The sequence below is a fragment of the Rhinopithecus roxellana genome, chromosome 2 (genome assembly GCF_007565055.1).
Source record: "Rhinopithecus roxellana isolate Shanxi Qingling chromosome 2, ASM756505v1, whole genome shotgun sequence".
Classification (NCBI taxonomy): domain Eukaryota; kingdom Metazoa; phylum Chordata; class Mammalia; order Primates; family Cercopithecidae; genus Rhinopithecus; species Rhinopithecus roxellana.
Window position 1 is genome coordinate 84,492,883 of NC_044550.1, and position 487,587 is coordinate 84,980,469.

The 487,587-nt window shown below is 40.9% G+C and overlaps 3 protein-coding genes and 1 long non-coding RNA gene across 10 annotated transcripts; 3 read left to right on the plus strand and 1 right to left on the minus strand.

The window, feature by feature from the left end:
* The first annotated feature begins 29,470 nt into the window (after positions 1-29,470).
* Positions 29,471-49,454, plus strand: TMEM184C (transmembrane protein 184C). 4 transcript variants are annotated; one of them, XM_010360510.2, is made up of 11 exons: positions 29,520-29,791; positions 29,912-30,216; positions 36,425-36,555; positions 36,654-36,690; positions 37,409-37,614; positions 42,225-42,299; positions 43,492-43,585; positions 45,273-45,385; positions 46,803-46,902; positions 47,992-48,163; positions 48,396-49,454. In XM_010360510.2, the coding sequence occupies exons 2-11, from the start codon at positions 30,094-30,096 to the stop codon at positions 48,659-48,661; spliced, it is 1,317 nt and encodes a 438-aa protein (XP_010358812.1). In that variant the 5' UTR covers positions 29,520-29,791; positions 29,912-30,093; the 3' UTR covers positions 48,662-49,454. The 4 variants fall into 4 exon arrangements, with proteins under 4 accessions (XP_010358811.1, XP_010358812.1, XP_010358813.1 ...); XM_010360511.2 differs by having other exon boundaries at positions 29,520-29,642; XM_010360509.2 differs by having other exon boundaries at positions 29,471-30,216.
* A 2,403-nt stretch (positions 49,455-51,857) lies between these two features.
* Positions 51,858-99,242, minus strand: PRMT9 (protein arginine methyltransferase 9). 3 transcript variants are annotated; one of them, XM_030917505.1, is made up of 13 exons: positions 99,086-99,169; positions 98,795-99,004; positions 95,421-95,569; positions 82,440-82,676; positions 81,763-81,930; positions 79,466-79,568; positions 77,365-77,471; positions 69,876-70,068; positions 67,367-67,550; positions 63,670-64,384; positions 55,963-56,116; positions 53,113-53,235; positions 51,858-52,817 (listed from the first exon to the last, which is right to left on the minus strand). In XM_030917505.1, exons 2-13 carry the CDS (start codon positions 98,981-98,983, stop codon positions 52,602-52,604), a joined length of 2,538 nt encoding a protein of 845 aa, XP_030773365.1. In that variant the 5' UTR covers positions 98,984-99,004; positions 99,086-99,169; the 3' UTR covers positions 51,858-52,601. The 3 variants fall into 3 exon arrangements, 2 of the variants coding, with proteins under 2 accessions (XP_030773365.1, XP_030773368.1); XR_004053532.1 differs by lacking the exons at positions 51,858-52,817; positions 53,113-53,235 and adding an exon at positions 62,179-62,247 and having other exon boundaries at positions 55,982-56,116; positions 98,795-99,242; XM_030917508.1 differs by lacking the exons at positions 82,440-82,676; positions 95,421-95,569; positions 98,795-99,004; positions 99,086-99,169 and having other exon boundaries at positions 51,867-52,817; positions 79,466-79,533.
* On the plus strand, positions 99,185-122,977 carry LOC115893513. 2 transcript variants are annotated; one of them, XR_004053538.1, is made up of 4 exons: positions 99,185-99,295; positions 101,700-101,785; positions 105,393-105,501; positions 122,846-122,977. It is a non-coding gene; the product is annotated as an uncharacterized LOC115893513 (long non-coding RNA). The 2 variants fall into 2 exon arrangements; XR_004053537.1 differs by lacking the exon at positions 122,846-122,977 and adding an exon at positions 109,554-109,773.
* A 27,037-nt stretch (positions 122,978-150,014) lies between these two features.
* Positions 150,015-486,562, plus strand: ARHGAP10 (Rho GTPase activating protein 10). The gene is made up of 23 exons (XM_010368443.2): positions 150,015-150,376; positions 241,254-241,349; positions 241,423-241,484; positions 265,907-265,978; positions 277,615-277,716; positions 285,242-285,352; positions 287,073-287,177; positions 294,974-295,103; positions 298,530-298,636; positions 301,196-301,290; positions 323,901-323,982; positions 326,959-327,004; positions 330,519-330,584; positions 357,413-357,487; positions 364,146-364,233; positions 372,684-372,742; positions 381,931-382,036; positions 383,894-384,053; positions 435,235-435,385; positions 460,533-460,692; positions 476,969-477,121; positions 478,224-478,315; positions 485,779-486,562. Exons 1-23 carry the CDS (start codon positions 150,223-150,225, stop codon positions 485,865-485,867), a joined length of 2,361 nt encoding a protein of 786 aa, XP_010366745.2. The 5' UTR covers positions 150,015-150,222; the 3' UTR covers positions 485,868-486,562.
* Positions 486,563-487,587: the final 1,025 nt, after the last annotated feature.

Here is a 487,587-nt window from a genome sequence, read left to right on the forward strand (position 1 = left end):
TAACAATTCATTTTTGGAGTGAATAGAAGTGTAAAACCTGAAATACCTTCATAGAACTATGCCTTAGTGACCTATTCCAAAACAGACTTAAAACATGCACAGGGGTATATAATCTGGAAATCAATGTATGTTCTATGCCCAAATGATAAATATAAATATACATATGAATATATACTATACATAAATTAAGACAAATAATAAATTAAACATAAATGTAGTGATAAACAAATAGATATGAATATTAATTAAATATACAAAATATTTAAATGCTAACTCTACTCACCTGAATTTATACTTTTAATTTCAGAGTCTTGATTCCAATGCTAATTTCATTAAGCATATCTATAACTGGGTTGTGAGAATGGTATATGCTGAATGGTAAGTGCTGTACAAATTAACTTAAATAAGTTTTGCATTACATTCGCAGAGGTATTTAATATGGGTAAACTTGTGCATTGTGTGTGTGTGTGTTCCTGTTAACGAAGAAAGGAGGAAGGAAATTTTCACACATTGGATACCTATTGTACGCCAAGGGCTGAACATGTTACTATTTTAATGCTCTCAACATCTCCGAGCTAAAATTTTAATCCCCATATACAGAAAAAAAAAAAAGGAGGCTAGAGAATGTAAACAGCAGAAATGCTAGCATACCATTGGCAAGTAGAGAAAATGCATTTAGAATTAGCTGATCATGGGTGGAGAAAAAAGCCAAAGGCCACACCCACGTGTTTGGAAAATGAAAGGAAAGTCTCTTCCCAGAGAGAATCTTTTTTTCCCCAACTAACCTGATGCTATCATTTCCCCTAATTTTTCATTAACCTCAATAATTCTTTGCCATATTTTTCTAAAAATGAAATAGGACTATTACCTCCCAATGTGGGAAAACAAAATGTTCTATGAATTTTTATCTTGTTATTTATACAACAAGCCTTTGGAAACCAGTTAAGTGCTTGAACCAGTTAAGTATTTGGGTGGGACATTTAAAAATAAATCAAGTTAAATAAAGAACTGTTAATGTTCATAGAATAAAGAAAAAGTTATAATCCTCAGCTAAAAGATACTAGGAGACATAACCATCTATGAGGGTTAAAGATTTAAATAAAAAAAAATAAAGAGAAGCTCCTTCGATTAAATGCAAGAGGAAATTGAGAATCAACATCAGGACAGCTCATTTGACCTTAGACACATATTTTACTGATGACTTTCTGGTTTTCAAAAGTGTTTCTGATTTTTTTAACTTATTAGTGGCTCCAATATGCCAATATATCTCCCAGTTCCCCCATATTCCACTCAGTAAATCTTGTTCATTTTCAGCTTTTATTTTCTTGTTCAGTCCCTAATAACTGACAATTTGTAAGGAAGCAAACTAAAACACTTGTATTAAATAATGCATTTTGTTCATTATGCTGATGTGTAACAGTTCATTTTCAAAACAAATGTAAGCTTCATAATTTACTGATATTTAGCGATTTTTACCTTATTTCTGTAAGGATTTCATTCTCTTGGCCTTCTGTCTTTGCCATTGACAAAACTCCTATTAATACCACCCAAATCCTAAAACGGGTTAAACTTCAAGTGACTGATGTTCTCAAAGTGACATGATCAAAAAATAGTCTCATCCAGAAATTTAGATTTGTGACTTAAGTTATCAGAAGGGTTTCCAAAACTCCAAATGGCCTGCATTAATTCTGGCTTTTTTGGTTTTCTGTTAGTCTGCCTCTGTTTTTATACTAAAAGGGTATACAGAAATGTGTGTGCATTGCTCATCTTGAGTTGACTTCCTATGAAGTAGAGCTGAGTACAGAAATGTCTTTCACTTCAAAGGGCATACTGTGGGGTGCAAAGAAGGAAAGGCTTGGGTCCTTCCAGCCAAACATTGCCCTCTGGCACTCATGCTCAACTCCCCAGGGATACGAGAGGGCAATCTCTGGCTCTTGTAGCTCTAGGTAACATTTCCCACAACCCCTGACTCATAAATATTGACATTTGGGAAAAATAAGACCAAAAAAGAAAAAAGGGCTTTTTCAAAAAAAAAAAAAACTGTTTTTAAGTTGAAGTGTTTATGTATTTTCTAAAGCCTGGTTTATATCTAAGCTATCACTACAATTTTTAAGTAAAATATACCTCATCTTGGGATTTAAAAAAAAATAGTATTATCCATCAACCACTAGAGAATATAGGAAAGAAAACTTTCAGCAAGGTTTTTATTTATTTATTTTATATTTTTCCATCCGGAAAATAACAGGACTGAGTTGAAAGCAATTTTTTCTAAAAGTAGCAATAGCAACATTCTCAGATAAAATCTTTTTTGCTGAATATCCACGTTTAAATTATAGTGAATTTGAAATTATTTATTTTCAGCAAAAGCTTTTCTTTTTCCTTTAAAATATTTGTCTCCACCTCTCTTTGCTTCCAAAAAGCAGAAATGATGTGACAACTAAGACCTTCCAGAATTCCTTAGAACCCAGCCTGTTTTCATTGTGGAACTACAGCGCGACCTGGTGGCAGTTGCTGTTTTTAGCATGGTTTATGAATAAATGGTCAAAGTTTCAAAACCAAGATGAAGGAAAGCCTTGTGTTTAGACTTTTAGAAAACATAGTATCAGGAGAGAAAACAGTGGGATGGCTCTCTTAGAATCATAATTACAGATAGAACTTTTTTTAAGTTTTTAAAATATGCCTTTTTTTTTCTTAGGGTCTCGCTCTGTGCCCAGGCTGGAGTGCAGTGGCGTGATAATCAGCTCACACCACAACCTCCACTTTCTGGCTCAAGCCATCCTCCAGCCTCAGCTCCCGAGTAGCTGGGACCACAGGCACGAGCCACCACACCCACTTCCTTTTTATTTTTTTCTTTTGTATTTTTTTGTAGAGATGGGGTTTCGCCATGTTGCCCAGGCTGGTCTCCGATTTCTGAGCTCAAAGCTATCCGCTCACCTTGGCCTCCCAAAGAGCTAGGATTACAGGCATGAGCCACCGCACCTGGCCAAATATACCTTTTAAGAATAAATAATCTGGTAAGGTTATTGATGAGTCATTATATCACCTGATACAATTTTTAACATTCATATATTTTCAGGAATATGAATTTTCACTCACATTTCCTCTTTTTAATTACTTTTACAGTTCTCTAAACAATGTTTCAAAAGCATTTAAAAGAAAAAATAATCAGTGATACAAGAGAAGACTGTTTTATATGCTTTTCTTTCACAACTAGCAGCACATTGATGCAAGAGTTTATAGACAAAATGGTGATTCATAGTAACTATAATCTTCTATGTGTTTATTGTACTTTATACCCATCTTCTTATCTAATCCTCTCAACCACCCTATTAAATTCAGAATCAGTATCTCCATTCGACAGATTAGAAAACTGAGGCTTCAGGATATGAAATAACTTGTTCAAGGTCACTCTGCTGGTGAGTGACAGAATAAACTGAACCCTGGGCCTGCCTGCTCCAATGCCCAAGCATAGGGTCAGGCTGGTGATAGGCCCTTTGTAAAAGTTTGCTTATTTAATGAGCAAATGCACCTACTGTGAGAATATTAAAGGTAAGCCTGGACTAGATCCAAGGTCTTCTGACTTGATAACCAGTAAATCTTCCAGTAGAGTTTAGATGTATTTTGAACTTTCTCTTGTTTCTGCCTGCAACTGCACTCTCCTGAGCCTGCTAAGTCCCCACTATTTTCTACAAAAGAACAAAGAAAAAATACCAGGAGAGAGTCACCTGGAGCCTGAGCCCCAGGCTGTTTTATCCACGAGGCTCTAGTAGGGGATCTTTTCCCCTTTTGTGCCATAGATCCCTTTGGAAGCCTAATGAAGTTCCTGGAACTTTTTAAAAAATAATCTTTTAAAATACCCCACAAAGAAAGCCAAGTATTTTAAAATGAAATTTTCAAAAAACTTTTAAAAACTCGGCTGGGTGCAGTGGCTCACGCCTGTAATCCCAGCACTCTGGAAGGCTGAGGCGGGTGGATCACCTGAGGTCAGGAATTCGAGACCAGCCTGGCCAACATGGTGAAACCCCATCTCTACTAAACACACACAACTTTAGCTGGGTGTGGTGGCACACACCTGTGATCCCAGCTACTTGGGAGGCTGAGGCAGGAGGATCTCTTGAGCCCAGGAGGCGGAGGTTGTGGTGAGCTGAGATTGCACCACTGCAGTCCAGCCTGGGTAACAGAGCAAGACTCATCTCAAAAAAAAAAAAAAAACTTTAAAATACTAATTTGTAAATATGTGCTTATTTATTAATGCATTTAATAACAAGATTTAATAACAACTATATATTCAAAGTAGCAATGAGTATAAATTATGTTTTGGGATATCCAAAATCCCTGTAATGTGACATGAATATATCTATCGTTTCTATTGGTGAGAGAGAGATTGTTAATATTAATGTGATGTATGGCCTATATTCTTAAATAAATAAAATTACAAATTTCAGTTTGAAGTTAATGAAAACAGATTTTTTTTCATCCAAGTTCATGGACCTTCTTACCCTCCTGAATTAAGAAATCAAAACTAATCTTACATGAGTCACACACAGCTAAACAATTTTAAAATTCATAAATGCTGTCAAAAAATGCTTAAGCAATATATATATGTTTCCCTTGATTAGTGTGAGATATTAACTTTAATATGAATATTATGAATAATGTGAATATTCACTTTAATATGAATAATATGAAGCAAGACTCCAAAAATAAGCATAGATCTAGGATCCAGAGAGGTGTTAAAACAACCTTGCCTGAGTCTCATGACAGTAAACAACAAATAATAGTATTATTTGCCCACAATAATAATTCAGTTTGTATGCATCTGACAAAGGACTAATATCCAGAATCTATAAGGAACTCAAACAAATCAGCAAGAAAAATAAAAACAAATAATCCTATCAAAAAGTGGGCTAAGGACATGAACAGGCAATTCTCAAAAGAAGATATTCAAATGGCCAACAAACATATGGACAAAAAGTTCAATATCGCTAATGGTCAGGGAAATGCAAATCAAAACCACAATGTGACACCACCTTGCTCCTGCAAGAATGGCCACAATCAAAAAATCAAAAAATAACAGATGTTTGTGTGGATGTGGTGAAAAGAGTGCACTTTTACACTAGTGGTGGGAGTGTGAACTAGTCCAACCACTATGGAAAACAGTATGGAGATTCCTTATATGGAAAACAGTATGGAGATTCCTTAAAGAACTAAAAGTAGAACTACCATTTGATCCAGCAATCCCACTATTGGGTTTCTACCCAGAGGTAAAGAAGTCAATATAAGAAAAAGACACTTGCACACACATGTCTCTAGCAGCACAGTTCACAATTGCAAAAATATGAAACCAGCCTAAATGTCCATCAGGCAACAATGGGTAAGGAAAATGTGGGATATGCATATATTATGGAATACTACCCAGCCTCAGAAAGGAAAAAAATAATGGCATTTGCAGCAACCTGGATGGAGTTGGAGACCATTATTCTAAATGAAGTAACTCAGGAATGGAAAAACAAACAGGAATGGAAAACTAAGCTACGAGGATGCAAAGGTATGAGAATGATATAATGGACTTTGGAGACTCAGGGGGAAGGTTGGGAGGGGGCCAATGGATAAAAGAGTACACATGGGGTACAGTGTACATTGCTCAGGTGACAGGTGCACCAAAACCTCAGAAATAACCACTTAAAAAATTTTCCATGCAACCAAACACTACCTGTTCCCCCCAAACTATTGAAATATAATAGAAATAAAAGAATAAAAAAACATAATAATAATTCAGTTTGACATGACAAATATTAATTGAGCAGCTACTATGCTAGACACACTACTGGTGTTTTTAAAAATAAGTTTTAGAAGTGAATGATTCTGTGTAATTTGTTTGTGCAGCATTTATCATTTTCAAAGCAGTTCTACACACATCTTTCATTCAAATCTAATTATAACTTCAAGGGGCAAGGCAGGGTCTGGAGACTTATTCATTAATTCTGCATTCCCACAATAAATCCCACTCTAGACCCATGGTAAATATTCAATAAAAGTAGACACTTTACTCCACCCTTATCCCCCAAGCAAGCCCCTCAATTAGGGCTGCCAGGTAGAATACAGAATGTTCAGTTAAATTTCAATTTCAGATAAACAATTTTTTACTCTAAGTATATCCCATGAAAATGATTTTTAAATATCTATAATATGGGACACACACATTTTTTAAAGTATTTGTTGTTAACCTGGATTTCAAATTTAACTGGGCATTCTGTGTTTTTGCTGGCTGAATTTGGCAACTCTTTCCTGAATTTCTCTGCCCAGGAGCTCTCTCTGCCGCAGGAACTCAACAATCGGGAGGAAAATCCAGAAGGATAAGGCTGTCAGCACCCCTGTGAGCAGCCACAGCGGATGGAGTTTGGTGGTAAAGGCATTCACTTCCTGTCTCTCTGGTGATGATTTTGAGTGTGTTCTACAAAGTCTTTCAGATGGTCCCAGTAGGTTGGAGCCCAGTTGCCCTCAGTGGTAACCTACCCATTAATGTACCCTGTGTTGGTTTCCTTTCCTTCCCTACCTCACCTCCCCACTCCCCTTTCTATGATTCTTAGTCACCTCCCAAATAAACCTTCACATTTACATTCTTGTCTCATGGTCTGCTTCTGAGGGAACTCAGACTAAAACAAAATGCTGATTGAATTAAATCCTCAGTTGCAGGTGAGAGGTTCAGGGAGCATGCCAGATGCTGAAGGCACCAAGATGGATAGTGATGGGCCTTCTTATTCAGCCCTTACTCAGCACTGCCTCTGGCTACGAAGCATTGAGCTCCTATCATATACCAGCCCCTGGGAGTCTCCGTTTACATGCATCTTGGCTAACCCTTTCCACCATCCTGCCTGGTAGCTATCATTATGCTCAAATTGCCAAGTGGGGAAATTCATGCTCAGAGGGTTTTCCAAAGTCACACAGTAATAGAAATGCCATCTTTGGATGGGGAGCAGTGCCTCACACCTGAAGTTTCAACACTTTGGGAGGCCAAAGTGGGCAGATTGCTCGAGCTTGGGAGTTTGAGACCAGCCTAGGCAACATGGCAAATTCCCATCCCTACAAAAAATACAAAAATTAGCTGGGTGTGGTGACATGTCTGTAGTCCCAGCTATTCAAGAGGCAGGATTGCTTGAGCCCAGGAGTTCAAGGCTTCAGTGAGCTGTGATCACACCACTGAACTCCAGCCTGGGTGACAGAGTGAGATTCTGTCTCAAGAAAAAGAAAGAAGTGCCATCCTCCTGCAACACACCACCTCCCTGTGACCCACAGACAATAATACAACAGGCTTTAGGACACGACTCTCTTGAAGTCCTGAAGGGAGTTGAGAACACACAACAGTTATACATGAAAAATAACTAGTGACACAAGAGAGTAAGGGAAATGTGTGACAGGCAGTTCAGAGAAGAAGTCCTATGGGGTTAGAAGAGAGACAAGGGTCAACTGGGAATATTACAGAAATCTTCTCACGGGCGGCTGGACTTAGGCTGAGCCATAGTGAATGGATTAGATTCAAATGGGAGACTCAGGGAGGGGAGAGAGTGGTGAGTGAGAAGGATGAATAGGCACTGTGCAGAAGCAGCACTGGGCATGTTTGCTGTGACTGTAAGCAGAAAGATGGCCTGAGGACAGGAGAGAGGGGACCAGGCCATATTATAGAGGCCTAGGGATGCCAAGGGCTATTGTTTGAATATGTGTCCCCTCCAAAACTCATATTGAGATGTAATCCAGTGTGGCAGGATTGAGAGGTGGGGCCTGTGGGAGGTGATTACATCATGGGGGCTCCATCCTTATGAAGGAATTAATCCATCCATGGATTAAGGGGTTAATGGATTAACGGGTTATCACGAGAGTGGACTCCTGACTTTATAAGAAGAGAAAGGCCTGAGCTAGCACGTTCATCCCCTTGCCAAGTGATGCCCTGCACCACCTTGAGACTGCAGAGTCTTCATTAGCAAGAAGGCCCTCACCAGATGTAGTCCCCTGACCCTGACCTTCTCAGCTTCTATAATTGTAAGAAATAAATTCTTTTTCTTCATAAATTACTCAGTTTCAGTTATTCTGTTATAAACATAAGAAAATTGATGAAGACACCAGGTAAAAAATACGGAGTTCATCTGAATACATATATGGAGCAAATGCAGGCTGTGAAAGTAGAAAATTGACATAATCAAAATAAGATTTTATCAGATTCATCTGGCAGTAGAGGGCAGGATTAGTTGAAGTGAAGAGACTAGTTAGTAGACTCCTGACAGGCTGTGCCTATGGTAATAAAGATCTCACCCAGAATAATGACCAGGAAGGTGTAAACTACATTACAAAGCAGGAGTTGTCAAATCTGAGTCACTGATGGGTCAGAGGGGAGAAAGAATAAAGAAAGCTCCTTTACTGTGCCTGGATAATGAGGAAAATGGAAACATTAACAAGAAACTAGAAAGTTGCACATAAGAAACTGACTAAAATAACTCTTAAGATACCATAATTTCTCTAACAATTATACATTGGGAAGATTTTTCTGAATGATATGGAATTATGGAATGTTCCCCCTTGGTGGACAAAAGTAACTCAAACCTTTGGGTGAGGCACTCTCTCTTCTCCACTCTCCCCAGCCCTCTCCATGACCTTATAGAACCAAAGCCAATGGTTACTGAGTGTAGAAGATATCTGCTGTTTCTGCCTGCTCAACATCCCCTCCCCCTGCACCTGGACACACCATTTGTATTTCTTGTAGAGATTGCATTCCATGCAGCACAGGTGCGGTTGGACCTATTCCACCCTGCCCCCATCAATGTCCTCCCACCCTTAGTCCAGCTACAAAAAAGGGCACATAGCCCGGACCTGGCCAATTTGTTCACCCCATGCCATGTGCATAGCACAGTGATTCAGAAAAAGGACTGTGGCTGGAACCAAGCCAATCACTATCCATGAAATTATTCTAGAGAAATAACAGGAAGCACTTCTTTCTGCTACAATTAAAGTCCATATTAGGAGGTAGGAGTTCAAAAGTAACACTGAAAGATTAAAGGATGAGATGCAGACTAGGAAAGGGCCTGGCTGAAACTGGAGAAGAGAAATTCTCTCAGACCTGCCTCTCTGTAGACCAGTCTGTTCCACTGCAGGAAACCTAACTGCTGACAACCCCCAATTTGTCGTGGGTGTCAGGGAAATCTGAGACAACAAGTGTATCCAGCCACACTACGAACCCCTAGACCCAGCCACATCTGAAGTTAGTTGAGCTTCTGAACTTTCCAACTACGACAACAAATTTTTTTCTTAAAGAAAATAAAATACAGTTTTGATCACTTGCTACCAAAAAAGTGTAAGTAGCTAGCTTTACTAGCTTGTTATCAAAATGTGTTCTGCATGTGCCAACAGCTCAATCTTAAAAATCACATTACTGAAGTTCTTCCTTCCTTGACCACCCCAAGTGTGTTACTCCTCCCCTCTCTCTGCCTTCCATGCCTAGTTTCTTTGCAGTTACCATGAATAACTTGTAAAATGTTGCTCTAGTTGCACACCCTCCTGTGTGAGGTCACTAACAAAGGAAGATCTCCAAAACAGCTTCCAGAAAAGGAAAGCAACAAATGGGCAAGCCCAGATGACAGTCTCAGTCCCAGCTAATATCTTTATTGCATCCCAGTAAATACCTGAGCAGAGAAGCCAGCCATGCCATGCCCCAACATCTGACCTACAGAAACTGTTAGATAATAAATATGGGTTATTTTAATCCATTAAGTTTCTGGTAATTTGTGACTTAGCAATAGAAAACTTATAGAGGACAGATGCAACAACTTATCCCTCACCTCAGAAGGGATATTTTCACATGCCCAAAATGAGTAGGCTCTTAGAAAATTGGATGGAGACATATTGGCAGATTCCAATGAAGTTGGGGACCTGAACCTCTAAATTTGGTTGAGGCTTCTTTGTCAAGAGAAGCAGCTCTTCCAAGTGTGTTTAAGGAAGTTAGTATACCTTGGTCTGAAGAACTTTCCTGGAATAGTGCAGAGGAAGGTATCAAAGCCTTAGGAAGATTGGACTTGGAGCTCCATCCTCAGACACAAAGACAAAAGCCTTTAAAGACACTATTGCACCAGCTATTCCAATCACATCAGGTTAAATCTCTGTTAAAATAAAATAAAATAAAATAAAATAAAATAAAATAAAATAAAATAAAATAAAATAAAATAAAATAAAATAAAAAACAATGTGAGTGTGTGTGCACGCACATGCACACATTTCCTGGTGATTCTGGTCCTCTGGCTCAATCTATAGTGATAAAGTTGAGGTCATGGTCACTAATCCAAGTTCAAGGTACATCCTTCTTATCTCAAGGCTTGATGTTCTCATAATGTACCTTCCTTAAAGTGCCATTTTCTACCTGCCTGGGAAAGGCAGAAGTCACACCTATCTTTCTCAATTGGGTTCAAGAATTTCAGGCCATAATAGGCAATTTTAATAAAATCATCATGAGTTATCATCAATCGGTCCTTTATATATATAAAGAATGTTGGCCGGGCGCAGTGGCTCATGTCTGTAATCCCAGCACTTTGGGAGGCCAGGGTGGGTGGATCACGAAGTCAGGAGTTCAAGACCAGCCTGGCCAAGATGGTGAAACCCCGTCTCTACTAAAAATACAAAAATTAGCCGGGCATGGTGGCAGGCACCTGTAATCCCAGCTACTTGGGAGGTTGAGGCAGAGAATTGCTTGAACCTGGGAGGCGGAGGTTGCAGTGAGCCAAGATTGCACCACTGCACTCCAGCCTGGGAGACAGAGTGAGACTCTATCTCAAAAAAATATATATATATATATATTGCAAGAAAATCTAAAATTTGTCTCCTTTAAAAACATTGCATAAAGCCAAGTGCAGTGGCATGCACCTGTAGTCCCAACTACTTTGGAGGCTGAGGTGGGAGGATCTCATGAGCCCAGAAGTTCAAGGCCAGCCTGAGAAACATAGCAAGCCCTGTCTCAAAAAGATTATCATTATTATTATTACATATTTTCTCAAAGTATTGTCTTGATATTTCCCTTTGTTTTGTGCCCTTTTGTTTAAGAATGCAAAATATCTAGGAAAAGATGATTGCTATCATTTCGGCTTTTGAAAGAAACATAAACTAGCTATAGCAGTTAGGGTAAAATCCGAGAAGCAGAGCCACTAGAGTATTATGGGAATAAAAGATTTATTATAGGAATTAGATCTCACACAAATGTGAGAGCAGCTGAGAAAGTGAAAGTCAGAGAATTTAAGGAAGAGTCATAAATGAATCCTCTGAAAGCACTGGCATGAGTAGGTAAGCTGGAGCTTGCAGGGAAATCTGAGACACCAAATATACCCAGCCACTTCAGTGAGATTGCAAAGCGGGAGCTCTCAGAGAGGTCTATGGGAAGATGTTCCCTTTATGTAGCTACCACCTCTATGGGTTTGCAGCCAAGCACCTGGGTAAGGGGGAGAAGGGAGTGAGTCTGCTTTTGGTGAGTTGTGCTGGCAGTCAGGAAGCCAAGCTGGACAGTGTGGAGGAGAGGAAGAATAAGCGGGGACCCAGACACCTCTGTGTCTATCTGATGATGACGACCTTCCAAGAATAATGGTCTTTGCTTCCTTTCCACCTTCCAAATCTCGTGCATCTTCCTCTATGGCCAACTCTAACCCAGAATTATGCATGAAATGTAATTCCCAGCTTAACCCACCTGCCATGGTGTAATCCAGCACAATGACTAAGCAAAAGACGAATTTGTTATTAGAGTACTGGGGCTCCTCACAGAACTGAGGACAGGAATGAGACTGGATCTCAGAACGACTGGAAACAAGAGTTCAGATACCAACAAGCTCTCAGGGTATCTTGCCTCTCTTGCTGCTCTCAAGTTACCTGCTTGTTTACCTGCCTCCCTTTAGACTGGCCTGTTTCATGGCAGGAAACCTAACTGCTGACAACTCCTAAGCATGATTCCTTGCAGCTTCTTCAGACGTGTCAAGGGAAGAGAGACTCAGCTCTGTCTCTTCATGCCCAGTCCAATAAATTCTGAGAAGGGACTCATTGGTCAGAGGACTGGGTCACATGGTATCACAGCTGCTCCTGCTACGCCATTGTGGATAGGGAAGGGGAGAACGGTTTTCAGAAGAAAGTAAATGTGGAGCAAAGCAGCTCCATCGGCGTCCACTGCAGGTGGTAAGGTAACATTATACCTCACCTAAGTCCCAAAACTAGCTATAGTAAAATTGGCCTGGCTCCAAAGAGGGCTCCTTGACTTCCAGTGTTCCAAGGGGCTCCCATCACTCTGTTTGTCATTATGCCATGGGCTTTCCCCCAATACTGCATATCAACAAAATTCCCATGCTATACTCTACCATGGCCTTTCTCATTTCACAGGTGACAGAGACACAAAATGACCACCAATCTACACACCTGGAAACAACTCTGCCTCCTGGCACAGTGCTTTTTCCTTATTACACACCACTTTGCATCCTTGATCATCCACTGCAGTAAATATGATAAAAAGATACTTTTAATTTCTTTCTCATAGAAAAAGCATAATGTGTTCACTGTGGAATACATTTAGTTTAGCGTAATCAAAGCTAAAATTTGTATGTGTTATAGTCATGTAAATTGCTATTGACACTACTTCAGATTTGAGAACTTCTACCAGAAAGGTCAAAGCAAAATGGAACAACAGCTTGGAAGCTCATTACTGTCCTCACAGAATTTCATTATTGACAACTAATACATATTGAGCATGCTATTACAAGACACCGTACCAGGCATAATGAATAGATGTAAGTGTGTAAGACATAGTCCCAGCCTTTTAAAATCTGCCTGAGTGGGCTGGGCGTGGTGGCTCACGCCTGTAATCCCAGCACTTTAGGAAACTAATGTAGGTGGATTAATTGAGGTCAGACGTTCAAGACCAGCCTGGCCAACATGGTAAAACCCCGTCTCTACTTAGAAATTACAAAAATTAGCTGGGTGTGGTGGCAGATACCTATAATCCCCAGCCACTTGGGAGGCTGAGGTGAGAGGATTGCTTGAACCTGGGAGGTGGAAGTCGCAATGAGCTGACATCGTACCACTGCACTCCAGCCTGGGTGATAGAGCAAGACTCCATCTCAAAAAAAAAAAAAAAAAAATCTGGTTGAGTGGATGGAACACAGACATAGACTACAGCCAACCATTTATGGTAGCCTATGAATGAATGAATACCCTAAATGAATGATACAGAGTAGGAAGTAATCTCTGGGGACTGCAACAGTCAGAAAATGTATGATGGAGGAGGTAGGAATCAAAGCCTGGATTTTATTTATTCCTTCAATCATTCAATCATTTGCTCATTCATTCAACAGTTCAGTTGGGCATCATGCTTAATGCATGTAAGAGTAAATGGGCAATGGTGTACGCCCGGGATAAGAGCCATAAGAGTTATGGGAGATAATACGATTCCAAGATAGTACAATTCAAATGTGCAGTGTACTCTACTCTTGCATCCACCTGTCACTTGTTGAGTGTCTCTTACCTGCTAAGAACTCTGCTAGATCCCTAAATGAAGTAAAAGTCTGGTCTGCAAAGACTCACAAAACATTTAAATAATGTCTTTGTAAGAAGAAATGCCCAAATAGTCCTTGTTGTGTAAACAAGAGGACTTTGTATCACACAGTGTAGGCTCAAAGAAATGGTACAAGGGGAACACGATGCATGCATACTCAGGATTCTTGTCGTCCAACTCTCAGAAAGAATATAACTGGATACACCATGGTTGTGCTCCAGGAGAGGGCCACAGGTCCCCTGCCACTTTGCATTCTTACAGAAGCATTAAGAGGGGCAGGGATCACTCAAACAATTTGGGCAATCCAGCCTAGCTAGTACAAGAAAAAAACATCCTTTCTCAGATGTTAATTTGCATATCAGTCCTGGGTTCAGCTAGAGGTCTTGAAACCTATACCCCTCCCTGCTCAGCCACCTTGTTGCCCTGTTGAGGGAGAGCCACTGTGCTCATCCAGAAACAAAATAGTTTAAGTCTTCTCAGAAATGTAAGGTGAGATGGGAAGATAGACTCAGAGATGGAAGTTGGATAAGTGAGGGGAATGGGGTTGGGCACTTTTTTTTTTAAGACAAGCTCTCTCTGTGTCACCCAGGCTGAAGTGCAGTAGTGCTATCATGGGTCACTGCAGCCTCGACTTCCTAGGCCCAAGCAATCCTCCCGCCTCAGCCTTCCAAGTAGCTGGGGCTATAGGTGCATGCCACCACACCCAGCTAATGTATTTTTTTCATTTTTTGTAAAGATGGCGGGGGGGTCTCCCTGTGTTGCCCAGGCTTATTTCCAAAGACTTTTTTTGTTTCTAAGACTGGGTCTCGCTCTTTTGCCTAGGCTGGAGTGCAGTGATGCAATGTAGCTCACTGCAGCCTTGAACTTCTGGGCTCAAGCAATCCTCCCACCTTAGCCTCCTGAGTAGTCAGGACCACAGGCATGCACCACCACGACTGCCTAATTTTTTTTTTCTTTTTTTTTTAGAGACAGGGTCTCGCTATGTTGCCCAAGCTGTTTTCAATCTCCTAGGCTCAAGTGATCCTCCTGCCTTAGCCTCCTAAAGTGCTAGGATTACGGGCATGAGCTACCATGTCCGGCTGGGCATTCTAAACAAGGGGCTGGCATAGGCAGAGGTGCAGAGCCAAGAAAAAGGATGTCTAGTTCCCCACAGTAACTTAAGTGCTCAGTATAGTGCTGAGCAATAGTGGGTGCTCAGTAAATATTTTGTTGGATGGCTGAAAGACATTCAGGCCACCTGCATGCCTAGGGCCTCTCAAACTTGGTGCATAAAAGGAGTAGCAGTGTCTTAGGGAATATCCAGAGCACCAAGACAAAAATGGCCACAGTTTTACCAGATTTATTGGTAAGTAAATTAAAACTCTAAACAATATGTTTGTTTTAATCTTACATGTTATATATGAGTGCATGGGTATACACATGCACGTAAATTGCAAAGTTCCAATAAATTCTTCAAATAAAATATAAGATTTGAGATAAATTTGTCTTTTGTGGTACCTCCCAGCAATACTCAGACCCCTGGGAAACAGGTATTCAATCTTCTCTGCCATTAGGGATATAAAAGTGCAAAAGCTTGAAAAGTAGTACTAGATTCCTACTGAGCAAAAGAAAAAGAAAAAAGTGGTGGCTCACGACTGTATCCCAACACTTTGGGAGGTCAAGGCAGGTGGATCAGCTGAGGTCAGGAGTTCGAGACCAGCTTGGCCAACATGGTGAAAATCTGTCTCTACTAAAAATACCAGGTGCAGGGTGAAGGGAAATAGCCACGCCTGATGTAATTGTCAAAGAATTGTTTTGCGTGAACACTATGGAATAATTTTTAAAAATGGTTAGTGATCATATGATTCAGTCAAGAGTCCAGCTGAAAACACATGGTAAATTAAATCGAGTGATTTGAAGAGAGTTTAATAGATTATTCACAAAGGCGTGGGCGAGGAGCATGGAAATCATTTGGGATGGTGCAGTAACGGGACAAAAAGGAGGAAGTAATGACTTCTAACGGGAGGTAGACAGGCTGTGTGAATGAGCCATCTGAAAAGAGCTGTGACCTTCTGTGCAGGAATGAGCCCCCAGAGGGGAGCTGAAACAATGAATGCTCAACCTCCCTCTCCTCCCTTGTCTGATCTCTGGTTACTGCCCGCTCTTGGCCAAACCTGATGGAAGCCAGAGGACAGGGAAGCCTGTTGTAGTCCAAACAGATCAGCCTCCCAGGGCACAGAGCACAGCAGAGAAGGGGCATGGTGGTGGGTGTCTGTAATCCCAGCTACTTGGGAGGCTAAGACAGAAGAATTGCTTGAACCCAGAGGTGGAAGTTGTAGTGAGCTGAGATTGCGCCACTGTACTCCAGCTTGGCAACAGAGCGAGACTCCGTCTCAAAAAAAAAAAAAGAAAACAGTGATTAAAATAGCAACCAAAATATAAGTTGTAAGATTTCTTAACTTTTCTTGAAAAAAGAGCTGCCAGTTAAGGCTAGAGAAATCTGTTTATTTAAATCAGCAATAAACTAGATTATGTGGTCTCCAAATAAATATGATCTTTCATATTATACATGTAATATGTAAGATATATTTACAAAAACAATATAAATATTATAAACAGAAATATGAGTTAATATCAATAAGCTTTCACAAGAAAATGTCTAGTGTCATAAACCATCTTTGGGGAAAACAAAACCCTGCTAGGTATGAGAGTTTGTAACTGTATATTCATATGCACATGTACACACATATAATCTCCCACACTTAAAATAATCTAAGAAACTACAATCTCCTCTTAAAGTTGAAATTCTTCCAGGTCATGAGTAAAGACAACAATGGTATGGCTAATGCAATATACAATAACATACAATACAATATAATACAATACTGGCTCACTACTAGAAATATTAAGAATTACCTATAACTCGAAAGAAAACTGGGCTACCAGGCTTCATTTTGGTGTTATATTTTTTGGCATAATAGTGTACTAGTCTTCGGTTTCAAACTTTGTTTTTGCTCTGCCTTCCTTCACCTCTTTCAGAAAATACACAAGGCTCGGCTCTGGGTTCCCTGAGCAAAACCAGACTGGTCAGCTTCATGTTGCTGTAACTTTCCGATCTGGATATTGTCACCCATTTGCTCTTTCCAAAGACACAGGTCACCTATTTCAGGACAACTGTCCTGTTGTTTTTCTTTTTCTTCTTTTTTCTTTTTTTTTTAATGCTGGTGACAGTGTAGCTGAAAATTCAAATGGAAAAGAATTTCAAAGGATCAGCATCTTCTTTTCCACTGATTTTTTTCTAAACCGACTCTTGAGAATGTTTCTGTGCCAGATTATTAGTCTGTGGCACGGCCGATCTTATCCCTGCAAGCCCTTTCATAATCAGTGTCGATGGCCACAGAGTTCATTCGACCCATGGTGATGAGAATCAAACGTGAAGATGATTGAAATAATTGGGTCAAATCTGCAGCAGATCATTTCGGTGGCCACAGGAGAATGAGGGCATATTCAAAAATCATAATGAATCACATTCTCTGCAGGTAAAATAGGAATGATGATGACATGGTATCAGCCAATTTCAGATGGACACTAGCAAGAAAAATGTAAATGATTAATATTTATATAGGTGCAGAATAAAAATAAACAATACTGTATCATATGAATGTAGGTAGATTTATGTCCCAAACATCTAATTTCCAGCTCATTTCCTTTCACTAAAAAAAAAAAAAAAAAAAAAAGGAAAATATGTTATGCAGTAATGGGAGCATCGGGGAATTGGAATATTTTGTGCTACCGTGTGTTTTAAATATTTTCTGTTTCATTATATTGGGTTGGAATTCTTCCATTTGTCACACCAAATCCATTGTCTCCCCTTCTCTGTTGTGCTCTGTGCCCTGGGAGGCTGATCTGTTTGGACTACAACAGGCTTCCCTGTCCTCTGGCTTCCATCAGGTTTGGCCAAGAGCGGGCAGTAACCAGAGATCAGACAAGGGAGGAGAGGGAGGTTGAGCATTCATTGTTTCAGCTCCCCTCTGGGGGCTCATTCCTGCACAGAAGGTCACAGCTCTTTTCAGATGGCTCATTCACACAGCCTGTCTACCTCCCGTTAGAAGTCATTACTTCCTCCTTTTTGTCCCGTTACTGCACCATCCCAAATGATTTCCATACTCCTCGCCCACGCCTTTGTGAATAATCTATTAAACTCTCTTCAAATCACTCGATTTAATTTACCATGTGTTTTCAGCTGGACTCTTGACTGAATCATATGATCACTAATCATTTTTAAAAATTATTCCACGTGTTCACGCAAAACAATTATTTGACAATTACATCAGGTGTGGTTAGTTCCCTTCACCCTGCACATGGTTTCCACTTTGACCATGGCCTGAGTCACTTGTCATAAGTGACTCTATTTTGATATTTATGATCACAAACATCACTACATATCAGGCCCCTTCTTGGGGAGATAACATTAGAAGGAGAGTGGTTGGGTGGGCTACACATGAAAAATCTACTCTAGTATCTCTATTTCCAAAATCTTTACATTTATCCCTCTATGTTATGCCAAGGAAATTTTAGCACTTCATCTTCTCTTTCACATGTAGGCTCATGGAAGCAGACAGTAGAACTGTGGATATTAAAAGCTAGAAAAGACAGGTGGGTGGGGAGGAGGGGGAGAGGTTAGTTAATGAATACAAAATTACAGCTAGAGAGGAGGAATGAGTTCTGGTGTTCTGCAGACATTAGGGTGAAAATGGTTAACTACGATTTATTGTATATTTTCAAAAAGCTAGAAAAGAGAATTTTGAATGTTCACAGCACAAAGAAATGATAAATGCTTGAGGTGATGAATATGCTGATTACACTGATTTGATCATTACACATTTTATACATGTATCAAAAATATCACGTAAATATAGACAATTATTGTGTATCAACTAAACATAAAAGGAAAGATTTTTAAGTACTTTGACCTTATTTAGTGTTGACCAACACATTGTAGGTTTCAGTCATCTAGGATCATTCCAGCTGCTCTAGGTAGCAAGGTTTGCTGAAGTAGGGAAGAGAGTGCAAGAGATTCTTACACCAGCAATTAAATATTTCAGCCTGAAAGTGATACATGTGACTTCACCTCATAACATATTGGCCAGGACCGCATGGCCCCAGTTGCAAGGAGGACAGCAAAGTGTAATCTTTCAGGTTCCTAGAAGGAGAAAAAAAAAAAAAAACTAGATATGTGTGAGCATCACAACCAGGTAACTTAGAGCTGTCTGCAGAACACCAGAACTCATTCTTCCTCTCTAGCTGTAATTTTGTATTCATTGACTAACCTCTCACCCTCCTCCCTTCCCACCTGTCTTTTAGAGGTGATGAAAAGTTACAATATCCATACAGTTTTCAACTTGGAGGATTGTAGTCACTGTATTTTGAGTTTTTGGTTGTTTCTCCCTCCCAATTTCTCACATCTTAAATGTAACTATACTAATATTTTAGGTTTCAGGTGAGAGTATGTCTGAATTGATACCAACTCACAATAAGACATGAGTCTTAGCCTTTTGCTCATGCTCAGTTTACAAAATAGTTTATTGGTATCTTCTGGACCTGTTAGGGCTGCGTCTCATAATTGCCATTTCCATTTTACAATGGAATACTACTGGGCATGCCCAGTTTTATGGTTCGGTGATTAGATGAGAGTTTGTGGTGGCTGTTTTAGGTTGTCCAGTCACTAGACAACCAAGTACTTTGTTCTGGGACTTGCCAGAGTCTCCAAACAGCATCTCTGCTGCCATGCACAGTTCCAATGCCACTGAATCCACCAGGTCATAAGACTCAAGTGGCATGTCAACCTTCAACCCAGCCTGGACTTGCTGCAGGTCTTGTTCTTGTTCCAGAACTTCCTTAAGACTGGAAGCTTATGGGTTATTTCCTAAGTCGGTTAGTGCAGCATGCCCAAATGTGGTATATGCTGTCACCAAAATCCAGAGGCTTATCAAATACAGTGCCTTTTTCTTTGTGGTGGAGGGTGCAAAGTCCTGCCATTTGTGATTTCCTAACATGCTACAAACCACTGGACCCTTTTGAAACGTCACCAAAGTGATGGCAGGGCCCTAAACTTTCAGAGGGTTTAATCTCCCACCCTTTGCATATATATTTTCTACTTCCTTCTCGCTAGGTCCAACAAACAACATGATCATCAATGTAAAGAAGTTGTGTGATATTCCACAGAATATAATAAAGATATACCCTTGTCTCTGCTATATAAATGCAAACTGCTTCTGATTTTCACTACTGGTTAGGATGGGAAAGAATGCATTTTCCAGGACAACAGTTGTATGTCAGGTGCCTGGGGGGATAATTTGTTTCAGTAAATATCCTGTATCCAAAACCATAGCTGCAACTAATGTCACCACCTGATTAGGTTTGCAATAATCCACTGTCATTTTCAAGGCCTGTCAGGCTTTTGTTCCAGCCAAACAGAAAAGTTTTATGCAGATATAGTAGGATTCACTACCCCTGCTTCTCTCAAGGTCTTTATGGCAGCAGTAATTTCTACAATCCCCCCAGAAGGATCGCTTACTGTTTACTAGATTGGTGAATTGTTTGGGAAGAGCTCCAGAGGCCCTAGATGGTCCTTCCTTTCATAGTAGCCTTCACTCAACAGGACAGGGAACCAGAATGGTATCCTGCTAGTTACCAAGTATATGTGTATGTATATGCATATACATGTATTCATATATGTGTGTGTATGTATTCCCACCATGAATCCTGGGCCTGGGATAATATACACTGGATGGGCCTGCAATCCCAGTAGGTCCACTGTTACATGAATTGGAGCCACAAATTCATCTAACACCTGACATCTGTAAGTCCTACTTTGGCAGATGATTGTAATGTTTTTCGTCTCTGGCATAAGTGTAAAATCAGAGCCAGTCTGTGATGGTAACCAGTACGTTTTAAATTCCCTGCTGCCAGTCCGCAGACCCCTGGGTGAATAGCTCCAGGTCACCCTGTGGAAGACTTGGGAGGAAATCCACTGGATATACTATGGCTAAAGTACAGAGTTCTTCTTCAGAAGCACCTGGCCTCAACCTCTGTTGAGGGGCTTCATCTATCCACGGACTGAGTTCTGAGACTATGGTAGGGAGCCATGAATCCTAACATGGTGTCTAGTTTGTTTCTGCCCAGTAGTCTTAGAGGTCTAGCTCAACTCAGTGGACCTCAAGCTGCTCCTTGATTTCATTTCAAAACAGTCCTATGACCATTCCTTCTCCATGACGCATTGTATTAACTGCACATAAATTTGTCTTTGTCTGTTAACATCTCCCACCTACCCTCTATCTCTCTGGAATCCCATTTTCTCATTGTAATCAGGACATGCCATTTTTGCAGCATTTCCATTGTCTTTTCTGGAAGTCAGAGGACAGTTACCGAGAGGGGCCCCTTCCCCAGTGTTTGGTGAAGAGGTGTTCTCCAAACCTCCTGCTAGGTAGTAGGAGAGCTGGTTGCTAAAAACAGGGCTTTGAATAGGCAAATTTAAAAACTGCCACTGCCACCAGTTTCTGAATGATGAACCCTGGCATTCCACTGGAAGACCACAACTGTGCTGGATACCTCATTCTGCCTTCCAGCGTACCAAGAGAGTGCATTACTAGGGGAACCTAGTCACTATTCAGACTCTTAGTGGCAAGGGAGTTAGGGAAATGTAGTTTCTAGCTGGATGGCCAGGTGCCTAACTGAAACTATTTTACTATGACAGAAAGGAAGAAGAGATTCAGGGGATAATTTCCAGTTTCCCACATTCAACTCTCCTTCTCTACCAGTTCCTTCCCATCAGCATTTAAACATGTTCACAGATTGTTGTTATTTTCTTCCACTTTGGGAGGAAAAGTAAAACTCATTTCCATATCCCTCCTCACTATTTCTCGCCCTTTATTCTATGTAGTTAAATATTATAAAAGAATTGTCAGCTAGGCATGGTGGCTCACGCCTGTAATCCCAGCACTTCAGGAGGCCGAAGTGGGTGGAACTCTTGACTTGAGATCAAGAGTTCAAGGCCAGCCTGGTCAACATGGTGAAACCCTGCCTGTACTAAAAAAATTAAAAACTTACCCAGGTGTGGTGGTACATGCCTGTAGTCCCAGGTACTTGGGAAGTTGAGGCAGGAGAATGTTTGAACTCAGGAGGCAGAGGTTGCAATGAGCTAAGATCATGTTCTGCACTCCAACCTGGGCAACATAGTAAGACTTTGCCTCAAAAACAAAATTGTCTTCAAATGCTTATCAGTGTATGTAGAAAAGTCTAAATTTAGCATCGGAAAAGGGGCTCTGGATATTAATACACAATATACAAAACTGAGACCTGTGGAATGATTGAAAATTGAAGACTTATTTCTTTTAACATCACCAGTGTGGTAGGCAGACCATTCTCCCCCAAAAGATGTCCATGTCCCAATTCCACAAACTGTGCATATGTTACCTCACAGAGCAGAGAGGGATTTTGTAGACATGGTTAAAATTAAGAACCTTGAAATGAAGACATTGGCCAGGCACAGTGGCTCACATCTGTAATCCCAGCACTTTGGGAGGCTGAGTCAGGAGGACTGCTTGAGCCCAGGAGTTTGAGACCAGCCTGAGTAACATAGCAAGACCCATTTGTACAATCAGTCAACCAATAACAAAGAAGAATTGGGGGAAATATCTTGGATTATCTGAGTGTGCTCAATCTAATCACGTGGGTCCTTAACAGTATAAGATGAAGAACAAGGGATATTACATGAAAGGGACTCAACTCACTGTTGCTGGCTTTGAAGGTGGAGGAAGGGGACTGACCATGAACCAAAGAGTGTGGACATTCTCTAGAAGCTATGAATGAACCTCAGGTGACAGTCAGGAAAGAAACCAGGGCCTCTGTCCTACAACTGCAGGGAACTGAATTCTGCCACTGACTTGAATGAGCAAGGAAATAGATTCTCCCCTACAACCTCCAGGAAGGAATGCAGCCTGCTGACCCCTTGGTTTTAGCCCTTTGAGATCCATGTTAGACTTCTGACCGCCAGCACTGTAAGATACTAAATATGCATTACTTAAGCCACTAAGTTTGTGTTCATTTGTTCTGGTGGCAATGGAAAACAGATGTATCTTGTACATCAGATAAGATACTTTTCCCCTTAAATCTTCCTCCCTGGGGACATTGATCACAAAGCTGGGATTTCTGAGACTAGAGAGCATTTTAAAAGCTTGGTTCTAGGGCAATTGCCAGATTCTTATATCCTGACCTAGACATGGTTCTAGGGAGAGGATGAAGCAAGAAGGGAAAAAACAAAGACCTTGCTCTTCTATTTTCCTCTCATTTCCCAAACAAGAAAATTGGAAAATGCAAATCATAGAATTTATACTATTGGAGAAAAATATCTAGTTCTACCTCTATGTCATAAAGATACCTCATAAGTAGAGGTACCATTTATGGCCCAAGCCCGATGGACTCTATTCAGAGAAAATGTATGCACAGAACACTCCTTTTACAGTGCGGGAGGAGTTACACAGGCATGCAAACACACACATCCTACCCATAGAAAACCATCTAGAACAGGTGCTCATGAGTTTACACAAGGACACTCAACAGCCTTAAATACATGAGCAAAGTAAAGGTAAAATTCAGGCTCCATAGAGACCTCTCCTCATGTTCAAAGAAGAAAACTCCTCCACACTAGGACAAAATTCCCCATGAATTATCTTTACCTCGCATAAGTCAAAGCCTTCTTTCTATGGGAAGCACTGCAGGCTAGCATCTAATGGACAAATACAGCACATAATCATTTTGATTTAAATCCTAAAAGAATTTGTCTCAGTATAAAAATATTTTTCCTTTCTCACATTTTTAATAATACACAGAATCTTCTTCCTAACCAAAAAGACCTTTTCTCCCAAATCTACGGAATTATCTAGTTTTAAATCTGTTAATTTAAGTTTTTCTCATTCCTTTTAACCTGAAACTTGATATTCTAGAAGTATCACTTAAATTGGTCTGAAAATAAAACATCAATGGAGATAGAAAGAGGAAAAAAAAGAAACTTTCCAACCAGATAGAGCTACTGGAAAGCTTACTTAGTGAGCAATAATTTATAGAAAAGCTAATTTATTATTTACTATGTAAGTTGTTTACACCATTCACAGTACCTTCTTCACTCAGTGATAAAGCACCACAAATACTTCTAAGGCCTATTGGGTGCTCAAACTGCTTTATCACCTTTCTTGTGAGGAAAGTAGAGAACCCAACAGTGACTAATCAAGTAATTCTAGTAACACGTCTTTAAAGATGAGGGCAAATGTTCTATTCATTTAAATATTTATTTCAGTAGTTTAAACAAAGAACCTTTATAAAAAAAAAACCAATATAAAAATTAATATACTGGGGGAATAAATGTGAATCAAGAATGTAAAACTTAAATCTGTAAAGCAGAGGAAGCCATGAGAAACAATTGTTGGGCAAGCCCTGAAAATGTGGGGAATAGTATCTGGAATAAAATAAGAAGCAAGGCCAAGCACAAAGGCTAGCCCAGGTCAGAAGCACAGGTAGGACTGCAACTCTCAAATAGTGTGCTGAAAAGTGACAGGGTACTGGAGTGAACTCATCAAAGCACCTTGGGATGTTTTATAGTTTTGAAAGAAACACAGAAACATCTGTCAGATCTTATGTGAATGTCTGTAATTAGGTGCTTGGACCTAATTACTTAATAAGTGAAACCATTAGATATTTCTTTGGTTAAGGGACACCATGAAAAAACTAGCGAGATTCTAAGGGCACCGTGAAACAAGAAAGTTTGGAAACTTCTGCCTTAGGGACATGCTAGGTAGGATTCAAAGGACATTGCCTGCTCAGAGTAAAATTAGAGTAGCAGATAAAAAGTGGAAAGGACAGTGCCTCTAGCTTCTGCATACCTAATTATACACAGTGGGGCTTTTTGATAGCTCAATGCTGGCTCTAAAGAACTCTTGTGCTCTTTCTTTCTAAATTCACTGCAGAAGTTCCTTAAAAATCACTGAATCTTGCTTTCAAACCAGTGAATTTCATTATTCCTTAATAACAAAAGCAAAGCAGTAATTTTTCAGTGTTGGTCTTGGGACCAAACAGAGTTCCTCAAATATTTAGAGAAATCCTACTAAGATTTAAGTATCACCTTCTTCATGAAGAAATGAATGAATTTTATGGAAAGATTCACTCCACAACTTCATAATAGCCCATTATCAAAATTTTAAAATTTACTCTAAATCAGGGATTGGTAAACTTTTTCTATAAAAGTTCCATAGTAAATATTTTAAAATATTCTTTTACAACTCTTTAAAAATGTAAAAACCAACTGAAAGTAGGCACTTGAGCAGATATTTGTACACCCATGTTCATAGCAGCATTATTCACAATAGGCAAAGGGTGGAAACCCCCTAGTGTCATATCAATAGATGAATGGCTAAACAAAATGTGACATATACACATAAAGGAATATCATTCAACCTTAAAAAGGAATGAAATTCTGATGTATGATACAACGTGGACGAAATTTGAAAACATCAAGCTAAGTGAAATAAGCCAGATATAAAAGGGCAAATATTATAGTATTCCATATATGAGTTACCAAGAATAGTCAAATTCATAAAGACGGAAAGCAGAACAATGGTTACCAGGGCCAGAGGCAAGGGCTAATGGGGAGTTGTTTCATGAGTACACATTTTCTCTTTGGAGTGATGAAAAAGTTCCAGGGATGATAGGGGTGATAGCTGCACAATGTAAATGCAGTTAATGCCACTGAAATACAGTGGTAGGTAAAGTTGAAGCTTAGAAGTGGACAGAAATAGCTTCAAGGTTCAGATTTGAAAGTTTAATTTTACCACTTGTGTTACTTTTATTTTCTTCTCCACTCATTTGGGGCATAGTAGACCATTTCCCCTCCCATGTGTTGGAAAGGAGAAAAAAGGAAACATTGGAACATTAAGCTTATTCTAAAGATTCAGATCTCTCCCCTGCATGCTTGCAACCATTAAATGTAAAACTCACTTAACTCATGGGTTAGTTAGCACAATCTCAGACTCTGGAGCCCACCTATCCCTAAAATAAGAAAAACCTAATGGACTGTATGTAGGCTACAGGCAAAAAAAAAAAAAAAAAGTCACTATAAACAAGAAACTTCTTTCAGATTAGATAAACAGTACAAAAATGTACAGACAAAAGACAATTGTTTCAGTTTTCTACTCACTGGAAGAGATGTGTAACAAACAACCCTAAACTCAGTGAAGTAAAACGACAATCATTACCCTCATGAATTCTTCAGGTCAAGACTTAGGACAAGGCAGAGCAGGCGTGGTGTGTCTCTGGCCAGGATTAGGGCCTCAGCTGGGATGACCCAAATGACTGAGCGATGAGAATGGCTAGGAGCTGGAATCAGCTTCTCAGCTCACATGACTGGCACCTAGGCTGGGGTGACTCAAAGCCTGGGCTCAGCTGTGACTGTTGACCAGTGTTACCTTCAAGGGGTCTCTGTCTTGGGCTTTCTCACAACTTGCCAGCCTCCGGCAGTGGAACTTCTCACAGGAAGGCTGAGAGTTCCAAAAGGTAACTGTTCCAGCAGACAATGTGGCACTGCATGGTCTTTTATGACCTAGCCTCAGAAGTCACATATGGTGACTATGACGACTTTCACCAACTTAGATTGGTTAAAAACAATCACAAGCCCACATACATGTAAGAGAGAGAACACAGACTCTATCTTGTTATCAGATGAGTATCAAAGAAGTTGCAGTCAGGTTTTAAAACTACCGTGGACATATTTATAGAGAAATGGAGATATATGGCAAAGGGTTAACAGTGTCCACCCCCCAGGATCCCTCAAAGTGCATTTAACTTATTATCTTAATTCAAATTAACCCAAACTTACCCTTCAAGAATAGCAAATTCCACCTATTTTCATGTGATGCAGTAACAAACTTCAATTAACCTCTATAACTTGCATCGAAGTTGACTAATATCTTGTTTTTGACCCTAGCACCACCTGCCAATTTTAATCATTTCTTATTTTTCAAACACCGTCAAGGTCAGATCCACCCTCAGGCTTAGACTAAGTCACATCCAGAAAGAAGGCAGAGAATGCCTATAGCTAGCAAAGCAATTAGATTAGCTTTATTAACAGCATTATGGCTGCTGACACCAGTGGTCATTCCCTATCCTTACTAGACTTTAGGATCTTACAGGTCAAGAGAAAAATGAAACAAATGGTGGGCAAATAAAGCTATCAACTTTTTATTCTCCAAAGTAAAAACATTTGAAGAACAACTACCATCTATTATCACATTAAAAAATAGGATAGATAATTTCAAAATAAAGCATGGTCCTTAAGAGTGAATAAATTTAGGCCAGGCGCGGTGGCTCAAGCCTGTAATCCCAGCACTTTGGGAGGCCGAGACGGGCGGATCACGAGGTCAGGAGATCGAGACCATCCTGGCGAACACGGTGAAACCCCGTCTCTACTAAAAAAATACAAAAAACTAGCCGGGCAAGGTGGCGGGCGCCTGTAGTCCCAGCTAGTCACGGCGCTGAGGCAGGAGAATGGCGTAAACCCGGGAGGCGGAGCTTGCAGTGAGCTGAGATCCGGCCACTGCACTCCAGCCTGGGCGACAGAGCGAGACTCTGTCTCAAAAAAAAAAAAAAAAAAAAAAAAAAAAAAGTGAATAAATTTAACTAAATGAAAAATTCATATATCTTATCTGAAATGCTTTGGACCAGCAGTGTTTTGGATTTCAGATTTTTTCAGATTGGAGAATATTTGCATTATACATACCAGTTGAGCATCTCAAATCTGAAAATCCAAAATCTGAAGTTCTTCAAGAAGCATTTCCTTTGAGCATCATATAAGCACTCAAAAGTTTTCGGATTTTGGAGCATTCTGAATTTCAGATTTTCATATTTGGCATAGTTAATATGTAATTTTGGTTTTAATTTCTCTGCTGATCTGAAGAAATTTCACCATAGAAGAATTCCAGTTCGCAAACTGGTATGTGAAATCATTTGTGCATCTGTCTCATCTCTTCTCTCTTTTGTTTTTTTCTAATGGTTTTAGATTTTTGCTTTAGGAATTCAAAATCTAAACAAGGCAAATAAGTAAATGAGTATAATACCATATGAATGCTGTAAGAATACATTGGGAAACAAAAATAAATGAAGGTCTCACAAATTAGGTAAAAAAAAAAAAAAAAAAAGGTTGCCCATGAGAAAGAATGGGGAAAATTATAGGCAGAAAAAACATTGTAGCTGAAAGCACAATCTATGCATACAGCATATCCAAGATAGCCTCTACTGTGTACCAAAAAATAAAGAGTAGTTATACTTGGCTGTAGAGTAAGGTTAACTTTCTCTTCATTATTCTTCTCTTTTATGAACCTTAACAATAGAGCAAGCATTAATTTAATGATCAGGAAATGTTTTTTAATTTCAATTTTATTTTTTATTTTTTTTGAGACAGAGTCTCGCTCTGTCACCCAGGCTGGAGTGTAGTGGTGTGATCTCGGCTCACTGCAAGCTCTGCCTCCCGGGTTCACGTCTTTCTCCTGCCTCAGCCTCCTGAGTAGCTGGGACTACAGGCGCCCGCCACCACACTCAGCTAATTTTTTGTATTTCTAGTAGAGACGGAGTTTCACCCTGTTAGCCAGGATGGTCTCAATATCCTGACCTCATGATCCGCCCACCTCGCCCTCCCAAAGTGTTGGGATTACAGGCGTGAGTCACCGCGCCCGGCCTTAATTTCAATTTTTCAAGTAAGCTTAGGAAGAACAAACAGAAGGCCTATTTTTCCGGTAGAGAGCAGTTTGGGTCAGGTTGTAAAATACAGATGTTAATGACTGGGAAGTAGGCAGCGGAGGTCAAGCTCCAAACAGATGATACCAGGAAAGGGGCTCATAATATTCCCTCAGTGTCTCTATAAGAATCGTGGGCTAGGTGTACTCAGTGTTGCAAGCCTCCTTATCCATATGGTCATTAGGTGGAAATTCCCCAGGTGGCAGTCACTAGCAGGTCAAATGCTTAAATATAATGCCCTTTGGAATCAGAAGAACCAAGGTTAGTATCTCCACACTACCACTTAACTAGCTCAATGAGCCTGAGCAAATTAGCCACTTGACTTTTTCATAAAGCGGAAAAATGCCTACCTCTCAAAATGTTTGTGCAGAACAACTTACATAATGTAGGTAATGAACTTAGTACAGTGCCTGTCCCCCGAAAATTACAATTATAATATAAAACGCATTTGTATATGTAATTGAGAAGTAGATATTTGTTTGCTTTATTTGTTTAAAGGCTTTAAGCATATAAAACTCCTTTGTCAGCTAGAATGTCAACTTTTTAAAACTTAAATGAGTGTAAATGTTTAACACGAGTTCCAAATGTGGAAAGCACATTCCGTATTTGCGGTTAATTCTAAAATTAAGCTACCTTTAGAATGATATTTCTGTAGGATCCAGAAATAACCAAGCGGCCTAGCCCCTAGATTCCAGCAACTGACAGAAAACTAGGTGGAGGTTTCCCATTCTTCCCTGTCTTGTTACTCCAGCCGACTTCTGTATCTACTCCAGATTGAATAGGGGATGTTTTGTGTAGAGATGGGCCTTCTCTCTTTCAGTCCAACTCTGAAGTAACCGCCCCTTACCCAAGTTTTCTTTAAACTGGCATAACTCCAGCAGAAGAATGTAGTAGGTGTGCCTCAAGTATCCTCAAACAATTCCCGCAGCTTCCAGAATCCTTGTAATAGCCCACTGGACCACCTGCGGCAACTCCACCCACTTCCATGCACCTGCTCTTCTTTCTAACCCCAGTACGCAATCCTGCAGCCCCGCCCCCGCAGCTGACCAATCAGAGAGAGCAAAGTGAGCCGGATGGGGCGGGTCCAGTTTGGCGCTGACGACGAATCACCTGCCTTAGACCTCAGGGGCGGAAGCGGAAAAGAGCTGAAAGTCCTGGTTTGGCCTTGGGTTCCGCCGTAGGGGATGTCCCGTGCGAGTGAGTGAGCTCCTGGGGCCTTACCTACTAGTGGAATCGGTTGAAGAGACGCCTGCCAGTGCGGGAGGTAGGAAGCTCGATTCCCCAAAGAAAAGAGCGAGTGGGCAGGCAGCTGCGAGACAGAACCGGAGTGTGCAGGGTCCCTAGAGGCCGGTTCCTGGTCGGTGCTGCTTTCCTGGAAGCCATGGTGCAGGCAGAGCTCAGGGCGATCCCCAGGTGAGGGCAGCGGCTCTGCCTGGGATTCCACCGCAGTAGAACCGGGTAGATGCGGGGTGGGGAAGAAAGAATGTTGCCTGCACTGCTCCCCAATAGCACCCTGAGCGGCTACATTTGCAGGAGCAGCAGCAGCAGCAGAAGACACAGCGCCCGTCCAGGAGGCGGCTTGAGCTGTTCGTAAAGTCACCCGACAGCTTTTTCTCCGTAGTATGCGAGTTGACAAAAAGCCAGAGAACAGGGCTCCCCATTACAATCTTTTCGAGCTCTTTTCCCTTGCTAACCGGATCTGATTGTGCGAAAACATGCCTTGCACTTGTACCTGGAGGAACTGGAGACAGTGGATTCGACCTTTAGCAGTGGTCATCTACCTGGTGTCCATAGTGGTTGCGGTTCCCCTATGCGTGTGGGAATTACAGAAACTGGAGGTAAGAGGGTTCTGCACCATCAGCCTCTACACTTTCTTCTACCCATCTGTGGTTGGGAAGGAGACACCCTTTCCTCATTTCTGCTCTGACAATCCTGAAAACCATCTAATGTAAACGACCCCACTCTTAGGATATAAAACTCTCTAATTTCTTGTTCACGGTTCTTCAAGTCATGCTACAGGTGGAGGTGAGACCGGGTCCAGAAAATAGAATATATTAATATAGCTGCTTAGAAGGGCACTGTTTTGCAAGTATTCATCAGTTCCCTGAAAATAAGGTAATTTTATTCATAAAATCCGATCTGTTCAGATATTGGACTAAACTAGGTCAAATAAACTACCTTGAAAACCATGTATTGAATTTTATTAGTTTTTTACTAGCTTCCTGAATCAAAGGATTCTAGTTGTTTTAACTTTGGTGTTTGTTTTTACTGTGGAAATTAGCCCTTACCCAACAAAGGTTTTGCAAAAACCACCTTATATATATTTTTGATGTCATATGCTTATTGTGACATCAGTAATGTACTACAAGCTGGAAAACCCCAAGGTAAATAACTCAGATATAAATATTATATAATGAACTTTAAATTCGGGGTTAATAAAACACACCAAGTACTTTTACAAGGAACACCTGTTACAAGAACTATAACAAGACCATGACTATTTTAGGTCCTTCTTTATTGTGGAAATGATTTTTACATAAACTGTATTTAATATACATTTGTGTTCTCTATTTAGACTAAATTATTTTCTGATGACTTTCCCATACTAGCATAGTCCATGTAGTTTGTTTGTTTGTTTGTTTTTGAGAAGGAGTTTTGCTCCTGTTGCCCAGGCTGGAGTGCAGTGGTGAGATCTCGGCTCACCGCAACCTGTCTCCCGGGTTCAAGCGATTCTTCTGCCTCAGCCTTCCTAGCAGCGAGGATTACAGTCATGTGCCATCACACCCGGCTACTTTTGTATTTTTAGTAGCAACAGGGCTTCTCCATGTTGGTCGGGCTTGTCTCAAACTCCCGACCTCAGGTGATCCGTCTTCCTCGGCCTCCCAGAGTGCTGGGATTACAGGTGTGAGCCACCGCACCCGGTCCCATATAATTTTTGTATTTTTAGTACAGACGGGGTTTCACCGTGTTGGCCAGGCAGGTCTCGACTCCTGACCTTGTGATCCACCCACCTTGGCTTCCCAAAAGTGCTGGGATTACAAGCATGAGCCACTGTGCCTGGCCCGTATAGTTATTTTTAATGGCCATGTAATATTCTGCTACATTAAATATTTACCATTTGTTAGATATTTAGGTTATTTCCACAATTTGTCTACAAAAACTTAGGTATAAGCATCTTAATACATTGGGTTTTTCTTACTTTGAAATATTTCCTTGGAGCATGGTATAGGAACTACTTTAAAGGTTAATAATATGCATAATATCAGTCTAAGTCTAATATGCATAATATCAGTTTAAGACTTCTCTTAGTTGTTAGTTTCAACTGTGGTTTTTAGGTGTCACTAGGTTTTTTATGTTTTTGTTTTTGTTTTTTTTGAGACGGAGTCTCGCTCTGTCGCCCAGGCTGGAGTGCAGTGGTGAGATCTCAGCTCACTGCAAGCTCCGCCTCCCGGGTTCATGCCATTCTCCTGCTTCAGCGTCCTGAGTAGCTGGGACTACAGGCGCCGCCACCCCGCCCGGCTAATTTTTTGTCTTTTTAGTAGAAACGAGGTTTCACCGTGTTAGCCAGGATGGTCTCCATCTCCTGACCTTGTGATCCGCCCGCCTCGGCCTCCTGAAGTGCTGGAATTACAGGCATGAGCCATCTCTCCTGGCCAGGTTCCACTAGCTTTTTAAGAAAAATTGGAATCTGCAATCTGTACTGCTAACATCCTAAGCCAAGTTCTCAACATGTCTTGCTTGGTCTCTTCTCAACACACCAGCCGGAGTAACCAGTTAAAACATGGTACATTATGTGTGTCCTCTTAAATCACTTCTAGTACTAAAGGCCAATATTCCTCATGGTGGCCATCAGGGTCCAACATGATCTGACACTACTCCCACCCGATCCCCCTCTGACTTTTTCTCCTCAAGTCCTAGGCTTCCACTGCTCGACTTTGTTCAAAAATCCCAGGCATTGGCCGGGCAGGGTGGCTCACGTCTGTAATCCCAGCACTTTGGGAGACCGAGGCGGGCAGATCACAAGGTCAGGAGATCGAGATCATCCTGGCTAACATGATGAAACCCTGTCTCTATTAAAAAAAAAAAAAAATTAGCCGGGTGTGGTGGCAGGCGCCTGTAGTCCCAGCTACTCGGGAGGCTGAGGCAGGAGAATGGCGTGAACCCGGGAGGCAGAGCTTGCAGTGAGCTGAGATTGTGCCACTGCACCTCCAGCCTGGGCGGCAGAGCGAGACTCCATCTCAAAAAAAAAAAAAAAAAAAAAAAATCCCAGGCATGCTCCCTCCTTGAAGCTTTGCACGAAGTTTCCCCTTCTCAGAATGTCCTTTCCCTAGATATTCTTCTCATTCCTTTATGTTCTTCAGGTCGTTACTCGGATGTCACCTGACTACTCTATTTAACATTGTCAACTTCCCCTCCCTAACTTTTCATATTCCTTTCTCTGCTTTATTTTTTCTTTTCCATAGGACTTACCACCATCTACCACAATACATATTTTACTTCGTTTTTTTTCCCCTTCTTTCTGCCCAAATGAGTGAGTCCCAATGATGAATCAGGCTTTGTATACTATATGAGAGAACACTTACCTCCATAGAACTTAGTGGTGGAGACAAAAGGAACCAAAAAAAAAATCAATAAAATTGTATAAAATGCTGTGGAGAAAACCAGAAAAGATCTGAGAAGTTACCATGCAGGGCAGTCTAACTGCATAACTTCAAAAGACCACTCTACCAGCTATGGAAAATAAAGCAGAAGTGAAGGGAAGTTAGAAAGCTCTTTACAGTAGTGAGAGGTGGCAGGTGCCTGGGCTACGATGGTTTCTGGCCCCGGTAAGGATAGCAGGAATGGAAATGGAAAACTGAATTGTAAGTATCCTTAGAAGTGAGCAAACAAGACTTGGCGGGAGATTGGATTCCAGAGGAGAAGCAATGAGAGAAAGGAAGAAATCAAAGATAATTCTGAAGTTTTTTATTTGAACAACTGTGTAAGTGATACTAGTTACTGAGATAGAAAATTGAGCGTTAGGAACAGGTTTGAGAGAAATTGAGTTCTGTTACGGACATTTAGTTTAATAAGAGACATTCAATAGGCATGTTAGATATGCTGTTGGATATGCAAATCTAATGTTCAGAAAGATTTGAACTGCAGATATAAATGTGGCAGCTTATCTTGGTCTGCCCAGACTGCCATAAGAAAATACCATAGCCTGAGTGGCTTAAACTACAGAAATTTATTTTCTCACAGTTCTGGAAGCTCATCCCATGCCCATGGTGGAGCATATACTCATTTATTAGAATGGTAGGATGACCATCTGCCCTGTTTAAGCTGTTTTTCCCACTCTCTTGGCTGACCATGTATACCTGAAGTGAATGTGCATGTGATGGCATGCTGCTCTAGTCTTTTTACCTCAGCACACTTTTTTTTTTTTTTTTTTTCTTTTTCAACCTCAGCACATTTACCTCATGCCCTTGGGTCAGTTCTACTCTCTCCCCTCAGGAAGACCAGGCCCAGAAAGCAATCTCTCCTATTCATCTCCACTCTCTGTTTTGAAGCATTTTGCTGAGGGAGAGTTAACTTATTCTTGGATGCTTGTCTTTAAGGGTTTTTTATTTCCTTTCTTCTTTCCTCAAGTTACCATAGAAAAAAATCTGTTTATCTCCTCCTCATTTCATGAGCCAAAAAACTCAACTCATGGCTGATAAGATTAATATTACTGATATCTATATCAGTGTGTCTCAAATTTGAATAAATTATTTAGAGGTAAACATAAAATTAAAGAATTATATTGATAATTTCTGCAGATACCTAGTGTTGAGTTATTCTATTATAATGTTAAATATATACACACATAAAATAGGTTAAATTTCTTATGCATATAACTTTTATATAGCTCAAAAATCAAAACAACTGTAAAACCAATAATTAATGACATTAATGTGGAGAGATGATGTTTTTCTTAAACTAAATTACCACTTGCAATGTAAAAATGATACTACAGGATTTTAAAATTTGGCCTGTAATGACCAAGTCTCTAGTCACTTGTTTTATGATTGTTTAAAAAACAACTTTCTATAAAGAAAGTTTATACTTTGACTGAGGACACTTGACCTTCATTAGTCACAAGCACATCATTTTTCTCCTAAGTGTACCACCAAGTTGTAGTTTTTGGAACTAAAGCAATCAGAAACAGCAATTACTTGGCACTACTTTTTTTTCTTTTTTTTTTTTTTTTTTTTTTTTTGAGCCAGGGTCTCGCTCTGTCACCCAGGCTGGAGTGCAGTGGCATGATCATGGCTCACTGCAGCTTTCACCTTCTGGGTTCAGGTGATCCTCAGGCACCCAGCTAATTTTTTGTATTTTTTGTAGAAATGGAGCTTTGCCATGTTGCCCACGCTGGTCTCACACTCCTGGGCCCAACCATCTGCCCGCCTCAGCCTCACAAAGTGTTGGGATTACAGGCATGAGCCACTGCCCCTGACCGCAGTACCATTCTTAATGATCACTTTATAATAAAGAAGATCTGGAATATGCTTATCCTATTATTATTTTATTAGATTGTCACTGAAATTTCACTTTCTTTGGTTTTAGTAATCTGTTGTCCACAGTGGTCTGAAAATAGTAAATGGAAAATTTCAGAAATAAGTAATTTATAAGTTTTAAATAACTTATTACAAAATATAATTGTTCTATTATTGTTAACCACTTACTGTGTGTCCAATTTATGAATTAAACTTTATCATAAGTATATATGTATAGGAAAAAACATAGTATATGCATATAGGATTTGGGACTATCTACAGTTTTAAGCATTCACTGGGGGTCTGGGAACCTATCCCCCACATATAAGTGGGGACTACTGTATTCAATTTTAAATGAAATGGATAAAAGCAAAAAGCCCTGTAATATGAGTGCTCACATTCCTTTTAGAGTCTTCACCTCCATATATTTGCTTTTCATTTACTGCTTTGATTAACGCCCCCACAATTAGTAAGACTTTGTATTGGCTTTTGGTTTGTTTTTGTTTTTGAGACAGGGTCTCTGTTGCCCAGGGTGGAGTACAGTGGCACAATCATGGCTCACTTTTGCCTTGACCTCCTGGGCCCAAGCAGATCTCCCACCTCAGCCTTCCTAGTAGGTAGGACTACAGGCACATGTTTCCACGCCTCGCTAATTTATTTTTTGTAGAGATGGCATCTCGCCATGTTGCTCAGGCTGGTCTAGAACCCCTGGGCTCAAGCAATCATGAGCCACCTCACTCAGCCCTTTTTAAGCTTTCTATACATTTTAATGTAGAAATTTATTGTTGTAAAAATGCATTTGTTCTCCATACTTTTGTTTTCTACCTCTTTTATCTTTGGCCCTGGGTAGAGGAAGAAAAAGTCTTGTTCAAACAGTGAAACTGGGCCGGGCATGATGGCTCATGCCTGTAATCCCAGCACTTCAGGAAGCTGAGGCAGATGGATCACTTGAAGTCAGGAGTTCCAGACCAGGCTGGTCAACAGGGCGAAACACCGTCTCTACTAAAAATACAAAAAATTTAGCTGGGTGTGTAATCCCAGCTATTTGGGAGGCTGAGGCAGGAGAATCACTTGAACCCCAGAGGCAGAGGTTGCAGTGAGCCAAGATCGCGCCACTGTACTCCAGCCTGGGCAACAGAGCAAAACCGTCTCAAAAAAAAAAGAAAAAGAAAAGAAATAGTGATACTTAAAGTTGCAGACCTCAGTTCTATCTTAATTGTACACTGCTCAACCCTTCAGGCATCAAAAATAAATGCCCACCTTTTTCCCTTAAAAAAAAAAAAGCATTCATACTAAAGTCCGCCTCCCCCAAAATTTTACGTTTTTAAATTTTTTAAATTTTTTTTTTTTTTTTTTTGTAGAGACAGGGTCTCACTTTGTAGGCCCAAACTGGTTTCAAACTCCTGGCCTCAAGCGATACCCCCCTTGGCCTCCCCAAGTGCTAGGATTATAGGCATAAGGCACTGAGCCCGGCCAAGCTCTTTCGTTTTAATACAAGAATTTATACTAACATGTTATTTTGTTTCTTAAGGTTGGAATACACACCAAGGCTTGGTTTATTGCTGGAATCTTTTTGCTGTTGACTATACCTATATCACTGTGGGTGATATTGCAACACTTAGTGCATTATACACAACCTGAACTGCAAAAACCAATAATAAGGTACGTCTTAATATATTTTGATTCCACCAGTGTTGTGTTGGCTTACTTTATAAATATGACATAAAACGTTTTAAATTTATGTTTTCCTTTTCCAATAGGATTCTTTGGATGGTACCCATTTACAGTTTAGATAGTGTAAGTATATTTCATTTTTATCTCATTAAGAACTTGTTTGATGATACTAACTATAATTATAGAATGCTTAATGAAAGTTATGTTATTGACAATAAGGAGTCAGATTAATAAGAAAAGTAAAAAGATTCACTTGTTTCTAATGTTGATAGAGAATATAAAGTATGATAATTAAAAATGTAAAATGTGATATTATAAATGTTTAAAAATCTATAGCTGTTTGCTTTCTTTTAAACTTTCAGATTGGTAAAGAATGTAATATTTTAAATTATATTACCACTCTTTTTATTTATTAAGTCTTTTATTTGAACCAAAAATTTAAAAACCTTCCCCAGTAGATACACATGAAATTGTTGTAGATGACTGCTTCTAATTTGAGTAAATATAAAGGAAATATCTTCAGTAGCATTATCTATGATCATATTAAGAAAAACTTCAGATTTAAGAACTTAAGTACTTACTTTAGCTTCTCTCTTGGTTCATTATTTACCCCCAACCACTTAAACGTTTTTGTTTACCAATATCTAAGATGTTTATTGCTTTTAAAAATTCATTTCACAGATTGATAGCCCTCATAATGATACATTTTAGAGAGTCCTATGTAAGTATATGACAAGACATCTCAAGCATAAAAATTAGCTTATTGTGAGTACCATGAATGCAGTGGTGATTCATTTTATCTTAGCTGCAACTATCTTTTAACATCTGTGCTTTTTCATAGTGGATAGCTTTGAAATATCCCAGCATTGCAATATATGTGGATACCTGCAGAGAATGCTACGAAGCTTATGTAATTTACAACTTTATGGGATTCCTTACCAATTACCTAACTAACCGGTATCCAAATCTGGTATTAATCCTTGAAGCCAAAGATCAGCAGAAACATTTCCCTCCTTTATGTTGCTGTCCACCATGGGCTATGGGAGAGTAAGTATGTTTGGTTTAATTCTTTTATGTTTTGGTTTTTCGTTTAAGCAGAGTTTTTAAGTAGCAGTCAGCTCTTTACAAGGTAGTACATTAAGTATTAATAGCAGAACAATAAGTATAAGATAGAGTTCCTGATGCAGTTCCTAGTTCTTTGAAGGCTAACAAAACACAGTTTCGTAATCCCCACATATATGTTAGTCTTTTTTACATTATTAATCCCAAATCCAAAAATTAAAGGATTGCAGGTAAAAACAGTAATCATTTAATCAATATGCTTTTGCAGTTGAGAACCAAGGTCTGCAGATCTTACATAAGAACACACAGCTAGTTAAAAGACAAAGACAAGATAGTCTAGATTGTAGAACGGCATATGATATGAAGTAGGAGCAATAAGTAACAGTGTTTGGCTTATTATATGTTCATGTAGGACATTGAAATTAATGTCATTTCATTTTGAAAAATAAACTGAGGTTACAATTGCATTTATTATACAAATGAACCATTTGGTATTTTTCAGCAAGCAAACATTTGAAAACAGTGTTTTAGAAAGATTAATTTTGCAATATCATAAAGGATGAATTGGAGGGAAGAAGATTCCAGAGATGGGGAAATAGGAGTTTATAATAATCTATTTGTGAAATAAAATTGAAAAGGAGGGATGAGATTGGAATAGAAAAGAAAGGCAATAAGAGAATGCAACTGAAAAATCAACAGGACGTGTCCACTAATGCAACCACCCATGGGGTTCACTTTGCCAGCCACCTACACAGAACTGATTCATCAAGAGGGGAATTGCAAAAGATAAAAAGTAATTCAGACAGAGCCAGCTGTGCGGGAGACAGGAGTTTTTTTGTTACTTAAATCAGTCTCCCCAGGCATTGGGGAGCAGAGTTTTTAAGGTTAATTTGCTGGGTAGGGGGAAGCCAGTGAGCCACGAGTACTGATTGGTGAGAGGTGAAATCGTAGGGAGTCAAAGCTGTCCACTTGTGACGAGTCAGTTCCTGAGTGGGGGCCACAAGGTCAGATGAGCCAGTTTATTGATCTGGTGGTGCCAGCTGATCCAACAAATGCAGGGTCTGCAAAATATCTCAAGCACTGATCTTAGGAGCAGTTTAGGGAGGGCCAGAATCTTATAGCCTCCAGCTGCATGACTCCTAAACCATACCTTTTTTTTTTTTTTTTTTTTTTTTTTTTTTTTTTTTTTTTTTTTTTGCTTTTTTTTTGCCAAAGCATTTATTCTGGAGTTTCTCAGCTTTTTTTTTTTTTTTTTTAATTATACTTTTCTAGGGTACATGTGCACAACGTGCAGGTTTGTTACATATGTATACATGTGCCATGTTGGTGTACTGCACCCATTAACTCGTCATTTACATTAGGTATATCTCCTAATGCTATCCCACCCCCTCCCCACAATAGGACCCGGTGTGTGAGGTTCCCCTTCCTGTGTCCAAGTGATCTCATTGTTCAATTCCCACCTATGAGTGAGAACATGCGGTATTTGGTTTTCTGTTCTTGCGATAAGTTTGCTGAGAATGATGGTTTCCAACTGCATCCGTGTCCCTACAAAGGACACAAACTCATCCTTTTTTATGGCTGCATAGTATTCCATGGTGTATATGTGCCACATTTTCTTAATCCAGTCTGTCACTGATGGACATCAGTGGTTGGTTGATTCCAAGTCTTTGCTATTGTGAATAGTGCCGCAATAAACATACGTGTGCATGTGTTTTTATAGCAGCATGATTTATAATCCTTTGGGTATATCCCCAGTAATGGGATGGCTGGGTCAAATGGTATTTCTTGTTCTAGATCCTTCAGGAATTGCCACACTGTTTTTCCACAATGGTTGAACTAGTTTACAGTCCCACCAACAGTTTGAAAGTGTTCCTATTTCTCCACATCCTCTCCAGCACCTGTTGTTTCCTGATTTTTTAATGATTGCCATTCTAACTGGTGTGAGATGGTATCTCATTGTGGTTTTGATTTGCATTTCTCTGATGGCGAGTGATCACGAGCATTTTTTCATGTGTCGGCTGTATGAATGTCTTCTTTTGAGAAGTGTCTGTTCATATCCTTTGCCCACTTTTTGATGGGGTTGTTTTTCTCTTGTAAATTTGTTTGAGTTCTTTGTAGGTTCTGGATATTAGCCCATTTGTCAGATGAGTAGATTGCAAAAATTTTCTCCCATTCTTTAGGTTGCCTATTCACTCTGATGGTAGTTTCTTTTGCTGTGCAGAAGCTCTTTAGTTTAATTAGATCCCATTTATCAGTTTTGGCTTTTGTTGCCGTTGCTTTTGGTTTTTAGACATGAAGTCCTTGCCCATGCATATGTCCTGAATGGTATTGCCTAGGTTTTCTTCTAGGGTTTTTATGGTTTTAGGGCTAACATTTAAGTCTCTAATACATCTTGAATTAATTTTCATATAAGGAGTAAGGAAAGGATCCAGTTTCAGCTTTCTACTTATGGCTAGCCAATTTCCCCATCACCATTTATTAAATAGGGAATCCTTTCCCCATTTCTTGTTTTTGTCAGGTTTGTCAAAGATCAGATGGCTGTAGATGTGTGGTATTATTTCTGAGGGCTCTGTTCTGTTCCATTGGTCTATATCTCTGTTTTGGTACCAGTACCATGCTGTTTTGGCTAAACCATAATTTCTAATCTTGTGGCTAATGTTAGTCCTACAAAGACAATCTAGTCCCCAGGCAAAAAGGAGGTTTGCTTTGGGGCAGGGCTGTTTCTATAGCTTTGGGAGAAACTATAAACTAAGTTTCTCTCAAAGGTAGTTCAGCCTACTCCCAGGAATGAACAAGGATAGCTTGAAGGTTAGACACAAGATGGAGTCGGTTAAGTTAGATCTCTTTCACTGTCTCAGTAGTAATTTTGCAAAGGCAGTTTCACTAATAAATTGGGAATAAAGTGGAAGTTAACAAGCCAAGGTAAATGGAGGTAGAGTGATCAGTGTAGACATACATCATAAGAATGGCTGCATTGCCCCCTATGCAGTACAGGACCATTTGTACGACATCCTGACAAATTTTGTCTCTATTTACACCCTTGAAATGACAGGGAGCTACCTGGCTTTTTAAAATAATAAGCTACTAATGTGTTCATTTGACAAATATATATTGTGCACCAAGTACATGCTAGTATAAAGAAATACCCTAGTGCACAGAACAGCCGTAGACCTCATGCAACTTACAGTTTGGTTAGGAGAGTTAGGAATTAAATGAAGACACAAATACATAGTTACTTATTTCAGGAAATGCAATGAAGGAAGAACAGGAGACCATGAGAGAATAGTAATGACAAATTAATGTAGATTGGTTATCGGGGAGACAGACTGTACTCAACTCTGAAGGCAACAAAGACAAATGAGCATTTATAACTAGAGCATGTTGAGGGTCAGTGAATGCAGAATTACAAAGAGGGGACATCAGGGCTAGGAGGATTCTCACTAAACTGACTGAATAGGATTCTTGCTAAAGGCAGGCCAAGGCCTTAGTCATCAAGGGTGGGGGCTGAGGAATTTGATCAGATGTCAAAGGTGATCAGATATCAAAGGGGGCTGAGGAATGATTTAGCAAGATTCTTTTAAACTGATTGACACTCACGACAAGGACAAGGCCCAAAGATGAAGCCAAGTTGAAAAGAGGCGTCAGAGGCTTGTCTAAAGTTTGGTAAATGGGAGTCTTTGTCAAATGAAAAACCATTTATAGGATGTTATGCAGAGAACTGGTATCTAAATTTCATTTTCAAAGATTACTGTGTTTTTTGTTTTTTGTTTTTGAGATGGTCTTGCTCTGTCACCTGGGCTAGAATACAGTGGCATGATATCTGCTCACTGCAACCTCCACCTCCTCAGGTTCAAGCAATTCTCATGCCTCAGCCTCCCAGGTAGCTGGGATTACAGGCGTGTGCCACCATGCCGAGCTAATTTTGTTATTTTTTTTTTTTTGTAGAGACAGAGTTTTGCCATGCTGGCCAGGCTGGTCTCAAGTGATCCGCCTGCCTCGTCTCCCATAGTGCTGGGATTACAGGTGTGAGGATGGCTTGGGCCCAGGAATTTGAGTCTAGCCTGGGCAACATAGTGAGACCACAACTCTACAGAAAATTTAAAAATAGCTGGGTGTTGGGGCACACACCTGCAGTCCCAGCCACTCAGGAGGCTGAGGTGGGAGGATCACTTGAGCCCAGGAGGTCAGGAGTAGCCTGGGTAACATAGTGAGACCCCATGTCTACAGCAAATAAATTAGCCAGGTGTGGTGGTATGCAGATGTAGTTCCAGCTACTCAGGAGGCTGAGATGGGAGGATCACTTGAGTCCAGGAGGTGGAGGCTGCAGTGAGCCATGTTCATACCACTGCACTCCAGCCTAGGCAACAAAATAAGACCCTATATCTCAAAAAAAAAAAAAAAAAAAAAGGTATTTAGATAACTTGTTTCCTGCCATCCACATTCTTCTGCCACTGCTATTAAGGATGACTACGGTGAAATAATTAACTATAAATATGGTATCATTCATCAAAGTGATTTCAGTTTGGAGGCTTTGGGAAAAATCTGATGCTATTTAAATGAGTCGTTGAAATTCTAAGTTTTTTTTTCTTTTGCAGAGTATTGCTGTTTAGGTGCAAATTAGGTGTATTACAGTACACAGTTGTCAGACCTTTCACCACCATCGTTGCTTTGTAAGTACTCGGATTTTATATGAACTTTTTTTTAATCCTTGTGCTCTTATGTGGGAACAACTAAGTAGAAAACATAGTGTTAATGTGCTTATTTATAATGCAGGTCTAATCTGTTGTAAAAAAAAAAAAAAAAAACTATATAGAAACTCACTCTATTAAAATAAATAACATGACCATTTATAGGCAAAGAATCACCACAGGGGTCTTCTAAATATTTACCTCCTCTCTAGAGCTAGCTTGTTATAAAGCACTTTGAAGAGAAAAAAAAAAAAAAAACATACTTTCTTTTTCAAATACATAGCTTTACAGAAACCCTACTGCATGAAGTTAAAGTATGCTACTTTAGGTTAATTACAGTTTTGTTTTCTACATAGTTAATTTAGAACATATTAGAAGTACTCTAAGAAAGAAGTCATATTTTCTTTTAATACATTCTGTCAAGGCTTAGAATTGAGGTAAAATGGGGTATCATTAAGCTACCTGGCAAAACTATTCCCTAAAAATTCAAGAACATCAAAGACTTTAATGTCAATGGATTACATGTTTTATCTCTTAGTTGTTAGTAACATTTTGCATGCTCACAGAGGAAAAGTGGAAAGAAATACCAGTGAAAGCATTCTTTATTCTGCCTTTGAGCTAGCAATTATTTAGCCATTTAATTATGAAGGCATGCTTTATTTCCCTGCAGCTTAGAAATTGGGCAAGACTATAACAATACTGATGGTAGTACTTACTTGAGGGGATCTGGGTCCTTCATAAAATTTACCTCCAAGACAACTGAGGGGAAAAAAATTAACAACTACAGTTATATACACCAGCATTATATTATGTTTAACAATCAAGCTTTCCCGAAGTTAGACTGCATAGTTGTTTTTTTTTAATTTAGTACTCTTTCTAGTTAAGTGTTATGTGTCTTATTTGGGATTTCCTTCAAGTTGAAGGAATAATCATATAATAACATTTCGAGAAAAATGGGTTTCTTTCATTTTTGAACCACCTCTAGATCCAAAGTCAAGTGATTGTCAATGGATCTCTCAAATAAACTGACTTCTAAATTCTCTATGTCCAAAGTCAAGTGATTGTCAGTGGGATCTCAAATAAACGGACTTCTATAAGTACTGCTATTGCTGTATTTTAAAGTATAATTTTGATTTAATTAATCATAGAGATATCTCATCTTTACTGTTTTTAGAATTTGTGAGCTGCTTGGTATATATGATGAAGGGAACTTTAGCTTTTCAAACGCTTGGACTTATTTGGTTATAATAAACAACATGTCACAGTTGGTAAGTAAAATGTTTAGTTTTCTTAAAATGTACTAAATTCGTATCTTTAACTAAATTTCTTTAGACAAAGTTTCTTCTTTAGGATAAGGCTTGCTTTTTAATCTTCCTATAAATTAAATCTGAAATTTAATTTATAGGAAGACTTGAAAAAAACTTTTAATATACATCTTAATACATATATAAAAATATAATAATGTCTTTGTAAATTATTTGGCGACTTATACCCTCACATGTTGACCATGTTTGTTCATTTATTTGTTGCTCATTCCATAGCTATATATCATAAATAAAAGCACAGTGCTACATTAAAAAAAATACACACACACACATATACTTAACATATTCAGAAGAGAAAATATCAAATTGATATTTGACGGTACAGGGTTTGAATGAAAATGCGAGAATAAAATTGTCTGTTATCATATATATTTGGAGTTAAAGGAAAATTGAGAATGCCAAGTTTAGAAAAATGGATGATGTTCTAGAAACTGTAATGTTCCAAAGACCTATGATGTAATGTTCTATTCGATCTTAGGAGCTTAAAAAAAATGTGCATTTTATTTAAATTCTTTGGCTAATGCTGTCAGCAAAATAATTTAGATGCAGTGGTATGCATGTTTGGTATTAGAGCTTTATAATAAAAATTAAATGTCCATGTAGCCAAAGCTTTCCCACATGTTCATCCTCTTTGGAACCAGTAATTCTGTTTCTGGGAATGTATTCTAAAGAAGTGTTCAAAAGTATGTTTGCCTAAAGTATCTTAGTATATAAAGCCTATTACTTGTAAATAACAAAAGGCTGAAAGCAATCCAAAACCCAATGATAGGGACTAGTTGAATGCACTGTGGTCTTTCCATTGGCCAAAATATTAGGCAGTTATTAAAAATAAGCCTGATGAAATATATAGAAGTTATGTATTTTAAGTGGAAAAAACATTAGGCAATAAAATTTTATAATTAGTTCATGACAGTTATTTAAAAACTGGCTTATGTGTACAAAGGATGATTGGAGACCATGAATCACTTTATTCTTTCTTTACTGGTTTCATATTCTAAAATACTTTACATTAGCATTTTATATAATTTTAATAGGGAAAAGTGAACTTTCAGGAAAATTTATTGTTATTCAGCACTACACTAGGTTATTACAGATTTCTAAAAATAGTTAATAAGTCTTGTTCATTTAAAAAAAATAAATCTAGCTGAACTTCAAACACACTGCCATCAGGAAAAACTGTTCAATTCTTTATATTCAGATTTCATAGTCACAAATTTTATTGAAATTGGACTTGTTTAATGAGTTACCTTATTTACATAGGATAGACTGTGTAATAAGCTAAAGCCTCATAAAATGAGTGATGATTTATGTTTAAAAGCCATTACAGATGGATTTTTTTAATTTGGCTGAACAAAAGCCATTTCTTCCATTTATGTCAGTCATTTGTTTATTGTTCCCTTTATGGAACCCAGGAAGTGAACACTTAAAAACATTTATAGGGATGTTGTATATAGTATATATTCATCTGTAGTAAACTATAAAAGCTTGTTAATCTAAAAATAGAATAATAAAGCCTAGAAAAGTTTGCCTGAAACATTACTCTGTACCAGGTCTCTGGTATATAACTTTAATATTTCTATTACCATATCTATTCTTATTGAACAAGTTTAAATGTTAATCTTGTTTCTAGTTTGCCATGTATTGTCTCCTGCTATTTTATAAAGTGCTAAAAGAAGAACTGAGCCCAATCCAACCTGTTGGCAAATTTCTTTGTGTAAAGCTGGTGGTTTTTGTTTCTTTTTGGTAAGTGTTACTTTCTTTTAAATGTTCTCATTTTTTGAAAGGCAATAAAAACCGTTGATTACGGAGGATTTTTAAACATAGTCTTAATGCGGATGATAGATTAAAATGTCTCTACTTATCTTTTAAAAAGTTCATCTTTTTAGCCCTTCAAGGATTTTCAAAAGAAATAATTAGATGGTCACTGTAACATTTATATGAAGAAAATAGTTTGAGATAACCTAAATATGTCAATACTGGAATAATTATTAAAATAAATCATGGCCCTGTCATATAGTAAAATACTGTGGAGTTTGGAAGAAAGCATGATGTAGAATATTTAATTATATGAGAAAATAATCAGTAAATCTTTTTAAAACAGAAGGTAAAACTATACATAGTTCAATATAGTAAAGAGGGCCAGGCACAGTGGCTTACACCTGTAATCGCAGCACTTTGGGAGGCTGAGGCAGGTGGATCACCTGAGGTTGGAAGTTCCAGACTAGCCTGGCCAGCATGGCTAGTCTCTACTAAAAATACAAAAATCAGCTGGGCATGGTAGCAGGCTCCTGTAATCCCAGCTACTTGGCAGGGAAGGCAGGAGAATCGCCTGAACCCGGAAGGCAGAGGTTGTGGTAAGCCAAAATCACGCCACTGCACTCCAGCCTGGGTGCCAGAGTGAAACTCCGTCTCAAAAAAAAAAAAGGAAAAAAATTTAGTAAAGAGGTGGGTAATAGGGGTCCTAGAAAAAAATACACCAAATTTAACAAGTTAGAAATAATACAAAAGAGGAAAAAGAAAAATCCCTGAAATCCCACCACCCGGAAAAGAATGATTAACATTTTGGTAAACCTGTGTCACATAAAACTCCAGAGAAAGTTTCATGCTATAAAAATTTGTGGAATTCGACAATGTGTTCAGTATATTGTAGATACAGTTCTTTGTCAGTAAAAAGAAATATAATTTTGTTTGGTGGGGGGGTGTTTTTTGTGGGCCTTTTTTTTTTTTTTTTTTGCTTTTGCTTAGTATTCTGTTATGTGGATATAACTTTTTACTAATCTCCTTTTGATATTTAGGTTGTTCCTAATTTTTTTACCATTATAAGAAACACTGAAGCGAATATTCTTGTGTATACAACTATGAAAGCATGTCCACTTCATTATTTGCTGTTTAAATTTTACCTGGGGCCATTATCTCTAGATTGCTTGAAATGCTTAGCTTGACTCCCTATCTTGGGATAAAACTACTAGAAAAATGAATTTGTAAAGCAAATTAATATATTTAACATAGATAGAGTTTCTTCAGCAATATGCTGTAAAGGCAGAGGGTGGTGGTGGTCCACAGGTTGCACTGGGTTTTTTTTTTTAATGGCACATTTTTAAAACTACTGCTCATTTTATGCTTGATATAGATTTGGCGTTTACCTTTTCCTAACATATAGGCAAGCAGTAGTTATTGCTTTGTTGGTAAAAGTTGGCGTTATTTCTGAAAAGCATACATGGGAATGGCAAACTGTAGAAGCTGTGGCCACCGGACTCCAGGTAAGTAGGTGCCATCTCTGAATTCAATAGAACTTTACTATTTGTTAAGCATTTTTACATATCTCCACTAAATCTGACAACCCACAGGGTATGGGGGCTATTATCCTCACTTTACAGGTGAGAAAACAGGGGAACCCTAGAGAAATTGGCCATAATTACTAATTTGTAGCAGATACACGAATAAAACCTGGATTTCATTATTCCTAAGTCCAATTCTCTTTCTACATTTCTCCTTGTAGTCCTTGGGTAGTGAAATGCAATATACTTGATGTGACTGAGAATGAAATGTACTTTGCTAAGAAACACGTGAGGCTGACTGGATGCAGTGACTCACGCCTGTAATCCTAGCACTTTGTAAGGCCAACATTGGGGCATCACTTGAGTCTAGGCATTCGAGACCAGCCTGGGCAACAAAGCGAGACCTTCTCTCTACAAAAAATTAAAAAATAAAATACTTAGCCAGGCCCGACAATGCATGTCTATACTCCTAGCTACGTGGGAGGCTGAAGTGGGAGGATTGCTTGAATGCAGGAATTCAAGGCTGCTACTTGAGGAAGTGCAAAATAGATTCACATTTTGGCATTTTGCCTTTTTTGAAGAGGTCAAAAATAATTATTTTGGAAAATGGAAAAATGAATATAATCTGAGAAGAAAAAACACAGCCGTTTATCTTACCACTTTGGAAAGCAATTAGAGAAAGATAGCACTCTACAAAACTAGATTTAAATCCAAAGGTGGGCCGGGCGCGGTGGCTCAAGCCTGTAATCCCAGCGCTTTGGGAGGCCGAGACGGGCGGATCACGAGGTCAGAAGATCGAGACCATCCTGGCTAACATGGTGAAACCCCGTCTCTACTAAAAAATACAAAAAACTAGCCGGGTGAGGTGGCGGGCGCCTGTAGTCCCAGCTACTCAGGAGGCTGAGGCAGGAGAATGGCGTAAACCCGGGAGGCGGAGCTTGCAGTGAGCTGAGATCCGGCCACTGCACTCCAGCCCGGGCGACAGAGCGAGACTCCGTCTCAAAAAAAAAAAAAAAAAAAAAAAAAAAAAAAAATCCAAAGGTGACTGTTATTTTATTATTGTTCTCATAGGATTTTATTATCTGTATTGAGATGTTCCTCGCTGCCATTGCTCATCATTACACATTCTCATATAAACCATATGTCCAAGAAGCAGAAGAAGGCTCATGCTTTGATTCCTTTCTTGCCATGTGGGATGTCTCAGATATTAGAGATGATATTTCTGAACAAGTAAGGCATGTTGGTAAGTACCAGCTATTTAATTCAACCAAATAGGTTAGGTGGGATAATGAATTTCTCCTGCTAGGGCAATTTATTATCTATTTGGAGATGAAAAAAGACTTTAAAGCAGTACCACAGTGCAGGCTCATCAACTCTGGGGAGTGGGAGAGGGGAAAGTGGGGAGCTTATTTTTAGAATGGTAAGTTTATAATGGTAAAAACAACTTTTGACTAACAGAAAACTTTATATTAAAGGACGGACAGTCAGGGGACATCCCAGGAAAAAATTGTTTCCCGAGGATCAAGATCAAAATGAACATACAAGCTTATTATCATCATCATCACAAGATGCAATTTCCATTACTTCTTCTATGCCACCTTCACCCATGGGTCACTACCAAGGGTTTGGACACACTGTGACTCCCCAGACTACACCTACCACAGCTAAGATATCTGATGAAATACTTAGTGATACTATAGGAGGAAAAAAAGAACCTTCAGATAAATCCGTGGATTCCTGAACAGTATGGAAAAGCAAACTGTGCGACTACTATATTGTATCATTACCTGGAGTCCCATGGATTTTGTGCTTGGGACAAACCATAAATGATGGAAACTGTCAACACAAAAATAGCTGCAAGCCAGGTACAACTACTGAATTTATATATGTAAGTTTTGTATATCAAAAATAATTGGTCTAAATTTCCTAGACTTAGACTTGATTTCTTAACATTAGAGTATCACATACTCAAATGGTAAACAATGACCCCAACTAAATTTTCCTGATGTTACACTGCTTTATCAAGAGGATGGACTTTTTTTTTTTTGGAGACGGAATCTTGCTCTGTCACTTAGGTTGGAGTGCAGTGGCGCAATCTCGGCTCACTGCAAGCTCTGCCTCCCGGGTTCACGCCATTCTCCCGGGTAGCTGGGACTACAGGCACTCGCCACCATGCCCGGCTTTTTTTTTTTTTTTTTTTTTATAAAGTAGAGACAGGGTTTCACCGTGTTAGCCAGGATGGTCTCGATCTCCTGACCTCGTGATCCACCCACCTCGGCCTCCCAAAGTGCTGGGATTACAGGCGTGAGCCACTGCGCCCGGTTGAGAATGGACATTTTTTTTTAAAAATCAGTACTTCCTACCACTGCTGCATGAGTATAATGCTCCGGAATTATCAGAAAGCATAATGCAGAAATATGAATTAGTGGAACTTAATCATGTGCCATATAAGCTTACCTAACAAGCAGTTATATCTCTTATTTCTCAACTGAATGTCTTTCAATAAATAAGAATTTATCATTTATTTTCTGCAACTTTTTTATGTCTCATTCTTTAAACATTAAAAAACCTTAATATTTTAACATTTTTTGATTAGAGGCACAGTGAAAAAGAGGTCAAAAAAAAAAAGTACTACATTTCGTCAGTGCTATTAAAGGTGGCAGCAAATATAAATCTTGGCTGAATGGTCTTAATTACTCATTAAACCACAGTCAGAAGATATATAGGTGCTATTTGGGAAAACTTTATTACCTATGATGGGGTTTCTCTAATTGCTAATCACAACCCCACTGGGTCATGTTTGACATTTTATAATGAAAATAAAATAGAAAGTGCCATAGTATGTTACAGAAAGCAAAGATAAGTATTGTTTCTCAAAGCCTTTGCTTTATGTATTTATACACATACTCATTCATATATACATATACAGAGACAGATATAGTGGTTCACAGTAATTATACAAAGTCTATTCTGTCCACTATTATAAACATTTCTATTAAAACTAAAACTGGGCTATATGTAAAAACCCCAAAGATACACAAAAAAAAATCTGTTAGAACTCAAGTGAATTCAGTAAAGTTGCAGAATACAAAATCAACATACAAAAAGCATTAGCATTTTTATACATAAAGAATGATCTAACTGAAAAATCAAGATGCCATTTATGATAGCATAAAAAAAAATACTTAGGAATAAATTTAACACCAAAGCAGTAAAAGACTCGTACACTGAAAACAATGAAACACTGATGAAAGAAAGACACAAATAAATGGAAAGAGATCCCGTGCTCATGGATCAGAATAATATTGTTAAAATGGTCACACTACCCAAAGCAATTCAGAATCAATGCAATCCTATCAAAATTCCAATGGCATTATTTACACAAATAGAAAAAAAATCCTAAAATTCATATGTAACCATAAAAGACCCTGAATAGGCAAAACAATACTGAGGAAAAAAAGGTGGAGACATCACATTTCCTAATTATAAATTATATTACAAAGCTATAGTAATCAAGACAGTATGGTACTCGCATAAAAACACATACATAGAACAGTGGGATAGAACAAAGAATCCAGAAATAAATCCAAACATATACAGTCAACTAATTTTTGACAAAGACACCAAGAAGACACAGCAGGGAAAGAACAATCTTCATTAAGTGGTGCTGGGAAACTGCATTTCCACATGTAAAACAATGAAATCAGACCCTTATCGTAGACATACACAACAATCAACTCAAGATGGATAAAAGACCTAAATGTAAGACCAGAAACGATAAAACTAGAAGAAAACATAGGAGAAAAGTTCCTGGACACTGACCCTTGGCAATGATTTTTTGAATACCATACCAAAAGCTCAGTCAACAAAAGCAAAAACAAACCTGACTACATCAAACCAAAAAGCTTCTGACAGTAAAAGATACAGTCAACAAAATGAAACAATAGCCTACAGATTGAGTAAAAAATATTTGTAAGCTATATATCTGAAAAAGGGTTAGTATCCAAAATGTATAAAGAATTCATACAACTCAATTTTAAAAATGGGCTAAAGACCTGAATAGACATTTCTCCGAAGAAGATACACAGATGGCCAACAGGTATATAAAAGGGTGCTCAACATAATTAATCATCAAGGAAATGCATATAAAAACCACTCGGAAGTACTACCTCTCACGGAAAATGGAATGGAAGTTTCTAAAGAAAAATAAAACTACCATACTATCCAGCAATCCCTCATCTGGGCATATACTCAAAGCAAATGAAATCACCACCTTGTAAATAGATCTGCAGTCCGTGTTCATTACAGCATTATTCACAGTAGCCAACATATGGAGACAACTCAAGTGTCCATTGACAGATGAATAAAGAAACTGTATATATATGCATACACACAATGGAATATTATTCATCCCTAAAAAAAAAAAAAACCAACAATATACTGCCATTTGCTACAACATGGATGGGCCTGAAAGACACTGCTAAATGAAATAAGCCAGACAGAAAAAAAGATACTGCATAATCTCACATATATGTAGAATCTAAAAAAAAATTCAAATACATAAAGAACAAAACTGGTTATGGGGGGGTAGGGAGAAATGGGGAAATGTAGGTCAAAGGATTCAAAGTAGCAGATATGTAGGATGAACAAGTCTAGAGATCTAATGTACAACATGAGGATTTTAGGTAACAAAATTGTACTGTATTTGGGATTCATGCTAAATGAGTAGCTTTCAGCTGCTCTTGTCAGAAACAAAAAATATATGGGTAACTGAGATGATGGATATGTTAATTTGCTTCACGTCGTATACCTTAAATGTATGCAATAAAATTTATTTTAAAAATAAAGCCGGGTAGTATAATAATAGAGGTACCAAGAATAGGTAGTCTGGAGCAAAGATCCATCTTATTTGTGACTTCCAAAGAGTATACAGCATATAGGAGGCATAATAATGATCTTCGTTTATTTCAAAAGTCTGTAAAAATTGGATCAACTAATATACTTATTGTGCATCCAAATCAAAACTTTGAAAAATAGTTTAGGATTAACTCTTTCTTCAATTTAACTTTGTTGTTACCAGCTTTTAAATGTTCTTTTGCCAAAGTAGACCAAGAAAAATGCTGCCTCCTGAAGATTTATTCCCTAACTCCTTAACTGTTGTAATTACATTTAGCTTATAGCTTAAATTCTTTTTCAAGCTTGCATTCTCAAAACAAAACCTGAGATGTTTCAGATGTACACTGAGTATTTAAAGGAAGCAAGACTGGAATTTACAGGTAACCATAACCCTCGGTCTTCAGTGGAAGCCTTTGTGTTTCCCAATTACAAGTTTGGATTTAAGAAAAAAGGCCAAGATGCCTACAAAAGTAAAGTTTTGCTTCACTTATTGACACATGTCAATAACAGTAAGACTTTTAAAATCCCTATTCCGTAATATCGAGCAAAAGAAGTTTCCTAATTCAAAAAACTAGTGACGTATCCTTTTCCAGAAAGCAAATCTGCAGCAGTATTTCTATAATAATGCTACTCTTTTATTTAGAATCTTTTAAAATATGCTTTAATGTCAATGTTTAAAAATATTTGACCATTACAAGGAATTTTTATAGACCCCCACTAATTAAGGTAAGAATTTTGTACTTGTTGATACTCTATTTAAACAGTTTTCATTGGAAAACTGCTCTTCATTGCTTTACTGTGATGCTAACATTGCTTTTGTGGTGCTGAACGCTGAGTACAAGTTCCTCTCCCATTTCAACCTGGATGGGATTATCTAAAACAACTGCAGCTTGTTTCCAGTGGGAGGCTTCACTTGAAGTATCCAACCTAATCTCTTCGTCAAGGTACATATGATACCAAAATGGAATAGCAGTCACTCTTCCAGATTTACAAATGTGTACCTATGAAAATTAAGAAATTATGAAAATATCATCATAGTACATAGAGTAGACTTAAATAAGTCTTCTTTCTCTTTTTAGTTACTTTTAAATACAAGAATTTATTTTAAAATACATTTCACCAGCTAATTCATATCAATCTTAACCTATTCACTAATTTACTTAAATCCATTTTTGGATACTGTTCAGAAAATAAGATTTAAATCTTTAAAGTAGCTAAAACTATGTATAAAAGTATCACCTAATTTAAGATAATTATTCTAAACAATAACGAAATCATTTTGCATGTTGTTCTTACCTTTACTTCTCTTTTAGAGGTGTTCAAATATGGAGTCATTAAATCTAGTCTTAAGAGTTCCACTGGCTTGCTTAAAGGTATACAGGGCAATGAGGATAGATCCAAAAATACGCGTATAGGTACCTAGAGAAAGTATAAATTTTTCACTTTCACTTTTTGTGGTCAGGGCTGAAGTTTTTCACTTTTACACATTCCTTTTGTGGTCAGGGCTTGCTTTGTACTTGACTCAGTATGATAGAATACTTTTTACATTACCTCCTTTATATTCCCACATCAAGTTAAGGCTGGCTTTCATTAGGACTTTCATTGTTCCAGTACAAAAAGAATGAACAAACCAAGGTTTAGGCAGGTTACATAATTTGCTCTGGTTTCCATTACCTGTAGATCTTTCATTTGGATGGGAACAGATTAAATTTTTCCTTAAGCTAAACAGCTCTAAAAATTTTTAACCCAAGGATTTGTTTATGAAATAATGGTACAATACTAATTGAATTGTTTCAGATATGATGCCAGATTCAATCAAAGAATAATTGATTTCATTTGGAAAATAAGTTTATTTCTAGAAGGCAGTGGTTCTCAATCTTGGCTGCAAATTAAAATCACTTGGGGAGCTTTTTAAAAGCCCAACTGTTCAGGCCACACCTCAAACCATCTGGAGATAGGATCCCCAGATGTTTCCAATGTACAAAGTTGAGAATCACTATCAAATGGTCTATCAAGTTTAGTAGCAATTGAATGCTACTATTTAATACTAATAATTTTTAGCTTCATCCTCATTTGAAACAAAGGAAACTGTCATTTTCCTTGTATAAGGCGAAACAGGACACAGATACATTCACCTCTCCCTGGGCATCCTTGAAAGCATCCAGCCTTTCTTCCCCATAAAAACTCTAACAGTAACCCCACACCATTTCTAAGACTCCTTGTTATGCTCCTATGTTTACATCAAACCAGAAGAAGCCTTAGATTCTCATGTCACCTCTTATCACCTGCCTCCTAATCCCCACACTGCTGAACCCATACCTCATAGTCGGCCCCCACTTTTGTTTTTTTTTTTTTTTTTTTTTTTTTTTTGAGACTAGGTCTCACTGTGTTCCCCAGGCTGGAGTGCAGTGGTGTGATCACAGCTCACTGCAACCTCCGCCTCCTGGGCTCAAGTGATCCTCCCATGTAGCTAGGACTACAGGTGCCTACCACCAAATTTGGCTAATATTTGTATTTTTTGTAGAGATGGGTTTTTGCCATGTTGCCCAGGCTGTCTCGAACTCCTGGACTCAAGCAATCTGCCCTCCTTGGCCTCCCCAAGTGCTAGGATTATAGGCATGAGCTACCATGCCTGGCCCTCCTGTCATCTTTACCAGTTCCTTCTATATAACCAACCAAACCAAGCTCATAACTTTATGAGTTCTCTAGAGTTCAGTTCCCAGCCCTCTTTATCATCATGCCCCCATGCTATTTCATCCAGTCTTATGGCCTTAAATACCAGCTACATGCTGCTGCCAAATTTAAATCTTCAGCCCAGAGCTTTCTCTGAATTCTTACCCAATTGCTCAGTGACCACAGCAACATACAAAGCCTGATCCTATTTTCCCCATTATCAGTAAATGGGAACCATTCTTCTAGGTGCTTTCACCTAAAAAAAAAATGGAGTCCTCTTTCATAGCCCGCATCCAACTTACCAAAAATTCTATCTTTATTTATAGCCCTGTTCTCCAAATCTAAATGTACATGTAGCAGACATTCAGTAAACATTTGTTACTCTATCACCCAGGCTGGAGTGCAGTGTTGTGATTTCAGCTCACCGCAACCTCCACCTCCCAGGCTCAAGCAATTCTTCTACCTCAGCCTCCCAAGTAGCTGGGACTACAGGCATGCACCACCAAGCCCAGATAATTTTTGTATTTTTTGTAGAGACAGGGTTTCCCCATGTTGCCCAGGCTCATCTCGAACTTGTGAGCTCAAGCAATCTGCCCCACCTTTGCCTCTCAAAGTGCCAGGACTACAGGTGTGAGCCACCATGCCCAGCCCATTTCTAAATCTTGACTCCTTATTTCCTAAACAGAGGCTAACCCCCTTTTGCTTGAGCTGTTTTCCTAGGCTCCTGCATTCCTGCTGTCCGCAGTCTGATTTCCTAGAATCTGACCATTAGCTGCTGATACTTACCAGCTGCCAGCCTGAGGTCTCAATGTAAGGGTTCAAGTTTAGAACATAAATCTTTTTTGGACAAAGACCACTCTTTTTCGTAAGATTAAAACCTAGGACCCTTCTTCCATTTATGACAGTGATTCAGAGGAGTATCTATAAACTTTTTTTTTTTTTTTTTGGATATGCAGTTTCGCTCTGTCATCCAGACTGCAGTGCAGTGTCACGATCTTGGCTCACTGCAACTCCTGCCTCCTGAGTTCAAGCGATTCTCCTGCCTTAGTCTCCAGAGTAACTGGGATTGCAGGCACGCACCACCATACCTGGCTAATTTTTTTTGTATTTTTAGTAGAGGCGGGATTTTACCATGTTGGCCAGGCTGGTCTTGAACTCCTGACCTCAAGTGATCCACCCGCCTCAGCCTCCCCAAAGTGCTGGGATTACAGGCATGAGCCACCACACCTGGCCAAATACCTATAAACTTTTATCAGCAGTCACGACAAAATTCCTTGGTTACTGTAACATCTAGGTTGATTTTTACCTATAATAAGTTCCTTTGTAGGTAAGAATCTAAGTGCTCTTAATCACTGTGTTTAATCCAGCTAAACTTTAGTCACTATGTTTAGCTAGATTAAACAGTAACTAAAGAGGGAGCGAAGGTAGACTCTTCAACAGCATCCTGGTTGAACTTCTCCTCTAGACACTTACCTGAAACTGATTAATAAAAGGTGCTATATTTAATCCAAGAGTACGTTCTGTTCCTTGAACAGCATTCTCCTCTAGGAGTGTCTGTGATTCCACAAGCAACCCAAACATCAGCACATATTGAGGAAAGATCTTGCCTCCAGATTGTAGTAAACACCTAAGGAAAAAAGTACATATTTTAAAAAGCTTTTGCGGCTGGGCCACAGTGGCTCACGCCTGTAATCCCAGCACTTTGGGAGGCCAAGGTGGGTGGATCACTTGAGCCCAAGAGTTCAAGACCAGCCTAGGCAACATGGCAAAACCTCATCTCTATAAAAAATACAAAAACTAGCCAAGCGTGGTTTTGATAAACACCACTATGGCATGCACCTATAGTCCCAGCTACTTGGGAGGTTGAGGCAGGAGGACTGCTTGAATCCAAGAGGTAGCAGTTGCAGTGAAATACATCCCACCACTGCACTACACCCTGGGTGACAGAGTGAGACTTTGTCTCAAAAAAACATAAAAGAAACCCTTTGTAATCCCCTCTATTGTATAAACATCAGTAACTAAGAATCATGATAAATCAGTAAAGAGCTACAGATTACACAGAGTCTAATGGATTTTCAATTATTCATGGCTGGTATTTCAGAATAGTAAACCATTAGAAATAATTTCTCAAGTCAAAGTAACTACTGATCAATGAAAGAGAAAAATGACCAGTTAGCTATTTAAATGAACATACGTCTTTAGATTCAGGAAAGAGTCATCAATGGATGCTAAAACTAGTAGGTCAAAGTTTGATTAGGAAAATATCCTTTTACAGTCTCAAAGTATCACCCCCACAAATGACTTATCACAAAGGGGGAAATAGTGACTTACTGAATGGAGAAATGTGTAGATAAAACTTAAACAATGTGACTGTATTAACAGCAAAAATAATGGGACAGGCTGGGCACGGTGGCCAAGATGCCTATAATCCCAACACTGTGGGAGGCCAAGGTGAGAGAATTGCTTGAGCCCAGGACTTCAAGACCTGCCTGGGCAACATAGCAAGACCCCATCTCTACAAATAAATGAACTAGCCAGGTGTGGTGGTGCACACCTGTAGTCCCAGCTTACTCAAGAGGCTGAGGTGGGAGGATCGCTTGAGCCCAGGAGGTCCACACTGCAGTGAGCAGTGATTGCACCACTAAAGAGACATGAAAACTAAATGGAATATATGATCCTGGATTGGATTCCAGACTAGGAACAGAAAAGCTACAAAGGACATTATTGTGACAACTGGTGAAACCTGGATAAGGTTTGTAGCTTAGATAACAGTATTGTGTCCCTGTAAATTTCCTGATTTTAATAATTGTACAGTGATTATATAAGTGAATGTCCTATGCATTCCAAGGTCTTAGGAGTAAAGACACATTGTATCTATGGTTCAGGGAAAGAGCCTGAAATGTTTTTTCCTGAACAATTTAGCAGATGTGGTAAAATATTAATAGTTTGTGAATCTGAGTGTAAGGTATATGGTAAGTTCTTTGTATTATTCTTTAACTTCTCCAAAGGCTTGAAAATTATTTCAAAATAAAAGGTCAAACACTCCAAATGCAAAATTAAAAAAAAAAAAAAGTCCAAATACTCTAATACTCGAGGAGATAGAGTCAAGGGTTAACAAAATCCTTTGTCTTCCTACAGTTGACCTTGGGTTTACCTTCTCTTTCTCTGAAAATCTTATAAGAATAGATTGTCAGCTGTGTTTATCAGCAACACTGCTTAAGGTTAAAAAAAAAATCTCTTAATAGGTAGACTATATCTGGATGGAGAGAACTATGAACAAAGGATAAATGCCTGACGGGAACCCATACCACATGTGGGCTTCCCTGAGAGTTTAAACAGGTGTTCATATTGCTAGGCTGTGGAAGCTGTGCCCATGAGAGAAGAGTTGCTATATGAAGCGAAGGGCTCTTAAGCCAAGGCAGCTTCCACACCTACCTATGTAGTCTTGTTTCCTCACACCTGAGCTATGTGCTATGTGGGAAGGGAGAGAAGGGTGGGTGGGCCACCTACTGACATCCAATGAAACAGAGGTGGAGGATACTTTAAACCAAGTAATTCTTTTCATTTGCCACATTTACAATCAAATGTCAAATCTACACTTTTACTGAATATTCCAAGCTTGTTCCTACTTGAATTTCTAGAACAGCATACTAGGCAGGTGAACTTTATATTATCATATGTACATTTCACAGTACATTTTTACTCCTAAATTAAATATTTAGAGTAAGAATCCACTTATAAAAATACAGAACTAAACATTTCACCAACACATTTGTTCATATCTTAAAAAGTAATTCATAAACATTTCCAAAATTATATACTATGCAGTCTCCCTAAACAGATCATTAAAACCTAGACAAGCCAAGCTATAAAACACCCCATTCCTCAAAACTACTTTGGCACTACTGCTCTTGAATTAGATTTCAATTAATTCTCCGGTCTCTTACTAAACTGATTATCTCAATTCTATAACCACTTAAAGATATCTAAAGTAAGGACAATTAAATTATAATGACAAGACATGGCAACTAAATGCAATGTAAGACTCTTGATTAGAACTAGACTGGGAAGAAAAGCAATGAAGAATATTACTAGGGTAATGAGAAATTTTAATATGCAATATATATTAGTGCTATTATTAGTATTATTATATATTAATACTATTATTAGTATTAAAACTAATACTGTTTTATCAATGTGAAATATCCTGAGTGATAATTTTATTGTGATATGTAGGGGAAAACATTTGTTCTTAGGAAACACATGCTAAATACTAAAGAAAAGATGAAGTTTATGATGCCAACAATCAACTACCAAATGGTTCAGTAAACAATAATCTAGTGTTCTCTGTTATTATTCTTGCAATTTTTCCTAAGTTTGAAAATTTTCAAAATAATACATTTGAGGAAAAGTTAATAAGGAAACAGTCTGCTCTTGTAACAGCTCACTCTCTCCTAAAGACAAGCTAACAGGAAGCCATATCCCCAGCCGTAATGTGAGGAGCACAGATTCAGCAAGCAAAGTTAAGAGATGACTCCAAATGTAATGGCACCAGACTGATAAAGATAAGTCATGATTCTGTACCAGGATAATCTCTCTTCACCCACTAAATATAACGACATGATCCTTTAGAGTTGTAATAAATCCTATATTCATCAATTAGCCTAAAAATGGACTCCACCCTGCCCCCAGTGCTTTACTCATTGTTGCTATTCCTTTCCTATCAACTTTTTGGCATATTAGGTAGTCTGGTAGAAATTCAATCTCCACAGTTAGTGAAATTTCACACCTCATAATAAAATTGCACAGCTCTTAACCAAATTCCAATCTATGCCTTTACCAAACTGGCTACAATTTTATGTCTTCCCAAATCACTGGAAAAATCTTTTTTCCTCAAAAGGATCAAGTTTAATCCTGAAAACTCATGTTATTAAAATTATCTGAACAACTGACGTTATCTGCTAACTGTGATGCATTTAAGTGAAAATCAGACCTAATTTTCTTCAGGATCACAAAGGTCTCTGAAAGGAGAGACTAGCCACAGAACTTTATGTTGCTTGACTAACAACCCTTCACTCCCCAAATAGCCACAAGAGAGTACCATTCTATGAAATTAGAAAGTTAAAAAAGCACACAGGTTAATAAAAGCTAACCTTATAGTCATGAAATCTATGGGAGAAAGAGAGTTGGAGAACGATATCATGTGAGTCACTTAAGTAGTCTTAGGAACCGTTTCTATTTATAAAATGTAGGTTGAGCCCAGGAAGTCATGGCTGCAGTGAGCCATGATCATGCCACTGCACTCCAGCCTGGGCGACAGAGTGACAGCCTGTCTAAAAGAAATAAAAATAAAACTTCTGACACCAAGTGGTGGTGGCGGGGGGCAGGGAGGAGGTTCCCACTCCAAAAAATTCTCAGATACCTTTTGAGTGTACTACAACTGAAATCAATACTGACATTACCTGGAGTTAGCATCAAGTGCTATAAGGGCTCCATCCCACATGACTGCCCCCAGTTCTGATGCCAACTGTAGGTCCTGGACTTTCAGTACTTTTGGCCATCTATAAAACTGAAACCACCTTTGCAAAAATTATGGCAGTGAAAGAAATCTAACATAGCTCACTCCATTCTGCTTCTAACCTCACAAACTGACTGTCTCAGGCATAGGGTGAGCTAACTGTGGGAGGAATTTTAGTTTACAGTTTAACTTTAAAGCAAGGATGACAATAGTCCCTTCCTGAAATGAACCCTCTCCTTGTTCAGGGACCAAAACAGCCACTGTAAAACTAAGGAAAGGCCACAAGGTTAGGATTATGGGAGGAGCCTGAATTCTGCTAAAATGTAGGCACAGTTAAATGATACCCAGTCATTGTACCCTAGCTTGCTTTTCTATAATGCCCTACTGCTCAGGAATCATGGAGCCAGAGGTCACCAGATGTATAACTGCCCCAATTGCTCCTATAGATAACATCAGTATTGTAAAACCTAAGATTGGTCTTTGAGATATTTTTCAGACTCAACTGCTCCTATGACTCCCACCCAGAAACTTGACTCAGCGCAGGAAGACCGTTTTTGACATACCTATGATTTCATCCCAAACCAGTCAGCAGTATCCATTCCCTAGCCACCAGTTCACCAAATTATTCTTTAAAACTAGCCTCTGAGTTCTCAGGGAGGTGGATTTGAAAAACATCTCCCATTCTTCCACTTGACTGCCTTGTGATAATTACACACTTTTCCTTTTTCTTTTTCTTTTTTTTTTTGAGACGGAGTCTCACACTGTTGCCCAGGCTGGAGTGCAGTGGTGCAATCTTGGCTCACTGCAACCTCTGCCTCCCAAATTCAGGCGATTCTCCTGCCTCAGTCTCCTGAGCAGCTGGGATTACAGGCACACATCACCATTCCCAGCTAATTTTTGTATTTTTAGTAGAGACGGGGTTTTACCATGTTGGCCAGGCTGCTCTCAAACTCCTGACCTCAAGTGATCCACCCACCTCGGCCTCCCCAAGTGCTGGGATTACAGGCATGAGCCCACCTAAACTTTCCTACTGCAACTTGTGCTGTTCTCGCTGTATTGGCTTTTCTGGGCAGTGGGCAAGAAGAACCCATCAGGCTGTAACAATCAAGGGTTCCCACAATGTCCTCTTTGAGTTCAATAATTTGCCAGAATGGCTCACAGAACTCAGAAGAACACTTTACTTATATTTACGGATTTATTACAAAGGATACAACTCAGGAATAGCCGAATATAAAGTATACATAGGGCAAATATGATATTGTGATTATAATAAGATACATATGTGTCTGGTCTTCATCCTGTTTCCTGCTACAGAACTCCTAACACCCTTGGAACCTACAGAATGGTGTCTTCTGTATGCTAATGAGATAAATGATGACTAAGGGCCCCTACCCAGCCCTAGGTTGGGGGCTAAAAGACCATGGCAAGATTAGAGGATTGGGACTTTCCATCCAACCCACTAGCCTCCAGAGAGAGGAGACACACTGAAGGTTGAGTTGATCACTAATAGCCGGTGATGTAATCAGTCATGCCTACATAACAAAGCTTCCATAAAAACCCAGAAAGATAAGGTTCAGAGAGCTTCCAGGTAGCTGAACACATGGAGGTTCCTAGAGGGTGCCCAGAGAGGGCATGGAAGCCCCGTGCCACTTCCCACATGCTTGCTCTATGCATCTCTTCATCTGGCTCTTCATTTGTATCCTTTGTAACATCCTTCATAATAAATGAAATGGGCAAACATAAGTAAAGTGTTTTCCCGAGTTCTGTGAACCACTCTAGCAAATTAATGGAACTCGAAGAATTGGTCTCAGGAACTTCCAATTTACAGCCTGTGAGAAGTACAAGTGACAACCTACTACTTGTAACTGGCATCTGAAGTAGGGGGCAGTCTGTGGAACTGAGTCCTCAACCTGTGGGATCTGACACTATCAACTAAGTGATAATCAGTTTAGTTCTCCGTTATCTATGCTTGCAATTTTTTTTCTCTGTTATTATCCTTGCAACTCAACTTCTGTATGTGAATGAGATGAATGGTGACTAAGACCCCCTCCCTACCCTTAGGTTGGGGACTAAAAGATAAGTGTCAGATCTTAGCTATGTTCAGATAAAATGACCATTGCTTTGAAACTCTGCTTATCTTTACTAACATTGAGTGTTTTGTTGTTACTTACATTACTGCAACTGCTAGACTCCTCAGAAATCTTTTGCAAAGCCAAATGATACTTCAGAACCATCCATGCCTTCGGCAATGAAAAAAATAATGTTGTAACTCAAAAGTCTAACAAAATACAACAGACTGGGTAATTTATAAAGAACAGAAACTTATTTGGCTGACTGTTCATGGCAGAGGGCAGAGAGATAGAGAGAGGAGAGGGAGAGAGAGAGAGAAAGGGCAAGAGGGCTGACCTCATCCTGTATAAAAAACCCCACTCCCATCCATGAAAATGGCATTAATCCACTTATGAAGGCAGAGCCCTCCTGACCTCATCCCCGCTTAAATATCACACCTCTCAACACTGTTGCACTGAGGATTAACTTTCCAACACATGAGCTTTGGAGGAGACATTCAAACCATAGTCATGGTTTTTAAAAAAACAAAAAACGAAAGAGTTTACCAAGCCTTCAAGCTTTCCCCTGTATTTTAAACTAGCATGAGTGAATAGAACTTAAGAATGAACTTTTTTTTTTTTTTTGAGATGGAGTTTCGCTCTTGTTGCCCAGAGCTGGAGTGCAATGGCGCGATCTCAGCTAACAGCAACCTCCCCCTCTCGGGTTCAAGTGATTCTCCTGCCTTAGCCTCCCAAGTAGCTGGGATTACAGGCATGTGCCACCACGCCTGGCTCCTTTTTTTAATTTTTAGTAGAAAGAGGGTTTCTCCATGTTGCTCAGGCTGGTCTCAAACTCCAGACCTCAGGTGATCAGTCCGCCTTGGCCTCCCAAAGTGCTGGGATTACAGGCATGAGCCACCGCTTCCAGCAAGAATGATCATTTAAAAACAACTGCAGATCAGGCACAGTGGCTCACACCCGTAATCCCAACACTCTGGAAAGCCAAGACAGGAGCCCAATTACTACAATACATCACATTAACAGAATGAAGACCACATGATCATCTCAATGGATGCAGAAAAAGCATTTGACAAAAATCACACTTCCATGATAAAAGTGTTCAACAAACTAGGAATAGACGGAAACTACCTCAACATAATAAAAGCCACATATGAAAAGCCCACAACTATTAATATCACCACACTTAAAGATATATATATCTTGGTTTCAAAATATAGTTCTCCACTAAAAGGAACCAAAAGGAACCAGAGTCCCTTGGAGAAAGACTAATCCTAAGGTTGGGGTTGAGAAAAATTCAAGATGAAAATAAAACATCTGGTTGCACCAAAGTAAGAACATGCTCAAAGAATTATGGGAATGTGTCAAAAAGACACAGGAACTAGTTTAAAGGACCTCCCACTGGCCAAACCTGGGACGATTTTAGCATCAAATGAAGTCACACGTCCTGAAAAGTAATGCTTGAGAAGCATACAATGATCTTGACTTATTTTTACAGTTATGCCATTAAAGAACTTAAGGAATTTACATAAAATCTGAGCTCAAAAAAAAAAAAAAAAAAAAAAAAAACCCAAAAGTTATTATGTTGTGTTTTACCTGGATATTGCAGCTTTTTCCATTATTTCCTGCTGAATGAGCCCAGATGGCTCAATGACATCCAATATAATTATGCTCCATAACTTGTCTGATTTTGGCCTTTGTAACATAGCAGATTCATCCTCCACATGTCTCAGCCAAAACTCAAGTGTTTCTTTAGGAAAGTGATTGGCTTCAGATATGAGGTCCAGAGCAATACGATGCTGGTCTTTCTCCACAGAACTGTATGGTTTAACGTGCCCAAGTGTGCCAGCAATAAGAGGCAGAATAGAGAAGCCTTCAGACACATCTAACACATAGAAAGGTTCAAGGATGTTCTGTACAGTATTACTCTGTCCAGTTCCAGAGCTCATCTCATTCTGACAGTGAGTATCCATGGTCTGATACAGTTTCTCTGGAGTCAGTGAAGACAAAACTTTGCTCATTGCCATTTTAAAGCCTTCATGATATGGGATGTTGTTAAGCAAAGCAATTTCTGTAGATTCCAATACACATGTCTGCTCTACAGCATCTGGTTTACTGGTCTGAAGATTAGCAAGGGCACTACAAAGTTCAGCCTCATTTCCTAACGACAACAAGTCTTTATTCTGGGTAAAACTTCTTGCAACATCCATTTGACATTCCAAATCCAAGACACTAATACTCTGGATTCTTAAGTAACAGTCCTGACAAGACACTTCCATCATCACATGGTCTCCAGGCTTTATCCAGTAGTCTTCATTAAATAGTAAGAAAGAAAAAATATATATATATGGAGTGCTTATAAGACAGAGGATCACATAAACATCTCCATCCTCCATCTAACCCCCCATTCTTTAAATCACTATAGAAAGGATTACAAATAATCATTTAATATACAAAAAAAAAAAAAAGGAAAACCCTACCAGATTTACTTAGGGAAAAACTGAAATTTGAAGACTCAATTAACCAGTAGCATAATGGAGACATTTGAGAGCTCCATTATTGACCCTGAGACTATCAGTATGATAATGTTTTTACTGCCATCACTAGATCTCCCCATATCCCCAAATTGGGGTGTTGGTGGAGTACTGCAGGGGACTCTATCATCTTTGGTAATGAAGGCTAATAACAACAAAGACAAAATTCAGGGATAAATATCAAACCTCACTTTAGCTTAAAGGGACATTCTTTTCTCTAAGAGAAATTTCCAAAAGAACAAGGTAACATTCAACAGAATTGTATCAGTTATACTTGTTAACTGTAAGCATTTTAGACATTCTTGCATGTCTAGGAACTTCAAAGTATAAAGAAGAACCAAGTTCTACAATAAAGACCATATCATACTCCTTTCATATGTGGGAAAACTTCCATTTGTTTTGTTTTGTCTTTTTGAGACAAGGTCTCACTCTGTCACCCAGGCTGGGAGTGGTGTAACAAGGCCCCCTGCAGCCTCCAACTCCTGGGCTCAAGCGATTCTCCTGCCTCAGCCTCCCAAGTAGCTGCGACTACAGATGCATGCCACCAGGCCCAGCTATTTTTTTTTTTTTAAATAGAGGTGAGGTCTTGCTATTTTACCCAGGCTGGTCTTGAACTCCTGGGCTCAAGTGATCCTCTTGCCTCAGCCTTACAATGTGTTGGGATTACAGGCATGAGCCACTGCGCCTGGCCTACATGTGGTAAAATTTTAAAATGTAAATGTATAAGTGTATAATCGCAATTCCTTCTCATTAGCCCTGGAACTAGTTGAAAATACAAATTGTTACACTTTTTTGGGTTTCTTGGAGACAGTGTCTTGCTTTGTGGCCTAGGCTGGAATGTAGTGGTATGATCACTGTGGCCTCAATCTTAGGGCTCAAGCTATCCTCCCACCTCAGCCTCCAGAGTAGCTGGAACTACAGGCGCTCACCACCATACCTGAATTTTTAAAAATTTTTAGAAGAGACCAGGCTGGTCTCAAACTCCTGAACTCCAGCAATCCTCCTAGCTCGGCAAGAGGATCCCAAAGTGCTGGGATTACAGGTATGAGCCACTGAGCCCAGCCATAAATTGCTATTCTTATGCTTAAACATATAAATGTCCTTTCTCTAAGAAGGATTAAAAAACAAAAGACATCTGTCTAAGTTACTACAGGTAAAAGAGAGGTAGAACAAACACAAGTAAAAAATATCATTCACTGAGTGCCAGTCACTGTGGTAGGCATTTTATACCTACTATCTCTAAGAATCCCTAAAACAGTGCTGTAAGATAAATGGTATCATCCCATTTTTATATATCATACAACATAAGCTCTGAGAAACAAGGGGCAAGGATGGCTAGGAGGGATTCAGTAAGTAGCAGAGCCAAGAACTGAATCAAAATCTACCTAACTGACTCCAAAAACAACATACTAGCCACAACAATATACTGATTCCAGGCTTTTATGACCTTGCCAAATTAGATCCCTTGATTAAGAAACTAAACAGAAATAGATGTATTAACTTCCAGTTTAAGAAGGGTAGAGTTTCTCTCTCTCTCTCTCTCTCTCTCTCTCTCTGTGTGTGTGTGTGTGTGTGTGTGTGTGTCTGTGTGTGTGTCAAGATCTCCCTCTGTTGCTCAGGCTGGAGTACAGTGTTACAATCTTGGCTCACTGCAGCCTCAACCTCCTGGACTCAAGGGAGCCTTCTTCCTCAGTGCCCCAAGTAGCTGGAACTACAAGCACTTGCCACCATCCCCAGTTAATTTTTTTCATTTTGTAGAAACGAGGTCTTGCAGCCGGGCACGGTGGCTCACACCTGTAATCCCAGCACTTTGGGAGGCCGAAGTGGGCGGATCAAGAGGTCAGGAGATCAAGACCATCCTGGCTAACACAGCAAAACCCCATCTCTACTAAAAATACAAAAAATTAGCTGGGCGTGGTGGCATGCACCTTTAGTCCCAGCTACTCAAGAGGCTGAGGCAGGAGAATCGCTTGAACCCAAGAGGCAGAGGTTGCAGTGAACTGAGATTGCTCCACTGCACTCCAGCCTGGGTGACAGAGTGAGACTCCATCTCAAAAAAAGACAAAAAGAAGTGAGGTCTCGCTATGTTGCCCAGGCTGGTTTAAACTCCTGGCCTCAAGCAATCCTCCCACCAGGGCCTCCCAAAGTACTAGGAATACAGGTGTCAGCCACCATACCCAGCCTAAAAAGGGTAGTGTTTCTATATAATTCAACTACTTTAAACTCACATTAAACCCATCGAATAACTGTAAAAACCATTTCCATATCAAAAAAAAATCTTTAATACAGAACTTCCCTAGGGAAGTTCACAGATCCATGAACTCTCTAAAACTGAAAAACTTTGTGCTTGTATGAATGTGTACATTTTTATGACCCAGGACTCCAGAGAGGTCATCAGTTTCTCTAAGGAGTAAGAACTCCTGCACTAAAAGCAGTACTTTTCCAATACTTCTCATGAAATAATGGAGCAGGACTTCTTTAATCTACTGATAACTAGAAAAATCAGAGCTGAAGAAATAATGATAGGTTTTCCAAGTGCTATGCAACAGAGTTGTGTTTGTCTCTCTTAACCACAAATATTACCTATTTCAAATTTCTTTTGAAAAAAAAAAAAAATGAAGTTCTGAAAGATTTAACCAACCTCCCTTGACTGAAAACTTCATATCGAAAGTATTTTTTTTTTTTTTTTTGCCACTGACTTGAATACTTAGAAGATTAAAGCAAAGGGTTTAAAAAAAAAAAAAATTGACAAGACCTACCTGTAAGGTCCTGTACAGGGTAGACAGCCTGTTCCCAACATGTTTCCTCACTAGGACTTGTGGATAAACTATGTTCATCATCAAGCTGGAGCACAAACCAAACCATAATAGCATCTAGTATGCCTTCTTTAATAACAGGAATACCAATCTTATCAGGCTTTTTAGTTGCAAGACTTTTTAATTCCTGAGAAAAATGTAAAAGGAATGAAAGGGTTTTATGTATTTCATATATACATGCCTCAATATCTTATCATTTTCCATCTCTGGAGTTCTTAGTCCTGCCCAGCTCCCTGAGAAATTCAGTACACTGGCACACCTATAACCATGTAAGGCACAATGGTTGGGAAGCTCTGACCTACTTTATTGGAATACCATGTAGCTATTATTAAAAAGAATGAAGCAGATATATATTGCTGATATGGAAAGAAGAAGTCCATAATATATTGTTGAATGAAAAAGGTTAAGTAACAAAGCAGTGGAGACTGTTTTGTTTAGAAAACAGATGGGGATGGAAGGGGGTAGGGAGAGAGAGGGAGTAGGGAGAGAAAAAGAATGTGTAAGAGAGAGTGAGAGAGAGAGAGAGGGAGTGTGTGTGTGTATGTACAGAAAAGTAGGTCTGGAAAGACGCACTTCTAACTAGTGACCTGGGGAAAGAAGGGTTGAGATTTTAAAAACGAAGAAAAATACTAGGACTTTTTCCTTTCTATCCTGTATTGCTTGAAAGTATTAAACAGACATGCATGACTTTTGAAACTAAAACCTTAATAAGATTTGTGTGTGTGGCTAAGAAAAATTAAAATTTTAAAAAGCCTTAAAACAATAAAATGATAACTGGCAGCTACAAACGTGTTACTTGCTACTGAAAGTCATAACAGGTAAGGAATGCTCTTGAAGCTCAGAAAGCTCAGCCTCAGTAAGCAAGGCCGAATTGTTAAATTAGTTCCAGATAACCTCAAGAACAATGTGGTAACAAATAATAAAGGAAAGCTTCTATTAAATTATAAAAATCTTAGGCTAGCTGGGCATGGTGGCTCATGCCTGTAATCCCAGCACTTTGGGAGGCCGAGGGGGGGGGGGGGGGATCATTGAGGTCAAGAGTTCGAGACCAACCTGGCCAACATGGTGAAACCCTATCTCTACTAAAAATACAAAAATTAGCTACTCATGGTGGTGGGTGCTTGTAATCCCAGCTACTAGGGAGGCTCAGGCAGGAGAATCGCTTGAACCCGAAAAGTGGAGGCTGCAGTGAGCCAAGATCATACCATTGCATTCCAGCCTAGGCAATAAGAGCGAAGCTCTGTCTCAAAAAAAAAAAAAAAAATTAGGCTAAAATTACCCCCCAACAAAGTCTTCTATCTCCAAACAGGTTTCACTTATAACATTTATGTCCTTGAACATTGAACCTTACTTATTAAAGACCTTCAGAGAACTCTATGTAACCTTTCCAATTTCTTTCGGCACTTTTTTTTTTTTTTTTTTTTTTTTGGAGATGGAGTTTCGCTCTTGTTGCTCAGGCTGGAGTGCAATGGCGCGATCTTGGCTCATGCAATCTCTGCCTCCCAGGTTCAAGCAATTCTCCTGTCTCAGCCTCCCGAATAGTTGGGTTTACAGGCATCCGCCACCACACCCAGCTAATTTTTTTGTATTTTTTTAGTAGAGACAGGGTTTCACCATGTTGGCTAGGCTGGTCCTGAACTTCTGACCTCAGGTAATCCACCCGCCTCAGCTTCCCAAAGTGCTGGGATTACAGGCATGAGCCACTGTGCCCAGCTGGGCACTTTCTTTATACAGAACATCCTCACACCATTCACCAACACACACACACATACACACTAGGGTGATCAGCTTCTCTTGCTTTTCCTAGGATTATCTTGGTTTCAAAACAGAAAGTCTCAAGTCTCGGAACCCTCTTCAGTCCTGGGCAAACCATGAAGGCTGGTCACCATAATATACATACAACCTAGAGATTTGGATTATTGTTCATTTTGTTAATTTGAAATGGCAGCATGATACAGAGAAAAGTCAGAAAGACCTAGGTTAGAATTCCTGGCCCTGTATTCACATGCTGAATAATTTGGGTGGAAATTATTTAATGTAAGCAACAATTTCCTCATCTGCATAACACAAGGATAATTATAATTATATGGCAGTATGTCATAAGAGCTGCCTAATAACACAAGTGAAAGCACCTGGCACCCTATACATTCCCAACAATCTTAGGGAGGGTTTTCTTTGTGTTTAAATAAGTGGGCCGGGCACAGTGGCACTCTAGCCTGGGTGACAGCAAGACACTGTTAAAGAAAAAAAGAAAGAAAAGAAAAGAAAGCAAGGAAAGCAAGCAAGCAAATAATTTCAGGAAGAAATTCTAATTACCCTTTAATCATTTTCTTTACATACAATAAGTGGAATCTTCATGCAAACTCATAAAATAAGACTGTCTGTCCTATATATTATTTTAAACAATGCATGAAATTTAATGCTTGAAAATAGTAACTGAATTTTTTTTCACCTGAAGGTTGTTGAAATCTACTGTCATAATTTCAAAGCACTCTGTCAAAGCCAAATATCCTCCAGGAACTCGACTCATCTTCTCAGTTGTATAAGGTTCAACTGTTTCTTCAGCATCTACAGAAGAATAAGCCGGACTCTGAAATTTCACATTTGTTGGCAAATGGATACCAGCAATGTCCTTAATACCCACTCTGGAGAGACACAAAATAGGGGAGGGGGAGGAAGATGGATATTTTTTTAGAATCAAGTAACATATCCAATATTGAGTCCAGAAAAAATAAATACAAAAATGAAATAAAACCTCATGAGCAAAGATTTCTTAAGCATAACTACATACACACACATATACAACCACTAACTATAAAGGAAAACAACTATAAATAGGTCTATAATAAAATTAAGAATATCTACTCATTAAAAAAAAAAAAAAAACCCTGTAAGAAAGTAAATAAGAAAGTAAAAGGCAAGCCACTGAGAGAAGATATTTGTAATAACTATATTCCATAAAGGGCTCATATCCAAAATATATTTTAAAATTCCTGCATATTAATAAAAAACAAAAATGGGCAAAAGACTCAGACACTGCATGAAAGAACATATCCAAATGGCCAATGAGCACATGAAAAGGTGCTCGGCTTCAACAGCCACCCTGGAAATGGAGTTAAAATCACAATGCATACTACACATCTGACGGAATGGAAAAACACAAGTAGTCAATACCAAGTATGGTAAGGATACAGTCTCATACACCATTGGAGTATCAAATTAGTAAGATTACTTTGGAAGACTACTTTGTAGTGCCAACTCGAGCTGAACATACCTATTCAGATTCATTCTTAATGTAGGAACCGTTTCACAGTGTTTGGCATTTCTACTTCTGAGAATATAGTCAACAGAAATTAATACATATTATCACCAAAAGAATGTTCAAGAATGTTTATAGCTACACTGCTTCTGATAGCCAAGAAAACTGATATAACCCAAACATCTATCAGTAGTATAACAGACAAATCTAGTATAGTCATATAATGGAGTATGATTCAGCAATGAGAATAAACAAACTAAACACAAAAGAAGCTAGGCACACAAAAACAAATCACACTGTATGGTTCTATTTGTATAGAATTCAAAACAAGCAACACTAATCTGTGGCATTAGAAGTCTGCATAGTAGGTGCTCTAGGGAGAGTGGGGTGCTGGTAAAGAGAAGGGGTTTCTTCCTGCGCACTTTATATTATATAGCGGTAATATTCTGATCCTTGATCTCAGCACTGATTACCCAGCTCTATCAACTTCATGAAAATTCATCAAATCATAAACTTATGGCTCGCACACTTGCTATAAAAATGTTTGATGTCAATAAAAATTACATTGGACCACGCATGGTGGCTTACGCCTGTAATCCCAGCACTTTGGGAGGCCAAGGTGGGAGGATCACTTGAGCCCAGGAGTTAAGAGACCAGCATGGACAACATAGCAATATTCTTCTAGATAAAATAAGATAGAATAAAATAAAATAGCCAGGTATGGTGGTGTGTGCCTAGAGTCCTAGTTACTTGGGAGGTTGAGGCAGGAGGATCACTTGAGCCTCGGAGTTCAAGGCTGCAATGAACTATGATCACATCACTGCACTCCAGCCTGGGCAATAGAGCAAGACCCTGTCTCAAAAAACAAAAAAAGAAAAAAGAAAATTTACAATGAAAAAACACTTTATAAAAATTTAAACAACATTTTTAAAAGGAAAATACTCCAACGTCATCTCACCTCAACTCAACTCAATGGCATTTTTTTTTTAGAGAATTTGCCTTTATAACATTTCAAAAGTTCAAATAATCTACTTTTATAGATTATTTTATTACACCCTCAAAAGATGAATCAGCAAATGGAACTAATGATTTTAATAACTCAAAATTAAAAGTCACAAGTTGAAACAAAAAATATGTGACAATTTTTTTGTGTGTGAGACAAGATCTCACGCTGTCACCCAGGCTGGAGTACAAAAGTGTGATCCGGGCTCACTGCAACCTCCACCTACCAGGCTCAAGCAATTCTCCTACCTCCACTTCCTGAGGTGCATGCCACCACGCCCGGCTAATTTTTGTATTTTTTATAGGGACAGGGTTTCGCCATGTTGCCCAGGCTGGTCTCAAACTCCTGAGCTCACGCGATCTGCACACCTTGGCCTCCCGAAGTGCTGGTATTACAGGCGTGAGCCACTGGGCCCGGCCAGACAATTTCTTTCTAATGTAATATAAACTACGTGAATATATATTGTCAAAACTTCAAGTAATATGGTAAAAAGTCCACCTTCACAGTACTTGTCCTCTCATTTCTTCACTGTTAATAGTTTAATGTGTATCCTTCCGTACCTTTTTTTAATATTTGTGTATAACACTCTATTTGTACGTTACTGAAACATTCTGTACCATTTGTGAGTCGGTTGTATTCATGATGCCTGTTTATTTCTCAAAAGATACTTCAGTGTATCTTTATTAAAAATGAGAATATTCTCTTAATCACAGCAATCAAATTCAGTATTATCTAACTTACAGTTCATATTCTGTATTTGTCAACTGAATCAAAAATCAATAATGCAGGCAGGACACAGTGGCTCATGCCTGTAATCCAAGCACTTTAGGAGGCCAAGGCAGAAGGATCCCTTGAGTCCAGGAGTTCAAGACCAGCATGGGCAACACAGCAAGACCCTGTCTCTATAAAAACTTTAAAAAATTAACCAGACATGGTGGTGCACACCTGTGGTTGCAGCTCCTCAGGAGGCTGAAGTGAGAGGATCACTTGAGCTTGGGAGGTCAAGACTGCAGTGAGCTATGATTGAGCCACTGCACTCCAACCAGGGCAACACAGCAAGATCCCATCTCTCTCTCTCTCTCTCTCTCTATATATATATATATATAGTTTTTTTCCCAATACAGTTCATAGTTTCAATTTAGCTGTCCTGTCTCTTTAATCTCCTTTCATCTGAAACAGTTCTTCATCTTTGCTTTGTCTCTCATGTCACTGACATTTTTTAAGAAGGGAGGCCAATTGTTTTACAGAATGGTCCCAACTTGGGTTTGTCTGAGGTTTTTCTCACAATTAGATTGCAGGTTGCACATTTTGGATGTGGTACTATATAAGCAATGCATCCTTAAAGCACCGAATCTGGAGGAATCTTGCTGTTGATGTTAGCTTTAATCACCTGGTGAAGATGATGTGTGGTCACATGGGCCTGCCAGGGGAATAGGGGCAAGGGGAAGGAGAGCATTAGGACAAATACCTAATGCATGCGGGGCTTAAAACCTAGATGATGGGTTGACAGGTGCAGCAAATCACCATGGCACATATATACCTATGTAACAAACCTGCACGTTCTGCACATGTATCCCAGAAGTTAAAGTAAAATTTAATTTGATTAAAAAAAAAAAAAAACAGGCCGGGCACGGTGGTTCACGCCTGTAATCCCAGCATTTTGGGAGGCCAAGGCAAGTGGATCACCTGAGGTTGGGAATTCGAGACCAGCCTGGCCAACATGATGAAACTCCTCTCTACTAAAAAAAATACAAAAAAATCAGCCGGGCATGGTGGCGAGCACACCTGTAATCCCAGCTACTCGGGAGGCTGAGGCAGGAAAATGACTTGAACCTGGGAGGTGGAGGTTGCAGTGAGCCAAGGTCGCGCCACCGCACTCCAGCCTGGGCAACAAGAGTGAAACTCGGTCTCAAAAACAACAACAACAAAAAAGATGCTGTGTGGCTTCAGCCCTATATAGTTACAATCTTCCCTTTTGCAATAATTTGAGAGATACTTTGAAACTATATAAATGCCCTGATCCTCATCAGATTTCCCTCCATTGATTTAGTATCTATTCATGATTCTTGCCTCCAAAAAAGTAATTCTGCCTCATTTTTTTCTATAATATTAACCGGCATTGACAGTAAGGACGAGCTGTACTTTTATCCCCATTTATGTATTTATTAATCTGCTTAAGATACATAGAAATTCATGGATTCTTATTCAGTGGGTTTTAACATTAGGACCCTTATTTATTTTGGTGATTAAATTGTCCCAGATTTGGCCACTGGGAGCGTCTTCAAGCATGCTGCTGTGTCCTTTTGCTCCCCTTTCCCCCACCAAATCCCTTTTTGAGCACTTCCTCACTTTCTAATACAAGATGCCCCAGAATCATCTTGAATCTATTCCGCCCCAGTACTAGAATCAGCCATTGCTCCAAGAAGCTATAGTTCCTTCTGGTGAGAAATGGTATTTAAAAACCAAGATCTGGGTTCTAGGTATGCTCACTGCTCCTAAGATTATGCCTTGTCTTTCTCACTTAACAGTATACCATAAACTTCTTTCCTGTCTATGCATGGACCTTAACCATTTTTTTGCATAATACTGCATTAGGTGACTGTTACATCATAATTTATTGAAATACTTTCTTATTAATATAAACATTCAGATAATTTGTTTGCTTTTATTTTTCCAATTACAATATTACAGTGAACATCCTTGTACACACATCACTGCACACATGTATGAGTATTTATCGGGATAGATTCCCAGACACGGAAATGGTAGATCAAGGACTACAAACATCTTTAGGGTTGCTAGAAAATGCCAAATCAAGCTACTAAAATGTTGCACCAACAGTGTATAAATTTTCCCTAAACCTATGAGAAAATAAGATATCAAACAACTTTAATGTGCTAACATAAGTAGTTAGAAAATGTTATCCCATTGGTTTTAATTTCCCTTTCTCTGATTAATTGACAATTATATTTGTGCTTTGTTGTAAAAGTTGCAAATATTCATCTCAGTCTGTCACTTGTCTTTTAACTTTATAGTATCCTTCACCAAAGAGATTTTTTTCAATGGTTTGAAAATGTGGTCACATTAGGCTGGACACGGTGGCTCACACCTGTAATCCCAGCACTTTGGGAGGCCGAGGCAGGCGGATCACGAGGTCAGGAGATCAAGACCATCCTGGCTAACACAGTGAAACCCGGTCTCTACTAAAAATACAAAAAAATTAGCCGGGCATGGTGGCAGGTGCCTGTAGTCCCAGCTACTTGGGAGGCTGAGGCAGGAGAATGGCGTGAAACCAGGAGGCGGAGATTGCAGTGAGCGGAGACTATGCCACTGCACTCCAGGCTGGGCAACACAGCAAGACTCCATCTCAATAAATAAATAAATAATAAAAAAACAAAAATGTGGTCACATGTGTCAGTGTTTTGTGGCTTCTGGGCCCTACTCTGTGTTTTGCTTTGGAAGGTCTCCATCAAATAGATTTTTTGACATTCAGATGTTTAACTCACCCAGAATTAAAAGCAGGGATCTAACTTTTTTCCCCAAATGAAGCACACCATTTCCATTTCCTGAATAGTTTATCCCTTCCCCACTGATGTGAAATATCACACCTGTATCATATACTAAATCCATATGAATTCAAAGGTCTGTATCTAGATTCTTTATTGTGCTCCACTGATGTATTTGTCTTTCTGCATCAATACATTACTGTTTTTTATTTCTAGGTTATTATACCTAATAAGGCAAGTTTTCTTGGATATTTTTCTTGGATATTCTTAAACATTTGTTTATTGAGATGAGCATTAAATTCAGCTAATTAGGTGCCAAATGGCAATTTTTATAAAAATGATTTATAAATGTTTCCACCAGTTAAAACAGTAGCACTCACATATATTTTGCCAACACCTTTCTTCATAGTCCTCAACCCATACTGCTGAACTTTGTTTAAAAAAAAAAAAAGATATTGGCCTCATTCATCCAGACCTACACCTACTCAACCAAACTGTACACCCTTTTTACTTTTACAAAAGCTCCTATAGCACTTCTACTGTAGTCAGGCACTCATTTGCTAAATAAATGAGTCAATAATGAAGTTATTCTTTTGCAAAATGTAGATATCAGCCATTTAATTTCTACTTTGCTTAGGCAAACAATATTAGTGGTCTCCTAAAGAGGAACTAATGAGGGAAGGATTCCAGTCATGTTACAGCAAGAAATCTCAGCAAGACACAACCTAGCTTTTCTGGTGGGCAATGCAGTAAGGCATCCCTACAGCCTGAAAACTGTACATATCCTTTAACTCAGTAATTCCTTATTAAGGAATTTATCCTAAGAAAATAATAGAAACAAATCCACAAAGACATAAGTGCAAAGATGTTTATCTTACTTCTTAAAAGCAGAAAAGTGGAAGCAATCCAAAAATTCTAAACTCCAATAACTACCACACCAAGAAGTTGATTTTTTAAAGTCATGAACGAAATCTATTACATGAAAAGGCTCACAAAAGAAAAGCAAATATATTTACTGAGCTTTTAAACAAAATTAAATTTACACACACATACATTTACTTACATAGAACTAATATTCAACCAGTACATTCTAATTCAGCCAATCTGCTAATTAAGTCCACTGTCTGGTTAGTGCCCTGTGTCCTACCAATCTCTAAACATTTTTACTATCTGCCTGTTACTAACATACAAAGAAAAAGAGTAAAGGAATATATAACAAAGATGAAAAGTAGCTACTTACTGGTGAGGGATTCACGGTGGTTTTCATTTTTTTCAAACCACTTATCAGTATGTCCTAAAATATTTATATGCTACATTTATGATTAAGTTATTGGTAGAAGCTTAGAAAGATCCTAAAATTCCATCCAGCCCAACTACAAATCATTACAGTATTAGTGAAATTTTTAAGAAAAGGGAAATTGAAGTAATTAAGACCAAAATTTATTTTCACAGTGGAATATTTCATTCCAACTTCACCTAAAATCAGTCAGAACTTAGTATTTTTCTACATGAATCTATAACAACTAAAGAGTACTAAGTTGTATCAAAATTAATTCTCCATTAAAAAAAGAACTGGCTTTAACCATGAAGTTTCATTTAAAATAGGCAAAAAAAAAAAAAAAAAAAAAGAATAAAACCAGTGTAAGCAGCATGAATTTAAAGGTCACAAAACTACAAATCCTCACCCAAATACATATTCACTAGCTTATCTCTGTAATATTCTCTTACAATTATTATTTTTCAATATTTACTATTTAAATAGTCACTTACTGATATGGTTTGACTCCGTGTCCCCACCCAAATCTCATCTCAAATTGTAATCCCCATATGTTGAGGGAGGGGAATTGACTGGATTATGAGAACGGTTTCTTCCATGCTGTTCTCATGATAGAGAGTGAATTCTCACAAGATCTGATGGTTTTACAAATGGTAGTTTTTCCTACACTCATCCACATGGTCTTGCGCTCTCTGTCTCTGCGCCCCCCGCCCCCTTCCTCACCTGCCTGCTGCCATGTAAGACGTGCCTGCTTCCCCTTCTGCTATGTTTGTAAGTTTCCTGAGGCGTCCTCAACATTCAGAACTGTGAGTCATTTGAATGAAACTCTTTCCTTTATAAATTACCCAGTCTTGGGAGGTTCTTTATAGCAGTGTGAAAACGGACTAATACACTTACCTATGCTGTCTTCTTATCTCTGCACATTCTACTGCCATCCCAAATATAACAGCACTTGCTGGTATAACTTTCCCATACTTTTCACAATTACAGCTTTCACCTTTGGTCTAAAAAAAAAAAAAACAATAAAAATTATGTTATCACAAGCATTAAAAATTTGTGTGCATAATAAGCTATGAAAATATAAAAAACCTAAAAAGACAATAAGTAAGGATAAAGTAAGTAAAAGATTTTTTTTCTTCCTTAAAAAATATTTTTGGGTTGGGCACGGTGGCTCACACCTGTAATCCCAGCACTTTGGGAGGTCAAGGCAGGTGGATCACGAGGTCAGGAGATTGAGACCATCCTGACTAACACGGTGAAACCCCATCTCTACTAAAAATACAAAAAATTAGCTGGGCATGGTGGCACGCACCTGTAGTCCCAGCTACTTGGGAGGCTGAGGCAGGAGAATCATTTGAACCTGGGAGGCAGAGGCTGCAGTGAGCTGAGATCACACCATTGCACTCCAGCCTGGGCAACACAGAGCAAGACTTCGTCTCAAAAAATTGTTTTTAAAAAGTATTTTTGGCCGGGCCTGGCAGCTCACACCTGCAATTCCAGCACTTTGGAAGGCCAAGGAGAGAGGACCACTTGAGGCCAGGAGTTTGAGACCAGCCTAGGCAACATAGCAAGACCCTGTCTCTACAGAAAAAAAATTTTTTTTTTTTGTTAGCGAAGTGTGGTGACATTGGGAGGCTGAGATGGGAGGGCCACTTGAGCCCAGGAGTTCCAGGCTGCAGTAAGCTAAAAAACGTGCCACTGAGCTCCTACCTGGGCAAGAGAGTGAGACCCCATCTCAAAAAAACAGAATAAGTATTTTCATTGCTATATATGTATGTGTGTATATATATATTTTTTCTCACAATACAAATGCAAAGGACACAAGAAAAGAGGGAGGATGGGAGGGGTAAAGACTGTAAGTCTGCATAGAAAAAAAGACTTGGGTATGACTTTGATCAATAAATCAATATCATTACCTACTTAAAAAATAAATTGCTTGGCCAGGAGCAGTGGCTCACACCTGCAATCCCAGCACTTTGGGAGACCAAGGCAGGTGCATCACTTGAGACCAGGAGTTCAGGACCAGCCAGGCCAACATGGTGAAACCCAGTCACTGCCTCAAAAAAAAAAAAAAAAACTGCTCTTTTCAACCTTTAGCAATTTTAAATCCAAATCATTTTCTGTTAATATTGAATTTTTATTACATATTAAAATCTTTTCATTGATAACACATATCATAAGAACCAAATCAATGATTTGTGGGCTACAATAGAGGATTTCAATGCAAAATATAATTTGGCAATTATAAGAGTTAGTCCTGTCCAATCCATAGCCTGGGTTCAACAGGCACCTGAAAACAGTACCAAACCAGCTATTACTATACTCCCTTCTGATAATTTGCCAAAACTCCAGGCAGTGAGGTCTGTAAGGCTTAAAGTATCTCTGTTTTTCAACCCTACTCAAGAATTCCATAGTCAGTCCCTCCATAAAGTAATCTCAATTCCTAAGAATTCTTCCCTGGAGTATTTTTGCCTGTATATCTCATTCAGGCACATAATTATACATTGAATCATGTTGTTAGTAAATGTTTTTGTTTTGTTTTGTTTGAGACGGAGTTTTGCTCTTGTTGCCCAGGGCGGAGTGCCATGGGCACAATCTCGACTCAATGCAACCTCCACCTCCCAGGTTCAAGCGATTCTCCTGCCTCAGCCTCCCAAGTAGCTGGGATTACAGGCATGTGCCACCACACCCGGCTAATTTTGTATTTTGTATTTTTAGTAGAGATGGGGTTTCTCCATGTTGGTAAGGCTCGTCTCGAACTCCCGACCTCAGGTGATCCACCCACCTTGGCCTCCCAAAGTGCTAGGATTACAGGCGTGAGCCACCAGGCCCGGCCAGTAAATGTTTTTTGCATAGATTTCTTTCCAACCACACTGTACGTACACCTTAGCAAAGGAAAATATATTTCATATTGCTTTGTAAATATACTAAAGATTCAATAAATCTCTGATGAAATAATGAATTCTTAATCAGTTTTAAGTATTTTCATACTGCTTACCTTTGGCTGTAAAAGTAAATGCTCCCATGCATGAATCAAACTCTCCACAATTCCTTCTCCAAATAAACCTGCATCGACAGTTTCTGTTACAACTAGGGACACTCTATAGAATGATTTTTTAAAGATATATGTAAGTAAAATATCATGCTATTATATAAAGATGTCAAAGCTGAGAGGAGAAAGGAAGAGTATATTATAGAAACAGTTCATATGTAAAATGTCCTAATACTTTTAAGATCTACTACTGAATCTTGAGGAACTTTACTCGAATGCTACTTAAGCTTCTTTGTTCTCCACTGGCTCCTTCTTCTTGGTTTGAAAGATGGGGGGCGAGGGGAGGTGGGGAATGACAACCTTCACTTGGCCTTATTCCCTCTCCAGGTTATTTTTTCATTGCCTATATCTTTAAGAGTGGTTCATACCCTTTACCTTTACCAGTCTCTCCTTTAATGCCAAGTAAGAAGACTTCCATCTCCAATAGTCTATGAAAATATTATCTACCATCAATAACTCCCTACTTACCAAAATGAATCCTCTTTCTCAGTTATCATTTTTTTGATCTCCAAATAACACTGATGCAGGAGAGAGCCCTCCCTCTCAAAATCTATCTCTACCTTTTATGACACTGCATCACCCATGTTTGCCTCCTACATGTTGACTGTGCCTCTTATCACTTCTTTTGCTTAACCCACTGCCTGAGTCTTAGAAAAAGCCTAGTCCACAGAACTCTGCTCTTCTGTCCATGCTTTCTTTGTAGAAAATTTTACTCAAAGACATATGAAAATATTTTCTCCCTTCTCTGAACTCCTTCAGCATTTATTGCCAGTATCACACATTTATGTAGCCAGAAGATAAGAAAAGTTTCATGAATATTCTTTATCTTTCTATCTAGATTGTAAGTGCCTCGAGGGTAAGAATGACTTTGGCATCCTCCACAGTGCCTAGACCCAACATCTTATATACAGAAAATATTCAGTATTTATGATTGCATACACTTAGAATGTGAAAGGTGTTTCAAATCATCTAGTCCAATACCTTGAGGTCTAGACATTTGCTTAAGGTCAAAATAAATTAATAATAGTCTAATCTGGAATCCATAGCTCCTGGTTCAAAACCAACAGATCTTTCTACAACATTATCTGTGAGAAAAATGATTAAATTAAGGTAACTTTGATTCATGCTGACTCATATCCCTCTCAAAATCATGTTGAAGCCCTTAACCCCGAAACTGACTGTATTGAAGAAGGAAAGGCTGTGTAAAGACACAACAAGAAAGCAGCATCTGCAATCCAGGAAGAGAATCCTCACAAGAAACCAAACTAGCCAGCACCTTGAACACGATCTTCCGTCTCCAGAACTGTGAGAAAATAAATGTCTATTATTAAAGCTACCCAGTCTGTGGTACTTTGTTATGGCAGCCCAAGTGGAACAAGACAATTGAGGAAAGTGTTTTTTCCTATAAAATGGATATGACATTTGCCTTAATCTAACAGGATTTTTTTCATGAGAATAAATGTAGAGACCATTGAAAACTGTAGGTACTATGTTAACATAAATACTATTATATATACATGGAAGACGACTTTTTAAAGTCATAGTTCATATAAGGCACAAAAAAATCTTCTTTCAATACAAACTGAATTGAAGTAAGATTGGAAGATAAACCCAGAAGAGATAGGCAAAGTAAGTGCTACATAAAGAAAACTTTGTCTCTAAAGTGACTAGTGTGGAACCAGATCATTTTCAAATTCCTTCTAGCTCTAAAATTCCATTGCCCTTGTGATATGGATCACAGTGAGAAAACATACTAAAAAGCCAAGACTTATATTACTTATATTCAAATCATTTAAAGGACCCATGCTAAAATATACTGACAGCTGACATTTCCAAAGCTTTCATTTTAAACAAATATATTAACACAAAATGTGATAAGTCCATTGAATCTGAACTGCTTATGTTTTCTTTTTTAAAAAGCACAACTTTTAAGTAGTTATTGACCACATAGGATTATCCATTTTTACAAATGAGAACACTGAAATTAACAAAGGTAAAGTAACTTGCTAAGATCAAGTTTATTTGATCCCTTGCCACAAATTTTTCTCAAGATCTTTAAATATTTTTAATAAAGAATATAATTTTATTTAAATACGTCTTATAGTAAACTATCCTATCCTATATCCGTATCTTTACAAAATAAGGGTTTTGTAGCATTTTGTTTGGACTAAAAGCTAGAAATATATCTTAGTTTTTTAAAAATAGAGAAGTATAAACACTAAAATTAGTTTACATGATAATACCTTTCGGGAATATGTTTTGGAATCTCTATGTCAAGTGACTTCATATGTAAGAGTTTGATCCCTGCTTCCATCTTGTTTGCTGCTACGACATCACAGGCAAGTTCATACATGGTCTTGGATAATTCACAAGCATACACGGAATGTGCTCCAGCTTTTTTAGCAAACATGCTACAAGGGAAAAAAGTGCTCCATCAAGAAAAGACAATCTACTGTATTTTCTCAAATTTTAAGGAAATGATGATGCCAAAATGTGGGGTTTTTCCTTTTATTCTTTAACACAATCATTACTCATTCTGCATTAAAAAATAAACTAATATTCTTGTCTAGAAACAAATCATACAATAAAACATGGGATCTACTCTATAAAGACACAACTGGTATTATATCTTTAATGAATACTAACGGGCTTTAACTTAGGCAACTAGATTCCACCAGAATGTTAACATAAAAAAAGACTCTTAAATTCATTATTCAAAATGTCAATAATCCCAAATTTTTCTTAGCAGTTATGTCCAGTTCTTGATAAAAGTTATAGTAAAAAACATAATAGTTACATAAATAATCCTAATAAGATTATAATACTTTTAAATTCCAATGTTAAATTTTCTATATCTGCCAAAATCTTTAATTGACATTAGAATACATGTATATATCATTAAAATGCAATTACTACCAACCTTAGTATTCCAGTTCCTGCTCCAATGTCCAAAACACTTCTGGACCCCAAACAAACTGCCTTCTGGATTGCTGCATTATAAATCGTATTCCTCTTGGTGTCATTAAGCATGATAAAGTGCCAGCGTTCCACCAACCAGTTTGCAACACGATAAAAATTCTCCTTTGCATCACTGAAATCAGGGTTTAGCTTCACTGCTTTATGAAAATACCCAGCTGCTTCATCCCTAAAGCCCATTCTAGAGTAAAAAATGACAAAGGCAAAATATATTCAACTATGTGCTATCATACTGCAGTACCTTTGTTTATGCCATTCACCTGGCCTGGGAATCCCATGCCAGCACCCCAAATCCTGCCAATCCAAGTGCTACCTCTTTTGGGAAGTTGTCTGTGAGGACTGCAAAGTCTCAGTATTTCTTTATTTTCTGAACCACTACATTTACATATTCCAGGAGACAAAAAAAGTACCTGACTACGAATTACTATTATACTAATGTATAGCAGAAGATGTCACAGTCATCCTCCATTTAGCCAACTCCATTCCCTCTATACAACACACTAATGCCTATGGCTTAGTAGGCTCCTCTCTGGGGGGGCCTGCATGCCTTTTCTCTCAGCAACTGACTTGAACAGTCATCAAGAGTCAGTTGTATTTGCTGCCAGATCAGTTTATGTCAGTTGTACTTGTTACTATAATTACATATTTTAATTAAATATTATACTAAGTAAATAAATATGACCGCATAAATGGAACCATTGTGCCTAAGGACACTAAGCTAAACAAATGCTCTGAAAGAAAATCAAAGGCAAGTCACTCAAAATTAAGTACTATTTAATTATAGGTGAGCAAATAAAAAATAAAACACAGGAGAAAAAAAAAAAACCTATCCAACCCTCTAGAACAGTGCTTCTCAAACTATCTGTAATGAAAAACCTCTCCTCCCTTTTTTTCTTAATTTTTTATTTTCATTTTTATTTTTTTTTTATTTTTTTTTTTTATTTTTTTTTATTTTTATTTTATTTTTTTTTTGAGGCGGAGTCTCGCTCTGTCGCCCGGACTGGAGTGCAGTGGCCGGATCTCAGCTCACTGCAAGCTCTGCCTCCCGGGTTTACGCCATTCTCCTGCCTCAGCCTCCCGAGTAGCTGGGACTACAGGCGCCCGCCACCTCGCCCGGCTAGTTTTTGTAGTTTTTTTAGTAGAGACGGGGTTTCACCGTGTTAGCCAGGATGGTCTCGATCTCCTGACCTCGTGATCCGCCCGTCTCGGCCTCCCAAAGTGCTGGGATTACAGGCTTGAGCCACCGTGCCCGGCCAATTTTTTATTTTTAAGACTAGTCAAGTGCAATACTAAGAAGGAGGGAATCCTCCCTTTCTTAAACATCTAATTGTTTGCAGATTGATATGGCTGTATTGCACACGATTCATATGGAACTCACACATCAGATTTCAGCAGCACCCAAACTGATCCATATACTCTCTTCTGCATTAGTTTCCTGACCATATGCTTGGATTTACAGCAATGTTAAATTGCTATACCCATTTCCAAACACTTACTCTCAATTTCTATACTTACCTGTCATTAACCACTAATCTGTGGGTGAGCACCAATGTGTGGACCACACATTGAACAGAACTGAGCTAGTAGAGCCCTTTTCATTCATAGTTCTTCATAAGTACCTTTAAGCATTCTGTCAAGTTTAGAGAAACTTTTTTTTTTCCTTTTTTTGAGACAGAGTTTCGCTCTTGTTGCCCAGGCTGGAGTACAGTGGCGCAATCTTAGCTCACTGCAACCTCTGCCTCCTGGGTTCAAGCAATTCTCTTGCCTCAGCCTCCTGAGTAGCTGGGATTACAGGAATGCACCACCAGGCCCAGTTAATTTTGTATTTTTAGTAGAGATGGGGTGTCTCCATGTTGGTCAGGCTGGTCACAAACTCCCAACCTCAGGTCATTCGCCCGCCTCGGGCTCCCAAAGTGCTGAGATTACAGGCATGAGCCACTGCACCTGGCTAGAGAAACTTAATCATACTATTCATTCTAGGTATGGTTTAAGCAAAAAAGACATTCTAGAAGTCCAAACAGGGAACCGCACTCTAACAAAAAGCAATGGTCCTATGTCAAATAAGAGGCACTCATGGTTTAGGTGAAAGTTTAAATGTTTTCAGTTAACATATATTATTTTAAGTTATCTTGAAGGTAGAACTATCTTGATCTTATTTGCAACTACCACAGTACATAGTACAGTACCATGTACATTGTATGTAATCATTATTTGTTGTGAGACTAACTCAGCAACGGGTATTAAACACACCCCTAATAATTTCCTGGGTTTGTACTTCCCTTAGGTTTGATATTTAATACATCACCAGTTTCCTTAAACTGAAATTCTAATCTAAAAAATATACAATCTACTCCATTAAAGCATGTCTCATTGAAAGACCCAACACGTGTATCCATAATATCAGAGAAGTATAAGAATGCCAGGAGGGGGCACCCAAGATGGCCGAATAGGAACAGCTCCAGCCTCCAGCCTTCAGCATGAGCAACACAGAAGACGGGTGATTTCTGCATTTTCAACTGAGCTTTGAAGAGAGCAGTGGTTCTCCCAGCATGGAGGTTGAGATCTGAGAACGGACAGACTGCCTATTCCAGTGGGTCCCTGACCCCTGAGTAGCCTAACTGGGAGACATCCCCCATTAGGTGCAGATCAACACCTCACACCTCACATGGCTGGGTACCGCTCTGAGACAAAGCTTCCAGAGCAAGAATCAGACAGCAACACTTGCTGTTCAGCAATATTCTATCTTCTGCAGCCTCCGCTGCTGATACCCAGGCAAACAGGGTCTGGAGTGGACCTCAGCAATCTCCAACAGACCTGCAGCTGAGGGTCCTGACTGTTAGAAGGAAAACTAACAAACAGAAAGGACACCCACACCAAAACCCCATCAGTACGTCACCATCATCAAAGACCAAAGGCAGATAAAACCACAAAGATGGGGAAAAAGCAGGGCAGAGAAGCTGGAAATTCAAAAAATTAGAGCGCATCTCCCCCTCCAAAGGAACGCAGCTCATCGCCAGCAACAGAACAAAGCTGGACAGAAAATGACTTTGACGAGTTGAGAGAAGAAGGCTTCCGTTGATCAAACTTCTCAGAGCTATAGGAGGAACGACGTACCCAGCGCAAAGAAACTAAAAACCTTGAAAAAAGAATGGATGAATGGATAACTAGAATAATCAATGCAGAGAAGACCATAAAAGGACTGACAGAGATGAAAACCATAACACGAGAACTATGTGACAAATGCACAAGCTTCAGTAACCGACTCGATCAACTGGAAGAAAGATTATCAGTGATTGAAGATCAAATGAACGAAATGAAGTGAGAAAAGAAGTGTAGAGAATAAAAGAGTAAAAAGAAATGAACAAAACCTCCAAGAAATATGGGATTATGTGAAAAGACCAAATCTATGTCTGATTGGTGTGCCTGAAAGTGACGGGGAAAATGGAACCAAGTTGGAAAACACTCTGCAAGATATCATCCAGGAAAACTTCCCCAACCTAGTAAGGTAGGCCAACATTCAAATTCAGGAAATACAGAGAACGCCACAAAGACACTCCTCGAGAAGAGCAACTCCAAGACACATAATTGTCAGATTCATCAAAGTTGAAATGAAGGAAAAAATGTTAAGGGCAGCCGGAGAGAAAGGTCGGGTTACCCACAAAGAGAAGCCCATCAGACTAACAGCAGATCTCTTGGCAGAAACTCTACAAGCCAGAAGAGAGTGGGGGCCAATATTCAACATTCTTAAAGAAAAGAATTTTCAAACCAGAATTTCATATCCAGCCAAACTAAGTTTCATTAGTGAAGGAGAAATAAAATCCTTTACAGACAAGTAAATGCTTAGAGATTCTGTCACCACGAGGCCTGCCCTACAAGAGATCCTGAAGGAAGCACTAAACATGGAAAGGAACAACCAGTACCAGCCATTGCAAAAACATGCCAAAATGTAAAGACCATCGAGACTAGGAAGAAACTGCATCAACTAACAAGCAAAATAACCAGCTAATATCATAATGACAGGATCAACTTCACACATAACAATATTAACCTTAAATGTAAATGGACTGAATGGTGCAATTAAAAGACACAGACTGGCAAATTGGATAAAGAGTCAAGCCCCATCAGTTTGCTGTATTCAGGAGACCCATCTCACATGCAGACACACACACAAGCTCAAAATAAAGGGATGGAGGAAGATCTACCAAGCAAACGGAAAACAAAAAAAAGGAAGGGTTGCAATCCTAGTCTCTAATAAAACAGACTTTAAACCATCAAAGATCAAAAGAGACAAAGAAGGCCATTACATAATGGTAAAGGGATCAATTCATCAGGAAGAGCTAACTATCCTAAATATATATGCATCCAATACAGGAGCACCCAGATTCATAAAGCAAGTCCTTAGAGACTTACAAAGAGACTTAGACTCCCACACAATAATAATGGGAGACTTTAACACCCCACTGTCAACATTAGACAGATCGAGACAAAGTTAACAAGGATATGCAGGAATTGAACTCAACTCTGCACCAAGCGGCCCTAACAGACATCTACAGAACTCTCCACCCCAAATCAACAGAATATACATTCTTCTCAGCACCACATCGCACTTATTCCAAAATTGACCACATAGTTGGAAGTAAAGCACTCCTCAGCAAATGTAAAAGAATGGAAATTTAACAAACTGTTTCTCGGACCACAGTGCACTCAAACTAGAACTCAGGACTAAGAAACTCAATCCAAACCGCTCAACTACATGGAAACTGAACAACCTGCTCCTGAATGACTACTGGGTACATAACGAAATGAAGGCAGAAATAAAGATGTTCTCTGAAACCAATGAGAACAAAGACACAACATACGAGAATCTCTGGGACACATTTAAAGCAGTGTGTAGAGGGAAATTTACAGCGCTAAATGCCCACAAGAGAAAGCAGGAAAGATCTAAAATTGACACCCTAACATCACAATTAAAAGAACTAGAGAAGCAAGAGCAAACACATTCAAAAGCTAGCAGAAGGCAAGAAATAACTACGATCAGAGCAGAACTGAAGGAGATAGAGACACAAAAAACCCTCCAAAACATCAATGAATCTAGGAGCTGGTTTTTCGAAAAGATCAACAAAATTGACAGACCGCTAGCAAGACTAATAAAGAAGAAAAGAGAAATCAAATAGATGCAATAAAAAATGATAAAGGGGATATCACCGACCCCACAGAAAGACAAACTACCATCAGAGAATACTATAAACACCTCTATGCAAATTAACTAGAAAACCTAGAAGAAATGGATAATTTCCTGGACACTTACACTCTCCCAAGACTAAACCAGGAAGAAGTTGAATCCCTGAATAGACCAATAGTAGGCTCTGAAACTGAGGCAATAATTAATAGCCTACCAACCAAAACAAGTCCAGGACCAGATGGATTCACAGCTGAATTCTACCAGAGGTACAAGGAGGAGCTGGTACCATTCCTTCTGAAACTATTCCAATCAACAGAAAAAGAGGGAATCCTCCCTAACTCATTTTACAAGGCCAACATCATCCTGATACCAAAGCCTGGCAGAGACACAACAAAAAAAGAGAATTTTAGACCAATATCCCTGATGAACATCAATGAAAAAATCCTCAATAAAATATTGGCAAACTGAAGCCAGCTGCAGCACATCAAAAAGCTTATCCACCATGATCAAGTGGGCTTCATCCCTGGGATGCAAGGCTGGTTCAACATATGCAAATCAATAAACACAATCCAGCATATAAACAGAACCAAAGACAAAAACCACATGATTATCTCAATAGATGCAGAAAAGGCCTTTGACAAAATTCAACAGCCCTTCATGCTAAAAACTCTCAATAAATTCAGTATTGATGGAACGTATCTCAAAATATAAGAGCTATTTATGACAAACCTACAACCAATATCATACTGAATGGGCAAAAACTGGAAGCATTCCCTTTGAAAACTGGCACAAGACAGGGATGCCCTCTCTCACCACTGCTATTCAACATAGTGTTGGAAGTTCTGGCTAGGGCAATCAGGCAAGATAAAGAAATAAAGGGCATTCAGTTAAGAAAAGAAGAAGCAAAATTGTCCCTGTTTGCAGATGACATGATTGTATATTTAGAAAACCCCATTGTCTCAGCCCAAAATCTCCTTAAGCTGATAAGCAACTTCAGCAAACTCTCAGGATACAAAATCAATGTGCAAAAATCACAAGCATTCTTATACACCAGTAACAGACAAGCAGAGAGCCAAATCATGAATGAACTCCCATTCACAATAGCTTCAAAGACAATAAAATACCTCGGAATCCAACTTACAAGGGATGTAAAGGACCTCTTCAAGGAGAACTACAAACCACTGCTCAGTGAAATAAAAGAGAACACAAACAAATGGAAGAATATACCATACTCATGGATAGGAAGAATCAATATTGTGAAAATGGCCATACTGCCCAAGGTAATTTATAGATTCAATGCCATCCCCATTAAGCTACCAATGACTTTCTTCACAGAATTGGAAAAAAACTGCTTTAAAGTTCATATGGAACCAAAAAAGACCCCACATTGCCAGGACAATCCTAAGCCAAAAGAACAAAGCTGGAGGCATCACGCTACCTGACTTCTAACTATACTACAAGGCTACAGTAACCAAAACAGCATGGTATTGGTACCAAAACAGAGATATAGACCAATGGAACAGAACAAGAGTCCTCAGAAATAATACCACACATCTACAGCCATCTGATCTTTGATAAACCTGACAAAAACAAGAAATGGGGAAAGGATTCCCTATTTAATAAATGGTGCTGGGAAAACTGGCTAGCCATAAGTAGAAAGCTGAAACTGGATCCTTTCCTTACTCCTTATACAAAAATTAATTCAAGATGGATTAGAGACTTAAATGTTAGACCTAAAACCATAAAAACCCTAGAAGAAAACCTAGGTAATACCATTCAGGACACAGGCATGGGCAAGGACTTCACATCTAAAACACCAAAAGCAACTGCAACAAAAGCCAAAACTGACAAATGGGATCTATTTAAACTAAAGAGCTTCTGCACAGCAAAAGAAACTACCATCAGAGTGAAAAGGCAACCTACAGAATGGGAGAACATTTTTGCAATCTACTCATCTGACAAAGGGCTAATATCCAGAACCTATAAGGGACTCAAACAAATTTACAAGAAAAAAACAACCCCATCAAAAAGTGGACAAAGGATATGAACAGACACTTCTCAAAAGAAGACTTTCATACAGCCAACAGACACATGAAAAAATGCTCAGCATCACTAGCCATCAGAGAAATGCAAATCAAAACCACAATGAGATACCATCTCACACCGGTTAGAATGGCAATCATTAAAAAATCAGGAAACAACAGGTGCTGGAGAGGCTGTCGAGAAACAGGAACACTTTTACATTGTTGGTGGGACTGTAAACTAGTTCAACCATTGTGGAAAACAGTGTGGCGATTCGTCAAGGATCTAGAACAAGAAATACCATTTGACCCAGCCATCCCATTACTGGGTATATACCCAAAGGATTATAAATCATGCTGCTATAAAGACACATGCACACGTATGTTTATTGCGGCACTATTCATAATAGCAAGGACTTGGAATCAACCTAAATGTCCATCAGTGACAGATTGGATTAAGAAAATGTGGCACATATACACCATGAAATACTATGCAGCCATTAAAAAGGACGAGTTCGTGGCCTTTGTAGGGACATAGATGCAGGTGGAAACCATCATTCTCAGCAAACTATCACAGGAACAGAAAACCAAACACCGCATGTTCTCACTCATAGGTGGGAATTGAACAATGAGATCACTTGGACACAGGAAGGGGAACAGGAAGGGGGAAGGGGAAGGGGGGAGGGATAGCATTAGGAGATATACCTAATGTAAATGACGAGTTAATGGGTGCAGCACACCAACATGGCACATGTATACATATGTAACAAACCTGCAAGTTGTGCACATGTACCCTAGAACTTAAAGTATAATAATAATAATAATAAAATGCCAGAATGCCCTTTTTCTTTTAACTAGGAAAAACTTTATCTTCTTGATTAGCAATTTAAATACATTTTGTTTAAATCTGACGCTACTAGACTAACAAAAGGTTGTGAAGTTGAGATACTCCAGACAAACTTTATTACACAAATAAGTGTCAGGAGAAGCAGCTATCGTTTACTTTGGAAATATTTTTCTCCTGGAACAGATTCTTTCGGTGGGGAGTAAATGATATGCTATTTTTGACGAGAAAAGGAGTATAAAACAAAAATACCAAGAACCATTGTAAGTCAAGAACAAAGGGAAATTCTATAGCAAAAGCCACATTCACACTATCATGAATTCTGAACTGCTACTATCCAAATTAAAAATTTTGCTTAGTTATATCTCCCCAAAGCAAACCAATACCAAGGATTTTTTATCGTAATGACTGGTAACTGCTCAGACTAATGTTCTACAACAACAGGTCACCAAAAGTTACAATCTGCCAAAAGTATGTAAGAGTTCCACTTTTCTGTCAAATTGAGTTTATCCTGAAACATAAGTCTTGGAATGTTATGATCACCATATGTGTATAATCTGGAAATATAATTGAATCCTATAGAGTAACTCTCATTATATAAAGAACAAAAGAAAACTTTGGAATTAAAATATAGATTTTTTAAAAATTAATTTGAGGAGATTATTCATAAAAAAGATTTTTAAAAATCTTTTAAAACAAATTTCATTTAAGTGGAAAGAGGTTGCTAATTTGTAGAAAATGGATGCTGTAGCTGATCAGGTCAGCTGTTAACATGAACAAGTAACCCTCAGTTGATTATCTGCCTTATTTTTCTACTTATTAACATACTCTACAATTAAAAATTATCAAATATTTGTTTTTTAAAGGAGAATTCATTGTCACTCCCTAGGCCATGTTAATTAAGACTGTTAAAATGCCTTGCAGTTACATTACTGAGACTAGCTAATAAAGTTTGGCAAAGTATTTCTTATATAGAACTTTTCATTGAATAAAATTTAATATAACTTGGCTGGGCATGGTGGCTCATGCCTTTGGGCACCACTTTGGGAGGTCAAGGCAGGTGAATCACTAGAGGTCAGGAGGTTGAGACTATTCTGGGCAACATGGTAAAACCCCATCTCTATTAAAAATACAAAAATTAGCTGGGCGTGGTGGCTTGCGCCTGTAATCCCAGCTACTCCGGAGGCTGAGGTATGAGAATTGCTTGAACCTGGGAGGCAAAGGTTGCAGTGAGCTGAGATCCTGCCACTGCACTCCAGCCTGGGTGACAGAGCAAGACTCCGTCTCAAAAAAAAAAAAAAAAAAAAAAACTTAATATAACCAAATAAGGAAAAGAATGATACTAGAGAACAATTACTGAACATGTAAAGGGATATTTTTATATAAAATAGGACATTATAATCATTTTCCTAAATAAGAATTCTCCCACTATTTTGTACAAGGCTGTGAAATTAGATGTATTAAAACAAACCCAAAATAAAAATTTTTTGTTTTCACCAGTTTTTCCTAATTATAAAGTTTCTATGGAGAGTATACAGAAATTCCAATGAAGAAAAAAGCTGTTCTATGAAAAAGTTACATTTCATTTACAAAAACACTTATGTATACATAAGAAACTCACTACTACTTTGTTTAAATTTATTGTGCAGCCTCAACAGAAAGTCATTCTGTCTTGACAGGTAGGAATTTTTTTTTGTTTTTTTTTGAGATGGAGTCTTGCTCCGTCACTCAGGCTGGAGTGCAGTCGTGCGATTTTGGCTCACTGCAACCTCCACCTCCCAGGTTCAAGCGATTCTCCTACCTCAGCCTCCCGAGTAGCTAGGACTACAGACGTGTGCCACCATACCCGGCTACTTTTTGTACTTTTTTTTAGTAGAAACAGGGTTTCACTATGTTGGCCAGGCTGGTCTCGAACTCCTGACCTCAACTGATCTGCCTGCTTCGGCCTCCCAAAGTGCTAGGAATACAGGCATGAGCCACCACACCCAGACTAGAATTTTTTCAAATAAGCAATTGTTAACAAAAAATTCTACACATCAAATCTCAAAATTTTTTTCTGAGGAAAGACATATGATTCAAAATTGTAATACATATTCATACAACTTATTGCGAATGACCATATAAAGAGTTTACATTAATTATCACAGAGAAGTACATTTGTCAGGTTAATGATCCATGTTCTTCTTAAAAGTTATTTATAAAACATTATTTCTCCACACAGAAAAAAAAGCATAATAAACAATGAGCTGATTACTCTATAAAATTAATGTCTTAAAACTGTACAGAGTACACACACTGCCTTCCCAGAGCCCTAGCCCTGCACAGTCCAGTGAGCCACTCAAGGGCCCCGTGGGCACCAGAGAAAAAGGTAGCAGATTGATTAACAGCTGATGAACTCAAGATACGTTTAATAAGAGAAATTCTGTGGTCACTTAGGAATTTTGTAGTTCATCATTCATAATATTAAGGTTTTTTTCAGCTGGATGTGATTTGAGGGAAAGAAAAAGCAATTAGTGAGGAAATGCATGAAAATACCTAAAAGGAACATTTAAAATGAGATTCATTAACTAAATTCCTAGGAATGTGAGCAACTGTCACTTTCAAACTTGGCAGAACCATGCTCAGTCCCCATTACTCTGAAACTTTCAAACTCAGAAGCAATGTTAACCTTTCCTTTTATTTCCTGTACTTTCACAGAATTCTTCATGCACATGTACTGGTATGCAGAAAGAGTTAGCATAGCAGGGGGCTGACTGCCATCCTTTGAAAGGCCTGATTACAAAAGTGTCCCTTGGCTGGCATCTGGGAATTTGGATTTGGGGAGGGTTCTCACCGTCCTAACTGGTAGTGTGCTTACACTGATTATACAAACAATGCGGTTTATGCTCAACACTTGACTTGCTTTTCTTCTGGGAATCTAAAATTTTAGTATATGCCAGACAGAGGGTATCTAAGTGTCCAGCTCCCAGTAAAAACCCTAGGCCCTGAGCCTCTAATGAGTTTCACCGGTTGGCAACATTTCACGTGTGTTGTCATAACTCACTGGGGGAAAGAAGTACATCTTGTGTGACTTCAGTGAAAGAAGAACTTTGGAGGCTTGCACCTGGTTTTCCTTTACACTTTGCCCAATACACATTTACCCTTTGCAAATTTTGCTTTGTATCTGTTCACAGTAATACACAAGAGCCATGCCTAGGACTATATGGTGAGGCCTGAGAGCCCCTCTAGCAAATCAGCAAACCCGGGAGTGGTTCCAAGACTCCCAACATGTAAGTTATCAACTTATTGCCAAATTCACCCTTTTTTACCTGCTCTGTGAAAAATGTATCCGGCCCTTTAATATTCTCCCACCAGTTGGCACAAGGGTAAGCTTTGTTGGTAAAAAGTGTGGAGAGCCCGGGTGTGGTAGCTCAAGTCTGTAATCCCAGCCCTTTGGGAGGCCGAGGCCAGAGGATCGCTTGAGCCCAAGAGTTCCAGACCAGCCTGGGCAACAATATGGCAAAATCCTGTCTCTACAAAAAAAGACAAAAAATTAGCCAGGTGTGGTGGCACATACTGCAATCCCAGCTACTGGTGTGCAGGTGAGGGGCTGCTGAGGTGGGAAGATCACCAGAGCCTGGAAGGTCAAGGTTGCAGTGAGCCGTGATGGTGCTACTGCACTCCAACCTGAGTAACACAGTGACACACTGTCTCAAAAAAAAAAAAAGGGCTGGAGGCCAGGCGTGGTAGCTCACACCTGTAATTCCAGCACTTTGGGAGGCTGAGGCGGGTAGATCGCTTGAGGTCAGGAGTTCGAGCCTGGCCAATACGGTGAAACCCCGTCTCTACTAAAAATACAAAAAGTAGCCGGTTGGGGTGGCAGGCGCCTGTAATCCCAGCTTCTCAGGAAGCTGAGGCACGAGAATCACTTAAATTCGGAAGGTAGAGATTGCAGTGAGCTGAGATCACGCCACTTCACTCCAGCCTGGGTTACAAAGTGAGACTCTGTCAAAAAAAACAAAAAGTGCTGGAGAGACACTGTAGGAAGAAAGGGTTTTGCTTCCTGATTCCAGTGTGCTTAGGGCTCCTCTAGAACCAAGCTCCTGAAATGCATGGCAGCTAGCAGCATCCAAGAGTCAGCAGCTTCCCCAAGGCCCCTTACCCTACTACATGGTTTTGTAATGGAGTACCTCTGATGAGATACTTCCCCATGAGGCTTTCTCTGGCACCCCGGCACCCCAAATGGCAAAACTATAGCCAGTTCCAGAAAACAAATTTACAAGAAGTTCCCTGGCAAGGCACTACAGTGACTTTTCTGCCATCCTGAGAAGCACAGCTGTGCCCTCTTCAATAAGGTACAGAACTCAGCCCAGTGAGGGAAACTCTTCCTTGGATACTCTTACTCCTAGGGGCAGTGGCTATTATGGAGTACATTACATAATATTAAAACTGCTATGATATTACATATCTGCTATTCTTTTCAGTTCTCCTTACTTAATAATTCTCTATATTAAACTTTCCCTATTAAAATTACTGTATGACTTATCCCTATACAGACTAACACAGCTTTTTTTTTTTTTTTTTTTTTTTTTTTGAGAGTCTCGCTCTGTTGCCCAGGCTGGAGTGCAGTGGCACAATCTCGGCTCACTGCAACCTCTGCTTCCCGGGTTCACACCATTCTCCTGCCTCAGTGTCCCAAACAGCTGGGACTACAGGCGCCCGCCACCACGTCCAGCTAATTTTTTGTATTTTTAGTAGAGACGAGGTTTCACCATGGTCTCAATCTCCTGACCTCGTGATCTCCACGTCGGCCTCCCAAAGTGCTGGGATTACAGGTGTGAGCCACCGCACCCGCCCAATACAGAATTCTTAACAAGTAATACTAAAATCACTACAAACCTGAAGAGATGCTCCCCCATACTATTGCAAATCACTTCATCATCAGGAAACAGTTCCAAGGCCTGCTCATAGCAACCAAGTAAGTCTTGTATCCGATTGAGAGCATCAAGCTCTTCAGCCCATCTGAAAAGTGTGTACTGAAAAGTTTCCTTTACAAATAAGAAAAAAATATGAATTAGTCAATAACATAACAGATGAAAGAATATACATTAGTTGAAGATTTCAAGCAACAGAACTTAATTACTATTGAACGATCACCTTCAATTTCATTTAGCTTTAGTAGGCACTGTTTTCTGAACAAGTGCACAAATGAATGAATTTTACCACCTACATGGCCATAATAAGCAGAATTAGTCTGACCACTCTCTAAACTCCCTCCATTCTTAGCTACTGTATCGCACTCTCCTTATTCTCCAGCTGCCTCATTTTTGTGGGTTCCTGTGTTTTTAGAGTTTGTCCTTGGCTCTCTTCTTTTTTCTCTCATCCATCCCTAATGCATTTATTATGACCCATGTGTTGATGGATGCTACGTTTACATCTCTAGTCAAGACCTTCTCTTCTGAACCTCAGACTCATAGATACAACTTCCTAATAGTCATTTCAACCTGGCAATGGATCTCCAGCCATTGCGAATGTAGTCCAACTAAAATATTTCCTGAACAATCCTTGTGCAAAGAACTGAGGCAACATAAATCTTGTTCTTATCCTCACAGAGGCCCTATAGAGAGAAATTTAACATAAAATTTTGGAAAAGTTCAAAATGTTCTAAACTGAACTCATCATATTCCTCTGACACAAGACATAAGATTAAGATACCACTCAACCTCAAACCATAAAATCACCTTATAATGGTACCTTAACTCCACATACACTGTTTCAAACCTAGCCAATGCTCTCTCACTATCTTTAAATCTGTTACCACCTCTCCATCCCACAGTTACAACCTAATCTGGCCCTTCTAACCATTTGCTGGACTACAGCAACAGCCTTAACGCTGTCACTTTAGTTCCAATCGCATCTCCCTCCAGCCATTCTCCATGCTGCAACACTGTGAAAAGACGGAAAGCTTTAGTCATTACAGCATTACCATTAAAACATTTTAAATCATCTTCACATATTTTATACAAAAGAGTTGATACTTGGAACTGAATCTTGAGGGAGTTTACTAGAGAGACAAGGATAAGAAAGGAGATTCTGGCTGGGCACAGTGGCTCATGCCTGTAATCCCAGCACTTTGGGAGGCCAAAGCGGGCAGATCACCTGAGGTCAGGAGCTCGAGACCAGCCTGGCCAATATGGCCTAAAATATATAAAATATAAAAATTAGCCAAAGATGGTGGCAAACATCTATAATCCCTGCTACTCGGGAGGCTGAGGCTGGAGAATCACTTGAACCTGGGAGGTGGAGGTTGCAGTGAACCGAGATCGCACCACTGCATTCCAACCTGAGCAGTAAGAGACTCTGTTCAAAAAAAAAAAAAAAAAACCCACACAGATTATATGAAATGGATCACAGGGTCTACAGATAAGTGGCTTGGTGTGGCTGGAGTTTGGCTATTGAGAATAGAGTAGCAGGAAATGAGATTTCTACAAGGGGCCCATACAAAGAAATACAATTTGTTTGGCAGGAAACAGAACTAGTTGCTTACCCTACTGAATTTCAGGCATCACACTACAAATTTCACATATACCTTTTTTTTTCTTTCTGAGATGGAGTCACACTCTGTCACCCAGGCTGGAGTACAGTGGCGTGATCTTGGCTCACTGCAATCTCTGCTTCCTGGGTTCAAGCGATTCTTCTGCATCAGCCTCCGGAGTAGCTGGGACCACAGGTGCATGCCACCACGGCCGGCTAATTTTTTGATTTTTAGTAGACAAGGGGTTTCACCATATTGGCCAGGCTGGTCTCGAACTCCCGACCTCGTGATCTGCCCGCCTCGGCCTCCCAAAGTGCTGGGATTACAGGCATGAGCCAGCACGCACAGCCTAAATATACTTTTAATACACAGCAATTTTTTTTTTTTTTTTTTTTTTTTTGAGACGGAGTCTCGCTCTGTCGCCCAGGCTAGAGTGCAGTGGCGCCATCTCGGCTCACTGCAAGCTCCGCCTCCCAGGTTCACGCCATTCTCCTGCCTCAGCCTCTCCCAGTAGCTGGGACTACAGGAGCTCGCCACCGCGCCCGGCTAATTTTTTGTATTTTTAGTAGAGACGCAGTTTCACCGTGGTCTGGATCTCCTGTCTTCATGATCCGCCCGCCTCGGCCTCCGAAAGTGCTGGAATTACAAGCTTGAGCCATCGCGCCAGGCCAATATACAGTAAATGTTTTTAAGACAGGCAGTGTCCCTGTTTCACAGAAGAGGAAACTAAGAAACAAGTAACTGAGGAAAGATCACTTGAGTTGATCCATTTTTCTATTGCTGCCTACCTAGAGAAGCAAACTGTATCTAAACATATCATCTCCTCCTAAAGTAGGCCAGCTGGTCCTGAAATTTACACCAAGTTTACATGAACTACAAACATCTAGACGCTACAGACATTTAGTGGGTAGAGATCAAAGATGCTGCCAAACATACTGCAATGCACAGGACATCGTCCTTTCCCCCATAACAAAGAATTATCCCATTCAAAATGTCAATAGTGCTGAGGTTGAGAAACCCTCAGTCTAAATAAAGCAAAGTAATTGCAAATTTGAGTTAAATCATTTTTCATAATTTAGATTCTAAAAGTACTTGAGAAAAGTACAGCATTTCAACAGAATAACTGTTGCAAATAATCCAATAATTGAAGTTTAAAGAATGCATCATTAAATGATAACCACTTTAGGCTAATTACACACTTTTTTCAACTCGAGGCCCGCTATATTCCTACTACACACAATATGACAAATCCAAAAGCCCTTAAGCCAGGGCATGCTTAAATTAGATATAGGGAGAAGAGGATCACGTGAGACCTCATTTCCAATTCGAGGGCCTTTAGAATTCTAAATGAGATGGAAGTTTTGAAACTGAGAAATGACAACATTTGACTTTTGTTGCAAAAACCTAGCTATGTTGACACAGACTGCAGGAGAGAGCTCAGTTGAGAGCCGACTGCAACAGCTAGCAGATGACTGAAGCTCAAACCAGGGTAGCAAAGGCGAAGATGGTGAGAACTGATAAGATTTCTGGACATATTTCGAAGGTGAAGACGGCAGGATTTTCCTCTGGGCAAGTCGTAGGTGTGAATAAAAGAAAGCTGTTAAGGGTGAACAGTAAATATTGATAGCAACCACACAGCCAAGCATCCTGGCCCCTCCGCCTTTTTTTTTTTTTTTTTTCTAATTTTTTTTTACGAGGACGTTGGATCTGCCAGCAAGTGAGAAAAAAGGACCCTCACCTTCACGCTGTCTTTTAGCTCCGGCGCCAGGCTGAGCACGAGGAGGTAGTGGGCATAGGCGGTGCCGAAATCCTGGACGCCCAGACAGTGCTCTGCGCTCTGCAACGACCGCGACACCAGCTCGTCCCGGCCGGCTGCCCCAGCGCCACCCCCGGCGTCTCGGCGGGACCTGAGCCGCGAGTTCGACATGGCAGTCACCACTTGTATGGCCTAAGGGAAGATATTTTGTAAACGGGAATAGAAAACTGTCTCGATGCTACACTTCCAGGGACCAGACAACTGCTCAAGTACCTGTACAGGAAAGTTACCCTCCGCCGCGGGTAAACTAGCCCACCCGAGCACAGCCGGAAGCTCCGCCCCGTCCTGGCTCCGCGGGCGGCGCAGACCGTGACGCACACCCCGCTGTTGCGGACCAGGCCGGCGGCGCACGCTACGCGAACGTCAGCGCACCCGACGTGGGCACGTCACTGCCGCCCATTCCCGCAGGAGCGACCACTGCGCGTGAGTATATGAGAGCTCATGTGGCAGGACCTGTCCAGTCTCGTGCCCTTTTTTTTCCCTGCTGAAGCAGACCTCTCTCTCCTTCTTGCACTCCGAGAGTGTGTGGCTTTCGACTGCAAGACCTTGTACAGACCCAGGCAGTGCGGAGCGCCACCCGCTCATGAGGGACGGTCAAGCATTTGTGATGAGGCTTAAGACATTTTGGATCGTGATGCACAAAATTTCAAGACCGGAAAGAACCTGGACATAACAAAAGCACCTCAGACGTGTTAGAGGAAATGCTTTCACAGGCATTTCAAATCATTCTCACAAAACTTGGCTAGGTGGACCTTTGGATCACACTCGTCTTAATGATGGCAAACGTGATATCCTGAGAAGTGACTTGCTCAAAGTCACACAACCAGCTAGTGGCATAGGCATGGTTCAAATCCAAGTTCCCTGCCAACTATCTCTTCAGTAATAAGATGAGCTTAGGGGTTATTACACTGTTTCATGTCTTATCACTGGATAGTGGTTACATTAATACAAAAACAAAGTTTTTCCACATTCAAGTATGGCCTCTAAGATACAGATTCCAAACTCTAAAAGGGAGGGGAACATAGTTAATACGGCCGAAAAGTTATTTTTGTCCCAATTTTCAAATACATTAATGGACAATATCTTAAATCGAGCATTTTGCATATCAAACTAATACACTTTGAGGGCTCCTCTAATTCTCAAAAACACGTCATGCCTTTTTGCCTTCTCTTCTGATCCGATTACCTGAACTACCCTTTTTTCTGAGCACTTGCCAGTGTAAATCCTAATCAGTTTTTTTTAGGTTCCAGTTCACTAGATTGTGAGCTATTCTTAATCACTTTTGTGACCTTTGCACCTAGCGGATTATGATGCAAAGTAAGGACTTTGATTTTTTTTTTTTTTTTTTTTTTTTTTTTGAGACGGAGTCTCGCCCTGTGGCAGGCTGGAGTGCAGTGGTGCGATCTCGGCTCACTGCAACCTCTACCTCTAGGGTTCAAGCGATTCTCCTGCCTCAGCCTCCCAAGTAGTTGGGACTACAGGCGAGCGCCACCACGCCAAGCTAATTTTTGTAGTTTTAGTAGAGGCGGGGTTTCACCATGTTGGCCAGGATGGTGATTTTTGTTTAATTTAATGCAAAGGGCCAGCGCGGTGGCTCACGCCTGTAATCCCAGCACTTTGGGAGGCCGAGGCGGACAGATCACTTGAGATCAGGGGTTCGAGACCAGCCTGGCCAACTTGTGAAGCCCTGTCTCTACTAAAAATAATAATAATAATACAAAAATTAGCCGGGCGTGGTGATGGGTGTCTGTAATCCCAGCTACTCAGGAGGCTGAGGCAGGAGTATCGCTTGAACCCGGAAGGCAGAGGTTGCCGTGAGCAGAGATCGTGGCATTGCACTCCAGCCTGGATGATAAGAGTGAAACTGAGTGTCAAAAATAACAATAATAATAATAATTTAACGCAAAGTATAGCCCCACTCCTAGATTTTGCACGTAGACTTTTCCAACTATTCATGTTCCTATTTCTCTCCTATCCTTAATTGCTACTTTCTGTACAAAACAAATTAGGACTTAATGTATGATACTTCCTTAACGAAACTGAAACGTCTAAGGCTAAGGCCTTTCTATTCCTAGTAGGAATCAACAGAACATGAAAGGGCCATCAGACTTCTTAAAAAAGGGCATTCGAGAGCAAGCTTGGTCCTTTCTAGCCCATCCAATCAGCATTCCTTATGATTATTTATTTTAAAAAGGCCTATTAAAGCTACCTTTCCTACTTTAGTCACAAGAGCACTATAACCATCAAATGAGATAATATATAGAAACATTTTTTATCTGATATACATATAGAGTTAATGTTATCCATTGTTACTATTATCTAGAATCACTTAAAAATTATCTGGATGGCTGAGGACGGTGACTCACGCCTGTAATCCCAGCACTTTGGGAGGCCAAGGCGGGCGCATCACAAGGTCAAGAGATTGAGACCATCCTGGCTAACACGGTGAAACCCTGTCTCTACTAAAAATACAAAAAATTAGCTGGGTGTGGTGGCGGGCGCCTGTAGTCCCTGCTACTCGGGAGGTTGAGGCAGGAGAATGTTGTGAACCCGAGAGGGCGAGCTTGCAGTGAGCCAAGATTGTGCCACTGCACTCCAGCCTGGGTGACAGAGCGAGACTCTGTCTCAGAAAGAAAGAAAGAAAGAAAGAGAGAGAGAGAGAGAGAGAGAGAGAGAGAGAGAGAAAGAAAGAGAGAAAGAAAGAGAGAAAGAAATCTGGATTATTAAAATAAAAATTAGGTTACTAACACCTGTAAGCATTTGATCAAAAGTGTATGCACCCATATCCTTTAAGTGTCAAATGTGGTTGACTGAAACCTCTTTTCAGAAAGCAGGAAGAAACCTCCCAGTCTTTCACTGCAGAAAAGTGGGTTGGAGATGAATCACTGAAACGTCATCCTTCCAGTCACCTCTGTGAGTCCCTGCTTCAGCTGAATTACTTCACTTTACATATTATCTTGTAATCCAGGGCATGCTTTCTGCTTCCACAGGGGCAGAGTTTCTTTTCTTTTGTTTTGCTCCATTTTGTTTTTTGGTCTGTTTGGTTCATTGAGATAACCTGAGTACCTAAAACACCTAGACTGCATGAAACTTATACTGAACATATTTCTACCAAGTCTGTGGAGGGCAAGAGATGGAGGAGGGGCTTGAGACGGAGATTCATTCTTGTTACCCAGGCTGAAGTGCAATGGTGTGATCTAGGCTCACTGCAACCTCCGCCTCCTGGGTTCAAACGAATCTCCTGCCTCAGCCTCCCGAGTAGCTGGGATTACAGGCAGCCACAACACCCAACTAATTTTGTATTTTTAGTTGAGATGGGGTTTCTCCATGTTGGTCAGGCTGGTCTTGAGCTCCTGACCTCAGGTGATCCACCCACCTCTGCCTCCCAGAGTGCTGGGATTACAGGCATGAGCCACTGCGCCCAGCCAATTATTTGCATTTTTTGGTGTTTTATCTATAGCTTCAAGACATTCTGTACATAGAGTAGGTCATTTGAAAAAATGGAATGATACAAATAACATGGAACATCTGATCACCTTAAGAAACTGGAATTGGCTGGGTGTGGTGACTCATGCCTGTAATTCCAGAGCTTTGAGAGACTAAGGCAGGAGAATGACTTGAGGCCAGGAGTTCAAGACCAGCCTGAGCAACATAGCAAGACTCCACCTCTACAAAAAATTTAAAATAAAAAAGTTAGCTGGGTGTGGTGGCACACACCTGTGGTCCTAGGTACTCAGGAGTCTGAGATGGGAGGCTCTCCGAGGAGGTCGAAGCTTCAGTTAGCTATGATTATACCACTGCACTCTAGTGACAGAGCAAGACCGTGTCTCAAATAAATAAATAAATAAACTGGAATCGTAAATATATTTTGATTACTATTTTCTGTTCCTTTATTACGTCAGTACTGGTTGAGGCTGAGTTACTTAAGATTCTTCATCTTTATGAAGATTAACTGAATTTATTGTAATTACCTTTCATGCCTTTTGGAAGAGCCCTATATTCAAAGAACCCAGAAGTACAATGAAAAAGGCAGAATGTAGGTTATACTTTTTTATTCTTAATCAAAGATTTCTTTAGAAACATTGAAAGCATCACTTTCTTGTTGACAATAGCCCTTTTGCCCCTCACAACTATGATCTTTACCTCTGAGAGTCTATTTGGTTCCTTCCTTTACATTTCCTTTTTTACCCTCTTTTAGGATTCTAAGAAAAACCTCAATGATATAGAAAACCACTGCTGACTGGGAGGCAGGTCCAAATGTGGTTGTGTTTCATCATATTCCGGGCACCTTGTCAACAAACCACACATGCCAAACACAGAAGTAAAACCAGCTGAAGGGCTCTCAGTCAACTTTCCAATGTGCAAAAGTTTAAGGTTAACAAGTGGGGAAAATGCTCATAAAAGTGTATTAACAACGGGCTGGCAGTGGTGGCTCATGCCTTAATCCCAGTACTTTGGGAGGCCAAGGTGGTCAGATGACTTGAGGTCAGCAGTTCAAGACCAGCCTGGGCAACATGGTGAAAACCTTGTCTCTACTAAAAATACAAAAATTAGCTGGGTGTGGTGGCGTGCCCCTGTAGTCCCAGCTATTCGAGAGGCTGAGGTGGGAGGATTGTTTGAGCCTGGGAGATGGAGGTGGCAGTGAGCCCCGATCGTGCCACTGCACTCCAGCCTGGGTGATAGAGCCAGACTCAGTCTCTAAATAAATTAATAAAAAATAAGAATAAAGCATATTAACAAGGGATAAACAACTTGTCAGCTTGTTGTGTTTATCAATGTAGGGGTTCTTTTTTTTTTTTTTTTTTTTTTGAGATGGAGTTTCACTCTGTCACCCAGGCTGGAGTGCGGTGGCACGATCTCGGCTCACTGCATCTTCCACCTCCCATGTTCAAGCAGTTCTCTGCCTCAGCCTCCCAAGTAGCTGGGATTACAGGCACCCACCACCATGGCCTGCTATTTTTTTTTTTTTTTTTTTTTTTTTTTTGTATTTTTAGTAGAGACAGGGTTTCACCATCTTGACCGGGCTGATCTTGAACTCCTGACCTCGTGATTCACCCGCCTCGGTCTCCCAAAGTGCTGGGATTACAGGCATGAGGCACTGTGCCCAGCCTGGTTCATTCTTTTCTTCTTTTTCTTTTTCTTTTTTCTTTTTAAAGACAGGGTATCACTCTGCTGCCCAGGATGGAGTGCAGTGGCATGATTATAGCTCACTGCAGCCTCAAACTCTTAGAACAAGTGATCCTTCTACCTCAGCCTCCTGAATAGCTGGGACTACAGGTCCATGCCACCACACATAACTAATTTTTAAATTTATTGTACAGATAAACTCTTAGCATGTGGCCCAGGCTGCCCTCGAACTCCTGGCCTCAAGCAATCCTCCCATCTCAGCCTGCAAAAGTCCTGGGATTACAGTTGTGAGCCACTGTGCCCTGTGAGGTTTAAACATTTTTCTGGGATCTGGTTTGTTTTATTTTTGGTTTGGAGCCCTGTTCGCAACTCTTTGTGCATTTTAGGATCATTTGGGGAGTTTTTAAACAGTATCAGTGCGTAGACCTCGTCCCCAGAGATGCTAATTTAACTAGCCTGGAATGGGGTTGGGCATGAGTATTTTTGCTATGGTTGTCTATGGATTTAAAGATGTGTGGTGGCTCATGCCTGTAATCCCAGCACTTTGGGAGGCTGAGGCGAGTGGATCACCTGAGGTCAGAAGTTGGAGACCAGCCTGGTTCAACAAGGCAAAACCCTGTCCCTGTCACTACTAAAAATACAAGAATTAGCTGGGCATGGTGGCATGCACCTGTAGTCCCAGCTACTTGTGAGACTGAGGCACAAGAATCGCTTGAACCTGGAAGGTGGAGGCTATAGTGAGCCAAGATCGCACCACTGCACTCCAGCCTCTAAAAAAAAAAAAAGAAAAGATACTCTCTTTAAGCGATAGGTTATAAGACATAAGGCCAATGTAGGGAGTGAAAATATAATTTTTTTATGACCTGTTAGAATTGTGAGAGTTCTCTCAATTGAATTCTTTTGAATTTAAGTAATAATATAATAACATAATGAGGAATAGAATGTTCATCTTACTGAATTACCTGTTGAAGAGAAAATTTTATAATTGGATCAACAAAATACTATGGCTACAGACCAACTGTTGGCATTGAAATTTACTTTGATAATTTTCACTGCTAAGTATTTCCAGCTTATTCAATCTATTTAACTACAATTAAGATACTTTGTTTTATAACACTCCTTTTCTGATCGTTCCATATGCAACTTCAAAATCTAGAACTCAACTTAAATATAAAATTGTAATAATGGCCAGACCAATGCTGGGTTTGGAATCTGAGTGTTCTCAGTGTATAAGGTCCTATAATAATGCGACAGCAGAGTTCAGAGACAATATGAGGGAAAATCCACTTGAGCGCTACTCTGCACCAGGTCCATTCTCACTCTGCTATAAAGAACTACCTGAGACTGGGTAATTGATGAAGAAAAGAGGTTTAATTGACACGTGGTTCCACAGGCTTAACTGGAAGCATGAATGGGAGACCTCAGGAAACTTATAATCATGGCAGAAGATGAAGGGGAAACAAGTACCTTCTTTACATGGAGGCAGGAGAGAGAACGAAGGGGTAAGTGCCGCACACTTTTTAAACCATCAGATCTCATGAGAACGAGAACAACAAGGGGATAATCTGTCCCCATGATCCAATCACCTCCCACCAGGCTCCTCCCCTGACATGTGGGAATTACAGTTCGACATGAGATTTGGGTGGGGAGACAGAGCCAAACCAGATCACCTAGTTTAGGCAAAGCATCCTTTTTAAAATTTCTCATTGTCTCCTGTTCATAATGCTATCTTAGCACTTACCCTATTACGTTCAAATGGCCTGTTTGTCCTCCTGACTAGAAAGTGGGTTCCTAGGCCTCAAGGAAGTATGTCTTATTCATTTTTCATCACTAGCATTCAAAATAGTAACTAGAACAAAAGAAGTCATTAAATATCTGATTAACCTGAAATGGAGGCAGCTAAAGAGAGGTAGAGAAAGAGGAAGAATTGAAAGATGTGTCAAAAACAAAGACTACAGGACTTAAAACAACTATATGATAGGAGTAACAGGGACATAAGAAAAAGGGAGAGATTAGGCTGGGCGCAGTGGCCCACACCTATAATCCTAGCACTTGGGGAAGCTGAGGCAGGTGGATCACCTGAGGTCAGGAGTTCGACACCAGCCTGACCAACATGGTGAAACCCTGTCTCTATTAAAAATACAAAAATTAGCCGGGCGTGGTTGCGGTTGCCTGTAATCCCAGCTACTTGGGAGACTGAGGTAGGAGAATCGCTTGAACCCAGGAGGCAGAGGTTGCAGTGAGCCAAGATCGTGCCATTGCACTCCAGCCTGGGTAACAAGACTGAAACTCATCTTAAAAAAAAAAAAAAAGGAAAAAAGAAAAGAAAGAAAAAGGAAAAGGGAAAAATTGAAGGTGATGCCAGTACTTTTGGCATGAGCAACCAGGTGGTGCCATTAACCACGATATGAAGTGTAGAGAAGGGAGACGAACAGATTTGAAGAGAAAAATGATTAGTTATGTCAACCAAAACTAAGTCTGTTGAGAGAGAAATAATTTGATAAAGGTTTACTGAAAGCCAAATATGAAGATTGACCCAGGAAGACACATCAACAAAGTTGGGAGTGTTCCAGAATCTGTTGCAAGTTGGAAGGCTTTTATAAGACAGTGTAGGAGAAGGTAGGGGGACTTCTCATACCAGAGTTGTATTCTTTCACTGATGGGTGTAACACAGAGGTTATAATCATTGGCTACAGATTGCAACATGCAGGCTAAAATGTCTGCGTGCAAGACAATGAGTAAAACTTTATGATTCTGGCCAGGCATGTAGCTCATACTTGTAATCCTAGCACTTTGGGAGGCTGAGGCGGGTGGATTGCCTGAGCTCAGGAGTTAGAGACCAGCCTGGGAAACATGGCAAAACCCTGTCTTTACTAAAAATACAAAAAATCAGCCAGGCATGGTGGGGCATGCCTGTAATACCAACTACTAGGGAGGCTGAGGCACTAGAATCGCTTGAACCTGGGAGACGGAGGTTGCAGTGAGTGGAGATCGCGCCACTGCACTCCAGCCTGAGCAAGAGAATGAGACTCTGTCTCCAAAAAAAAAAAAAAACAACTTTATGATTCAAAAATAAATCCGCATTCTTTTTAGTGTTAGTAGGTTATACATTAATCAGTATGTCAACAACTTGAGGAACTCATAAGATTCTTTATTCAGGGATAGATGTCAGCATGAATCACAAGACCTTAAAGAAAACTAACAAATGCAACCTGTAGTTTATCAGGTAAACGGCTGTGTTTGAGGTATCTGGACATCAAGTGAAGATGTCCAGTGGGCAGGTGAGAAAGTATGTTTAGAGCTCACTGGAAATATCTGGTCTAGATATAAGTATCTGGAGGGGTTTTGTTTGTTTGTTTGCTTGCTTGCTTTTTGAGACAGAATCTTGCTGTGTCGCCAAGGCTTGGTGCAATCATGGCAAACTGCAGCTTCAACCTCCCAGGCTCAAGCAATCCTCCCACCCCAGCCTCCAGAGTAGCCGAGACTACAGGAACACGCCACTACACCTGTCTAATTTTTGTGGGTTTTGTAGAAATGTGGTCTCTCCACATTGAACAGACCAGTCTGTAACCCTGGGCTCAAGTGATCCTCTTGCCTCAACCTCCCAAAGTACTGGGATTACAGGCGTGAGCCACTGCGCCCAGCTGGAAGTTTTAATCAAGTTGATAGGTTGAAGTTGTAGCAATGATTATAATTCTCCTGGAAAAGTGTGTAGAGGGAGGAAATGTGCATCACAAAATGCAGAATGAGGAAAGAGCGGCAAAGCCTTCTCTGAAATTGCTAATAGAAGAAAGCAAGATATTGGATAAAATGAGTAAGATTTTATAGAAATGAACAATCCTAAGAAATGGCTTATAAATGAGTTGCCAGTAGGACCAGGGTCTCTCATAAACCTAGTCAGAGCAATAGCATATAGAATAAATAAATATAAAAATGTGAATAAATTACATTTTTCTCAATACAGTACTTCTCCTCATCCATGAAGGATACATTCCAAGACCCTCAGGTGATGCCTGAAACCATGAATAATAACAAACTCTATATAGATTATGTTTTTTCTTATACATACATTCCTATGATAAAGTTTAATTAGGCACAGTAAGAGATGAAAATTAGGCTGGGCATGGTGGCTCATGCCTGTAATCCTAGAACTTTGGGAGGCCGAGGCAGGTAGATATTTGAGGTCAGGAGTTTGAGACCAGCCTGGCCAACATAGTGAAACCCTGTCTCTACTAAAAATGCAAACGTCAGCTGGGCATGGTGGTGCACACCTGTAATCCCAGCTACTTGAGAGGCTGACGCAGAAGAATCGCTTGAGCCTGGGAGACAGGTTGTGGTGAGCCGAGATCGCACTACTGCAGTCCAGTCTGGGCAACAGAGTGAGACCCTGTCTCAAAAATAAATAAATAAATAAATAAAGAGGCCGGGCGTGGTGGCTCACGCCTGTAATCCCAGCACTTTGGGAGGCCGAGGTGGGCGGACCATGAGGTTAGGAGATCGAGACCATCCTGGCTAACACAGTGAAACCCTGTCTCTACTAAAAATAAATACAAACAATTAGCTGGGCGTGGTGGTGGGTGCCTGTAGTCCCAGCTACTCAGGAGGCTGAGGCAGGAGAATGGCGTGAACCTGGGAGGCAGAGCTTGCAGTGAGCCGAGATTGCACCACTGCACTCCAACCTCGGAGTCAGAGCGAGACTCCATCTCAAAAAAAAAAAAAAAAAAAAACAGAGATGAAAATTAATAATAGAATAGTTACAATAGAGCGGGCCCAGTGGCTCACACCTGTAATCCTAGCTCTTTAGGAGGTTGAGGCAGATGGATCATCTGAGGTCAGGAGTTCGAGACCAGCCTGACCAACATGGTGAAACCCCATCTATACTAAAAATATAAAATTAGCCGGGCATGGTGGTGCATGCCTGTAATTCCAGTTACTTGGGAGCCTGAAGCAGGAGAATAACTTGAACCTGGGAGGCAGAGGTTGCAGTGAGCTGAAATTGTGCCATTTCACTCCAGGCTGGGTAACAAGAGCGAAACTGTGTCTCAAAAAAATTAGTATTATTATTATAATAATATACTATAATAAATGTTATGTGAATATGGCCTCTCTTTCTCTCTCTCTCTAAATATCTTATTGTACTATAATGTGTAACTGAAACCACAGAAGGGGGGGACTACTGTATATTATAATTCATCTTTATGATAAGGATTTTTTAATGACTTGATAAAAGTGAAAGTTGGAAAGTTAGGGTTTTTCTCCAAGACAGTATGTGTTCTGATTCTAATAAAAGTACTAGTTATCTATATACAAACATAATTTAACATATTGATATTTATTGAATACATTCTGCATAGTAGGCAATGTTTTAAGTAATTTAATGTTTTACCAGCCAGTATTTTCCTCTCTTTTTCTGGGAACTGTTTATATTAGTCAGCTTTTACCACATTATACTACATAACAAACAACTCTGAAAATTCAGTGTTGTCTTAGTCACTTGGTAACAAAATAACTGAGACTGGATAACTTATAAATAATAGAAATTTCATTCTTACAGTCCTGGAGGCTGATAAGTTGAAGATCAGACCAATGGCAGCTTTGATGTCTGATAAAAGCTCCGGCTCTGCTTCCAAGATGGCACCTGCGATGCTGTATCCTGCAGAAGGGATGAATTCTGTGTCTTCACATGGCAGAAAGGATGGAAAAGGACAAAAATGGTCTAGCTTGTTTCCACCAGGTTTTTTTTTTTTTTTTGAGACAGAGTCTCGCTCTGTTGCCCGGGCTGAAGTACAATGGCATGATCTCCGCTCACTGAAAGCTCCACCTCCTGGATTCAAGTAGTTCTCCTGCTTCAGTCTCCCAAGTAGCTGGAATTACTGGCGCCCCACCCCCACCCCCCACCGCCAATGCACCCGGCTAATTTTTGTATTTTTAGTAGAGACAGGGTTTCACCGTGTTGGCCAGGCTGGTCTCGAACTCCTGACTTTAGGTAATCTGCCTGTCTTGGCCTCCCAAAGTGCTGGATTACAGGCGTGAGCCACCGCACCTGGCCTCCACCAGCCCTTTTAAAGCATCACTAATTGTATTCACAAGGGCAGAAGTCCTCATGACTTAATAATCTCCTAAAGGACCAAACTTTGAATACTATAACACAGGTGAGTAAATTTTAACATGAATTTTGGACACATTTAAACCGTAACAAGTACCTTAGAAAAGAAAGGACTATTTCTTGCTTATATTACATGTAGACCACAAATTGCCAACGATGCTGCTCAGATTTTGAGAAGGCTATGACTCTGCACCATATATTCTCTTATACTGGATTACAGATTTAAAAAGCAGTTCCTATGTGAAACCTGCTCATTCTCATAGCAGAGAGGGAAAGCCATGGAACTGCTAAAAAATCATGATGCTTCTTAAAGTTTCTCAAAACTGTATGTATGTCATGTCCTCTCTAGGCCGGGTGTGTTGGCTCACGCCTGTAATCCCAGCACTTTGGGAGGCCGAGACAGGCAGATCACAAGGTCAGGAGATTGAAACCATCCTGGCTAACACTGTGAAACTCCATCTCTACTAAAAATACAAAAAATTAGCCAGGTGTGGTGGCAGGCACTTGTAGTCCCAGCTACTCGGGAGGCTGAGGCAGGAGAACTGCTTGAATCAGGGAAGCAGAGGTTACAGTGAGCTGAGATCGAGATCGTGCCACTGCACTCCAGCGTGGGCGACAGAGTGAGACTCCATCTCAAAAAAATAAAAAAAATAAAAATAAAAATGTCCTCTCACACTCTGTTGGTGAAAGCATATTATTGTGGTTAAGTCCAATCGCAAAGGGAAAGGTATATACACTCTTCCTGCAAGGAAGAGGGCACTTCAGTTTACATGTCCGTGGAAGGAACAGAGTGAATACTAGAGGACAATATTACAATTTACTACCACTGTTCCTCTCTCAGCTTAAGCTCTGTTCTATCTCCCACTCCTCCTCAGATCAGCAGTAGCATGAAAATAACAGCCCACATTCCTGGTACCAGAGGTGGAAATACGCACATCATGTACAAATTATCTGTTCTGACCTGTTTGGTGGCTCCCTGGAATACTGATTGAAAGGCTTGTCTTTATTTCACCTAACTCCTAACTAGCCTAGGGCTAAAGCTTCTTGCCGCAGGGCATTTGTAGAAAATATTTAGACGTTAAACTACGTTAGACTAAATTTGGTCTAAAGTCTAAATATTTTCTTTTCTTTTCTTTTTGAGACGGAGTCTTGCTCTGTTGCCCAAGCTGGAGTGCAGTGGCGCGATTTCAGCTCACTGCAAGCTCCGCCCCCCGGGCTAACGCCATTCTCCTGCCTCAGCCTCCCAAGTAGCTGGGACTGCAGGCACCTGCCACCACGCTCGGCTAATTTTTTTGTATTTTTAGTAGAGACGGGGTTTCACAGTGTTAGCCAGGATGTTCTCCATCTCCTGACCTTGTGATCCGCCTGCCTTGGCCTCCCAAAGTGCTGGGGTTACAGGCGTGAGCCACCGCGCCCAGCCTTAAATATTTTCCTAAGATGTCTAAATAGGTTCCTGCTGCCTGTGGCGATAGACAGTAGCTAGGTCAATCAATAGACTAATCAAAAAGCTTGGGAGGAAAGGCTGGAGAATGAGACAGTCTATAAGGGTTTTCAAAAGTGCTGACATATTCCTGAGAATCAAGAAGGTCAAATGCATGCTCAGGGCTATGCAAATGCCCCCAGGAAAGCTGAAAAAGGCCCTAATACCCCTCCTCCTGACCATGAGGCTCTAAAAAAGTAGGATATGAAGTCTAAGGCAGAGTTGTAAAATGCCTGGCAAGTATTGAAAGCATGTGACAATGAATACACAGAGCCCCACTGCAAAGACTGGAAGATTTTTTGGTTCCAGGTATTTAAGGAAATCTCTGCTCACTCATTAGCTGACCAGTAAGCTAATGTAACAGAGACTTCAGGATCCACATGTAACAAAGAACAGACTATAAAATTAGTTCAGAAAATTCGCTAAACAAACTATAACTACAATATAGCACAACAACACACCCTAGGGAACGGGGAGGAGCTGATTTCCAGAATTGCCATATTATAATATTTAAAATGTGCAGTTTTCAACAAGAAATTATAAGGCATGCCAATAAATGAAAAATTATGGTCTATAAACAGGAAAAAGAAATTTATAGAAACTATGCCTGAGAAAGCCTAGACATTTGGACTTTTTAGACAGACTTTAAATTGGCTATTTTAAATATGATCAATAGCTAAGCAATGTCTGAAGAACTAAAGTAAATATAGGAATGATGTCTTGTCAAATTGAGAATATCAATGAAGAGATAAAAATATAAAACTGTCATGTCACAGTGATTTTTAAAAACAGAGACTGGGCCGGGCACGGTGGCTCAGGTCTGTAATCCCAGCACTTTGGGAGGCCGAGGCAGATGGATCACGAGGTCAGGAGATTGACACCATCCTGGCTAACATGGTGAAACCCTGTCTCTACTAAAAATACAAAAACAAAATTAGCCGGGTGTGGTGGTGGGCGCCTGTAGTCCTAGCTACTCGGGAGGCTGAGGCAGGAGAATGGCATGAACCCGGGAGGCGGAGCTTGCAGTGAGCTTGTGCCACTGCACTCCAGCCTGGGCGACAGAGCAAGACTCTGTCTCAAAAAAAAAAAAAAAAAAAAAAAACAGAGGCCGGGCACGGTGGCTTATGCCTGTAATCCCAGCACTTTGGGGGGCCGACCTGAGATCAGGAGTTCGAGTCCTGACTGGCCTACATGGTAAAATCCCACCTCTACTAAAAATGCAAAAATTAGCTGGGTTTGGTGGCGGGCGCCTGTAATCCCAGCTACTCAGGAGGCTGAGGCAAAAGAATCACTTGAACATGGGAGGCGGAGGTTGCAGTGAGCCGAGATCGCGTCATTGCACTCCAGCCTGGGAGACAAGAGGAAGACTTCGTCTCAAACAAACAAACAAAAACAACACAGAATTCCGGCCGGTGCAGTGGCTCACGCCTGTAATCCCATCACTTTGGGAAGCCAAGGTGGGTGGCTCACCTGAAGAGTTTGAGACCAGTCTGGCCAACATGGTGAAACCTCGTGTCTACTAAAAATACCAAAAAAAATTTAGCCGGGATTGGTGGAACACGCCTGTAATCCCAGGTACTCGGGAGACTGAGGCAGGAGAATCGCTTGAACCCAGGAGGTGGAGGTTGTAGTGAGCTCAGATCGCACCATTGCACTCCAGAAGAGTGAGACTCCATCTGAAAATAAATAAATAATAGAACCCAACTGTATGCTATCTTCAAGAGATTTGCTTTAGATTAAATACACAAATAGGTTGAAAGCAAAAGAATGGAAAATGTATTTCATGCAAACAGTATTGATAATAGAGCTATTGTGGCTATACTAATACCAGACAAAATACACTTTAAATCAAAAATTGTTAGACAAAGAAGAACATTATATAATGGTAAAAGGGTCAATTCATCAAAAGACATAACAATTATAAGTATATATGCACCCAACAAGAGAGCCCTGAAATATATGAGGCTGAAACTGACTACATTAAAAAAGAAAAGGACAATTCAAAATGATAGTCAGGGGACTTCAATACCTTACATTTAATAATGGATACAACGATTAGATGGAAAATCCACAAAGAAATAGAAGATATGAACATCACTATATATCAACTAGACTTAAGAAACGTGTATAATGATCCACTCAACAACAGAATACACTTCTCAAGTGCACGTGGAAAATTCTCTACAATAGACTATAATTAGCTCATAAAATAAATCTGAATAAGATTTAAAAATTGAAATCAGGCTGGGTATGGTGGGTAATACCTGTAATCCCAGCACTTTGGGAGGCCAAGGTGGGTGGATCACTTGAGGTCAGGAGTTTGAGACCAGCCTGGCCAACAGGGCAAAATGCCATCTCTACTAAAAATGCATAAACTGGTTGGGAGCAGTGGCTCATGCCTGTAATCCCAGCACTTTGGGAGGCCAAGGTGGGAGGATCATGAGGTCAGGAGATCAAGACCATCCTGGCCAACATGGTGAAACCCCATTTATACTAAAATACAAAAAAAATTAGCCAGGCGTGGTGGCGTGCACCTGTAGTCCCAGCTACTTGGGAGGCTGAGGCAGGGGGACCGCTTGAACCCAGGAGGTGGAGGTTGCAGTGAGCTGAGATCTTGCCACTGCACTCCAGTCTGGGCGACAGAGTGAGACCCTGTCTCAAAAAAAAAAAAAGAGATGAAAGTTAATAATAAAATAGAATAGAATTATTTATTAATAATAAAATAGGACAGAAAATTAATAATAAGATAGAATAGACTCTATCTTGAAAAAAAAGAAATTTAAAAAACAAGAGCAAACTAAACCCAAAGCAAGCAAAAGTGTGGAAATAAATTATTTAGAAAATAGAAAAACAATAAAGAAGATAAATGAAACTAAAAACCAATTTCTTGAAAAGATTAGCAAAACTGGCACCTTTAACTAGTCTGAATAAGAAAAAGAAGAGAAGAGTCAAATTACTAAAATCTTAAATGAAATATGAGACATTACTACTAGTCTTACAGCAATAAAAATAATTATAATGAAATACTAGGAAAACATTGTATGACAACAATTAGACAACCTGGATTAAATGTACAAATTCCTAGAAATACACAAATTAGCAAAACTGACCTATGAAAAATAGAAAATCTAAATAAACCTATAACAAGTAAAGAGATAAAACTAATTTTTAAAAAACTTTCAGCAAAAAAAGCCAGGACTCAGCTTGGTACGGTGGCTCATGCCTGTAATCCTAGCACTTTAGGGAGCCAAGGTGGATATATTGCTTCAGTTCAAGAGTTTGAGACCAGCCTAGGCAACATGGCAAGACCCTGTCTCTACCAAAAATAAATGGTTTTTTTTTTTTTTTTTTTTTTTTTTTTAGCCAGTCATGGTGGCACTTGCCTGTAGTCCCTAGCTACTCAAGAGACTGAGGTGGGAGGATCACTTGAGCCCAGGAGGTTGAGGCTGGAGTGAGCCGTGATTATGCCACTGCACTCTAGGCTAGGTGACAGGGTGAGACCCTGTCTCAAAAAACAAACGAACAAATCCCAGGACCAGATGGCTTCACTAGTGTACTCTATCAAATAGTTTAAAAAGATTTGCACAAACTGACATCAGCAAGACAGCCAGGAGTTGCCTGATACTCATATTCCCCATAAAAATGGAATAGAACACCATCCTGGCTAACACGGTGAAATCCCGTCTCTACTAAAAATACAAAAAATTAGCCGGGTGTGGTGATGGGCACCTGTAGTCCCAGCTACTCAGGAGGCTGAGGCAGGAGAATCTCTTGAACCTGGGAGGCAGAGGTTACAGTGAGCCGAGATCGCGCCACTGCACTCCAGCCTGGTGACGAAGCGAGACTCTGTCTCCAAAAAAAAAAAAAAAAGGAATAGAACAATAAACAAACAGCACTATTTCAACTCCAGTGACTGAAGAAGTACACTGGAAAGTGCAAGGCACCTTGCATCTACAACACTCTCTCCATCATCAACAGGACTGGCCTCAGAGCCGGGGAAGTCTTCCCATGGGGAAAAGATAAGCTGGAGACTTCCAGAGGTTCCCATTACCACCACAGATGTCAGTAGTCCTTCCTACAGGAGGGTCCCCCAGTTTTCATAGGTTCCATATCCAGTTTAGAGAGTTGCCAGGAGTTTAAATGGCTGCATTGCTCCAGAGTAGGAGCCCACATTGTGCACCCGCATCCCCACAACCTAAAGTGCTACAGCATGGTGCCACCTTGAATGTGAACCCACTGCTAAAGTGTGTCCTGCTCTGGAGGCCAATATCCATTGCCTCTCTCCATCCCTGAGGCCCTATCATCATTCTACCACATAAACACAGGTGTCTACAGCACCACTACACCAGCTGCCTGGAGTCTAGGCCTGACAGAATGACCGAGACATGGGGGTACCCAAATCCATGTTCCACCCCAGCCCCCCAAAAAATGAACCTGCACACTCAGGGGCTGGGCGCGGTGGTTCACAACTGTAATTCCAGCACTTTGGGAGGCCAAGTTGAGTGGATCACTTGAGGTCAGGAGTGGGAGACCAGCCTGGCCAACATGGTGAAACCCCATCTCTACTAAAAATACAAAAATTAGCTGGGCATGGTGGTAGGCACTTGTAATCCCAGATACTCAGGAGGCTGAGGCAAGAGAATTGCTTGAACCCGGGAGGCTGAGGTTGCAGTGAGCCAAGATTGCCACTTCACTCCCGCTGGGAGACAGTGAGACCCCATTTCAAAAAAAAAAGAGAGTAGAGCAGTGGTTATCAGAAACTGGAGATGGATAGGAAGAGAGGAGGAGGGGATGACTTTGGTCAAAAGGTACAAAGCTACAATTAGATTGGAGGAATAACTTCATAACTTCTGGTATTCTATTGCACAGCAAGGTAACTATGGTTAACTGTAAGGTATTGTATATTACAAAATAGCTAGAAGACAGCGTTTAAATGTAATAAGCACAAAGAAGATCAATGCATGAGATGATGGATGTGCTAACTACCCTAATGTAACAATTATATAACATATACGTGTATTTAACTATCAAATCGTACCCAATTCCTATGTACAATTACAATGTGTCAATTAAAAAAAATTTTAATATTAACACAAGTTTTTCTAAAAGTCTTCCAAAAAAATAGACGGAAAAGGAACACTGAACTCAGTCTATGAGTCCAGTAATACCCTGATACTAAAGCCAGACACAATATTTGAAGAAAAGAAAATTAGAGAATAATATATCTTATGCATTTATATGCAAATATTCTCAATAAAAAGCTAGCAAACCAATTCCAGCAGCATATAAAAGGGATTATACATGATCATCAAGTGGGATTTATCCCAGGAATGCTAGGCTGATTTAACTTATAAAACTCAATCAATGTAGCATATCACAGTAATAGAATGAAGGGGGAGAAAACCCATGTAATCCTATCAATAAACCCAGAAAAAGTGACAAAATCTAAATCCTTTTTATGACAATGGTACATAAGAAACTAGGAATAGAAGAAAACTTTCTAAGTCTGCTAAAGAGCATCTATGAAAAGCCCAGATACAACATATGTAATAGTGAAACGTTAAAAGCATTCCTTCTAAAATCAGAAATAAGACAAAGATGTCAACTCTCACCATTCTATTCAACTTTGTGCTGAAGCTTCTAGCTAGGGCAACTAAACAAGAAAAAGAAATAAAAGGTATACAGATTTGAAAGGAAGAAATAAAATGATCACTGTTTGCAAATGAAATAATCTCATATAGAGAAAACTCTAAAGGATCTACAGAAAAAAACTCTTAGAGCTACTAAACAAGTTCAAGAATGTTGCAGAATACAGTATTTAGAAATCGATTGCATTCCTATGCTTTAATAATGAACAATCTGAAAATGAAATAATAAAACAATCCCACTTATGAAAGCATTAAAAGAATAAAATACTTGACAATAAATTTAACATAGTAGGATTGTACACTAAACACTAAAAAACATTGCTGAAAGAAATTAAAGATCTAAATAAACGGAAAGACGTCTTCTGTTCACAGATTATAAGACTTACTATTGTTAAGATGGTGATACTCCAAAATGTTCTATAAATTCAGTGCAATCGCTGTCAAAATTCCAACTGTCGACCAGATACGGTGGCTCATACCTGTAATCCCAGCACTTTGGGAGGTCAAGGCAGGTGGGTCACCTGAAGTCAGGAGTTTGAGACCAGCCTAACAGAGCAAACCCCTGTCTCTAGTAAAAAATACAAAAATTAGCCAGGCATGGTGGTGGGTGCCTGTAATCCCAGCTAATCGGGAGGCTGAGGCATGAGAATCACGTGAACCCAGCAGGGTTCAAGTACCTCACTGTACTTCACTGCGGAGGCTGCAGTGAGCCGAGATTGCACCACTGCACTACAGCCTGGCTGACAGAGTGAGACTGTCTCAAACAACAACAACAACAAAAATGCCAACTGTCTTGTTAAGAAATAGAAAAGTTGATCCTAAAATTCATATGGAATTGGAAAAGACACAGAATAGCCGAAAAAACTTGAGAAAGAACACAGTTGGAGTACTTACTCTACTTCATTTTGAAAACTTACTACAAAGCTATAGCAATCAAGAGAGTGTGATACTAACTCAAAGCTAGATCAATGGAATAAAACTGGGAATTCATAAATGAACCCATGCTTTTATGATCATTTGATTTTTGTTTTTGTTTTTGTTTTGAGACTGGGTCTTGCTTTGTCACCCAGGCTGGAGTGCAGAGGCATAATCACAGCTCACTGCAGCTTTGACCTCCCAGGCTCAAGCAATCCTCCCACCTCAGCTCCCCGAGTTTCTGGGACTACAGGTGCACGCCACCATACCCAGCTAATTTTTTATTTTTTTTTATAAAGACAGGGTTTTGTCATGTTGTGGAGGCTGGTCTCAAATTCCTGGACTCAAGTGATCCTCCCACCTCAGCCTCGCAAAGTGCTTGGATTATAGGTATGAGTCACCGTGCCCAGCCAGCGATCACTTGATTTTTGGCAAGGATACCAAAACCATTTGGTGGGGAAAGATTTGTCTTTTTCACAAATGGTGTTGAAACAAGTGGGTAGCCACATCCAAAATAATTCTGAAGTTGAAAACTTGCCTTACATCATATACAAAACTTCAAAGTGGATCAACAATCTAAATATAACAACAAAAACTACAAAACTTATAGAAGAAAACATAGGTGCAAATCATCATGACCTTGGAATTGGCAATTTTTAAGATAGACTTTATTCTTTAGACTGATTTTAGGTTCACAACGAAATTGAATGGAAAGTACAGAAAATTTTCTTTTTCTTTTTCTTTTTTTTTGTTGGAGACGGAGTCTCACTCTGTTGCCCAGGATGGTGTGCAGTGGCACGATCTCAGCTCATTGCAAGCTCTGCCTCCCAGGTTCACGTCATTCTCCTGCCTCAGCCTCCCAAGTAGCTGGGACTACAGGTGCCAGCTACCACGCCTGGCTAATTTTTTTGTATTTTTAGTAGAGACAGGATTTCACCATGTTAGCCAGGATGGTCTCAATCTCCTGACCTTGTGATCTGGCCGCCTCGGCCTCCCAAAGTGCCGGGGTTATAGGCATGAGCCACCGCGCCCCGCCAGAAAATTTTCATATGACCCCTGACCCGGCAACATGCAGCCTCTTTTTATATCAACATCCCACACCAGAGTAATACATTTGTTACCATCAATGAACCTACTGTTAACTAAATAAATAAATAAAAGTTTAGGACTTTACAAATTTATTTTGCCAAAGAGAAAAGTTAAACCCTAAAAGTCAACTCACATAACACGACTGTTTTTCTTCTGTGGTGCATGACCACTGCTTTCTAAACTTTGTGTTGAGATGTTATATATTAACCGGAATCCCTATTCTTAATTCAAATCTAGACTAAATGCTGTAAAAATAGAGATGCTATGACTGTTATAATAAAATGTTAACCCTATTACAGTGTAATCAATAGTAGCCCATCAAATCTCATATTTATATATTAGTCTTCATATAGAAAATGTAATTTTGTTCAACACGTCTGTTTTGCCTATATAAACCATCCTCATTTCTCATTTTTCTCCACATCAGGATCACTAATCACCATTCTTTTTTTTTTTTTTTTGCCCAGGCTGGAGTGCAGTGGTGCAATCTCAGGTCATGGCAACCTCCATCTCCCAGGTTCCTGGGTTGAAGCGATTCTCCTGCCTCAGCCACCCAAGTAACTGGGATTACAGGGGCCCACCATCACACTCAGCTAATTTTTGTATTTTTTGGACAGATAGGGTTTCTCCATGTTAGCCAGACTGGTCTCAAACTGCTGCCCTCAGGTGATTCACCCACCTTGGCATCCCAAAGTGCTGGGATTACAGGTGTAAGCCACGGAATCTAGCCACTAATCACCATTTTGTGTGTGTGTGTGTGTGTGTGTTTGTGTGTATGTGTGACACAGTAGTGCTCTGTCACCCAGGCTGGAGTGCAGTGGTGTGATCTCGGCTCACTGCAACCTCTGCCTCCTGGTGTCAAGTGAATCTCCTGCCTCAGCCTCCTGAGTAGCTGGGATTACAAGTGCCAATCATCATTCTTTGGTGTAGCTCTGCTACCCAGATGGTCACCCTCACACTTGGCTCTTAAATACACTCTTTTAACTAGATCCTAAGCTTTTTGACTATTTTAGGTTGGCACTATATTGGAAATCATCTCCTACTCTGTTATCATACCTCAATAGTAAAAAACAGACATTTTTAATTTTAATGTTAATTTTATTATTTGTAGAGATGAGGTCTCCCTATGTTGCCCAGGCTGGTCATTATTGTTTTAAAATATCATTTTTGGGCCAGGCATGGTGACTCACACCTGTAATCCCAATGCTTTGAGAGGCTGTGATGGGAGGATCACTTGAGCCTAGGAGTTCAAGACCAGCCAGGGGGAAAAATGTGAAAGATCTTAAATTTCAGGCTGGGTGCAGTGGCTCACGCCTGCAATCCCAGCACTTTGGAAGGCCAAGGTGGGCAGGTCGCCTGAGGTCAGGAGTTTGAGACCAGGCTGGCCAACATAGTGAAACCCCATCTCTAATAAAAATACAAAAAGTAGCCGAGCATGATGGTGCATGCCTGTAATCCCAGCTACTTTGGAGGCTAAGGCAGGAGAATTGCTTGAACCCAGGAGGTGAAAGTGGCAGTGAGCCAAGATCATAATTGTACTCCAGCCTGGGTGACAGAATGAGACTTCATATCAAAAAAAAAAAAAAAAAAAAAAGATGTTTACACTACTCTGTAGTCTATTAAGTATGCAATAGCACTGTGTAAATGTGCATGCCTTAATTTAAAAATGCTTTATTGCTAAAAAAAAAAAAAAAAAAAAAGGCAAACCATCACCTGAACCTTCAGCAAGTTGTAATTTCTGCTTGTAAAGGTTCTTGCCTCAATGCTGATTGCTGTTGACTGATCAGGGTAGATGTTGCTGAAAGTTGGAGTGGCTGTGGTAATTTCTAAATAAGACAACAATAAAATTGGCTATATTAATTGACTCTTCCTTTCAAGAAAGATTTCTCTGTAGCACATGATGTTGTTCGATAGCATTTTACTCACAGTACAACTTCTTTAAAAATTGGAGTCAATCCTTTCAAACTCTGTTGCTCCTTTAGTAACCAAGTTAGAATATTTATATAATATTTCATAAATACTCTAAATTGTTTGTTGTCATTTTGACAATATTCACAATATCTTCACCAGGAGTAGATTCCATCTCAAGAAACTACTTTCTTTGCTCATCTATAAGAAGCATCTGTTGACGTTCTGTCATGAGATTGCAGCAATTCAGTCACGTCTTCAGATTCCACTTCCAATTTTGCCATTTCCACCACATCTACAGTGACTTCCTTTAATGAAGTCTTGAACCCATCCCCACCAAAGTCATCTATGAGGACTGAAATGAACTTCTTTCAAACTCCTGTTATTTTGAAGAGGTCATATTTTGACCTCTTCTCATGAGTCATGAATGTCCAGGCTGGAGTGCAATGGCACAATCTCGGCCCACTGCAAATTCCGCCTCCTGGATTCAAGTGATTCTCTTGCTTCAGCCTCCCGAGTAGCTGGGACTACAGGCACGTGCCACCACACTTGGCTAATTTTTGTATTTTTAGTAGAGATAGGGTTTCACTATGTTGGCCAGGCTGGTCTCAAACTCCCAACCTCAGGTGATCTGCCCACCTTGGCCTCCCAAAGTACCAGGATTACAGGCATGAGCCACTGTGCCCAGCCTGAAATTTAAGATCTTTTGCATTTTTCTCTTGCACATAGCAATGATTGGAATGACAATGGGAACCAGGAGAATAATTTCTGTGCTTTTTTTTTTTTTTGAGACGGAGTCTCACTCTGTCGCCCAGGCTGGAGTGCAGTAGCACGATCTCAGCTCACTGCAAGCTCCGCCTCCCGGGTTCACACGATTCTCCTGCCTCAGCCTCCTGAGTAGCTGGGACTGCAGGCGCCTGCCACCACACCCAGCTAATGTTCTGTATTTTTAGTAGAGACAAGGTTTCACCATGTTAGCCAGGATGGTCTCGATATCCTGACCTCGTGATCTGCCCGCCTCGGCCTCCCAAAGTGCTGGGATTACAGGTGTGAGCCACCACGCCCGGCCATTTCTGTGCATTTCTATAGGAAACTGGCTAAGCAAGTTCAGAGTCAAAATCGTTAAGCCACTTCATCGATTTAGGATACAAGAGGAACCTGAAGTTAAAGGATAGAATACTATATATACCTCCTGGTGGGACACCTTGTTTTTCTCCCAGACAACTCAGGCTGGACAGATGCAAAGATGTCATGGGGTGGGGCGGTGTAGGGGGAGGGTCAGGCTAGTCCCAAGGAATTGTGGAGAGGAAGAGTCAGGTCTCAGAAGTAAGCAAGTAGGACCTGTTGCCTAAGCAGAGGGTCCTGGGGCTGTGTCCTATAGTAACATGGATGGGGCCAGAGACTGGAAAAGCCCCAGCAGAGAAGAATGCTTTTGGTGTTTTTATCATGGAGCTATTGACATTGTGTATGGAGTTGTTCCACACATTTCAGTATATTTACTCTCCCTGCCCTATGCCTACTAAATGCCACTGAATCCCGAAGTCACTGACTAGAAATGTCTTGCACAGTTCCAAATGCCCACTAGGGGGCCTGTATCACCCTTGATTGCCATTTATCACATATTTGCTAATAAACACACTTTCTGATGAATGTAGTAGGATACAATTGGATATCATAATTAATATTTCTCTTCTTCACAGGTTTTCCAGTTCCTCTCCCAACCATCAGGCATACCTCTTCACCCACTAAATCAAAGCAATCGGTTGCTTAGGACATGGGTGACATAGCCAAGAACAAAGATGACAACTGCGTTTCTGAATGGAATTTTAAAATCAAAGGTAAAACAGTAGGCTTTTATTTTAAGAGCCAGGTTTCTTGTTTTTTTAAGAGAGGAAACAAGTTTTCAAAGTTCTAAATAAGTTAGAGCTGGGAGGACTCAGGGTGGAATGATTATACCGTAAACCAAATCCTTAAGAGGTATGAAGTTGTTTACCAAAAGGAAATAAAAGTTCAACTTGCTGGAAGAGAATCTGAGGGCATGTTGTCAGAGGCATTTGAACCAGAGTGCCTCCATCTTGAATAGGGGCTGGGTAAAATGAGGCTGAGACCTACTGGGCTGCATTCCCAGGAGGTTAGGCATTCTAAGTTACAGGATGAGATAGGAGGTCGACACAAGGCACAGGTCACAAAGACCTTGCTGATAAAACAGGTTGTGGTAAGGAAGCTGGCAAAAGCCCACCAAAACCAAGACAGTGAGGAGAATGACTTCTGGTCATACTTGCTGTTCATTATATGCTAATTATAATACATTAGCATGCTAAAAGACACTCCCACCAGTGCCATGACAGTTTACAAATGTCATGGCAATGTCAGGAAGTTACCCTATATGATTTAAAAAGGGGAGAAACCCTCAGTTCTGAGAATTGCCCACTCCTTTCCCGGAAAACTTATGAATAATCCACCCCTTGTTTAGCATGTGATCAAGAAATAAGGCCGGGAACAGTGGCTCACTCCTGTAATCCCAGCATTTTCGGAGGCCGAGGCAGGCGGATCACTTGAGGTCAGGAGTTTGATATTTGCCTGTCCAACATGGGGAAACCTCCATCTCCGCTAAAAATGCAAAAATTACTGGGGCCTGGTGGCGCATGCCTCTAATGCCAGCTATTTGGGAGGCTGAGGCTCGAGAAGCATTTGAACCCTGGAGGCAGAGGCTGTGGTGAGCCGACTGCATTGCACCACTGGATTCCAGCTTGGGCAACAGAATGAGACTCGAAAGAGAGAGAAAGGGAAAGAGAGAGAGAGAAGCATTTGAACCCTGGAGGCAGAGGCTGTGGTGAGCCGACTGCATTGCACCACTGCATTCCAGCTTGGGCAACAGAGTGAGACTCGAAAGAGAGAGAGAGAGAGAGAAAGAGAGAGAGAGAAAGAAATCGAGAAAAAGAGAGAAAGAGATAATAACCATAAGAATAGCCCAACCAGCGGCCCACAGGGCTGCATTGCCCATGGAGCAGCCATTCTTTATTCCTTTACTTTCCTAATAAACTTGCTTTCAATTTATGGATTCCTCTCGAATTCTTTCTTGTGTGAGATCCAAGAACCCTCTCTTGGGGTCTGGATTGGGACCCCTTTCTAACAATGTGACTAGAATTTAGATGTTGGTAGGTGCCTAGGAAAGAACTGTACCCCCTTTCCACTTTCCTCAATCAGCTAAGAAGGCAGGAAATTCCCCAGGGGGATAGTGAAGACTTTGGATCAGAGAGGGTCTTCGCCTTGCTTCCCGCAGGCCTCACTGAGAGGCCCCCGCTCAACACACGTGGAGGAAGGTGTCTGAAACAGATACTCCTCCGCACTCTCCAGGATACTGAACATCCCACAGTTTCAGGAGCCTCCCCACCAAAGCAATACAGAAGTGGGTAAAAGTGTGCGGGGCCTTGTGGTGGGAGTGAGGCTAGCAGATACGGTTGCAGACGTGGAACTGTGGGGAAAGGGGCTGACTGCCAAAGGCTAGCGGGAATGGCCCACGCCAGCACATCCTGAGCCAGGTGCCTCTTAGGTGTATACAACATAAATCCCCAGGAAAAAAGAAGGAAAAGAAAGATGGGCAAAACCTTGGACCAACTTAATTTAAATGTGTAAATTGCAAAGTTCTCATAGAAGGTTAAGTTTTTGTGGGAAAGGAACTTAGTCCAGAATACCTGAATATGAATAATTTATCTTTTTTTAAAGCCTTTTTATAATTTATCTTTTTTTTTTTTTTTTTGAGACAGAGTCTCACTCTGTCACCAAGGCTGGGGGTGCAGTGGCACAATCTCAACTCACTGTAAGCTCCCCTTCCCAGGTTCATGCCATTCTCCTGCCTCAGCCTCCTGAGTAGCTGGGACTACAGGCACCTGCCACCACGCCTGGATAATTTTTTGTATTTTTAGTAGAGACAGGGTTTCACCATGTTAGCCAGGATGGTCTCTATTTCCTGACCTCTGATCTGCCTGCCTCGGCCTCCCAAAGTGCTGGGATTACAAGCGTGAGCCACTGTGCCCAGCCTAATTTATCTTTTTTTTTTTTAAAAAAAGCCATCTTATGGTGAGGGAACTGAGACAGTTCAGGTTTCTCTTCCTCTTCTCATAAAGCCACTGGTCCCACTTGCATGAAAATCCATTAATTGATTAAGCCATGAATTTGTGAATTCATGAATGGACTAATCATTTCCTGAGGGGAAGAGTTATTTTTTTTTTATTTTTAAGTGTGAAATGTCTTTTTTTATATATATATACTTTAAGTTCTAGGGTACGTGTGCACAACGTGCAGGTTTCTTACATAAGTATACATGTGCCATGTTGGTGTGCTGCACCCATTAACTCGTTAACTCATCATTTACATTAGGTATATCTCCTAATGCTGTCCCTCCCCCCTACCCCCACCCCACGACAGGCCCCAGTGTGTGATGTTCCCCACCCTGTGTCTAAGTGATCTCACTGTTCAGTTCCCACCTATGAGTGAGAACATGTGGTGTTTGGTTTTCTGTCCTTGCAAAAGTTTGCTCAGAATGGTGGTTTCCAGCTTCATCCATGTCCCTACAAAGGACATGAACTCATCCTTCTTAATGGCTGCATAGTATTCCATGGTGTATATGTACCACATTTTCTTAATCTAGTCTATCATTGATGGACATTTGGGTTGGTTCCAAGTCTTTGCTATTATGAATAGTGCCACAATAAACATATGTGTGCATGTGTCTTTATAGCAGCATGATTTATAATCCTTTGGGTATATACCCAGTAATGGGATGGCTGGGTCAAATGGCATTTCTAGTTCTAGATCCTTGAGGAATTGCCACACTGTCTTCCACAATGGTTGAACTAGTTTACAGTCCCACCAATAGTGTAAAAGTGTTCCTATTTCTCCACATCCTCTCCAGCACCTGTTGTTTCCTGACTTTTTAATGATTGCCATTCTAACTGGTGTGAGATGGTATCTCATTGTGATTTTGATTTGCATTTCTCTGATGGCCAGTGATGATGAGCGTTTTTTCATGTGTCTGTTGGCTGCATAAATGTCTTCTTTTGAGAAGTGTCTGTTCATATCCTTTGCCCACTTTTTGATGGGGTTGATTTTTTCTTGTAAATTTGTCTAAGTTCTTTGTAGATTCTGGATATTAGCCCTTTGTCAGATAGGTAGATTATAAAAATTTCCCCCCATTCTGTAGGTTGCCTGTTCACTCTGATGGTAGTTTCTTTTGCTCGGCAGAAGCTTTTTAGTTGAATTAGACCCATTTGTCAATTTTGGCTTTTGTTGCCATTGCTTTTGGTGTTTTAGTCATGAAGTCCTTGCCCATGCCTATATCCTGAATGGTATTACCTAGGTTTTCTTCTAGGGTTTTTATGGTTTTAGGTCTAACATTTAAATCTTTAATCCATTTTGAATTAATTCTTGTATAAGGTGTAAGGAGGGGATCCAGTTTCAGCTTTCTACATATGGCTAGTCAGTTATCCCAGCACCATTTATTAAATAGGGAATCCTTTCCCCATTTCTTGTTTTTGTCAGGTTTGTCAAAGATTAGATGGTTGTAGATGTGTGGTATTATTTCCAAGGGCTCTATTCTGTTCCATTGGTCTATATCTCTGTTTTGGTACCAGTACCATGTGGTTTTGGTTGCTGTAGCCTTGTAATGTAGTTTGAAGTCAGGTAGCATGATGCCTCCAGCTTTGTTCTTTTGGCTTAGGATTATCTTGGCAATGCAGGCTCATTTTTGGTTCCATATGAACTTTAAAGTAGTTTTTTCCAATTCTATGAAGAAGGTCATTGATAGCTTGATGGGGATGGCATTGCATCTATAAATTACCTTGGGCAGTATGGTCATTTTCACGATATTGATTCTTCCTATCCATGAGCATGGAATGTTCTTCCATTTGTTTGTGTCCTCTTTTATTTTGTTGAGCAGTGATTTGTAGTTCTCCTTGAAGAGGTCCTTCACATCCCTTGTAAGTTGGATTCCTAGGTATTTTATTCTCTTTGAAGCAATTGTGAATGGGAGTTCACTCATGATTTGGCTCTCTGTTTGTCTGTTATTGGTGTATAGGAATGCTTGTGATTTTTGCACATTGATTTTGTATCCTGAGACTTTGCTGAAGTTGCTTATCAGCTTAAGGAGATTTTGGGCTGAGATGATGGGGTTTTCTAAATATACAATCATGTCATCTGCAAACAGGGACAATATGACTTCCTCTTTTCCTAATTGAATAAGAGGGGAAGAATTCTTAAGAGTCTATCACCTGTTAAAGGCCCTCTCAATACTGCCACATTGTGGATTACGTTTCAACGTGGGTTTTGGAGGCAGCAAATATTCAAACCATAGCAGAGGCTTAGCAACTAAGAGCAGTACTAAGGACATAAAGAGTCCATGAAATTTATCCTCAATATACCAATGAGTATTTATCCCATCTTCATTTATTTTTATTTTTATTTTTATTTTTTGAGATGGAGTTTCACTCTTGTTGCCCAGGCTGAAGTGCAATGGCAGGATCTCAGCTCACCGCAACCTCCGCCTCATGGGTTCATGTGATTCTCCTGCCTCAGCCTCCCAAGTAGTTGGGATTACTGGTACACACCACCACACCCAACTAATTTTGTATTTTCAGTAGAGATGGAGTTTGTCCACGTTAGTCAGGCTGGTCTCAAACTCCCGACCTCAGGTGTCCCAAAGTGCTGGAATTACACACCAAGTAAGCCTACAGTTAATGTTGCTCTGATACTGATAAGAAACTCATATTTTATGTTAGCAATTTCTACTTTTCTATCTCCCCAGAAAATAATAGAATTTTAACTTATTTTCAAAGAACGCCAAAATAGTCTGGAAAACAACAACAACAACAACAACAGAAGTCTTATGCTTTTGGCCAGGCGCAGTGGCTCATGCCTGTAATCCCAGCACTTTGGGAGGCCAAGGTGGGTGGATCACCTGAGGTTGGCAGTTTAAGACCAGCCTGACCAACATGGAGAAACCCCATCTCTACCTAAAATACAAAATTAGCTGGGCATGGTGGCGCATGCCTGTAATCCCAGCTACTCAGTAGGCTGAGGTAAATGAATCGTTTGAACCGGGGAGGTGGAGGTTGTAGTGAGCTGAGATCGTGCCATTGCACTCCAGCCTGGGCAACAAGAGCAAAACGCTGTCTCAAAAAGAAAAAAAAAGTCTTAAGCTTTCATAAGCATATAATCAGATCTTCCCATCTTTCATGGGGACCGTTGATTGGTAAATTCTGTTTTACGTTACAAAAGAGCAAAGTGGTTGTGTTCTAATACAGTTCTAGTTTTGCAACAAAAGTCTTGTAAAATTTAAATTCTCATTATTAAATATGTGGATTTTAAGGGGCAGCCTCCATGCCTTATGACAAAACTAAGTGATAAAATAAAGGAATGTGTTGGTCAATCTTTTTTATTGTATACTTGATACCTTTTATGGTTGCATTTTATTACCTAAAACTTGGGGAAAAAAGACTACAAGCTTGGCTTTTAGGTCATTTCTTCTTCTTCTTTTTTTCTTTTTTCTTTTTTTTTCTTTGAGATAGAGTCTTGCTCTGTCACCCAGGCTGGAGTGCCGTGGCGCAATCTCGGCTCACTGCAACCTCTGCCTCCTGGGTTCAGGTGATTCTCCTGCCTCAGCCACCTGAGTAGCTGGGACTACAGGTATGCGCCACCATGCCTGGCTAATTTTTTTGTATTTTTAGTAGAGACGGAGTTTCACCATGTTGGCCAAGCTGGTCTGAAACTCCTGACCTTGAGGCGAGGTGATCTGCTCGCCTCAGTTTCCCAAAGTGCTGGGATTACAGGCGTGAGCCACCAAGCCCAGCTGCTTTTAGGTCACTTCGGATAGCCTTATAGTTCATTCTATTGCTTATGAGCTTTGTATCCTTCTTTTGTGTTTGTTTTACTTTTCAGTGAAAATAAATAAATAGCTCAAGAGGGATCTATGCTTTAGTTATGTAAAGAATAGATTACAGCAACATGGAATCAGCTGGAGGCCATTATCCTAAGCAAATCAATGCAGAAACAGAAAACCAAATACGGCATGGTCTCACTTATAAGTGGGAGCTAAACATTGAGTACACATGGACACAGAGAGGGGAACAGTAGTAGGGACACAGAGAGTACACAGAGAGGGGTTTACTTGAGGATGGAGGGTGAAAGGAGGGTGAGGAGCAGAAAACTACCTACCGGATACTGTGCTCACTACCTGGGTGATGAAATCTTTGTACATCAAACCCCAGCAACACACAATTTACCCACATAAGAAACCTGCACATGTACCCCTGAACCTAAAATAAAAGTTAGAAGGAAAAAAAAGAATAAAGAGAGAAGACTTCTTAGACTCCTTAATCATATTATTTTTATTCTCTGGGTAAAGATGGCTGAGGCCTGATGGCCTGATAGACTGATAGACAGTTATGAATTTAGAATTTCTTTTCTTCTTTTGATCACTTCATTCAGCAAGTAATAAGAGACACATAAAACAAAATTCTAAGGACTAAGTTAAGCTCAATATTTAAAGTCCAAGAAAACTGAGTTAAAAACTGGTATTAGGCACTGAACAGGACAAATAACTTATTTCTTGTACTTTTAACTGCTTTTTCAAACAGATTAAAACTGATAGGAAGCTCTTGGGAAATTGTTTTCAGTCATCGTAAAAAAATAGCTCAACCTATCCTAATCTGGAAAAGATTTAGAGGGCCTAAATTCCTAAAAGCATTAGGGGATTTTTTCTTTTCCCTAGTTCCCAAGTATGCTGTATAAGAGTAATTTTTGTGGCTGGGCATGGTGGCTCACCCCGAGGCCGGCATAGCACCTGAGGTCAGGAATTTGAGACAAGCCTGGCCAACATGGCGAAACCCCATATCTACTAAAAATACAAAAATTAGCCAGGCATGGTGGCGCATGCCTGTAGTCTCACCTACTCAGGAGGCTGAGTCAGGAGAATTGCTTGAACCCAGGAGGCAGAGGTCACAGTGAGCCGAGATTGCACCATTGCACTCCAGCATGGGCGACAGAGTGAGGCTTGGTCTCAAAGAAAAAAAAAAAAGAATGATTTTTTATTACACTAAATTCAGAGTTAAAACATCTTTTTATTCATTTAATATACTCTATGAGTGCATTCGCAGCCTGTAAAAGGGACGGTTGCTTAAGCTGACACTGCAGAGCATTGCAAGAAGTGTTGATTAAAATCTGCACATTTGCTCTGAGTTTGTGAATTCCAAGCAGGTTGGCTAATAGCAAGTAGTGGCTTTTCCACAGCTACTCAGCCTTGGATCATGGCCACCTGTGTGTCATTCCTGTGCAATGACTGTTGTTAATATTTTGGTGCATATCCTTGAAGTCTTTTCCTTTCATCATATATATTTTTTAATTTGCAAAGTTGATCTCATAGCCTTACTTGCTATTTTATAATTTTTTTCACTAACAACATGTGATTGATTTTTTAAAAACTATGTTCAACCTTGTAAGATTATTCATCATCTGGCCTAGCTATAACATAATTTATTAGTTTCCTGTTGTTGGACACTTAGGCTCTTTTAAATTTTTGCCTACTGTAAATATTGTTGTGATTCACATCTTTGAACTTAAATCTTTGGGTACAGCCTGATCATGTTCTACAGATAAGTTTCTTGAAGTAATGTTACTGAGTGAAATGGCAAATATTTTAAAATAATGACCTATACCACGTTACCACCACAAGATAATCACTGGAAACAATTTGTTGCATATTTTTGCTCTGTTTTGAAAAATTGATGTGTATGTACACAACTGTAAGTTTATATAACCTTTTATTTATTTACTTATTTATTTATTTATTTTGAGACCGAGTCTCGCCCTATTGCCCAGGTTGGAGTGCAGTGATACGATCTGGGCTCACTACAGCCTCTGCCTCCCAGGTTCAAGTGATTCCCCTGCTTCAGCCTCCTGAGTAGCTGGGATTACAGGTATGTGCCACCACATACAGCTAATTTTTGTATTTTTAATAGAGATGAAGTTTCACCATATTGGCCAGGCTGGTCTCGAACCCCTGACCTCAAATGACCTCAAGTGATCTCCCCGCCTCGGCCTCCCAAAGTGCTGGGATTACAGGAGTAAGTCATCATGTCTGACCAGTTTATATAACCTTTTTTAAATTTTATTTTGAGATGGAGTTTCACTCTTGTCACCCAGGCTGGCATGCAATGGTGCGATCTCGGCTCACTGCAACCTTCACCTCCCTGGTTCACATGATTCTTCTGCCCCAGCCTCCCAAGTAGCTAGGATTATAGGCGCGTACCACCACGCCCAGCTAATTTTTGTATTTTTAGTAGAGACTGGGTTTCACCATTTTGACCAGGCTGGTCTTGAACTTCTGACCTCAGGTGATCCGCCCGCTTCGGCCTCCCAAAGTGCTGGGATTATAAGCATGAGCCACTGTGCCTGGCCAACTTTTTATTTGTATTATTTATTTATTTATCTGGAGATAGAGTCTCACTCTGTTGCCCAGTCTGTAGTGCAGTGGCAGGATCTTGGCTCACTGCAATCTCCACCTCCTGGGTTCAAGAGATTTTCCTGCCTCAGCCTCCCAAGTAGCTGAGATTATAGGTGCATGCCACCATACCCAGCTAATTTTTCTATATTTAGTAGAGACAGGGTTTCATTATGTTGGCCAGACTGGTCTCAAACTCCTGACCTCAAGTGATCCACCCGCCTCGGCCTCCCACAGTGCTGGGATTACAGACATGAGCCACCATGACCGGCCTATATAACTTTTAAAAAAAGTTGTTGTGTTATGTATGGGGGGCTGTATTGAAGGTTTTTAAGCAGAGGAATGACATGATCTGATTTTCATTTTGGAAGAATCATTCTGGCTGCTATGCTTCAAATAGACTGCAGAGAGCAAAGATAGAAGAAAAGATAAAAGCAGGGAGTCTATTTCAGTAATCCAGGAGAGAGATAATAGTGGCTTGCAGCAGGAGACAGCAGTGGTGGGAGTGAATGGTGGTCAGATTCTGGATATATTTTTGTAGGAAGACAGATTGCACGTGGGGTATAAGAGAAAGAAAGGAGTTCAGATTAACTCCAAGTTTTTTAGATCTGAACAATGAAGGATGATGTTGACATCAAGTGACAGGGAGAAGGCTAAAGATGGAGCAGGTTTGGAAAGAACAAAAAACAAGAGGTCAGTTTGGAGATAATAAGTTTGAGATATCAATTAAGTATCCACATGGAGATGTCCAGTAGGCTGTTGAATAGATAAGTCTGGAGTTCTGGAGTGAACAGGCAGGCATTAGAAATATAAATTTGGAAATTATTAGCAAATGGATGGTTTGTAAAGCCAGGAGACTGAGTGAGATTACAAAGGGAGATACAGACAAAGAGAAGAGGACCAAGACTGAGAAGAAGGAGCATTTCAACATGAAGATCACTTACTATGCACCAGGTAAGGTTCTATGTGCTTTGCATAGATTCTAGGTTGACTGTTTAATGTCTAAAAGCACTCAATGAAGAGGTACAGTTTAGTATGGAGGTTCCATTTAGCAGAGGAAGAATCAGAGGCACAGAAAGATTGTCAGTAAATGGATAAATTATTTCATGATATGAGTTGATAAATAAGTTTAACCTTCCTTATTGAATAATGCAAAGTTCATCTGAAATACGTCATGTAAAAATGTTTTGCACAGGTTTTCTTCGGTATGTTTCAAAAATCTTAGTAGTACTAGAAGACATATCAGTTATATTTTCAATAATTAGCATGACTAATCTGTTCAAAGTGCTTTTCTTTCCAGCTGACGACACATTTTAGGAAAGAAGATTGAAGGGGGTAAAGAAAAAATGCTTATGTTCAAATGAGAAAAAAGGAGAGCCATTTTTAGTGTTCAGCATTTCTAAAAGACACTGTCTTTAATTGCTTTCACATATATCTTCCTCAAGAATCATGCATTCTCTAATTATATTTAGGGGTGGGAGAGGCAAATCAATAAAGTGAAATTGTCATTACTCCTATTCCCTCACCCTATAATATATATTCAGAACTTCTTAAAGGGGCAGTTTCTAAGGCTATGACTTGTCCTTAACAGAAATGTGCACTAGGCAGGGAAAGACAAAAAGCATGATGGTGGGTTAATTCCTACAGAAGGCTTCCAGTTGAAAAAATATCTCAAATTGTCCCTTTGGTACTATGGATATTTTTATATCTTGAGACCAAGATACAGGATAAATAAATTTGCAGTGCTCTCTTCTACCTTCTCCTCTTCCTTGGGAAAAAGGTTAACGTGAAAGGGGAGGTAGAAAAGGAGAATTTGCAAGACATTTTTTCAGGCAGATCAATTTTGGGAAAAAGGAGAAATAGAAGTTGAGGCTCTGGAAATAAATTACTCATACCAGTTGTCTTCAGAAAGTCTTTACATATCTTTGGGAATTCCTATAACTCAGGTTAAATACTGTTGTCTTAAATAATCCCAATATGGAGGGAGAAAAAAAAAGAGAGTTATCTAAAAAAACCAGGAGTGACTGTAGAAGCATTCCTCTACTGAATACAAAATATGAGAACATGGACAGATGTGTAAATTTACCTGATACGAGACAGCAGCATGACTCCTGAATAGTAGTACAAGGAAAAGCAGAATCCAGGGTGAGTTTAGAGGTGTGAAAAATAACCAAAAAATCCCCAGAAGAATCTTTTCAAGGTCATGATCTTACACAAGAACAAAAACAAAAAGACTCTGTTCAGGGAAAGATGATGTAATACTGAAAAGATAGCAGAGAAAGCAGAACTAATGTCTCTTTTTTTTCTGTTCTCTCAATAACTACCTTCAAATGGAAAGGTTAAAAGAGGAATGGTCAAGAGTGAAATTAAAGCCAAGGAAGGTGAGAAATAAGAGGAGATTTTTAAAACACTTAGTTATTTTAATAATGTATTTAATTTATTCCCAGATAAAGTATATCCTAAGATATTGAGAGAACTTGGGTTGTAATCATGCAACTAATGTTAAGTCTTAGAAAGTAATTTTATGGGGGTCAGGCATGGTGGCTCACGCCTATAATCCCAGCACTTTGGGAGGCCGAGCTGGGTGGATTGTGAGGTCAGGAGTTCGAGACCAGCCAGCCTAGTCAACATGGTGAAACCCCCGTCTCTACTAAAAATACAAAAATTAGCCAAGTGTGGTGGTGCATGTCTATAATCCTAGCTACTGGGGAGGCTGAGGCAAGAGAATTGCTTGAACCCAGGAGGTGGAGGTTGCAGTGAGCCGAGATCACACAACTGCACTCCAGCCTGGGCGACAGAGCAAGACTCCATCTCAAAAAAAAAAAAAAAAAAAAAGGTAATTTTATGAACAGAAAGTCAGCATAGATCCATTAAGAATCAATGCTGTCAAACTAACCTTACATAAATCTAAGTAATAAAACTTAATAAACTCAACATCTAAGAACTAATTACTCAACTTAAGACCTAGGCTTTGTATCTTTTTTCACTAAACATTATATTGGAGCATTTCTCCTATGTCATTAAGTATTCTCCTACACTATAATTTAAAAGATCCACATAGTGCTCAATTATATTAATATTTTCTAAGTTACTTAAGCAATTCATCTTGGTCAAGTCTAAACTGTTTTAAATTTTTGCCTTATAAAAATCATGCTGGGAAGCCAAGCACTGTGGCAGGTTCCATAGTCCTAGCTACTTGGGAAGCTGAGGCAGGAAGACTGCTTGAGCCCAGGAGTTTGTGGCTACAGTGAGCTAAGATTGAGGCTATGACTGAGCCTGTGAGTAGCCACTGCAGTCTAGCCTGACCAACATATCGAGACATGGTTTCTCTCTCTCTCTCTTTTTTTTTTTTTGAGACAGGGTTTCTCTCTGTCACGCAGACTGGAGTGCAGTGGTGCAATCTTAGGTCACTGCAACCTCCACCTCCCAGGCTCAGGCGATCTTCCTGCCTTAGCCTCCTGAGTAGCTGGGACTACAGGCGCGCACCACACACTTGGCTTATTTTTTGTAGAGGCAGGGTTTTACTATGTTGCCCAGGCTGGTCTTGAGCTCCTGGGCTCAAGTGATTCACCCACCTTAACCTCCCAAAGTGTTAGGATTACAGGTGTGAGCCTGTCATTATTTTTTTAAAATCATGCAGGAGTTATGATCATTTTACATAAAATTTTGTAAATTATTTTTAGAAATTTAGGTTAAATTCTCAGAAGAGGAATAAATGAATCAAAGGGCAAAACATTTCAAAAGTCTTTTAATAAGCACCACCAAAATTGTATCTAAAAAGAAGTACCTATGTATAGTCTCACCAACAATATATGAGTGCCTGTTTTTCTAACTCTTACCGATAATAGAAGACTTTGGTAGAAAAACCCTTCTTTGGTAATTTTTTATTGTGGTAAATACACGTAATACATATTTTACCTCTTTAACCATATTTAAGTGTATAATTCAGTGGCATTAAGTACATTCATAGGTTGTACAACCATCACTACTATCCACTTACGAACTTTTTCATTATCCCAATAGAAACTCTATACCCACGAAAAAAACAAAGAAAAAGTTAAAAATATTTCTTCAATTTTGCCACTCTTTTGCTATGATGTTCAATCCCATCAGTAGTACTCTTCTCTCTTTCGAATTCATTCAAATATTGGAATTCAAATGAGTCAGAATAGGAAAGGCTGTTCTGTGGTAACAAACAACTCTAAAATCTTCTGGCTTTCACTACAGGAATTTATTTCTCACTCAAGTTACGAATTCTGTGCCAGTCAGTGAGTGTCTCTGCATCACAGTCTTTCAGAGTTCCAGGCTAATAGAGGGTCCAAATATTTTGTAGATTTTCTATTGGGAACAGCGGGATTTCACAGTTACGAAGGCAGGACAAGAACATACTGGAGAGCCTTGCGCCAGAAATTAAATGCTTCGGCCTGAAAAAATCACACAAGTCCCTTCCACTAGCGCCAGAAGAACACAGTTAAAATGAGTAACACAGCAGGGGCTAGAAAGTCTACCCCTCCCTTGGGCCCTAGAAGAGAGAACTGGATATGGTTGAGTACCAGAAGTCTCTGTATCTTCATTCACATCTGCATTGTATAAAGCTGGCTTCATAACTCCTTACAAACTTTTCTTTTCTTTTCCCTCCCTCCCTCCCTCCCTCCCTGCCTTCCTTCTTTCCTTTGTTTCTTTCTTGATAGAGTTTCGCACTTGTTGCCCAGGCTGGAGTATAATGGCGCGATCTTGGCTCACTGCAACTTCCACCTCCCGGGTTCAAGAAATTCTCCTGGCTCACCCTCCCAAGTAGCTAGAATTACAGGCACGTGCCACCATGCCCAACTAATTTTTGTATTTTTAGTAGAGATGGGGTTTCACCATCTTGGCCAGGCTGGTCTTGAACTCCTGACCTCGTCATCCACCCGCCTTGGGCTCCCAAAGTTCTGGGATTACAGGCATAAACCACTGTACCCGGCCCAAAGTTTTATTTTCTATTAATGGAGATCACACATTAATGTTTCATTTTTACCCAAGAAATCCTGGAATAAGAAGATAAAACAATTAATTTAGAAGAACAAGCATTTGATGTAAGTGAAAAGTCACATTTCACAGAGTAGTATGTAAACATCCTGTTGTAGCTAAACATGTTAAATTGCCATCTTTGGGCCTACCTTTCTTTTTTTTTTTTTTTTTTTGAGACGGAGTCTCGCTCTGTCACCCAGGCTTGAGTGCTGTGGCCGGATCTCAGCTCACTGCAAGCTCCGCCTCCTGGGTTCACGCCATTCTCCTGCCTCAGCCTCCCGGGTAGCTGGGACTACAGGCGCCGCCACGTTGTCCGGCTAGTTTTTTTTGTATTTTTTAGTAGAGACGGGGTTTCACCGTGTTAGCCAGGATGGTCTCGATCTCCTGACCTCATGATCCGCCCGTCTCGGCCTCCCAAAGTGCTGGGATTAGAGGCTTGAGCCACAGCGCCCGGCCGGGCCTACCTTTCTTAATAACTTCTACTTTTTGAAGTAGATGCTGATGCTTTCCAGCAGCCTTGGACCCTCTGGTTTTCATGTGATTAGTCATGTCACAGAAGAAACCCCATGGTGGATGATAAATGTTAAAACTCTTTACAGGCCGGGCGCAGTGGCTCACGACTGTAATCCCAGCACTTTGGGAGGCCCAGGTGGGCGGATCACAAGGTCAGGAGATCGAGACCATGCTGGCTAACATGGTGAAACCCTATCTCTACTGAAAAAATAGGAAAAAATTTAGCCGAGTGTGGTGGTGGGCGCATCTAGTCCCAGCTACTCAGGAGGCTGAGGCAGGAGAATGGCATGAACCTGGAAGGCGGAGCTCGCAGTGAGCCGAGATCACACCTTTGCACTCCAGCCTGGGTCACAGAGCAAGACTCCACCTCAAACAAACAAAACTCTTTACAAATTCATGAGCAGCTTTTTTGAGAAATGGGATATCAGTACTTCATTCTTCGTTAAATATATTCTTTCCTTTGACACATTTCTACCAAAAGCTTTTGTTTTGCAAAAAAAAAAAAAAAAGTATTACCAGATCGTAAAGCATTTTAATAGCTATAGATTTGCATAATATAATAAAGGACAAATAGCTATAGCAATAGGGTTCAGACCACTCTCTATGTGCTCTATGGCAGCTCTGCTCAGCCTCTACTTTCTTGTACATCTACACTCAACCTGTAATTTTCTGTGCTTCCTGTTGACCCTGCTGACTGGCCTGGCAACTTTGTTCATCTTGCAGGTTACTGGCTGGGCCTCACTGAAACTAGTTGGTACACTAAAATAGCCAGCAAAATTAGCAGTATCAGCTGCTTCTCCTCTGGCCAGTAATACTGGAAGGAGTAGCTATCTCTACCTGATCGCATCTCAGAGAGCTTCATTTTATCAGCAAGTATCCTTCCTACTGTTCTTAAAAATAAGTGTTGGTTACCTTGCTTCTGGAAACGTCAGAAAAGGAAAGATGGGTTGGCTGGGTGTGGTGGCTCATGCCTGTAATCCCAGCACTTTGGGAGGCTGAAGCGAGTGGATCACCTGAGGTCAGGAGTTGGAGACCAGCCTGACTAACATGGAGAAACCCCATCTCTACTAAAAATACAAAATTAGCTGGAGTGGTGGCACATGCCTGTAATCCCAGCTACTTGGGAGGCTGAGGCAGGAGAATCATTTGAACCTTTGAGGCCGAGATCACGCCATTGCACTCTAGCCTGGGCAACAGAGTGAAACTCGAGAGAAATGGGCTATCCTTGGTCATCTGTCATATTATCCACGTGTTAAAGTGAGAACTCTGTTCACTACACATGTGTCTTGCACACTATTAGATGAGACCATGGTAGGAGTTAAAAACACAGAGTGATGGTCCAGCAAACCCATCCTGGCCTTTTTTTTTGAGACAGAGTCTTGCTCTGTCGCCCAGGCTGGAGTGCAGTGGTGCAATCTCAGCTCACTGCAACCTCTGCCTCCTGGATTCAAGCGATTCTCCTGCCTCAGCCTCCCAAGTAGTTGGGATTACAGGCACCCACCACCATGCCTGGCTATTTTTCTATTTTTAATAGAGATGGGGTTTTGCCATATTGACTAGGCTGGTCTTGAACTCCTGATCTCAGGTAATCCCCCCACCTTGGCCTCCCAAAGTGCTGGGATTACAGGCGTGAGCCACCACGCCCGGCCTCTTTTTAAAAGCTTCCATGCATTATTTGTAGTAGAACCCCATTTAAAAATGAGAAATCCAGGCCAGGTGTGGTGGCTCATGCCTGTAATCTCACCACTTTGGGAGGTTGAGGCAGGAAGATCACTTGGACCCAGGAGTTCAAGGCTGCAGTGAACTATGATTATGCCATGATACCCCCAGCCTGGGCAACAGAGGGAGACCTTGTCTCTTAAAACAAACAAACAAACAAACAAGGCCTGGCATGATGGCTCATGCCTGTAATTCCAGCACTTTGGGAGGCAGAGGTGGGTGGATCACGAGGTCAGGAGATCGAGACCAGCCTGGCTAACATGATGAAACCCAGTCTCTACTAAAAATACAAAAAAAAAAAAAAAAAAAAAAAAAAAAAACGGACGTGGTGGCAGGCGCCTGCAGTCCCAGCTACTTGGGAGGCTGAGGCAGGAGAATGGTGTGAACCCGGGAGGCAGTGCTTGCAGTGAGCTGAGATCGTGCCACTGCACTCCAGCCTGGGCGACAGAGCGAGACTGTGTCTCAGAAACAAAACAAAACAAACAGAGACACAAAATCCAGGGGAAACAGGCCAAACGAAGGGCGTGCCAGGACAATAGGTATAAAGCAGATCAGTTCCAAACAAAGGAGGATTTAAGGCCATGCTAGTTAGAACTAAATAATCTAAGATGATAACTTAATGACTTGTTTCTCTAGTGTGTGCCATGAACCACCAGGTTCCCCTTTTAGAATGTAAATGGGAGTGTTCTGTTTTCTGCTCAATCTCAGCCAGATAATCAATTCTAAACACCCCATGACTTCCCTGAAGGTCTTTTTCCTTCTACTACCAATCTAGGAGTCTACTAATCTATAGTTGTAAGGAAGAAACACTGATTCTGTCAACTTAAGCAAAAAGGTATTTTATTTGAAGCATATGGAGGTGTTAAGGAAGCCTTGAAGAACTAGCTTTGGAAGAAGCCTGGTAGCCTGCCCGGCAGCAGGTTTGTTTCAACACTCTTGGCTGGAAAAGATGAACTCTGTCTTTTTCTTCACTGTCTGTTTCTTCTGTCAGTGCTTTACTACATTCAAAAGTCAAAGTCCTGAGAAAGTCTGGTGGGCCAAGCTTAGGTCATGTGCCCAGCCCTTGGCTGTGGCAGGTCTGAGAGGAAAGATTTATAGAAGGAACTCTAGGGATCTCTCTGGTTTCCCTAGCATGAGGCAGGCATAGGAATTTTACCAAGACTACATGCTATGTGGGAAAATGATTACCCTTGTGGAAATCATGGTAATGTTGGGAAGTGGGAATGAATGCTGGGCATTCCAAAATGCTAGTGTCCATTATTTAGAGTAAAAACGATCATTTTAATGGCATCAAAGCACATAAACCCAGGATTCCTATTGAGTTAATATATGCTGATTTATTTTACTATTTTCTAATCATTAAGTGGCTGCTGCATTCCTTTTTTCTTTCCTGCAACAAATAGCCTTAGGCATATACTTTTTTTTTTTTTTTTTTTTTTGAGATGGAGTCTTGCTCTGTTGCCCAGATTGGAGTACAGTGGCACGATCTCAGGTCACTGCAACCTCTGCCTCCTGGGTTCAAGCAATTCTCCTGCCTCAGCTGCCCAAATAGCTGGGATTACAGGCATCCACTACCACATCCAGCTAATTTTTGTATTTTTAGTAGAGATGGGTTTGCACCATGTTGGTCAGGCTGGTCTCAAACTCCTGACCTCGTGATCCTCCCACCTGTGCCTCCCAAAGCGCTGGGATTAGAGGTGTGAGCTACCACGCCCGGCCTTTTTTCTTTTTTTGAGATGGAGTTATCTGCCCGCCTTGGCCTCCCAAAGTGCTGGGATTATAGGCATGAGCCACTGTGCCCGGCCAAGCATATACATTTAAAAAATTATTTTCTGCTGGGTGTGGTAGCTCATGTCTGTAATCCCAGCACTTTGGGAGGCCAAGGCAGGGGAATCACTTGAGGCCAGGAGTTTGAGACCAGCCTTGTCAACATGGTGAAACTTTGTCTCTATTAAGAATTAAAGGCCGGGCGCGGTGGCTCAAGCCTGTAATCCCAGCACTTTGGGAGGCCGAGGCGGGCGGATCACAAGGTCAGGAGGTCGAGACCATCCTGGCTAACACAGTGAAACCCCGTCTCCACTTAAAAAATACAAAAAATTAGCCGGGCGAGATGGCGGCGCCTGTAGTCCCAGCTACTCGGGAGGCTGAGGCAGGAGAATGGCGTGGAACCGGGAGGCGGAGCTTGCAGTGAGCTGAGATCCGGCCGCTGCACTCCAGCCTGGGCGACAGAGCGAGACTCCGTCTCAAAAAAAAAAAAAAAGAAAGAATTAAAAAATTAGCCGTGTGTGGTGGCACATACCTGTAATCCCAGCTACTCAGGAGGCTGAGGCAGGAGAATTGCTTGAACCCGGGAGGCAGAGGTTGTAGTGAGTCCAGATCGTGTCACTGCACTCCAACCTGGGCAACAGGGCGAGACTCTGTCTCATAACAAAAACCTTTTTTTAGGGTAAATGCTCAGGTCTGAAATTACTGGGTCAAAGGATAAGTACACACATTTTTATATTTTTTCACTTTCTATTTTACTGAGGTGCCTCTAATAGTGGCAGGCTGAATTTCCAGTGGCTGGATATTTGCCTGGTTGAAAGTCACCTTGTGGAAACCTTTCTCTGGGTCATAGAAGGGACGTTTGGAGTGCTGTGAAAAACATTCTCTTTAGAGCTCTTCTCTTTCCCTCCATCATTAAAAAAATGTCAGTTGATACCTGAATAAAACAAACTGCAAGTTTCCTGCTTTGGTCAGTTGATCCACATGTCATAGGAAGGAGGGCAGCATTTGCCTGAGAGATCTATGGGCAGTGCGGAACGCCTGCTGCTATATGCAGTGTGTGCTCATATATTACTGTATGTGATCTACCCAGCTCCCTCCTTTCCATGCCAAGTCTCTCCAAAAGCTGGGGATGGAAGAAGCAATGATTGCACTAACAGGAGACTCCACCTGGGGCAGGTAGTGGTTGTGTGCCTTGACCCACATCTCCTTGAGCCAGGTTCTTCTACCTCCACCCTGAAAAGATAAGAGTCCTAAGTTTCTTCAGAGGATATTAATTTATTTTCTCCCTCCCTCCCTGCCCTACTTCCCTTCCTTCCTCCTTTCCTTCCTTCCTTCTTGAGACAGAGTCTCACTCTGTCTCCCAGGCTGGAGTGCCTTGGCATGATCTCGGCTCATTGCAACTTCCACCTCCCAGGTTCAAGTGATTCTCCTGCCTCAGCCTACAGTGTAGCTGGGATTACAGGCCTGTGCCACCACAGGTGTCTAATTTTAAAAATTTTTAGTAGAGGCGGGGTTTCACCATGTTGGCCAGGCTGGTCTCGAACTCCTGACCCCAAGTGATCCACCCGCCTCGGCCTCACAAAGTGTTGGGATTACAGGCGTGAGCCACCGCACCCAGCTGAGAAGATAAGAATTTCAATGTGGGAGGACTGAAGAATCTCCCCCACATACCCATCCTCCCTCTTCCCCATCCCAGTTTCAGTAGCAACGTCCACTTCCCAGCCAGGTTGTCATGCTGGCTGGAGGAAGCAGCAGTGTGCTTTGTTTTAGAATTATCCTCTTGTCAGCTTATTCTGCATGGCTAGAGTATACCAGATTGTAAACGCTTGAGATGAGGGACTATTTCGCCTTAGCACTTGCTTACCACAGTGCTTTCCCCACCCCATGTACTCAATCAGTATTTGCTGACCAAATATCCCTAGTTAAATGTACTAGTTCTAAAACTTCCTTGAGGTCCTAAACTCTTCCAAGCTTTGATGCCCAGAAGTACTGGAAAAGGTGAGCTCTCCTGAGAAACAAGCAGGGAAGCCCGAAGCCCACGCTCAGTGTTCTCGAGGATAGAAGCAGGGTTGGTGCTCAGCAGGTAGGATGGGCCCTCACTCCCTCTTCAGCCTCATCTCAGCCCATAGTGCTCCCGCCACATGGCCGCAGTTTCAGTTACTTGTACTGGTTCTTCCACAAAGCCTCCTCTGGGAACGCTTCTTCCCTCTGCACATCACATTCACTTCACCTCCGTCCATTCACTCCCAGTGCTTCAGGTCTCAGCTCAGTTGTCACATCCTCACTGACATCTCAGAATAGTCCAAAGGCCCCTGAAAGGGGCTTGTTCCTAGTGCTCACCAGAGATTTCACTTGACATTTATATTCGCAATGATTTGATAAATTTTCTTTCACTCTGGAGGATATTAGTCCATGAGATCACGAATCATGCTAGGTTTTTGTTTGTTTGTTTATGCTATTGCTGTCCCAGTTCTAGCATAGCACCTGGCACATAATGGGTGCTCAGTAAATGCTGGAGAGACAAAGTAGTAGTTTCTTTTTTTTTTGAGATGGAGTCTTGTTCTGTCGTCCAGTCTGGAGTATAGTGGCCACAATCTCGGTTCACTGCAACCTCTGCCTCCCAGGTTCAAGCAATTCTCCTACCTCAGCTGCCCAAATAGCTGGGATTACAGGCGTCCACTACCACATCCAGCTAATTTTTGTATTTTTAGTAGAGTTGGGGTTTTACTATATTGGCCAGGCTGGTCTCGAACTCCTGACCTCGTGATCCACCCGCCTCAGCCTCCCAAAGTGCTGGGATTACAGGCGAGAGCCACCACACCCAGCACAAGTAGTAGTTTCTGCACACCACACTACACGGGTGCACCCACTGCAATCCTGGAATATACAGAGATCCTGGGGTGACTCTCAGTAGAGCATACCCAGCTTAGTGTTCACAGCATAGCCTTTCTCAAATTTCATTACTCAGATTGCTAGTCACAAACTCTCAATAGGGGTGGTGTGAAGAAAAAGGTTCTTTTAAAAATATAGGTGTAATTAAAATGTCAAACACATTTGGACCATTATTATTATTCTGTGAGACAATATGTCTTTAAGGAAAGGGTATGGCTGGGCGCAGTGACTCACGCCTGTATTCCCAGCACTTTGGGAGGCAGAGGTGGGTGAATCACCTGAGGTCAGGAGTTCAAGACCAGTCTGGCCAACATAGTGAAACCCTCTCTCTACTAAAAATACAAAAATTAGGCGGGCATGATGGTGCATGCCTGTAATCCCAGCTACTTGGGAGGCTGAGGCAGAAAAATCACTTGAACCTGGGAGGGAGGCAGAGGTTGCAGTGAGCTGAGATAGCACCATGGCACTCCAGCCTGGGTGACAGAGGGAGATTCCATTTCAAAAAAAAAAAAAAAAGGAAAGGTTATTATAGGAAGAGGAGTGACATACAGGGGAAGATGCAAGAATCCTTTACTCCTCCTTCATTATGCGTTTTTAAGCGTGCAGTTCGGTGGCATTAAGTATATTCACATTGTTGTGTAAGCATCACCATTATACTTTTATAGGTTACTAGTTCACAAACTCGTTGTGTAGTGTCCTCATACCTTGTTGGATCAGCCTGCCCCATGCTCAAAGGCGACCCTTAATGGCCCAAGCTACTTGGCATTACCCCCTTCTTGGGTTCAGTGATAAATTGAGTGGCAGGCCTCTAGGTCCAAGTGACTCAGGGAATAGCAGTCTCCTGAAATGCTTTGATTCCCAGATTAAGTAGTTGTGATAAGGGAGCAACTTTCTAGCTCAGGAAGGGGTATTGTCTTACCTATAGGTGAGCCTGGAAATGTTGATGCTATTTGGTTCTCATGAAGGAAGCTTTCTGGAGGCTGAAGTCAATTCCCAGAAGGCAGGCAGAGCCAAGAGAATCACAGAGAAATGGAGCTGGAGTGCTGAGAACTGCTTCAGAAGTTTCAACTGCCTCTCTGTGGAGGTTTTCAGTGACATGTTTCAATAATTTATTAAGTTATTTTGGCATTTTTGTTTCTTTTTGTGTTTTGTTTTTAATACTTGTGAGAGAAAGCAGCTTTACACAGTCTGCAAGAGACTCAAAGATTTATTTTAAATTTCTTCTAATTACATAATTTAGTTTTCTGCATAGCTGTAATTTATATATCTCACTCACAAAGGTGTCTGCCTGCGGCAGAGACTGCTAGGTTCCTGCTCAGAATCTACTATCCCTTTTCTCTTTGTAGGAAAATTCAGATTTCACTTATGTACCTGGGGAAAAGATCACATTTTTCATCTTCCCTTGCAGGGAGGTGTGGCCATTTGGTTAAGGTCTGGTCAATGAGATAAAAAATAAAATGTTGTGTGAGATGCACAGGAATACTGAGAAAAGAAGCTGATTCAGTGGAGACAGGGGCTCTTCTATCCTTTCCCTTCTTTCCTCCCCGAAGGACCTCCAGGAGCCATCTTGTACCATGAGGTGACATTGAGGATGGAAGCCAGTGCTTCCTTGGGGACTCTGGAATCATGGACTTCTTTTTATGAGAGAGAGGGAAATATAAAGCCCTTATGGTTTAAAAACCAGTGATTTTGGATTTTCTGTTATAATGTGTCTGAACCTAATTCTGACTCACAACTTGAAACATATCCAAGGATTTGGTAGACCCATATTTAACTTTATAGGTAGCTACTTTGTGAGTCATCACAACAACACAAAAACTACAGTATCATATGCAGCGGAACCTACATCAAGGGTTTCCTGTATGTTAACCTCTATGTCATGTAGACTGAAACGTGACCAGCTTGCATTGATTCAAATCCCTAACTAACCGTTACAAGCACCGAGTAAAGCATAAAAATGCCATTTGGGTGTTAGTGCCTACGTGACTTACGTACTTGAATGTCTCCCAGGCATCTCAAACTTCATGAGTTTACACAGAAACACATCCTTCCATCCCAGTCATCACCAACACTGCCATCTTATCCTTTCAGTAAGTGGCATATCCATCCACCTAACTTGCCATGCCACAAGCCTGGGGGCCGCCGCCGACCCCTTCTTCCTCATTTCCAGTATCCAGGCTATTGTCAAGTCCCAGAATCTCCTTCTAAAATATACTTCATTTCTGTCTATTTCTTGCTGTCTCCTTGGAGGGTCGCCTTGGAGGGTTGAGCTATTCCATTTCTTGCCTAGACAACTCCATCCACCTTCTGTCTGGATTTCCATTCTCCACATAGCAAGGAGAGAAAACACAATCCAGATTATTTTACCACATGCATAAAACTCTTCAAAGACTCCCTACAGCGTTGGGGTACAGTCTCAAATCCTAAATAAGACTTAGAGGCTCTGCACCATCTGACCCCTGCCTATCCTCCACCACCTGGCATTGTTGTGAGCCAGTCTCTCTCACTGGGCTTCAGCCACCTGACCTGTTCATCTCTTGAATGTGCCATCTCAGGGGCCTGCACAGGCTGGTCCCATGTCTGTACTATGTTCCTATCCCTATTTAACAGTTAACTCCTACTGATATTCCTGGTCACTGATTATCATTTTCATATCATTTCCTCAATGAGGCCTTCCTCGACCCATCCCAAATCTCTATCAGGTCTTCCAATTATAACATCTCTTTATAACTTTATAAAGCACTGAGTAGAAGTGCAGTTATCACCTCACATACGTACACCCAGTGTTAAAGAGCTAGTGAATATGTATCTTAATTCATTACCGAATAGGTCCACAATAATAACCATGAGTGGAGGGGCCTGATTAATTTTGTTTTATTCGGCTATGCCTATGCAGTGTCTTGTAAGTGATCAGTAAATGTGGAATGAGTAAGTATAACTTATTCACTTACTTCATGGCGCTTTAATTTCATTTTAACTGCATGGCGCTTTATTTTCAATTGGATATATATGTGTGTGATTTTTCTTTTTCTTTTTTTTCTAGGATGAGGTCAGTCTCCTCCCAGAGACCAAAAGCACAGTGAGGAAAGACACTGTTTTGTGTTCTACTGCATCACGATCACCTAATATGGTGCCTAATACATAAAAATGATCAGTAAATATTTGTGGGAATAATCGATTAAGATGAAACCTGGTAACTCAGCAGCATCTGCTTTTGTGGCCACTTTTCTTGAGTTCTGTCTTACATGGTTTAAAACTATGATTTAAGGGCTCTCCTGCTCCACAAGTCTTTCCCACATTGATGGAAGGTAATCTGTCTGCTCCTTGCTCTTATCCCTCTCTTCAGCCCATCCTCCACTCCTCCTTCTTCCTTGAGTTTCATCACTATCATAATTTTCAACTGGCACTTTACAAACACAATTTAATTAAATCTTCTCAAGCAACCTGCAGCTGCAATGTCATCATCTCCGTTTCACTGATGGTAAGTCTGAAGTTTACAGAAAATTACCTTTGCTAAGGTTGCACAACTGTTAAGCAGTAAAGCTGGAGCTGGACCTCCTAAATATCTATCTTTCCACTGTCCACTGTACAGAGATTTCTCTTCACTTAGTTATACTTATTCATTCCACATTTACTGATCACTTACCAGACACTGCATAGGCATAGCTGAATAAAACAAAATTAATCAAGCACCTCCACTCATGGTTATAATTGTGGACCTATTCGGTAATGAATTAAGATTCATATTCACTAGCTCTTTAACACTGGGTGTATGTGTGTGAGGTGATAAGTAATATTTTTTATGATGTTTTGACATTGTTTTAAACAACTTTTTTTTTTCTCCAAACATCTAAAGAACTAAAGAATCTAAAGAATAAGCCAGAGTTTTTACGGCTTGGAATCTACTGTGTTAAAGGAGGAGAAGCAGTTCTAGAGTAGTTCATCTTAAAAAATATTTTCTTGAGATATATTTCACAGACCAAAAGAAATTCACCCATTTAACATGTACAATTAAGTGATTTTGAGTATATTCAGAGTTGTGCAACCATTACCAAAATTTAAATTTAAATTGTTTTCGGCCAGACTTGGTGGCTCACTCCTATAACTCCAGCAACGTGGGAGACCAAAGTGGGAGCATCATTTGAACTCAGGAGTTGAAAAGCCTGGGCAACATAGTGAGACCCTATCTCTATAAAAAATAAAAATATTAATAATTTTCATCACCCTGAAAATAAGCTCCTGACTACATGTACCCTCCACTCTATCCCCCAGTCTCTAGCAACCACTAATCTTTCTGCCTCTATAGATTTACATGTTTTGGACATTATATATAAATGGATAGTATTATATATGGCCTTTTGCAGCTGGGTTCTTTTACTTAGCATAATGTTTTCACCGTTCATTGTGCAGTAGCACATGTCAGTACTTCATTCCTTTTTATTGTAGATTAATATTTCATTTTGTGAACATAAATATTTTGTGCATGCATTACACAGCTGATGAAGGACATTTTGGTTGATTCTACGTTTTGGCTATTATGAATAATGCTGCTATGAACATTTGTGCGTAAATATTTGCGTGGACATATATTTTCATTTCTTGGGTATGTAAGAGTGGACTTGCTGGGTCACATGGTAACCTCTATGTTGAATACTGAAGAAGTGTCAGCAAGTCCCTCTATGAGAAAAGGTTTGGGTTTCTGTTCTGAGGATTGAGTGTGGTCAGTGTTTGGCTGTTTCGCAAGGCCCTCACTTTTGTTTACACCCCTTCTCCTTGTCTTTCTTCCCCTTATTTGCCTCTTTTATTCTCTTTTCTGTAGACTCCAGTCTCCTGCTGGTTTTAGCAGGAACTGAAGCTTTCACCACCTAAAAGTTATTTGTAAGACACTTTGAACTCTCTGGAGGATGGACATTAGAGTAATAATGTTTATCTGCGGGTTAGGCACTCCTGGTGCTGTTTTGTAACAAAAGGGCTTATTGAGTAGGAGGCTTATTTAACTTGTTCGGGAGGGTTACCCTCCTACAACATGCTGTCCAAACAGATTCTTAATTACCCAGCTGAGAGTCTGAACATCTTGAGGAATTACTTTGAAGTTTCTCGTTAATATTACCATCATATTATGTAAGTCTACATTGCCAGTTTGTAGATGTATGGAGTTTCTAGTGGGGCCCCGGCACATAATAATTGCTTAATAAATTGCGATTATGAAAAGTTACTCTAATGAACTATTAGTTTTTTTTTGTTTGTTTTTAAGAAATACTCTTTTTTTTTTTGAGATATTGTCTCGCTCTGTCGCCCAGGCTGGAGTGCAGTGGCACGATCACGGCTCACGGCAACCTCCGCCTCCTGGGTTCAAGCGATTCTCCTGCCTCAGTTGGGACTACAGGCACGCGCCACCGCACCCGGGTAATTTTTGTATTTTTAGTAGAGACGGGTTTCCACCCTGTTAGCCAGGTTGGTCTCCAACTCCTGACCTCAGGTAATCCACCCGTCTCCGTCTCCCAAAGTGTTGGGATAACAGGCGTAAGCCACCGCGTCCGGCCTAAGATATACATTTCAATACTTTCAAATGCCTTAACTTTTTTTGGGGACACACTGGAGTTGCTTCAGAACACACAAAACAGGCTTTTTGAGGGGACTGACATAAATTCTCATTGATAGTCACCCCCACGCGGTGAAAACCACGTTACCTGGCATGTTTTCCGGTGGTTATTTTTAGAATAATAAAGATCGTGTCTATCTACCCAAGCAAATTTAATGTGCTGAACACAACAGAAACAACTTTTCTGTGGTTTAGCCAGCCCTCTCCCTTCACCTAAGTCATTTAGTGCGGATACGCAGAGAAGTGTTAGTAGGAGCTGCTGGGCCACCAAGAAAACGCTCTTGACATTGTAAGGCTTCGATCTCAAGCGGAGATTTACCACTCATTTCACTTTAAACTGGGAAAGGAACCGGGACAAGGAAAAGAGCCTCACGTGCGAGTTCGTTCCTAGCTCGGGGGTTGGGGGGGGCTTCCCAGGATACATGAGATAAATGAGTTAATCATCTCCCCCTGCAAGGCAGCCGCTTCAGAGTTATGTCGCCCGCCTGCGGGGACTAACGACTGCAATTAAGACGCTCCTTCTCGGTCCTGGTCGGGTTCCGTGCAGCGGGGAGCCGACTGTGAGTCACCCCGGCCCCGGGAGCCCAAGCAAAGAGGAGGGGCGCGCGCCAGGGGTGGAGGGGAGCCGGGGGGCGAAATTCTAGCCCGGGGACGCCTCCGAAGGAAGAGGAGGGGCGGCTGCGCGTGTGGAAGAGAAGGAAAAGGCGTCCAGGGAAGAGAAAAGAGGAAAGAAGGCGGAGGAAAGAGAAGGGGGCGAGCGGGAGCGCGGGCCAGGCCGGGCGGCGCCTCGGGGAGTGTCTGCAGCGCGGGGGCCGGGAGGGGCGGGGCCGCGGGCGCTCAAGGCTCGGCGGGGGCTGCCGGGATTGGGGCGCCACGGCTTGCGCTGGTCTCGGTGGCCGCTCCTCCGCGTCGCAGGGCTTGGCTCTGCGGGACATGTCCGTGCCGCGCTCGCCGCGCGCCCGGGCCTGCTAGTTCCTCGGGGCTCCCTGAACGCGCGGCGCCGCACCTGGCAGCGGCCTCGGAGCCCTGCTCGGGCAGGAGCGCGCGGCCGTGCGCACCGCGCCGCGACCGCTGCCGTCATGGGGCTGCAGCCCCTGGAGTTCAGCGACTGCTACCTCGACAGCCCGTGGTTCCGGGAGAGGATCCGCGCTCACGAAGCGGAACTGGAGAGGACCAACAAGTTCATCAAAGAGCTCATCAAGGACGGGAAGAACCTCATCGCTGCGACCAAAAGTAAGCGGGGACGCGGGCGCGGACGGGGCTGTGGCGAGGCGGGGAGGAGCCTCTCTCGGCAGGAGGTGGAGGGTCTCGTGTCCGGGGCCAGCAGCCACAGGAACGGGGAATTCATTTCGGACCAGCCCAGCTCTCTCGGAACCCCGGGGGTGGGGGGTGGGGTGGTCCCTGGGGTCATTCCTTCTCGAGGCAGCGCGGCCAGACCCCACTCCCGGCCCTGCAGCTCTGCGGCGGCGGGAACTAGCTGCTGCCCGTGGGCCCCGCCTGGCCGCCGCCGAACACCGCTTGCTGACTGCGCGCTCGGCTGAACCGACCCTAGGCTCTCCTGGCCCGGAGTCAGGTTTCATTGCTGCCTGAAGTTACAATCTCTTTCAAAACCGAGGCATCTGTTTGCCTAGTTTTGTTTTGTGACTTCTCAAAAGAACTTTTCTGGGGATTCTTTGAAACCCTGCGGGGGTGTTGAGTTTTCCGGAGTCCCCTTAAGCTTCACCTTTTCCCTCTCATTGTCTGATGTTCCCCGACAGTTCTGTTCCAGTTCCCTCACGTGCCAAACCAGAAAGTCCACCTGGCTTTATGCTGCTTCCGCACATTCCTCCCCTCCGGTGCTGAGGAGGGTTCAGAGATTGGGATTTGGAAGGGTGAGCGGACAGCCTGCCTTCTAGCTCAAGCGGGCACTGCTTGCAAATAGGGAATTCCACCCGGGTTAGGCTTGGTGCCTTCCTCCCCTGAACTTCTCTGTCTCTTAAACTCGGAAGAAGACGTGAGATATAGGAGAGAAAACTGTATTTTAGTGTAGTTGAGAGTCTTTCTAGGAGAGAGTGGGCCAAAATTCATGCAGAAATACTGAGTGAGTGATGCTGCTGGAAAGTGGGGCGGAATTAGCTCCAGTGAGGAGCTGGGCAGCCTACCATCCCTTGGATCCATAACCCCTTAGGATGATGGCGGTGAATGCCCCCTTTTCCTCTTTAAAAGACCTGCCCATACAGTAGACAGGGACTTGGGCGGTATCCAGCCTTGAGGGGCTGGGTTCTTAGGGCTTTCATCACTCACCTAGATGCTCAGTTCAGTAATTCTCAGCCTTAGGTGTTCGTCCCTTGTACATTTGTTTATAGATACCACCTCTGGGGAAAATCCCCCATCTCACTGTTCTCCCTACCGCGCCCCACCCCAGTTTTCATTAAGGGCTATTAAAACATATTGAACATACTGTCTCGGCCACCCAGCATGGTACCTTGTACAATAAATATGCATTTAATGAATAAGTTGAAGTACATTTCTGTGGGAAGAATTTAGTGAGCCATCCCTGTAATTTTGGAAGCAAGTCACTCAACTTCTCTGGATGATCTCCAAGGTTCCTTTTGGTTCTCTGACCTCTTTGGTGTTGCAAAATCAGGATTGGGACTCACTTAGGGTTTTTTTTGTCTGTTTTGTTTTTAAGTCTCTGCTGCTTGAATCAGAAATGGGACTCTGGGGCATGCGACAAGTGGGCTTATTTGGTTGAGGGCTCTCCAGGCCCTTGACATCTGGTATGTGAGTTGGGTGGGAAGTAGGGGGGCGCTATACATATGGAGGAGTGAGCGTAGAAAGGAGCAGTTGGGGGCGGGGGTGCAGAGTGAACACGAGAATGAGAACTGAGGACTTTTTCTGTAACTTGGTGTTAATCAGAGTCGGTGGCCAGGGAATGTACCCTCTCTCTCATTGGTCGTTGTAGTTCCCTCTTGAGCTAGAGAGATGTGGGGGAGAGGCAGAGGGCAAAGCCAGTTTGGCCACTGGTAGAAAGCTATTTCTGTGACAGCATATTAGCTTTCCTGCCATCAGGAAACATGCCTTAGGTTCCAACAGCATCCAGTGCATCTTGGGGGCCAGATGTCAGCCTTCCTCCAGACTGTAGACTTTCTTGAATTTGTGAATTGGTATCTTACTCCTTTTGATTATCATCCTTTACCATAAGAAACATAACTCGTAATCATGCTTTGAGAGTGATTGGGAATTCTTTTTTTTTCTCGTTATGTTCATTAAGAATTTGTTTAAATTCTTTCCCAGAAGGTGACAGGAACACAACTGTAGCTCATATGCCTTTTCACGCTTGCTCCATAAAGTTTACTTCTGGTTCCTACCAAAGACGAAGAGCCTTGGACTAAAGTCAGGGGACCTGAGTTTAATTATTCTTCACCGGTTAGGGCTTGGCCATAGGAAAATTGAGCAGGTCTCATAATTCTCTTTGCGTTCAGCTTCCCCTGCGTACCTCTTCGGGAAACTAATAAGGTTCTGCAGTATTTGAAAATGGCTTGATGAGGTGATTTGAAATTGCAGTCCAGGTAAATGGTTCACCTAACCAGTTGAGCTTTTGTATAACATCAGAGAGTCAAGGAATGACATTAGGTGGAGGATCTACAGAAAGAATAAAACCCATTAGGTCAGATTGTTTGTGTTTCCACATATTTTACATTTTGTTTTACAAAAATGGCCTTTTGAGCGTTTCGAGAATTGTGTATTTAAGTGGTTTCTGTTTTTAATTGCCCTGCAAGGTGTGTCCTGTGTGCATTACATTCTTGGAAGATTTCAGTATGTAATTTTGATGTCTTGACACTTTGAAATCTTCCACAAATATCTAGAGTTTTGAGGCTTATGGGACCTGAAGGCTTGCTACTGAGTTCAATTAGATAGCAATCAGCAAATATTTAGCACCTACAATTGGCTAAATACTGGAATTAGATACAGATTTATAATAGGGTAGAGGCCCTTGCACTTGAGTTTATTGTCCTGTAGTTGAATTTACTTCAATCTAAGGAATATTTTTGAACTCCTTACTGCGCTGCGCTAAATTCTTGAAGAAATAAAGGATGTAGACACATACCTGTTACAAGGTTTAAAATTTAGTGACAAGTATTCTAACTTTTCCAGGGACAAGGGTTTGTATGTTAGAGTGGAGGAGGTTTGTTGGAAGTTTTGGAAGTCACTGGTGATAAGGAGTAAAACCTTATCATACTGGAAACCAGAAGAAACCAGAACACTCGCAGTGTTTGGAGAAGAGTGAAGAGACTAGTTTGCTGGAATGGTGGTTTTTCAGGGAGTGGTAGACTGGGATGAATGGAGAGGTCAGTTTTAGATTATGGAGGGCCATAAAAGCAAGGTTAGGAATGTGGAGTTTATCTTGTGGAGAGTTACTGAAGGCTTTTCTTTTTTTTTCTTTTTTGAGACAGAGTCTCGCTCTGTAACCCAGGCTGGAGTGCAGTGGTGCTATCTTAGCCTGGGCTCACTGCAAGCTCCGCCTCCCGGGTTCACACCATTCTCCTGCCTCAGCATCCTGAGTAGCTGGGACTACAGGCGCCTGCCACCGCGCCCGGCTAGTTTTTTGTGTTTTTGGTAGAGACAGGGTTTCACCGTATTAGCCAGGATGGTCTCGATCTCCTGACCTGGTGATCCGCCCGCCTCGGCCTCCCGAAGTGCTGGAATTACAAGCGTGAGCCACCGCGCCCGGCCGTGAAGGCTTTTCAAGAAGGCTGACATAATAGCAAAGAGATGGTTTAGAGACAGTATTGCACATTTGTGTGTAGGGTGAATTTGGAGATAGCACTGAGGGTGGGGAGGAATTCCAGAGAGAAAAGCCAGTGATTTCAGTGGTGGAGTTGGAGATTATTCACTCAATTCAATGAATTCGTTGTTCAAATGGCTTTTTTAGTTTTCTTTTTAAAGTACTTTCCTTTCTTAGAATAGCCAGTGTCTTCTTTCGATGGAATTTAAACTTTTGTAAGCCTTTGTGATGTCTATGTAGTTTCAGCTACTTATGATTCATACAGGTAGATAGCACAGTTGCCAGAAACAGCAATAAACCATATATGCTTTTCTCATAAATTTTACATTAGGCAGTCTTGAGAAAATGTATCTTGTTCTGTAGAGAAATATTTTTTAAAACAAATAGTCCTTACAGTTATTAAGCACTAATACAGTGATATAAAATGCTCTGTAGTAAACTTAAATTGTCTGTCTCTGTGTGTGTGTCTCGCTGAAGGGGCCCTCATTAGTGAGTCTGCTGTTACTAAACAGGTATGGAAAAGGATGTAAAGGACCTTGTTAGTGGCAGAGCCAGGACAAGAATTGAGGTCTTCCAGACTTGGTTTTGATACTTCTAGCCTTGGCATTTTAATGGTTTTTGCTTTGTTTCTCTTAGGAAAAACATAAGTTCCCTTAGGCTGTCTTTACGTTTACTGTTTCAGAGAAATATTCTTTTCGGGAAATTTCTTAAGTTGCCATTACATTAAACCTACTGAGATTTGGAAGACTAAAAATAATTTTCCTATTTTGTAAACTTGAGCCTTGGTTTCCTTTTTTTTTTTTTTTTTTTTTGTAAAATGGGACTGACTGATAGAGAAAGCCTTGAGGAATAAATAAAATGGTGTGAAAGTGCTTTGAAACACAAATGTAAAATGGTTGTGTAGACACTACTGCTGGTTCAGCCAACATTCCTTTTCCCCTCTGACAATCCAGATTTCATTCAAGTGTCTGCATCCTTTTCAGATGACTCAGGGGAAGGCATTTCAGGGTAATTCTGATTAATCTAACTCAGTGGTTCTCAAGCCTAGCTGCTCAATAAAATCACCTGGGGGAACTGTTAAAGCAGTCAGGGTTGAGAAACTGAACTCTACCTCAGTTACGATAAACCCATTTTCTGGGTTGGTAATTATTATAAGAATGCGGTTGTATTCCAGTTCTGGCCAATGAAACATGACAGGAAGTCTTCTGGATACTTCAGGGAGAGGTTTCCTTTTGTCATAGGAGACCTGAAGAAAGATGGTTTTCTGCTTTTCTGTATTCTCTTATGATGCCTGGAACTGCTACGCACTATATTGGGCCTGAGCGGCATAGTGCGCTAACTGAATTTGGGTTCTTGATGCTGTTGGGAGACCTGTGGGTTTTTCTATGGTTTGAGTATCTTGTTAAATGACATAAGACAGTTTTGAGTTGGGTGTTCTGCTACTTAATGCCCTAGGGGTTTTTTTTTTTTTATTTTTAAAATTTTATTTGAGACGGAGTCTCGCCCTGTGGCCCAGGATGGAATGCAGTGGCGCAATCTTGGCTCAGTGCAACCTCCGTCTTCTGGGTTCAAGTGATTCTTGTGCCTCAGCCTCCCGAGTGGCTGGGATTACAGGCACGCACCACCACACTCAGCTAATTTTTGTACTTTTTTTTTTGTGGAGACAGGGTTTCACCGTGGTTGGTCTTGAACTCCTGGCCTCATGTGATCCATCCACCTCAGCCTCCCAAAGTGCTGGGATTACAGGTGTCAGCCACTGCGCCCGGCCTTAATGGCCTAATTTTGATAAAGTGGTGTAATTGTAAATTTTGCGATTATGCTCCCATCAAGTGGAATTTAGAGAGATACAGAAAATAAAATGCTATTTTAAAAAGTTAATAAATTGCAATATATTTTCTTCCCGAATGGAAAGGAATACTTACGCACATTCTTTTTTTTTTTTTTTTTTTGAGAGAGAGTCTTGCTCTGTCGCCCAGGCTGGAATGCAGTGGCATGATCTCAGCTCACTGCAAGCTCCACCTCCTGGGTTCACACCATTCTCCTGGCTCAGCCTCCCCAGTAGCTGGGACTACAGGTGCTCCCCACCACGCCCGGCTAATTTTTTGTATTTTTAGTAGAGGTGGAGTTTCACCATGTTAGCCAGGATGGTCTGGATCTCCTGACCTCGTGATCCGCCCATCTCGGCCTACCAAAGTGCTGGGATTACAGGCTTGAGCCACCACGCCCAGCCAGCACATTCTTTGCCTTAAAGAAGTTACCATAGAGCCCCTACAATTTGGGACATCACCTGGGATAAGTCGAACTGTCACTTGGGGTTTTATTACAGTGGCTGGTCTCCAGTGTGAATATAGACTGGCTGTGAAAATAATTACAATCAGACTTGAGCCAGGGTAGGGACCCAGACAGGCTTGAAAAGCTTGAAATGCTTTACTCACTGCAGGTGGTCTTTACTCTATTTAGAGTTGTTCCTATTTAGAGCCTGCCACCAGCTGAGCCATGTTTATTTAGAACAGATTTTTACTAGCCAGTCAGCAATCTAATGTTCTCAGTATCTTTTTGTCACATTGCCTTTCTCTGTCCTCCCGTCTGCTGGGGTTCCTTTGACCAGCTCCTTTTTGCGTTTTTTTTTTTCTTGAGGGGACTGGGGTACATTGTAGACTTTTGGATAAAAAATACATAGAGGAGGGTATTTTTGTGTTTAGTCTTTAAAATAGCTGATGGAATATAATATAGAAGATTAAGAACATAAGCTGAGGTACTAGTCTGGCTGGATTCATACCCAAGCTCAACCACCTGCTAACAGGGGATCCTTGCTCAAGCTGCTTAGCTTTTCTCTATCTCTGTTCTCGTCAATAAAATAGAAATTATAATATGACCTACTGTATTGGGTTAAAAGTAGGATTTGTTAATACACGTAAAGCATTTAGTGCTCACAGATGAACGATTATGATGACGTATCTAAATTACAGGCATATGTTTTAATATCAAGGCCCTGTTCTTGCCTCAAAATAGCTGTTCTGCACCCTAGACCAGGTATCTAACCTTTTAGTGTTTATTACCCCAACAGTATATTTTTCCAAAGCACCATTACCAGTGACTGAGAGACAAAATTGTCAAACCCTGGAAAGCCTTCCAAATTTTGATTGTAGTTCAGGATGCTGGAAAATCTTGAAAACACATTGGTGGCCAGGCTTGGTGGCTTAAGTCTGTAATCCCAGCACTTTGAGAGGCCGAGGCGGGTGAATCACTTGAGGTCAGGAGTTCAAGACTAGTCTGGAGAACATGGTGAAACCCCATCTCTACAAAAAAAAAAAAAAAAAAAAAAAAAAAAAAAAAAAAAATTAGCCAGGTATGGTGGCAGGGGCATGTAATCCCAGCTTCTTGGGGTGGGGGACAAGGCAGGACAGTGCTTGAATCCAGGAGGCGGAGGTTGCAGTGAGCTGAGATCATGCCACTGCACTCCAGCCTGGGCAACAGACGAGACTCTGTCTCCAAAAAGAAAAAAAAAAAAAAAAATACACTGGCAAATCAGAGCTTAGTGGTATCTTGGGAAAATATTTTCTAGAATTTATTTTTTATTCACAAAGATTTGAAGATGAAGTAGAATGTGTTGCTAAGGTCACTGCACATCTAGTAAGCAATCTACAGTGGAGGTTCAGGCAGTCAGCAGCAGGCCTTTCCTCCAAGGGGCTGATAAGGAAGAGTTGATGACAGAGTTCAGCTCAAGGTATTGACATGACAATGTAAATGACTGCAGCCTTCACATACTTCAAATTACAGAGATACTTTTTGAGGACGTGAACTCAAAATTAGGGTTTCCAGCGTCTGACATGCTGAAATCCTAACAGCTTCTATTTGCTATGGTAAATTCACAATGAAAAAAAGAAGACAGCCAGAGACATCCCTAAGAGGGATTTTCCTTAGAGCTGTTAGGTAATCCTGTTCTCTACAGCAGAATCCTCAAAGTCCCCTGTACAAATTCCCAAGGAAGCTGTTTTGAATTCTGTGACTTCAGTAGCCATTTATCACCTTATATTTTAGGCTTTTTTTTTTTTTTTTTCCTTTAGACGGAGTTTTGCTTTTGTTGCCCAGGCTGGAGTGCAGTGGCGCAATCTTGGCTCACTGCGACCTCCGCCTCCCACATTCAAGTGATTCTCCTGCCTCAGCCTCCCGAGTAGCTGGGATTATAGGCGCCTGCCACCACACCAGCTAATTTTTGTATTTTTAGTAGAGACGGGGTTTGACCCTGTTGGCCAGGCTGGTCTTGAACTCCTGACCTCAGGTGATTTGGTTGCCTTGGCCTCCAAAAGTCCTGGGATTACAGGTGTGAGCCACTGCACCTGGCCTTACTGGGTTACTTTTTTTTTTTTTGAGACAGTCTTGCTCTGTTGCCCAGGGTGCAGTGCAGTGGCGCAGTCTTGGCTCACGCAACCTCCACCTCACAAGTTCAAGCAAGTCTCCTGCCTCAGCCTCCCAAGTAGTTGGGATTACAGGTGTGTGCCACCATACCTGGCTAATTTTTGTATTTTTTGTAGAGACGGAGTTTCACCACGTTGGCTAGGCTGGTCCTGAACTCCCTACCTCAGGTGATCCGTCCGCCTCGGCCTCCCAGGTGTGAGCCGCCGTGCCCGGCCACTAGGTTATTTTTAATGGAATTACATTTCAAAGACAAATAGGCAATTACAAATTACCTGATAAAGAATGTCTTACGTGGTGGAAAATGCATATAATTTAAATAAATTTAATAGTAGCTTTTAAGCATTTACTGTTGTTTTTACTTTGTGCTAAATTCAGCATAAGCGCTATGTTAAATTAAGAATTTACTCAGTAAAGTCAGAGAGATTAGTAGCTTGTCTAAATCACAATTTGTCATTAGTGGAGCTGGTATGTGAACCTAGATTTATCTGACTCCGAAACCCGTAACCACAGTCATGTGCTGTCTCTGTGAAGGAGTGTGACCGTGGTCTTATGCTAGGGGAGTGATGATCAATCGTGGTTATCTAGAGTGTGTGTATGTTTGATCTAGTTAGGATATTCTTTTTACCTCGGTATGATGACTGATTTCAATTTTGTTAAATTTTAAGGCCCCTCTGGGGTCATTCTTATAATTTAAAGTGCTAATTCGTGTTATGAGTACAGTATAGACATTCCAAGGTTGGGTTGATTTAGGATCCATTACAAGACACGGACCTCCACTGTCTCTCTCTCTCAATATCCACCTTCCTCTTTTCCTCCCCATTCCTTGTTCTACTCTTCAGTAGAGTAACTTTTAACTTATTCTTTTAGTATTAGGCTTGTTTTTCCTTCAAAAAGTTTGAGATACTTTAGAAATATAAAAAGATAGTCTCACAATAAACTTCATTTATTCCACCCCTGCCCCAGCTTAATGAAAGTGTCTTGTATACCCATTCTTCTCCCCAAGGGGTAAGACCTATCTCAGATCTGGTGTTTATTATTCCTAGGCATTTTGATACAGTTGTGTACATCCATAAACAATATATAATGTGTTTGCACATGTTTAGACTTCGTATAATGGTTTCATCCTATGCTTTTTCCCACCTGAATATATTTGTGAGATTCATCCAATTGGATGAATGTAACTTTATTTTGTTTAGTTCAACCTCTTTTTCCTACAAGTTGCATTTAAAAGTACTTTGTTAATTGATGTTCTATGATGATGTACCTTCTCCCTATGCATTTTTTGGATAACACTAAACATACTTAGAGAATATTCATGATGAAAGCCTTATTGAAATTAGTTTTATAAATTTAGGATACTAGCTTTCAAAACAGTCAGTAATTAATAAACTCATGAATTTTAAAGACATTTAACCCATTTTCTTTTTAGTATTTTGTTACCAGCCCAGCATGGATGATCAGAGTAAGGCAGTTCATGTCTCAGGACTGTACGAGAACTGGTTTGAGTCAGAAACAAAAAATCTTTAAAAGCCATTTTGCTTCATTGAAATTAGACTTCTGACTAGAAAGAGAAAAATGATGTTTGTATAAACACAATGCACGCGGAGAATTCTGGTAACTATCAAGCTAGTTGGGGTGGATGAACATGATTTTCAGGCAGGGACTGGATGGTATCTTGTGGTAAGCCCTAAAGGAAACACCGGCAGGCCTGCTTCCCTTACTTATCCTAACACAGGAACACAATTTCCAGGGGGATGCTTTTGTATTGTGAAGGCCTTGATATTCTCTTTATACACACACACACACACACACACACACACACACACACACAGAAAAACACCAGACGTTTTACATTCTAAAGGTAGGCATCTTTACATCGTTCTCTTTACACCCACACATCCACCCACCCACCCACCCACACCCACCAGGCGCTTTACATTCTAAAGGCAGGCATCTCTGCATCTCTGTAAACTCTGAGACGGACTGGAATCACACCCCAAGTTGCTGCCACTGCGAGGCCTGACTCCCTGGTTCAACTAGAATTTCCGCCCTGTGTTTCTCAGGAAGATGTCAATCCACTGCCACTTAATATTTCAACGGTGAGTGTGATTTCTCTGGGCTTATTGACTTGTTCACCCACAGGCACCTTCTACCCTCACTCTTGGTGGCAAGTCATGGTGAGGTGTGTGGCTGGAGGAACTCAATTTGGCCACGGCAGTGTCACCTCAGGTCAGAAGACAGGATGTGGAATGGTCTCTTAAAAAAAAAGAAAAAGAATGCTTTCTTCTCTGACTGTAAAGTTGGCCTCACCGTTTATTAGCTGTGTGACTTTGGGCAAGTTACTTAAGCCTTCAGTGCCTACATTTTTCTTTATTAGTAAAATGGGCCTAGTAAGAATTCTGTCTCACTGGGTGGTGGTATTTAATCCTCACATTACATGTTAAAAGATCTTAGGACTCTGCCTGGCTATGGTAGGTGCCTATTATTTTTATTATTATTAAAATAACTATCTTCCTTTGGTTGAACTTGGGCACAGTTGTGGCTTTACCCATAGTTACGGTAGAAATAGTCTGTGAACACATGTTCTTTTTTTTTTTTTTTTTTTTTTTTTTTGAGATGGAGTCTCTCTCTTGTAGCTCATGCTGGAGTGGCACAGTCTCGGCCCACTGCAACCTCTGCCTCCCGGGTTTAAGCGATTCTCCTGCCTCAGCATCCCGAGTAGCTGGGATTATAGGCACCTGCCACCACACTTGGCTATTTTTTTTTTTTTTTTTTTTTTGAGACGGAGTCTCGTTCTGTCGCCCAGGCTGGAGTGCAGTGGCCGGATCTCAGCGCACTGCAAGCTCCACCTCCCGGGTTTACGCCATTCTTCTGCCTCAGCCTCGCGAGTAGCTGGGACTACAGGCACCTGCCACCTCGCCTGGCTAGATTTTTGTATTTTTTTAGTGGACACGGGGTTTCACCGCGTTAGCCAGGATGGTCTTGATCTCCTGACCTCGTGATCTGCCCGTCTGGGCCTCCCAAAGTACTGAGATTACAGGCTTGAGCCACCGTGCCTGGCCATGGCTATTTTTTTTTTTTTTGTATTTTTAGTAGAAACGGGGTTTCACCATGTTGGCCTTGAACTCCTGACCTCAGGTGGTCTGCCTGTCTCGGCCTCCCAAAGTCCTGGGATTACAGGCATGAGCCACCGTGCCCGGCACATGTTTTTTTCTTCCAGTCTAACCATATTTTGAAGCACAGAGCTGAATATAGGCCTGTCATTTATTTATACATAGGAGAAACCATCCATAATAGTGTGTTGAAATCTGATGTATTACTGAAAGCCTTTGCTTTAAAGTTTTGGGGACAAAGCCTGAAGTACCAGGGAATACAGTGTTCTTGACATGACATTCCATTTATTTGAAAATTGGGCAGATTCTCTGCCATGCTGACAGTTTTTTTTTTTTAATTTTTATTTTTGGAGACAGTCTCACTCTGTCACCCAGGCTGTAGTGCAGTGGTGTGATCTCAGCTCACTGCAACCTCTGCCTGCTGGGTTCAAGCGATTCTCCTGCGTCAACCTCCTGAGTAGCTGGGATTACAGGCGCATGCCACCACGCCTGGCTATTTTTTTTGTATTTTTAGTGGAGATGAGGTTTCACTATGTTGACCAGGATGGTCTCGAATGCCTGACCTCGTGATCCACCTGCCTCAGCCTCTCAAAGTGCTGGTATTACAGGTGTGAGCCACTGCACCCAGCTGATAGTTTTGTTTTTATTTTGTGAAATGCAAGTCAAAGGCAACACAGCAAACATACTAAAATAGATAGGTCTTTGAAACCAGGTTTACTTACTGTGTGACCTTGGGCAAGTTGTTTAACTTCTCTGTGCCTTGATTTCCTCCTCTGTAAAATGTGGATAATAGTCAACTGGGCGCAGTGGTGCACACCTGTAATTCCAGCACTTTGGGAGGCCGAGGTGGGCGGATCACCTGAGGTCCGGAGTTCGAGACCAGCCTGACAAACATGGAGAAACCCCATCTCTACTAAAAATATAAAATTAGCCGGGCGTGGTGGTACATGCCTGTAATCCTAGCTACTCTAGAGGCTGAGGCAGGAAGAATCGCTTGAACCCGGGAGGCAGAGGTTGTAGTGAGCCAATATTGCACCGTTGCAGTCCAGCCTGGGCAACCAGAGTGAAACTCCTCAAAAAAAAAAAAAAAAAAAGTGGATGATAGTTACATGTTTAAATGTTGCGAGGCTTAAATTATTTTTAAAGTACTTAGAAAATTGCCTGAACCATAGTGGACTCTCTGTTTGCTAGATGTAGAAAAAACATGAAAAATCTATTCAGTCATCGCTAGAACAACCTTATTTATGACAGTGGTGGAGTGGTGTCACCTTATCACTGAACTCCAGCTATGGTGGGCTAGTTGCTAGAGGTTTAACATTGAGAAGAAACGTGTATATTTGTGCTGAAGATTTCTAGTGCAGGAGACAGCAAATTTATTTAGAAAGCAATTATATTCACATTGTTGAATCAGTATGGGATGCGATGACTATAGTTAACAGGACTGTCTAGTTTGGGGGTTCCAAAAAGACTTCAAGAAAGTAAAACTTCTAGGCTGAGACCAAAAGGAGGGATTGGAGCTTTCCCTGCTGAGAGTGGGGAAGAAGTCTTCTCCAAGTGCAGGGAAAATGCATCCGAGAGGTCAGAGAGAGCACATCCTGTGGATGGAAAAATGGTGTTCAGGTGGGCCAGGGAATCTGCATTGAGGGTAAGAATGGTGCTGTCGAGGGGTGGGGGCAGGGTTGGGAAGGGCCTTGGAAGGCAGGTTGAGGGCTTCACTGTAAGGACAGTGGGAAGTGATTGAAAAGTTTTGAGCAGGGGAGTGGTGTGATTTGAATTGTAGAAAGTTTTCTCTGGCTGCGGTTGTGTGAATGAATCGGAGGAAAGCAGGACTGGAGGTTGGGGGTCAGTTATCTAGGCGAGAGACTTTGGTGGCAGAAGAGGAGTCAAGACTTAGCAGCTGTAGGCTGTAGGGGGTGATTGGGTGTGGGGGCTGCCCTGACACCTCAGGTTCTGGTGTGAGCTGGTGAGTGCATTTCACTGAGGTCCAGCCACAGCAGCAGCTTTTGTGGGGGAGAGGATGAGTTTTCAGTTTTGCATGTGGAGGCCAAGGTATTTCCTAGTAATCAGGAGACATGTTCAGTAGTGTGTTTCTTCTGTGGGTGTGTATTTCAGGAATGGGGAATACAGCTGGAGATAAAGATTCTGGAGACACAGCATATGGATGGGAAATGATGCCATGCAGCTGAATACCAAGGCTGTGGAGAGAGAATGTAGAGGGAGAAGGCAGGGCAGGTCAGGGCAAATCCAGAGGAACTCTGTCTTTTACGGGGTAGGTGAAAGAAGAACTTGAGATCTGAGAAACAGTAGCCATTGACAGAGAGATGGAAAACTAGGAGAGGGTCTGTGAAGCCAAGGAGAAAGAGTGTTAAGAAAGCAGGAGGGAATGGACAAGGCCATGCCACAGAGAAGTCAAGTAGCTCGAGTCCAGGTGACGTTGCATTGGCCACACGCTGTCATTGGTAATAGTGGGAGAATAGTTGAGGTGGCCAAGCACAACTGGGAGCCTGCTTGCAGAGGACTGAGAAGGGAGTGTGAGGAAAGTCAGTGAGCCTGGGTATGGATAGCTCTCCTAGATTATTTGGTCTGCCATCCAAATACTTCAACGCATTCAACCCTGTCTTCAAGCAGGCTTGACCCTGCTTAGCTTCTGAGATCAGACAGGGTTGAATATGTTCAGGGTGGTATGGCTGTAGACCCAAATTACATGGTCAGTGGGAGAGGAGGAGACTGAAGATTCAGGGGCCATCTCAGAGCACAAACTTTTTTTTTTTTTTTTTGAGATGGAGTTTCACTCTTGTTGCCTGGGCTGGAGTGCAGTGGTGTGATCTTGGCTCACTGCAACCTCCACCTCCCAGATTCAAGCGATTGTCCTGCCTCAGCCTCCTGAGTAGCTGGGATTACAGGCATGTACCACCCCGCCCGGCTAATTTTTTGTATCTTTTTAGTAGAGATGGGGTTTCACCATGTTGGCCAGGCTTGTCTCGAACTCCTGACCTTGTGATCCGCCCGCTTCAGCCTCCCAAAGTGCTGGGATTATAGGCACTTTGGTGAACCACCAAGTGGTAGGTGAACCACCATGCCCAGCTACAAAGTGCTTATTATTTGTTTATTTTGAGACAGAGTCTCGCTCTGTTGCCAGGCTGGAGTGCAGTGGCATGATCTTGGCTCACTGCATCCTCTGCCTCCTGGGTTCAAGCGATTCTCCTGCTTCAGCCTCCTGAATAGCTGGGACTACAGGCATGTGCCCCCATGCCCAGCTAATTTTTGTATATTTAGTAGAGATGGGGTTTCACCATGTTTGCCAGGATGGTCTCTATCTCTCAACCTTGTGGTCTGCCTGCCTCGGCCTCCCAAAGTTTTGGAATTACAGGTGTGAACCTCTGTGCCAGGCCTGCCTTTTTGTTTTTGTTTTTGTTTTTTTGAGGTGGAGTTTTGCTCTTTGCCCTGTTGGAGTGCAGTGGCGCAATCTTGGCTCACTGCAACCTCAACCTCCCGGGTTCAAGTGATTCTCCTGCCTTAGCCTCCTGAGTAGCTTGCCTGCCACCATGCCCAGTTAATTTTTGTATTTTTAGTAGAGACAGGGTTTCACCATGTTGGCCAGGCTGATCTTGAACTCCTGACCTCAGGTGATCCGCCCACCTCAGCTTCCCAAAGTGCTGGGATTGTAGGTGTGAGCCACCGTGCCCAGCAGCATGCTTCTTAATATAGGTGTGATTCCTATTCTAGGTGAAGAAGGGGTGGGAGGGCGTACCTTTCACCTGTTTCATAACAGTGGAGATGGAAATGATGTCTACACACTCAAATTTGTAGATTTATGGCAGGACATCGAGGAAACTGACAACTGATGGATTTATTTTCCCTGAGGTAGATGACAAGATTCAGTAATTATATTTTAATCTCTCCACCACCACATTCTTTTTCTGGTTGATATTAATAATACATGACTTGTAAGAGTGGTTTTCTTCATAGTGTGAACTGAGTGGGATGGCATATAGATATTAAGCTGAGAAGAAGTAATGGGGTGAAGGGGAGAAAAAGGAGTTAAATGTTTGGGTAAACAACCCTCATGACACCAAGAAATGCCCCTGTTTCAGGCTTTATTTCACACTTTGTTCTGTTGCACTTAAAAGACCCAAATGGTCCTTAGTCTTTTTTTTTTTTTTTTTCCAAAGTATTAAAACCGGTTTTCTCTTTTATCTCACCGGAGTCTTGCTGATTCTCTTTGGATCAGTCTACAGGGAAGAAAATGCCTCTGGCAGCACCTGGGAAGATTGTAGGACTTCTAAGTGTCTGCCTCTTTGTCCAAAGAGAAGAGGAGGAAGAGAGCTTGTAAGAGTTAAAAATGGAATAATTATGATCTAAAAATATCCTCTCTTGTTCTTTTCTAGCTAACTACTTAGGTTCAACCTAGTTTAAGAAACAATGCCTAGAAGAAATAAATGCTTACAAAAGATCCCCATCAGTGGGTGGTATGCAGATAGCCTTTGTCTTCCCTTCAGGGCTGGACACCCTGACCGCCATGGAGGTGGCCACACAGCATCTCTTCAGGGATGTGGAGTGTGGAGACCTTCAGATGCTTCAGAGGGAGGACATGAGTGGAGAAGTTCTTTGCATGTGTTTCTAGAGCTAGAGTTGGTGTCCTGTTTTTTGTGGAAAGGATAAGGTTTAAAAATCTGAACCTTTTCTTCCCCCTTCTTCAGATTATTGTTATAAAAATACTATGGATCCTCATTCATTTCTTTCAGCTTCCAGTGAGAGAAATTAGATTAAAACCTTGAATTTTTTTTTTTTTTAAAAAGGAGTTTTGGCTTCAGGGTGAAGATTAAAGACTGGGCCTTGCTTTTAGATACCCCTGAATTCCAGGGTTCAGACAGTGCTGTCAGTTCTCTGCATCTGTAGTTTCCCTCAGTCGGCCTCTGTCTCAGGTTAGCACTTTCCCATGGTGACTGTGGCTTAAAGCTTACACCTTTCTTACTGCAATGGGAATTCCAGAGAATACTGACTCTTTTCCCCTAGACCAGTGGTTCTCAAATGGGTGACTTTGTCCAGAGAAAATTTTGGTTGTTACTTTAGGGAGATGCTATGGTTCTAGCGGGCAGAGGCCAGTGATGCTGCCAAACACTCTGCAGTGCACAGGACATGTCCCCTACAACGGAGAATGATCCAGCCCAAAATGTTCGTAGTGCTGAGGTTGAGAAACTGCCTTAGAGATAGGGAGACCATGTAATCTAAACCCAGATACTCTTGAGAAGTACAGTTATGCTAAGACAACGGCCATGAACTGGAATTGTTACGAGTATACCTGGACCTGTGGTTGCTCTACGTAAAGGCCCTATCAGTCCTGGGTCACTCGCCCAGCATAGACCAATCACTGTGATGTGGTGGATATTGTGCTTTGGCCAGCCTGAATCACGTGCCTACCAGTTGGGTGAAGAAGTGGGCAGCAAGTGATTGCTTGGACAGAATGCCACAGCTCACAACAAAGGGTATAGAAACTAGAAAAAGAAAAAAGAGAAAAAAAAAGCTGATGTCCTGTACCAAGTTTTAGTTGTACAAAATAATTAAGATCTGGAGAGCTGTACAATATAGAGCATATGATTAATAATACTGTGTACTTAAAATTTTCCTAAGAGGGTAGATGTTATATTAAGTGGTCTTTCCACAAAAGGGAAAACAAAACAAAAAGACAAAATGATACAGGGGGTGGGAGGAAACTTTCGGATGTGATGGCCTTGATAGTGATGGTGGTTTGATGGTTTCACAGGTGTATGCTTATCTCCAAACACATCAAGTTATGTACATTAAACACACCAAAAGCGATGGATAGACTGGGCACTGTGTCTCAGGCCTGTAATACCAGCAGTTTGGGAGGCTGAGGCAGGAGGATTGCTTAAGGTTAGGAGTTCAAGACAAGCCTGGGCAACACAGTGAGACCCTATTTCTAAAAACAGGGTTGGGGGTGTGGTGGCGCACACCTGTAGTCCTCACTACTTGGGAGGCTGAGGTGGGAGGATTGCTTGAGCCTGGGAGATGATGCTGCAGTGAGCTGTGATCACGCCACTGTACTCCAGGCTGGGCAACACAGTGAGACCTTGTGTCTTAACAAAAAGAAAGCTGATGTCCTATACATAAGAGAACTTTTACTTTTGAAACTCACTTTATTACACCTGTTTTGATCTGGGCCCAGGGACTGCACGTGGCAAAACAAATGAGGACTATATAAAGACGGTGGAAATAGTATGCATTCTATTTTTTCCCATTGCTTGGTTGATTAATTTTAACCATAATAGAGGAGGTGAGAGAGATGAAATTGGTGAGAGGGTAGAAATGAAGACTGTGGTCCCTGTAACTTGCCTGGATACAAGGACAAAGTTGTTGGCACAGTGAGGTATCTATGCCTTACAATATGAACCCCTGACCGGAGGAAAAAGTTTAGATTAAAATACTTAATATTTATAACACCTTAGCTTGTTATAGGCCAAGAAAATATGTAAAAAAATAAACAGCAGTTTACTGGCTTAATTTAAACTTTTGACACTGATAGTGCTCCTGTTGATTTTTGGAGAAACAAAGCATTGTTAAGAAAAACTAACTTTTGTGGGTATAATTCATCCAGCAGAGTGGATTGAATAATTTTACATTTTCCCTTTAAACAAAGAAACGTTTCTTGAATGGAAATTAGACGTATGTATTTTCTAATTTTGTATGTTCTTGATTTAATTTTAAATTTGAAGTCAATTGAGAAATCCTATAAGCATCTAGAGAAGTTGTGTAAATTATTTTTTTCTGAAACTGTATTATAGTCTCTGGAAATATTTTCCTTCTTTCCAGTTTATTGTGTATGCAGGATAAAATCCAAAGTAAGGATTTGACAGTAGGTAGCTATTTGAACTATTTTCTGTTCATTGCAATTAGAGAACTGAGATGGTCAAATTAAATATTTTTTATGTAAACTCTGAAATCTTTTAGAATCGACTGTTGTGGCTTAATTGATACTGTCTCAAAGGCTTGAATGGCTATGCAAATTAACCTGTTGATGAACAGCCATGTATCCAGAAACAGGATGTATCACTTAACCACAGCGAACAGTGTTTTGTTTGCAATAAGATGGTTGAGTGCCTTTTGGCAGTGTTTACCTGAGTGTGGCAGGACTGATATATCTTGACAAGCAAAGAACAAAAAGACTTTAGAAAAGTGCTTCTTTGTCCAGAAAACAAAGAGGCAGCTTTGTAAAGACCTTTGTATTTTTCGACCTTAAAATTTTCATTCCAAAAGCTTTAAAGCTGAAAGTATAGTTTTGAATCAACACAGTTCTTCGGTTTAATATATGCAATGAGAACAAAATGGAAAGGAGTGGAGAGGGAGTTGGTACCGTGGTGGAAGTGAATGCATCAGGGAGCATTTGGCCCTTGGAAGGTGTTGGAGGGTCACCTAGAATGAAGGGAGGTGTTTAATTTCTTCCTGACTGTGGCATCAGTTTAATGAATGCACATCAAAAGTCAGAGTGTACGTTAGGAAAAAAGAATGGAACGGAATTAATACATAATTCAGCTTTGTGTGTGTGCATTGTGTTTGTGTGTGTGTAATCTAATCGTAGTTTTCATATAACTAAATTAAAAGGGATTGGTGATTTCTTTAAAGTGAATAGTCATCACCCAACCTATTTGTTTTGTAGGCATTAATATCCATTTTTATATGTTGGATTTGCTTAAATGGAAGTACATGTAAAATACCTTTTTTTTTTTTTTTTTTGAGATATAGTCTCACTATGTAACCCATGCTGGAGTGCAGTGGTGTGATCTTGGCTCACTGCAACCTCTGCCTCCTGGGTTCAAGTGATTCTCCTGCTTCAGCCTCCTGAGTAGCTGGGACTACAGTCACGCACCACCACGCCTGGCTAATTTTTGTATTTTTTAGCAGAGACAGGGTTTCACCATATTGGCCAGGCTGGCATCAAATTCCTGACCTCATGATCCATCCACCTCAGCCTCCCAAAGTGCCAGGATTACAGGTGTGAGCCACTGGTGCCTGGCCATAAAATATCTTCAATTTAAAACAATAGTGAGCTTTGGTGGGTTCATTTTGGGCAGATCACTTGTGGTCAGGAGTTTGAGACCAGCCTGATCAACATGGTGAAACCCCATCTCTACTAAAAAGCATAAAAATTAGCCAGGTGTGATGGTGCATGCCTATAGTCCCATCTACTTGGGAGGCTGAGGCAGGAGACTCTCTTGAACCTGGGAGGCAGAGGTTGCAGTGAGCCGAGATCTGGCCACTGCACTCCAACTTGGGCAACCGAGCGAGACAGTGCCTGAAAACCAAAAACAAACAAAAAAAAGCCATGAGTAGATCACTATTGTTTTAGATTACGAATGTTAGATTTTAATTGGTCTGATAATCTGTAAGTTTAGCTATTGTTAAACATTATCTGAGATGTACTAAAACAGGTTTACTGGAATTAATGATAATAGTGGTGGTGGTTGTAGAAGGAGTAGATAATAGTTGTTTTTTTTTTTTTTTGTTTTTTTTTTGAGACAGAGTCTTGCTCTTTCACCCAGGCTGGAGTGCAGTGGCACGATCTTGGCTTACTGCAACCTCCCTTCCAGGTTCAAGCGATTCTCCTGTCTCAGCCTCCTGAGTAGCTGGGATTACAGGCACATGCCACCACACCTGGCCAATATTTTGTATTTTTAGTAGAGATGGGGGTTTCACCATGTTGGCCAGGCTGGTCTCGAACTCTTGGCCTCAAGTGATCTGCCTATCTCTGACCCCCCAAAGTAGTGGGATTATGGGTGTGAGTCACTGCACCTGGCTTTTTTTTTTTTTTTTTTTTGCCTTTTTTGGAGCACTTGATGTGTTTCAGAAACTGTGCTAAGTGTTTTCACAGGAGTTACCATTTCTCGCAGCAATCATCTGATAGTTAATCTTGTAATAATTGCCGTTTTGCAATTTAAGAATGTGGGTTTAGAGAGGTTGACATTTGTCCCAAGGGTACTCATCTAGGAAGCTGAGGCTCCTGCACGGTATGAACTCTTTGAAGCCTCTACTTTTTTTTCTTTTTTTCTTTTTTTTGAGATGGAGTCTCGCTTTGGCGTCAGGTTGGAGTACAGTGGCTTGATCTTGGCTCACTGCCACCTCTGACTCCCAGGTTCAAGCAATTCTTCTGCCTCAGCCTCCTGAGTAGCTGTAGAGATGGGGTTTCACCATGGTGGCCAGGATGGTCTGGATCTCCTAACCTCGTGATCTGCCTGCCTTGGCCTCCCAAACTGCTGGAACTACGGGCATGAGCCACCATGCCCAGCCAAGCTTTTAGTATTATAGAAGAGCATGCATTACTGTTACTGATACAGTATTTCACAGATCTGATTTGGGGTATTATCTTGTGTAAAGCCGTGGGGTTGTAATGTCTGCAAAGCTTACTTTCGGGAATTTAAAATTTTTCTATCAAGTGATAGAAACTTCCTTTAAGCTATAAAAAGTTAAAGGAAGTCATTTTCATATAATCTGGAATAGTGGCTATGCTATTTTATTTGCATTACAAAAAATTTTAAAAACGCTGTTTGCTTTTAAACAAAGCAGACTTTAAAAAGTAATGTTACTGTTAATGATTTAATAGAGGGTACACAGGGTTAATCTGTACTCACAGTCTGATCTTTTTTTTTTTTTTTTTTGGTGACAGGGTCTTACTTTGTTGCTTACGCTGGCGCGATCTTGGCTCACTGCAGCCTCCACCTCCTGGGCTCTAGTGATTCTTGTGCCTCAGCCTCCCGAGTAGCTGGAATTACAGGCGTGTGCCACCATGCCTGGCTGATTTCTGTATTTTAGTAGAGACGGAGTTTTGCCACATTGGCCAGGCTCGTCTCAAATTCCTGACCTCAAGTGATCCTCCCACTTTGGCCTCCCAAAGTGCTGGGATTACAGGCATGAGCCGCCGCGCCCGGCCTGCTTTACTATTAATGCTGATCTGGGCCCTTGATTAAATTTGCTGCTTGTCTCATGCCTGTATTGCTGTCTTATTTTCTTCCCAAATAATAGCCATTCCTTTTCTTTTTAGATGTATTTTCATTCTCTTTGGTGATGGTATTCTCAATGTATTTAATCTGAAGCAAATTTTCTCCTAATTCACCTGTGAAGAGCCTGCTACCCAGAAGGTTAAGAATTTTGTCCAAAGTCATATGGCAAAGTAATAGTATCAATGAAGACACTGGAGTCAATTTTAAAACATTTCGGAGTTTAGCCAGTAAATACTGAATTTAGTAAACCTCAGTTTGCACATGGAAAGCTGGAAATAAAACGTCTCCTGACTGCTATGTTGGAGCTGGAAGGAATGCCCAACTTACACTATAGATGAGGAAACGTGAAACATGCTTGCAGCGGCCACTTAGATATCTGCTCTGTCCTGTCGGTTCACGAAGCTCTTTTCTAGTGTTGTTTACTCTGAACTCAATTTTCTCTTTTTCTTTTTTTTTTCAAGACAGAGTCTCTGTTGTCCAGGTCGGAGTACAGTGATGCAATCTCAGCTCACTACAACCTCTGACTCCTGGGTTCAAGTGATTCTCCTGCCTCAGCCTCCTGAGTAGCTGGGACTACAGGTGTGTACCACCATACCAGACTAATTTTTTGGTATTATTTTTTTTTTTAGTGGAGATGGGGTTTCACCATGTTGGCCAGGCTGGTCTTGAACTCCTGATGTCAGGTGATCTGCCCGCTTCAGCCTCCCAAAGTGCTGGAATTACAGGCATGAGCCACTGCCCCTGGCCTGAAGTCAATTTTCTTACTTGTTTGTTTGCAGTGAACAAGTAATTAAGGAAATGAACAAGTAAATGAGGAAAGAGAATGGTTTTTTTTTCCCTTTTCAAAACTGTTTTCATGATGCTCACGTATTCATGAATGTTGAAAATTTACATTGGAATGAGAGTATTGAGGCTGCACCATTTAATAATTCCACATGTATGAGTCCTTCCTCTTGATGCTTAATTTGTGGTTAGAGAGATCGACAAATTGAGCAAAGATGAGGTGACCTTATTTCATAGTTTGGGGCTTCCATTCATCTGCTACTACTGGTTCTAAGAAAGACCTGACGTTCCTCAGAACTTTGATACCCCTCACCTTGCCTGTGTTCCAGTTTCCAGTAAACTCTTGGCTTACTGAGGGCAGTGTCTTGTCTTTTGTCCTCCGGCAGTGTCTAGAACGGTGCCTTGCTCTTAGGCACTGAGTCAGTACCCATCTGGCTCCTGGAATGTTTGAGTTGGAAGTCCCAGAAGTCTAGAATGTTTGGGTTCAGCAAAGAAGCAGATGCAAGTTGAGGGAATCCAGGGCCTTTAATTCTTGTTCTGTTTCCAGGGGTCACTTATATAAGGCATACGATGCCTTTTGTAAGTAACTCCGTACCGTTTGTTGCTATTGTAGCTCCTCTTGCAAATTCCTGCTGAGTACTTTGATGAAAATGATCAAAATCATAATGCACAGGAGGTGAAAGGGGCTAGAAAGTTGTTTTGGCCTTAGTTGAGTTGATGAAGCTTCAGAACGTTAAGACAGGCTTAGAAGGAGTCAGTGTTCTGGGGCACAGTTGGGATAGTGTTCAAAACTACTGAGGGCCCCAAACTGCCTCCAGATAGAAAGAAAAGCTCAGTGGGGGTTGTCAGAAGTTTAGTTTCTTTGGATGAATTTCTGTTGTCATTCCTTGATAGTTTATATTCAACATACTGAATGTAATTGTATATATATATTTTTTGTCTTTTACCAGCTACAGAATTTGTGTGAAATTTTACTGTTACACATGTGCATTAGCACTGACTTTGTTCAACATGAAGAAAAATAACAGGAAAAAGACAAATATAAATGATTTTGCTACACAAGTTGTACATTCTTCTGTTAGAATTATAATAAAGTCCCTGAAGAAGTATTAAAATCCGGCTGGGTGTGGTAGCTCACGTCTGTCATCCCAGCACTTTGGGAGGTGGGGGCGGCTGGATCACCTGAGGTCAGGAGTACGAGACCAGCCTGACCAACATGGTGAAACCCCGTATCTACTAAAAATACAAAAATTAGTGGACACCTATAGTCCCAGCTACTTGGGAGGCTGAGGCAGGAGAATTGCTTGAACCCAGGAAATGGAGGTTGCATTGAACCGAGACCACGCAGTTGCACTACAGTCTGGGCGACAAGAGTGAAACTCTGTCTCAAAAAAAAAAAATTCTTTCAAAATGACTGTTTTAAAAACATTCCAAACAATATAATAAAAGCAAACTTGTTATTTAAGTAAAACCAAAGATGTCACTTCAAGTTTTTATTTTAAGAACAAAAATATCATTTTGTTCTCATTAAAATTTTTACTTATTTATTTTTACTTGTTGAATTTTTTCTTACATAACCAGTTTTTGTGATCAACTCAGTCTGGGCGATCTGCGTTCGTGGCATTTCTTCCCAGTTAATTTATTCTAGAAAACTGTAAGGTGTCTTGTTCCATTTGACTGTTTGTAAACAGGAAGGGACCCTAGCTACTTGGGAGGCTGAGACAGGAGAATCGCTTGAACCCAGGAGGTGGAGGTTGCGGTGAGCAGAGATCACACCATTGTACTCCAGCTTGGGCAACAAGAGTGAAACTCCGTCTCAAAGAAAAAGAAAAAAAAGCCAGTTCCATGTTATCAAGAAGAAAGAGAGGGCTGTTTTGGAAAACACTAACATCATTGGCCTTTTCTTTGGCGAGCTGCTGAAATATTTTAGGAAGTAGCTGTACTTTTGCTCTTATAAACACAGTAAAATAGATACTGCCTCTTGTCCTTCTCTTGCCCTTATATAGTGTAGGCGATACTTTTCTATCTGGCTCTTTTAGAAGCTGGACTATCACGAAAGAAGGTGGGGTGTGGGTGTGTGTGAGTGGTTGTGGGTGTGTGTGTGTAGTGCATTATGAGTCAGCCTCTGTGGTTGTTTGCTACGTATTTTGTCCTTGTTTTGTATTTATTTCACATGTGTGTTGAGGAGCAATGCATCAGTAATGAATGTTAACAGAAGAGCTGCATGTAACAGAAGAGCCAGTTGATAGACCTTGACCCTGCTGGTAATTTTTTTTTTTCTGTCACATAATAAGTCAATAGTAGGTGGTTGCTGGCTAGTTGTCACTGATGAGGATTCTAAAAATTTCTTGCCTTTTTCCTCATGGTTGCAAGATGGCCTAGTCATTACACCCACCCACTTTCTAGGAGGCAAAAAAAAAAAAAAAAGAGGAAAGGAAGGATCTGTATCCAAGGCTTTCCCAGGACTCTCCAATCGGCTTCTGCTAATATCTCATGGGCCACAGTTCTTAATTGCTCTCCCTAGCCCCAAGTAAGTCTGGGGAAAAGTTGTTTGTGGTCCAGCCCTTGTTGTTGAGGAAGGTGCGGGTGGTGGGGGGAGTATTAAATATTGGAATGGCTGTTGAATAAACCAATTCTGGATCTTCTAAAAGCATTTAAAAACTAGAGTGAGGATCTCAGGAGTGTTTCTCCATTAACTTCAGTTAATCAGCAGGTCTTCGATGAACACTGTTAATATGAACTATACCATAGTCCCCCCTTGTCCGTGGTTTCAGTTACCCATGATCTGAAAATATTACGTGAAAAATTCCAGAGATAATTGATGAGTTTTAAATTGTGTGCTGTTCTGAGTACTGTGATGGAATCGTGCTGTTCTGAGAAGTGTGATGGAATCACGTGCCATCCTGCTGCATCCCACCTGGAATGTGAATCGTCCCTTTGTCCAGGGTGTCCACATTGTATGGTTGTAGGTACAGGAAGAAATAGTGTATATAAGATTTATAATGCTATCCATGGTTTTAAGCATCCACTGGGGATCTTGGAATATATCCTCCCTGGGTAAGGGGGCGCCGCTATATTGTTGTTGGTCTTAGGGAATTAGAGGGAGAGATGCAAATGTGTAATGTATTGTCTTACTAGAATTTATAGTTTAGTTATGGGATACAAAACACAAAAGGTTCTGTGTAATTGTTTTTTATTTCTATCAGATTAGAAGAAGAGGGAGGGGCATTCATGGATACCTGGTATAATGGAAAAGGCTCACCTTGAAGAGAGGGGCCTTGGTTGGTCTAGGCTGGTGGCAGTGCAGTTGCAGAGAGAGGGGGAGGCGGGGAGAGAGAGAGAGAAAGAGAGAGAAAAATGAATGATTCCAGAGGGAAAGTGGGCTATAGTGGCTTCTTTAAATTTGCTGAAAAATATAAATCAAAGATAATTTTTTCAGCTTAAGAGATGAGGCAAACATTGGATATCAGAACCTGAAAGTCAATGGGAACACAGGACAGTTTAGCCACTTTTTTTGTTATTGAAGACGGAGTCTTGCTTTGTGGTCCAGGCTGGAGTGCAGTGGCACGATCTGGGCTCACTGCAACCTCTGCCTCCCGTGTTCAAGCAATTCTCTGGCCTCAGCCTCCCGAGTAGCTGGGACTACAGGCATGTGCTGCCACACCCAACTAATTTTTTTTGTGTTTTAGTAGAGATGGGGTTTCAGTGTTGCCCAGGCTGGTCTTGAACTCCTGAGTTCAGGCAATCCACCCGCCTCGGCCTTCCAAAGTGCTAGGATTACAGGTGTGAGCCACCATGCCTGGCCAGGGCAGTCTAGCTTTGAGAGAAGACTTTTTGACCCAGCTGGTCCTCCCTGTTTTGCTACCATGTCCATCATCTAGATTTCCCTTTACCAGCTTTCCATCTGCTGTAGCATTGACAATTTCCGTCTGTTTGTAGCTTCTGCTTCCTCCGAACTTTGACTTACTCATGGGCCTCTACGGTGAGTGTCCTCAGCCTCACCTTCCACGACTGCACACCTGGGTACTTACCTGTTCTTCAGTCACCTTCCTAAGAGAATCTGGTTGGCCCAGCTAATTACTGTTGTCCTTGTTTCGGAAGAGGCTGTCAGGCCTGGCTCATGCTGGTCATTGGCCAACCTGTCTGTTGGCTTCCCTGGGATCTGGTGCCCATCCCTGTCCAGTCATCTGTGATGTAGAACAGGTGTGCCCGAGACTGCTACCTCACCAGGGTCAAGGGAAAAAAGGGGCAGGTACCATACAAATATAAGCCTGGTACGTGTGCCATAGCTTGCTTTGTGTACCCCTGTTGGTTTTATAAGTGTTACATTAGAGAAAGGAACTGTTTTCCACCTCTATAAAGAATTTGGTGACACCAGCCTGGCCAGCATGGAGAAACCCCATCTCTACTAAAAATACAAAAATTAGCTGGGCGTGGTGGCACATGCCTGTAATCCTAGCTACTCAGGAGGCTGAGGCAGGAGAATTGCTTGAACCCAGGATATGGAGGTTGCGGTGAGTCGAAATTGCGCCATTGCACCCCAGCCTGGACAACAAGTGTGAAAATTCATCTAAAAAAAAAATTTTTGGTGCAGTTATGTGTGAATAAACCTAAACCTCTGGCTAATTTTTAAAAATATTTTAATTGTTTTGGCAACTTATTGAAATATAATTCATACACCACACAGTTCACTCATTTAAAATGTATAATCAATGGCTTTTAGTATAGTCACAGATTAGTGCAGCCATCACCACACTCAATTTTAGAACATATTCATCACCCCAAAAAGAAACCCTGTCCCCCTTTGGCTAATACTTTTTGATGCTGATGATAACAGGTCCATGCCTCAGTGTGTTGCTCAGGGAGACCTTTCTGACCAGGCTGTTTACATGTGCGTTCCTTCTCCATTCTTTGTCCCCTTTGCCTGCCTGTTTTTCAGGCAGGTTGTTAGAATACAGATGGTGTATTTTTAAATTATTTTATTTTATTTTATTTTTTTTAGGCTGGATGCGGTGGCTCATGCCTGTAATCCCAGCACTTTGGGAGACCGAGGCAGGAGGATCACTTGAGGTCAGGGGTTCAAGACCAGCCTGGCCAACATGGTGAAACCTGGTCTCTACTAAAAATACAAAAATTAGTTGGTCATGGTGGTGCGTGCCTGTAGTCCCAGCTACTTGGGAGGCTGTGATGTGAGAATCCCTTTTTCCTGGGAGGAGGAGGTCGTAATGAGTGGAGATCATGCCACTGCGCTCCAGTCTGAATAACAGAGTGAGACTCTGTCTCAAAAAAAAAATAAAAAATAAAAAACAACCAAAAAAAAACCCCAAAACGGGTGGTATATTTTTTATGTATTTAATTATTGTCTGTTTTCCTTGATGCAAGGTTCATGGAGGCAGAGGTTTTTGTCTTAGAATACGTAACACATGGTAGATACAAAGATAATTTGCTGAACAAATGGTTTATTACTTTGCTAATAGTAATAAACTACTGTAATAAAATAGTGATATAACACTATGTTACTTTGTTAAACTCCCACTTGCCAGTTTTGTCTGAGAACTCTGTATGTTGTCTCATTGAAGAACTGTTATCTCCATTTTACTCTTAGAGGAACAGAAACTCAGAGGTGAAGTAACTTGCCCAAACCAGGAAACTGCCAGAATGAATTCATGAGTCAAAGTGTAGCTCATTGCTGTCTATGAATACAAATATAATGCAAGGCACATATATAATTTAAAATTTTCTAGTAACCCCATTAAAAAATTAAAAAACAGGTGAAGGTGCAATGGCATGTGCCTGTAGTCCCAGTTACTTGGGAGCCTGAGGTGGGAGGATCCTTTTAGGGCAGGAGTTCCAGGCTGTAGTGTGCTATGTTTGTGCCTGTGAGTAGCCACTGCACTCCTGCCTGGGCAGCGTAGTGATACACCCCGCTCCCTTTAAAAAGGAAACAGGTAACATTAATTTTAATATTTTACTTGGCATATCCAAAATATTTCAATGTGTAATCAGCATAAAAATGATTGAGACATTTTGCATGCTTTTTTTTCAGATGGAGTCTTTGGACTTCACTGTGTATTCAATTTAAGCTGATTAATTAAATTAATTTATTTTGAGACAGGGTCTCACTCTGTCGCCTAGGCTAGAATGCAGTGGTGGGATCTCGGCTCACTGCAACCTTTGCCTTCCAGGCTCAAGTGATTCTTCTGCCTCAACCTCCGGAGTAGTTGGGATTACAGGCGCCTGCCACCATGCCTGGCTAAGTTTTGTATTTTTTAGTAGAGACGGTGTTTCACCATGTTGGCCAGGCTGATCTCGAACTCCTGACCTCAGGTGATCCACCTGCCTCAGCCTCCCAAAGTGCTGGAATTATAGGCATGAGACACTGGGCCTGGCCTTTCACTGTGTATTTTATACATATAGTACGAATCCATTCAGTCCAGGTACATTTCAGTGCCCACTAGCCCCATGGTCTTGCATCTGTAACCTTGCTGCTTCCCTGTATTCAGACTGCCACTCTTCCAGTTTGGGAGGATGATACACAGTATCTACACCTGGCATTTGTAGAGGCTGACCGTTTACAGAAAGCTTAGGTTTACGTGCTCAGCGCATCAGATTTTCACAATAACTGAAGGAGTTAAGTGTGCCAGGTTATAATATCTAGTTAGCATAGAAATGTTTACAGATGACTATATCAATGTCTAGAGAGCTTAACTAGCTTGTCCAGATTTACCAGGTTTCTACTTGGCAAGGTCAGGGGTTCAATACAGCTCCCGGGAGTCCACATCACTGTGTGCTGCTTCTGGACAGAGCGGCAAATGGGGGAGAGGCAGAGAGAGGCTGGATGGGAAGGTAGATAGGGAGGGGCCATACTTTTCTAAGGCTTGGGGTAGTTCTTTGACATAAAGGGTTTGTCTGTCTCCCAAGTCCATACCTGGCGTTCTGATGGACTTACTTTGTTGGACATACACACAGATTCCTTGTGCATGATTTTAGCCTTGGCTCATTTTGACCTCTCCCATTTTTCCCTCTTGTTTTGAACATTGCCCTTTATTCCCTACCCTCATTCATGTCCTATTTCTTCTTTCAGGCTCATTCAGGCTGGTTTCCCTAAGTCCTAGTTGAAGGGGGGCTATGTTAGTCTCCTCTGGGAGGGATAGGAAAACTGCTGTGCTGTGAATGGCGGGTGGCGCTTTCAGTGACAGAGATGGTAGCTCCTGGGTGGCTGCCAGCCTGCCAGACTTGGGCAAACTATGTGTATTGGAACAAAAGGCTGAGTGTGAAATTAATAGTTCTAACTGAGAACTGTAAGTAGGTTGTAGGTAAAAAGAGGCAGTTTATTTTATAAGTTACAGTTAACCTTTTTTTTTTTTATTTTGGGACACAGGGTCTTGCTCTGTTGCCCAGGCTGGAGTGCAGTGGTGTGATCATAACCCACTGCTGCCTCCACCTTCCAGGCTCAAGGAATCCTCCTGCCTCAGCCTCCCGAGTAGCTGGGATTACAGGCATGCACCACCATGCCCAGCTAATTTTTAAATTTTTTGTAGAGACAGGGTCTTGCTATATTACCCGTTCTGGTCTTGAACTCCTGACCCCAAGCAATCCTCCCTCCTTGACTTCTGAACACTTCAGGATTACAGGTGTGAGCCACTGCACCTGGCATAATCTCTTTATAGAGTTAAATTTGTTTAAAAATTTAAAAATCTTTTCTAGGATTTTCTCCTTTTAATAGTAAATGTTTTACTGACCACAAGTGGGTTCTGTGTATGTTTTACATTTGTATGTGGCTTCTTTGGTACTTTTGGGTGGTGGCAACAGCATTCGGTTTCAACCTTGTGGGTCTGAAGCATTATTTTAGTGGTTCTCCTCTGATTCTCAAAACTTGATATTTGGATTTATCTCTTTCTCTTTTCCACAGGAGAAGGAGCAGTCTTTCATGAAAGGAAGAACTGTTTTTGTTGAGTTAGCGATTATATCAGGCATTTAAATTTATTCTCCATAAAATATAATTGCCTGGAATTCTGTAACCAAATCACAGCAAACAGAATGAATTGGGAAATCTGCCCATTTGGAATATATGGGCTAGTTTACCTTTTACAGTACTAGAGTCTTAAGATTTTGTGCTGATTGGTGCTAAGTGACTTTGAAGGTGATTTTAAAGAAGGCATTACTAGGAAAAAAGGAGAAAAAGTTAAGTGAATTAAATGAGTAGCCATTTGCTTTGGACTTTATGTAGCAGTAACAGCAGCAATAGCATCTTTTCTTATTCATTCTCTTGACTCTGCTTTTCATGCTTATACCCAGATCAGAAACTGCCAGATTCTCCATTAGAAATTCATTCCCTTTTTTTAAAAAAAATTTTTATATTTTGAGATAGAATCTTGTCCTGTTACCCAGGCTGGAGTGCAGTGGCACAATCTCAGCTCACTTGCAACTTCTGCCTCCTAAGTTCAAGCTCTTCTCCTGCCTCAGCCTTCCGAGTAGCTGGGACTACGCGCCACCATGCCCAGCTAACTTTTGTATTTTTAGTAGAGATCTGGTTTCACCATGTTGGCCAGGCTTGTCTTGAACTCCTGGCCTCAAGCAGTCTGCCTTCCTCAGCCTCCCAAAGTGCTGGGAGCCACCACAAGTGGGAGTCACCACGAGTGGGAGCCACCGCATCCCGCGTCCCGCCCAGAAATTCATTCCTTTTGAAATCTGGGTATGCCATAAATTAATTTTATTTCTAACTGGCTATACTCTTTAGCATTGTCAGATCTAAAGATAATTAGTTTTGGAAGATACAGAATGATAGCCTAGTGGAGGTTTAACAAAAGGAAAACAAGAGTTGATTGGGTAGGTGAACTGGGGTGGGGGGGGAAGATAATTGCTTTTCTATTTTTTAACTTGACTAAGTGGATTGGGATGGGGAACGGGGTAGATTGTTGCTAATCAGAACATCTGTCTGCCCTTATCTACTCTGTATCCCATTTGCTAGGGGTAATGAAGGGTAACAAAGGACTTTTATGGTTAAGGAGATAGGACATAAAGTTTGACAGGACATAAACATAAGGAAAGTAAAAGCAGAATGAGCTAATTGTGTAATATGAAAACAGAAAACCCATAATAAAGGTGTATTAAGATTTATTGCAAGATGGCTACTAAAGAACAGTGGTTCTCAGCTTTCATTATGTATTCCAATCACTTGGGAAACTCTGAAATACTACTGCCTTTAAGAAAATGGCAGAGTGATTTTTTTTTTTATTCAATTTTAATTGGTCTGATAATCTGTAAGTTTAGCTGTTGTTAAACATTATCTGAGATGTACTAAAACAAGTTTACTGTAATTAATGATAATGGTGGTGGTTGTAGTAGGAGTAGATAATAGTTTTTTTCTTCTTTTTTTTTTTGAGACAGAGTCTTGCTCTGTCGCCAGGCTGGAGTGCAGTGGCACGGTCTCCGCTCACTGCAACTTCTGCCTCCTGGCTCCAGCCTCTCGAGTAGCTGGGACTATAGGTGTGTGCCACCATACCCAGCTAATTTTTGTGTTTTTAGTAGAGATGGGGTTTCACTATGTTGGACATATGATCTCGATCTCCTGATATCGCGATCTGCCTCCCCCGACCTCCCAAAATGCTGGGATAATAGGCGTGAGCCACCATGCCTGGCCTGGCTGAGTGATTTTATTCTGCTTGCTTTGGGATGAAGCCCGGGCATTGGTATGTTTGAGAACCCTGCAGGTGATTCTAATATGTAGTCAGGATTGAGAATAATTTTTATAGACAGGCAGTGTTTTTTTTTTTTTTAAAAGAGTCTTGCTGTGTCACCCAGGCTGGGGTGTAGTGGCACAATCATGGCTCACTGCAGCCTCAACTTTCTGGGCTCAGGCGATTCTTGTGCCTCAGCCTCCTGAGTAGCTGGGATTACAGGCGTATGCCGCCATGCCTGGCAAATTTCTGTGTTTTTAGTAGAGAGAGTTTCACCATGTTGGCCAGGCTGGTCTCAAACTCCTGACCTCAGGTGATCTGCCTGCCTCAGCCTCCCCAAGTGCTGGGATTACAGGTGTGAACCACCATGCCTGACCCAGACAGTGATTCTTGATCTTTAGTGGGAATCAAAATCAGATAGGGCACTCATTAAAAATGTGGTTTTCTGGTCTCCATTCACATTCTGTCAGAGGTCTGTGCCAGGATCTTGGACCACTCTTTGAGAAACACTACTGTAAGTCTGGAGTGTTGACTAATAAAATCACTGGGAACTGAATAGAGTTGGATAGGTTTCCTGGAAGGTAGGACATGAGCAAGTTTCTGAGTAATGTATAAAACTTGTGAGAAAACTGGGTGGGAAAGTTCAAGGTCCATTTGGGGCATTGATCAAGTTAATTTTGGTGGGGGAGTAATGTCAGATGAGGGTGGGAAAGTAACTTTCAATGCTACTTTGAGTTTAGATTTCATATTTTTAGACTTGGAGAGAGGTGAGGCTGGAGACCCTAGTCTTAGCTTGCCCTGAGAGAGCTGGGTCAGTAAACAGCACCTGAAGGCCCGGCACACCTAACACTGTAGGAAGTGCCTATTCTGTGGGAGGTGACTTTTGAAGTGTGACTGATCTCGCATCACCTCCCATGCAGTAATAGTGACTTTGAGGTAAAAAAAACCCTCAAAATCTGGAATCAATTAAAATTCAGCAAACATTTATTGTTTTATTTTTTTGAGATAGAGTCTTACTCTATTGCCCAGGGTGGAGTGCAGTGACATGATCTCAACTCTCTGCAATCTCTGCCTCTTGGGTTAAGGGATTCTTGTGCCTCAGCCTCCCAAGTAGCTGGGGTTTATAGGCGTGCACCACCATGCCCAGCCAATTTTTGTATTTTTAGTAGAGAACGGAGTTTTGCCGTGTTACCCAGGCTGGTCTTGAACTCCTGGCCTCAAGTGGCCCACGTGCCTCGGCCTCCCAAAATGCTGGGATTATAGGCATGAGCCACTGTACCCAGCCCAGTAAACATTTATTAAGTGTGTTTTATATGACAGATGTGTTGAGGAGCTATAAAGTTATTTTTCAGTAACATGCTGAGAATGTTTTTAAAAGTAGTATTTTGGGCCATGGAACCCTTTGAGAAATACAAGTAGGAACTGCTTTTCCACAAAAATGCCCAAATACAGATAATCTTGCATAAATTTTGGGCTTTTGGATACTCTGAAGTCAACTCATAACCTCTGTAGGTGTTGTTCATAGACTCCAAGTTAATTTTTAGAATAGACTGTGGACTAACGATGATGTTGTATCATTTTATTTTAGGGGAATAGGGAAATCCAGGAGTCCTTGCTATTTTCAGTTTTTCTTATTAGCCATAATTCATCATGACTTGTGAGTCATTTAAGATCTACTTAGCAAATATTTTTGAATGAAGTTTACATAATTCACAGTCAGGTGTTTCCATATCATACCTGGAAATATAAAGTACACATTAGAACAGGGATGGGTGTGTGTGCTGTGGTGTGAGTGTGTGTGTGTGTGTATTTCAGCGTGCCACGCCCATTTTCATTCCTGACAGACTGCAAAGTAATGGACGTGTCTATTGTGTTACGTCTTCTGAGTAAAACACAAGGTGGGATATAACTCAGCAATTCTGAGCATTTGCTGAAGAATGCTAGTGCTGATAGAAGTTTCATGAGGTTGGGTGAGGTTGGGTGTGGTGGCTCATGCCTGTAATCACAGCACTGTGGGAGGCCAAGGTGGGCAGATCACTTGAGGCCAGGAGGAGTCTTTGTAAAGACATGGTCAAAGCCTGTCTTTACAAAGAATACAAAAATTAGCTGGGTGTGGGGGTGCGTGCCTGTTGTCCAAGCTACTCAGGAGGCTGAGGTGGGAGGATTGCTTGAGTCCAGGAATTCGAGGCTGCTGCAGTGAGCCATGACTGCACCAGTCCACTCCAGCCTGGGCAACATGATGAGACCCTGTCTCGATAAAAACAAAAGTTTCATGCAAACAGTATCTGAAGTCAGAATTCTTCTATAGCTCATGACATGTTCTATCCCATTTTGGAGATGCACAATGCTGTGATTACAGTTATTCCTCCATATCCTCGGGGGATTGGTTCCAGGAACCCCTTGAATACCCAAATCTGCAGATGCTCTGAAGTCCCTTATAAAATGGTAGTATTTGTTGGCTGGGTGCGGTACCTGTAATCCCAGCACTTTGGTAGTCTTGAGGCTGGTGGATCACTTGAGGTCAGAAGTTTGAGACCAGCCTGGCCAACATGGTGAAACCCCATCTTTTAAAAATTTAAAAAAAAAAAAAAAAAAAAAAGGCGTGGTGGTGGGTGCCTGTAGTCCTAGCTATTCGGGAGGGTGAGGCAGAAGAATCGCTTGACCCTGGGAGGCAGAGGTTGCAGTGAGCTGAGATCATGCCACTGCCCTCAAGCCTGGGCGACAGAGCAAGACTCTGTCTGAGGGCGGGGGGAGGGGAAAAGGTCGTATTTGCATATAACCCACACACATCCTCCCATATGGTTTAAGTGATCTCTAGATTACTTATGATACTTAATACAATGTAAATGCTGTGTAAATAGTTATACTGTGTTGTTCAGGGAATATAAGAAGAAAAAAGTCAGTACGTAAGCAACCATCAGTTTTTTCCCCCAAATATTTTTGATCGCAGTCAGTTGAATCCATCCATGCAGAACTCATGGTTATGGAGGGCTGACTATATAACTGTGTGTGTGTGTATATATGTATATACCTATATGTGTATATATACACGTATATACCTATACACGTGTGTATATACGTATATGCCTATACGTGTATATAGGTATATGTGTGTACGTATACACACACACACACACACACACAGACACACTGCACTGCAGCCTGGGCGATAGAGCAAGACTCCATCACAAAAAATATATATAATATAAATATATATGTAACTTTTCATGTATGTATTTTGAGTTCATATATATATTCATATATATATATATATAGTGTGTGTGTGTGTGTGTGTGTGTGTGTGTGTGAGTGATGTCTTGTTCTATCGCCCAGGCTGGAGTGAGTGCAGTAGTGTGATCTTGGCTCACTGCATCCTCCGCCTCCCAGGTTCAAGTGATTCTCCTGTGTCAGCCTCCCAAGCAGCTGGGATTACAGGTGCCTGCCACCACACCCAGATAAGTTTTTTGTATTTCTAGTAGAGACAGGGTTTCTCCGTGTCAGCCAGGCTGATCTCAAACTCTTCACCTCAAGCAGTCCACCCACTTCGGCCTCCCAAAGTGCTGGGATTACAGGTGTGAGCCACTGTGCCCAGCCTGCCTGTATGTTAAAGCGAATCTAGCAGCAAAGAAATATGTTTAGCTTTGTTTAAACCCATCAGTTCCTAAGTTTATTTAACCAGGGCCTCTCTTCTCAAAACATTCTTTTCTTTCTCAAAGGACAGAGATTGGTAAATACTAGTTTAACTTCTTCTAATTAAAGTTGGCTGGGTGAAATATAAGTGAAGCCTTAATATGTGTGGGCTACAGAATTTATCTCTCTCCTTTTTTTTTTACCCACATGGCAAAAATCATATAGGGGGTCTGAGTGGTAACTTAGTTCCCTTGCATGTCTTAATATCAGAATTTTGAAAAACATTGTGAGGACTGATATGTACCTAAGCAATAACTTTTAAAAACAGCTATTTTTGCTCCTATAAAGAAGACTGAGACTATATTAAAAGATTATCAAGAATCATGTTGAAAATCTAGGCATAAACATGCACCTGTAGTCCCAGTTACTTTGGGAGGCTGAGGTAGAAGGATCGCTTGAGCCCGGGAGTTTGAGGCTGTAGGGTGCCATGGTCATACCTGTGCTTAACCTCTGCACTCCACTCTGGGCAACATAGTGAGATTACATATCTGAAAAAATAAAACATGTTATAGTTTTCTTCTAACCGGTGGCTTTTGTCCAACTGGCATCCTTTCCCTAGCAAAAGGGCAAAATTGAAAATAATTGTGATGGCAATGGAGAACCAGTGAATAATGTATTGGTATGATCTAGGGAATAGCTCTTAAATAACAGGACAGACACATTAGAGCCCTCTAAAAAGGGAGCAAAGACACGAGATTATCGAATTATCAAATGTGTTATACATGAGTATACTAGAGAGTAACTTTCCCTGCCCCTGTGGTGCAGTATAAGTCTTCAGACATGAAACATATATTTATTCATGGACTATTTCGGGATGACTTCTAAATATTTACACTGAATAAATACCTGTATCTGGCTGGCCTATGTCCTAGCTGCTGAATATTCAGGAAAGAATAAGGGATGGCTCCTGACCTTGACAGACTTAGATTTCTGGTGAAAGTAACTTTCTCAGTGCAATTATACTGTGAGTGGCAGCTTCTTCCTCTCTGGGCCCTACTCCCCACTACTATTGCCACAGCTGAGTGTCAGGCTGAATGAATCATGGAGCTATCTGAGCATGGCAGTACGTTGTAAAATACTTCCTGATAAGAATGTACTAGTGGTTTTCTGAGTGTCTGGGAACATTGTAAACCTGTCAAATAATTCTAAAGATTCCACTTACTAACATTAGTTTAAAGATTTGTTAGTAACTTAACTTGCCAAATTCCTTGCCCCATCACAGTGGTCTCCCTAATTAAAAAAAAAAAAGTAATTAAAGGTTGAGATTTAATGAATTTTACTTCCTAAATTTTATCTGAAGCCAGAGACTTGAACATAATGAAATAATTGTTCATTCTAGATATCTCTTCTGCTAAGTTTACTTTTTTCAAAACCATAATATTTTTGTCCTTTTAAAGTAGATATGGATGGTAGAAATTGTAGAAGCTGAACAAATTTGGTGACAACTTTTATGTTTCTGAGTTTGTTTAAACATTTAAGTGCTTAAAAATGGGGGAAATTTTTTCTTTTCTTTTTTTTTGACAGGGAATCTCACTCTGTCACCCAGGCTGGAGTGCAGTGGTGCGATCTCCACTCACTGCAGCCTCTGCCTTCCGGGTTCAAGCGATTCCTCTGCCTCATACTCCCAAGTAGCTGGGATTACAGGCGCACACCACTATGCCTGGCTAATTTTGTATTTTTAATAGAGACAGAGTTTCACCATGTTGACCAGACTGGTTTTGAACTCCTGACCTCAAGTGATCTGCCTGCCTTGGCCTCCCAAAGTGCTGGGATTACAGGTGTGAGCTACTGCGCCCAGCTTAGGGGAAAAATTTTCTAGCCTTCATTCAGCATATGAAAATTAAAAAAAAACATAGAAAAGGGTGGAAATTATGCAGTGTGATTTCATTATTGCTCTCAGGAACTGGATAATGCTTTAAGGTAGGACTGATCTGTTTCAGTGATGAGACATTTTCTCACCATACCTAGCAGTTCTGGTCATTAGGGAAATTACTCAGTAAATGTTGTTGAAGAAGGAAAAATGAAGGTATCCATCATGATCCTAATTACCACCAATGAAGGTAATTAGGGAAATTACTCATTAAATGTTGTTGAGGAAGAAGGAAAAATGAAGGTATCCATCCGTAACTCAAGATGATCCACTATTTAGAGAATAAGTATACATTCTATAAGCATCTAAGGTTTTTATTTTTCTCTTCTGTTTGGTTTTAATCATATTACATACATTAAAAATTGTGCATCAAGGGTTTTATTTCAGGTATGTACTGCATTGCTTCTCTTTACATAATAAATTCCCTGTTAGCTGACATTGTTCCCCTGGGATTTCCATATGTTAACAGGTTCTTTCTACAGAGATGATTAATACTTACAGTGATCACCCTGAGGTTCCACAAAATGCTCTTGAATCATCAGAGATGAAATTCTACTCATTGTAACTGTAATGCCATGTATTTATTGTCTTTTAATTGTTTTGAAAGTTGGGCATCTGAGATTTTTTTTTTCGTTTGGTTATAGTGACCCGTTTGCCGATCATTTCAGATAAGAAACTAGAGGATACTATCATGGAACCTGTTTTCTCTTGTACCCTGGTTTAGAACCAGTGGCTGGAATTAAGACATGTGTTGAGGGAGGAAAAGGGAAAAGAGAGGAGCCTGAAAGAACTGCTGCTTTTCTCTAACAGTAGAATAAGGAGTACTTCATTGAGCTACGAATAACTAATGTGGAGTGCTGAAAGATCATTCTGTCTTTTATGCACATGTTCCAGATAACAACATAAGGGCCTGTGAAAAGCAAGAGAAAAGTTTTCTGGGGCTGTCATCTTTGATCATATAGAGATGGAGTGTGTGTTCATACACCAGCCATTCCTGTCCATCCTTGCCACCAGTGACTTAGACCAGGTGACACCTGGGCCTTAGTATGAATGTTGTAATTGGGGAATCTACCTCAATTTTGAGCTCAACTCCAGTCTGTAGACTTGCTGATACAGTAGTATTTGTCTATCACAGCACGTAGAAATGATAGCCTGTGGCCGCGTGCCGGTGGCTCACACCTGCCTGTAATCCCAGCACTTTGGGAGGATCATTGGAGGTCAGGAGTTCGAGACCAGCCTGGCCAACATGGTGAAACCCCGTCTCTACTAAAAATACAAAAATTAGCTGAGCATGGTGGTGTGGGCGCCTGTAATCCCAGCTACTTGGGAGGCTGAGGCATGAGAATTGCTTGAACCCGGGAGGCAGAGATTGCAGTGAGCTGAGATTGTGCTACTGCATTCCAGCCTGGGCAACAGAGCAAGACTCAATCTCAAATGATAGCCCATATCACATTATTTTATGGTCATATCTCTGTATCCTGTATTTAACTTATAGTCATGTGGTGTTATGGAAAAAAAAGTAATCAGTATATATTGAGCACTTTGTACCAAGCTAAGTAACTTGGAAAGACGAGTTTGTATTTTGACCTGGATTCAAATTCCACCTCTGCGACATACTGGCTTCATGACCTCAGTCAAGTTACTAAGCCCCTCTGAGCTTCAGTGTTATTTTCTGTATGACAGTTGTATGAGTCTGCTTGGACAGCCATAGCCGAGTACCACAGACTGTGCAGCTTAAACAACAGTCTTATTTTCTAGTGATTTTGGAGGCTAGAAGTCTGAGATCAAGGTGTTGACAGGATTGGTTTCCTCTGAGGCCTCTCTCCTTGGCTTGTAGGTGGCTCTTGTCACATGGTCTTACCTCTGTGCCTGTATCTTTGTCCTAATCTTCTTTTCCTTTAAGGAGACCAGTAATATTGGATTAGGGCCCACCCTAATGACCTCATTTTACCTTAATTACCTCCTTAAAGACCCTATGTTCCCTATAATCCCAGCACTTTGGGAGGCCCAGGCTGGAAGATCACTTAAGCCCAGGAGTTTGAGACCAGCCTGGGCAACATGGCGAGATCCCTGTCTCTATTTAAAAAGAAAAAAAGAATCCTGTGTCTGAATATAATAACATTCTGGGGGTTAGGAATTCAACATGAGTACTTGAGGGACATGTCCTGCAGCCTGTAACAACAGTGAAAATGACATGTGCTCAAGTGGGTTTATTTTACTTTTTAATTTTTGTGGATACACAGTAGGCATGTTATTTATGGGTTACATGTTGGTATTTTGATACAGGCATGCAATGTGTAATAATTACATCAGGGTAAATAGGGTATCTATCATCTGAGGCCTTTTTGGTATTGTTGCAAACAACTATACTCTTTTTTTTTTTGGAGACGGAGTCTCACTCTGTCGCCGGGGCTGGAGTGCAGTGGCTGGATCTCAGCTCACTGCAAACTCCGCCTCCCAGGTTCAGGCCATTCTCCGGCCTCAGCCTCCCGAGTAGCTGGGACTACAGGCGCCCGCCACCTCGCCCGGCTCCTTTTTTGTATTTTTTAGTAGAGACGGGGTTTCACAGTGTTAGCCAGGATGGTCTCGATCTCCTGACCTCGTGATCCGCCCGTCTCAGCCTCCCAAAGTGCTGGGATTACAGGCTTGAGCCACCGCGCCCGGCCACAGCTATACTCTTATTTTAAAATGTATGATTAAATTAATTTTGACTATAGTCACCCTGTTGTGCTAGCAAATACTAGGTCTCACGATTTTCTTGTACCCACTCAAGTGTTGTGTTGTTAGGATTAAATGAAATAATATACGCATGTGAGCTTAGTGCATGCTTAATGTTAGCTTTCTCCTTGCTAGAGCGGGGTAGAATCTTGTTTTCTTTATATTCTATCCAAGTATAAACAGTAAATAAATGTTGGTGAAATTGTGTTTTAATTATGTAGGTGCCTCTTTTCATAATTCTCATCTTCTTCACTTCCACTCTCGCAACTAAATGAGTAATTTTTTTTTTCTTGAGACAGACTCTTGCCCTGTCACCAGACTGGAGTGCAGTGGTGCTATTTTGGCTCGTTGCAACCTCTGCCTCCTGGGTTCTGGTGATTTTCCTGCCTCAGCCTCCTGAATAGCTGGGATTACAGGCGTGTGCCACCACACCCAGCTAATTTTTGTATTTTTAGTAGAGATGGAACTTCACCATGTTGGCCAGGATGGTCTTGATCTCTTGACTTTGTGAGCTGCCCTCCTTGGCCTCCCAAAGTGCTGGGATTACAGGCGTGAGCCACCACGCCTGGCCCTAAATGAGTAATTTAATGCTAATTTCAAGGGATCTCTCCTGAGAAGTTTTCTCTGCTTCTGCTTTCTGCCCACTGGGACATGCCATCTCCACCTTTAAACTGTTCTGGGCTCTTGTTCCCTTGCCAGTTGGCAGGAGTGTCTGAGACTTCTCTGGATGACGGCAGTGGACTTTAGCTCCCTCTCCCTAGGTTCCATGATTCCACCTGGCGGTAGTGTGTATCTGCCAGTTGACACTTTCTATCACACAGTTTGTGATTCTTAGGTCTTCTCTGCTTTTCTCTTAGCAGTTTTTTTTTTATTTTTATTTTTATTTTTATTTTTTTTAAGCCACAGTTCTACAGACAGATGGGAAGTTTAGAGCAAGGTGGGATAGGCGAGTGAGAAAGCAACGTGAGAGGAAAATGAGCACAGGCTTATTGACTTAATATTCTAGCTCAGACTTGTACCACAGGCCTGTGCCTTGTGGCGAGTGAGCTGTAATTCCTCTGAGAACGTCTCTCTTGAATGTTTGACAAGGCATTAGCAATTGTTTATCGCCCAGGGAGTTCCAAACAAAAACACATGAGTTTAAAATCCTAGGGTATAAACGGCCATAGAATCATTGAACTTGTTGACTTTTAGGGGAAAATATGTATTCTACAAATGTTATTACAGAGTTTTTACAAGCATTTTTATTATTAATGATGGGAAGCTTCCTGGAGCATTCTCTTAAGTCTAGTGGGGTTACTAAATGTAGTTTTCCAACTGGAGCTTGGTTTCCTGAAAGCTATTCTTGGTGGGGTGGATGAGTGCAGCTGTCGTATCTCTTAGTATTTCAGTTTGAGTCATTGGGTGGGCGGAACTGATTAGAATTCCAAAAGCAATACATATAGGCATTTAGGTGGAACTCTTTTGGAATTAATTGGGAAAGATTTTGACGGAACTCCTGCATTCCAGAGTTAAGTGGTAAAAAGAACACTTTATGTACAAAGTATTTGGGTAAATGTCTTCTGCATTTTGCTTTAGTTTTTTTTTTTCCTTTGTTGGTGGAAGGGACACTTTATATTAAGCTGTTAAAATGTATTGTCAAGATAGTTATTTGAAAATATTTAAAAATAACAGGTTTCCCTTCTAAACATGCTGACTTCTTGTAGGTTAATGTGACCTTACTTTCAGTATTGTACATATGTGTGTATATGTTATCATGTTTTCTTTTAAGCGCTTTACAGAGCTATATAGTAAGTTCACCCAGTTCATCACAAGTTAGGATTTTGCTGCATCCTGTACGCCACTTGGGAAGAGACATTATATTGTGGAAAGTGGCTTTTGTGCTAATATAAACATCCCTTGGAATGTTACCCTCCATAGCAGAGGGGCCGTGGAATGCTCTGTGTTTTAGGATTATGGCTGCCCAGAGACAGCTTGGGAAGCAGTATTATGTTTTACAGTGTGTATTAGAAATCAACTCAGACGTACACTTAAATATTGTATTCTGAGTTATGACACAGCGAACTGACATTGTAATGTTTTCCAGTATGTGATTTTCATGGTTACCATGATGTCATAAGTAAGGATTTAAAAACAGTTATCTGTTTTTCGTGGAAAGGACTTAAAACAGTGTTAAAAAGCATGCACTCTGTGTACCAAAAAGCCTTGAAGTGGAATGATAGGGAATCCCTATGGGGTAAAGAGAAGATTTTTGGTTCTCTCCCTTGGTTCTTTAGAATGAGAGTCAACTCATTAAGAACCTGGACTGCCCTGAAACAGAGGTACATTTTGAGAGCTCCTGGAAACCCCTTTATAGGATTATTTCCTTGTCTTTGTTCTTTAGTCCTTGATTAGTTGTCAAGTGTAGCTAGAGATACGTTTTGCAGCCATTTGAGAAGCAGCACATCTGGTTAGAAGCAGAGATTGGGGAACCTGATTGCCTGGGTGAGTCATTTCTGGCTCTGCCACTCCAGCTTCGTGATCTTGGGCAAGTTACCTCTCTGACCCAGTTTCCTCAGCTGTAAAATGGGATAATAATAATATTCATAAGATTGTTGTGAGAATGAAATGAGTTAATAAATGTAAGGCAGTTTAGGATAGTGCCTGGCATAGTTAGCCCTGTATAAAAATGTTGACTCTTAGTACATGTTAAATTCCTGTATTTGACCATGTTCAGACCAAGTTGATAACCACTTCCATTTTTTCCATATTCCTGACCTAATTTATCTTGGGTTCTCCAGCCGAAATCTAAGATTCCCCAGGCTAGGTAGATATGAACTCTTGTTCTTAGTGGAATCTGCACGGCGGACTTGAGTACTAGTGTGTGTTTTGTTTTTTCCTTGAACTAGCTTAAAGAGGTAAGCACGATTACCTCTTGGGACAAAGAGAAGATTCTTGGCAGAGATAAGAACATTTTGTCATTAACAGAGTCACAACAGGACCCCCAGCTGACATAGCAACACTTGTTCTGCTGTCTTCTCCATGCCACAGCCCTTTCCTCCTGGATTTTTTTTTTTTTTTTTTTTTGAGATGGAGTTTGGCCCTTTCATCCAGGCTGGAGTGCAGTGGCATCATCTCAGCTCACTGCAACCTCTGCCTTCCGGTTTCAAATGATTCTACTGCCTCAAGAGTACTCTACTTCTGAGTAGCTGGGATTACAGGCTCTCACCACTATGCCTAAGTTTTGTAGTTTTAGTAGAGATGGAGTTTCACCATGTTGGCCAGGCTGGTCTTGAACTCCTGACCTTGTGATCCGCCCACCTCAGCCCCGCAAAGTGTTGGGATTATAGGCATGAGCCACCGCATCTGGCCTGATGGTCTTTAAGTGCTCTCAGCATTCTCACTCCTGGGGTCCAGGCCTAAAGCTTGCATCCCTCCTCCTCGCCAGTCCCCAGGCTTTAGAAATAAATAGACTTTAAATGAGTCCTGCTGTTTGCTGTTCTGCCCTAGGCTGAGGCTAATGGAGATGGTCTCTTTGCATGAGCAGAGCTGTGTGTGAGAGGTTGCTAGGAGAAAGCAATGCCTGTTGCCTTAGGGGCCAGCCTCAGGGGCCGGTGACAGTTAAGACTCTTCCTCAGAGCTGCACTGGGGGCCTAAGCCTTGCTCTCACAGTGCAGAATAAGTTCATTGTAGCCTGACCTGGTAGAAGAAAGGTGATTATTGTCAGTACCTGTGGTCCTTGTTTCCTTTTCACCCAGAAAGCAGAGTGGGAATATGGAAAGATCACAGGCCTTTTGGCTAGGCTGACCTGGGTTTGAATTCTGGCTCTGCCACTCAGCATATTAATACAAATAAGTAATGCACACTGAGTCTTAGTTTCCTCCTCCCTAGGCATGGGGGCTCTAAATCCTTTTGCACAGGATTATGGTGTAAAACAGCATGTATGCAGCACATCTGGATAGTGGCAGGCTCTGATGATGATAATAATATCACTAACACTGATAGAATGCTTACTGTATACCAGGTATTGTCTTGAGATATAATGTATGTTATTTCACCCTTCCCACAACATCATCTCCATTTTACACACTAGGAAACTGAGGCACAGAAAAGTTCAGTAAGTTGGATATGATGGCACTGAGCACAAAGCCCAGATTTAAATCGAGGCTCCCAAAAGTTAGCTCCATGGTTTTCTAGATGGAGAATTTTTTGAGATTTCTAAGACTTTTGATAATGTAAAATACCACTACTTCTAATCATTTATGGCCTCTGCATAATCATTCAGTTGTAGCTGGTGCATTTATCTTGTGTAGACCTGCTAATGGCAACAGATACAACCTGCTGCTAATGAGGAAATTGCCCTTTTGCAGATGAATGATGGAAAAAAAAAAAATTCTAAGACAGAGTCTTGCTCTGTAGCCCAGGCTAGAGTGCAGTGGTGCGATCTCGACTCACTGCAACCTCTGCCTCTTGGGTTCCAGCGATTCTCCTGCCTCAGACTCCTGAGTAGCTGGAATTACAGGCATGTGTCACCACACCCAGCTAATTTTTGTGTTTTTAGTAGAGACATGATTTTACCATGTTGGCCAGGCTGGTCTTGAAAGGCTAATCTCAAGTGGTCCACCCGCCTTGGCCTCCCAAAGTGCCGGGATTACAGGCGTGAGCCACCATGCCCGGCCTGAATGATAGAATTTTAATAGTTGTTCTGGTTCAATGTGAAGTGTTTTTCTCTCTTCAGAGACTACCTGTGGGGCCCCTCAAGACAGCAAGCAGACTAGAACTTTTGATAAATGTGCATAAGAGAGAATCTCCTGTTTCCTTTGTTTCCTTGCACATGTAACTTGAAGCTGTGGTGCTTCTGTTGAGTGGAGGTTTGATAGTGAACAGCTACCCAACTCATGGGGCAGCATCTGGAGCTTGGTACACTGGGACTTGCATTGCAGCATAGACTTCACCTTGCCTGTTGGAGGCTGAGACAGCAAAATGCAGTTCGTCCAGATGCTGCAAAGAGTTTCGAGGACTTTCGTTAGGGTGATAGTACTATGTTTAAGCTTTGGGGTAGGCTCTGTCCTGCGAGAGAGTGTGTCTTTCCTTCCTGGTGGCCTGCAGTGACATTGAGGCTCTGGAGATAAGTGGCTATGTTCATCACTGACCTGATCAACCTGTGGCTGGGCTTGTCCTGGCAGCAGAAAATAACCACTATGCTGATAGCTGTTATAGACAGTTTTCTTCTTTTGGATATAAGTTTACATTAGTGTTAAGCTGTTTTAAGGTGCATATGCATGATTTGAGTTTCAGCTATGTATCTCTGGCCTTTTACCATTAGGAAATTTGGTTTTCTGTCTTTGCTAATTGAATTAGGGTTTGTGTGGCTGGTTAGAATCATCTGGGTAGGGTGTGATTTTCAAAGTTGGCCTCATATTGAACCTAAGGCTTAGAGATGTAACCTTCCTGTCAGACGATCAGATCTCTAACACTGGATCACACTGACTGGCCTTCAAGGGTGACTCATGTCTGTGTCATTTCCAGCGGCATCTTTAATATACCTCTGGTGGGATAGTTTCCTTCTCTAAGTAGTAAGGTGAACCGGGAGATGTTGCAGGAGTGGACTCTGCTTTTTCTTTCTTTGAATAGCATACATGAAATTATACATTGTGGTCCTTATTGTGCCATCAATTTTGCGTTTTTAATAATCCAAGTTTCTAAAAAGAAGACTCTGTTTCCTATAGATGGGGAGATAAAACTTGAGGAATTGGAATCCTCACACTGGAAAGGCACGTTGCAGGTCCAGCCAGTGTGTAGTTACTGTTCATTAGTGTATGCATGGCACTCAACTAGATGACATGAGGATCCAGACAAGTCTTGCTTTCTGCCTTCAAGTTGCTTATACTTTAGGTGGAGGTATCAGTGATGTAAAAACTACATGGGTTTGTGACAGGGAAAATCCTGCTGAAAGTGTCAGTTTAGTGCTGAGAGGAGCAAAATGATTTGAAATAGATGGCATTTTTTCAGTGCCTGCTCAGACAAGATTTTTGCATGTGTGTGAATTTCCTCACCTTTGAAAGAGAGAGTGTTGCCTGTCGTATGACAGATGTCTGACATAATATGCATCTTTTTGCCCCTCATATCACGTGGCCTAGTGTAACTGGGGTTTTTCTGGGAAAACAATTAGATATGCATTGTATTTACAGTGTGCTACAACTCTTTAACCTGGGACATAACTTACTGAGATCTGCCTGACATGGGCTGCTTTCTCACAGTCCTGTTGGAGCCCTGCTTGCCAAGGGCACAGAGCATTAAATGGTGAGCAGAAGTTATGTTAACTGGAGTCTGTTTTGTGTTAGAGTCTTTTGCAGCCCTTTTTCATATTTCAGTTTGGGTTAAAGCCCTAGAAGAGGAATGAGAAATTCGTAGTAAATATGCACGTGTTCTCTCCCTCATCCCCCAAGAAGCTACTCATAGGGGTGTTGCTAATCAAAATGTCCTGTTCCTGGCTGGGTATAGCCTTAGAGTATTTCTTAACACATGGTTCCTGGATGTCACTCCTTTTTGCTCCAAATTGTCACATTTTATAAAATCTGTTTGCAATCTCCTTTGCAGTGTTATCCTCTTGCTCCATTTCATTTTAATAAGTGTTGAGTGAGTGGTACAGGGAATGAATTCTGTTGGAGGCCAAAAAATAAGAACACTTAGAATGACCAGTAAAAATTTTATGGTGGAAGGACTTAAACGGTACTTTGAAGGGTAGGTGGGATTTAGGCAGGTAGCGGGGAGGAAACTGCCCTGTGAACTAAGGGACTGAACAGGAAAGTAGAAATCATGACGTGGGAACAGCAAATAGGTGATGAGTTTGGTAGATGTGGAGGGTTTCTTCCAGGCAGTGGTTCTCAGGGTTTGTGTGTACCAGTCATCTGCTGGACTACATCCTCAGTTTCTGTTTCAGTAGGTCCTACAGTAGGGCCCTAGAATTTGCATTTCCAGCAGGTACCCAGGTGATGCTGATGTTGCTGGTTCAGGGGCCGCACTTGAGAACCACTGCTGTGGGGAGCATGTAAGCTGTGGCCAGAGGAGTCATGCTGGAGCAGAGGTGGAGGGTAGGGCAGCCTGGCACCCACCTCTAGGGACCACCCTTTGCCGGTGTGCACTGCATTGTGACTTGTATGAAGCAGTGGTCCTGGGCCCAGAGGTCTTGAGTACCAGCCTAAGGAGCTGGCACTCCCTTTAGGCAGTGGGAAGTCATTGACAAATTTTGATCAGGAGAATATTATTGGCATCTCCTTTCAGTTAATTTGGTAGATGGGGAAGGGGCCCGAGGGGGGAAAGCAAGCTGTAGCATTGTGCAGTGTCCCCCAGATGGATTATCTCAGGAGTGCTTTTGGGAGAGAGAATTGGAAGGCTGTATGTTCAGTGAGGAAGGTAGGGAAGAGAAGAATGCAATGGTGACCCAATGTTTCCTTCAGTTTGGGAGCCTGGAGAATGGTGATCACATTGACAAAAAGGGGAAGTCAGAGCAAGAGCACCAATGAGCAGTTATTTTAAAACTGAGTTTAAGTTATTTTCTTCCACAGATGATTGCCTATCCTGTTTTCAGAACAAAGGATCTATGAAGTACTGTGCCTTTTAATTGTTTTTGTCTGTAATATTTAAGCTTTTCATGATTCTAAATATGTTAATCTCTTGACCCTTAAATTTCACCTTATTCTGAGGTTTACATGGAAGAATATTGTTTAAAAATCCACTAAGCCATTTCACTGTAATTTTCCCTAGACACTTACACCCACCCTTATGGTCTTGCACAAGTATGAGTGGGACAATGTTATAAGTCACTTCTGCTGTTCACACATAAGCCTTGTTACATGGGGTTGCAGTATCTCTCTAATTTTCTGGAAGTTACTAATTTCTAATTAACTGAACATTATGAACACTTGCAAGTTTGTTTATTTCAGTTTTCCCCTCATTTTCAAAGTAATACATGCTCATTGTAGAAAAGTTGGAACATAATTATAAAATTAAAAATCTGTGAGCTGCCCATAAGTTACTCTTCTGACATCTGTACTCGTTTCACTTCCCCTTGGCTGTGGCTGGATCTGGGAGCCGAGCTGGTCCCATCTGGATCAGGGCTGAGGCTCAGCATGCCAGTGTGTGGAGTTAGGTAACAGATTCTGCCCTACCTCTCCTTTCCCATCTCAGTGTCTAGCTACACCCCAACTTTGCATGCGGTCATATTACTGGGAGTGACAGTAGCCGCCCTAAGGGTGAAACAAAATGGTACTGTAGTGGAGGAGGGAGCCTGGCCAGCAGGCCTGAAGGAAAGAAGGCAGTGTTTATGGAGGTGATGAAATGCTATGCTCAGCGTGGTCTCATTTGCGTGTGTCTTTTCGAGGCTTTAGGGCCTTGGGAAGAAGGAGACTAGGAAAAAAAGACAGCCTGAACTGTATTATCAGTGCAGGGAGCAGGCAGCCCTGTTGTGGGATTCCCCTTTTCTCCTTTGCATGGAGAGGGACTTGAGAAGGGGAAGGCACTTCCCTATCCAGAGAGAAGGAAGTACCCAGGTCATGACGAGCCTGCCTCATCTTGTGGGTGGTACAAGCAGGGCAGCAGCCATGGGGTGACAGAAAAGGCAAGTAGTGACAGAATTTGAGGCACAGCAGGGTGAGCAGATACCTAAAGGAGTGCTGCTGGCATGGCATCCTCTGAGAGCAAGTCCACTGAGGGTGGACTGGGCCAAGGGAAGATGCCTCGCTAGGCTGGCAGCATTGATTTTGTGTGGGTTAAGCCCTTTGTCCTCCACCTCCCACTTTCAGGAACTCCAGAGAATGAGAGAAGAGGCAAGGGCTCAGACTTGCATTTGATGGTGGGAAACTTAATCCTACAGATTTAGGGAGTAACTGTTGGTGACTTAACCTAGGAGTTCCAGGCGCAGTTGACTCACACCTGTAATCCCAGCACTTTGGGAGCCCGAGGCAAGCGGATTGTGAGGTCAAGAAATCAAGACCATTCTGGCCAACATGGTGAAACCCCATCTCTACTAAAAAATACAAAATTTAGCTGTGCCTGTAGTCCTAGCTACTCAGGAGGCTGAGGCAGGAGAATCGCTTGAACCTGGGAGGCGGGGGTTGCAGTGAGCCAAGATTGTGCCAGAAACAACTGGGGGATAGGTGTGGCAACCGTTTAATTTTTGACCAAACTGGGACATGATTTCATATTTACATTGGGCTGGACCTGGCAAGCCAGGATGTAGGCTCACCCTACATACTGGGAATATCCAAGTCACACATACACATTTAAAAATACGGGGAGCTGCTTTTATAACCTCAATATCTCCTTGTGAAGACCCTCAACTGTGTTGATACTATGACATTTTTGTTTTTTTCTCCATTTTTAAAAAAGGGTATACTAGTCCTTATTATGACTATGTTGCCATACTAAATGTTTTATTAAAAATATTGTTAGGCTGGGCACGGTGGCTCAAGCCTGTAATCCCAGCACTTTGGGAGGCCGAGACGGGCGGATCACGAGGTCAGGAGATCGAGACCATCCTGGCTAACACGGTGAAACCCCGTCTCTACTAAAAAATACAAAAAACGAGCCGGGCGAGGTGGCGGGCGCCTGTAGTCCCAGCTACTCAGGAGGCTGAGGCCGGAGAATGGCGTAAACCTGGGGGGCGGAGCTTGCAGTGAGCTGAGATCCGGCCACTGCACTCCAGCCTGGGCGACAGAGCGAGACTCCGTCTCAAAAAAAAAAAAAAAAAAAAAAAAAAAAAAAATATATATATATATATATATATATATGTTAATGGCTAATTGTTTCACCTTCTAAATGTACCAGTTTTCTTTCTTTCTTTCTTTCTTTCTTTCTTTCTTTCTTTCTTTCCTTCCTTCCTTCCTTCCTTCCTTCCTTCCTTCCTTCCTTCCTTCCTTCCTTCCTTCCTTCCTTCCTTCCTTCCTTCCTTCTTTCTTTCTTTCTTTCCTTCCTTCTTTCCTTCTTTCCTTCTTTCTTTCTTTCTTTCCTTCCTTCCTTCTTCCCTGCCCTGCCCTGCCCTGCCCTGCCCTGCCCTGCCCTGCCCTTTGCAATCTCGGCTCAATTTTCTTTATTAATTGCATACAATTACTAATCTAGATTTCTTTCCAGCTATTTGTCATTATAAATGATAGCAAAATACATCTTTAATGCCTCAGTATTTCCATAGTTAAATTCTTAGAGTCAGATTTGTATAATTGATTAATATTGCTGAACTCTAGGTATCTATTTTAAATCTGAATTTCCACATTGGAAAACTGACAGTTGAGTTTCATTGATTTCTGAAATATGGTGAAATAAGTGGCTTTTAAAAAGTCGCTGAATAGTTTTACCACTTAGTATGTCTCTTATGACCTTGCCTTGCAAAGGGGTAATATAGTGAAGTAACAACTTGAATGAAGAGAACAGTTTTATTGGTAGTGCAGCATTTTCCACATTGCCATAAGGTGAATGTCCTGCAGAGAGACTGAATCATACTGAATTTAATTGTGGGTGTGTGGGGTTTAGGCATACAAATACTTGATTCTGAAAACTGACAGTTTGGCATAGTATGGTTGAAAGATCATGTGTTGGGCGTGTTGAACTACTTTGAGTTTTCATGAGGAGCAAGATTCTATGTCTTTGAAGTTGTGTAATGTCATGGAGTGCTGGTGGCATTTTCCACATGGCATATGCATTTTATTACCAGCATGAAAGTACATTTTCAGGAGTGGGTTCTTCCGGTGTGAGTCATTTACTAGTTAGAGAATACTTTGTGGAAACAGTTGTCAGCAGAAAGAGTCGTCTTTACATCAGCAAGAACTAAAGCTGAGAAATCTGCTTTGTGAGAACTGTGTGTACATCGCTGGGTCAAATGACCTGAAGGTGTTTTGTAAAGCCCTGTGTGGTAATCGGTTCAGTCACTGCTAATACCTAAATGCAGCATGCCAGTCCTGAGATGCAGGGACTGGCATGCTGCATTTAGAAATTAGCAGTCTGAGATGCCCAGTACTGACTGTGTTACAACCTGCTCTGGGGGGTCAGACCAGTTTGCAAACAGGAAAGAAGAGACTATTGGAAAATTTATGTCTGTAATGACTTCCTGGTTAGTTTGACGGCATTCCTGAGTTATTCACACCTCAGCTAGTCTCTAAAGACTTCAAAGATCCAGGAAGAATTTTCGTGTGTATATATATATAAAAAATATATTTTATCTATCAATACATATTTTATATAATATATATATTATATAAATATATGTTATATATAAATCTATATTTTATATAAATCTACATTTTATTTATGCAGTTGATTCCAAAACGATGAAATGTATGGATGACTGCTTTCTAATAAAAAAATAAGAATAACATCTAAGCTAAAGGGAAAGAACAACTTTGAATATTGACTTGGTTAGTTTTCAGAACCTTTATGATTATTACTTAAGATTGAAACATGAGAGTTTATGAATGTTGAAGCATCACTAAATCTAAAAATAAAATCACTGGGCTGGAGTTTTGCTTTTAGATTTCCCAGTTTTCAAGTGATGGCTTGTCGTGTTTTGTTTTTTCTGTTGTGTCTGCAATCCAGTGCTCCATTTTTACTTCTTTCTGTTCTCTGGTCCTGGATTTGACATGTATTGGTAGATTCCCAGTTGCTTTTGAAAGGTGACTTGAGAACTTTGGGGGCAAGTGAAAACTGTGTTATGCCCGTCAGATCAATAGTGTGTAACTTTCAGAACACAAATATTGCAAAGATAGGACTTATGTTACCATAAGTCCTGCCCTGAATTTCTTGGGTGTTCCATGGGTGTATGTATATGATATCTAGGACATAAATGACATGTAGTTTATGCTTTCAAACACAAGTCATCCAGGCAACTTCCCTCCCCCTACAACATTATCGTATCTGAGCCCTTTTTTCTTTTTTTTTTGTTTTTTTGTTTTTTTGTTTTTTTTTTTGAGGCGGAGTCTCGCTCTGTCGCCCAGACCGGAGTGCAGTGGCGGGATCTAAGCTCACTGCAAGCTTCGCCTTCCGGGTTCACGCCATTCTCCTGCCTCAGCCTCCCGAGGAGCTGGGACTACAGGCGCCCGCCACCTCGCCCGGCTAGTTTTTGTATTTTTTTTAGTAGAGACGGGATTTCACCGTGTTAGCCAGGATGGTCTCGATCTCCTGACCTCGTGATCCGCCCGTCTCGGCCTCCCAAAGTGCTGGGATTACACGCTTGAGCCACCGCGCCCGGCCCTTTTTTTCTTAAAATGAAAATACTAAGCTGCTTGAAGAAATTTACTGCTAAGAGGACAGGCATTTGATTTTCACTCTGTCATTGTAGGCTGTGACTTTGGCCATTTAGTGTGGATTTTCAGCAAGTATTTCATATAAGGAAGATTGTACTCTGAGATTTTAATATTATAATAGGTTTATAAATAATTATAAAGGCATAGCTCATAGTTGACTTAAATGATGCTCGTTTTCTTTATCCTTTAGGTAGGCAAACCACTCCCTATTTTCATAATTTGTCAGCAAATAAATTTTTCAAGTCTCTAGTAGTGAAAACTGAATGTATTAACTCCTTTTATAGGACAAACTTGTTTCTGATTTCAGGAGAATTGAGATTATTTGTGTGTTTATTGACAAGAATTTTTCTGAGGTAGATTGTTGAAAAGCTGTTGGTTTCCTAATTTCCATGTTGCATGGTTGCTTGTTTGGTTAAAAGTAAGGCAGAGGGAGACCCTGGGCAAAGGAGCTGTGGAAGTTCTAAATAGGGCCGTGAAGTGGGTTATTAAGAGGAAGTAATGTTATTAGCTGGCAGCTGGAGAGCCTGGAAGCCTCTCTTAAGCAGCTGCATCATATCAAAGAACTGATTTGCATTTACGTTACTATGAAAACAGACCAAACTGTGTCTCTAAATGTGTGTTTGTTGTGAATCTGGAAACACAAACATTCATATTTTGTGACCACCTGAGTAACCGCCAGGTGAGACTGTAGGAGCCTGCTACAGCATCTGTGAAAAGCAACTTAGTTCTTAGCAATGGCAGGGAGAAGTGGAGTGAGTCTCAAAATCTGTAGGAAGAATTTTCTTTTTCTGCTTTTCCATTGATCTCTTTCCCTTAACCCGGATATTTTCCCATCTGCAGGAGCAAAAGAGGGGAATATACCATGAAACGTTGAGTTTCAGTGTACAGCAGTAGGAAAAAAGTTGTCATGTTTCAAAGGATAACTGAGGATAAAATGGTAACCTAAAGCATTGGTAAATATTATGCAGGTCATGCATATGGGATGGCGTAGATTAGTTTTTGTGCTGAAATTGATTCAACAGTGATTACTATCTTGAACCTGTAAGACCTGTTAAAGTTATTTGGGGGTATGGGTGGAGGAAAGGTGGGTTACAGAAATGAGTCTGTATTCAGTCTATGCTTTATTTCCTCCTTCCCTTTCTTTGTTCAACCCTCCCTCCTCCGCAGTTCTCTGCTGTCCTCACTCTTGTGACAGTGGTCCTTTCCAGGGTCACACCTCTGACCTCCCTGGATTCAGTTTAGAGGATGCTTTTCACTTCTTATCTCTACCTCTTGGGAGCATGTGATATGTTGTCAGTCACTTTTTTGTCCCTGAAGTGCTTTCTTGTCTATTCTGAAGGGGCCTGGAGTGCTCGGCCTGTGTGCCGAAGAAGGTGCAGCTCTTTTCACTAGTCATTGCTCCTCAGCAAATGACCAAGGTGGAAGCTGGAAGATCAGGGTTGTCACATAATCGGGTGCTGGAGGCTTTAGAAGCAAGGGGGGGTATTTTCAGCAGGAGGATCAGGTGTGACATTCTGGTAGAAGTAGTATTGATTTTTTTTTTCTTTTCATTGGAATCTGAGATGCACTTGGCACAGTGAGGGCTCAATATTTGAATGAATAAAGGCAGGGTTGAAACACAGATGAGGGAAGAGTATTTTCAGTTTAGGAAACACATGGACACAACATCAGCAGGGGGAGAAGATGAAGCTCATGAAGGTGAAAATGAATCACTCTCTTGGCTGAGTGGAGTATGGAAGCGGGTGGGGGAGGAAGCTCGCAAGTGTGTTCTTGCCAGACTGTGAAAGGCTGCGAGGATCAGCTAAGGAATCTGGGGAACTCTGGGCAGGAGAGGTGGTTGGAATTGGGAAAACTAATCTGGCAGCAGTTTGTTGAGTCAAATGAGAAAAACCTTAGTTTGGTCTTAGCTCTGGAGGGGGCCAAAGTCTGAGCCCACTGCCTTCGTGCTTCCCTGGCTCAGCCCTCACAACCAGTTCCCCTGTTGTCCTTCTCACTTCACCTGACCTCCTGGTGCCACGACCAGTGACCACCGAATCCAGTCGCCTTGTGTGCACAGCCTATGGAGTAGTAACAGAGCCTCATCTTTGGAAGTCATGATGCCTGGGGGGAAGACAGCAGCAGTGTGGCTGGAGTTAATGTGAGGCACCCGTTCCACGAGGGTTAGAGGGTCTGTGATTCAGAAAGTGAATGAGGAGGGAGGGTACCTTTGATAGGATTAGGAATAAGGGGCTTAAGGCAAAATCAGGGCTAAGAATTTAAAACCCAAATAGTTCCTGGATGTGAAAAAACTTCGTGAGAATTTACTTTAGGATTTATCATCCATTCCTCTCCACATCTCTTTTCCTTATATCCGGAAACGAAACACGCCCTGCCATTCCACGTGGACACCATAAATAGCTCCTTTTAAAATATTTGGTTTGATTTTTTTTCAAAAGTGCTTCTGAGGGGCCAGGTGTGATGGCTTGCGCGTGTAATCCAAACACTTTGGGAGGCCTAGGTGGACGGATGATGAGGTTAGGAGTTCGAGACCAGCCTGACCAACATGGTGAAACCCTGTCTCTATAAAAAATACAAAAATTAGCCAGGTGTGGTAGCATGTGCCTGTAATCTCAGCTATTCAGGAGGCTGGTACAGGAGAATTGCTTGAACCTGGGAGGTGGAGGTTGCAGTGAGCCGAGATCATACCATTGTACTTCAGCCTGGGTGACAGAGCAAGACTGCCTCTCAAAAAAAATAAAAGTGCTTCTGAGGTCCAATGAAGGTATGAAGGAAAATTGTGAAAGTACTTTTGTTTGTCTGGTCCATGGTGAGATTAGGGGTGAGACCAAGGGTAAGGAGATCAGCACATGGGGCTGGGAAGGGCAGGTTCCTCCATTCACCTCTACCAGCCTGCTCTGTTCCTTTTTACACATTTGCAGTATTTGGTGTGTGTAATTTGCACAGTGGGTTATAAACAGTCTGATTATCTCAAATGATACCCATGCTTGATCTCTCTTGTTGGTAAAAATGTGGAACAATATTCTTGAGGTATTTGCTGAGAGCTATAATTATCAGTGCTTTAGCAGATTCCCATGACACCAGGAAATCTAGATATTTTCACATGCTTGAGAAAACATTCGTGCTTTATTATTAAGCTACAAGCTGTACAGCAACATCTGGAAAGTCACTCAGATGGAATAAAACCAGGTTTTGGTTGAAACATCAGTTAATATTATGAAAGAATTATAAACATGATGTTGATGCCATAAACTCATCCGGTTCTTGCAGCAGCAACTCTCCTCAGCTAATGAAATTTTCACAGAACTGATGACATCAGTAAAAACTGCAAAGTGGTGACTGCTTTTGTGAGTGTGGCCTCCCCTCTTAGCATCTCCAACTGTCTTTGGGAATGAGCACTGGGGAAGGAGGCTACTTCTGTGAGCATTATCTGCTGCTTTCCATTCAGTCGTGGAGAAGTCAATTCAACGGTAAGCTTAAGTTCAGCATGGCATAATTATTTTCTAAGCAATATTTCATCAAGGTGCATTTCTATTGAAATGGGCCGAGGACCACTTGGTTGTGTTTTCCACATATTTTATTTATTTTTGAGTCAGAGTCTCTCTCTGTCACCCAGGCTGGTGTGCAGTGGTACGATCTCAGCTCACTGCAACCTCCGCCTCCCTGTTCCAGTGATTCTCAAGCCTCAGCCTCCCGTGTAGCTCATATTACAGGCATATGCCACCATGCCCAGCTAATTTTTTTGTATTTTTGGTAGAGATAGGGTTTCACTCTGTTGACCAGGCTGGTACTGAACTCCTGGCCTCAGCCTCCCAAAGTGCTGATTACAGGCGTGAGCCGCTATGCCCTGCCCACATGTTTTAAATGACATATTTTAAATGACATTCCTAACTAATGCAATATTCTGATTTAGAAACTGAAGACACCGTGGCCGCTTGTCCAAATCTCACATTTTAGATAGTTTTCAGGTAAATGGAGACTTAACTGGCCTGCCCAGTGCACACAGCTACGTGGTATCAGAACTGTGACCTTTTGTATTTTCACTTACTATTTGTGTCTTTCCCAAATACTCTAAAGCTTCATCTGTAAAACAGATTGAAGTCATTAAAAATCAGAGCATTCCTGTTGGTCCAGGGAGACAGGATCCAGATGATGTGTGGGAGTCTCATCAGCTCCCCAAGGCAGGGATTTATGAAGGCTCACATCAGAACCTTTCCTATTAGCAATTAAGAAGGTGTGTTCTTAGTGAACAGAAAGATGTGTTGGTGTGTGGATTTTTTTTTTTTTTTTTTTTTTTTTTTTTTTTTTTTTTTAATCCTAGTCTCTTAGCTCAGGCTGCCATAACAAAATACCACAGACTGGGTGGCTCCAACAACAGACATTTAGTTCTCACAGTTCCGGAGGCTGGGAAGTCCAAGATCAAGGTGCCTGGTATACTCGGTGTCCAGTGAGGGCCGACTTCCTGACTTGCACGATACCTTCTTGCTGTGTCCTCACATGGGACACGGAAAGAGAGAGAGAGAAAACACATGCTTGAGTCTCTTCCTCCTCTTACAATAATTCCATAAGGTGGGCTTCACCCTCGTGACCTCATCTAAACCTAATCAACTCCCAGAGGTGCCACCTCACATGGGGGTTAAGATTTCAACATATGAATTTTGGGGGACTCAAGCATTCAGTTTGTAACACCTAATAATGCCTTTTAAAAAATGGGCTGTCTGGCAGCCCATTGTTGAAAAGATCCAGTGTATCAGTAATTATTCATACTTACAAATATTCTGAGACGAAACTAAACATTTGAAAATATTCAGAGATGACTAGATTAATTATTGGACTTTTTTCTACCTGCTTGTCCAGTTCATTAAGTAAATATTTACTTGAGCACCTCTTATGAGTCAGTCCCTGTGCTAGATTCTGTGCCAAAGGGATAATAAAAACCTGAGCTAGAGGAGCCCACATTTGGTGGCCAGTGTTTAAGTCATATGCTGTTATTTTCTTCCTATCACATTCCAGATAAGTTTTATCAAGTTGCCTTCTGGTCCCATGTTTCCTATTGGATGAAATATTGTGAACATAGTACATAGAGAATACTATACCGAATACTTAAGTACTTGCATTTGGCTTTATCAGATTTTAATATTTGAAGGAAACAAGTCAAACTATTTTTTAATATAAGTAAATCTCTGTGGGAGTTGAAGGCTCCTGTGAACCCTCCTCATCTTGCATCCTTACCTTTCTATAAGTAACCACTGTTGTGGATTTGGGCTGTTTCATTGCCACATGTGTTTTTATACTTTTATTATATATGTATGAGCTTATGAGTAAAGTAAGGTATATTGTTTTGAAACCTTATGAAAACAACAGCAAACTGTATATATTCTTCTGTACTTTTTTTTTTTTCTTTCGAGACAGAGTCTCACTTTGTCACCAAGGTTGGAGTACAGTGGCACAATCTCAGCTCACTGCAGCCTCTGCGTCCTGGGTTCAAGTGATTCTTCTGCCTCGGCCTCCCGAGTAGCTGAGATTACAGGCGCCCACCATCACATCTGGCTAATTTTTGTGTTTTTAATAGAGATGAGGTTTCACTGTGTTGGCCAGGCTGGTCTTGAACTCCTGACCTCAGGCGATCCACCCGCCTGGCCTCCCAAAGTGCTGGGATTGCAGGAGTGAGCCACCGTGCCTGGCCTGTCCTACAGTATATTAGTCTGTTCTCCTATTATCAGATATTTTTTGAGTGTTTCCAAATTTTCATTGATGTAAATAGCACTGATGTGGACATTCCTTATACATGTTTCCTGATGTGTGTATGATGTGTATGTGCATTTCTCTGGGGACATCACGTGAGAGTGGAATTTCTGTGTGATAGCACGTGAGCGTCTTTCACTCCAAGGTTGTCTTCACCTTTACTCGATAGTACACATTGCTTTACCCAGTAGTCAGATTACATTCCCTCTGCATTGTACTGGTAATTTTATTGAGCTGCATCTTTTCCAGTACTTGATATTGTGAAACTTTTGAGTTTTTGCTCATCTGTTGATGTAAAAGTGATACCTTATTGTTTCTAGCTTTAATGCTGCATTTTCCTGATTGGAGTGAGGTTGAGTATCTTTTCATGTATTTATTGGCCTTTCAGGCTTTTTCTTTTTGAGCTGCCTATTTATAACATGTCCTCTTCCTTCCCTCCTCCTTTATGGGTGACAGGGACTCAGGTTCAGAGAAGTAGATTAATCATAATCCTTGATTCACAACCCATTATTATCATTGGTGTTTGCATGGCCCTTTTATTTGCTTTATTTATAATGTAATGAACACCTATGAGCTCATCAGACTCTGAGACATTACCAGCAGCTTCCTGTACTTCTCCCCACTCCATCTCTCGGCCTCTTCCCTCTTTATATATGCTACCTGAGCTTTATTATTCCTTATCTAATTCTCTTTGTGGTCCTCTGGGGCCTTGCTTTTCTTATTCTCCATTGTTAATATGATTTATCCAAGTTGTTGTGTTGGCTTTGGTTCATTCATTTTTATTGCTGCACAGCATTCTCCTGGGTTAATACTATTTTTCTATCATTTCACCTGTGAATGTGATTCCAGTTTGTTCTGAACATTCTTATGTGTGAATCTTGCTTGTTATGATCATGATGGTCTCTCAAGTATTATCTGGACCTGGAAATGCTGGGTTAGGTATTCTGATGTTTAAATTTGCTCCCTAATGCCATTCTCCTCCTCCTCCCGCTCCCCCCTGCCGAATTATACCAATTTATCTTCCCACAAGCAGTAAATAAGAGATGAGGTTGCTCTAGATTTTCTGGTCAATTTCTAGTTCCTTGCCTATATACTTCTCATCAGTACACTTTTGTTGGTTTGGTGGAATTGCTTGTCATGTTTGGTTTCTTTGTAGGTTACTGGCTGGTATGGAGTGGGTGGAGGGGGAACAAATAAGCCTACTCTGCTAACTGTTGGAGGTTATTGGTGTTTATGAAGAGAACCTGACTTTTGTTGGATGGCCAAGCGGGCATGGGTTGGTTTGCAACACCACTTTTCACATGTGTTCGATTCCTTCTTAGAGGTCTGTAATCATTGAAAATGTGCTGGTTTTATAATCTCTCTGATAGGTCTCTTATTTGAAATTTATAGTGGGTCTCATCCCTGTTGTTTTGTAGTATCTGCTCTGTTTTGCTTATGGGGGATTTTTTTATTTTGTGTTTTTAGTTTCAGTCTGTGAACTCCTTTTCAGTTGAGCTTTCTGGGATGTGGGTTGAAGGTATATTAAAAATATAAGGTAGTTGGCCAGGCGAGGTGGCTCACTCCTGTAATCCCAGCACTTTGGGAGGCCGAGGCGGGTGGATCACTTGACGTCAGGAGTTTGAGACTAGCCTGGCTAACGTGATGAAACCCCATCTCCACTGAAAATACAAAAACTAGCTGGGCGTGTTGATGAATGCCTGTAGTCCCAGCTACTCGGGAGGCTGAGGCAGGAGAATCACTTGAATCTGGGAGGCGGAGGTTGCAGTGAGCCAAGAGATTGCATCACTGCGCTCCAGCCTGGGCCACAGAGTTGAGACTCTGGGGGAAAGAAAAAAAGGTGTGTGTGTATATGTATGCATGTGGGTATATATATGTATGGTAGATGTTTCAGTTCACAAAATACTTAGCAATATTGGATAAAATATAACACACACACACGAATGTACAGTTGTGATTAGAAATTTTGGGAAGAATACCCAGGATGTGACAATGAGGAAAGAACAGAATTTCAGAGCAATATCTTAGGAGTTGAACTTGCATCAGAGTGAGAAACAAAATGCCTGGAGCCTTAACAGTTATATCTAGAAAAAGAATGGGGCCTTGAAGGGAGGAGCTGGACCTGGGATCTTCCTGCATAGCCGTTTAGCCAAAAATACAAAGAAGTTTGTCCATCTCAGCGTGGGCTCAGAGTAGGGAATAAAAGTCCTCAGATCCCCTCCTAAAATGAGAAAGCATCAGCCTGCCTTCACTTCTGAGGCTTCATATGTATACTGCTCAACTGTGCAGGAATCACCAAGTCAGGGAATTAACATAATGCGGAGCCATAGATCCTCCTCTACTGAGGCGCCTTGCAGAAACAAATCATCTGTGCCTGTTTACGTGCCTTCCCCCTTAACAGTAAGCTTCTTGACCTTTGTACATGGATATGTATTTGTGGAATGAAGAAGTGAACAAGTAGAAACACATAGGCGTTCTTAACAGAATCTAAAGTTCCACCCACAAAGTAGGTTTAGCACCTTAAAAAATAAAGTGTAGAAGGGACATTATTTTGCCCAGTAAAATGTTCAGTTTTCTTTTTATTATTTATTTATTTATTTATTTTTATTATACTTTAAGTTCTAGGGTACATGTGCATAACGTGCAGGTTTGTTACATATGTATACTTGTGCCATGTTGGTGTGCTGCACCCATCAACTCGTCAGCACCCATCAATTCATCATTTATATCATGTATAACCCCCCAATGCAATCCCTCCCTCCTCCCCCCTCCCCATGATAGGCCCCAGTGTGTGATGTTCCCCTTCCCGAGTCCAAGTGATCTCATTGTTCAGTTCCCACCTATGAGTGAGAACATGCGGTGTTTGGTTTTCTCCTCTTGTGATAGTTTGCTAAGAATGATGGTTTCCAGCTGCATCCATGTCCCTACAAAGGACGCAAACTCATCCTTTTTTATGGCTCCATAGTATTCCATGGTGTATATGTGCCACATTTTCTTAATCCAGTCTGTCACAGATGGACATTTGGGTTGATTCCAAGTCTTTGCTATTGTGAATAGTGATGCAATAAACATACGTGTGCATGTGTCTTTGTAGTAGAATAATTTATAATCCTTTGGGTATATACCCAGTAGTGGGATGGCTGGGTCATATGGTACATCTAGTTCTAGATCCTTGAGGAATTGCCATACTGTTTTCCATAATGGTTGAACTAGTTTACAATCCCACCAACGGTGTAAAAGTGTTCCTATTTCTCCACATCCTCTCCAACACCTGTTGTTTCCTGACTTTTTAATGATTGCCGTTCTAACTGGTGTGAGATGGTATCTCATTGTGGTTTAAATGTTCAGTTTTCAAACAGTTCTTCCACTCTTAAAATATTCTGCAGATCATGGACTCAGCAGACAGTGATTGAGTAGCCTGCTGTTTTGTGTGTTGTGAAGGGTACAAAGACTGCCAAGTGTTTTACCCTTAGGGAGCTGTAAGTATAGAGGAGGGACAGGCTCGAACACAAACAATTATGGTGGAAAGTGCAAAGTAAGTGCCATAGGAAATTTACAGAGTGGTTATGGTTTTGCAGAGGTTGTGAGTGATTCATTTCACTTTAGAAATTTGTTCATTGAGAGAGCACTTAGTAGAGCTTCTTGTGTTGTCAGCGTTAGGACTGTAAGAATACCTAATATTTATTGTGCACTCATGATTAGGCAGCCAACACTTTATGTACAATTAATCTTTCCAACATAATATTAATTCTCACAACATCCCTACGAAAAGGATCCTATAATTATCTCCATTAAAATTTTTTTTATTGAAATGTAGCGCATATATATATATATATATATGCACTTTTATGAGTATACAACTAGATAGATTTTCATGAGTCACATTCACCAGTGTAACTGGCATCCAGAGCAAAACAGAACATATACACACTCGAGAAGTGTCAGGGCTTCAAAGCCCTCAAGAGTAACCATGATCTTGACTTCTAGTAGCAGATTTTTTGGGACCGGTTTTTGTGTTTTCTGGAAATTGAGTTATATGGTACATATTATTTTGTTACGTTCTATGCTATTGCATGTAGTTTGGGATTGTTCATTCCCGTTGCCATCGAGTATTCCATCATCTCCATTTTACAGATGAGGAATCTGAGACTGAGATGTCAGAGTAGCGCAAGATCATGCAGTAACCAACATATTACCATGCCATTAAGTGTTTTTTGAAACATGATTTTAATGTTCTTGTGTTATTCTATCATGTAAGTATAGGACAGTGTAACCAGTTCCCTTCTGATGGGTATCTAGGTTGTTCCCAACATGTTATCACTCATACTTTACCATAAAAATTGAGTATTTAAAGTATGTTTTGAGGTTTCCAGCCACGTTTGCAATTGACTATAATCAGTTCCATATAGTGTGGCAGCTAGTGAAATACTAATTTCCTTTGTGGCTTTCTTTGTAAGGTGGCAACTGCCAGTCAAGTGTGACCTTTGTAGTGTTTTTCCTTAGAGACAGGGTCTCACTGTGTCACCTACGCTGGAGTATAGTGGCACCATCATAGCTCACTGCAGCCTTGAACTCCTGGCCGTAAGTAATACTCCTGCCTTGGCCTCCTGCAGTGCTGGGTTTACAGGGGTGAGCCACCATGCTATGCCCATTTGAGTTTTGATATGTGGTCTACTTGCCTTTTGAAAGTGCCTTGCAAGAGTACTGCTAGTGTGTTTACTTTTTTACCTTTTATCCTACGTTTGTCTTTTTATACTTCCTTTCCCTTTTTCCCACAAAACTTCCTGTCAGAAGACCTTGGTTCTGCTGTAGTCAAAAATTATATTTCTTTGCCTGAGGGTTAGCTCTGCTCTTTGGCCTGCTAACGAGTCTTACAGGGTCTCTGTGGGTCCTTCAGAGGAGACAGACTTTTACGAAACATTCTCTGGTGCAGCAGTTTACAAAGGCAACTTCTGGAGTGTCAGCTCTTTGAAGGTAGGGGCTGTTTAGTGTTCACTGTGGTGCTTGGTACCTAGTAGGTGCTCATAAATGGGAGGTGACTGGATGAGGAGCTGCTGGAACCTGAGATTTATTTATTTATTTATTTTTTGAGACAGTCTCACTCTGTCGCCCAGGCTAGAGTGCTGTAGTGTGATCTTGGCTCACTGCAACTCTGCCTCCCAGGTTTAAGTAATTCTCTGCCTCAGTCTCCCTAGTAGCTGGGATTACAAGCATACACCACCACATCTAGCTAATTTTTGTATTTTTAGTAGAGATGCGGTTTCACCATATTGGCCAAGCTGGTCTCAAACTCCTGACCTCATGATCCGCCCGCCTCGGCCTCTCAAAGTGCTGGGATTACAGGCATGAGCCACCATGCCCAGTCTTCCTTTGATTGACCTTTATAATATTATGTTTTTTTGTTTTTGGGAACATGACTAATTTTTATAGACTTTTCAGACAGAAAATAGAATACCTAGAGCTATTTGTTTATAATTGTCCCCCCCTTCTTGTAGTAGAGGAGGAATGATTTAGTAATGTGATAGAAAATAAGTTTATAATAGTTTTGTAAAAGTATGAAGTTTCTTCTATTTTCTGCATTCATTGAACATTTGTTGAAACCCTGCTGGGTCTCATGCAATAGAGAGAGAAAGATGAATATAATTAATCCCTGCCCTTGGGGAATATATAATCTAGTGGGAGAGACAAACATACATGTACTTACACACTGTGGTAAAATATATTTATGTATCTGTGAGCATTTCTTTTAAAAGCATAGTGGAAGGAGACACCTGGGAGGTTGGGAGGACCCTCCTGGAAGAGACAACAGCAGAATTTCCTCTTAAAGGAGGTACATAATTTCTCCTCAATCTGGTACCCAAGTACTGCTTCATCCCTTTTGTTCCTTATTTCTTTCCTTTTCTTTTATTTTCTTTTCTTGAGAAGGAGTCTCACTGTGTTGCCCATGACTGGAGTGCAATGGTGGGATCTTGGCTCACTGCAAGCTCTGCCTCCCATGTTCAAGCAATTCTCCTGCCTCAGCCTCCCGAGTAGCTGGGATTACAGGCGCCTGCCACCATGCCTGGCTAATTTTTCGTATTTTTAGTAGAGATGGGGTTTCACTATGTTAGCCAGGATGGTCTTGATCTCCTGACCTTGTGATCCGCCCACCTCGGCCTCTTAAAGTGCCGGGATTACAGGCGTGAGCCACTGCGCCTGGCCTATTCTTTATTTCTAGAATGCTAGTACTGGCATAGTTATAACATTCTGTGATTTCTAATGTAAAAACCTTGTTCTTGTCTTTTCCCTCATGCCGTGGAGCCCTTCCACAGAGACTTGTTGATTTTTAGCTCTGAAATGCTTGTAGGATGTAGTTTCCTCTTTCTCTTCTCTTCTCTTCTCTCTGCTTACATTGCTGTCTCCTTGGTTTGGAAGAACAGTAATGGAAATAATCTTTTTAAGTATCTGGCCTGGAGCATGGCATATCATGGGGTTCAAACTTGTTAAACCAAAAGGAACTGAATAGCCTCTAACTGGTTTTCTCTCCTTTTTTTCATTTAATTCTATTCAGCGTCCTTTTATTTAATTCTATTTAATGTCCTCAAAGTTATTCAGTTTTTTTTTCTTTTGGTATCACTTCTCTGTTTAAAATTCTTCCATGACTCCTTATTACCCTCCAGATGAAGATCCACCCTCTTAACTCAGGTCTTTACACTGACCCCAGCCTGCCTTCTCTGTTCCTCACCCTTCCACTGCCACCATTATACTGTGTGCATGTCTGGAGTTGTTTGTTTTTCTCATGGTCTAGTGTACCCTTCCTCACTTTTTTTTATTTTTGTTTTTGTTTTTTGTCTTTTTTTTGGAGGTGAAGTAGGCTGGAGTGCAGCAGTACGATCTCTGCTCACTGCAACCTCCACCTCCCAGGTTCAAGCGATTCTCCTGCCTCAGCCTCCTGAGTAGCTGGGACTACAGGTACGCACCTCCACACCCAGCTAATCTTTGTATTTTTAAGGGGGGGGTTGTATTTTTATTAGAGAGGGGGTTTCACGTTGGTTAGGATGGTGTTGATCTCTTGACCTCGTGATCCACCCACCTCAGCCTCCCAAAGTGCTGGGATTACAGGCTTCAGCCACTGTGCCCGGCCAGCTACCGCGCCTGGCCCCCTCCCCACTTTTAACTTGTCACTTCGGTCTGATCTTTTGAGATCCAGCCTTAACCCTGTGAAACCTCCTCTGCTCTTCCCAGAAAGAATTAATTGTGCCCTCTGCTGTGTTTCCTGAGGGTCTGTACAGTCAATCTTTAGTGGCATCCTATCTCATCCAGCTCATGCCACCCCAACCCAACCCATCCTATGCCATCTCATCCCACCCTTCTCCTCTGTGTCCTGTTTCCCATTTCATCCGTCTCTTACCTTTTCCTCCGCATTTCTGAGTAGATCGAGGACCAGGAATTGTGACAGATGCTTCTTTTTACCCTGTTCAGGTGTTTCTTAAGTGGCAGATGAATAGTTCTTCCCTGTACTCTCCTGTAAACATACTTTTTGCTTTTACGTCTCTTCAGTTTTGCTTTTCCTTTTTTTTCATGAGGTATACATTCTTTCAGTAGCTTTATTTAAATGTAGTGTGTGGACTGTTTGTTGTGACCTGTCTTTGAAATTTTCTCTCATCATGGCAGCCCAAAATATTGGTACCTGCCTCTGAACCATCTTCGTTGTCTCTGGCTGTGTTATTTGTATTTTTGTTTTATATGTTTTATAACACCTGCTATAGTTATTTGCATTTTTGTTTTATATGTTTTATCCCTCCTTTGATTATAAACTCTGAAGTTAGACATCATCTTGTAGACAATTTTGTATCTTCTGTGTTAAAAAATATAATTCCAGCCAGGTGCGGTGGCTCACGCCCGTAATCCCTGCACTTTGGGAGGCCTAGATGGTTGGATCACCTGAGGCCAGGAGTTCGTGACCAGCCTGGCCAACATGATGAAACCCCGTCTCTACTAAAAATACAAAAGATTAGCCTTGGCTGGGTGCAGTGGCTCACACCTGTAATCCCAGCACTTTGGGAGGCCGAGGCGGTGCATCACCTGAGGTCAGGAGTTCGAGACCAGCCTGGCCAACATGGTGAAATCCTGTCTGTACTAAAAATACAAAAGCTAGCTGGACATGGTGGCGGGAGCCTGTAGTCCCAGCTACTCAGGAGGCTGAGGGAGGAGAATCGTTTGAACTTAGGAGGCAGAGATTGCAGTGAGCTGAGACCGTACCATTGCACCCCAGTCTGGGCGACAAGAGTGAAACTATGTCTCAAAAAAAGAATTAGCCAGGTGTGGTGGCGGGCACCTGTAATCCCAGATACTTGGGAGCTGGAGGTTGCAGTGAGCCAAGATAGTGCCACTGCACTCCAGCCTGGGCAACAAAAGTTAAACTCCATCCTCCCCACCAAAGAAAGTCTGGGCATGGTGGCTCATGCCTGTAATCCCAGCACTTTGGGAGGCCGAGGTGGGCGGATCACGAGGTCAGGAGATCAAGACCATCCCAGCTAACACGATGAAACCCCGTCTGTACTAAAAATACAAAAAATTAGCCGGGCATGGTGGCGGACACCTGTAGTCCCAGCTACTTGGGAGGCTGAGGCAGGAGAATGGTGTGAACCCAGGAGGTGGAACTTGCAATGAGCCGAAATCGTGCCACTGCATTCCAGCCTGGGAGACAGAGCGAGACTCCGTTTCAAAAAAAAAAAGCAAAAAATGTATATATTTATATTTATATATACTTACATATATTTATGTACATTTATATTTATATTTTTTCCTTGTTTTATAGTCATTTGTTCTTTAAAAATAGGTTTGTTGGCAACACATTCTTTTAGTTTTGCTTCCCCTGGGAATGTCTGTCTGACTTTCATTCCTGAAGGATAGTTTTGTTGGCTGTAGAATTTATGGTTGACTTCCTCCCACTCCCGCCTCAGTGCTTGAAAAATGTGCTACTTCCTTTAGTCTCCATGGTTTCAGATGGGAAATCCATTGTCGTTCGAAGTGGTGTTCCTTACAGATCATGTATCATTTCTCTCTGCCTGCTTTCAAGCAGATTTTTTCTTTGTCTGTAGTTTTCAGAAGACTAGTTATAATGTTTACCATTGACCCTAGCCTTGACTTGAGTTTCTTTTTTTTTTTCCTTGGAGATGGAGTCTCACTCTGTTACCCAGGCTGGAGTGCATTGGTGTGATCTCGGCTCACTGCAACCTCTGCCTCCCGGGTTCAAGCGATTCTCCTGCCTCAGCCTCCTGAGTAGCTGAGATTACAGGCATGCGGCACCATGCCTGGCTAATTTTTGTATTTTTAGTAGAGACAGGACTGGGTTTCGTTGTGTTGGCCAGGCTGATCATGAACTCCTGACCTCAAGTGATCTGCCTGCCTTGGCCTTCCAAATGCTGGGATGGCCTCTTTTTGTTTATTCTGATAATAAATTTGCTCAGCTTCTTAAATCTATATGTTTATGTCTTTTACCAAATTTGGAATGTTTTCAGCCGTTATTTCTTTGAATATTCTTTTAGCCCTATTCTCTTTTTCCTGTTGGGGCTCAGTGATACAAGGCTGGACATTTTGCTGTTCCATAGGTCTCTGAGGTTCTGTTTATTTTCACAGCCTGTTTTCTGTTGTTCTGATAGAGTGAATTCTGTTGTTCTTTCCTCAAGTTCAGTGATTTTTTTTTAATCCTGTCATTTTCATCCTATTGAGCATATCAAGTGAGTTTTTGTTACTGTACTTTTCAGTTGTATAATTTATATTTGGTTTTTAAAATAATTATTTATTTTCTGAGATTTTCTAGTTTTTCATTTGTTTCAACAATTTATAATCGATTATTGAAGCACTTGTAAGAGGGCTGCTTTAAAATCCTCATCAGATAATTTGAACATCTGATTTATCTCAGGGTTAGGGTCAGTTTTTTGGCTAAAATGGGAATTTCACTTGGGATTTTCCTGGTTCTTGGTATGATGGCTGATTTTTGACTGTATCCTGGACATTTTGCCTGTTTTTTTTTTTTTTTTTTTTTGTGGTGGGGGGCAGGCAGTGGGAATGTTCTGAATCCCGTTTAAATCTTTTGTTTTAGCAGGCAGCACCCAGTTAGTCTTAGCACACAGGTCCTGCCTTACATTTGTGGGCTGTGGTTCCGATGACAGTTTAACTTTCAGAACCTTTGTGGTGTTTGTCTGCTTGGTGGTTAGATACCACTAGGGCTTCTGTCTCATTTCCCCTGCTGTTATTGCTGGCTGTGGAGGCAGAAGGGATTTCCCTAGGCTGGGCTACTAGGTGTCTCCCAGCGGGGGAAACGTAGTCTCAGGACCCTGGGGACTGAGGGGCTTTCCTGACTGTGGCATGATCCCCTTCCTGTGGGGGACAGAGATCTCTTCTTGAGCCAGACACTTGTTGAGATGGAATCTCTCTACCTGTGCCCCACGGTTTTCCCCATGTCTGTGTGCAGTGGAAGGGAGTCTTAGGCCCATGTGACCAGAGAGGCTTCCTTGGCCGGGTCACTTGTAGCTGGGCAGTCTTGTGTCTGCCTGCCCTATTGTATATGTCGTGGCTCCCCTAGTTATTGTTGGTGGGGCTTTAGGTTGGGTCTTCTTTTGGATGGTGTAGGACTTATCTGATGTGAGGGGACTTTTGTTTGATCTGGGTCATAGGAAGGAGCCTACCTGAGCTGCCTTTTGTTGTCATGTCATGGGTTGGGAAATGGTGGGTCTGGGTGACCACTTTGCATAGGGAGATGCAAGATACTGTTTCACTGAGCTGTTCTTCCATTTTTGGGGCTACAACTGGTTTGTTTTCTTCTTACCGTCTTTCAGAGTTCTCTTTTGGTTACCTCCTCTGCTATTTCCAGGGTTTATAGTGCTTAGTAGGGAGGAGCTGAGAGACATAGTTCTATGCTGTCTTGTGCCTTGTCATTCACTATTTTTTTCCTTTTTCTTTTTTGAGACAGCGTCTTGCTCTGTCACCTGGGCTGGAGTGCAGTGGCACAGTCTTGTCTCACTGCAGTCTATGCCTTGTGGGATTAAATCATTCTTGTGCCTCCCAAGTAGCTGGGACTACAGGTGCCTGACACCATACCTGGCTAATTTTTGTATTTTTAGTAGAGACAGCGTTTTGCCATGTTGGCCAGGTGGATCTTGCACTCCTGCCCTCAATCATCTGCCCACCTTTGCATTTGAAAGTGCTGAGATAACAGGCGTGAGCCACTGTGCCCAGCCTCATTCGTTCTTAGGTGCTGGAATTTTAAAAAGCAATGAAAAATGTCAGAAAAATTTAGCATTTATTTTTCTGCATTCTGTAAATTATATCACTCAGGGGTCTTATAGAGGTAAGGAAACATGAGAACCAGTCAGGTTAAATGACTGGTCCTGGGGCTCTGTTGGTCGTTAATTGCAGAACACAGATTAGAGTTAGACTCCTCTTGATGAATCCACTATTTGTTTCTTTGTAGCAAACTAAGTTGAAGACTTCTCTAGAAGAAAAGAGAACCATTGCTATGCTGTAATGCTCTGGGCTTTATAATGTTAACACACAAAAGAATTTATACATCAAGTGGAAAACCTCTCAGAATACAGGAAAGGAATCCAGTCTTCAATTATATTAAGAGTGAATGACATGCTGTGTTTGTTTCAATTTTAACATTAATCATTTTTTGTAAAGTCTAAAATAACATACCGTCTGTTTTTTACTATAAAATATTTGAATGGCCTTATAAAATGTTTCTTGCAAAAGAAAGTTATCTCACTGGTTATCATCATCATCTGTATTATACTTCAAAGAGAGTAAAGAATATGATGAGGATTGATGGCACCACCCAAACAAGTTAACCTCATAGCTTAGCATTATGTGGGGCTTTTCATCAGGTCATCGCTGTTTACTTCACAGACATCAGATACCTCTCAGTTCTCCATGAAGCTATTTTTCCTCTGCTGCAGAGATGGAGAAATGGAGAAACCCAGAAGTTAACTGTTAAGTTATTTGTAATGTTTTTTTGAAGTCCCCAGGGATTTTACAGAAGATAGAGCCAGAGTTGAACTCATCCCAAAACTCTTTGGAGGTCTGGGATGGGAGGCATTGATTTCTCTCCCTGAGGCACGGCAAGAACTAGGCAGAGGAAATAGGACTAAACACTGGCCCTGCTTAATGTCGCTTGAGTAATGATGACTAAAGTGGGGGAGGAGTGGGGTGTCTGAGGATGGACTGGCTCTGTTTTTCTTCTTTCCATATGGACTTACTCCTTTTGCTTCTGCTTTTGTTTTTCCTTCCTGTTCCCTACTTAATAGTCTTGCTAAAAAATATCTCTGACCTGTATTGAAGAATAGAATTAAACGTACTGGTTTTTGGAGAACTTTTCCCATCACTCATAGTAAAACTCCAACATCCGGTGATCCATAGGCTAAAATGAGATGTTCAGGAGTTAGGGTGAAACTTCCTAAAAAAGTGATACAGTGTGATGATGGTTGATTTTGCAAACTTGTTTTCTGTAATACATAATATAGCTGAGCTATGATCCTAAAGGTAAGGTAGTAGGTGGTATTAATGCCAACCATGTACCGGCTGCGGCTCAGACTCAAAGACTGTTAGCATTGGGCAGCGCCCCCTTTGGACCATGTTTGTAGCCTCTCTGCCCTCAGCAGAGTGTCTCTACAATATAAACAGTGGTATTTGTGTCTCATAGTTACTTGTAATGAAGCAGCCTGTTGTATTGCAGGTGGCCAATTCTGCTTTGCACTAAACCTGCTCTGCCTCTCTGTAACTTCTACCTACACTGGCTTTTTGTCGGGTCTCTAGGACCATGCAGGGTGAATCTAATAATTGTTCTTGTTAATATCTGTCAAAATTCAGAACAGATGTTGTGACTTTACCTTCTCAAAGTAGTTTCTCATCAGTCTTGAAGACTCTTTATCCTGCTGTTTTCTGAATGTTCTGTTTTGCCAGTATTCCTTCAAAATGTAGTCCTCCGAATGAAACACGGTGCCCCCAAAGTTTTGGAGAAGTCCTTCGCTGTGTGGAAGTACAGATTGTGACATGTAAGAGTTGGGTGTCTGTAAATTCTGTTTATCAACCTCTCTCCATTTTTTCCCTTAGTTTTGTTTATTGCTTTTTAATTTTTTTGAGATGGAGACTTGCTCTGTTACCCAGGCTGGAGTGCAATGGTGTGATCTTGGCTCACTGCAACCTCTGCCTCCTGGGTTCAAGCAATGCTCATGCCTCAGCCTTTTAAGTAACTGGGATTACAGGTGTGCACCACAACGCCAAGCTACTTTTTGCAATTTTAGTAGAGATGGGATTTCGCCATGTTGTCCAGGTTGGTCTCGAACTCCTGGCCTCAAGTGATTCATCTGCCTCAGCCTCCCAAAGTGCTGGGATTACAGGCATGAGCCACTGCACCCAACCTATTTCTTTTTCTTTTTTTATTTGATACATAACTGTACATGTTTATGGGATACATGTGATATTTTGATACATACATATAATATGTAATGATCAAATCAGGGTAATTGGGATATCTAGTATCTCAAACATTTATCATGTGTTTTGGGAACATTTCGTATCTTTTCTTGTTATTTTGAACTATTTTTAATTATAGTCACCCTACTGTACTGTCAAACACTAGAACTTATTCCTTCCATTTAACTCTGTACCCATTAGCCAACCTTTTTATTGCCCCTCTCCCATGCTTCCCTGCCTCTGGTAACCACCATTCTTCTCTCTACCTCCATGAGGTCAACTTTATTGGCCCACACATTTGAGTGAGAACATGTGATACTTGTCTTTCTGTGTGTGGCTTGTTTTACTTAATATAATGACCTCCATTTCCATCCATGTTGCTGTAAATTACAGCATTTTATTCTTTTCTGTGGCTGAATAGTATTCCATTGTATCTATCTGTAGACCACATTTTCTTTATCCATTCATCCATTGATGGACACTTAAGTTAATTCAGTGTTTTGGCTGTTGTGACTAGTGCTGTAGTAAACAAGAGGTGTGCAGTTTTCCCTTTGATATCCTGATTTTCTTTCCTTTGGATAAATATTCAGTAGTGGGATTGCTGGATCATATGGTAGTTGTATTTTTAGTTTTTTTTTTCTTTCAGGTGCCAGGGGTACATGTGCAGGTTTGTTATACAGGTAAATTATGTGTCATGGGGGTTTGGTGTACAGATTATTTTGTCACCCAGGTAATAAGCATGGTACCCAATAGGTAGTTTGTTTTTGATCCTCACCGTCCTCTTCCCCTCCACCCTCAAGTAGCCCCTCAGTTCTGTTGTTCCCTTCTTTGTGTCCATGTGTAGTCAGTGTTTAGCTTCCACTTATAACTGAGAGCATGCAATATTTGGTTTTATGTTCCTGCATTTGCTTAGGATAATGGCCTGTAGCTCCATTCATGTTGCTGCAAAGGACATGATCGTGTTCTTTTTTTATGGCCACATAGTATTCCATGGTGTATATGTACTACATTTTCTTTATCCAGTCTACCATTGATGGGCATCTAGGTTGATTCCATATCTTTGCTATTGTGAATAGTGCTGTGATGAACATACGTGTATGTGTCTTTATGGTAGAATGATGTATATTCCTCTCTGGGTATATACCCAATAATGGGATTGCTGGGTCAAATAGTTCTGTTTTAAGTTGAGAAATCTCTAGACTGGTTGAACTGGTTTATATTTCCATTAGCAGTGTATAAGTGTTCTCTTTTCTCCACAGCCTCGCCAACATTTATTTTTTGACTTTTTAGTAGCCATTGTGACTTATGTGAGATGGTATCTCATTGTAGTTTTGATTTGCATTTTTCTAATGATGAGTGATGTTGAACCTTTTTTTATGATTGTTGGCCACATGTATGTTGTCTTTGGAAAAGTTCTTGTCCTTTGCCTACTTTTTAATGAGGTTGTTTTAATGAGGTTGTTTTTTGCTTGTTAATTTGTTTAAGTTCCTTATAGATTCTGGATGTTAGACCTTTGTCAGATGCATAGTTTGGAAATATTTTCTCCTATTCTGTGGGTTGTCTGTTTACTCTGTTGATAGTTTCTTTTTGCTGTGCAGAGGCTCTTTTGTTTAATTAGGTCCCATTTGTCAATTGTTGTTTCTGTTGCAGTTGCTTTTGGCATCTTCATCATGAGATATTGGCTAGATCCTCTGTCCAGAATGGTATTTTATAGAGTTTTTATAGTGTTAGGTTTTACATTTAAGTCTTTAATTAATCTTGAGTTGATTTTTTTATGTGGAGTAAGAAAGGGGGTCTAGTTTCAATATTCTGCCTGTGGCCAGCCAGTTATTCAGCACTATTTACTGAATAGGGAGTCCTTTCCCCATTGTTTGTTTTGTTGAGTTTGTCACAGATCAGATGGTTGTAGGTATGTGGCTTTATTTCTGGACACTCTGTTCTGTTCCATTTGTCTGTGTGTCTTTGTACCAGTACCATGCTGTTTTGGTTACTGTAGCCTTGTAGTACAGTTTGAAGTTAGGAAATGTGATACCTCCAGCTTTATTCCTTTTGCTTAGAATTGCTTTGGCTGTTCAGGCTCTGTTTTGGTTCCATGTGGATTTTAGAATAGTTTTTCTAATTCTGTGAAGAATGTCAATGGTAGTTTGATGAGAAGAACCTTGAATCTGTAAATTGCTTTGGGCAATATGGCCATTTGAACAATATTGATTTGTCATATCCCTTCCTCTTTTAAAAAGCTAGTTCTTAGAAAACCAAAGCAAAATAATAATTTATAATTAGGCCAGGCATAGTGACTCATAATTCCAGCACTTTGGGAGGCTGAGGTAGGAGGATCACTTGAGATCAGAGTTTGCAGCCACAGTGAGCTATGATCGCACCACTACATCCTGGGCAACAGAGCAAGACCCTGTCTCTTTAAAAAGTTATCAAAAAGGTAAATTAACTATCTTGCTCATGTAATATTGCCTACAGTGCGGATAACACACCTGTGAAACTTCAGGCCAACACAAAGGGCTAATCCAAACTGTCTCAAACTTAAGATTATTTACTCTTCAACCCTGAATGCTAAAAAGAAGCCCACAAGTTTGTACTCTGCAATATCTTCCACCCAATGAACACTTTATTATAATAAAATTTTTGTTTATAAAATCCATACTTTCATCTACTCAGCCTTTTGTTTATATTTATTTAACTCACAAGAACTACCATGCACACATGCTGAGGGAGCTGAGTGACTGCCCAGGCAGGGCAGATTTGCAATGCTGAGAGCTTTCCCCGCCCATCTTACCACCTCAGTGTCTGGTGTCTAGGAGGCTTTCCAGGTCGGATCAAATTTACTCTGAATTTGTCTAAATCGGCTTTCCAGACATCATACTTACATATCTCTATTATCTCACTTTTCACAATGTTAGTCTCATTTAGACTTTTGTGTTAGTTTGTCCAAAAGTGTTTCAATACCAGATTACAGAAATGCCAGAGTATAGTAATCCGATAACATATATCATTATGTATGATTATTGTATAATATATAACTTATTAATATCATCTGGCATTATATAGTACCAGATTATAGTTATCAGAGGAATTTTTTTTCTTTCTTTGGTGGAGGGGATGGAGTCTCACTCTGTCGCCCAGTCTGGAGTGCAGTGATGTGATCTTGGCTCACTGCAACCTCCGCCTTCTTGGTTCAAGTGATTCTCCTGCCTCAGCCTTCCGAGTAGTTGGGATTACAGGCACCTGCCGCCAAGCTGGGCTAATTTTTGTGGTTTTTGTAGAGATGGGGTTTCACCATGTTGGCAAGGCTGTTCTCGAACCCCTGACCTCAAATGATCCACCTGTCTTGGCCTCCCAAAGTGGTGGAATTACAGGTGTGAGCCACTGTGCCTGGCCTTATTTATTTATTTATTTTTACTTCTGTTGAAAATAAAAAGCTTGTATGACCCAGCATACTGGTTTTATCACTCATTAAGTCACAAATGGCACTTTGAAAGTTGCTGCTTCTAGATCAGTGCCTGTCTGCAGACTGTTGCTTATGATAAGGAGTTTGCTTCTTTAATCAAGAAAATATTGCTGTGGGAAAATGTTAAACTAAACAAAGGTGCTCAGTGACTTGGTTAATTTACATTCTGTCCAGATTCCTTGTCTGGCAGGGACCCTGTGACTAACCCTTCAGGCGCCAGCATATTTTCTTTTTTGAGACAAGGTGTCACTCTGTCGCCCAAGCTGGAGTGTGGTGATGCCACTACAACCTTGAATTCTTGGCCTCAAGTGATCCTCCAGCCTCAGCCTCCTGAGTAGCTGGGACTACAAGTGTATGACATCCTGCCCAGCTAAAGGGGCCAACATTTGGAATAGCATTGCCTGTAGGTGCCACGAAACTGCCCCTGCCACCCAGTTCTAAGAAGTGGATCCATTGGTTTTCCAAGTCTCTAGTAGGTGTGAAATCTGGTGAAAGGATGCTACACCTATTTCATATGTCAAATTAAACCCAACAGCCCAGTGCCATTTAGTGTGGGGACAGGTTAATTCTGCTGAACAGTTTAAGAATGAAACTTTGAAAATGGCAACGTCATGAGTTAGGAATTGGAGAGACCTGGGTTTGATTCTGGTTTCACTGTGTGACATAGTCTACTTCCCTTGAAGTCTGTCCCTACCCCACAATCCATGAAATGGAGACATAAGATCTACCTTGTAGGATTTTTAAGGATTAGGAATGATTTTTATGTGAAATATCCTGCATAACAGTAGATGCTTACTATGGTTAAGAAGAATTTTGAAACGATAATTAAAGCTCTAAAAAAGAAAAAATATGGGTGATTGTATTAGGTAATAAAAAGTATGATATGAAACTATTGTTCAAAATGTGATACAAGAAGAAAAAGGAACAGAAGAACTTATATTCCAGAATTATTTTTTAAAATGTATGACAATTAGAAAATTAAACTGAATTTTTCTAAAATGGCCAGGAATGTAAAGAGGTGGGTATATTTTAAGTGTGTAAGTGACAGAAGGAACTGTCTTCTTCAAAATAATGGAAAAACATTTGACTACCTAAAAATATAGAGTTCAAAAGCATAATCCAAAAAACGGCAAATACTTAAAACCAAATTATTATATATCATACTTGTAATAGAGAAAATAAAGACTGTACATCAGTGGCATTTTATACCAGAGACATAATTGTAATCAAATAAATAAAAATCAAAGCACAAAAATCAATTTTGAAAAAAGTTGAACAGATAGAATGATGAACCCCATATCACTTGGTGACTAGAGGATGCTGGCAATCTCCTGCTTAGTGTCCTTTGAACTGGAGCCTGAATTTTATTAATGGTCCAGAAAAAGTTCATGAAGGTCCTCATCCTCCTTTGGTTGTATGTGTGTATAGGAGAAGAGGGAATCAATGATGAAGTTAAATCCAGAGTATCAGTAATAAAAAGGTAACTGGAAAATGTGCTTTATAGGCATGTGGATCTTTGTTCAATGAATAATTACTTCTTACATGTCTTTGTGTGATCTTTTCAGTAATCTACCCATTTAGAATCAAAGCTAATTGAAGTTGGAAAGTATAGATCGCACATCCTGCCACTGTGTGCATCTACTTTATACACAACGAACAACTGTGGGACCCCAGTTACAAAGGCTGTTGGAGGCGAGCCCACTGAGAGCTGGCTGGGAGTTTCTTATGCAGGTTGTATTTGGATTTTGGAGGTGAGAGAAGTGCATTCTAGGAGGAAGGCAGAGCATGTACAAAGACTGCAAGGAAGGAAACAACTTTGGCATCTTTTTTTTTTTTTTTTCCCAGGAACAGAAGGGAGGCTATTGAAGCTGAAGTTAGGTTAGCTTAGGGGTTGATGAGGCTGCAGAGTGAGCAGAGATCAGATCATGCAGGGTCTTTCAGACTCTGGGAAGGAACTGGATTTTATCCTGAATACAACAGAATGATACTGAAGGTTTCAAGCAGGGGAGTAAGGAGATCCAATTCATATTTTAAGTTAAGTTTTGCTGCTGTGTGGGAGTTGGGTTGGAGGAAAGAGTGGGAGCAGAGTAATGTGTTCACAGTGGAGATAGAGAAGTGAGCAGATACGTGGGATGTTTGCATGTAGAGTGGATGTGTAGGGGGTTAAGGGAAAGGCAGGAATCAAGCCTGATTTGTCATAGAATTATTTCTTGCCAAAAATTACAACCTAAAAACATTTGGCATTTTGGAGCGTTCTCAACTCTGGGCCCCCTCTGGTTCTGCACTCTTCTCGGACCTCATTTTAGCTGCCTTTTCTGCCTCTGCCTCCTCCCTTCTGTTCTGCTCTCCATTTGTGAGTCTCCTTAGTTTAATTCTCTATTTTCAACTCTAGATTTCCTCTACTTTTTCCTTTTAAAAACAATTCTTGCCAGTTGCCCTGGTGGCACCTGTTGTCCCAGCTTCCCAGGAGGCCGAGGCGGGAGGATCTCTCCAGCCCAAGAGTTCCTGGCTGTAGTGTAGTGTGCGATGTTAAGTGTCTGCACTAAGTTTGGCATCAGTATGGTGACCTCTTGGGAGCTTGAGGAGGAGCCAGCTGGCCCAGGTCAGAAATGGAGCAGGTCAAAACTCCTGTGCTGATCTGTATAGCATCGTGCCAGTGAATAGCCACGGCACTCCAGCCTGGGCAACATAGCAAGACCCTGTCTCTATAAAAACAAGACACCATTCTTTATTTAATCACCTTTCTTCAAATAATCGACAGTCAAAATTTCTGCCCCTGACCTTTATCTGCAACCATTTGTAGAATTTGTGTAGTTAATCTGCTGCGTTCTGAAATAGCTAATGTGCATTTTTTCCCCTTGACCTTAAATTAGCTTCCTCTCTTGACTTCCCTTTTTCTTTTTAATGGTTCCACCAGTCTTTGTCATCCAGACAGGATAACTTAGTAATATTTGATTCATTGTTTTCCTTCACTGCAATTCAACATGTGAACTCCAATATTGGTTCTAGGTTGTTGGTGAAGAAACTAAAGCTCGGAAGCATTGTCACCTGCCCAGAGTCACACAGCTGGTCACTGGTGACACGGGTTTGTGAGCCCCACTCTGACTTCAGACCCACATTCTCAATCACTGCACTATACTATATGCCGGCGGTCCCCAACCTTTTCGGCACCAGGGACTGGTTTCATGGAAGACAGTTTTTTCATGGATTGGGTTGGGGGATGGTTTTGGGATGACTCAAGTGCATAACATTTATCATTAGATTCTCATAAGGAGCATGCAACGTAGATCCCTCACGTGTGCATAGTTCACAATAGGGTCACGCTCCTCTGAGAATCTAATGCCCCTGCTGATCTGGGACCTGGGGGCTGGGGAACCCTGCTGTAGGCCAAGGAGATTTAGGATAACACTTTTCCAAAAGACACCTAACCTTACTTTGTTTTTAAAATACGCTAAATTTTAAGGCTGAGACTACTGCTATGAAAGACTGTTATACTATCATTTAGTATATTCTCTATAAGTATGTCACATATAGTATCTCTTTATAGAGATTTTCAATTTCTTATGGCAGCTTATTTACATTCCTCCTTTTTGAGGGGGAAGAAGAAAGGAGTGATATTGAGTGGTGGGCACAAGATTCTCCTTTTTTTCTTCCCCACCATTACAGGCCAGAGATCATTTACCCTTGCTCTTGCAAATACTGTTTCATTATTCGAAACATAGTTGGCCATCTGGTGAAAACTGTGATTTAAAACTTGCATTTCTTTTATTACTGATGAAGTTGGAAACATTTTTTCGTGTTTACTAGTGATTTCTATTTTGTGAATTGCATTCATTGTTCACAGTTACCATTATCCCCATTATTATTATTGGCCCTTAGCTCTGAAACTTGGTAGAGATGAATTAAAAGGTGCAACCAGTCTTCTAACCTCTGCATCAGAAATTGGGTTGAAGATGTCTTACATGAACCTGTGGCTTCTGAGTATTTAACAAACTTTTATATTAACCATCTGAATGTTTACATCTCATCTTTACAAATTCTGGAAGTGATGATGCAGAGTTGCCAGTTTGAGAGATTCAGGCTCAGCTAGAGAATGTGTTGGGCCTGAAGTAATGCAACTGTAAATGTATTTGTGAAGAACCTAAATGCACATACAGTGCTTTGCCTTCACACCAAAGACCTCTCTGTAGTGCCGTAAGGTATGGTGAGGGCAGTAGCCCAGATAGAGGACCCTCAGTGACAGTCCCATCTTTTAGAACAGAGCCCAGAGAGTTAGGTTCTTGCAAGTTCAATCTGGGGAGTCTTCCTAAAGCCATCATGACAGGGTCTGTCACTTCGTTAACTCAACAAATATTAATTGAGCGTCTACTCTGTGCCTCATTTTGTTCTAGACCCTGTGGTTATGGCAGTGAACAAAATGCGTAGAACTATCCCTGACCTCAGAGTTTCCCTTTGGAGACAAGTTGAGCTCCCCTGGAGGCTCTCCATTCTTGACTTTCTCAAGTCTAACTCCTTCTTTGCTTCCTAGCTCCTTGCCTTAATCCTCTTTCCTGTGGCCCTTAGATCAAGCCTGGCTTCCTCTTCATTTTCAGTGTTCTCTACTAAGTTCAACAGCTTCTGTTAACAAGGGACTTCTTTTATTCCTGGCTTCACCATGTCCTAGCTGCAACCCTCAGTCCCACCCAAGTCAGGCTGGTAAGTGCTGGCCCCAGGCCCCCATTGTCCTGTTGTGATAATTCTCTTTGTCTTGTAGTAGCTTCTCGTTGGAATACTGGCCATTCTTTTAACACATTGGCTTCTGAAACAAGTGCAGAACACGTGTGAACCCACTGTGTATATTGGGATTCACTACTCCCTAGGGAGTTTGGTCTACCTGAGGCATGTGACTTGTGCAGTTCTTCAGGTAACAGCCCAGGAATGATAATCTTGACTTGTAAGCATGGCCACATTATCCTGCAGCCCTGACTGTCCCGATGATTGGGTACCATCCATTCTTTGTTTTGTTTTGTTTTAACTTACTTAAAAGCAGTTTATGCTCAGTGAAGAATATTTGAAAAATACTGACAAATATGAAATGGCTTTGTTTGTTTGTTTAAACACTGGTTAAGGTTTTCTTTTGGTGGGGGAGCTTACCTTCTAAACAACTGTTTTATGTGCAACTGCATACTTTTCTCCTGCTTTCATTGATGTTTTACAAGTTGGCATTTATGTCTTACCTGTAATCTGCTTGCAGATTGGTCGCTAGCCACTTGCAGAGTGCATTTAACAAGAGTGAGCTCCAATATAAAGATGGTGATTTATTTCCAAAGCTAACCTAGAGGAAGAAGCGCAGGTGTCCCACCTCCAGATGTACCCCTTAGCTTTTGGAGCAGAAAGTGGGCACTTTTAAAAGTCAAGGGAGGGTGTGAGCAAGGTGGGGGATACCTGGGTTAGCTTGGTGTCTTATCAATGAGGTGGCTGAGCTGGTGACCACTGGCGTCTTCATGGGCGTGACTAGGCCATAAACCCCTCAGGTGGGAGAGAGTAGTGGGCATGTTTTTCAGCTGTTCTCTCAAGGCAACCTCCTGATGGATGAGAGTTCCATAGCAGGCATGCTTTGGTCTGTAAATTGACTAACTCTCGAGGACTTGGATGAACTTAGTAGGGAATGGCGGGTGAAGGAGGGAGTAAAAAGCTATTTTTTTAGCATTTCTAAAAGGCTGCGTAGGAAGTGGGGAATGAAAAGAAGAAAACATCTCTTTGAAAAATGGGGTACTTGGTTACATATTTATGTAACACCTTCTCCCTCTTTGAACACAGCTAGTTTTCAGGAGGTCCAGGCCTGTGTCAGTGTGCTCTAGGGTGCTGTGGGTTACATTGATTCTGGGGTCTGCCTTGACCTTACTTGTGAGGAATACTTCAGAGACCTCACTATGCAGCCAGCACATTCATTTTCTAACAGCCACGTTTCCAGATTTTCTTTCCTTCCTTCCTCTCCTCCTGTTGGCTTTGTGTTCCTCAGTGTGGCTCTCCGTTTCCTGCCAGTCTTCCTGGGAACTCTTCCTTCCCCAGGAGCTGCCCAGAGAACCTTTCCCCCACCTCTGCTGCTTTCTTCTCTTCTAATATTTCAACATAATCAAGATATTTTGATTATTCACATACATTTTACAAGGACATTGTAAAGAAAGGGCCTTGTGCCCCAACCGTGGCCTGAGCAGTGTTTGTTCCCCGTACCGAGGCAGCATATTGCGATGGTTTAGACTGAGAACTGAACCCAGGGCCCAAAGCCTGGCTTTACCATTTAATGTGATCCGACTTCTCTGCGTCTTCTTACGCTTGTCGATAAAATCCAGTGTGAAAATGTCCATGTAATTTGGTATAGTGAGCATTAAATGCACTAATACATGCAGAGTACTCACTTGGAGCAGTGACTGACACATAGGGAGTGCTAAATAAGTATTAGATGGTTATTGCACATACTTAAACTGCTTGGAAGCACTGGTGTGAAACAATTTTCTAGCTAATAAAGATTGTTCAAATGTCTTTATGTTGAACACAGTTCCTTTTTTAAATGGCCCATCTCATGGATTCAGGTACTGCCTGTTGAAATTTTTTACGTGGATTGGTTTCTGCCTTTAGGAGCCTTTAAAAAAAATAAATAAATAAATAAAAGAATTGTATGTGTTAATGTAGTAAAATCTTCAAACATAATTTTGGCTTTTAAGGGATGTTTTTATACTCACTGGCCTATACTGGAGTTGTCACTCACGGCCTCTGCTAGCTACTTCACAGCTCCTGTGAAGGACACCGCTCTGCCCGCAGCCCCTGCTGGGGAGAAAGCTCTCTGAGGACTGTGTCCTCCCTCTTCTCCTTTTCCTGGGGTGGCTGATTTGATTGGGATGGGACACCAGAGAGCTATCTCTGTCATGGCCTTCCATGGGAAAAACATGAGCCAAGCCAGTTTGATTCTCTTGAAAATTTTAATTTGGGAAATCAGAAGGAAAAAGTCGTGGGAGCCGAAATTGTAAGAATGCCATGAGCTAATGGCATGAGGACAGGCCTGCCTGGCAGTGACATGGCAGCAAACACAGAGTCTGACAGCAAGAATTAATACAAAGTAGAAGAGAAGATGTGACAATTGCACGCGACAGAGAAAACTAAACACAGAGAGAAGCCAAGTTAGGTTAATGGCAGAGGCCCAGGGAGAACATCCCAGACATAGCTGTACTTTCTCACAGCAAGTTGCTCACGTGTTTTCCTGGTCTCTTTGTAATTGTATTCTCATTATTTGAGGCTTTGCATTCAAAAGCTTCTAACTTAACAGCACCTGTATAGCATATGTAGTCCTTTTCCTTTCCCATCTAAAGGATTACTCTCATTCTGTTCTTGTTGCCTTAATACCTCTTTTACAGTTTACAGTGATATAAATTGAACTCACTTTTTAGTACTGTCTTCAAGTCTCCATATTCCATGCTGTATTTTCCTGATAGCACTAATTTATTTTCTTCTCTTTTTGGGAATATGTCTTCTATTGCACTCCTGTGGAATTTGCAAATCTGGACGCCTCAGTTCCTATGCAACACGGGGTGGTGATTTCTCTCAGATCTAGGGCGTGGACTCCTTAGGGCAGCAGCCTCAGCCTCTTTGTATTCATACAGTACTGTGGGCTGTGCTGAGCAGGTGATAGATGCCCAACAAGTCATTGGTCATTTCTCGTGGTTCTTTTAGTTCTTGTCATCCTGGCTTATCTTGGATCAGAAAAGAGGATGCTTTAGCACAAAAGAGGATGTTTTAGCTCTTTGCTAGGATGTATCTTTTTTTTTTTTTTTTTTTAACAAGCTTTACATTTATTTGAAGGAGAATAAATATTAAAGAATTTGAGAGAAATGAGGGAGTTACACAGTAACTCTGGTCTTTGATTAGTAACTAAGTTTCTCATTTGTGCTGTGAAATGGTGATACTCCAATGGCAGAGGAGTGAACAAGCTCATATTTGTTAAGTGAGATGAACACCTGACATCTAAATCCCTACTAATATTTGCTTTGAGCCCTAAGTGTATACTGTGGTTAACAAAGTAACTTGTCTTGACATTACTCCCGCATGTGGGTTTGTTTTTCTTTTGGTATTCCCTTTTTTAGCATATTTGGGAAACCACTTTATTTGCCAAGTTACTGTATTTGCTACCAACATGTTTGAATAATGCTGTGTTTTGTCATTGAATGTAACTTCCATGATCTTTAAAAACAATGCTTTGAAATAGTGTTCTCGTCTGTATATTGTGTCTCTCATGTCCTAATTTCTTCTTCTTAAAAGAACACAAGTCATATTGGAGCAGGGCCCATTCTTAGTGACCTCATTTTAACTGATTACTTCTGTAAAGACCCTAGTTCCAAATAAGGACACATTCTCAGGTTCTGGAGGTTTGGATTTCAGTATATAAATTTGGGGAAAATACAGTTTCAACCCATAATACAGAGGAACCACCATCCTACTAATTACCATAGCACCCATAAACCAGGCTTCCTTGGTGTCAAAGCCAAGAAGCTTAAAAGATTTGTTTGCACCTAGAGCCCGCAGTCATTAGGTTGAGACTTGTGAGTCTCACTAGATATTGGCACAGTTACCAGAAAGTCCTTAAAGGACTCTCTTCATCTCTCACCTGGATCAGGACAGGAGCCTCCTAACTTGTCACCTTCCTGCTGCCCACCTTGTCCACCTTCAGTCTGCTCTCAACGCACGCATCTCTGGGTTCCGCTACTTCCTAGTCATATGACCTTGGGCAAGTTGGGTAACCTGTGTCTGTGTCCTCGTCTGTTGTAGTGATAGTTAACCAAATCTACAAATGTAAAGTGATTAGTAGAGTACCTGCTGTTAAAAGGTGTGGTAGCCAGAATGGTGGCCCTCCAGTGACGTCCTGTCTTAATCATCCCTGGAACCTGTGAACATGTTATTTTACATGGCAAAAGGGACTTTCAGATGTGATTAAAGACCCTGAGATTGGAGGGGGGGTTATCTTGGATTATCTTAGGGCCTGTTGTAATCACAGTGGTCCTTAAAAGAGTCAGAAGAGATGTGATGACAGAAACAAAGGTCAGGCTGGGCACTGTGCCTCACACCTGTAATCCCAGCACTTCGGAGGGCCAAGGCAGGAAGATCACTTGGCCACAGGAGTTCAGGACCAGGCTGGGCAACGAAGTGAGACCCCCCCATCTCTTAAAAAAAAAAAAAACAAAACAAAACGGTGTGGTGGTGGTGTTTCATGCCTGTAGTCCCAGCTACTCAAGAGATTGAGGTGGGAGTTTCTTATGAGCCCAGGAGATCAAGGCTGCAGAGAGCTATGATAGTGCCACTGCATGCTAGTCTAGGTGACAGAGTGAGATAGACTTGCCGACACCTTGATTTTAGCCCCATGAGACTTCCCCCATTTTAGACTTCCGACCTCCAAAAACTGTTAGATAGTAAATTAGCGTTGTTGTAAGCCACTGCATTTGTGGTAATTTATTACTACAGCAATAGGAAACGAATAGGTAAGTGTCAGCTGTTTTATCTGGTTTTCCTGTTCTTACTGTAAATAAGGTTTTCTTTAAACAGAGGAGTCTGTGGCCAAAGACAGTTGGAAAATGAGTGGATTAGGTGGTCACCAGCATTCTTGTCCCATCTCCCATCCTGATGTGGCAGGTACTCTCTCTAAGACAGTGCCTAGCCCCAGTAGTTTCTCAGCATTTGTGGAATGTTTAGGGAGGGCTGGGTGGTGGTCTCCAGTGTGGAGCCGCCTGTGGGATTCTCTCCAGTCCCCACATCACTCCTGGAGGATTCTTATTAATTATTTGGCTATTTTGGTATTTGGTTGTTCCTTCATGTGCCATATTGGCCTTGAGCTCTGTGTTCCAGGTTTATGGATGTCTTTTGGGGCCTTACACCTTTGTGGGCTCCACTGGTTTTCCTTTTACCGCATAAATTTGTCACTTCAGGTCATTCAAGTGACTTCAGATGTTATATATTCTGTGATAAGAATTCATTACACAGACACCCCAGGCAAGCTGAACTCAGAGTTAGGGTCAGGAATGCTTTACTGGAATAGAGCCAGAGACTATGTTGGGCCATGAGTTGCTTCTAGAACAGCCTGTGATTTGGCCTTTAGGCCTAAACTAGCCCCGTGATGCATTCTGGGCTTATGAGTTGTTTGCAACATTTTTTTAAACCTACAAAATGAGTTAGTTATTTGCTTTCTTTTTTAACCTGTACAGAGAAGCTGTAATGCCATTTTTGTATATAGTACCACTGCTGCTTTTGTAAAGCAGGAAAACATGAAAGTGTGAAGCCAGTCTATAGTGCTAGAGGAATTTCATTTCACTTCAAGTTTCTTGGATTAATGTCAACATTATTTCCCTGGCATGAAAGATACTAAGTTTTTAGAGTCTGTACCCTTTACAGGTGGAAGAATTTTGGTGCATGTTTTGATGTGCAGAGTCGGGGGCAGCTCCCTCAGCAGACCTTTGTGTAGTTGATAATCTAATTATTTGGCACTCTACATAAAGAATGTGAGCTTCCAGGTGCAATTTGTCTATTTTGAAAAGGGCTGTGGAATCTATTTTGATTTATAAAAAATCCTGTATTCAGATTTAATGAGTGACAAGAGTATATTTATTGACTATATCCTTTTTCTTTTAAAGCCATTAGTAAAACATGCCACATTTTTAAAAGCATCTCCATTAGTGTTTTCACTGGTGGGATGAGAAGTTGTAGGAGTTAGTAGTGACAACTTCATGACCAGGGCTCGGGCTTGTAACTTAAGGGATTATCATGCACTGAGAGTGGTGGCTAGATGGGCAGTCAAGGTAGGGTGACCCAAACAGAGATGCTCCCCACCTCCCAGCAGAGTGTCTGTCTGTCTAATATCTCATGGTCTTAACTAAAAATTATTGATAAATAGGTGGCTCTGCTATAAGAAATAATTTTCTCATTTGTAGAATCAAGGACAAGCAGTGGCAGTTCAGGCCAGAATGTGGAGGCTCTCCACACCTGAATTCAAACTGTGGTTGGATCTCTGCATGTGGTATCCTACCTCTCAAACTCAGCACATCTCAGATAGAACTCTTCATCTCTCAAACTGCTCCTAACCCTGGGAAGAATTAGATCACCTACACTGTCTCTCCTATTTGCCTGCAGATCAAGACACAAAAATTCAAGTCTGGAAGACTCTGAAGTGGCGAGTTCATTTGAAGGGTGCAGGTCACATTCATTCTTCTGTGTTAGCTGTGCTTTTTATGCAGTCAGACTTGGCATTATCCACCAATATATAACAGCCTTGAGGGTATCTCAAGAGCAGTATTAATTCACAATACTCAGGAATTAGCAGGCAGAGGAGAATAGGGGGCATGGAGGTACAAATAAATGGTTTTTCCATTTACTTACAATTCTGCACTAGGGTCCTTTAGAGAGCCTGACGGTTTCACAACAGTTGAGATCTGGGCAGAGGACCTGAGAATAATGTGAAATCTCTTGAAAGATTGAATGGTGTAATGGAAAGGACATTGGTGGGGGTCTGAGAAACCAGGGAGTTGATCCTTTGCCTCCAGGACTTATTACCAGCGGTGTAAAGAGGTGTGTGACTTGATCGAGTCACTAAACTATCTCTGAATCTATTTTTTTTTTTTAAAGATAACACTAACACCTACCCTCCTGGTGTATTAAGAGTAATTGAAATAATATTTGTAAGTCAGTTAGCGTAGAGCAGGCACTCAATAAAGGTTAGTTCGTTAGGCTGGGCGTGGTGGCTTACGCTTGTAGTCCCAGTACTTTGGGAGGCCGAGGTGGGAGGATCAGCTGATGTCGGGAGTTCGAGACCAGCCTGACCAACATGGAGAAACCCTATCTCTACTAAAAATAAAAGAATTAGCCGGGCGTGGTGGCATATACCTGTAATCCCAGCTACTTGGGAGGCTGAGGCAGGAGAATCACCTGAACCCAGGAGGCGGAGTTTGTGGTGAGTTGAGATCACGCCCATTGCATTCCAGCCTGGGTGACAAGAGTGAAACTCCATCTTAAAAAAAAAAAAAGTTAGTTGGTTAGTGTTCTCTCTTCTCCCCACCCCGCATCTAACTCAGGCAGAGAGATGTTGCTGGTCTTTGTAACTACATTAATCAGTGAGAAACTGCTTGGGTTTCATGTGCAATGATACTGGAAAGAAAATACATTTAATGGACTGCATTAAGTTTAGCAAACTGCCTTATGCTTTTGTTTTGAAAGGAAGAAGACATCTGTAAAATATGAACTGCATGGGAAAATAAATTTAAAATGTATAAAGTAATGGAAAGGCAATTACATTTATAATTATTCAAAGAAATAGAATATGGTGTGGTCAGATTTTTAACAGTGGAAATTTTGCATAATAAACTCTGGTAACCCTAGGAGGAGATCACCAGGAAGGGGAAAATGAGTAACAGAAATGCTTATGTTTTAAAATGAAGAAGTGATATAACTATAATTCTTAGCACAGGTGTAAAGCATGCTATTGGAAATACATCAGATTGGTTATGCAAATGAGCCCCAATTTAATCTGTTACAAACATTTTCAACTAATGAAATTAGGCATGAAATGTTGAAAAATTGGTGCATTTAAGTTTTAACTTTCCAGAGAGCCTACTATTCTGACCATAAGAAACATCATCTTTAAAATAACCTGTAGCTGTTGATCTAGTAATTTTGGATAAAATAGTGAAACAGCTCCAATGGAAGAATATATAGTTTATGCCAGTCTATTCATAGCAATATATAAAAAATACATAGGTAAGTAAATGTAAGTATGTTCGTATATATTCTGTGAAAATGTACACAGATAAACAAGATCCTATTGCGATCTGGCAAAGCAAAAAGCAAAATAGAATAATATGTACTACTAAAAATCATAAGTCCACAAACTATCAATATTCAGAAATAGGTACATGAAATAAATTTAAAAAGAAAGTCATCCTATTATATCTTTTTATTTTGTATTTTTTTGAGGTGGACTTTCACTCTTGTAGCTGAGGCTGGAGTGCAGTGGCGTGATCTCAGCTCACTACAACTTCCGCATCCTGAGTTCAAGCGAGTCTTGTGCCTTAGCACAAGTAGTAGCTGGGATTACAGGTCCACGCCTGGCTAATTTTTGTATTTCTAGTAGAGATGGGGTTTCACCATATTGGCCAGGTTAGTCTTGAACTCCTGACCTCAGGTGAACTCCTGACCTCAGGTGATATGCCTGTCTTGGCCTCCCAAAGTGCTGGGATTATAGGCATGAGCCACCTTGCCCAGCCTATTACATCTTATTTACAGTTTTGGCTGCTGTTTCAGGGATATAGAGAAGCACAAGACTGACAGCTGTCACTTCAGGGAAATGAAGTTCCAGCGTGGGAAGATAGGTAACAACGTGCAAATATTGACTAAATAAATTTGGGTGAATAAGTGCTGTGAAGGAAGTAAGACGGCAGTAGAATGGAGAGGAACCGGGTACCTAGGACTGGCCCTATCCAGGAAGGCTGAGGCGGGGAGGCTTCCTGAGCTGAGCTGTGGTGTTGGAGGAGTGAGCCAGTAACGATGTGGGCTCAGGGAACAGAAAGTTAAGGGTTTTCGGACTGGAGTGAGTTTGGCATGTGTGAGCCAAGAGCAGCCAGTGTGTCTAGATCTTAGAGAACAATTGTATGTTGACCTGGTTTATATTAGGAACTAAGTTATTTTATTTATTTACTTTTATTATTTTGAGGCAGTCTCACTCTGTCATCCAGGCTGGAGTGCAGTGGTGTGATATTGGCTCACTGCAACCTCTGCCTCCTGGGTTCACGCCATTCTCCTGCCTCAGCCTCCCAAGTAGCTGGGACTACAGGCATCCGCCACCATGCCTGGCTGAGTTTTGTATTTGTAGTAGAGACGGGGTTTCACCATGTTGGCCAGGCTGGTCTCCACCTCCTAACCCCAGGTAATCTGCCTGGCTCAGCCTCCCAAAGTGCTGGGGTTACAGGCGTGGGCTACCTCGGCCAGCTGTTTTTTTCTTTTTTTGGAGACAGAGTCTCCTCTGTTGCCTAGGCTGGAGTGCAGTGGCACCATCTTGGCTCACTGCAATCTTCTCCTCCTGAGTTCATGTGATTCTCATGCCTCAGCCTCCCAAGTAGCTGGTATTAAAGGCGTGCACGACCATGCCCAGCTAATTTTTGTAATTTTAGTAGAGATAGGGTTTCAGTTTCACCATGTTGGCCGGGCTAGTCTCAAACTCCTGGCCTCAAGTGATCTGCCCACTTTGGCCTTCCAAAGTGCTGGGATTACAGGTGTGAACTACCACACTGGCCATATTTTACATTTTAACACAACCAAATTTTATTTTTCTTTATCAGTTATCTTTTCAATCACCCCCAAACCTAATGACTAAAACAGCAGCCATTTATTTCAGTGTGTGCTTTACTCACTGGACAGTTACACGTCCCTCTGAACGGCCTCATGCATGTATAGTGAAGCTCTGCCTCTGCAGGCTGGCTGGCTGGCTGCTGCGGCAACTAGGGGGCCACTGAGCCAGGAGTCATTCATCAGTGAGCTAGCAAGCCTGGGCTTGTTCTCATGGAGGACTGAGGGTTCTGTGAGAGTGGAGCAGAGGTGTGTAACATTCCTTGAGGTGGAGGCTCTGAATTGGCACAGTGTCACTTTCTCTATATTCTGTTGGCTACAAGACTAGCCCAGGTTCAAGGGGTGGGAAATAGATGAGTTTCCATGGGAGGAACTGCAGTGTCAGTGCACTGAGATGTGCCTACAAGGAGGGCTGGAGGATTGGTCCATGCTTGCAGTCCATTCCATTTCGCCTTATGCTTGGTGCTTTTCTTCTATACTTTAGGTGTAAGAAATTACAATCCTATATGATCCAACATTTTACAGTTTTGCCTTTTCATATTTAGGTCTTTCAGTGTTTACATATTATTTTAAAAAATTGAGAACAGCACGATAAACATGAGGAAAAATGAAGTTTCAAAAACTGACAGTGGGGAATGTTAAAAGGGTTAGAGGCTGTGCACGTGCCAGAGCAGGGGCTATTTGGGGAATCTTTGTATCTTCAGCCCAGTTTTACTGTGAGCCTAAAACTGCTCTAAAAATAGTCTGTTAAACAATTTTATTACCATAATATGACTCATCTTCATTGTGACAGTAATGTGTGAAGGAGACATACAGGAAGACAGGAGCTGTGTGAAGTGCAGAAATCAGTGAACACCTTCTTAGAAAGTGCTTTAAACCAGAGGCAGGATTGTATACTTGTCAGGCTGTGGCCTTTGGACCAGTGGTTCTGAAGAATAATTAAGCCTTTGCTGCTATTATTTGCAGCTGTGCCAACCTTACGCAGATTACTCAACGTCTTTGAGGTTTGGCCTCTTTGTAAAATGGTATAATAATCTTTATATATCTCTTGAGAATTTTTGAATGAAATGAAATATGCATATCACCTAGCATGGTGCAAGGCCTGTAAAATAAATGTTAGCCTATTTTAGAAGTAGTTTTCCACTCTTCTGTTAATCTCCAATTAAGATGAGGATCTCTGTAGGTCTTTTGCAGAATTAATTGTTCCTACCATTTCTTCTTGGCCTTCAGTTACCTCCCTGATGCTGTTTTCTATGAACATTCTTTTTGAATCTTCTGGGTTTCTCTGACTGGAGTGGTTATTTGGCAATCGGTTAAGAGCAGCTGGTTGGCTGACCTTGGGCTTTTGAGATCCTTATGTTTGAAACCATGGCAGGCATCCAGATCGCATCAAGCCACTATCAGGTGTGTGTGTTCCTAATCACAGCCTGAACTTTAGAATTGGGCATGTCCTGACTGGAGTGAGGAGAGAAAGGGAGAATACTTTAGGGAACAGTGTGAAAGAGTCAGATTTGAGGAATAAGAAGGTGGGGGAGGGAATAAACATTTCTCCAGCGTCTGTTCTGTGGCAGGGTATAGACTAGAAGACAGAGGCTATCTGGAGCGTGCCAGGTTGAAGATGGCGGGCCATTTGGCAAGGGAGTTGGGTCATGCCTTCTCATAGATCGAGTGGAGGACAGCTCTACAGCTTTACCAATTTTAGGAGGAATAAATTTCTTTTATGGCTTGACTTAAAACAATAACCCAAGTCATCGTTACACTTTTCTTCCTAGGTTTGTCAGTGGCCCAGCGGAAGTTTGCTCATTCACTCAGAGATTTTAAGTTTGAATTTATCGGTGATGCTGTGACAGATGATGAACGATGCATAGGTAAATAAACATGAGATTTTGGTTTGTTTTCCTTTGCCATGGCCACCAAATAATCACTCCTTTCTTGTTACAGATGCTTCCTTACGTGAATTTTCAAATTTTTTGAAGAATCTGGAGGAACAGAGAGAAATTATGGTGAGTTGAGAGGGGTGTAAATTAATAAGTCAGATTTCAAGGGGGAAAAATCTGGATTTGGAAGCTGGTTCTGGTAGAAGTTGTGATGCATTTATCTCTGAGTACAGTAGTGCATTGTAATGGAAAGATGAGGTTTCAGGAGCCCTGATTTCTAGTTCCATGAGGGGGCTGACCACAGTCAGAACTTGGAGAAGCTGCAGGACCTCCACCAAGGCTTTGCTTTTTTATCTGTAAAGTGGACAGTGGGACTACATCACTGCTTTCTAGCTTTTTGTTGCAGCACAGCACTTTCATTTATGTAGACTCTCATGCAGAAGCTTGATATATTAGGGGAATAAAAGCAGAAAAGCTTACGTAGAAGCAGAGGACAGCTGGGCAATGTTAGCCCCTGACTCATACCCCTGTAGATTTCTAGGCTGCGTGGAAAGGGAGAGAACCTGGGCCTTAGAGGTCTTTGAGATCCCACTTTGCATCAAGATTCATAATCATAACAAGAATAAGAAGAACTACCCTTGGCCAGGCGTGGTGGGTCATGCCTGTAATTCCAGCCCTTTGAGAGACTGGGTGGGTGGATTGCACAAGCTCAGGAGTTTGACACCAGCCTGGCCAACATGGTAAAACCCCATCTCTACAAAAATACAAAAATTAGGCTGGGTGCAGTGGCTCATGCCTGTAATCCCAGCACTTTGGGAGGCTGATGTGGGCAGATCACCTGAGGTTGGGAGTTTGAGACCAGCCTGACCAACATGGAGAAACCCCGTATCCACTAAAAAAAAAACAAAATTAGCCGGGCGTTGTGGCACATGCCTGTAATCCTAGCTACTCAGGAGGCTGATGCAAGAGAATCGCTTGAACCCAGTAGGTAGATGTTGCGGTGAGCTGAGATCGCACCATTGCACTCTAGCCTGGGCAACAAGAACGAAACCCCATCTAAAACAAACAAACAAACAAAAACAAAAAAAAAACTAGCCAGATGTGGTGGTATGTGCCCGTCGTCCCAGCTACTCAGGAGGCTGAGTTGGAAGGATCACTTGAGCCCAGGAGGCTGAGGTTGCAGTGAGCCGAGATTGTGCCACTGCCCTCCAGCCTGGGTGACAGAGCAAGACCCTGTCTCAAAACAAAACAAAACAAAAACTGTCCCCCATGGAGTGCGCTTCATATGCAGTGCTGTACTGAGTGCCTTAAGTGTATGATCTCATTTAACACGCACTCAGCTGTAAATTTGGGAGTTATTGAATAATTGCCTGCTTTTCTGAAAAGCTTACATTACCTTCCTAATGATATTCTTTAATTAAACCAGATTTACAGCAGAATTGCTACTAGGTTATGACACACTATCTATTCTCACCATTTATTTCAGGCTTAAAAAAAATACAGATTCAGGCTGGGCGAGGTGGCCCATGCCTGTAATCCCAGCAAGCCAAGGTGGGCAGGTCACCTGAGGTTAGGAGTTCGAGACCAGTCTGGCCAACTTGGTGAAACCCCGTCTCTACTAAAAATACAAAAAAATTTAGCTGGGTGTGGTGGCAGACGCCTGTAATCCCAGCTGCTTGGGAGGCTGAGGCAGGAGAATCACTTGAACCTGGGAGGTGGAGGTTGCAGTGAGCCGGAAGTGCACTACTGCACTCCAACCTTAGCAACAGAGTGGGACTCTGTCTCAAAAAAAAAAAAAAAAATTCTTTTTTCTATATTCTTGAAAATAAGTACTGTCTAGAATTATGTTACAGTGTGAGTGTATGAGTGGGTTTAGATGTGGTAGAAATAATACTGGACATATTAGCTAAGTTGGTTTACCTTGACTGTGTGCCAGTGTATTAGTCTGTTCTTACACTGCTTTGAAGAAATACCGGAGACTGGGTAATTTATAAAGGAAAGAGTTTTAATTGACTCATAGTGCTGCATTGCTAGGGAGGCCTCGGGAAACTTAGAATCATGGTGGAAGGCAAAGGAGAAGCAGGTACCTTCTTCACAAGGTGGCAGGATGGGGTGAGTGCAGGCAGGGGAAATGCCAGATGCTTATAGAACCATCAGATCTCACAGGAACTCACTATCATGATAACAGCATGGGAGAAACCACAAGTTACCTCTACCTGGTCCTGCCTTTGACATGTGGGGATTATGGAGTTTACACTTTCAGGTAAGATTTGGGTGAGGACACAGAGCCAAACCATATCAGCCAGGAGCTGTTCTAAGCTATTTACCTAATACAAAGTCACTGAATTCTCACATCAACCCTATGAGATAGATTCTGCTATTGTTCCCCATTTAACGGATGAGGAAACTGAGGCACTTTACCTTGCCCTAGATCACATGGCATCTAGGAGGTAGAGCTGGTTTGTGTTAAGAAGCTGGCACTGAACTGCCCTCCCTGTCACTGCAACTGGCTTCATAGGTGTCACTCTAATTTCCTGGGTGGTGGCTGGTGGGTGTTTATGTTGGGTAGGGCTGCAGGAGGACACTGATTTGGATTTAAAAAGTGACAGAGGGCCAGGTGTGGTGGCTGATGCCTGTAATCCCAGCACTTTGGGAGGCTGGGGTGGGTGGATCACCTGAGGTCAGAAGTTTGAGACCAGCCTGGCCAACCTGGTGAAACCCTGTCTCTACTAAAATTACAAAAATTAGCTGGGCATGGTGGTGGGCACCTGTAATCCCAGCTACTCGGGAGACTGAGGCAGGAGAATCACTTGAACCCGGGAGGCGTTCAGTGAGCTGAGATCGCGCCACTGCACTCCATCCTGGGCAACAGAGCAAGACTCCATCTCAATAAAAAAAAAAAGTGACAAAGGCATATGTCCTCAAAAGCCCTAATTTGCACTCATTTCTAAATTTTGAGGTAATTTGTGTGTATATAATGTAGATACTGTAGAGGGTGTGTGAAGACACCGTGGTCCCATGAGGTTTTTCTGGCACACACTGACAGATTCAATCATTATTCATGTGATCCTGTAGTCATCAATTTTTCAGCTATTTAGGAAAGACTAAATAAAATGGTGAATAAAAATAGCATCATGATGTCACCTTTCTAGTACATGGAGTAGATGTGTGGGCTGGTGAGGTACGTGTTTTTAGTTTACGTTAAGAGTGTCAATTTTCCGTTCTTAACCCTCTTTGATAGTTATACTTTCCTGGCATCCTGAACATTTAGCACATACCTGTTGATCTCTTTTTATGTTCCAGTTGCTGTTGAGAAACTCAGGACATAGGTAAAGGCAAAGAAAGCAAAAGTCCCTGCCTCCATGGAGGTTAGATTCTAGGCAGCAGTAGTGAAGTAGAAATAAACCTGTAATCCATTGGCAGGCAGTGAAAAATGCTACAAAACAGTACAGGGCAAGTAGCCAGGTGGGGAGGGTCCACAGCATATCTGGAGTGGTGAGGTGATGACTGCCTTTTCAGTAGGGTCCTGCACAAAGGGCATCATCCTGGTGTCTGGAGGAAGAGTTCCGAGCAGAGTGGTGCTGGATTTTAGCTCTACAGAAATAGTGTGTGACCATTGTCAGGCTCAGTATTCTCTTTCTGTTTTAGGTTCCTTGAAATGGAGTGATGAGGTCCAAAAATGGGAACATGGTATTGGCTCCAGGCTGTGTGGAGTAGACAGCATGGTTTGCAGAGCTGTTGTTAGCCAACTGACTGGTTTAATCTCCAGCTGTGATGGAGGTTGATAGGGTCTCTGTGTTAGACGAGGTTGGGTTCCCGTGCAGGGTAGGAATGAGAATAGGGTGGTGTCTATATAAGGCCATGAACCTTAGAGAGGAGTGCTGTGGTGTGTCACACACAACCCGTTGTGGGAACAGAAACACCTGCTGGAAAGCAGGACGCTGTCCAAAGCTGGGGTGGGTGGTAGCCACGGCCAACCACAGAATTAACAGGACACCTCCTAGTGCTTTCTTCCTTTTTAGCTTGGAAAATTTCAAACATGTACCAAAGTTGAGAGAAATATACAGTGAAACTACATGGACTCAACACCCAGCCTCAGACCAGTCTCAGTTCTCCTGTGATCCTTACTCCCCCTGGCCCCCTGCTGTCCTCATTATTTTGACAGAAAGCCCAGTTTTATTCACAAATACTTCAGTATATATCTCAAAAAACGGACACTTAAAAAAACACCGTGTCTTTATCACAATCAGTAATTTCTTAATTTTATGAAAAATTAGGTCATATTCAAGTTTTCCTGATACTCATTCAGATTCTCTCTTTCTCTTCCCCACCGCCACCCCCAATAACAGTTGGTCTGTTTGAATCTGAATCCGAACATATTACATTTGATTATTTCCAAGTCACTTTATAGGCTCTTCTCCCCATCTGCTTTTTTCCGCCTTTGTAAGAGTTCCTGATCCTTTTATATTTGCCTCAGAAACCTTTAAAATAGTACTTTCCTAAGTTATCAGTGAGTTGGAATAATGAAATTAGTAAAAGTTGAAAAGTTGGACACTTAACCCATATTGACATTATTTAGGTACTTCTCATTTTGATAGTCACTGATCACTTTTTTTTTTTTTAAAGTGGAATCACTGTGGCTACCTTTGTTTATTTAAATACCTTTGAATACTTACTAAAACATAACTGAGGCATTACTAAACATTTGCCTGAAACTTTTGGGTCAGAATAGATACTTGCCTCAAGAAATTTCCAGTGTGATACTAGAGAATAAGTGGTAAAGAGCTAATTAAAATAGCCTATACTAAGTGCTTCCTAAGACAAGGAATGGGAAAAGAAAACAATATACAAAGTACGCCAGCAAAGATAGTGTGACTCACATGGAGTGCCTAAGCTTGTGGTTGTTAGGAAAGGGTTCATGGGGTGGAGACACAGCAGAGGGTCTTTGTATAGTTCAGCAAGCCCATACCTCCGACACTGGTACAAGGAGAAAAGGAATGTTTTTAAGCAGCTAAAATGGTTGCCAGTACATTCTGAGAACTTTGAAAGACTCTTGTTTTACTTAAAAATTTTTTTTAACTTAAAAGTTTTATAAACCATCAGCATGTTCAAAGCCACAGATTAAGAAAGGAATGCAAAATGACTGTAAAATGGAGGTAGAAATAGTCTGAAAGTGGTTCCAAGGATTTAATAGTGGTCACTTAATTTTTTTTTTTTTTTTCTTGAGATGGAGTCTTACTGTGTCACCAGGCCTGAGTGCAGTGGCGCAATCTCGGCTCACTGCAACCTCCGCCTCCCTGGTTCAAGTGATTTTCCTGTCTCAGCCTCCTGAGTAGCTGGGAATACAGATGTGCACCACCAAGCCCAGCTCATTTTTGTATTTTTAGTAGAGATGGGGTTTTACCATGTTGGCCAGGATGGTCTCGATTTCTTGACCTTGTGATCTGCCTGCCTCAGCCTCCCAAAGTGCTGGGATTATAGGCATGAGCCACCGCATCCAGTCCCCTTAATCTTTAAAAGCAATTAGTTTAGTATTTTCTGAAATCCTAAATTGAATAATGGTGCAGCATAATATTAATAATTGGAGATTCATAATTAAGACTGAGTCATTAAAATGTTAAAACTGTATCTGTATATCTGTATTTTAGAAGGCAAACAGTAATGCCAAATATTTTTAAAAACTTTCTGAATCTTAAGGGTAAGATGGGACTTCAGGTTTTAAGGGATAAAGTCATCTATGTGGATGCTCAGCAATCCCTGTTGGTTTTGAGCCACCAGTTATATATGTTCATACGCCTCATCTCTGTACCTAAATAGGCTGTATTAAGTGTACGGTTCAACAAATAGTGTGTGCCTGCCACATGCCAAGCACTGTGCCACATGCTATAAAGATGAAGACGTAAGGCCTGCCCTTCAGTAGTGAGTCATCCATTAGAGGAGATGGCTGAAAGAAGGCATGTAATTTCCAACATGCTTCGTGGTAATCAAGTGATTGAGTAATTCAGGGAAGGCATCTTGGAGAGGTGATACCTGGGCTGAGTTGAAGGATGAATCTTAGCTATGTCTAGTTTCCTCCTTGAGGGGAAACTGTTGAAATTTCAAAAACAGGGAAGGCTATGTTTTTTCCTTTTCCCCCGACAATGTCCAGCTTTGTTCCTACTAAAATGAATTGTTGGAGAGAGAAGTAGAGCAATTGCCAGTCTAAGAAAGAAAAGTCAGTGTTTCCCTCCACACTCAAAGTCTAATTTCTATGAATACACATGCCTCACCCTTTAAAAAGTCAAATTGGCTTTTTCAGGACAGTGTTTTTTTTTTTTTTGGGAATGGAGTATTGCCGAGGCTAGAGTACAGTGGCGTGATCTCAGCTCACTGCAACCTCTGGCTCCTGGGTTCAAGTCATTCTCCTGCCTCAGCCTCCTGAGTAGCTGGGATTACAGGCGCCTGCCACCATGCCTAGCTAATTTTTTGTATTTTGTATTTTTTTTTTTGAGTTTTTTTTTTTTGAGATAGAGTCTTGCTCTGTCACCCAGGCTGGATCTCAGCTCACTGCAAACTCCGCCTCCTAGGTTCAAGCGATTCCTTCTCAGCCTCCTGAGTAGCTGGGACTACATGCACGTGCCACTACGTCCGGTCAATTTTTTGTATTTTTAGTAGAGACAGGGTTTCACCATGTTAGCCAGGTTGGTCTCGATCTCCTGACCTTGTGATCTTTCTGCCTTGGCCCCTCCATAGTGCTGGGATTACAGGCGTGAGCCACCGCGCCCAGCCAATTTGTTGTATTTTTAGTAGACATGAGGTTTCGCCATGTTGGGAAGGCTGGTCTTAAACTCCTGACCTCAGGTGATCCACCGGCCTCTATTTCCGAAAGTGCTGGGATTACAGATGTGAGCCACCGCACCCGGCCAGGACAGTGTTTTGAGTGGGTAGTTTTTGCTTATAATGTTGCCACCCTTGACTGTGGAGGTGAAGAACTCAACCTGGGGAGCCGGATCTGATACAGTGAGTGGCTGCAACTGCTGTACTTCTGTGCCTGTTCTCAGAGGAAAGGGCTGTTGTGGTGTGTTGCTGCCAGAATTCCAGAGATGTTCTCTCTGGCATGGCAGGACATGTTGTACTTATCTGAGGTGGGCAGCTGTCCAGGAATCTAAGGACTTTTAAAATAGTGCTGTAGTTTATGTTGTTCTTTTAAAAGCCCTTCATACTGCGTTTACTTCTTTACATGTATTCTTTTGTCAGATCATTGAGTTTCATCCCTTGCCTAAAATGGTTGCTCAGTTTCTCAGGATTCTGGCAAATAAGGGCAATTGGTTGAGGCCCAGAGGTTCACGAAAGCTTGCGGGGAAGCAGGAGTGCCAGGAGAGAGAAGGCAGAGCTTGCCCGATGATGCACAAAAGGTGCCTGAGATGGAGCTGTTCCGCCTCTCTCTCATCCCAGGGGTGCTGGGGGCAGACTGGGCTGCTAAGCAGATGTGCGGAAGTATCTTGTCCACGGCCGCACCCCTTTCCCCATTTGGGCAGGAAGGCCCTTTGCCTCTGCAGACTTTTCAGGCTTTGGAGACCCTTTTCTTTTTCTGTTGTTTTCCTCTACCACAGACTTGACCCTTGTGAAAATACCAGGCCAGGGAACACTTCCTGGATGACCTGCCCTAAGCTTTTGCCCCCATAGGGAAGGTACTAAGCTGCTGCCTACCAAAGGCTTTTGTTAGTAGTTCAGAATGGTTGGTCGCAGGCAAGACGTGATGCCTGCTCTGTCAGCCCCGGCCTCTGCTTCAGTAGACCCGCTTCTCATCATCCTTTCATGCTCTCAAATCTCTTCCATAACTTCTTGGACTTCTGACATGGATTTCTGTTCCGAACTATTAATTGGGTTGGTACAAAAGTAATTGCGGTTTTTGCCATTTTTAAAAAAATGGTCAAAACCACAATTCCTTTTTTTTTTTTTTTGGGGGGGGGAGTCTGGCTCTGTCTCCCAGGCTGAAGTGCAGCGATGGGATCTTGACTCACTGCAACCTCTGCCTCCCATGTTCAAGCGATTATCCAGCTTCAGCCTCTTGAGCAGCTGGGACTACAGCCACTTGCCACCACACCCGGCTAATTTTTGTATTTTTTGTAGAGACGGGGTTTCACCATGTTGATCAGGCTGGTCTTGAACTCCTGACCTCACGTGATCTACCCGACTTGGTCTCCCGAAGTGTCGGGATTACAGACCTGAGCCACCGCACACGGTTGAAACCACAATTAACTTTTGCACTTACCTAAATATTTTTTTAAAAGTGTTTCAGAGTATTACTAAAAGAATATATATTGGTTAAAATGAGTTAAATGCATTCCACGTTTTAGGAGAGAATATGCTATTCTTTCTTTAGTATGCCCTAGAGCTCTTGTCAAAGTATTGTCCCTGGTCCAGCATCACTTTAGGAATGTGCTAGAAATGCACATTCTCAGGCCCACCCCAGAACTACTGAGTCAGCTGACTCAGAACTGTCAGCTGGTCTTTCATGAAACTCTCCAGGTGATTCTTAAGCAGGCTGAAATCAGCTGCTGGCTTGGGGTGCTAGTGAAATCTTGGCTGGCAATCCTTTCCTTAGGGCTAGACTGTCTGGAAGTTGGAAACGCTCTACATTGTTTTGTGATGACTGTGTCCCTGTCAGGAGGTTAAAATAGTGATCGAAAGCATAAGCTTTCACTTCTCATTTCCAAAGGATTTGAGACTATAGCTGGTTTGTGTTAATGGAATAGGTTTAGTAGGATTTTTAGTGTTACTTACTTTGTATTTAATATTGCTTGTGAGTTCCTATAGGATGATAAGTACCTAAGGCATTAGATGCCATTGAAAAGATTATGCCTTTAGTTTCATCTTATTATACTTATAATGGTTTATGTGGCATGTGAAGCTTGTTTTAATCAGTTATTTTACAGTTTCTGTGGATTTCTGTTGGCAGGCACATTCAGAATGGGGGGAATTCATCTTGAACTTATTTGTGAAAACATTTCTCAGTTTGGTTTAAAAGTTGTCAGTGACCTAATTTTATGAAGACTTTTTCCTCCTTGGAACTGACCTTTACAATTGGACAGACTTGCTTTTTCTTACAATTCTCTTTTTCCCATAAGCCTATTATTTAGTCGGATAGGGATGTCTTTGTAAAACCTGTTCTTCAGGAACGTACCTTTTGAGAGTTTAATTTACTGACTCAGAATCCTGTAGAGATTACAGTCCGGAATAACTCAAATCAAAATTCTAAAATGAGTGAAGATTGTCTTAGGCAGGAGGCCTGTCTCCTTCTTGGACCCCTTTCCCTGCAAGTCCTTGCCCTGTGACTCAGTGTCCTCTCTGTTGGTGACTCATTATCATATGTGGCCTTCCAGCCTTGTCATCATCAGATGCTACTTCCCTGTTGAAACTTACATTTCCTGAATTTCTTATCCTTAGGGTGTATTCTGTGCTTCTGAGGAATCAGCCTCAGAAGAGGAATCAGCCAACTCTGCACTCTTCTTCCCCGACTGCCCCAACATACACACACCCACTCACCCACACACATGCAAGGGACCCTAGAATCTAACTAGCCCATTAATTTAATTGTCTAATCCAGAGGAGTGATTCCATTATTGGGAATGTGTGCAGCTGAGTCTACTGTTTCACTAGGAAAATTTTTTGAGATGAGCCAAGGTACCTATGATCAGTCTCTAGACCATGTCATGAAAATACTAGATGGTGTAGCCTTGGCTCTGAAAACAAAGAACTTAGGGAAACTTATATTTGACCACTTAATTTTATTTTTTAAAAAAGAGGAGTCTGGGCGCAGTAGCTCACGCCTATAATCCCAGCACTTTGGGGAGGCTGAGGCGGGTGGATCTTGAGGTCAGGAGTTCAAGACCATCCTGACCAACATGGTGAAACCCTGACTCTACTAAAAATACAAAAATCAGCTGGTTGTGGTCGCGGGACCTGTAATCCTAGGTACTCAGGAGGCTGAGGCAGGAGAATTCTTGAACCCAGGAGGTGGAGGTTGCAGTGAGCTGCTGAGATCGCACCACTGCACTCCAGCCTGGGCAACAGAACAAGACTCCATCTCAAAAAAAAAAAAAAAAAAAAAACAAAAACAAAAACAAAAACGTGGAGCTCTTGGAGGGTGGAGTTACTTGATCTACATCACTAAATAAGTTCGTGACAGAGATGAAAGTAGAATCTTTCACATCTTCTGGTATCCTAAAGACATTATGCTTTGGCCTTTTCTCTTTGTAAGACATAATATTTTTCCTTCCACCTTTGAACATTAGTGAAATGGATATGTATCTTATAGTTGCTGTCCACCAGGCAGCAGTCATGAAAGGGACATGAGGTTACTTCTCTTTTACTCTTTGGACAAATGTAGCTCCTCAGTATTTCAGTCCACAGACCACTTAAGGCAGAAATATGAATCCTGGTGGTTGTTTTGAAAACCTTCCTTTGAGACCTGCTTAGGTCAAGGAAGTGCTGGTATCAGTATCCAAAGTGTGGGTGCCTGCCATCATCTTGGAAGAAAATCCTGAATACAAGAATGGAGCTCCTTAAGAGCACCCCTTGAAGAAATAATTCATCTCCAGTATTCTCATTTGCACAGAGGAAATTATGTGTGGTGATACAGTTTGGCTCTGTGTCCCCACCCAAATCTCACCTTGAATTGTAATCCCTGTGTGTTGAGGGAGGGACCAGGTAGGAGGTGACTGGGTCATGGAGACAGTTTTCCCCATGCTGTTCTTGTTATTGTGAGGGAGTTCTCATGAGAGCTAATGGTTTAAAAGTGGCATTTTCCACTGAACTTGGTTTCTCTCCTGCCACCATGTAAGATGTGCCCTGCTTCCCTTTCACCTTGTGCCATGATTGTAAGTTTTCTGAGGCCTCTGCAGCCATGTGGAACTGTGAGTCAATCAAACCTCTTTTGTTTATAAATTACCCAGTGTCAAGTAGTAACTTCACAGTAGTGTGAAAACAGACTAATACATGTGGGGAAAATGAGATTTTGATGACTGAGATGAAAAGTCATTCAGAGGAGTTGGACTCTGAAGAAGTTTTAGAAATAACAAATGTAGTTTGCTTACTTCTTTATGCACAAGAGGGACACATGATGAAAACATACCGTTCAAAGAGCTTTTTCAGTGTATATAAAAGTGCTAAGTGTTATGCTATTATTTCAAGATTAGCAGGATTTTTTTATGGTAGGATATAAAATAATGGAGTGTTTTACAGTTGGTGATTAGATTCAATGATATATATGTTAAGTTGGTGGTGGAAATTGTGTTAGAGATTCAAGAAAATGCCAGTATAGTGGGAAAATATGGTCTGGAAGCTGTGGCAGCCATGGGCACCTGTCAGATGGAGGAAGGAGGAGTGACATTGATTATCATCAGGCCCAGCTGCTCTGTGGGTGTTAGTGTGAAAGCCACGCCTCCCACGTTCTGCCTGTCTGTCTGTTTTCTGTTGCTTATAACAGAATACCTGAAACTAGGTAAATAAAAGGAATTTGTTTCTTACAGTTATGGAAGCTAAGAAGTCCAAGGTTGGGGGACTCAGGTCTCTCTTTGTTTTTCTTTCTATAAAGCCACCAGTCCACTCCTGTGATAACCCATTAATCCAGTCCACTCCCGTGATAATCATTAGGCTGGGAATGGTGGCTTACACCTGTAATCCCAGCACTTTGGGAGGTGAGGCATGAGGATTGCTTGGGCCCAGGAATTCAAGACCAGTCTGGGAAACATAATGAGACCCTGTTTCTGCGGGGGCGGGGGGAAGCCAGGTGTGGTGGTGGCGCGTACCTGTAGGCCCAGCTACTTGGGAGATGGAGGTAGGAGGATCGCTTGAGCCTGGGAGGTTGAGGCTGCAGAGAGCCATTATTGTGCCACTGCACTTGAGTCTGGGTGACAGAGTGAGAGACCCCATCTCAAAAAAAATAATAAAATTCATTAACCTATTAATTCATCAGTGGATGAATCCATTCATCTTTTAAGGCCCCACCTCTCAATAATGCCAGATTGGGGATTAAGTTTCAACTTGTTTGAATGTCCCAAGCCTTCTAATGGCAGCCTTGTCAGACTTTCCCCAGAACAGCATTGCAGCCTAACACACACACCCCCCCACCCACACACACTGCCACCCACACCCACACCCACACCCATGTACCCATGCTTTCCTTCCCTGTCTCCTTCCCCTGGGTCAGACCTGCATCACTGTCTGATGGCCCCTCCAGTCTTCCCTGGCCCCTTCCCCATTTTCTCTCACAGATGTTTCCCCTAATAAATTTCTTGTGTGTCTCATCCTGTCTTGGTGTCTGCTTCGTAGAGGACCTGGACTAATAAAAATGAACTGTTTTGACCAAAAGATTCAGGGTACTTAGCATTGTCATTCATCGGTTCCTTTTATCACTATAAGCAGAAAATGTTGCTTTTGTGTAGAAATGCTGTTCTTTAAATTATCTAAATTTATAGGAGAATCCCACTTCATTTACAAACAAATATTTTGATTGCCTACTGTGAGCTACCGTGTTCTCACACCTGAGGATACAATGAGGAAACCCTTGTCCAGAGTGCTCAGCTAGTGGCCACCTGGTAGAGAATGAATTCCCAAGAGTCTCTCAACCCCACGCCCCTCCTTTTTTTTACTGTTGATTGCCACTTTTTTCTCTTACCCTGGGCATCACAGATGGGCTGGAAAGAAAAGCTTTTGTCATTGATTAAAGCCATTCTTTTCTGAATGTTTCTTTTCTTCTCTCAAATTTTTTTTTTTCCTTTTCCTTTTTCTTTTTCCTTTTCCTTTTCTTAAGTCTTACTTTGTTGCCCAGGCTGGAGTGCAGTGGCAGGATGGATCTTGGCTCACTGCAACCTCCGCCTCCTGGGTTCCAGAGATTTTCCTGCCTCAGTCTCCCTGAGTAGCTGGGGTTACAGGCATGTGCCATCATGCCCGGCTAAATTTTGTATTTTTAGTAGAGACAGGGTTTCATCATTTTGGCCAGGCTGCTCTTGAACTCCTGACCTCAGGTGATCTGCCCGCCACGGCCTCCCAAAGTGCTGGGACTACAGGCATGAGCCACTGCACCTGGCCTATTTAATTTTTTTGGTTCAACAGTTTATTGCCTTAGTATGCACGAGATTCCATTTCTAGCTGTGCCACTGAGTCATACCCTTCACTTCAGAAACTAAAATTTTCTCTTATGTAAAACTAAAAAAAATCAAAATTCTGCCTCATGAAACTTTCATTTCTATGGGATTTTTATTTCCTCTCATAATATTCTTCCCAAGTATTTATTTTATTTAAAATATTGAAGCGAGGTTCTTACTGTCCATTATGCACAGAGGGAAGGAAGATCGAGTTTCAGTATCTGCACGTCCGTATTAGGCAGACTCATTCCTTAAATACTCAGTAGCTTTTGTTTTATGATTCTTGTTTTTTCCTAAGCGTACTTAAAAACAAATCTTTACAGGTAGATTGTGTTTGATTTAAATAATCCGAATAAAATTTCTGCTTTCTTTTTTCAGTTAATGTCCTTCAGAATGGATGCTAGCTTTTCTTTTGTGGGAGGCAAACAGACTCTAACATATTTGTTCATAGAACATAGATACTAAGAGAATCGTAGACTTTGGTGATACGTTGACCTAATTTTTTTTTTTTTTTTTTTTGAGAGAGCTAGCTCATAGGCAGATATTCAGGGAATTAAATCAGAGACCAGAAGTTGTTATAATTTCAGCCGTAATCCTCTTATTTAATAGGACTAGGTTTCAAGTTTTTCACAGTTCAGGATTGAAAGTTGATGAAATTCTTACTGGGGACATTTTATTCTTGGATTATCTGTATGAAAGCAGAAGTGTGATAATGGAACTAGTCAATTTGGGATATATAGTTTGTAACTCATTACGCGAGTCTTCTTTGGTCTGAATCAGGCATTCAACAGCCATTTCCTATTAATTGGCTCCTGATTTTCAAGTTTAAACCCTGTGGAATTAATTTATAGCACCTGAGCACCTATGTCCCAGTTAGAGCTTTGTGCATGGGTTCATTAAATCTAAGTACTAAGTTGGCTAGTACTTAGCTAGTGAGTTTGAGCTATTACCATCATAAAACTGAATTTTGTTTTTACATTATTTTCTCTACTGGGAAAATTAGATTAGCTTGAGCTGTGCTTGAAAAGAAAATATCATACTGGGATTTGTTGGGAAGTTAAAATTGCTTCAAGTATGATGTGCCTTTTTTTTTTTTTTTTTTATTGTTTTAGGTAGGGAGAAAGTATTATTCCTGCCTTATAGTTGAGAATATTCAGGTAACAAAAGGAAATTGTTATTTTCTGTGATCTAAAAATAGGACTAGTTAGGGCAGAGCCAAAATGAAAACACGTTGGCCTCCTATTTTTCCCTGCTGAAGGGCTGTTAAAGCAAAATTGATTGTGAAACTTTTTCACTTTTTGTCAACATTGGTCTTTTGACTCTTGTACTTTCTCTTATGTCAGGTATTAAAGTGAGGGAAGTTTATTGGCCATCTTAATCTTTCTATTAAAACTTGAGCCTAGATTGATGGGGAAGGTATAGGAGAGGGAGGCTGGATAGATGGAGAAAGAGGTACCAAAGGGTGAGTGTGGAAGGAGAGTGATGTAATCAGTTGATAATGAGTTGGTTTAATTAGGGGAACTCTTGTGTTAGGAGTACAGAGAAAAGATAGTACGAAAGCATTTTGGCAAGATTGTTTATAAGGTTCTGAAATTCTAAAAAATATTAATCCTTTATTAGTCTGGATTCTCAGTTGCAAGCACTAGCCAATATGAACATAAAGGAAATTCATTAAAGGGTATTGGGTATCTTGTAGTATCTTTAAAAGATGTGAGGGACTGGAAATGATGTCCAGGTTGTACCACAGAGCTGGGCTTAGAGCAGACACCTCTATTGCCACTGGATGTGGACACCACAGTTTGCACCAAGAGCCCCACTGCCCAGTGGCTGTTGGAAGAACTGCTGCCTCTGGAAATTAGACTAGTTGCTGCCACCTCGCTAGAGTCTCTTTGGTCGCTGGTTTTTTTTAAAGCACTAGCTTCTGAATCAAAGTCTTGGATGGGAGCATCTCATTAGTGGAACCCTAGCCAGGTGTCATTACCGTACTGCAAACCAGCGTCTGTCATTTTTGGCTTTTATGGTGGGAGGTGGGCTTTGCTTCAATGGAAAGGAGAATTCCTCAAACATAGGAAGGGGTTTCAAGTGCTGGGCAGCCCAAAAGGACTGATATTCCTTTATGTGCCTGATTGTAAGACAACATTATTTCCCCAGAAGATTAAACGTAATACACTTCTTTTAGACAACTTCAACATGTATACTTTTAGGTATGCCTGTGTACATCTGCTAGATAATCAGATATCTACCTTCATCATTTACTTGATTAAATATGTGTCCACATTTAAAATTAAATAGGCAAAATCCGCATATATTTTAGAAATATTTTCCCCACTTATTTAATAAAAAAATTTGTCTCAACTCTTGGCACCTTTGGGATTAGTATATTCGTCATGGATACATTCTGATTTTTCAGTACAGCTTTCCAGAGCATTGATGGCCACATCTGCCTGAGTTCTTTGAGCTATATAGCATCTTTTAAAATCTTTCTGATGCTTTCACTGTAAATTTTATCTCAAGTCAAAAGTACATGTTAGCAGCCCATTTGGACAGTCTCTTTAAAAAACTTATTCCTGAACCTGGCACAATGGCTTGAATCTGTAATTCCAGCTACTCAGGAGGCTGAGGCAGGAGGATTGTTTGAGACCACGATTTCGAGGCTATAGTGATCTGTGATCACACCATTGCACTCCAAGCGTGGGTGACAGAGTAAGACCCTTGTCTCTTAAAACAAACAAACAACAACAAAAAAACACACAAACTTAACTCTGGGATGTGTTTTCATGATCTCTTTTCTTCTTTTTTTTTTTTTTTTTGGCGGGGGGAGGTGGTGGACAGGGTCTAACTCTGTTGCCCAGGCTGGAATGCAGTGGTGTAGTCACTGCTCCCTGCAGCCTCAACCTCCTGGCCTCAAGCTAGCCTCCCACCTCAGCCTCCTGGCTAGCTGAGACTACAGATGCATGCCACCCCGCCTGGCTCATTTTTTGTATTCTTTATAGAGATGGGGTTTATGCCTTGTTGCCTAGGCTATGATTTGCTTAATGTAACCACTGATCTTATTGCTTTTAAAGTGAGCTTTATAAAATTACTGAATACAAAAGTTTGAAGTCATCTCTGGAATTGTAACTAAATATCTTAAATTTCTTAGCTTCCCCTTGTTTTTGTAACTTAGTCCTGTTTGTAATCTCTAAGTATCTGAAACTAAATGATTAGGGCTGTTTTAGGCTAAGATTCCTCAAACAGTTGTTGACCAAAATAATGGGAAGTCCACTCCTTTAGAAGACTCTTAAGAACTCTTACACGAGGCAAGTTTTTTTTTTCCCCGACAGATCATTTTGGGAAAAAGATTCCTTTATGTTTAGATCTGTCTCAGTCTATCTGTCTGTCTGTCTGTCTGTCTATCTATCTATCTATCTATCTATCTATCTATCTATCTATCTATCTATGAAGTTTCTAGGCACTGTTTAAGATTCTGTTTCAAGGAAAAATAAGAACTGTGTTTTTGCTGAATAGTTTCTTTGCTGCTATTCTTGACATTAGAATTGGAAAATAGAATTTTCCCTTTAGTTTAATGAAATGGGAAGTATCTGGAAGATCATGGGAGAAAAGAGGGGAAATATTCCTTTGTTCTCAGATTATGCATTCCTCTGGGGTCAAAAACACTTGGAATCCAGTCTTAAAATAATGAGCGTTCGGGGAACGGATGTAAAATTCCTTCTGTTTCACTGTATTCAGCCTATCCTTGTTAGTACTGAGTAATTAGAAAGGTGTGATTTAGTAGCTATACTGATTTATTCAGTTTTACCTGGACTGAAACTTTAGAAAATGGTTACTAAAGATATCATAGGATGTAGGTATGCCTTTGTTGCGTTTTTACTGAGTGTGGGGTTATAGCCCTAAGTCCTATTGTCTTTAGAATTGACGACATCAGAACTTAGACTTTGATCTGCAGTGTGGGGGAATATGAAGTTGTTGGAGTGGTCCCTCCCCACAGTGGAGTCAGATTCTCTGCAGGTTGGTTGTTACTCTCAACAGATTTTTTAGCTCTAGCTTGGAGGATAGATTAAGATAACATAATTTTCCTTTCCTTTTTATACATTTAACATCCTTACATCCGAATGTCTGACGAAAAAGGATTTCAGACGTGAGTAATGGTGGGAAACATTTTAATCCTCCACACTGTTATATAATAATCCTGCCCTTTTACTTTGAATCGTGAAGTTCTAATGGATTCTCTAGTTTGCCGTTGTAGCTTGATTCTCAAAACTACAGCATGGAAATGTAGTTTGTACTTCTGCATCTCCCAGCTCATTTAGAATCCCAGATTGATGGAGGTGGATGAGGACCTCCGCTGTCCTTTTGGCTAGCTTTCTCCCAGTGCAGGCATATGTGAGAGGGTATTCCTGGTCATTGGTCCTCTAGTCTCTGCTTGGTTATGTGGAGGGAGCTGGAGGTCACCACCTTGCCAGGCAGCCTGTTTCGTTATAGTTCTCTTGAGTCCCTTTGATAGGAAACCCAAATCTGCTGCTCTACAGCTTCTACCCATCAAACCTGGCTTTGCTCCCTTTAAGCAAATCAGAATGATTTTTTTTTCTTCTCTCATGCAATATCCATTTAAATATTTAAAGACAGCTTTCATGTTTCCACTAAATGTTCTCTTCCTCCCCACTCACATGAAACATCTAGTTTTTTAAAATTTCTTCCTCCTAAACCTTTTTAGCATTCTGGTTACATTCCTGCTTTACCCCAGTTTAAATGACTTTTTTAAAATGTGGTAACCGTGCTGTTGAGGTAAGCTCTGATCTGATGGGGGATGCAGTCGAGTGCTTACCTTGTTTGAATTCAGGCGGTAAGTGTAACCTGTGTATGTTACAGGACCAATTTGTGGCTCCGTTGACTTATGTTAAACTTTCAGTTAATAGAACATTTTAGGAGATTTGAGCCCAGTATGAAATTCACATGACCTGTTCTCGAGACATCTTGGACACCTGGGCAGTTGCCTTTCAGCATCCTGTAGATTGCTTATCCCAGGCAAATCCTAACGGCACTACTTTTGAGTCCCTCTCTTCAGCTCGAGAGCTCCTTGAACTGTGATTCTTTTATCCACCATTCCACCTTCCTTCCCAACTTCTGATTGGCTGCAAATATTTTAAATGTATATTTTTTAAAAATACAAGGTAAGCATAAGTAGAGCATTTTATTGCCGTGATACTCAAGATGATCCTGTCAGGCAGGATTTGGCAAACAGTGACCCATGGGCCTGATCTACCTTGCTTCCTCTTTTTGTAAGTCAAGTTTCGTTGGAACACACCTGGACCCATCATTCATATGCTGTCTGTGGCTGCTTTTGTGCTACCACAGCAGAGATGAGTACTTGGAACTGTGGCTGCATGGCTGCAAAGCCTAAATTATTTACTACCTGGTCTTTCATGGAAAAAGTTGGCTGACTCCTTCTCTGAGGAGAGAGCATCTGATTATTTTATGTTCAAGAAGCTGTCTTTTGTTTCCAAGCAGAACTATCCAAAACCCTTTCCAAGGCTCATTAGCAAAGGCATTTTGTGACTTCTTTTCTTGGCTGGTTCAAGTAATTCATAGGAATATGATTATGTAATCTGTATGTGTGGTTATAAAATCACATTCTATACTCATTCTCTTATCTAATTTCTAATATGTTAGTATTTGAAAACTTTTCTCAGTATTATTGCTTCAGCCATCTCCTTGTCATTGGGAAACTGTCATCACTGTAAATTGCCTTTTAAGTTTTAGGGACAGTCCTAGATTTGATGTTCACTAGTTGCTGGGAAAGAAGAATCATGTTTCAGCATTAGGAAACATCATTAACACTTACTACTAACAAATATTATATAATATATCTGTGAAATTATAGCAGGAACTGAGAGATTCCATGGAGCTTCCAGTCTATTTTGAGAAAAAGAAAATTCTTGTTGCTCAGTTGACATTGCCTTATTGAAACATTTGTTGGCTCCTTTATTATTTTGTTCTTAAATATAATTTTTAGGTTCAGTTTAGAAGTTTTAAAATCGGACTTTGCTAAAGAAGGAAAATCGTTATGAATTTTAAGCTCTTACAAGTATTTTTAATAAAAAAAATTTTATTAATGAGTTGGATGTAGTGTTATTTGCCACAACTACTACCATCCTTGTTTTGGAAATTTGCTTATTGATCTGAAGACAGTAAGGCAGAAACGCTTATATTCTTCCCCCCACCCCACCCCCAAGTTGGAGTCTTGCTCTGTCACCCATGCTAGAGTGCAGTGGTGCAATCTTGGCTCACTGCAACCACTGCCTTCTGGGTTCAAGCGATTCTTCCTGCCTCAGCCTTACGAGTAGCTGGGATTACAGGTGCCTGCCACCATGCCTGGCTAATTTTGTTGTATTTTTAGTAGAGACGGGGTTTCACCATATTGACCAGCTGGTCTCAAACTCCTGACCTCAAGTGATCCACCCGCCTCTGCCTCCAAAAGTACTAGGATTACGGGGTGTGAACCACCACAACTGGCCATGAAACCCTTATGTTCTTTTTCTACTCCAGTGTTAGCCTTTGGAGTTCCGACGGATATTGCATTAAATTAACTCTCCAAATGAAGAAAAAATATAATGACCTAAAATTGCTCTGGTGTAACCTTTGTAGCCTGGTTCTTTTGGTGGAAGACAGTGTTTACTCCAGAGTATGAAGTTTTGGGGTTCTTATTTTAAAAGGCCTTCATATATCCATATTATTGATAACCTACATCTACTTTCTGAGCATTTCCGGCGTCCCATTCTGATGGCTCATGGAGACCATCCGATATCTCTCGCCTTGTCTTGTGATCCTCTCTGATTTCCTCATCTGCTTTAGTGACACTGAGCTGCTTAGGTTCTGTGCCCTGAAATTGCTGTTTTCCCCTCTCCGCATGGAAGGCCTTTGCCTGAAGAACGCCTTCCCTCTGTTTCAGGCTGAGCTGTGCATGATCTCCTTCACGAAGTCTTCTCCTACTCAGGGGACCTTCCTCCTCTGCTCCCCAGTAGCTCTACGCAGCTTGCCAGCACTTTGCCTACCACGTCATATTGTGCTGACGCATTCACATCTCTTAGAAACACTCGCCTGGGATGAACTCGGCCACCCACCTTCTCCCTCCCTTGCTGGAGAAAATCCCACAATAAGGCAGATGATATCTTCATCAACTCCTCCTCACCTATCTCAAAAGGCCTTCTTGTTTCTCTAAGAAGTGTTTGTCCCATTTGTAATGATTCTTTCATTCATTCTTCCTGTTAGTTGGGCATGAAACTTCTCATGCCCAAACTCTCTGCAAGTGACCTTGTTTTGTACTTTATGGGAAAAAATAGCCATCTGGTAGCAACTCTCAGCTTTTTGTCACGAAGCCCACAAATCCATTTGTACTGGCACCCCTTTTCTCCTTCTATCACAGGGAAGGAAGGATCTTGACTTCTATGACAGGCCAACCCTCCATGCATGCTCAGCATCCCATCTCCTCCCATGTCAGAGACTTTGAACCATTCTTTCTGGATTCTTCACATGGGCGTTTAGACATCCTCTCATCTCTTAAATACCAGCTTTCTGTCTTAAAAGAATACATGCCTTAACTTTATGGCATGTTCTCTTTCAGCAGTCATCCTCTCTCTGTACTGCCCTGCATGGTCATTCTTTGAGGAAGGGTTGTTCCCCACATGGTCTCAGCTGTCAGTCATAAATCAACTCCAGTCTGGCCCTTTCTGCCACCTTGGCATGGATATTGCTGAGCTCTCATTCTTTCTTTAACGTCTCTGCAGCCTACACAGCTGAACTCCTTTCTTTTTTTTTCTTTCTTTTTTTTGGGGGGGTAGGGGTACAGAGTTTCTTTCTGTTGCCCAGCCTGGAGTGCAGTGGCGCCGTCTTAGCCCACCACAGCCTCTGCCTTCTGGGTTCAAGTGATTCTCCTGCCTTAGCCTCCCAAGTAGCTGGGATTACAGGCACTGTCTGGCTAATTTTGTAGTTTTAGTAGAGACAGGGTTTCTCCATGTTGGTCAGGCTGGTCTTGAACTCCTGACCTCAGGTGATCCGCCAGCCTCAGCCTCCCAAAGTGCTGGGATTAGAGGCATGAGCCACCGTGCCAGGCCTGAACCTCTTTCTTCTTTTATCCAACACCTTGATAACTTTCTCCAGTCTCATTGCCATAGTTTCCGTCTGTTCTTCCTTTTCCTATTCTAAGTACTTGGTCTGAGACATTTCCATTTTTCTACCGTCCTGCCTATCTACTTGCATGACTTCAAATGCCATCTACTTGCTGATGAGGACAAAATTGGTATCTCTGACCTAGGCGTCTCTTCTAGGCTGTGGACCTGTATCTCTGACAGTCTGTTTTACTAAGATCTTGGGCGTTTCTCAGCATCTCAGATTTAACATGAGCCCTTAGTGTGTGCTCCCAGCTGCTTTCCCTCAAGATTTTCCCTGCTTCAGTAAATAATGTCCTTTATTTTTTATTTTTAAATTTATTTTTATTTTTAGGATTTGTGAGTACATAATAGGTATATGTATTTATGGGCTATATGAGATATTTTGATACAGGCATGCAATGCGTAATAGTCACATCATGGAAAATAGGGTATCCATCCCCTCAAGCATTTATCCTTTGTGTTACAAACAATCTAATTATACTCTTGTAGTTATTTAAAGATATACAATTTAATTATTTTGACTGTAGTCACCCTGTTGTGCTATCAAATACTAGGTATCATTCATTCTTTCAAACTATTTTTTGTACCCATTAACCATCCCTACCTCCCCCCTACTATACGTCCCAGCTTCTGGTAACCATCCTTCTACTCTCTATCTCCATGAGTTCAATTGCTTTGATTTTTGCATCCCACAAATAAGTGAGAGCATGTGATGCTTGTCTTTCTGTGCCTGGCAATAACTAGTATTGTTATCTCTTCATTTGTTCATGCCAGAAATCTGGGAGGGATCCTGGAAATCTTCACCTTTTCCATTCGGTCAATCTCTCATTACTTTGACTCCACCTGCAAATCTCTCTCAAATCTGTCTACTTCTCTTTACTTCTGTTGTTGGTTGCCTTCATTTGAACCACCACCATCTCTTCCTGTACTACTCTAGAAGCCTCCTAATGAGTCTGTCTTCCAGTTTTCTGTACCTCTCATCTCTCCCTCAGCAGCCAGAGTAATCTTGAAAAGCTTTAATTATCATTGTCAATTCACTGCTTAAAAACCCTCCTGTGGCTTTGCATTGTACCCCAAATAAAATGCTAACCCTTTCCCAGAGCCCACAAGGCCCAGCACGCTCTGATTCCCTGCCATCACTCAGCTCTACGGGCTCACTTAATTGCTCCTTATGCTTCAGCCATTCTGGCCTTTTGACATTCCCTGTAATCCTCAAACTCCTCACCTTCATCCTTTGCCTCTGCTGATCTCGGCAGGAAACAATTTCCCTTGCCCTTTGCACCACAGATTCCTTCTCACCTTTTAGGTTTTAGCTTAAATGTCACTACTTTGAAGAAGCTCTTTGCACACATTTCTAATGCATTCCTCACCATACCCCTACTTTTCTTCATTGGAAGGAATTACTAAAATGTGCTCTTATGTATCTCCTTAGGTGTTCATGTATCTGGTTTATATCTTCTCTACCAAACAGTAATTTCCACGAAAGCAGGGGGCTGTGCTTGTTTTGTTCATAGCTATATCCCTATCACCTGGCATTGCATGCTCAACAGCTATTTATCTCGTAAAATAGGCACATATTTAAAGTTTATTAAGATGGCAACTTTGGGGAAGCACCTCTTTGGTACTTTTATTGCCATGTTGCATGGTAGTTATGCTTGGTGGGTTCAGACTTATGTGACTTGGAATCCCTATTACTATCTTCTGTGAACTTGAGCAGTTGTTAGCTTCTGTGATCCCTGCAGTTCCTTTTGGGCTGACTTCTTTCTTGAGTGTGACAGTTTCACAGAAGACATATTATATGGAGGTTTATTTGGGAACACTAGTTGGGTAGATCCAGATGTGGGAACTTAAAAAATGACACAGGTGCTCATATTAGTGTGCCTTAAGTTAATCTGTGAGACACTGTGTAAATCGATTAATGTATTCTAGCACTTCTTGTATCTGCCCTCTCAAATGGAACGTGGGGCATTCCATATTGGGGAGTCAGGATTCCTGGCTTGTGGTGCTTTGTAGGACTCTTTGGTTTGCCATTGCTGTAGGTCGCATGGTCTAAAATGTAGAGAGGATAAAAATGATATTTTGAAAGATGATCACTTTTCCCTGGCTAGTTGTTGCTCTTAATTCTTTCTTTTAGATCTCTGTTGCCCCAGCTATTTTACACCCAAGCAGCAAATTATCCAGGTGGGAGTGAGGGGAATCCAGGGGTTAGCCTGGGGTAGAAAGTTGAAACTGAGCATCTTGAAAGTGGGCATAGTCACTTATTTTGAGTGTTCCCTACCTTAGAGTATGAATGGTCTGTTTGGGAGAAACCCTCACATAGTGAAACACTGATGAGGAGCCTTTGGTTAAATTAAGAATCTTGATCTATTCCAAATCACTTATTTTTTCTGTAATGTTAAGCTTGGATTTTTGAGCACCTTTCTAAAAAGAGGGATGGCACATTCTTAAATAATGTTTTGAGATTTTCTTTTATATTTTGGAGAGTTCTGGTCTCCTGGAAACAAAGGGTGAGAAGCCACTACCTACCAGTGTGTTGTTACTAAGTATGTTTTCTTTCGATGAATATTTTCTTTTATTTGCATTTTCAGCATTTTGTGACTTAACATGAAAAGCCCCAAACCAGCCAACTTAAGAAATAAATGTGATTGTGGTTGGAGTTTGTGTATGGCTTCTCTCATGTGAGCTTCCCTGATGTCATGCTTGCTAACATGCCCAAGCATTTGGCTTTTTTGTGAGCCTCCAGTGACTCTACTTTGCTAATATACCTTAAATCCTTAGGGGGTTTCTGTAATGAAGGGCAGACTGGTTGTATTTGAACAAGTAGCTACAGTCCTAGTTCTTTACATAATGTAGTCTGATTATCAATAAAGGAATGTAATTGAATTTTAAATTTCTAAGGAGGGGGAAGGAAAAAACAATCTCAAACAGAAGTGTTCTGTTAATGAATGTGATAGACCCCTTTGTTGTTTACAGACAGCCCTCTTGCTGTTTTGTGGAAGAGAGTTGGGGCTGTGTTGCACATTTCACTGGCAATCTGCCCACCTCCTCTTCCCTGAAAATATTTATGGAGTTCTAGTGCTTTAATAAGTTGAGAAGTGATTTAATTGTTGCATTGGCAGAGTGAGATAAAGCCGCTAAATATGTTGTTCATTTTCTTTCTGGGTGGGGTGGAAGAGGGAAATGAAATACTAATTTTTTCCTTTTTGGAAGCCTAATGCTGTGCTCTTTTATCATCACTCTTGTTCTCTAGGCATTAAGTGTGACTGAAACCCTGATTAAACCCTTGGAAAAATTCAGAAAAGAGCAACTTGGAGCTGTAAAGGTTTGTGTCTAATTTGAATACACTCATAAACAGAAAACATAGATGCCTCTGCTGCTTCATTGTACACTTTATTCACATTTGGCAGCTTTGAAGGAGATGCCGGAGCAAACCATCTGTTGTTTTATGTTCGAAATGTGCTCTTCCCCCTTTGGGGGATATGGAATTGAAAACAAAACAAAAACACCTGGACAAGGTAGTAAAACCTCTAGTAATCTTCTTGGGCTCCACCTTTCCATATAGAGTTTTAAAAATATCTGTAACCAAACAACACATTTGCTCTGAAGAGAAGGAGCTTATCACTGGGGGGAGTGTAGTTATTTCTGTGTGCACCTCAGTTTTATGGAGGACTGTAGCATTACAGTAGGGTTTAAGATTATAGATGCTGCCACACCATGATGCCACTGAAACTAGGAAGAGACTATTAAGTATTGGGATGTGATTTCCTTCAATTTAACAAAAATATTTATTGAGCCTCTATTGTGTGCTAGTATTGTTATGGTATTGTGCATGATATTGTGTGCTGTATAGTATTGTGCTGGGGATTCAAAGGTGAGTGAACCACAGACTCTGTACTCAAGGATCTGGGATTTAACTGTGATTTCCAGAAATAATGCAGCGGTTTTGCCACAGGGGGCCTGGGATATATTTAGCAACTTATTTAAAATGTGCAATCTGAGTTTTGAAATTACCCCAGAGAAATAATTTCCACCAATCTTTCCTGAATTTTGTGTATATACTTGAGAAAGAAAAAGTAACATTTGCCTGTTGTTTACCGATTTTGGCTTGGCCCAAGGAGAGGGGAATTAATACCAATTTTAGGTTGGGAAGGGAGTTTTTATATTTGTATTTTTTTCCCCCACATGGCTGGGAATGTAAGTTTTTTTTTTTTTTTTTTTTTTCTCTTCCTAAAAGAAGTGACTAAAATCCCTTGGTGGAAATAAACACTGTGGCCTCAGTAGCTTAACCACACAGACGAACCCAAGGAGTTCCAGCTCTGTGACTGCTGTTTATGGAATGGATTATCATTTAAGTGACTTGTGACAATATTGGACATTTCTTTTTGGCATACCGTATTACAGTTTTTAATGAAGGGCTATGGACTGAGGCTCAGCCCCTGTGGGCAGTGGGAGATCACTGGGGGCACCACCCCCGGCTCCTTCCTTGGATTGTTTGCCATGCTGCAGGCAGCTGGGTTGTCCTGAGCCCCTGGCTTTACAGCAGGAGATTGGAGGTCAGCTTTCACTTCTGCGACCTTGACTAAGTCATTGGCTTTAGTTTCTTATCTGTCAAATGAAGGACTTGGGGGATCTGACTATTGTTTTATAGTTTCATGATTTTGTTTTGATTGTGTCTCTAAGCTGTTTGAAAGTTTGTTGCATTTTGGTTCATTCTCTTTTAACATTTCATTGGCAGGTATTCTTTGTAAACAACATCCATTTCTTATTTTTCTAATTTGAATTGGATGGTGCTTATATGTGTGAAGGTTATATTATGGAAATGAAAACTGAGTGCGAGTGAATATATTTACTTTTACTTGCCATCTACTCCACTGGAATTTAGAAATGTCTGACCTTGCATCTTCTATTGACTCATTTTTCCCCTTAAACTTTCCAGCTTCTGATGTTAACATTTGTTCAGAGTATATCCTGCGAAGCAACTTGCACACTTGGTAATCCTTTTAAAAGGAGAAATGGTTACAATAGTTTATTCTATGCTTTGAGCTATTTAATGACCAAGTTCTTTCCTGAAGTCCTATTTCTGTATCCTTCCCTGTTCTTCTGGCTTCAAGTTTATAAAGAGTTGATGTTATGTGCAGTCTTGCTCAGTATGGTGTGTGCGTTGACTGTTGTACCTGCGGAGGTCACCTGTGAAGAGCCAGTCATTGTGGGTCATAGGGAGAAGCCTTTTTTCCTGGCAGTTTTGTATACCATAATGAACAGTAGAGAAGGGTGGTTGTCTGTATTATACAGCAATATGTAAACTATGTAAACATCTGTCCTTTCCATTAGATTGTTAAATCTTTAAAAGACTGCTTTTTTTTTTTTTTTAAATTCTCAACCAGCGCCTACCCTGCCTTAATACATAAAGTATCTAATAAGTAGCCTATCCAACTGATAATTCTAGAAGAAACAGGAAAGGGTTTAAGTTTAGGTATTTGAATTACTTTCCACATCTGTGCTGCCTAAACATTCAGTCATATTTTGGCGAGTACACAGTCTTGTTCCTCTGATTAAATCTGCTTACATGGGATACTTCAGAAAGACTTTACTCTCTTAGATTAAAGAGCTTTTTGTAAACAGCATAAAACAGTTTTCACATGGGAAGTTAAGAAAAAGGTCTTTAAAAGTTGACCACATCAGAATTTTTAGATATGGGGGTCAACATTTTGATCTTTCCCCGTCTCCTGTTTCCCATCTCGTAATGTTGTAACCCTTGCCTGAAACTCTTTCAGTTTCCCGTGCTCTTGCCTTCTCCGGTTTCCAGAAGCCCAGTTACGTGTTTAACTGTGGTTTAAACGTATTCTAAGTGGCTAGGTGGTTTTTGTAAATTGGATTTGGAAAAGCCCCAAGGTATTGTCTACTGTTTTGCTTATATTTGGATATGCGCTCCTTGGCCCTGTTTGGTTTGGATGTATCCCTCCATTTGATAGGTTCTGCTGCATTTTCTTACGTGCTTGCTAGGTTCTAGCCTTTGTTCAAAAAGCCCATTTGCCATCGCAGTGAGAGGTGAAGCCAGCTGGGCTTCTGGGTTGGGTGGGGACTTGGAGAACTTTTCTGTCTAGCTAAAGTATTGTAAATGCACCAGTCAGTGCTCTGTGTCTAGCCAAAGGTGGTTTGTAAATGCACCAATCAGCACTCTGTAAAAATGTACCAATCAGCGCTCTGTGTCTAGCTAAAGGTTTGTAAACGCACCAATCAGCACTCTGTAAAGTGGACCAATCAGCAGGACGTGGGCAGGGCCAAATAAGGGAATAAAAGCTGGCCATCGGAGCCAGCCGCTGCATCCTGTTCGGCGAGCCAGCCGCTGCATCCTGCTCGGGTCCTTTCGCATGCTGTGGAACCTCTGTTCTTTCGCTCTTCACAACAAATCTTGCTACTGCTCACTCTTTGGGTCTGCACTACCTTTATGAGCTGTAACACTCACTGTGAAGTTCTGCAACTTGACTCCTAAAGCCAGCGAGACCACGAACCCACTGGGAGGAACAAACAACTCTGGACATGCCACCTTTAAGAGCTGTAACACTCACTGCGAAGGTCTGTGGCTTCATTCCTGAAGTCAGCAAGACCACAAACCCACCAGAAGGAATAAATTCCGAGCACATCTGAACATCTGAAGGAACAAACTCCAGACACACCATCTTTAAGAAATGTAGGCCGGGCACGGTGGCTCAAGCCTGTAATCCCAGCACTTCGGGAGGCCGAGACGGGCGGATCACGAGGTCAGGAGATCGAGACCATCCTGGCTAACACGGTGAAACCCCGTCTCTACTAAAAAAAAAAACTACAAAAATCTAGCTGGGCGAGGTGGCGGCGCCTGTAGTCCCAGCTACCCGGGAGGCTGAGGCAGGAGAATGGCGTGAACCGGGGAGGCAGAGCTTGCAGTGAGCTGAGATCCGGCCACAGCACTCCAGCCTGGGTGACAGAGTGAGACTCCGTCTCAAAAAAAAAAAAAAAAAAAAGAAAAAAAGAAATGTGACACTCACCGTGAGGGTCCATGGCTTCATTTTTGAAGTCAGTGAGACCAAGAACCCACTGGAAGGAACCAATTCTGGACACAACAGGACACAGGTTGTTCCCTGATGCGTCACATCAAGTGACCATTCAGAGTTTTTCCAAGGCCTAGCTCAGTTCTTATTTTCTTTTGAAGCTCCTTCACCCTTCTTGAGCTTGGCACTTATTGCCAGATATCCCACAGTACTTTGTGGATAGCTACAGGAACCAGTACAGATCCTGAACAACATAGGGGCCAAGTACGTTGAGCAAAAACTCTGAGAAATACCAGAACATGGTAAGAGATACGTGGGATAAATTGCTTTTTTGGACATTTGACCAAGTAATGAAAATGTGGGTTTGAGCAAGCAGCAGCACACAGGTGTCAAGTGGATGCAACTAACTGTATTAAGAATAGAATCTTTTCAGCTGCTATCTTGGAAAGAGCCAATTACAATTTTATCCAATAGAAGGAACAATTTAGAGCAGAAAACTTAATAGATGTTCATTTCACAAATTACGACTTATCACCTAAGCCTACTATCAGATTATGACTAATAATTTTTTTTTTTTTTTTTTTTTTTTAAAGACTTTCATTCTGTTGCCCAGGCTGGGCTGTAGCCTTGAGCTCCTGGGTCAGATGATCTTCTGAGCAGCTAGGACTACAAGTGTATGCCACCATGCGTGGCTAATTTTAAAATTATTTTTGTAGGGACAGGGTCTCTGTGTTGCCCAGGCTGGTCTTGAACTCCTGGGCTCAAGTAATCCTCCTGCCTTGGCCTTCCAAAATTCTGGGATTACAGGCTTGAGCCACTGTGCCCAGCCTTAATGAATACATTTTAAATACAGACTTCCAAAGATTCTGTAAATTACTATAAAACATGAGTAAAAAACCTGTCTGGATAATTTCTCATATTACATTATATTTAATACAGCAGAAACAATATTGATTTAGTTTAATTACATTTCTTTCATTCAGTATAAAACACACTAGAGCCTATCATACAGCATAGTGTTAGAGGCCCTGAGATACAACTAGGAATTACAACATTGGCTGGCCTTCAAGAAGTTAGCAACTTTTTGTGAGACTGTCAAATAAGCAATAAAAATATATTGTGAAAAGTGCTGTAATAGGGGAAATCATAGGTGCCCTGGGATGTACTCTACCATCTCATCTTTGGAGCACCAGAAAGTCTTTCAGGAAGACTTAATTCTTCCTGGTTTGAATCCTCTTTCAGTGCCTTAATTAGCCATGTGATTTGGGGCAAGCGACTTAAGGCCTTTAAGTCTCAGTTTCCTGGTCTGTAAAATGAGACTTATGACATTTGTCTCAGGAGGTTATTGTGAGAGTGAAGTGAATTTGGTAATGTACTTGAAGTGTCTAGTTTGGGGCCTGGTATCCATAGAGTAATTTTATTATCCCATTCATGGCTTGCTCCCCATCACCTTGTCAAACAGGAATTGCTCAGCTTTTTGTCCATTCTCCGCATTGTGGGTTTAGGGGTGAGAAGCCATAGCATGTGGTTTATGACCCTTATGGACAGATAGTGCTAAGGCACTGAATTAGTGACTCTGGAGCCACCGCTTAGGAACGAGGTGCCACTTTGCCAGCGTTGGTGCTGCTGCAGTCCTGTGCTGGCCATTCACTTGTGTTCTGACAGGTGTCTCCCAGGCACTCTTCTGGGTCTGGACTCAAGTGCTCCATTCTGTGAGGATGGGGCTGAATTCTCCTCTCTTTAGAGAGGCTAGAGGAGCTTAAAGGAAAGGGGTGGGTTGGGGTAGGACAGGGCAAATGAAGTGTCAGGTAGGAACGAGTGACACTTGGCGTGGGAGTTAAGGGAGTGTGTGCTTTCTCCCCGCTGGAGTGGGGAGTCCTCACTTAACATTATCAGTAGGTTCTTGGAAACTGAATTGAAGCAAAGCAGCACATAAGGAAGCCAGTTTTAACTTGGGCCAATTGACATAAACAAAAGTTAAGTTTTTATGTCATATTTCTGGTTTCAGAAACATCACCAAACTTTGTTTTTGAATAGAGCGGAGTTTCACCCATGTCTCCCAGGCTGGAGTGCAGTGGCATGATCTCGGTTCACTACAATCTCTGCCTCCCAGGTTCAAGTGGTTCTCATGCCTCAGCCTCCCAAGTAGCTGGGATTACAGACATGGGCCACCACGCTAGGCTAATTTTGTATTTTTAGTGGAGACGGGGGGTTTCACCATGTTGGTCAGACTGGTCTCAAACTCTTGACGTCAACATCACCAAACTTCCAAAGACCACTGTTGCGGGAAGTCAGGGACCCCGAGTGGAGGGACCGGCTGAAGCCATGGCAGAAGAACATAAATTGTGAAGATTTCATGGACATTTATTAGTTCCCCAAATTAATACTTTTATAATTTCTTACACCTGTCTTTACTGCAGTCTCTGAACATAAATTTTGAAGATTTCATATACATTTATCACTTCCCCAATCAATACTCTTGTGATTTCCTATGCCTGTCTTTAATCTCTTAATCCCATCATCTTTGTAAGCTGAGGATGTATGTTGCCTCTGGACCCTGTGATGATTGTGTTAACTACACAAATTGTTTAAACAGTATGAAATCTAGGCACCTTGAAAAAAGAACAGGATAACAGTGATGTTCAAGGAACAAGGGAGATAACCATTAGGTCTGGCTGTTTGAGAGCCGGGTGGAACAGAGCCATATTTCTCTTCTTTCAAAAGCAAATAGAAATATCGCTGAATTGTTTTTCTCAGCAAGGAACATCCCTGAGAAAGATAATGCATTCCTAGGGGGGAGGTCTCTAAAATGGCCGCTCTGGGGATATCTGTCTTTTACGGTTGTAGATAAGGGATGAAATAAGGCCTGGTCTCCCATAGCGCTCCCAGGCCTATTAGGACAAGGAAATTCCCTCCTAATAAATTTTGGTCAGGCCGATTGTCTGCTCTCAAACCCTGTCTCCTGATGTTATCAATGACAGTGCATGCCTGAAACTTCATTAGCAATTTTAATTTTGCTCCTGTCCTGTGATCTTGCCCTGTCCCCATTTGCCTTGTGATATTTTATTGCCTTGTTGAAGCAATAAAATGATCTCTGTGACCCACACCCTATTCATACATTCCCTCCGCTTTGAAAATCACTAATAAAAACTTGCTGGTTTGGTGGCTTGGTGGGGCCATCATGGAACCTGCCAACATGTGATGTCTCCCCCGGACACCTAGCTTTAAAATTTATCTCTTTTGTACTCTTTCCCTTTATTTCTTAGACCAGCCCACACTTAGGGAAAATAGAAAAGGACTCATGTTGAATTATTGGGGGTGGGTTCCCATGATAACCACAGCACTTTTAATATTAAATATTGAAATAAATGTGAGCTATACATATATTTAAGAAAGATTAATAAAAACAAGGTAATCATTTACTCACTTATTTCTGTTCAGGGTCACAGGCGTCTGGAGCCCATCCCGGCAGCTCAGAGTGCAGGGTGGACACCAGCCTTGGACAGGGCATGATCCCACACTCACTTACACGGTGCTATTTAGACATGCCGGTGAATTGACCTAAGAGATGTGGGAGGAAATAGTAGATACCCAGAGAGAACCCACACAGGCTTGGGAGAATGTGCAGACTCCACATGGACAGTGGCCCTGGCCACAAATTGGTTTTTATTTTTCCCTTATTAATGTAATAATGATGCTATTCAAGGACCTGCCATGTTTAAGTTTATCTGTAGACCAGTCCAACAGTAAACATTATTTAATTTTATAGTTTGAAAATAAGCCTTTTCCATCTCCTCATCCTAAACAATTGGAAAATGTAGAAAATTCAAAAAAAGTCATTTAGTAACAAAAAAATTATTTCCTCTTCTAAAGCAAAATAATCTAGTACCCTACAGAAAAATGGGCAATTCACAATTATGTTTAAACTTTTATGAATTCTTTGTGTTCTTTATCCACCTTTCAGTGGAAGCATTAATGTGTTTTTTGCAAAAAAAAAAAAAAAACTGCTTAATGAAGGATATATTTTGTGTTACGAATGTCTCCCTATGTTCTTACATATTGGTTGTAATTCTTCCCCCTTTACTGTGTGCCCTTTGCTTGATTATTGTGATTTTGTTTTTTTTGGATATTTACAAGTTCTTATAGCTTCTTCCATTACTTTTTTGCTTAGATCCTTCTCTGTTCTGAGATTTGTTGAAAATATTCTCTATGGCTTCATTGTTTACTTGTGACTTTTTCAATCCATCTGGAATTAATTTTGATATGAGATGAGGTTCTCTGTCTGCTTCACAGTAGTTGAACAGTCATGCCAGCACCAATAGTTGAATCGTCTCTTCCTTTTTTTAACCCAGTGATTTGTAATGACAAATTTCTATAGTTTTTACCTCAAGATCTGGTTATTTGAATTGTGGTTCTTAGGTTCTTCTCTTCTACCATTTATACAATGTATATCTTTTTTGACCCATAATACTGTTTTAAGTAGTAGCTCTACTTTTAAAAAAAGTTTTGCATGTGCAATTTTATAACAGATTAGAAAGCTGACTTCTACCAGATTGAACTTATAAATTTTGTTTGGCTTCCTCGTGTTGTTACAATTAAAAAAAAATGTGTTGCCACCATAAAGATCATTGGATTTTTCAGCAGTTCCAGAGAAATCAGAAGCCACAGCCAATGTGCTGGGTCTGTGTTCTCACAAGGCAAAAATGTTCTGGTGCTGAGTAATGGCTGCCTTCTTCTCTGGAGTAGACGAGGACTATCTGGTTTTCATTGCCTACCACTCCTGATTGCATTTCTCTCCCAGCCTGTTTCACTCATTAGATTACTGCCTGGCCCAGACTCATTTCAGTTTTTGTAATGTCTGATTTATAAGAAAAGTTTTCATATTGTATTTAACTTGATCCTTGTTGGAACTTTTTGGATTATGCTGTTAAATTTATATATATATTTTTCTATAATGCAGTGTTGGAGGGAAAAAAAACCTCCATTCTTTATTGGATGCTACTTGAATAGTTTCCTTTGAAATTTGTATTATTTCAGCACAAGAAATCATATGAGCACAGAGAAACAATAATACTTTATAATGACATTAAGAACAAATGCAGGAAGAAATGATTACCTGCATTTTAAGATTCAAAAACAAACACAGCAGCATTTGTATAATACCATACCATATATGGACAAAGATATTTCTGTTCTAAGCTTGGTGGGTGTGATGTTGTTGTTGTTTCTTGGCTAAATTCCTTCTTCATAAAGGCTTGATGTCTCCTTTTTCTTTCATTCCCAACTTTACCGACATGTTGATTTTCATAGCCTTCTATTGCTCAGTGTGCTGGGTGTTTTGACTGCTGATTACCATGTCACCCCTTCCTCGGCCCCTTTCTATGATTCAGGTTAAATCAAATGAGGTGGTAAAAATGTTTTCCATGTTCCTGGTAAGTACTAGTCTGCAGTGATAGTGCTTCTCAGCATGTGACCTTGCTTTGCAGCAGTCTTGTGGGCAAATGCAGGGACCTGACTTCCATTGGTCTTTTGTGTAAATCTGAGAAACAGATGCTCAGAGAATGTTTGTTACAAAGTCACAGAGTAATGAGTGGCTAGGACTGCAGCTTGGGTCTTCTGACACCAAATTCGGTGTGTACTTCACAACATCAGCTTTTTAAAATAGTGGACATTTTTAGGTACTGGGCATCTGTTTCAGTTTATTTTCCGTTAGTTGTTAAAATAGTGGAAGATCATAATGAAAAGCAGAAAAGAGAATAATCAATACCTTGGACTTAAAAAATTGTAAATAAAAAAAAAAAACAGCATAAAGAAAAATAAAGTCCTCTGGTCCTCTGTATCAACAAAAGTGACTATTAAGTAAAAGAGGTTAAAATAAAACTTCCTGCTTTTTTTTGGTTCCATTTCTACACATGGGTGAACCATAGGATCCCAGAATTTTAGGTTGGGATCTAAGAATGAGGCAGTTAAAGAAAAGTCCCTGATCTTTTTTTTTTTTTTTTTTTTTTTTTTTGGTAAGAAAACTTAGGTTCTGTGTTGTCAGATTTTTTTTTTTTTTTTAGGTTGTGCAGCTAGTTGGTAATTAACCTTGGAGTAGAAAAGGGAAGAAACCTCAGTTTCTGAGTCTCCCCTCCTCCATCAGTGTGGAGGAATTAATTGAGGATTTTTAGATGACCTGACAGGGGACATAATGTCCTGGGTTTCCAGAAGAACAGTGTGTGGTCCCATGTGGTAAAAAAAAAAAAAAAAAAAAAAAAAAAAAAAGATAAAAGAAGTAGAGAATGAACATGCTTTGTTCAATCTCTTTGCCTAATAGGAAAGAAATCATACAAGAAAAGGCTAGAACTTTTGCTTTGGAAAATACAAGTTGGAAAATTAGGGAAGAGAATGTTCCTTTTTTAGGAGGTGTGGAGAGTTAGGGAGAATTTGAAATTAATTGAAACATTTTGACAGCATGAGGACATGGTGTGCTCTCCTTGATACTCAAGAATGTTTATTAAAAATCTATCAAGTTGGCTGGCAGCTTTAGGGGAGACAGCCCGTCTTCTCTGCATTTATAAATGTGTGTACTTGTTTTCTCAAAAAGCTTCTATAGCAAATGGAACACAAGTATGTCCTAATTCTAGACAGTACCTAAGAAATGTTTGTGATGTTAAGCAAAGGGTGAGTACTAGTATGTCAATATTATTTTAGGCCCTGTTGACCTATTTATACATATTTTAAATAGTGTTACAGAGATCACTGGAAAGGTTTGGGAAAGTAGATGACATTTCTGGTCAGAGAATCTTACTGCTATACAGGTTGATCATCCTGACTCTGAAATCCGATATGCTCCAAAATTTGAAATGACATTACAATGGAAAATTCCACAGCTGGCCTCTTGGTCTCTGATGGTTCAGTGTACATAAGCTTTGTTTCATGTACAAAATTATTAAAAATATTGTATCAAATTACCTTCAGGCTATGTGTGATAGGTGGATACAAAACAGAAATGAATTTCATGTTTAGACTTAGGCCCCATCCCCAAGATACCTCTCTTGATATACACAGATACTCCAAAATTCAAAAATATCCAAAAATCTGTGCCACTTCTGGTTCTAAGCATTTCAGAGAAGGGATACTTAACCTGTATTCATACTGGACCATTACAGAAGATCTTTCCCGAGATGTTTTTTTCCCAACCCTGATTATGTATTATGATTTTTTGAAAATCTGGAGTAAAACGTATTGATTGATTGATTGAGACAGAGTCTCACCCTGTTGCCCAGGCTGGAGTGCAGTGGTGTGATCTCTGCTCACTGCAGCCTCCGCCTCTGGGGTTCAAGTAGTTCTTGTGCCTCAGCCTCCTGAGTAGCTGGGATTACAGGTGTGTGCCACCACACCCTGCTAATTTTTGTATTTTTAGTAGAGACAGGATTTCACCACAATGCTGGCTGGTCTCGAACTCCTGACCTCAGGTGATCTTCCCACCTTGGTTGGCCTCCCAAAGTGCTGAGATTACAGGTGTGAGCCACTGACCTATTATTCCATTTTAAACGAATTCCACGTCTGTGCCAAAATCTAGAGCAAGTTTGCTTTTTTAGGCTTTATGTTATTTTTCTTATGTATTCTGTTTCATATGGTTGGTGAGGGGCGAGTAACATGGAATTAATTCTTACTACTGCTAAGTATGAAGAACTGAAAAATAACATAGGCTTGGAAAAAAGTCCGTTAAAGGAAGAAATAAAAGTGTCTCTTCTGTCCTAATGCTGTCTTGATGATTAAGCAGTAGGCTTGGTACAGATATGTTATTTTAGATAGCTTTATCACATTCAGAGTGGTGCTTTGTTCTATTTTCAGATATTTTTCATAATTTGAGCTTCCCAGTGGATTAACTCTGTGTGTCCTTTCGTTTCTGTTTAACCATGGTTTTTTTTTTTTTTATTTGTAGGAAGAAAAAAAGAAGTTTGACAAAGAGACAGAAAAGAATTATAGTCTAATTGATAAACATTTGAATTTATCAGCAAAAAAGAAAGACTCACATTTACAAGAGGTATAATTTTTTATTTTTCTGTTAAGTTTTCAAAATTTAATAAGCAATACATGTCTTTTACAAATGTGCTTTACTGTTGATAACTTTTCATCTGGCATTATATAGAGATAACAAAAAGTGAACAGATAGTGTCATAAATTAAGAAAAAAGTCCTTGTGAAACAAGACAAAATAATACGTCTTATAGCGATTAATGAGGTATGGATTTATAGTAGTAAAATTTTTGTTTCTGAGTATTATTTTACAGGAACATGACTTGAAACCAGCATTAGTGAAGAACAGATACATTATTTGCAGGAATAGATCAATTAATTGGCTTTCAGGAGTTCTTGAAGAAATGAATTGAATTTAAAAAGCTCATATACCATTATGCATTTATGTGAAGGCAGCATTAATCTTATTTAATGCTGAGGATTCAGGAAATTCAGCTTCGTTGGAAAAGGAGCATCTGTTTTACTTGTATTAATAGACTCATTTATTTTGGAGGCAGCCATATGTAAGCAGGAAGGAATTTATATTTTATTTTTCATTTTCTCGTTGTTTATTTCTAAATCCCCTGCCATTTGTTTCTCTCACTCACACAGTTGGATGGAAACACAGTTGTTTACAATTCAAAACATAATGCTTTTATTAAAAATAATGCTGTTTGCCATTGTTAGGATTTTGTCTGATCCCACAAAATTGTATTTTTTTTTCCTTGTTTTTTAACACATAAGGAATCTGGGCATTATGTACTACTGTCATAAACACTTATTAAAGTATTATCAAAATGACACAGTATTAAGTCTTGTGTAAACCTGGATTATATTTAAATGTCAGCTATTTAGTTACACACTCTATGTGTGTATGATTGGTTCGACATCCACATGTGACTTTTTCTTTTGTCTCTCTAATGCCTTTGACTGACATTTGGATGGCACTTGACAGTTCATAAAAGAAAAAGGAGCTTTTACACCACTTAATCCTTACTGCTTTTACTTTGGATAGGGCCCTGTTCTCTACTTGTTGCACATTATTGTGTGCTCCCTCATCTCCTGCCCTCTGTCAATTTTGAGATGATAGCTGCAGCTTTTACAGACCCCCTTTATGCTAGCAGTTCTCTACCTCTGCTCTCACCTCCATTTTCAGGTATCCTAAAAAAGATTTTCATTCCCCAAGTTAATTTCCAAATCCACTTCACTTTCTCATTAGGTATCTCATTTTAAACTTTTCTTAGGCAACATCTTTGGAGTCACCTTGGCCCTTTCTCTTACGCCTGCCATCTAGTCCATCAGTATGTCATCTTTAGTTCCAGAATATAATCTGAGTGTGTCCACTTCTCATGACTCGCTCTTCTCCACACCCTCCTAATGGCTTCTCCAGAGGCCCCAGGGCCCACAAGATCCTGTGTGTTCTGCACCCAACCCAGCTGGGGTCAGCATACTATATACTGAGGGCTGTTGCATTTGTTTTCCTTCTGCTTGGTATGTTTTCAACACGGATCCATGTGTCTCAGACCTTCAAATACTCGTCCAAATACCCTCCACTCAGAGGTCAGTTTATTAAAAGTTTTTCCTGACCTTCTTATTTAGAATGTCCCCTTTACTCTGCTTTATATTTTTTTCATACTCCTTTTTTTTTTTTTTGGGTTGGAGTTTCACTCTTGTCGTCCAGGCTGGAGTGCAATGGTGAGATCTTGGCTCACTGCAACCTCCGCCTCCTAGGTTCAAGCGATTCTCCTGCCACTATCTCCTGAGTAGCTGGGATTACAGGCACCCACCACCACGCCCGGCGAATTTTTTGTATTTCTAGTAGAGATGGGGTTTCATTGTGTTGGCCAGGCTGGTCTAGAACTCCTGACCTCAGGCGATCCACCCGCCTTGGCTTCCCCAAGTGCTGGAATTACAGGCATGAGCCACAGGGTTCAGCCTATTTTTTTTTCATAGTCTTAAAACCGTTTTGACATACTGTTCATTTGTTACGTGGCTTCTTCCACTAGAATGTAAGCTCCTTGAAGGCAACAACATTGTCTTATTCAGTGTTCTATCTTCAGTGCCTAGAACAGTACCTGTTAGGGAGTAGGTACTTAATGTATATTTATTGAATGAACAAGTGTGGAGATGCTTGTACAGTGAGCTGGGGCTCCAGCAATTTATCAGTCCCAAAGATAATTCACCTCCAGAAACATGAAGAGATCCTAAAGATGAATAATTTGTTTCATTTAAATTACATACACTTTTTTATCTTGCTCTGTTTGCTCTTTACAAACTTATGTGCTCACACTGAAACTGCCTTCTATTTTAAGTGTAAAGCCCTTCATAGGGGGTATGATTTTTGAAGGGGAAAATGTTAGGTTTGGATATTCATTACTTTTGGCAGTGGTTAATGTAATGCTAATTTTCAGTGAATTGAGATGCTCAGGAGATTGTAAAAGTTGCAGAGAATGATACTGAACAAAGGCTTAGAAACGTACATAATTCATTCTCTCCTCTTGTTTCAATTGAAAATAACAGGAGATGGCCGGGTGTGGTGGCTCATGCCTGTAATCCCAGCACTTTGGGAAGCTGAGGCAGGTGGATCACAAGGTTAGGAGATCGAGACCATCCTGGCTAACACGGTGAAACCTCGTCTCTACTAAAAATACAAAAAAATAGCTGGGTGTGGTGGCGGGCGCCTGGAGTCCCAGCTGCTTGGGAGGCTGAGGCAGGAGAATGGCGTGAACCCGGGAGATGGAGCTTGCAGTGAGCTGAGATCGCGCCACTGCACTCCAGCCTGGGCGACAGAGTGAGACTCTATCTCAAAAAATAAAATAAAATAAAAAAATAAAACAAAATAAAATAAAATAAAATAAATAAAATAAACATAACAGGAGAGAATTGGGGCATGCATCATGCTGGCTATTTTGGCAGTTCTCTGAGGCCTTGCTACTATACCTTTATGTTTATTGGGCATAATAGCTTCTACGTCCATCCACACCCCTACATTCTACTTAACAGTTGTACAGTAACAGGTATTGGATATTTGATAAAATTCCATTTCTATTTATTTTTGAAGTCTATTTTTTCTTCCTAAGTAGCCAAATGATAATATTTCAGTGTAATAACAATCTACTTGAGAAGCAGATTCCCTGAATAACTTTGTGTGAGACTTGTCTACTTTCTTACATATATTTACAGCTGGAAAGACTAAAAATTAGTTGATAATCAAATCGAAATTGTGTATTTGTTAAAAACTAGTGATTTGCTTGGAGTTGTAAAATGTATAGTGATTGCCTTTTAGATTCATTTTTTTTTTTTTTTTGAGGTGGAGTCTCGCTCTGTCGCCCGGGCTGGAGTGCAGTGGCCAGATCTCAGCTCACTGCAAGCTCCGCCTCCCGGGTTCACGCCATTCTCCTGCCTCAGCCTCCCGAGTAGCTGGGACTACAGGCGCCCGCCAGGTCGCCCGACTAGTTTTTTGTATTTTTTTTTTTTAGTAGAGACGGGGTTTCACCGTGTTAGCCAGGATGGTCTCGATCTGCTGACCTCGTGATCCACCCGTCTCGGCCTCCCAAAGTGCCGGGATTACAGGCTTGAGCCACCGCGCCCGGCCTAGATTCATTTTTAAAGGTCAGGCTGAAGGAAATCATTTGATGACCCTAGTTACAACTTGGACGTCCATGGCATTCTTGTAAGAGAGGGCTCTTGTCATGGGATCTTTAGGGTGCAGAAACCTTTGTGGCTGGTGATGCGTTTGCCTGAGTTTTGCTTTGGCCTGCTGGGCTTGTTCTGCCAGCTCTTCTCGGCAGGCTGCACTCGGCTTGTGCTACTGGCCTGGATCTCATGGCTGCCAAGGGTGAGTGAGGCATGGAGTGGCGAGGGGTTCATGAGTGAGTTCAGGGTCTGGCCACTGTGCAGCCAGGCATGCTGACTGTGGTGGGGCAGGCAGCTCCAGGCACAGGCACCGGCTCCGTGCAAGGCTGTGGCTAGACCGGGCATACTGCAGGTTGCTTCCATTGTGGGCATGGTGGCGTCTGGAAACTTAGAGACACCAGGAACCGCAGAGCCCCAAAGAGGGTGTCACAGCTCTGGCTCTGGGAGCCCCTAGGTCTGGGCTCCCTGAAGGACCACAGTTCTCTCCTTCTCATTGCCCACAGTGTGGCGAGCAGGGGAGGGGGAGGTTCACCCCTGTTTGTGTTAACAGCTCTTTCAGTCTGGCCATTCCTTGGGTCCCAAGTTCTTGTCCCACATCCAAGAGGAATGAGGTATACAGACAGTTGGAGGGGTGAGCAAAGTAGAGGGAAACTTCATTGAGCAACAGAACAGTTCTCAGGAGACCTGAAGTGAGTAGCCCTTTTTCGCAGGCAGGTCATCATAATGAGTGTCCAGCTCTCAGGGGAGAGGAGACCTCTAGTGTGTAGCTCCTTTCTACAAGCAGGTCATCCTGACTAGTGGAGGAGACCCCCGGGGGTTGCTTCTTCCAACAACTGGTAGTCCCCATGTCTTTCTGAGTCTGTTTGAGTCCAGGGTTTTTCTGGGCTCAGAAGGGAGGAAATGTGCTGAGTGGTCCATGTGCAGCCATGGGTGGGCCTGGAAAAAGCACTGTAAGTTTTCATTCCCGTCTGCAGACTCCACCCAGAACTGGCAGCCCAGCGGCTCCCAGGCTTCAGGCCATCCTGGCTTAAAGGTGGGGTTTCACCAGGGACCTCTGCCTTCCCACCTAGGAACCTGTCTGTCTCCTGCAGCTGTCAACATGTCATCTACGACACCCAAAGTATTTGCGCCAAGAGATGCCTATAGGCCTCTGTCGAGCTGCTCTCAGCTCCCTGGCCTCCCTCCTGTGCTTGTTGGCATCCAAAGTCCAGAGTGGGCCGAGCCGGAGGTTGGGGGTACTGGGAGCACTGGCATATCAGCACTACCCTAGTGCACACATACCTGGCCGGGTGGCAACAGTACCTGGGCTTGGCTACAACTTTGCTCCACACTGGATCAGGCGCCGGAAGTGAGGAGAGGCCAGAGAGCAGGAGCAGGCACTTCTCGAGTCTGCTGGTGGGGCAGTGGGCCTTCCCCGGCTCCCAAGATCATGGGGATGCCCTGGCCCAGAGCTGTGGCCGTGTGGCTGCAGCTGTGTCTGGGAACATGGGGCTCCTGCCCTGATGACTCCATAGAAGTTGGGACTCCTGCGTGTTTCTGGCCGCCACGGGCACCATGGTGTGCGCAGCCCTGGCCACACTTTGCCCTCTGCAGCTGGTGCTGCTCCAGACTGTCCGCTGCTGCCATCATTGTCACTGATCCCAGGGATTATGGTGATTTAATCATGGAGCATGTGGCACAACAGTTCCGGATTTTCAGAATATTAAAGGGGTGGTGATAGAGGTTGACTGGTAATGCAAGGGTCATTACAGTAGCAGGAACAACCAAGAGAGAGAATTTGCTAAAAGATAAAATCAAATTGATAAATCTGATGCTGGTATACATTTCTTCAAGGGCCTTTCCAGTAATGACAAATGAGGAAACCACCCTTCTTATGTCTTTATTTTGTTAAATACTCAACAAAATTACTGTGTTTTTGCTGGGAGATGTGCCAGCTAACTGCTGATGACTGAACTATCAAACTCTGGTTATTGGAGGCACAAAAATATGATTCAGAGGAGTGTTAAGTAGAAGTTCTTATTTTAGCTTAGTAATATATATTAAAGTATTTGCTGGAATGTTTTTTATTACGTTTTGAAATGTGTTGTTTCAAATGTATTAAATGCTTTTCAGAAACACATTTTTGGTTATAAAATATATGAATAAAATTTCAATAAAATGTATGATTTGATTGTAGAGTATATGGCTCAGTGGTATTAAGTACATTCACATTGTTTTGCCACTATCACCACCATGCATCTCCAGGGCTTTTTCAAAAATCTTCCCAGACTGCACCTCTGTACCTGTTAACAATAACTCTCCATTCTCCCCTGCTCCAGCCCCTGGCAGCCATCATTCTGCTTTCAGTTTCTATGAATTCGACTACTCTAGGTGTCTCTTATGAGTGGGATCATATAGAATCTGTCCCTTTGTGACTGGTTTATTTCACTTAGCCTGATGTCCTCAAGGTTCATCCATGTCGTAGCATGTATCAGAATTTCCTTCCTGTCTAAGGCTGAATAATATTCTGTTATACATATGAATCAGCTACATTTTATTTACTTGTCCGTCTGTCCGTCCATCCATCCGTCCGTCTGTCCATCCATCCGTGGGCATTTGGGTCACTTTCCCCCCTGCTGCTATGAACAGGGGTGTACACATATCTGTTCCTCTACTTTCAGTTCTTTTGGTTATATGCCCAGCTGTAGAATTGCTGGGTCATGTGGTAATACTATTTTGAATTTGAGGGAAAAATTTATCTTAATTTTTTGTTGGGAGTTGTGCCTGTTAACTGCTGGTGGCTGAACTATTGAATTCTGGTTAATGAAGGCACAAAAATGCAATTTTGAGGAGTGTTAGGTAGAAATTTTCAGTTTAGCTTAGTAACACATTATATTTCAATATTATTTTACTTGAAGCACTGTTTTTCACAGTGCTTGTACCGTCTTGCATTCCCACTGATGATACACAGGGGTTGCAGTTTCTTGACATCCTCACCAACACCACTACTTTTCTTTTTTGGATAGTAGCCACCCTAGTGGGTGTGAGGTGGCATCTCATTGTGAGTTTGATTTACATCCTAATGATGAGCGATGTTGAGTGTCTTTTCATGTGCTTATTGGCCTTTTGTATATCCTCTCTGGACAAATGCCCAGATAAATATTTTTAAGAGTAAAATTAGCTAAGTTAGGAAAAATACCACATGATGCCTAGTAAGAATGGTTTCTTGGACATGAGTTCTTTCTCCACTATTCTCTGTGAAATGCTCTTCTTCTAGTTCCTTTCTAGTTAGACAAGCTAAGCTGGAAGCTTTTTTTGGAATAGCCTCCTGACCAGCTGGTACCCGCTTCCCTCCCAGGGCATGAGACGTTGTGAGGGCTGCAGATGGGCGTCCAGCCCTGGCCCGCCTTTGAGAGCTGGGTTCTTGAGATGCTGCCATGGCTGGCTCCTCCTCACCTGCTGCCATCACTCCCTGAGTGCTGAGGTGCTGGGCTGTTTCTCAGGCAGATTTTATTCTTAAAGGATTTGTTCATAGAAATGTTTTTTGATTGTGATTGCATGTGGTTCAGCCTTGGGGCATCAGTTGTGGTTGGGGTGAGTTTTTCATGAAGAGAAACCTCTTTGATCTTCAGTTCTTGCGGGTCAACCTCAACATACAGATTGGAGTCACAAACTTTTTCTGCAAAGAAACTGATAGTAAATATTTTAGACTTTTGTGGACCATAAAGTTCCTGTTGCACCTGCTCAATTCTGCTGTTGCAGCAGGAAAGTAGCTGCAGACAATACCTAAATGAATGGTTGTGCCTGTTGCAATACTGTATTTACAAAATCAGGCAACACAACGTATTTTGGCCCATGGACCACAGTGTGATGACCTCTGATGTAGAGTTTCACTTTTCACCATCTCCAGTTTGCCTAACCTCTGTGATTCTAACATAGGCAGATATCCAAGTGGAGCAGAACCGGCAACACTTCTATGAACTGTCTCTCGAGTATGTGTGTAAGCTGCAGGAAATCCAAGAACGAAAGAAGTTTGAGTTTGTGGAACCTGTGAGTATTATTGCCAAGTTGCTTGCTGGTGGATTTTTGCAATATAAGATAAGTATGTATCTTCCTAGGTCGGATTTTTGGTTTATAGTTATTGGAGGCCATAGTGCATAAACATGAAAGAGACGTATTGAAAAGGGCAAACACAGCCATGAATTCAAGGAATTGCCTCTAAATCAGTGTTTCTCAACTGTATTTGCACTGCAACATGTAATATTCCCATTGCCACATGATCTCAAGGAAGGCAAACAAATGCAATTTCTGCTACCTTAGCCTATAGCTCTGTCTTTAAAAAATTTCTCTGAAATAATTTATACTAGAATGAGTGAACATGGGTTGTTTATACCAGTTCAAACTTTGGTACTTTAAACAATTGTTTGTAACATGACTTCGAACACAACTCACAATGCTTATGGCAATCTAAGTTTAGAAGCAGGATATGGAACATTTGAGACAATTTTATGAGTTACTCTGACATTTCTTTTTACTTAGAAACACATGATTTTTGTTTGTGATTATATAGATGATTTCTAGTAGCTTCAGTTGTTTATGAAGATACATGCACATGAATATAACATAATGTAAAGGATATTTCATGTGGATTTCAGCAAAACACGAACTCATTTTCAGGATTCATTTTAATTTTAATATCAACTTGTTGAATGGTTTCTTTTTCTTAAACAGCTTTATTAAGATAACATTCACACACTACATAATTTACCCATAGTGTGTATGGTTTATAGAAACAAGAATAACCAAGTAATGATTAAAAATGAGCATTTGTGGAGCTATGGTTTAGTTGCAGCGATAGTCATTAACCTAAACCAGTAAAGTAAACCTCCTCAAAAGCTTTCTTTTTATGTGAAATAACAGTAATGGCCTGCTTTTATTGGGCATTTATAATGCTCAGTTGCTGTTCAAGTCATTGTTCTAAGTGTTGTACCGAACTCATTAGTCCACACTATTACTCAATGAGGAGATAAGGAAATAGAAGTAGAGAAAGGTTGAATAATTTGCCCAAGGCCCCATAACAAGTCATGGCTGATGTTGGGAATGGAGCCTGCTGGGCATTTGGTGTCACAGCCCCAGATTCTTAACCACCCACGGTGTGGCATTTGGAAGAAAATGAATCTCAACATTTCCTTAATTCTCTCTCCAAGTCACTTCACTTTAGATTTATTGACTCACATGTGGAGCAGAGGCAACAGCTCTCTAATTAGAGACAGGTTGGGAGTTGTTAGAAAACTAAAGGTTTAATTACGGGTTTGATGCTGCCCCTGGCAAGTCATGGAATATCTTTGTCAACAAAACACAGGGGTTGCACTCTGTTAGATGTGGCTGGGGAGAGTCTGGAGCTCTTCGATTCTGTGATTTTACTTTCTTATAGATTGTATCAACCTATAGTGATAAGATTTCAATTACAAATACTGGGATTCTCCTGACTAAAGAGGACAAATGGATGACTTTATAATTCAATTTTTCCTACAGAACATGCCATACAAGCTGCCTAATGGCTGTGATATTTAAGGGAAAAAAGCATCATTTTCTATAAAGACCAATTAATAGTGTACTTGGGTTTACTTGAATATTATTGACTTCCCTTTAATCACTTTATTTCAGTGGAATAACAGTGAGATGATGGGGGGAACACTTGGTTGTTTATATGATTCTTTTTTCTCCTGAGTTGTTTTGTGCTAATACCTCTTTTCTTCCTGTGTCTTAGATGCTGTCATTTTTTCAGGGTATGTTTACCTTCTATCATCAGGGCCATGAACTTGCCAAAGACTTCAATCACTACAAAATGGAACTACAGATCAACATTCAGAATGTAAGGAAATGAAAGCTTTCTTTGTAAAAAGATGTTTGAAAAGTGTATTTTTCATTTGTTTGTTGTATGAAAAGCCTTGAATGAAGACAACGCTGATCTGTTGGTACTGAGAAACTGAGGGTATGCTGCCATCTGCTGGTCAACTCTTGGTGTGACGAACTGCTCTACAGTTGGTTGAGGCTTGGGAAATTCTGCCACCTGGCGGCTTTTCCTGCAGTTTTTGGGTCAATTCTAAGGATAAGCTTTGTTACCTTAACTCTTTAAGTCAGCTATTTCTGTAACAGACAAAAGAGCACTCCACTTTAAGGCATTGAATTTATAATGCACTACATTTCTTCTCTTTTAACTATCTTGATTTTTGTTCCCAGATAAGCTTATCGTTTGAGTGGAATTTCTTCCCTACATTTTATGCATATTTACTAATGCGTTGGTGTTCACAGTTGCTATTGGTCTTGATTATTTTCCTTTGGAAAATGTGTGCTTTCTGCCAAGTCTTGGATGAAGAGATTCAGGAGAACAGTGTTAAGCAGCATACTATATGTCATTTTGATCAGGTGGAGGATGTGTTTCCTCTCAACACTAGTTGATCCTGGAGGCGTCCTCATTGACAAGCTGGTCAGGGGATGTTGAGTGTAATTTGAGGTCTTGTTAGGAACGTAGTGAGATAGCTTTGTGACCGACTCACAGCACATAATGAAAGACACACAGGTAGATGGATGGGAATGTGGTTGTTGCCTGCTCTTTATTTCTTTCACAATTGTAAGTTGAGAGTGGGCCGGGAGCAGTGGTTCATACCTGTAATCCCAGCACTTTGGGAGACCAAGGCGGGTGGATCACGAGGTCCAGATATCGAGACCATCCTGGCCAACATGGTGAAACCCCGTCTCCGCTACAAATACAAAAATTCGCTGGGCGTGGTGGAGTGCGCCTGTAATCCCAGCTACTCAGGAGGCTGAGGCAGGAGAATTGCTTGAACCCAGGAAGCGGAGGTTGCAGTGAGCTGAGATTGTGCCACTGTACTCCAGCCTGTGCGACAGAGTGAGAATTCGTCTTACAAAAAAAAAAAAAGTTGAGGGTAAATACTTTTTGTGTAGATTTTGTTTCTAACTTTTTTTTTTTAAATGTACAGTTCCCTATACTTGGGAATGTAGATGATAAAACCTCTTATTTTTATAATTTATGTGTCAACTTCTATTTGAGGATTGTCAGGACATTTGCCTGGGCTAATGATAGAGTCCTGGAGTAGATTCTTTCTTTTTCTGCTGCTGTGGTCTCACAATTTGTGAAGACAGTTATAAAATATGTGGTATGACTATAGACTATAATGTGACAAAACTTAAAAATCCAAAATGGGTATGTGTGGATTCATTCTAGTTACCCCAGAATTGTTCCTGCAGGTAGTAGAATATTGAGTTTAATGATGTTGAGGTTTTTTTTTTTTTTTTTTTTTTTTTTTTTTTTTTTTTTTTTTTTTTTTTTTTTTTTTTTTTTTTTTTTTTTTTTTTTTGAGACAGAGTCTCACTCTGTTGCTGAGGCTGAAGTGCAGTGGCGCAACCACTGCTCACTGCAGCCTCAACCTCCTAGGCTCAAGTAATCCTCCTGCCTCAGCCTCCTGAGTAGCTGGGACTGCCGGTGCATCCCAGCACACCCAGCTAATTTTTTTTTTTTCTTTTTGATAGAGATGGCATCCCACTGTGTTGCCCAGGCTGCTCTCAAACTTCAGGGTTCAAGTGATCCTCTTTCGTCAGCCTCCCAAGATCCTGGCATTGTGGGGGTGAGCCACCATGCCTGGCCGATGTTGAGATTATTCAGAATATTTTGCAGGCAGCAGAAGACAGTTATGTAAAAAGAACACTAGGTAGTTTACATAAGTGGTCCCCAACCTTTTTGGCACCAGGGACCGGTTTTAAGGAAGATAATTCTTCTATAGATGGAATGGAGGTGGGGGAAGATAGGGTATGGTTTCATGATGAAACTTCCACCTCAGGTCATCAGGCATTATTAGATTCTCATAAGGAGTGCGCAATCTAGATCCTTTGCGTGCGCAGATCACAATAGGGTTCGTGCTCCTATGAGAATCTAATGCCACCGCTGATGTGACACAAGGTCAACTCAGGCGGTTATACTCACCTGCCGCTCACCTCCTGCCATGTGACCCGATTTCTAACAGGCCATGGACCAGTACCGGTTGGCAGCCTGAGGGTCAGGGACCCCTGCTTGAGATTATAACTCCTGTTTTCCCCTCCACTTACTGGCTGTATAATTTGTGGAAATTCGTCTTTTCTGTCTGGACCTCATCTGTCAAGTGCAGGACTGGCCAGAATGAGAACCTTCGGGCAGGACTGTATATACAACTTCCAGAATCAAGGTAAAATGAAGAAAATAGTGCCCCTTATTTAGAGATAATGAAGAGTTTCAGATCAGAGGCATTTGATCATTAAACCAAGCAGAAGCTTGTGAACGCATAGGTGAATGCCCTTGAAGCCAGCGCTCTGCCTCAGGTTCCGGGGTGAGCTGTGGGGAAACGTCAGTCTTTTGGGATGTTCAGTGAAACTCCTTGCACAGCTCATTTATTTGTGGAAGTGTGTTTATAACATACCTATGGGGAAGGCGGGGGTTTATTTACCTTATATAAACCAAAAAACCTTTCAGAGGCATTAAATATTTAGATGGTAATGAGCAATATTCAGTCTTGAAATCTTCTGAGCAAACTTTGAAGCTAAGCTATCATTTGAAATGTTTCACAAAATGACCTGGTTGGAATCCTTAATATATTCAGAACTTACACAATTGACAACAGTATTCATTTTCTGTAGAGAAATGGGGAAATGACAGTTTATTGAAAAAAAGCCTTTTTTTGTATTGTCTTGCACTTCAGGATGTGTGGTCATCAGTAAATCGCCCTACATTCTCAACCTTTTTTCTAAATATTCCTGTCTTGATTTTATTTGGCTGTTTCTTAATAAACACTCTTGCAACTCAGAGTTTCTCTTGGCCTCACCTTCAGTATTGAGAACACGTGATCTAGGTGGCATCTCTGCTCTTCAAAATGTTAGTTTTTAGCTAATTTTTTTTTTTTTTAAAGTCAGAAACACCAGCACTTTTGAAACGCGGGTCACTCATTCTGTATCATCTGCTATACTTCAGTGACGCTGTAATTTGCTCATTTCTTGGCCATTCATCTCGTTCCTTGATGTCAGTTTTTTTATTATAATAAAGATAAAATGCTGGGTATATAAAACGACATATTGTTGAAAAAAGTCCCAGTTGTGTGTGTGTGTGTGTGTGTGTGTTGCATATATTTGTTTGAGATGGAGTCTCGCCCTGTCACCCAGGCTGGAGTGCAGCAGCCCTATCTCGGCTCACTGCAAACTCCGCCTCCTGGGTTCATGCCATTTTCCTGCCTCAGTTTCCCGAATAGCTGGGACTACAGGCACCTGCCACCATGCCCGGCTAATTTTTTTGTATTTTTTGGTAGAGACGGGGATTCACTGTGTTAGCCAGGATGGCCTCAGTCTCCTGACCTTGTGATCCACCTGCCTCAGTATCCTAAAGTGTTGGGATTACTGGCGTGAGCCACTGTGTCCAGCCACATATATGTATTTTAGGAAACATAATCAAATGTTAACTGCCTCTGCATTATAACGTCATAAATATTTTGGTCATCTTTTTAGTATTTAATTTTAGTAAAAAAGCAAAAGTTTTATAATCAGAAAACGGTAAAAGTTATTTAAAAGTGAAAACCTATTTTTCCCCATTTGATAATACCGATTGTATTGTAAAAGTGCCTAGAGTTTTTTTTTTTTTTTTTTTTTTTTTTTTTTTTGAGAAATTGAGTCTTCATTTTCTGTAATCTAGACTGATAAATGGAAATCAAGAAAGTAGCAAGATGGCTTTTAGGAAATGGGTTTTCCAGAAGAATGGAAATTGCCTCAAATTTAAAGAATATTTTAAGGAAGTAATTTTGAACTTTTGTGATTTCTGTCTCCCGAAGAATGTGGGGAAGAGACTAGAATAGAATTCTTCCTGGAAGGAAATACAGTGTGCAGAATTTTAGGATTCATAAAGAGTCCCTAGAAGATAACAAGAATGGGTAGGAAGTGTTTAAGAACATGGGCAAAATATATTTGTCACAATGTTGTAAGGAAAGTAGAATACCAAAACTACAGACTTGTGTGTGTGTGTGTGTGTGTGTGTGTGTGTGTTTTTAAAAGAGATTAGAAATGATCACATCAAAATATAACAGCAGTTACCTGAGGGGTGGGCTTGTGGTTAACTTTAGTCTTATCCCTTTTCTTTTTGCCCCATAGATGGGACTATTTGTGTCCGTCTCTCTGTTTTACAGTGATATGGATTAGTTTTTATAATCAGAAAAGAAGTTTTTTAAAGATGTTTTCTCTTTCAATCAGATTTAAAATACTAAAATAATAAGGCTTAATTTAAAGCTAGTTTTTTTGGAAATGTTTAATTCCTAAAGCATGTAAAGAAAACAAGGCAGCAATGATCTTTTATTGGATAGATGGATAGCATTAGTGTCCTGCCGTATAGGTTATTGTGAGGATTAAAGAACCATGTACATGCTCAAATGTTACCTATTGTAATGTTTGGGGTCTAACATTATTGTAATTAGAAGATGCCTTCATATGTGCTTGGAACTTATAATTGGAAATTGCAAGGTTTTAGCCATTCTACTGATTTTATGCAAAGTTTTCAGTGCGTAACTTACCTAAAAATGGTACCATTAAAAAATAGTGGCTGGGGATGGTGACTCACGCATTTAATCCCAGCACTTTGGGATGTTGAGGCGGGAGGATCACTTGAGCCCCAGAGTTCAGGACCAGCCTGGGCAACGTAGTGAGACCATGTCTCCACAAAAGTAGAGAAGAATTAGCTGGAGGTGGTGGTGCATGTTAGTAGTCCCTGTACTCGGGAGAGGCTGAGGTGGGAGGATCATTTGAGCCTGGGAGGTCGAGGCTGCAGTGAACTGTGATTGTGCCACTGTACTCCAGCCTGAGCAACAGAGTGAGATTTGTTCTCGAGAGGAAAAAAAAAAAAGCCTTCCATTCCCAGTGCAGACAATAAACCTCTGAGGAAGTCGGGTGGTGAGGGAGAGGGGGACCTCATGGAGGTGTCTGCAGCAGGGATGATGGAGTGGTGATGAGACAGAGGTGGCTGCTGGGGCATTTGGGAGGTTGTTTATGCTGAGCAGAGATGTTAAGTGAGCACATAAGCAGACGTGCTGAAAGTGGGAACCAGGCTTCTTACTGCCTGGGAAGAAATTCACAAATTTGGAAGGAGAGAGACTGGAAAGAAACCTGAAGAACTGGAGTAGAATTAGATTTCTTGGTAGGAAGTCATGGATTTGCAAATATATAGGTAGATATAGAAGTAGTGATTGTGTGTTTGTATAAACACATGTGCTCTGTGTAGACAGTTGACCTTTGAATAACATTGGGGTTAGCACCTCTGCGCTGTTGGGTGTCTGCATATAACTTTTGACTTCGCCCAAACTTGACTACTAATCGCCTACTGTTGATCCCATAACAGAAATAGTTGATTACTACATATTTTGTGTGTTCTATGTGTGATATACTGTGTTCTTACAATGAAGTAAGCTAGAGGAAAGAAAATGTTACTGCAAAAATCATAAGGAAGAGAAAATATACTTACTATTCATTAAGTGGAAGTGGATCCTCATAAAGGCCTTCGTGTGTTTTCATAATGAGTAGACTGAGGAGGAAAAGGTGCTGTCGCAGGAGTTGTAGATGGGGAGGAAAATCCATGTATTAGTAGATCCACAAAGTTCAAGCCTGTGTTAAGGCTCAACTGTATGAACATCTGTTTCCTCAGTCTGTCTGCTGAGAAGACTTAGAAGCAATGATACTTCCTTAGCTGTGAGCACACTGTGCCCGGATCTTGGTTCCCAAATACTAAATACTCTCCACTAAAAAGAACAAGAGCTCCTTTCCAGGACTGGGGCAGGGAAAGTGTAAGATGAGCTTAGGGTACCTTATTGGACCAGAAAGTAAGGGACTGGTCGAAAATTAAGGGGACCAGTCAAAAGACAGAAGCCAGCTCGAAGAGACTCCTGCTGCTCAAATCTAGGGCAATTTGAGCATGAACATAAATAATAGGATTATTGGCTTAAATACAAGTGTGTGTACATGCTGTCACCTGTGATAGCATCCATCCATGTATGGCATGCATATATACGCATATGTGTAAATATATTATACACACACGGGGAGAAGTGAGGGTTGGAAGGAATCTCAGCAAAATGACCAAAGAGGGGAGTAAGTTCAGGGTGAAATTAGTACAAAGATGGGGATAAGGGCCGCGGATGGTGGCTCATGCTTATAATCCCAACAGTGTGGGAGGCTGAAGCGGGTAGATTGCTTAAGCCCAGGAGTTCGAGACCAGCCTGGACCCCATATTGAGACCCCCGTCTCTAGAAAACAACAACAACAACAAAAACCACACACACAAAAATTAAGCCTGGCGTGGTGGTGTGCACCTGTAGTCCCAGCTCCTCTGGAGACTGAGGTAAGAGGATGGCTTGAGTTCAGGAGGCTGAGGCTGCAGTGAGGTATGATCGTGCCACTGTGCTCTGGCCTGGGAGACAGAGTGAGACCCTGTCTTTAAAAAAAAAAAAAAAGGCCGGGGGCGGGGATAAGAAAACCTGGAGAAATGGAAGGAGAGAGGGAACGGGAACCTAGTCATCAACAACTGAGTTCTACTTGCTTTGCAGGCTTATACTTTCTTACAGGACATAAGCTGATTTTTCTCACAGCTTAGTTTGTGTTTAAAAGAAAACCTCGGCAGACAGGTTTTCCCTTTTACAATCTACGTTTATCAGATGACTCTCCATCCCTTGACAAAAAAGATGTGCCATTCTACCATTTTCCCACGCTTAGGACCCTTGGCAACCCCTTTTATTGTAGGGAGGAAAGAGGAGAAATTTCAATAGTAATTTTCTGTCTCAGTTCCTCCACAGTTTCACATCAGCAGTTTTTTGGTATTAATACAATTATTTTTGAGCCTGGATGAAAGAAGTGTCCAGGAACACGGTAGTGCCGACTCATCACAATTGCCTTGGTAATAATTCTGTTACTTCACCTTGCATATACGTTTTCAGTGTAGCCGTTTGACAGATATTGGCACACCACGTCTCCTGCGTTTCAGTAATGCTATTTGTCTCTTCAGATATCAAAGACATTATTTGTGTAGGTGAGATTTTTTTCCCCCTTTGGTCTTCAGGGAAGAAATGTCATTTTCAAGTGCAATTGCCATGACCTGGAAAAACTGACACTTGTATTTATTAGTTTGCAAAGAAGAATTAAACTTTTTCAGATTCTGAGTATTTACAGACTGTTAATGTAACAGTAACAAATCAGATTGATTGAGTCAGATTGGTTGTTGCAAAGGAAATACTTCTCAGGTAGATATATTAAAACCTACTTATGTTTTAAACCTAAAATTTAGTAGTAGTGTGAGACCTGAAGGCAGGAATTTTTTATGTTGAATAATAAAATTATTCATGGTGTTAGAAAGCCTCCAAAATAAGTAACCTGTAGTAACCCTGGCTTATACTCCTCTGGTAGCTGTTTTACCACTATTTTTTTTTTTCTTTGCGCATTAATCTCAGAAGATATACTGGAAGGAATGGGGATATTTTGATAAATTTATAAAAAAGTTATTTAGAGTTTAAAAATGTAATTACGGTTATCCAGAGACTTTAAAATGTGCACGAGAAAACTCAGAACTTAACATTTATGTGTGTTTTTAATTCATTTCAGACACGGAATCGATTTGAAGGAACAAGGTCAGAAGTGGAAGAGCTTATGAACAAAATCAGACAGAATCCCAAGGACCACAAACGAGCAAGTCAGTTTACAGCAGAAGGCTACCTGTATGTCCAGGAAAAAAGTAAGAGGACCTTCAGCAGTGGCTGCGTGGCTGCTTAAACATGCAAATTATTGAAAACTGTTGTTCTTGCCATTACTGTGACATTTTGGGCAATTATTCCTACCCCTTTCCCTGCCTGCTTCTGTTGCCTAGTGGGTATATATTGCACCATTCCAGCCCTGGAGAGAGGGGCACAGTGAGCGTAGGAGTGGCTGTGAGCACCCTGTTCTTCTGACACCCCACTGGCTTCTGTTTCACACTGTGCGCGCCCCAGGAACATGCTTGTAAGGGAGTCAGAATTTGGTGTAAGATTGAAAATGAGCCGGAGTTACGAGGGTATTTTGTTTTTTCTCCTTCCCCCTCACCTCTGCCCTCAATACCAATGCACACAGGCACACACATTGATACACGTGTACACATCCTCCCCTCCCACAACCCTGCCTCACCGTCATCTTAAGGTCAAGGGGGACATATTAGTATTTTTCTCCTTCCTTCATACCATTTTTGTTCCTACCAATCTGAGATAGCTGATTCTTACTCAAATCATCAGGAAGACTGCAGATAGTGATAAAAGATACTCGTATGTGGCATCCTAACTTGTAGGGCTTTTAGTCTTTGTTGCTGTCTTAGCAAATACACAGTGCACAGATTGTTCTCATTTTGAAAACTGAAGGACCTGTATTTCTTTCAGACTTTGAACATTTGGTCTTATTTGAACAGCTAAGTTCTTAAAGTTTACTACTTCAACTGTAGAACCCAATTGCTAGTTAGCAGGAAGGATGAGAATGTGAAATGTGTCTCTCTTTACTATTTCCCTCCCTCTTCACCCTTAACTGTAATTAGGGTGTTTTACAGATTTCACTTCATTTAAGTGTGGCTGATTTACAGGACTTTCAATCCGACCTAAAAATTTACTAGTAGAGATGACTCAGGAAAAGGTTACAGGATATCTGTGCTTTGAATGGAAGTTCATGTTCTATGCAGGCAGCAGGATGGTTGTGAGTTTTCCATTTGCCCTTATTCTGGAATCTTGCAGCCTTCACCTCTTGTGAGCAGTTGTATGATATGGCAGAAGTCCGAATTTTTCTCATACATTATCTTATTAATCTCAGTTTTTAAAATTGAATTTGAAAGAACTAAATTAAAACTCAAGATAGTCATGAGAATGTTAGAATTATTTGTGTTACATGCCCAAGTGAAAATCACAGGAAACTTTAATGTTTACATTCATCACTGTTGCCTTTGAGAGAAATTGGACTGAAGCAACGTAACAGTAGTGGTAAAATTCTTTGCTCACTTACTGTATACCCAGCACTGTGCTAAACTTGTATACAACTTATCTCATTTATCCATAAAACAGCCCTATGAAGTATAAGGTACTGTTATTATTCCCCATTTATAAATGAAAATGGAGGCACTGAGGGTAAATAATGTTCCCTAGGTCATACAACTACTGAATGCTGGAATTGTCATTCTGAAAGTAGAGTCTGTGTTGGTAACGTCTCCTGTAAGTTGCTTGGCGCTTGGACAGGCGTGAAAGAGCATCGTTAGTGTGTATGCCCAGAGCTGGTCGAATAGGCTCTGTTTGTTGTCAGAAAGGGGTGGTGGCCTTGATAGTTGGGGTCAGAGATTCCGATTTAAGGTTCGGCTTTGTCATTTTCCAGGCATTTGGGCTAAGCTTACATTTTTTTAGATTAAAAAGGCAGTAAGTATCATCCTCTCTGGGCAGTTTTTTTTTTTTTCTTAGAGTTAAATAAAATATCTGTGCAATAGTTTTTCGTGAACCATAGAACACAGTACAAATGCTGGTTCTTTAAAACACAAAACAGTGGTTCCCAAATTCAGGTCTTTGGACTAATGATGGTCTGAGATAAAATTGATTTTAGTCTGTAACTCCTTTCATCTATTACCCCATCCCAAATAATGTAATTAGCTTTTCCTAAAACTAGCTAAAAGCATTCCTTTTACATGAGTTATTTTTTCCCTCCTGAGCTTATCTTTTTTTAGGTGTAGAAGCTTTGTTTGTACATGAAATTACGGTGATAACAGATGTTAATTGCTTTTGTAAAAATGTCTTGACTCAGTAAAGTAAAAAATTGTCAACTTCTGCTGGGCCTAACCTTTAATTTGTTGTTGGACTTGTATTGGCATGTGAAGTTCCAGATGCTAGAGGTCCCTCTGACATACAGCACTGTCCTGTGAGCCCTAATGGTGGTACTGCTGACTTAGTAAGAGTGGAAAAGGGGTTCAGAGAATGTTCTGGGGCATACTTGGACAGTCACTCCTATTGTCTTAAATTTCTTATTCTTCATACTTCTTTTTTTTCTTTTTTGCTAGGAGTACAGATGTGAGCCACTGTGCCTGGCCATTCTTTTGATTCTTAAGATTTTCTAGACCTTACTGATTACAGTAATGTTAAGCCAGACAATACCAATGTTAATTTATTTTATTTTTTGACAGTGTTGCTCTGTCACCTAGGCTGGAGTGCAGTGACACGACCTCGGCTCACTGCAACTTCCGCCTCCTGGGTTCAAGACATTCTCCTGCCACACCCTCCCAAGTAGCTGGGGTTACAGGCACGCACCACCATGCCCAGCTAATTGTTGTTGTTGTTGTTGTTGTTGTTATTGTTTTTGAGACGGAGTCTCTGTCGCCCAGGCTGGAGTGCAGTGGCGCGGTCTCAGCTCACTGCAACTTCCGCCTCCTGGGTTCAGGCTATTCCCCTGTCTCAGCCTCCCAAGTAGCTGGGACTATGGGTGCCTACCACCACCCTGGCTAAATTTTTTGTGTTTTAGTAGAGACGGGGTTTCTGCTAAACCAGGATGGTCTCCATCTCCTGACTTCATGATCCACCTGCCTTGGCCTCCCAAAGTGCTGGGATTACAGGCATAAACCCCCACGCCCCGCCCATACTTCATTTTTAAAGGTTAGCTTTCAATCATCAGTAAGAGCAGCTGCTTACCAGGGTGCTCTTCATGGACTTAAAGTGCACTAGGTGGATTTTTAGACTAGATGCTTCTTAGCACTATGATTCTGTAATTCTATCATTTTGAGAGGCCAGAATTAAATCCCAAACCATCTCATATATGGGATGCAACTTTTGAACCCATTGTGAGCTCTTAATACCTAGAAACAAACAAAAAATTGAGCTTACATTTAAGAGATTTTCAGGTAGGAGATAACTGTTGATTTTTCTGGCAAAATGTTTAAACAGTATGTCTTCAAATCACTTCTGTGTTGCTAAATCTGTCTTAGAGTTTTGTTTCAAAGCACCTCTTCTTATTTTCCCTTTTCTTATTAGAACCAGCAGTATTGCTGATCTGTTTCATTGATTCAGCTGTATCTGTTGCTGCTTTTTAGACCTTTCCTCTTTAGTAATGTATTTATAGCTCTGCATATCTGCTTAATTTATGAGGGAAAATATAAAGGGCTGTTTTTTTGTTGAAGGGCCTGCTCCGTTTGGATCCAGTTGGGTCAAACACTATTGCATGTATCGAAAAGCAGCGAAGAAGTTCAACATGATCCCATTTGAGCACAGATCTGGAGGGAAACTTGTAAGTATTTGATTCAAAATAGAATAGATTTTAGTCTGTCAGAGGTAGTGTTTGAGGGTGTCATTTTAATGGTTTATATTCACTGATGATAAATTTTTAGTTTTAAAATCTTTGTTTTGTTTTTAAGTGAAATGGGCCAGAAGACGGAACAATGTATATGTTTTCTGAATTGCATGCTTGGGTTTTAAACCACTAGATTTTTTTTTTTTTTGTCTTCATTTAAGTTCTGGGATACATGTGCCGAACGTGCAGGTTTGTTACATAGGTATACATGTGTCATGGTGGTTTGCTGCACCCATCAGCCTGTCATCTACATTAGATAATTCTCCTAATGCTATCCCTCCGGTAGCCCCCCACCCCCTCAGAGGCCCCAGTATGTCATGTTCCCCTCCCTGTTTCTGTATGTTCTCATTGTCAGCTCCCACTTAGGAGTGAGAATATGCAGTTTTAACCACTCGATATTTTTTAGGTGAACAATAGAGCCCTTTTATGTTACTGTTTAAGATAAAGGTAACATTGACAGCAAGCTTTCATGACTCAGTGGTTCCTCAGCATTTATACAATGGAGCTGACTTGCACAAATGTATTCATAGCCTAAAAACAAAGAAGAGTGATCTGTAATAAATTTTACTGTTGTTCAGTTGTCTTACAAAGTTCTCACATAGGTATTTGCAATGCATTTAGTTAACTGCTCCCCCTGAAATAAAAACAGCAGAGCGTAATAGTAAGAAAAGAGCAGGAAGATCTCACAGAGTTGGCTGTGTAGAAAGGTGATCTTTATATGTATTTTAAATGGAATCTGCAGCTTATTACAATAATTAATGGTCTAGAAACAAAACTCTTCCCACCAATGTTGAACATAATTGATAACACATTTTTAAGAAAGCAGGTTAATTCATTGCTTGCTGGGTGAATGGGTATGGTTTTGCTTAGGTGAATAAAAAAAACAAAACCAAAACCTAAGTTCACTTCTATTTACTTACACGATGCCTTTCCCTGAAAAATATTTAAAGCAGCTTTTAATAAAAACACATTTATATAATAATGAAAGAGACATGGAAAATTAGTCATGGTGAGGAGAAGGAAGCGAGGAGATGGCTCTTGAAGCATCAGGTTTGAGACTGAGTTTCCTGTCAGAGCCGATTCAAGTCCTGAGATATTTCTGCTTAGTGATACCTTTCTGTTTTAGCCTCCAAATAATAATAAATATGTTATGGAATATAGCTGGAGATTTTGAATATTTGTATATCTTAATGTTATTTTAGAGATCTTCACATTCTGGAAAATGTGAAAATGTTCAGTAAGTATGTACTCACACTTCATATAGTTGTTCTTTTACTGAGCACCTGTATTTCTGCACTGCAAATTAAGTAAAGATAAATTCAGGGTGGTTCACATAGGAAAGACAGAAATTGCCTAGATTAAATGGTTCTAGCTTTAGATTATCAAAATATTTAATCTAGGGTTATTGGTGTACTTTTAGGTTGACCTGTATGGAATTGCAATTTTTATAGGCCAAAAATAGTCACATATTGTCTGTGACATGTGGTGTGACATAATATGAAATAAATTTTTACACGAAAAAAAGAATACAATAAGAGACTAACAATATTCCAGTATCTAAAAACTGTACTGTTAATCTACCTTTAAAGATTAACGTTTGGCCAGGCACGGTGGCTCACGCCTGTAATCCCAGCACTTTGGGAGGCCGAGGCGGGCAGATCATTTGAGGTCAGGAGTTCAAGACTGGCCTGGCCAACATAGTGAAATCCTGTCTCTACTAAAAATATAAAAATTAGCCAGTCATGGTGATGCACACCTGTAATCCCAGCTACTTGGGTGGGTGAGTCACAGAGTTGCTTAAACCCAGGAGGCGGAGTACAGTGAGCCAAGATTGCACCACTGCACTCCAGCCTGGGCATTTTAAAAAAAATGATTCAAAAAATAGAGGTTAGTTGCAACTGTGACAGAGCAAGACTGTCCAAAAAAAAAAAAAAAAAAAAAAATGAACATTGGTATTGTCTGGCTTAACATTACCACAGTCAGTAATGTCTAGAAAATCTTAAGAATCAAGAGAATGGCCGGGCATGGTGGCTCATGCCTATAATCCCAGCACTTTGGGAGGCCGAGGTGGGTGGATCATCTGAGGTCAGGAGATTGACACCAGCCTGACTAACATGGTGAAACCCTGTCTACTGAAAATGCAAAAATTAGTCAGTTGTGGTGGTGACCACCTGTAGTCCCAGCTGCTCAGGAGGTTGAGGTGAGAAAATAGCTTGAACCAAGGAAGTGGAGGTTGCAGTGAGCCAAGATTGTGCCACTGCACTCCAGCCTGGGTGAAAGAGCGAGACTCCCTTCTGAAAAGAATCAGGAGAATGACAAAAATGTTAATATTTTAGATTCTAAATAGCGTTTAAAAAGCCATTTTGAAAGAGGATAGGGTAAAGAGAAGGGACTTAAGATCTTGAACCTTGCTCCCCTGCTCTCCAGTATAGAATGGCTAAGTGTTTATATGCTTATCCTGTAAGTTTTGAGACTGTTCAAAATGATTATTTGCAGGGAGACGGAGAGGTGTTCTTTTTGAAAGAATGTACTAAGAGGCATACTGACTCCATTGACAGAAGGTTTTGTTTTGACATAGAAGCTGCTGATCGGTAAGTTATTGGAATCATTGGACATGGTGAAAGAGTCGTTTTAAAAAAATGATTAAAAAAATAGAGGTTACTTGCAACTGTGATTTCCATGGCCTGGGAAAATGTTACCTTGCTATATTTCCAGGCTATGTGTTCATTATAAGCCGTTTAGTCTTGGTCACTGGGTTTAGCTATGGAGTGATAGTTTCATCTTGATTTAGTTAGGAGTCATTCTAACCAGGGTTGTCACTTAAAAAATAACCTTGGAGGCCAGGTGCAGTGGGTACGCCTGTAATCCTAGCACTTGGGGAGGCCTAGGTAGGCAGATCACCTGAGGTCAGGAGTTCAAGACCATCCTGGCCAACATGGTGAAATCCTGTCTCTACTAAAAATACAAAAATCAGCCAGGCGTGGCGGCGCACACCTGTAGTCTCAGCTACGTGGGAGGCTGAGGCAGGAGAACCACTTGAATCCAGGGGGTGGGGGCTGCAGTGAGCCAAGATGGTCCCACTGTACTCCAGCCTGGGCGGACAGAGACTCCGTCTAAAAGGAAAAAAAAAATTGCCTTGGAGCTTTTCATTATTGATCCAAGCCTAATTTGTAGCATGAAGAGAACAATGGCAAGAGGAACTGGGTGACAAAGCTAAAAAGGGGTGATAGGTAGCTAGCTATTTATACAGAACAACATTCATTTGTGCTTGTGGGAGTTTTCAGTGTCTACATCCTGTACATGATGGAGGGTCTTAAGCAAACTCCTTCTGTTTATTCAAAGATGAATTATTTTTTTTCTTATTGTATGACTTCTAGTTATTTAGTTGTAAAAGAGTCTTTGCCAGAGAGGAATTAGTAGAAGAGAAAGGTTTGTTTGTCATTATTACTACTTGTCTGGCATTAATTTCTATGTCCTCCAGTAGCATTAAGGAAAATCCTAGTGCTCATAGAATATTTGCTTTTTAATGGCTGATAGTACAGTGATTCCTTGCCAGCCCTGGTTTTGGCAGTGGTGGTTTTTAGATAAGGCTGTTCTATGTTTGTATAATAAAAGCTTATGAGATTTGTTAAAGCAAAAGTTCAGGTCAGAACCCAGGAATACAAAAGTAATTAATGCTGCTTGCTCTGTTAGATGATACAGTTGAGTCTCTGGGGGTAGTGCAGAGAGGGAGGAGCAGTGCTTTTATAATAAATGAATTGAGGACCATTTATTGTACATAAAAACAGGCCCTTAAGCACTATGATAATTTTGGCACTACTGCGAAAAGGATGAGTGGTTAAATAAGCATTTTACCAAGATAGGAAAAATATGGAAGAGAATGTCAGTGTAAAAGAGGTTGGATCTTGCTATGTTGCCCAGGCTGGTCTCAAAACTCCTGGACTCAAGCAATCCTCCCACTTTGGCCTCCCAAAGTCATAGGACTACAGGTGTGAGCCACCGTGCCTGGCCTAAATTTCAAGCCAATAAGAATTCTTCCAAACTTTAAAAACGGAATTAGTGTAACACAAGTCGAGCATACATCTGTGTGCACACACCCATGGGTAGCACTGGATTCCTTTCTGAGTGCCACTGTTGTAAATGCTTCCGTGTTTTATCTCAGCAGTTTCCTTGCCATAGCTCTCTCAAGTAGTTGTTACTGTTTTCATTTTATGAGAGAAACTGTGGCACAGAGCATTTGAGCAGTTTCCCCAAGGTCACGTAGCTAGTGGTAGTTGAAGAGCTGAGATTTGAATCCCTGCATTCTCCACCTAGAGCCCCATATCTTACCTTTTTCTCTTTTCTTTCTTATTTTTTTTTTCAGACGAGTCTCACTCTTTTTGCCCAGGCTGGAATGCAGTGGTGCAACCTCGGCTCACTGCAGCCTCTGCCTCCCAGGTTCAGGTGATTCTTCTGCCTTAGCCTCCTGAGTAGCTGGGATTGTAGGCACACGTTACCACACCCGGCTAATTTTTGTATTTTTAGTGGAGACAGGGTTTCACTATGTTGGCCAGGCTGGTCTTGAACTCCTGACCTCAAGTGATCCACCCACCTCGGCCTCCCAAAGTGCTGGGATTACAGGCAAGAGACACTGCGCCCAGCTTGAGCCCTACCTCTTAACCACTGTGCTATAAGCCTCTGCAGATTACCATATGGTCAGAATGTTTTCTAAATAATTGAGCCCTACCTCTTAACCACTGTGCTATAAGCCTCTGCAGATTACCATATGGTCAGAATGTTTTCTAAATAATTGACAAAGATGTGTTAGTAGTGCTGTCTACTAGAGAATATGTTAAGTGAGGTGAATCTGATTAGTTTTGAAAGCAGGGTACGTCTATAATGCAATTCAATCACTTTAATCATCCAAAGTATCTGGTTTGCTCTGAGACCTTGATCATCCCCATTTTTTTTTTTTATTAGCCATGATCCTTGCTATGATTGAAACTACTCTCCGCCCCTCAAAGACATTGATGAGGGATTCCTATGGAGGTGCTTACACATATGAAGGATAACACCTGTAGGGAGACTCTTGGAACAGGGGAGGACTTTAGGTCGGTGATCTATTCTAGTGGTTTTCAAGTGCTTTACAGGGAGACCCTCTTTTCAAATAAAATTTCATGTTAATGCATATGTAAAGCAAAAAAAGTGGGTTCCCTTATTAAAGAGGCATAGGGGCCTGGATTCTCCCCCTTTTAGCTTCCCTCTTTTTTCTTGCAGAAGTCTCTAATTTACTTCCATTGAGGTCCACAGCTCTTTTCTGGGAACTCCTGGCGGGGGACCTAATCTAGTTTAGGTGGTTAAAGAAAGGCAAACAGAGGATCTGACATCTAAATTCATAACTAAAGGGTTATCTGGAGTCAGCTGGGATTGAGATTCGTGTGCCAGGTAGAGTGAATGTCGCATGTGGAGGCCTGGAGACAGGAGAGGGCATGATGTATTTGAGACACCTAGCGTCACTAGTGCAAGAGCCGGAGAGAATGGGAGAAGAGGCTTGAGATGGGGCAAGGGCCTGAGCTTGAAGTGTTTGAACTTAATCCATTAAATAGTTTTAAGCAGGGCAGTAAGTGACAATTATATTTGTATTTCTCAAAGCTCATTCTGGCAGCTTAAGAAAGATCTGGAGGTGGCAAGAGTGAACAAGAGAAAGTCGTTTAAGGACAGGGTGAGAGGGCCAGGATTGGTGTGGTGGCAGTGGAGATGGAGCCAAGTGGGGTAGATCTTTGGGGATAAACGGGATGTTGCAGTTAGAGGGTGAAGGAGTGAGGAAGGTTTCTGGCTTGAGTAGCTAGATGGTACCATTTACTAAGGTGGGAAACAAAGTGGGGGCATAAGGATAGGGGAAGATAGTGAAATTAGTTTGGGTCATTGTATTAGTTCATTTTCATACTGCTATGAAGAAATGCCCAAGACTGGGTCATTTATAAAGAAAAAGAGGTTTCATGGACTCACTGTTCCATATGGTTGGGGAGGCCTCATAATCATGGCAGAAGGCGAAAGAGGAGCAAAGGCACATCTTACATGGCAGCAGGCAAGAGAATGTGTGCAGGGAACTGCCCTTTATAAAAACCATTAGATCTCGTAAGACTTATTCACTGTCATGAGAACAGCATGGGAAAAACCTATTCCCATGATTCAGTTACCTCCCACCAGGTCCCCCCCACAACACATGGGGTTATGGGAGCTATAGTTCAAGATGAGACTTGGGTGGGGGCACAGCCAACCCATATCAGTCATGGTGAGTTAGATTGCTGTAGGTCATTATGAAGAGAAACCTGGGAGGAAATTGGGTACAGAGCTTGGCGTCTGTGGCAGCATTTGATTGGTTATTCATGTTTGACCTCCTGAAACTCTCCATCCTTTTACTTCCCTGACCGTTAACTATTCTGGTTCTCCTCAGATCTTTTGGTCCTCTCCAGTTCAGCTGTTGCTCCTTTAAATGTTGCCATTCCCTATAGTTGTTTTTCTGTATCCATCCATTCTCATGGTTCACACTGAAAGTATATCTCTCTGTAATACGTAGTTTTCTTACCTTTTTCTGTGTTTTGAACTGCTTCTAGAATCTTTAGCTCATTAATCCTAAAATCTGAGATCTATAATGCTTCCAAATGCAAAACTTTTTTAGCACTGGCATAATGCCACAAGTGGAGAATTCGTACCTAACCTCATATGGTGGGTTGTAGTCAGAACTTTGTTTCATGCACAAAATTATTTAAAATGTTGTACAAAGTTAACTACAGGCTACATGTATAAGGTATATATGAAACATTAATGAATTTCTTGTTGAGATTTGGTTTCCATTCCCAAGGTATCTCATTTTGTAAGTGCAAATATTCTAAAATCCAAAAAAATCTGAAATCCAAAACCTTCTGGTCACAGGCATTTTGGATAAAGGGATATTTAACCTGTGCATTGCCAATTCTGTTCTTTTTACAATTCTTGATAATTTCAATATGACTTTAGATGATCCTTTTAGTGCTTGGCATCTTGATTTGTTAAGTTCCTCTCCTTCAGTGACCTTATTCTTTACTGTACCTCAGCCATTTTTTCCGGTGTTCATTCCTTAGACCTTGTCATTGCAAGGAACTGTAGTCCTCAGCAATCCGGATTGCAAGACTTTCTCTTTCTGATACCACCTTCTTTCCTAATAAGTACCCTTAGATTCCCCAGTTAAGCCCTACAGTCTATTGTTGTTCGTGCACTCACTTTCTTACTTAACTGGTTGAAATTTCATAGTCACTCATCACAGTCCCTTTTTAATACCCTTCACTCCGCTGCTTCTTTCCTTCTTTATTTTGCTTGTCTGCATAATGCCAACTTACGATTCAGTTCTGCCTTCTCTCTTTCTAGAGCAGAGAAGCAAGTTCTACTGTATTCATGGGATCACTTCAGATACATGACCACTGTCCTCCAATAAGCTATTCATGGTAGCCACTGATCCTACTGTGTTTTCTTTTTCTTTTTTTTTTCTTTGAGTTGGAGTCTTTGTCACCCAGGCTGGAGTGCAGTGGCACCATCTCCACTCACCTTAACCTCCGCCTCCCGGGTTCCAGCGATTCTCATGCCTCAGCCTCCTGAGTAGCTGGGACTACAGGTGTGTACCACCATACCTGAGTAATTTCTGTATTTTTAGTAGACGGAGTTTCACCTTGAACTCCTGAACTCAAGCGATCTGCCTGCCTCGGCCTCCCAAAGTGCTGAGATTACAGGCGTGAGTCACCCTGCCTGGCCCATGCTGTTTTTCCTTAGTTCCTATATACTCGCAGTTGAATATTTTTTATTTTCCTCTCTCTCTTAAGCTCTGACACTGCCTCCCTTTCCTGATGACTTTGTGTCCTATTTTGTTGTGAAAATAGAAGCTGTAACAAGAGCTCTTTCCTGCTGTAGACACCCACCTCCACCCTCAGTGCCCAGACACCCTGCCTTTCCTCTCTGCCTGTGGGAGCTGCCTGTGTTCCTGATGGAGGCCAACTCCTCTGTTCAGGTGTTTCCATTTCCTCTTCCCATCCTCTGTCCGCTGCTCCAGGATATTACTCAAGCAACTCTACTTTTTCTTTCTTGTTAACATTAGTTTTGCCTCCTGGCAGCATGTGAAATGCTCTTATTTCATTCATCTTAAAATACAAAAGCCGCTACAGCCACCATCACCAATGAAACCACCCTTCCCTTTCATTTACTGCTCATTTTTTAACTCTTATAAACAGCAGCAATTCTTCAAAAAGCTGTTCTATTTATGGCCTCAAATTTCTTTCCTGGCCAGGTGTAGTGGCTCACACCTGTAATCCCAGCACTTTGGGAGGCCGAAGTGGGCGGATCACCTGAGGTCAGGAGTGCAAGAGACAAGCCTGACCAATATGGTTAAACCCTATCTCTACTAAAAGTACAAAAATTAGCTGAGTTTGGTGGCGGGCGCTTGTAGTCCCAGCTACTCAGGAGGCTGAGACATGAGAATTGCGTGAACCTGGGAGGTGGAGATTGCAGTGAGCCGAGTTGGCACCACCGCACTCAAGGTTGGGTAACAGAGTGAGACTCCGTCTCAAAAAAAAAAAAAAATTTTTTTTTTCTTATTTCTTTCATCTTCTCTTTTGAACTGTATACTCAGGCCTTTGCCCTTTCTCTCCACTGCAGTTGTTTTTGTTGAGGTCATCAGTGGTCTCCTTGTTGCTGTGCCTGGTGGTCGATTCCCAGTACTCATGGTCTTTTCCCCACAGCATCCCTGACATGGCCCATCACTCTCTCCTCCATCATACGCTTGCTTCAAGGACAGCACACCTCCTTCTCGCATCTCTGGCTTCTTCACTTTTTATACTTCTTTGCCAGTTCTTAATTTTCCAGATCCCTGGATGTTGGAGTTCTCTGGGGTTCAGCCCTTCATTGTGTTTGCTCTTTACTCACACTTTTTTATGACCTTGTCCAGCCTTACGACTTTATGTGCCATCCGTATGTTGGTAACTTGCAAATTTATTATCTCTACCTGGATCTTGTCCTTGACCTCCAGCTTCTTATATCCAGCTGCCTACTCAGTATTGCTTCCGGGGTGTCTAAAAGGCATTTCAAACAGTGTAGATGTGGGGAATGGTGATTGTTCTTTGAAAGTTGTCCGGTAAGTCTTGGGAGTGGGAGGGGGGTAGTTACATTCCTCTAACATGTTACACAGGTATATGAATTCATTCCTACCATATAGATACTAATATATAAATCTTTATTTTTTCTTAAAAGTTATACATGCTTATTTTAAGTCTGAACTTTTTCTAAAGCTCCTTGGTTAACTTGGAAAATAATTTTCTTGGTGTGTTCATATTCTTTAGTCTAAAAGATCAAGCTGCTTTTTAAAAACAATGACAGACCCCCCCGCCACCGGCCTTTTAATGGTTTATTTCCTCATTTCTAAACAGAGAAACATCTATTCTGGTTTGCTGTTACTAGTAGATACTGTTTGGGGTCCCTTAATGTCCTGCCATCCCCCACGATCTGTGTCTTAGTCTCGTGTGGAGCAAAATCTGCTGGCAGGAGGTGAATGTGCTTTGAGATCTGTAATTTTGGGGCTTCGAAAGCATTATTTAGTGAAAAATGTGAATGAGATAGTCTCTTGTCTACTTTCCTGATTCCTAGGTAGAATCAGGAATCAGGGAATTATAAGTAATTTGTTCCTTGTCTATTAGATTATGAATTCCATGAGGGTAGGAACACTGTTTTACTTCGTGTTACTTGGTATCACAATACCACATGTAATGCTTTATACATGGTGGACATTTATCAGATTCGTATGGGATTAAATGAAATTGAATTGTTGCTCAGAAGTGACTGAACTGTGATTAGATTCAATCAAGCAACTGTCAGTCAACTGTCCTCTTCTGCACCACACTGCTATACTGTGAGCTCTAGTGTCTTCATTCTGCTTCAAGAAAAATAAACCTAACTTGTTGTGGAGTGTGTGGGTATTATAAATGGATTTCTGCTGCAGTTTGTACAAGGTTCGTATTGGGTAACCTCTTTTTTCTCGAGATGGAGTTTTGCTCTTGTCACCCAGTGTGCAGTGCAATGGCATGATCTCGGTTCACTGCAACCTCTGCCTCCCAGGTTTGAGTGATTCTTTTGCCTCAGCCTCCCAGGTAGCTGAGATTACAGGCACACACCGCCACGCCCAGCTAATTTTTGTATTTTTGCTAGAGATGGGGTTTCACTATATTAGCGAGGCTGGCCTTGAACTCCTGACCTCAGGTGATCTGCCCGCCTCTGCCTCCCAAAGTGCTGGGATTACAGGCATGATCCACCATACCTGGCCCTCTTAATGGGTACCTTCTTGTAGCAATTTTGCAGTTGATTGTATATGTCTAATATAAACGTATTTTGTTGTCTTTACAAGGACCTGTTTTTGCTATTTTTTTTATTTCCTGTGTTGAAAGAGCAGCCTGGTAGCATTTTGAAGTAGGTGATAGCACAGTGGAGCCGGAGCTTGCCTTTGATCTGTGTAGACATAAATCAAGAGCTTTTACTTATTTGTGGCATTATTTCAGATCAGATTTGGTTGCATATAACAGAAAAAGGCAAAATCAAATGGCTTAAACGGGGTTAAAGTTTATTTTTTCTCTTGTTTGGGAAGCCCAGAAGTTGCCAGATCACGGCTGATATAATCCTGATCTCTCTTGAGCATGGTTTAGTTTTATCGTCACTCGAGGCATGAGACAGAATGTGGCACTGTTCCATTTATCACACAGCACTGTCTCTGGTTGTAGAGACATTTTCCAGTGGTTGCATAGACTACTTTTGCTCACAGACCATTGGCTGGAATGGAGTTATGTGGTTACACCTAGTTGCAAGGGAGGCTTCTAAATCCTAAGGTTGGGAAATTGCTGTCTTTTGTTTTCAGAGGTCCATGTGTTGTTCTAGTACTTTACTATTACTGAGAACCAGTGGGAGAATGGCTAATGGAGGGTGGGGAGGAGCCCAGCTAGCCATTACTACTTGGATTATCAGTGGTTAGATGGATGTGTGCTTCATTTTTTTCTCCCTCAATTTACCAAAAGGTTACTTTGAATTTTTCTTAGCCAGGAGACAGCATTTAAGGCCACAGATTTGAAAATCATGTCTGATAAGGGACTTGTTTCTAGAATATAGAACCATTATAACTCAATAATATATAGACAAGTAACAATGAAATGGTCAAAAGACCTGAATTAGACATTTTTTCAGAGAAAATATACAAGTGGTTGCCTGGGTACAGTGGCCCATACCTGTAATCCCAGCACTTTGGGAGGCCGAGGTGGGCGGATCGCCTGAGGTCAGTAGTTGGAAACTAGCCTGGCCAACATGCTGAAACCCCGTCTCTACTAAAAATACAAAAATTAGCTGGGTGCGGTGGTGGGTGCCTGTAATCCCAGCTACTTAGGAGGCTGAGGCAGGAGAATCACTTGAACCCGGGAGGCGGAGGTTGCAGTGAGCTGAGATCACGCCATTGGACTCCAGCCTGGGCAACAGAACGAGACTCCCATCTCAAGAAAAAAAAAAAAAAAAAAAAAAACGCAAGTGGCCAATAAACACATGAAAACACGCTTAATATTGTTAGCTGTTAGGGAAATGCAAGTCAAAATCACAATGAAATATCACTTTATACCTACTAGAATGGCTATAAATAAAAAGCCAGGTAATAACAAGTACTGGCAAGAATGTAGAGAAACTGAAATCCTCATACACTGAGAGTGAGAATTTAAATGGAATGCTGCTTTGGAAAACAGTTTAGCAGTTCTTCAGAAAATGAAATGTAACATTGCTATCTGACCCAGAAATTCTGCTCCTAGCTATACATTCAAGATAAATGAAAGCATATGTTTACACAAAAACTTGTGCATGAATGTTCATAGAAGCATTATTCGTAATAGCCAAAAAGTAGAAACAACCCAAATATCTATTAAGAGATTAATGGCTAAATGTGGTATAGTCATACGATGAAAAATTGATACATGCTACTGTATGAATGACACTCGAGAACATAATGCTAAGTGAAAGAAGCCAGTCATAAATGGCCATGTACATATGATTCCATTTATATGAAATGTGCAGGACAGATAGATCTATATAGATAGAGAGTAAATGGGTGATTATCTAGGTCTAGAGGTTTGGAAAGAAATGGGAAGAGATGGCTGATGGGTACAGGTTTTCTTTTTACTTCCTAGGGTGATAAAAATGTTCTAAAATTGATTTTGGTGATGGTTATGCAATTCTGTGGATATGTTACAAGCTGTTGAACTGTACATTGTCAGTGGGTAAGTTTTATGGTGTGACTTACATCTCAATAAAGCTATTTTAAACAATGGAACACAGCTGCAGATAAATACCATAGCTAAAAGAAGGGTCTTAAATCACTGGGAACTATCACTACATGACGTCAGCCACATTTCAGAGACCATGGGCTGTGAAATGATTAAGTCACTCATTTTTTTAGGTTGGAGACATTGTATTTTGTATGGATGTTTTCTCCATGGCAAGCTGTAGTCTGTCAGGAGGTGTAGCTTTCTTCCCTGAAGGGTGGAATATCACCCTTCCCCCGCCCCAACAATTGTGTTATATAACATGCTGTTAGCTTCCTTGGCATGCTTGCTACATGCCACTTTGTGCTGTGACCCCCCCACACATTTACTTGATAAATAATTATCCGTTCTGTGAAAGTTCTCCCACACATCGCATTCAGGCACTGCTTAAAGAAAATGCTTCCCGTTTTGCTCTCGTTAATCTGACATTTCAAATACTACATTTGGTTTCATTTTGCCTGGTTCCCATATCACTCTTGAAAGGATGGCAAGATGCTTCTGACTTGTAGAAGTCACTTCTTTGTATTTTTATGTTGAAGAAGAGAGGAGGAAATCACCTGTGTATCTGAAGCATTAGGCGTTTTAGAGTGATTTTATACCAGCAACTTTATTCATCATCTGTTTGCATGATGCTGTACGGTTTCTCACTTTAAAAGAGTGAGTTAAGAGCATGTTGCCTTCAGAAGCCCATGCAATTTGACTGAATATGAGAATGTTTATGTAACACATTAACTGTACTAGTATTTGTAAACATTTTATAGAGCCTCACATCCAGGCACCTAGACAGTTGTTGACTGTTTTTGCCACTGAGGATACAACAATAAACTAGAAACTAAAAGACTTGAAATTAAGGGAACTCACAGACCAGGAAGATTTAGAAGCAAATAACAGTTCAAAGGTCTAAGGTGCTGTGGGAGATGAGCAGCATGGGGGAGTGTGGGGTTGGCTAGGAGAGCTTACTAAAGAAAGTGATTTCTTAAATTGACTCTTGAAGATTAGGTAACCAGTTTGGCGACTCAGAGGAAGGGGGGCCCAAGGCAAAAAGGAATCACAGGAAGTATGGAGAACACATGTTGAGATAATCCTTTAAGTCAGAGATTCTCAACTGTGGGTGATGTTGCTCCCAGGGGACATTGAGCAATATCTGGAGACTCTGATATAATGTATTTTAACTGTGTGTTTTGGGGCTGGGGGTTAGAGGAGGGCAGGGAGTTGCTACAGACACCTAGAGGGTAGAGGACAGCTGTGCTGCTGAACACCCTCCAGGGCACAGGGCAGGCTTCTGCAACAAAATATCATCTGGTCCAAAATGTCAGGAGTGCCACTGTTGAGAAGTCCTAGATTTAATGCATGTGATAAGATAGAGACCCCTGTAAATACTTGTGGAATTGAATGGAAGTAAACTTTTTTTTTTTTTTGAGATGGAGTCTCGCCCCGTCCCCCAGACTGGAGTGCAATGGCATGATCTTGGCTCACTGCAACCTCTGCCATCCCAGGTTCTAACGATTCTCCTGCCTCAGCCTCCTGAGTAGCTGGGATTGCAGGTGTGAGCCACCGAGCCCAGCTAATTTTTGTATTTTTAAATAGAGGCGGAATTTCACCATGTTGGTCAGGCTGGTCTCGAACTCCTGACCTCAGGTGATCCACCTGCCTCAGCCTCCCAAAGTGCTGGGATTACAGTCATGAGCCACTGCACCCAGCAGGAAGTAAACTTTTTAAATGTAAATTTTTTTATGTAAGTGGAATTATACCTTTTATTGAAATATGTATATTTCAGTATATATAGAAATAGATACATTTCAATATATACAAATATGTATTTCTATATATAGAAATACGTATGTTTCAATAAATATAGAAATGTATATTTCAATATAGAAATATGTATATTTAAATATACGTATTTCAATATAGAAATACGTATATTTAAATATATGTATTTCAATAAAAAGTAACCATAGCTTAATTTGGTTATAGTATAAGCAATGAAGTAAAGCCAAATGGAAAGGGCTCTGTGTCTTGACTCTTCTGTGTGATTTGTTCAATGATGATCAGTTATTCAGGAACTACCAAGATACCAGTGTAGAAAGAAGAGCAAAGAAAGTTATTTTAAAAGAATTTTATTGGAACTTCCAGAACATGGAGTGGGTAGAATTAGAAACAGCATTTCTAGTATATAGGTGTCTGTGTTTTTCATAGAATGTAAGAATTTTCACTAAAGATGATATTGTTGATGGTGATGTATTGAAAGACACATTTTATATTGGCTCTGATATTTAAATGGAAATCTGAATTGACATGAATATGGATTTATTTTTAAATTGTATGCTGAAGGATATTGGAGCATGGGCCATAGAAAAATTTTTAATTTTTCTGAGTAAAGCCAGGATAAAATGTTTTGTACAAGAGTTTTTGTGGAGATACATTTTTATTAATCTTGCATAAATACTTTGGTGTGGGATTGCTCAGATATGGTATATGTATGTTTGACTTTTCAGGCAATTAAGGTTACAAAGTAATTTTACCCTCCCACCAGCAATGTATGAGAGTTCCATTTGCTCCACTTCCTTACTAACCTTTGGTTATGTTAATCTTTTTCATTTTAGCCAATTTTGACTAGTGATGTTGAGCAGTTCTTCCTGTGCTTATTGGCCATTTATGTTAATTCTGTCATGAAGTGTCTATTAAAATCTTTTGCACCTTTAAAAATTGTGTTGTTGGTCTTTTTGTTATTGAGTTGTAGGAATTCTTTAGAAACAAATCATTTACCACATATAATGTGAATATTTTCTCTGATCTGTGGCTTGCCTGTTTTTTTCTTCAGTGTCTTTTGATGAGAACATTTTAACTTGAAGTTGAATTCATCAGTTTAAAAAATTTTATTAGGGCTTTTTGCATCAAGAAATATTTTTTTTTTTTTTACTCTAAGGTTTTGAATAAATTTCCCCATGTTTTCTTATAAAAGCTTTATAATTAGTCCATGACTCATGAAGATTTTTGGAGGATGTATGGTGTGAGACATGAGGGTTGAGTTTTATTTATTTTTTCCCCAGGTAAATAGCCAATATTTCCATCACCTTTTATTGATAAAGACTTTCCTCTCATTTAATTGTTTTGGCATCTTTCTAAAAAATCACTTGACTGTGCATCTGTAGGTCTATTTCTAGATTATTCTGTTGCATCTCTTTGTCCTTTTGCCAGTAACACACTTACCGTGATTATTGTATCGTTAGTCAGGTGGTACAAGTCCTCTCTGTTCTTTCTAAAACAATTTTGGCTATTGTAGATCCTTGGTGTTTCCATATAAATTTTAGAATTAATTTATTTTTACAAGAAAATGTGCGCAAACCCATAAGTCAATATTGTGAATACAGAACCTTACAGTTCATGAACTTGATTTTCTATTTATTTAGATTTGCCATTTATCCCAGTAATGTTTTACGGTTTTCAGCATAGAAGTCATGGGCATTTTTTTTTTTTGGGGGTTAAATTTTCCTAAATATTTTATGTTTCTGCATGATAATTTAAAGTGATATTTGTTTCACCTTTAATTTCCAACTGTTCGCTATTAGCATGTAGAAACATACTTGGTTTTTGTATCTTACAATATTGCTAAGTGCACTTATTAGTTCTATTAGTTCTGGCAGTTTCTTTAGGATTTTTAAATGTACACAGTGCTTTTTTTGTTTTATATGTGATAAAAACAGCATTAGGGCCAGGCATGGTGGTTGACACGTATAATCTCAGCACTTTAGGAAGCTGAGGCAGGAAGATCACTTGAGCTGAGGGTTAGAGACCAACCTGGGCAACATAATGAGATAATGAGACCCTGTCTCTTTAAAAAAAGAAAAAAATAAAATAGCCAGGTATGGTGGTGTGTGCATGTAGTCCCAGCTACTCAGGAGGCTGAGATGGGAAGACAGCTTGAGCCCAGGAGGTTCAAATCTGCAGTGATCCATAATTGTGTCACTGTACTCCAGCCTGGGCAACAGAGCGAGACCCTGTCTCAAAAAAAAGACAGCTTGATTTCTTCCTTTCCCATCTGTGTGCTTTTTAGTTTTTTACTTGTCTGCCTACACTGCCTGAGATTGCCTGTACAATGTTTGACAGAAATGGTGTTGTTGACCATCTTACCTTGTTCCTGATCTTATTAGGAAAAGTGTTCATTATTTTACTTTAAAGTGTGTCATGAGCTGAAAATTGCTTGTAGATGTCCTTTTCATTTTGAGGAAGTTTTTATTCCCAGTTTTAAGCATGAATTGGTTGGAATTTTGACAAAATGTTTCTCAGTGTCTGTTGAAATCATTAAATATGTTTCTTTAATCTTTGGATATGTATTACACTGAATTTTGTAAGTTAACCTCACATTCCTGAGATTAAACTCTACTTGGTCATGATGTACTAGCCTTTTGTACACTGCTTCATCCATTTTGCTAGTATTCGATTAAGGATTTTTACATTTATGTTAATGAGAGATATGTGGGATATGATCTTCATTTTTAGTGTCCTTGTCTGATTTTGGTACCAAATTGGTATTATTGGTATTAAGTCATATTGGTATTAAGTGTTTGAGGTAATTCACCTGTGAAGCCATCTTTGCCTAGAGTTTTCTTTGTGAGAAGTTTAAAAATTTTTAATTCATTTTATCTAGAGGATATAATGATACTCAGATTTCCTATTTTTCTTGGGTTTTGATAAATTGTGGTTTTCAAGGAATTTGTTTTCTCTAAGTTGTTGACTTTATTGGCATAAATGTCATATCAGCTTGTTGCTTTCATACCTGTAGGATTTATAATGGTAACTCTTATGCTGGGTAGGGATTTTTGTTTCATATTTTCTTGAGAGAGGTTTATAGTTTTGGTAATATTTTCCGAGAATCTGTATTATCCACTTTTTATTTTATTCATTTCTGAATTTCTTTTTTTTTTTAACTTTGCATTTAATTTGTTTTTCTTTTCATTCCCTAAGTTAGCACATATCATTAATTTTACACCTTATTTTTGAGGTGGGCATTTGAATCCATACATTTTCTAAGAACTGTTTCAGCTTGCATTCCACAAATTTTGATTTGCTTTTATTACAGTTCAGTTAAAAATAATTTATTTCGTTATGTGATTAGGCTATAGATCGAAAACATGTGATATTTAGAAGTGTTTTTTAAAAATTCCAAATGGCTGGAGATATTCCACATGTCATATTGTTGCTTTTTTTCTACTTAAGTACCCTTGGTCAGAGAAAACACAGTTTATATTCTATCAATATGTATCAAATGTTGAAAGAAATTTTTTGCATGTGTGCATATTGTCTTAATGACCTTTTTATGAAATATCTCTCTGTGCTAATAATTACCTTGAAGTCTACCTTCTGATAGTAATATAGCTACACTTGCTTCTTATATTGTTTGTACAGCATATCTTTTTTCATCCTTTTCCTTTTATCTGATTCTTTGTTTGAACTTTTTTTATGAACAGCATATAACTGAGTTCTGTTTTTAAAAATTATGTTAGCCATTGCTTTTTAATCAGAGTTTTAGTTTATATGTAATAATTATTTTATTATTATTATTTTTTAGAGATGGGGTTTTGCTATGTTGCCCAGACTGGTCTTGAACTCCTGACTTCAAGCCATCTTCCTTCCTTGGCTTCCTAAAGTGTTGCCTGTAGGCATGAGCCACTATGCCCACCTGATCCATATATAATTTTTGATATGTATGGGCTTAAATCTGCCATCTTGATTTTGATTTCTAGTTTCCATGTTTGCTTTCCTTCATTTTTTGCTGTTGCCTTTTCTATTGATTTTTACTTAGGCCTTTTAGTGTATTTTTTAGATAGTGTCTCAGAGTATAACATGCATTTAAAAATAATCATAGTATCTGCCTTCTCAAAAAAAAAAAGACCCTTAGAACAGTGGACGACTTCCAATCATCCTTTTGCTCTCTGTGCTCTTGTTATTATATATGCTAATTCTACATACACTATGAATGTGGGAACTACATAGTATTTGAACTACATATGTTATGAAGTAATTATACATGACTACTTTTACTTTATGAAACCAATAATCAGTGGTCTTTTAAAGAAATTTACTGTTTATTTACATACGGGTATAGGCTCACATATGGGTGCAACTATTTTGGCCATTTTTTTTTTTTTTTTTTGGAGACGGAGTCTTGCTTATATTTGTTCTTTCTGATTTTCTTTATTCTTTTTTGCAAAACTGGGTTTTTATTTTGTTCCATTTCTTCTAAGTTCCTTAGGCTGCCTTTAGTTTGAGCATTTCTTATGATGCAGGTCTGCTAGAGAAGACTTCTTCCCTATTTTGTCTGTGTGAAAATGTCTTTTATATTGCCTTCATTTTTGATGGATATAGAATTATTTTCATAGATTTCCCTTTATACATTTTAAAGAAGTCATTTCATTGTCTTCAGGCTTCCATTTATTTTCTGATGATAAGTTATCCATTTTTCTTACCAGTCTCTCCTCTCTCCTCTGTCATCTTTTTCTCTTGCTGCTTTCAGGATTTCTTTTTAAATAATTTTTATGATTTTTTTTTGTTTGTTTTGCCTTGCCCAGGATTCCATTGAGGTTCTTGGATGTGTAGGTTTGATATTTCTTATTACCAGGTTTAGAAAATCTTAGTCATTATCTCTTCAAATGTTTCCTCCATTTTCTGTTTATTTTTTTGGGATTCGAATTAACTTACGTTAGCGCATTAGAGCATTTGATGCTGCCCCTGGAGATTTCAGATTCTCTGTTTCAATTTTTCCCACCTGATTTCCATTTGTGTGTGTTTGGATCATTTCTATCGACCCATCTTCAAAACCATTCAGTAAGTCTCTAGGAAGTTTCAAACTTTCCCACGTCTTCCTGTCTTCTTCTGGGCCCTCCAAACTGTTTCAACCTCTGCCTAGGTTATCTTTAGAGAGAAAGAGAGAGAGGGGTGGGTTGGGGAACTGCCATACACTTTTAAACCACCAGATCTTATGAGAACTCACTCACTATCAGGAGAGCAGCACGGGGAAACCACTCCCGTAATCCAATCACCTTACAACAGATCCCTTCCTCGACATATGGGGATTACAATTCAAGAAACACTCCAGGCAGGCCATGCTATCTCTGAGTAGGACAAAGAGTACGTGGATATGAGTAGCCCCTCAGATCCACCACAGGGCGGTCTCTCAGTCCTGCTCTCAGAATTCCTCATGAGCACTTGAGATCCCACAGACAAGAGTTGGAGGGCGGGTTCAGACTCACTTTGTGTCTAGGACTCCTAGGAATTCTAAACCATCACACCAGCCTGTGTTCTACCTTTAAAATTTTGTTAAAATTCCACTGTTTTGTCTGTGATGATTTCCTGTTTGTCTTACTGCTCCACCATGGATGAAAGCAGCTGGTGTGTGTGTGTGTGTGTGTGTGTGTGTGTGTGTGTGTGTATGTCTGTGCCTATGCCTGTGTCTCTGTGTCTTTGTATTCTGTCGAGGGAATGGTTTGTCACTCTTTGGATTTTCATTCATTAGGTCTTTTTTACATCTTTGCTCTTAAATGAGTTTCTGTAAAACAATGATTTTATAGGTTCTCCATCTTGTTCTTACTGGTAAAGTGGGAATGATGTTCTCTCATAATTTTTTACATTCCAGATGGGAGCAACAGTTCTCTAATGATTAATAGCTTGAAATCACTTTCATTGGAACATATAATCTTCTGACTGTCATTGCTCATGTGCTCTGTTTGAAACTTTTTTTTTTTGGTGGACAGAAGAAAGAAGTTACATAAAGACTTGACCTTGAGTAAAACTAGGCAACATGCTTTTGTCATCTCTGAAAAAAATGCATGATTCATAGATTTATACTTTGTTTTTTTCCCAGAAACCCTATGAGAAACTGATTACATTTCTATAACTTTAAAAACTTTTTTTGGCTTCAGTAGTTTCCCCTTCTCATAATAAAATGTAGGGCAGAACTTGTTACATGCTGGTTTGGTTTTTTTCTTTTCCCTTTTCAACATTCCTCTTAGAAAAGCAATAGAATATTCCTGATTGTTACCATTATAAGTTTTGGTACCTGCTTCTTTGTTTATTCACTTAATAGCTCCTCTATTTACAATAATGTCTCCTTAGACTTGTGAATGTTTCTCTCTGCTTTTTTCTTTGTGTATTTTCCAAAATTTATAAGCTCAGTAATCTGTCACTTAAAACGCAAGGGTAAAACCTGTCTTCTACATGGTTTGATAGAGCTATAGAACATGCAGTTGAAAGAGACTTAAATAGATACAGAGTGAAATGTAGAATACAGATAATAGGCAGTTTCTTATGCTTGGGCTCAGGGTAGTGGCTGATTGGTAATAGCATGTAATTGTATTTGTATTTTTTTTGAATGAATGAATGAAAAAAAGAGGTTGTGATGCTGGTTTATGAACTTCAGTTCTTTTATTCTTAGGAATTCTTTTAAAAAGAATTTATGAATTTAAGAACTTGTTTGTTTCTTCAGATTCCAATTCCCAAACTTACGTACTACAGATAATAAGTAGGGTTTTAGATAAAGATTATCCTGGCAACTTGCCCCTTTTCACCTGGTTTATTTTTTTCCTTCACGAAATTTATACTTTTGCCTTTGTATTCATCAGGAATCAGTTCTGACTTGCTGTGTGTGATGAGTTATCCAGAGCTTAAAATGGTATCTGGAACTCAGTAGGTACTCAGATTGTAGTTTGGTTGAAATGAATTATTAGGTGAGTAAGAAAATGGCAGTGTTCTCAGATGAACCAGTATAATCCATTGCAGCAATATGGTTCCAACAACCCCCAGTCAGAACTTTCTCAGTTCTAATTCTTGCTCTAGTGGAGTCACTAATGTTATCTTAGCTTCTCCATGAAACGAATATATGATTGGTATTTTTTGCCTCCTTCCTTCCTTTCCACCCTTCTCTGTCTATCTATAAATAAATTAAAAACAACAACAACAACAACAACAACAAAAACCGCCTTGAGACAGGTTCTTGTTATTTTGCCCAGGATGGTCTCAAACTCCTGGGTTCAAGCAATCCTCCTACCTCAGCTTCCCGAAGTTTGTTTTTTATTTAAATGCAAATAATCCAATATACTTTGTAAATTTTTCTGTTCTTTACTATTCTGAGATTTCACCGTATTTCCTTTACATCCATTAAATTTTATTAATAAAATATGTCCTTTGTTTCCAAAACTACAGAATTTTTATATTTTGGTTTAACAGTGTGATGCGATTGATTCTGCAGTTTGAAATGTGTCCAATGTTTCTCAAAGTCTCATTCTTTCTTAGTGATGTCCTAGCAATTGATTATTAGAAAAGAAAAACTTGAGAAATTCGAAATGGTTGAAACATGTTCTAGCACACGTTTTATTTTTCCAACACTAATGCTTTAGAGGCAGGGAATCAGTAAATAGAAAATGAATATGAGCAGTCTTTGTGAGAGGATGGGAACCCAGCCTTACTTAATACTGGTGGCTGATCCCTTTAATGTAAAAGTAATGCGTTGCAAGTGTGAAGTGTTCTGAAGAATGTATAGTGTGATGAGTTAATTCTCAGTAGTAGAACTGTTTTGAGTTATTGTTACATTATTTGCCAAAATATAAACAAGGAAATTCTTTCCTTGTGGATGATCCATTTCTACTTAATCTCTTATCTTTCAACGAATTTGTTCTCTTCTGGCTTCTGCAAAGGGCTGTGTGGCTCAAGTTTGAGTCATTGTGCTTGGAGGCAAGACATATAATAATACTTTACTTTTTATGCTTCTTTGGATTTTTATCCAGAAATAATATGGCTGTTTGATCTGAAGCCTGATAATTGGTTTTTCCCTTACTTCAGTATTGATACTTCTAGTCATAACGCTTTAAGCCCTTCATCATTCAACAGTTATTTCTGTGTTTTAGGTTACTAGAATCAGTCATTCTTCTTTCTGTCCAGCATCTCTATTTGCTGCTCTATGTGTCACTGGTGAAGAATATACATCCATCTATCTTGAGTTTATATTATTTTTCCTCCACATATGAGCATCAGTGGAAAACTTTAGGGGAAAACAAAAAGGAACTAGAGAGGACAAAGAATTTTCTGAGACTCATGGTCTGACTTTGAGAGTGTATCAGGTCCTTACTTGCTACATTGGTTCATGGTTTTCACTGATTTCCTTTCCTAGTTATTGATGGTATATTGTAGTTGACCTGTCTTCTATTTGTTATTCTTGGAGCAACAGCTTTCATACTTATCATTTTGTTGCCCATGGCATGTAGAAGCACTTCCGGAATATTTCCTGAGCCCATTCATTGTTTCTTTTTTCATTTTTGCCATTCTGTATCCTTTTAGTCCTTTAATATTTTTTTTACAGTCAAGTCTTGCCTATCTTCAGTCCATTCTCCACCCAGCAACCAGACTGTTCATGTACAATTTTAACCTGATCTGGCTATTCCCCTACTAAAAACCTTTAGTGGCACTTAGGATAAATTAAATCCTTAGCATAGTGTATTAGTTCATTCTCACACTGCTACAAGAACTGCCTGAGATTGGGCATTTTATAAAGAAAAGACGTTTAGGCCAGGTGTGGTGGCTCAATCCTGTAATCCCAGCACTTTAGGAGGCCTAGGCAGGCCGATCACCTTGTCATGAGTGACCTGGTCAGGAGTTTGAGACCAGCCTGGCCAACATGGAGAAATGCGTCTCTACTAAAAATAGAAAAACTAGCTGGGCGTAGTGGCTGGGCACCTGTAATCCCAGTTACTCAGACACTGAGGTAGGAGAATTGCTTGAACCTGGGAGGCGGAGGTTGCAGTAAGCCAAGATTGCACCGCTGTACTCCAGTCTGGGAGACAGAGCGAAACTCCATCTCAAAAATAAAGAAGGGAAGGGGAAGGGAGGTTTAATTGACTTAGTTTTGCAGGGTGTACAGAAACAGGAGGCATGGGTGGGGAGGCCTCAGGAAACTTACAATCATGGCAGAAGGCAAAGGGGAAGCCAGCCTGTCTTACGTGGCCAGATCAGGAGGAAGTGGGGTGGCGGGGAGTTGGGGGTGCTATATACTTTCCAACAGCCAGATCTTGTGAGAACTCTATCATGAAAACAAGAAGGGGGAAGTCTACTCCTATGATCCTGTCACCTCCCACCAGGCCCCTGTTCCAACTTTGGGAATTGCAAATGCTACATGAGATTTGGGTGGGGACACAGAGCCAAAGCATCCCACATGGCCAGGGAGGCCCTGTGTGGCTGGACTCCAGCCTGCCTCCGCAGCTTTCTCTTGTGCCAGTCTCCAGCAGGCTCATGGCGCCAGTGAGGAGGCTGGTCTTAACTCCTCCAGAGTGTGCTTTTGGTCTCCTATGCCACCCTCTCGGCTTAGAGGACAACTCTGCATTCAAAAAAAACTTTTCTGAGAGAGAACTTTTTAAAGAGTAGTTTTCAGTTCACAGTCAAACGAGGAAGATAGAGATTTTCCTTATTCCCTCCGACTCCCACGCATGCATAGCCTTCCCCATTATCAACACCCCCACCAGAATGCTGCATTTGTTAGAATTGAGGAATCTGCCTTGACATACCATAATCACCCAAAATTCATAGTTTACATTAGGGCTCACTCTTGGGTTGTACATTCTGTGGGTTTGGCCAAATGTATACTGAATGTATCCACCATTCTAGTATCATACAGAAGATTTCACTGACCTAAAAAGCTTGTACTCCACCTGTCCATCCCTTTCCCTCCAGTCCCTGGCAACCAGTGATCTTTTCACTGTTTCTGTAGTTTGACCTTTTCCAGAGTGTCATCTACTTGAATCACAAAGTATGTAGACTTTTCAGATAGGCTTCTTTCACTGACTAGCATACATTTAAGCTCTCTCCATGTTTTTTCATGGCTCAGTAGCTCATTTCTTTTTAGCACTGAGTGATACTCCATCGTCAGCATGTACTACAGTTTTATTCATTCACCTAGTGAGGACATCTTGGCTCCTTCAAAGTTTTGGCAGTTGTGAGTCAAACAAAATTTGGTAGTTGTGAATAAACATCCATGTGCAGGTTCTTGTGTAGACATAGTTTTCAACTCCTTTAGGTAACTACCAAGGAATGTGACTGCTCTGTCCTACGGTAAGAGTATTTTTACTTTTGTAAGAAACAACCAGACTTTGAAAGTGTACCATTTTGCATTGCCACCAGCAGTGAATAAGAGTGCCTATTACTCCACATCTTCTTTAACATTTGGTGGTGTCAGTGTTTTGGATTTTGGCTATTCTGATGAGTGTGTTGTATTTCATTTTGATTTGCCTTTCCTTGATGACATCTGATAGCGTGCATCTTTTCTTAGCACTCCTCTGCCATTTGTATATTCATATGTATATCCCTTGTGACCCAATAATTCCATTTCTTGATATATACCCAAAAGAATTGAAAGCAGGGGCCTAAACAGATATTTGTACATCCATGTTCATAGCAGCACTGTTCGCAGCCGGCAAAAGGTGGAAGGAACCCAAGTGTCTCCGGATGTTGTGAATGGATAAGAAAAATGTGGTATATACACATACAATGGAATATTAGGCTTTTATTTAGCAGTTGAAAGTTACTCTTCAATGGGTACAGAGTTTTAGTTTTGCAAGATGAAAAAAGTTCTGTTAATGCATGGTGGTGATGGTTATGTAACATTGGGAACATATGTAATGCCACTGAACTCTACACTTAAAAATGGTTAAGATGATAAACTTTAGGTTACATGTATTTTACCACAGTTAAAAGTAAAAAATAAAAATAAAAAATAAAGAAATGAAAACAAAAACTTACCATACTTAAATCTCAGGAAAAACTTGCCTTTTAGTGGCCAAGGGGTAACCTGATCTGTTACTGGTGTCTTTCAGGCCTGGCGTTTCCTTGACCATGCAGGCATTTTCCGAAGAGGAAAGGAAGCAGTGGTTGGAAGCTCTGGGTGGAAAGGAAGCTGTAAGAATAATCAATGGTTGAGTTTTATTTCAAAGCCTTTAGAGTTGACTTGCATTCATTTTAGTGTTATTTTTGTGTAGTATTTGAGAAAAGTTCCCTGCTGAAACAGGTATTCCAAAAATCATCTTGGAAGCATTCAACATTCTAGTAACTTGGCTTGGGCAAGCAGCAGTACATATAAGACTGGCGTATCATTAGTTTTTATTTCTGTATTTTCTTGACTTGCTACTCTGATTTGCTTTGCTTGAGGAAGTCATCTAAATTCTCAGTTTTGTCTTTCCTACTTGACAGTACTTTGGGTGATGAACACAATAAATGTCTGCAATGCATTTTGATCTCAGTGGAGACGGAACAGGAAATGTGAGACCAGGCAATATTATAAGTGACTGCTGTAATTATTTTGCTTTGATATAACAATTTAAACTTTCATCTAGTGGTTTACAGAATACAGTATTATGTAGCCTTAGTGAATGGGCCTCTGTATTCAGAGCGCTTTGAGGAATAAATTGAAGGTAGTGGTATAGATCCAGAGGCACCAGGATTCAGTCTGTTGGCCACTATTGAAGCACTACTTTCATTTTGGTGGACTAGTGGCTTTTGAGAGTTGAGAATTTGGCACATGATGTATTGGGGATTTAGTGAGGATAATGATAGAAAACACCACAGAACCAATTTAAATAAACTCGACTTAAAGTATTATGTATGACTCTAAATAAATTGCCATTGCAGGTACCAGGCAGGCTTATCTGGAAAGCATTTGCCAGTTCAGCAGTGTTGAGGACAAAAAAACCAGAAAGAACATGGTTTGAAAGTAGAGGAGGTATCATCTACAGCAGAAACAGATTCAGAATAGAGCTTATGAAATGGGCAGAAGCTAATGTTATCTCGTGGTAACAGCGCATGGGTGGGTGTATAGGAAACGAGAGCAAGGAGGCTGATCAGCAATGTGTGTGGCAATCTTGAAGTACTTGGAAAATGAAAACCCAAATTAACATAGTATAAAAATTGATTCTATATTGGGGAATGTATCACTCTTACACCAAAAAAAAAAAAAAAAAAAAAAAAGTGGTCAGATTTGGGTGTCTTCTTACCATATTTGGGATGCATTTAGCCTCTGTAGTTTTAGTTCGATTGATTGATTGATGGAATCTCGCTCTGTTGCCCAGTCTGGAGTGCAGTGGCATGACCTTGGCTCAGTGTAACCTTTGCCTCCTGGGTTCAAGCGATTCTCCTGCTTCAGTCTCCCAAGTAGCTGGGATTACAGGCGTGTACCACCATGCCCAGCTAATTTTTGTAACTTTTAGTAGAGACGGGATTTCACCATGTTGGCCAGGCTGTTCTTGAACTCCTGACCTCAAATGATCCACCCACCTTGGCCTCCCAAAGTGTTGGGATTACAGGTGTGAGCCACCACACCCGGCCTTATTTCTGTTTATTCTTAATTTGTTGTTGAAATTTTTAGCTGTGAATCAAGAGTATTTCCAGTGTTTATGGTTACTGAGACTGCAAAACAGGTTATACTCATCTTCTTTAGTAAAGACAGCACACTCACTAGAATGTATCTCTGCAGAGATGCAGGAAGTATGTTGGATTTGCACCATTAAAATACAGAAAAATAGTGGTACTTTGGAAAGTGAGTTTGCATAGCAGAAAGACTAAGTCATTGAGAAATGAGACTGTTGCCAATGTCAGCTTAACCTTGAAGACGTATATAACCTCTCTTTTAGTCAGGAGCCAAGTGATTAACTCAGAGATACACAAACAAAGGCAAGTCTGCAGAAGAACAGTATTCAGCTATGTATTTATATGGCGACACTGAAGGGACTGCATATTTTTGTTGGGTGTTGTAAGCCTTGCAAATAATTTGCCAGCCTTACAGTTCTTAAAAGTTGCCTAGAATTATCATCATGCTATTTCTGTTGTAGTTACCTAAATTATGGGCAGGAGTTATCTCTTTAGGTAAATACTGATTTTTAGAAATAGTGGTGAAAACATGAGCTCCATCTTAATGGTTAGAATACAGCAGTTTCTTTATCACTCTATAGCTATACAGCTGAATATTTCAAGTATACACAAACTTTCAATAAGTCCCTTAAGGACCCTGCCCCCTTTATCTTATTTTTGCTTATTTAGTATTCCTCAGGGAGGGAAAAGTGGTCTCAGAGATGTTCCTTTTTGTTATTTATCTTTGCATCTGAGCATATGATAGTGTGTTATTAACTGAGAAAACACAGCGCACTGTCTGCCTGAAGTTAGTATTGGATCCCACATATTTAGAGCTCACTCCCACAAGACTGCTCGACTTCAGATGCCCATCACAAGTCTGGACCCTCCCATACTTCTGACTAACTGTCTATAAATTGAGGGTTCCCATGAACCCTTCATCAGTTTAATAATTTGCCAGATTAGCTCCCAGAACTCGGAGAAATACTTTACTTATATTTAGTAGATATTATAAAAGTTACAACTCTGGAATGGCCCAGTGGAAGAGATGCGTAGGACAAAGTCTGAAGTGAGGCTGAGGTGGGTGCACCAACCTCCCAGCACTTCTCATGTTCACCAACGCGGAAGCTTATCAGAGCTCATTGTTGTTTCAGAACCCAGTCGCCAGCTCACTCCCGAAGAGATTGGTGGGTAGGGCTGAAAGAAATATCACTGGGTCTTTGTGGTATTCAGCCCCATCCTGAGATGGACTATCCAGGGCCTCTATCAGAAGTCACCTCATTATCATAAACTCACCTGTGACCGAAAGGATCTTGTTATGAATAACAAAAGACATTCTTACTACTCAGGAAATTCCAAGAGTTTAGAAGCTCTGTGTCAGGTGGGGTTGAAGACCAATTTCTTATTGTCACATTAACCAATATCAAGCTTATGAAAATGTGTTTTTTTTTTTTTGTATGGTCCTCAGTGTGCCTACTTGAATAATTTTTGCTGATTTAAAAAATACTGTTTTTCTATTCTCTCTTTTATTAGCTGTCCCATAGTTTTAATACAGCCGTCATCCCAAGACCAGAAGGAAGTAAGTGCTCATTTATAAAAATGATTGTATCATCCTTTTCCGTCTATTACTTTGTGTACATTATGGATGTCAAGCTGTTGCTGGGAGCTTACTTCTCTGTACCCTCTATTATATAGAGGGGTATTACATGTGATAGTCCTATATTGCATATATTCTGTTTTACTCAACAGGGACCTCCTCAACATTTCTTGGACTACTGTAGCCCTTGTTGATCTTTCCCATCTGTGGGCTTTTCTTTTCTTTTTTTGATACAAAGTCTTGCTTTGTCACCCAGGCTGCAGTGCAGTGGCATGATCTTTGATCCTTGCAGCTTCAACCTCCTGGGCTCAAGCGATCCTCCCACTTCAGTCTCCTGAGTTGCTGGGACTACAGGCGTGTACCACCATACCCGACCAATTTTTTTAATTTTTAAATTGTTTTGTTGAGGCGGGATCTTGCTATGTTGTCCAGGCTGGTCTCAAACTCCTGGCATCAAGTGATCCTCCTACCTCTTCCTTCCAAAGTGCTGAGATTATAGGGTGAGTCACCTTGCCTGGCCTATGAGTGTTTCTCTTTAAAAAAAAAAAAACAAAAAAAACAAAAAACTTTCTCTACATTTCACTTTTATGTTTATTCACTTTGATTGTTATGTAACAATCATATAAGAGTTTCAAGTATGCAACCTTGAACTTCCTGTCTGAGTTGTTAACTCCTGTGGGTAGGAGCTGTTTATAACCAGGCCCTCTTTCCTACCCTTGATATGCTTTATCTTTATGGTGTTGGTCTACAGGCTATGCAGATAGTTTATCAGTGCACCTTGGACAATAGCAACAACAACTAAATATATTCAAATATTCGAGGACAACGATCTACACATGCCACTCACTGTCTGTACTTGAAGAAAATGAAACATGCCCGCTCTGTACCCTTGATTTTTTTTTTTTTAAACTGACATAAAAATGTGATCAGATCTGCTGGGTTCCTGATGAATTTACTTTTGACATATTTGGAGAAATTAAGCTACATCTATCAAATGTCCACAGGTTGTAAACACTGTGATTATGTAACATAGGATTCCAATATAATTGTGATCACTTGAGCCAGTGTTTGAATAAAAGACAACTCTTGTACCCTGGCACTGGCGACTGACAGGATGCCACGAGGAGCACATCCCCTGAGGCACCTTCTTACCCCTCTTCCTTCTTCCCTTCTCCTTCTCTCCTTTGTTCTTTTCTTCTTCTGACACTTTTCTTCCTTCCTCCCTCTTCCTCCTCCCTTTTCTTTCCTTTCCTTCATTCCCTCCTGTCCCCTTTCTCTTTCCTTCTTTTCTCTTTTCTCCCTTCTTATTACAGAGACGTTAAAACATATCTTTTTAAGAAAACATAGTTTTGTAAGCAGAAATAAATACTCCATTTTATAAAGATTTGTGAATAGTGGATTCTTGAGCAGAAAACCACTGCCCAATTCATTAAAATTCTTTTCAAGCTTAGCATTATGGGTTATGTATGAAGTTTATATTCATGGATTGTTCTTGTAACCCTTCTGAGAGCCAAGGATTAATGTTACTGTTCTCTAGGTTCTAAACGCAGTGGCTAAGGGTACTTTTCTTAATTTTTTTTTTCTTTTTTTGGAGACGGAGTCTCGCTCTGTCGTCCAGGCTGGAGTGCAGTGGCACGATCTCGGCTCACTGCAAGCTCCGCCTCCAAGGTTCACGCCATTCTCCTGCCTCAGCCTCCAGAGTAGCTGGGACTACAGGCGCCCCCCACCACACCCGGCTAATTTATTGTATTTTTAGTAGAGATCGGATTTCACCGTGTCAGCCAGGATGGTCTGTATCTCCTGACTTCGTGATCCGCCTGCATCGGCCTCCCAAAATACTGTGATTTACGGGCATGAGCCACTGCGCCCGGCCTCTTAACTTAATTTTTGAAACAAGAATTGTCATTCATTAGGATATACAGATATGCCAGCCTAATCATAGATAAGCATCTATATTAGAAAAAGTATAAAAATTACATTTCCAAAATAGTCTGTTCTGCCATATGAATCATGTTTGAAATTTATTATGAAAATAATAAAATATTATTTAAAAAACTTGGAGCATGGTGTAAAATATCAAAATTTTAATTCAAACTCATTGCCCAAATATTTTTAAAAAGCTTTTCTTAAAATTTTTCCTCCTAGGTTTTTTTTTTTTTTTAAAAAGGATTGTGTTCTTAGATTCTCAAGTAATTTAAGAACATTCATTCATATATGTGTGTGTATATATATATATATATACACACACACACACATATATATATATAGTTTTCTTTAACTAAGCTGCTGTTGGAATTTTTGGCAAAATATGTCTTAACTGTGTCTAGATAGCTTCCCTTAGAGATTTATTATCACTTTTTTTTTTGACTTTTAAAATGAATTATATTTATTTATTTTAAAATTATTTTACATTACAAATTTATATATTATTGGTAAATAGATATCCTGATATTCCAGCAAGTGCTCTAAATATATAAAATTCCTTCCAGGCACGGTGGCTAACACCTGTAATCCCAGCACTTTGGGAGGCCAAGGTGGTCGGATCACCTGAGGTCGGGAGTTCAAGACCAGCCTGGCCAACATGGTGGAACCTCATCTCTACTAGAAATACAAAAAATTAGCTGGGCATGGTGGTGGGCACCTGTAATCACAGCTACTTAGGAGGCTGAGGTGGAAGAATTGCTTGAATTGCTTGAACCCGGGAGGTGGAGGTTGCAGTGAGCCGAGATTGTGCCACAGCACTCTAGCTTGGGTGACAAAGTGAGACTCCATCTCAAAAGATAGAGAGAGAGAGAGGGAAAAAAAGAGAAGAGAGAGAGAGAGGGAAAAAAAGATAGAGAGAGAGATAGAGGGGAAAAAGAATAAGAGAGAGAGAGAGGGAAAAAAAGATAGTAGAGAGAGAGAGGAAAAATAGATATAGAGAGAGATGATTTAAAAAAGAGATAGATATATAGAGAGATATTTAAAAAATATATATATATATATATATTTAAAAAATATATATATATATATATTTAAAAAAATATATATATATATATATATTTAAAAATATATATATATACACACACATAGCTTTAAACTTTTTTTTTTTTTTTGGAGACAGTGTGTTGCTCTGTCACCCAGTGCAGTGGCATGATCATGACTCACTGCAGCCTCTACCTGCTGGGCTGAAGCTATCCTCCTCCTTCAGCCTCCTGAACAGCTGGGACTACAGGCACCCATCATTAAACTTGACTAATTTAAAAACATCTTTAGTAGGGGTGGGGCCTAGCCATGTTCCCCAGGCAAATCAGGTACTCCCAGGCTCAAGTGATCATTCTCCCTTGGCCTCCCAAGGTGGTGGGATTACGAGTGTGAGCCCCTGTGCCCATCTGCCTTTAGCTTTTTAATAGTAATCTAAAAATTAGTTTGGATTTAAATTTTTTTTTCCTATTTTTAAAAGGAAGAGAAATGTGATAATAATTGTACACTTAATGTTTTAAACTGTTTCTTGTAGGTGCACAGTTGGATAAGTTGGGGTTCACAATTATCAGAAAATGCATCAGTGCTGTTGAAACACGAGGTAATATGAATCATTTCATTCATGAGCAGCTATAGGTATGTAAAATCTAAAAGTCATTAAAATCCTTCTTGCGTTTAAGTGTTACAAAATGAAATGTGCTAACACAAAATGCTCATTCTGAGTACCAGAAGGGTCAGTTATTCATTTACTATGACAATGAGGGATTTTCCTTTTTATTTACATATTTCTTTCCTATATTAAAACATGAGGTCTGTGTTGAAATGAGAAGTGTCTTAGTCTGTTAGATCTGCCATAGCAAGATAGTACAAATTGGGTGGCTTAAAGAATAGACATTTATTTTCTCATGGTTCTGAAGGCTGCAAGTTCAAGATCAAGGTGTCAAATTTAAGGTTTCTTCTGAGGCCTCCCCTCTTGGCTTGCAGGTGGCGACCTTCCCGCTGTGTCCTTAGATAGCCTTTTTTTCTGTGCACCCATGTCCCTGGTGTCTCTTTTACATGTCGAAGTTTCTTCTTCTTATAAGGGCCTATTAGATTAGGGCCCACCCTACAGGCTGCCTTTTAACTAACATCTTTAAAGCTCCCATCTCTAAACACAGTCCCATTCTGAGAAACTGGTGGTTAGGGCTTCAACGTAAGAATTTTAGGGGGATACAGTTCAGCCCATAAGAATCCTTAGAAGACTCAGCAGTGATGTACAACTCATCCTAATCACTTTTTGTTGAAGCACTCTGAAGATACTCTCCACCCTCCATTGTTGTGTGGGTCCCTGTTTAAAACAATCACCTTGCCAGATGTGGTGGCTCACGCCTGTAATCCCAGCACTTTGGGAGGTTGAGGTGGGCAGATCACCTGAGGCTGTGAGTTGGAGACCACCCTGGCGAACATGGTGAAACCCCATCTCTACTAAAAATACAAAAATTAGCTGGGCGTGGTGCACATACCTGTAATCCCGGCTACTTGGGAGGCTGAGGCAGGAGAATTGGTTGAACCTGGGAGACAGAGGTTGCAGTGAGCCGAAATCGAGGCTGGAACCTGGGTCATAGAGCGAGATTCCATCTCAAAAAAAAAAAAAAAAAAAAAAAAAATCTGCTTTATTGAGGTATAATTTGCAGACAGTAAAATTCACTGATTTTAATTGTACAAATGGAAGAGTTTTGAAAACATACACAGTTGTGATACTATTACATACATAGAAAATTTGTTTCCCTCACTGAGTTCTTTTCAGGCCCCTGCCTCCCTCCTTTCCTGTATTTGCTGCGTTGCTTTTTTCTTTTATTTTTTTTAAGACAGGGTCTCACTGTGTCACCCAGGCTGGAGTGTAGTAGTGCAGTCATAGCTCACTGCAGCCTCAAATTCCTGGGCTCAAGCAGTCCTCCTGCCGCCTGGGCCTCCCAAAGTGCTGGAATTACAGACATGAGCCACCATACCTGTCCCTGAGCTACTTTTTATCACGCATGTTCTGTGCCCCCCCTTGTTTTTTTTTTTTAAACATTTTCAGCATTTTTGTATAAATGGAATCATGCAGTTTATAGTCTTTTACTCTGGCTTTGTGTGTGTAATGCTTTTGAGATTCATCAATTGGGTGGATACTTAGCTCTATAAATTTCTGTTTATTGCCTGGTAATATTCCATTATATGGATATACCACAATTTGTTTATCCATTCACCTATTGATAAATATTTGGGTTGTTTTTCCAGTTTAAATTTAAGGAAAGCTAACTGCTCCACTGACCAATAGCCCAAAACTTTTTTTTTTTAAAGTCTCTAAGCAAAAATTGGGCCCTTTTGCTATGCAGCTATTCCAGCAGACTTTAGAGAAATGAAATAGTAAACATTGCAAAACAGGCTTTTTCTGGAGGTTGACATTCTCTTTGTTTAGAGATCTAGTGAAGTATGTATAAATGGAATATTTAATTCACTCTCATATATTCTATATTACAGTCTGACTTTGGATGCCTTAGTGGGTGAGGTACTGCCTTCACATTCTCTCTCCAAACAAGGTCTTTGTTACAAAGACAGAACTGCCACCTGTGAAATTAGTGTGTCGGATAATGGCAGAGTAGGACCTGTTCTATGATTTGGGGATTTGCTTATCAATAACAACAACCCATGCCACAGAAAGCCATTCTTCCCACATTCTCTTACAGTGGCAATTCACACTGACAGGTTTTCATTCATTTCAGTCTGCACTGAAGTTGAGCTGGCAAATTTGTTTCTTATCCTGGTACCTCGAAAGAATTTCAGGAAAAAAAAAAAAAAAACCCCTGCAATTTCAGTATCTTTCTCTTAATACTCATGTTTCTTTTTTTCTGAGTTTCTTAAGTAGAACTTTGTGTCATTTGCATGCTTATTAATTTGGATAAATTCTTTCCCAAAAGGGCATGTTTTATACATACTTATTTCTGCCTGAATAGATGCAGATCTATCTAGAAGGCTTTCTGATTGGTATGTGTGGTTTCATGGAGTGTTATGTACATTGAATGGCATAAATATATATTGGAATCTGGATGTATTGAATGTTTTTATAAGTATAGATGTTGAATAGGTCTACACATTTTATGTTAGCTTTTCTCATTGAAAAATAAGAGACAAAAAGCATATATTTTTCTTTTTGAATATTTTTCCCCCCAAAGGTCTTCCATTACTGAAACTTTTGCTTTCAGTGGAGTAATAGACTAAAAATAAGAGTTTAAAAGAATCGACAGTCAGAACCTATTATTGAAAATGATGAGGACAGCTTGGTGCCACTGGCTGACACCTGTAATCCCAGCACTTTGGGAGGTTGAGGTGGGAGGATTGCTTGAGCCCAAGAGTTCAAGACCAGTCTGGGCAGCATAGCATGACCCTGTCTCTGTAAAAAGTTTTAAAAATTAGCTGAGGGTTATACTGTGTGCTTGTGGTGACAGCTAATCAGGAGGCTGAGGTGGGAGGGTCACTTGATCCCAGGAATCGAGGCCACAGTGAGCTTGAAAAACAGGTAAAGAGACAGAAATAGTTGGTAAATAGCATTAACAACTACTGGACACTTCTTGAGTCTACATGACTAATGACCAGAAGCATTTAATGAGATCTAATTGAAGAATTACTTCTAATCACTGTTTTCATGTTCTAGATGTGATTATCTAAAAACTAGTATTTCATATGGTTTGGTTAAAGCCATTAGCCTTTTTCTTACTGTTTCATCTCGTGTCTTCCTGTTTTTGATCTGACTGCTTAGAACATATTTATTGGAACATAAACATAAACCCAAAGACTACTGTGACAATACTTACTATTTAAATGGAATTTTTCTTAAGCCATCTATTCTGTTTGTGTGTATAACTTATGAAATGTTCCATATTTTTCTCCTGTAACTTTGTCCCATGGATTGCACCAACCAGAAAAAGTTTTTAGCTTTGAACACGAAGTAATTTTTCTCTAATTGTTTTTGTGGCCAAAAGTTTATTTGCCTTGGCTCAAGATAAACTGGAGATCTGGCAGTGCCCAGATTATTCACAGGACAGATACTCAGGAAGCCTGAACGTCATAAATTGGATTCACAGGAGCAATTTCTGTGGCTCTGTAGCAGAAACTTCAGTGAATGGTAATGATATGGGATCCATTGCTGATGTTGCAAAAGGAAGTGATTCCAATGTCCACATCCAGGAAAATTTCTACATGGTATAGCTGCAGGGGCTTATCTAGAGGGTAAAGGCACAGTGTGCTGGCTGAGAGGAGCTCTTCTTTTCTCAAACCTAGAGCCTGGAAGCCAAGTTCTGAAGACAGTGGAATTGCCCCTTGTTAGTATAATTAACAGATTGTTAGCAAACACCTAGATCCCATTCTTTGCTTGCCCCCACATCTGCCTCCCAGTAATGGTGGCCAGAGGTGAACTGAGGGGAGCCAGGATACAGATGATGTGTTTGAATCTCTCAGCATATTCTCTGTGATTCTTTTTTTGTTTGTTTGTTTTTTTTTTGAGACGGAGTCTCGCTCTGTCGCCCGGGCTGGAGTGCAGTGGCCGGATCTCAGCTCACTGCAAGCTCTGCCTCCCGGGTTTACGCCATCCTCCTGCCTCAGGCTCCCGAGTAGCTGGGACTACAGGCGCCCGCCACCTCACCCGGCTAGTTTTTTGTATTTTTTAGTAGAGGCGGGGTTTCACCGTGTTAGCCAGGATGGTCTCCATCTCCTGACCCGTCTCGGCCTCCCAAAGTGCTGGGATTACAGGCTCGAGCCACCGCGCCCGGCTTTCTCTGTGATTCTTTTAGAAATGTCCACAACAAACATGCCTCCGGTCATCAAAAATGATACATTGTTTGTTCCTGTGTCACCATCCAAGATCATATGCACTTGGAACATCAGCATCCTTTGATTCAGGTGTAGAATAGCTCTCAGCTGGGGCTTTACTTCCTTTATTTGGAAACTGCCTTCCCCAGCTGGTAATTGGGCCTGCTGGCATTCTTCAGAGTGACCACAGAGCAGAAGAGGCACAATGAACCTTCCCCATCAGATTCCTTGAAAATTGAGCTGATATATTGAACTCAGCAGACAGATTCACAATTTAGAGACATGGGTTTTTCAAGATATGTAAACAGACAACACATGTACTTCTCTAAATTGTTCTGTCATGGCCACTTGTCTCCTCCACTAGGTTCTCCCGTGTCCTCCAGCTGCTTCCACTGCTCTATTGTGAAGTGAGCTTCACTTACAAGAGGCTTACATACAGAGGGTCCCTTCCCACCTTGTTTACATTCTAATCCTCATTAATTCAATCAGATATTGATTTAATTCTGCCATAAATTAGTTTTTTTCTGAAGCCATAGACAAATTACCATAAACAAAGGAGATCATTTTAACTTGAGAGTTTCAAAAAGTAATATGGACAAAATATTGGCTTATTCTAGATTAGGTCATATATTTTATGGATGTTGATAGAAGATACAGGATTATGGCTAAAACTTTTGAAATGAAATATTTGACTGAAATTTTTATGAATGGAGGTAATTTCAAGTAGTTTTTGATCATGAAAATAAAATCTCATTTTGATTAATTTATCACATTTACTCAGAGGTCTTTCCTAAAGTTGCGTTTATTAAACCAGTGATTTATTCAAAATGAATAAGACGATGAAGATACCCACTTAGAAGCTTAGTGTAAAAAAATCATAAAACTGTTCATCTGCAATCAGGTAGCCTTAGGAGGGCTAGTATTTTGTTTGGTTTCGTTTGGTTATAGTATCAAAACCAAAAGGTATTTTTATGATCTTACTGCTTCCGTTATATCACAACATATGTATATATAAAATGAGATACATTTATTTAAATACACTGGATTTTGAAGGCTGAATAAGAAAAACTGTCTCATTAAGATTTTTTTTCTTTTCTTTTTTTTTTGAGATGGAGTCTCATTCTGTTGCCCAGCCTAGAGTGCAGTGGCGCCATCTCGGCTCACTGCAAGCTCCGCCTCCCGGGTTCACGCCATTCTCCTGCCTCAGCCTTCACAGTAGGTGGGACTACAGGTGCCCGCCATCACGCCTGGCTAATTTTTCATATTTTTAGTAGAGATGGAGTTTCACCGTGTTAGCCAGGATGGTCTTGATCTCCTGACCTCATGATCCGCCCACCTTGGCCTCCCAAAGTGCTGGGATGACAGGCGTGAGCCACTGTGCCCAGCCCTCATTAAGATCTTTGAAAAATGTTTTTATGATCAGTGTAAACCCATGTTGAAAAATGATAAAATGTTATGCCGATTGAAATCATTTTGACTTGGTTCCTTGTACTTTATTTAGTATGCCTACTAAAAAACGTATAATTGCATAGGTGGGTCACATTGTCTTTCTATTGGCCATCCCTGGTCTGGACTTAGGGGCCTTTCAGCTCCCTAGCTCTCCAGCCTACCTGGGGCACAGACCCATCACGACAGCTGTGAGGTTGAGTAAGCCAGTTGGGGAAATTTAATTCACGATCTGGTAGAGTAGCCCAAGCTATGGTTGACTGAGAAAAGAAAGAATATGTCATGTTTCTCACATGAGTACTGAGAATCTACTCCTGCCTGTAGCTCCTAGAGCAGAGGACCAAGCGTCTCTGAGGACATACGTTGTGCCTGGCATTGAGTTGGCCTCAGACAACACTTGCTGTATTAACTATTCAATTCTTGGGACCTTACTCTCTCATAGTTACCTTTGTACAAAACTAAGAATTAAAAAAGAAATTACATAAGATTGCACTCATTTTTCCTTTTCTACTAAATTCTCTTCTGGCCTCCAATTGCTTCTGAAGGTGGCTCAGTTCTCCTTACATCTTTCTTAACATGTTCTTTTGAAAATGACATTTGACATATTTATTAACTTTATTTGTGATATTATTGGAGTATTTGCAAGGCTTCAGAGAAATGTCTAAAATGTACTATCCTTCTCAGTACTCTAAGATGACATTTTTAGTGTATAACATACCTTAAATAACATATATGACCTATGGATATTAATATATCTTGGTAGGACTGGCAATTATTTAGAAATTATTCTAGCTTTGAGATGAGAAAACACTCCATTTTGCTGCAGTATCAGCATAAATTAACAAACCATATTTTTCCATAGAGTAGTTTGCTCATGATGTTTTGGCACGTGTGGGAGTCACATCAACTGGTCTTTCATCCATTTGCCAAATATTTGCTAATAATATGTACCGGCTCTACCGCTAGAAAGTGACTGCTTGCTTATACCAAGCAAAAAGACTTCCTAAAGCAGTTGTTCCCAAATTTTGCTGCACTTTGAAATTACCTGAGATTTTTTGGAGACGGAGTCTCCCTCTGTTGCCCAAGCTGGAGTACAGTGGCATGATCTTTGCTCACTGCAGCCTCCATCTCCGCCTCCCAGATTCAAATGATTCTTCTGCCTCAGCCTCCCGCGTAACTGGGATTACAGGCGTGGGCCACAACGCCCAGCTAATTTTTTTGTATTTTTAGTAGAGGTAGTGGTTCACCATGTTGGCCAGGCTGGTCTCGAACTCCTGATCCTAAGTAATCTACCCTCCTCGGCCTCTCAAAGTGCTGGGATTACAGGCGTGAGCCACTGAGGCTGGCCTTAAAAATGTTGATGCGAGGCTCTCACAGCGTGTCAACCTGACTTAATTGCTATTGGATGTGGACTGGGAAGTAGGATTTTTTTCATCTCCCCAGGTGATTCTAATATGTAGCAAAGCTTGGGAGACCACTGCCCTAATGGAAGAGTTGCTTGTGTGCTGGAGAAATGGGATACATGATTGTTATCTTCATGTTGATAGTTTCCTGCTACATTGGGAGCTTTTCTCTTAATGTCTTTTAAAGAATAACACAACCCGGCTGGGCGCCGTGGCTCATGCCTATAATCCCAGCACTTTGGGAGGTCGAGATGGGTGAATCACCTGAGTTCAGGAGTTTGAGACTAGCCTGGCCAACACGGTGAAACCCCGTCTCTACCAAAAATACAAAAATTAGCTGGGCATGGTGGTGGGTGCGTGTAATTCCAGCTACTTGGGGGGCTGAGGCAGGAGAATCACTTGAACCCGTGGAGGTTGCAGTGAACCGAGATCGTGCCACTTCAGTCTAGCCTGGGTGACAAGAGCGAAACTCTGTCTCAAAAAACAAACAAAACCCCTGCAACCTAAATCCAAACAAATCAGCAAAGTCCCAAAGACAATAGCACAACGTTCTTTTCGTTGCCTCAGTAGCAGTAGACTTACTGTAGCTAAACCCTAGTTCTAATCAGAAGCCAGTCAGTTAACCAGTATTTATTGGGGCATCATAGGACGTGCATAGCCATGCTCTAGACTTCTGGGATACGTGTTCAAGGTTGGTTACATGCAATCCTTGATTTATTAGTGGGTGACAAAACAAGATTTCTAAGTAATTGAAATATACCAGATGATCAAAATATTGCAAATTTGCACCGATTAAGAGCATCTGAGTGCATGTTGAAGGATTGGGAAGAATGTGATGTTAATTGAGGACTGTCTTTAGGAGTAGGCTTCCTCAGATTTAAAGGATGGGAAAGTGTATTTTGGCATTTAGAGAAAACTCAGCAAAGATAGAGAGACAGGGTGACTGAGAAAAGACAGACTTGGTTGTGAAGGAAACATGGGGAAACAGTAAAAGCAGGTAATCAGCCATATGCATTTGATTGTAAAGGAACTGGGTAAATACTAGAAGGTGATAGGTAGCAAAGAAGTAGGCATTCAGAAAGTAAATATGAAAACTAATATTGGTAGTCATGCATGGGATGCCCCAGGGTTCTGCTTAGGATGCAGTATGTATAAGTGAGGTAACTGATTCTGGATAATAGGCTTGGCAGTGGGGTAGATAGTGCATATACAGTGGAGTGATTTTGCTGAAGTCGTACCAGTCACATTTAGCAGTTGGCTGTATATAGAGGATAGGAATTCTGCAAGGAATCTTACCTTGAAGTGTTAGTTTGGGTAATGAAGGATGTCAAGGAAATTGAGCGGTCCATGACCCCATAACGTATACCAGGAGCACTAGGGGTGCTTCTTGGAAATTCAGATTACTGGTCTCAGTCCACATCTGTTGAATCAGAATTGTTGACGGTTGGGTCTCTCTGCTTTAGACAGTGAGAGATCCAATAGGAATAGTCAGGTGGAGAGAAGAATTTTCTAATATTCTGCCTTTAGGGGACAGAAGAAGCCATAGGGGCTTTCCTGAGAGAGTAGGGTTTATGAAGGCCCTGGGTCATGGGGCCATATACCGTTTGGGATAATGACAGAGAGCATGTGGATGTAAGGTAGAACTTCCATCCTAAAATGTGAGGTTGAGGGAAGAAATAACAAAATGGCTAAATGTAATCAAGTTTCACTATGTCAGAAGCCAAAAGCAGTTACAATATCAAATGTGTTTTAGGTGAATCCCAGACAGACTCAGAAGTGTTCATGGCAGCTCCTGTTCACTCATTCCACCACTTAACCTCTAGTCCCTCCCCACCTGCTGTCTCTGTGTGACATCTGGCCTCTGGTGCCCTGTAGTCGTTTACTCCTATGCGGGAAAATATTACCTTATTCTCAAGTAGCTTTATACCACCTTTCCTCCACTGTGTTGGTCTTGCTGAAGACAAACATTACTGTGCAGCCACCATGATTTGTAGCTCTCTCATGACAGAATCATCTGCTCTGCCCACATCTCTGGAAAAACAGTGGGCTTGGCCTTCTCCCCTGCCCCTCCTGCACCTCCGACATCTCTCACTCTTGAGCCGAGCTCTGCAGGGCAAGAGGAATTGTCCAGGTTTGCAAGGATGTGGGTGTCAGAAGGAAGGAATTTTGGCAGAGGGATGAACAAGGGTCAAAGTATAGATGATGGAAACAATGTGATGCGTTTGGGACCTGCGGGTCATCAGGCAAGATGGGAGGAGTGGTAGGAATGGAGAGTGGAGGGAGGGAGGCACTCAGATTACTCTGCTGAAGGGTTCTTTGAGCGATAAGGAGCTGTCAGGGTTAAGTTCCAAAGTGGTGCAATAAGATAAGCATTTGGAAGGATTCTTAACCTCTCAGACCCTTAGTTCCTTTAAAAAAAAAAAAAAAAAAATTATTCACACTACCTCCTACCCAGCTTTGTGAGGATTAAAGAGTGAGTCTTTGCACATAGTAGATATTAAATGCCTGTCTTCATTTCCTTCTTCATCCTTCTCCTTCATTGTTTTAATCTTGAAATGTGCATGTGCCTCATTTGGCAGTTATATTGCCTGGTATTTTAAGTTATATTTTCTATGTTTACTTTGTTTCTGGAACTTTACTGTTTACTTGGAGAAAATGTCTTATTTATCCTTTGCTTGCCTCTTCTCATTTCTAAATACAGGCATGCCTTGCACACATAGTAAGCACTCAGTAAGCAATTGCTTTTTGCTTGAGTATTCAGATTTGACTAAAATTCCATATTGGTAATATTATGTGTCTCAACAATTTCTAGAGTTACTGGAAGAATTTATTCTATATGTGGTTGGAATTGGTACTTCCACATAACATGTAGGATTGATTTTCATTCTCTTATGAGTTTATGTTAGCATCTTTGTAAACTGCAGGTAATATGTCAGACATAGAAAAGTACATCATGTTACATGTGAAGGAGTCTTATGGTTTCAGAGATTGGAGTGTAATTACATCATTTCTTTGAGTAAGTACAAATAAGCCGCCCCCTATAAGCAGTGCATTGTCTCTTTCTGGGCCTGCATGACACCTAGGTGCATGTACTATATGATACGCAAAAACAAAGTAAGATTCTTTTGCTTAAAAACATCTTCTAGTTGCTATTTCTAAAATAGTCATTACCATTTAAAACTAAATTTGGATGCCACTTTTGTTTATGAATTTTCTCTTAAAAAATCTTCCATATGTGGATGATTTGAATATTCACTTTAATTTTCTAGAGTATGGCATTAAAATGTCGGTCTAGGCAAGCTGTCAGTTATCAAATTCAGCATTGTAACAAGCTGTGAATTCATGGGATAGAAGTAGGAAGTCACATATAAGATATGACAATCTTTCATTTGTCGCATGTAAAAGTGAATTTATCTTCCTTTGCAAAGCAAAGTTTCAGATTTTTGGAAAACCGGTACCGCTTGAAGATTGCTTTACCTCCAGAACACTTTGGAATTGTATGGGGTTCTCAAGATGGGCTCTGGTAGAAGATTACAATGTATAATTTCAGTATTAATCTTCAGGGATGTGGAAAGGGAGATGCCCAGAGTGAACCTGAAACATATTTTACCAATTGCACATTAATTTTAAATTGCCAAGGGCAATGAAGAAAATAAAGAACAGCTGTCCTTGAAAAATTTACAGCAAGTAAACTAGAGTTTCTCTATTTTTTAATCAAAATGGGTGTGAGGTGAATGTGGGTGGAAATAGAGGACAGTCTTCTGTGGGAGGGAGCTGAAGAGTCTTGCGGTGTCTGCAGAAATGCAAATGCAAATTGAAATACTAAATCCAGGCAAATCAGGACTGAATATTCATTTTCACAATTAGTAATCTTATTTGTTTTAAGGAAACTCTGAGAAACTATTTGTTTCCAAATGAATGGTCACGTTAAATTAATAGGGGCAGATCCTTCCTCTGAGATGGCAAACCCTGTGTCTTTGCCTGTACCACTCGTCCATGTCGTTTAGGGCTTGGTTTAGGACTGTTATTACTTTCCTGTTGTCCAATGACGGTTCTTTTTTTCAGCCCATGAATTTTTCAACCTTCTTTTCTCTTTGTTACCCATGATTTTATACATTTTCCTTTTTAACACATCCATGGAATAGAAATGAAGAAAATTAATAGGACTTTATTCAATCATTACAATAAAGCATCTTGCTTCTGGGTGTATTTGGGGTTGGAGGTTGGATAGGTGTCAGAAAACGACAATGGTATATTTTCAAGTAGTGCTGAAGGTGTTTTTAGACAGAAGAAACTTGGTAGAACTGTCTTGCTACAGAGTAAGCATGCACGGCTGTATGTTTTTGCACGACATTCTGATGAGGTCAGTGACATTTTATGGTACACCGTTAGCATAGTGGTGAAGAACGTTAGCCCAAAAGACTTTCTTGATTGTAATCTCAGTTTTACTCCTTATTAACTCTGCCATGTAACCTCTCTGTGTCTTTATTTTATCATCTGTGAAACAGGATAAGGGTCATGTCTCCTGCAAGGGGTTGTTGTGAGAACTAAAAGAGAATGCTTAAGACATTGGCACATGTTGAGTGCCCAGTAAGTGTGAGTCTTATTTAGAGGTAAATTCAGTCATTGAGGCCAATTATAATTAAGTAGTTCCATTATTGATTTAAGGCTCTAGGAGACTGAAGAACTTTCTTTTTTTTTTTTTTAAATAGCAATTTACATGGGGAAATAAATCACCCAAGTTCACTTTATCTGTTAATTTTATGTGGCTCTTAGAACAAACAGCAAAATTAACTGGTTTGGCTTTTAACCTCCTCTTCTTCAGTGATTTGTGGACATTTGAGCATTAAAATATCCTGAGCAGTAAAATAGCCAGAGGCTCAGGAAGAACACCACAGTTTTCAGATTATCTCAAACTTTTGCTCAGAAGCCAAAGAAACAGACGAACACCACAAAACACCGTGAAAACCAGAAGCAGGCATTCTTCCTCCCGGGATTTAGTACCTGCTACCTGCTGTTGCAGCTGCTCTGAGGTGGAGAGGCAGAGGGCAGCAGCGAGACACCATTAGGCCTTTTCTGATGTTTTCCATCTCTGCAGCAGAGGAATGAAAAGGAATCTTGCAAAAAGCAACGGCCCACTTTGGCCTTGAGTTTGAGTCTCTTTTCTAATTTATTCTAGTAACATTTTCTAGTACTTAAACCTGAGCTACATGAGTGATGAGCTTGAAAATTAATTTATTTAGCTGTCCCATCCTTTCCAGCTTACTTTAATACTTACCTATGCCTGGCCATACACATGTTAGATGGATTTTAGTCTGTACTTTTGGGGTATTTCTTACAGGGAAGGCATTAGAGGAAATAATATTAGAAATAAGGCTCCTGTTCTAAAAGATGATCTTCAATCTAACTTCAAGACAGATTTCAGTCTACTTTCATGTTGACCAGTTATCCTGCATAGTTCCACGGATACTAGTAGAAGACACAAGACTACTGGATCTTTGACACAGGACAGTTTATTACTATCAGTAGCTAGAGTAGTGCATTTTGTGCTGGTTGCCTGAGCCCTGATTCCTAAGGGCACTGCAATAATGGCAAGGTGATACTTATGGATGATACAGTTGGTTGTGTTATAGGAGGAAAAACTCTGAATGCAGGAAGCTCAAATCTTTTATAATGGCCAGCAAGCAAGCCTTTTGCTCTAGGAGACACCATCTCTACATGCTAAGGCTGCAAGCAACCCTGCTCTTTGCTCCAAAGGGTAGATATTGGAACAGAGGGTGCTCCCAGCACCCTGGGGTGATGTTGGTAGTGGTGAGTGGGTGATATGATGTGGGAAGATGCTTTGTGAGCAGTTGTATCCAGAGGGTGTCAGATCCCAGGTGCTGTGCTGCATCGTTTGCCTTAGCTCTTTGTGTAGGCTCTTATGAGCTGTTGACAGATTTGGATGGGAGTGTGTCTTGAGATCTTTGACAGAGAGTAGAATTGGTGGGAATAGAATGGGGGTAAGGTGGAAGGCAGGGTGGTGTGTTTGAATTTGGGGAGTAATTGAGATAAGAAATGATGGAGGTTTAAACTAGAGTATTTGCAATGGAAAGAAAGGATAGATAGAAAGAGAGACTTCGCACACAAACAGAATCTGATGACCTGCTGGATATTGGAAGTCAGGGAGAGGGAAAGCAAAAACAGACTCTAAGCTTCCGAGATGAGGTGAATGAGACCTTTAGCCAAGGCAGAATGCAAGATGAGCAGTAGGTTTGGGAGGGATAGAGACTGGTTTTGGATATTCTCAATGCAAGTGGCATGTTATAAGAAATAGAATGAAGGCAACAGGAGAGATGGCAGGAATTATTCTTAGAGAGGTAAGGTTTTGAGTGTCTAAGTCAAGATGATAGTGGAGAAAAGGACAGAATCTTTGTGAATGCTTCTATTTTGATGACGAGAGGAAGAATAATGGAGATATAAGACAGAGGTATAGGAGGAGAAGGAAGAGAGGATGGTTGTAAGGGAATCCATAAGAGGGGAGGTTCCAAGAAGGAAGAAGTCAGCTGTGTCAAATACTCTAGAAAGGTCAGATTGGGGGAGGAACAAGAAACAACCATTGGGTTTAGTGGTTGGGAAGTCAACTAGATAATAGCAAGGTTGTACTTATTTTTTTCTTAGGTGTTACTCTTCTCACAAGAACCATATGAGACAGGTGGTATTATCCCCATTTGCATGAGCCCCTGAAGTGAAGAAACGTGATTTGATTTGTCTAAGTCTCAGAGGTAGAGAGCAGTATACTACAACTTGCCTCCAAGACTGTGTTTTAAATACCCTTGCTGTGCATGCTCTTAACCAGTCAGCATGAGGAGATGGAGTTACTATAGTCTGACCTTTTTTTTGAGGATGCTGGAGATGAAGGAAAGAAAAATAGAAGATAAGCTTTTAAAGAAAAGAGTTTAAAAGTTTGAGAGTACTGTAGGAAAGGTAAGTAGGGAGGGAAGATTTAAGTATCACTCTCTGAAAGTGTTCATCTAGATTCAGGATTAAGCCATTCTAAAGTTACACCTGCCTTTTTTCAATAACAACTGCTTCATGGACCTCTGAAGGTGCATCCTTGGCCCAAGAAAGATGCACTGCCTTTCCTGAGGATCGCTGCAACACCTTGGGAGGTCTCTTTACAGCAGACATAATATCTTTTTTTGTTTGTTTGTTTGTTTTTTTTTTTTTTTTTGAGGCGGAGTCTCGCTCTGTCGCCCAGGCTGGAGTGCAGTGACGCAATCTCGGCTCACTGCAAGCTCTGCCTCCCGGGTTCATGCCATTCTCCTGCCTCAGCCTCCTGAGTAGCTGGGACTACAGGCGCCCACCACCACGCCCGGCTAATTTTTTGTGTATTTTTAATAGAGACGGGGTTTCACCGTGGTCTCGATCTCCTGACCTTGTGATTCGCCCGCCTCGGCCTCCCAAAGTGCTGGGATTATAGGCGTGAGCCACCGCGCCGAGCCCGCAGACATAATGTCAATACAAAATCTGCATAGGACAATATATTAAAAATTTTAATTATTTTTTGTTTTGCATTTTATGTTTTTGGAGTATATCACACTCTCTCACACAGTCTCCATAAGACTCCATAGGTAGTTGAGCAGATATATATTAATAGGCTCAGTTGCACATGTGGTATCAGAGGCCAGAACAAGGTAGGGTAAACCTGTCACAGGTCACGCAACTAGGCAAAGCTGGGGTTTGGAGCCTAGTCTTCTGGCTCTAAGTCAGAATTATCCTATGGCAGCAGAAACGGTGAGAGGAAGAGTTGGTGGACAATGCAGCTTAGTGGTGATGTGGGAGCTTGATCCTACGGGAATGCCCAGAGGCTGTGAGATACTCCTTTTGCCAAGGTTCATGCTGTGAGGAAAAACTGAAGGGCACATTGAGTGAGTCACAGCCAGTGTCTCTGTTAGATACTGGGATAGGGAGACCTCTGGGAGATTGTGGGGCCCCAGAGGTTACTAATGAAATTGGAAACTCCCTGTTACTCTGTCACTTTCCTCTAGGCCCTGTCTAGGCACTTTGCCAGTGGCTTGGATAGAAGGAATAGCAACAAATCTAGGGGGTCTGGTCTGAAGCTAAAATGCTTTCTCTTGTGTTGCCTAGAAACTGAAAACAAGGCCAGCCACCTGTAGTATACAGTCCATTTTGACCCTAATACAGAGGCTGCAGCTAATAAACTATCTACCTTTTGTATTTGAGGCTTGGATTCCAGAGGATGAGACTTAGTGTCAAGCCTTAGATGTATCTTTACAGGCCTAAAATTATCAGTACTTCCAAAAATATGGATTAGACCCAGAAGTGGGTATTTGCTTTGCACTTTAAAAAATATTTCTCACTTTTCTCCTGGGATGGGACAATAGTGAGTGGATGTGACAGACAACCCCAGTGGGCACAGCCACCCTCACGTGCCCAACTGTCTCGTTTCTGTGTTTAGTCTCTGGTTTGTTTGGAAGTGGGAAGACTGTGGGAATGAGATCCTGAGACCTTTCCTAAAAGTGCCTGCTGATGGGGAGGCTAATCATCACAATACAGAAATGTGTTTACACAAAGAGTAGGTGAAGGCGAACGTGAAAGCGAAAGCAAGACTTACAGGAAGGGGAAAAACAGATTAGTTGCTGGCAGGTAATAACTGTCTGTAATGTTTCTGTATCTGCTGTTCAAATAATTATCATCCAGGGGAAGAACTTACAAATGTTATTGGTGAGCAGGAATTGTATATTTTCCATGAGTCATTCTCGTTAAATAAATTTTGACTCTCGTCCCAGGGTGTGCTTTATTTTATGAAAATAGGCTTATAGATTAAAGGCCTTGGTTAGGGCATTTATATGTATCGTGCCTAGCTATTTTGAAATTAATTTTGAGTGTTATACTACAATTAAAGCATTTGATGATTGCTTGGTATGTGCAAAGCTCATGCACTTGCTTTATAAATGTTATCTCCTTTAATGTTCACAGCAACCCAGTTCCCATCATTAACCCCATTTTCAGATGAAGAAGCTGAGCACAGAGAGGTTGAGTAACTTGCTGGGTCACATAGCTAGAAGGTGGCAGAGTTGGAAGTTTTCAAAATGTCAGTAACCTTAACCTGTAATAGTTTATATCTTGTAACCTTAACACATTTGTATTTCCAAGATACATTTGTTTTTTATTTAAATGGAGGTACCAAGGTCCAGAAAGTTTAAAATGTTAATCAGTATTATGTTGAATCTCATTTCTGTACAGCCATACTTTATCTTCTGCCTCAGTGCTTAGGAATTACCCCTTACCCTGCTGCTTGGCAGTAGTTAACGTACTTGTAAGTGTTACAAATAATGCATTCTTCTCCCAAAGCTTTAGAATTATGTAAATACCGTATCTTAAATTTATGACAGTGAATATGTCCCTTTGATGGAGTAGAGAGAATCATTCTTCTGTCTGCTTATATTTAAAACCATTTTAATATAAATACACATCTTTGACAGAAGGTTATAATGTTATGAATTGTTGAGTATCTTGGAAGAGTATCTTTGTGTATGAACCTCTTTATTTTTACGTAACCCAGTGCAAGCAGATAGCCTAGAAAGTGTTCACTATACTTACACAGACTTTTAAACATTAGTGCTTACTGAGGACTAGTTATAAATATATGTAAGGGACTCATTATCACATTTTTGTAATCCACTTGTGATCTGAAACAATACTCATGAGTCTTTTCATTACTTTTCTTAATATTACCTTAATACCTCATTCTTGGCCAGATCGCTAGATATTTCCTCACAAGTTTTTCTAATTATTTCATGAAGAGTGCGTTTTTCTAATTATTTCATGAAGAGTGTGTTTTTCCTTCATTTTCAAGAATATTTCAAGATTAGCTAATATTAGTAATTATGAAAATATATACATATAAGGCATATAAAATAATGATTAATATTTTTATGTGCATAAAAGCATATGTTTATTGTATAACCCGTAGGTAAATCTGTCTTTGCAATGCTAGAGGGATATGCAAACCTATATTTGTATTTGTGCATGTGTGTATATATATGCATATGTGCCTCATTAATAATGAAATGTTCGACTTCTGATGTAAATCCCGTGAATGCCAGTATGAACATTAATGACCTTTTACCCCTGTTGTCAACACACGCGAGTGCAAATAAATGATTCAGTCACTCCACAAATATTGATGAACTATCTCATTCCATGCCAAGCAATCTGCTGGTTACTAGATGAGAGCTGAATGTTAGTTTACAGAACCATGGAATTTGATAATGTATTTCTGTAGAATCATACAGCTGCAAAATCCTTTTTAATCATTTCATGTCTGTTACCATCAAAAGTGTTTATCTTTCACTTTGAGCCCTTCTCCTTTGTTGTTACATCTTTTTCTGTCTTGTATTTCATTTCTGTATTTCCTTTACTGATTAATCATCGATATATTAATTGTTCATTTATTTTTCAATTCATTTGTTAAATTTATACCATAGGCTAAGGACAAGTTGAGATATTAAGAATGTAGAGCTATCAGATATAAAAACTGTCCCTGAAGCTGAAAAGATAAGAACTTCTTGGCCTATTTAGTTGCAGGTTACTCTCTTAAACCTAATTGTCTGTTTAATTTTACCCTGTGTCTTCACTTGATTGCAACTCACTGCCTAAAATATAAGTACTCAACAATTCCTGTGAAATCAACAGGAAATTAAATGTTATGTAATTTCTAGCCTTTCTTCTCATTTATTTCCAATTTTTCCTCCCTTTCATTTTGTGTTCTTCTCCCTGTTTACCATTTCTATTTTTAAAAATTACCTGTCTTTTTTCTTCTGCTTCCTTTATTCTAATGCTACTTTGTTTTCAGATTCATCACATTTATTTGCCAGTTGTAGCCACTCTAGCCTTTATCTCCACCTCTCTTGTTTACCTGCATTTATCAGCCCTCTTAAGTTTTATTTGCCTTTTGCATATGATTTTTTAACTATCCCAGAACATCTTATTTTTTGTCTTGCTTCTCCAGCCCACCTACAGGGACCAGTGGATGCCCACTAGTGCTCAGTAGTTCCATGCAGGTGTTTTCTGGAGCTGAATGGTCTCTGGCTCTGGTAACACCATTTGGGTTTGAGAGGGAAACAACTGAGCAGAGATGATGATGAAACATGACTGCTTCCCACTTTTTGACTCTCTCCTCAAGGAAGATGTGGGTGATGTGAGTAGTGCTATGTGACAGTGTTGTGGGAGATTGGAGGAGACAGATGGTAGGAAGTAAGACACATTTGATTTTACCTTACCCATTTTGCCCAGAGACAGCTGTCATCAGCTGCTCATCACTGTAGTGGAGATTAGCTTACCTTTTGTTTGCTAACTGTCAGAATCAATCTCAATCTCATTTATTAAGAGAGAGAAAAAAAACTTTCAGCCTGTAAACACATTCACCAGGTTACAAATTTTTGTTAAAAGTTAGAAAATATTGATATCAATATCATCACTGAGCATTTATATCCTGAAAAATCACAATAATTTGGATATTTTAATTTTAATTTTTCAGTTCTGAATTGTGATGTCCATTTTGGACCAAGTCTATATCCATAGTTCTATATCAATTTCAAGTCAGATCAACCTTAGCTATACCTGTTCTGTCCAACTATTCTATACAAGGCACCATAGAAACTATTAAAAGCAAAAACCAAGGTTGACTTAGTATCTTTCCAGGTAATACCTCTGTGTTTGGAGAGAAGGTGGAATACAGGTTCATGATTCTTCATCTGAAAATTCCAAGGCCTGGTGTGTTTTGGAATTTAGAACTTTTTAAATTAAAGATAATAGACCATTCAGGACATACGCACAGGCAAAGTTTTCATGATAAAGATACCAAAAGCAATTGCAACAAGAGCAAAAATTGACAAATGGGATCTTATTAAACTAAAGAACTTCTGCACAGCAAAAGAAACCGTCACCAGAGCAAACAGACAACCTACAGAATGGGAGACAATTTTTGCAATCTATCCATCTGACAAAGGTGTAATATCCAGAATCTATAAGGAACTTAAAATTACATGAGAAAAACAACCTCATTGAAAAGTGGGCAAAGGACATGGACAGACACTTCTCAAGAGAAGACATACATGTGGCCAACCAACATATGAAAAAAAAAGTTCAGCATCACTAATCATTAGAGAAATGCAAGTCAGAACCACAATGAGATACCATCTCAAGTTGATCAGAATAGCTGTTATTAAAAAGTCAGAAAAACAACAGATGCTGGCGAGATTGTGAAGAAAAAGGAACACTTTTACAGTGTCGGTGGGAGTGTAAATTAGTTCAGCCATTGTGAAAGACAGAGTGGCGATTCCTTAAAGGCTTAGAGGCAGAAATACCATTTGACCCAGCAATACCATTTTTGGGTATATACCCAAAGGAATGTAAATTGTTATAAAGACACGTTCATGTGTATGTTCATTGCATTACTTTTCACAATAGCAAAGACATGGAATCAACCCAAATGCCCATCGATGATAGACTGAATAAAGAAAATGCAGTACATGTAATATACCATGGAATACTATGCAGCCATAAAAAGGAATGAGACCATGTCTGTTGCAGGGACATGGATGGAGCTGGAGCCCATTTTCCTTAGCAAAGTAATGCAGAAACAGAAAACCATGTATCTCATGTTTTCACTTATAAGTAGGAGCTAAATAATAGCACATGGACCAATAGGGGGAACAACATGCACTGGGGCCTGTGGGAGGGCGAGGGGGTGGGAGGAGGGAGAGGATCAGGAAGAATAGCTAATGGATGCTGGGCTTAATACCTGAGTGATGGGATGGTCTGTGCAGCAGATGACTATGGCACAAATTTACCTGTGTAACCTGCACATCCTGCATATGTACCCCTGAACTTAAAAGTTGGAAATAAAATATGGAAAAAACAATAAAAAGGTAATATGAGACATATACTGAATAGAATATTACATCTCCAGACAGGTTTGGTGTGGAAATTACTTTTAATATGTGAAATATGAACATTCAGTCTGAGTGGAAAAAATACTTAACCTGAATTCAGGTCATGCATTAATACTTTTTCAGCTTCAGGATTTCGTTTTGATTTTTGAAATTATTTCAATCTGTCTGTTAAATTTCCCCAATACATTTCTGAATTGATTCTCTGTATTTTCTTGAAGTTTGTTGAGAAGGAAGCCCAGTTTCTTTGAATTCTTTGTCTGAGAGATTGCACATCTTCATCACTTTAGGGTTGGTCTCTGTTGCCTTATATTGCCTTATATTGTTAGGTGAGGTCATATTTCCCTGAATGTTCTTTTAAAAATTATTTTTTTAGGGACAAGGTTTTGCCCTGTTGCCCAGGATGGTGCGCAGAGACTATTCATAGGTGCAGTCATAGCACACTACGGCCTTGAACTCCTATGCTCAAGCAGTCCTTCTCCCTCAGCCTTCCAAGTAGCTGGGATTACAGGCACTCGCCACTGTGCCAGTCCCTGAATGCTCTCGATGCTTGTAGATGTGTGACAGTGTTTGAGTGTTTGCGCATTGAGGGATTAGCTATTTTCATCTACCCCGTCTGGCTTTGTGCCTGTTCTTCAGAGGGCCTTCCAGGATTCTAAGCTGACTGACTCTTGGGTTTCCTGAGCCTGTGACCACTACAGCTGTCTCAGCACTAGAGGATGCTCTAAGCCCAGGCTTGCCACAAGTCTCTTCAGGACTCAGAAGTTGATGTGGCTTTCTGCCCCAGATGGACCTGGGGAAGACTCCAGAAGTACTGGGACTGTGTGGGAATACTGGCCAAGGACCTGAGTCCAGAAGACTGTTCCACTGGTCCAGATGGGTGTGTGTCCCAGCAGGTCTCTGCATGGGTGGTATGAATTTCTGACTGTAGCAGAATGGGCTGGAGTTGAGATGAGGCCTTCTTGGGATCTGCTGTGGGGCAGAGGCTGGAGAGCCAGGCTCTTTTGGGTGTATGTCTCCTAGTAGGTCTCAACACAAGATTGTTCCCTGATTGCAGTGGGAGGGGCGGGAGCTGAGCCTGGGTCCCCATAGGATCTATTGTGGGGCAGAGGTTGGCAAGCCCATCTGGAAGGCTCAGGCTTCCAGGCTGCGAGACATGGATGAGTCTCCCTCTGGGTCCCTGTGCGAGCAGTTCTGAGTTGGGACTTTGGCTGAGGGGCCCTGGAGTGAAGCCACAGGGCAAATCTCTGGTTCACTGCTGAGACCACTGTTAGTATGCAGACAAACCTTTCTGCCAAAGCACCAGTGTACAAGATTCCTTTTGGACCCCTTGGCAGATAGTTTCAGCTGCAGGCTCAAGGCCAAACAGGGCTGTAGCCAAGTCCCTTGGAGGACTGGACCACTGTCATGCTTGAACCTAGGAGCAAGCTTGTGGCACATCAGCCACCTGGATGTTGGTCTGCACTCTCAAAGCGACCCTCCCAGGTCTTGGGTGGGAAGGCCAAACAGGGCTGTAGCCAAGTCCCTTGGAGGACTGGACCACTGTCATGCTTGAACCTAGGAGCAAGCTTGTGGCACATCAGCCACCTGGATGTTGGTCTGCACTCTCAAAGCGACCCTCCCAGGTCTTGGGTGAGAAGCCCAGGTCTTGGGCTTCTCCAAGGTTTCACAAACTTTTACCTGAATCCTGAGATGCCCTCAGGTGATGATGGATGGATGTGGAATTCTTGCTGTCACACGGGGATATGAGCAGGTTACTTTCTATGCCACCATCTTGGTGATGCCACCCCTCTATCCATGAACACTTTTGATTTTGGGAATTGTGACTTAAGATTGTGGACTTGTTTTAAGATGTACCCTGGTGGGTGCAGTGGCTCTTGCCTGTAATCCCAGCACTTTGGGATGCCCTGAGGCAGTAGGACCACTTGAGCCAGGAGTTTGAGACCAGCCTCGGGCAACATAGTGAGACCCCCTCTCTACAAAAAAAAAAATTCAGCCAAGTGTGGTAGCATGTGCTTGTAGTCCCAGCTAGTCGAGGAGCTGACATGGGAAGATTGCTTGATCCAAGGAGGTTAAGGCTGCAGTGAGCTGTTATCACACCACTGCATTCCACCCTGGGTGACAGAACAAGACCCTGTCTTAAAACTAAAAAATACTTAAATGTAATCAAGTGTTAAAAGGAATTAATTATGAGTTATGTTTAGAAGAAGGGAATGTCACTGTGGGCTGGTGTCAAAAAGGGGATTTTTATCCGATTTTGAAGGTTTAGATGGGAATTTTACTGACTGTCGAATCTTGGGCAACCAGAATAGCACCTGGCACATATCTGATGAATAAATATATGACAGTTGAATAAATCTGTGAAGAGAAGGGGAAGAGCATTCCTACTGGGGAGACTTCAGCCTGAATGTAGCTGCAGAGGATGCAATGAACTTGGTTATTTGTGGGTGATGGTCAAGCCGTCTGTTGTGATTAAGTTGAATACACTGCAGTCCCTGTAGGAAGATGAGGTGAGGCCCGGCATGGACGTGTGCGTGTGTGTGCCTTACATACTTGTTAAGGCTAGAGGATGTGGGCTGGATCTGAAGGCTTGCTCTTAAATGGGGATCCAGGGAATGTTAGATAATAATAGTGGTTTGAAAATAAGAAGATAGAAGACAGTGTTCAGAATGGATTATAGTTGTATGTTTCTTTTTAGGGATTCCATAATAAATGTGTGTGCATGAAATTCAAGACTGTGTGGAAGAGGCAGAAATTAGTCTGAAGTTTGAAGAAAGAGTGGACATTGACTTGTTGCATTTGGAAAGTGACAGGGAAGAAGTTAAAGATTTCAAATTTCTAATACTTATTGATCAGAAATAGTGATCCCTTTGGTTGACAGGGAAATTTGGAAAAGAAGCTGGAAAGGACATGATAAACTCACTAATATGCCTTGGCATATTGGTTGGTTTATATCCTTAAAATGTGTTTGATGCCTTTTATATGAACATATACGTGTTCATAGATAAAAAGAATGTTCCACCTCTCATTTAGTTCAGAGCCTTTGAGAACAGTGTAGCAAGAAATAGAAAATCCAACAAGACTGGAGTGTATGTATTTTACGTGCTATTTCCAAGCTGCTTTTGTGCAAGGTTTATTTAAATTTCATTTAAAAATGTAAAAACTGTGTTGAGTAGCTTTAATTCCCCCTTGCACCTCTCAGTATGCATTAGCAATTAACTCTACTTCTCTCAGGTTGATGAATTTGAACTTGATCAATTATTTGATAGTAATTACCAGCACAGAGTGATTATTATTGCCGAAGTGGCGTTCTTATTTCATCTTTCCATATAATTCAGGCCCTTTTCACAGAGGCATGTTTGTTTGAATGCAGAGTATGATTTGCTCTTTTGGCTTCTACCACTGAGGTCAAACACTTTTAGGTTTCTTAACTAGAGTAGTACTGAAACTCTGTGGTATTTTAAACCATCTGGACATGTCCTTCTGGCTTCCAAAAAGAAGGAAGGAATGAGGCTCAATCTTTTTTCCTGTATCAAGCTCAAAAGGTCTCTGATTTTTGTGTTTCTTGGCAACTTCCGTTTCTTTTTCCCAACTCCTGGCAGGGCTTTGCAGCCTCCTTATCCTCCCTTGTAGTCACTGAGCGCTCCCTTTCAGGAAGGTGTGCCTCTGCTGCTATGACTCCTTAGAGTTCTGAGTAGACTTAGACTAAGGGCTAACCTTTGCTCTTCTGGTTCTTTAAGCTCTAATGAGATAGAGAGTAATTATTAGTCTGCTTGGGCTGCCATAATAAAGTATCACAGACTGGGTAACTTAAACCAGGGGTCCCCAATCCCCAGACTGTGGCCTGTTAGGAACCAGGCCCCACAGCAGGAGGTGAGCAGCAGGCGAGCCTTATGGTCTGAGCTCCGCCTCCTGTCAGATCAGTGGGACATTAGATTGTTGTAGGAGTGCAAACCCTATTGTGAACTGCACATGTAGCAATCTAGGTTGTGTGCTCCTATGAGAATCTAATAATAAATGTAATGCGCTTGAATCATTCTGAAACCATCCCCCACCCCTGTCAGTGGAAAAATTGTCTTCCACGAAACCCGGCCCTGGTGCCTGAAAGGTTGGGAATGGGGGTTGCTGATAAACAATAGAAATCAATTTTCTCACAATTCTGGGGGCTACAAGTCCAATATTAAGCTATCAGCAGGGTTGATTTCTTCTGAGGCCTCTATCTGGCATGGGAGTGGCTGTCTTGTCCCTGTGTCTTCCCATCGTCCCCCTCTGTACATGTCTGTGTCCTCATCTCTTCCTACAAGGCCTCCAATCATGGTGGATTTGTGCCCACCCTGGTGACCTCATTTTAACTTAATTACCTTTTTTTTCAAGACCTATTTCTAAATACAGTCAAATTTGGAAGTACTGAGGATTAAGATGTCAATAGATGAATTTGGGGGGATACAATTCAGCCTTTAACAGAAGGAAAAAAAGGACATTTGCAAAACTTAAAAAATAAAGAATAAAAAGCAAAGAGAATTTATATTCCTTTGGGTATATACCCAGTAATATGAATCACCCTATTATACACACACATGCACATGTATGTTTATTGCAGCCCTACTCACAATAGCAAAGATACGGAATCAGCCTAAATGCCCATCAGTGATGGACTGGATAAAGAAAATGTGGCGTCAGGCATATTGGCTCTTGCCTGTAATCCCAGCACTCTGGGAGGCTGAGGCAGGCGGATGACCTGAGGTCAGGAGTTTGAGACCAGCCTGACCAGCATGGTGAAACCCCGTCTCTACTAAAAATACAAAATTAGCTGGGCACAGTGGCTTATGCCTGTAATCCTTGCTACTTGGGAGGCTGAGGCAGGAGAATCACTTGAACCTGGGAGGCGGAGGTTGTAGTGAGTCAAGATTACTCCATTGTACTCTCGCCTGGGCAACAAGAGTGAAACTCCATCTCCAAAAGAAACAAAGTGTGGTGCATAAGGTACCACGGACTGCTATGCAGCCCTAAAAAGGAAAGAGGTTCATGTCCTTTGCCGGGACATGGATGGAACTGGAGACCATTATCCTTAGCAAAGTAATGCAAGAATAGAAAACCAAACCCTACACGTTCTCACTTATAAGTGGGAGCTAAATGATGAGAACTCATGGACACATAGAGGAGAACAACACACACTGGGGCCTATGAGAGGGTGGAGGGTCGAAAGAGGGAGGGGATCAAGAATAATAATTAATGAGTACTAAGTACCTGGGTGATGAAATAGTCTGTACAACAAATGCCATGACACAGATTTATTATCTATGTAACAAAGCTGTACATATACTCCTGAACTTAAAAGTTAAAAAAAAAATAGTATATGTAACTATAATTTTTAAAAAAGCAAAGAGAAAAAGAAGGGACAAAACTTGGCAAGGAAGAATGAATGCTTTTGTGTGTGCACTGTGAGTTACCATCTATAGGACACGTGTTAGTATCATCTCATTTCTCTCCCAGCATAACATAGGGTATAGGATGCAGTCCTTGATCTCAGATATAGCATAGAGACTCCAAGAGGTTTCCTGTCTTCCTCATGAGTGACTGAACTGACTTGAATCCAATTCTTTAGACTCTGACTAGTATTCTTTTCATCACTCCGAGCAGGGAGGTGAAAAGAAAGTAAACCCTCGTGGGCAAATTCCATGGCCTTTTGTTGTGTTATTTTGTTTTGGAAACTTTGGGGATTAGAGGCATCATCTGCCTGTCAGCCAGTTGTGTTCTTGTTAGCTTTAACATTCATAGTGGAGAAAAATAAACACACAGCCAGAAAGCTGCAACTCGTTTGAGAAGCAAATATAAGTCACAGTTTTTGGAAGTCATTACTATGAAAATTTTCAAGCATAAAAAAGTAGAGAGATTGGTATAATGAACTCCCATATTCTCATCCAGATTCAATAATTATCAGAATTTTGCCACAGTTGTTTCATCTATCCCTTTTTCCTTCTTAAAGTAAATGTAAGGCTACTTTCACCCCTTTCAGGATGCAACTTTAAACAAATGGAGATTTTCTTACATATCCTTGGTGCCACTCAGAGTTTCCTAATTGCATCAAAAATGTCTTTTCATCATTGATTTGTTCAGATCAGAATCCAAATGATAAGGATATTTGTTGAGCATACCAAATTATGTTTGACAGTACCTTTTATATGTCTCTTGTTCTCAGGGACAATTTGTTTTCAGATCTCTGTAGAGAGAGAGGATGCATTGATTTGGTTCGTTTTGCAGTATACTTTGTGGTGATATTGATTTGAAGTTTCAGAGCTCCTCACTGGACAGGGCCTGTAACAACTTTAAAAAAATTAGTTTTGCTTTAGTTTCGAATGAATTTCCATGGTTTTCAAGAATCGTCCAAACAATGATTTCTTTCTGTGTACTAATCATCACCATATTTTTAAAAGGCTAAAACGTTTGAATATGTAAACAAGTAAATACAATAAACATAAAAGTTTTAGTGCATCTTTACAAATTGGATTGGTATTCATTTCAATGTATCCATGATACTTAACTAACTTACTAGCATAGAGGCATTTATTTTTGTCCACATGGAACATTGTTTGCTGAGATTATTTTTTAACCACAACTTACAGATAAAAAGCTAGTAAAACAAGTTGTTAAATACTTGCTTTTTTCAAAGGTTATTTTTATAGTTAACAGGAATGCTGCTAATGTTACTTAGCAAAGATTCTGAATGCAGCTGTTTGATGGCTTTTAAAATATGATAGTCTTCTATTTTGCTAATAGTTTGTTTCTTCCCATAGGTATAAATGACCAAGGATTGTACAGAGTTGTAGGGGTGAGTTCAAAGGTCCAGAGACTTCTGAGTATGTTGATGGGTATGCCTCTTTTCTAATCATTTTTCCATGTGTTATTTGTATATGTTCATTGATTTCACAGCTTAATATTTCGTAGTAATGTGGAGAATACTTGTGATTCCATTCCTCTACTTCCTACAGTTTTCTGCTGAGCAGAGACAGTTGAACCACAGAAGTAGATTAGTATTTGCATCAGTATAGATTGATAGATTGTCTGTTACCTCTTACTAAGAAATGAAAGAAAAAAGAATGCACCCCCTGGTTGACTGTCTTCATGTGCTTGCTTCTCACAGGAACGTGGCAGTCAGGCCTCTATGCTTTGCGTGGTTTCCAAATAGCCTGTCCACAATTGTGACAGTACATTTGGTTGGACAAGACCACTGGGACTAGCTCATTTTTATGGAGCTTCCAAAACTGTCATTTGACAGCAAGGGTCTGATTCTCAGGGATTCATTGGTATTCACAGTGGCTTGTTTGTAGTTCACACCAGGCTCTCCTCCAGAACCATGCATGCTCCATCTGTGCTGATAACACAGTGTTCTTTGGCGTCGCAGACTAGAGGAAGCCAGAGAGTGAATTCATTTCATTACCCCAGACGTTATGTGAATGACAAAGCGCTTTTACATTACACACTGCTGTCAGTTCATTGCCACCTGTAAGACACTCCATTTCTCCCCCACCCCAAAACAGGCTGCCTCTTGAAGAGTGATGATAACTCATCAGGCTAGAGGGCCTGTGTATCAAACCAATCTGTCATTATGATCTTGCTACATATTAATTTATTTGATATCTTACTTTCATTAATCAATATTAACAATGCCCTCAGGTGTGCTGTGAATACATTCCAACCTGTCAGCATCTTAAAGCATTATAGCAAAGACTTATTTTTAGGAAGCATGAGCCAAGTTGAATAAAATCAACTGCCATGCTACGGATAGGATTGCTTGTTTGGCTATATTTGAATTAAGGATTTAATAAGCAATAATCTTTTGTAAGCTATTAACCACAGGAAAAATTGCCCATCATCAGTTGGAGAGCCTTATTAGAATACATTCGCTTCCATAAGCTGTTTTCATTTTCTGCCTCTCTGGTTTAACTTGGGTGTGCAATTTTGGCAGTCAGATTTTCCTTTTTACCATTAGTGGTCTCCAAATTAAATAGACTCAGGTTGCCAGTGGTTCAGTAGCAGCTGGAAGAATTTAATGGGACTACAGCATCTGCTTTTACTTAATTTTAAAATTAGAAACACTTCTTTCATTTCCAAGATGGTGTTATGATGATTAGAACTGGAGGAGTATGTTGATATCAGAATGGGAAATGTGGACTGAAAGGCACATTTTGGTGGTAAACTGATCCTAAGGACCTGGCATTATTTTTATTATCATCTTGTTCCTGTTCAAGGAAAGTTTGAACAAGGGTTTTTCTGTGGTCACCTTGAAGTGTTAAGCTGTCTCAAAATTTGTTGGTCATCTCATAAAATTCTACGTGTACAGCACTGCTCAACTCAGCGTGGTAGTTTGCTCTGCTCATGGGAAATGTCCCAAGCCAGTCCTTAACTTACAAGGTGTTTTTAAATATCGAAACCCTCAAAAAATTCATGACCTGGAAAACTATTTCTACTTTTCATGAGCCTCAGAGTAGAGAAGCCCAGGACATAAGTGTGACGCAACCTCATACATATTGCTGGCAAGGGAAATGCTTATGTTTTCAGTAATACCATTCTGCAAACAGAGGAAAGTTAGAGAATTGATGTGAGACAGTTACTGACTTGTTACCTCCTCATTAAGCCATTCATTTAAGAGGCTTACACAATATACCTTTGTTTTGAATAATCTATAAATAATTGCTTCTATGAATTTAAGATTATCAATCAAAAACTTTGGATTTTCATTAGCATCAACATCATTTATTACCTTATGCTACCAGTACAAACCTTAGCCCTTGACAAAATATATTTACTTGCTGTTTCCTAATCACTTTAATGTTTCCTTATTTCTTTCCTTTTATCCAGATGGAGTGCTCAAATGGGAATAATTTAATGGCTTTTCCAAAAAAAGGGTTTTAGAGTTTTGAATAGTCATGTCTACATAATCTTAGGGGTATTGTTTTTCTCCAACTTTTCCCATTTTGCTGCGTTGTTAGAGGGTTACATATATATCCTGAAGAGGAAAAAGTTGTGTGGGTCTGCCAAATTTTTAACTTTGCTTTTTTAAATAGTGTTTATTATTATCATCCTTGAAGGTAATGGGTTTATTTCAAATTTGAATTTTTTTCAAAGAACATTTTGTTTGTAGTGCATTGTCTTTGTAGAAATGGGAAATAATTTAACTTTTAAGTATTTGAGAAACAGTCCCAAGCCATGTACTATTTTTTGAGGAGAGCTGCCATTTACCTAATTCTCTGTAGTTCTTGAGAGGTAATTATTTACTTTAGAATTTTTTATTGCCGTTTTTACACAAAATACTTTGTATTGTTTGTTGAACTGTTTTAAGTCTTCTTTACTCGTGTAAAACTTTATAATGATTTCTAAAACATTATATGCTTAATCTCTTGCATTTTTTTCATTTGTCTCTTTTTTCTGGTGTGTTTTTCCCTTCATATTTCATATTAAAATAGAGAAAAATGTTTCTTTCCATTTTCCTTCTCTCCTTCTTCCTTCTCCTGCCCTTTCTTCCCTCCTTATCCTCTTTATTTTCTCCCCCTTCTTTCCTTCTCTCCTATCTCCCAGCTGGTATGAAATAGCAATGACATTGACCATACAAAGTTGTCTAAATAGAGAGGCAGTTACTCTCCTCGAGGCCAGGTAAAGGAGCAGGCAGCTGCCTTGCTCCACCTGGTGATGAGAGGGCATTCTTAGTTTTCTTCCCCTCTGGGAGCCTAAGGCAACTGTACACTGGATTTCCAGCAGCCTCTGAGCCTTTCCATGGACCAAGCTTCTTAAGGTGCTGAAAGAACATGCCCATATGAGCAGATGACTGCCTTTTTCTTCCGTTTTGCAGCCTCTAAGACAGGGCGCACAGATTTGGTAGAAGTTGTTATTGTTTTTGTGAAGTAGAAACAGCACAGTTGGGAAAGGCAGGGAGAAATATCAGATGAGTTGTCTTTGGGTGAGTCATGGTTTTTTAGTAAATGGAGTGAGAATGTAAAATATCAATGACAATAGTTCATGGTAGATTAGAACTGATAGGAGGTAGAATTGTTACGCATTATTCCTTCTTCCCTACTTTACTTGAAAACATCAGAGCAGGAGAAGAGGAAATTGTGAGAAAATGTGGTAGTAGCTTGTGTGGTCTGGTGAGCTCAGTGGTTAATTCTAAATCTGATTTGCAAGAAGGGCTGGATGACTTTATTTTCACACATAAAACCACAGAAAACAAGGAACGATAAGAGTTTTACTTGAAAACCATTACCTTGTTTCCTTTGTAGGACAACTTTGTTGCATAGATTGGGGAAAAAAGTGAACTAACGTAGCTGAAAAATATCTGATTTTTTATTATAAGACATATTTTCAAAATTCATCCATTCATTGTGCTTTTTCAAGTACTTTAAAATTGGACCTAAGTCAGTGTTGAGTAGGGTGCTAGCAGCTGTATAAAATTGCACTTTGCATTTAGGTGGGGCTGCAGATTTTCAGTTTCAAAAAAAATGACCAGTGGTTATGTAAGTGTGAAACATTCACCCAAATAAAAAGTCAACTCTTTTTATCTGTGCTTGTTAGTTCAGATTTTTAACAAATCCATGAAGTGTCCTTCCTTGGTCAGAAAGGAAGCAAAAACCTTCCAAATGTATTTTCATGTTTGAATCCCAAATAATTATTAAATTCTGCCTAGTCCCAGTGCATTTACTGATTGTAAAGGACTGCTAGGGATGATTGAGCTATTTGAAAACAGTGAAAATTTAAGAGAGAGTAACATAGACGCTATGTAGTCATTTGCTTCTGATATGACAGCTGCTTTTTATTCCATGAATTTAGAATGATGGCTTATTTTTCCATGGAAAGAATATGATTCTCAAAATACAGAATCATAATTTGGTAGAAAGCTGGAAATAAAAGATTTCCTTTAGAAGCCTCTTGGATTTTAAAAAGGTGGTTTGCTGGTAGCAAGTTGATTGAAAATGTTATCTGACTTGTATGTTAATATGAGATTTAAATAATTGATTTAATGAGAGAGAGAATATTCAGTTACTGAAGTAATTGGTTGGCAAAGGCTTTAGAACAGAATTATTTAGTCCTAGTTATAAAGGATTGCACCTTTAATCAGGGTGCTTAATTTGATTTCTTGAATGTATCTGTGGCTTGTCTGACAAGCTCAGTAACAAATGAGTTCTGAATTGTAGGAACTGATCAAAATGTAATCAGTGTCAATTGCCATTGTTGTAGTTTATTGCATATTGCTGTCAGTTGCTGTAATCAAGAAATGTTGAAGTGCTTTAAAAGTCTTCAGACCTTTGAGTAATTGACTTCATATGTATGATACTATGGCTGTGAAATAACCATCACTTCCTGTTTTACTTTATCTTCGAAAGTTTCAACCCAACATTGAGTTATCATCCACCCTTCATCATCCCAAGCCTAAAACTTTTTAAGTGGCATGCATGACTTAATGTGGTGGTCCCATTTTGACAGGTTTTTCTTTTTAGTGTTTTTAAAAAGGAAATACTAACAAGATGTTTCCTTCTCTATGAAGACAAATACAGTATAAGGGAGGAAAAAAACCTTGAAACAAGTAGGTTTTTTTCATCTTAGTTAAGACATCATCGTGGAGTGAGGGAGAAACAGTCTTTTCCATGAATCTCTTATTTTCTCCTTTGCATAGTAGGCGTGTAGAAAACCAGGCAAATTGATATTGATGGCTCATTATCATTCGTCATAACCCATTTCCTGCCTCCTGCCTTTGGGCAGGTACCATCACTGCTTGCTTATATTTTTTAGTGACTCAGCAGTGGTAATAACTTACTACATTTAATTATTTATGGAAATCTGTATACATTCTTCATTTACCTTGATGCTCTTAATAGTTCTGTGAGAGCATTTACAGTATTTCCATTGTGCAGATGAAGATCTGAAGTTCAGATAGGTTTGGAACTCGCTTATGGTAGTATGGCTGGGCCAGATTGTTAGAGGCATGTAAGCCCAGCTTTTTGATACCCATGCTGCTCTCCTCCCCGCCACCATGCCACAGCTGAGTGTACCAGCCCAGAGTTATATGAGTCAAAGATGCTACCATACTCCTTAGGGGTTTGCCTTTCCTGCCATCCTTTCATTTTAGTTCTACCAGGATTGACGCTTTCCTTTCCACAATCTACTAACTCTCCCATCTCCTATTTTTTTTTTCTTGGTACCACGTACCTTTTCTTTAGAACTTACTAGCCATTTTGAATTTAATTTTTTTCTTTTACTTTATAAAGGAGCAACCCTATTGACTTATCATTTGAAAGGATGTTTGTAAGAAACACATCAGTACGCACTATTTGGATAAAGAAAACTAGTTTAAGTTAGAATGAATGTCTGGAGTGTTACACAGAGGCTTCCAGTAAATATTTCCCCGATGAGTGTATATATTATAGTGTTAATGTGAAAGGTTAACTGTAAATGACTTTTTAAGTCTCTATCTAGTCATTTTCTGTTTTGGTTGATCATATATTAATTTCAGAAAGATAATCTAATGAACAGAAATGCTGAAAATCTGAGACTAAGTTTATCATCCTTTCACCAGTTTGTTGCCATTCTGATAGTCATTTTGCCATCCATCGTGCCACCCGTAATTTTCTGTGTCATAATGATGCAGGATGTTTTTTGCTCCCTGATTCGGCTAAATCCGAGTTTTTGTGTTACCACCAGGGAAAATCAGACATGCGGACACAGTGAAAGGTGAGGAGAGTGGAAGTTATTGAGCTAAAGGGGAGCTCTCAGCAAAGAGAGGGGGTCCCACCAGCCGGCTCCCACCTCTCATATTGAATGCAAGGCCACCACACATGAGTTGAAGAGGTCTGGCTCCTCCTTGGCATAAGGCAGGAATTCCCAGTAGCTCCGCCCTGTTCCCCCAGTGTGCATATGGGCCCTTAGTCTGAGCCACTCCACATTGATTTATTTCCCTTACTGAGCATGTGTTAAAGACCGAAACTTTCACCGTGGGCATGTTTAGGCAAGCCTCACGTGCACAGTGACCTGGGTGGGTCGGAGGTTCTCTGGGGACTCTACCCTACTTATTTGACTGTTTCCTGCCTCTATCAGTACACAATATGAGAGCATCAGTGCCACCTAAAACAAATCATATGCATACAACTGAAAGTGCCACTTGCTAGAAGCCGAGGCTACTGAGTGATACTGTTAACGATGATGATAATAGCTATACATGAAATACAAACTATGATGATAATAGCTATACATGAAATACATTGTGGGTGTTGAAATAATTCACTATGTCTAATTCTTCCTTACTCCCAACCCATCTCTTATTTTGCTTTGATCTCTACTACAGATTTTCTGAAGTGCCAGAAGTGTCTAGTCATAGAACGTATCTTATAGTATTTTAGAGAAATTGTATATATAATGTTTTCCTAGGAAACTGCAGAATTGTGGTTTGCTCATTTAAAAATGGAAGCTTTGTAAGCTAGACAAGAGGACCTTTGATGTTCAAGGTTTTAATTATTTTTTTGTTGTTTGCTTGCTCACTAGATGTAAAAACGTGCCATGAGGTGGACCTGGAGAATTCTGCAGATTGGGAAGTGAAGACAATAACAAGTGCCCTGAAACAGTATTTGAGGTAAGCGCTTCTTAGCAGCAAGATAGAAGAATGGACTATTGGGGTCTGTAACATACAACAGATGCCAATTGTGTACATAAATATCAATACTTAAATGAAGCCTTACTTTAAAAAGGGAAAATTTCTCAGGTGTCTCAGTGTCCCAGAAAGAAAGGTAACTGGTAGGTAAACATCAGTAATTAAGTAAATTGCAACAGAACAGAAATTGACATAGACTTGGGTTTTGAAATAGACGTTTCTTGTGGATGTACATTTTAAGAATTAAACACTATGAAACAACTCTTTGAGGCTGATGATGGAATGAAGGCTATTTATTGAATTCATTATGTCTTTATATTTTATGCTGAAATGATTTTTTAAAGTTTAAATGATTTGAACTTAAGGCTTATGACATGTCAATGCAAAGCTCTTTGAAAAGAAGTTTACTTGGTGAGGTTTTAAGATAAAGTTGTTTTCTATTGATAATAGAAAATATTTAGGACTAGAGTTAGGAGAGGGTAGCATTTTTTATGAGTCACTGGTTTTTTTTTTTTTTTTAAAGAAAATAATGGTAAGCTCAGGGTTAGATGAAGAGCAAGACAGTTAAAAAAATGAAAAAAAGATCACAACTGTAATTTTTATATGCTGTGGTTCTGTTGGGGACTTAGATTTTTCATGGCAAACAAATGACCTAGGACCTTTTTTTTTTTTTTTTTTTGGGAGATGGAGTCTTGTTCTTTTGGCCCACGCTGGAGTGCAGTGGCACGATCTTGGCTCACTGCAACCTCTGCCTCCTAGGTTCAAGCAATTCTCGTGCCTCAGCGTCCTGAGTAGCTGGGATTACAGGCTTGCCACACCACACCTGGCTAATTTTTGTAATTTTAGTAGAGACGGGATTTCACCATGTTGACCAGGCTGGTCTCAAACTCCTGACCTCAAGTGATCCGCCTCCTTTGGCCTCCCAAAGTGTGGATTACAGGTGTGAGCTACCGTACCCGGCCTCAGGACCAGTTCTTTTTAACCATACATAGGGTTGTTTTCCAGGTAAAAGTTATTTTGGTTCCAGTGGATACGTTGGAATCCACTTTATATGACATATTTTGTATTTTTAAAGAATTATGAAAAATTTCAGATACATAAGATGAGAAGTTAGTGTAATGAACCCTCATGGCTCTATTATCCTGCTTCTTGAGTTATCAACATTCCATCCTTCTTAATTCATTAATCTTCCTACCTGCCACTGTTTTTTTTTTTTTTTTTTTTGAGACAGAGTCTCGCTGTTGGCCCCGGGCTGGAATGCAATGGCATGATCTTGGCTCACTGCAACTTCTGCCTTCCGGGTTCCAGCAATTCTCCTGCCTCAGCCTCCTCAGTAGCTGAGATTACGGGCACTTGCCACCACATCTTGGTGATTTTTTTTGCCATGTTGGCCAGGCTAATCTCGAACTCCTGACCTCAGGTGATCCACCCGCCTCAGCCTCCCAAAGTGCTGGGATCTACCTGCCACTTTTTATATATAATACTTTAAAGATTTTCTGAAACATCATATTACTGTACCCATAAATACTTGAGTATCTCAAAAACTCTCTTTTTTTTGAGACGGAGTCTCACTCTGGAGTGCGGTCGCGCAATCTCAGCTCACTGCAAGCTCCACCTCCCAGGTTCACGCCATTCTCCTGCCTCAGCCTCCTGAATAACTGGAACTACAGGCGCCCACCACCATGCCCGACTAATTTTTTCGTTTTTTTTTAAGTAGAGACAGGGTTTCACCGTGTTAGCCAGGATGGTCTCCATCTCCTGACCTCGTGATCCGCCCACCTTGGCCTCCCAAAGTGCTGGGATTACAGGCATGAGCCACCGCGCCCGGCCTCAAAAAGTCATTTTTTAAAAGTCAATCAGAATATATTCTGCACAACAAAATTAATATCCAGCATTCAGTCTATGTTCAATTTTTACCAACAGTCTTCAAAAAAGCCTTTTTATATTTGGTTTAAATCCTGCAGGATTTAAACTGTGCCAACATTTCACTTGGTTGATAGGTTTTAAGATTTTTTTAATCTTTGCATTTCCTCCCTTCCTCCACCACTGGCATTTATTTGTTGATGAACCTGGGTCATTTTTGATTATATTTTCATGATAACATTTAACATGTTTCTTTAGCCATCCTGTGTCCTGTAGATAAAGATTTTTCCAATAGGCTTTGTTCGAGTCAGGTTTTCTTTTATTTCAAGAATACATTGTAGTGGTGGTATATTCTTTCTGGTGTTTACCATCAGGCAGGCTGGGTTGTCTGGTTGTCCCACTTTTTAATGATATAAAATTTATCGGTGGGTAATAGGTATGTATTACCTATTTTCAAGTGCTTTATATAAAGAAGATGTTTTCAGCCACTGTTCTAAATTTTTTCTTAAACTATTATGTGCACTATTGTTATTCATAATTGATAAAGGGATGTATACTTATATCAGTATTGCCACTGATAGCGACTAACTGTGGTTTAGATGAGGATTATGGTAAAAATGAATCTTGTTACTCCCAAACCTAGGATTAGAATTTAAGTTCCCTGAAGATAGGCATCTTTTAAGTTGTTCACTGCAGTATCCCCATCTACTTGGAGCTGTACTTGTGGCTGAGAAATTAGAACAGTGGTTCTCAACTGAGGATGATTTTGCCCACCCAGTGGGATGTTTGGCCGTGTTTGGAGACATTATTGATTTTCACCATTGCTGGTTTGCAGTGCTCCTGGCATCTGGTGGCATCTGACATCCTGCAGTACATAGGGCAGCCCACCCTCCCCCCACAAAGAATTATTTGATTCAAAATGTCAGTAATTCTGAGATTGAGAAAGCTGTATTAGATGAAGGAAAGAGTAGGTAAGGGATATAAACATACAATGAATTGCACACGTTAACTTGACCAGAAGAAGTACTGCCACTCTAGGAGATCGCTTTAAATCCGTTTTACTGTTTGGTAGACTCATAGCAGTGCAGGTAAAGGGATTGACTGAGATGATGGAAAACTAAGGGTGGAAATCCACCTTTTTGGCAACAAATTGCCTTCTTTTTTCCTCCATTCCATATGGTTTTCTTTTGCTGTGTGGGAGGAATTTGTTTAATAAACTAGAGGCTCTTTTTATTTAGTACATAGGATTTCTTTTTGGATCTTGATATTCTCGGAAGCTAGTTCCTTATTGCCCCTGGTCTTGTGTTGCTTTTTCTGCCTTTTTATTTTATTACCTTGCTTCATCCTATGGAATTTCACTTTTAAACAAACATTGCCTACAGAACGACATTATGAGATATTATTATATAACTTCACTTCTAACAAAATACACATTCTGCCTAAATGTGATAAAGTGAATTATCATAAGATGGCAGATGCCTTGGGAGATTTGAAAGTTGGGTTGCTGTTCTTTTCCCCTATGTTATTTTTAGCGATGGAAAATGCAGTAATTAGGATTTAATTGACACTTTAAAAAAAAATTTTGGTGATGCATCAAATGGGATAAAACTGAGTTTTTATCTACCTCCATTTTGGCAACAGGATTCTGGCCCTAGCAAGTGTATTTCTTTCTGCATGAGAGGTAATACAGTGTGATGGTCAAGAGCAGGAGGTCTGGAGCCAGCCTGCCTGCCGGGGTTGGAGCCCCAGCTCTGTCACTCACGGCACCATGGCGTGAAGCTGAATATAGCTTTTCTCACCCAAAAAAGCTCTTGCCCTTGAATTCTTCTCACTGCAAATAACCCAGCCATCTTATTGGATGGGATGGTGGAGGTGGAGGGAGGAAAACAGCCAAAGCCCCAAAGCACCAAACTAAAACGAGAAGCAGGTCCTCCAGGGTCTTGGAGAAGGAAAAGTATGTGCAGTGGACCAATGCGTGGCATCTCCCTTTTCTGTCTACTGACTTGAGGCAATGTTTTTTTTTTTGTTTTACTTCTCATGTTTTAGAGAGCTGAATAGCAGCCCTCTGAATGATTTCTTATCTATGCAGACCATTATTTTGATTTTCAGAAACATATTCTTTACAGCGGTTTTCTGTTGTGAGGGGACAAATGAGTGGTTTTGTGATGTTTCTAGTCAAATGATTTTACCTGGAGGAAACTTCTTTTAAGCCTGGAAATTGTAATGGGAATTTTTGGGAGGGAAATGCCAGCTTAGGTAAATATTATGATTTATATCCCCCAACAGATCCCAACGAGTGGCAAAGAGAGGTGGTTCAAAAACATGTCAGGTGGGAGGCTGAGAGTTGCAGTGACTCAGCATACATTCTGTATGGGGAACTTGTCATTTTTATGGCTGCTTCCCTAATGTTAACAATATTTATTTTCTTACACTGCATTGCTTAGCTAGACATATGGCAATGATATAAGTAACTTGTAGAAGATATTCAGATACAAATTCATTTTTATCGGAAAAGAAATGTTTTTCTAAGGGTTCTCAATCCCCCCGACCGACCCCGCTTTTCTTTTCAGCACCCTTTAACTTTCCTTCTCTGCTAGATAACCATTTTTCTTCTTTGTTACCTCCTGCTTTTCCATATTTTGAAACAAACCTCCTGAAGACTTTCTTTGGATTGGCCCTTTTTTCTCCTTATTTAGCCTGTGGTATAGTTGATTTTTTTTTTTTTTTTTTTTTTTTTTTCATTTTCTTTGTAAAATGGGAATGTAGGGGAAAAGGAGAGGGAGGGGAAATAAGAGCAGGACTTTTTCACTCGTGCATTAAATTTTAGTTTCTGGTTGTCATTTTGTGTTTGTATGTGACTATAGCATTGTAAATTGTATGTAGGGAATATATGTACCTAAACATTTTTTTCTTTTATTTTTCAATTTTCTTTTCAAAACATTAAAAAAAAATAGAGACAGGGTCTCACTTTGTTGCCTAGGCTGATCTTGAACTCCTGTCCTCAAGTGATCCTCCCGCCTTGGCCTCCCAAAGCAGTAGGGTTACAGGTGTGAGCTACCATGCTTGGCCTGTTTTTATTTGTTTTTTTAAGACAGCTTTATTGAAACATAGTTGACATACAATAAGCTGCATATAAGTTTGATATGTGTGTACCTCTGAAACATCACCATAATCAAGATAGTGACCCTATGCATTATTACCCCCAAAAGTTTCCTCCTACTGTTTGAAATCTCTCACCCCACCGAAGTAGCCTCATCTACTGATATGTTACTTTACAGTTCCTGTAATTTTATATAAATAGAATTATACAGCATATACTTGAAATTGGTATTATTTCACTTAGAATAATTAGATTCATCTATGTTGTAGCATATACCACCAGTTCATTCCATCTCACTGCTAACTAATGGACGATTTTATAGATAAACCAGCATTTTAAAAAATCAGTTCTTCTGTTGAAGGATATTTAACTTGCTTGTAACTTTTGGCTATTGCACATAAAGCTGCTAAAGGCATTCGTATACCTATGTTTGAGTGGACATAGGCTTTCGTTTCTCTTGGATAAATCCCAGGAGTGGAGTATTGAGATCATGTGGTAAGTGTATGCTTAACCTTTTGGGAAACTAACAAACTTTCTTCCTAAGTTGATGTATTTCTTTACATGCTCACCAACACTGTACAAAAGTTCCATTTCCTTTTCATTCTTGCCAACTCTTAAGCTGGTCAATCTTTCTCATTTTAGCCATCCTAACAGGTATTTGGTAGTATTTCATTGTTCTTTTAGTTTGTACTTCCCTAATAACTAGTAATGTTGAACTTTTTTTCTATGTGCTTATTTTCCGTTTATGTATTTTCTTGGGTGAAGTGTCTGTGCATATCTTTTGCCCAATTTTTTACAACTTAGATTGTCATATTATTGTGTTTTAAAAGTTAAAAAAATATATTTTGAGTACAAGTCCTTTCTTAGATACCTGCTTTGCAAATATTTTCTTCATTCTGTGATTCCTCTTTTCATTCTCTCAATAGGTGTCTTTCAAAGAGAAGTTTTAATTTTGATGAAGTCTAGTTCATCACTTTTTCTTTTTATGGACTGTACTTTTGATGCTATATTAAGAAATCTTGGCACTTATTCAAGGTCACAAAAGTTTTATGTTTTCTTCTGTAAGTTTTACAGTTTTAGGTTTTACGCTTAGTTCTATGATCCATTTTGAGTTAATTTTTACATAAGATATGAGGTATGAATTCAAGTTCATTTTTGCATGGGGATCTCCAGTAGTTCTAGTACAATTTGTGGGAGAGGGTATTTCTCCTAAATTGTCTATTGATGTGATCATACAGTTTTCTTTTTGTTTGGTGAAGTACATTGATTTTTAGATATTATGCTAGTATTATATTCCTGTTATGAACCCAACTTATTTATCTTGTGGAATTTGATTTAGTAACATTTTATTTAGAATAGTTGCATTTATGTTCATGAGTGATATTGGTCTGTAGTTTTCTCATAATGCCTTTCTCATAATGTGTTTAACTTTGATATTAGGATAAAGTTTACCTCACAGAATGAGTTAGAAATTATTCCCTCTTCTATTTTATGGAAGAATTTGTATAGAATCAGTAGTTTTTCTTTCTTAATTGCTTGGTAGAATTCATTGAGTGACATCATCTGGCCCTAGTTTTCTTACTGGCAATATTTTTAACTACAAATTCAATAGGACTACTCAGGTTATCTGTTTCTTCTTGAGTGAACTTTGGTGGCTTGTGTCTTTTAAGACATTTGTCCATTTCATCTGAATTGTTGAATTTATGGGCATAAAATTGTTCATAGTATTTCTTTATTTTTGATAACTTCAGAATCTGCACTGATTCTGCAGTCACCTTTCTCATTGCTGGCATTGTTTGTTTTCTCTTTTTTATTTCCTAATCATTCTGGCTAAATTGATCAATTTTACTGATTATCTTAAAGATATGGTTTTGGATTAATTTATTCTCTCTATTTTTCTGTTTTCTATTTCATTGATTTCTGCTTGATTTTTATTTCTCTTCTTCTACTTACTTTGGGCTTAATTTACACTTTTTTTTCCCCCTCATAGCTCATTAAGGTACAAAATGAAGTCCTTGGTTTACCATCCTTCTTCCTTTTTAATATAGGTGTTTAGTAGCATAAAATTTCCTCTTAGTACTGCTTTACCAACATCCCTCAAATTCTCATATGTTGTGCTTTTATTGCGTTCATTTCAGAATACTTTCTAGCTTCTCTTTCGAGTTTTCCAGCTATCTTTCTGTTACTGATTTTTAATTCAATTTTTGTTGTAATCAAAGAAGAAACTCTGTATGACTTAAGCCCTTTTTGTTTTTGAGATTTGTTTCATGGCCCAGAATATGGTTCATCTTGGAAAATAAATGGCCTGTATGTGCTGGGAATGTGTGTTCTGCTTTTGAGTGAAGTGTCATTTAGGTGAAGGACATGCCGATTGGATTAAGTTGGTTGATATTTTTGTTCAAATCTTCTGTATCCTGATTTTTCTACTTGTTACTGAAACAGAGAGGTATTTAAATCTCTGATTATAGTTGTGTATTTGCCCATTTCTCCTTGTAGTTCTGTCAGTTTTTCCTTTGAGTGTTTTGGGGCTCTCTTATTAGATCTATTAACATTTAGTATTGTTTTGGCTTCAAGACGAGTTGACACTTTGTCAATATGAAGTGGCCTTCTTTATTCCTGGCAATATTCTTGGCTTTGCATATGTTAAAAAATTTTGTTTGTGCATCTTTGATTTTTTTAAAAAATTTGAAACAGAATGTCTGAGTTACAGGATTGTAACCTCTTAAAAGTTCTTAATATCTTGCGAGATTACCCTCCAGAAAGGCTGTACAGACCGACACTTGTCTAGGTATTCTTTAAGTGTTTATAAAGCTAGTTGCTCTGGTCTTTTATAATTTTAAGATATGTAGCAAGGTGGACTGAACTGTAGCATTCTGTTGATCACAGGATAAAATAAACTACCTTATGTAACTTGTTTTGTAGACTGTGAAAATGCTGTGTATATTTTTAAAGTTGTCATCAATTTTATTTCATCTCTCATAGGCATAAAGATAAATTCTTATTTTTGTAATATATTTAAGCAGGGAAGATTTGAGTTTGTTTAATGTTTTCTATGTATTTTTTGTGGAATCTTCAGCTAATATCTTAGAGATGATGTTTCAAAATTGTTTGCTTACATTTGGTTAGATAATATGTTTGGCTTTAAATACATTAATGTGTAGAAGGAAGTTTTATATATCAAACCAGATGTTCACAAAGGTACTTTCCGAGATTAGATATGAAATACTGTATGCTTAGGTCTAGTAGGGATTTGTGGCTGCTTAGGCTTTGTTAGTGCTTGTTGTCAACAGCAGTTGATAAAGTGATCCGTTTGATTTATGTATCTTTTTTGATATGTAAAGATATTCCCTAGGGAAGTTTTACACACTAATTAAGAAATGCATAACAAATTTGACATCTTTTCATAAAAAAACTCGGAAGTGACTTGTTTGGATTTATTTGATAATTCTGAGCTGTTCTTTTCACACAGGAGCCTTCCAGAGCCTCTCATGACCTATGAGTTACACGGAGATTTCATTGTTCCAGCCAGTAAGTATTATGTAAAGGTCATAGGAACAGTTTTGTAGTTGGTAGTGAGCATAAACTAAAAATTTCCATATGAAAAATTTGACTTGTTGTTACTGCAATTTGTGTTAAAAATAGAAATCACTTTAAATGATGTTTGGTCTCTCCCCCCATCCTTAGAAGGTGACTAAAAGGGACAGTATATTCATTCATTTGTTCGCATGCATTAATTATTTCCTACTATGTTACTGGATATGTAAAGCCAAGACAGGATTCTTGTCCCCATGAGACAATTCCATAGAAAGTACTGGGTCTTACTTACTCCTCATTATACTACAAAATGTACAATAATGGCATGAGCAAAACACTGAGGGAACACAGAAGTATTTAACTTGTGAAAGGTTGGGGAGATGAGTAGATTTGGAAAGATTAGTAGTTTGGAGATGGCTTCACATAGAGAGATACTCAGATGTAAATTACAGACAGAAGGAATATTATGAGATAATGTCAGAACCCCAAACGGTATTTGACGCAGAGTGACTAGTATGCGATCAAATGTTAAATGAAAAAGGCCTATCGTTGGTGGAATTTTGTGATTGATTTTTTTGTGAGTCATACTCATTTGAGGTTTTCTTGTTTTCTGTTATATGGCTCACTTTTTATATTTGACGCGTGTTGTTTAATCATCATAGTCTTCTGAAGTACGCTGGTGTTAGGTATTTCATAGTGAAGGAAATGGAGGTTGATACATGTTAAGTAACTTGCCAGACTATAGGGAGCCTTATTTAAAATTCAGAACCCTAGTTCCACGAGTTAAAACCTGCAGTATTGGTTTTCACAGGTGCACTGACAGTAGCTGTAATTGTATTTTCATTTCCTTTTATTTTCTCCTCTTGGATATATTCCATCTGTTGAAAAACTTAGAGCATTCCCTTTGGGACCAATGTTACTGCTGCCTGAACACTGCTTTAAATGTTACCTTCTTGTGAGGTCCCTGCTCCAGCCAGTGTAAAGGTTCCTCCTGTGTTGCAAGAATAAGTAGTGTGTAGGCCCTATTAGACTCTACACAGAAAAGAGGCTTTTTCAAAAACTGGGTTCTATTCACTTCTGTTTTCACATGGGGAGAGGATTTTTTCAAAAAGAGAATTTGTGAGATCAAGGGAGTGGGGGAAAATTTTCTCAGCAAAAACTCAAGTAAATGCTTAGTTGTTTTGATTTCTTCCCTGTGGCATTTTTGGCAAACTGGGGAAAGAGAAATTAAACTTAATTGGAGGACAATTGTTTCATGTTGTTTGCCTTGGAGACTGGAAAAAGCAGAAGAGTGCCAATTTTAATCTAGAATCCTTTGAGAATTAGAGAAAGATAAAGTGATTATGGAATACGGTTTTAAATGACCACAATCATTAGTATTATCATCATGCCCCATTACTGATGGCAGTGTTTTTGAAATTTGAATATCAGTGTGTTTTACCAAATGAAGAGGTTCCTAAGAGCTAGGAGCTTACATCTTAAGAGGTAATAAAATCTGTGGTGGTAGAAAGTAAGTTTAAAGAATTTGTTGAAGGCATCTTTGAGCAGAGTGGTGAGAAGGATTGTAGAAACGCAGACAAGATCATCACCTGTTGGACCAGTACCTTGTGTTTTGCTTCCTGACTTTGTGGGAATGCTGCGATAGTCTTCACAGCGATTTGGATAACAGGACGGTCAGACAGAAATACTGTTTCTACTGTAATCACTGGCATGGATTTGCACCTAAGTGCCATTATGGTAGGAATGGGACCTGTAGTAACTTGATTTAATAAGAAAAAGTACATGTATTAAATAGGTGTATTTTAGGGGCCAACGTTTCCAATGTACACTTCAAGTTTTTATTTTAATCTCTTGAGTACCCTTCTCTGCACTCATTGCCTCTTTTAGAGAGTGTGGGAACAGATCTTCCTAATCTTTTGCATATGGACTTTTAAGTATCAAATAAAATAGTTACAGAAATCAGGTGGCCAAAATTAGTCTCCCCTTTTGAATGCCGTTGGAAAATCGGGATTGTGGTTAAGCTGTAATTTTCTGTGAACAGTGAGACAGCTTACCTTGTTTTTGCTCGTGTCTGTTAGCTGAACTGACTGCTAAAATTACAAAGCATCAGCAGTCTTTGTTACCACCTCTCACACCAGCTTGAAAACTAATTTTTGATTCTTCTCAGTCATGTGCAGTGGTTTCCATCTGTTCTGTGGCGATGAGATAGTCTCTTCTCTTCTGCTCTCCCTGCTGAGAGTTCCCAAGGTTTCTCCTGGTCGCATCATTTTCTCTTATCAGTTTCTTTCCTGTAGTTTCCTGTTGTGAACCTCCGTGTTAATTTCTAGGGTTCATGATACAAATATAAATTTCATTTCTATTTTGTCACCACAAAAGGCACATTTGTTTTATGTTCCTTGTTCTAAAAAAAAGCAACTTACTTCTGTCAAAGGTTGACTGCATTGGAAAAGTTAAAAAATTTTTTTCTTTGAGAAAATTAAGAGTTAATGTAACTTTCTCCATTAGCTGAATTCCAAACTAAACTTATAAAAGGAACCTAGTAGACGATCCATCTTGGGGGAGACTATAATGGACTTTTGACATGGAAATTTGTAAGACAAAAAGGCAGTTAACTGGTCTATGAGGAATACAAAAGATTGTGTCCACCACAGGAAGGCTAGCAGGCAGGCGTCTAGCTGGATGTCTTACTGCGTGATGTCTGTTACCTTTGAGAATGTTGTGTAAGCCATGATCTCTGTGTCAGCCTTTTGGCCTCAAAGTCCTTGCTGTATCATGTTGGTAAGAGTGGACTCATGCCTCAGGGTTGGAGTCACGGTGCTTAGTACGAGAATGACAACTAAAGGCTGAATGCCTGTTGCATCAGAAGAAAAAAACTGTTCACTGTCACTTAAACCAAAACACTCATGTTGCTATGTTCTGTGTGCTTTCTTCCTGTAATCAAGTTACTTGGGAAGCAAAATCATTACCACAAAGATCTTTGGTTATTTATCATGAGAAGCATAACTATAATCGGATCCAAGACATTGGTATTTGCGCCAAGACATTGGTGTTTACCTAACCAGAATGTTCTATCCTTTTTGATAAACCTACCTGGGAAGCAAGACAAAAATCATGTGATTCTTGCTGGGGAAGGGCTCAGGAACCCAGGAATTAAGGGAACTGAATGCTTAGTGGCATGCCTCGCCCTTAGCCTGATGTATTCATTTCACAGTAGATGCGAACACCATAGGAGAAATGCAACACTTGATGTCTGTTGACTGAAGCCCTTTATCCCTTGGGAAGTGCTTGGATGGTTACTGCTGATGCCTTTCTAAAATTACAGTATCATTGACTTTTGACATTTCAATATTGAAATAATTTAGCATTTATCTGCCTTGTGTCTTTGATAAGCTGTACGATCACATCTTTTTCAGTTTCTGTTAGTTGGCACAGCATCATAAGCAGATGGACATTACAGTGTGGTAGATGCTGATTTGTAGTTACACAATTAAAATGCCTTTTCCACTACAGTAAGCTCCTAATTCCCTGGCATATTTCAGGAATTTGGTATTATGATTAATTTAGTATCCTAGTTTTTTTTTTTTTTTTTTTAAAGGTAGGCTGGCTGTTCATTCTTTGTCAATCACTAGCAATTAAAATAAAATAAATTGCATTAGCATAAGCAACTTTAGATGACTTATCTTCAAAAACTTTTTTGGAGTACCTTTTGTATTATGTTGTAGCTACATAGAAATACTTGCTAATAGCAAGCTCTGATTAATTTCAAAACAAGATAGAGAAAAAAATGGTTTTATTTTAAAAGTCTAGAGTATATTTTTTTTTGAAGAAGAAGAAGAGGGAAAAAGACTTGGCAGGAATGGATGTGTGATTTTAAAATAGATGAGGACGGGCTAGCAGGAGAGGCACTGAAGATAGTGAAAGGTTTTGACTCTATTTTTCAAAATCAATTAAACTATTTTGAGAAATGAAGAATGTAATTCATAGAGTGTGGGAAACTTCTCTAGCTTGTGTTTCTAAATAATGAATCCTAAAATATTTAAACTAGGTTTTCACTGGAAAAAGATCATTATTAATGGCAAGATAGACTCACAAGTTAGTAGTAGGTTTTTAGTGCAAAGTTTTCCAAAGTTTTAAATTTTTGCAGTGTAACATTCTTATCCTCAGTGGTTGTCCTTTTATTCCTTTGGGATTTCGACTCTTTTGCAGAGTCTCTGCTTTAATTCCATTTTTAAAAATCGAAGCTGTGAACTGAAATTGTTACACTGTTTTTATTTTTGCCAGTGTTGATTGGTATCTTGGTTTTTATACCAGATTAAGAACTGGGTTATAATTTATTACCTAATCCTTTAGACAGTTTTGTTTTTGTTTTCAGTGATAAATTCAGTTTGTATCTAGAAGTTTTTTTATGATGTAATACGATTTGATTGTGTTCTTTATGTGCCTTTTAATTTCTTAGCCTTTTTGCATCCTTTCTCTTTAGCAACAACTGTCTTAGTGTCCTCTATTGTAAAGTATCATTTTTCATTCTCAAACACTATTATTAGGGGTGTAAACTGGAACAAACTTCTCTTTACAAACATTGGAAACAATCTGAGTGTTCATAAAATCAATGGTAAGGTGCTCCATTTAATGATACTGAAAAATGTCCATGATATATTAAATAAAATAGGTTGTTTAGGCATTTCATTACAAAAAAAAAAAAGGAAGGAAAACTCTGCAGGATTTATGCTTAAAATTTACCAGTTTATTTTAGGATGAGGTTTATTATGGGTAGCTTTAAGTGAACTTTTTGTTGAAATGTAACATAGGCTCAAATCAATATACAGCTTAATGAATTTTCACGCATAATCAGATCAAGCAATCAAACATCATCAGAAGCCCTTTCTCATGCCCGTGTGGTCATTATCCACTCCCTTGAAGTGTGATCACTCTCCTGACATTCTAGGTTGGGGCTGCAGCATTTGAACTTTATGTAAATGGAATCAGAGTATATTCTTCTGTATCTGGTTTCTTTTACTCATTTTGTGAGAGTCATTCATGTTGTCTGAAATATTCCTTCGTTTTCATTGCATTCTGTTTGAAGATGCCACAATAGATTTATCTGTTCTACTGTTAATGAACATTTGGGTTGTTTCCAGTTTTGGGCTAATAGAACGCTGCTGTGAATATAGGAGTATGTGTCTTTTAATGAGTGTTTATGTGCATTTTTCCTGGTTGTATACCTATGAGTGGAATTTTTGGGTCGGTCATAGGGTATGTGTTTGTTCAGCTTTAGTAGATAACTGCCGAACAGTTCTCCAGAGTGGTTGAACCCTTTAACGACTCCCATCTAGTTAGCATATGGAAGTTTCAGTTGCCTCATGTCCTTGCCAAAGCTCAGTATTCATTTAAAGCCATTCTGGCAGGTGAATATTACTCTTTCATTGTGGTTTGAATTTCTGTTTCACCGTTACAGGTTTATTCTGTTTTCATAGGTTTTTTGGTCACAGGAATAAATCTTTTGTGAAATTCGTGCCCCAGTCTTTTGCCCATTTGTCTGTTAGATTGTCTCTTTTTTCCCTGATTGGTTAGTAGTTCTTTCTAATCTGATTGCATGCTGTTTCTCGTATATATATATTTCAGATATTTAGTACTTTATACTAAGTTCATTTTCTCTGTGTTGTCCAAGATTTTAGTATTACAAGTATTTAACTTTTGTCATAAGGAAAAAATCTATTATCCTTTGGGGAAAAAAAATGTCCCTTTCTTGATCTGCTTTACCTCTCTTTCCCATTCTCTTGTTTTTTACTTTCTGAGCAAGTGTTCTGAAATCCCACTCTTCACCCCTTCTCCAGCAGCTCCCTCTTTGTTTAACCCCCTCATTTGAGTAGAAAGGGACTCTCAGTTGATAAACCTGGTGATACCCAGGGCCCTTCTCCCAGTCTTTCCATTCCTTGACCTCTCCTTAACTCTCGAGTCCATTGGCTGTGCCCAGCCTTTGCAGGTTTCTTCTCAGTTGCCTTCCTGATGGCATCAAAGCTCCCTGATCCTCCCACCTCCTCCTCCTCCTCAGTTGCATTGCCTGCTTGTCTTAGCCCTTGACTTCACGTCTCCCTGTACCTCTTTGGAGCCCTTTTCCCCGCAGTGCCCTCAGTTAGCTTTCTGTAGAAGTTGGGCAGCTTTGTCCATGAGCTAGTGGTCACACCTCCTGGAGAACGTTTCTAGCCTTGATCTCTAAAGCCTCCTACTGTTTCCATCTACTGCTAGAGACCAACCATTTGAATGTCACTTCCTCCATTCCCTCCACTATCATCTCCTTCCTCAAGACAGCTTTGGCTGCTATGTTTCTTTCTGTTGGTGGAATTGGCCCTGTTATCAGACAACCCAGATGTGAAACACTGCTCATCTCTGCCTTCTTCCTTCTGACCCACTGCTAGTCTGCTGTTAAAACCTGTCAGTTCTGCTTCTTCCATGGTAGCGCTCAAATAATAATAGTAACATTAGCAACAACAGTAATAATGGCTAACAGTGATTGAGTGCCCACACGTGCCAGCCACGGAGGCTAAGTGCTTTGTGTATATTATGGCATTGAATCTCATAATGGCCTCTTAAGATACTGTTTTCATTTTGCACATGAGGGAGCTGAGGCACAGAGAGGTCAGTTAGGTAATTTGTTCAAGACCACTCAGCTATCAGTTAGAAGCAGCAATTCCCAGGTGTAGTGACGGTCCTGACATACAATCTTTTGACTTTACGATGGGCTTATTGGGATGTCCCCCCATTGTAAATCATAGGGCATCTATACTTCTTTGTTCTACCTCCCTCTTTGTAGTTCTACCACCTACCTCCCTTTATTTATTTATTTATTTTGAGATGGAGTCTCTCGCTGTCACCCAGGCTGGAGTGCAGTGGCGCTGCAACCTCTGCCTGCTAGGTTCAAGCCATTCTCCCACCTTAGTCTCCTGGGTAGCTGGGATTACAGGTGCGTGCCACCACACCTGGCTGATTTTTGTAGTTTTAGTAGAGATGGTCTCACCATGTTGGCCAGGCTGGTCTTGAACTCCTGACCTCAAGTGATCTGCCCACCGCGGCCTCCCAAAGTGCTGGGATTACAGGCATGAGCCACTGTGCCTGGCCACCCCTCCTTTCATTTCTTATTTCTTGTCTCCCAAATAACTGTTCCCTCTTAACTAGTTCTTTTTCCCATTCTAATCCATCCTTTAAAAAAATATGAGGCATATCTTCCCCAAATTTAACTCTATGCATATCCCTTTCTTGCTTTATTTTCACTTGACTAATTTAGAAGCCAACAGTGAGACAACTTCTTCATATTGGCCTTTGCAGACCAGAGGTGGCCTCAGGCTACCTTTCGTAAGAGCTGTCTCCGCACCGGCCCTGTGCTTTTTGTCATGCTATTTACTGAATCTGGAATGTTCCCCCTGCCTCTCAGTCCTGCCTTTCCTTGAACCCTTCCCCATTCTTCAGGACCCAAACTTCAAGGACTGTCCATTATGAGAGCCTTCCTGAGCTTCCCTGGCCAGCCCTAAGTGAACCTCCAAAGCCACTTCTAACCTTCTTTTCTGTCAGCAGTAAAGTTAGAACCTAATTTTCTTTTGTTGCTTCTTTGACACCTGTGAAAACTAGCAAAATCTTCAACAAACATTTTATTGATTTGATAGTTTTCCAATCAAGAACACAATAAAGGGAATTGGGGTACACTGTTAATAAGAGCCACGTATAATAGTTCCAAAATTTGGGGGTTAAGGGAATGGGTTAGTTTCCCAGGGCTGTTGGAACAAAGTACTTACTATTAACCAAGTGGCTTCAAAGCCTCGGCATTTATTCCGTCACAATTCTTAGAGGCTGGAAGTCTGAAATCAAGATGTTGGGAGGGCCGTGCTCCCTCTGAAGGCTGTAAGAGGGATCCCTCCTTGCCACTCATAGCTTCTGGTGGTTGCTGGCAGTCCTTAGCATCCCTTGGCTTGTGGGTCCTTCATTCCAGCCTCTGCCTCTGCTGTGGCAGGACAACCTCCCCTGTGCTGTCTGTACATGGCCACCATCCCTCTCTTTGTTTTCTTATAAGGACACCAGTCATATTGGATGAAGAGGCCCCACCCTACTTCAATTATGATCTCATCTGAACTGACATCTGCAACAGCTCTTTTCCCAAATAAGGTCGTGTATTAAGCACACCTTTTCATTCTGATGTTTTGATATCCGGGGCCTCACTGACCCGAGGAAACTGCCCCTCCCAGGGCTAGCCAATTCCTGGAGATATTAAACTTCTGCAGACTTTTCACATGGAATTCTCCAATGCAAAACCCTGTGACCCCCCTCCCCGCCAGCCTCCTCTGCGAGCCCTTACACTACAGGCTGTATTCTCCTGCCTTTGTGACTTCAGTCCTGAGTTCCAGCAACTAGGGACAGCCCTTGCGCTGCAGTGCCCACTGAAATAATTTAAACCAGCCAGTCCTCAACCTGCGCACCCTGCCTCGCCCATTCTTTCTTGCAGAAACTACAGTAGAGGCTTTGCCCACAATCCCCGTTCTCCCTCTGCTTCTTGATCGAGGCTGGTGCTTCCCCACATGGCTCTGCACAACATGCCATGCCGTCTGTTTCTAGGGCTCTGTGAGTCTAAACTTTTCCTGACAGTCATTTTCATGCATGCCTTAGCATACCTGATGACATTAAATCCCACGTAGAGTTTAAAACAGCCACACTCTGAGTTCTAAGGGCTAGAACTTCAACATACTTTTTTTTGGGGGAGGGGGAGGGGGGCGGAATCCAGTTCGGCCTGTAACATGGAATAGGTTATTTGCTGATATTTTACTTTTATTCCATTGTGGCGTGACCCAGTGACTAGACCCCATCGAGTAAACGACGAACAGACATGAAACGCAGCATGTCGGAAGGAGAAGCTTAGCAGCTGTCCATTCTGTAATATAAACCAAGGGAAAGGCACCGATCGCAGCCACACTGACATTAGCTCATTAGGGGAGGCACGAGAAGATTCATCATAAGGAGAAAGATTTTTTTTTTCCTTTTAAAGATGGCAAAATATGTTTACATGCTCCATGTTTGATAATCTTGAACAGAGGAGCTGTTGTCATTGTTTGCTTGGGAAATATATTTGATTCTGAGTTCTCTACTAACTATTGTTTTCTTTTTCTTTTTCCTTTTTTTTTTTTTTTTTTTTTTGGAAGAAAGCGGCAGCCCAGAATCTCGGGTTAATGCGATCCATTTCTTGGTACACAAACTGCCAGAGAAGAATAAAGAGATGTTGGACATTTTGGTGAAACACTTAACAAAGTAAGCCTCTTTTTCTTCACTTTGCTCTGGGTGCTGGGTCGTGCTCTGGGATTTGTGATGGGTGGAACTGGGGACCACACCTGGAAGGGCAGGCTGTATGTTTGACTCATTGTGTGTATTTTGGACAAGACTGTTGAAATATGCTTTCATGAAGTTGTATAATTATTTGCTTAACATCTCTGCCAGCAACTCAGGGTTTGATTTTAAGTGAAAGAGGAGAATGTTATACATTACCCTATACACAGATTCTGGAAATGTGAATATAAATTTGTTAGAATATTTAGCTTGGTTTCACACCTACCTAACTCTAAGTTTGAACATGTCCTTTAAGTTGACTTAATTCAATAATGGGTAGTTATTTTATAGATTTCATTCTCTTTTCCTCCTCCTTTTAAAAGTCAGCAAAATCGAATCACGGGAGAAATTATCCCTTTCTTTAAGTATAGAGATCATCCTAACTAGAATTTTAGAGGTGAAAGGAAGCTGAAGAATGCTGTATTTTAGAACCTTTATTTTACATAGAAAGAAAATGAAGGACAGAAGATACTGTGATTTGCCAAGGGTCCCATTGCTAATTTAGCTATTTATTCGTTTGGTCAGCAAATATTTAGTGAATGCCTTTTTTAGGTGCTAGTGGATACATAGTTGAATAAGATAGTCTAAGTCCCAACTTTCATGAGGCTTACTTTCTAAGGGGAAAATATGAAAAACAGATTACAAATGAAAATATAAAATAGCTTCAGATGATAAGTGGCAGAAACACAAAGCAGAGTAAGGGGACAGAATATATTGAGTGTGAGACTATAAAAATTGTTATTATGCAAAGGCTTTTTGAAGACGGTATCTTTGAGTTTAGACCTGAATAAAGTTGCGGGGCTGCTGAGAACAGTTGTCTAGGTGATTGACTGCACAATGATACTGGGCTGAAGGAGTGATTGTGGGTGCTCTGACCAAACTTTGCATGCTTTTACAAGGATGCTACACGGTCTAGTATTCCTTGGAAGCAAAAGTATAATATTCTGGGGAAAGAGTGAGTTTTCTAAGAAGAAGGGAACAGTAAACTAAGGCTTTTGGGGGAAGCAAGCTTAGCACCTACAATTGGCCCTTTGTGAGTTCTGCATGGGCAGATTCAACCAGCTGCTGATCAGAAATACAGTATTCCGTGTGGACTTGAGGGTTGATTTTTTTTTTTTTTTTTTTAATCCGTGGGTTTCCTGGGTTGACTGTAGGACTTGAACATCTGCAGATTTTGGTGTCTGCAGGGGTTCTGACATCAATTCTCAGGGGATACAGAGGGCCGACTGTACATGGAATTATTAAGAAAGCCATTGTGAAGGCCGGGCGCGGTGGCTCAAGCCTGTAATCCCGGCACTTTGGGAGGCCGAGACGGGCGGATCACGAGGTCAGCAGATCGAGACCATCCTGGCTAACACGGTGAAACCCCTTCTCTACTAAAAAATACAAAAAACTAGCCGGGCGAGGTGGCGGGCGCCTGTAGTCCCAGCTACTCGGGAGGCTGAGGCAGGAGAATGGCGTAAACCTGGGAGGCGGAGCTTGCAGTGAGCAGAGATCCGGCCACTGCACCCCAGCCTGGGCGACAGAGCAAGACTCCGTCTCAAAAAAAAAAAAGAAAGCCATTGTGGTTAGAGTAGAGCGCCAAAGAAAGGGAAGTAAAGGAGTAGGCAGCAGCGCCTGCATGGAGAGTTTCTCAGATCTGGTTATTTCAGAGGTAGATGTTGAGGACGGTTAAGTCTCTTGACCCCTTGCTTTTAAGGAAATACAGAGTTGCAGACTATTTACAGTCCACAATTTTTGCTCCTTTGATTAAACAGATTCCTCCCCCCTTACCAATTTCAGCGTTTCAAATCACTCCAAGCAGAACCTGATGACCGTGGCAAATTTAGGAGTGGTGTTTGGACCAACTCTGATGAGGCCACAGGAAGAAACTGTCGCTGCCCTCATGGACTTGAAGTTTCAGAATATTGTTGTGGAAATCTTAATTGAAAACCATGAAAAGGTAAAATTCTTTTTTTTTTCTTTAAGAGATTTTGTTTTTGGCTTGTCGCCATGTACTACACAATGATCATCTTAGATTTCCCTTTTCTCTCTCTCTGTTTTAAAAAAATTCTTTTATCCTCACTATGATGAACTTGGTTCTCAGAAGTTCTCATTGAGCTTCTGTCTTCTGATGGAGTTCCATAAATGTGAAATTTATCTGGTCTTTTGTTGTCTCACTGGTTTAATGAAGAAGCATTTAATCCAGATGCAAGTGAGTATCAAGGCAATTGTGAACTGTTTAGGACTTCTGTTGCTTTTATTCCCATCTTTGGATTTCTCACTCAAATTCCATGTGGCACAGCAACTCTGTACTCTTGAGCAAGTTAGGGCTTTGCAACTTACAAGAGAAAATAAGGCAAATAAGGTTGAAAGGATGTGAGATGGGGCCAGAAGACCATGAGCATCATTGAGAGTAGGGGTTGAGGGGCAGCAAGGCCAGCCCCTGCTCTGCACCTGGGAAAGTTGCCTGCCTTCCAAAGAATCTTTCTGGTTACACCTAACTGTTGTGAATGGCACATAAAGGAGGAGAAGTTGGGGAAGGATAAACTCTTCAAATAGGCTTAGGCATTACATCTGGGCAGCAGGGAAGGGTACATATTCCTGGGTTGTGGTGGATGGGGTTGACTCAGGAGATCCACGTTGGGGTGAGCAGAAACTGCTTTAATATACTCTTCCCTCCCACCATACCCACTCAACATATTAACTACTAGAAATAAGTACTGTTCATGATTGTCACTTTGGGGTCACTTTCCCAAATTACTGTTATTTTCTCCTTGATTACACATTGTCTATGGCTACTCTTACAATACAACAAAAGAGTCTGGTAATTACAACAGAGACCAGATAGCCCGCAAGGCAAAACTATGTACTGTCTGGTCCTTTACAGAAAAAAGGATATCCTTGCATATCCCCCAATCTAGAGCAATAATTTTCAACCCCGAAAATCTACCTGAGGGACTCTTTTAAGTGGCTGCATAGCTGTGTGTATTCTGTTAAATTTTTGCCTTCCCAAGAATTATGATAAGTAGCCAGCAAGAAGATCTGCTGATCTAGGGAGGAAGCGTCTCTTCTTAAGAACTTAGGAGAGGACTTCAGTCTGGAACACGAAAGAAGTTTTCATTAGTATTTGAGAAGGTTTTGTTCATAAGAGTTAAAACATTTCTCATTTTAATAAACAAATGAGTGACTAAGCATTCTGAGAGTATGACATTTGTTGATGTTAGAGCTGGCCCATGCCAGTTTGTGTTTGAATTCAGAATTGCAAGGAGCTGGTGTCTATTCAGTGTAGCTGGGCTTCGTTTATAAGTAGGGATGAGATAATCTATGAGGGAACATATGGAAAAAATGGTTTCAGGATGCTCTTGGAGTGCTGTTCTCAATAGGACCACCTTGAGGGCCTGCCTCTCTCCCGCTGTCTCAAGCCCCCTCAAAGTAAAGCTTCCACTTATTAAGAAAAATGACGATGGTGACTCATAGCTAAAAGTGTACTTTTATTTTTATAAGGATGTAAATATAGTTTTTAAAAACACTTATTCTTTAGGGCAGTACTTTTCAATCTTCTTGAGATCACAGACCACTGAGAAGCTGACAAAAGTTATTAACCCTTTTGTTAGTAACCCAGATAAATGCACATAAATCCTTCTTTCCCCTTAATTGTTTTAACAATTTCAGTGGGCTCACCTGCATTCCTGAATCTGTGGACTGTAGGTTAAGTATTTCTGGTTTAAAATGAATAATCTCTTAAGTGACTTGCTTTCTTACTTGTTTCTCTATAATCAAGGGGAAACATGACTTTAAAAACCACATTATTTTCTTCCAAGAATTTATATATATATGTTTTTCTTCATTCAGTCACCCGTAGATGAGCACTTTGCTAATAACATTCCTGACTTCTGCCTCTTAAGATAGGGAGCTGGAAAACTCTTAGAATGCTTGGTCATTCATTTGTTTATTAAAAGGTTTTTTAAAATTGAGATTGCATCATATGCCAGACATGTAGTAGGTGCCGGATGTGCAGATGAATGTTCCAGCTCTTGTGGGAAAGCAGGTCGTCATCTGGGGGCGGAAGCCATGTTTTGGGACTTGGATCCCATAAACGTACCCCAGTCTAACATGTTACATAACTTATTTTCTTACTTGTCTATTTCTCCCTGCTAAGATCTTTGAGGCCAGAGATCTTTTTGTCGACTTATAGTAATACCTGGTACATATTAGGTGTTCAGTTAATATTTATGGAATGACATAATGAATTCAATATATTTTGAAGGGTTTGGAGGACTGGGAAGAGACAGGCAAACAGAAATGTAGTCCCTTTGGGGAAGGCATAGCAGGAGTATTTCTTGGGTACTTGTTGCATTGGCTGTTTGCTGGAGCAGTTACAGCTTGTTGCTAATGTTGGTTCTCATGGAACAGATACGCTTGAAAGCTGATTGGAGATTTCCTTTACCATTATGGTAAAAGCAGCTTGTTTATGGGTGTAAGAATTTTTGTTTTGCGTTTTTTTTTTTTTTTTTTTTTTTGCCAGTGGTTGTGAATTTATGCCCCCTTTTATGATCCTGTCAAACTGTCATTAAGCCTCATTAGTGTGCATTTAATCCATCCAGACAGCTCATGGAAAGATGGCTACTATTCAGTTTTAGAAAGAAGAATAATTAGACTACAAGCTTTGAAACAATGTTACAGTAGCTCAACAATCATTTGATTACATCCTAATTAGGAAACTTTTATGCAATTTATTTGTGAAAATACTGGCTCTGGGTCTTGGTCTTGGATAAAAGGATCTCCATTTCATGCTGCAACTGCCTGTTTTCTTCCCTTTTTGAAACTGGGGAGATAAGTACATGATTTGTCTGCTGGGAAGTAGATAGTGCCGCTTTCACCTTGTTAATAAATTTTGCAGGAATTTTCCAGTAGCATTGGCGAGCCAGTTATAATAGTTACAGCAGACGAAAGTGGCCTCGCTTTCAGAGCTTTATAGAGCTAAGCAGAGGTCTTTGGTTTTCCTTCTCTTCCCTTTCTGTGGCTAGATAGTTCTATGAATGCACAGCCAACGTTAATTAAGTGCTCAGGCTTTCTATTCAGAAGGGAGGAATGGACATCGAGTTTCAGATTCTTCACTGTGTGCATGGGTTTAGGGTTGGAAGCAGGGTTGTGTGGCAGGGTTGGGGGGTTAGAGATGGGGGATGTCAGTTTGGATTAGTTAACAGTTCTGAGAACCTAAATTTCCCCATTACCTCGCCTTGTCTCTTCCATTTCATCCTTGTACACTTCTACTCCCACTCCTGGCTCTTTGTTCCTGCTCAGTTGGACTTCACTGCAGAGTCCAGGCTCTGCCCTGAGGAAGAATATTTATGCTGACAAGGGTGCTTGTGCAGAAAAACTTCATATGGATGTTTGGATCTATGTTAGCCACAGGTTTCCCTGACAACTGACCTAAGTGCACCCTCCAGAGGATCCTAACATTTGACTGTAGAGTGGGGAGGGAAGGATCTAGTCCCTCTTAGTGTTTCAGGACAAGATGAAAAAAAGAGAGGAAGTAAGGACAGGAAAAGTTTAAAAGAGTAGTCTGAGAAAGGAAAACATTACAGTAATGGATGAGGGGGGCAAAAAAGGAAGGTTAAACTGGGGGAGGAAAGGAAGAGGCCTATGTGTGTCACTGAAAGTGACTCTGACGGGGAAAAATGACAAGAGAAGGAAGTCATTTTCTTTTCCTCAGTTGTTTGTTTTTCCTCCCTAGGAATGTGAAAATTGTTGACTCCAGGAAAGTCAGTAAAGCAAAGAAGAAACTTCAACATGTAATTAAAGCAAGATTGCTCTAGATGAATTTTGGAGTTAGAAAAAGGCCCCTAGTTAATCTGCTTTGGAGATCACAATTTTTCCTAGCCTCTTTGCTGTTTTTATAAATCTGTATATGCTTTATAGGAGACTTAATCCATATGTTTTAGCTTTATTTACACATAATAAAGATGTGGGCTGAGCACGGTGGCTCACGCCTGCAATCCCAGCACTTTGGGAGGCCGAGGCGGGTGGATCACCTGAGGTCAGGAGTTCGAGACCAGCCTGGCTAACATGGCAAAACCCTGTCTCTACTAAAAAAAAGTACAAAAATTAGCCAGGCATGGTGGCAGGCACCTCCTGAGGCAGGACAATTGCTTAAACCCAGGAGGCGGAGGTTGCAGTGAGCTGAGATTGTGCCACTGCATGCCAGCCTGGGTGACAAGAGCGAGATTCCGTCTCAAAGAAAAAAAAAAAAAAGACTTTAAAAAAATAAAAAGTTCCTGGGCCAAAATATTATCAAGGTCTTTCTTCCTTTTTAAATGAGAAAATTTTGTTTCCCAGGTGGCAAAGGGTGCTGTGAACTTTTCAAGGATTTTCAAATTGGGGTTGTGCCTTAGGATTTGTGAGTTTTGCATAAGTTCTGTTCTTAACAGAGTATACTTGTCATGCATTAATTTGGTGCATTTTTTTCCCCCAGTGCCTGCTGTGAGTCATTCATGGTGTGAGATTTGGGGGAAGTAAAGACAGTCCAGTAGGGGAAAGAAGAAATGTCCAAAAGTAGCTACAAGATATGGCAGAGGATAAGTCCTTTGAGAGAGAGACAGAGAGAGAATGAGCGAGAAAGTGGCGGCAGCTTCAGAGGAGAGTTTATGTTCAACTGCAGGGAATCTGGAAAGTTTCCCCAGTAAGTGCTTTGAATCAGTTTTATAATGGAGTTTGAACAGGTGGAGATGTTTTAAGAGGACATTTCGGGTATGGGAGACCATGTAATCAGAGAAACGCAAAGAGGAGGTACGTGTTCTGGGAACGCAGCTCTTGTTGGAACATGGGCAAATGGCAGGAGATGAGATTGGAAAGAGATTTGGGCCAGGTGTGGGAGGTTGAGAATGCCGCTTTAGGACTTTTGCATTTACTTTTATAGGTACTGGGACCACTCATGGTTTTCAAGTAAACTGCTTCACAAAACTTAATCTGACAGCAGGATTTGCAGTAGGAAGTAGAGGAATGAAAGGCTAGGAGAGAGGTTATTTGGCAAAGTCAAAGGACATGGGAGTGAGAATGGGGAGTTCCAGGGTGGACAGCATCATTTGGTGAGGTGGAATAGGCAAAACCCGGGGACTGGTTTTGTAAGGGGTCTTGGGGAAGGTGTGATAGAGATTCAATCCTGGGACAAAATGGGTGTCAATAAAAAAAAGGAAAGAACAAAGGGGTTTGGGGGAGGAGTAAGATGAGTTCAGTTTGTCACATGGTGAATTGTAGTTATCTGTTCAAGATAAGTCCATTAGAGATGTGGCACTCAAACTTATGAGTGAATTTAGAGGTAGAAAGTATAACATAAGGTATAAAGACATGAGATTGGCATAAGAAAATATTTATTGGATGCTCATGATGCTACATGCTTTGGGTCTACTAGAAAGGGTATTAATGTAATTCTAGTGTATGTGGATGCTTCTTTGTGTATCCATACACTTAAAATATATATATATATATATTAGGCTGGGCGCTGTGGCTCATGCCTATAATCCCAGCACTTTGGGAGGCCGAGGTGGGCGAATCATGAAGTCAGGAGATCGAGACCATCCTGACAAACACGGTGAAACCCCATCTCTACTAAAAATACACAAAAAAATTAGCCGGGCGAGGTGGCAGGCGCTTGTAGTCCCAGCTACTCAGGAGGCTGAGGCAGGAGAATGGCGTGAACTCGGGAGGCGGCGGAGTTTGCAGTGAGCAGAGATCGCGCCACTGCACTCCAGCCTGGGCAACAGAGCGAGACTTTGTCTCCAAAAAAAAAAAAAAATGTATTAAACATAAAATTCCTAGTGCATAAATATATGTAATAGTATCCCTATACAGCTGTAAAATTCCTACTATGTATATTATCTCTTTATACGTCTGAGAGAAGTGAGGGAGAGAGCTTAACTTGCTCATGAGCACGCAGCTAGTAAATGTGTCAATGCTTGGATTTGAACTGAGATTGACCCCCAAAGCCCTTGCTTTTCATCATTAGGAGAAGACAATAATATCCTTGAGAAACACCAAGATTTTCCTGTTAGGGGTAATAGAGGAGCCAGAATAAACCCAGGCAGGATCAGGCCAGTGCTAGTGTCAGGGTTGTCTGGGGGCATTGTCAAGGATGCCAGACACGTCCCATGAGATGGGCAAGTGTGAGGACGGACAAGTGATGTGAGCTCATGAACCAGTGGCGTGAGTGAACTCTTTCAACAGTGACATTTCGTTATTATTATTTTTTGAGGTGGAGTTTCACTGTTGTTGCCCAGGCTGGAGTGCAGTGGTGTGGTCTTGGCTCGCTGCAATCTCTGCCTACCGTGTTCAAGTGATTCTCCTGCCTCAGCCTCCCAAGTAGCTGGGATTACAGGCGTGTGCCACTATCCCTGGCTAATTTTGTATTTTTTAGTAGAGATGGGGTTTCACCATGTTGGCCAGGCTGGTCTCGAACTCCTGACCTCAAGTGATCCACCCGTCTCGGCTTCCTAAAGTACTGGGATTACAGGCATGAGCCACCACACCTGGCCTAATGATGACATTTCTGTTGAGAGCCAGAGTGGAGATCAGCTTGTAAGGTGTATGTGAATGAGTGTTCAGGAATGAGTGATATTCAGTGTCAATTTTTTTTGTTGTTGTTTTTGTCATATGGCAAGAATAAAGCAGGAGGAAAAGCCAGCATAGACTTCGAGGGGAATGACAGAGCAGGACCACTAGCACCTGAGTTTTGCATGGTTCACCGGTCACCCTCAGAGTCTCATGACCTGTTAGCTCATGTCTGAGGTAAGGAGTTCTTTAGGGGGTGAACCTTCTCAGGAGTTGCTGAGTCTGTGTAGATTGAGTCATTTATTTTAATTTTTGTGGGTACATACTAGGTGTATATATTTATGGGGTACGTGAGATATTTTGATATAGGCATGCCATGTGTAATAATCACAGCGGGGGAAATGGAGTCTCCATCACCTCAAGCGTTTATCCCTTCTTTGTGTTACAAGCAATCCAATTATACTCTTTTAGTTATTTAAAAATATATAAGAAATTATTGTTGACTTCAGTCATCCTGTTGTGCTATCAAATACTGAATTTTATTCTATCTAACTATATTTTTGTGCCTGTTAACCATCCCCACTCCCCCTGCCACTGCTCACTACCCTCCCCTGCCTCTGGTAATCATCATTCTATTCTCTATCTTCATGAGTTAAATTGTTTTATTTTTTTGCTCCCACAAATAAGGGAGAACATGTAAAGTTTGTCTTTCTGTGCCTGGCTTATTTCACTTAACATAATTACCTTAAGTTCCATCCATGCTGTTGTAAATGACAGGATCTCATTCTTTTTTAAGGCTGAATAGTACTCCACTGTGTATAAGTGTCACATTTTCTTTATCCATTTGTCTGTTGATAGACACTTAGGCTGCTTCCAAATCTTGACGATTGTGAGTAGTGCTGCAATAAACATGGGAGTGCAGGGACCTCTTTGATACACTGATTTTGTTTCTTTTGGGTATATACCTAGCAGTGGGATTGCTGGATCATATGGTAGCTCTGTTTTTAGTTGTCTGAGGAACCTCCAAACTATTCTCCATAGGGATACATTGCCACCAAGAATGTACAAGGGTTCTCTTTTCTCCACATCTTTGCCAACATTTTTTATTGCCGGACTTTTGGATAAAAGCCATTTTAACTAGGGTGAGATGATATCTCATTGTAGTTTTGCTTTGCATTTCTCTGATGATTAGTGATGTTGAGAACCTTTTCATATACCTCATTCTTATATTTTATACACTATAATGTAATAAAAACTCATGTTTATAATTTGACTCCCTCCTCATCTCCCCCAATTCCTAAGGACCCTTGAAGATTCTGAAGAGCTTGTGAAAAGCATCAAAGACCATATTAATCAGAGTGGTTTTCTTCTAATATCTGTCTTAATACTGAAAAGTTGGCAATTTATAAAGTAAGGAATATAATGTTACTCTCAGAATTACTTAATATAATAAAATTCAGATTAGATTGATCTTATTGAGTGTTTTAATTGGATTTTCAAGGAGATGTGTAAAATTTGGTGCTTTGGTTGACCTTAGCTATGTGTGGTACTTCAGTGTGCTCTGATGTTTCATTGATTTCCTGATGATCAGGAGGTTTTTTTTCTAGTATTAGCCTGTGTTAGTCTGTTTTCAGGCTGCTGATAAAGACATACTCGAGACTGGGAAATTTACAAATGAAAGAGGTTTAATGGGCTCACAGTTCCACAGGGCTGGGGAGGCTGCACAATCATGGCAGAAGGTGAAAGGCATATCTTACATGGTGGCGGACAAGAGAACTTTTGCAGGGAAACTCCCCTTTATAAAACCATCAGATCTCATGAGACTTAGTATCATGAGAATAGCATGGGAAAGACCCGCCCCCATGATTCAGTTACCTCCCACTGGGTCCCTCCCACAACACATGGGAATTATGGGAGCTACAATTCAAGATGAGATTTGGGTGGGGACACAGCCAAACCATATCATAGCCTTTATATATTATAGTTTTTGTGGATGACTTTGTGCCAAGGGAGAATTATATTTCATGTACATTAAACATTTCCTGGATAAGGATTCTTTATAACTTTGTAATAAGCATTTTAGCCTTTGTAATAGGGACTGTGATAGAGTGTGTCATTTTTTTTGGTGTGACAGTGAAGGCCATTGTGGTGGTCTTGCTTTGTTGAAATGGCTGATGGCCTTGTACTGTCCAGAGGTATCTTCATGGCACTTTGATTTATCCTTGTTTGCAACATGTGCTGCAAAGTCCCTGAGTAGTCTGTGTCCTCCAGTCACAGAGGAACCTAGACAGAGCAGTAGAGAGAAGGGCATATGTGTTTCCCATATGTCTTAGTCTGTATTGTGTTGCTATAACAATACTTGAGACTGGGTAATTTTTAAGGAACAGAGATTTTATTTCTTACAGTTCCATAAGCTGGAAAGCCCAAGGCTGATGAGCTGCATCTGCCAAGAGCCTTCTTGATGCATCGTCTCATGGCAGAAGGCAAGAGAACATGTGACAAAGAGTGACAGAGAGAGTGCATGTGCAAACGAGTGAGGGCCAAACTTGCTTTTCTAATGAACCACTCTCGATTACAGACCTATGCCTGAGATAACATGAATCCATTTGTGAGGGCAGAGACGTCATGACCTAATGACCTCTTAAAGCTCATATCTCTCAACACTATTACATTGAGGATTACGTTTTCAACATATGTACTCTGGGGGACGCAGTCAGACCATAGCAGTGTCCAGTGTAATCACCAGAATAATAAGTTACATGCACATATAGAGGAGTATCACACTGCTTTGTTTTACTCTTGTTAACCCTGCAACCAACTTTATGACCTGCATCTACCTCTCTTTGCCACAATCAATAGGATGCATTGGTGCTCCTAGGTTCATTGGTGTAATTGGATTGCCATTCAGTCTCAACTTGCTGCTTTCCCAGTAACAGCCACATATGGACTGTTTTTGATAAGGAGCATCCACTGCTCCATTCCTGTGGCTACAAACACAATATACGTCCTATCCCTCTTCTGTGGGTTGGTCTCTGTCATTCTTTAATATATAAAGAGACTGAGTGAGTAGTATCCAAACCATTTTCCTTCAAGTGCAAGAGTCTTCCAGTCTTACAGCATGCTTGCCATTTAATGGGAAAAAGAAATCTCTTAAACATCTAGCCAAAAATGCTTCTTGATTTAGCTTTGCTGGCACTGGGTTGCTAGGCAGCACTAGTTTTTATGTGAGAGAAAAATAAATGTCTTAAACAACAACAATAGCAGCAGCAATAATAAAGCTGCAAAGTTTCTAAAAGCTTTGTGTCTGCCTGAGTATTGACTGTTCAGTGTAGAAGTCAAAACCCCATAGCAAGAATATTTGACAAATTTTCAGACTCCCCCCCACCGCCAGTTTTCACGAATGTTGACTTATTTGGCGTTGCTATGAAAATTTTACTGTTGTGTGTGTGTGTGTGTGTGTGTGTGTGTGTGTGTGTGTGTGTGTGTGTGTTTCCCTTCTCAGCAGGGCTTTGCATTTTCTGGAGTGTTTAAAAGGAGACTTTAAAAGCACAGGAAACTTTCTGTCTTCCTTTCTCTTTCCTTTAAGGAGAGAAGGGAAATAATAATGCCATTGTCTTCCTTATTCTGTTTTTCTTTAGCTGTGGCATTGGAAGCTTCTGCTGTCATGTGGCTCTGTAAATGGCAGATTGTATTTTCCCTTGGGACCAGAGTGGTGTGATAAGAGCAAATTGAGGAGAGAGTCATTCTGCATCATTTTGGTGCCCAGTATAGACAAAGCACTGGGAAATTGAAGGGCTCCAGTATAAAGGATGCATAGATTTATCCTTTGTTGTCTAAGAAAGCATACTGAGTACAAGTGAGCAGTCCTTGCCAGGAGGTGAGTTTTTGATTCAGTAGAAGGAAGAACTTCATAATATTTATAATAATGAGAACATGTTCATGTTAGGGATGGGATTGAGGTGGAAGAAAGCTAGCAGGCCTCTGAGGTCCTGCCCACTCTGAAATTTTCTGCCCAAGTGTCTGAAGATGTGGAGCTGCAAAGACAGCTCCTCGGAGCCCAGCTCAATGCTTAGAACTTGGCATTCGATCAGTATTTGCAGAATAAAGTATGGTGATGAAGAATATGACCCTTTCCTTCATTGCGTTTTTAGGTTGTTTATATTCCCAGGAACACAAAGAGTACGTGGAAGGGAAGATAGGAAGGAAAGAATGAGAGGGCGAGTGTGCTGGCGTATGTGTAGGTTGGCTCCAGGGCAGGCACCATCAAGGCCTTTTCTTGAGGGGAGAGGGTAGTGTGGGCTATATACGGGCTTGAGTTTTTGCCTTAAGTTAGTGCTCACCTTCTTTTTTTGTTTGTTTGTTTGTAAAGTAAAGCTTTTAGAATTGTCTCTCTTGTATCTCTCAAGATAAAATGAGGAGCAATAATAATTATAATAGCTAACATTGATTGAAAGATGATTGTGTGCCAGGCACTAGGCTGGGCTCCTTATATGACATTTAATTGAAACATTCCATAGACAGTATAGTATAATGTGGCACAGTGGGCTCTAAAGTGGAATTCCTTGAGTTGAAATCTCAGCTCCACCCAACTGTGTGAATTTTTTTACCCATTTTTATTTTAGATTTGGGGGTACAGGTACAGTACGGTTTGTTACAGGGATATATTATGTGGCGTTGAAGTTGGAGCTTCGATCCTGTCACCCAGATGGTGAACATAGTACTCAATAGGAAGTTTTCCCACCCTTTCTCTTCTCTCTGTCTCCCTCTCTCCTTTTAGAGTCTCCAGTGTCTATTACTTTCATCTTTATGTCTGTGTAAACCCAAGATTTAGCTTCCACTTATATTTGAGAACATGTAGTGTTTGTTTTTCTGTTTCTGTGTTAGTTCACTTAGGATAGCAACTTCTAGCTGCATCCATGTTGCTGCAAAGGACATAATTTTGTTTTTTTAAATTTATGGCTGTACAGTATTCCATGGTGTGTATGTACCACATTTTCTTTATCCAGTCCACCACTGACGGGCACTCTGTTGATTCCAGGTCTTTGTTGTGAATAATGCTGCGATGAACACACAAGTACTACATGTGTCTTTTTGGTGGAATGATTTATTCATTTATTTTTTTGGATATATACCCATTAATGGGATTGCTGGGTCGAATGGTAGTTCTATTTTTAGTTCTTTGAGAAATGTCCAACTGCTTTCCACAGGGGCTGAGCTAATTTGCATTCCCACCAACAGTGTATAAGCATTCCCTCTTTTTCCCACAGCCTCACCAGCATCTTATTTTTTGATTTTTTAATAATTGCCATTCTGACTGGTGTGAGATGGCGATATGGTTTGGCTCTGTGTCCTCGCTCCAATCTCATGTTGAATTGTAATTCCCGGTGTTGAGGGAGGGACTTGGTGGGAGGTGATTGGATAATGGGGGTGGATTTTCCCCGTGCTGTTCATGTGATAGTGAGTTTTTCTGAGATCTGATGGTTTGAAAGTGTGTGGCACTTCTCCCCTTGCTTGCTCACTCTCTCCTGCTCCACCCCAGTAAGATGTGCTGGCTTTTCCTTCGCCTTCCACCATGATTGTAAGTTTCCTGAGGCCTCCCAGCCATGCTTCATGTACAGCCTGTGGAACTGTGAGTCAATTAAGCCCCATTTCTTCATAAATTACCCAGTCTCAGGTAGTTCTTTATAGCAGTGTAAGAATGGCCTAATACAGATTGTACCTCATTGCGGTTTCAATTTGCATTTCTCTGAAGATTAATGATATTGAACATTTTTTTCATATGTTTTTTGACCATTTGTATGTCTTCTTTTGAAATGTGTCTTTTCATGTCTCTTGCCCACTTTTTAATGGGGCTGTTTTTTCTTAATTGTTCGTTTAAGTTCCTTATAGATTCTGGAAATTAGTCCATTGTCAGATGCATAGTTTGCAAATATTTTCTCCTATTTTGTAGATTGTCTGTTTCCTCTGTTGAGAGTTTCTTTTGCTGTGCAGAAGCCCTTTAGATTAAGTCCCATTTGTCTGTTTTTGCTTTTTGCTTTTGGGGTCTTCATAGATTCTTGGCCTAGGCGACTGTCTAGAAGAGTATTTCCTAGGTTTTCTAGAATTTTTATAGTTTGAGGTCTTACATTCCAGTCTTGACTCCATCTTGAGTTAATTTATTGTATATGGTGAGAGGTAGTAGTCTAGTTTCATTCTGCTGCATATAATTAGCCAAATTTCTCAGCACCATTTATTGAATAGGAAGTCCTTCCTCCCTTGTTTTTTGTCAACTGTGTCAAAGATGACCTAGTTGTAGGTGTACGGCTTTATTTCAGGGGTCTCTGTTCTGTTCCATTGGTCTCTATGTCTATTTTTTGTGCCCATACTATGCTGTTTTGGATATTGTAGCCTTGTAGTATTGTTTGAAGCCATCTTTGTTCTTTTTGCTTAGGATTGCCTTGACTATTGAGGCTTTTTTTTTCTTTCATTCTATATGAATTTTAGAAAAGTTTTCTAATTCTCTGAACAATGACGTTGGCAATTTGATAGAAATGTTGAATCTATGGATTGCTTTTGGCAGTATGGAGATTTTAATGATACTGATTCTTCCAACCTATGTGCATGGAATGCTTTTCCATTTATTTGTATTGTCTGTGATATCTTTCAGCTGTGTTTTGTAGTGCTTCTCATGGACATCATTCACTTTCTTGGTTAAATATATTCCTAGGTTTTTGTGTGGGTGTGTGGCTATTGCAAATGGGATGCAGTCTTGATTTGCTTCTCAGCTCAGATGTTATTGATGTAAAGAAATGTTGCTGATTTTTGTATGTTGATTTATATCCCGAAACTCTGCTGAAGTTGTTAATCAGTAGTCTTTTGGCAGCTTCTTTAGGGTTTTCCAGGTGGAGAATCATATTGTCAGTGGAGAGAGATAATTTGACTTCATCTTTTCCTATTTGGAATGCCTTTTCTTTCTCTTGCTTGATTGCTCTGCATAGGACTTCTAGTACTATGTTGAATAGGAATGGTGAGAGTGGACATCCTTGTCTTGTTCCAGTTCTTAAGGAAAATGCTTCCAGCTTTTACTCATTCAGTATGGTGCTGACTATGGGTTCATCATAAATGGCTTTTATTATTTTGAGGTATCTTCTTTCAATGCCTAGTTTGTTGGTTTTTTCTTTTTATCATAAAGGCATATTGGATTTTATCAAATGCTTTTTCTGCATCTATTGAGATGACCATATAGTTTTTGTTTTTAATTCTGTTTATGTGGTAAATCACATTTATTGATTTGGGTAGATGAACCACTGTTACATCCCAGGAATAAGGCCTACTTGATCATGACAAATTAACTTTCTGATATGCTGCTGGATTTGGTTTACTAGTATTTTGTTGAGGATTTTTGCATCTGTGTTCGTTGGAGATGTTGGCATGTAGTTTTTTGTTGTTGTTTTGTCTTTTCCAGCGTTTAGTGTTGGGATGATACTGGTTTCAAAGACAGGGTTTGGAAGGGATCCCTCCTCCTCTATTTTTTGGAATCCTTTCAGTAGGATTGGTACCAGTTCCTTTTTGTAGGCCTGGTAGAATTTGGCTGTGAATCCATCTGGTCCAGGGCTTTTCTTGGTTGGTAGGTTTTTAAAATTACTGATTAAAATTCATTACTCTATTATTGGTCTGTTCAGGATTTCTCTTTCTTCTTGATTCAATTTTGGGAAGTTATGTGGTTCTGTGTTTGCAGGAATTTGTCTGCTTCCTCTAGATTTTCTAATCTGTGTGCATAGAGATCTTCATAGTAGTCTCTGGGAATCTTTTCTATTTCTGTAGGATCAGTTGTTATGTCACCTTTGTTATTTCTGATTGTGCTTATTTGGATCTTCCCTCCTTTCCTTTGTTAATCTAGCTAGCAGCCTATCAATCTTGTTTATCCTTTCAGAGAACCAACTTTTCATTTCATTGATCTTTAGTATGGTTCTTTTTGGGTCTTGGTTTCATTTAGTTCTGCTCTGATTTTAGTTATTTTCTTTTGCTAACTTTGGGTTCAGTTCTTGTTTTTCTGGTTTCTTTAGGTACAAGGTTAGGTTGTTAATTTGAGATCTTTCTACTTGATGTAGGTGTTTTGTGCTGTAAACGTTCCTCTTAACATTGCTTTTGCCATGTCACAGAGATTTTGGTATGTTATGTCTCTATTTTTGTTTGTTTCAAAGAAGTTTTTCATTTCTGCCTTAATTTTGTTTACCCAAAAGTCATTCAGGAGTAAGTTGTTTAGTTTCCATGAATTTGTGTGTTTTTTTGAGTTGCTCTTGGTATTAATTTATATTTTTATCCCATTGTGGTCTGAGAAGATCCTTGGTATGATTTCAATTTTTAAAATATATATTGAGACTTGCTTTATGATTGAGCATGTGTTTAGTATTTGAGAATGTTACATGTGTAGATGAGGAGAATGACTATTCTGTGGTTGTTGGGTATTCTGTAGATGTCTATTAGGACCAGTTAGCCAAGTGTTGAATTTAAGTTCAGAATTTCTTTGTTCATTTTCTGCTTCTGTGCTGTGTCTCATGCCGTCAGTGAGGTGTTGAAGTCTCCTCCTATTATTATGTGGCTGTCAAAGTATTCTCTTAGGTCTAGAAGTAATTGTTTTATAAATCTGGGTGTGCCAGTGTTGGGTGCAAATATATTTAGAATAGTTAAATCTTCTTGCTGAATTTAACCCTTTATCATTATGTAATGCTCTTATTTGTCCTATTTTACTGTTGTGGGTTCAAAGTCTATATTTTCTGATATATATAAGAGTAGGGACATCTGTTCTTTTTTGATTCCATTTGTGTGATGATTTTCCTCTATCCCTTTACTTTGAGCCTAGGGCTGTGATTACATGTGAGATGGGTCTCTTGCAAACAGCAGAAGGATGGATCTTGGTTTTAAAATTCAGTTTGCCACTCTATGTCTTTTATTTTTAATCTTTTTTTTGAAAGGCGGGGTTTTGCTCCATCACCCATGCTGGAAGTGCATGGGTATGAGTATGGGTCACTGCAACTTCTCAGGCTCAAGTGATCCCTTTGCCTCAGCCCCAGTCTCTTCTGGTTTATAAAGTTTCTACTGTGAAGTCAGCTGTCAGTCTGATGGATTTCTTTTTATAGGTAAATGATCCTTTTCTGTAGTTGTCTTTAAGATTTTTTCTTTTGCATTGATCTTGGAAAGTCTGATGACTATGTGCCTTGGACTCGGACGTCTTGTGTAGTATCTCACAGGAGTTCCCTGGGTTTCTTTTCTTTTCTTTTTTTTTTTCTTTTTGAGACAGGGTCTCACTCTGTCGCCTAGGCTGGAGTGCAGTGGTGCAATCATGGCTCACTGCAGCCTTGACCTCCTCCCAGGCTCAGACAATCCTCCCATCTCAGCCTCCCGAGACTGTAGCTGGGACTACAGGTGTGTGCCACCACACCCAGCTAAATCTTTTTTTTTTTTTTTTGTATTTTGTGTTGAGATGGGGTCTCCCTATGTTGCCCAGGCTGGTCTCGAACTCCTTGGCTCAAGCGGTCCTCCTGCCTCGGCATCCCAAAGTATTGGGATTACAAGTGTGAGCCAGCCACCACAGCCAGCCTGGATTTCTTATATCTGCTTTTTAACCTTTCTAGCAAGATTGGGGAAATTTTCCTGAATTTTATCGCCAAATATGTTTTCCAAGTTGCTTATTTTCTCTTCTTTTCTCTCAGGAATGTCAGTAAGGTATATATTTGGTTGTTTTACATACTCTTGTATTTCTCAAATATTTTCTTTCCTTTTTATTCTTTGGAGACAGAGTCTCACTCTCGCCCAGGCTGGAGTGCAGTAGTATAATCACGGCTCATTGCAGCCTCGACTTTCTGGATTCAGGTGATTCTTCTGCCTCAGCCTTCCTAGTAGCTGGACTCCAGGTGCGCATGACCGTGCCCTGCTAAGTTTTTGCATTTTTTTGTAGAGATGGGGTCTCACTATGTTGCCTAGGCTGGTCTTGAACTCTTGGGCTTAAAAGATCCACCCGCCTTGGCCTCACAAAGTGCTGGGATTACAGGCACGAGCCACTGTTTCCGGCTGCTTTGTTCATTTTGTAAAAAAATTTTTTTTTTTTTTTTAATTTTGTCTGACTGGGTTCATTCGCAGGACCGATTTTTGAGTTCTGAAATTCTTTCTTCTGTGTGGTCTCATCTGCCATTAAGACTTCCAACTGTATTTTGAAATTCCTATAGTGAATTTTTCAATTCTAGAAGTTCTGTTTGGTTCCGTCTTGACATAGTTACGTCATCTTTTGAATCTTGAGTCGTTTTTGTGTTGTTTCTTGTCTTGGATTTCAACTTTCTCTTTGATTTTGTTGCATTTCTTTGCTATCCATATTCTGGATTCTTTATATGTCATTTCACACATTTCATTCCTGTTAGGATCTGTTGCTGGGGAGCCAGTGGGATCCTTTGAAGGTGACAAAAGTCTGGGTTTTTCTACTGCTGGAGTTCTTATGCTGGTTTCTTCTCATTTGAAAGAACTGATTTTTTTTTTTTTGGTTATTGTTTGGATGAGAGTTCTTGATTTTTTATTCTTTTTGCCCTTGGGGCTATTACTGTGGGGTATATTGTGTGTGATTGTTTGGCTGTGTTTCTGGGTATTTTCAGAGTTCCAAGGCTGTTTATGAGTTCCTTGGTTGCAGATAGGTTCCTGCAGTGGCTTTCTCAGATGTTGCTTGTAGGGATGTAATTTTGTTTGGTGGTGGTGTTTAAGCTGCAGTCCAGTAGATGGCGCTTAAGAGTAATAGCTGCCTGGGGAATGGGCAGAGGGAGGCAACAGAGAAGCAGGAAAAACACCCTCCCCCAGTGCACATTTGCCTTCAGCAGGTGGAGCCACTGGAGAAGCCCCAGGAAGCAGTGTCTTTCAGCCCAAACTCTCCAGGTCCCAATAGGAGGACGCACTACCAAGTCTGCCACAGTACATTGAGTAGAGGGGCATGGAGTGTGAGATGACCCCTCTCCATGTTCATTCCAGGGCTGTGGTGGTGCCACCTTTAGCAGCTAATGCCATGCCTGTGTTTCTTTTGACCCACGGGGGCCTTTGGAGGCTGTGCTCCCACTACCCTTGCGGGAGGACCACAGCAAGAGTTGGGTCTCCAGATCTGGCTGTTTTTACTGGCAAGGTGTCTGTTTAAGTTCCTTGGTTATAAATAGCCTTTTTGTGATGGCTTGTGAGCAGGCTCACTGCCTCCTATAGGACCAGGGGGCAGTGGTCTCCGGAAACTTAGCTTGTTCCTGAGTGCTGTGTGCTTTTGTCAAATATCTTACTGTCTTGTGCCATTCAACCTCCAAGCCAAGAAGTGGCTTTTAGGGGTAAGAGCCAGCTGTGGCCAATACAGTTGAGTAACAGCTTGATTCTTGTTTACTGGGGAAGCTCTCTTGCCTCAGGGCTGATCTGTGGAGTGCACAGTGGGCTCAGCGCCCTGCTCCAACCTGGAGGAGGGCTTCAAGATGGGCAGGCCAGATCAGGCAGGCCCACCTACGTCCCCCAATGGTAGGTCTGAGCATCAGCTTTGAGGGGGCAGTCCAATGGGTGGCTACTAGGCACATAGAGATGTGCCTAGGTGTGGAGCTGGGAACCTCACCTGCCCCCAAATTCTCTGCATGAGGCAGCACAGCTGCCTAATCTCATCCAGGAGAGAAAGTCCTCCAGGTGCCAGGAGGTCTGCTTGCGTATGGAGCAGAGAGGGCCCTGCTGCACCAGTCTCTGCACAAGAAGGGAAGGGTAGCTCTGGCTGCAGATCTAGGCAAGTGAGTGCTCTGAATGCCTGGAGATACTCCTGGGTGTGGGAAAGAGAGGACCTCACTGTGCCACGATCTCTGCATAGGAAAGATGGGTGGCTCAGGCTGCTGATCCAGGTGAGCACGTGCTCTGAATGCATGGAAATCTGCCTGGGGGTGGAGTGAAGACCCTGCTGCACCATAACGTCAGGAGAGGAGGCTGGGCACCCAGCAGGGACACATGCAAACCAATTCCAGGTCACCAAGCTGGCTCTGTCTGCAAACCTTATTGCCCAGACAAACCATGGCTGCAGCAACTCTCCTTTTACTTCGGACCTGTGATTGGAGAGAGCACAATTCTAGTACCTACTGTTGGGTTACTTTTTATATTTGCTGCTCAGTTTTGGCTGTGGAGGCCTTTCCCCTGCTCCAGAGCAAATGCTGCAATATTTGATCCAAGACTAAATTGTGTGCATGACCACGCTGCCAAATTGCTGAAGAATGACTGCCTTGTATGAGCCTGGATTAAAAATGGCATCCCCCTGTCGTTCCTGGTTCTGAGAAAATACATGCAGCTTTTCTCAGTGTCTTCATCTCAGCGTCTGTAGGCTTCTCCCCAAGTTAGCTCCGAGGCTCAAGAGAAACAAAGTGCTCTCCCTCTGCCTGGGTTGCACGGATCCCTAGCAGTAAGGTAAGTGACAGAGGGAGGTCCTCTGCCTCTTACGTATTGAGGCTTCACTCACTTTTACCAGCCAGACGCCATCATGGAGGCTGTTTGCCCACCTTCTCCTCTCTGGAGTCTGGGGTGTCCTTTGCTATTGAAGTGGATTTCTGTTTTCCTTTTTTAATGAAAGCTCACAGAGTTTATCTTTTTGCACTGTTTTGCTATTTCCAAGTGGCTGAGGTATGTGGAAAGCCTGTCATCTGCCATCTTGGAAAAAAAATGTCATGACTTTTGAGGGACTTCAGTGACCTGTTTATCTCATTATCAGTTTCCTCATCTGTGAAATAAGAAAAGTGGAAATACCTCCTTGATGGAGTGGTTACAGGGATGAAGTGAGCTACTCCATGCCTCTCACTGCTGTTTCCAAATGAGACATAGAACTAAAAATGGCTGAACTGGGATTGGAACCCACTCTGTTTCCAAAGCCTGTCCCTTAGACCCTCCAGTGTTGTTGTCTGATGAAGTATATACAAATATACACATTTAATATTAAATGACTGCAATTACTTGTTTGCTTTTTGAGAAAATCAAGGGGTTAACTGATTTTACAGCTAGAGGGTAATGACAGGAAAGCAAACTCCTCTCCCCTGGTCACCTACCCTCTCTTCATACCGCTTTTGGTGTGCTGTTTCCAGGGTGACATACACTCCACAGCCAAGACAGTCTCTCTAGGATCTTCAGACAGTGTCATGCTTCTCTGGTTACCGTCCTCCTCCTCATCTAATCACCATCAATATAACTAACATAGAATAAGAGTATGCCTCATATTTACTAAGTGCTTATATTCTGTAAAGTACATCATGATTCAGATCCTGCTCAGCAACTCTGAGAGGTAGACGTTACTTTCATCCCTGTTTTACAAATGAGGAAGCTGAAGTTTAGATGAAGAATTTTCCCAAATTCACACAATTGGTAAGTGGGATTCAGACCCAGGCTGCCTGTCTTTGGAGTTGGAATTCTTAAGCCCTAGACTCTGCTGCTGCTCCTTCTATTCGAAATGACTTTAGGTAAAAAGCTTTTGTCTTTGTTGTCACCGTTTAATAGGCTACACTGATCCTCAGAAACAGCAGATATGGAATTATTGTGGATTGAACTAAGTCAGTGAAAACAGAATATTTTGATATCTCAAATATATTTTCAGAAATCTAAAATTACACCAGGTAGTCTGAGTGGGGAAACATAAACATGGAGTATCACATAATGATACATGAAAAACTAAGTTTTCTAAACTGTAAACAAATGTATTGAGAATCAGCTACATGCTTTTAGCAAAATCATTGTAATTAAGAATGATAAAGTATACATTAATACATATACTGTTGAAGCTTCTATAATCGTATAGCTATTTAACATCAGATTAGGATACTTGTTGCAGAGAAGTTTTAAAAAATGTTTTTTTCCGGAATGATTTCTTGCTCCTTCTAGATGGGCAGGATTGGGAGAAGAGTATTTTTCTAGACTCTGGACTCATAGCCACTTCCTCTTTCTACCTTTCTCTGGGTCCCTTCTCAGTCTGTAGTGCCCCGTAGTCACTTGATAGAAGTATTTCCTTCAGGCGACAGCCCAGCCGCACTGAGAACTGCTCACTGTGGAGGTGACCCCTCCTGCTGTGTTAGTGAGGCTTGGTGCCTGTCTTCTCTGGGTCTGCTGCTGACATAGAACTAAAGTTGCACATGAATTATCAGACTGCAGTCTGAGCTGAGACAGATTCTCTCTGCTAGAAATTGGGAATTAGGATGTGGGTAGACGGAGTCAGTTACTATGGGATTGTCTCTGGGCTTTGGGGCTGAAGACACCTCTGTACTGGGTCAGGTGTAGGCAGAACACAGAAAGGCAGTGAGGAGGAGAGAACCTGGCAGCTCCTCAGGAGGGAGAAGGGGGTGGAGGTGAGAAGTGGAGACTTGCTGCCTTGACTCTTCATGACCTCTCATTAGTAATCCAAGGCAGTCTTGAGTCCCAGCTCTTTCTACTTCCTGCTGATTCCTTTTAATAAATCTACTTTTACTTATGCCACTTTGGCAAAGTTTTGGTTGCAACCAAATCGTCTCTCCAGCAGTGTGAGAAAATACAGAGTGCGAGACACCTGCAGTTCAGTAAATTTGCAGATACATAGTTTACTCAGTGAGTTTGGTTTAACTCAGTGTAGTTTTTATTTCCTTTACTGCAGGTGTCTCCTGCCTGTGCCTGAGGCTGGCTGCTTCTTAGGCCCAGTCCTTAGGAAAATAGATGGAGCGTGTGTGTCTGGTCAACATAGTTTTAGGTGGAAACTGGCTCTTTGAAGTCATTCAGACCTGAGCCTGTTGTTTGACTCCCATAATTTTATGGCTAAAACTTGTTTAACTTTTGTTTTCAGTTTTCTTTACTCAGACCACAGTTTAAACCAGAAGTAGCTTTCCTCTGAACTTCCACTAATTTCATTTACTAGATCATGTTTTCTGAGATCTTGGTCTCTATTCTGTGCCTTGCTTTCTTCCACATCTCCTGGCTGGTTGGTCCTCTGGCCTGCCGTTCATTTGGTCAGGTAGCATTTTACAGTTCCCTCCTCCATCTGACAGCCTTTTCCTCCATTTAGCTCTGAAGCTTTAGTACATTAAGATCCACTTTAAAAATGTGATGAGAGCTTTGGATTCTGTTTCCAAAAATTGAATGTTTATATACACACCAAAAAGTGTATACACTGTCAGGAATTTTGGGGACCTCTCAGGTGAGGAACCTAGAAGCGTGGGAAACTGAGAGCTGCAGCATGATCCATAAAAAGTTGGGGTCTAGAACATTTCTTCAGAGTCAGCCTTTGTGGCCTTTTAGTGTTGACTTTTCCCCCACGCTTCCGTGTAGGAACTGAGAGGAGAGGGGGTAAAGATGCCCCTCACCTCAGACTCATGCTTTATTCTGCCAGTGATGCTGTGTTCGTTTCTTCACCTGGGGCCAGCCACCAAGGAAACGTCCTATTAAAATAATCATTCCTGAGTTTGGCCGTGGAAGGTATGAGCCTTACCAAAAGACGTTCTACTTAAATAATGGAAGAAACCACCTTCCATTGTTTTGGATACTCCTGATATTCAGCCTTCTGCCTGAATGAGGAAGAGGAAAGAAATTGATTGGAGGGCAGATTAAGAAGGCACCCTGTCCTTCAGTTCAGGTCTTCATGGTGCAAACTCATTATCTCATTTGAATTCTTACGAATGTCTCCCAAATTCAAAACATTCAGAAGCACAAATGCTGCATTTAGTTAGTGATAACCAATAGGTAAGTGTTTTCACGAGTCTCAGTTCCTGCATCTTTGGAATGCAAACACTAACATCCCACCTAACTAAACATTTTGACTAATGAATGTTAGCCAGAAAATGGCTAAACTAACTAACAGTCTTAGCTCAGGCACACTGGGGCATGACAGTTCTAGTTCTACTAGACTTCAATTAATCTTCTGATTTCCAAGATAACTAAAAGTCAGAGTGGGCAACATGGCTACTTGATGAAGTGGGCCTCTACAGAGGGTCCTCCAAATAGGAGTCTTTCAATGGAATCGATCCAAATGCCCATGAGTGGTAGACCAGATAAAGAAAACGTGGTACATACACACCATGGAGTACTAAAAAGAACAAGATCATGTCCTTGGCAGCAACATGGATGGAACTGGAGGTCTATTAAGTGAACTAACATAAGAACAGAAAATTATCACATATTCTTATAAACAGGAGCCAAACATTGAGTACATATGGACACAAAAAAGGAAACAACAGACACTGGGGTCTACTTGAGGGACGAGGGAGGTTGGAGTGTGAGGATGAAAAAACTGCCTATTAGAGCCTGGGCAACGTGGTGAAACCCTGTCTCTACAAAAATACAAAAAAACTAGCCTGGTTACTGCAGTGAGCCATGATCATACCACTGCACTGCAACCTGAATGACAGAGGGAGACCCTGTCTCAATAAAAAAGAAAAACTACCTGTTGTTTACTATGCTTTTCACCTCAGTGATAAAATAACCTATACACCAAACCCCTGTGACACACAATTTGTCTATATAACAAACCTGCATGTGTACCCCTGAACCTTAAAAAAAAAAAGAAAAGAAAACAAATAGCAGTCTTTCCATTAGGTCTAGGGCCTGCTTCTCTGGGTATGTTAGAGGTCCTTAGGGCCACGTCTTTGTCTGGAGATTTACTGGAAGGACTCGTGAGACTCCACATACAGTTTCACTCACAGTTAGATTGAAGGCAGCCCTGTAGTGAGAATATGCAGCCAGATCATAAGAGAAAAAGACACAGGTGGCATCTGCAGCAATCCAAATCCACATCCTGGCTTCCTCATGTTTTTTTTCCCAGGAAGGGCCTTACGGCGCTTACTCTTCTCCAGCAACAAAAATGCAGCCCCAAGTGGATGATGTTTCAGTCCAGGAAAGCCCAGGTATTAGAGACTAAGTGCCCAAAGTTTTTGTTGGGAGATAGTCACATGCGCATCATTTACCTAGCGTGTACCAAAATTCTAGGCTCGCAAGAAGGCAAGGAGGTGTTCAGCATGACACCTTCCCATACACATTTTTGTACGAACAGTTTGGGCACATGGGATGCACCCTAACCATTTAGGGAATGTTTTATATCAGTTTATAGAACTGTGTACCAGCCAAGTTCCCAGATGCCAAAAAAGGTTCAAGTTTGCAGGCAGGCCTTTCTAAGGATAGCAAGCTCAGGCCTGCTGTGTTTACTCTTTTCTGCACGCTGAGTACCTTTTAACTGCCGCAGTGAGGAACTTAGGAGCAGGGATGAGGATGACATTCTGGTTCTCCTGCAAGGATGCTCTCTGTCATTAAGATTCATAGCCTTTCCTCTTTTGCTTTGGCAGGTCTCCCCGGTCCATAGGTGAAGTGCGAATTGTCAGCCACATTCAAAAAGTGCAGGATTAACTTTAGTGTATAGCCTGGGAATCCAGAAAAATGTGGTCATTACGGGTTAAGGAAATTACAAGCCATGCAGCCTTATGTCACTGGGTTAATTTGGCACAAGATGAAAAGTCCCTCAGAAGCGCTCCTTGTTTTAGCTTTCCAGTTGGTTGATTTCTCTTTGAGAGTGACCCTGGAGGGCAGAATCAGCTCTGCGAGCTTTCTTTCTCCTTCCACCCTTAAGCCTGATTGCATGCTGTCCCTCGGTCCCCACATTTTCTGTGGAAGCCAGGTGTTGCCACATTTGTCCTGCTCTGTCCTGTACATCTGGCCAACCTTCCCCCTTCACACTGAGTCACACTCACCAACCCTCCCAGATCTCCTCCCTCCTCTATTTGTCTTCTGGATTTTTCTCTAAAAAGCCTTTTATTTTGTATTTTTAAATTAAATTTAATTTTTTTTGAGATGGAGTCTCGCTCTGTCACCCAGGATGGAGTGCAGTGGCGCTATCTCAGCTTACTGCAACCTCTGCCTCCGAGGTTGAAGCGATTCTCCTGCCTCAGCTTCCTGGGAGGCTGGGATTACAGGTGCCCACCACCACGCCCAGCTAATATTTGTATTTTTAGTAGAGATGGAGTTTCACCATGTTGGTCAGGCTGATCTCAAACTCCTGATCTCAGGTGATCCACCAGCTTCGGCCTCCCAAAGCGCTGGGATTACAGACGTGAGCCATTGCACCTGGCCAAAAAAACCTTTTAATAAAAGTTTAAAAGAATTTCTAGCCTTCTGCCATCCAGTATTAGTGCTGTTTTCTTCCTCCCATGAGCCATCTTCAAGTCATTTAAGATGGCCATGGAAGATATGAGCCTGTACCACGGGATGTTCTACTTAAATAATGAAAGACACCCATGATCCATTGTTTTGAGATGCTCTGGTATTCAGCCTTCTGCCTGAATGAAGAAGAAAGAAAGAAAAAGAAACTGATTGGAGGGCATATTGAAGAAGGCACCTCTGTCCTTCAGGACATTATTAGTCATTAGTCATTACTTCTTCCTATGCAGATATTTGCGGAATTACCTTCTTTCTAATATCTTACCTATGTATACTGAGAGCACCCCATAATTCATCATGATTTGGGAACAGGGTTTGGCTTTTGCTTTTGTTTCTATCTTGTTCTTTCTTGACCAGATAGTGATGAATTCTTTTGATTGTTATGCAGTATTGTGTAAGTTTTTCTTGATAAGACAGAGATACATTTATCTAGAATTCTAGAGCAGAGTCAAACCTGATTACTGGAAGCTGTAAAGATCTGTACTCTGCCTGGAATTTGCTTCAAAATAATTTTAAGGGTGGGAATGTAGATGAACTAAGATTGGTCATGAGTTAGTAATTGATTTGGCTAGCTGATGTTGTACGTAGAAGTTCATTATATTATTCTTTTTCCTTGAATGTATATCTGAAATTATTCATAACAATAGTTAAATGACCTGATACTTGTTGCTAGCATCGTTGTATACAATTATTAATTTATTCAGCAAACATTTATTAAGCTGCTATGTGGACAGGTACAAAAGATTAAAAAAGCATGTCATGCTTTCTAGAAGTCCAATATTTAGTGAGAAAATCAGCAGCACAACTGTGATACAGTAGAAACCCAGTAGCATGGCCTGGAGATCATTTGAGTTTGGACCTACAAGGAGCCTGTCATTTTCTTTGTTCAAAGCCAGGTTAACACTGTTTCTGCAACTTTAAGACTTAATGTACTAAGCATTTCTTTGTGAGTCAACATAGTTGTTTATTCAGAAGATTTACCTATTCCATTCACAGTAGTATGCTTGCAGAGGATATGATGGATATAATTATAAAATACAAAATTATTTTTCCTAAGCATTCTAGTCTGTTTAGGGGAGAGGGTAGGCACTAAAGGCTCAATGAGCAGCTGATGTTGCAGACGTAGGCAAGCTCTAGTTCATGCAAACCTTGAATCTACAGCCAACCCTGAAAGGATAGATAGTATTGATGTATCTGTAGTTTACAGATCAATGCAAGAAACTGAAGCTTGGAGAGTTGAAATTAACTTGCCCAAGGTCACACAGCTTGCTTTATTCATTTATAGCCTGTCTTCTTCCAAAAGGGATTTCGGGCAGCTAAGCCACACAGTTAGAGAGTTCCTTGTGGTCTTTCTACTGTCCCAAGAAAAACAAGGCTGTATTTTTTTCTTTTTGAGCTTAAATGATGCATAGTGTTTCAGTCAACATTACTACATGGATGGCTTCAAGTTTAAATTGCACAAAAGTGCTTATGTATGTCTCTGTTGGAATGTGTGGGAGTAAGAAAGGAAATCCCTGTATTTGATTTCATAAAGTCATGAGCTTTATATAGTTGCTTGAGCCACACATGCTGGTGCCTGGCTGTGTGCACAAGAAAGTTTTTGTTAATCCTTGCACAGCTGGCGCGGTGTTTGTCATCATTATTACTTATTCTTAATTACCAAAGGTGCACATGGGCTACAGATTTTAGCCTGTGCCAAACTAAATCTCTAAAGTAGTTGGTTTAATAGGTTATGGGGAAGATTTATAATCCTTTGTGAATGATAGTAATTCTGTATATGTTCATATAAAGAAACAGTTGACATCAGAAACTCAAAATGTGGATCATAATCTCAATGTTATTCTCAATATCCATCTCCTGTACTCTTTAATTTGTTGCTGAATCAACATTGCTTTATTCATAGATTGAAAATGGAATTTATTTGTAGGTTATCCCATTTTTAGGCAATTGTCTGTCTTTCCCTGCCCCAACAATAAGTAAAAGTTGAAACTTTCTCCTCGGGAAGGCTTCAAATACTTGATTTCTGTGGAATGTCATTTATGTTTAGGTGGAAATGGGGGGAAATGACCACTAAGAGGATTAGTCATTATTTTCATAGTTTGATGAAGGAATTAGGTCATTTGTGCTTAATGTGCTAATAAGCACAGAGTAAGCTGTACTTATTGATGGATCGATGTGGAAAGGTCCTCTGAATGAGAATTGTTTCTTGTGTGTAATCGTATTATTCTGTGGTTCCTGCAGAACTGTGTTTCTAGGGCCACAGATCCGCAGTGTAACTTTTTTGGAAGTCTGTGTGTTTTTATCCACATTCTGTGCAACTTAAAACTCTTTTATTTATCTTTCATTCTCCATTGCTACCCATTCTTGGCAGCCTTCCCATTCATTCCTCTAGGTCAGTGATAACCAGTTTTTATGTTTCACACCCTTTTGAGGATTTAATGAAAGATAATAACCCCACTTTCTGAAAGCATACCAATGTGGATATACCATTCACATATGATTTAAGGGCACACAGTAACTCCAAAGTCTATGAATAGACCTGGTTAGAAACCCTTGCTCTAGGTGAAAACAGCAAGGGTGATATTAAAATACTGTAATAAAAATATGTGATCTACTTACAGTGTGGAGTGTGGGAGGAGTAGGGAAAAATATGCCACATATTACAGTATATTACATTTTCCTTATGTATTTAGCGGTATTATTTCTTGTCTACTTATTATCCAAAACAGAATCTCAAAAATGTTTTAAGATAACATAGTAAAGACAGATTTGTCAGCCTTACAATATAGACCACCAGTAGGTTAGAAGAAGAAGAAGAAAAAAAACCTGTTATCAGTTGAACAGAGACAAAGGCTAAAGACCAGCAAACAAAATTTCCCAAAATTTGCATGGTCCATCTCTTTTATACTCCCAACTTGACCTTCCACGGGAGGCCTGTATGTTTGAAATACTCAAAAAGCTCTTCTTTAGAAATGGGTGCAGGAGATGGTTTGGGCAGCTTTGGCTAAAGACTTGCAACTTCCACAACAAAGGTACAGGCTCCTCCTGTGATTGTTCTCCTCTTTTTTCAGAGAAAGGAGAGAATAGCTAGGATGTGGCCTATGGGAACCTCTATTGTAAACACCCAGAGTTAGCCATCTCCAGCAATAGACAGGAAGGCAGTCGAAAACAAAACATCAAAATGGAGACTAAATAAAAAATGAATTGCCTCAGGAGAGGAAGGTGGGAAAGATGAACCCTGAGATAGAGGGGGGAGTTTCGTTTCCTACCCTCATAACTTCCAGTGTGATTGTCTTAATGTGACCATCTCATACTCTGTGCATCTTATGCCTTGAGAATGATAGGAAGTGGTTGATAAACTGGCCCAGACTGGCCATCTGAGACTGAGACTCCCTGGGTGACTGGAGGACCAGAGCTTCTGTTGGAATCATGTACAGCCCAGTCAGGGGAGAGAACACAGCTCGAGGTGTGTTATTAAAACCACAGCGATGAGGGCAATGACCAGGCTGCATAGATGCCTGGCTGAATTCTCATCCTCCCTGTACCCATTTGTTATGGACTAAATTGTGACCCCTCCCAAAATTCATATGTTGAAGCCCTAACTTTAACCAGTGTAACTGTATTCGAAGGTAGGGTCTTGAAGGAAGTAATTAGGTGAAATGAGGTCATGAAGGTGGGGTCCTAACCCTATAGGCCTGGTGTCCTTAAGAGGCACATGCACAGAGCAAAGGCCATGTTGTGAGGGAACAGGGAGAAGCAGCCACCCGCAAGCCAAGGAGGGAGGCGTCAGGAGAAGCTAGCCCTGCCAGCACCATGGTGTTGGACTTGCAGCCTCCAGAAGTGTGAGAAGATAAATTTCTGTTGTTACCCTGTCTGTGGTATTCTGTCATAGCAGCCCCAGCCAACTAATAACCATTCTCTCAGGAGACAGAACACTGAGCAGGCAAAACCGTAGTGCATGGAAGAACAACACAGATACCCAGAACATGGGAAGAGATTCAAGAAGTTATCACCCCTGGTGTAGTGGTGTGAATAAAGAGTGTTAACGAAGCTGTCCACTTAAAACATTTATATAATTGAAATTAACCAACCAAAATACAGTGTGGAGTCCACAAATGTATTGCAGCAGGAGGGAAAAGTGTAAACTGTACATCAATAATCTATTTTGGAAGAAATACTGATCTAAGAGAAGAAATGAACTTACTAAAATTAATCTCTATAGAACTGAGTATTGAGTAAAATGGGAATTCAAAAATAAAGTAACTAAATCTGATTCTTTAAAGGAGCTTGCTGAACTAAGATAACAGACATCCAAAACAACATTTCAAAACAAATGAACAATTTCAAAATGGAAATGAGTAGAATCAAAAGTTATAAAATGATCATGGTTGATGAAACAGTCACAGTGAATGAAAGGAGAAAGATAAGACGGAGAAAGCAGTAGATGTAGAGGACAAAGATGGCCCATCAGAAGGCATCAAGGCAGGTACAGAACCAGACACGTAGAACAGAAATAATTTTAATGGTAAAACAAGAGAATCTTTTTTTTTCTGAATCAAAGAATAACTTAACCTGGTCAAATAATCCACTAAATTTCAAGAAAGATTAATTCTGAGGTTGATAAGTCTTGAGTATCAATTTCTGGCCACAAAGGAAAATGTCAAATTTCAAAAGGCAGAAATAATATCACTTTTTTCCTGATCCATAATACTTCTCAAATTTAGGAATTACCAACAGTAGTAATAGGAGCAAAAAAAATTAGCCCTAGTAATATGGAATTTCAAAAACCTTCATGTTTCATGGATTGAAGTAGAAACCTTAAAAATTATAGAATATCTAGAAAAAATATTACAAAAACAAGCATATCAAAACTGAAATGGCAGGGCAAAACTTACATTCTGAGAGAAGTTTATAGCCTTAAGTAACTGTATAACTGAGTAAAAAAAAAAATTCACCTACTCCCCAAATTAGAAGATAATAATACATATAAAAGCAGAAATTAATTAGAAAAGAGAAAAAAAGGTAGCGTTTATGAATACTAAATTTCAGGGGGGATTGGGGAGGATAAAATAGATAAACGGTGGGCTAGTCAAGAAAAGGGGTTGGGAGAGAGGGCTTACATGTATAAAAACAAATATGGACATAATAGATACACAGTGCATATAATGTTAAAAATCTGAATGAAGTTAGTGGAATAAACTGAGAAAATTTTCAAAGAGCAATCATCTATTCCCCAAAAAGCGCCACAGATATTTTCACTGCTGAATGCTTTTAAGCTCGGAAGAAACAGTTAAATCTTTGGATATTGAAACTGGTCTACACCATAGTGAAGGAAAACTGCAAATTATTTTTGTGACGTCAGCAGGGCACTAATGCCAAGTCTGTGAAAGATATAAAGTTGTACATCAGTTTTACTTATCAATATTATATAAAGCTCTTAAATAATATATCAGCAAATAGCATCAATACTTTATAACATTTCAGTTTAGGTTGGTTTCATCCCTGAAAGGGGATGATACAGAGCTACAAGCATGGCTCAGTATTTGGAAATACATTAATATATCCTATTATTAAGTGAAAGGTGAAAGTCAGCAGATTCCTAAAAGCATTTGACAAAATTTACATTAATTCCTGATATTGTACTTCAGTGAAACAGAAATTGTAGCTACTTCTTAAATATATCTTAAAATTTGTATTTTAGCCCTTCATTTAGTATTCTGTTTGTCAAAATGTTTGTAATATTGACAACGTGACTATTTCTAATTAACTATTGTTCTGGAAGAACTAGACAAGAAAAGAGAAGGGAGGGAAACGAGGTGGTATTTAAAACCTGGAAGGGGAAAATTTTGTACTATCCACAGATATGGTTGTGTACATAGAAAGCCCTGGAAAAGAAATGGAAGAACTCTTATGCTAACATTGAGAGACAGGACTAGCTGGATTTCCTAGGCCAACTAAGAATTCCTGAGCCTAGCTGGGAAGGTGACCGGTTCCACCTTTAAACACAGGGCTTGCAACTTAGCTCACACCCAAGCAATCAGGTAGTAAAGAGAGCTCACTAAAATGCTAATTAGGCAAAAACAGGAGGTTAAGAAATAGCCAATCATCTATCGCCTGAGAGCACAGTGGGAAGGACACAATGATCGGGATATAAACCCAGACATTCCAGCTGGAAACAGCTACCCTCTTTGGGTCCCCTGTTTTTGTATGGGAGCTCTGTTTCCACTCGATTAAATCTTGAAACTGCACACTCTTCTGGTCCGTGTTTGTTACGGCTCGAGCTGAGCTTTCGCTCGCCATCCACCACTGCTGTTTGCTGCCATTGCAGACCCGCTGCTGGCTTCCATCCCTCCGGATCCGGCAGGGTGTCTGCTGTGCTCCTGATCCAGCAAGGCCCCGTTGTCGCTCCCTATTAGGCTAAAGGCTTGCCATTGTTCCTGCACAACTGAGTGCCCGGGTTCGTCGTAATCAAGCTGAACACTAGTGACTGGGTTCCACAGTTCTCTCCTGTGACCCACGGCTTCTATTAGAGCTATAACACTCACCGCATGGCCCAAGATGCCATTCCTTGGAATCCGTGAGGCCGAGAACCCCAGGTCAGAGAACACGAGGCTTGCCACCATCTTGGAAGCGGCCTGTCACCATCTTGGGAGTTCTGGGAGCAAGGACTCCCTGGTAACAACGTGATTCATAAGCATGGAGGATTAAAAGGAATTACCAGAACGGATAGCTTCCTTAATAAAAGAATCAGAAAATACAGTGGGAAAAATAGCTCCTATTAACAGTGTCTTTTATCTGAGCGTAAGCCTAAATCAACAAGTGAAGAACACCTATGTGAAGAAAGCTGCGAAGTTCTGCTAAGAGACATGAGAGAAATCTCCTTGAGGGAAGGAATTACATGGTTTTCTGTACTGCTGGCAGGGGAGCTGGAACATCCTTTCTGAGAGGGTTTGACAATGTCCAGTAGAGCTTGAAATGCACTTAGAGCCAGGTCCAGTGGTACATGCCTGTAATTCCAGCTACTCAGGAGACTGAGGCTGGAGGAGCCCAGGAGTCTGAATCCAGTCTGGACAATGTAGCATGACACCATCTCAAAAATAAAAAATAGACTTAGGCTTTGAAGGCCATCTCTGTGCTATCAAATACTAAATACTCTACAGATATTCTCTCAAAATTTTGCAGAAATGCAGAGCACCTTCACTGTCACGTTGTCTTTTAATGCAAAAGTCAGAAACAAATAGTCTTCAATAGGCAGAAGAAACATTCTGTAGCCTTTTGAAAAGAATGAATAGATTTAAATAGTGATAGGGATTGTGGCAGACACACCCTAAGATGACCTCCAGTGACCCAGGCCCTTGTGTGCAAGTACCTGTAACTTGATTCTACCCAGTAGAATACAGCAGAGGTAAATCTTTTATTGTATGAGATTGTCTTAGACCAGAGAGAGAAAGTCTCCCATTTGCTTTGAAGTAATCAACCACGTGAACTGTCTCTGGAAAGGGCTATGTGGCAGGGAATTGCAGACAGCCTCTAGGAACTGAGGCAGCCTCCAGCCCATAGTCAGCAAAAGCTACGGCCTTTAGTCCTGCAACTGCAAGGAAATGAATTCTGCCAACAACCTGAATGAGCTTGGAAGCAGATTGATCCCCAGTCCAGCCTCCAGAATACAGCTTGGCTGACACCTTGATTATAGCTTTGTGGATTGAGGACCTCTAGAGCAGAGGACACAGTTTAGCTGTGCTTAGCCTCTGGACCCATGGGAACTTTGAGATCATTGATAGCTTCCTTATATAAAGCATGAGTCAGAAAATATAATAAGAGTAAGCATTATTGTTTTCAGCTGCTGAGATTATGCTAATTTGTTGCACAGCAATAGAAAACTAATACACTGAAAAATGGAACCATCTCCAAGACACTGGTATCCTGTCTCACTCTGCATTTAATTAAAAAAAGAATCTCATGCCACTTGCTGGTCCGAGTTGCTCTTCATACCCTCACTTATTACACTCCAGGCACACTGGCCTATTTGGTATTCCTGGAACATGCCAGGCACATGCCAGGCTCAGGGTCTTTGCACTTATTTGTTTATTCCCAGTGTCTATAACGCTGCATGTCCAATATTAGGCATTCAGTTAGTGTGTGAATAAATAATAAATATTTAAGTGTGGAACCATATCTACTAGGATCCCTTGTGTATTCATATACATGTATAAGCTGGGTGTGCTGGCTCATGCCTGCAATCTGAGCACTTTGAGGGCTTGAGGCAGGAGGACCACTTGAGCCCAGGAGTTTGAGATCACCCTGGGCAACATAGCGAGACCCCGTCTCTGTTTAAAAAAAATACATAGAAATATATGGGAGAAGGAAGGCTTGAGTAGTGAATTTTACAATATTCTGTGTGTATCAGTATTATCAATTATTATGGCCCTTCTGTGGTTTTCTTCTTTGACTAAAAAGCCAATTAAATGGCTATTAAAATGTATATTAGTTAAAAAACAAATATTCTAGTTCTGTATCTTAAGAGTGTAGAAATATGTCTATTTGATTAATCTGTTGGGTAAAACGAAGTTGCTGGAGGGACCAGGTTTTAATTTGAAGAAACTTTAAACAATGGATCTGATTCTTCTTTGAGTTTGTACTCCTTACATTCTTACGTCCTTTCTCTCTCATGATTGAGGTTCTTGTGTCTTGTCCTTCGATGACAAAAACTTGAAGCAATGAGAGAAGTATTTATAGGTATATGATCTATTTAATGTATTATGTTAATTGTGAAGCATTTATATGTTGAAGTTACTTTGGGAATGATTATTTTGCTCATGCAAATTACTGTCTCATTACACAATATTAGGTGAAAGAAAGAAATACATGACGTGTCTCTTAGTGCAGATTAAAAGTGGCCACAAATTTCCCACTCCTTCCATAGAGATGTGGGGGTCTAAGTATCTCTTTCCCTTAAACCTGGGTACAACCTGAGACTGTTTTGATCATTATGCTATGGCAGGAGTGACTCTTAATTAAGGCCCGAACACTGGCAGCTACCACTTCTTTCTTCCTGGAACGCTCTTTTTGGAGGAAGCCAGCTGCTGTGTTAAAAGTTCAGCCACCCTGGGCCTGCCAAGCATTGAGGAAGCCCATGCTCGCCGTGTATAGAGGCTACAGAGACGGGGAGAGATGCCTGGCCGGCCCTAGCTGTTCCAGCTTTCCCATCCAGGCACTGGACATGTGAAAAAATGTCTTGGTCATCCCAGACCTTGGCAGACATGATGTGGGGAAAATGGAGGCACCCAGCTGACAACCAAAACGGTGGACACATCAAATATGTGACCCTTGTCAGCCTGTTGCAGCTATTTCCAGTCTTTTGCCTGACCCCAGTAGAGTTTGATGATTGTTGCTGTGCCATGCCCACATCCCCAAGCCAGCATATTCCGAGTGTAATAATATGGTGGTGGTCTGCCACTGTGGAGCATTAGAGAGCTCTTTCTTCACCATACAGAAGCTATGTCCCACAGTTTCACTGAAAGTGAATTTTGGTTTTGTCAATTTGATTTCCCTGTTGACTTCCAGAGGAGAGTACTTTTAAGGGGAAAAAAGGGAACATTTTTAAAAGATTATGTGTTAAAGAAGAATAACCATGTTATCTGCATCTTTTCATGTGCTAAAAAACTCTGGCAGTGAAAATGCAGTGAGAATCTGACAGGTGATACCCTCTCTTCATATTGTCTCACCCTATCAACAGCATTTGGGAGAGTCAGCTCCATGGCTAAGATTTCCATGCACCCATCTCTTCCTCCCCATCAGCCCTCCCCAGCACGCATGCTTTGCTTATCAGTGGACCTTTGTGGCCTTTTTCTGAACAGCACTCAGTGGTACTGTTCTACCTGGATAGCTTTTCTTGATTTACATATTTTTCCATAATAGGATGTAGAAAAATTAGACAAAATTGCCTGTAGGTGCGGTGGGACTTAGTAAACTTCAAGGAAGTTAATCATCATATTCTTGAACAAAAATCTCTCTCTGTAGAAGAAGAAAAGGGTTACTGTTTAGAGAGCTAAATAAGAATGACTTTAATGCGTGTGTTTATGAAATGGTTACAGTTTATTAACCTTTTCTGTGTACTTACTATCTGACCCGCTTTTCTTTTGGAAAGAGAAAATCGGAATAAAAGGAATATTAAGATGAGATGACTGTTACTGGTCCTCCCTGAAATGATCAGGGCAGCCCCACTGGCATGTTACTCTGTGGATGTCATCAGGGAAGGAAGGGAGCCTAGATTCCAGCATGGTACATGGTGTGTTTATCAGGGATGGGGGAAGAAGAGTGTGACAGGTCAGCTTGACAGGATTGCTCAGTAGTGAGAAGTATGAGTCACTTGGCTTACATAGCTTGATGAGGGAGGATAGCTTCTGGGGACGGGTATGTGTCTTCTTCAGAGATTCGTAAGTCAGCTATTCAAGCCCTGCATGCAGTGTGTGGACCTCTTTGGAAAGATCCCAGTCTTAACCTTGTAAAACGTTGCTGTCACAGAACTCACTGTCTCCCAAGTTTACCTGCTCAAGCATTGTGTAACTTCAGCAATTCAGAAGGCTTTCCCCTTCTTACATTCAGCTGAGATATACTTTCTTCTCAACCCAGATTCCCAGTTTTAACCTCTGGGGCCAAACACAAGGTTTACAAGGTTATTCCTCTTCCACTTGATATGCTTTTGGAACTTAAAAATTGATACTGTGGCTTGCTGGGTTTCTTTCTAGTTCCTTCAGTTGCATGACTTAGCTTTGAATTTTCCTGGTCACAGTCTTTGGAGACACTTCTATTTCTCAGTGGTTCTCTTACTGCAGAACTGAAATGTAACGCCCTAGCGTGTCCCAGTCAATCAGGACTGCAGTTGGGGTTAGCATCTTCCTCCTTCTGGATGTGCCCCGTGTTTGTTCATCCTGTCTAAAAGGTTAATCAGCTTGCAGTCATGGCCTGCGGTGGCCTCATTCTCGGCTTCCTGTTTATGTTGACCTTTTGCATTGCTGCTCCTGAGGCACACAGTCTCCATTGCTGGTCTTGTGCAGCTGCTTTTTAAAACATGTCGGAACTGCTTGGTAGTTTTTTCTGTTGAATCTAGTATTGCTGGTCTCTTTGTTTCCAACCTGCTGAAAGCATCTTGGATGCACTTCTTGCTCAGGAAATTATTCAGTATCTCTCCCAGTTTCATGTCGTCTACTGATGAAGACAAAGCCAGTGCTGACAGATACTGAACTAGAGTTCCGAGACTTGCTACTAGAAATATTTTTGTAGGTTTAAAGTGGTGGATCTCAACCTTGAGCAATTTTGGCCTGAAGGGGACATCTGGTAGTGTCTAGAGACATTTTTGGTGATCCCCACTGGGGGTGGTGGTACTCCTGGTGTGTATCTAGTGAGTAGAGGCCGGGGTAATGGTTGAACACCTTGCAGTGCACAGGACAGTCCCTCCACAACAGTGACTTATCGGGCCCCAAATGCTAATAGTGCTGAGATTGAGAAGCCCTCAGCAGATTAACGTAGTTCTACTAACAGTGTCTGTTGGGTATGCTGTTTTTAATCTTGTTATTCAGAGGTACTGTATCAGCATGTAAGACTGGGTTCTCAAAGCGTGAACTGGGCTTACCTGAGACCTTTTCAGGGATCTGTAAGGTGAGAAATATTTTTCTGATAATTGCCCTTTTCACTCTCATTGTTTACGATTGTAGGGTGGTGTTTTCCAGAGGCAGTGTAACCTGTGATATTAACACATTGAATGCAGAAGGAGATAGAGAATCCGGCTGTCTACTGTTAAGTCAGACATTAAAGAGATTTGCAAAATGTGGTACAATGCCCTTCTTCTCACTAAATTATTTTTGCTTTGGAAAAATAATTGTTAGTATGTAATGGTTTAGTGTTAAATAATACATATATTAAAAAGTTTTTAATTGTTTTACTGTCAAAATCAACAGATAATCCACACGATCAAAAGTTCTTTGGGGAAAAAAAACCGTAAAAAGTTATTTGAGATCCTCAATACTTCTCTTCTCCCCTCCTCTCCCCTCCCCTCCCCTCCCCTCCCCTTCACTTCCCTCCCCTTCCCTCTCCTCTTTCTTTGAGATGGAGTCTCGCTTTGTTGCTCAGCTGGAGTGCAGTGGTGTAACATAGGCCCAGTGCAAACCTCTGGTCTCCTGGGTTCAAGTGATTCTCCTGCCTCCGCCTCCTATGTAGCTGGGGTTACAGGTGCACACCACCGTGCCTGGCTAATTTTTGTATTTTTAGTAGAGACAGGGTTTCACCATGTTGGCCAGTCTGGTCTCCAACTCCTGACCTCAAGTGATCTGCCCACCTCAGCTTCCCAAAGTGCTGGGATTGTAGGCATGAGGCGCCGCGCCTGGCCAAGATCCTCAATAATTTATAAGAGTATAAAGAAGTCTTGAGGTAAAAAATGTTAAGATCCTCTGATCTAGGCTATATTTCTTCATTTTATGTGCAAGGATATAATGTGTTAACAATTTTAAAGGCCTTGTTAGAATGCAGATGTACAGAATTTTGATGTTTCCCAGTCTGGAAGCCCTGTACTGAAAGAAATTAATTCACATGTTTCTAGTGAACCTGTAGTAGTTTCTGGTTATCTTTTTCTACATTTCCAGATGGTCACTATTTTTTAAGTAATAATCCAGAGCCTAATTTGGGATCTCCATGTAGTCAGATGGACTAATAACTAAGCTTCAATTTCCTCTCCTCACTTTGTGCATAATTTTTTGTTGCAGTTAGGAACGAATTTTTGAAATTGCCTTTGGCCCTTTGAGCCGAGATTCTCTTTGGGACCTCAAGTGTTGGAAGCGTAGGTAACTTTACTCAGAATGTTGTGAAGGCTGCTTTTGTGAACCCTCAGTTTCTGGTATCTGAATAAGGAACAGTGCTGTTTCTTAGAGTGGATATATACCTTGATTCCCAAACATTTTTAATTTTTGAAATTAAATTTCCTATAGTTAACTAATCAAAACTTAATAGATGTCTGTGTTTTGGTCTTAGTTTAAGTATACAGTTTTTAGCTATGTTTTCCATTCCCCCCCACTTTTTCTTGTCATGAGGTTGGAGGGAGAATGAAGTTCTGCCCTATGAATGAAGTAGGTGAGGAATATAGTGATTAAATGGTAGACCTGTGTTAATAACATGATGTTGGAGATTCTAGATATCTCTGGTCTGGTGCAACCCTTTTAGCTGAATCAGGAGACTGAGCTGTAGAGAAGTTAAGTTACTCTGTCAAGACCACAGTGCATTTAAATAGCAATGAACATTATGATCTTATGTCCCTTTATTAGTAAATTAGTAATAGGATTGTGTACCAGTGTTTAATCTCTTTAACCATTTGTTTTTTCATCTATATCATTGGAATAAAACTATCAACCTTGTAGAGTTGATCGTATTATCTTTCACACCCTTTCTTTTTTTTGTTGAAAAATTTTAGATCCACAGAAAGGTTGCAAGAATGATTAAAATAAACATTGTATACCCTATATAGTATAATTCTATTATTATTATTTTTGTTGAATAATTTGAGATTGAGTTCTTTTATATCAATTCATCCCTAAATATTTGAATACGTGTCTCCTAAAAACAAGGACAAATTCAGGAAATTTGACGTGGCCACAATACTGTTGTCTGTATATCATGACTCCAAGTGTGGCCTCTAGTCCAACACATTAACATTAACGGGGAGTCTGTTAGAATTGAAGACTATTGGGCTGAATCAGAATCTGCATTTGAATAAGAACACCAGGTGATTTGTGTGTGTGTAAATGTTTGAGACGTACTGCTCTAATGGTAGTCCATATTTATATTTCCCTGTTGCCAAATGACATTTTTAATAGAAAAATTGCCCCAATCCAGGATCATATATTGTATTTAATAATTGCCATGTCTCCTTTAATTTAGCATAGTTTCTCAGCCTTAACCTTTCATGATATTGGCACTTCTGAAGTGTACAGGACAATTGTTTTATAAAATGATCATTAATTTGACTCTTCACAATTAGATTCAAGTTAAGTATTTTTGGGAGGTACATAGATGATGCTGATCTAAGTGCGTCACATCAAGAGGCACATGACATCAGTTTGTTCCATTATTGGTGAAATTTACTTTGACCACTTGGTTGGGTGTTATTCTGGTTATTTATCAGAACATAGCAAATCACCCCAAAATTTAGTGTTTTGAAACAACCAATCTTGTTATTTTCATGATTATACAGACAAATTCAGGCAGGGTGGGGCAAATTTAGCTTGTCTCTGCTCCTTGATGGCTGGGGCTTCAGCTGGGAAATTTTGAATAGCTGTGGGCTGGAATCATCTGGAGGCTTCTGCACTCACATCTGGTGCCTAGGCTGGGCTGACTCACAGGCTGGGCTCCCCTGGGACTGTTGAGCACAACGCCTACATGTGGTGTCTTCATGTAGCTTGAGCTTCCTCACAGACATGGCTGCCTAAGGGCTCCAAGTGAGTGTTCTAGCAAATAAGCTAGAGACCATAGGGCCGTTCATGATCGAGCATCAGAAGTCATATATAGTTCACTTTCACATCAGATATTGATTGAAGCACTTAGGAGCCTGCACAGATTTGGGAAATCTGGGGCAGGGAGATAGACTCCACCTCTTGATGGAAAGAGTGTCAAAGAATTTGGGGCCTTGTTTTAAAATTGCCACAGGTAGTGACTGCTGTATTTCCTAATTGTAAATATAGCCATTTTCTCTTTGGAATTAACTGTAATCCATCAGGAGACACCCTGAGAATATTGAAGAATCCTGTTCCTTGGCATCTTTAGCCAGTTAGTTTTAGCATTCATTGTTGGTTCCTTTATGTTTATTAGTTGGGATTTGAATTACATAAAAATCTTTATGTGCTAATCTCCCAGTAACTAAACACGTAAGAATTATAGACAGTGCTGGGTTCTTAAAATCCTTTCTTGGACAAAGATAAGCATGCATGACCCAATTTGGCAGGTGGGCCATGTCTTACTGATAGAAGTGCCAAACAGTTATTAGCATGTCAACAGTAGTACAGATGAAGGCATTCTACCTTCCTATGTGTGTGGTTCTATGGCCATTATCCTGACTATTCTGCCTCCTTCCAGTTAAGGGGATGCGCCTGACAGTATGTCATTACCTCATTTATTATGATTGCAAACATTTATGTCAAAGCTGGTCCAAGGCCTAGGTGAGGTGATACCCACTGAGAGAAATCTCCCCCTGTGCTTTTGGTACATGGCTGCTATGTCTGAGCGGCAGCGAGTTCCAAACCAGTAGGTCATCCAAGAATCTAAGCAGGAACCTTTATATTTTTTAAGGTGCAGGAGCGCGGTAAAGATTATACTTTGTCATCATATGTAAGACTTCTTAAACTGAATTGCGCAGTTCACACTGAAGGAGAGGCTGGTGCCTGACACCAGTATGTGTGACCTCCACATAGACTTAAGTTGACAAGAGTGAGAGTGGGAACAGTGTGCTGTTTGGAATGTTTTTTAAAATGTATTCTTGCAGATTTTCTAAACCCTTGTTTAGAAACATTTCAATTGAATGGTAAAGTCTAGCTGTGTCCTAATGTGTTTAGAAATTGAATCTTGCCCCAAAGTTTAGTCTTAATAGATATATTAAGTTGGTGCAAAAATAATTGTAAAACCCACATTTAAACTTTTGCACCAACCCATATATTGCAGAGGCCACATCTCATGTATAACCTGGGACTGAATAAATTCTAGGAACCTGAGGTCCATATATAGTTGTATTACATATATTGACTGTTTTCTTCTTTATAATGACAAAATGTTGAAGAAAAGAAAAAAACCCTAAAGAATAGTCATCAAAATTTTATAGGAATGTTCCTGTGTAGGGGATAGTGGGTATCTATCTGTTTTTGTTTTTTTTTTTAAACCTTCTTTCAAGAGCTGTTTTGTGTTTGCTAACATTTCTACAAGGAATATAATGTGTATTCATTATCACCTTTGTAACATGAATAAATTGTAATTTGGGAAAAAAATGTTTATCAATTTAAAAAAAAGCAAAGTGTTCCTATAAATTTTAGAAACAGTAAATTCAGTATGAAGACTGATAGTAATCCGCCCCCCCACCTTCAGTGCAGCCTGTCCTAAAATGCCACCATTGACCACTTTCAAAACATGAATTTGCTTTAGGCATTTTATTTTTATTAGAGCTGAAATGGAAATGGAAAAAAGAAAATATTGGATTCTCTCTTAAATATGTAAGCCATTCCTGTAAATATGTGTACTTGGAATAGGTTTCACATGATTCTGATAAATACGTATACATGCCTTCAAGAGATGTGTTCTTCATTGTGACTAAAATTTGCACATTTCCTTTTGGAGAATGAATCGGTGCATGGCTTATTTTTTTCTTTCTAGGAAAAGTTACGCCTGTAATCCCAGCACTTTGGGAGGCCGAGGTGGGCGGATCATGAGGTCAGGAGATTGAGACCATCCTGGCTAACATGGTGAAACCCCGTCTCTACTAAAAATCCAAAAAATTAGCCAGGCATGGTGGCAGGCGCCTGTAGTCCCAGCTACTCTGGAGGCTGAGGCAGGAGAATGCTGTGAACCCCAGAGGCGGAGGTTGCAGTGAGCCAAGATCTCGCCGCTGCACTCCAGCCTGGGCGACAGAGTGAGACTCCATCTCAAAAAAAAAAAAAGAAAAGTTACTGTAGCCTACCCAAATGACTAGGGGTCATGGCTTGTATTCCAAAATAAAAATATCATTCATGTTGGAAATTTCATGCGATGATGAGTCAATTAGTTCTAAATGTGTTTACTTAGTTTAAAGTTTCACCAGTGTCATTTAAGGAAGACTCTTTTTTATCAGGGTTCTCACTATCCAAGGGGAGCAAATCCTCTTCTTGGGGATCCTCAGGTCTTTGAGACTGCCAGTGGTACATTTACTATGTTTTGATCTTCTGTGCTGCTAGTAGGACCCAGTGATTTTTAAGGGAGGGCTTGAGGCTCAGAAAGAAGGGTGAAAAGAGAGGAGAAAAGGAACTTCAAGAAGTTGTTACCAACATTGAAGGAGGAGGAAGAAGAGGAGAAAGAAAGGAATGTTGTGTACGGAGTATGCCTTATTGTTGACATAGAGTATATTTTATTAATGTTAGTCTAGGCATTTATTACTGAAATGTAAACTTTTTGTTTGCATGTGAGCAAGGGACACATTGAAAAAAGGCTTTGGCTTTTTACTGAGCGAAGAGTATTTGTAGACATTTAGGTTATGAAAGTCAACATTACAGCTATATTTGGAGAAGTGAATTCTTCTGACTTCGGAAATCATATGCTGTGTTTTCCAAATGTTTGCAGGTGCAAATTGATGAAACTGCACCTGGAGTGTTTTTAAAGGTTTGCAAACCAGAAAACAACATTTTATAATTGGGGATATATGTTCACACCATGAACATAATAGTGATGCAGCTTTGGCTTAATCAGGAGAGGATCACCTGATGTAGATGGGGAGAAGGTTGATGTAGTGAAAATGTCTGTAATGCCATTTGGTTCTGAGCATATTATCAAAGTTATTATTCCTTCTGTTGGTCTTTGTGAAATGAAACACTGGAAGAAGCAGAACACTGATGTTGCATCCCTAGTGGCACTGAAGATGCCTGTGGGTGGAGTAGGTAGTTCTGGAGTGTGTTGTACTTTATAAAGTCTGATTGATAAAGATTGTCAATATGCTGAAATCTTTAATGCAAAAACCAAAGTCGGCTATGTATCACTCTATTTAGCGTATAGAGTGCTACTGAAATCAATATGGTATATCCCACTGGAACTTGGGAAAGGGGTCTAAAAATGTTTCCTGAAATAAAACCTAAAAAAAATTTAGAAAAACAGAAACTGTACCAATTTGGTATATTTCAGAAAAGAACTTTTTTCTTCTTTTAGTTTTAGTTGTAAACCAAAGTTGTAGTTGTTTTTTGAAAAGCCGATGCTGAGTCAGGGCCTGAACCTGTGGGACAGGTGACCACTGGCAGGGGAATGTCTCCTGTTCCTTTCTTCCCTCTCTTTTCTCCTGGTGGCCTTTCTCTAGTCTCCTGTGACATGGTAGAGAGGGCCTCATACTGATAGGTCGCAGCAGGACTCCAAACAGGACCCTTCCTATGCTCTAATGTCAGCCTCTTGCATCTGTAATGCATTGGAAATCACTTTGAGGAATTTCAGCTATTCAGCAAAAACTGCCCAGAAGAGGAAGTACATGCATGTGGGGTACTTTGTTAGAAAGAAGGGGTCAAAGCTAGCAAGATAGGAAGTAGCAGTTGGCCGTGAGACCTGCTCTGGGAATAAGGCCTGACTCTGCCACTGACTAGTGGTGTGAATATGAGCAAATCTTTAACCACGGGTCCTCAGTTTGCTCAACTGTGAAATAATGGGCTTGGCCTAAGGGGTAAGTAGGATACTTTCCAGCTTCAAGATTCTGAGTTTTAATGAACCAGAACAAACATGAAACTGTAGCATATTTCCAGCCTCAAGCCTGAACCCGACTGGTATTTTACTGTCAGACCCTGTCGTCAATTCTAGTTAAATTTTCTAGAAAAGACCCATATTTAGTCATGGTGATTCAAGGACAGAGAGCTGGAAAAGGTTTTCAGTGCTCTCTCTGTGTACTGTTCACGTGGTAGCTACTCTGAGGTAAAGTTGTAGGTTGAAGTTCAGATTACCTTGGAGCGAACCTAGTCAAACAACCCCAAGGTGATCAGGGTTTGCTTAAACCTGTAGACTCCAAAGCTCAAAGTAGTATTTGGCCATTTTGTAACTGTGCTATTTTAGAAAGAAGACTGGACATTTTATTTCTGTCCCTCCTTTCTATGTTAACTTAGGAGAGTCTGCATTGATTTCTAGCTGTCTTCTGGAAATACCTCTGTCTGCTTATGGATAAGTATAGTTCTGTGAAATAAGACATCAGCACAGAGGACATACTGTGAATGGGGCTTGGTATGGCTGGGTGATGTTGGAGGCAGTGGAACACAGTGGTCAAGACATGTACAGTGGAGTGAGGGAAGTGGGTTCAAATCTTTGTAAGTCAAGCACTTGGCATAATGTGAGGCAAGTGGCAAGTACCCAGAAGTTGCAACTGTTATTTGAGAACATAGGAATATACAATCATAATCTTCCTGTCATAATAAAGACCAGTGAACTTGTTGGTAGAAACATCTTTTTAAAAAAGAATTACTGGAGCTGGATGCAGTGACTCACACCTGTAAACCCAGTGCTTTGAGAGGCTGTGGTGGGAGGGTCACTTGAGACCGGGAGTTCGAGATTAGCCTGGCTGACAGAACGAGATCCTGTCTCTGCAAAAGCATTAAAAATTATTTGGTTGTGGTGACACATGCCTGAAGTCCTGATTACTTAAGAGGCTGAGGCAGGAGGATTGCTTGAGCCCAGGAGTTCAAGGCTGCAGCGACCTGTGATTGTACCACTGCACTCTATCTTGGGCAACAGAGCAAGACCCTGTCTCTGAAAGAAAAAAAAATTAATGAGGGAAAAAATGCAAATTGTTTTTTCCTCTGTTCTCATAACACAACAGTCAACACAGAAAACCTCCAAGTCCAGATGTGTGGGGGTTTTCCCTACACACCAAGCAAGCAGTCAGCTCTCCAGCGAGCGCCAGCTAGGTGTCCTCCCATTCAATTCCAACACCTGGAGGTAGTGCCAGATGCCACAGATTGAGGGCTTAGTCCCCAAGACTGCCCCCTTTTCAGATGCTAGTCGCGAATCTGGGCTTCCAGAAATTCTGACTGACTGGCTTCCACTTGGGGTTCCCACAACCCCTGCTTTGGTTTCGATTAATTTGCTAGAGTGGCTCACAGAACTCGAACACATTTACCGATTTAGTATACAGGACATTGTATGCTTTGGGAGGCCGCAGCAGGCAGATCACTTGAGGCCAGGAGTTTAAGACCAGTCTGGGCAACATGGTGAAACCTCATCTCTACTTAAAAAAACAAAAAACAAACAAACAAACGAGCTGGATGTGGTGGTGCATGCCTGTAATCCCAGCTACTCGGGAGGCTGAGGCAGGAGAATCGCTTGAGCCTGGGTGGCGGAGATTGCAGTGAGCCAAGATTGTGCCACTGCACTCCAGCCTGGGGGACAGAGTGAGCCTCTGTCTCAAGAAAGTAAAGTGAATGAATGAATGATATTGCTAGGGATACAGATAAAGAGATGCATAGGGTGAGCTATGGAGGAAGGGGTGTGGAGCTTCCATGCCTCCCCTTGGTGTACCACCCTCCAGGAAGCTCTGTGTTCAGCTCTCCAGAAGCTTTTCATACCCTATGGAGAGTTCATTGGATGGGCACGACTGACCACAAAGCGGAAATATAATTGTACAGAAAGGGTCTGATCTAATGCTAATGGACTGAAAGAGAAACCCAGCAACGCCTGACTGTTCAGATTCTTCTTGGCCTCTCTGTGCAGCATTCCTTCCTCCAGAATATAGAGCAAGACGCCTTCTGAAATGGAGGTCTTATGACCTAAAGTCAGACAAGGAAGGTCAGAGGATTTATTTTTTTAATAGAAGATTCGAAAATAAAATCTGATTAAATTTAAGTCAAAACAACATCAGATCGTTACACATCAAATAATTCATTCCAAAGCTAAACAGGTAAAACTTTCTTTAGGTATAGACAGTACCTGATACACCCTCACTTGTATCAAAGGTTGTGTGCTACTTTTTCTTTTAATATAAATAATTAATAGGTAAGCCAGGAAGGCCAGTTCTTTAATGCAGGGGAAGATACCTGCCTTGGGGAGAGCAGAGAGAGATTCTGTTTTCTGAGGCCTGCTTCTAAGGTCTAAAGCATCCCAACATTATAATGAGAGCTGTGACAGTGATGAGCCAGTAACCATAAATATGTATGTGTGTGTGTATGTAAAGGAATTCAGGTAGAGGAAGTGTGATATCATTACATAGATAGATACTGTGGACTTACAGTATTTATTAATTCAGTTCAATCAAATGCTTCAGGTTTAAGTTGTGTGCTAAAGCAGAATTTTCAGAGACTGTCTTATATCCTGTTATTGGCAAAATATTTCTGGCAGAAGTGGTGCAGTCGTTTCCACATGTGGCCCCTGGTAGCAGAGCCTGAAGGACTTGGGGAGGGATTTGTATAAATGGCTGAGTCCCATGGGCATAAACATCCATTGTGTTGTGTCTGAGGAATCTGTAACTCTGAACAGTAGTGCCAGACTGCTGTTTGTGCTGGCACTCTTAGGAGACCCAAGTAAGCAAGCACTTCCTTACCTGGCATGCCTACACGTGGAGTGTTTTTTGTCATTGGATTGTCAGACTTGAGTTTTTCTTATGTTGTAGATACGTAGGTGCTGTGAAAAAATTTTCACCCTGGGGGGAATAAAAGTTTTGAATAGATGTAATCTCTTGATTCTCAATATTGCTTAAGATAAGTTCATCTCTCCTAGAACAAAGGCAGTGAGAGGTGTGATGTCAGGAAAGTTGAGAGAGCTGGGTAATCTTAGAAGGAGACCTGGGCACTGAGAGGAATTTACATCCATGCAGTGGTTCTAGAATTGGCAAATCAGTATTATCTTTAGAGATGACACACATCTTGGCAATGTAGAACAAGATAAGCTACATTTTATCTTCTAGAATTCGATTGCCAAAATCACAGGTCAGAATTTTAAAGTAAATAGTTTTACTATTTCCTCTTCTTGTAGATCTAAAAACAGTGTCCCTTTAAGTCATTCCTGGTGTTTCAGAGAGATCATCAGAGCATGGCTTTGTATCAAAAAAAAAAAAAAAAAAAAAAAAAAAAAAAAAAAAAAAAAAGGCTTCAGAACTGGGGCATTGGAAGACAAAGTAAATGCATATAAAGGTAATGTATTCTCAGAACATGTAGAAGGGGATGGTGAATTTATGTAGCTATTCCCCATTTTACTCTTTCTAAACAGACAGAAGATAGTACTAGCTGGTAGTATTTTTCCCTAAGAATTAAATGTTGTTTGTTTCATAAACCTATAATATTTTTATAGTTTGGCAGCAGTGACTTTGGAATGAAAGCCAACTTCAGATGCCAACTCTACCATTTTGAAACCGTAGAGACTTGTGCTAATTGTTTAATTTTTGAGCTTTGCTTATTTGTAAAATGTGTAGAACAGTATATTACCTCAAAGGCTGCTGAGACTACTAAACTGCTTATGAGAAAGCTTGCTACCTAGTAGGTGTTTATTAAATGTTAAATGTATTAAATGAATTAGGAAGTATTTTATATCCAAAATTTTGGTGCTAGAGTACAGAAATAAATACAGGAAACAATTGTTTGATTCCAGGTTACTTGGGAATTTTGTAAAGGTGCTCCATTTGTTACTTTTCTTTAGTCCATTGCTTGATGTCCTTTTCCATAGCACTTTAGAATAACTTGGCTCAGAGCACTGAATTTGGGGAATATTCAAGACCCCAAGAAATTAGTGCCCTCTAAAATAACAGTTGAGTGGAGTCATGAGGGTCTGAATTCATTTTTATAATTATTTACTATTGCAATTATATTATGAATACAAATAGCTACCATTTATTTCTGCCTACTGTGTGCCAGGCACTGTACTGAACACTTTATAAACATTATGTCACTTAATCCCTATAGTACAAGCATTATGGTTCTCATTTCACACCTGTAATCCCGGCACTTTGGGAGGCTGAGGTGGGCAGATCATGAGGTCAGGAGTTAGAGACCATCCTGACCAACATGGTAAAACCCCATCTCTACTAAAAATACAAAAATTAGCTGGGCATGGTGGTGCACGCCTGTAACCCCAGCTACTCAGGAGGCTGAGGCAGGAGAATCGTTTGAACCCAGGAGGCAGAGGTTGCAGTGAGCCAAGCCAAGCTGAGATCACGCCATTGCACTCCAGCCTGGGCGACAAAGTGAGACTCCACCTCGGGGGGAGGGGGGGAGTCTAACCTAACCTTCCATAGCTGTTAGGATTTAAAAGCCAGGATAGTGCTATCTTAGATGAGCATCTGTGATTTGCTGCCCGTGTTAATCGGGATGATAGCTTAGCTTTCTGAAGTGCTAATACAGGTTGAGTATCCCTTCATGGAAATTCTTGGGACCAGAAGTGTTATGAATTTCAATTTTTTTTTAAATTTTTCAATATTTGCATTACGTGTAATAGTTGAGTATCCCAAATCTGAAATTCAAAATGCTCCAATGAGCATTTCCTTTGAGTGTCATGTCAGCGCTCAAAAGTTTCAGATTTTGGAGTGTTTCAGATTTCAGATTTTTGCATTTGGGATGTTCAGCCTATACAACATAGAACTTATTGAGGGTGTGGTGTGTGTTTAGAATCTCTGACATATTTTATACCTCATTAGGACTTGGCAAGGTTCAAGAAATTGATTATATATGTACAGTGCCAAATTTTATGAAATAATTTTTCTGGTGTTTTTTTTTCCCCTTCACCTTTTAAGTTCTGGGGGTACATGTACAGGATGTGCAGATTTGTTACACAAACGTGTGGCATGCTGGTTTGCTGCATGTATCAACCCATCACCTAGGTATTAAGCTCAGCATGCATTGGCTGTTCTTCCTGATGCTCTCCCTCCCCCTGCCTCACTGACAGGCCTCAGTGTGTGTTCCCCCATGTGTCCATGGTTCTCATCGTTCAGCTCCTACTTATAGGTGAGAACATGCGTTTATTATTATTATTATTATTATTATTATTTTCCTTGCATTACTTTGCTGAGGATAATGGCTTCCAGCTCCATCCACGTCCCTGCAAAGGACAGGATCTTGTTCATTTTTATGACGGCATAGTATTCTATGGTATATGTATATACACCACATTTTCTTTATCCAGTCTATTATTGATGGGCATTTGGGTTGATTCCATGTCTTTGCTATTGTGAATAGTGTTGCAGTGAACATACACATGGCGTGTATCTTTATAACAGAATGATTTACATTCCTTGGGCATATACCTGGTAATGGGATTGCTGAGTCAAATGGTATTAATATTTCTGTTTCTAAATCTTGGAGGAATCACATGCTGTCTTCCACAATGGTTGAACTCATTTGCACTCCCATTTTCTGGTGTTTTGATAATTGACTTTTGTTCATCCGAGACAAGTATAAAATAACAGTGGAATACCTGTATCTAAATCATTGTTTCTTAGTCTTGACTATACAAAAGAATCACCTGAGGAGCTTTAAGATGTAAACCAAAGAAAACAAAACAGACTCCAAAGCTTGGTCCTCATTCCCAGATACTCTGATGTGAGCTAAACAGTGCCTTAAGTCTTCTGGAGACCAACCTGGGTTGGGCCCAGCCCTGAGATTTGGACTGAGGTGCTGGGAAGGACTGAGATCAGTCCTCTGCAGGGTCTCATTTTGCTTGGTAGTCTGGCTCTGCAGTTTGGGGTGGCCTCCACACCTCACCCCTCCACACCCTTTCCCCAATGCCCTCACTTCAAACTGGAGGAAAGAGGTGGGGCAGTTTTCACCATTTGCACTGTTCCGGTCAGTATGATCCTCTGAGAGGGTCTGTTTGGAAGGTTATCATCTATCTATCACCAGTTGTTGGGATATAACTTTTTCTTTGCTAATTTATGCTTTGGATATACTGGCTGTGTGTATGGCTTGGTTTTCTATTCTGGTGACATCCTAGAGGCATCTGCCATGTTTGTAAACATCAAACATATTAGTAGGTAAGCTGGGGAGCTGTTTTAAATGTCACAGGTGCCATTTTTTTTTCAGTGGAGTCTTGTTTCCTGGCTTTTCTTCTCTCCTTCACTGTTATGGGACTTCTCAACTTAACTGCTCTCCTGTTCCCACCACCCCACAGCCTTCTTACATCTGAACAATGACACATGGCAGTAAATCCAGCTGTGGATGATAGTCCAGGCAGCAGAGGAGTTTTCAGGCAGATAAGTAGTTCAGTGTTGGCCAGATGGGCCTATTGGAACACAGATTTTGTGGAAACATGCTGTTAGCAGGTTACCAGTTGGAGCAATAAATTAAATTTTCGCTAGTACATATTTGTCTACAGTAACTTAAATCATTTTTTTAAAATTTCATTTACACATGAGGGGGCAGTATGGGACTATAAAGCAAATGTTCTCTTTGAAATAGCTTATTTTTATTGGTATGTAATAGTTTGAAGGTGCAAACTTTTAGACTGTGCAATTAAAACTGCAACATCGTTGTTAGTTGTTCAGTGATACGTATATGTAAGTGATACACCCTCACTTGTATGGAAGGTTGTGTCCCACTTTTTCTTTTAATATAAAAAATATAAAACAGTGAGACATTCTCAGAGTGCTTTTTGTTTTTAAATTATACACGTGCAGAATGTGCAGGTTCTGGGATACATGTGCAGAACGTGCAGGTTTGTTACATAGGTATACATGTGCCATGGTGGTTTGCTGCATCCATCAACCTGCCCTCTAGGATTTAAGCCCCGCATACATTAGGTATTTGTGGGTTTTATATTCATGTTTTGTTTAAAGCTAACTGACTTTCTTCCTGTTTTCTGCTTCCACCTGAGGAACGTCAATCCTTTAGAGATGCAGCTTCTATTACGTTGCTATCTCTAATGTATTTTACTTTATGACTTTATTGAAGGATGAAGGGCCTGCAGCGTTGCTGGAAGGAAGCCTCTAAACTGGGATCTCGCTGCTATGGAGGGTCTATTATCAATCACCTCCGTATGATATGCTTTCCTTTGTGGCACAGATTGCTTTTCTCAAAATTTGCTAAGCAAAGGAGCAGCACATTTTAATTAATGTTATTATTACTGATCTATGAATGACACTGTAGATAAATCAAGGTGCTAATATTCTGGGTTTCATAAATGAAAGGGGAAATAAAAGAGGAGTTAGAGGGTATTAAATGAATTGATAAAATCTAGAAAACATTTTATGAAAAATGTAAATGGGAAGCTAGAAAGGTAATTTCATAAGCATAGGCTATTTTTAAATGTGTAAAAAGTATTTGCAGTCATATGTTTCTGTTTACGTAGTTTGGAAAAAATTGAGGCCAACGTTTTGGTGTAAATATAACCTTCTGTAAAATTTAATGAAATACTTATTTTTAATGTTTTATCCTGGCTGCTTCCTTTGGAGATGAAGGGCTGTGGTACTGTCTATATCAGCTAACGATAGTTTTACTTGTTTAGTTTTGGAATGAATTATTTGATATATAACAATCATATAACAATCTGATATTGTTTTGACTTAAATTTAATCAGATATTTTATTTTGGAATCTTCTGTTAAAAAAATAAAAGGCTATGACCTCTTCCCTTCATTTGAAGGAATGAATTTTGGGCTCTAGCCTGTCTTGAATGAACTCCAGATCAAATGTTGTGGTGCTCGTTTACTGGAGTAACACAAAGGTTTCTGTTCATGGTAAATAATTCCTGTCCTTTATGCTTTGATGGCAGATTTTTCGGACGCCGCCTGATACCACATTCCCTGAGCCCACCTGCCTGTCAGCATCACCCCCAAATGCGCCACCGAGGCAGTCAAAGAGACAAGGCCAGAGAACCAAGAGGCCCGTGGCCGTCTACAATCTTTGTCTGGAGCTGGAAGATGGTAAGATGTTAATGATATTTTTTGCTTGATAGCATGTTGAGAGTATGACATATCATATGTCCTCAGGGCAGGCCACAGTTTTCTCTCGTCTGTGTTTTAATTTCTTCTTCCCTTAAGATTATACTTTTGAGATTTACAGGGAGGGTGAAGCTTTTTTGTAAGGGAGAAAACTCAAGTTTCGGTTTTGTGTTTGTCTTTGTTATGCATGGTTCTTTTTTTATTTTTAAAAGGCAGCTTAAATTTCTTTTTCGGGAGACTTGTGTGACCTCCTGTGAGGTTACATAACCCTGAGACAAATGGAAGGGGAACTAAAATTAAAGCAGATCTTTTATGAGAGGAGCGGATGGAGTCTCATGTTAAATGCATCTAGATTAAAGGCACAGTTCACCATCACACCGGGGTTTACGGCTTGTGTGCCTTACTTGCCCCATTTTTCTGACTTGCTCATCAGGCACAGTGCTTCATCTTATGGCAGGGGTGGCAAGTTGACCTGCCTACCTGGGCCAGGCCTGTGGGAACTGGGCTGCAGTGGAACTCTGGCCAGTGGAAGTTCTCACGTCCTATCCGAGCCACCCTGTTCTAGGTAATCATTGCCATGTGGCTCTGTTGTTTCAGTGTTGCCAGATTGCCCAATTTTTACAGAGCCTAGAAATCTGAGTTTCCAACACTGATCCATACAAAACAAGACTGGGAGCCGTGCACAGGCCTCCCATTGCTGATTTGTAATCATGTGGTTATTGGTGTGGAGAATAAGATGATTCTGGTATCCAAACCTGCATCTTCAGTACGCAGCCTAAAGCTGTGACTCGTCTTGTGAGGCCTTCCTCTTATTGAGAACATTTGCTGAATTTGAAACTAGTCTTCATTCTTCTTCTAGTCCTCTTTTTTTAAGAAAATAATCTTTCATTTATTATCCTCGAGCTACCCAGGTTACCTTAGTTGGGAAATGTGAGATTAGTAGAGTGACGAAGGGGATGAGGATGGGGACAAATACAATGCCTTCATCATAGGCAGCTGCATGCACACATGGCCAGCTGGTTAATATCCAGAGATCCATGCAAGCAGGTGACAACTGTCTTCAGCTTGCCTGACTTAGAGGTATCTCGAGGAAGACTCAGAATGCCTCCTGTAATGACACAGGGGGGCTAAAATGTGGGATTCTTTTATATTGCTTAAGACAAAGGTACATATGATACAAATATTAGTTTTACAATCGGATAATTTCCAGAGGAAGGACATGAATCATTACAATTAAGCTATAATTTCAGTACTTCCTTTTAGACACTCATTTCAACTTCTGATCCTAACTAACTTTTTTCTTCTGTCTCTTTCTCACGTTCATTCTTTCTCAGCAGAGTTGTTAATAGGAGTAAAAGTGACTGGTTTGAATTGCACCTTCTCTTACATCTCACTTGTCCTCTGATGAAAGTGTTAATAAATAGTGAAATAAGCAAATGTTGGAAAGTAGGAAAGGAAAAAGAAATCAAGAAGACACAGAATACCTCAAATGGCTCTTTGGTCCTTGAGCAAAATGGAATTGACTCTATTTCATGAGGTAGATGAGTAAGGAAGGACATTTTGTCTTAGGATCACATCTATTATTTTGATGTTTTTAGCAGTGGGATCGTAATATCCGATCAAATTTATTTAGTGGATTAACCTTTTGATCATTGGATTGCTAAGTGATTATTAATGGTAAGAAGCTTCTGTAGTGGTATTTAGCACATCTCTCTTATGGGAACATTCAAGCTAGTGTGCAGTCATAGCCTTCCTAACTTGTAGGTGATAAAATAATTCGTTAAAATTGCTTGATTTTTAAGGGAAAAGATTGTCAGATATTCAACTTCTTTAGTCTTGTTTTTATGTTCATTATATGATGTTTTGTTCTACATTTTGTATTTCGTGAAGTATTTTATAGCTTTATATTCATCCTTGGTTACAACATTGGGATTTTTTTTTTTTTTTAAGTTGTCAGAATCAGGAAAACTCTTAAGTTTGGTCATAGTGTGATTTTTATCTTATCTTAGAGGTTATATGATAAGATAAAGCAACTTAAAACTGTTATTCTCCCTTGCCCTCATTTTTTGTAGTTAAGATTTAGTTGTGTGAAAAAATAGTTATTTCAGAGAGAACAGAATAGGGTCTATATTTTGTCATAGGCTTTTATATTTTACATATTCTAAAAAAGGGAAAGTGAATACATTTATTGGAAAGGAAGTATATAGGGAAAGAATACTAAAAACAACTATTTATGTTATTGAATGTCACTTAGCATATTGAAAACTTTACTTCCAAAAGAAGATGTATTCTTGTCATTAGGACTTACTTTTTTTTTAAGTAGCTTGAATCATGTAATTGTCAAAACAACTTGAAGGTTTCAAAAAGTTTAATTTTTTTGTATATTTTTCTTATTGTTAATAGTGAAGTGACTTCCCATGTTAATCTAGTTTGGGTTAAAATATGCGTTATTATAGACAACTTTGGTTGATTATTTTTCCAAATGTTCTAGTTTATATGGGACAGATAGAAAATGTGTATACAAATATGCTTCTCTCTTTCCTGCCCCCGCCCCTTGACTCATTGTAGTATAAGTTAAATTTGATTTAATTAAATCCAGGACAAATAGTTTTTGCTTATAAGTTAGGTAGACTATCTGCCAAGATTCGAGGAACTGGATTGGATGACTGGAGATGTTCTTCAGCCCTATGATTTGGTCAGAGATTTGGTATTTGAGTGAAGTGGTTTGTGGTGTGTTATTTCTTCTTCTACACTGAGTAGAGTATGAAACTGTGTGATGTCCCAAACAGCCAGTCTTGGAACACACTCGGAATTGGTTTCAGTTCAACATCAGGCAGATCAAAAAAGCATCAGTGAAGAGTCAGCAAGCCTGTTAGCATGTGTCACGGTAGGATGGGCCTGTGGAAAACCGAGCATGAAGCCGGAGGGGAGATCCTCTGCTGGGAGACATGTTTTCTGTTACGTTCATTCAACCTCACCCCTACTCCCAATTGAGAGATGACCAGTTTAACTAAATACACCGAGTGTCTTTTACTTCAGTAAAGACTTCCATTGGCATTGGCGCATTTAGCCATACTGTGTATGCTCATTATTTTTCTTTGTAATATGTGATTAAATGATATTAAACTTATTTGCAAAAGACTTTAAAATTCTAGTTACTTGCTTAAGGTTCTTTATTCATGATTAATATGAACTAAAATGGATGTAATATCTGGCTTGTTTTCTTAAATTAGAGCAGCTGTTAAATCTTTGTGAGATTCTCATCTTTTATTATTTTGTTGAAGCCATATTGCTCAGTTTTCATATAACATTTAATCTCACGAACATCAAAGCTGAGTAGATTTGGCTAAGTCAGTTATGAAAAAGCAAAATATGAGGTAGGCTGCTAAGTGCTAAAAAGATTAGAAATCAAAGGTTTGCTTTCATTTCATTTTCAAGTTTTATCCTATGTTTTTATTTCTTTAGAACTAGTGAGATGACTCTAAAAATGTTAAATATATGTTATGTGTTTGTTTTCTCCTGCCCCCACTCCAAGTGCGTGTCCTTATAATCTCTGACATACAGAGGGGCTGTTGTGTTTATTGTAATTCCCCCAAATACAAGGAAAGTTCAGGAGGCTATGTGAGATCAAAGGGATCTTTGTTATTTTTCATTCAAGGCAGAAGAAATTTTAAGCAAAGGTTTGGGGAGTCAGGGAGAAGAGGATTACCATCTGAATCTCTTTCTTCATGCTAGCTCTAATTTTAAACAGAACTAGACATTTACAGAACTAGGTTTTATATGTATCTTCTTGTGTAATTAAGTATTCTTCGCCTGTCTTCTTTTGTAACATGATATAGCAGCTTACTTATTTAGGCAACTTAAAAAAATATGACTTATAGTGAGTTGAAAACAAAATCATCTTGCAAGCCAATTGGCAAGATTTAATAACATTTGAGTGTTGGTCTTACTTGGGTATCGTCGGGTTGGCACTTTCACATTTGGATCATGAATGTGCTAACTGCAGCACATTTTGTTGAGCATGTGTTATTGTAGTCCTACAGCGTGGTAGATACCATGATGAGGATACAGAGCCTTCTCAGCAAAAAGTGAAAATACTGTTGAGCAGGGCAGAGATGGATAAACAATGACACGTGATCATTTCCTTGGGTCCTAAGTAGGAATATATCTTGATCTAGATGAGTCTCTAAAATCAGAGTAGGACAAATAAATCATATATAGATGTCCTTTCAGCCTGAGTAATATCAAATTAGAACTTTGAATAATTAGCTAAAATTTAATTGTCACATGTCAACGAGAGCAATGCTGATGATATAAATGAGCCGTCTTAGGGTAGGTTGAAAGAGTCTGGTTTGATTTTGAGGCATGAGCCAGAGAATAGAAAATTAGAAAGCAGGCCACTTTGTGGTCTTTTTAAATGTAGATTTTTAATTCTAAACAATGGAATGCTGTTAGCCATTTGGAAGTTGTTTTTGCCTCTACCATTTATTAGTGGTTTTTATTACACTAAATATGAAAATCAGAATTATACCACGTATCTATTGAAGAGCTTTTGTATGCTCCACATCCTGCCACATATAGTTTTTCTTCTCAAGGAGCTGATTTTGTATTCCCATTCTATTTGTCACTGCAGTGAAATAAGAAACAATGTGGCAATGAGTACCCAGTGCTAGCTCTGAGGAAGGGAAGTCTGTAGGGGAGGCTTTCTGGTTTCCTTAAAATGAGCTGTTTTGGCAGTTGTGTGGGAAAGGGTTTCAGGTAAGGGGAGTAGCGTGACTGAGGCATAGCAGGAGCAGATGTGAGACTCTGCTGATTAGAGCCAGGTGTGAGACTCCCTGATTAGAAGGGGACAGCGTTGGCGGTTGTGAATGATAGGTGGACCTAATGTGGAAGACTTAGACTCAGGAGAGACAGCCTAGGGGACAGATGGGTGCATTGGAGCCTGGGCTGGGGAATATGTATCCTGACTCTGTACTCATGGACAAATTGCTTACCCTCTCTAAATCTATTTTATTAGCTACAAAATCAGGTTGGTAATAGTATCTACCACTGAGGATGGTTGAGAAGGTTCAGTTGTTAATGTGTTTAGCCTGATGTCTGGCACATAGTAAGCACTCGAACTATAGCTGCTGCTGCAGGGTAGTACTCTTAAAGCCAGGGAAAGTTGCTTTAGCTTTAAAATGATAAGAGGAACCACTGCATATTTTTCAGCAAGGGAGAAGAGTTGTAACATTTGGAAAATAATATTTAAGAAACTTAATCTGTCTTAATCTGCCAGTAGGAATCTGAAAGGCAGCCATGGTAAAAGGCTGATGAAGTAATTTAGGCTGAGGTTGAAGTGGGCTTGAATTAGCACTAGGAAGCAAAATAAAATGGATATCTGGGAGAGATGTTAAAGCAAATCAGGGACTTCTGAACTGACTAGATGTGGAGATCAAGGCAGATAAAGTGGACATTATTCACCACAGATTAAGCTCATAGGTAAATCTATCATTGTGTTTATGTTTTTGTTTTTGTCTTCAGTTTTTTCCTTGCAGCTTAAAAATAGACCATCTTTCCATCAAAAGGAAGGAAGCATGCCATTTTGTTAGTGTGTTCAATATGTATTCTCATATGTAACTGCTTTGAAAAATAGGTTTAGTAAAAAATGGTGTAGAATGTCTTGGTATAAAAAGTATACATGGAAATAGTGTATATGGAAAGTCAGTGGAAAGAGAGAAATAGTAAGTTGTTACTAAAATGTTCCATCTACTTAGAAAAAGAACAGTCTTATAACTATGAGCAAAGTAGAGCTCATTTTTCTCCAGTTTTTCCTCACAGGTGCATATATCCATGTTCATCCGTAGGCTCGTATTAAGGGGTGGGAGGCCACTCATTCTAGGGAGACCCTTCATTAGAAGCCAAGGATGGGTAGTTCACATTCACGGCAGTGGCGCACCCTGTAACCTCAGTTCCCAAGAGAGCATCTGTAGAATGCCCCTTTATGAGAATGTGTTTTCACAAGTGAATTGTAACTACTCTGTCTTTCCCACAATGTTAGCAGGACACAAACTATGTGGAGGTGTGAGAAGTACCACTGGAAAACCATTGTTGGCATGGATTTTCGTCAACATTCTGTAGCTATTGATGTTTCTTGTAAATATGCATCAGCTCGATGCAGAATTATAATCAATCCAGGTAACTGAACAAGCAGATCTTTGTCTTAAGATTGGCAGTCTGTCTTTTCTCCATTCTTACCAGTTTTTTTTTGGCATGGCATTTCATGGGTGGGCTCTGGGTAATAACTTCCCAAGCCTGGAAGCCCCTTGCCATCCCCTCACAGCAGGTTAGGATTTCTTGACATGGAATTACTGTGTTGTGAAGTTTAAGACCAGGCTTGGATGTGCGACAGTATATGTAGACAGATTATTTCTTAACTCACTTTTACAATGATGAGATCAATGGGTTGGAAAAGGCAGCCAGAAGATTCAGGGCTGTAATTGAGTTGTGGCGTGCCTGGAAATTATGTGGGATGCCTCCCCTGCGTTGGTGTCTCCCCAGAAACCTCCTGTGAGGCTCAGCAACCCCACCCCCCCCACCACAGTGCTAGTGACAAAGTGAAAGGCAACTTCTATTGCTTCCTATGTAATCTTAACTGTGCTTCTGTGTGGGATGAACATTTCCCCCTTTCTCTGGAGGAGGAAAAAAAAAAGCTTATTTAATGCCTTTAAAAAAAATACATAGCTGCTTCTATGGTGAAAATAAGTTCATGGCAGGTAACTCAGATTTATAGAAGAGAGAAAAATTCTTTAAAGCTTGTCTCCCTGTGGAGTGGGTTTTTTCTTCACTTCTAATAGCTTTTATTTTAATTTCTAGTTCTGAATTCAAGCAGCTGTCACTCTCTTTATAGCCCCCTTTGAAACTCTTGTGGCGTAGGAGGTAGCTGGGCTGTCTAAGAAACATCTTTTCAAACCAACCAAAGTATTGTTTATCCTGAATGAAATGGAATTTTAAGGCTGTCAAGAGTGACTGATTTAAAACGTTTTCTTTGATAGCCAGGAAGATGAGCAGAAATCTTGAGGGAGACGGTGTTTCTCTGTGTGACCAATTCCAAGTAACTTCTATGGCTCTGAAAACTCTATGGCCCATGATTAAGATGACCATGATCTAAGAGTGTTGTGTGCAATTAATAGAACAAAGCCAACCTGTGGCCAGTTAATTTTTACTTAATGATTTGTTACCAACTGTTGAGGAAAAAGAAATGATGCAAGACTGAGGCAGTGCCAGAGAACACTCCTTGTATTTATCATGAGTTGTCTCCAGTTGGCTTTTCTTAGGTCTGGGTTGTGTCTTTGCAACCTGGTTCCCTCTGCATGCTCATTCTACCGTTCTCTGTGCCCTCCTAAGCTGTATTAAGAAGGGCTACAGGGTCACCTTTAGATGGGGGGGGGGAACCCTTTAAGCCTATGAAAATGAAATTTGGGGTCAGGCTCAGTGGCTCACTCCTATAATCTCAGCACTTTGGGAGGATCACTCGGGCCTGGGAGGTTGAGGCCGCAGTGAGCTGTGATGACACCACTGCACTCCAGCCTAGGTGACAGATCAAGACCCCATCTGCAACAACAAAAAAAGAAAAAAAAAAAAAATTTTGAGACTGGCATTTTGGGTCTACTAATAGTTTTTAAAATCAGCAGCACAAGTTTTTGAGCATGAAATATGATTATGGTAATGGGTTTTAGTTTTCTCTTTAAAGAGGAATAGTGATTAAGTTTCTGTTTATTATCTTGGCTATTGAAAAGGTATACTCTTTTTCTTAAAATCTTTAGTAGTGCATGCAGGAGCTTGATACAAAATTCAGAGAGTAATAACTTTGAACAGTTACGTATTAGCATGTTATATACCGAGTACTGTTATTGGCAATAGTTACTAAACTTAGATAATATCCAGAACAATCCTATGGGTAGTATTATTGTCTCTATTTTATAGTTCAGGAAACTGAGGCATAGAGAAGGCCAATAACTCACCCACATCTGTGACAAAGCTAGGATGGAACCCAGGCAGTCTGATTCCAGGATCTGGGTTCTTAAGTGTTCTAGAGTGCTGAACATAAAGGCAACTGTGAACTTCTCTTCCCTGGAGCCAACAGACATTGCCATTTGTCTTGTGAGTCTTTCAGAGATACTCTGTGCATGTCTTTTCGTTCTGTTCTGTTCTTTTCGATGGAGTCTCGCTGTGTCACCCAGGCTGGAGTGCCGTGGCGCAATCTCCGCTCACTGCAAGCTCCGCCTCCCGGGTTCACACCATTCTCCTGCCTCAGCCTCCCAAGTAGCTGGGACTACAGGCGCCTGCCACCAAGCCCAGCTATTTTTTTTTTTAGTTTTTAGTAGATATGGGGTTTCACCATGTTAGCCAGGATGGTCTCGATCTCCTGACCTCTTGATCCACCTGCCTCGGCCTCCCAAAGTTCTAGGATTACAGACGTGAACCACTGCGCCCGGCCTACTCTGTGCATTTCTAACAATGCTGTTTATTTTTTAATTTTAAGAATGATTCTTAGTTTTTCCATTAAAAAAAAAAAAATGGTTAGAGTTGTAAGGGAGTCAGAGCCGTGGTCTTGATCCAGGAGATAAAGGAGAAAGAAGAGCCAGAGAAGACTATAGTTTTAAATATGGGACGTAAAACACTGTAACAAGCATGGGCCCTCCAGGAGAGAAGTCTAGGCCTGTTTTTTATGAGACACGGGGGAGGGAAGTGACCCATTTTATTTCAGTGATACTAAGTACTGCAAAAGCACGTTATTGTAATTTATGCCACCACTTATCTAAATGAACAAACAACTGGTCATAGATTGGTTATAGTGAGGATATCTCAGGTACCTGATACTTTAACAGGCTATTAGAAATTTAGAAAGTGAACACATTTTGGAATTTGATGCTGCCTGAATTTGATATGAGATTTTGCTGTTACTTTTCTGTTTTCTCCTCCCACTTCTCTCCCCTTCTTTATTAAAAATAATTAAATAAATAATATATTCCCATGTTTGAAAATTCAAAAAGTATAAAAAGATACAAAGTGGAAAGATCTATTCCATCCCGTTGACTCAGTGCCTGCATCTGCAAGCCAGATCTGTAACCATGGATGTTCATGGGTTGAAGCACATGAAATTGCCATCTTTTAGGTCAAAAATTATCTAATATCAGCAATTTCAAATGCTCCCCCCCATATTATAGGCCACACATAATCATTGAGAATTTCATGTAGTTCAACTTGTAGTTTCTGAAATCCTTCTAGAGTTGAGATGTACATTGGATTGATGATCAGTTATTAGCAAGTTTGTGCCTTGTGAAACTGCTGTTGTTATATGCCAAACATGATTGAATATCATCATTTTTATATAGTTCAACCTATAGTTTCCTATCCTTCTAGAATTCTTTATGCTTATATACAGTTGTATTAGGGTTCTGTACAGAGACAGAATGAGTAAGATAGATGTATATATTGAAGGGGAGTTTATTAAGGAGTATTGACTCACATGATCACAAGGTGAAGTCCCACAATAGGTCATCTGCAAGCAAGCTGAGGAGCAGGGAAGCCAGTCCGAGTCCCAAAACCTTAAAAGTAGGGAAGCTGACAGTGCAGCCTTCAGTCTGTGACTGAAGATCCGAAAGCCGACTGGCTTAAGTCCAGGAGTCCAAAAGCTGAAGAACTTGGACTCTCATGTTCCAGGGCAGGAAACATCCAGCATGGGAGAATGAAGGCTGGAACACTCAGCACGTTAAGTCCTTCCACCTTCTTCTGCCTGCTTTATTCCGGCTGCTCTGGCCACTGATTAGGTGTTAATCTCCTTTGGCAACACCCTCACTGACACACCCAGGAACAATACTTTGCATCCTTCAGTCCAATCAAGTTAACACTCAGTATTAACCACCACAATAAGCAAATAGGAATCCGAATTCTTATTTACTCTCTTCTGCACTGAAAAGTCAGTTTCATACCTTTTTTATTTTTTAAAATTTTATAGTATATCTTGTGTTGCTTTTTATGTCAGTACAAAGAGACCTTTCTCCTTTCTTCACTGCTGTATAGTATTCTTTGCATTCTACTGTATGGATGTACTTATAAGAGGACTTTGTATTCTACAGCCCAGCCAAACACAGTCAGATGATGCAGATGTCTTACTCATCACACATAGGCCTCTTGCCATCCTGGGATGATAAAGATGTGTCCATAGAAATAATGTACAGTATACTTTTGAATGAAAAAAGCAAGTTTTAAAATGGAGTTTTCAAAAATATTCTTTTAAAGGAAAAACTATATATTTAAATATACTATAAGCATACAAGTACATCTGGAAAAATAATCAGTTATAACAATGGTTATCCTTAGGTGGTAAGAGTTAGTGATTTTCTTTATACATATTTGTATTTCATATCTTGTCTATAGTGTATTACTTATAATACATACATATAAATACACACATACACACATACCGCATACATTTATATGTGTTTAGTTTACAAACGTTTCAACTTAACTCTGAAGCAAGCTGTGTTTCATACTGGTGTGTTGGGTATACGTTTAAAATTTTGAAATGGAAGGATTGAGAAGCAGAGTCTAGAAAGAAAGGGGATGGAGTCCCTTTAGCATGAGCTGGCCTGGAGAGGCTTCATTGGCACTGAGAATGACTGTCTCTCACTGCTTAGTGTTTTCCTGTTAGACTTCCCGTGTCTTTCACCTTTGGCCCAGGCTTCTTTCTCATGGTCGCATTGTCCTGGCGTTTTGGGGATCCCTATTACCAGAAATACTTAGGCAGCAAAGAGTTTTCTTGAATGGTTGGCTCACTTGTGGTTAAGTTTGGATTTAAACCTGGGTTTAAATTTCTGCCCTCCTCTTGATGTTGTTTATAATCTCAGCAAATCCCCCTCTAAGCCTCACAAGTTTGGACAATAAAACTTTGACGTGGTTTTTGCCTGGAATAACAGAGTTAATGGATGTAAACCAGCCAATAGGTAGTGAATATTGCATAATTTTAGCTTATATTTTCTTGAGAGCCTGGTATCTGAAGCAGAAGAGCTTCAGATATGCTTTCATGTTTAGTATGCTTTCAAATAAAATGTAATTTAGTCTTTCATTTCTGGTTATTTTTTGTCCAACATTATACCTAAGTTTATTGGTAACTGCATCTCCCTCTGGCAATTATTTATTTTTTTGAGACCATTTCGCTCTTGTTGCCCAGGCTGGGGTGCAATGGCACGATCTTGGCTCATAGCAATCTCTGCCTCCCAGGGTCAAGCGATTATTCTGCCTCAGCTTCCCGAGTAGCTGGGATTACAGACCCCTGCCACTATGTCCGTCTAATTTGTTTTTTTGTATTTTTAGTAGAGACGGGGTTTCACCCTTTTGGCCAGGCTGGTCTCGAGCTCCTGATCTCCGGTGGTCCACCCACCTCGGCCTCCCAAAGTGCTGGGATTACAGGTGTGAGCCACTGCCCCGGCCTCCATCTGGCAATTAATAATAATGAACTTTCCTTCTTAGGTGAGAAGAATAGAGGAGGAGAGGTGAAAAGCAAGGAGTCTGGCAGCTCTCAGTGTCTCAGCCGGACTGAAGTTGTGCTCTGAGCACAGTGCTCTAAATTTCCTGAGCTGTCAAAGTGGCAGCTTCCTCAAAGTTTATGGAAGACAGTTTAAGTATCTGAGTAGTTTTGGGTTCCCAAGAATAATAACACATGGCTGTTATATTTTTTGTTTATATAGGCAAAAATTTTAGTCTTTAAACAATGCCCCAGGACTGTGATTATGACATAAAAATGTTCTTTGCTTTATAGAGTAAAGCAATTTGCTTTGACTTCTGTTGACATTGCAACTGAACTGGTCTTACTTGCTTTATAATTGAATTGCTGCAGATTTCCATCGACCTTTGCAAGAGGTAGAGGTGGTTCCTGGAGTTGTAACCTGATGCCTATTAGCTGTTGCTATAACTTTATAATGCAGTCTTTATTTTTTGTCATGTGATTGGTTTTAACAGCTGATTCGCTCATCAGCTTTTCCTGGCATGCACTTTTGGTATATTTCAGCTGTCATAGTAGCTTTCTGGGACAAGCATTATGCTTAATTTCTTTAAATCTTTGGGCAACAGAAAATAAAATCTACTTCTTAAGTTTATGGCAATTTCATTACATCTTTTCATGCCTTAATGTGACATTTTAATTTATAGTTCAGGAGCTGCCTTTTCATTTTTGGGGGGAATGCAGATCTGTATGTCGTTTTGTTTCTGTGCTTTTGGGACTGAAAGTAGGAAGCTACTTTCTTGAGAAGTCACATTTTTCTTTTTCTAGAGAGGATTTCAGATACATTATATTAGCCAAGTGAATTATTATCTAGCAACTGACTGTCATTCATCTGTACATTATTTGACTTCGTTATAGTTCCCATTTTGGCTTGCCTTGTTTCAGAGGGAAAATGGGAAGAGCGAGGTTGTTCTGCCCGTTACCCTGGATGGCATTACTTGAGCTTGCAGTGTAACTGAGAATTGGGCTAAGTGGGTCTTTAGGAAGCTCTCTACCATGTGGCAGTTATAACCTGCATCTCAGTGCACCTGTCCGTGGTGAGAAACACAGGTAGCTGCTTTCCTTAATGGGCAGTTGGCAGGGTTAATGTCTTAATCTTTCTTCCTTTTTTCCCCTAATGTAAGACTTCAGGAAGATTTTCTGATGAAAGAATCTGGACTTTTTTTCTAGAGTAATCACGCAATACTTACTACTGTATGGACAGTAAAGAAGAATTTCCTTTGGATGGTAGGGTAGAGTTGATTCTCTTTTTAAAGAAAGATATCCCTACCTTCACAGTTTTTAAAAGGCTTCATTTTAATGTCAAACTTAGTATTCTGTAACCTATCTTTACTATTCTAATTTGTTTAATAAAGGAACTGCGTGTGTGTGTGTGTGTGTGTGTGTGTGTGTGTGTGTGTGTGTTTACTTTTCCAGTTAAGGAAAACTAATATGTGAGATAATATGATATAATTCCCTGGCCTAGGTTTTGTGGAGGATGAGAATAAATATCTGGGCTGAAAAATATCTCAACTTTAATTTTTATCTTGCTTTGGACTGTTTCTTTCTGTAGATCTTATCTGTTTGGTGCCTCTGTTGATAGTGCTTCTCGAAGAAAGTTATCTCGCTCCATTCCTTAGCCATTTCAGTTGAAGTTGTGATACGATTTGGTGTGTCCCTACCCAGATCTCATCTTGAATTGTAGTTCCTATAATCCCCACATGTCGTGGGAAGGACCCCGTGGGAGGTAATTGAATCGTGAGAGCAGTTACCTCCCTGCTGTTCTTGTGATAGTGAGTGGTTTCTCACAAGATCTGATGGTTTTATAAGGGGGCTTTTGCCTTTTGCATGGTGCTTCTCCTTCCTGCCATCATGTGTAGAAGGACGTGTTTACCTCCCCTTCTGCCATGATTGTAAGTTTCCTGAGGCTTCCCCAGCCATACTGAACTATGAGTCAATTAAACCTCTTTCTTTTATAAATTACCCAGTCTCGGGTATGTCTTTATTAGCAGCGTGAGAATGGACTAATACAAGTTGACTATCATAGGGAAGGTTGGAGAGGGAGTGCCAGGTTTTCTTTGGCTGGTTAGGTGTTGATTGGGGTTTGGACCTGACTTTGACCCTTCTCAGCCGTGCTCCTCAGACTGCTCTGTGTGCCCTGGTCATTCTATGTATAGATTACAACTTCTAGCTAGATGAGGTCCTGGAACACAATGACATTTTGGTCCAGCCAAGCATGTGGGTAAGCTGTGAAGAAACAAGGCTGTTCAGTTTTCTTCAAAAACTCAGGAATGAGCTACTTGGAAAAAACCAGTCTTAGATAATCCAGCTGGGTGAGATAGGTGATTTTTCTGTGTTCTTTGGTCATGATCTTTTTCAGTTTCCCTCAGTCTAACAATACATTTGGAGACCTGGTCACCCAGTTTCTGAAAGCTAATAATTATTGGAGTGCTAGTGACAAAATGCAAAATCAAAATTTTGGACAAAACTGTAATCCTGCCTTTGGGGCAGTAATAAATCACAAGTTTTTCTGGAAGTCGTGCTCCTTTACTCAGAATTGGAAGCCTTGAATGTTTCACGGTCCATGACACACTGCTGCCTGAGTAGTTTCAAAGCAAGTGGGTGTTATGATGCACTTCTAAGACTTGGGTAGGAAGGAAGAGGCTGTGGACAACTAGAGCATCTTTGGATGTTCTTGTTAAAACAGAGTGCCATACAAGATGGGTCATTGTTCTGATCCAATATGACAGTCTGAGATGTTTCTTTTTGTAGGGAGAAAGTAGTATACTTTGACCTGTATTCACCACATTTGAGGAAACAGTATGGTGCACTCTACTCTTCCCAGGCACTAGATCATTAAAAAATGGATGTTGATGGGGCATGGTGGCTCACACCTGTAATCCCAGCACTTTGGGAGGCCGAGGCAGGCGGATCATGAGGTCAGGAGATTGAGACCATCCTGGCCAACATGGTGAAACTCCGTCTCTACTAAAAATACAAAAATTAGCTGGGTGTGGTGGTGTGTGCCTGTAATCCCAGCTACTTGGGATGCTGAGGCATGAGAATCACTTGAACCCAGGAGGCAGAGGTTGCAGTGAGCCAAGATCGCACCACTGCACTCCAACCTGGTGACAGGGCGAGACTCTGTCTCAAAAAAAAAAAAAAAAAAAAAAAAAAAAAAAAGGAATGGATGTCAGCTATATCCTTCAATCTCCGTCAATTCCAAAAGCATTTGAACTGGGGTAGGAAAATATAAGTTTTGGTTTATTTTGGTTTTCACTATTCAGTGTAGCATTAGGTACTACTTTTTGACATGATATAGCAACCCAGACTTTATTTTAGCAGAGTAGGAATTATGCTAGACTATATATGAAATGAGTTTGGCAGTTCTGTTTCTGATAGTAGACACTGCTCTCCTTTTCAGTGCCCTGAATGTCCTGGGTAACATTAGGAGGAAAGGCTGCAATGGTTAGGAGATTTTATTGTCATAGTATTTGCCATATGGTAGAAATTAGGACATGACTATCTCATGCTTAGTTCAAAGATTGTGTTTTTTTTTTTTTTTTTTTTTTTTTTTTTTTTTTTTTTTTTTTTGAGACGGAGTCTTGCTCTGTCGCCCAGGCTGGAGTGCAGTGGCCGAATCTCAGCTCACTGCAAGCTCCGCCTCCCGGGTTTACGCCATTCTCCTGCCTCAGCCTCCCGAGTGGCTGGGACTACAGGCGCCTGCCACCTCGCCCGGCTAGTTTTTTGTATTTTTTTAGTAGAGACGGGGTTTCACCGTGTTAGCCAGGATGGTCTCGATCTCCTGACCTCGTGATCCACCCGTCTCGGCCTCCCAAAGTGCTGGGATTACAGGCTTGAGCCACCGCGCCCGGCCCAAAGATTGTGTTTTAAACAGGCTTATACAAATTAGCCAAACAAAACTCTCATCCTACTGCAGCATTTTATAATCCCCTCCATTTCAGGCTCTTCCTGTAGATTTTCTTCTCAGAGCTGTTAGTCTGCCACTGTGACTTTCACCCAGAGGTGATTCTTGAGGGTATGCTTTCTCCTCCCCCAGCTCCTGAACCCTCTTCCAATACAGACATTAAGCCACACTGTGGTTGCTTTAGTCTTCCTTGGGTACAACATCATTAGAGCAGACACATCATTTGGGCAGAGAAGCCATTGAAATACTCAAAGCAAGAGATTATTGGTTTTTATTGGGTGGCCCTATTTAAAAGATAGAAAATGCAGGGTGACAGGAGGATGAATTCAGGCACAAGGGGATAGGGGTATGAGGTGGATGTTAATTGGAGCAGTTGTGCTCACCCCCTGCTGGAGAAAGTATTCATTTCACTTTGGTTGAAGCCACTCTAAGTACAAATAGATGGTGTTTAGCCTTCAGATTTATTTCTCTGTGTTTAGAGTGAGCTTTTATATGTCAGATCACATTTTCTCATCGATTTTCACTGTGATCTGGAGATTTTTTCCCCTCAAAGTCTTACATCAAATAAATAATAAAAATAATAGTTTAATAATAGTTTTTCACTATTATGGAGTAAGTTGTGTGTATTATAGTATACGATTAATTCCTATTGAGTAAATGTACTGAAATAAAAAAATCAAATATATTTCAGTAAATTTTAGTTTCATAGTCAACTTCACATTGATTGTAATTTCAATATATATTTAAACAGTCAACTGTTCTTTGACTACCAATATTTAGGAAAATTGTCTTTTTATGGCATAAAATGTTTTGAACGTTTCTTGTTTCCTAACAAATATTTTAAAGCCATAAATCTCCATTTTGGCATTTTTCGGCATGTTTCACAAATTTTTATATGAAATTTTTTTTTGTTATTGAGTTCTAAATATTTTCATTACGATTTTCTTCTTAATCGTGTTTAGTTTACCAATATATGGATTATTTTGCAATATTGGTCTGAGAAGAGAATTTATATACTGTTTATCCTTTGGAATTTGATAAGACTTTATAGCCTTCCTACAAAAATATTCCATGTGTTCTTGAAAATAATATGCATCTTCTAATTATTGTGAGTTGTATGCATGTGTATAAAACATGGGCTTTTCATTGTTGATTACAGATATGTCTTTCTTTTTGGTCAATTTGATAGCAGTATCAGAGGAGTTTTAAAAACTGCAACTACAATTGTTGATTTTTCTCTTTTTCTTTGTACTTGTGTCATTTTTTTACTTGACACTGTATTATCAGGTGCTTATCTTCTCATTTAACTGTTTATTTCCTTTATTATTATAAAATGGTTCTCGTGTGGTTTATTAAGATCATTTCCTTTTGGTTCATATTGGCTTAATATATTCATCTTTTGATCTTTTAGTTTAATCTTTTTTGGCCTTTTTGTCTGAAGCATGTTTCTTGTAGTCGGCATACTATTGGGTTTAAAAAATACATTTGGAGTGTCACTGTGTTTTAATTGGTGAGTTTCGGACATTTATATATATTGCAATTACTGTCATATTAGGATTTCTGTCATTTTTTCACTTAGTGAATTTTGATACAATTGCCGTTTTCTGCTTTCTCTTCAGAAAAGCAAATGTTCTGCTTTTTGAAATGGTAGTTTTTTTTTGTTTTGTTTCTAAAGTGGTGCCTTTGTTTTGAAACTTAGTATTATTTCTCTGTTACTTTCTTAAACTATTTATATTTCTCTCCCCACTTCCAATAAGACAAATAATTTAATGGGTTATCAACTCCCTCTGATCTCCCCACCCCTACCATATTGTTATTTTCCAGAGTTTCAGTTCTGGATTATTTTGGTTATGTTCTTTTCCTTTTCTTTTGTCTTAGATTTTTTAAAAGACAACAATGGACATTATCAAGTTAGCTGAACATCTTATATTGCTTCTTTTATTTAAATACTCAAGGAATTTCTCTAAGAGTGTTATCAGTATAGTTCTTTGTGTGGCCATCCTTTGGGAATTTTTATATCTGTGATAATAGTTTCATTATACCCTCACAGTTGAAGGCAGTTTGAATATACAATTCTCTGCTCATATTTTTTTTTCTTTAATACTTTAAGAATACTACTTCAATTTCTTTTCTTTTCCTTCTTTTTTTTTTTTTTTTTTTGGAGATACAATCTCACTGTGTAGCCTAGACCAGAGTGCAGTGGCGTGATCTCAGCTCACTGCAACCTCCACCTGCTGGGTTCACGCAATTCTCATGCCTCAGCCTACTGAGTAGCTAGGATTACAGGCACCCACCACCATGCCTGGTTAATTTTTTTTTTTGTATTTTTAGTAGAGACGGGGTTTCACCATGTTGGCCAGGCTAATCTCGAATTCTGGATCTCCAGAGATCTGCCCACCTCTACCTCCCAAAGTGCTGGGATTACAGGTGTGAGCCACCGCACCCAGCCGAGGATACTACTTCAATTTCCTTCTGCACTTAACATTGCTGTTGAGAAGTCTGATGTCAGTCTGATTCTTTTTCTTTTTATATGATCTGCTTTTTCCATATGGGTGCTTTTTTCTTTGTATTTGATATTCTTAAATGTTAAAATAATATGTCTTATGTGCAGGATTTTCATTGCTCCTCCGTTTGGCACTCTCAGTCTTTTACAATTGAGGTCTTTGATGTTTCTTTAATTTTGAGACTTTGGTTATTATTTAAATATTTCTTCCTCTCAATTTGTTCCTGTGATCTAGATTTTGGCAATTTCACTTCTATTCTCTATATTACAAATCTCTAAATCTCTTGAGTTTTCTTATTCATTGAGTTTGCTGTCTTAGTTTTCTTTTTGTTTTTAGCAGTTCTAGTTTACAAATCCATGGTGAAGGAGGATTTTTTTGTGTCTATGCATGGTTAGGGCGTGTTGGATCCATCTTCTCCCCTTTCTTTTCGCTGTCTGGCTATTATTGCCTCCACTGGGGTCACCTGGGTGCTGGTTCAGAACCAGGTGCTATTATTGCCCGCACAGTGTTCTTGTCCTTAGGATAGGCCGAATCATCCCCCAGGCAAGTGGGGAACTTATTTGTAGGTTCTTGGCCTCCATCTAGGGTGGAGGGCTTCTCCCAGTCCCTATTTTCACATGAAAAGCCTGGCTGTAGCCCCTTTGCCCCATGCTTGGTATGTTGTTATAGATACTAGGAACCCTACAGGTTCTTTTTTTTTTAAGACAGAGTCTGCTCTGTTGCCCAGGCTGGAGTGCAGTCACATGAGCTCAGCTCACTGCAACCTCCACCTCCTGGATTGAAGCGATTCTCCTGTCTCAACCTCCTGAGTTGCTGAGATTATAGGCATGCACCACCACACCTGGCTATTTTTTGTATTTTTAGTAGAGACTGGGTTTTGCCATGTTGGCTAGGCTGGTCTCGAACTCCTGACCTCAGGTGATCCACCTGCCTCAGCCTCCCAACGTACTGGGATTACAGGTGTGAGCCACAGCGCCCGGCCAGAACCCTGCAGGATTTAAATGTCTAGGTGGTTCTGTTGGTTTCAGTTGGTCTTGGAACCATAAACCTTTGGCTTATTAATGGTCCCTCTGGATGTTTCTTTTCTGTTTCTGTTCCACAGAAATGTGTGACAAGTTTATCAGGGCAGTTATATATTTTTATTTATTAAAAAAATTTTGGGGAGTGGTTATTTGGTGTTTGTGTGAGGGAGAGGTAGGTTTCTCCTTAATATTCCATCTTGGCTGAACATTTTCAGAGTGAACTTTATAATAAAAGTGTTTCTGTGTTATAAGTGCAGTTACTTTGTTCTCAGCAAAACTTTCTTTTGATCCTATTAACTGCTTGATAATTAGAAGTATCTAAGATTATTGTGACCTGACAGGAAGAATATTTGTGTGCCAACGCAGGTTTCAGCTGTCCCCCAGCTAGCCAAATGCTTGACTGTGAGGTTTGCTTAAATTAAATTCAACTAATATATTAGATCTTTTCTTCTTATGCATTTTTCTTTCCTCTTTTCTGTCTTCTCCTTTTCTTCCTTACTCCTGCTGATACATAAGCCAGATGTTTAAGAATGAGGAGCATGGGATAGCTTAGCCGCTGTGGGGATGGTCCATCTGTGAGGAATAACAGAAACCGTCTGTGATTTTATACCATGGCCAAAAAATCTTCAGCTAAGTGGAAGAACAGCAGGGAAGGGATTTTAAGGGGAAACTATCTCTGACTTAACTGTTAGGAAATATATTTGAGAGGAGACAAAGAAGTAATGAATGAAATGGGAGGGAAGCCCGAAGCTTTATTACTTCCAGCAATCCAAAAGCAGTTCTATTCAAGTGAAATGACCAGAAAATGAATGAAGAGAACAGTTTGTCATCATCAGAACAAAAAAAGTTAAACTACCTAAAGTAAAAGCTTATCAATAGATTAAAATAAGATATAAATATCCTCTAAATTATTAGAAATGGTAGAATTATCAAGTTCTTGTTTCCTCCTCTTGGTCTAATTTTCTGCCAATCTTTGAAGATTATTTTAGTCTATCGTGAAAATAAAGCACTTGTCCACGTGCTCAGGCTCGTAAAAAATCAGACTAAGGGGAATATAGTAGCTGTCACCAAAGACATGTCCTCTTGGCCAATTGTGTTCCGTTTTTATGATTATTGATGTTTGTGCAGGAATCCTAAATATTTGCAAAAGAACACTGCATTGTATTTAAAACAATAAAACAACAACAACAACATTGCTTTAAAGAACAGCCAACTCTCTTGGCTGGAAGATTCCTCAAGGTTCTTTTACTTTTCCACATCTTCTTCCTTGTTCTATCCATCCAGTGCTGTGACTTCAACTCTCTGTGCGTGACTTTCAGATCAGTAAAATGATCTCAGGCTTCTCTTCTGAGCTCTAGGGTTGTATAACCAACTCTCCCTTAGATACTCTCACTTAGATTTTTTATTGACACCCCAAACCCAACATGCCTGCAACTGGTCTTATTATCTCCCTCACCCAATATGCTCCTTATTTTTTTATTCCCTATTTCAGTTAATGATTCCACCATATACTCAGTTCCCAAGCCATGAACCCGAGGCTCATCTTAAGTTTCTGTCCCACCCTTCACCTTTGTTCACTGAGTTCTAATGACTGTCATAACTAAATATATTTTGGAGCTATTCTCCAGATCATATCACTTCTCTGCTTAATCCCTGCAATACCTTCCCAGTGTCTGCAGAGTAAATTCGTATACCTTTACATTAGATACAAAGTTCTTAACCCTACTTCATGCACCTGCTTTCTGCCTTTGACTCTGTTCTCCAACAAAATCCAACTACTGTGGCTCTGAAAATGGCCACATGCTCTCCTGTTTCTGTTCTTTCAGTTTTGATATTTTCTTTACCAGAGGCTTTTCCCTTGAAACTGGCAATAATTTCTTCCTATTCCTGTTGCTGCACTCCCACATGTCTTTCGCTCCTGACACTGGTAACTTTGAAAACTTCTTTTTCTGGGTCTCAAAGCTCCTTGACATAACCATATTACAGCAAACACCACCTTGTTTGTCTTTGCCTGTCTTCTGCATTATACTCTGGGCATCTTTGGGTTAGGGACTGCTTCTCTCTCTAATTCAGCATCTGTGATGTGCCTTTGTACATAAGGAGAAGCTCAGTAAATGCTAGTTGGGTGAATAAAGTGGATTAGAGATACTTGTGGCTCGAAACGGGAGAGGATGAGAATCCAAAACTGTGTGCAGGTTTTGTGAGAATATGTTGGGGTCTTCAGATTTTTTTCCCTTCTCAATTTCTAGAGGCAGTGGCTCTCCATGCTCATGCTTTTCTTGTGGCGGTGAGTCTGCCATACTTCCTGATGACTCCTGGATTGCCTGGCACTGCTTTGTGTTCTCTAAGGCTTCCCAAGACCAAGACATGGTCTCCACCCTGACAAAATGTACAAGGGAAATGGGCACCTTAAACCAGGTTATAAAACCAGTATATGATAGCGAAATGCAAAATTGATGGCTGCAGACAGCTGTGAGAAAGGAGAAAAGAATCAGGAGAGGAGGGGGTTGGCAAGTACCTTGTGGGAATTAATCTGAGGATGCTGCGAGGAAGTCATTTTCTCTCTAATTGGTGGTAGTTCATTTTCCAGTGAGTGTCTTAGAGTCTGTTCATAAATCCTTTGGTACCATTTTTGTTCACTCGCTGGAACGACCTTTTACCCAGAGGTGATTTATCTGTTTGTAGATGCCTGTTAAAGGGTCACCTGAGGGGAGAGATTGTGTGATCACTCAGAAGAAATGATAGGGAAAAATAATGAGTGTATCTGACTTTAATTCTCAATTTTAAGTTAGTTTCGTGGGATTTAAAATCTTTATTCCCAGCCAGGGGTGGTGGCTCCCATTTGTAATCCCAATACTTTGAGAAGTCAAGACGTGAGAATCACTTGAACCTAGAAGTCTGATATCAGGCTGGGCAACATAGGGAGACCCTGTCTCTTAAAAAAAAAAATACACACACACACACACACACACACACACACACACACACACACATATATATTTTAGATGTATAAGTATAGATATATAAATATGTATGAAAAATGTATAAGGAAAAATGTATATGCATTTTTTCATACATATATGTATTCATTCTAAAAGTTGAACATAGAATGTTTATTAAGTTTTATTATTTTCATACTAGTTAAAAAATGCTAATTTGATTTTTGGTGAACTAAAGTTTCAGAAATGGTTGTATTTAATGTTTATGTACCTAATTTATTCTCCCTCAAATTCAGTGATTCTCTCAAGTAGGTAAACTCATTCCTGAACAGTGAAGGAGGAAGGAACTCTATACACTTGGAAAGTAGGGTGAGGTGTCTTCTCCTTTGATCAGCCTGTGTCAACATTCCCTTCTACCAATATTATTTTCACTTGAGGGTTCAGATTGCCACTGTTTGGCAGGCAGGAAGGAAGAGAAAACTCTCTTAATAGAATGTGATTTAATATGTTGAATGACAATTTGTGCTGTGTCAGTCTGCTTGGGAAAAGGATTAGAGGCAGTGTAAATGATCTGCTGTATCTGGTTGTAAAAACATTTCGGGCATCTTTCAAAAGTAACATTAAACCCCTGGTCTCCAGTTCCCCAAAGTTGCTTCTCATTGACAGGTTTCTCTCGGTAGGAGTGAGTCAGGGAATGAACCGGTCCCAGACTCTCCTTTGCTGCTTCTGCCATGTCATGCCTTGCCCGGCCATCAGGGCACACAGCCCAGGGAGGACTGAGGGCCTGGGTCCAGCCTCCTGCAGCCAGGGAGCTGCTGGCATCTGACTTGCTGTGAAGGTGATCCTGTTCTGCTTCAGAACTGATGACAGTTTGGTGCGTCTAGCTGAGCCCTGAGGGCAGCCGTCATGCCAGGTCAATGTTCAGGTTTACTCTGGACTCTGTGCTGGGGTTCCATTTGAGATTCTCTTAATTTTGGGGGCAGTCATTGCTCATGATGAATGAAAGACAGAGGGAGGGGCCGGGGAAGGCTGGAGGCCAGCCCCCTCGCAGCACTTGGGCTCTTTCACAGAAAAGAACTGGATGGAGTTGAGCTTGCTGGGCACAGGGGATGACGTGGTTTTTGTTCCAAAGTGGACTGGATCCCAGAAAGAACATAAATTAAAAGGAAATCATAGCAGTGGTCTACCAGTGGGCTTTGGTCCATTTGCCTGGAAATTGGCCCTTCTGTTGGAGCCGAATTTCTCCAATTAGCTGAACGTTTTTGTGGTGAAGCACTGTGGAAAAAGTGGCTTCACTGAAAGAGCAATTGTAGAGTCTTCTAGACTTTATAAATAGACTCAGGACAAGGAGAAGAACTGCCCTGTGGAGATACGGTTCATCTCTTGCTCAGCCATCTCCCCCACCCTCCCTGGGAACACACTTATGAAAGAAAGAGCTCAGAAAACTCTTTGGAGTTCCAGTGGTGCAGCTGGTTAGCACGCAGCACTCATACAGAAAACTCTTCCTCATCAGAATCTTCTGCACAGGGTCCTCCAGGTGTCCCCCGCAATACCCGTCATAAACAATTTCTTCTTCCAGCCATCACCACCATCTCCAAGTCCTGCTTGTCTGGATTCAGTTGTTCTAGAGCTCCGTTTGTAAGATTTTCTCTCTTAACCCTTCATTGTAAGCTGGGTCAAGAGTCAATAAGAATTACTTTGTACAATCAGTTTTCAAGATGACCGTCTGGGGAGCTAGCTTAATCAGAGCCTGGAATTTCTCCTGTGCTTCATTTTTAGGAGAATTGAAATCCATCTGACTGGGCATGGTGGCTCACGCCTGTAATCCCAGTGCTTTGGGAGGCCGAGGTGGGCGGATCACCTGAGGTCAGGAGTTTGAGACCAGACTTAACATGGAGAAACCCCATCTCTACTAAAAATACAAAATTAACCGGGTGTGGTGGCACATGCCTGTAATCCCAGCTACTCGAGAGGCTGAGGCAGGAGAATTGCTTGAACCTGGGAGGCGGAGGTTGTGGTGAGCCGAGATCGCATCATTGCACTCCAGCCTGGGCAACAAGAGTGAAACTCCATCTCAAAAAAAAAAAAAAAAAAAACCATCTAAGATGTTTTTTGAGAGCAAGGTCCTTGCTGTTGCTGGCGTTCTTGCTTGCTCAGTTTCTAGGGCCTGGGACTGAGGAAACATGAAGCTTTAATCAGCTACAAGCTGTTGGGGGCTGGGGTTATGAACCTCTATATGTGTCACATTTGCTTCCATAGCAGTTTAGGACCATCACCTATAAAATCAAGGCCAAGTCAGTGCTATCTTTATAGAACATTGCTGCCTCTGCAGGGTTGCGTGGAGCAGTTAATATTTAATGGGGACTGAAGATTAGGCCTAAGGGCCGAGCCTTGATGGGTGCAGATCAGGTGCGTTTTATACTAGCTGGGAGGACCATGAAAGCAAGACCAGTAGAGGGAAATAACTGCTGTTGTGAGCTCTGTTTTCCATCTTCTGCATTTTCTACCCAAGCCCATAATATACACAAATTATATTATACTAAACATATTTAATAAAATGTTCCCCTGTGAATGCATACATTGTGCAACTCATTAAAAAAATATTAGCTTCGGTTTAAATTCATCCTGTGCCATCATCACAAAAGCCTAACTCTTTTGTAGTACCCTTCCTGATGTCCAAAGGGAAATGGAAGTTTGTCTATGTGTGGGATTTTAATGTTGGGGTATTAGATATTATAATCCAAGATACCAGCTCAGAAAACAAGGCTCTTGTAGAGTTGTCTAATTTATTATGCAGTAAGTGGCAACTGAGAGTGACTTAACCAATAGGTGACCAGAAAGGAAGAGGTTGGACCCCACAGGGCTGGTGTGCTGCTTGGAGCTGTTCTTGATTTCATTGGTTTATACCTGGACTCCTTATAGTGAGGAAGTCATTGTGGCCGCCATGGTGCCTTTTATCTTCCATTATCTGATTTTGAGCATTGTGTTTTTTTGTAGGGAAAACATTCCTCACTGTGTATTATCTGTGGTTTATTTTAAGCCTCTTTGATTAAAAAAAAATGTAAAGACAGGACACCCAGATACTGTCAGGCTGAACTGTAAATGTAATTTTATCATTTGATTAACAAATCAAGTAACACCATATAATTATTAGTGGAATTTTTTCTTCTCTGGCTATTTGTTTGAAATTGGATGCTTTTTTTTCCTCCTAGGTGACAATCCTAACCCTTCCAAGGAGGACACCCCTACTAGCAGTCTGGACTCACTTTCCTCCCCGTCTCCCGTGACTGCAGCTCTCCCTGGGCCTCCTGGACCAGACAAAAACCACCTTCTGGCAGATGGAGGGAGTTTTGGAGACTGGGCATCCACTATGTAAGTAACCATGCTTCTGTTGGGTGCTGAAGGGAGGAAGGCATGATTTAGTTCCTTTTGAAGTTTCCATGAGCAGTGACCAGTGGGTGCTGAAGCCATTACATCAAGGAACCCTTACTGTCTTATCAGAGGGGCCACCACAGGGAGAAGGGTCCTTAAAACAGAGCCTTCCTTGAATACTCTCTTTGTTTCTAGTATGGAAGGGTAGATGGATGCTATCTCAAATCTGATCTAAGTTCAATTCCTGGGCAGTTTTGGATTCTGTAAAGGAAATTTGTTACTATCCCACCCAAGATGTTTCCCCACTAGTTATGCAGACTTTTAGAGATGTGAGAATGCATGCTGATGGACAGACTGTTGAAACTGTCTATAGAATGGTATTTTACTTACATGAATTTCTGAGAGCAGTATGCTAGCATTCTGCTCTGTTTTGCTCGATAGCGTCCTGCAGAGTTAAGACGTGATGGTTGACATGTTTGATTTTATCTTCTCAGTTTGGCTTAGTGCCAGGCATGTGCAGATCAACTCAAGTATATTAGGACAAATAATATTAATACAAATAAAGTAATTTGAACCTGTGAGGGCTTGTCTGGCTGTGTTGACCAAGGCTGTTTAAAGGCAGGATGGTGGTGGTGTGGAACCCGAAAGGGCATCACGTTTCAAACAAGTGTTCAGAGAAGAGAAAACTCCACTAATAATTACAAGACAATACTTGATTAGTCAATCAAATTTTATCTAAAAATGCATTTATAATTCATCCAGAGAGTTTTTTTTTTAAAGATGGAGTTTTGCTCTTGTTGCCCAGGGTGGAGTGCAGTGGTGTCATCTTGGCTTACTGCAACCTCCACCTCCCAGGTTTAAGTGATTATTCTGCCTCAGCCTCCCAAGTAGCTGGAATTACAGGTGTTTGCCACCACACCCAGCTAATTTTTGTATTTTTAGTAGATATGAGGTTTCACCATGTTGGCCAGGCTGGTCTTGAACTCCTGACCTCAGGTGATCCACCTGCCTCAGCGTCCCAAAGTGCTGAGATTACAGGCGTGAACCACCATGCCCAGCCCATCCAGAGAGTCTTAAAAATTTTTTTTTGAAGCCAAAGTTGCTTAAAATAAATTATAGATAATGGTGTCATCTGACCCTAGCTGGGCATTCTTGGGACTTTAAATGGACTGGAAAGTGTTCCTCAGATTACTTGGCTTTTTATAGTTACTGCTGGATTCACATGAAATGATTATGAACTTATTAAGTATTAAGAGAGGCTGGGAGACATTTGGCATGCCAGAATTTGGGGGTGACCTGAAGACTTTGAAAATCTAACTGAGACTCCAAGTATGGAAACACATTCTCCAGATGAGATTTTTCCTGCCAGTGTTTTCATCTGTGCTTAGTTTTTATGCTGAGGATTGTGGATTTAAATCCTACATTACTCAGGTATGCTTGTCACCGTTACTGTTCCTTTTCCACAATAAAAATTTTGTTTCACTGTAGTACTACAAGCAACAATAACAGTAGTTACCTAGGCACCCAGAATCTATAATCCTGGTTGCACTTGAGGTGGAATTTAGCTTGTGTGTGTTTTAGTGAAAACCAGATCCCTAATTATGCCTTTCAGTAAGTGAATATCACAGGCAGTGGAGTGCAGTTTAGGCAGTCATCTTTCTTCCGTAGTAGTTCTGCAGAAAAGTGACATTATGAGCCGTGGTACAGCCAACACTCAATTCACAACACGTCCATGCCTGAAACAAGAAGGGCTTGATATTTTTGGTCATAAATCAAATGAGGAGTGAATTCCCCAGCTTCCTATTCATACACATTTTTAAATGTCATGAAAAGCACTGCAACCTTGAGAGGCCAAAAAGGGGGTTGGGGGGAGTAGTTGAAGCAAGCCTGGAGAGGAGATTTTTTTTTTTTTTTTTTTTTTTAAATGGAGACTTTCTCCTACCTCAGAAACTTGATCTTTTTTTTTTTTTTTCTGTGCCATGGATGGAATACATCTATGTTTCTCTGAAGTATATACTAAAATGTTTCTTATGTATCTTTTAAAGGATTTACTGATGAGTGTGTATCAGTCACGATTTGTCATTATGTTAGGAAGTTTGTATATAGATGTGTGCCTCTTGGACTTGGGCACACACCAGAACCCCCTGTAGGTCTCACTAAGACCCACACCGCTGGCCCCACCCCAGAGCTGAGGATTCAGTAGATCTGAGAAGGGACCTGAGAGCTTGCCTTTCTAAGGAGTTTTCAGGTGACAATGAGTGAGCCTTGATAGAGAAGACCATCCGCTGCTCCTCGCCTGCTTCCAGGGCTGTGCTGAGTATAAGCTGCTTCTCTGAGGAGTGTAATTAGGATAAGTGATTTCTCCACCTCTTTTGTTTAGAAAAACACTCTTCTAGGGTCATGCATTGCTGCCTCTCAGTAGCCTGTGTGTGCTTCCCACATCCTTTGGTTCTCTTTGCCTCAAATATCTGTTGTGCTTTTTTGCACAAGCCAATCCTGACCTATCTTCACGGTCTAATTTAATCTTCACCTCCAGGAAGTCTTCCCCATGCTCTAATCTACAGGGAGCCTCTAGAGAGATCCCTTGTCAATATTTCTGCTGATACTCATTATTTGGCGCTAAGAAATTCAAGTCACCTTTGAGTATTGTTTAATATTTGCCTTTTAGTATTATTTTATATTTATGTGGAATAAATATTTCTACATATCTATCTAAGCTTTCCCTTACCCCAAGCTAGATCATAAAATTGTTTCTTTTTTTTTTTCCCCAGGGAGTGGGTGGTGGGGTGGCAAAGACAGAGTCTCACTCCGTCACCCAGGCTGGAGTGCAGTGGTATGATCTCGGCCCACTGCAACCTCCGCTTCCTGGGTTCAAGTGATGCTCGTGCTTCAGCCTCTCAAGTAGCTGGGATTATAGGCATGTGCCACCACATTGGCTACTTTTTTTACTTTTAGTAGAGATGGGGTTTCACCATGTTGGCCAGGCTGGTTTCAAACTCCTGACCTCAAGTGATCCACCCTCCTTGGCTTGGATTACAGGCTGGGATTACAGGCATGTAATCCAAGTGCTGGGATTACAGGCATGAGCCGCCGTGCCCGGCCATAAAATTCTTAATGATAGGAATTGGATCTTATATTCTTTGAACTTTTTTGTGATATTGACATAATTATTAGTAAACATTTAATTTCTTATTTTAATTATGTATTTATAAAAATGCTACCTTTTGGAAATCTCATTTCTTTCTGTATGTTACTGAATGTCTCTTAGGCTACTACATTTGGTTTCTTATTCATCATCTTTTTTTGAGACGGAGTCTTGCTCTGTCATCCAGGCTGGAGTGCAGTGGCACAATCTCAGCTCACTGTAAGCTCCACCTCCCGGTTTCATGCCATTCTTCTGCCTCAGCCTCCCGAGTAGCTGGGACTACAGGTGCCTGCCACCACACCTGGATAACTTTTTGTGTTTTTAGTAGAGATGGGGTTTCACCTTGTTAGCCAGGAACGTCTCGATCTCTTGACCTCGTGATCTGCCTACTTGGGCCTCCCACAAGTGCTGGGATCACAGGTGTGAGCCACCATGCCTGGCTGATTCATCTTCTTTCTTATAAAGCTTACAAACTCTTCCTCTAGCAATTCCACACAATTAATCTTACCATTTGCTCCTTACTGTGTTTTGTTTCCTTAGCCTTTGTAAGTTCTCATTGTGTGTTCTCTTGTCTTTTTCCCCTTTATCTCTGCATACCAGCTGTACAGTATTAAATATGATAGGTTCTAAGTAAATGCTCATTAAGATCCCTTTTAGCCAAAGTTGCTATGGGGTCATTAAAACTCTACTCAGGGCTCTTAATAGGAGGCAATGCCTGTACTGTGATCTCAGGTCCTACGGAATGGAGTCCAAATTTATGTGGATCACATAGGGCCCCAGTAGATCTGTTGAACAAAAATGCTAAAATCTCGTCCACTGGAAAACAATTTGCAGAGGAAAATGTACAGCAGCCGTGGTTCTGACATAGGCAGTGTGTCAATGCAGCTGTTACCTCTGATAGGTAGAAAACAATGCAGCAGAATTGGATTCCTTGGGTTTCTGCTGATGTTTATGACTTGTGAGTATTATTCATTGCAGTCAATCAATCTGTAGCTATTACTTACCTGTATACTCAGTAAGGTGATGGGTGACTTCATTGCCAGTGAAGAATTGCTAGCTCAGTCTCCTTGGAGGACATTACATCATAGGTCAAGGTATTTCAAATGTTCCAAAGTCATTTTTTCCCCACAATAAAGTAGTTTTTGCTAAACAGGTTTTCTTCTATTGTAATTGATGGAGCCAGGTCCTTGACAAGTAATCCTTTTAGATTCTCTGCCACAGAAGAGAATCTCTTTTAAGAAATATCAGGCATTGCTATCTGCTTCCTCTACAGATTTCAAATGAAAAAGATCATCTTCTTTTCTGCCGGCACATTCTCAAATTCAAGATGGCATGGTCTCAGAATAGCTCACTCTAGTTCGGGGTGCTGGCACCCTGAGATGCATCTCACTCTATATCCTGGCAGCCCAGGAGGGCAGTAGATTCTCCTCTCCCGCCCACTGAGAGGCTTGGCTTTGTTTATCCTGAATGTTAAGATATCCCTAAAGCATCTATCCCAGCTAGTGCCTCAAGCTGTCATTGTGCCACTGAGATTTGTGCCTACTCAGACTTGATGTCAGTTATTTAAAATCACTAGATAACACCTTCCTATTCCCATATACAGCCTTCTGCATGTCATCATATACTTTGTACTCACTGGTAACCATTTTTATTCTTGTCGATGAAATTACTTGTTCCTTTTAAATTGGGCAAATGAATGGGGGTTTCTCAGAGACAACTGCTTGGCATTTCAAATTACTTGACTGTTGGTTCCATGATTGCTTTTCAGGAAGTCAATAAATTTTGCTGGGAGATACCAAAGTACCCCCCTTAAATATGATTTGTGGCTTAGTATACCACAGTAAACTGTGAATGATTTGCCTAAAGTTCAGAAAAATAATCATTTTAGATAATTTTTAATAGATTTCTGTGAAGTCTGGCGCATACTGAGAAAGTTGCTATGAGAAGTTACAGGGTGGCAGTCACTGGCGAACTCTGTCTTCACTTCCTCCCTTCCCCCCTCTGTCTTTCCTTCTTCCCTCTCCCTCCTCCTTCAGAGAGGCCTTCCTCAACCTAGCACTCCTCAAGGGCCAGGGTGGTCGGTTCACCCCAGAAGTTGGTATCTTAATCAGATTATTTTTAAAAAATAGATATATCTTTTAAAAGTGCTTTTTGCACATTTGCTTTTTTTTTTTTCCCCTAACTTGACCAAAATGAACATATACTGCTTTTGTAATAAGGAGTGGGAAGCTCTGTAAATTTCAGGTCAGGAGAGGGTGATAAGTAACCTAAAGGAATGAACTTCCCATTGCAAAAACTTCCTGCATCTTTGTTGGTTAGTAGGGGGATGATTTCCTAATAAGATTAGCAGCTTTACTCTGTTTACTTGTATGTGGGCCCTGGTTACAGAATGCAGTAGGTTACACTGAGATCTCTAGTAGAGCCTAGTGCCTTCTTGTGGAAGGATGTGGTCTCTGATTCTGGGTACTGCGAAGAATGAATTGGCAGCCAGTACCTGTTACCATACCTAAGTAAACAGCAGGGTCACTTAGATAGTGGAGGTCTAAGGGAGCTCAAATCTAAGGCAGAACAGGGCCAAATGAACAGGAGGAGCATGCTGCCTTGCTGTGAGCCCACAGCAGCCTGTTAAATTCTGCACGGAGATTAGCTCCTTCCCCTACCTCTTATGGGTCTGGGGATTCAAGGGAGTAGAACCTTTTGCTTTAGCAGAGGCTAGTGGTTGAGGCTGCAGAGAAAGTATGATTAGATACCCTCTTGGCACTTCCAGACTCAGAGACCATGAAACATTTAGTATTATGGGCCACCAGACTTTGTTTCAGCTGTGTTGTAAATGACATTTCCTCTTAATACTTGCATCAACCCAGTGGGGTAGATATATAGTCATTTTTAAAGATTGGAAGGCACAAAGGACATAGAAAAATTGGCCCAAGCCACACAAGCAGTAAAGGACAGGTGAGTTTGACCTCTCGTGTGTCTGCCCAGTGACTTGTTTTACTGTAGAAATTGAAATTGTGCAGTTGCGTATGGGGACATTGTTTGAATTGCAGGTGTTCTCCACCCTGCCCCGATTCTGAAACCCAGTGAAACAGCCATGGCTGTCAACTGGTCAGTGCCCTTGGATTGAAGAGGGAACACTGACCTTACATTAAGTCATGTGGCTGTGGTTTATAATTATCTATGGGGAATAAACACTTGAATCTGGTTGCTGCGAATTCATCATCTAACACCTTGGCTGAGATGCGGGGAGGAGGGCCTTCTCCCCCACAGCAGCGCTGGAGAGACTTGGAAATTTGATCTGTGCAACCAGGCAGCATCCATAATCTTTTTATGAGTAATATGATATTCAGTTGTCTCCCTTCAGCTTCAGAAATGCTCTGGAAGTGAATCTCAGGCCCTGTATACTTGACCATCTACCATCACAGTGTCTATTCACATTCAGTTTGGGGGTACAACTTTTGTCCTGTATGTTTTCTTGAATTTCTTCTCTCCAACTTTGTATAGAAATTATGCTATGCCGACTGCCTGGCCCCTTACATGCTTTGGTACACATCCATTGTGGCTTGCTGGGGTATTTTTGGGATCTGCTTTGTGTACTTGGCACTTGCATGTGGCCTAATTCGTGTCTTCCTTTGCTGTGCTGTAGCTGCAGGTGCTGAAATTTGGAGGTTTTATTTTTAAGTCAGAATGTTGATAGTCCATGTAACTTTAAAGCCCTACCATGAAAAGATGACTTCCCAAAATAAAGATATGTCTGAATTTTGTAGTAGCTTTTCCACTACTTAAGACTTTAAAAACAATTAAGTCTTGCATCAGTCATTTTTGGTTTTTAGTGTAACTGGTTTTTGTTGTTAAAGATTTTCTTACTTGATGCCATCGTTGTAATTTATTATTTGCTATTCATGAATTGGCTGTATCTCAATATCTAAACAAGGTAAGGACCTCACGGGCTCCCTCTGTAAGTTCGAGACCGTTTACATTGGTAAATCACTGATTTCAAACAGGCCTGGCTTTGCATCCACGTTCTGTTTCTTACAACCTTGAAGATCTTATATAAGTGATTTAAGCAAACCAAGGCTCAGCAAGATTATCTGTAAAAGGGGAATAATAACGTCCGTCCCTCTGGGCCGGGGTGAGGTTTCCAGATACCACATGTAATAAAACCCAATCACTGCTCCCCTGAGAGCTGGAGGCAGCCACCTGCTGGGATTTTCCTTTCCTCTGAGCACGTAATTCAATCTTCTTAGTTTAACTTGACCCCAACTTCCTGGTTCATCAGTTACATAATCTCCTTACTAAATAGCTCAGAGAGAGAACCTTTCTAGCCTTGGAGAAGCTCTAGATGTTGACCTGAAGTTGTGTTGTTTTTAGCAGTTACTGTATTTATTCCCAGAGGACTCAGCTGGGGCTGCTCTCCTAGTGTCTTGCTTTGGGGATCTGCTTTGTCAGAGCTTCTGAGAATAGACCCTTGGCTATCACATGATCAAGGCATGGGGAGCCTACTGAGACCCAACCACATTTATAACTTATGCTGAGCCGCATACCCAGGTACCGCACCCATTACAACAAATAACCCATAAATCTGTTTGTAAGTAATTGGTGGATTTTTCTGAGCAGAGTATCTGTGTCTCTTTGGAGCTGTGCTTGACCCTGTTGAAGATGTTCAGCCCTGACATTGGGTGGCAGCTGGTTGAAACATTCCTGTCAGTGACTCTGCAGCACTATAACCTTCAGACCTCGAATGCCCCCTAATTTTCTGAAATGAAGTTACAGTTCTTTTTCTGTTCTGCTAGCAAGCTAAAGTTCAGCCCTCTTACCTGATTCCACACTGATCATCTGGAAGGAAGATAGGATTCAAGGAGAACTCTTTGAGTGGAAGATTGGTCAGAGATGTAATTCTGCAGCTGTTCTCTTACAGCAAAACCAAGAACTTTTGCTATAAGAGAGTGGAGTTTGGGAGTGAACCTTGTCAGATGACTAGGTAGTGATGTCCTTTCTTGTTGGAGGAGGAAATCCATAGAGGAGCCTCAGGATCACACAAGTTGAGGACTGAGTATTAAACATGGCAGGCCTTCCTTCATGGGGCTCGGGGATTTCCTGCAGTGCCCTTCCTCCTCTCCCTGACCGCGTCCTTCCTGCAGAAGATATTTGTTCTCAGCTGGGTGCAGTGGCTCACACCTGTAATCCCAGCACTTTGGGAGACTGAGGCAGGTGGATCAGTTGAGGTCAGGAGTTCCGAGACCAGCCTGGCCAACATGGTGAAACCCCATCTCTACTGAAAATCCAGAAATTAGCCTGGCATGGTGGTTGGTACCCACCTGTAATCCCAGCTGCTCGGGAGGCTGAGGCATGAGAATTGCTTGAACCTGGAAGGCGGAGGTTACAATGAGCTGAGATTGCGCCACTGCACTCCAGCCTGAGGGACAGAGCAAGACTCCGTCTCGGGGGGGACGGAGGGAGAAGGTATTTGTTCTCAAAGGTGAACAAGTTACTGCTTTTACGTGCTGGGTTCCTATATTGGCTGGCTCCCTGCTGCCTGGGAGGTGATCTCGTACAGTTGAAGAGGGCCTCTGCTGCAGGAAAGCACTGGGTACGTGTGGGTCAGCCCCAGGCACCAACAAGGGAGCCCTGCATCACGAAACCAGTGAAGACGGAGGGGATTCTCCATCTGAGTTGCCTTCATCTCTCCCAACCCCCATGTCCCTCCCAGGCTTCTTATTTGGTCCATTTAATCCAGGGGTGAGCAAATTGTGGCCCACTGCCACTTGTCTTTATAAAGTTTTATTAGAACACAGCTACACTTAGTTGTTTACGTTTTGTCTGTGGCTGCTTTTTGACTGACAGTGATAGCAGAATTGTGTAGTTGCAGAAAGCCTGCCAAGCTTCAAGTATTTATTCTCTGGCCCTTTACAGAATAAGTTTGCCGATCTCTAGCTAATCATTAATCAAAACAAGTGTGTTTGGAAGGGCCTGCCTTTCTTAAAACCCAGCTTCAGGAAGTGCAGTTCACCACTGTGGTGGTAGATGGAGAGTGCAGGTGATTTTAAGTGTAAGCTTCACACATCTCTTCTTGTCATTAAACCAACCAGATATTTTCCCTACGAGTTTTGGAGGCCCCCAAATGTTTGTTTATAATTTCAAAAGACCATTAGTGTTTCAGTGACTGAAAAATCTATGTGGGGTTGTTCTTTTTATAATGTATCATTTAAAATAAATTTTTATTTTCGAATAGTTTAAGGTTTACAGAAAAATTACAAAGATAGTACAGAGTTTCCATAGACCCTTCACTTCCTCTCTTCACTTCCCACCCCCACCCCTGCCCCCAGCCCTTAGCATCTTACAGAACTGTGGTACGTTTGTTAAAAAGTAATGAAATTAGTGTTGATACAGTACTGTTAACTAAACCACAGACTTAATGTGGACTTCACCAGTCTTTCCAATAATGTTCTTTCTCTGTTCCAAGCTCAAATCCAGGTGTCATGTTTCTATTAGCAACTTTAGATTTTTCTTTTTTTTTTTTTTTTGAGACAGAGTCTTGCTCTGCTGCCCAGGCTGGAGTGCAGTGGCGCGATCTCAGCTCACTGCAAGCTCCACCTCCTGGGTTCACGCTATTCTCCTGCCTCAGCCTCCCGAGTAGCCGGGACTACAGGCACCTGCCACCACGGCTGGCTAATTTTTTGTATTTTTAGTAGAGATGAGGTTTCACCGTGCTAGTCAGGATGGTCTCGATCTCCTGACCTCGTGATCCACCAGCCTCGGCCTCCCAAAGTGCTGGGATTACAGATGAGAGCCACCGTACCTGGCAACTTTAGATTTTTTAAATGATGACATCTACTTAATATAGCCATACTTTTTTCCCTTTGCATAGCTGATTTGTTGTCTTTTGGTAAATTAAATGGTTAGTGATGATATAACCCTAGAAATCAGAGGTAAGGTCTGAACCAGAAATATGTAATAGTAGTGAGGGCTTCGTTTATTGACTGCTTACTGTGCTTCAGTGCCTTACGTGTATTATCTCATTTAAACCCCACAGTTGACCCAGCCGGTGAGTCATGACTCTCTTCACATTAGCTGAGGGAGTTTAAGTTGCTCAGCCAAGTTTTGGTTGTGGATGACGCCAAGTGCAGACTAACGATGGCAACTGTGGGCCAACCTCTGGGGAGAACTCTTAAGTCATTTGCTTCCTCCTCAGCATAGCCTCTAGCTATTAACAAAAAGAGGAACAAGCCTAGGGGAGGAAGAAACTGCAAGCTGGCACTCAGCCAGCAATGGCATTGCCAGCTTTGGCACCCAGGTCTCTCTGCGGAGTGGCAGAGTCTTAGGCATTTGTAATTTGCATGTGTACAATCCTTCAATGGCCTTTCTTTGCCTTTAGGTTATGATTGTGCCTCCTGAATATCCCAGTACTCACATCTCTCTCACCGTTCTTTCCATATTCCATTCCAGTCACTCAAGAGGACTTGAGGGTCTGAGATCTGTGCTGTCTTGTCAAAACAGGGTTTACTAGAAACAGGACCTTGAGTAAGTTGCTTTCACCTTTTTGAGATGGTCTTCTCATATGTCATGTGGAGTAATAGGGTGGTTGGGAATAAGTGAACTGTGCCTGCATGTTGCATCTAGCACAGGGCTAGATTGCACAGTTGTGCCTTGCATGAGCCTGGGTATGGGGAGGTGATGATGATGTTGACTATGGCAGCATCAGCTTCAGCATTAGCGCCACACAGATGCTGCCTCCTCCAGGAAGCCTTCCTGGCTATCCCCATGGTTATTAGGTGCTCCCTCCACTCTTCCTCTGAGGGACCGTGGGCAGATCTCTACATGGATCTCAGTGCCTGTATTATGGTTATTAATTGGGCATTCTCCACTCGGCTAGAGAGCAGGTCGTGTCACGGTTGCCTGAGTGTCCCCAGGGACTAGCACAAGGACTGAAAGGAAGTCCTTAGACCATAAATGATGAGCCTTCCTGATGGGCAGCAAAGGCCTCCTCCCCCAACCCTGTGGGTTATGGCGACTAGTATGTCACAGGCCTTTGTTTCTCTGCACTGCTGTTATCCCTCAGTGTGCTTGTGTGCTCGTGTGGAACCAAACAGTGTGCTTGTGTGTGGAGTTCTCCCTCTCCTGGCACTTAAGGAATAACTGGCATTTATTTGAACAGAGATTTTCCCATAATATACAGATCTACAATATTTCCTTCTGTCTTTATTAACATTTTCAAACACTCTTGCCCAGGACAGCTGTTCTAGACTTATGCTGTATGTTTCTGAGACTGGCATGAAAGATCATTTCACTAATGTGTTAGTTTCTGCTCAGAGACCTGGCAACTGAGAGTTTAGAATCTTTCATTGCAGTGCAAACTTCTGATTTGATCTCATATTGTATAACTGTAGTGAAATATCTTGGTATTTGGGGGATTTAGTCACTTCAAATAAGCGTTCATTTCTTTTCTTAGTGCGTATTCTCCTCACTCTACCCTTTTGAATTTAGATGGCACTCAGTGCTAATATAGGCTGGAATCAGGGGCTTGTGCCTCTAGTGCTGCCCAAAGCCTGACCTGTCTATGTTATGCAAGAAATGTTTGTTAGATGCAGGAGTTCTCTGCTGATCGGTGCAGCTGGTGTCGAGTTTTAACAGTTAAGGCCCCTATTCCCTTCCCCCTTTCTGAAATGTTTGTGATCTGCCGCTGCCAGAACGTTTTTAATATGCATGGAGCATAGAGTCTGGTACTGGAGGAGATTGGATCGCAGTTTGAATCAGAAGCAGCATGGACTGCTGATCTGTTCCATTTTCTAAAAATACACTTTGTAAAGTATACACATACACAGCACTGTCATAATTTCATGTTTTGGGGTTTGGCCCCACTGTTGCACCTGAAGGCTACAAGGTCTTTCCTCGAAATTCAGGCCCGTGTTTCCAAGCAAGAGTGTTGACTTTTTAAAGAAGAGAGTTTCCTCATCCTTTACACAAATGCATATTTCCCTGCTTACTGTCTTCCCAGCTCTTCCACCCACCTCACCTAAACACAAGAAATGCCTCTGTGGCCTCAGGAACAGTCAGGTAGACTTTGAATCTATGTATTTTCAGGAATGTGTTTCCAAATTAGCAATTTGAAATCTTCATCTGCTTTTAGTGAAACACTCTTGTTTCTCTTTGTCCCCTTTCTGTGAGAAGGAAGGAGGGTGACATTGGCTCTTCCATACTGAAAATGGAGAGGAATCCTGTTTTAGGAGAAGCCTTTTGCAGTGTAGTGTGTGAAGTTGGGAAGACAGCGAACAGATATGAGTAGTTCTCTATATTTCTGTCTTGGTAAATGTGGTTTCTGAGCTTTTTGGGAACAGTTGACTTCTTCCTCCATGTTCGCAAACTGCAACTTGGCTTTCAAGAAACTCGTGGCACTGAGGTGCTTTTTTGTACTTGATCAGTAGCTGGCATTAAACAGAATTGGTGGTTTGTGCTCATGCTGGTCTTACTAATCAAAAATCTGTAGTTAAAGGGACAACAAGAAAAAAGAACATCCCAAAGATGTTCTTTGGGAAAAAGCTGGGGCTCTCCCCTGAACCACAGAGTACAAAAAAATGGTCCAGTGAGTGTTTTTGTTCTCCCAGTGATGATACTGTCAAGAACTGTGAAGGGTCTGAAATTTTACCTGCTTGTGAGCTACCAAATTAGCCTACCATCGTTTCCGGGATGGTGGCAGAAGGCGTGGGACTCAGGGTTGGAGCCAGCAGCCTCTACTAATCACAGCAATGAGAGTATCAGTGTTTTCTTGTGCCAGTTCCCTGAGTCCCGGTTCTTACAAGGCAATGCAGCTTGGGCCAGGTCACACCTGCATGCCTCAAGAGAGAAACTTGGAGCTTAGAAAATCCGGATCTTTTATGATGGGTAAAGCTCACTCTTTGAGAGAGAGAGAGATAGATGTGCCTTAGGGCTCAGTTCTCTCTTGGAGCCCAGGTTGAGGAAAAGCTGTTCGTCCTTTGCTTATGGGCTGCCATTCCAAAATGTCTATGTTCCTTCAAAGTGTTTTAAATAAAAGAAGGGAAAGAGAATATCAGAAATTCTCTTTGGAAACTAATACCTTACTGTTTTTTTGAGAAAATGTAGGTATTACATTTTAAGTAATATTAAAAAAATTTTTCGAATCTTCTTATTAAAAAGTTACCCAAAGTTTGGAAGGTAGGAGATGGTTATATAACGAAGCTCATGTTTACGTTTTTTTTTTTGTTTGTTTGTTTGTTTGTTTTTTTTGACCTTCCAAAAAATATGGACAGCTTGCTTTTGGGAGACACTATGAAACATGCTATCATCTGATGTGTACTGGCTTGAGATGTGAACTCATTACACGACTTAAGTATATACACTCACTTCTTGCCTTTTAAGTATATATACTCATTTCTTACTCACTTCTGATCCTCCCTGGCCGACAAGCCTCTGAAAAATTTCCTCTATCCAACCACCTGCTCTGCTGCTTCCCAAACCTTGTTTGGCTGTACAGGTCTCTTCTTTCACAGGCTTCCAGTTGTCCACACGTCTCATTGCCTCATCTCCATAGAGACTGTCTCCAGCCTTGCATGTTGCTCCGTCTTGTGAATATTCCAGCTCACAGTGTGTCTGCCCATGTGGGGTTCTGAAATCAAAGGAGTCACCTAGTAGAGGCTTCTGAGATTACCCAGGACATCACATACAGAAACTTAAGTCTACATGGGAAGTCTGGGAGGTAATCTTGGTGAACCGGTTAGTGCTGGATCACATAGCACATGTATGTGTTAAACAGTGACAGAAAGATCACAAAAAACAAAAAAGATGAATGTGGAGAACTTGACCCTGGACAAGGACTGCTGATTCTATGTTCCTGTTTGGAATGAGATGGAGAAAGCCAGGGTGCGGGACAGGCAGGGCTTTCTGTTTTGTATCTGTCATCGCAGTGGTTCTTTCACTTTCTAAAAACCGAGGGGTATTTTCCCTTTACACACACGCACACACACACACACACACACACACACACACACCACACACCACACACCACACACCACACACCACACACCACACACCACACACCACACACCACACACCACACACGGAGGTTTTCTTTTTTAAAGAAAGATGTGAGGATTAAGCAGACAATAGCTATAAAATTTATGCTCTTTATTTTTCAAGGGCCACATAAATATAGTCACATAGTTACTTTATCTTCTTCCTGTAACTGTCCTCCCTCTAGGCAGATGGACGGCAGTCATTGATGATTTATGACTCTGAAGAGCTGAAGGGGGGTGTGGCAAAACATCTCATCTTCCTCCACCGCCACCCTCCAAGCACCTTGAATGATTGCTGGGAGATAACTTGGCAATTCTTTGGCTAACTGTGGCCTTAATTCCCTGCCAGGGCTTCACTCACACCTACTTCTCCTTTCCTTCCTGATTAGTAAGACAACATTCAATGTTCCTTTTCTGCTAAAAAAGAAAACGGAGTGACTTTTGTGACTGGTGATACAGATCACTTTACAATTTATAAGGTATCTTGCCTTGGGATAAAATAGGTTTTATGACTCCCAGATGAATGGCTGGATAGGGGAATTGTAAATAAGCTCTTTGAAGAATAATGTTTTGTTTTTTTTAATGACCCCCTGTTTTTACTGACCAAAGCATAGGAAAGCTTCTGTGTATTAAATACCTACCAAGTCAATTATGCACCAGATTTGTAAAATCCAATTTTGGTTTTAGAACTTTCTAATTTGGTTGCTCAGATGTTGGCTGATGGCTCCATGTCCCTGCCACTCTGCCTGGCTTCGTGAGATCTGGAAAAAGAGTTAAAGATCTTCCTGCAGAGGCAAGAGAAATACTTGAAGCCATTGGAGAACAACCAGTGTCAACTTGCCCTTTCATTTATTGGTGTCGCAGGCCTCCAGGGAAGGTGTATGGGTTAGAGAGGCCACAGGAGGAGTATTGGGGGAGGTGGAACTGGAGCTGAGCCAAGGAAAGGCAAGATTAGAGCAGGCAGAGGAGGGCGGGGAGCTTGAGAGGAAAGGCAAAGCTTGAGGCAGAGGTGGGAGTGCCAGGAAGCAGAGCTGTGGCAGACAGGAGGCTGCTGGGGCGGCGTGGCCCCTGGTAGGCGGGCAGGTGGAAGAGCATCGGATATGGGGAGACAGGTGGGTAAACTTGGCCCTAGGTTGCTGAATGTCGCTGTGTTGGAGGATTGCACCTGGGGGCTGTCCAGGAGACCATGCTGGTGCTGAAGAACTCGGTGCCAGTTCTCTGGCAGGGGAAACAGTCTAAGCATGCTGAGGAATGTGGAAGCCTCAGGAAACTGCTCGTGGAAACTGGTGTACTGGTTTATCGGAAGACGGCGGGCATCTGAGGTGAAGAGCACCTGGGTGCCGCAGACAGGGAACACGTGTGTGTTCAAAATGTCACTGAATGAAATGAGACGCTTCTCAAGGGAACATCATATACCATAGTCACAAACCTCCAGTTCTGAGGTCACTGAAGAATAATTCAGATCAACACGGATCAACTACGTGAACTCTCCCTCTGAGCTTAGCGGCCATTCCAGGTGTCTGTTCACTGACCTGTTTACATTAACTTTAAACGAAATGGAAATATTAAGAAATGCTCTGGTCACTAGAAGTTTTTGCTGTTCATTTCTAGTCTTTAGCCCTCTCTAGAGGAAGCCTGAATCCAGTGGCATTTTCTTTTGCACGGCCATACGTGTAGGAGCAGGTGAAAGATCTTTAAATGTTTAGCTGATCTTCTGCAGCTGCCGGTCACGTGCTTGATGCTAGACTCCTGTGATTTTCCTTATAATTAGAAAAAATGAATACCTTGAATATCCCACTACTCCTTTGAGCAATTAGATTCTGGTTTTCTAATTAGTGAACTCATAGGGTGCTAGTAGGTTGGACAGATTGGAGAACCTGGAGAAGGACAGTAAGACAGCTTGAGTTTGGGGTTGTGGCTGGTTTCTGGGTTGTTGCTATCCGTAGTTTGGGCTGTAGCCCCGGCAGGATGCAGAGAGGACTCTGTCCCTACTGGTCAGGAGTGATAGGGGAATTAGCGACCTAGTCATCTGGGATTGGGATGTCATGCATTTGATGTTCTGTGGCCTTTCTGCTATTAATCCTGTCCTTCAAACTCCTACCTTTAGCCCAGGTCAGACCCGATCATCTATGGTGCAGTGGCTTAACCCACAGTCTCCAACCACAACAAGCTCCAACCCAGCTGTGACACCTCCTTCACCCGGGTCATCCCCTTTCCTCTTTTCTCCTCCTGCTACTGTAGTGGACAAGCCACCTGAAAGGTACGTGGTTTGGAGTGGAATGTGGAATATGGTGGCAGCACACACAGGGGGCTTGATGAACCTGAGCAGGTTCTTGTGTTCTCTGCTGGCAAAGGCTTACCCAGATACCCCCAGCATCCCGGTCTTCATGGACAGCACTTACCACCTTGTATCAGGGCGTGCCTCACCCAGTTCAGTAGCAAATTCTTTGGAGGATTTGCCTTACATGAGACCTGCTTGAACCTACTCTGTCGTGCTGGTTGTGCATTCATGAAGAAGTTCTTATTTTGGAAGAACTTCTTGTTCATGAGTATAAAGCACATTCTTTGTTTTAAAGGTAGGCAAGCTGGCACTGGAAACATTCGCTTCCATGGCATCCAATGGCCAGGTCCACAGAGGATAGAGCTGCTGGCCTCCAGCAGGCTCTTCCACCTGTGGTGGCTCAGGTGCTTCTTCCTGTCAGTGGCTTCCCCCATGCCAGTGAGGTGAGGCGTTTCCTTTGGATTTGATTAGACTGGCTAAAAGCATGGTTTCCATCCTTTTCACGCACGGACACAGAGGTTGCTTTAACAAATGGTGAGAAGCTGGGCCTGGTGTGCCTTTCTTGGGGTGGAGGCACAGTGTAAATACAGAACACTCAGGGAAGAGCAACAAGCCCCTTCCAGAGCGGTGGCTGCCTGGGGTGGATCTGGGCTGGTGGTTTCCCACCTGTGGAGTGTGGGTGTGCCGCCTCCTTCTGCCGGCTGGCCGTGTGTCTCCAGGTGCGTGTGCTTTTCCTAACAGACCAACTGAAGTGCTTGGAAATAAAGATGTCCTGTGGTTCTAACAGTGCTGAATGGTAGGAAAGGGCATCCCACCAGGTAGGGAGGAGAATTAGGTGAAGTGGTTCAGTGACAGCTCCTCAGGGAGGCTCCCTGAGGAAAGGCTTGAATTTGAAACCCATCGTTTACTTGAAAATCAAGTGCTATTCTTAGCCTGATGTTCACTTCCATGTTAATTTCTTTTTCGGGAGGAGTTGCCCTACTGGTGACATCAGTGAGATTTGGGGAAGGGGGTTGGGGGTGAGGTTTCTCTCTGTTTTCCACATTTTCATTGGTGTCTTTTGTGTTTTCTTTCTTTTCAGTGTCAGCAGTCGGAAGGCTCGAGCCGTGTATCCGTGTGAAGCTGAACACAGCTCGGAATTATCTTTTGAAATAGGAGCAATTTTTGAGGATGGTAAGTGTTAGTGGGAGCCTCGTCTATTAATCCTGTGGGCCGGATTACTAACGACTGCTGAATGGAGGGAGTGGTCAGTGATGGTGCTGTTGTTGGGAGGGTGAGTGTCCCGCTTGATGCTTTGGACTGGATTAAGCTGCTGTGTTCGGCTCCTAGGCCCCAATACCAGGGGCCTGTTGTTGATGGCTGGAATGCCACTGTGCTCTCTTCTTGGTTATTCTCCATCTCATCTTGTGGGTCTTCATTCAGGTCATTTCTCTCCTGACAGGAAGAAGCTAGTGTCACTTGCACTTAAGAAATATTTCTGATTTGCACACTTTATTATATTTGTTCTCCCAGAGTTGCTAACCAAGTCCATTAAACGCTTCAGGTTTACCAACTCTGAGTCATCAGAGAATACTACTATGCTTAAAAATTTTCGATTGCTATTTCCCTTACCATTTTTGTGCTTTACAGTTTTGCTGATTTGAACAGTGTGTGAGTCTCCAGATTCAGGTATTGACTTTGCATATTGAAACAAGGGTGTAGCTTTTGAGGATTTAATATTCATACACAAGCATGTAGGAGCTATGCCTGGTTGAATATTTCAAAAAGTTCTCTTATGGCTCAGTGTCTTTTTTTCCCTGCTCTTGCTTTCTTCCCTCCCCAGTCCTGCTCATTATGAAATGCATTGGTTGCTATGGAAACCGTGCTGTCATGTGTGGGTGGAGCTCCTCAGAAGAGTTCCAGGGAAGCAGTAGGAACCTGAGATGCTTGGAATGGAATGGTTGATTATCCAGAATGTTTGGGATATGTGGAATGTATCAACACGAGGCACAGTGGTGTATTGTCAGTAATGCAGCATTTGCTGACGATTGTTTTTTAGAAAGCAAGTTGCCTCATTTAGAACAGATTTCTATATGCGTGTGATATGTGCTCTTCAGAGACAGAGACTCCTGGTAGTGTCAGAAAACAAACAACAACAACAAAACCCCACATGGAACAGAATTAGACTTTGTGGAGAAATTTTGTTCTTGGAATAGAAGCAAGATCATTCCTCCATTACCATAACATACATGTAGTTTTGCCAAGAGAATGTGGAACGTAGTTGCCCTGCCCCAGGCCTGTCTCATGTCGGCACACCATGTGGCTGAAGGGGAGGCTGAGATGGTAGTATTGAAACGCACTCATTTGAGAAATGTGATGAATTTTTATTTTGTGTGATTAGATTTGTTTAGAAGACTCTGAACTCCCTCCTGCAGTATGGTTTGTGAGATAGTTACCATGGTAGAAGGTGTATCTATTAGGATACCTTAGGCTGCAAATAACAGAAATTGACACAGCTGGTTAAATCAGTCATGAAGATGGATTAAAGTCAGGTGCGGTGGTGCACACCTGTCATCCCAGCTCGTGCAGAGGCTGAGGCAGGAGGATCACTTGCGCCCAGGAGTTTGAGGGCAGCCTGGATAACATAGTGAGACCCCATCTCAAGAAAGAAAAATGGGTTGGGGGAGGGATTAGTTTGCACCATAGTAAGTTTGGAAGTAGGGAGTTCTAATTTTAATTCATATTCTCAAAGATGTTATCAAAGACTGAAGTATTTCCATCTCTCTGCGAAACTGTTCTCTGCTGATGGACCTGGGCCTCTGTCTGGTTTCCCTGGCGGGAGCAAGATGACTGCCACACTTCCATGTATCATGGCCACACTCTGGTGGAAGGAGGTGTCTCATCCTTGTGTTCCTTTAAGAATGAGAAAACTTTGCCAAGATTTTCTTCATAGTTTACCCATCCTCATATCCCAGTATGCAGAACTGAGTCACATGCTTACCCCAAATCCATCATTTGCAAGGATTTAGACCAATCAGAATCACACAGGGTATAGGACACCTCTCCTGGGCACACAGCCATGTGAATGAGGGTCAGTGCCTAAAGCCAGTGCAGATCTGCCAGTTTGGATAAAAGGGGACACGCTGGTAGGCGTCTGACCCAGGAGACTTATGTTCTCCAGACTTATGTTCTCCAGACTTAAGTCTCCCGAGATGACTTAGAGTCTTTCTAAAAAGTGTGCATGTACACACGTACACGGACATAGTCACACATTTGTACATATGTACACACACGTGCACACACATACCAGTGTCTCCGTGTGTTTTGGAGGAGGAGAGCCACTGATTGCAGGCAACGTGGATTCTGAACTCTGCAGTTATTTTGCCTGGGCTCACACCATGGCTTTCTTATCTTCCATGTGACCTGGAACAGGCTCCTTTAGGACTCTGTGCAGCTGATTCTTCATCCTCAGTGGCAGGGATGGCCACAACATTGATGTTGTATCAAGATCACATTGGGGCCACTGAAAAAGAGGGTTCTGAGTTGCTACAGATGTATGGGGGAGAGGCTGCTGACCATGATGCCACACTGGGTACATCATAGTGTGCCTCAGAAGAGGCTATGTTTTGAGCCAGGTTGTGTCTCACTCAGGTTCTGTGCTCTGCAGTGCTGGTGTCTAGCTCTGTCAGGACTTTGCTGGCTGGGGCACCCTGGGTGTCTCAGGAGCTCCTCATTCTGTCCCTCTCCTAAGGCTGGCTACTTGGAAAATACCTTGTGGATGTGTTGACACCCTCTCCCTACCCAGGCATGTGAGTGTCTCATTTAATGTGAGCTACTTGTCTTGCAGGTGCCCCCCTGATTCTTTCATTGCAGGGCAGATAACGTAGTGGAAGGTGTTCAGAATCAACAGCATTAGGCTTACTGCTTAATAGGGACACTTCTTCAATGGGTACAGTCAGTGTCAAGCCCTTAAGCAGAGTTTATCTGTGTGTGTGTTTGCACCTCACATCTTCTGTGCATAGTTGATCTCTTAGCTAGTTAAAAGCAGATGCTTGCCCAGAACACATCTAGTGAAGCCCTTCCTTAAACAGCTATGGGGTCTTCCGGTCTGACAACTGACACTGAGAGGACAGACTGTCAGGTCATCTGGCCACAGCTTCTGTGGAGCCAGGCAGTGCTCCAAGTGGCCACTCTAGACAGCTCAGCCCACAGGAGTGCTGCTGGGAACGCTCCCTTTCTGCAGACCAGCAATACTTAGTGTCCCTGGAATGCCCAAGACATTCTTCCTATGTTCACTTATCCATGTGGAATCTTCCAGCCTCCATAGATGCTCTTGCAGTGCCATTCCTTTTTGTATCTCATACAGGCAATAAAGGAAATCAGTTTATGGCACCCAGTGGCCTTTGGAGAAAACAAACTCGAGGTCAGAGTGACCCCCGGGCAGCCTCGTCAGTAGTTATGTGGTTTGGGATGTGTGCAGCTCTGAGAAATCTTGACCCGGAGTGTGGTTGACACAGGGGTCTTTAGCAATTGTGTAGCTCCATGACTGTCCTTGTTCTTTGCTCTTACTGGGTGGGCCAGGCTTAAGTTATGAGTTCCAATTCTAGGTGGAAGATGTGTTTCTTTAGTAGACTTACTAATGCCTAGCTGTTGCTTTGGGGCAATGCCTCCCAACCCCCACCCGCCCCCACCCCTCACCCCAGGAGAGGGCTGTGTTTGTAAGGTCTCGGGGCAGTGATGTTGCTTTGATGGCCAGAGGGACCTTTCCCTTTTCTCTGGGCCTGGGGAATCCTGGAAATAGGTTTTGCTGGTGACCACCCGCCAGTCCTGCCGTCTTTCCAGACAGGTGTGCTCCAGTCTGATGGGCAGTGGTTGCTTCCCCAGGGGCAGGGTTGGGAGGGTGCTGAGGCAGGAGGTTTCCAGGAGCGACCCCACGTGGCAGCAGCAACAGCAGCGGGGCTGCTTTCCTGGCTGTCCCAGGCTCTTTGTCAACATCCACGTGTAGACGTTGGGGAGCAAGTGTGGCCCAAATTAATCCTTAAAAGCCTCTGGCGATTAAACTTGAAAGGTCTCAGATAGACACAGAATAATCCCTGGAAAACAATTTGGCATTATCCTGGAAAGTTGATCGCATATAGACCCCACAGCCCAATGATTTCGTTGCCAGGTAGATTCCTAGCACAGGAATCTGAGAAAAAAATACTGAGTGAAAAATAAGTTCCAGGTGACTAGACATTATGTGCTTCTGCTTAAGCTCACACATATGCAAAATAAATGGGATATTGTTAGGGGTATGGACTTGTGTGACAAAACTGAATTTTACCCATAGCTGTGATAAGATAATGAGAAACATAGCATTGAAGCTACTGGTTGCCTCGGGGTGGGAGATAGGACAGAGCCCAGGACGCAGCCTCCCTGTGGGTCCTGTGGCAGTTCTGAAGTTGAGTGTGGGTTCCTGGCGCTCACCGTGTGCTGATGACACTTCAGTGATTTCAGTGTTTGTCACACACATTGTCTACGTTATGCTGAAAACTGAGTTGGTGGAAGGGACCTGCTTCTCTATCGTGCTACTTGGGGTCCCTGCCCCACACCCATCTTGTTCCCTCTTGTGGTCTAAAGGCTGTGAGGACACCGTGGCTGCAGCAGAGTGAGGCTCTTGGACTGAGACCTGCAGGCACAGGGAGGGTGCGTGGGAAATGACAGACACTGAGGCCACCATGTTCTCCACCCGTAAGAATGGAAAAGCAGAGCCCTGTTGTCCGCGTAGACACTGCTCGGGGGAGTAGTGGTGTGATAAACTAGGAGAGGAGCCCCAGATGGGTATTTTGGGGTTCGATGCTACTGAGAGAGGTCAGATCTTCAGAGAGGGAGGGAGAGCCTGCCAGCCTCATCTGCAGCTGCAGAACCACTTTTCCTGTGCTTGGGGACACCTTGCTGTTGGTCTCCAGACCCTTCTAGCCCACCCTGCCCGCCGCTTGGCCGGGTCCACTTCCAAGGCTCTTGGATGTTACAGGATCCCCCTTGGTCACCTCTGTAAAGCAGTGACATCTCTCTCTCTACTGGCTTCTGCCTTACAGGGAGGTGAGGGCTGGGGAGGTGGTGAATGGGGTTGTGGAGGCGTCTCTTTGGTTTGTTGGTTGGGGAGGTTTCCCCAGTCAAGCCTCCTTTCACCTCCAGCATTGTAGAACATCACCTTTTTCCTCCTCTGTTCATCCTGTCTTTTATTAATACTGAGTCTGTGTTTGTGCAAGTGTGTGGTGTGTATAGGGTAGGAGGAGAAACAGTAAGCATGTGCAGGTGAGACTATTTGAGACTACCTTATTGCCTCCTCATAGCGGGTCCTGCAGGCTAAGTGCTAGTAACCCCGTGTTGCAGGTAACAGCTGAGCGAGGCCCAGGAGTTAATTTCCCAGGTGCACCCAGCTAGCCAGGAGTCTCCTCCCGGGCTCTGACTTGAGCCCTGGGCCCCTTGCCACTCAGGCCCCCACATTGTTACAACCCTGAGGGCCTCTTTTGCATAGAATCCAAAGCTTTTCCCTGATGGTGGCTGCATACTAGTAGCATTGCCAGCTGGGGTGTTTGGATGAAGTGAGAAGTCTCTAAAAATCCTGGTATGAAGAACAGTGTCAGGGTCAAGGTCATTGAAGGCATGAAAAAAGTGACTTGCTGCCAGATCACTTTGAGAGCACATCTCTTATTTTGCTTATTCATTCATTACACAGATAATCATGTGTCTGACACTGTGCTAGGTGCCGGGTCTCATGTTATAGATGGTACATGCTCTCACAGTCTGGACTAGAAAAGAACGTCTCAGTGTATCTCTCCTATATGTACACGTATGCGTGCACACACACACACACAGGACATGCAGGGTGCATAACTGGGAGCCCCAACCTGGTCTGGAGCCAGGGGAGGAGTCGTGGAAGTGGGGGGATGCTGAAGCTGCTCTTTGAAGCATGAGTAGGTGCTGTCCAGGCATAAAGGCAGGGAAGAGCATTCAGGCCCAAGGGAACAGCTGCACGGAGGCCTTGAAGGCAGAAGCTTGTTGAATTTAAGGAAAGTGCAGGCGGTTAGGGGAATGCAGACAGCCAGAATGTGTTCCTGTTCATCCAGGGGAGGGAAGAACAAACAGTTACCCTGTTGCAAAGGACAATTAGAATTGGCTTGTCAGTGTCTTCCAAACTGTGGGGCAGCTCTACCTTAGAGGACCATGAACTGAATTCGCTGAGTTGCAATTAGCATTCAAAGAATAATACTTTTCTACACAAATCCATGGGGAAAAAATAATAGAATACAGAAAGGAAGGCATTGCGTGCGCACAGTGAGGGTAAGAGTGCTGCTTCATGAAACGTGTGTGTTATGGACATGTGTGCCTGTACTTGGTTTTTGATGTGAAATTATTCTCCTAGGTTGTGATCGGAAGCCATCTTTCGAGTTGGTCTGCTGGAGTAGCCCATGCCTCCCCTTTCCTTTATGCCACGGCTGCCATGCCTGCACCTGACCATGGTTGGGGGTTTGAGCTGGGGACTGCCCACAGCTGGGGGTTATGAAATGCTTCTGTATTGCATTTCCGAACCCTGGTGAGGAGTGCTTGGACCTGTGCCCTTTGCTGTCCAGGCTGTCCAGGATACTCGTTAAGTATCATGTGAATATTTATGAACAGTCCATTGTGCCAGGCACCGTGCCCAGATGTATAAGGCTCAGGCTGCCTTCAGGAGTTCCCAATCCAGTGTGGGAGTCAGACCAGACTGTCAGAGGAGGAGGCATCCAATCAGGTCTCTAAACAGGAGGAATTACCCGGTGAAGAGGTGGGGGAAAGGCATTCCAGGCAGAAGGCACTGCGCTTGCAAAGGCCTGGAGTTGCAGTTGGGATTTCTCTGGATGATTCATTGCAGTTGACATGCATGATGTGCCAGTGGAGTGTGAAGGGCTCCTGTAGGGGCGACTGGAGCCAGGTGCCAAGGGGCCTGTGTTACAGACCAGTAAGAAGCTTGAGTTTGAGGCTGGGAGCGGTGGCTCACACCTGTAATCCCAGCACTTTGGGGGACCAAGGCAAATGGATCAGCCAAGGTCAGTAGTTTAAGACCAGGCTGGCCAATGTGGTGAAACCCCATCTCTACTAAAAATACAAAAATTAGCCAGGCATATAGTGGTGCTTACCTGTAATCCCAGCTACTCGGGAGGCCGAGGCGGGAGAATTGCTTGAACCCGGGAGGCGGAGGTTGCCGTGAGCCGAGATAGTGCCACTGCACTCCAGCCTGGGCAACAGAGTGAGACTCCCTCTCAGGAAGAAAAAAACAAAACAAAAACAAAAATGCAAAAAGCTTCAGTTTGACTTTAAGCAGGGGAGTGATGTGATCAGCTCTGTATTCTAGACAGTTCACTGAGCATCTTTGTGCAGAGTGGGTTGGAAGGGACCGGACTGGAAACCGGGACACTGGTTAGGAGGCTGCTTTGGGACCACGTAGATGAGGATTGTCGTGGCCAGTGCAGGGAGGCAGAGCCTGTCAGTGACCCTGGTGCAGACTTTGTGACCCAGCATCCCAGAAGTGGCCCCTGTTCTCTACTGGCCACTCCCTGGTTGAGCTTTTAAGTGAACACCCAGGAGGCAAGTACTTGGGGACATTTTGTTAAGGTGATTTTTCTCTTCCTTTTCAGTACAAACCTCCAGGGAACCTGGCTGGCTAGAAGGGACTCTGAACGGCAAGAGGGGGCTGATTCCACAGAATTACGTCAAGCTGCTGTAGCTCCTGGAAGCAGAGCCCCTGCTGACCCTGGCACCCAGGGACCTGCCTGGGGGCAGAGAGCCGCCTTCCTCCTCTGAGGCTCTGGGCTGCACCCACAGGTACCTCCACACTTGGGAGTTACCATCATCACGATCAGCCTTGGGGGTGGGGCGTGGGCGGGGATGGGAACACACCGCACTGAACTGTGATTGTGGATCAGGAGGGGGATGTCAGGATTCGCAGAATGGACTTTTCATTTGTCAAGTATCGGGACTTGGGATTTTAATTATCCAGCATATAGAATGAGAGGGAGGGCAGCCTTCTGCCACCTGTGTCGCCCCCACTGGCAATCACGTCACCAGAGCCACCCCGGCTCCCTCTCCTCCCGGAGCACCTGCTGCCGCGATGTTCAAGGGAACTGTGCTGCTCACAGCGATAGGTCTGCAGAGCGCATGCCTGGCTCCGGCGGCCTGGCTGGGACGGCTGCTGCTGGTGCGGGGGAGATGGTCTCAAGCCAGAGGGAAGCAGAGAGACGTGCTTCTCCAGCCTACTCTTCCTAGACGGCCACCTGCGGGACCCCACGCTCACTGCGGTGGCGGCGTGCACTGGCGTATTTGTAACAGGCTTCTCGGTGCTCCTCACCCGTGTGCTCTTTTCCAGACACCACCTTTTTGCCTCAAGGTCTCTGTAAATGAAATAAACTGTAATTTACTATTTGATTTGTCTGTCCTAATGTGGAGAAGCGGTCGTGGAAGTCATTGCCCTGTCTTGATTTATGAATTGGCAGCCTGCGATGGGACTCGTCTCTCTCCACTGTCGGCGTGCTCACAGGTGGAATCTGTTAGCAGGGAGCCTGGAGTATTTGCAGTGAGGCGTGTTCCCGGGGGCGGGGGCAGCCTCTGATGTGTGCAATCCTGGAAGGGCATTCACATCTCCTCCAGTGGCTGCACAGGCCTCTCTACCCTGGTGCCTGCAGGACCTGGAGCAGGGCTGGGGCTTTGGCCCTGAGTGGTTGGTGTGGGCTGTCTCAGTGCCCTGGGACCAGCCCTCCTACCAGCACCATTGTACACCCTTATCCCACACCTCCCAGCTTGCCTCTGCCTTCCAGGCCTCCTTACTAATCTCCATCTGGATTAATTTCAGTGTTGAGGGAGGAGAGGGAGGCAGAGCACACCTTCCCGGAGGAGCCTTCACCCTTGACCCTGCCCTACCCCGTGCGGATGGCCACCCCTAGCGGATGGCCACCTCCAGCATGGGCAGGCCTTGCTCTGATGCTTCCTCATTCTCCTCCACCTCCAAGCTATGGGGTGCAACAACCTCTTGAGGAAGAGGGGACTTCCCTTGGAATGTGGGGCTTAGTTTTAGTGGCCCCAAGATTCTGAAGCCAGCCCCATGCCCCAGAGGCTGCTGTGGGGCCAGGCATATCTTTCCACGCATCCCCATAGGAGGTTCCTGGACCTGTCGGACTTCTCTCAAGCATTTATCAAAGGACAGATGTGTTTGTTGCCTCATCCCCAGATGAACTGACTCAAGAGCTTGCCAGTTAACATCTTGGAAGTCACCTCACGTGGATGACGTGAGGATGTGGAGTTTGGGAGTCGTATGTGTATGGGGAAATGTGCTTCTTGAAAAGTATCCGTATTGCAAACAAAAATAAGGACAATTTCGATGCAACATAATTTAAAATAATCACGCGCCCAGTGAAGAGCATTGAGACCGCAGAGGAGCCCAGGGCCACCCT

Coding starts and splice junctions, on each gene's coding strand:
- TMEM184C (XM_010360509.2), top strand. CDS start 30,094: ATGCCTTGCACTTGTACCTGGAGGAACTGGAGACAGTGGATTCGACCT. Junction 36,556..36,653: donor CTGCAAAAACCAATAATAAG/GTACGTCTTAAT, acceptor CTTTTCCAATAG/GATTCTTTGGATGGTACCCA. Junction 45,386..46,802: donor GTGGTTTTTGTTTCTTTTTG/GTAAGTGTTACT, acceptor CCTAACATATAG/GCAAGCAGTAGTTATTGCTT.
- PRMT9 (XM_030917505.1), bottom strand. CDS start 98,983: ATGTCGAACTCGCGGCTCAGGTCCCGCCGAGACGCCGGGGGTGGCGCT. Junction 70,069..77,364: donor GAGATAAGAAGACAGCATAG/GTAAGTGTATTA, acceptor GTGTCTCTCCAG/AGTGGGTATTAAGGACATTG. Junction 64,385..67,366: donor CCCTGTACAGGACCTTACAG/GTAGGTCTTGTC, acceptor TATTTAATGAAG/ACTACTGGATAAAGCCTGGA.
- ARHGAP10 (XM_010368443.2), top strand. CDS start 150,223: ATGGGGCTGCAGCCCCTGGAGTTCAGCGACTGCTACCTCGACAGCCCG. Junction 384,054..435,234: donor TAATTGAAAACCATGAAAAG/GTAAAATTCTTT, acceptor CTTTGATGGCAG/ATTTTTCGGACGCCGCCTGA. Junction 435,386..460,532: donor TTGTCTGGAGCTGGAAGATG/GTAAGATGTTAA, acceptor TTTTCCTCCTAG/GTGACAATCCTAACCCTTCC.